Genomic DNA, 547,240 nt, shown 5'->3' on the forward strand with positions numbered 1-547,240 from the left:
TCATGCTATCTGTTTAGACTTTGCTATATTGCTTGTTAAGACTGAATGAATCCCCCCTGCCCCCAAATCTGCAGTTAAAAAGAAAGAAAATTATACTCTCTAATGAATTTAATTTTATAAGAAAAATTTCACCATAAAGTTTCAGAATTACTTATGTTTCAAATACTTACAATTCCAAAGGTGTGTAGGTCTGTGTATGAGTGCACATACCTATAATAATTTACACCCATAAATATGTGACTATAAACAGTTCAATCCTTTATATTCCAAGAATTTCTAGAAGAGGAGAAGATTTAGGGCAAGATTTAGAAGCATTTACTAGTAGGGCATGCTTCTTCAAATATTTTAAGAGTTGTAATGTTAATGGATAGTAAATGTACGTTCTTTCCCTCCAAAACTCAGAAGAACAGATGCATGTATCAGACAATCTATTCATTTCCATAGCCCTGCTCAAACCATAGCAAATGTCATCATAAGTATCATCAATTTCCTCTTTGCAATCACTGCCCATCAAGACACTGATGGCATAGGATTCATCTACCACCATATAGTTGGGCCTTTTTACTCACATGTGATGATTGTCCCATATATGTTGTAATGGTTTCCTAAGGCTGCTGCATCAGTTCTGGGTTGGTTTCATATGTCACATATGAGAAGAAAAAGTAAAAGTACCAAACCCAGGATGACTTCAAACAACAAAATTGTATTCTCTCCCAATTCTGAAGTTGAAGGTAAGGGTCCTTTCAGGTCTCACCCTGGCTTCTGGTGGTTACTAGCCACCCTCAGTATTCCCTGGCTCATACTGGCATTACTCTAATGTCTGTCTCTGTCTTCATATGGTCACCTCTCTGTCTCTTCCCTTTTGCTTTTTAAGAAAATATGTATTTACTGATTTTTAGAGAGAGAGGAAGGAAGAAGGATAGATAGAAACATCGATGAGAGAAAAACATCATCAATAGGCTGCCTCCTGCATGCCCCCTACTACGAATTGAGCCCACAAATAAGTAAAGGTTATATAAAATTAATTAATTCCAATTTTAAATAGACTTAATTCAAATGAACCAAGAACTCCCATGGTAGCTTTGATCTATAAAGTCCGTGTTCATTTGGGAATGCTTGTTACAATGTCCTTTATTCATCAATCATGGGCTTTCTACTTGCTATTGTCTGTTAAAAGTTATACTTACTGCCAGGAACCGGTTTGGCTCAGTGGATAGAGCGTCAGCCTGCGGACTGAAAGGTCCCGGGTTCGATTCCGGTCAAGGGCATGTACCTTGGTTGCGGGCACATCCCCAGTGGGGGGTGTGCAAGAGGCAGCTGGTCGATGTTTCTCTCTCATCAACGTTTCTAACTCTCTGTCCCTCTCAATTCCTCTCTGTGTAAAATCAATATATATATATATATATATATATATATATATATATATATATATATATTAAAAGTTATACTTATAAAAAAATTGAAACAAATATAAAATGATTCTTGAGAAATTCTAGCTTAGTGCCTAGAAACATGATGTGAAATCATAAGCTTTTACAAATATTGATCAAACTTTGTCTAAATTTAAGCTTCTTTGACTTGGGGTTTAAATGATAATAAGAGATACTTATCTTATAAAAACCATTTCTACTGGTGCCATTCTGGCATACAAATCTCATATATACATGATAATGATTCTGTTTCCTGTCAATTTTTAATCTATAATTTAACTTTTCAAATCCATTTGCAGGGTCAGCCAGAGTTGGAGAAAGAAGAGCATTAGATTACTTTTCTTATGTTTTTTTTTAAAATTAAATATAGCTGAAAATTTTATCTCAGTATTGCTATGCTATTTTACCCATCTATCCATCATCCATCAATCATCCATCACCATCTATCATCTTATCTAAATTTGTAGGGGTGAGGCACAAGGCATAAGCCATAACCTATTAAATAGATAATATTGATTCTGAATACACATCTTGAGGTTACTGGACTGCCTTGCAAGGGCAGGACCTAGATTTTAATTTGTATTCAATTTATTCAAACTTTAAAAAAAAAAAAAAGTTCAACCATTTCTATCCCCCTCACTGTCCACTTGCAATCATCATTCTGTTCTCTATGCCTAAGATTTTTTCATCAAAATACTATATATTTTAATCAACACTTATATTTCTTTTGATTCCGTATATGTTAGAATTTTTATGCTACAGTAATCTTTTGTTACCATAAGCAAAATTTTTAATTGGGCATATACCATAAGTAGATGAAAAGAAAGCAAAAGGTGCAACTTACAGAGAACACCATTATCACATGACCCAAGCAAAGCATTAGATTTAGCTCCCATTCCAAATTATAGCTTGTCCCTCCTCAATATAGCTACTAAAGTACTATTAACTGTCCTAAATCTTTAGAGATTGCTCACTTGTTTGTGCTTTTATTTTTATCACATAAGGATGTATCCCTAACCATTCATTTTGTATGCTGTGAGCTGCATATAAACATGAATAAAACTGCATATGTTCCTTTGAGGTTGATCCAGCTCTGGATGTAGCTGTAATTCTTTCATTGATTTTGCTATATAGCACCCCTGTACTAGTAAATGGCTATATCACAGTTTGCTTATGTGTTACCAGTCTGGGGTTTCTGGAAATAACTGTTCTATGAGAGTACTGTAGCTGTGTGGCAAGGAAGTTGAACTCTATGACTACACTGAATTCTGATTTAGGCCAGTCAAGAACATGGCAGATATCTAAAATGAAGAGACTGGGAGATACCTATTATGTCTAGTTCTTTTTTTAAGAAATATTTTTATTGATTCCAGACAGCAATGGAGAGGAAGAGAGAGATAGAAACATCAATGATGAGAAAGAATCATTGATTGGCTGTCTCCTGCACACTCCCTACTGGGGATTGAGCCTGCATCTGGGCATGTTCCTTGATTGGGAATCAAACCTGGAATCTCCTGGTCCATGGGATACACTGAGCCACCACAACTGAGCTATATCTAGTTCTTGAAGCAGTTGAAACAAAAGCTATTGTGTATTCGTAGCAAGAACACATGCTGTACTCCAACTGAAAAAGTAACAGTGGTTTTAAACTTTGAGGGAGCCTTAAAGAAGGTCACCCATTTTGATATTTAAATTAACATCTAAATATCAATCTTATCTCAGAGAGCAGAGGAACCCCCAAAGCTCCATCCTTGTCCAGGGAAAGAGTTCACTCCAGGGGGTTCCAAGGCATGATTTTATCATCAAAGGATGCTCTATCCCTTGTTGTTCTGACCACTCCACTTTCAAGGCTCAGAGTGAAGAAAGGGATCCAAATTGAAGAAATTTGGAAATACTACTGAAATCTAGACTACAGATTAAAATGAAACTTGATGAAACACCTTGTAAAAGATTTAATAATATAATGCAACACGTAAGCATTAAAATGTTGAATCTTCCCCTCCCCTTTTCTTCAATTTTCAAAATATACTCTTTCCTGCAACTGTTGGCATATCATAGACATCTTTAATTATTTTCCTATGCAAAGAGGTTTTTGTTTTTGTCCTAAGTACTTTTCCCTCAGTTGTTTCACTTGCCTTTACCATTAAATGGAAATTTCTGAAGTTTTATAGACAAGCTGAAACTATTTTTAATTCACAAAAGAGACAATGAGAGATAATTATGCCTTACTCAGAAAATGTCCAATGCAGGCAATGTATTTTTCATGTGGTACAATTCTATTCCTGGGATGCAATGCACATTGAGTGCCTTAAAATGGGTTTAGAAAAGTGTGAGTTTTAGGGACATACATAGGGACCCAGAAACTATGTCATCATGTCACTCCTCTATTAAGAGGCAATATATCAAAGAAAAAGGAATACTGATATTGTGACTGACAACAACCTTATGGATATTCAAGTTTAAACTAAACCTGGCAGTTAGTGATGAGGAAGTAAAGGTCTCTTACCCATACAAATCAGGTAAAAATCCACATGCATACATCATCAGACCTAGCCATGTTACATGAGAAACTGATATAAAAATTAATATTTTACACATCTTCAACTGGTGTTGTTCATTATTCATGGTGAGAGGTGCTTTGCAGAGGTTTATCCCAGAATCAAACTGCTGGGATGAACAGTTTCTCCAACCCCTCAGAAGCCAGCAGCACAGGCTACAGGATGATAATAACAACAACAACAATAATAATAATAATCCTGTATAATAAAAGCCTAATATGCTAAGTGTCTGGTTGACTGGTTGGCCATTCAACTAATCACAGCATAATATGCTAATGATATGCTAAGACCACTCAACTGCTCACTATGATGTGCCCTGACCACCAGGGGGTAGATGCTCTGACAAGTAGGTGTGCTTGCTGCTGGGGTCTGACAAATCAGGATTGAATGAGATGGGCTAGACATGCCCTGGAGCCCTCCTGCAGTCCCTCCCCAGCCCTGATTGTGCACTGATGGGGTCCCTAGAGCTGGCCTGTACCCTCTCACAATCTAGGATTCCTTGGTCGATGTTGGAGAGTCAGTTTTGGACCAATTCCACAGGCCAAGCCAAGGGACTCCACTGGTGCACAAATTCATGCACTGGGCCTCTAGTAATAATAATAAGAAGAAGAAGAAGAAGAAGAAGAAGAAGAAGAAGAAGAAGAAGAAGAAGAAGAAGAAGAAGAAATAATGTCCTCATGGCACTTTCTCCAGTTTGGAAGCAAACAAAACACAGGAGGCAGACACAAGCCTCGGTGGGAAGATGTAAATTCTCTCTGCAATCAGGCCATGCCCATCAGTACTGAAGATGAACTGGGAACACACAAGTGAAAGAATTGCCCAGAACACTTTTATAGGGCCCATCAGGGAGAGAAGTAAGAGGAGGAGATAATAACCACCCAGAACTAATAGCATCATTAACAGATAATAGCAGACAGGAGGAGAAGAGCATCATTTAAGAAGTTATTTTACCTCTAAAGTACTTAGCAAATGGAAAACAAGTCAGAAAGCAACTCATCTCCATGTAAAAAATAAATTCTGTACTCTGCGTATGCCCACAGCACTTGACATGTAGTAAGGGCCTTACATTTGACCTTGTTGTTCAGTTAGGACTGGAGAAGGTGGCGCTGGCTACAGCAGGTGGGGAGGCAAAGGACACAAAGAGGGACCCATGCATTTTATTAGCAACCCCGGATATGGACATGGCACTTTCTATGGGGAAAGAACTACTTTAAGTGCTTTGCAAATCTTAACTCATTTAAGCAAAACAACGAGACAGCTGCTATCATCTTGCCTATTTTACAAACAAGGAAACTGAGACACAGCGGTATAATGAGCTCCCCAAGAAACTCATGGAAATGGGACACCTTAACTTCTGCCATGTGATTGCTTCACAGTCACTTGGGAAAATGTGCTGAGTTACAGCTTGCTTACTCTTTGAATAATGAACAAAAAAGAAAGAAAAACTCCCTGGGAGCAAATGTAACTAATTATTCTTGTTTCAATATCAGAAAACATGCCCACCCCCACAGGGCTAGCATACTAATTTCTGAAGGTTACACAACTAGCACATTACAAAGTTCAGGATTGTACCTAATGAGTTAGGATGCTTCTTATAATGGAGACTTACTATCTGACTGCTCTTAAAAACAAAACTACTCCACATGGAAAAATGTTTTCTTAAAATATAAAAAGCCTTTCTGAAGTAAAAAATAATTAAATACTCATTAAAACAACTCTAAACAAAAGCAACACTTCACATAAAAAAGCAAAGGAAAGTATAAACACATCATGTCAAAATAATAGACGCAAATTTTCTAACTACAATATTAGCAAATTGAAATACTATGGCTTGAACACAGAAGGCTTATTCAAAAGACATATGGATAGTTTCATTTAAAAATATCAGACTACATTGAATATTAAAGAAAAAAACATTTAATCAACTCAATAAATGCTCTTGTCTCCACAAAATTGCTAAAATTCATAGATATAGGGAAGAACTCTCACAGCCAAAGATGTCTATCTAAAGATTTTTTAACAAAATATAAATATTTTCTACTGAACAATAAATGAATTTTTTTCTACCAACCAACAAATAAACCTATACTATTTCAGGCAGAAACACTAAGAGAATTTTTCCAGCTGAAAACACAGAAATGGCCTACTTACAAGTCAACACAAATGTTCAACCTCATCATCAACCAAGAGAAATACAAACTAAAACCCCCATGCAAATGCTATTTCTCAACAACTGGCTTGACACAAATTTTAAAAATTGGATGACATAAAATCTTGGTGAAGATACAGAAGAGCAGAAACACTCACCCCCCGAAGATGGAGATGGAAAATGGATTATGCCCGCTTCGCTTTGCAAAACGCGTCTGGCTTCTCAGAGAGAGTTGAACCAGCCCCTTCTCTGAATGTTTCCAACTGGCATATGGGAACCACCTGGAGTTTTCTTTAAAAGCTCCTGAGGCCTGGCTCCACCCTTAGCCAGCCTACTTCAATTGCTATGCAGTGACACCTGGGTTAGCAGCTCCCCAGGTGTCTGCAATGCATCCATGCCTTTCGCTGTAATGCAGCATTGATGCCACAGAGCAGGAATTTCAAGAACCTTTTGCACATGTGTCCCAGGACAATTACAAGAAAGTCAAGAGTAACAATGGTCATCACAGCAGGATACTGAAGACAATCACAAGGCATCTAATCCAGAACAGATAAATGGTAGTGGAATATGCAATAAAATAGAAAAAAGCAATGAAAGCAAACCTCATGCATTAATAGCATTAATGACATTGAGGGCAGGAAATAAGTCAGAGAAGAAAAGTGAAATGTTTCCCAGTATCTCAAACACACAACACTTCAGTTTTCACCACGGATGCTTAATTGGAAAATGAATAAAATACAAGACATAGGGAGTAATGGGTATAGTTTTCAAGGTGGTGGTTGCTTTGGGAAGAAGGGGGAAAAAATTAGGAAGTAAATCCGGAGGCTGCACTGAATGTTCTATGCCTTGGTTTGGTGGTAGGTACACAGCTATTTATTTTATTGTTGCTCTTCACCTCTACTTAACCTGTTGTACACTTTTGAACATTAGTAATAATTTTAAAATGAATTATTGTAGAAATTTGAAATACGAGAATGGATAATAGAGAGCTCCTGTAATAACCAACACTCAGGGGACTGAGAGGAGATATAGGTGGAGGGTCAACTATGCATACAAATAGTGTAGGATACAATGCAACAGTCTTGATGAGGAATGTATAGGCCAATTGCATCATGGTCTAAGAGACATGGATGGATCAAGGAGGCACAAAAGGTTTAGTAACTCAGGAAATGTAGTGGAAGAGGATGGGCAGGAGGAAGAGCAGACAAAGGTAGCTCATAGGTTTCTATGTTGAATTACATTATAGACACTTGATGTCCTTTATTACAGCAGAACCGGTGCAGGTGGAGGAAAGAGCTTCATCGGTAAGGTCAAGGTCATGCACTCTGTAGCAGATGGGTCCACTTAGACTCAACTCTTCTGCCTAGGTGAGGGTGTGAAAAAGATAGACATGAAGGCTGGGACAGGAGAAAGGGGCATCAGGTGCATTGGTGAGGTGTTTGTATTTAGATACTAAGGGTATTTGTGGCTAAAAGAGAAATTGCATGCGATTGTGTAAAGGGATAAGACAAATTCTGAGCAGGCAAATATAGAAGGCCTAGGCAAGAGAAGACCACTTCGAAGGTATGTCAGAGAACTGAGAAGAAACCAGCCTGCTGAGATGTTTTCATGATGAAGAAATAATAAAAACTGCCATGTGTCCCCAGAAGTCACTTTTATTTATTAAACCTGAAATCAGTTTAAAAAAAAATGAAGACCTCAATTCTAAGCCAGTGGTTACGAAAATATTTTATTAGAATTCTTTTAAATAAAGAACCTTGTTACTGACAATTTAAAATGAAAATCTATAATCTCACTTTATCAATGTATGAAAACTATTTATATACTAGCCAGTAATTTTAAGGAAATGAGAAAACATTAATTGCATAGAACTTTATAAATCTTCTAGGTTCAAGTAAGTATCAGCAGATGTGTTTAATTTACAGTATTTCCATGGCACACTTAAAATCAATTATAGAACTTTTAAAAAGCCTTCACATTTCAGCACATAAGAGTCTGTCACTGCCCTAGCCAGTTTGGCTCAGTAAATAGAGTGTCAGTCTATGGACTGAGGGTCCTGGGTTTGATTCTGGTCAAGGGCACATGCATGGTTACAGGCTCCATCCCCAGTATGGGGCATGCAGGAGGCAGCTGATCAGTAATTCTCTTTCTTTATTGATGTTTCTGTCTCTCTTACCTTCTCTCTTCCTCTCTCAAATCCATAATATATATAAAGAGTCTGTCTTTGACATTGTGTAATGGTAAGCAGGGCAGGTACAATTGGTTTCCTCGCAAACAATAATACCCAAGTATTGGAAAGTGAAAAGAAGATAGCTTGGAGAATGATAAAAAGATCAGTGGAAATTTAAAACTGAGCTATCCACTAATGTGATAATATTATTTTGTGGCCATTATTTCTTCTTTAAAATTTAAATAATTTATGTAACATGATGGTAATTCTATATTATAGAGAGGAGTCATAAGACTCATATGGTTTAAATAACTTATTGAAGATAATTGACCTACAAATGGCCATTTAGAACTGAATCCATAATGGTGTAACTATAGTTTCATGACAAATTAAAGTGAAATAATGTTGTTCTGGAAATAATACTTGTTCAAATGTTTTTAAAATATAATATTCCACTGCTTTTATAATTTTAATCTATTGCTCTAAACTCAGTTTTCCTTTTTTTGTATACAGACTGATTTCTTAGTAAAATAATTTGTGCAGCTAATGCAGAACCTGTCTACCACATTACTCATAGAATGAATATGAATTCCCTTGTGCAATATTTTGTATTACTCATTCATGATATTAGAGCTCACTTCTGTACAAACAATGAATCATGGATTTCAATTTTAAAACAATATTAATCATTAATGATATCTAAATCTGTCTTCTTATGGGCATGCACAGATTTCTACAAGATTAATATGTTACATGAAGCAAAAATAAGCTAGTAAATCTAATACTTCAGGAACATAGTATGTGTTCCTTATTATTTTGAAATTATATCAGGTTTCAATTTATTTTGTAAATAACAGAGCCCTGTCTCCTACAAGGACATTAAAGTGTTTTTTCCCTTTCTAGCCCGAATCTTCTTCCATAATCTTTCTCCCATCATCCCTTCCATCTATTCAGACTCCTTACATATTAACATATTTCCAGGCCTGTGTTTCTTTTATGGCAGTTATCACTGCTCTGAATCACCAAATCTAAATCCCTCTTCCTCTCTCCATTGCAATATCATTTTTTTCTACTAGACAATTGTCACATTTATTTATCTGTGCCCAACCCGGACAGCCTTCCTTGCAACACCTTCTTCAGGCTTCCAGGACCACTACTCTGCTTGAATTCAGTACTTTTTGCTCAATGTTTTTATTTATTTATTTATTTACTTTTTTAGTGTTTAAAGCATTACATGTAGTAGTACATATATCTCCCTTTTTTCCCCATTGACCTTCCCCCAGCCTCCCTTAACCCCTACCTCTCAATGCTTTTAAGTAAACACATAAAAGACATTCAGATTAAGCCATCATGTACATTAAATTAATAAAAAATATCGCCGTGCAATCAAAAGAATGACTAAATTAAAAAGGCAGAATGCACATGTCAACTAGGGCAGGATAACCTGAGTTCTTAGGCACTACTGTTGAAATGAAATTGCTAGATCCTCTTTAGGAAGCTCTCAGCAACGTCTACTAAAGGTGAATGAACACATATCCTATAAGGAGCAATTGTATTCCTGCTCATATATGTACAGAAATATATATAGGGTGTCTCCCAAAATGTGTATACGCACTTTGAATAATTATAAAGGCAATGTTTATTAAAATACATTTCATTTACAAAATTGAGCTATCAGATGTTAAAGTGTTTGTTCTTCTTATTGGAACACCATGTACATTATAATACCAGAAGACATATACGAATGAGAAGATTATAAAGCAAGAGCTAAGAACAGAACAATCTGACAATTCCTATGTAGGTAGAATGGGTAAATACATTTTGGTGTATTCATAAAATACAGTAACTATAAAAGTGAAACAAAAAAACTTGTACCACATGCCACAACATAATGTCTCAAGTAGCATTCCATTTAAGATGACCTATATGATAAAGGACACATGTGTGATATATACAGAACATTCAAAAGTTAGCAAAATTCATCTATGAGGTTAGAAATCAGGTCAGTGGTTACCTGTATGGAGAGGAAAGTGACAGTGGGAGAAGGGGGTGGTCTATGGTGTTGAAAACACTCTATCCCTTGATCCAGATGCTATTGTTGTGGTTACAATTCTTGGAGCTACATACCCAGGATGTCTGCCCTTGTGTTTATATATACCATATTTCTAAGAAAAAATTATTAAAATGTAAAGCCAAAAAATGCTTGGCATTCTCTGTCTCAGGGGAATATAGGGTTGGCCTCCAGAATTTATAAATAAGAGTTATTTTTTTAATTCTTCTAAATCAATTAACTAGACCAGACAAATTAATGGTACAAATAAGTCAAGTAGTACAGAGTAGTAGTTTCCATATGAAGGCCTCTATGTGTTCAAAAATATTATGTAGTTGAATGTTGTGGGAGTTGGTTTGAAAGCTCACACAGTACAGGCATTACAGTGGGCAAAACATGGAGATAATACACTTCGGGCATATTTCCTTAAATTTCTATAGTGAGCTTTTGCTCAATGTAATTTGATTTTTTAGAATCCTAATTTTTCTGTTAATGATGAAATTGACCTGCTGATATTTCATCTATATGTTTACTTATTTTTGATGAGGCAAAGTCTATGACTTTGGTGTGTGTATTATCCATGTGTAATTTCTGTGAGTTTGAGAAATGTGTATATTACCGTGCATTCATAAAACTACCATAAACAGAATGAATGTTGATGGACTCAGGTGTCAACAATGCCACCACTTAGGGTTACATTAAGTTGCACTAACAACATTTTATATTATCAGGGACTGAAAATCAGGAAGGAATAATTGCCCATATTTTATTTCCCTTGAACAATGAAGTCACCCATTTTTTTATATAAATTTAATATGGAAAAGTATTATAACAAATTGTCATGAAGCTTTCTACCAACTAACTCTAGGCTCTGTTAAATGCAGTGTGCACTGATATTTCTTTTTTTAGCTTTTAGAGAATTACTTCTGCTCTGATAGCCTGCCTTGTAATTTGCAACTCAGGCTTCACCCTGAGGTAGAAATTTCTCAATTTTATATGCTTGAAAATTCTTAAATGAGGGATGATATAATTTTTATGTGATTAGATAGCTAAAATATTGAAAATCTAGCCTCAATTACATGTCTTTTGTGTGCATGGTTTGTTTTAGGTGTTTTTTTGTTTGTTTATTTGTTTGTTTGGTTGGTTTTTAGCTTTTTAAATTAAATTAATTGGGTGATATCTATATATATAAAAGCCTAAGCGACTGTTCTAACTGAATAATCAGAACAATCGGAATGACCAGTGGGCCAGTCTCTATGATGTGCACTGACCACCAGGGGGAAGATGCTCAACACAAGAGTTTCCCTCTGGTGGTCAGTGTGCTCCCTCAGCCAATCTGCCATTATCCTTTTGCCCCCAACCCAGTCATTCCCCACCCCCATTGGCCCTGATGGGGGGACAGCCGGCCAACCTCCTGCAGTCCTTCCTCCTGGGCCCAAATGTGAGGGGCAGCAGACCAACCTTCCAGGGTCCCTCCCTGCAACGGCCAGCCCCCCAATATGCCTCGATCACTGGCCAGGATAAGGTACCCCATCCGTGCACGAATTTGTGCACCAGGCCTCTAGTTGGTTAATAAGATTATATATAGTATTCAAGTGTACAATTCTATGAAATAGCATCTATATATTGCATTGTGTGACCATCACCCAATTGTAATTGTAAAAGAAGACACACTATGCATATTAACAATGCCTTTCTCTTTATGTTAACATTTATATTTAACCTTAGGAATTTTGTATTTTTAATAAGTAACTCAACTTAAAATTTTATTTTTTCTGAAATTCTTTTTATCGAAGTGCAATATGTCATCCTCAACACTGATAATTTCACAATAATGTATATGCAGTATAGCATATTGTTATTTAATCTTCTTCCAAACTGGTTGCAGGAAAGTAGGTGAACTAGGTTGTGTTGGCTGTTTAAGACCTGAATATCACTTTGCTGTTACCTCTTTACTCTTTCTGAGTCTCACCTGATGCATCTGTACAGCAAAGGGAAGACCTGCTACCTGTTTACTCACAAGAGAACAACTGTGTTATATTCTATTGCTACATAACAAATTACCATACATTTAGCATCTTCCAAAAAAAAAAAAAAGTATTATCTCACATTCCTGAAGGTCGGAAGTTCAAAGGATCTTACTGGGCTTAGCACATTCCTTTCTGAAAAGTCTAGGGAGAATCCTTTTCCTTGCCTTTTCTAACTTCTAGATCAGTGGTTCTCAACCTTTCTAATGCTGTGACCCTTTAATACAGTTCCTCATGTTATGGTGACTCCCAACCATAAAATTATTTTTGTAGCTACTTCATAACTATAATTTTGCTACTGTTAATGAATTGTAATGTAAATATCTGTGTTTTCTGATGGTCTTAGGCACTACAGCACTTAGGAACCAGTTCTCAACTGGTTCTCAACTTGTGGGTAGCAACCTGTGACCCACAGGTTGAGAACTGCTAGCAGGGTCACCTAAGACCATCGGAAAACAGATATTTATATTATGATTCATAATAGTAGCAAAATTACAGTTATGAAGTAGCAATGAAAATAATTTTATGGTTGGGGGTCACCACAACAAGAGGAACTGTATGAAAGGGTCTCTGCATTAGAAAGGTTGAGAACCACTGTTCTAGAGGCTTCTAGAGGCTGTTCACCTCCATCTTCAAAGCCAGTAATGTGGCATCTGTGTGATCCTGTTTCTCTTGTCACTTCTCCTGACCACCGGAAAAGTTCTCTGCTTTTCAAGGATTCATGTGATTAGATCTGGTGCATCCATATAATCCAGAAATGTCTCTATTTGGAAGCCCTTAACATTAATCTCATCTGCAAAGTTTCTTTTGTGAGTCAGGCTAGACAGTCACTAGTTATACAGGCATCTTTGGACTGGGGCTCATTATTCTGCCTACCACAGCAAGAAGGCATTTTTATGTCTTATTCTAGGGTCAGAGTTTTTTGAAGGTGAATAAATTCATTATGCAAATATTTTCAAATATTCACTTAAAGATAGTATCTAGGGAACCAAATTGTAAGGGGTCACAGGTGATGACAAATCCTCTCTCAATCTGGCATACTACAACAGGAAACATAATTTCTGTTATTGTTTGGTGGATAGGAAAGGCCCAGAAGGTGTACATTGTTTAGTACATATTCACTGGTTGTGATTTGTTTTGTTTGCTCTTCATTATGTAAATGTTCATAGATATGGGTATTTCATATCAGACAGATTATGACAGAAGGTTTTCTACTTGTTATTGCAGCCATGTAATTTACACTCTTCAGTCAGATGTGCTGGTGCCCAGTGCCCATTGACTGTGTTCCTCAGTGGTGCCCCCCAGCCAGTATGCCAGCATCAGAGCCCTTGGATGTTTCCTGAAGCCTGGGTTGAATATGGTTCTGCAGCAGTGTCCCTTGCTTATTTATTTCCCCCCATTTTGGAGCATGATTTCCGAGCTTCCTGCTGATTTCATGAGCAACTTGATATCATCAACATAAATTCCATCTGCTACAATAGCCAAAATAAGGATTGGATATTTACAACCAAGAATGCAAAGCTGAGCCTATTTATTCTTACCCCTATACCCAAGGAAATAAATAATTTTTCAGGAAAATAGAAGACTTAAAGCTACTAACATATTTTTGTCAGTCTTGAATAAATATTCTATGATGCAAATAACCAAAAATCTAGTAGAGATCTTTTCTATAATATAGAATAAAAATTGAAAAATAGCTGGGATTTCATAATATAATATACAGATAATGTATTATAGAATTGTACACTTGAAACTTATGTAATTTATTAGCCAATACTAGAGGCCCACTGCACAAAATTTGTGCAAGGGTAGCGTCTGTAGTGACTGCCAGCTGCCAGCCAGGGGCCTCCCTTCCCTGACTGCTGGCCACCAACCAGAGCCTCCCTTTGTTCCATGCTGCCCCCTGGTGGTCACCACACATTATAGTGAGTGATCAAACTAGGTCAGTAGAACTCCGGAGGGGACACTTTGCATATTAGGCTTTTATATATGTATAGATAATCTCAATAAATTCAATAAAAATTAAAAAGGAAAAACAAAAATTAGTTGTGAGTTAGAGGTCACATATGCATGATTTTTTAAAATTACCAGCTCATATTAAGATACTTTCCATTATGGTGCCTTTAATTAAAGAAAACTATGTGTGCTGGCTTTATTTTAAAATCTATTAATGAAAATAACTCCATTTGAAAGTCAGATTGCTATGTAATTTGGGCAGCTAAAGGAATGGAGTCACTGAGAATACTGATTTTCTCAGCACAGCATAGCATAAGAAATTCTCTTGGTGAAGGATGACATTTAAACAAGAGTGTTTTCAAAATCTTTCTGGAAGGAATCATAGAAGGGTACTTTTTAATTCATTTTCTTTCTCTCTCTTTTTAAAATTCTTTATTGCTTAAAGTATTACATAAGTCTTCTTTTCCCCCCATTGACCTCTCCCTGGCCGTCCCCACCACCAGCATATGCCCTCACGCCTCTACTATCTGTGCCATGGGTTATGCTTATATGCATGCATACATGCATGTATGCAAGTCCTTTGGCTGATCTCTTATACCCTCTTCCCCTGACTTCCCTCTTAGAAGCATTGAAGAGACCATTCATTTTCTCTCAAAAAGGCTTTTATTTTTGGCCCCACTTTGTGCCTCTTAAATGTTTCCACATAGTTCACTGAGCCTACAACTCACCAGCACCCCAACCAAGGACTTCTATCCCCTGTCCCTTGCTCTAAGAAATTCATTTTTGAGCAAAATGATGAAGGGGAATAGGGTGGGAGAATGCCATGTTTGAAACTATGAAATATGGCAAGTTTGGAAAATAAAACTTCATTTGTGTGTTCACATTGTTAATGCAGATGAAAAATACATCTAAGTTAGAGCCATCAACATTGGTCACATCAGAGCAGGCATTTAATATGCAGACAAAAATTTGGGACTGCTACTTGGGTTATGCCAACAGATGAAGATGTTAAAGGGATACAGAGGAGCAAGTGTGCTTTCCAAAGGTTTAAGATCACTTTTTTTGAATATTCATCTTAGTGAAAGAATGAATACTCTGATTTTCAGAAAACACGTAACCCAATGTTCCAATATCGATATACTTAATAACTAAGACTCATCCAAAAGAACCTGTGATCCACATGCACATTTATATGTCACTTACCACTTGATATTTTTATGTGGTCATGACATTGACTCTAGAGAAAGGTGCCTTTAGACCTACCATAGTCTTTCATCTCTATTATTTAGATTTAGTTTTGGGTTTACAAAAGGGACTTTTCTTATTGTTCCTTGATTAAACCAGAATTAAGATTATTTTGTTTCTTAATTATACTAATGAGCAAAAATATGCTTGTGTACTTTTGTTTTTAACTATTGTTATATATTTCTTTCTTATTTTTAACTCCATAAATTAAAGGACTAGGAAATTGATGCTACTTGTTCTTGCTGTTTTTCTTTCCTAACATCCAACTCACTCCAAGTTTATAAAATCTATGTTTAGGTGAGATGGCTACCTCCTAAGAAGAATATAAATGTTTCTTTGGTTGGATTTTTGTGATTAGGAGAAAAAAGAACCCTCAATTTTTAATAGATATGCAAAAGGGTGTATCATCAAGATTCCTGAAATAATGAGATGATATATTGCTGATAGGCATGCAACTTTTATTTTAAAAATCACCCCATTTTTATAAAATATCCAGAATTTTATTTCATAATAAAATAACATTCAAATGCCTACAATAAGAAGGAATAAGGAGGCAATTTCACAGCAAGGACAACTGTCGGCATGTTTGAGTTCTAATTAAGAAAGGAAGCATGTGAACTGGAGAGATAGCTAAGCCAGGTGGCAGGGTGAGTGGCACCCTGCCCGCATAGCACATTTCTATATTAAAAAATGTGGCAACTGTTGTCTGTCTTGTTCAAATTACTATATATTTTTTTAAAATGGGTTTGACTATAGTGTAATGCAGAGGATGCAAGGAAGGCCTACTTACCTTTTCAAAACACCATTACATTTGTCAGAATGTGAATCTGAGCTGGAAGTGAATGATTTCTTTAAATTAAAATAAATAAATAAAAGATTTACCAAATCAGTCCATGTCAGAATTGCCAAACCCTGGGCAGGCTTTGCCAAGGAGACAGATGCTATCCTTGGAAGTCCATTCTCATTTACTTCAGTAGCATGTGAGCCTTCTCAATGATGAAATGCTGACAAATGAAAACAATAGTGTCTGTAGTTTCCATGAATATTTACATCAAGGACACATGTACAAGAAAAATGTGCACGTCCATACACTGATGTACTCAAGGCCCGCACATACATAGTAAAAATAGGAGGCACTTTGGTTTTTTTCTTATATTTCTTTTTTAAAAAAAAATACATTTTATTGATTTTTTACAGAGAGGAAGAGAGATGAATAGAGAGTTAGAAACATCAATGCGAGAGAAACATCTATCAGCTGCCTCTTGCACACCCCCTACTGGGGATGTGCCTGCAACCAAGGTACATGCCCTTGACCGGAATCAAACCTGGGACCTTTCCGTCCACAAGCCAACACTCTATCCACTGAGCCAAACCGGTTTTGGTGAGGTTTTTTTCTTATATTTCATAAAGACTTGTTCATTTTATTGACTGTGTGGGGAAAGTAGACTTGTCACATCATCTTTACCTCATGTCTTTAGAGATAAGATTTCTTGGGATCTCACTGGGTGACCAATAGAGAGAGAAGATAGATTGATTTTTGTTTCTTTAAATCATTTTCAGGGCTTTTCCAAAACACATTATAAGTCATAGGTAATATTTGTAAATCTCATGTTCTATAAATGGAGACACCTGCTATAATGTTGATTTTGAATATTCCCTCTACTAATAGATTTGGAGGATTTATTTCTCATCCTCTATCAAAAAGCTAATGGGAAAGGAAGAGAAATATTTAGTTCCAAATATTCCTATATGTATATGTACAATGTATGTTTTTAAATTGATTTTAGAGACAGAGTGGAGAGGAGAAAGAGAGAAAGATCAAATTGTTGTTCCACTTATTAATGCATTCATTGGTTGATTCTTATATGTGCCCTGACCAGGAATTGAACCCATAAACCTTGGGGTCTTGGGATGATGCTCTAACCAAATGAACTACCCGACCACGGCCAGTATATATACTGATATAAGAGAAAAGCATGGTCACATCCAGAAATCCAGAGAACCAACTGTAGACAGAAAGGTGTGTGTGTGTGTGTGTGTGTGTGTGTGTGTGTGTGTGTACAACTTTTTATGATGACATTGAAAATAAAAAATTAAATGAAAATGTCAATATAAGACATTTTTGGGTTAGTGGAAATAAATACTAATTGCAAAATTTAAGAAAATGACTTCTTAATTTGGTTTTGGAAAGTAAGAATGGTAAGTGGGAAAGCTAAAAGGTGGGAACAACTTTGAAATATAAAAACATGAATTAAAATACATTTTAAAATTCAATTAAAGTTAGGAACAAAAATAAATGATCACTGGCTCTGGCCAGGTAGCTCAGTGGGTTAGAGTATCATCTGATATACCAAGGAGTGGTGTTTGGTATACAGAGCGTTATGGTCTGAAGTTTTGGCAAAAAAAGATAAACCGTGACTTATATCCTTCTATGATCCGATTGTGCTCACCACATTGCAAACTCCATGAAATCAGAGAGCGAGTTTTTGCTGAGTAACTCTAACCATCATTGGCCAGGAGTCAGCATTCAATCAGAATTTCTGAATGGCCAAGTAAATGAATTGTGTGTACTCGATGTGCGTGCATGTGTGTGTATGTGTGTGCGCATGCGCACGCTCGCGTGCGTGCGCGCAACACATGTACACCCACATCTCTTTGGAATAGATGTGGATGTCTTTGTAGGTTATTTTAAAGATAATGGCCCTGTTTTATATGTTTGCTAAAGGCCCAGTGCACAAATTTGTGCACGGGTGAGGTCCGGCTGGATCAGGCTGGGCCTGATGGGAGGAGGAGATAGTAGGAGGTTAGCCAGCTGGCCTGCCCTCATCTGGCCGGTTCGCTGTCCACAGTGGACGTCATAGCGACCAGTCGTTAAGGTTCTTATGGCCATTATGATCACTGGCTTTTTATCTATATAGATAAGAGACAGAAATGTTACTCCTGCATATTCAGTGTATTACACTATTAACTAACGTGTATGAAAGAAAAAATGGATTCTCTTAGAACTACTTTGCAATGTAATTTTCAGAGCCCTTCAATCTTTCTGCCCTAACTTCAGCCCTAACCCCACTCACTTTTCAAAACCCCCCAAAAGTTACTTCCTTGGTGAAGTTTTTCTTGATTTCCACCTGCAGTAAAATATTCCCATAAACATTTCTATCAGATTGAATTATAGCACTTTCCTCATTGTCCTTATACTTTAAATATCACTCTGCCACGGAAGTGTTTGTCAGCCTTAAAAGGAGAGAGTGTGTTATTCATCTTTGTATTCCCAACGACTGGCACAACTGTTGGCATGAACTCATTTTTCACATTAAAGCTTTGATAAATTGTTATTAAACACAATGAAAGACCCATCTTTTCAAGTCTCTTCTGTGATTGTTTCTGACCACCAAAGGCTTTTTTAAAATACTCTTCTAAGGTGATGATTTGGCATGAAAGCTCCTATTCCCTTGTTAGATAGCAATTACCCTCATTAATAGCATAGCAATTATTTGGTTTTGAATGGAGCTTTCTAGTTTATTTAGTCCATGAATGATTTCTCTTTTATGCTTCTTAAGAAGAAAAGTTGCCCAGGTGTTCCAGGACAAACACATGGCTTGGATTTTTCTCCTCCTGGTTTCACTTCCAAACAGCTGTCATCTTGGACTTATTTGGACCTCAGTTTCCTTGACTAGAATTAAAAAACATGAACAGATATATTTGAGATCCCATTTAAACATTATATTCTAGTCTGAAAATTCAGGTAGACTATATTGTAAGTGCTTCATAAAAGTTCTGTGTGATTATGAACTTATGCATAATTTTCCTGATGGGTTTTCACTAAATATTCTCTAACTGCAAAAACTCTGGAGAAATGTGTCAAAGCAGTGGGGAAAATCCAATTATTGGTTTATTGTGCATTCATTTATAATATTTCCATTTCTACATTCTATTGTTCTCATCTGGTGAATCATTTTGTTTACAAAGAATATACAAATAAATTGTGATTAATAAGTTAATTTATGTTGGTAGAATAGGCATATTAATAACATTTCTAAGTCATTTCTCTTGTCTACAAAGAAAATGCCTCATCTCTTTGCTAATGATTACACCTTTCTGATAATAACTTGAGTTTTGCTTACTCTTTATGGCAGTGATTAAAAAAATACATAAAATCAGCTATGGATACTTGTGCCCAATCTTTGGCATGTTCTGAATTTCTTCTGAAAATGGTACTTTTTTTGTTATGAGAAGAATTATGCCTCATTATGTGATCTTATTTGTGATTATATTATTAAATGTGGCATGAGAGATAAAATATGAAGTGGAACTTATATGATTTCTAACTGCTTTTCCAATAAAAGCAGCAGGAAGCTCTGAAGTAATTCCATTTCAAAGTATATGTTTGCAAAAGAAGGAAGGCTTCAATTCCATTCTCTATGGGCAACTCTATATAGGCAAGTGGGCAGATTTTATTAGTATTATTATTGTAAGCTTTTTCCTTCCAGTTTATAGAATTTTACTCTCTTATAGATATGCACAGGGTTCTAAATACCTCTGCTTCACTGAAAACATTTCCTTAGGACCCTGTTTATGAGAATAACATTGCACTGTTTTTTAATATACTTACAATTTTTTGAATTTTAAGTAAGAATTATACATTGAGCTAAATATTAGCATGCACCTGAATGTATTATGGAATAACAATGCACAGCAATCATTAATTTGTCACTATTTCTCAGTGCAATATATTCAGTGTATGTCATAAAGTATACTTGCTAGACTTAAAGATCTTCAGAGAATCTTTGTAGTGTTCATGGCTCTTCTTGTTAAAAAGCGTAAAAACTTTGGATAGATAACAAAATATATTTCTTTCAGGGAGGAAGGCAGAGTTGACTAAAAGAAAACAGAACTGCCTATTGCAATTCCCGTTGTGAAAGGTTTAATTGGATGCAAATGTCTCTAATGTGCAGCTATGCTTCTCCTTCCCAAAAGAGCCTTCTGCTATGTCTGCTTATTTTAATTCATCTTTTTTTTTTGCTATTTTGATTATGATTTTCTGCAAAAGAAAACATCTAGAGATTAATATAGCAGAAATTCATATAATGATTACATAAGTCTAATGTATATATTTTCCATCTATTATAAAAAGCCTTAGAGATTTTATCTGCAGAAATTTTATCCCCACTCCCATCACATCCCCTGGCCCCCTGCCATCATTCACCAGAGATGCTGAGTGAATGTGTGTCTCTTCATTCATGGTTATGTGTGTGTGTTTGTGTGTGTGTGTGTGTATACACACATTTTATATATATTATATATATTTTATATATATTATATATATTTTTATAGGTATATCTATATCTATCTATCTATCTATCTATCTATCTATCTATCTAGATATATATAAGAGGTCCAGCGCATGAAATTCATGCATAGGGAGGTGTCCCTCAGTCTGGCCTGCACCCTCTCACAATCCAGGACTGCTGGCTCCTAACCACTCACCTGCCTGCCTGCCTGATTGTCCCTAACCACCCTCCTCTGTCAGCCTGATTGCCCCTAACTGCTCTCCCCTGCTGGTCTGATCACCCCTGATCGCCTCTGCCTTGGCCCCCATCACTATGGCTTTGTCTAGAAAAAGGACTGGATGACCAAAAGATGTCTGGTCAACCTGGTCTAATTAGCATATTACACTTTTATTAGTATAGATATTTACAGATATATGTGTCTATAAGCAATATATAGCCCCTAATGTTTATGTAAGTAATACAGCAGTGTCCAATCATTTTGCAACATGCTTTTAACTATTGCATATATTGTTAATTTAAATTTATTGGAATGACATTAGTTAATAAGATTATGTATGTTTCCAGTGTACAATTTTATGATATATCATCTGTATATTGCAATGTGGTTTTTATTTACTTAAAATTATATATTTGAAATTTACTGATTTAGATGGACCCATTCTACAATGGATAAATATTGGGACTGTGTCCAGATTTTACTATTAAAAACAATGCTGCTTGGAGATCTTTATGTAGTTCTTAAATTGGTAAACACAATTTCTCATGGGTGTGTTTTTTTTAATTGTCAAATTCCTAGACCTCAGGGCCATTACTTTTTGTGTCTAAAGCTCCTAAATGGGTGTGCACATTTTATCTTCATAATATACTCTAAACAAAACAGGGCATGCACATTTTATCTTCATAATATACTATCTTCTGTGTCATTGCCATATAAATAATTAATTCTGTGTAACTTAATAGAAATAAGATAATAAATTTTTCTGAGGCTAAGTGTAAAGCATTTCTCCCTGTGGTTACAGTACAGGTTATTTCTCCTATAAAAGTCATTTAGTTTTGTCTCATCTATACTAATAATAGACGAATATGAAAATGTCTGGGATGCTGTCCTAGTAACAGGGATGATCAAATAGCAGGCTGCATGGGGCGACCAGGACGGCAGAAGGGGCAGTTGGGGGCAACCAGGCCAGCGTGGGTGGGCAGTAAGGGGTGACCAGGCCGGCAGGGAGGCAGTAAGTGATAACCAGGCTAGTGGTAGAGGCAGTTAGGGGTGATCAGACTGGCAGGCGGGGAAGTTAGGGGAGATCAGGCAGGCATGCAGGTGAGCAGTTAGAAGCCAGCAGTCAGGATTGTGAGAGGGATGTCCCAGGGATAGGGCCTAAACTAGCAGTTGGACATCCCTCAAGGGGTCCCAGATTGAAGAGGGTGCAGGCTGGGATGATGGGGTATCCCCCACCCCTGTGCATGAATTTCATACTCCAAGCCTCTAGTAAACAAATAAAAAGCAGTGAGGTTTTTCAGAGTATAATGGAGCCAATCTCAGTCTAGCAAATGAGAATTTCTTTTATTTTACATATGTTTTTATTGATTTTAGAAAGAGAGGAAGGGAAATGGAGAGAGACAAATATCAGTCAGCAGCCTCCTGCATGCCCCACATTGAGGATTAAGCTCACTACTAGGGCAGGTGCCCTGACAAGGTATGGAATCTGGGACCCACTGCTTTTTAGAACTGCAAAGTTCCTTATGCCTCCTCCTGGCAGGTGACTCTACCAAATAACAAACAGTTGCTTCACTCTACTCATCTTACATGGTTAAAGGATTAAAAAATAAATAAAACATGCAAAGCAGAGAAGGAAATAGTTTTCTTTAAGGCTAGTATTCTCTCCAATGAGAAATGGTTAGGCTGCCGATTTGGAGAGGTCAGAAAGATGGACGTATAAGAGCTAGAGCTCAGATCCGTTTAACACCTCCAACAACTAGTGCTTTAAGCTATAAAATGTAAAAGTATAATGAACTGATTTTAAAATTATATGTATTTGAAGATTCAATTCTTAAAAGCATAATGAATAAGTGATCAATTAAAAGTATCACTTTTATCCAATTCTTTTTGCATGACTTTTCTCTATTAACACGTGGTAGCATGCTGATAAAAATTGCCAGAGCAGTGTCTATCACAGGCAGTTATTTATTTAAACATTCCGTTGGCACATACAGCTTATGTTTGTATTTTAAAAAATAAATAGTCATTTTGATGATTAATTTTCTGTATCAAATTGGCTATGCCTAGGTGCCAGTATTGGGTTAAACACATTCTTGATGTTGTCATGAAGGTACTTTTTGATCTGATTAACACGTAAGTCAGTAGGTTTTAAACAAGACAAATTACCTTCCAAATTGTGAGTGGGCCTTATCTAATCAGCTAAAGGACTTAAAAGCAAAATCTGGGCAAGAAGCAAATTGGCCACAAGGCTGTAACATAGAAATCCTGTCCGAGTTTCTAGATTTCAGACTTAAGGCTGCAATGTGAATTCTTCCCTGAATGTCCCGCCTGTTGGCCTGTTCCTTCTACAGATTTTGGTCTTGCCAATCCCTAACTGGTAGCTAGGATGTGCAATGACCACCCGGGAGTAGATACCTCAGTGCACAGTCATAGAAACATGGGACAGACTGATGAATCTCAGAGGAAAGGGAGGAGGGTGGAGGGTGGGAGGAGAGTAACCAAAGACCTTATATGCATACTACAGGCCCAGAGCATGGATTTGTGCACTGGTGGGGTCCCACGGCCTGGCCTGAACTCTATTCTATTTGGAATTTGCCCATATTGTTCATTAACTTCCTGTGATTCTTCCTCTGTCATTCCTTGTACTATCCAGAGAGTATTTAGATTAATAAATCTATCTTTTGAAACCAGTGGGTAAGCTGTTATATACCATAGACTAATTTTTGACCTTCATAATGAAGCCAAGTTAATTACTAATTAATGAAAACCATTTATTTTGCTTACTATAAGGTACTCAGCCAGAATTTTCCACCTAATTAATAGTGACATGTTTTATGAACCTCATCTAGCATTTTGCACAAGTTCACAACAATTTCAGACTCATAATCCACAATATATGTGAATATGTCTTTGCCACCCATGATAACAATTTGTGGTAAAGAATATTTTATTAATAAACAGTGCATGATTATTACTCAAAGTGATTTCAGTTTCTTCATAGATAGTAAAAATAAATTGAAAAATACTTCTTTGTTTCATGAGTTGATATAGTAGTCCTCGTTTAAAAAATTAAACCATGTTCTAGCCCTCAATAGTACTCCTCTCACATTTAAAAAATTAATATTTAATTACTGATCTAATTATTTTCCAAATGAACATATAAAACATGCATTAAATGGAAAAAAATAATCTAGTTTATTTTGATAAAATTACATAGTCAGTAAAGATCTGTCTGGTTATGATTGTTAAAGGAATTAAATCAAAGGAGTTTATACAGAAAATAATTTTAAACTATATTTAATGATAAATTCTTTGATGGGTTTTAATATTATGTAGGTCAAGGAGTACTCGTCCTTTAAATCAGACTGTGCACTAAGGAAGTCAGTTAAAATATCAGTTATCTTTGGAAACATTTCAACCTTTAATCACAGGAAAGCACAGCTTTGTAACCCCACTTTGTTAAAAGTTCACAAATCAGAGAATCAGAAGAATTAATAGGTAAAATATGTTAAATGTTCTAAAACCCCTGACAATCAGTAACCTTCCCTGGGGATTTTCTATTTATATTAATTTCTATTTTCATAATTCCAGGTCAGCTAATTTTTGGTGAGCATGAATCAAGAGAAAAAATATCAGCAATCAGGAATTCTAATAAATATGTTTTTGAAATAACAGAAATTTCAATAGTCTTACCTTCCCTTATAAATTATTAAAATACATTGAAAAAGCCAATGCTCAATACTCCATACCACCTTTTCCATATTTATAAATCAACTTGAAGATAGAAAAACCAGATTATCTCAAGTATAAGGCTTAAAGTATTAAAGAGAACCGGCCCTGGTGTGGGGACAAGGCAGTGATTGACCTAGGAGATCAATTTAGCAAGAAAATCACACTTTATTTCCTTCAATGTTTTGCTTAAACCTGGCTGTGGTTTTATCTTATAAATGTGCTGTAATAATGGTGCCTTTCACCTGCTCTGCAGGTCAGAGACCAAAATCACTATAGTTTACCTTCCTTGCCTGCTGTCATTTTCATGTACTTCAGATGACATGAGTTACAGGTACTTCTTGAGATGAGAAAAATTCTTACAGAAAACACTGACAATCCCAGAAACTCTTGTCAAGCATAAAATGGAGGTGGAGCAGTGAAGAAGGAAGAAGCAAACAAGTTACAATTTTGTTATTGTAACCTACACATTTCTGTGAAGCCCTATCTGGACCTTCTCACTTGCTTCAGGATAAAACTAAGTGATGTAGGATTGAAGTAAGATTGCTCATGCTATCGCTAAAAATGACACTTCCTTCTATGGAAGCAGCTGGCATGAACTGTATTCTCCATAGAAACACTCACTATCATATATTTGTCGTGTAAAGCCTAAAATGTAGGTTCAATATTATGTGTTGTCATCCTTGCCCCTGCACATGCACAGCTTCCCCCATTATCACCAGCACTCACCAGAGTGGTACATTGGTCACACTAATGGACCTAAAATGAAATGACACATCATTATCCCATCAAAGTCCATACATAGTTTAGCTTGTTTCACTCTTGAAATTGTATGGGTCAGGATAATTTTTATATATTTTTGTATTATACAAGAATGATTATAATAGGAACAAAGTAATGACTATTCGTCAACTATAAGTGTTGCTATAAGTCACTTTTGAATGACAAAGAGATTTATTGCTGAAAAGTCTCCTGTTTGTAATCATATTTGTCTTAATGTTCCTAATCTTAGCTACATGTGAATAACAGGGGGAAATTTTTTAATGTTTTTTTTATTGATTATGGTATCACATAATTGTCTTTTATTGATTTCAGAGAGAAGAAGGGAATGGGAGAGATAGAAACATCAATGATGAGAATCATCAATTGGCTGCCTCCTGCCCGACAGCCACTGGGGATTGAGCCAGCAATCGGGGCTTGTGCCCTGACTAGAATAGAACTGTGACCTCCTGGTTCAACCACTGAGCAAAACTGGCCAAGCACCAGGGGGAATTTTAAACAAAGACTGACTTATCAATTGAGAGCAATTAAATCAATATCTCCAAAAATGTGGTTGAGAAATAAGTTATATATTAAAACTTCCCAGGTTATTTTAAAGTATATATACAATTGAGAACATCTTTACTGATCATTCTATGTTAAATAGTAATATATCACATTCATACTGAATCAGACTGCAATAGTTAATCAAGATCAACTTCCAATTTCCCACACCACAGTTTTGGGTAGTCCTGGATGCCTAAAATAAATATTCCCAACATTTTTTTTTCTTAGTCATTTAAAGTTTTGTTTTTCTTATCAGCTCTTTAAATTACTTGCTTTTATTTTTAACATATGGTATGAGGCAGGGTTCTAAATTTATCATTTTCCAATTGCCCCCACCTTCCCCTAATGATTTGGAATGCCTTCTCATTCTGGAACCTGTTTTCTGTTTCATAATGTTCTCTTTTTCCAGCCTCACAGAGGCACTGCATTTTGGGGGGTGCCTGGATAATTATAGAATGCTTGGATGAGCTAAGGCAACAGTGCTGCTCTGGAAGAGAGATGGTGAGCCAAGAAGATGTTTGGAAAACAAGTAACTTCCTTGGGTTTTAGAGATGACAAAAAAAAAAGAAAACACTCAGCAGGTTTAAGGAAGCCATTAAAATGATGCAGTTCTGGCTCATACAGAAAATTTACTAATTTAATGTAAAGTGTCTTGAAAGTATAATTTAAAAGATTTACTTGGGAGCTATTACATTTCTAAGGGAGCCAAATTTAAATTTTTATCCTTAGGTGATTGCAGAAACAAGAGCATCGTTCGTTAGTCCAAAGCATTTTCAGCAATGATTCCAAACAAACCGAGAAATAAACACACATACGTCTACTTATACCTGGTCAGAGTTGTTTTATGATATTATTACTTACAACTCCCTTCTATTTCTACTAGTGAACTAATTAGCATTCTCAGGTAGATATTAATCAAATCTTGATTTGGGGCAGGCAATCAGCACAAAAACAACAGGAGACAAATATCTGCATGTAAAACATCTGCTTTGTTAGCACCAGGATCCCAGCTGTGTTCACTTAGTGATAACAATATAGGCTCTTTCAGGGTGCTTTATGTATTGAGGTCCATGCTTTGGCAATTGAATTTAATCTACATATTCATTAAAAGAATCTTTAAAAATATTAGGTATAGATAGCTAACAGGATTTCATAACATTTAAATTAAAATTACATGAAAAGCAATGCCAATCATTAGGCTAAATTTGCATTTTATCAGTAGAATAATGAGTAAAAGGCTGGATCACAGAAGCAACAAATAATATACCTGGCCAAAATTTATTTATAATAAAACAAAATTCTATAAAGGGTACTGCTTGCCTATTCTTATTCATCTTAGACCTAAGGAACTTGGCCATTGTGTTAAATTAATTCAACCTCTACCTTCATGCCCATTTTTTAAATTAAAGGTAGGATTTATTTAACCCATCACTGTATCATGATTACAATAGAATGATTTTCCATTAAGTGAAGCCAAATTTTAGAAAGAGTTCTATCTACAATTTAATTCATAGTACATTAAGCCTAAATACAAATACATATTATCCTATATAATAAAAGGTAATATGCACATTGTCCCTAATGGCAGAACTACTGGTCGCTATGACATGCACTGACCACCAGGGGGCAAATGTTCAATGCAGGAGCTGCCCCCTGGTGGTCAGTGCTCTCTCACAGGGGGAGCTCTGCTCAGCCACAAGCCAGGCTAAGGGCTGCTAACAGGGTGGTGGTGGCAGGAGCCTCTTCTGCCTCCATGGCAGTGCTAAGGATGTCTGACTGCAGCTTAGACCCACTCCTGAGTGAGCCTAAGCCATCTGTCGGATATCCCTTGAGGGTCCCCGGGCTGCCAGAGGAATGTCTGACTGCCAGCATAGACCTAATCTCCCAGGGAGCAGGCCTATGCCGGTAAGTGGACTTCCCACAAGGGGTCCCGACTGTGAGAGGGTGCAGGCTAGGCTGAGGGACCCCCTCCAACACCAGGCCAAGTGCACAAATTTTCATACACCAGGCCTCTAATTAATACTATAACAGAAGAATTCTGATTAACATTTTCAATTAATCCTCCCTACAGAGCTTTTTTTTTTTTTTTTACTTTATTGTTCAAAGTATTACAAATATCCCCTTTTATTCCCCATTGACCCCCTCTACCCCACTCCCACCCCCTTCCCAGGCCTTCCCTGCACTATTATTTTTAATATTATTTATTATAATCAAGACAATAATTATTCTATGGTTCTAGCTCAACTGTTCATTTTTTTCCTGCTGTGCTAACCCCTCATTATATTTTGCACTAGTATATTTATTCTTGCTTCATGCTCTTAGTCACATAAGTTATAATAATAAAAGTGTAATATGTTAATTGGATCAGACATCTTTCCGGATGAAGGGCCTGTGAAGGAAGCCAGGGTCCCGGGTGCCAGCGGGAAGCTGGAGCTGGCAGCCGGGGGAAGGGAGGCCCACTCTTGCAGTGGTGCTTTCTCTTGCAGATGATAGGAAGAGTTTCTGAAATTTGTTTTCTTCTCAGAACTTTATTTCCTCACTAAATTAACAACTAAACTAAAATCAGGTATTTTATATGGCAGAGTTGCACGTTTCTGTCTCCATGCGACCATGCCTTCATTCTAGCCAGAGGCCACTGGAAGCTATACCCTATTTCATACCCTGAAGACTCAGAAATTAAGAAACAGCAAATACCCAACAACAGCACACTTATCTTATAGCAATCAAACATTCTTCTGCCAGGAGAATTTCTAGAACACTGCAATTTAGTTACTTTGGCAACATATCACAGAGATTTAAAGAAAGGTCTTAATTGTGGATAAACCGAAAATGTTAATTGTGGGATTAGAATGTATATTCCAAGTTCATGCTTAACATCTTGAACATGAGCATTGTATCTATGGAGTCAAAGAAAAAGGACAAAATTTTGCCCTTGGAATCACTGACAAATTCTTATAAAAAGTTTAAAAAATGATATAATTTTAATGTTTTTATCAGTATTTATCCTGTATTTCACTTTAGTACCCTCCAAATATTCCACGTAGTCATTCTATTTCTACTAATTGTTCATACACACTCAACTTCTACATATCTATATCTATATCTATTTATATCTATATATACATCTATATCATCTATACCAAAGAAGTTTATATATACTTTTCCTTTGTGCTTATGTTGACATAAGAGAGGAGAGTTCCTATATTCAATTCTCTATGTCTTTCCTGAGGAATCTCAGGAAGAGTTTCATAACTGTCTCCTCTGAATATGTCAAAGAATTAGGTCACAGTAAATATCTCCAAGGTCTAGAATAAAAGTCATTAAGCTCAGCCCATGCAGAAAAGATTATCTGCGGGAAAAAATAACTAATTTTATTTATGCTTATTCTTGAATTTTTGTTATCTATAAGAATATGTTCATTTGTTTATCTTTTTCCTTATATTTTTAATTACAGATGCTCTGATGTTACATTTGAAGATGTTAGCTGACACTCTTAATTTAAGAAGCGCAACTGTCATTTTATTTTTAATCATTTTCTCCAGAAGTTCTCTGTGTGGTTATATCTGATGGTTGTAATATTTGTTGTGTGAAAAAGGTTAAAAAGAGTCCTCCAAAGTAAATTGCTGTTCTTAAAATAAGGTTATCTTATTTCCAAGTGCCATTCATTTTTCCAAGAGGCTGCAAAGATTTTCTTTTGATTTTAATAAACAAGTACCCTTCATTGAAATAGCTCAAACAACTCAAAGCAATTTTCTATAGCAACTTCATATATTTTATTGATTTTGTACAAACAGAAATTTGAAGGACTTCTATATTTAATACTGTGTTAAAGAACATACAATGTTTATTTTGCACCTTCAACTGTATATTAATATCCGCTGATAAGAAAGTAGATAAATTTTACTAAGAGATAACATAGCTATATGAAAGTGAGAATTAATGCTGGAACTCTCATATGCAAACATGTTGATATAAAAGCAAATATCCAATACATAATAGAAAGGAAAAAAAAATCAAGATGATTCAGAACCTCAAATGTAAAAAAGAGTTTAGAAGGTTATAAACATTCTCTAGAGTAGGGGTGTCGAACTCAATCAGAGAAGGGGCCAAAATCTAAATTCCAGCCTAAATCGCGGGCCGAATGGTTTACTGAACAGTCATAAACTGACAATGTCATAAACTGACAGCGGAGTGCAGTGATGACAGCGCGGTGCGGGCCACATTGCAAGGCCTGGCGGGCTGGATTTGGCCCGCGGGCCTTGTGTTTGACACATGTGCTCTAGAGAGTTTAGCACTAAATGTACTTTACTGAATAAAAGTAGAGAGAAAATACTTGTTTTTTCTATGTCCTAAATCATAATCTTTCTGTGAATTAGTAAGTCAATGTATACTTCTTATTTATAGATAGCAACAATGACGGGGTACTTATTTATGATTCTCAAAACCTGCAGTTAAATCCCACGAGATATGTTTTCTTTGGTCTCCTGGAGCTTTAGTGCCAAAAAGGTCTGACAGTCCAGCTAAGAAGCATGACCAGGGGAAGATCACTGATCAAAATGCACTGAATAATAAATATTTCCAAGGGGAGGAGAAAAGAAGTGTTTGCAAGAAACTTCTAATCCAATAAAAAACAATCTGCAGATACCATACTGTTGGACACACAGAAACGTAAATGAATGTTAAGTAATGGATAAGAAGCACTATGGTAGGGGAGAATGAGACATTTTATGAGCTGGAAATCATAGACGGCTAACAGAGGAAGTCCAGTATAGAATGACCTGAATGAGGAAATAATTAGTATGCAAACATAGGAGATGCCTACAGAACCACATTGAGAGGAACCCCAAGGGGCATAATACGCACGTGTCCTAAAATAGCAAACAGTACCATTTGGCTAGAATAGATGACTTTTAAAGAGGAATAATAGAACATAAAGTTGAAGTGGGCAACTTGAACATTCAAAGGAAAGCATGGAGTGTTAAACTACCAGGTTAAAAGTTTTTGTTTTTTTGTTTTATGAGGGTGCTTAAAAAAATTTTCAAGTGAAAGTATTCTTCTAGAAGTAGAGTATAAAATGGGTTGAAATGAGGGGGAAAAAAGAATAAAAGAGGCCTGTTCAGAAATAGCTATGTAGGAGATTTGAAAGATACATGGTTATATAATTTTCAAATATTTCCCTTTGAATGTACAGCTACATAATTTGGAAGGAAACAAGAAAAATAAAGGAAGTTATCAAATAGGATATATTCTTAGATATAAAAAAAAAGAGTATTGGAAAAATCAATGTCATTTATTTATAAATAGCAAACTTCAAACCTGAATTTTTGAAATACAAAACTAATAAGCCACATAATTTGAATAACTTGAATAGCTTCATGCTTTCTATAATTACCTTATTCCAGTTAAGATATTGGGAAATCAGAAAATTTTTCAGTAAAGACTAAAAGTATGCTTCAATTAACTGTAGTATTATAATTCTTCAATTTAAGAAAATATATACAATCTAAACTGGATATAAAACCATTGTTATTAAATAAGAATATTTTACTTTCAGTTTCAGTTAATTTATTTGACTATTTGTTCATTTTGAAGGGAGAAACCTTTGACAAATACTAGTTAGATGCTTTTTTTCTGATAACTTAGTAATCTTCGAAGTTTGAGAATGGAAATCAGTAAAAAATAATAGACTCCAGCAGCACCAACCTTTATTAAATCTGAAGATCATGTTTGCTTTAATATACCTTCCAAAATTAAAAAAAAAATGTCTTGGCAAGTTCTAATTTCAGAATTATGTTAAATTAATCATTCAAAAGCTTAAAACAAATATTGTCTATTAACTTCTTAGATAAATGACTAAAATACACAAAGGGACATTTTTGTAATATCTGGCACAAATGCAGAAGTTACTAAGTGATTGGCATAGGTCAGATAAAATAGAATTTATTTTAATAATTATTTTTAGCCTGTGGAAAATTTCTTCAATAACTTGAGACTATTGGGAACATGTAAGTATACTACCTAGCCTAAAATCAGCTGACACAATCAAAAGGCCATATGCCTTTGCATTCACATATTTAAAACTTTACAAAGCCAGCTGGCTCTATTTCATAATCTAATTACACACAAAAATTTTCAGCTAAGTATTGCAATGCTTGCCAAAGGTTACTTAAAATATCTTCATTCTCCGTAAGCTCCCAGTTACTGAATTTGCATGTTTTAAAACTCCTATCCTTATACTTCTTTGTTTTCCAATATCAATATTTTAATAAAATATCATTTACTTCACCTAATAAATTTTATTCTGCCTAATACGTTAGTGTAGATGTTATGTAAATGATAAAGCAAAATAATTAAGTGTGGGCTACATATGCATATAAAGAAAAGAAAGAGAGAAAGTTTCATATTTCAATATGCCATTATAATTTAAAGATATAATACTCAGCCAACAACAAAACTCTTATTTGACAATGAGGGGACATATATTAATGGCATGCATATAGCAGAATTTTTATCCTATTAATGCCTATTCTCTCCTCAGTGCTGAATTTTGGATGATAGAAGGCGTTCTGGATGTATCTGTTATCTAATCCTTTCTTTTTAGTTATAATTCCTTTGGTAAGATATTATGACCTAGTCCTTAAAATTTGTAAAAATCCACATTTTCTGCTCATATACTGTGATTTTTATGAATTTCTTTACAAAATTACCTTTGGTCATGGAATACAAAAGACAAAAGTGGAAAACTGATGTTTTATTTTTTCTCTTAAATATTTGAATACATTTTCATAAAATTATATTTTAAAAGAACCCTAGAACCTTAATATCTTCACACCCACCATAGGAAGACAGTTGCATTTATATACTAAAGTTATGTATAATCCATTTATGCTAGAGAAGAGGATAATAAACAGCATTTAGAAAATAAATAGAAAGTATTTTAATGGGTACATGAAAATGTTTACTTTTTTAAAAAGTTCTTTTAGGCCATTATCGCATCACCCCGACAAACACCAAGAGCATTCCGCAGCCCACACGGTTCTCTGGAGCAGCTGCTGAGGATGAAGGTGGAAGACACTGGCGGTGTTCAGCACAGGCACCAGGTTCAGAGAACATTACTGGATATAACTGAGGTGCTAGAATCTTAGTCCTGCATGAGATGGATTCTTCCTTGTTGACTGGCCCCTCTCCTCTCTTCTGGGTGATGTCAGAATAGGATCTGGCTGATGTGGTGCAGATTGCAGTAGAAGGCCTGAGTCCCCATCACCCCGTTGTGCTGGAGAATCGTGTGGTGACAGAGGAAGATGAACCAGCGCTGAAACGCCAAGGATTAGGGATCAATTGCTAGGACCCCTCAATAAAGTCTGTATTCCATTAACCAGGCAACATGCTTGCGATTAGAGAGCATTGAAGCCAAGCTTGTAAATCATTAGGAGAAAAGCTGATCTGGTCACAAACAAGCAGAACAGTCCCATCCAAGTCCCCATGGTGGCAGGCTCCCCTCTCGGTGTGACACAGAGGTGCAACCAAGTTCTGGGGCTCAGCAGAACATCACTGTGGTGAAGGCACCCGGGCAAGAAGACAGCCGCCAGAGGATGGGAGGGTGGGTCCGAGGCCAGAGGCCCCCTTTCCACCTGTGGACAGTCGGGGAGTCAGAACATCGGAAACATCACCCTCATCACCCGGGACTCAGAAGAGGACTACCCCCAATAGCACCTGGCTGGGGGACTAGGACAACCCCGAGGAGATGTGGGTGCGCTGCGCCAGCATCCCTTCCGACACACTGCACATCAGCACCCACTACCGCGCGGCCAGGAAGAGGGAGAAGAGGGTGTTGATGCTGCTGGACTACCCCTTCCCCCAGGAGGTGCAGCCGCCTCCTACCTCTGGGCCCGGAGAAGCATGGCAAGAAACAGCTCGACGCCCCTTACCAACTGTGGGATCCAGTGTCACCACTTCTATAAATTTGAAATCATGGAATCTGACTGGTACCGAATCAGACAGAGCATCGACTCCAAATACCGACAGCCTGGCGGCGGAAACAGCGAGGCCAGAGCCTGGCGGTCAAGAGCTTCTCCCGTCGTCCTCCTCCTCCTCTTCCTCCTCTTCTTCTTCCTCCTCCTCCTCCTCCTCCAGGGCATCAGAGAGCCTGATGAGCATCCTCCAGTTCAGATAGCACAGCCACAGGCCCTGCACTATGCCCTGGCCAATGCCCAGCAGGTCTGGATCCATTAGGTTAGAGGTCCAAGTAACCCCACATTGCTGAGTCACCTCCACATTGCTCAGGTGCCTCAAGGAGAGCAGGTGCAGATCATGCAGGACAGCGAGGGCAATCTACAGATACACCACGTGGGACAGGATGGGCAGGTGCTTCAGGGGACCCAACTGCTAGCCATGGCCTCCTTAGACCCCACGGCCACAGGCATGGATGGGTGACCTCTCCAGGGCAATGACATCCAGGTCCAGTACGTCCAGCCGGTGCCAATGACTGTCCACATCACAGCAGGCAACTCAGACAGCTGAGACCCTGCAGCCCAGCCTGCAGCCTGAATTGCAGCTTGAGCACAGAGCCATCCGGATCCAGGGATGCAGGACAGGCTGCCTGACCATGACAGGACCCAGGGGGGAGCCATCCTTGCTCTCAGCGCCTGCTCCAGCCAACCACCCAGTTCTGCACGCTCCTGGCCCCATGGCTTCCAATGGAGGTGACTGCACGTGTTCTGTTAAAGCACACCTAGAGCCTCGTCCACAGGGGAAAGTGTCCCAGTAAATAGAAGAAGACATCAACAGCCGCCAGCCCTGCCAGAAGACCCCTTCGTTCGAGTCCCACCGTTGGTATCTAGAGAAAGAATGGGAAGCACAGTGTGGATTGCGTTAAGTTCACACAGAAGATCAAGAACTACAATATTTTTCTCTGTTTAAACAGCTTTTTAAATTTGCTATGGTGTTGATAACAAAAAAAAAAAAAAATTGAAGAAAAAAAAAGGAGTAGCAGAAGCCTTTTGCTGTGTGCTCTGTTCAGTGAAATGAAAATAGGTATTTGCAGAGACAACCAATATTTTGATGGAAATATTGCTTACCTACTTTTCTAGGGGAAATGCTCTCAGCACTGTAATTAAGCATTTTTAATGAAATAAATGTATTTATGACAAAAGTGTTATTTTTATATTTTCATGATTTTATGATTTATCTCTTTAAATGAATCAATTGTGGAAACTTGAATAGGAACTCCTTTTGTACTTCTTGTCTATATTTTTTTAATATATTAAATTGCATATCTTAAATGTAATATCTTAATTATTTTAATTTATGGGGGTGATTGTACAGTTACAGAATTTAGAGAAAAATGCCCACTCTGCCTTTCTATAATACTTTTCTAAAGTCCTGATTCTACTTTCATTGCCTGGATACTTGAAACATAATGGTGCTCTGTTACTAAAAGTACTGCTCCATGGTAAGCTAATGAAGATAAGATTCATGCTTAAAATGGACTCTTAAGCCATCTCTCTACAATTCAACTTTCCCAATCCTCAGTTAGGGTCTAACTGAGCTAGCTACACATTCTTATCACATTTCCTTCTACACTTTGTAGATATTTTTGTTGTTGTTGTTGTTGTTGTTTTGTTTTGTTTGAGACCAGAAAGGCTCTCTTATTTTACCCCAAATATTTTGCATCCCTTTAAACCTCGTGCAAACCTTTTCTCTTTGATAAAGGATCTTTCATGCTATTCCCCACCCACCCATCCAATAATCTCTCTCTTCTCTAAATCCAGTTCTTTTGGCCTCTATAGCTCATTTGGGACTATTTGTTTGTTATTGCTTAAATTAGATGTTATTTACCTGACTGCATATCCTAGAACACAAGACCTATGTCTATTACTATATTCTACCTGCCACTCATATAAGCTTAATGGGGGTGAATAGCTTTATTGTTCCAATTATCCTTAAGTGTATATATTTTCCTATGTGGATTTCTTTTCCATGTAACCTATGAATGCAATATTCAGGAGATTGTCTCTTAGGAAACTGGGCAACCATGTTATATCCCAGTGAACTGTTTAAAAAAAAAACTTTTGGCTTTATTCCTCATAACCAATTTAAAAAAGAGATGATTAATTATATAAAGTAATTATTTATTAAATTGAGATATAATATATAATACATATACTGTATATTTGTATATATAGATGTTTGTACTATAAATATATAGATATATATAGACATCTATATATATATCTATACATAGATGTAGACATTGTATAGATATACAGATTAGATATGTATAGATATATAGATAGATACCTGTAGATACAGATATATATAGATAGAAATGGGCTTGTATAAGAAAATCAAACTAATTTGATGATATTTCAGAATGTGCAGGAAAATGTCTCCCTCTTCTCTGAATCTTAATATAAGCAGCATTGCTCCTTGAAATGCCTTAAAAGAAAACAAAATCTCAAATAAACTTAACTAGAATACAACATATAGTGCCATTTTAAACTGTAAGGCCCTATAAAAATACTGGTTATTATTTTCTACTTATCTTTTCTCTAAGGTTTAAGTTGGATAGAATTATGTTATCACTATTTTCAAGATAGAAACTGTGTTCTGAACAAAAGAGGCACTCAAATATTCATATCTATTTTTTTATACAAATCACCTTATCTTTGCATTGTTTGGTTATGACTGAGAGGTATAAAGGGAGAATCTGAGGATCAGAGAAAATGGATAGCTTCAAATTCTAATGTTACTTCTTAAATTTAATAGACCATTTAAAAAAAATCAGCCTTTTTAGAAAATATAAGTAAAATCACCTAGCATGGTTGTTATCAGATCAAAAATAAGTTATAAAAACACATGGCACTATGTGTGTTTCAAAAAAATACTTAACAAGTAAGAACTATTAATACTATTTGCATTGTCTTTTGAGAATGACTACATTAATTTGAAATTCTATTTTTATCTACTACATAATTTCCCTTATCTCATCCAATATCCAGACTAAATGTAACTCATCAGTATGTCAATTTGATCTCTGGAGGTGTTCAACATCATGGTATTTCAAATTGTATATTCTGTAATTACACCCTTCTAAATCAAATGCACTTTATGCTAATTTAGCACATTGAAATTTTATATAAAAGTGATGAGCCAAAATAGACTGCTCAGGGATTATAGATAATGACTGATTCGTTATTTCATTTAGCCTCCAAATGCTTGTATTTGTTATAGGTCAGACATTCTGTCAGGCAATGGTACAGAGGCATAAAAACCACTAAAACCTTACCTTTGGGCATATCTCTGTCATATTGGGAAAAAGAGAAAATATATAGATCAATTTATAGATACCATCTTAAAAGTGTGGCAGGTTCTCATGAAGACCCAAAGAAAGGAAGAGTCATGGAGCACTCCACAAGATATCTTGGGTAGACGACACAGTAAAAGACTTGATGCCTTAGGACCACAGATTGTCAATTAGACAAAGAGAAGTAGAAACATGCTCAGCGAAGTTCTAAATCAGTACTAGTGGAATGGGAGGCCTCTCACCCAGATGCTATAGCAAAGAAATTTAAATGACAGCGTACAAGACAACTAAAAATAGCAAGGCAATCTGAACACAAATATGTTCTCCTCCAGCATCTCATCCAGGGTAATTGTGACTTAGATGAGAAAGAGTTTAAATTAAATTAGTGCAATACTATGAAATACTGCCTTTACTTTTATTTACCCAAACACGAGAAAATATATAAATCTAAATGACAACTAATGTGACATCAGTACTTATTTATGTAGTCACAACACTCAATAAGTATTCAAAACGTCTCTAAGAAAGGTTTGTGGTATATGTGTGTAAGTATATAACATATTTTATACTTATAAATGAGGTAATGAAGGCCATTCTAAAAACAAACTTTCTATATACAAGTTTACCTTCGCAGAGGAAAGAATGCAACCCCCAACATACAGTTTGTTTCTTCAAATCATCTTTCCTCCTATCTGAATGTGTGCATACTATGTAGTCTCCATTTTCTATGTTATTAGCATAGCCAATCACTTCAACTATTTTGCATGGATTTGTCAGATATTTGTGTTTACCAAATACCTCCTAATTAATGTGCAAGACATTAAGTTAGATGCTGGGAGAGGTCAAGATCGATGACTCCACACTGAGAGTTTTAAGCAGTTGCCTAAAAATAATGTAGCAAGTTAGAAAATTGTAAGTAGAATAAAGAAAGCCAAGATGGATAGAGAATGACAGTATTATCTGAAGATTTTTATTGTTTTTTGTTTTTTTTTGCCTTTGAGCATGTCTCTGTCTTATTGAGGGGGAAAAAAGGGGGAAAGGTATAGTGCAATATATAAATACCATCTTAAAAGTGTGAACAATAATATCTTGAGGACTTTTTTATTTTTATTGCTCAGATTTTATCATATAGATCTATCATCTGTGTAAAATGAAAAACATGAAATTGAAATCATTTTAGATCTAAAGCTTTTCCTTCCTTCATATGCTGTAGTGGAATGGACTTTTAGTTGCTGCATCTTCTTAAGTATGTGACCTGTCTGAACGGCAGCCCAATGTTTGATTCCACCTTCAGGGATGTGGACATCAGACAGACGTACAGGGTTCTCCTTTCCTTTGGACCAGCAGCTGCAGTCATCAAAGTAAGAGGTGCCCTTCCAATATGTTCAACCAAAACCTTTCGCAGCTAAGCAGATGGCAAAGCTCATCGACTATGCTGACAGTTTGCAGAAAAGAAAAAAAAAAAATGAAAGCCTTACTTGGCCAATCCATGCACTGCTAAAAATCAGGAAAGAGTAAGAATATAGAAAAGTCTGTGGTCTGGGGGGGAGGAGAGGGGGATGGAAATATATTTCTAAATGGGAATCTTGTCTAACAGGGTTGACAAACCCAAACTCAAAAGTCAAATAGCAAGCAATATATAATAATAGTAACTAGTTCAGTCAGATTTTAGAAAAATTAAATTCAACTAAATAGGAGAGTTTAAGATGCAAAACAATTGAAAAAATCTATTTTAAATTGCAAATTTAGGTTTGTTCCTCCCATCTCCCCCCCACAGGAAGAATTGAGGATCCACTTATTTTCTGCTCCTAATAGGTTATAGATATTTAAAGTCATAATTTTGCCCTTGTGAATTTACAATGTTGGTAATATTTCAAGTCCATGTAGGGAATGTAATCTCATTTTTTACTTCCCTTATTAGTTTGAGATTTTTAAATAAATAAGGGTTTTCTATTACCATAAGCTAATGCCTTTCATTTTCTTCCTTCTCATCACTTAGTAATTTTAAAGGCATTACTGCTGTTCAGTTATTTTCATAATCTCTTCTTTTCAAACGCACAAATTCCCTAAATGAGATTTTCCAGAATTCTACACTGACTAGGACATAGACTCCATGACAGAAGGGAGTGGTGCTCTGCTCATTTCAATATTAGCCCCTGGCAGTGTCTTACAGGTGGAGATATTTCCCCTCTCCTTTCTAGAAATAAGGTATTAATATCAAGCTACCTCTACAGTGTGTTAATGGATTCCGATCTTCACATTAAAACTAAGACTATAATTTTAAATTCCATCTTCATGTATTTATAAGGTGCCCTTGTAAGATGCTTGCATTTCTCTTATCTTCCAGACCTTTTAGGCAGGAAAGGATTAATGAACCTAACTTCTCTCACACACAGGGGTGAAATGGACGGTTATAAAATCCTAGTGGGAACCTGATTTATGATAGAGAAGAAAATATACTCGATTAAAGACACAAGTCTTTATAGTGTTCTGCCTGCAACTATTTAACCTCTGGGTCTCCCCTGACATGCAGACCTGGGAGCAGACCTTGTTCTAAGATCATTAAGGGGCCTCACTATTCCTTCTCCCCTGGCCTGTTGTGAGAGGAACAGACAGCCACTGTCAGTCAACATGGTACAAGGTAATGGAGGTTAAAAGATCCTCCTGACTGGAAATATCTATCAGATCCTGCTTTGTTTTCACAAATCCCCACATCATTAGCCCCTTTAGTGCCCTTAAGTGCTTTTTAGCTAGCTGAAGACATTATTCAAGTTGAAAAGGATAATGAATTTTCTACCAAATTGGCTGAGATATGTTTACCCAATTATCTATTGCTACCATCCCCAGAAGAACCTTGGAGAAAATAAAATAAGAAGATAGAGTAGGTGATAGAATAAGATAAGAAGTTTCCAAGAGTACTGATTGTTATCAGACAGGGTAAATGTCCTCATTTCTAACCAGAGGAAAGTTCCAGTGAGAAAGTATGATTAGAAGTATTTATGAGAAATGGATGGATTTTATGGAGCACGTTAGGGGTGTCAGTCAGCCAATGACAGCATGGGGTTTTGCACACTTTTTAAAAAAGAGGTGAGTGGATCCACTGTCTCGACCACAACCTATACTTCTCCTTGGAAGACAAAGGGAGAATATTTGACATATGCATAAATTGAGAAACCCTTATATCCTTTCTGCAACCTCCAACATTCCCACATTACTTTACAAATATCATCTATATATCCTCCAGGGTAACTGGACTTATGGGCAGAAGTGAAAATGGCCAGACATGGGGATGGGCAGACATGAGAATGGGCAGAAGAAAGCAGAACAGGTGCTAGGCAGGAAGAATAAGGAAGTGAACTGAATCATTCACCTTTTAAGATCATAAAGGGCAATACTCCTTAAATACATAGAACATTATCATTTTTTTTTTTCTAATTCATAGCAACTAAGGGGAAATTACCTTCTAGAAGAATCACATCCTGCTCTTTACTCTGCATGCAGTGATTATTTGGTGTTAAATCATGTACGATAGCGCAATAATACATTTACTTTAGTGAGAACTGAAAAGAATTACTTGTTTAACCAAGGGAATGATTTCTGGAGAGAGGAAAAAAAAAGAAAGTGGTTTTCTTAAATTAGATTTTCTATTTGCTGAGCAGAACTTTAATTATGTACTTTTTTAGCCAACAGTCAGCATTCTTTCATCGAGATTTTTAAGCAGAGTTTAAAGATAACAGAATACTTATCTTGTGGTAGTGGCATTTTGAGAAACTTTGCTTTGTGCACAGAGATTTTAGGCTAGATTTCAACATTAAGCAGTTTTCAAGAGAAAACATGAGCATTCACAATTTATCTTGATTCAGAGGGGGTTTGCTTATAGGTGGAATTGTTACATTGACCCCCTGAATGAAGTCCTTAATAAGTACGTGGCTTTATGTATAAAATGTTATTTCTGCATGTATTATTATATTTTTAATGTCAGCTAACATTCACTCAGTTAGGCTTGTACTAGGGGCTGGAAGAATAAAAATAAATCAAAACACCTCTGTCTTTGAGTAGCCTCACAGTCTAGAAGGAATAATGAACATGAAAACATGCAATTTTAAACCAGTAATGTAAATAAATGATCTGCAAAATGTTAGAATTTCTAAGAAAATGAAAAGGCTGATTCTGCCTCAGGGGGAAAAAAAAACATGAAAGGCACATAAAGTCTATTTTCTGGGCTGATTTGAGAGAAGCTTCCTTGTCATGGTGGGGATATCAACAAAGACAAAACTGTTCTAATTTGTTCAACAAAAGGGTCTATGCCTAAATTAGGAAAGCAACTGCTTGGTGAAATGGAAACTATAGGAACAGTGTGACATGGCAACTACGGCAGCTACCTCCCTAACACAGTAAGGAGAGAGAGACTGCACAGCAGATATACTGTGAAATATAAAGAAAGCAGATTTAACATGTTTGGAGAAAAACAAATTCCACCTAATATCCTCCCGTAAACTCTGTTGGATGGGTTGGCCAAGGAAAGCCTTCCTACAGGGGACTCAGGCTTGGGAGGGCAAGAGCTAAGTGTGTGTTGCTTGAATACTATGAGGAGTCTAGGGACACAAGTATCTATTGAAGCCTAGAATGTCAGGAAACGAGGTTGGAAATGTAGGAGGGTCCTGATGGAGAATCAGGAAATACCTTGAAACGGTGCCTTGGACCTGTAGTGACAGGCAATGAGGTACCATGGACAAGAGTTAAACAAGCCATAGCAAGTCAGAGTTGCATCTAAGGTTGATCGCTCCCAGGAAAGTGTGCTTCCAAATATAATGCAAAGAAGCATCACAAGAGAGAGTGTGTTGCTTAACTTTGATTTTTAAAACATCATTAAAAGTTTTTGTCAAGGGTAGGCCTTACCTTACAGAATGTACACCTTTCCAGGAGCGCCCCAACACTTGTCTTTCTATTATCAGTGCCAATTTTTCATTTGTGTATATGTCTAAACTAGAGGCCCGATACACAAAATTCATGCAAGAGTAGGCCTTTCTTCCCCTGGCTACTGGCACCGGCTTCCTGCCGGTGCACCAGATCTGGGCTTCCCTTGCAGAGGGTGACCCCGTCCACCCGCTGCAGCCCACCAGGAGGCCTGGGCCTCCTTCTGTGAGATGTTCATGAGGTAATGGCAAACCCCTGAACAATTGCATCATGCCCACCTTGGCTGGCCTGGCACCAGTGGGTGTCCTAGCATGGTCCTGAATGTTGGGATGGTCATCCAGATGGTTGTCTGGATGGTTGTTCCACAGTTTGGCCATTCGGTCATTTGCATGTTATGCTTTTACTATATAGGATATCCCATACTGGTTCAATGCTCAGGATTATGTGTATGGATAATAGAGTTCCTGACAGCAATGCACCTGGACTTACCCTCTGGCCTTGAGACAGGGCCATGTAGGAGGCTGTGTGGTGGGGACATTGAAGATGCCATAGGAATGTTTGCCACCTCTACATGTGAAAACTTTTCTAAGTCTTAGAGGCATTTAGGATTTCTAGAACACTCAGAGTCAGCAACGAATAAAATAATCAGTGTGATATCTGAACTTCAACTTAACCAAAGAAAATAGAAAAGAACAGGTTGGCCTCAAAGAGATGGCCAGCAGCACAGAAACCTCCATTCCACTCCTGTTTTGCAGACCATAATATACAATACACTGAGTGGCCAGATTATTATGATCTCTGAATGCATAATAATCTGGCCACTCAGTGTATATCCTATTGATATATAATAAAAGGCTAATATGCAAATTGTCCCCTTGACCAGTAGTTTGACTAGCAGGCAGGCTGGCCAATCATCATTGTCCCCTCCCCCTGGTCAGGCTGACTGGATCCAACTCATGCACGAATTCATACACCAGGCCTCTAATATCTACACTAATAAAAGAGGGACATGCAAATTGACCATTACTCTGCTATGCCCATCAGCCAAGCAGGAGGGAATATGCAAATTAGAAGAACAAAGATGGTGGCCACCCAGCTGCTTCAGGCATGGGGTGGCTGGGTGGGACAGGGCACTTGCTATGAGAGGGAGGGGTGGAGGGCGAAGGGATCTACAGGAGCAGCACTCTAGCCACAGCGAAGACGAAGACTGCAGACTCCGGAGCCTGCAGCAAAGATGAAGAAGGCAGACTCTGGCCCCATTAGCTAATGACACAAAATCCCCAGAATGGAATACTTCTCTGGAATATGTATCCAGTATCTGTCTTGCCCTCCTTGGACCTTTTGTTCACAATTCCGCAGAAATGTCTTGGTCCCTCTGAAGAGTCAGAAAACCATATACCAACTAGGATGTATGACTCATTCAACTGGGTCTAATGAAATTACCTTGAGGAAATTTAATACACTAACAAATATAATTAAAACCTAAGCAAAATTTTAATCTAATATTCCTATGTAACCCTATAGTCAGAATCCCAAAATTTTATGGAGGGAAATTTACTATAACTTTAAAAGAGAATATATAATAAAAAGTAATAAAAATGTAAAAATTTCTTAATTTATAGTAACTCTGGTTGTTTTTACTTTATGAACACTGAGACATTCCAATCATGGAAAGCTTTTATGAAAATTGAGCATGAAATGTATAAATCTAAATAAAAAAAATCTAGAAAAAAATTTTAATTAAATGTATTTATAACCATATTTTTTAAATGGTTATCTATCAGACATGATTATAAAGTTAACACTTGTATAGATTTTTAAGGAATTCTTATGACATATGGAATATGTAATAAAACTAATTAATCTGGAACAGTGAGATATTTGAGAAATCATAAAAATCAACATAAGACTTTCTATCAGGTTTGGAATTTATAATCTAGACAAATGTATTCTTGTGTGACCAGGCAGGATATTTTGCCTCTGAATTGTCCTCCTTTGAAAGTATTATGTAGTAAATCTCACCCCTGCTTTTCCATCTAATCCAAAGCTTTGTAGTCATTTGAAGCTTGGTGGTAGTTTTTAATTGATTATTTAAAGTACATTCAAAGTGTGCCTTTGCTAAATTGTCCCTCTTTTTCTGTCTTTGGACATGTGCTCCAAGCTATTGGAAGAACAAATCTGTACTTTCTTGAAGATAATTAAAATGTTCTTGTCATCTAATTACATTATTAAAATACATTTTAATGTTCTTATTAACTTTATCTAATGTTTAACACATATCATTAAAATGTCCAGATATCTTTTATGGTTTTTTTTCATTAATTTCAATCCTAATGACTGCAATTAGCATAAGTAATTACTTGGACAAGAAGACTGAATATTTTATGATGTGGTTGTGTGAGAGTGTTATTTTATGTCAGAATTGACTCTGAAAAAAAGATATATAATTTTCTTTAAGTATAGAAACCACCATTCCCAAAAAGATTTAAGTCCATTGCAGAATAGTTTGTAAAGGAAGACTGAATATTTCACAAGCAATTTTGGAGAAAGTGTGTCCCATCTCTTATTTTAGGTGGAATGTAATTTTGCACTAAGAAATAAAAAAGTTATTTTTACCTGGCTCCATTCTTTTGCTGAACCTCCTCGTCAATTTCCTTAGAAAGAATTCTCTGTGGCAACAAACATGCCTTTGTATGCACAGATCTTAATCTTGGAAGTTCTCTTAATACCCTTTGTAGGTTGCCATCATAACAAAGGCCATGTTCATTTCAGCAAGCATTAATTAAGCATCCCTTACATGCCAGACAGTACAAATGGTGTTGAGAATGCAAATGAGAAAACAAAATCACCCTTTCCTGGAGAGTCTCTCAGTCTACCTACAACCAGCATGCCAAACAGATAATTTCAGTATCAGGTTGAAGGGTCATGATAAATTGTATGCAGAAAAGTACTGTAGAAGAATAGAATACTTTACCAAGACTGAAATATGTCAGGGGAGGCTTTTTGAATGAGGAGGGCTGTGTCAGTTGAGGAAAGTCATAGTCTTATTTATAACAACAAATAGGAATAAGGGGAAAATATAATAATCATAAAAGCATGCCATTCAGCAATGTGTACTTAATGAAACTAATAAGTGGCATATCTGCCAATAAACTAAAAAATTTCAGCATGTAAAATACCTCTGTATGTTACCATCCGCCATTAGCAAGTTTTTATGATTTTCAAGTGTTCATTAATGAGAATGCACAATAATATTCTAGTTGCTTAGAGAGTCACATAAATCAGAGTAGACATTTAAAAATGAACATTAACATATTTAATAGTGTTTTACAAATATTACCTGGCTAAATCTCACATTACAGCTATGAGGTAGATGTTATATTTTACAGCTAAGGTAACAAAGGGAGAGAAAGCCTAAATAATCTTGCAGTAAAGTTAGGTTACATGTTTAATATGTGTTCATGTTAAATTCAGACCCAGCGAATCTGTCTCCAGACTCTCTTATCAAACTATGCCATCCTATCACTCAAGGTCATTCATAACTGTTTCTATTTGGTAAGTAGCTAACTCACGATGGAGCTAGAAGATGAAGTAAGAAACTCTCTGGTGACAGATAACCAATCTCCTGATTCAGATGTGACTCTTAGAGTTTGGAAGGAGGTGGGCATGCTAAACTGGATAGTCCATGTGCCTAAGGAAATTGATCATGATTCCAAATTAGCCAAACATACTGGCCCAGATATTAGCAGAGAATGCTTAGTAAGTGGTGCCATAAATGATCATCTGAAAATAGTCTCCACCATTTTTTTAGCCCTATAACAGCAAATTACCAATGAGGATTTTCCTCACCACCCTGCAACAATTCTTTCTGAAGCACAGTTGACTTTAGTATTTATTTTTGCATACATTAATTACAAGGTCCTTTGCAATCTTGCTTGCTTGTTTGTAAGTATTTTCTCTCCAAAGACTACATCTTATATTTTTTTATTTTTCTCTCAGATTTTCATAATAGAGTCATCCATATTGTTCATACAGAGAAATGATAACATATGCATTTTCAATTTAAGTAAATGTAGTATATATACATGAGAGAAAATATAGTGGCAATTTAAATAATGAAGATTCTGCCAACCTTGTAGTTCATTGAGTACCACCATCTTAGAGCAGGCTAGAAAGGCTATATGAATTAGTGTCTATCAGTGTCTACTTCAACCATGTCCGCTTCTCACTATGAGAATTTCAAGCTTTGAATGTGATTCCATGCATTCAATGGTGTGTAACTTTCTTATAGCATGTCCCCTGAATGGAAGACAACTAATTCATTGGGTGCTCAAGGAAAAATAACAGTAATATATTTCATCCTGGAGAGAAAACTCTCACTGTTAAACTTAGTGAGAAATCACACATTAGTATCTAGTGTGGCAACTTTCTGAGAAATCTGTAAGGAAAATGTTGACTTTATACAATCTTCACTTTATGAACCCTTTCTGGAATCTAACTGACATCAGTGGTGACTGTTCTGTATCCAGTGAACAGCTTTTACACGAGCTAATGCAATGGGCATGTGTTAACCATTCAGGTGGGATTAAGATACTTTCAGAAGGTATTTGGCTAGAAAATTCAGGAATGTCTGAATCTGGTTTCAACTCAGCACCTCTCCATCCCTCCAATGCACAGTTCATGAGGAAGTGAAAGGGACCACCAAACCTCTTCCTTTTAGGTTATCCTGAGTTATGGTGCTCACCATCCAAACTTCTGGTTTAGCTGGGTTGAACTGCACAGTTTAATCTATATAGCCCCATTATATTCTCCACTTCATTGGAGCCCAAACCCAATACTAACAGACTAGGTAGGATAGTGCATGTAAGTGATGGTATAAATAATTAAGCTTGTGTTTGGGGGAAAAAAAGAGAAGTCTGAGATGATTGACCCTGCAAATCCTTTCTGATCACCCCTGATGCAGGCCACCAGGGACAGAAAATAGAGAAAAATTAAAACTCAGTATCTTTTAATATATAATAATTCTGTCCATAAGCAAAATGCCCAATAATCTTCATAGGTCTGTGGTCGGCAAACTCATTAGTCAACAGAGCCAAATATCAACAGTACAATGATTGAAATTTCTTTTGAGAGCCAAGTTTTTTAAACTTAAACTTCTTCTAATGCCACTTCTTCAAAATAGACTTGCCTAGGCTATGGTATTTTGTGGAAGAGCCACACTCAAGTAGCCAAAGAGCCGCAAGTTGCAGTTTGCCTATCACAGTCCTAGGTGATATGAAACTATAAGATTTCCAGACATGGAGCTAGGAAGGTGACACAATCAAGATCTTTCTTTCTACTCAAAAACATCTATCTTGACTTATAATCTGTGTTTTAGCAGATTTGGTAAAATGTTGAGAATAGGCTGCTGTTAAAGAGATTTTTTTTTTTTAATTTGGAAGTTCACTGCAATTTCCATCTTTTTTTTATTGTACAACTTAAACAACTTTATTAACTACTAAAGTATACCAGGTTGAAATTCCATGGCTATGAAGCAAAACAGAAAACATTGAAAACTTTTTGAAGAAAAAAAAAAGTCAACAATAGAATGAAAGTGTTGGCAATTGAAACCATCTAGAAAAATTAAATGTATCGGTTACATTTCATGAAATTGTTTGTGATTTGTCTTCCTCCTTTCATCACACTGATTCTTTTGTATTTGAACTACATGAGGCTCTTGCTCAGTTTTAAAGCATAGAGATGAATTCAGTTACCTTAACATAGGAAGAAAGGGGAGTAAGGGCAAGTATTTAAGCAGTCAGTCAGAGGGAAGAAAATTCAAGAACAGAAATCCCATAGTGCCACACTTCATCTACCTAAAATGATGAATTGGAAATCTGGCAAGAACTCTATACTCTAGAAGGCTGAAAAAACCATCATCCATGACAGTATTGCCTCAATCTTCATTATCAACCCCATTATTTTTCAATATCCACCACTCACTTCATTAACCTAAGCTGTGTACATGCTTATGAGTTCAGTTGACCACCACCAAATATTCAGTTTCGCAGGTGTTTCAAATTCTCATTCCCCAGAGTATTACATTGGCCCAAGCTTCCCTTTTTATAGAGGCAAGAAGTTATTGGTTACTGCCTTTGAATGAGGAGTATGCCATATTGGATGTATCACGGCAGCATAGGTAGAAACAACTGTGGGTGAATGGAACCAAAATACAATGAAAGTTATCATGAAATAGATCCAGTGGATTTTACTTTGTTATTTACATGTTTGTTAGCTTGACCCTATTAAATTTTGCAAGGTTGTTACATTTATGAAAAATGTTTAGTGATTTAAATCATGTATGTAGCAAGTTAATTTTTATCATGTATTTTCTAGCTATACAACTTTTTAAGGTTCTGCAGTTTTGCTAGATCTGTATAAATGCTATATGATTTTGTCTATTTTCAGTGCACTCCTTACAGATTGCTAAATGCTATCAGGAAGTGCCCAGCTGCAGGTATAAGAGTTTCTAATGGATTAGCAGTTTCCACCTGCTACTTACGAGCTCCAAGCTGATTTTCTACAATTTTATGTCAGTCAGAGAACCGCAACTGTGTCCAATGCACTATTTCTTTGTTGTCGTCCTGACTGCCCACAGTTGATGGTATACCGTTTGCTGGCCCTTTGATTCTGATACTGTATGTAGCCTTACTTCTCTCAATACGCAGAAAACTGGGAGTTTAAACATAAAAAAAGTATGGAGGATAAAATACTGCTAAACTATAAGACCCACGGTTCTTTATTTTCTCTCTTTCATCTCAGGTTCAATCCCTAAAATGAAAGTTTTGCATTATTCCTTTTTAAGAAAGTTGATTGAATAATTAAATCCTCAAGCATGCATATAGACAGCTAATATTTCAATCCTGTGAACCAACCAAATTGGGTCTCTCTGAATTATCATAAGCTGCTATCTAATAAGTGAAATACCATTTCACTTGTAAGATAGATTTTCAGTTTTATCCTGTTCCCCAATTGCCACTCAGTAAAAAGCAATTTGGGTTGCTACTTGGATCACAAATTTCCTTTCTAAGGAGCATTTTTGGCTATGCTCAAGCAGTAATAAACACAGAAAGATCCTTTCCTACAGATTGGATGGCAATATATTTGAATTTATGGAACTGCTTCCTCGTTTTTAAAATGAAGGGGTTGGACTAGCTCATATTGAAGTTCCCTTCCAGAATTCAAATGCCAAGATAATAAGATTTTGTAATTCACTTAAACATCCCCCTTTCAAGCAAAATGATCAGAACCCAAGCAAAACTGGAATTTGGTAAGAAAGGTAACTTGTATGTAATCTCAGGTGCCTATCAAATTGTCTTCTCTATTTTCACAGACTCTATATTGGTCTCACAGAGCGTTAGTGATCTTTCTCTCCAACTGCTTTAAATCATTGCTTCCTTTAGAGCTAAGCATTTGTAAGAGGAGCTTGAAAACAGGAAAGCTTTGGAGATACCAAATGAATTACCAACGGTAAACATTTAGGAAATGATGGGTGGCTGCTCAAGTGATACATTGCACCTTATCAATTCACTCCTGCTGGGCTGACCTTGAAGTTCTAGACTCTAGAGAATTAAATTGGCTCCATAAACTAGGTTTTCTCTGTTCCAATTGATAATAAGTTGAGTAAAAAAGAAGTAAAAAAAAATATTTCATTTATTGATCAACATATCACTGCTTCATATCTATTTTGAATGTAGACTAGACAAAAATAATTATGAAAATATATTGAGTTACTATTATGTCATACAGTATGTCAATGTGCTGACATATAAAAAACAAAATCCCTAGTTCTTAACAACAATCTTTGTAAACTGTAGCAGACTTAGGCAAACTATGATCCTGTTTTGTAAATTAAGTTCTATTGGAATAAAAGCATAGCCATTTGTTTTTATTCTTAGAGCATTTACTTTAGAAAATAGTGTCTGCCTCTTTGAGATGTGAATCTTTAATTTAAAAGCCTCTTGTCGGTTTTTTACAACCCAGCTTTTTCTTTCTCTAGACTCTGGGATTTGAAATTTCATTATTTACGAAAAAAGAGTCCCTATGTCCCAGTCTCTCTGGGAAGATAGGAAACTCATTTGCTCAGACACCTTCCTCAAGGTTGTCATGAAGATGAGGGAAAGTTGACTTTTCTGTGGGAAAGCCAGGCCTATGGTCTCCATGCACTCAAACTCTTGAAAGCTCTCTGGCTGGAGCTCTGTCTTCTGGCTTCTCTTCCCTATTTCAGTAGCATAAACAATGTACTTTGCTCAGTACATTGTGTGCTTTCACATAAATTTAGAAGAATCTTACAATGATGAAAATAGAAAAGATGGGCAGGTAAACAGAGACAGTGGGGCTATGAATGGAAATGATGTGTTTTAGTGAATTAAAAAGTAGACATGCCACATAATCTCACTCATATGTGGAATCTAAAGAACAAAAAAACTGTTGAACAAAATAGATCCAGAGACATAGAAATATGGAACAGACTGATAAATCTCAGAGAGAAGGTGGGATAGGTGGGAGAGATTAACCAAAGAACTTATATGCATATATGCATAACCCATGGACACTGACAGTAAGGTGGTGAAGGACTTGGGGGTGGTGGAAAGCAGGGTGAAGAGAGTAAATGGGGAAAAAAGGGTCAGCTGTAATACTTTTAAAAATAAAGGTAAAATTTTTAAAAATAGACATATCATGATTTCAAAAATGACCAAACAACATTGATCCAGAATATTTCAGAGATTGAAGAATCCCTATTCTCTGTTCTGGTTAATGGGGTAAATGGTACAGCTTTCCAGGAGGAAGAGCTCAAAAAAACAAACAAAAAAACAACAACAGTGCATTTGTAAATAAAGGAGACCTTGAGTTGACATGAAGTTGAGGCATCTTAGAACAGCCAATTACTGAACAGTTAAACTTAGAGATACAGAGGTTATCAGCAGACAGTGGTAAGAATTGCAGACTTGTATGGGGTGTAATTATCTAGGAAAAATCAGGGAATAGGACTCTATGAGTTTCAGCACTCATGTGGTAGTTACAAGGGAAAGAATTTAAGAAGACAATGAGAGAATATTGCAAAGAGAAAAGGATGATATCTAAGAAGCCAAGGAGAAGATTGTATGCAACACACACACACACACACACACACACACACACAGGATCATGACAACAACAGCAAATATAAGAATGAGATGCAGCAAGAAAGGGACTGAGAGAGCCCATCAGCTTTAGGGACCAGCAGCTCACCTTAAAGATGGTGTCCATGCAGGGATAGGCATGAGCACTGAAGAAAGGACACAGAACACTGTGGGTGGGAGGCATATAAGCAATTAGAGACCAGGTAAAATGCATTCCCTTGTTCTGAGAACACAAGTACAGAAATTCCTTGAGTCTCCTCTCTCCCCACCACTTTTGAAAACCTATTTTCATCTCAAGGTTCTGTGTCAACAGGGATTAAAGAGCAACCTGCCTCCTTTAAAAACTATGAATTGAGTCACTTAATGACTTGTGTCTTACCATCTCTATCCTTTAGCTTCTAAAATAACCTCCTGAGATTGGTTGTCTCTCTTCAAACCTGTATTTCTCCCTGTCCATGACTAAAAGAAGATAGTGTTTTTTGTGTTCATCCACATTCCAGTGACCAAATTCTTTGAGTGGTTTGTTTCCTATATAAAGGGAGAAATCTTTGTTCAAAAGAAATATTTTTTTCTTTTTTTGGGGGGGTGGGGTGGGTGGGTGGTCAGATGTATGATTACTAAAAATTTATTGACAAAATATTTTCCTAATAATGAAAGTCTAGCCTGTTATAGTTTGGTTCCCTTCGTTAAATATTTGACTTTTGTTATTTTAACTGAGAATGAAGTATTAAAATCGATGTTTGAACTGATTTTCTTATAGCTGGCATGAATCAGGGACTGTGGGAGTTTTGAGAAATGAAACAGAGGGAAAGTATAAATTATGACAGTAATACTGGTGCTGAAACATTGAAAACATTTCAAAAGAATTTTGCTCAATTTTGAGAAAAATACAAACTAACTATTGAGCAGTAAGAAAATCCCAACTTTAAGTTTTTTATCATGCAAAGAATAAGTAATATAGAGTATTAAAAATTATTTTGGCTGACTGGCTTCTGGAACCACAGAATCCAGGAGAATGGTCCTCCTGGTCAAAAAGGCGTAATGAACACATGTTGAATTCGCCTTCTTCCACTACAAACAGAACATTACTAGTAGATGAGATATTAACAAAAATTCCCAACAACCATGTTAAAAACAGGAATGCTATATCCATGGGCTATAAGTGGACAGGTCTTCTTTTAGGTAAAATAAAACAAAACTACTAAGTAACCTCCTCTACTTATCTGTGAGGCCAGGAAGCCTGTAAACCATTTTTCTCAATATGGCTTGGTGAGTATCAGTCCCATAAATCAACTTTTGCTATCTGGTCTTATTGGGGTAAAGAAGCATTGGTCTCAGATATGGCATTCCCAAGAAAGCCTTGGTTGCATACACAATTTTGCCAATTATGTGTTATTAAACTTATTCAAATGATTATATTTTTATTAAATTAAGAATACTTCATAAGAGTTTCTAAATTCTACAGAGCAAAAGCAAGGAGATTATAGTTTTGTTTACAAATGTTTCACTTTCATTTACAGAAGTACAGACTATAAATATTGTGAGTTATAGATATAAGAAATTGTAACATCAAAGGACCATTAATAGTCCAAACAAAAATTACAGTCATTCCTGATCATTTCATTTAGTCCCCTGTAATTAATTCTTGCTCCCCTTGAATGTGGGTTAGTTGTCTTATGTATGCATCTGCTTCTCAAATTTGAGTTCTATAAATCCTGACTCAGCACACGTGAATGGTAATGACGCCACTGTAAACTTATGCCTCAAGTATTTGGCACAGTATTTTTCCACAGGACTCCGAGACAGTCCTTTTTGAAGATGAAGTATTGAAGCCAGTGGCTGGTGGCAAAGTTTTCAGCATAAAGCAAAATCTATTTTTAGTAATCAGTGTCTTTCATGGCTAGGGTTATCTTTTGCTGATGATTCTCAAAAGTGAGAGATCTAATGTGCATTTATTGAAACAATAATGCAACAGGCAGGGGAAATTTGATTATTTCTGAAGTGTGGAAAACAAAATAAAGTCAACCCAAGAACTTTTTGCCCTCTTATTTCCTAAGAAAAAATGGGTATTACACTAATGTATAGAACTGAATGAATATAATTTTAATGAAGGAAAAAATTCAGTCATAACATGTAATATCCCAAGATAACACACCATTAATATACCTAGCTTATAGCTAGAATATACTATTGATATATCAAGATAATCAAGTAAAATGATTCTGTAAGTCTGCAACAGGTCTTAAATATCTGTATACTAGTTAAACTTTATAGGTAAGGGATGTGTATTCCAATTAAAAACCATTGACCTGGAAGATGCTGGATTCAAATTAAAGAAGAAAAGTTGTAATCAAGTGAAAATTTTAAAAAATAACAATATATACTGTAAATGGCATTGTACTATTATCTAATTTCAAACAAAGCAACACCAGGATCCTGACAAATAAAAATCTTATGGACAGTGAGAGCTTTGATAATTCTTTGGATCCTTCCATGTAGCCTACAATTTCTGAACTATTTATATTGATAATTTTTATCTATAACAATTTAACTTAAAGAATGTTTGCATCTCTTTTGATGTGACGCTTCCTGTGCAAGTCATTAACAGTATCACACCAAATAAACCAAATTATGTCTAACACCTGTGTGTTATGTTTTACAAGATGAAAGAACAAATCCATGGGCTAGTCCAGGGACCCTTCAAGATTGTGTTAGTTGCAAGGGATATCTTCTGGTTGATTAGATTTTGAGACAAGTGATTTACTGAGAAACACAATTGGGTAGCTATTTAATCAAAGCAACAATAAAAAACTTTAAATGCAAACAGTGAGGAGCTTCCTGTTTCTGGTTCTACAGGTAAGGCAGTTGTAAGCTGACTCCAACCTAACAAGTGAAAAACTAAATGGAGTGAAAAGTCAACAACTCCTCTAGGATCTTCAGAGAGGTAAAGACGCATGGCAAACTGCTGTCCCTAAGACTGACAAGACCCAGGGGCAAGTACAGACATAACAACTTACCCAAGTGGAGAGTCAGGAGCAGGAAACAGCACAGGAACCAGCACAGGAAAAGCAGAAGGAACTGCACTGAGGACTTGCTGCGGGCTCAGTGTGCACAACCTTATAAAGTAAGACCTTGGGGGGACCCGGTCATAGAGGGACTCAGTTTTGTGAGATTTCCCTCTGGGAGCTAGAGCAGGGTCACACAGTACATACAGGAGAAAAGTCCTGCTGACTTCATGGAGCCGGGGCGAGGGAACCATTTTGAAATAGCCCAGAGCACTCCTCCTTAAGAAGGCTGCCCTCAGGGGAAACTACTTAACCAGAGCCCTAGCTGCCTATTTATTATCAGAGCCTAACCCACCTGTTGGAGGTAGTTAGCCAATTCTAAATGACTGGAGCTTTCCTGGTGGGAGGAAGGAAATACCAAACTCCAGCCCAAGCTAGCCATCCTCTCTCACCTAAGGGGGGGAGGGGGGGAAGAGAGAAAATTTGAAACAAGACTGACTGTACTTTCATCCTGGACATTAGCAAGGCACTAATTTCTAACTCCTTCTCTTCCCCAAGATTGCTTAAACTAACTTCTTTCAGTTTTCCATTTCCTGAATATTGGGAACTCTCTTATCCTGTTATCTCAATAGAGTAAACCCTGAAGGCACTAAAATGAAAGTTCTAGAGCCCATAGTTGACATGCCATGAAAAAAAAAAAAAATACTTAGTTCTTTGAAAATCACCAAATACAATAAATTCTATAATCCAAACACTGCACACTATTAGAAACAAAACAAAACAAACAAATGCTGTAGAATCCTTCAAAAAAGGATTACTTAATTCCTTAAGATTCTGAACCTTAAATCTGAGAACTTGGAAGTAGCAAAAAATAGAGAGCTTTTCCTTTAAAAAGGAGCCTACATTGATTAAGATGAAAGAGGAAAGGGATTGTTTGTATTTAAAATAATATAACTTAATCATAAAGCATTGAATAAAAACCAAATTAAAAGATGTATATCTACTATAAGCAACTATGTTTTAATATCTGAAGTGCTCTTTTATTTTACATATTAAGGATTTATTGCCTCCAGAAAGAACTTAGAAGTATTGTGATTCATGCAAACATAATAAGCTGATTGAATTGGAAAGAATTTATTCCGAGAGCTCAGGATTCAGGAAGGAATCTTTGGAAAGACTCCAGGAACAGGCAGAAATCTACCAGATAGATGATGCTACAATCAGATTAGTTACTTCAGGAATGGTTTAATAAAGGTGATATTTACAAAGTTATGATCCGGGTATAGAGAAGAATGGCAGGGATTTTGCAGTAACCTCTGATAAGCAGGACTCGCAGAACAAGGACAAAGAGAGCCCGGGGGGGGGGGGGGCGGGGGGGGGGAGAGAGAAAGGTTTTGGGGGATGCTTCTAGTCTGAGGTAACTTTGAAGGAATTAGGAGAATAAAGCCCTCATCTCACTCTTCCTCTGACCATCTGCTGGAGTTTCGATTGGCCAATAAGAAGTGAGAGGCTCCCTGTCCATGGGGCTCATACAAGTAAGTCAGTGTCCTGAGATGAGACAAGGTGAAGATACCAGCACAGCTGCTTCCAAACACAGTTTTTTAAAAAATGGAAAACAAGACATTCTGTTGGTTAAAATATGAGGACTGGTGTTTATGTTCTTTGCTTAAATGTATGTTTCCAGCTTTTAAAAAAAAACATAATGGCTGTGACTCATTTTTATGAAGCTAAAAATGATAGAAATTGAACTTTTAAACTACAAGTGCCCTCTCCTTTTAAAAGCACAGTCATATTTTTAGAAAGAAATTTAACTAATGGGGTGATAAGAGCAGGCTGCAAGCCAAGAAGGTGGTTAAAGGATTAACTACTCCAAGGCTAAAAGGTCATTATGTTTTCATGAGTCAGTTTTAAATCTTCTAATAGCAAAAGTCCAGATTTTAGAAAGGGATCAACACCTCCTCCAACCTATCCATTGATTAAAGAATTATTTATGAAGTCCCTTGTTTTTCAAAAATATATTTTCTTCTTTGAAAGATGAATATAAAATTTTATTTAAATTTGAAAAAGTGATTTGTATAAATATTATATAATAAAACAGAAAAGTTTAATGTTTTATCTTAGTTGTTTTTGAAGAATCTTTTTTTTTCTTTGTGGAAATTAGCATAGTTATAGTAATTAAAAAATAGAAAATATAGGACATAGCATACATAAGTTTCCTGCAATAATTTGCATTTCTTCACTAAATCAAAGTATTTAAATTCCAATGTAAATGCAATAGGAATGTAGGATTGTCATTGAACTGTTTTAGGGTTTAAGTGACTCAGAATTTTACAAATGCATAATACTATAAAAATATGAATCAATAAACAAAATGTATTGAATCTATAAAATAAAATCAGCTTTATGTAATATTTATAGGTACTTTGTCATTCCTAACATTGTAAGTTAGTTTTTGGAAGTAAGACTTTTTTTTAATTTTCATTTTTTAAAATATGCTTTTGTAAAATTGATTTTAGAGAGGAGGGAGAGGGAGAAACAATGATCTGAGAAACATAGAGCAGGTGCCTCCTATATGCCCCCTACTGGGGAATGAGTCCCCATCCCCTACATCTGTCTCCAAGGACTCTGCCTCTGTCACTTGCTTTCCTGAGTTCCTGCAGCTCAGCATGGCTCACATCTGTTACTGTGACTTCCTTTCCTGAGTTAGGCAGCCTAGTCTAGGCTTGCTCCTGTTGCTTTGATCTTCTATCTTAAAACTCTCCTTTGTTGCACTCTCCCCAACTTTAATATACATACTCTCAAAATCAAACAGAAAAACAAGCAAAAAAGAAAAAACATTGACTGTATAAAGACATAAATTTATAATAAAACAAAAAAGAGAAGAGGTAATATAGTTTACATTATGGAATGTATTGTTGTTGAGTCATTTACTTAATCATCTTCATATTATAGGTCCCCATGTATACTGGAAATTGTTTTCTATCTTTTGAGGTTCATTTTCTACACTGGTAATAGCACACATTTTGTAATATGCTAATGGCAGGTCTTCTTTACCTTTAATTTTACATTGTAATAATAATAAACACTGATTTGAAGTTAATTTCTAAGGTTTTTGGTGTGTGTGTGTGTGTGTTTTTTTTTAATCTGTCTTGCTTTTTAGGTAAAAACCAACAACTCTTTATCTATATTTTCCAAACTTAGGCCTGCCTTTCAGAGCAATCTTTCTTATATTTTATTTGTTCCAAGTCTAATTTAATTCCTTTTTTTTTTTATTATAAATCAAATCCAGACCCTTCATCCCACCATTTGAGGCCCTCCATGCCCTGAGGTCCTTCATTGAGCTCCTTGCTTAATTTTATATAACACCAAATCTAACTTCTATTGTAATTGCCTTAAGCTATTATTAATGGTATTACATATCCTTTCATTGCAAATATTTCAGATACTGTACTTGCATATTTGAGTCACATGGTCCCTTCCTTCCATCACTTTTTTGCAAGTTCTTCAAATTCTTTAAGTTTGAGAAAACTCTCCTGTTGCTATTTCTTTAGGTATTCAATAAATCCTCCCGTATTATTCCATATAGATCCTTTTTTTTCTGAATATCCCTGCTTTGATCTGCACCATACCATAAACACTTACTGATGTGTTTTATACTATTTTACTATTATTTTTGTTATGTTTATCTTTCTACCTTCTCTAGAAAAATGTTCCCAAAGCACCTAACACATTGTTGATCACACGGAAGATACTTAATAATTGCTAGGTTTCCTAATTCATTCATTGTTATTGTTTGTATACATGCCAATACTCGGGTTTTTTTGTGTGTGTTTTTTGTCTTCTGTATTTTACAACCCATATCAGACTTTGCCTCCAATCCACTAAATGTATAATTGTAGATTTAATCACACTCTACATTCTAAAACTATTTATTATCATCCATCATCATCACCATCATCAGGAGGCATAAACAGAATACTAGATCAATAGTTTCCTCATTTAATTGACCATATTTTGCTTGGACGTTCATAGGCTAACTTTTTCTTAGCATTTACCAGTTGTTGGACGCCTAGATTATTCCCCTCCCTCATCTGAAATGCTGCTGACCTACCTTCCCGATCTCTTTAGAGGCAAACAGTATGTACTTCTCATCTCATGCTCCATGTTCCACATGACAGCTTTCTTTCTCCTGAACAAGCAAACTTCATGAGAAATTGGACTGTATTTCTCTTGATCAATTCTGTTCTTCTAGTTGTCTAGGAAAATGCTGCTAGATAGATAATAAATGTCATCTAAATGAGTTAAAACTTTCCTAATATTCGCATTGGGGCTCCTCTATTGCTGTTTGGCTCACCATAATTATCGTCTTCATTACCTGTTTAAATAGACCTACATTTTGATTCGATATTTTAAAATATTTTATTAATATTAATTGCCCTCAACTTTTTCCCCCCCATAATTAACACTCTCAAATTAACTTTTTTTTAATACTTGGAGTTTCAATTTTAATACACACTTAGTGCATCCCATTGCCAACTGAGTCCCAATGCAGATACCAGCCTCAATTAGAGCAAATGAATATAGATCTGATGTGGAGCCACAGTTAAGCTAATGCAATTACAGCATACTTGCAATCTAAATATTATATTCCAAACTACATCTTAATTGGGTTAAACTTTGAGCAAAATTCAGTTCACATGTGAATTTCGATAACAACTATTACAGCAAGAAAACTTATGTCATCTCTTCATAGCAAAATTCATTTGACAATAACAGGAAATGTCTGCTCTCAAATATATCTCAACTCTATCTTGACTATGAACTAACTCTGAATTTCAGAGAGGTTCTCAGCTTTAAGTTATCTCATATATACATTACTATTTTTACTTAATCCTAGCATGGTCATATACCTAAATATAAGACTTTGGGAAAATTGTTTCTCTTTTTCATCTCTTCCTTTTCATCTAAACATCTAAATATGTTTAATTTAAAAAGATCCTCCTGTTTAAGTTTCTTCATTCACAATGGGAACAATTACATTTTCCACAAATGTATTCAAGAGCTGAGGAGTAAATTTGAGCAATGGCATTTTCTCTATGACTTCTTGAGTCCTCTAAGCCTAAAACATGCACGATGGTAGATTCAGGATTCCAAAATACTCTTATTTGGGGGGAAATAGTAAATCAATTTACATGCTTTTATGTTTGGCAATAAAGATATTTCTAAAATGGGTTTATGTTCTGAAAAAAAAAGGTACATTCTATCCATTATGACAAGCTTTGCATTATAGATGACATGGAGAGAAAGAAAGTAGAACAAGCCAAAACAAATAAAAACAAGAGATGTTAAATGCCATGGGGAAGTGAAGAATATGTAATCTCTGCATTTCTTTTTAGAAGAAATGTAGTTTGTTAATAGTGTTTTTGAAAGAGAAACAATGATAAAAATGACTTAAACTTATATTACATTGTCATTTCTCAACTCTTTTTGCTTCTTTTTTGACATAAAAGACAAGGTTAAATAAATATTTAAATCATTCATTTAACATTAAACACCCAAGGCCCTAACACTACCATTTTAGTTGTTAACAATATATATATTTATACCTGTCAGAAAACAGGAATTAATGTGTTCCTTATGTTTTTAAATAATAAGATAAGGGGTTTTATAGGAAAATTTCCATTCTTAACATTTAATAACACAAGTCTTGTGGGCAATTCAATGTGTTTATATATACTGAGATTTCTTTAAGGTCAATGCTTTTTAATATCCCATTAATTTTCACAGCCTACTGGGACACAAATTTTTAAAGCATTTTAAAATTTCTAAACTGGAGATGAAAATTAAATTTTATTTTTCTTCTCCTGTCTCCAGTTTAGAAATTTTAAAAAAGGATGAGAACATGCAAAGGCTGTCATTCTCCTGATCTCTCATTGAATGAATATTTTCTAAATCTTATTTCTGCCTTATTTAGAACTTAGCTCACAATGGCATTTGTAAAAAATAATCTGTAATTTCTCTCCCTTAATTGTCCCCCTAAAGAAAAGGACTAACGATAGATTTTTTTCCTACGGGTGAAAGTAGTAATTACAAATACATTTGGACTCAGTAATTAATGTTTTTTATTCACTTAGTCATTTTTATTAATAGAATAATAGAACCTATTCTGCAATTGGAAGGGCTTTAATTATTTGAAGGTTGAAAGTCAATTCTGTGTGTGTGTGTGTGTGTGTGTGTGTGTGTGTGTGTGTAAAACCAGTAGTTTTACATGTTGGTCTTTACCAAGCTGAAAAATATGGGCTATATTTAAGGTTTTTCTTTGTTATGTGGTCTTTATATACAACTCTAACAACATATAGTTCTTTTTAAAAAATATATATTTTATTGATTTTTTACAGAGAGGGAGAGGGATAGAAAGCTAGAAATATCGATGAGAGAGAAACACCAACCAGCTGCCTCCTGCACACACCCACCGGGGATGTGCCTGCAACCTTGACCAGATCGAGCCTGAGACCTCTCAGTCCACAGACTGATGCTCTGTCCACTGAGCCAAACCAGTTTTGGCAACATATAGTTCTTACGCCACTAAGTCACCTTTAGAAAGTGCACAATTTCATGTGTTTTAGTATGTTCACACAGATGTGCAACCATCATCTAATTTTGGAACAATTTTTTTCATCCTTAAAAAACACAAAAAAAAAACCATGGTCCCTTCAGCCCATCCCTATGTCAGTCCCAGGCAACCACTTACCTACGGAACATTTATTTTCGCTAGTTACCTCTAAAATTCAGCTGAATTTTACTTAGGTTCAAAATGATTTCACCCAAACTATATTTTGTTGGTCAGTATATTCATTTTCTATTACTGCTGTAACAGCTTTCCACACTTTTAGAAGGCTCAAAAACCGAAACAAAAATGATCTCACACATCTTAGGCTGGATAATAAATCTGGAGGGCTCCGCTGGCTTCTCTACTCCAGGCCTCTCTAGGCCAAAATCAAGGTGTCAGCCAGCCTGGACTACTGGTGGAGGCTCGATGGAGAATCTACTCCCAGACTCATTCAGGGGCTGGGGGGAATTCCAATCCACACACTGACATTCCTGTTTGTGGCTTTTGGCCAGGATTCTTCTCACCTTCTAGAAGCTGCCCCATTTCCTGGCCCATGGACTTCTCCCTCTTCAAGTCCAAGGCTCCCCTTCTGTCACCTGTCTCTTGCTTTTCTCTTCTAACTCCAGCCTAAGGAAGCTCTCTGCTTTTTTTTTTTGCCTTTTTTTTTTTTTTTAATATATTTTATTGATTTTTTTACAGAGAGGAAGGGAGAGAGATAGGGAGTTAGAAACATCAATGAGAGAGAGTCATAGTTCAGCTGCCTCTTGCACGTCTTCTACTGGGGATGTGCCCACAACCAAGGTACATACCCTTAACCGAAATCGAACCTAGGACCCTTCAGTCCACAGGCTGACGCTCTATCCACTGAGCAAAACCAGCTTTGCCTGAAGCGCTCTGCTTTTAAGGGTTGGATTAGAGGGGCCTACCCTTATAATCCAGTCTAGCCTCCTATTTTAAATCCCTTAACTTAATTAGATCTGCAAAGTCCCTTTTCGAGGCAACATATTTGCAGGTTTGGGTGATTAGAGTGTGGACATATCTTGGGAGCCATTCTGACTTCCACAGTTAGCCCTTCTCCTTATTTACTGCTTCTGGGAGGATGACATAGAACATTAACCACAAAAACTTAAATTTAATGAGACATCTATGCACAGATTTTTAACAGTCATAAAATTGGCTTTAAAAAAAATGCAACGTTTGTATTTCTTTAACGGATGTTATTTCCAAATCTGAAGTCTCTGTCTGCCTCATTGCAATTAACTTCATAGAAACACGTTTTGGTAACTTTATTTCAAGTTTTGGTTATTTTTCAGTCAAGTTTGAGATGACTCATCTCATAATTTTTCAGCTTCCTTGTCCTTGTCCTTGCTCACAGACTACCCCAATCACACAACATTTGTTCTACTACCAGAGGAAAGCTAACAACCTCATTTGAAAATAGGAGTGGGGCCCCAGATTTGGTATACTTTTCTAAACATTGTTTTCCCCTTTTTACTACTTTGGCCTCAGCTTCTCCAGTTTCCATGTTGTTTGCTTCTGGGCCTGTGATAATTAGTTTCTAATTCAAATCTATGGTGGGTATAGTCCAAGGGTCTCTGATCTCTCAGGTCTGGCAAGAACCAACTTGGACTCTGAGCTCAATTTCTCAACTATTTCTATTCTTTTCTTGGGACCCCATATAAAATCTACAGGATCCATTCTTTGTCAACACAAGATTCCAGGAGAATCAAGGTGGCTGCCATCTCCTGGAAAGAACTTAATTATCTCAAATCCCTAAATGATCCCTAAATTTCATGGGGCCTCATAAATTGTGCATTTGGGTGTGTGTTTTTTAATTTTCTCATGATTCACCCTGTGTAGGGCAAAAGAACCGCAACTGCAGGCAGTTTCTCAATCTCCTATGTCTATATCTCTTCTCCTCTCCTGTCCCAGAACTTTTTATGTAGTGAAGACACAGAAGTTCTTGCTACTTACACAGCCAACCAAATCCATCAAGGCTTACAAAAGAAGCAGCACCCTTCAAAATGAGTTTTGAAGTGGTTCATGGCTTACATACTATTTGGTTGTGGGTAGATCTAAATATAGTGAGTATAGTGGTAATGCTAGCCCTGCACCCCTGGATTCAGTGGTCTTATTCAAACGATCCACTTATCTCATGCCTACAATTCAGTACTATGTTCCGTGAAGAATCTAGAGAAATGTTAAAGCAATATCTTAACTCAGAGAATGGCATCTGGACCACACTCTACAGATGTGTATCACGGTAGTGATGGACTTTTCACTGATCGAGGAACCAACTTGCATAATGGTAGGTCCATTGTTAAAAATTAGTTATTCACCATTGCAAACACAATAAAATCCCAATTCTTTACAAAGTTCCCAAACTATGCTTGAAACCTTTCATCAAATTCTTCATCATTTCAATATGCTTTATATTCTCCAATCTTACCCAATTGCATTTCATTCAGAATGCACCATATACTTTTCATTTTCTGTAACTTGGCTTAAATGATTTCTTTTTTTTTAAGTGTTATAAAATGTATTCACATAAGCATTAGACATTTTAGGTGGGAAAGATGATATACAGATTTCACTGTATCGTCGCAAAGTGCAACTAAATCATACTGGAGATTAAACAATTTCTTCATCCCTAAATGCTTGGAATACTTTTTACCTTATCTTGAATTATACAAAGCTCACAGCACTCAAATAAAATTCTATTTTCTGTTATTTTCATATTCCATACCAAAACTAATCTATGTGTGTGTTTTTTTAATTCCTCTAGAATTTTTGGGACCTCTACTATTTTTACTTTTTAATTTAATATAGTCCATTTATTATAGTTGCCTACCTTATTATTTTTAAATATCATGATGCCAACTACAGTCTCCAGTATTCAAGCACTGATACCTGAACATACCAGGGTCTTAATTAATGTTAACATGCAAATAAATGAAATATAATATTAGATAGCCAATCTAATAGTATATTCACCATTGATGTTTGGGTAAGATGAAACATTTAAGAACTTAAAAAGAGAGAGATTATAAAGCAGCATGAAATTAGACCACTTTAGAAGACTCATCAAGTAGCTATGTTTAGGATGATGATTTTTTGATACTTTTCAATGTAAAATATAAAAAACATAGTACTAAAGATAGATAATCTGAGTGTTTGAACGATTAATAATTATTGTCCTGCAATTTTTATTAGATATGCATAGTATTTCCTCTGAGTTTAAATACAAAATAAGCTTCAAAGTATGAATTTAGTAATTATTTTTCTTTCATTGTCTTTCATTTATTGTTTTCAAAATGGCCAAGGACCAAGTTCAGAAGAAATGAGAAAACAGAACAATTCAATGTCAAAATGATGTATTGTAGGACATATTTCAATGGGGAAAACATAAAAGACTAAGGAGTTAGAAAATACACACATTCTATGGAAATGAAAAACAATACTTATAATGAATACCACTTTGTTAGAGTAAATCAACTTTGCTGCAAGACAGGTAATTTATCTGTCAGTTTAATGTGTAGCTTGGATTGAAAATTACCTAGTAACCCATGGCCAAGTAGTTAGACTCTGTGAAATCATACGGCAAGCCAAATCCTCTTTTCCAAATGATAATTATTTATCCATCCACAGAAAATATGGCTTTGTTCCAAATCCATAAAAGATCTTTTTTGCAATTTTCCTATAATCATATGTCAGAGGCTGCAAGTTGCATCCCATGTTTTAGACAATTCAAGTAAGATTGAACCTGAAAATATTTCTCTTTATTGGAGTAAACCACTTTTCTGGTCATATGATAAATGTGTTGGAGAAGGTCATTCATTGGGGGGTTATGTGCCTTTAAAATCTAAAAGTTATGCTGATCCTTCTGCCACCTTTTTAGGGTATGAAGTTCAAGTTGCAGCTGCTTGCTCTTCACATTTCTGAGGTTGTCCCTGTATGCCCCAAGTCACAAGAAATACAGAAACTTTAGAAATGTAATGGATCTTCATAAGGCTTAGCCTTCTGCTTCTTCCATGCGTAAAGGACTTGTCACTTCAGAGTTGATGTTATAAATTTAACAGACAAGGACAATGTCATAGGAAAGAGTAAATCCAAAGTTGCCGATTGACAACTTTAGAGTACAGGAGTTGTAGGAACTTCACATGACCTTGAGGCAGAATCGTAGAAGCATGTTGTTGTTATTATGGGTAAAAATGAAACACTTTTGGTCATTCAAGTGAAAAATAGCGGAAAGAAATGGCTTCACTATATCCATAGCCCTGCACCAAGTACTAGGAGGCTATGTTCCAATAAGGATATAACATTCAGAGTAGCTATAAGCGGTGCTTTTGTAGACATCCATCAAAGACCTAGCAAGGAAAGTGAATGAGGATTTCAGATAAATTACAATATTGCATTTTGCAGGCCTTTAGTCATGTTGTTTATTGACGTGAATTTAAGAAATAGATGAAAGGATTGCTCTGTAAAATGTCAGAGGACTTTCCAGTTATTCGAATTTTTTCTTCCTTAAAAAACATGGAAGCCAAGATCTTTCAAAATATTAAAATAAGATAAAGTAAAATAATATCACCACCACCTAATCCCTCAAATGGATCTACTAGGATGTCTTAATTATTTTGTTCAGATGAAATTTATGGTGATAGTTTGTAGTAGAATTAAGAGATGTTTACAGAAGTCTCTATAATACTAAGAAAGAGTTTCTCCATTTAAATACTGGAATATTTTCTTTTTTCAAGTTAATACAGTTTAATATATGTCAAGTGAAGCATAGAAAATAATGGGAAAATAGATTAGTCAAAAATGGTGTAGATATAATTGCATATCCTTGTGGAAAAACATAATTAAGTTTGTCTAACTTCCACTTGATTGAGCAAAATAAATTTCAGGTGGATTAAAAAATTAAATGTAATCAGTTAAACATAAAAAAAAACTTGACCACTCACTGATACCTTCTAGACTTCTCTGTGGCATTAACATTTTAAAATATAATATGTTTTGAAAAAACCAAGATGGCGGCATAGGTATATACCTGTACGTGCTGTCTCTCACAACCACATCAAAACTACAACTAAAAGACAAAACAACTATCACTCAGAACCACGGGAAAGCTGGCTGATTAGAAGTTCTACAACTAGAAGGAAAGAAAAAAGCACATTGAGACTGGGTAGGACATACAGAGGCTTGGAAAAGCAGAGGAGGGAGGTGCATGAATCAGGCTGGCAGCTGTGTGAGCTATTTTTTTGTTTGTTTGTTTGTTTTGGGTTTTTTGTGTGTGTGTGTGTTTTTTTTTTGTTGTTTTTTTTTTGGTTTTTTTTTTTTTTTTTTTTTTTTTTTTTTTTTTGTGTGTGTGTGTGTGTGTGTGTGTGTTTTCAATTAAGAAGGAGAAACAAGCTCCCTACTGCTCTGAACTCCAGTTTCCAGCAAGACTCTTGGGACCCAGACTCCTATGTGGAGAAGCTGGACTGTCTGGCATCAGGTCAGAAAGTGAGGGTGGCTTTCTTGCAGAGGTGCTCGCAGGAATCATTGTTTACTGTACTGGAGCATGGGACACTGAGACACGAAGACACAGAGATGGCTTACTGGCAGCCATAGCTGTTTGCTATGCTGTAATATGCTTAATTTAATTTAATATAGTCTATTGATTATAGTTGTCTACCTGAGATCCCACCCCACCCAATTTACAAATCCACCCAAACTGTGCACAGTGGCTTTTGCATAAAAATGGACTACCCTTTCTCAGCTTAGCCTAATAAACTGCAGCTGGGTCAGACAGCTCCAAAACCTCCAAACCCCAAACAAAGAGGAGAAATCTGCAGATCTTCCTGTAGCTCCTGCTGGGTGGCCTCAGACAGTAGCTGACTTGCACATCCTTGTAAATCTAGGAGCCAATGTACCTGATGGTCAACATGAGAAAATACCAGATTTCAACGCCTCACATCCATAAGTGACACACTCAAGAGGCAGACTCTGTGAGCACCAAGTCCTGCTGCCAAAACCAGCTTGGCTCAGTGGACAGAGCATTGGCCTGGGGCCTAAAAGGTCCCAGGTTTGATTCTGGTCAAGGGCATGTACCTTGGTTGCGGGATGTGCAAGAGGCAGCTGATTGATGTTTTTCTCTCATCAATGTTTCTAACTCTCTATCCCTCTCTCTTCCTCTCTGTAAAAAATCAATAAAATATATGTTTAAAAATAAAAATATATGTTTTTTCCAAATTGTATAATTATTTAAATATATTTTTATTGATTATAAAGAGGAAGGAAGAGGGAGAAATAGAAACACCAATAATGAGGGAGAATCACTGATCAGCTGCTTCCTGTATGTCCCCGACATGGAATCAAGCCAGCAACCCGGGCATATGCCCTGACTGGGAATTGAACCATGACCTCCTGGTTCATGGGTCAATACTCAACCACTCACTGAAGTACACTGCCTGGGTTTATTGAATAATTCCTGATTCCTGCCATACCTTGCTCACTTCCAATATTAACTGTAGAGTTTTACACCCACATAGATAAAGTTACCTTTAGATTAGTTTAACGTAAATAGAATAGTCACAACTGATCAATCTTGTCCCATTTGAGATTTTTTTTCTAATTACATAGAATATAAAAAACAATCAAAATATTATTTCATTTATTTATTTTTATTGTGGTAAGAACACTTAACTTGAGACCTACTTTCTTATTAAAATGTTAAGTCCACAAATAACAGTATTGTTAAGTATAGGACAGCATTGAATAGCAGATCTCTAAAGCTTACCCATCTGGCATGACTGCAACTTTCTACCTCTTCAACTACAATTCCCCATTTTATCCCCAGTCTTCAGCAATCATCATCTATTCTCTGTTTTTTGGATTTGACCCTTTTAGATACCTCAAATGAGTGGAATTATGCAGTATTTTTCCTTTTATAATTGGTTTATTTCACTTAACATAATGTCCTCCAGGTTAATTCACATTGTCACATACGTTAGGATTTCTGCTCTAGCCTTATCACAGTTGGTCAAACTTTGTCAACAAGATTTACATAAAATAATACACAAAAAATCTAGAGCTACTATTTTCCTGTGAAATTCTTCAAATCTTTTCTAAGAGTAAAGAACAAATCAAACCACTTTTGAACTTTTTATCATTAGGTTATGAGCCCAGTTTTCTACCCATTTCTTATCCATACCTATCCAGTGGCACCTCACCTTAGCAATGAAATTCTCTTATGTAGAACACGATTAAATTTGTTTTAGAAAAAGCAAAGTACAATACCATCACTTGAATTTTTCTTATTGATCATGACAGTAATATCTTCAAAAGCTTGCATCAGACTGGTTAAGCTTGACCTCTATGCAGCTTGAAGTTTCTGTGACTGACCCAAATCAAAATGTCCTCTAACCTATGTGCTCACTATTTCATTGCTGACTGATGGACCTGATCGCTCTATATCATGACAAATGTCTTGTATGCCACAGTTCTCTAACAATATCTCTTGAGTCTTCTGAAGCAGGTTGGCCAGAATCAAGTCCTTGATTTGGCAGTTTCTCATCTCATACCCTTCTACAGGGCATGACTAATTGACTGGACTTTCCAGTGATGATCTGTAATGAAGAAATTAAAGTATTGAAGTCAGTGTGCTTGCCACACCAAAAATACCATAGTCTCAATGTTTTATACAACAAACTTATTTCCCCCAGTTCTGGAGTTTGGAAGTCTGAGATCAGGGTGCCAGTGTGGTTGGGTGCTTAGTGAGTGCCCTCTTCCTGGTTTATAGATGACAATCTTCTCATGACAATTTTCACATGGTGGAGAGCAGAGAAAGAAAGAGGAAGCAAGCTCTCTTGTCTCTTCTCTTTTTTATTTTCCTTTTTATTGAATTTATTGCTGTGACATTGGTTAACAAAATTATACAGATTTCAGGTGCATAATTATGCAACAAATTATATGCACATCATATTGTGTGTTCACCACCCCAAGTCATATCTACTCAGTTGTGAGTAGATATGACTTGGGGTGGTGAAGTATATAAAAATGAAGGATATAATATCCTTTGAGACAGCAGAGGTGAACCATAGAGCCTTATGATAAGTGAAATATAAGCCAGTCAGAGAAAGACATATGATTTCATTGATATGTAAACTCTTAATTAACAAAATAAACTGTCTCTTCTTCTAAGGCACTAAATCCCATCATGAGAGTCCTTCTTCATGATGTACTTAGATCCCAAGGGTTCCATTTCCTAATACCATCCCCTTTTAGGTTCTTGTTTCAAAATATAAATCTGAGATAGGGACACAAAATGCAGTCCACCACAGAAAGCAACATGAAAATAAAGGATTCTGTGCAGGAACCAAGTGTCCATGATATAGAAAAGTTACAAGCCAAGATAAAGTATTAATCTATTCAGCTATTAAGTTTATCTTAGTTACCTTTTAATAACAGGATCATTACTGTCGTTCATCTTTATTTTAAACATACATTTTCAACCATGGTGCTTATCGATTTCTATGTAGCAGGTTAACCAGTCCTCTAATCACATCATTTTGGCCATTAGCAATATCCAGACCAATGTTTGTTTGGGTGATTAACTTAAATATGAAATCTGTACTGCACTCTTTTCACAATGCCAACATAGACACTGTGTGTGAGACAATGTGAGCCTGAGAGGGAAGGAGCATTTAATTTAAAATATATAAAAATGGAAATGAAGCAGGATTTGGCAGGAAGCCCAAGAAAGGAATATAAATACCAACAAGTAAACTTAACTCTATTATAAAGTTATAACATAAGCATGCTAAAAGTGGTGGGCAAAAAAAGAACTGACCTAAGTAATTTTTTTTTTATACAATGTGATTTGACTGTAAGGCTAAAAACAAAAGCTGTACATAAATGCTGTCACCTAGTTAGTCAATCTATGTTTGTGTATAGGAAAAACATTGTTTACCTATGGGAGAAGTTAAATAGGTAAAGAGGGAAGACCTAAAGGAACTCTGGAATTAGAGGTTATAAGCACAAACTCATGACAGGTGACGAATGGATAGACATAGAGACAGACAGAGGTGTGTATGCAAAGGTTAGCGCATGCACACATATACACTGAGTGGCCAGATTATTATGATCTCTGAACGAATAATTATCTGACCACTCAGTGTGTGTGTATATATAGCCTGGCCAGGGGGGAGGGGACATGGATGGTTGGCCAGCCTGCCTTCTGGTCAAACTCCTGGTTGAGGGGACAATTTGCATATGAGCCTTTTTTATTATATAGGATATACACTGAGTGGCCAGATTATTATGCATTCAGCGATCATAATAATCTGGCCACTCAGTGTATTTCCAGCTCAGTGCTGAAGTGCCCAGAAGCAATGACTCTTGGATAATGAAGTGTTGTCTAGGGCAGAGGCTTACCTGTGGCCCCAATACTGCCTTTGAAAATGTGAATGGCGGGGAAAGGTGGGGTCAATACCGCTGATGTGCACAATCAGCGTAAGTGGAGGATGTTGCTCCCCAATGAATTTAATCACAGAACGTAGTGTCATTGAAATTTCATCAATGACTCGAATAGTTTATAAGTTTCATAACAAAGAAATCTTTAAGGACGAATGACAAAGGTCCACAGCCCCTTTCATCTTTTATATGAATGTCTTAGCCTTGTTCCTGTGTCTGCAGCATATTCCTATTGTTCATAGTTTGCTGTATTTTTATTATGGTTGTATTTATCCATATCTGTTCCTTGTTTGTGTTTTCTGTATTCAGGAATTTCTCACACTTACTGTCTAATTGTCATTTGCTTTATTTTTTATTGTTTCTCAACAATAAAATACAGTCTATATGTTTTTAAATATTGCATTTTTTTCTGTTATTTCATGAAATTATTAGGCTAAGGTGCTCATTCTCTCACTTGCTATTAATATTATAAACAATTTAGCCTTTATTTCTCATTCTCATACATAACTTGTAGCTTAAATCCTTTAATTCAAGGCATACATGTTAATATTTAATAATTTTAAAACATTAACAGATTTGAAGTGTGTGGTAGATATTTATATGAATACAGATATATATTTCTAAAATTTTGATGTTTACTAAAATTATTATGATTGCTATTGTTGAACTAATGATTAAAAAATCCATGCCTAGTGTGTATGCTGCTGTGATCACTAAAAATAGAAGATTCAAAAATATGGTAATCTGTAAGAAATACATCTTCTAGAAAGAAAACAAAAGGGAACCGGCAATGCCAATGGAAAGGGTTTGTAACATATGGCTGACTTCCCTGAATCATCTGGCTATTGAACTTACAATTTTTACTAATTTCACATATATTTTATTATTTGCATGAACATGACACTTAATTTAGCTAAATATGAATGTGTCTATAATGCATTTAATAAATTTCAAGTGCACAGTGTGTATTTCTGGGTTTCACCAGAAACTAAAGTCCAAAAGTAGCTTCATTGAAAAACCTATAATAATAAAAGGGTAATATGCCAATTAGATCAGACCTCCTTCTGATGAAGCCAGGGCTGAAGCAAAGCTCAAGTCCCGGGTGCCTGCAGGCAGCAGGAGGGAAACTCAGGTCCTGGGTGCCAGAGGGAAGCCAGTGCTGGCAGCCAGGGGAAGGAAGGCCTACTCTTGCACAAATTTTGTGCATCAGGCCTCTAGTAGTATCTCTATATATAAAATCCTAAGTAACCAGCCAGTAGCTATGATGCTCACTGACCACCAGGGGGCAGATGCTCAATGTAGGAGTAGAAACCACAGGCATGGAAATATGGAACAGACTGAGAATCTCAGAGGAAAGGGGGGAAGGGGCGTAAGGTGGGTGGGAAGAGATTAACCAAAGATCTTATATGCATTCTAGAGGCCCAGTACACAGATCCATGCACCGGTGGGGTCCCTCAGTTTGGCCTGCACTCTATTGCAATTCGGGACCCCTTGGGGGATGTCAAACTGACTGCTGGTTTTGAAACAATTCCCACAGGGCCTCTAGTTTAGATAAATAAACATGTATTTGTTTAAGGCACATATCAAGGAGTTTTTTCTTCTGGCTATGTATTTGTTGAGCACTCTGTACTTCGAGATTAAAGGATTAAAAGAAAGTATTTACCGATTATTGGAACTCATAATGTCAACTAATCCAGCAAGAATGAACTCTATCATCAAAACTCAGTGAAAAAACATGGTAGCTGACAGTCAAGCATTGTAAGACTTTTTATTTGTCTATGTGCTCTAAAGTGATGGTGTGTTTGGTCATTATGACTCACACTGTAATTAGTGAAACATTTAGCCATAAAAAGATTAAAAACAGCTCTGTTTTCTTCTTCTTCTTTTTTTCCAGTCTCAAGACTATAAATAACTAATTTGGCTTTTAGAATCAAGTTCAGCAAATTTACTTCAAATAGCCTATAGATTGCTTTTCATGTATTGGAAGATGTAACAAATACTAAATATGCACATCTTTTATTAATTAAATTTAGAAATGGCCTAAAATATATAGCTTATATTAAGATCTAAGCAATACAAAATTACCTAGGCAAATTTTAAGTAAAATAAAGATTTTACTTATAATATAACATATTTTAGCATTCTTCCTAGGCAATGAATCATTGCTGCCGAAAAGCAATATAGAGGTAAAAAATTTTTAAAAAATCACAAAACATTACAGGAGAGAATCATGAGGTTAAATGAACTAGCAAAGCCAGAGTGAAATTACTTCAATGTAAATGACAGACACAAACTTGAGAAAATGTGAGCATTAATTCTGAATAAGCGCTGTTCATCAAGTACAGTTTTTATGACCTGCGTTGTAAAACTGCTTGGGTCCATGCATTAATTTCATATATCTGCATTATTCTATCATAAAGCATTTAACAAACCCCAGCCACACACACATACTTCTTCCCTTCGAATATAAAAAGCTATATTTTTATACTCTGCAGTATAATAGAAGATGACAGGTAACAGAAAACATTTTTTTATTGGTAAACTGTCATCCTTAAAAGAGCTCAATATACTTAAAAAATACATTGCTCAAACCTCACAATAAGAGCAATAATGAAATACTCAAAGAAGAAATTTTATTACAAACTTCATTTTTGCAGAGAGATGATACTTTGGAACTTGACTTTTTCTTCCTCCATAGTCAAGGACATTTCAAGTTCAGAAGCTGATGTTTAGAGTAATAGCTGATCTCAGAAGGGCACAGAATATAGTGCTACCTAGGTGATGAGATTTTAGAAAATTAGATCCCTGCTTCCAAAATATGCCTTCCTAACTTGCTCAATGATGGCTGAAATTCTTTCCAATGCTGCTGAATCTTTGCATCCCAGAGTTCATTACAAATCTTAAACTTGCAAAGACCCTGGTAGATTTGGATGAGTGTAAAAGAGTGATGTTTGCCTCGGTTCAGATTTCAGCATTGGAGGAAATCAGAGAGAACAGGAGAATTCTAGACCCCTGGATGGAGATGGAGTTTTCATTACTCAAGAAAGGAAGTCAGAAGCAGAAACCCCAAGGTACTCATAGAAGGCTCCCGTCTTGAACATTTTGAACATTTGATAAGAGCTTGGCTAAAGCCCAATATAGAAATGAACCATTGGACCATATAGGTTATCAGTGGGAATTGTAGACATGGATAATACAAGCACAAGTATATTTTCTTACTTATACTAGTTATATAAATCATACAATTCTATCATTATATCTTTGTCTGCATCCAGCATTTACCCATCCTTTAGAAAAATACTACAAATGATATTGCAGACACTAAGGATAAGAAAAGAAATACAATCTTAGAAAAATATTAGAGATAGAAATGAAAGAAGTGGCATTTAGAAGAATAATGAAACTTCCATTCTCTCCTTAATTCATCACACCTTCGTTGCCTATCCCATTCTTACTCTATTCATTAAACTAATTTGAATATGTAACTATTTTTTGAATAAAGAAAAAATCTATATACAGTCTGTAGACGAGATGAAGATGAATGAAGTAAAACTGGATTTTCATCTGGATTCCCAAATGAGCTGGGAGAAGGGCTGTGACAAGCAGACAACTAATTGCCATGTAAAGCTAAATAATTATAAAACCTTTGTATTTATATAATGCCTTCAGTTAAATATTCAATTACACAGTAATAATCAAGTCCAAACTATTCTATTAAATAGTAATAATCAAGTCTATAATGATAAAGGACATCATTTTTATTTCTATGATAAAATGAAACTCAAAGAAGTTTAAGAGTTTCTTCTGTCTTAAAGTCTGAATTATTTGACTTATGTGCTATAAGAACAATATTTAATTGATCAGTAATTATGTACTGAGCACCAAAGTGTTGTCCAAAAGTATGATATTGGTAACATCATTACAAATAACAATACGTCCTAGCCTGATAGGATTCAAATCTTTAGAGGAAATATGAATGAACTAATAAAGGCACTATATTATGAAGGAATGCTATTTAAAATGTATACACAGCATAGCATATATTTGGGGCACTATATTAGTTACTGTGGCCACCATCACACATTACTACAAACTTTGTGTCTTAAGACAAATTTATTATTGATCACTTCTGTAGTTAAGAAATCCAAAATGGGTCTCACTGATGCCAATGGGTCTCAAGATACCAGCAGGGTGTATCTTTTCTGTAGATTAAAGGTGAAAATCCATTTCCTTTCATTTTTCAATTACTAGAGACTTGCATTTGGCTCATGACCCCATTTCTTCATCTTCAAAACCATTATGTACTACCCTGTTTCCCCGAAAATAAGACAGTGTCTTATATTAATTTTTTCTCCCAAAGTTGTGCTAGGTCTTATTTTCAGGGGATGTCTTATCTTTCCATGCACTGGTTCTTATTTTCGGAGGATGTCTTATTTTCGGGGAAACACGGTACTATCTCTGACCTGCTCCCTTAGTCATATCTTGCTTTGACTCTTTTTTCTTCCCTCTTCTACTTTTAAGGACTTTTGAGATTCGGTTGGACCTATTCTGATAATATAGGATGGAATTATTCTGCTATTTCCAACCTAGTTCCCCTTTCCATTTAACTTAACACCCCTAGCTTCTGGAGATTAGGACATGACCATCTTTGTGGGACCATTTTCTGTTTATCACAGGTGTCAAGAATGAAGTGAAGTTATAAGTGCTTATGAAAAGTTTCACAATGATTACTATTGAAACTTCATTGGGAACAAAGTGCAGTGGGAATTCTAAGAAGAAAAAATTAACTTGGTGATAAAATGAAACAATAGTATGTTGCAACTGACAAGACCTTCCTGAGAGTAAAGCTACAGACACTCCAACTCTCAAAGGCTGTGCAAAGCAGAAGATATTCATGACGCAGTGATGAGAAAACAGGAAAAGACTTTGAAGACAAATCCCTCTGCCTTTAACAAACATTTTAATTGAGCAAAAAAGCACCTAACACTGAAATTTGAAAATCTGAGAATATTTCCTATCAAATTGTCAGCAGATAAAATTTAATTCTTCATTTTGTAATTTATGCATCTGATTTAATATTTTAATTCCCCCAAAATCAAGAAGTTCACAATAGCTACCAAATGGAAAAGAAGGAATATATATGGCACTAAAAGTTTTGGTTACAGAATTACTATTTTTCTATAGAAGTCTTATTGGCAATACTAGGTCATGTGTTCAAATAATTTTTTTAAATTATACATAAAGTACGTACATATATGTATATATTATATGTAATGCTTTAAAGTATTATTTAAGTAGTCTTTTTCAGAAAAATTGAGTGAATATGTATAAATATTGCACCTAGTGTTCTCTGTTAGGTACATCTTACATTATTCTGGTACATCAATATTAATAAAACAATATTGATACACTACTATTATCCAAAATCCATAAGCTATTCAGATTTCCTTAATTTATTATTCTATTCCAGGATCTTATCCAGAATTCCAGAGTATAGTTAGCCATTGTGTTTCCTCAGCCCTTTTGGCTCTGTGACAGTTTGTCAGACTTCTCTTGTTTATGATGATTTTGACAGTACTGAGGAGACTGGGTCAGATATTTCATAGCATGCCCTTTTATTGGAATATGTCTGATGGTTTTCTCAGGCTCAGACCAGGTGGGTATATGTTTTGGAAGGAGGACTGAGAGGCAAAATGCCAATTCATCATGCCTTTCAAGGATCCATACTATCAACATGACTTCTCACTGTTGATGTTGACCTTGGCTACCTGACTGAGGACATATTTGCCAGATTCTTTTCTTTTCTTTTCTTTTTTAATTCTCACCCAAGGATATTTTTTCCATTGATTGTTAGAGAGCGTGAAAGGCAGAGGGAGAGAAACACTGATGTGAGAGAGACACATCAATTGGTTGCCTCCTGCATGCCCCACCAGAGCCGGGAGTCTGAAACTGAGGTACTTGCCTGGGACCCTTCAGTCCACAGGCCAATGCTCTCTCCACTGAACCAAACCGGGTAGGGCATATTTTCCAGATTCTTCACTGTGAAGTTAATCTTCCTACTGTGCCTCCATACTGACTCTTTGGTAGGGAGTCACTAAGTGCAGCCCACGTACAAGAAGTAACAAGTTATGTTTCCCCTCCTCATGGGCATCTAGATAAATTATCTGAAATTTTTCTGTATGGGAGATTTGTAAACTCTTTCTCCTTTATTTATGTATTGTATAGACTCATGGATACATACTTTTGTACTTTGGATTATACTTTAATACTACTTTATTTATGCTGTCAATGCTCAAAAAACTTTTTAGAAGATAATACTACTTAAGTTATTTTAGTTATCAGCAATAATGTGATACAAAGGGAATAACATATCATATAAACTTATTTTAAATCAACAAATCAGATTAGATATTCTGGGTATGTAAATCTACCCTTAACCATAATTATGGTATTTATAATTATGAATTTACTATTTTTAAATAATAGAAGAAATGCATTTCCCAAGCAATAGCATAGATAGAATATGTATACCATTGAAATAATAACAAGCCTATTTATTTCTATGTCCTTTATTAATTGATGGTTGAATTGACAAAATGGATCTAACTAGAGAAGCATTCTTTCTATTTAAACTAAAATACAAGATGCTGAGAACCAATAATAGCAAAATAATGTCTTTTTGTACTCAAAGTTCCCCACAGGCATATTTTGCAAGATTCAAATGGTATAAAATAAAATTACTCTTACTAACGTAATATCCAGGGTCCACATCCTAGTTCAGGAGTACGTTGAATATCCTATATAATAAAAGCCTAACATGCTAAGTGTTCGGTCATCCAGTTGGCCGTTCAACCAATCAAAGCATAATATGCTAATGATATGTTAAGGCCATTCAACTGCTTGCTATAACATTCACTGACCACAAGGGAGCATACACTTGATGCTGCCCAGATGCTGCCCCCTGTTGGTCAGTGCATTCTCACAGGGGGAGTGGCATGGAAGCTAAGGGACCAGGCCTAAGCCATCAGTAGGACATCCCCCGAGGGCTCCCAGACTCCAAGAGGGCACAGGCCAGGCTGAGAGACCCCTCTGACACCCCAAAGTGCATGAATTTTGTGCACCAGGCCTCTAGTAAATATATAGATTATTGTGAATGGAAATGCATTTCTCTCTTTGCTTGATTTCATTGGTCAAATGTCTAATTTGACATTCTGTGCAGCTGTGTGACAAGGGATTGCATTCTCAATGCTTAATTACTTCAGCCAGTTCCCATCTGGCAAGTTGATTTCAAACCTTTTAGACTACATAGAAATTCTACAAGTAGGCTCATCTCATGATGGGTATTTCATACTGACATTTCAACAGATTTAATATTCACCTTCAAATTCATGAAACCAGGACACTGGCCTTGTGTGACCTCCAAGTATATGAAACGGGTTTGATTTCTGTAGTACTCATATATCTTTCACAACTGCAAGCCCAACATTTTAAAAGGTATAATATTATTGTAAATTGCTTTTTCTTAGTCATATCCTGTTCAAGCAATACGGAATTTTAAAGACTGACCTATTAAAAACACAAGCAAATTGAAGGCTGACAAAAACTACCTTGTACATCCGCAGAAGCAGTTTGATGAATTGGCACATCTGTCCTTGCTGTCTGTCCCTTTGCAAATGATTGGCCAACACAATGGCAATGAAGGTCAATAGGAAGTCACTAACAATACAACAATGTGTATCCTTATGCCCAAATTTTGATTCTTGTAACAGCCTGAGTCAAGGTCAATCCCAATAGTTGAGAAGACTGACTTAAGAAGGGTTATTTATTTTCATGAAATTTAAGGCAGGTTTGACATTTTGCAATTTTAATTTAAATAAGTTAAAAAGTAAACTGAAGAGGACATTTAGCTCATTCTCTTACTTTCAAATAAAGATACTGACTTGATTTTGTTAAACTAACCAGAGAAAAATAAAGGGTCTCTTTCAATAAAGCTTGCTCAGGGTTGCTCAGAGACACATTCCAATATTTAATAATTCTTAGGCAAGTAAGCATGTTATTGGTGTTGGACAAAGCCATTATATGACTTCTGAACTAAAGAATAGATACAGTGTGATCTTTAAAAAAATAATAATAAAGAAAAAAACAAAACAAAACACAAAGAGAATTATTTTCTTACTATAGAAATAAGACTAATTTCTCCAGGCTAACCAGTTTCTGGTGCATAGACCTCACCATCTCAAATTTGCAGCCCCTGTACATTTGCACACACACACACACAACTCTGCCTTCTCACCCCCACAAAGACATACTCCCACTCACCATGTATTTTTGAGAACCCCATGGGTGATCACTAACCTACTCACTACTACTGGATACTGTCACTGGACCACCAAGTGTAATATTTATTTTCATCCTTTTCTACTGCTGACCCAATAGGCATGTCACCTCTCATGACAGTTCCCTCACAGGTTGCCAGTGATCTGCCAGGAACAACAGGTAACAATACCTAACTGCCTCTACTATTTGGATCCCCTCCCTGACATTATAGCACAGGTCAGGTGCTCTAATGTAGCCCCAAAGTGACTCTAGCATCTGTTATTTCATCAGAGGCTTCTTAGCCTCATAGTTTTATTACATACTAAAGGCCCACTGCACAAATTCATGCATGAATGGGGTCTAGCCTGCCCAACAAATTGGGGCTGGGCCTGTTGGGAGGAGGAGAGAATGGGAGGTGGGTGGGCTGGACCACCGTAATCATGGCCAATCAGGGTGGGGCCAGCTGGGGGGAAGAACCAAGGGTGATTGGCCAGTGAGCCCTGCCTCCAATTGGGCTGAAGGGGCTGATTGGTGGTCATTGGCTGAGGGAGGGGCTGCAGGCAGTTGGCCAGCTGGCCCTGCCCGGAATCAAAGTGGGGGGTTATTTGGGGTGGGAGAAGAGGCTGAAGGAGGTTGACCAATTGGCCTTGCCCCCTATTGGGGTGGGGAGGGGCAATCAGGGGCAGGGCTAGCCAGGAGGGAGGGACCGCAGGTGGTTGGCTGGCCAGCCCTGCCCCAGATTGGGGTAGAGGGGCAATCTGGGGTGGGAGGAGGGGCTGTAGGATGTTGGCCAGCCAGCCCCGCCCCTGCTGGTTCGCTGGCTATAGTGGGCTTCACAGCAATTGGTCATTCCAGTTGTTATGGCATTACAGTCTCTGGCTTTTTATATAGTGTATAGATTAGCATATGTGCATATAAATTTGAATGCACATCCAAACAATGTATATCATTTTACCATTTTCAACTGCATTTAATTAGGGTCTTCATTCTTTATTGACAAAATTATTACACAGCTCTGTCCATGCCTTCTTGCTTCTACAATAGTCTCCTTGCACTTTGTGTCAGTGTTTTGATAAAACATTTTGGGCTAGTTTTTACTTTCATGATAAAATTAAAACTACTTGGCATATGAAGGCCCTTCTTGAAACAGCACTCACCCCTTACACTGTTCCAGAACAGTTTGATGCTTCCAGAGTGTAATGAGCTTTTCTATATATCTGTCTACATTCCTATTTCTTCCAAAGACCTCTTTTCCTGTTTGACACCTATGTCTCTGACACTGATTCTAAACTTACTTAAACGGGCACTTTTTCTGTGCAGTGCTTCCTAAAGCCATTGAAATCTTTCCTGCCATGATACCCATTCTATCATTATTACTAATGCAACACTTACCAAACTATTATAGAATATTCATTTACCCCATTTTTCTGTACTTGGAGATGATAAAGTCTTTGATGGAAACATTTAAAAATTTTATGTTCTCGAACCTAACTTGGTAACTGGCAATGTGAAATGGCTCAGGAATATATGTGAATGACAAAATCATTTGAAATGTGTAATCTGCATTGTTTCTTTCCCAGTTCCAAGTTTCAACTACATGATGATTAGAGTGGACTACGGGGCAGTATTTGAGGTCTGGAAATTTCAAGGACACCCAACTTCAGGATAATAATTTCTGTATGGATCTGATTATTTTTTTCTTTTGTCTTTATCACATTAGTAGACAACAATTATTATAACACTAGAGGCCCAGTACAGAAAATTCATGCATGGGTAGGGTCCCTAGCCCCAGCTGACAATCAGGGCTTCCTTCATTCTGCACTTCCCCTGGTGGTCAGCATACATCATAGCAAGTGGTCAAACTCCTGGTCCGTTGAACTCCTAAGGGGACAATTTGCATATTAGCTTTTTATTATATAGGATTTTAATCTCAATTCTCATATCAGAACTTAAGTTTGCTTCTTTGTGCTTTGACCTCATAAAGTTTCACCAATATTTTGAATAGGAACCGTTTTCTATTCTTTGGGCTTCCTTGCATCTTTCTCCTCTAAGTTAATCTAATTAAACTTTATTTTTCCCTTTCACTCATTGAGATTCTTTATTTTTCCCATTTAAAATTATAAAGTTCTTCAAAACTATGAATAATCTGTGACAATAGTAATTTTACATTCTTAATAAACATGGGCAAAGGAACTTAATAATTAGCAGAATTCTGTGACTACAAATCTCTCAGTCAATAACTTGTCAATTTTTAATAGCAGAGTGGACCATTTTCAAAAAATAAAATTTTTATTTTTTCTCATTAAAATATTTTCAATGATGTTTAAAATATAATAAATTCTTTATTCATATTCTCTTTGGAGGACATATGGTAATTTCTTTGTTTATAGATATGAATTAATAGGTTATGAGCTCTATAAAGAAGAAACAATTATGAAACACATATCTTCACAGAGCACAAAATTTGACAAACATCCTCAGTAAGTGCATTTCCAGTAGAGCACAAGGATTAATCATTTAGATCAAATGATTTAGGAATTCACATTAACATCAAAGCATTTGGGGTTTCCTGTCACTTAAAACATTTTTAAGGAAACCATTACAAGGAACATTCTTTGTTCATAATTCAATAAAAATGTGGGCAGGGAACTGAAAACTTTACATAGTAATACCCCAATTTAAAATCCAGCAGCAGCATTAAGTGAATGCAAATTATTTAGTCTCATAAAATCCTCATTATTTGAAGAGATGTGAAATAAAATATTTACCTTACTTCAAGGGGCTTTTATGTGCGTGAGTTTTCACACTTATCAGAGATTACTTCAGAGTAATGAAATTCAGCTCCTAAAACACATCTGGAAAAAATAATTCCAAGTTAATAAAAGTCTTGTTTGGAGTTAGATTTGACAGTTGAAGAACCAGAGTAGATTATGACTGTCTTTATCTATGCTCTCACTTCCCTCATCCCCAATAGGTTCTACTGGTAATATTTAAGCTCTTGAAATATCCTTTATATAGTCTAAACATTAGCTGCAGTAGTCATTTACTACATCTTAACTTTTGTTTGGATGTACTGTCCCACTCACATATTATTGGTAGTACTATATAAATGCACATGTAGAAGTTTTCCTCCTGATTTTCACCTCTTTAATATCCAGATACTATATAGATAGTTATTCATTTTAGAACTGCTTATTGTACTGCTAGTCTGCATGTGCCAAACCCCTGCTAGCTGTTATGAAATCCAAGACAAATAATATACAATATTGGGATTTTATAACCTTGTTGTTTTTTTCCATGAGGTTCAGATATGTCAAAACCAATATGAATATAATGAACTGGGCAGAAAGAAGGTAGCTATGACTTCTCTTCTTGAGCTTCATGAATGTTTCAAATGTTTTTCATTTTAAGAATAGCTGGCATAAAAGAAATTCAATTCATTTCTCAGTATTACAGTCAAATTAATGATTTAATGAGGGAAATGGGGACATGACCTAATTGCTAAAATATGGATTTATAAGTAGACATTTCCACTTCATCATTTAATGGAATCATCCTAAAGCACACATCTGGTAGAACAACCCCCTCAAATGCCAGCCAAACATCCTTACCAAGTGTCCTGAACACCAAACACAACAGATTTCCAACACCATCATCAAAATACCTCCTGACAGCAGACACGTACGGCCACTGTTACAAGTGCAATAAATGTTTTGAGCACCTGCTATTGATAGCCACTGCATTAATTTTCTCTACAATTTTCTTTCTCTGTTGTCATCTCAAGGGTCAATTATCAATAATTGTAAATTCATATGTCCATTTTACAAATGATAAAAACTGATCATCAAAGACTCAAAATAACTAATCAGCCCCAATTAACACTCAATGTCACCACAAAACCAGTTGAGTACTCTGAAATAAGTTATTTATCCTTCCCATTCCTCAAAAAAATGCTTTCAAGTTAAATTTTTGTTATGTTTATAGAACTGAGTTTTTAGCAACAGCTAAATTTAAAATATTTAAACATACCAGATACACAAACAAAATCATAAAATTTTAAAAATTTTCTTGAGAGAAAAGTAATTTTTTCTTGAGGAAAAAGAATGAAAAGAAAGTTTAATCTTAGTTTTAATGATCAATTACATTAGCATTTTCAAATTGGAAATGTAATATGCTGAAATCTCTGAGCTGAAATACTAAAGAAATGAAATAAATAAAAACATATTTGTTCCGTATTTAATTGAAAGATTTGAAAGCTTTATTAAAGCCCAAATCAATGGAACAAAACCTGAATAATATTTTAATAATACAGAAGGTCATGAATATTATAAATATTTACTTTACCATTGGTAGACCAAAGGGAAAAAAATATATATATATATATATAAAGTGCATTTATTATTAATTCAGAAAGAATTAATGTAAGCCAAGTACAAAGTATCACTGTTAACTGTGTATACTTATTTTTTAATTATAGACCTATTGCATGATATTCATGCAAGAATAGGCCTTCCTTCCCCTGGTTTTACTTCCAGCCACCCGGGAGCTGGCAAGTCCCAGCTCCTGGCCCGCATGTCCTCGCTTCTGTCCAGAGCTTCTGTCTGGAGCACCACTCCTGTGCTCCCTCCACCACCCCTCTCCCTCTCATAGCAGGCATCTCTCCCCTCCCAGCTGCTCTATGCCTGCATATGCAAATTAACAAAAGTTATTCTAGATAAATTACTACGGAAAAATGTGTAATAGTTAATATTTTCAGAATGATAAAACAAATAAGCTACTTAGCTCTTTGCAAGCATAGGTAACTAAATAACCATTTTGTTTTAGCTGGGCTTCATTAAAATAATAAACTTTGCTTGCAAAATACAGTATCAAGATATTTAGAAAACAAGCCACAATCTGGGAGAGTAATTTTTGCCTAAGACCTTTGTGATAAACGATTGTTATCCAAAATATAAAAAGAATTCTTAAAACTCACCAATAAAGAAACTGACCACCTGATCAAAAATAGACAAAAGATCTAAACAAGCACCTTACCAAAGAAGATACACAGATGGCAAATAAGCATATGAAAAGAAGCTCAACATTACATATCATTAGGAAAATGCAAATTGAAGCAACAATGAGATAGCACTAAAGGCTAATAGAATGTCTAAAATCCAAAACACTGACAAACCAAATGCTGGTGAAGATGTGAAATAACAGGCCCTCTCATTCACTGCTGGTGGGAATGCAAAATGGTACAGCCACTTGAAGACAGTTTGGCAGGTATGTAATTGTTGAATTGTATACCCTGACTATACAATTCAACAATTACACTCTTTGGAATGTACTCAAATGAGGTGAAAATTTACATCCATAAAAAAAGAAAAAACCAAAAAAACAGAAAATGAATATTTATAGTGGTTTTCTTTGTAATTGTCAAAACTTGGAAGCAACCAAGATTTCCTTCAGTATGTGAATAAATAAACAATAGTATATTTATATAATAGAATATTATTCAGAGTTAAAAAGAAATAAACTCTCAAGCCATTAAAATAATGTAGGAAATTTAAACGCATATTAGTAAGTGAAAGAAGCTATTCTGAAAGAGATGCATATTTATGATTTCAAGTTTATGACATTTTTGAAAAGGCAGCTCTGTGGAGATAGTAAAAGAAACTAGTAATTATCATAGGTTGAGGGAGAGAGTGGATGAATAGACAGAGCACAGAGGATTGTTAGGCAGCAAAACTATTCTGTATGATGCTATAATTAGGTGGGTATATGACATTGCACATTTGTTTAAAAAAAACGACACATAGAATGTACAACACCAAGAATGAAGGACAATGTAAACTATGGGTATTTTGTTATAGTAACATGACAATATAAACTTATCAGTTGTAACAAGCATACCATGCTGGTGGGAGATGTTAATAGTGGAGAAGGCAGTGCGTGGGGGTGGAGACAAGACTATATGGGAATTCTGTACTTTCTGTTGAATTTGGCTGTGAACCAAATGCTGCTCTAAAAAATGAAAAACCCTAATCAATAAAAAAAATAGAAAAAATAGGCAAGAGCATAGCAGTAAAGAATTAAACTCTACAAATAAAACAAAAATAACAATATTAGCATTTTACAAAAAGAATCAACCAATGAAAGAATCAACCAATAAATAGGTGTAACAACACATTGATGTTTTTTTCTCTCTCAAATCAATAAATAAAATTTAAAAATGAAGAAAATAGTCTGTTTTTTTAAAGTTTGTTTTTTAAATGCAGTGAATAGCCATATGTGGAGGGGAAAACAATTTGTGCATTTCAACTATAGAGTTGGGAATAAATGATATAAAAATTGCTCAAATTCTTTTTTTTCAATAGTAAGTTGCAACTATTTTTTAAAATATATTTTATTGATTTTTTACAGAGAGGAAGAGAGAGGGATAGAGAGTTAGAAACATCAATGAGAGAGAATCATTGATCAGCTGCCTCTTGCACACCCCCTACTGGGGATATGCCCACAACTAAGATACATGCTCCCGACCGGAATCGAACCTGGGACCTTTCAGTCCACAAGCTGACACTCTATCCACTGAGCCAAACCAGTTTTGGCAAAATCGCTCAAATTCTTTGTATTTATGTTGCACATCTTCAAGCTGAACTGCATAACAGGGACTCCAGGGAAGCCGTCTTAGGTACATGCATACACTGGAATACTAGTCTGCTTTGTTTATGTGGGTGCCCCTTGTATCCTGTGATACTTTAAGTCTTTAATCAATGTATCACAACTAGTAAAAAAAAAAAATAGTCTCTTCTTCCAAAAAGTTGGAGAGTAGGAAAAAGAAAATGCACGGCAGCTGACAAATACTGCCTTGGCCAGGTGAATTAGGGGAACATCAACAGTGATAAATCATGTTAACAGTATAAGCCCTCACTATGATGTGATGGTAATAGCATTTTACCTCTGTGGTCTTCCTCCCAAATCCATATAGCCCCTGTCTCATCATGAGAAAGATATCATGAGAAAGATACCAGGTGAATTAGGGGAACATCAACAGTGATAAATCATGTTGATAGTATAAGCCCTCACTATGATGGGATGGGAACAGCATTTTACCTCTATGGTTTTCCTTCCAAATCCATATAGCCCCTGTCTCATCATGAGAAAGACATCAGACAAAACAAAATGGAGGGATATTGTACAAGCTGGTTGGAAGTACTCAATACTGCCAAGGCCATCAAAATCAAGAAAAAAATCCAAGAGACTGTCACAGACCAGGGGAAGCTCAAGAAGACATGACAAGGAAATGAAATGTGCTGTCTTGGATAGGATCCTGGAACAGAAAAAATGGCTGTTGTACAAACTAAGGAAATCCAAATATAGTATGGAACATAGTTAACAGTAATGCTCCAGTGTCGGTTTCTTAGTTGTGAGAAATGTTTCACAGTAACAGGATGCATTAACAGTAAGGGACACTGGGTGATGGGGTTACAGGGACTTTCTGTAATATCTTTGAAAACTTTCTGGAAATCTAAACTATTCTAAAATTAAAAGTTTAATTATTTTTTTAAAAATCACAGCCCTTTCGATAGAGCAGCAATCTTCCCTCTAGAGACAGATTAGTTTTTAAGAGACACATTATTCTTTGACATTTTCAGGGGGAATATGTCTGAACTCTCTCCCTTCCTAACATTTTTCTTCAGTCTGAAATTGCTTGGGTTTCATAATTTTTGAAGAGTGTGGGAGAGTAACCTTAGCTATTGTCTCTTCATTTTCCTACCACTTTTATCAATAGGTGTGTTCTCAGAATCACATCTGCCCCTGTCAAGGAAAATGCATCGTCCGTTGGCTTCCTTCCTGACAAACAGACACCATTTGAGTAATTGCCTCATGTTTTCCAGGAAGTTGTGAGAATAGCACTGAGGAAGGATATACATCAAAACTAGAAGATAGCAAATGCACTTCAGCAAGAAACCTGGATAAACAGAGAGGTCAGGAGGAGTACACAGAGATCACCTTATCTGTGACACTTTAGCAAAGGTAATATTCTGCCCAGCAACCTCTGTGACTCATCCCAGTGACGTGACTGTAAATGTAGAGGGCACAACACAGGAACATAGATAATTTCTTGAAAATGGATGGCCTTCATTTCTTTAAACCACTAAAAATCTTGCTTACTTTTATAAATACTATCTTCATTCTTTGAATTTTACTAAATACAGAAGGAAGAAAATAATCATATGAATTTAAAATTTTTCGCATGAAGTAATTCAGTATACAATATTCAGTGCTATTTATAAATTAAAAAAAAAACACCATATTTAAGTAGTACCAAAATGTGAACAAAATAGATGGTATAATGTCATCAAACAATAATCACAAGACCTGTGCTTTGGAACTATTTCATTTATTGGACATTTCACATATGTCTGTGACTGATCTTTCACCTTTTCTCTTTTCACCTAAAACTAGATGGCAATACTCTAGCCTGAATATATCTCAATACCTCAATATGTGTCAAATATTGTATGGCATCTTCATGGGGGAAAATAGAAACTGGGATATTAATGTGGGATTTACCAACACCCAAGCTGTATTTGAAATCATGGAATTGGATGGAATATTTCAAAAAATTAGGTGTAAGTAGAGAGGAGAACAGTTACAAGATTTGGTCCTTGCTTCATTCAGTCCATCTCTTAAAGTTTAGGAAGAAGAGAGCAAAGAAAAGAGATGAAGAAGGAGCAGTTAGGGAGGTCAGAGCTGCATAACGAAAAAGAGTTCAACTGAATTAAATGCTGCTGAGAAGTCAAGACATACGAGGACCAAAAAAGATGTGGTTTTTATTATATGGAGGTTTGATGATTTTTTTTACAAGGATAGTTTCAGTGCAAACTGGCGAAGAGAGTTGTTTAAGAGAAGAATGTGAGATGTGGGAGTAATGTACCAAGTATACAAAATTATATTGAGTTCTGATACTTAAAATTTTGTGGTAGTGGTGATGGGAAAGGAGTTGGGCAACGAGGCTTACTCGGTTTTTATTTTTATTTTCTTCTCTTTAAAAAAAAAATAGTTATGGTATGATATACGACATGATGTAGCTGTACCTGTATCTTGAATGTTAGATAGATGAGTTGAAAACAAAACAGGAAAAATCTTAAGAGCAAATGTATCATTTAGGCAAGACATACTCAGATGTAGTTGTTTAATCTGGACACCCAGTGGCCTGCTCAAGGTGATACATAATATGAGCTATCGTGTATTAATGCTAGAATCAGTGACAAGGAGAGTAAAGAGGGAATCAGGTGATGTGACAATTGCAATAATGAAGTGGAGATGTATAATTATCATTGAAGGTAAAGGCAAAGTTATGGCCTTGGGAGCAGGTGGGTAGAGCTGAGTCGAGAAAATATGGTCAGAAATGGGGAAACCAAGAAACCAAGAAGCTGGGCTTATGTTGCCATTTCTACGTTTGTGTTTATTCATTTATGTGTGTGCACTCTCTGATTTTCTTTCCTTATTTCGTTCTGTCGTGGTTTTTTATAATTTCCAGGAACAAGACGTTTTAACACAAAGTTTGAAGTATTCTCAAAATTGAGTTGTTAATACCTATCACACTTGAAAAGCAGTCTTTAGCTTTTTGTTCTCAGTGATTTCCTCCGTTAATCTTGAGATATTTTTCAGTAAGAACAGTGATAGGAATTAGGAAAGAGGAAACTTCTAGTGAACATACTAATACAAAATTACCACTAGTCCAACGAGTCATTATGTTGATGTGAGGTGACCAGTTGATTTACTAATGTGTTGAAGACAGAGAAGGTTTCGTTATAATTAAATCATATGTAAAAAGTGTATTCCAAAAGGAGGCATGAAGGTGTAAAATTAGCTAATGGGGTGGCTCATGTCAGCTGACGGCAGTTGAGGGGCACAAGTGAAGACGTTTAACCTTGACAATAAGAGCAACATCTGCCAAAGTGCCTGAGGCCGTGCGTAGGACTAGGTAAAATAATGGGGCTTCTGGGGAGGAAAGGACAGCCTGGGACAAAGCGTCCTCACATAAGACATGACTCATGTCTCTAAACCCATATCCTTTAATGCCTTACTAATTAACAGAGAGACCATCGTATATCATGATACAACAGCATCTGGGGACCTGAGCACCACTGCAAAGAGAGATGATCTCTTAGTTCATATTGAAGCATTAAATCCTTTACGTTATTCCTTTTTCTTAAATAAGGACGTTATTGATATCACACAGAATGATATTTAAAAGTTGCACTCTACTATGGGATTAAGCTCTAACCCTCAGGGATAAATTCCATGATTCTCTAAAATTAAATTATTTCCAAAACCATGATTAACAGTTCAGTAAAATTTCCAGCCCCATTATAGCAATAGAACAGCTCCTAAAGTTCCAACTACATGCTCATAAAATTTTGATTACTTCTTGTAATCATGCCATCTGGTAGCTTAGTTACAGTTACATCTTAACACTTATTGGCGACTGCCTGATTTTTGAAGTTTTTATCCAGTATTCTGATAATTGGATATCTTAGGAATATAAATATAGTTTGTTCAACTTTAAATATTAGACCATAAATCAGTTGTTCGTATACAACAGGATAATTTAGCTGGTTTTCTTGATATCAAATACTGTAAGCATTGCATTTAACATTTATTAAATCCTTATTGAGTTTAAACTTAAAAGGAAATTAAACTTAAAAGGTGCAAATAAGGGCATTTGGCATATTACAATATGATTTTCTCTCAAATAATATAATTATAAATAAACTTAAAATTAGATGTCTTATTTTTAATTTTATGCAAGCTGAACAGTTTTATACAATCTTATATATTTAAACATAACAATAGTGATACCTTTAAGAGAATCTGAGACCCAACAGTAGGTCCATCCATTCTCAGATCAGGCTCTTGGTGGAGCTACTAGGCAAACAGGACTAGACAAATAAAACTCTAGCTACCTCTGAAAGGGTAGTGGGGAAAGAAATGAGATGAGTAATTTGGTGATACTGATCCCCAGAGACCTATAATAGATGCCTTGATCTCCACAGCTACAAGCAGAAATCTGACCTTGTCTGTTCTTCATAATCTCTGTCTTCTGGGTGTTGGGAGAGTCAAATTCCTGCCTGTCAATTATTCCTGCCCTTCAGAGCATCCTCATGTTGCTCCAACCTGCTATCCCCAAAACTGCCAGCGCACAAGGAAGACCACCTCCCGGCTGCACTCATGGGCCCCATGCTACGTAAGTTGTCCCAGCAGGTAAAGTTCAAGGAGCAAGCAGAGAAAAATAATTCATTGCAGACCCAGCAAAAGAAAATACAAGCTAGACACTCAAATCAGGTCCCTCTGAGACAGAGCTGACGAGGGATGGAAATAGCAACAGAAACAAATAATTTGTTTATAATTTTTAAAATTACACCATTTAAAAACCCATTGGGTATTTTGGAGTATAGGAGGGTGTCTGTAAAATCTCAAAAATAAGCTTAGAGAATTGAGTTAAAAAACATGTCTCAAGCCACTGAAAAATATGTAAAGATAAAATAGAAGAAAAAATAAATTAAACAACAACAAAAAAACTAACTAGGTGGAAATAGATAGGCAAGTCCTCATTACCATCATTGTTACATATTACCTAGGATATTATAACTAAAGGAGTAAGATTTTAAAAAATAACAATTATAAACATTAACTAGATAATAAATTATTTTTACACGATTTTATACTTCAAAATCTACAAGATAATTAGATTTAATTTTGTGAAAATGGCTTGATATAAAATAGGATTGAAAAACTACTGCATCACACTGAAAACATAAATCACAATATACTCAGAAATACATTTACAGAGTCCTAGATCTTTATAAAAGCAAAAATTACTATGAAAAACAAGATGTGAACAAATGGAAAAGCATTCCATGGATGTGAAAATTAAAATCATTTAATGTAGCTGAAACTGATTTGGCTCAGTGGATAGAGCATCAGACTGTGGACTGAAGAGTCCCAGGTTTGATTCCAGTCAAGGACATGTACCTTGGTTGCAGGCACATCCCCAGTAGGGGGTGTGCAGGAGGCAGCTGGTCGATGTTTCTTGGTCATCGTGTTTCTAACTCTCTATCCCTCTCTGTAAAAAATCAATAAAATATATTTAAAAAACAATAATAAAATAAAATAATTTAATGTAAATTATTCCAAAACTCAATAGTTAAATTCCATACACTCAGAATTCCGCCAGTGATTTTCTAAACAGGAAAAGGAATGTTAGTTATCTCTACAGTTTCTGTTGAAGGTACACGCCATGCCAAGCATGACCCTGGTCATTCTTTAAACACCCATAGACAATAAGACACACACAGTCCCTGCCCTCGTGCTCTTTATCATCCTGGAGAAGAGAACTTCATGTTATAACATAATGTCGGATAAGGATAGTGCCAAGAGGAAAGAATATGAAAAGGTGCTAAAAATTTTAGAGAGATTTTATATCTGCACAGTAGTCTGGAAACATCTCCCTGAGGAAGTGGCAGCCTAATCAAGATGTGAGTGAAATGTGTTGAGTGATTAAGCTCTGTAAATACATGGAGAAAAAGAAATATTAAGTAGTTAGTGCCAGTATCTGAAGTAAAAAAAAAAAATTAAAATTAAAAATGTGTGTTTTTAAGAGTAACAAGGAAGCCATGGTGGCTCATGCAGGAGCCAGGGGGGACAATGGCAGGAACTGGAGTCCAAATTATGGCTGGATAGATGCCAGGTCTTTTCAGTTCTTGTATGAAGTGATACTTGGACTTAAATTCCACCTGCGGTAGAGAAGAGTGGGAGGGCAGAGGGCATGGAACTGACCTGATCTGATGTACATTTCAAAGATCTAGCAATTGTGTGGGGATGAGAGCAGGCGAGAGAAGGTGGAAGCAGAGGAACAATGAGATGATCCTGAGCAATTCAAAAGAGATAATTGTGGCTGGTTCCAAGTGCTGTGATAGAAACAAAGAATACTAATATGATTGAGGAATATTTTGAGGGTAAATCCAGCAGGTGTAGTTTATGGAATGTATATTGCTGTAAGTCAAAGAGAGAAGTCAAGGATGGTTTTATAGTTTTATAGATCAATCCAGCAAGTAGATAATTGTGTATTGCATTTAGAAATATGAAAACTAGGAAATATTTAGAAAAAAAACCATGATTTAAAATGTTGAGGGGATATTTTTGCTAAAGTAGGTATCAGCACTTATTGGAAACAATAGTACAATAAACCAAACATTATTCTGGTATGCTAATGGACAAATAGACTAATGCATCATAATGCAAAATCCAGAAATAACACTCAATATATATGAAAATATATTGTATGACAAATGTGATGTTGCAAATGTGGAAAGTACAATATGATACACTTAATAAAAATGTGTTAACTCAATTAGATATCTATCTGGTTTTGTGTAATTTAGATCCATCTCTCACATATTATTAAAAATGTGTTCCATATAGTTTAGTAAATACTTAACTCTAAAAGGAACTAAATAGAATATTGTAAAAAAAAAAAAAAAGCTTGAAAAACACATGAGCACTCTATGAGTAGAGATCTTCTTTATTAAAACTGAAAATATAAATTATATAAAAAGAAACATTTATTTTTCTCTAAATATCAGGTAGACACAAAAAAATCTCAAGAAAATTCTTTCCAATAAAAGAATTAAAATTCAGAAGGGGTGTGGGTTCTAGAGTGAGCACAACTCAAAGTATTTTCAAATTTAAGTTTTTCCCTTTCTCCCATCAAGGGCATCCAGAAAGAATCCTATATAATAAAAGGCCAATATGCAAATTGTCTCCTTGACCAGGAGTTCAACTGGGAATTCAATCAGGAGTTTGACCAGTGGCAGAGCCACCCAGCCAATTGCCTGCAGCTCCTCCTCCTGGCCGGCCTGGCCTGATTAGCCCTGATTAAGGTGGGCCAGCCAGACCCTATCTGTGCATGAATCCGTGCACTGGGCCTCTAGTATTGGATATAATTCATGTAAGTTGAAAGTGCTCTTTCAAATGTCAAATCATTAGGTAAGTCTCTATTAAAATAAATATAAAATGTTTATTTGTTTTAAAAGACATTTGAGACAAAATAGGGAGTACCACAACAATATTTTAAGGTAAAACTTCCTATCCTACCTAATAAAAGCCTAATATGCAAATTGTCACCTTGACCAGGAATTCAACTGGGAGTTCAACTGCTCACTATGACACGTGCTGACCATCAGGAGGTAGCATGGAACATGGTGGGCATCAGCGATGTGGCACTGACAGCAGGTGGCAGTGGGGCGCTGCTGGTTCCAATGGGCTCCAACAAGAGCAGGACAGTGGCAGGATGGTGGAACAGGTGAGCATGTGGCACCACTCCAAGGCAGGTGTGAGCAGAGGCCTGACAGCCCTGCTAATCATCCCACAGACAGTGGTGGCAGGGGGAGGGGCTGCCACCCAACTCCCAGGTGCTGAGGGAGCTGGGCAGAGGGCCAGGCCCAGATTGATTGTCCCACAGAGGACAACTAGTGGCTGACAGGCCCTAATCACCTGATTGGGGTTGGGTACAAGGCTGGATGAGGTACTGGGGGTGGATGGCTGTGACCAACCTCCTGTGGCACCCAGGCGGGAGCTGTGACCTCTTGCCAGCTACATGGGAGAGGGGGTGACAGGGACAGAGGTGTGATATGAATGCAGGGTGTCTGCCGAGCTCAAGAACACTCCCACTGCTACTCTCCCCTAGGACACTGAGGATTGTGTGCCAGGGAAGCCCTTGCACTCAGGTTCCGGATGCCTACAAGGAGCCTGTTCTATGCCCGTGGGACCTGCCCTTCCACCCCAGACACTCACGCTTCAATCACCAGCCAAACCTAGGGACTGCACCTGAGCACAAATTTTGTGCACGAAGCCTCTAGTATGTACAATAAAAATTAATCATAGATTTCTATTTCTTACGGAAAGCTCAAGATAAGTAATATATTAAAAGGCAAACAATTGATGGAATAAATGAATGACAATTCTATTCAAGGCAAGCCATTGTTGTTTATCATAGCCTAAACTGTGTACTTAATTTTAAAATGATGTTTTTCTTATTTTAAAATGATAAAAACATACACTTTCCCCCCCAAGTTATACCTTTTAGAAGGTTGGCTATATTAGCAGAGACACATGATAAATCATGGTGATAAAAGACAATCATTATGGAGCACCCTAATCCATCATCTTAAATAGATTCTACATTAATCATCCCCTTAAATTGAATGCTCAAGTAATCATAATTCATTTTGATAATTCAGACTAAACATCAACAACATATTTTCAAAACAACACAAATTAGGTAGAAACTACCTTTCACGCCAAAATGGTAGACCTAGTTTATCAGTGGTAACTAGATTCAATGCAAAGCACATATATTCAAAAGATAGGTCATACTGCTTCCACAATTGAGTTAACTTTGTTCAAACAGATTGACCAATGTTAATCAAATATTAAGACTTACATCCCCATGGTAACATGGAAGAGCCTAGATCTTATCACATGCATGGATGTGTTTCAATTTGATATTCCATAATCAAATTTTACAATTTGGAATATCCTATAGAGAGAATATATAAGCAATGCATGTTACCAATACTTTATAATCTGACTAAATATGTTGGGACAAAGGTACACTCTTCTGATTTTCCAGCTGTGTTTACTAGAGTTCTGTTTCCAGCCAGCATGGAGGATGTGTTGAGGGTGAAAACAGAAATAGTCTCCTTTCCCTAACCAATCATAGCAGCTTTAAATTTTTGTTTTAGATACCAGAGTTTTGTGTAAGATAATATTGGACAAATAGAGTTTTTCAGCAAATTAAATAATACAATGATAATTTAAAAAATGTTTCTATTGTAAAATAAATAACTATAAATATAGTTATAACTAAATATAGTTTAGTTATAGTTTATAACTAAATATAAATATAGTAAGTATGTGTGTGTGTTAAAGTCACTGCCTCCAGCAAAACACCAAGGCAATAATTGTATCTAATAAAGAGGGAATATGCTAATTGACCATCACAACCTCACAGAGATGGCAGTGCCCACAGCCAATAAGGAGGGAATATGCTCACTGATTACCATGTCCTCAAATATGGCAGCACTCACAGCCACAAGATGGCGGTGCCCAGTCCCCTCTACCTCCCAGGGCTGGCCCAAGGGACGACCAAAGGACCTAACAAGCAGGCTGTGTGGGGTGACCAGGCCAGCAGGGGGGCTAATGAAAGACAACCAAATGACTGAACAGCAAGCTGAGTGGGGCCACCAGGCTGACAGGGGCCCATGAGAGGCAACCAGGCCGGCGGGGGGGGGAGCTGTAGGGGGTTACCAGGCCAGCAGGAAAAGTTGCAGTTGGAGGCAACCAGGATGGCATGGGGTGCAGTTAGGGGTGACCAGGCTGGCATGCAGAGGCAGTGAGGGGAATTCAGGCAGGTAGGCAGGTGAGCAATTAGGAGCCAGCGGTCCAGGAGTATGAGAGGAATGTCCAACTGCCAGTCCAGACTGGCAGTCAGACTTCCCCTGAGGGGTCCTGGATTGGAAAGGTTGCAAGCTTGGCTGAGGAAACATACCCTCCCCCCCCCCCCCGCCCCCATGCACGAATTTCATGTACTGGACTTCTAGTAAAATAATAAATTGATCCTATTTAATTTCCTACTTCTCAGTGATTACAATCCTGAACACTGTGCTCTCCAATGTCTGGGAGCAGGGCACTGTTTAACTTATAACATTCAGTACTAGTTGCTTGTGGTGGGATAAACATGTCTCTGAGTCCATCAAGGCCAGAAGTAGGAGTAAAATTAATTTTTGCCAAAAACTACTGTGTAATATTGAGGAATAATACTTCACAAACTTTACATAACTTCAATCAAATATTCTGAACATTGAATAGGCTACTTATAAAAGTATTTCCCATTTAAGAAATATATGATAAGCCATACAAATATTTTATTTTGAGTCAGGAAATATATCCTTACTTTGTGGTTAACATTAAGTGAGACATTTGTGAAAGCCTTTTACTTGTTGTGTTTTGTAGTATAATTAAAATATGAATAATTTACACATTCTAATGGAAAATACTTGTACTATGAAATGGTCTAAAGGGCATAAATATTTTATCAAAATAAATAGCTAGAGGGTATTTTCATATAAAGATATTCCACAAAGCCTTAACTCGTACTTAAAAATATTTATTGTATACTAAGGAATATGTGTATAATAACATGTTTGTTAATATAATACCTAATGAAACACTGAATTATTTTCCTCATTATTAATTTTAAAAAATCTCACTCAGGATTCATTCCATACTCAAATTTTCTTTTCCAAGATTATCATTCCTTCTCATCAACATCTAATTTAGAATGGAGTTGGGGTAGATGATTCTGCACTTGGTAAAAACCTGAATCATTGTAAGAGGAAACATTATGAATTTGGGGGCACAGTTCACTCTCAAAAGAATCATCTGGAGACTTTGAATATATCAGACTCATATGAAATGGTCATGGTGATGGTGAGCGGGTGCCTTTGTGTTTTGAGGGATTTGCTCCTACCAGTGGGTGAGCCTATGTATTTTGTGCTTACTGCAGTTTATTTGCCTGCTGTGTTAATGTTCAGATAAAGCACATTCTAATGGCTGAGTCTAGATATGATAAATATGTAGGACACCCAGGTTCATTTATCATCTTGACAGCAAGAATGGTCTTCTGGCCAGCTGGAACTGGACAAAAGTATTCCAGGTTACTGGAATGGACTTGAAATGTGTCTGCTATGATTATGGGGGCTCATATTCTCTGTTATTTCTTCTCCTACCATAATGTTCTTAAAGAACTGGAAGCTGTTAGTTTAGAGTTCTATGTTCAATGGTCAGGGTGGTGTGGGGAAGGGAAATCTCTTGGAATTTCTTTGATCTCTTGCATGTGATTTACTATAGCTCTGGATTTCATTAGTTTTCTTTAATCAAATAAGTAATTAAGAAAAAAAGCAGCAGCTTAATTATGAACTGCCAACTTGTATTCTAACAGAGCTTGAACCAATTAAGATAAGAAAAAACATTACAATAGGGGTGTAAAGGCAACATAGATGTATGACATTAGTCTATCCTGTAATCATTTTACATTATATCCTGCACAACTATTCTGCCTCCGTTCTTTAAAGCACAGTTCTGATCATAGTACTTCTCAGCTCAAAAGCCTGCTGATGGAGCTCTTCTTGAGTGGAGTCTAATCCCCTAGGAAATCTAGAAGATCAAGTGGTCTTGATCTTCCCACAATATGGTCCCTACATAAATGTCCAAAATTATATTTTTTATTCTCTTTAATACATTTGGGGGGTGGAGGGGAAAGGCAAAATTTGTATTTATGAAAAACTAGAGGCCCAGTGCATGAAATCTGTGCACAGATATGGTCCCTAGGCCTGGCCTGTGATCAGGGCCATCTTCCCCAGCTGCCTGCAGTTGGCTCTGTCCCCTGCTGCAACTCACCCTCTATTCCCCCTTTGCCATTGAGTAATCAGTGCCTGATGGCCGGGGGAAGGTACCAAGAGGTTGGCTGTTCCCGCCTGCCTGTTGGCCCTGCCTCTGCCACGTGTGGCCATCCGGTGATTGGAGCCTGCTGGCCAGGGAAAGGGACCAAAAGGTGGTCAGTGTGCCTCATAGAGACTGGTCCAGTGGTCATTCTGCCATTAGGGTCAATTTGTATATTACCCTTTTGTCATATAGGATGTATCTTCTAACTGTGACTTAATTTATAATTTGGATGTCTTTTAATTAAAATATGTCTTCACATCCATGCTATATAAATACAAGGATATCTATTGTCTGGTATACCTTGCTTTATTTTGTTTCCCCAGTTTTCACATTGGTCTTAGATTAAGTTTCTACATGTTAGTATGCTTCCTCAACCATTCTGAAGAAATTCAAACATCTTCTCTCTGAAGTCTTCCTTACTCATCATAAGACAACTTAAATTTTCAAATTTTCCATACTATTTCACTAATATTCCTTTCAAAAAACATCTTGCACCATATATAACTAAAACACTCATTTAGAACAGAACCCTATGCACTTTACACCTAGCATTGTAAACAGAATAAGCTAAATAAAGCAATTGCAGTTGGCCCTCTACAAGCAATATTAAAAAAAAAATTGCTATTTTTTAGTCATTACAAAGTGAGCCCACTAGAAATTGTTGTCTTTACTCCATACCTTATTACATATAGCATTCCCTATTGTTGTCATATGAATTGGCTTTTAAATTTTCTTTTCCTTTAATAAAAGCTGATAGTTTTATTTATTTTTTAACAATTAAAAGTAATTATACTTAAATTAGATAAAAGTTAAATATATTTTCCTCAAAAAATAAATAAATTTGTAAATATTAAAGAACAGAAAAATTAATTTATGTAAGATCATTCAGTTATTTTTCTTTAAAAGTTTTTAAAGAAAGTCTATTAAAATTAAAAGTCAAAATAATATTCTTTAAAGAAAATTAACATCTTAAAACCAATTTTTTAAATTTAGTTTCATTCTACTAATTTCTTTAAATCTAGGTCCTAATATTTCTTTTTTTTTATTTATGATTTGGCTTTTCTTATGTTTGATTAAACTAAATCAACTGAAATGTTTTTATTGAGAAATATTGCTAATATGTTCAATAATCTCTTAGGTTGCATTAAAAGCCCTTAAAGGTAATTTTTATAATCTCTAGTTGGTTCCCCATTCCCTCTAGAATCATTTTAAATATAAATATTTCTAGACACAAAAAAATATTAAATAAGATGATATGATCTAAAAATGCAAATTTTACCATAAATATTATAAGAAATAAAAATCGACTCCCTGTTTAAAAACATTAAAAACACACACACACACACACAAAAAAAAATTTACTTTCAAAAATGTGTCTTCTGACTATGACTTAATTTATAATTTGGATATTTTCTAATTAAAATATGTCTTTACATTTATGCTATGTAAATACAAGTTTCTATTTAAATTTATTACATAAATTTTTCCTTCAGAAGATTCTGGAAAAGAAGGAAGTATTCATTTTCCACTACTTTTTATGCTTCTAGTATTAATGAAGCATGCAAACTAACCCTTTCAGCAATTCTTAATTCTAAGTAAAATTAACAAACCAAAGCATAACTGTAAAATACAGGAAACAATGCATTTCACACAACAATTATTCAGAAAATATGTAAATCAAGGACAATCTCATAATGACAAGCCAGAGCCCCTGACTAACAAAGATGTATTAACCAAGAGAATCTAACAACTGATTGATAAGCTGTCATTACAACAAAGAATTATGGATCTAGAACGGCATTTACTAAAATAACCATGAAGGAGAAAAGGTAGCTGCTTCCACTTGGAGAGTCATGGAAAGACTGTTTTAGTGGTAGGAAGATTATTTCATGCATGTAAAAAGCATCATAGTTCACACCAAGACTTGCACATCTGATTTGATATATGGAAATGAGTTTCCTATGAATGGCCATATTTGGGAAATAAATAAGAGGAATTATATTCTTCTTGTCAGTTGCGGAGTAATAAAATTTTGATTAAAATCATAATATTTATTTAGAACCACTCTAGATAAGAATGAAACAAACAGATCGAAATAGCTGACATCACTTGTTACAGGACATCTTGATCCTATTTGTCAAAAACATTTTCCTCGTTACATCATAAATTACCTTTCATTAAATTTCGCTGGCTGCAAATCTAAGGTTCCTTAAATAATAGCAGTGTTAACACCCCGCAATCAGCTCTTTCTCCCATGACTCAATTCATATTCCATTTGAATTTCACCTCCAACACGACCACTTTTCATTTCTTTGCTGCACTCTTATCTTTGTTAGCCACATCTCTTGATTATCCATTGTTGTGAAACATCACACAGGCTTATGACAAATATATACTTTTTTGGGGTCATTGTTTTTGTGGGGGGTTATTGCTGGCTATTTATGAACTGAATAACAAATAGACTTATTTTATTTTTAAATTTCTATTTTAAATTAATTCTTTCCTATTGACTATTTTTAAATTATCTTTGTCCTAAGACTTTAATTTAAATATGTTTTTATTTATCTTCAGTCTCCTTTGTTATCTGTGATACAATTGTCCTTCTTTATCTGCAGGGAATATATTCAAAGACCCCCTTAGTGGATGCTTGAAACTGCAAATAGTACCAAATCCTATATATTGTGTTTTTCCCCCTTTAATAAAATTTGATTTATGCCTAGCTGGTGTGGCTCAGTGGATAAGCATTGGCCCATGGAATCAAATCACTATTTGATTCCAGTCAGGGAAAATACCTGGATTGTGGGTTCAATTCCTAGTAAGAGGCATGTAGGAGGCAGCTGATAGATGTTTCTCTCATCAATAGTTCCATCTCTCTTTTCCTCTCTCTTTGTCTCTTTAAAATCAATAAAAATATGTTTAAAAATTTGATTTATAAAGTAGGCACAGTTAACAAAATAACTAACAAAATGGAACAATTATGACAATATACTGTAATAAAAGTGACATGAATGGGGTCTCTCTTGCTCTCTGACTGTGCTGTACTTACTCATCCTTCTTGTGATGACATGGGACGATTCTGTACAGATGTGATGAGAAGGAGTGAGAATGATGTAGGCATTGAGACTTAAGGTTACGCTACTATTGAGCTCCTGAGAATATGGCAGAAGAAGGATCAATACTAGCATGAATATGTTTCCTTTTTCATAATTTCACAGATAGAGGATTTATTCTTACCATCGATTCTAACAACTTCAGCAGACAGTTTTTCTTTTTTTCCTTATTAAGTCAAGAACGATCGATCACCTTTTCACTTAAAGGAAGCACTTTATGGCTTCTCTTTGGCGTGTCTTAATTGTCAGCATCACTACCTTTGGGTCCATTACTCAGTAAAAAGAAGGTGAATTGAACACAAGTGCTGTGACACCTGATGACAAGATGGCTGCTATGAGGCTAAAGGTGAGGAGGGTCTACAGTGTGGAGACAAGGGATGAAGGAATGGGATACATCCCAGGAGGGACAGCGAGGGATTCCATCCTACTGTTCAGAGAGTAAGCAGGTTGAAACGTATGGATTGTTTTATTTCTGGTATTTTTCATTTAATATTTAAAACTGTGGTTGACTGTGGGTAACTGAAACTGTGGAAAGTGAAACCCCAGATCAGGTGGATTGCTGTATTTAGGTTTTGAATTAGCCTCTGTAGTTTTAAGCTTCATAGTTGTAATATCTAAAGCTTTCATTCACATTTATTTGTAATGAGATTTAAATTTTTAAAATGTAACTCAAATGTTTTTTATTTTATTTTAACTCTCCAATTTAATAATTGAGGGTAGCTTGCACTATTAAATTTTTGATATATTTTATCTTATAGCCAGAGAAAAGATTTATATGATTTCACCTCCTTAGACTTTATTGTACTTTCTTTTTTTCATGGCTAATAGATGGTCAATTGTTTTCAATGTTTTATGAATATTAACAAAATATTTGTTTTCTCTATTAAGCACTAACTTTTCTAGACACATTAATTTACCCGAAAATGGATAAATTGATAAAGAGATGGATGTACTATGTTACCTTGAACAGTATAATTTTTCTCTTTTGCATTTTTAAACGAAATAAATATTTTTGTCCTACCACTGCCCCCCCCAAATGCTTGCACAGTTGTGATTCTTAATTTAATTGTAAGATAATTACTTTTCTTATTTCTTATTTAAAACTTATATTTTTTATTTGCAATGAGTTAAAAAGATGTATTCCAGAAATAATTTAGATTTAATGATATGATTTTCCAAATTTTTATATATCCCATAGCTTCCTTTCTTGGATTTATCTTGCATGTTAGTGAACTACATCCTCTGTCACTTTTTTTCCAGAAATAGCACCTGGTGGTAAATTTCTTGGTTATGGATTTATGAACAAGTCATTTCCCCTCACCAGTTGATACATATTTGGATAATCATAGAATGTTCGATTCTGTTTCTTTTGGTCTCAGAACGTTGATATTTTCCTCTATTTTTCTCCTGACACTCTGTTTTTCTAGTAAGAATAGGGAATGTATGTGTTGAATATTGAGGAACAGTTTTAGACATTAAGTTAATGTGTAACCCTGCCACATCCCACCTCAATCTATCCTCCATTCCTATGTGTACATGTTCCCACCAGCTCATTTTTCATCCAGGCATGGTAGGGAATTCCAGCATGGAGTAACTTTGAAAACAAAACCCCAACAGGGATAATGTATCGTGTACATCTTAGCTGCTCACAGCCTGGGCAGTTGCCAGCTGAAACCCAGTTGCTCCCCGCAAACAACAGAAGGTTATATAAGGCACCTGGGACCTACATCCCACCCCGGGGAAACGCTGAATTGGCCAGTTACCATGGTTTGAAAATAACACTCCTGTTACGTTTGCAATAATTTTTATATATTTATTTGTGTTCTTTAATACTAGTGTCCCCTAACAGGCTCTTAAACTTCATAAGATGGTGATTAAGCTTATGACTATTTCCTATTATTTGATGTCCCTGGAACATAATGGGTGCCCCGAAAATATTTACGGGCCTTAATTGAATAAAGAGAATTGAACATTTTGAGAGTGGTTTACTTGAGGGAAGCACAAAGACATTTTAAAAGCAGGATCCTCTGCATCAGGAAAAGAAGAAGAAAAAAAAAAAAGGAAAGGTAATAAAAATATCTTTCTAAGTCAATGGTGGGACACAAATACCTGGTAAATGTTAGAAATGTATTTTCATTGGACAAAGTACTGACTTGCTTTTTTAGCTTTAGGAATATTATACATAGACTCTAAAAAAAAAATATGTGACCAAGTTTAATGATTAGCTGAAATGGTTTTGACAGGCACCTAAATTGGGGCTACAGAATTTGGTTAGACCTATAGCATTTAATGTTGTGGATGGTGCCTTAGCTTGATCACACCCTGTTTGTGTTCTTGCCTCTGAGAGCTGTTTGCCTCCACCTACTGCCACTTCCCTCCCTTCAGTAAAGTCTATATACTTTACATATATTTTAAATAGTTTTACACAACTTCAAGTTTATCAAGTTCCGTGTCAGTTGCACAGGCTTAAGACAATGATGGTTTATTTCTTATACTACCTGTCCAACTGCAGGCATCTGGGGGAAACTGCTGTTCAAGTTATGGTGGCCAGAAGTCCAAACTCCGGGGCCATGTTCTCACTGAAACCTGCAGAGGAGAATCCTTTGGTCTTGTCTTTTCTAGGTTCTGATGTTCTCTGGCAGGCAATCCTTAGTGTTCCCTGGCTTGGACATGCCTCACTTCAATCTCCCTTCCAATCGTCTCAGTCTGTTCTCTCCTGTTTGTCTCTCCCTCCTTCTTATAAGGACACCAGTCATCCTGGATTAGAAACAACAGTAAATAGCAGTAAGCTAGTTGTCTTCTATGTGCATCAGCATCACTCTGAAATGCATGTTCTTTCTGCACTGCATCCCAGTGGAATTCAGCCCTAGTTGCCAGTGGTGCTGACATGCTTGGTAATTAGCCCCTTTTTTCTCTTTCCCTCCCTACTCTCTTGCTTTCTCCCTCCTCTGTACCTCCAACTAAACTACTTACAAGGAAATACATGTCCTCTGGTCAGCTTCTGGGGAACCCTTCCTAAGACAACCAGACAAAGCAAGTCAAATGGCCATGCCAAACTCTGCAGGAAATAGGACCCACATTCAACCACATGCCAAGAATAGAAACACCAGGATATTTTGTGAAGAACTAAAACTGCGATAGCCTGTCCCTCCTTTTCCAGAAGTTACAAGTCTCCTTTCCCCCGCCCCCCTGCCCTTTTAATACAAGGTTGAATGGTGGTGGTGTTAGCAAGCTTCTTTTTATTTTCTGTTTCAGAAAAGTATTCTAATGGTTAACAATTATGGTTTTTCTGTATTTTTCTATTAGATATGCTTTATTCCACTAACTCATTTTCCTCTGAGCCCATTTTATATAGATTTATTTTCTAATTTCAATAAAGCCCTTCTTCATTCTCTTCCTGTCTTAGCATGAATGCCTTGGGGGAAAATATAATATGCTAACTATTTTTTTGGAGGAATAAAAAAAACTATTCAAGCACAGTAAGAAAAGAAAAGAAGTGAAGCAGGGCATAAGAGAAAAAATAGTATACATGTGTGTTCCAGAACCAGCCGCACCCTCACAAGAAACAAGCTAGTTGCTTAATGATGTGGACCATCTCTTGAAGCTTTATGAAAACACTCAATTGCACAGGGACAGGAGAGGGGATGTGGAGAGGGAGGAGGGGAGAGGTATACACTCCAAGCCTGTGGTCTCACACACCTCCAGCCCTCTAATGGCAAATTAGAGCCTCCTGAGTCCATTTATAGACAATCTGGTCCCTAGAGCTGCCATTGCTCCCTCAGGGAGGTTGGTGTGAGGCTATGAAGGACTCAGCCCTCAGCCCTCCAGGAGCAAGAAAATCCTGTTCCAAGGTGAGGCTAAATCAGCAGGATGACTCTGCAAAGGCACCTTACATGATCCAAGACACTCCTTTCTCCTGTCGTCTCCTTTCAGCCTTTCCCATGCTGTTAACTTAAACTTGTATTTTTCTTCCATTTCTCAAAATAAAGTTTTTGTAGCTACTTATTATAAATGAACCCAGTATAATATTGAAATTTATTAAGTACTCATATAGGCCCAGTACTTCATAACACATTTTTTTTTAATTATTTTAAATTAACCTACATATATAAAAGCCAAACCAACCGTTACTACCTGATGGACCTAAGGACTGGGTGACTGGTCCCTATGATGCGCAATGATCACCAGGGGCAGATGCTCAATGTAGGAGTTGCCCCCTGGTGGTCAATGCACTCCCACAGCCAACCTCCCGTGGCTGGTCAATTGGGACTGGGTGAGATGGCCCCAATTGCCTAGATTTCTACCTGTACACAAATTTGTGCACTGGGCCTCTAGTTTTATATAAAAGTACTTCTGTGTTATATAGATAATATAATATTTTGGTGTGGGCTCACATATATTATTTCACATAAGTACAAAAGTATAATCATACTATACTTATTACTTTGGAAGTGCATAATTCTTTTCTTCTTTTTCTTGTTTAGCTTCTTTCATGCTTTGATTTTAACCCCTGCATACATAGAAAAGAGTGTCCAATTCCAGGTCAGCCAAGCTATCCTGTCATTATGTACTCTTACATATTTTAATGTCTTTACCCAAGGTCATATAATCAAAACAGCTGATACATATATACAGATATATATATGTATATATATATATATATATATATACACTAGTATATCATATACCTATATAAATCATATATATAAATGCATTATATACTGTATATATGTGTGTGTATACACAAAAATTACATACATATGCATATATTTAACGCCAGTTCATGAATAATCCTATCTCTTTATTTTTTATACTAAATGGTATTAATAAAAAATCTTTGCATTTCACTTCTCTCAACTCAATACTACCTGGAAATCTCTTTTATTGGCTAGTTTAGTATTAAATATTTTAGTGCTTCAGATACTCTTTAATGTATCCTAATTCATTCAAACATTCCATGGTTGATGGATAGTTACTTGGTTTCTTCTTAGAGACCAGTATGAACAAATCTGATACAACTATTTTTAGTCATATATACTTGTGTATTAGTTATTATTTTTTAAAGCTTTTTATTTTATTTATTTTTAATATACTTTATTGATTTTTTACAGAAAGGAGAAGAGAGGGATAGAGAGCTAGAAACGTCGATGAGAGAGAAACATCGACCAGCTGCCTCTTGCACACCCCTACTGGGGATGTGCCCGCAACCAATGTACATGCCCCCGACCAGAATCGAACCCGGGACCTTTCAGTCCGCAGACCAACGCTCTACCACTGAGCCAAACTGGTTTCGGCAGTTATTATTTTCATGGGGCAAAATACAAATAATGGAATTTCAGAGTTTAAAGACATCTGTGCATTTAATTCAACAAAATTGCCAGATCTGACTTTATGTAATAAGCTGTCTGGAGCCAAAAATAAGATTGTCACACACACACACACACACACACACACACACACACACAACTGATTAATCAGGTTGAGTCAGGTCTTTGTAAGACTTCAGCATATTGAGTACTGTGGCAGTGTGGACTCTGGAAGCCAACAAAGGCTCCTGATCACATTCTTTCCATTTTTTTCATCCTATTGGGCAATTACACATACTTACCCTTTTTTGTTCCCAGTTTCCTCATCTGTAAAATGAAGATAATACAAGTCCTATCTCAGAGGATTGCTGAGAGCATTCCATGAGTGTATGTGTGAAGAACTTAGAAGGGCACCTGGTGCAACAAAACTGCCATGTTAGTATCTCCTCACCATGACTGGCATCATCATTGTGGTCATTATCATTTTGCACCCATTCCATGAAAAAAGATAATAATCTTTATCTCAACTTTGAGTTTAAGCACCTTCATTGTTACCGTCAGTATTCTCCAGATAACTTTGATGTCAAACCACAGATGTTGCTGACAACTTCCTTGAACTCACCAGTTCCCACTTCAATCACAAGTTCTTTCTGCTTGATAGGCCCCCACACAGAGAGTCTCTGAACTTCAGGGAAATGTTGGCCCCTTGGGAGCAACCATCTGCCCCAGTTTCCTTGGCCCCGAGAGTAATAATCCCGAGGTGTATTCTACAGGGTTCTTCAGAGAATTCCCCAGCACTAATCCCAAATTGCCCATAAAGCTTCTAAAAAGAAACTGCCTCATTAACACACCCTGTTGGTTCCCACACCCTTCGCCCCTTTCTCTTCATCTCATGTTCCCTCCTCTGACACCTGTGTTTTCTGAGATCACCTCCCAAGAAAACTGCCTATCCCAGTGTTTTTTATTCAGGTCAGTGTTTAGAGGAACTAAGGTAAGAAAATCCTCAAAGCCTGGAATAAATAATTGTGTGGAGCTAAAACACTTTATTTTCTACCAGAACAAAAGTACTAGATTACATTTCCTTTTTCTGTGTGTTTCTTTGTGCTTCTGAATATATATGTATATCTGCATTTACATACACATAGATGTCTATATATCTGTGTGTATATATTCATATTTGTGGATTTATAAATTTCTTCAATAGTTTTGCTCTGTGCTTTAAAGTAATGTTCTCATTTATTTACCTAGTACATACTTCAGAAAAAGAAACAGTGACCATACTTGAACTCATCAACCAAAATTTTTAGTTGGAAAATCATGTCTTCTTTTTCTCAGATAATTTTATGAGTAGTTTTGTATACATGGGCTCCATTTAAACCTCATTGGGTTTAATGATTTTTCTCAGATTACATACAGCTCCTAACAGTTTTACTTTTTGCCTTTTTTGATTTCTTTTAGTTCTGCATTCAGGATACCTCTGGGAATTTGCATTTCTCTGTGGACCCAATAAGGCTGAAGTCTGGAGTGAACCAGAAGGAGCAGCATTTCCTCAGTGCCAGAGTCCACATAGGATTTGGGCAAGGTATCTCTGCCAGGAGTTATCAGAAAGCAGGCTAACTATCTTATTTTTGAAGCACCCCTGTTTCCAAACTCAGCTCCCATAAGCTCCTCATGAGTGTCTGGAAACCAGCCAGTCAGTCACACACAATGGATTGCCTTTGACCTTCCTTTAGTGCAGACACAGATCTCTGCTGCTCAATCTTCCCAATATCCATAACTTCCTATTCCTCTATTACCCACTTTTAGTCTTCGGGGACAAAATCCCAATACCAGCTCTCTCCACATTACTCTAGGACAAAGCCCAAAGCATCACTGACATTACCAACCCTTAAGCCTTGGCCAAATTTAGCCCAGAATTTAAGAGAGATTGAGAAAAGTCCAAAGCCAGCAGAGTCTCATTATGCCCCTCCTGGACCCCCTGATATTTTATCATTTTTTTATTTTTGTTTTTTGCAACATTTTCAGGAACAATACAAGGCAAAATAATAGAGTTGTTAAGATTGTAGTCTCAAGAGCAGGATTACATGGACTCAAGTCACAGTTTATCTACTTATCTGGGTGATCCACACACCTTAAGTTAAACCCAGGGCTTCTGCTTCCTTTTAAAAATATAAATATAAAACTTACTGCTCAGTCTCCCAAGGAAGATCACACAGGAGGGGCACACCTTTCAACAGATCCCGAACAGTCTGAGAATGAATTACAACTATGTAAGTCATAGCATGTACTTATTACTGAAGGCATGTTCAAATGTGCAGCTTGGTAAAAGACAGATGTCAACTAAACCTCAGAATTATGAACAGATACCACCCATTTCACAACAAAACAAATTTGTCTTCATTGTGAGCAGCTGACCTTCATCTCCCACCCCCCTCAAAAAAACAAAACAAAATAAAAACACAAAAAACATGAGGGCAGAGTGGAAGTATGTGCACCTAGATATTTACCCCAAGTTTACTAATCAGCTGAGTATGGGCACCTGTCTATGGGTAAAGAGAAGAAAGGTACGGTGGCCTTTAGTTGTCTACTGAAAATCTCTTTGTGGAAGCAAGAGAAAGCAGTAGAAAGTGTCATCCCTGACACACTGAGGTTTGCATCCATCTGAGATAGGTTTTGTTCTGAGACTTCTTTGTGCCTTGTCATTTTTCCTGCTGTAAAGAGAGAGCTGGCTCCCCCGCAGGTAGAGGCGAGCTGTCTATCAAGGCTGCCCTGCCTCTACCTTCAGGAAGCTGTTCCTCCCGTTGGCAGGTTAGATTCAGTCACTCTCAGATCTTTATCCTGGGTGAGAAATACATGTTTTAGATCAGCTCCTCAGTCATTCTATTCCCATTCTTTCTTTTCTTGTCCAAAATCATATCCAGCCATAAGTACTGTGTATTTAGAAACCAAACACACTACGAAGTGCTTAAAACACAGTGCATGAATTCCAATTACAAATGTCACTGGATATATGCCCCTGATTTTAATCCTATGCATTATAAAATTCCTAGGGAGACATTAAACATCAAATATGTAAACCATTTATTAAATTAAAATCCAAAGAGAAAAGTTCAAAGCAATTAAAATCAGTTATTTTGTCTGGCCAGTGTGGCTGAGTGGTTGAGCATCGACTTATGAATAAGGAGGTCACAGTTTGAGACACGTTAGGGCCCAAGTCTGAGTTGCAGGCTTGTTCCCCAGTAAGGGGCATGCAGAAGGCAGATGATTAATGATTCTCTCTCCTAACACTGATGTTTTATCTCTCTTTCCCTTCTTCTCTATGAAATCAATAAAAACATATCTTTTATAAAAAAAAAATGTTAAAAATCAATTTTTTTTTCTTCTGCATTGAAAATCTAAAATCCAAACTTTGTACGTTAAATTTAAGGGGGGATATTCCTCCTCCTAAATTTTGTACTCAATTTCATCTCATTCAGAGGCATGCCTGAGGACTATGTAGAGGTGTGTTTCTTACAGCAGCTCCCGACAGCTTGAGCTGTGTCTTATTCTAATAAATATAATTCCTTCAGGATCTGAAAAATTAATAATAAACCTTTCAACTGTTTCACTTGTATTGGTTTAAAAGGGTTCGTAAAACAATGGATATTATCAATTTGCTCTCTCCATCCCCATCAAATTCGGAAAACAAGGCAATTATTTATAACAATGGTCCCAGGGAAAATTATATTCCCAGAACTCTGTATATAGTGGTACCAAACCCATAGCAGAAACCAACCCAGAGTGTCTGCAGAGATAACCTACATGGAGTTATCCTGGCCAGAATGACAAGCATCCCTTTTCTATGCCCTATATATTAATACTTGCAATTATTTGGAAACAATCACTCTGCAAACTATGCAATTGTTAAATCTGAAGGAAAGCTTCAATAATATTTCTAACTACCAGTATAAATAGACTTGTCATCCTTAATTTTGAAATTATGGGGGGGGGGGGAAAGAAAAGAAAACAGCTATGAGTAGAGTGGTTGTTTCTTAGTAACAGCATTGAGAACCCGGTCATGGAGTAGATCTGTAAGCGTAGGGTTGGCTGACTTTGAAAGCTCTAGAGTGAACTTTTCCAGGCTAAAACTCAGCTGAAACCTTAGAAAGTTGTCGGAACAAATATTGTGAGAAGCCTCTTGTAGATTCCAAACAAAGCAGACAGATAACTCTAAAGCAGAAATCAGTCTGAGCCACAATTCTCAACACTGACCTGGACCTAACTTACTAAACACCCACAAAAAGCAAGTCTCTTTCGTTCACTTGCCCTTTAAGATTGCTATGGCAATTTTAGCAATTTTAATCTCACTATGCTGTTTGTCATTATATTATTTAAATTATCAAATTTGAAGCCATAGAGCTTCTGCCAGAACAGTTAACTGAAGGCCCAAAGAAAACTTAGTAGCACATATTAAAATTTATGGATAAAAGAGCAAGTTTAATAATCATATATATAATATTTAATATTTGAGCTAACTATACCTGTGCACAATCTACCCCATTTATAGTTCATCTAAACTGTAATCCCAAAGCTTGCTGAACACCATCTTCTGCTCTAGCTCACACTGAGCTTGGTGAGCAGGAAATGCTTAGGCAATGATGGAGGCCAGAGAGATGTGTTCTCACCTCCAGATCTTCCCCCTCCCCCCCCCCCACCCCCGACCAGTTCATTCTCAGAAACTTGTTAAAATGCATCCTATAGTCAACATCCAATACATTTTAATAGTCACCAACAATACCTTCCTTAAAGCAACTTTCACCATCTGATAAACATTAAAATTGTTTTCAGAATTTCCTTTAGTTTGTTAATTGATTTTCACTAGAACAAAGAACTTTGGCATTAACTATCCATGTATAGAGCTTTTATTATCAGTTCCATTATTTCTGCATTTCTATAACTGTAGAAATAATGTAGGTTTTGTAATTTTAATTTTAACATGTGAAGCAAGTTTGCTTTCTCCAATGCTTATGAAAAGTGTTAGCTAGTCACATTTTCTCTGGCAGTGGAGGAGAGGAAATGAGGAGGTATGATTGGAGGGGGATAGACATGAATCATACTGGAGATTTTGTAGCCCTAAAGAAGAAATTTGGGTTTATACAAAATTCAAAATAAAGTGTTACATGATTTTTAAAATATTACAAAAAAAGGCCCAGCTGGTGTGGCTCAGTGGTTGAGTATTGACCTATGAACCAGGAGGTCACAGTTCAATTCCTGGTCAGTGCACATACCCAGGTTGGATTGCGGGCTCAATTTCCAATCGGGGGCATGCAGGAGCAGCTGATCAATGATTGTCTCTCATCATTGATGTTTCTCTCTCTCCCTCTGCCTTCCTCTCTGAAATCAATAAAAATATTTTTAAAAATATATATTTAAAAAAACTCCCACTCAGACTTGACTTGTGAGAAACAGTTTTGTTAAGGCAAGGTTAGAAGCAGGGAGAAAAATATGATGAAAAGTAATATAAGAAATTTTTAATTATTTGGAATATGAAAATATTTTGAAATGAGTTCCTAACATTACAGGGTCCTCTGATTTTTTTAAAGCAATTACACTAAAACTGGTAACCTTATATGCTTGTTTTTAGCAAGTGGGTTCAAAAATACATGTCCATAAAATATAGGAATATTAAATTAAAATAAATAAACAAATCAGAGGCATTAAACAGCACTTTCTTGAAGAATTCTGTTCTGATAACCCAGTGTTAAATAAATCTTTTTCTCTATTATGCTCTTTCATGTCAAGCATCCTATGTTTTATATTTTATCCTAACACTTCTCTGATGTTTTAACTGTATATTCATTGTGTTTGTATCAATTTAGAGTCCATATTTTCATCAGACTTTAGTGTTTCCTAATGGATTCTCAGGATGTAGCACAGTGAGTGTGCAAGACAAACAATACACAAAACTAAATATTTGGTAAGTTAACAAATCAATATTTATATCTTAAAGACCAAAGGGAAAAAACCTATTTATTTTTATGTCTGTAGCTCATACAGGAAGATATTAGTAGGCCTATTTTTAGGATATAAATAAAATAAATTACAGAATCTATCAATTTATGAATATATTTTATATAAATGTATGTATCATTCTATTGCATGCCATTGAATATCAGCTGTGGGAAATTACTAATGCAGATGTATTTTAAATTGACAACATATTTATGACACATTGTCATTGCTTATTATTCAAATATAGTTTGCCTATCAAAAACATAATTTATTTTCTAAATGACTTCTGCCTCCAGTCAGCATTCTTTTGCAAAGCTTGTCCAAATGGTTATGTGGAGATAGGGAATTATTATTGCATTTGAGAAGTAATTAGAAATTAAAAAATGTTGGACGTGGTACATGATGATTGAATTTATTGGTGAGGGAAGAGTTCAAGTGAATTCCTGATCAGTAGAGTTACATAGAAAATTTGGGAGTATAAATTTTGCTTAAGAAGTCTGCAGCTAGCAGGTTGGAAAAGTTTGCAATATTGAAATGTCTTGGCCGCTTCTAGATGCTTTTAACAAGATATGAGATATGCTGAAGTGAGATGGGCAGATACTGGAAAAAAAAAATGAAAGAGGATATAATTTTACTGAAGGAAGCTCTCTCTGCTATGGACTGCCATTTAAAATGACTCAGAGTCCAGTAATTTGCAGCTTTACAGGATTGTAAAACCGACTAACTGTATATGTGTAAGCCAAGAAACAAAATATGATTTTCTATGATCCAGCCCAATTGTACCAATCTAATAAAGAGTGTCTCTTTTTCTCCAAAAATTATGATTTAACATAGTCTCAAGGTCATTGCAGTTAAATTGAGGAAACAAAGATGAACAAACACAAGCCCCAGTAAATAAAAGAGGAGGGTCATCAGATTCCAGAGCTACATCCACAGTTAACTTCACGTAGAGTTTATTGAAAGAAAATAGACACAAAGTCTGCCGAAACTTGTATTAGCACAGAAATTTCAAACTTTGCAAAGACTGCAATGGTTTTATTCTTAACTTTACTCTCTGCCCCATACCCTTATCAGCCCCCAGGAGGTATCTTTCTATCCTGGACTTCAAATGAGATCAAAGAGGATCACAGATAAGGATGAAGCTCCCAGAGTCTAAGACAACACACAAGCCTTTATTCAAAGATATCAAGGGGAGGAGAGGAAGCCAGAGAGACTACCCAAGGAAGCAGTGTTGACAATGACCACTGACCATGACTCATTCTCATTCTTCCACTTCTAACACCTGATCTCTTCCTCTAGGATCCCTCAAGTCTTATATTCATTGGTTTCCTTGTCTTAGTCCTAATAACTTGGTCTTTACATAACTCTAGATGTTCCCTATTAGAATAGTGTTATAATAACTTCCCCTTTCTTTTCATTAATTATTTGTTCAGTGAATTTACAATTATAGTTTCTTTGCATGTATTTTTCATTCAAAGTATCTCCAGATTTTCTTCATTTGGGCACATAATTTTTTCCTTTATTCTTTAGAGAACAATCAATATAGCTTATCCTAAAATTTACATTATTTGCTCGATAATATATGTATTTTCTATTGTTTTCTGCACACAGCACTTTTCACAGGCTCACAGAGATATGAAACAAAGCTAGTTCATTTTTCTTCTTGAATCTTGGTCCCAGAACTTTTATTCAACATATATGCCCCTACTGTATGAAAATACTTTTATTATGCATTTATAGTAAGTAAAGATGAGTACAATTAATGTTTACAGGAATAATCTTTGTCATCCAATATGGTCAAACACATGATTTGAAGGCTATTATGAGAAATTTCCTACATCCAAATATTTTTGCCATGATAAATATCTTGACTTTGTCACACTGCATTTGGGGAAGTGGACCCTGATTTAAGAGGCTTTGGATAGATTGAGAGAGTACCAACTCAGGGACAGCAAATTGAAATGGCCCAACATTTGAATACAAATGTGAGTATAAACACTTGACAATTTTTTCTCCAATCTGAGAGCATCTGCCTTTATTTCAGCAATTCTCCTGAACTCTCAGTTTAATAACCCCACCCTCTCTCCCCTGCTACCTCCTCATGCCTGTTCTAATGTACTTTATCTTAATGAATGTGATTCTTCCATTTCTTGTAGAGCAAGACTTACATGAGAATGTATATTGTGGAGACAGTTTTTTTTTTTGTTTGTTTGTTTTTTAAAGGTGTCATTTAGAATTTATTTTTCCATATTGACTCTAAGCAAAGGACAAATTTTCACTATTATAAACTAAAAGATGAAATGCCTTATTCCTTTTTATCATATGTTCATTTGGAAGAACAACAAGGCTAAATGTATTCACAATTTACTGCTCTCTTAAAGAAAGCAGTAATGGGCTTTCAGAAACAACCTTCAGAGCACACTTAATTATTTAGCGACATTAAAGCACTATGTTTTTTTTCCAATCTAATTTAATGCCTCTAGCATAAGAATTATCCTCACACAAGTGCTTAAATGTTGAATGCCTCTATAGTAGTCACTGAAAAAAGGTTCAATTAAGTAAATGTTTATGGAATCTCTATTATATGATAGAACATTTGAGGTGCTAATTAAAATGCAAAGAATTCATTTATAAATATTAAAAATTTAAAGGCAATGAAAAATATAATATAGATAAAGAAAAAGGTACATAACTCCCCTCCACCGTCACAATCACCAAACTGTTCACTTATATTGTCCTAGCTCATTAATAGTTTGCTTTGACATCTTCAACTCTCCAATCTTTATATATGAGAACTAGAGGCCCAGTGCATGAAATTTGTGCAGCTTGGCCTGCACCCTCTCCAATCTGGGACCCCTTGGGGGACATCTGACTGCCATTAAATTGAGAAGATAGAGATCTTTGTGGGAAAGGGCCTAAACTGGCAGTTGGACATCCTCTCACAATCCAGGACTACTAGCTCCTAACTGCTCACCTGCCTGCCTGCCTGATTGCCCCTAACCACTCTGCCTGCATGCCTGATCAGCCTTAACCATCTCTGCCTCGGCCCCCGCCACCATGGCTTTGTCTGGAAGGATGTCCGGTCTATCTGGTCTAATTAGCATTTTACCCTTCTATTAGTATAAATAGGGAAATACCAGTTTTCAAACCTTTGCCCTGACCCTACAACCTTGACCCCAGAAGTTGGTGCCTATGTTACAATTCATGTCACATTCACTTTTCTGAAATTTTCCCAGATGTGCAAGAGCTAATGCACTTTCTTTTGGCTAGTTTCAAACATCCATGCCACACACTTATATTGCTTTTATAAATTAAAAGTTAATTATTTTGAAACAATGAAGCACTACTAGAAAATTTTGCAGAGGGCAATAAACTTCATGACGTCACAAAAAATAAGTGGTCTATGTAAGCACAACAATGGATTTGAAGAATATGTCCCTCACCCCTGAAGAAGGTGTACAAAAGTACCATTCACATATGCACCAGGGGTCAGGTGGGTTCAGTTACCTCAGTGGCTCATCCCGGCAATTGCAGAGCAAAAAGATGACTTTTCCTCGCTCATCTCCTCAGGGAAGTGATGTTAAGTCCATTCCTTGCTCTATGGAAGTGGACTGAGCTGGCAGCAAAACTAATGAAAGGAAGATGAGGACTAAGAACACTGAGACAGGGAGAAAGAGCTTGAGGCGACAGTAAAGGTTGTTGTTTAGAGATCTTGGCCTCCAGCTGAGGGTATGAGCTAAAATGCTGAGGAGCAGTTAGTGCGACAGTAACAAGGCAACATGCCGTGGATTAGAAGTGTGTACCATCAGCTAAGAATTAAGTGTCAGCCATGCCCCAGGGCTGTGGGAAAACCTGGCACTGGGTCAGGGATGTGACAACCTGATATTAATAAAGACATATGTGAATATCAGTGTAGGGAGGACAGAGCCCAAGCATGCAGACATGGGCAGTATTACATTCTACTACCTACTATGTAATACAGTAGTAGTAATAAATTTCAATTGTGGTGCACTTTTGAAGTAGATATTTGCCAATTTTTCCTGTTCTCCATTTATTCTCCTTTCATCCTGGTAAGCTAGTTTTTTTTGTGGCTCTTTTAAAAAACTCTCCCCTACAGTATCCAAATCCAAGTTCTTCTCTTCCTCCCTCTAAGTGGCCTGTCTCACAGAATGTTTTAAAAGGTAATGGAAGCCAACCCTAGCTGGTTGGCTCAGGGGCTATAGCATCGGCCTGTGGACTGAAGGGTCCTGGGTTCAGTTCTGGTCAAGGGCATATGCCTGGATTGCAGGCTCTATCCCCAATGGGGGGAATGCAGGAGGCAGCCAATCTATGATTCTCATCATTGATGTTTCTCTCTCTCTCCCCCTTTCCCTTCTTCTATGAAATCAATAAAAAAATATTTTTTCAAAAAGGCAGTGGAAGCCAGTACATTTTTGGTTGAATAAGATGGAATTCTCAGGGATAGGTTGAGGAACGATGGGGAGAATGAAGAGGATAAATGAGGAGCACAGATGGAGAAGAAAAGCTCAGCAAAGCAGAAGGGACCTTTGCACAAGGGAACACCTGCCAAGTAAGATGAATGAAGATACAAAATAATCAGAGAGATTTGAGAAATCCATCTTGAAATGTCTTTGATTTTATAAGAGGTTTCATAAATCCATGGGCAGTAAATGATTTTAGAAGCATCTCAAGCAACCACCTGATAAATGTGGGCATTTCTCCACTAACAGTCAGGAGAGTCGGTTCCTTCTTGAAACTTCTAGTGGTGGGGAAATGCTGTCTCGGGAGATATTATAGTATGTTTCTGAATATCCCAAACTGTAAATGACTGTAGTAAATTGAGGGGGAAAATCCCTTCTTGTACCTTCCCATCTCTCAGTTTTATTCTTTAAACCCAAAAAACTCCAATCTCTTTTTCAAACATCCACTCTAATACTCTCTTGAGGATAATTATAATTCTTCGTTTAGTAAAGAAATTCATCCAAACAAATCTTTAAAATATAGCCTTCTTTTTGGGCAGGAGGGGTGGGGGGGAATGATGAGTTTCTGTAATACTCTCAGCAATAAAGATAAATTTTAAAATAAATATACCTTTCTATATCACAGTTTGTTATTGGAAATGCATCATCTGTTTACATCATCATCTATTCTTTTCTCTCCATTATCTGTCTGTCCCCTCCTCTCTTCCCCTTTTCTCTTTCCTGTCTTCTTTTTCTCCTTTCTCCCTCTCCCTTCCCATGTCCTCTTCTTTAACTTTCTCTTCCTCTGTTTCTCCCTCCATTACTCTCTCCTGTAATTTCTCCATCTTTTACTTTCTTTCCCTCTCTTTCTAACCCTCTTTCTAACTCTCCATTTCTTTGTTTCTTCACATCTCTCTTCATTCACACACACTCAACCATGCTTCTGTTCTTAGGCACGTGAATGTCTGCATAGTCAGACACATTCCTCTAGATAGCCATCAATAACTGGCACATTTTTCTGCCAGACATGTTCAAATGAACAAAGCACATTTCTACAGGCCCATAGTTTAGGTCTTAGATCTCATGGATACCTATGTGATTGTGTTTTTCAATTTAGATTTTAATCTCAAATTTGTGTTATTTCTGGTGCATACCTTGTGCCATCCCAAGCCATGAACATGATTTCTAATGTATTTTACAATAATTTCTCCCAGGAACTGCTGAGACTTCCTCCTATTGATTTTCTTTATTCCTTGACAGACAAGATTTTCCTGCTTTCTACCAGCATTACAGATATATCAGACCCCTTTCTCCCTGTCCTTTTAAGCTTAAATTCTTTGGCATGAAATCAATAAAACTCAAGAAAATATGTCTTTTTAAAGTATTCGCAAGAGTCAGAATCCATGTATTCTACCCTCAGCTATTTAATCTCTCCAAGTCTAACTTCCTGTCTGTCGGAGAGCAATAGAACCTACTTCGTGTCTTCAGCAAGAACTGTCTAGCCACCCTCTAAAGATATCGGAAGAAATGCTTTGAAATCTCTGCTTCTTTCTGTTTATAGTTAAATTTGGGCTTTCCAGTATGTAAAACATTACACATCTTAATTACTTTTTTTCTCACTAAGATATCAGTTCCTTGAAGGCAGAAATTCTTGTCTGTCTCATCCCTACAGCTTCTCCAGTGTCTAGAACAGCTTACTCTGCTATAAGTACTCACTCCATAAGGATTTGCTGAATGAATAAATGAATAAATGAACAAAAAAAAATGAACAGGGGAGATGGAGTGGCCCAGAAAAACTAGGGAAGTACATTTAAAAGGTTAATATGGACACTATGTGGAATGAGATATCCATTAAATTGTTCGTTATATCAGTCAAATGACTATCACGTAATAGTAGGACTGCAGCTAAAGTGCAGTCCTGAAGGCCACCACCAGTCCCTACAATCCAGGAGCCCTGGGCTGTGCTTGATTTAGGATCATAGGCACTTGTACTGTGAAACTTTAGTGACTGTTATACCCTTGAGGCATGCTGTTGCAAATGACAAAATTGTATCTTTTTTTTTTTTTTTTTTTTTTTTTGGCTGAATGGTATTCCATTGTAGATACATATATAGCATCTTCTTTACCCACTTATCCATCAGTGGTGGTGGATAGGTTGTTTCCATATCTTGGCTATCTATCTATCTATCTATCTATCTATCTATATAAAACTAATGTGCAAATTGTCCCTGCAGGAGTTCGACTGGGAGTCCCATTGCTCACTATAGCATGCGCTGATGACCAGGGGGCAGTGAGAAACGAAAGGAGGCCCCAGTGGGCAGCAGCCAGCAGCTGGAAGGCCCCAGTCAGTTCTGATCGCTGGCCAGGCCCAGGGACCCTACCCATGCTCCAATTCTGTGTACCAGACCTCTAGTTGTAAATTATGCTGCAGTTAACATGGAGGATAGTTTGTTTCCATATCTCAGCTATTGTAAATAATGCTGCCATGAACATGGAGGTACAGATATTTTTTCAAGTTACTGTTTGTGTTTTCTTTGGATGAATACTCGGAAGTGGAATTGCTGGATAATATGAGTCCCACCTCCTATTTTTGAGAAACCTCCATGCTGTTTTCCATGGTGACTGCACCAATTTACCTTCCCACCAACAGTGCAAAAGCATTCCTTTTCTCCACATCCTCACCAATACTTGTTTCTTACCTTTTTGATAGTAGCTATTTTAACAGGGGTGAGGCGATATCTTTGTGTGGCCTGTCTTATTCAGAGTTGTAGTACTGGTTCCTAGGTACCAGGGCTGTATTAATTAACAACTTGAATGAACGATTCATCTTTAAGGAAATGTTTTCCATTTATTAAATTGTCCAGCATAACATTCTATACACTATTTTCTTTTTATTTATGTATTTTGCTTAGGTCCAATTTTATTTATAATTTGCCTTCTTTTGATGATTATATCAGCATTTTCAGGAAACAAACTCCTGGGTTTATCAATTAAGAAGTACCTTCTTTAATTTGGCATAATAATCCTTCCATTTTCCTTAACTTAAAATGTATCCTAATTGAATAATTAGGTTTTTTATTTCTTATTTTTGAGAAAGAAAACTACAACATTAAAAATTACAAGCTCAAAAGTCAGACAGCTGAAGTACATAAAAGCTGTAATCGGAGCAAGTTTCTTAACGCCTCCACACCTTAGATTCTCCAACAGAAAGGAGACATACTTTGTAGGGTTTCTGTAAGGATTAAATAAGTTAATGTATATAAAATGCTCAGAAGAATTCCTTACACACAATGAACACTATATGTTACATGTCATATTATTTTTGTTAATATTGTTAAAATCCTCACCCAATGATATGTTTATTGATTTTAGAGAGAGAGGAAAGAAAAGAAAGAAACATCAATATGCCAGAGAAACATCTATCAGTTGCCTCCTGTACTCACCTAAACATAGGTTTCAGGAATTGAATCAAAAAAAGGTAGGTATATGCCTGGACCAGGAATCGAACCTGCAACCCTTTTAGTGTATGGAATGATGCTCCAACAAATAAAGCCACCTAACTGGGCTCACACCATATTGTTTTTATTTTTAACGATGATGTAATTTGCAACCATGTATTTATTAGTATATATCAGTAAAGCTTTGAATATATGGCCCATAATATTTTTATATAGTGTCCCTTCATTATATGTTTTATAATAATCTATTGAAATTCAATTATTTCTTAGATTCAAATAGTCTTTTATTAGTGTGGCTGTCAAAAATAAGTGGTTTGAATTTATTAAGTATTTTACCATTCATGTATACTTTTGTTACTGGCTATTGTAAAATGCTGTTTATTTTTGTCTGTTTGCAGGTTTATTGAAACTTGATAGTTTCATGCTGTATAATATTATTATACTTTTTTCATTGAGACATTGCCTAGAATATAATCATATTCAAGTTGTAAATGTCTCATGGATATATCGTGGGCTTATAATATATAAAATATGACATATTTAGTGAAACAGTTCACTAAAGTCGTTTTTGGCATTAGTTCTTTTTATCTTTAAAATGACTCCCCTTTTTGCCATTCTTTGCCTTTTATTTTATCTTTCATCTTTCTGTAGAGACTATTTTTAATCTCCTATCATTTTTTAGAGAGCTGATATGATTAAGACCCAAAGCTCATCATAAGGAAATCTACTATTCAAACAGCACTGAAGTGAACTCAAGAAAGCAGAAAACTGAATTTGTTCTTTCCCTAATTATCTGTCATGAATCTGATATTATGGTATAAATGCAGAATATCTTAAATAGTCAGACAGTTCCACAGACGGTTTTTATTTCTGTTGACTAAATTAAATGTTATGGGATGCACCTGATGCTTACCTGTGTTCCGAAAGAAACTGGCTCCAGCTGATACTTAAAGTTCAGGAAATAGAAGCAAGATAAGCTCTGACATCTTTTCTGACTCTTGTAGCTATACGAATTACTATGGCAATGAAGGGACTGGAGAAGGAAGACACCGATGACTCAGTGGGGTTTGTGAAACCTTGATGAGAAATTGCCTCTCTGAGTCATGACTGACCCAGAGCCTTGTCTGGTCCCCATCTGTGGTCTATAAAATCTCCTATGACTCATTAAGCCAGATAGCCTGTCATTCAGCCTCAGTGTATGTTAGGATACATACTTAAGAGGGGGAAAAATTTCTATCCCTGTATTTTTCTACTTTTTGAATGCTCTTTAAGTATCAACTTCTCAATGATTTAGGTTGTGTGTTTTTTATGATACATATTCTTTTCAGATATAAGTTCTAAGCTTCCATCTTTTTATTCTTTCATTCTTTCCTTAATTCTTTTTTTTAAAATATATTTTATTGATTTTACACAGAGAGGAATTGAGAGGGACAGAGAGTTAGAAACGTCGATGAGAGAGAAACATCGACCAGCTGCCTCTTGCACCCCCCCAAGTGGGGATGTGCCCGCAGCCAAGGTACATGCCCTTGACCGGAATCGAACCAGGGACCTTTCAGTCCGCAGGCCGACGCTCTATCCACTGAGCCAAACCAGTCCCGGCATCTTTCCTTAATTCTTTTATCTCTACTGTATACAACAAGTCTTCTCTTTATTTACAATCAGTATCCTCTTTATTGAAAAAAGTGTTTGTAAGTGCCCTCTACAAGTTGCTTTGCATACTTTAATTTAGTAATGGTTTCTATTTATTTAGTGAGCAAGCTATGTTCAGAGACTCACACTGGATATGTTGAGTATTTTCTTCATCACGAACATGAAGATAGCTATGATATTTGTCTATATCTGCTATTAGAGAGTTAGGTGTAGCCTTTGGTGAAGTAAAAGTTATTTTTATTATATCCTCTCACTAGTTTTCTAATAATTAAAGTTATAGATAATGCGATTTACATTTATAATGTGCGTTAAGGTTATACTGCTTTCATTCAATTGTCATTTAATTATCATACCAAATAGAGGCCAGGTGCACAGAATTTGTGCATGGGTAGGGTCACTAGGCCTGGCCAGTGATCAGGGCCAATGGGAGCCTTCCGACTGCCAGCTGGGGCCTTCCTTCATTTTGCACTGCCCCTGGTGGTCAGCGCATGTCATAGTGAATGATCAGTCCACCAGTCAAACTCCCATGGGAATAATTTGCATAATTTATATAGAGAGTTTATTTGGAACATTTTGTTTGTATTAAATACCCACTTTAATCTAACCAAAGGAACTTAATATAAAAAAATTCTCTCAATCAGAGCTTATAGAATCACATATTATAGTTTTTATTGATTTTCAAATTGCCCCTCTGTTAGATACACTGTCATTTTAGAAATAAGGTAGCTGTACAATACATTAAATGTTTTAGTTATTATACAAATGGTGGTAAGTACTATATACACAATATTAAAAGACTTGGGTGTATAATATCTGTGAATCAACTAGAAAAACCATTTTGATAGTAATTAGTAATACATCTTGTTTATTCAATAATATATTTATTTGGACTGGTCATTAGATTGAAGTAGAGTTCTTAAATACAACAATTTATCTGTTTCTCTGAGTTTAAAAACAATGATGATAGCTGTGATACATGTAAATGACACTGATTGTGATTCAAGATATAATGTTCCTACAAATATAGAAAAGACAAACCCTTATACCAAAGCAATTCTTTAAGAAAGAAGACAATGGACACATTTTATTTCAACTATGTGATGGCCACTATTACCTAATATTATTACCTAATATTGATAGATATCTCTAAATTATTGATATTTACCTTTGTTAATTATGCAAACTGAGGTTCATGAGAGTTATATTTCCTCTTGCTCTGATGATCATGCTTCTTCTACAACAAATAAGCTTTTAGATATGCAGCGTAACCTAATCTAGGAGGGACACTCCATCACCTCTGCCATTCTGTTTACTAGATGTTAATAAAAAAGTCCAGCCCACACTCAGAAGGAGGAATTACATGGGACATCATGCCAAGAGGTGAGGATCCTTGGGGCCCAAATTAGAGGCTGTTTATTATTGTGATAAAAGTGTGTGTGAATAGTATGTAATTTTAGGTGTGTAAGAAAAACAGAAACAGGAGCACATATATGTCTTTCCTTATACCATCAAGAAGCAATGGGAGAATAAACCCAAAGCTAATAAAAATAATTTCTTAAAAAGAGAGGTAGAGCCGAAACTGGTTTGGCTCAGCGGTAGAGCTTCGGTCTGTGGACTGAAAGGTCCCAGGTTCGATTCAGATCAAGGGCATGTACATTGGTTGCGGGCACATCCCCAGTAGGGGGGGTGCAAGATGCAGCTGGTCGATGTTTCTCATCGACATTTCTAGCTTGCTATCTCTCTCCCTTCCTCTCTGTAAAAAATCAATAAAAAATATATATTTTTTTTTAAAAAGAGAGAGAGAGAGAGAGAGGTAGATTTTTTTGTTTGCTTGTTTGGTAGATTTGATTTTGGAAACTTGTAAATATTTCACATAATGAAACTTCACATTTTCATTATGTGCAATCCTTAAATATGAAATCTGTCACCATTCATTTGAATTGGAAATTTCTGTAAAAATTGATAATTTTTTTCCTAAAAGAATTTCATTTCTTTGTAATTGAAAAGCTTACAATCAGTATCATAACAAAACAAAAGAAAACTCAACTAAAAACAAATACACTATAGTAACCAGATCATGAGAACCGAATTTCATTTTCCATTAAAACTAACAAGGGTTCCTAGGAGAAATAATGGAATCCAGGTATGGAGTTGGAAATGGACAAGATGAGCCTTGGATATCTTGTGATTGATCACAACAAAGCTATTAAGGGTTCTTGGGTACCTGATGAAACAATCAAATGGAAAATGTCAACTGAAGCAGCTTCTCTGGTCAAGGAAGGGGTAATTCAAACACTGAGAAAAATAATGACAATGATGGATTGAAATACAAAACTTCATTTCTGGATGGCATTCCAAAAGGAGCAGGGTTTCCTTTTGTATTTGCTAGAATCAATTCAATATTTATGAAAAAATGGTTGATAAAGGTTAAGAATCAAGCATATTCCCTACCTTCCTTTTAAGGAATCTAGTTCAGCGCAATCCTTTAGTTTGCAAAGGAAAGTTTTGTTAGATAAGAAAATAGCTCATGAATTCAGGAATAAACTCCAATTAGAAAATCACAATTTGCAATCCCTAGAGAAATAATGTATCAAATGTATCAAAACAACCATCACCAATAGCTGCAAAAAAAAAAAAAAAACACACACAAAAAACAACAACAACAATTAGATGGAAGGTTGGTGGAGAATTTTACAATATATGGATCAGACTGACAATACTTGAACTCTCTAATCAGTGGTACAATTGGACATTTTGTTCCTTTTGATGTGATTCAGTTGGATATACAGAGAACTTCTTATGAATTAATCTTTAATTTTAAAAATTTTCAATTACAACTGGCATTCAATATTATATTAATTTTAAGGGTACAACATAACTTATAAAGTAATTCCCTCAATAAGCCTGGTGCCCACCTGGGACCCTACATAGTTATTATAATATTATTGACTATATTCCCTATGCTATACTTTACATACCTGTGACTATTTTGTAACTACTAATTAGTACACCTTAATCCCTTCATCTTTTTCACCCAGCACCCTCCCCGCCTCCCTTCTGGAAATCATTAGTTTGTTCTCTGTATCTATGAGTTTGTTTCTGTTTTGTTTGTTCATTATTTTGTCTTTTTAAATTCCATATATAAATGAAATCATATGGCATTTGTCTTTCTCCGTCTCATTTATTTCACTTAGCATAATTATCTCTACATCAGTGGTTCTCGACCTTTCTAATGCCGTGACCCTTTAATAAAGTTCCTCATGTCGTGGTGAGCCCCAACCATAAAATTATTGGGTCGGCAGCTAAGTAATTGCGGATTTTTTAAAGAAAATCAAAGACAATTTTTTCATGGAACTAAATAACTTTATTCTGTAATGTATTGCCCATTTTGATCAATGACCTTTTGCCATCTTTCAGGCAGCATCATAATCCCATGTTCAAAAAACTTCTGGTTTTTATTAGCAAAAAACTGAATCAGGTACTATTTGACATCATCATCATTATTGAAATTTTTACCATTCAAGGAGTTTTGTAAAGATCGAAACAAAAAGTAATCAGATGGTGCAAGGTCAGGACTATATGGTGGATGTGGCAAAACATCCCAACCAAGCTCCATTAATTTTTGCCGAGTGACCAAAGATGTGTGTGGCCTTGCATTGTCATGATGGAATACAACACCTTTTCGATTTGTCAATTCGGGCCGCTTTTCTTCAACTGCATTATTTAATTTCGTTAGTTGTTCAATGTAGACATCAGAATTGATCGTTCGGTTGGGTGGTAAGAGTTCAAAGTAGACAATTCCTTTGTAATCCCACCAAACTGATAACAAAACCTTCTTTTGATGAATATCAGCTTTTGATGTTGTTTGAGTTGGTTCACCTGGCCTGCTCCACGATCTTTTCCACTTGATATTGTTGTAAACAACCCATTTTTCATCGCCAGTTATCAGTCGTTTTAAAAATGGATCATTTTCATTACGTTTCTTTAGCAAATTGCAGCTGCTAATGCGTTGCGTTAACTGTGATTCTTTCAGTTCGTGAGGAACCCATGTATCGAGTTTTTGAACATAGCCAAGTTGTTTTAAGTGATTTTCAATGCATGTATGTGATACATGAAGCTTCTCTGCAATCTCACGTGTTGTACTGTGACAGTCCGAATTGATTATTGCTTTGATTAGGGCGTCATCAACTTCAACTGGACGACCAGAGCGTTTTTCATCTTTGAGTGAAAAATCACCAGAACGAAATTTGGCAAACCAATTTTGACACTGCCGTTCTTTTAAGGCTTCGTCACCATAAACAGCACATAACTTTTTATGAGCTTGTGATGCGTTTTTCCCTTTGAGGAAATAAAAAAGCAAAATATGACGAAAATGTTCCTTTTGATTTTCCATTTTTTAACGAACGCCAAACGAAAACTACAAAACAGATCAAAAAACTTTTTTTACTGATTAACAGCTGAATAGCCAACTATCAAATAACAAAATGTGTTTTACATTTGTACTACGTCTGCAAACCTAAAAATTCAACTGAAGCCATATATGTGTAAAACCCGCAATTACTTAGTTGCCGACCCTTTTTGTTGCTACTTCATAACTGTAATTTTGCTACTGTTATGAATCATAATGTAAATTCTGTGTTTTATGATGGTCTTAGGTGACTCTGCTTAGAAACTAAGACCATTGGAAACACAGATATTTTATGATGGTCTTAGGTGACTCTGCTTAGAAACTAAGACCATTGGAAAACACAGATATTTACATTATGATTCATAACAGTACCAAAACCAGTTATGAAGTAGCAATGAAAATAATTTTATGGTTGGGGGTCACCACTACATGAGGAACTTTATTAAAGGGTCACGGCATTAGAAAGGTCGAGAACCACTGCTCTAGATGCATTCATGTTTTCACAAATGGTAAGATTTCATTTTTTAAGGTGGAATAATTCCACTGTATATTTGTACCACTTTATCCAATCATCTATCAATGGACACTTGGGTTGCTTCTGTATCTTGGTTATTGTAAATAATGCTATAATGAACATAGGAATGCATATATCTTTTTGAATTAATGTTTTAGATTTTTTTCCAGATAAATAGCCAGAAGTGGGATTGCTGTGTCATATAGTAGTTCTATTTATTTATTTATTTATTTATTTATTTATTTATTTATTTTTTGAGGTGTCTTCATACAGCTCTCCACAGTGGCTATTACAATCTGCATTTCCACCAACAGTGCATGATGGTTCATTTTTCTCCACATCCTCACCAACATTTGTTGTTTTGACATATTAAAGACTAGAGGCCTGGTGCACAGATTCGTGCCCTGGTGGGGTCCCTTGTCCTTTTCTGTGGGGATTGGGCCAAAACCGGCTCTCTGACATCCCTGAGGGGTTCCAGATTGCGAGAGGGCAGTTCTCAGGTGACGCACCCTGGAATTAGGCTTCCTCCTCTCTGGTTCCGAGTGCAACATGTGAGAACCACAGCTTCCAAGTCACCACAACTCAGCAGCTCCTGCATTGAGCGTCTGCCCCCTGTTGGTCATTGCATGTCATAGCTATTGGTCACAATGTCAAATGGTCAGACGGTCACTTAGGCTTTTATATATATAGATAGCCATTCTGACAGGTGTGAGGTAGTATCTCATTGTGGTTTAATTTGCATTTCTCTGATGACTAGCTACATTGAGTATTTTTCCAGTGTCTATTGGCTATCTGTACATCCTCTATGGAGAAATGTCTATTTAGGTCCTCTACCCATTTTTAAATCAGATTATCTGTGTGGTTTTTTGTTTGTTTGTTTGTTTGTGTGTGTGTATGTGTGTGTGTGTGTGTGTGTGTTAAATTGTATCAATTTTTTTTAACTATTTTGGATTTTAACCCCTTATCAGATATATCATTGGCAAATATAGTCCCATATAATAGGTTATCATTTTGTTTTGTTAATGATTTTCATTTGATGTAGTTCCATTTGCTAATTTTTTCTATTGTTTCCCTTGCCATAAAAGATATATCCAAATATCCTTATAATATACTAAGAACAATGCTAAATAGTTTACTGCTATGTTTTCTTCTAAGATTTTTATGTTTGTTTTTTTAAAATATATATTTTATTGATTTTTTTACAGAGAGGAAGCGAGAAGGATAAAGAGTCAGAAACATCGATGAGAGAGAAACATCCATCAGCTTCCTCCTGCACACCCTGCACTGGGGATGTGCCCTCAACCAAGGTACATGCCCTTGAGTGGAATCAAACTTGGAACCCTTCAGTCCTCAGGCCAATGCTCCATCCACTAAGCCAAACTGGTTTTGGCTGGCATTTAAGTTTTTGATTCATTTTGAGTTTATTCCTGTATCTAATGTAAAAAAGTGGTCTAGTTTCATGGGTTTGTTTGTTTTTATATACATCTGTTCAATTTTCCTAACACCATTCATTTAAAAGACTGTTTTTATCCCATTGTATATTCTTGCCTCATTTGTCAGAGATTAATTGATCACATAGTCATGAGTTTATTTTTGGACTGTCCATATTGTTCCATTGATCTGTGTGTGTTCCAATGCCAGAACCATGTTGTTTTGATTACTACGGCCTTGCAGTATGGTTTCATATTCTTCTTTCTCAAGATTGTTTTGACTATTTGGGTATTGTTGTTTTTTGTGGTTTCATACAAATTTTAAGATTGTTCTATTTTTATGAAGAATGTCACTGGTATTCTGACAGGGATTGCCTTGAATGTATAGATTGTTTGGGTTAGTATGGACATTTTAACAATGTTAATTTTCTAATCCATGAGCATGGTTTATACTTCCATTTATTTATATCTTCTTCAATATCTTTCTTCAATGTTTTATAATTTTTTGAGTTTTGTACTTCCTTTGTTAAATTTATTATTAGGTATTCTTTGATGCAATTGTAGATTGGATTGTTTTCTTAATTTCTCTGATAAAAATGCAACAATTTCTGAATATTAATTTTGTGTTCTGCTACTTTTCTAAATTAATTTCTCAACTTTAATACTTTTTGGTGAGTTCTTTAGGCTTCTCTATATAGAACATATGTCATCTGCAAATGATGACAGTTTTATTTCTTTCTTCCCAATTTGGATGCCTTTTATTGCTTTTTCTTGTCTGTTTGCTGTCACTAAGACTTCCAATATCAGGCTGAATAATAATGGTGAAAGTGGGCATTCTTGTCTTGTTCCTGATCTTAAGGAAAATGCTTTTAACTTTCACTGTTACATCTAATGTTAGCTTGGGGGTTGTCATAACTGGCCTTTATTATGTAGAGCTATGTTCCCTCTATTTCTACTTTGGTGAGAGTTTTTTATCATAAGTGCTTGCTCAATTTTGCCACATGTTTTTTTCTTATAAATTATTCTTGGAAAGAAAAAAGAATGTACTTAAATTTCTAAGTCACATTTCTAGTCAGCAGAAAGTTGGTGGCTTAGGTGATCACAGTAAATGGCATAATGAGAATACAATCAACTTAATTTATATAACAAATAATCTAGTGTTTCAAAGTGGCAAACAAACAGAATAAGAAGGAGAGGGTACTTACTATAGGCACGCACACACCCAAATTTAAAAATCATATTTAAGTCCTATTAGGGGGTTAAAAGACATGCACAAGCACATGTGCAAAGGCATAATCATTATGTATTTATTAAAAACCAGATTTATGAGCCACACTTCACCCTTAAGTAAGTACTAAGATTACTGTTGAGACAAAATTAATCCGTGACTTCAAATATTTTACAATAGATTTGTGGAAATAATGGTGGAATTGGAAATGATTGTAGACCCAAAACCAATCTTGAAATAATAGCTCTGCAATTGAGGGCTCTGAGCCTGTTCCCTCATCTATTATGCCTGGCAAATAATTTTTGCATAACACATGGAATTTCAAAGCAGACTGAATGAAATAAATGTATGTAAAGCATCTGAAAATATAAAAGTCTCCTTATAAACAAAAGAATAATAGCCATGTGGTGTATGAATTAGTGACAAATGAATGGGACATGCCCAGGTATTTGGAAGAAGGAATCCCATTGAGTTAAATGGAGTTTATGCAGTTTTTTCTGGGAAGGTCAGAGTTTGAGCTCCTTCGAGAGTGACAGCCTAAGGAATCTTGCCATGTGGTCTTAAGTATATGCCCCAGCATCTGGTGCTCTGCATGCTTGATAGACCAAACAAATGTCTGCTGCATAAATGAATGAAAAGGAATAGTATGCTGATAAGGCAAGTTAGAGTTCCTATTGGGTTATATGGAGACTCTTAATAACGATGGGACAAAAATCACCGCTGAGGTGTCAATGTGGTTGGGGTCAGGGGCATCCTATTTTGTTATTTTAGCTTTCACATTTTTTTTTTCCTCCTCAATGAAATAATTTCCCTTCTCTCTTAATATTATTGTGTTCCCAATAGGGCTAAGAAATTTCACCTGAAAAACATGGGGAAATGCGACTCCCTATAATGAGCAGAAATAAACATGATCTTTTGAACTTTTTACTAAATACGGGTTCTATAAATAAAGGAGTCCGTTGTAAAATTTAAAATCTTTACACATTTTTTTCTTAATTAGAAAAATCCTAAACTACCAAGACACTAATTATTCATATATTCTTACATCCCTATAGCAAAAATCCATATATTGCCCCCAGCCAAAATGCAATACTTCCTATATTTTTCTTGAATCTTATAAAAATGATAACATTTTAAATTACAATTTCTAAACCACGGAGAATAGTCCATTTTAAAATATCATGCGTTCCTACATTGAGGGGAGAAAGTTCTTCCTTGTTTTTTACAAGTCGGTCGGTTCAATAAATCACTTGCTTTCAGGTAACAGTGATGGTCCCCATGTCCCCTAAGAGATGCAAAGCCAGGATCCACTTTCGGTCACAGTTAAAACCAGAACGCGTGCCTCCATCCATCCGCTCCGACCCCGGCTGCTCATTGGGAAGGAGGCGGGCCACCGGCTGCCTCGCCCGAGTGCTTCGCGTCTCCGGCAGCAGAGGGATTAGACACATGCGCACGATTGGTCTCTTTGTGTGCACCGGGAAGGGCTTGGCTGGGATCCACACTTCCTAACGGGGCAGAGACCTGGCCAGCCAGCGAGCCTGAGCCCGGGAATAAAAAAATGCACCGCACACACGGCCTTTGCAATACACAATTTCCTCGCTCCCACTTGCCTTTTTCCTTGGAAGCATCCCTGCCACCCGTGTTTCCCGGGGTCCCCTCGGGAGTGGAGGTCCAGAGCCTGGCATAGGCGCTTGTCCTCTGGAATCTGGAAGCACTTGGGGGCCGGGGCACAGGGGGCGGGAGTGGTGGAGGGCGTCTGGCCAGCCTCTCGGAGCCCAGCCGCCCCGCAGGCCGGGGGGAGGGAGCCACGCGGCGAATCGGCCCGCCCCCCGCCCCTCCCCTCCCCCGGAGCCCCGGAGCCTCGATGGTGCGCTGCGGCCAGCGGTGCGCCACCCAGTGAGGCGCCCGCCCGCGGGAGCTGCCGGGGTGGCGGGGGCGAAGGTGGGGACCCGCGCGCAGAGGGCGGGCGCCGCTCGCTGCTCCAGGCGCCAGGCCCCGTCCCAGCCCTCGGCCGCCCCGCCGCCCAGCCCTTGTCCCCTCCCGCGGGCGCGGGGGGCGCCGGGGCGCCGGGCGGGCGGAGGCGCGCTGCCGGCGGCGGCTGGCTGGATGCGGGACCTGCGCGCACTTGGCTGCGGACCGCGGCTCCGGACGCGCGGAAGCCCAGCGCGCTGGCATGGCCTCCAACTTTAACGACATCGTCAAGCAGGGCTACGTGAAGATCCGCAGCAGGAAGCTGGGGGTGAGTGGCCGGCCCGGCTTTCTCCTTCCCCCGCGCCCGCCGCCGGGCGCCGCGGGCCGGGCGGGGGGCGGGGAGAGGTGACCCGCGCGGGACCCGGCGGCGCGGGGCCGGGCCTCCCGGAGGCGGCGCGCTTGTTGCTCGGAGATCCGGGGGCCGCACCTGCCTCTGCCTGGGGGCTCTGCTTGGGGGAGGTGGGGAGGGGGTGCTGAGAGCTCCGGGAGCGCCTCGGTCCCCTTCGCCCTGTGCGTGGGGCTGATTCGGATCCAGACTGAGGAGTCGTGTAGGCGACAGGGACTGTCAGGTCCGAGACGAATGTGCCTCGGAGGACAGTTTATACCCCGTGCACCCCCCCTCCCCCCCGGTCTGCTCTCAAAAGTGTAGCCTGTCGGGCAGCACTGCTCAGTGGCAGGAGGTGGACAGACCCACCGATGTGTGTGTGTGTGTGTGTGTTTAGAATCACCGGTTTCTGGCCCCCGCTTCCCAAGCCCATTTCACAATTGTCTTGATGCCCAAGCAGCACGGCGAGTCCCCGCCGGGGGCGGGCAGCGCGGTGACGGTCCCCGCGCAGCTGCCCGCGGTCTGGCGCCGGGTCCTGGGGGCACCCCGATCCCCGCTCCTGCGCCCCCCGGGGCAGGCAGGTGTGTGCTCTGTGTGCTCGCGGCAGTCGCACCGGAGCATTGGAGACAGCAAAGTTTCTAGAGACCTTTTCATAGTTGTTTTTTTGTTTTTTAAAATCCTCTTCCTGACTCGGGACTGAAACCGTTTAGACTCAGGTGGTTCAGAAGTTCTCTTGAGCAGACTAGGAGGTAAGAAGGACGCGTGGATGGCCGAGGGGCCGAGGGGTCGAGGAGGACCTGGGAGGGGGGGTGGACAGGGGGAAGCACCTGGGAAGGGGGCTGCGCAGACCTTGGAGAAGGGATCGGGGTGACTGGCACCAAGTCCCGGAGGTGGATGTGGAGGTGGAGTGGGCACAGGAGCCTGACCCGAGCCGCCGGTGGAACGGGAAGGGAAACGCCTGCTGGGGGTGAAAAGTGTCCGTTTTAGGGGGTGCTGAGTTGTCTGTCTACCTCCCTGTTCTCAAAGTTCCTGTTGGGAAAGCTCCGGGGTCCTGGGGCGAAGCAAGCGGCCTTGGATGAGAACATTCCTTGAGTTCACATCGGAATGGAGGAATACCGACCCTGGAGAGGGGGAAAGGAGGGAGCACCTCGTTGATTTTAAAACTAAGAAAAAAGGGAGAGAATCATAGCTTCATTCACCTGAACCAAGGTCCCTAGAAGAGGAAGGATCCTCAGGCACCCAGAGGTCCCTTTGTGGGGAGTTGGGGGACGCGGGTGCTGGAGGCAGGGGAAAGCCAACGCGCCTTCTTGTGCTGCCTTCAGGGCTGGGTTTCCACGTTCAAGGTGCTGATTGTCCCCCAAGGGCACAGGGCACCCATTCTGGAACTTCAGAGCTGCAGAAGAGGGGCGTGCAGAACTGGGTGGTCACAAAGCCCCTCCCCCAGCCTGGCACGGGGTGATGGGAGAGGCAACCCTCAGCAGGGTGTCTGGAGCTGCTCTGGGGCAGAAGAATGCGCCTCCTTCTTTCCCAGGAGATAAGGAAGGAGCCACGTGAGAAGCCGCAGTCGTCCAGGAAGGAGGCCCCTGGCTTCTGGCAGCCCGGACGCTCCCATCTGTCACCAGCACAGCCCTCAGCCAAGAAAGGAGGCGCAGAGCTAGAGCTGGAGGGGGGAACCATCTCAGGAACTTGACCTTTGCAGCCCTTCCCTCGCCCACGTGGCGCTTATGCATCCTCCTTGCTCTTCCCCGTTCTTGGAATTTCCATTGTGTCTGACATCTCAGATGTTATAAGCTCATGAATGATTTACGTCCCCCGGGATATGTGTGCGTGTGCTCCCGCAGGAGTCACCGTGTTACGTGAAGACGAGACCGAGGAACACAACCGCGAGGACTCTCCTGGCGCGCTTGCCCGTGGGGCGTACAGGCTTCCTCCCCCACTCGAGCTTTCCAGGATTACACACAAAAGAACGGAGTGTGCAACCCAATTAAAGGAAAGGCTCCAAGGAAAGAACATGGAATGCTTCTCAAGTAACTGTGGCGTTACCAGCCTTCGAAATGCCCTTTTTAGAATTCCATTTCCCCCTAAAAATGTGTGCCATGGTAGGGTATTTACTACATGTTCCGAGCTGCTCGTTCCATACGCGCTGTTTAGAGCTATGCCTTTGTAAAGGACAGCCTTCCGGGAACACAATAAAAGTGTTTTTATACACAGATGGATTGCTTTTGTGCTCCATTTGTACTTGAGAAATGTGAACTTCGCAGAGGTCGGTGTTGAAGCAGTTTGTGCTGTAGTTTTAATGGTCAGGTATTAAACTAAATTACCCTTGACCCTTTAGGAGAGTATGATTTATTTAAAAGAGAAACTTCAGAGTTGCTTCTATTCAGAATATTCTAGTGTTCTCAAAGGTGTGCAGCTTAATAAGTACATCCCAGGAGATAATAAAACTCTAAGCAAATATTGTGCGCTTTAAAAATGAAGATGTCCGATTTAGTCATGCCCAAACATGGTAGAAATAGGAATTACATAAACATACTTCATTTTTATGATTAATAATACATATCGCTAATTTTATGGGCTTAGACCTGTGGACTTTCCCAAATTATTTTTAACTCAAAAGGTTCATAGTTATTGTTTTATAGTTCATGTTCAAGATCAAATTTCAAAATAAAAGTAATTCTATTTGTGTACAGATATTTGATTACTGACAGACAGAATTCATGCTTCCAAACCTAATTTTGTAATATTCTAATGGGGAAGAAAAGCCTGAATTGAGGCCAGTTGTATCAGAGAGATCATTGTGTCATGAAAACTATTTTGAGATGAAATGTTCTAATGTACCCTTTACTGCTCACAAACCAGAGCTTAGTGTTAGGCTGAGTGAGGGCAGAAAAGCATTCTTGCCCTCAAGGCAGTGGGCCAACCCTTACCCAGGTGCCTCCAGATTGAAGGGTTGAGGGGGCCCTTGCCATGTGTCTTAGAGATTCTAGCGCTACCTGTTGAGCATAGCTAGCTCCTTAGCTGACTCTTTGGGCAAAGCAGTAAGTGTTCATTTTTATTTATTTATTTATTTTACTGTTTGCTTTGACATTTGTCTTAACTCATCCATCAGCTTTTCGTCATTTAAGAAAATAATTCTAGTGTTCTTGTCCTTTAAAATTGTGTTTATTAAATCATTAACTTTTTAAAGGTATCAGATCTTTAAGAGTATAATGACGTAACTCTTCTAGTCATTTCTTTAACTTGTGTGTTAATTTTGCTTTACAACATATCACTGTTTCCATGAATATAGGGTGAGGCAAAAGTAGGTTTACAGTTGTGAATACTACACGAAACAGTTTATTCTTGTCTTATAATGTATTAATCATTGTATTATTTTCCATACAGACAACTGTAAACCTACTTTTTGCCCTACCCTGTATGCAATATGCCCAACTCTATGGTAGACCCCCCCCCGCACACACACACACCCTTTTACCTGTTGAAACTGGTGTTTCTAAACATCAGACACTGGCTTGACTTGCCACAATGAAGGAACATCATGGTTTTGGAGTATTTTATATTTAATGTCATCCTTTTGGAGCAGCTCTTCTCTTTGGTTTGGACAAAATACTTTGCTGGGTTTTGTATTTTATACAGCCAAAGGGGGAATGTGTAGTGAGATTTTAATCCAGAGCAGGTGCTTGATTAAAGGTGTTCTAGACGTATTAGCCTGGCAAAAAGGACATGGCATGGTTCATGTGCTGGAGCCACAGGACCAGAGTGGAGGTTGCCAGGCCACCATGCTTCCTCACGTGGGTGTTGATCTCCTTGTCTGTGCCAGACTAGCTCTTCTCTGCCTATTTGTTAAAATGTCACTTTAATTTGTGTCCAATACCAGAAGTACCTTCTGATACACACACACACACACACACACACACACACACACACACACATATATAATCAATTTCCAACCCTAAATAAACCATGTGCTTCTATCAGCTGTCACATACATGTTCATGGGAGGGGGCAAGGATACATTCACTGTGCCTCGCCCGCCTTTCCTACTTAGGTCTTTCACAGACTTCCCTCTTCCTCCTGCTCTCCCAATACCCACCATTGCCAGAGTTCTCCGATGGGCTATTTCTTAAAATCATATTCTCTTTCCCTTACAATCCTTATATATTCCTAAGCCCTGCAGTTTTATTCATACTTCTCAAAAGATTTCTTTAAAGTAGATATTTTAAACTTCCATCTTACTTCTATTCTCCAGATGTACATGCCCGACTTTCCAGGAAACACTTCCTGCTTGTACCCTTAGTGCACTCTAAGCCAATGAATGAGTCCAAATAGAACGTCCTATTCTTCTTCCCAAACTAGCCACTCTGCCCCGTAGGAACATATGCAAGTAGACGTTTCTTTAACACTGCTGCTCATTTAAAAATGATTCAGGGCCCGATCTCAGAGGCAACACTGGGTCTTGCCTTTCTCGGAGGCACTACAACCAACCAAGTCCACATCTTATTGGTGCCACCTGGGAATGTCATCTGTGGTCTCTTTGCAGTGAACTTCTGCATCTATAACTTTAGGTTCAAGCGTGGATGGGACTTCCCAGTGGTTCTTTTTGCTGCTTGCCTGATTATTCTTGTAGTCCTGCCAGAGTCATTTTCCTAAATTTCAGCTTGAAACATATAATTCTCCCTCTTAAGTTTTCCCATGGATTCTCATTACCCAGAGTAATAATTAAACTTAAACTTGTAATTCAGAGCTATCCACAATACCTACCATTGTTTGATTTTGGAGATTTTTAAATTATGAAATATTTTAAGCATACTGGAAATTACACAGAATCATATTACAAACTACCCAAATTTTACCAATAAACAGTACTTTCTTCTGACTTAATTTGTTTGGGATAGAAAATGCTGAGAGTTGAAAATCCATTTGAATCTCTTGCCAATTAACACCCCCCCACGATTGTATTCAGTATTTACCTGTTACTATATAGATCAAATTTGTTCATTTCAGTGTTTGTATTGTATGAATAAACTACGCTGCCTCTGTTAGTAATGGACATTTTAAAGATTTTGCAGTTTGTGCTTCACCAAATACATTTAATATCATTCTCTCTGATCACATGTATCCAAGGTCCCCCATGATATGTGATGTGGATAAAAATAGAGTAGCTGGTTTTAAAACATGTACATTTTCACTTTACTAGATGTTTTCAGGTTGCTCATAAGTAATTGTTCCAATTTATAAGCCCAGAGCGATAAAGAGAGAACTTCTTTAATCATACCCTTAATAGTAATTAATACTGGCATATTTCTTTAAATTATGAAATATTTCAGGCATACAGAGAACATAAAACTTTATTAAAAATAACTTTTTGCTGAATTTTCTTCAGCTTTTAAAAAAGAAATAAAATGGATAAAGTTGAAGTCCTTGTATTCCCCAACACAGTAGCCAAAGAAGTAAATTTACGTTTCTAACTCTATGCGTAGTTTTTCTATATTGATTCTATTTTGTATTTCTTTAAATACTGTATACTGTTGCTTTGTATGGTTTCAACTTATTTAATTGGAATCATACAGTCTGACTTCATGAAACATTTTTGTTTTTGCTCAAGGTTATGTTTTTTAGATTAAATCATTCTGATATAGAGTTCCAGTTTATTCACTCAATTGTGTAAATATTCTCCAGTTTGTATTTCCTAATGCAAATGTACAAGAATTTTTTCAGGAACTGCTGGGCATAGATTGGCACATACTTACCGTATTTTCCGGAGTATAAGACGACTTTTGAAACGAAAAAAAGTCAACCAAAAATCGGGGGCAAAAGACCAAAATTGCACAAAAATTACCTGCAGATCTTGACCGCAAAGTAAGTCTTTGAAGTTGGGGGTAGTCTTTTACAGCGAATATAGGCCTAAACCTATGTTTTAACTGTAAAATTAGGGGGTCGTCTTAGGTTTTGCCCAGGTGTCTCCCAAAGGTGTCTCCAAATGCATTCCCACTGAGTCCCCTTCCCTCCGCTTCCTCACCAAACCTGGTGGGGGAGACTTTTTCCTCTCCGGGGTAAATGGGTGGTTTAAAGTTGTGCTTCTCCACACTTTGCACATACTTTCATATTTATTGACCTATAAATTTTCCTGGTTTGTGAGTTAGTTCTTCAGTTCTACAGCCCATCTTTGTATGTGATATCAGGATCTAAAAGTTTTATCTTATATTTGTAATACTGTTACAAACTATCTACTTCCATGTTGTGGATTGCCTTTAATTTTCTTATGGTTTCCTGTGTCTTACTGATACTTTACATTTTAGTGAAATCAATTTTTCTGCCTGTGGCTTGTACTTTTTGAGTCTTATTTAAGAAGTTATTCCTCACTGAAACATAAAATTGCTATTTTCTATTATTTTCATGTAAAACTCTATACACTTATACTTTTAATCAATCTGTAATTAATCCTCAGTTTTAGATTTAAGTTTGGAATCTATTTGTCCCCATATGGATAGCCAGTTTTTCACCTCCTTTATTAAATATTCTTATCCATGAGCTTGTTAAAACAAGTCCTATTTTTTGTTTTTGAATTTATACTTCCAATATTTTGTTGAATTAACTCTTATGTACTTAATGTTTTTGTTGTTGTTTTGCATGAATATTTTTTATTTTAAATGAGATATTCTCATTGGTTGTTGCTGGTTTAAATGCAAGCTGTTTTTTTGTTTTGTTTTGTTTTGTTTTCCAGATCTAGTATCTAATAATAATTCAGTAATTGAATATTGAATATATTGAGGTCTTTCTCTGTGTAGTCACTATGTAAGTGCCCAGGAAACATCAAAGCAGAGAACATGAATCTTAACTTCTGGGAGCACATATAATAAGGGGTTAAGAAAATAAACAGATGGTCATATATCTGTCTTTTGTAAGGGGAAATGGTGAGAGAAAGAGAAGGCAATTCTGCAACGGCGAACCAAGAAGGCTCCAGAAACATAGAGGCGTTTCAGTTAGTTCTGACGGAAGAGGTAGAACTCATGAGGAGAGGTTAGACAGTAAATGGAGTAATCTGGGCAGGGTGAAGGGGTCATGGACTATCTTAATTGTGTTTTGTTTTACTACATGTATTAAAAATAGTTAGTGTCCTACAATTAAGCACTGTTTCTTCAAAGCCACAGCCTTTCAAATTTGGAAATCTACATAAGTAATAGTAACAAAAGGAAGGGAAACAAAAGAGAGAACTTGAATTCTGGATCTTGTGGCTGAGTTGGTAGAAGTATTGTTACTGTCTTCCATACATGGCGCATAGAACGGTGGATGGTTCAATGCCCTATCAGGGCACATACCTACATTGTGGGTTCCATCCCCAGCTGTGGTAGGTGAGAGAACTTGAAAATATGTTACTGAAATATTCCATAATAAAGTTTAATTTTAGTGAAACTTTTCTATAAAAATTACAAAACTTAACAGTTCATCACTGCAATTCTAAAATAGGTTAAAAGATACCAAATCTATAGATAAACTGAGTAGAGTGAAAACTCCTTTAAGCTGATTATTTATTCATCTACTATTTTGAGAAAAGAGAGGGAGCAGATATATATGTTTTTGAATTTGAACATGATTTCAATATGTAAAATTAACATTATTTATAGTTTAGCTAATTAAATAGTGACTACAGGCAGCAGTAATACATTTGTTGGTGTCAATGCCTAGAAATTAGAGTTCAGAGTTTATACACTTAAACTCTCCCTCAAAGAAAAAGAAAATATAGAACATCTGAGGGTTAAAATAAAATATAGAACAAAATCCCAAATGGGAAACTCCTGCTGTTTATGAAAATACAATGAAATACATGTATTAATGGAAGAAAATTCAATTTTATTTAAAGCACATACTAATACAATTTAAAAATGTCCATTGGAAAATACTTATTTGTGTCATGCTTGAAACATATAAAATAAATGAAGTTAAAGAGCAGTCCCCTACGATTTCCTAATTAAAGATAAAGTGAATGTGCATTATATTTCCTAGCCAAATAAGCATTATTCAATCAAGGCTTGAAGGCAGTGGACATGTCTGCTTGACCTCAGAACCCAGGGATTTGCTGGTTTTAATGGTTTTGATTATTGCGAAGTCATGGAAGTGGCGGCTTGTGACAACTGTGGTGTAAGTAAAATTATAGACACTGTCTTCTACTCAGTTTTATTTAAAGAGCTTCATTCTGAGTCTTCTAATGGGTTTGAATCTACTTTGTCAATATTAATAAGACCCAAATTTATTTTCAAATTGAAACAGAACACATTCAGGGTTTCTAGGGGATCTATTAGAACTGTATTTATTAATGCTCATTGAACACTCCTTCTGCTTAGATGCTTGGAGAATGGGTAATCATACACTCTTAGAAAGCAGGCTTCAATCTTCCTCCCTGAATGTTTGGTGTGTGCTTTTTCTTTCCCTCCCTCCCTCCCTCCCTCCCTCCCTCCCTCCCTCCCTCCCTCCCTCCCTCCCTTCCTTCCTTCCTTCCTTCCTTCCTTTTTTTTTTTTTTTTTTTTTTAAAGACTCAGAGAAATATTTTTAAAATGCATTACTTAATTGAATGGCATAAACATAATAGTGTTGACTTCTGGGAAGCTTTCTCTTACTGTATTTTCCGGCGTATAAGACGACTTTTGAAACAAAATAGTCAACCGAAAATCGGGGCAAAAGACCAAAATTGCACAAAAATTACCTGCAGATCTTGACGGCAAAGTAAGTCTTTTCTTTGAAGTGGGGAGTAGTCTTATACAGCGAATATAGGCCTAAACCTATGTTTTAACTGTAAAATTAGGAGGTTGTCTTATACACAGGAAAATACGGGTAGATATTTTGCAGAAACCTATCCCTCTGACACCCAGTAGAACTGGGTGCAGACAAGGGATGTTCAACTGACTTTTAAGTAAGCAATATTTTCTTATTGCATCAAGTTTTAGAAACTAATTATGATGTAATAGCAATGTTTTAAAACTAGAATAGCAGCAAAAATTACCACAGATACAGCTAAGTCACATGTCCATGCAGGTCTCACGCTGTGAGAAGTCCCCCTGCTGGTCACTGGGTGCGGTACACAGCAAGGCTCAGTATACATGTGTTTTTAAGGGACTTGCTAAGCTCTGTGTCTTAGGTATACACAGCAGAGGAGAAGACACAGATATTCTTTCCCTTTCAAAGACCTGGGTATAACTAGTTTGGAAAGAAAGGTGGAGTGTTTCTTCTCAGGAATTATTTAAATAGTCACTTATTTGACACTAAGGTAAAGAGAGAGAGCACAGGAATTTTCCATTTGGGATTTTGTTCTACATTTTATTTTAACCCTCGGATGTTCTATATTCTGTAAAGTGTTTCCAAAGCTTAGTGAACATTGGAAAAATGCTGTATGCACTCACTATAGCTGCAAATACAGCAAGATTTCTTATTTACACATGATTTTTTCCACTGGGGATAATCCGTTTCCCATTTTATTGTGCCTTTTAACTATTTCTAAATGGCTTTTGTTCTTCTTTTCTGAGTGTAGGTATGTGAGGTAGCATTCGGCTTTGTGGGGAAGTCTAGAAGGATCTGGAAGCCCTGATGGAAAGGTGGGGACAAGGCTCATAGCCAGGCAAAGCTGAGTTTGAAACTTCAAATTACTTCCGTGCTTTGCACTTTAAGCTCCTCATGGGAAAAATGAGGAAAATAATCCTTCCCTATGTGAAAGTGAAGAGGCTCAAATAAAATGCAAGAAGATAGCATGTGCACACGAGGGGTATGCATAGACATCTGCACGCGGGGGTGAAATTCAGCAGCTCTTAAAGTACTTTAGATCCCACTTATGGGAGTTCCATTAGGCTAATTTAAAAATTAGTTGACTGTTTTAAGCTTTTGAAGTTATAATAGAAGACAGAAAAGCACTAAAATTAAGCTTTGCAAATTAACTACATATATATCCCCCTATTCCTGGCAAATTTTGTGCATTTTTTGAGTTCATATTAAATCAGTTCTAATAGCCACACCAAAAAAAAAAAAAAAAAAAAAAAAAAAAAAATCACCCTTATGTCAATGCCCCATGACATTAAAGTAACATTTCATGGAAGCTACTATTATAGTACTGTGCTATACTATCAAAAATATATAAAAGTATGACAGATATCTACACTAATAAAAGAGTAACATGCTAATTGACTGTACCTCCACCACGCCCACCAGCCAATCAGGGTGAGTATACAAATTAACCCAACAAAGATGGTGGGTTAATTTGCATATGCAGGCACCCAGTGGCAGGGGTGGGGTGGGACTTGTGTTGTTGCCATGGTGACGACGCAGGTGTTCCACACCATCCCAGCCCTCTGGGCCTCTTGGCAGTGTGGGAAGGTGGAAAAGTGGCTCCAGCCAGAGAGAAGGTGGTGCTGGCAGCCAGGGGAAGGAAGGCCCATTCTTACACAAATCTTCATGCATTGGGCCTCTAGTTCTACTCTAACAGAGCTTACTTTTTGAAATTCAATAATTACACTGTTCCTTTTGTGTCCATCTTACCAGCTAGTGATAGATATTTTGAAAACATTGGAGGACAAGAGAAAATATATTTAATGAGTCATCTCTGTACATAACATCTATTGATGTATAATTTAATAGGAATTATTCTGAACTTCAGTTCTTATAAGGAAGCCTTTTTAAAGCTTTACTCTCCATGGCTCACTCAAGCTTGGGTAGCATAGACAAGTTAAATGAACAAGTTATTCATGAATCAGAGCATTCCATTCCTCAGCCCACCAGAACATGCATGGGACAATGTAGCAGTCAATGTAGATACAAATCTGTTTTCTTTTTTATAATAAAAATATCAACCACCAGGGGATGTACACAGTAATTGTTCATTCAACAGCTGTTGCATGTGAAAAGCACCCCAGGTGTTCTGTGATATAAAGAGATGGCTCAGATAGAAGTGAAACATCACTATGCATAATGCAGCACTGAGTATTTTGAGTGCTTTAAGGAAGACACAATAAAGTATTTTCGATATTGAGAGAAAAGGACAAATTGTTCTTGCTGGAAGGAGGGCAGAGTTCAGAAAAATACTTTAAAAAAGGCGATAACATTTAAGCCTGGGATTAAAATGTGGTTACCCTGGGATATGCAGAGATGGGGTAAGAGAACAAAGTAAAGGATTCAGAGGATTTGGATAATCCTAAATTGTGTACAAACTCTGCATAATTAATCAGTCTTTCATTTACCTTGTGTTTTATTATTTTTTAAATTTCACCATGAATGTTATTTTTGACTTGTTTTATTCTCTTTCCTTAAAATAGAGTAAATTTGCTCATCTTATGAATGATTACAAAATTACCTGGAATTATTCCTTATGCGCTTTTAAGTTTTAGCTATTTTTAAGGATTCTTAATATGCTTGGCAAATTATTTTTCAGCAATAGGAATTTAATTTCTGTTTGATACTTTTTTATATGCTGATTACTATCTTTAAAATACTTGTATTTTCCCCTCAAATATTATAGTCATATATATTTTTTCATTCATAGGGATATATTAGAGGCCCGATGAATTAAAATTCATGCGAGAATAGGCCTTCCTTCCCTACTGCTGGCACTGCCTTCACTCCAGCCCAGAGCCACCTTCTGACTCTTGCTTTGTGTCAATTTGCATATTCCCTTCTTACTGGCTGTGGGTGCCACCATATTTGTTGCAGAGTTATGGTCAATTTGCATATTCTATCTTTATTAGATAGGATATATATATGTGTGTGTGTGTATATATATATATATATATATGTATTTATGTATGTATACACACACACACACACACACACACACATTTATTAGTGTTAGGGACATCTGCATTCTCCTCACTACATTGTTATAAGATAGGCTGAGCCTTGGAAGGTGCTCTATATCTCTATATAATACTTATTGAATTAATACACAAATATGTGGAGTTCACAATAATTTTATATAAAATGATGATGATAACTCAGATTTTTTCATTTGATACAAAGAGGGTACATAGAGGGTAGTCTACCTTTCAATGAATGCATTAGTAAAGTCAGGGTCTGAATAAAAAATGTGGAAATGATTTTTACATATTGATTTTTTAAAATTTTCTGTGTTGATAGGAAGATTTTGGTGTCTGAATGTGAACATTGACTACGTGCTCACTTCATAGCTCCCTCTCAGCAGGCAGCTAGAGACTGAACCCTTACGAAGCCCTGTGAGACTACCGTAGCTTAGTGGTCAAGTGCATAGATTCTATGGCAATACTGTTTCAGGTTAAAACTCTGCTCCAGCACACACTGGCAGTGTGTGTGGAAATTGATCTCCTCTTTGTTCTTCACTTTTCTACCTTGCAAAAGGTGTTGGGGTGAAGACTAAATGAGTTAAATCATTTAGTAAAGTGATGCAAGTAAAATGCTATAAAGGAGTGTGTAATTATTAGAATATTATTGGCACCAGAGGACCCCACTCTTCTGACCACTGCTGCTTAGGACAGAAGTTGTTACTCTTTGAAAGCTGGAGACATATGAATTCATATCTGCTTTTTAGATATCTCTGCCTATAAGAGAATAACTGATGGAGTGCCATATGTGTTCCATTTGTTTCAGATTCTATTAGTTGACTTTATGATGCTGTAGATCAGTGTTTCCCAAAGTGTGGTATGCGTACCCCCAGGGGTACGGGAAGAGTTTGGTGGGGGTACGCGTTGCACCGGAGTTTGGTGGGGATATGCACTGCACCGTGCTTAGCTGCGCCTAATTCTACGTTCTCATGAGTATGAGGGGTACTCAGCGTTACGAAAATTATAGAAGGGGTACACATATGTCAAAAGTTTGGGAAACACTGCATAGATAAACTCTCAGCTCAGCATGACTTCAAGACCATTCAGGATCTGCCCTTAGCCTTTCCAGCAGTTCCCTGTGTATTTTTTATCTCCCTTGTATCACATACTCTAGACACATAGAATTACCTGCTTCTAGCTCTATCTTGCATCAAGGAGTTGCTCATGTTGCTCCCTACACATAGACCTGCAACAATCTTCCTGCTACATTTGCCAATTTAAGTTCTCGGGTATCACCTCCCTAGAGATGGCGATCCCAAGTCCAGGATAGAGCTTTATAGTAAATTTTAAATTTGGGAATTGAATCGTCCAACTTTGTTCTTTATCCCAATTGTTTTGGCTACTTGGGGTTACTTACAATTCCATATTGAGTTTTGAGTCACATAAAGTTTTTCAAAAGGCCATGGGATTTTGCTAGGAATTGCACTTACTATGCAGATCTCTTGCTGGGTGGGTATTTCCATTCTAACTACTGATTGATGAACATGGGATGTCTTTCCATTTATTTCGGTCTTCTTTAATTAATTTTGGCAATGTTTTGTAGTTTAAGTGTACAAGTCTTCCACCTCTTTGGTTACATTTATTTCTAAGTATTATATTTTTGATACTGTTATAAATGGAATTGTTTCCTTAATTTCATTTTCAGATTATTCATTGCTAGTATATAGAAATCCAACTGAGATTCTCATGTTGATCTTGTATTCTGCCACTTTGCTGAATGTGTTTATTAGTGCTAACAGTATTTGGCTGTGTGTGCATGTATTTTTTCTATATAAAAGGTCACGCTTTTTGCAAATATAGATATTTTTGCTTCATTAAAATTTTTTTGATGCCTTTGATATTTTATAAGCTAATATTTCTGGCTAGCCCTCCTAATACAGTGTAGAATACTAGCAACAAAAGTGCTCATTCTTGCTCCTGATCTTAAACTGAAAGCTTTCAGGCTTTCACTATTGAGTATAATGCTAGCTGTGGGATTTTCACAGATGCCCTTTGTGAGGAAGGAAGTTTCCTTCCATTTCTAGTTTATGGAGTGCTTTTATTATAAAAGGGTTTTGGATTTTGTCAAGTGCTTTGTTTGCTTGAGATGACTATGTGGCAGGGACTTTTTTCCCTTCAATCTATGATGGTATATTACTTTGATCAATTTTCATATGTTGAACCATACTTACATCCCTGAGATAAATCCCACTTAGTCATGGTGTGTAATTCCTATATAAAATAGATAAACTAGAAAAACAGACTACCAGAACTGACTGAACAAGGAATAAAAAAATGCATGAGATGATCATGTGACAAGGATTTTCCAGAAAATGCTACCTTATCCCTGAGGATACTGATGAATTAACCATAAGCCCTCATGCTGGTCATTCAGGGAGCTTTTAGGCAGGTCAAAAAACACACCACAAGCCTTTGAGAATGATGCCCATGTGTTCCTTCTGGCACCGGCAGCCTGCACCAGGAGTCTGGGCTGCTGTTTTTCTGGGCCACCACTGATCAGGAGGCTGGGAGATGTCCCGCAGGCAATTAAAATGCCACGGCTGTCTCTCAGGGCAATGCAATAGCATCTTTCTTCAAAAAGCTTTCCCTGGTGGTTCTGTTTTTGGGCTCCATTCCAGAGCTCTGAAGAAGCTAACTCTGATAGTGGTTCTGGTTTTCAGGGGCTTTTGTGCAAAGATGGAGCCTCCCTACACTGCCATTTTGGTGTTGTCACTCCTTATTGGTTCTCAATAGTTGCTGACACTGTGCTTGATCCTTTATGGGAGATCATTAAATGTATTTTTGAGAACTGGATAGCAAGGCCATCTTTTACATCAAATATTAGAGACAATGAGAAGTGACAGAATATGTTCAGCAAATACTTTTTAATTAAGTGGCTTTTATATCAATTACCACATTCTAAAAAGTAAGAAAATAGCAAAATACAAACTATATATTAGGCCAATCAAATAATTTATCACCATTCCTGGGTGCTTTGAAAGTGAAAAGAAGAGCCCAACAGTTTGGAACTCAGGATTAAGTCGTACCTGGACTGTATCGACTACCCAATATGTATGCCCACTCTAGTTCAGTCTTACTCTCCTGTGATAAACTTGACCTATGGTCTAGTCCCTTATTTTTAATTTCTAATTTTAATTTTTAGTTTTTTATATGCTTCTGTAGCTATGCAAGGAGCTTGTTGCTAACGAGTTGGGCACAGGATAAACAGCTTTAAATGTAATACATTTATGAATAGTATTTCCTGTTCTCATTTAGAAATAATTAAATTTATGTAAAATATTACATTGGAAACCTTTGCATCACTATTGTAAAAATTTAATTTAATATGCAGTAATGAGGGATTTAGAACTTATTTTTAGTCTTAAATCCTTTTTTAGTTAATTTTTGTGTATGCTGTGAGATAGGTTTCAATTTCATTCTTTTACATATGAATGTCCAGACATCCTGTGTTCATGGATTGTTTAAATGTACAGGCTCCCCCAAGCAATCTATAGAATTAATCTCTCTATTGAAATCCCAGAAACATTTTTTTACAGAAATGGATAAGCAATTCTATAATTCATGTGAAATCACAAAAGACCATAGATACACATCGCTACATCAGTCCTGAGAAGGAATAACAAAGCTGGAGGCATAACACTTCCTGATTTCAAAATATATTTTAAAGCTACATATATAATAAAATATATAACAAAGTGGAATAGAATAGACAGCTCAGAAATAAATCCATACATTTGTGTTCAATTTATCTTCCACAAGGGTCCCAGGAATGCATGATGAGCAAAAAAAAATAGTCTTTTCAACAAATGGTGGTGTGGAAAGTAGTGGGTAAGCTTCTAACAATAATCACAGGATTCCAGCAGATCCTGGAATTCTATTGTGGTTGGGAAAAAAGTCACTTGGTCTACTTTACCTCTTAAGTCAGCAGAAAACCTTTGCTACATTTAGGGTTTATAAATTAATTTTGTATGCGTTTATTTTACTACATAAAGTGAACATGGCTTGAACTATTTTAATAGAAATATATACCCACATACGATATATAATGATTATTATTTTTTAAATATATTTTTTATTGATTTCAAAGAGGAAGGAAGAAGGAGAGAGAGATAGAAACATCCTTGATGAGAGAGAATCATTGATCGGCTGCCTCCTGTAAGTCCCCCACTATGGATCGAGCCTACAACCCAGGCATGTGCCTTTGACCGGAATTGAACCTGGGACCTTTCAGTTCGCAGGCTGGTGCTCTATTCACTGAGCCAAATCAGCTAGGGCTATATAATGATTATTGATATATTTTGTATATTTATATATTATTTGTGTGTATATGAAGAATTTATACTACAAAATATCTCAATGAGGGTTTTTTCCCCCCAAGTGCTTTCTCTTTTTTGCTATATAGGCCATATTTGTTAGAATCGTGTAGAGGCACAATTGTATGTTAGGAGATGTCTGATCATAGAGGTATGAAGTAAGATTACAGAGACTCAGGATATTAACTGACAGCAGATGAGAAGCATAGAACATTTTAGAGGTAAATGCCACAGGATGAAATGTAAAATATTGGCAATCCTTCTGTCTCAGTAAAATTACCTGCAGCTGTATTGGCAAAGGACTTGTCATTTATATCCAAAAAGCTGAATTATGGGCAATTTGAACTCATTTATCTTTTTAAAATTCAATGCAAATAATGACAACATTAATCTTTTTTTTCCTCCAAAAGAATGAACAACTAGTTTGAATGCCAATTCCCTTAGAGATTTCCATGACTACAGTGCATCCAGATTAAATTCCAGAATTTAAAGGACAGATTAAAGACCTCAAAAGTAGAAAAAACACAAATTTCAAATTTGTTTCTACTATGTAAAAAAATTATCATTCAAAGATTACAGTCAAGAACTATATTTACAACATCAAAATGTGTGTTATTTTAGAATTCTGTAGAAACTTTGTTTTTATGCAGGAATACATTTCAAAACTAAATTATTTTCTAATTTTTTCTTTTATTATTAGAGTCCCAGTGCACAAATTCATGCATGGGTGGGGTCTGGCCAGCCTGGGGCCAGCCCTGTCAGGAGGAGGAGACAGCAGGGCTGGGCTGGCTGGGGGGAGGGGCTGCAGGTGATTGGCCAGTGGTCCCCTCCTGATTGGGATGGGGGAGGCCAATTTGGGGCGGGGGCAGCGGGCATTGGGCCAGCTGGCCCTGCCCTTGATTGGTGTGGGGGAGCTGATGGGGGCAGAGCTGACTGGTGGGAGAAGCTGCAGGCCAGTTGGGGTGGTAGGGGCTGGCCCTAAATGGGGTGGGAGGGCTGCTCAGGGGCCAGTAGCCAGGGGGAGGGGCCATGGGTGGCTGGCCAGCTGGCCCCACCCCCAATTTGGGGGGCTGATAGGGGTGTGGCCAATGGGGGGAGGGGCTGTGGGCAGTTGGCCAGCTGGCCCTTGATCAGAGGGGGGGGATGACTGAGGAATGGAGCTGGCGAGGGGGGGGGAGGAGCCAAGAACAATGAGGTGGTGGGGGCCATTGGTGGAGGTGCCACAGATGGTTACTGGCCAGCCCTGCCCCTGATCGATGTGGTGGGGCTGATTTGGGGTGGGGCTGGGCTGGGGAAGGAGCTGCAGGAGGTTGGCCAAACAGCCCTGCCCCTATTGGTGTAGGTGGGGTGATCAGGGGTGGGGCGGGCCTACTAATGGGGCTGCAGGCCAATTGGGGTGGGGCAGGCAGGCTAGGGTGAGGGGCCTCGGGAGGTCGGCCGGCCAGCCCCACCCCCCAATCTGGCCGGTTTTCTGGCGACAGTGGGTGTCATAGCGGCTGGTTGTTCCTGTCATTACATCATTTTGGTCACTGGTTTTATATATATAATCTAACCTCAATAAAGTATACTTTAGTGACAACTAAAATTTGCTTTTTATATATTTGAGGGCTCATCAGCTTTTTTGAATGGTTGGCACTTTTCTCTTTTTAAATCTACTTGCCAAGTTTCTTCTTAACCTTCTTGTGAGTCCTCGTGTTGGGTTGATAACACCAATGATAACTAGTGGCTAACCTTTATGGATGCCTTCTTTAACATGTGTCCATGTTCTCAGCTTGTTACTTTTTAAAAAATCTTATAACTACTTCTTCCTATATTTGAGGAAATTTAGGTATCTGGTGACTGGAAAATTCTAAAACAAGATTAAAACCCAGTAGTCCATCTCTGGAACTTCTCACTGCTTTCGGCGGTGATTATCTTCTGTGTCTATATTTAATTCTCCATGGCTAAGCTCCTGCCACTGTGGTTAGCTCTCCTGTCACTGAATTCAATTAATACGATGGTACAATTTCCATTCAGGAAAAAATCTCAACAGGAACCATGAAAGCAGTGTATTCATTACCTCTGTTATTTGGCTTAAATATATATAATTGATATGTACACTTCAGACATTTTTATAAAAGGATGTAATACTATCTTATATTGTATTTATGCATTAAGGTCATTAAGCAAAGATGCTATTTTCCTATTCATATGTTATTTGTGTTTCTTATTTATTTAATGCCATTTGTGCATATCATTTATGTAATCATTATTCTCTCATGGTTCATATTGATATTAAAGAGTCTCCACAGTGGCCAGTGAGACCCTTTCCTGGCTAGTTTCTGTGTGTCCTCTTCACACCCTATCAGCTTTTAAGCACTTACTTTCTGGTACAATATATAGGGAGTGTTGGGGAGAGGAGGAAACTCTTCTTTACCAAAGAATGAGCAATAAAAATGCTAAATGAGTGATAGAAATAGAAAAAATGTGTTGCAATCATGGAAATAATCATTGAATCACTCCAACATCACTGATTATTGAGTGAAAATAACAAACTGAATATCACAACTTCAATGATAAAACTTATCACCAAGAATGGGCCCAGTGAGGTAACTGTTTCCCTTTGCAATGATGCAAAGCAAAGAGGTATACATGTCAATCATAATATAACATATCAATAATATTTTAATAACATAATAAATATATTGACATAGTATACTTACCGTGTTTACCCGAAAATAAGACATCCTCCGAAAATAAGACCTACTTACAGGTTTCCTTCTGAGTGAAATATAAGACATCCCCCCGAAAATAAGACCCCCCTAGGCTAAACATGAGAGATTTGGTCCACTAATTCTGAAAGAAATGGAGTCACAAGAAATTACCAGGAAATTCAGGAATTGGATTGTTATGATGATGTTCCAGAAGATGATGACATGATTGTCATTGAATAAATGAGTAAATTCTTGATACTGTAGGATTCACAGTTTGTCTGGTTTGTGTTGACAACTACCATACTACCGTACCGTATACAGGTAATAAATTTCCTTTATTTTCATTTAACAATAAATGTGTACCATATTCTTCTTCATGGAAAAATAAGACATCACCTGAAAATAAGATCTAGCGCATCTTTGGGAGCAAAAATTAATATAAGACACTGTCTTATTTTTGGGGAAACAGGGTATATATACACAATAATTTGAAAGATACCGCCCTGACTGGTGTGGCTCAGTGGATAGAGCATCAGCTTGCAAACTGAAGGATCCCAGGTTCGATTCCAGTCAAGGGCATGTACCTTGGTTGTGAGTACATCCCCCGTGGGAAGTGTGCAGGAGGCAGTGATCAATGTTTCTCTCTCATCCATGTTTCTAACTCTCTATCCCTCTCCCTTCATTTCTGTGGAAAATCAATAAAATATATTTTTTTAAAAAGAAAGATACCAATAAGTTTTTTAATGCAAGTAAAACCATGCCTTTATGCTTTATAAAGCTAGTGAATGAGTTTGACCAATGCGTTTGTACTTAACTATATTATATTAATGTTTCTACATACCCGTCACGTATTATAAAACAACAGTTAAATATTAATTCATTCACACCTTTTCATGGGCAGTAAAGAAGTTGAATCAGATTCACAGACAGTGAAGAAGTCATGTAACCAGATCATTGGTCTGAGAAGTTTATATTAACTGACACTTTTGTGGATTTATTACTTTTCAACTAAGCTTCTGAAACTATCATTTTTTTAACTTGTACAGAACTGGTAAAAAAAAAAATGGCATCTCTCCTAAAAAAAAAAAAAAAAAAAAAGTGTATTTTCTTCTTTCCATAGTTCATAAGCATTATCTTAAGAGCCCACTTCTGTCTTTCTTGGGGTTTCCTCTCAAGCCAGCAGCAACTTCTGCTTCTCATAGAGTCCTTTAACTTGTCTTATTTGTGTGTATGTCGGTGTATTTTTTGTTGTTATTTTCCATTAACCATAAGGTTCATGGAAGCAAGAATCATGTGCTTTTTTTTTTTTTTTTTTTAAACTGTGTGTTCTCAAGACCTAGCCCAGATCTTGACAGATAAAGGTTAATCCACACCATTTAGAAAATAAAATGCTAGTCTTCTTGCATCGAGATGTGTGTGTGTGTGTGTGTGTGTGTGTGTGTGTGTGTATGTGCACATACACACGAGTGTGTGTCCTCAAACCTCCCTTTGGGCTGCGATGGTTAAGAATATTTACAAAATGTATATCCTCAAACATCAGTTTCCCATGAATATTTTGATTACATTATTGCTTCTTTCCATTTCAGTATTAACAATTCTAAATGTCATGGGTATCTTCAGGTATATTTATTCAACACATTCTTATAAATGATAGAAAGACCCTGATGGTTTATGCTAGATTTTTGGTCTTTATTTTTATTAAAAGCTTTGGTGAATTGCTTTGGCTTAAAGAAATGTTTTTATAGAGCATTTGTGCAGGGTATTAACCGATTAATCCTGCTCGAAGATTACAAAACCCTCAAATCTGTGCAGAATTCAACAAATCCAGATTAACAGCATTTAAGCATTGGAGAGGTGGTTTCTCTTGGGAGCTTGAGCAATTATTTTAACTCTATGGCCAAGTAATTCAAGCCATTAAGGATTGTCCTGCCTTTTAAATTCTCTGAGCCAGGAGGGATGGCTGGCAGGTCTGTTTTTCATTACCTTCATCTGTGATTTTTTTTTTTTTTTCATCCTGTTACTTGGAGGTTAGTTTATGGCTAGTGTTACGCAAGCCCTATCACCACAGCCACTCACTCTGTTTTCCTTCTCCTAAGATTTCATTAGTACTGAGCATTTGGAGATGGACTTTAGTATTTATGGGATGGCTACTTATTGTCGGCTTTATATATAGGGGTGTGTTCAGTTACTGAAACTCTAAAGTTTTTCATCAAACTGACACATTTAACTAACTTATTCCTAAATAAGCTAGGACCTTGATAAAGGAGTCCAAGGAGCAATTTCCAATTCTATCAGCTACAAAGAATATGCTTTTCCCTGCCTTTGTGTGTATGTATGTGTGTGTGTGTGTGTGTGTGTGTGTGTGTGTGTGTGTTAACCTTAATTGTGCTCTTTCTCTTATTTAGATTTCATACTACTATGTCTGTACCATCAAGATAGTGAGTTAGGATCCTACGACACCGAATAAAGCTTCAATTATAATCATTGTAGTCACTGCTACTTTTGTTTGAAAATAATCTTTACTATAGGCTTTTGTCAATATTTTGATACTTAAATCACTTCCTCTTGTATTCTTAACTCTGGACCTAAAAGCATAAAGATCTGGGCCTTCTAAATTTTTGGGAATTTTTAAAGTGCATAGTGAGTCCTGGGCTTTCAATGTAATTGTAAATTGTAGCACACTTAATGAGTATAATACCCGAACAGCATGCACATTGTTTTCGTAAACATGGTTGCATAATGATAGACTCATATTTGAAAAGAAATCATCTAATCAATATGAATTCCAGTAATTTGTCATAATCCTGATGTGGGACTGACGTTTTCCAAAAACTTCTCCCATTGAAATCTTGTCTCAGAAGATTGTACATAATATGTGCATCCTGGTGGAAGGCATATGTTTATTTTTGTTGCTTAAATTTTAGTTATTATGTCCTGTTTTCGTATTTTTAAAGGTGAAACCTATTTTCTGAGTTGTCTACATCTTTATCTTCAGATATGCTGACAGTTTGATGACATTTGATATTTTTAAAATGGTACTTTATATATAGTGACATTTTTATTTCATCATCTCCAGTCTAAGACACAGATGTTTGCTAGAGAATTTTGCTATAAAAAATTAATGACGGAGGCTCTGGCTGGTGTTAGCTCTGTTGGTTGGAGCATTGTCTAGAACACCAGAAGGTGGCCTGCTGGTTTGATCCTCAGTCAGGCACATGTGGAAGGCAGCCAATCTAGGTTTCTCTCTAACATTGATCTCTCTCTCTCTCTCTCTCTCTCTCTCTCTCTCTCTCTCTCTCTCTCTCCCTCCCTCCCTCCCTCCCTCCCTCCCTCCCTTCCTTCCTCCCTCCCCCTCCCTCCCTCCCTCTCTCTCTCTCTCATCACTCAAAAAAATTAATGAAGGAAAATGAACTAAAAGATAATGCAGATACATAATCTACCAAATTCTGTAGCTAAAACACTGTCTTACATTTGTCAATAAAATTTTTGCAATTTGGTTTTCTGGTGAGCCGAGCCAGCCTGAATTAATTAACAATGTAAACTACAAAATGCCTTTAAACATGTGTAGTATTAATATATGAAGTTCATTAGGGCCTGAAGAATCTGCTTCCAAGAACAACAAAAACAAATTTTACCTCATTTAAAAATTTCAGATCACTCTTATTATAAATGCTCTTCAAATTAAGGTATACTTAACATATTTCTATAACTTAATTGGATTTTAAATGATTTGTTTAGAAAATAAGTGAAACTTTACTTTATTCTCTGGCTCCATGCTATGAAAGTCTATAATGTGTTGGACCCAAATATAAGATAAAAGATTGTAAACACACGCGCATGCGTGAGCGTGTGTGGGACACACACACACACACACACACACACAAAACAATTTGGCCCTAGCTGGTTTGGCTCAATGGATATAGCATTGATCTTCAGACTGAAAGGTCCCAGGTTCAATTCCGTCCAAGGGCACATGCCTGGGTTGCAGGCTCAATCCCCAGAAGGTAGCTGATCAATGATTCTCTCTCATCATTGATGTTTCTATCTCTCTCTCCCTCTCTCCTCTTCTCTAAAATCAATAAAATATATTTTTAAAAATTAAAGATAAAATAAAATAAAACAATTTGCATATTTCATTGCATGGGATATTGATTTCTATCCTGATTGGAGTACCTTTAGTTTTCTAATAATATTTTTAATGGAAATCAGATTTTAATGAATAATGTGTCTTCATTTAAGATAGAAAAACATTGAATTTACTTTTTGTATTTTTATTCTTTTATGTAAAAGAATAAGCAAAATTTCTAATAAGATTGTACTACAGTCTCTTAAATTTAATATATAATTGTATTTTCCTGCCTTTGAAAGGTTTTCAAAACAAAGGAAAAAGAAAGAATGAAAAAAGAAAGAATTTTCAATGTATTTACTCATTAATCACACATTTAATACAAATAATTTCCTGTGGACAAAGATCCCAAAGATAAATATAGATATAGATATAGATTCAGATGATACAGATACAGATATAGATAAAGAGAGAGAGGAAAGGGATGAAAAGGAAAAAAAGGAAGTAAGGAAAGAAGGAAGGACACTTTTTCTGTTTATAGTGCAGAACTAGAGACCCCATGAAATTCATGCACAGGAGAGGGAGGGTCCCTTCAGCCCAGCCTGCACCCTCTCTAACCCAGGACTCCTCAGGGGATGTCCAACTGCTGGGTTAGGCCTGATTCCTGGGATTGGGCCTATACCAGCAGTTGGACATCCCTCTCACAATCCTGGACTGCTGGCTCTTAATCGCTCACTTGTCTGCCTGCCTGATTGCCCCTAACTGCCTCTGCCTGACAGCCCGATTGCCCCCAACTGTCCTCTCCCCCACCGGGCTGTCACTTCTAACTGTTCCTCCCTCCCCGCCAGCCTGGTCACCCCTAATTTCCCTCCTCTGCCAGCCTGGTTGTCCCACACAGCCTGCTTGTTCAGTCGTTTGGTCAACCTTCACTAAACCCCATGCCAACCTGTCTGCCTCACACAGCCTGTGCTCAGTAGTGTGGTCGTCCCTCACTAATCCCCCTGCTGGCCAGATCACCCCACACAGCCTGTTTGGTCATCAGTTCGGTTGTTTAGTCTTTTATATATATAGATTACTTTCTGATTAATAAGATGTTAATCCAAGTTACTTCCATATTGATACTGGGGAAAATTAAGACTTTCTTTCCTTTCCTTTTTTTAAATAGGACAGAGAAAAAGACCATGAAGACACATATAGTCCAGGATAGGAAACATTAGAGACACAACTAGTTTTAATCTTAGTATTTTTTTCCCCCAGGGGATTGGGAGTTGGAGTCTGGGAAAGGACTAATCCATCCTGTCTGCATGGTATAATATAGGCAAAATATTAGCTCATTATCTTGTTTAATAACATTATAAAGATGAGGATAGGATTAATAAGTGTTTGAAAGAATGATGAAAATATGCCATATTCTGTTACAGCTGCCAAGAGGTCATGTGGTAATCACAATCATTCCTAGTTATTGATAATTCACACATAAGATTATATGGCAAGTATGACTGTAATTTTTTAAAAAGCAAGCATTTAACATAAATAAAAAGTTGGCAATGAACCAAGTAAGACTTTGGTCTAAATTAGGAATGTGGAGTGATTTTGTTCCATACATTAAAACACAAGTGTTTCCAAACACCATATCATAGTTTTACAATGAAATGCACTTTTCTTTCCTAATCTATAGTCAGTTAATTGCTATCTGAATCATATTATTGTTAATAATTTAGCATGTGTTTTCTATAAAGCTATCAAGATATTATCAAATCAGTTACTTTCTTATATCTCTAACATAATGAAAACATTCATGCTTTAAAATATATATATAGCCTTCTATAAGATAAACATTTACTATGCTGGAATTACCCAAACAGTACGTAAATATGCAGTTTCCTGTAACGTTTGTGTGCAGTATTTTTATTAGGCATACATCAACTCTTGGTCTTGGTATTTACAGTTATTATTATTAATTATTGTGATGTCTGTATTTGAAGTGATGGGAGACATAACTAGTTGCCCAAAGAATCAGAGAGAAAATGGTAGCTCCCTAATTGTACTAGGAGTTAAGGACAGAAAAATGGCTTACAGTTTCCAAAAGCAATATTCCACAGTATGGGCAGTGATTTAATTTCAGTTATTTTATTACATTTTCAAATGAAATGAAAATTCCTTTTATTTTTTTACTGTGTGCCTCATTATTAATTCATAATTTATTTTCCTTGGGCAATTATCATGATTTATGTGTTATTCCCTGGCTTGTATTGTAGACACAGTTGCCATTACATAACAGTGGCAATTTGATATTTTTCATTATAACACAATTACTTTCCTTGTATGCAGCAAAGGAGGCTTCTGCATTTCACGAAGCAAATTATGAATACTTATTTAACAAGGAAACATGTCACTGAGCAGATTCTGCCATTAAGTGCTGGTACACTTAGAATTTCAAACTAAGTTAAACTCAACACATGAATAACACACCCAGTAAATGTCATTGCCTGGTATGCACCAGGTCCTCTCAATGGTGATGGGCAGTGTCTAATATACCCTTGTAGAGTGTATGGATGGTGTGATACATGGGGTTTCTACTGTGTTGTGTATACTTACAGTGAGTATTCATTTATGTATGTGTTATATATGTGTATATTATTTTGTATACTGTGTTATTTTGACACCCTAAAAAACCTTTCTGGCTGGGAGAGGCTGCCCAACCCCAGCAAACCAATTTTTAGAGACATCAAAGGACCCAGCCTATATTATGCCTTGTCTTCTCTTTCTTGCCTACACACCCCTGAAGGCAATATTTCCCTGCCTTCATCATCCCAGGGCCAGGCCGTGGGCACTAGGGACCTTCCCTATAACCCCAAACCCTATAACCTCAAACTAGCCATTCCTAAACTATTTACCCAACAGGCTTTGCTTTTACTGCTGAAACCCCTGTGAAGGCTCTGGCCTGGCGCTTCTCCTGCTATCTCCTAACCACCTGGCATCTTTCCTATGTGGCTCTTTGTGTACCTGTCTCTGCCTCCAGTACCTGTCAGTACAATAAACCTTGTTTTCCTGAGCATGTCTTCTGTATCCTCTGTGCTGTACCTGACATCTCATAAAACATCCACGTATTCGTATCCATCTATCTGTCATCTGTTTTCTGAGATCTGAGAGGCAGAGATGAGGCTGGAGAGAGAAAGAGAAGCCAAAGACATCACATGGCTTATGTTTAATTTTAGTAAGATCTGGGGGCGTTGTAGGTTTCAGACTCAGATAATAGTAGGATACTGGTCCTGGGTTTGCATGAGTTCATTGCTACTACAGTATACAAGACAGACAAGCACTTTCTAGAGTAACTCATTTATGAATGACCATCTAGAAAGAAATGGGAGCATAGAAACCAGCTTGAATGCGATAAGAGAAACTCAGCTCTGAGAGTTGTATTTTGAAACGAAAGCAGAGGAAGAAGTATAACATACTTCAGAGCAAGCTATTCGGGGTTTTATAACTCCTTGGATATTTGGAGCCAAGGTGTGGGAGGAGTTCTTTCTGAAGACAGCACCTTTTATGGCTGCTTCAGGAAGTAGGGTTTGTGTAGAAACGTCATGTGTTTGCTATTACTGATGCCGACTTCACTGCAAAGTGAAAGCACTATGGAATGGCCCCCATTCTGTGGGCTGGGAGTCCTGTGATCTGGAACAAGACGTGCAGATTTCTGAATCTTCAGTGTCTGCTGTGAATGGGTCATCTCACAAAGCAAGTGGTGCCCAACTGGCGTGTCTCAGTGGTTGAGTGTCAACCTATGAACCAGGAGGTCACGGTTTGATTCCCTGTCAGGGCACATGCCCAGTTGCAGGTTAGATTCCTCATGTGTGGCATGCAGGAGGCAGCCAATCAATGATACTCTTTCATCATCTCTCTCTCTCTCTCTCTCTCTCTCTCTCTCTCTCTCTCTCTCTCTCTCTCTCTCTCTCTCCTCCCTCCCTCCCTCCCTCCCTCCCTCCCTCCCTCCCTCCCTCTCTGAAATCAATAAAAATATATACAAATTTTAAAAATAAATAAAAAATAAAGCAAGTGGAGTTTACTTGATTTGATGTCTTACTAATTCACTTATTCTTAGTTTCATGCAAGTTTAAACAATAAAGCACTATATCCTTATCCATAGAGTAAATAATAATATGGTATTTTAAATTCAAATCACTTACTGCTTCGTAGGACAGGGAAAATAATTAGGAAATTAGGAGAGATGGTAACTAGAAAGAAATGGGAGTATAGAAACCAGCTTGAACTATTCCAGAAAGTTAACATGGAAAAGATGTTAGTGGAGGAGTAGAAAATAAAGTATAAGGAACTTTTCACTCATTCTGTCAGTAGTTGATGAGTTTGATTAGGTGCTGGGGCTAGAACATGGGAGTTTTATTCTCATAGAACTTTTAGATGATGGAGACAGCCAATAAATACTGAAGAAGTAAACAAAGACATAGATAAAGGTAAGTGCTATCTAAGAATTTTTTTTAAAGTGTGGTACGCAGGAAGGACATTCCAACTTAGGAAGTAGACTTGGTGTATTTGAGAAACAATTTGTAGAAACTTGTGGGAACAGTAACCAAGGGGGCTTGGCGTGCCATTTGAAATTTATTTCTGAAAGACAGTGCACAGTTTTAAGCAGAGGTTTGTCCTTATCTGATTTCTATTTTTGAAAGTTCGCTCTGGCTGCTGTGTTAAAGAGAGATGGGAGATTGAGGAGACAGCAGAGAAAGGAACCAGGGAGGCCATTTAAGATGCTGTTGCGATATTATCACATCTGGAATAAAATGCTAATCAATACATTCTGAGTAAACAAATGCATGGCCTTTTGCTTCTGGTATCTCAGAGATCAGTTCCTGGTCGGGCAGGAAATGGAGAGAAACTTTCTGAGCACCTGATGAGATTTGTCCGTGCTCTTGCTGATGTTTCCCCCGTTTTTTTCACAGCAGGTTTAATGCAACCTGGTTTCTTCATGTATCCTCCATTTTATCACTGTACCTAACTTAGTTGATTATGGAATAATAATCATATTGTTATTGCTTTTATTATTGTACTAGTTTTATTTATTTATTGAGCAATTATGTGATCATTGTTTTGCATGTAGTATCTCATACAACTTTATCCAGACAACTCTATGAATTAGGTCACATAAATGTCCCCATTTTACTGATAAGGAAATTGAGGTATAAACTCATCTAAGATCCCTCCAGTTCTATTTAGGAAAAGCAAGAAATCAATATCGGAAAACCACCTGGAATGCTCCTTCTCCTGACTAAGGAGGCTCAGCAAATCCAGGTGGATCCTCCCAGAGACCACAGGCCTGATTCTGTGTTTGATACTCAGCCCAGGGGGCAGCATGGCTCACGGAATGCTACTGGCTCATTCCCTTATGGTGCTGGCTCTCCTGAGTGTCCCGCACTGAGATCCGCCAGGGACTTGGAGTCCTTAGAAGAAATGGTGCCGGATGACATTCTGCCTTTGGTCTGAGGTTTCTAGGACCTTTGTTGCATTGCCCTGGGATTTGTATTTCCTTATTGTTGGGGCCTGGTCCTCAGCCCTCCTCCCAGTTTCTGGGAATAATGCTCCTAGGACTCCCCAGGGGATAGTCTTCTGTTACTTCTAACACCTTTTGATCTTTGTCTTCAGTCCCCTTTTCACATCAAGAGAAAAATTGAGGTGAAAAATACATGTCCGATCCCATTAGTTCCTCAAAGAAACATTTTCTTTTTCTTTTCCATTTGTCCTCCAGCACAAAGCCTGGCCTAGAGGCAGGCAAACTATCCAATTCAGATTACCCAATTCAAGAGCTCCTTTGTAAGAAACAAAGAATGTCAATCATAGGTCATTCATAACATGTTGTTTTCTGCCCCGCTCTTGCCCATGTTGAAGAAGCTCCTACTATTCAAAGGCAACGCTTGCTCCTTTCACAGCAGAGTTAATATGAACCAGAGGGGAAAGCGCATTTTGTGTTTCCCTCATGTAGTACAATTTCACAAGTACAATGTAGGTGGGGGGAAAAAATCAATATTATTTATTTTAAGTAACTAATATAATTATGCTTCCCAAATTTGAGAAGAGGTTAAAACTTTCACTTAATTAAAAATGGAAACACAGTTAAAATAGAATTTCAGATAAACAATGAATAATTTTTAATGTAAATTCCATACAATATTTGCATTTTTATTGGCTAACTCTAGCAACCCTAATTATAACCGTAATTATAAAAGTATTGTTAGTTAAAAGGCCAAATAACAAAAGGTATTAAAGTGTCTCAAATTAGTGTATATAATTCTAATAATGAAATGCTGCTCCCTGATATGATGCTAGTAGGTAGGATATTTCCTGTCACGGTCACACCTGGTGGTCCCTGTTAACACAGACTCACCTATGTTTTTGTCACCATGGAAGACCTCCCCCCATATCACTTTTGCATCCGACCTCTGTGTCCCTCCTGTGAGTCTCTGTTTTGGGGTCCATGGAGACCCTCACCACAGTGGCACACGCTCACCACTTGCTGGATAATCTGAGCGATTTGGGGGTCCCTTCTTTGTCACAAGCTTGCTAAAAGAAAGAGACTCAAGATTAACTACTTGTTGGAACAATTTAAAATTGTTTTGGCCACCTGGCTTGCTGTTGAGGCTTGTGGGGGTGGGGATGGGGTAGGATACTGATTTCTAGAAATATAAATTCAAACAGGATATTTGTCTCTTTCTTGCTTTTGGCTTCCTATTCATCCTTTCTGGGTGTTTCTATTACCACCCCAAAAGAAGTTCACACCTAATGGAGGGTTGGAGGGATAAAGGCCTACATCTGTAATTCCAGACTGATTTTAATCTCCGCTTTCTCTGTCTTCCTCCCCTTCTCTCCTTTACCCCACCCAGCAGAGGGCAGCTTCCTGTCAGTAGTTTATAGTTTAGCCTCCTTGTCCTCTAACAATGGTTTAACGCTTGTTTTTGAGCATCAAGTGGACTTGTAAAAGGAATATTTTCTTTCTCCACATATCCACGCTTTTAAGACTCAGGAAAGATTTCAGAAATCCAGCTTTCGGACTCAATGACCCCTTTGTCACAGGTAGTATTATCCTTCTTGTGAAATGGTTGAAAACCATGGGAAAAGCTTCATTACAATAAGGTTTTCAAGAATTGAAAATATATTGCAAAATAATTTTTATATTTCCCATCATATAACTTTTGTATGTGGGTTGGGGGTGTCCTTTCTCCCTCTCCCTCTCCCTCTCCCTCTCCCTCTCCCTCTCCCTCTCCCTCTCCCTCTCCCTCTCCCTCTCCCTCTCCCTCTCCCTCTCCCTCTCCCTCTCCCTCTCCCTCTCTCTCTCCCCTCTTCCTAGATTTAAAACCATATAATTGTCTGTACATAATTGTAAAAGCAACATGGCCCCCTAAATATTAGAGAAGCAAAATCATTTGAAAGGTTGAGCAACTCTGATGCTGGATTTTGAGGTATAAGACAAAATTCTAGGCTGCTTTATTCAATATGACTATGAAACATCCATTTTATTTGAACTCATTCAGCAAATAAGTGGTTAGATCTTTAAAATAAAATTTTTACCTACAAGTAATTTGAACTTGTCTCTTGATATGATTTCTATAAGGCTTAATATATTCCAAGAGCCTATTCATTTGAAAGTATGTCAAAACTCTAAAAGCAATTTTTCATTTTCAAACTAACTTATATACAGCTCCCTGGGAACTGCCTGTGCCTTCTCTGGCAAGAAAATCTTCAGTCATAACTTAACTAAAATAGTTCCAAAGGTTTCCTGATGCAGTGCTGGACAGTGTATATTCATAGCTTCGGTAATTTTTACCAAAAGCAGAAACTCATCCTCTCTCATAATTGTTGTCAATAGCAAAACTAAAATAACCTTTTCATAAATAATATAGCCAATTATATTAATTATCTATAAGTAAAAGCTTTAACTAAATCAAAAGGTAAGTACCAAACAAAACCTGAACTAATGAACTAGATAGATGTTACACCTTTGAATTTCAAATAAACATATTTGTATTGGTTTGAGCATGGTAAGGAAAAGTTAATAATCATTACTGAAGAAATAATATAATTTAACAATTAGCAATTTTATACCTTAGTATTTTAACTTACTTCAGTACAATAGGAAAATTAGTTGTGTCACATATTAAATCCCTGCAGAAATAAAAGAAAGAAACTATGGATAAGTAGAAGATAATATTGGAGTGTTATTTCCCCTAGAAAACTGGGGAAACAAAAGTATTGTTCTTATCAAAAGTAAGTAGTTTTCACAGAATAAAGTAAAACTCAGCATTAAGATCAGACCCTGTAGAGACTCACTATATTGTTACAAATACTTACGTAATATTTTGTAATTTGCCAATTACTAGGATAGCAAGAAATAAAGTACTTTGAAATGAAAAGTGTAAAACAAAGATGAAAATAGGAAACACTGATCCCAGAAGGTCAAATATTTTTATGAAATTAATTGTTTTCTGTGCTGTTGAGCGTTGCCTTTGGCTTTTCTAAGTGGGCCCTCATGTACATTGTCTCTGTCTCAGCTTGACCTGGAATTGTCTTCCTGAAAGAAGGAGGCTTGATTCTTATTGGCATCATACGGAGCTATACATCAGCTTGAAAATTAATTGTCTTTCTTTTGACTTATCAGCTCTTCTAGCAAATATGTAACAGCTATTCTTGTCTTACTTTCCACTTAAAAAGCTTTATTTTTGTCTGTTCTATTTTATAAATGATGATCTTCTAGTTCTATGAAACAAGCATTAAATAATCTGAGCTACTTTTCATAGGTACCTAACATCGTAAAAGCAGTTCTCCACAGGCACTGTTTTGGTGATTTTAATTTTATTGATTTGATCCATTTATAAATTGTAAAAAAGAGTTAGCATCTTTTGAATCTTTTTAGAATTTTAAAATATATGAATTTTTTAATATATAAAGAATATATAAGAGGAAGAAGCTTTTTAGACATTCCTAAAAGTCTGTCTCATAATGATCTCCTATGAGTCTTATGATAAAAAAAGAGAACTCAGGTTGTTTTTTTCTGGAGTGGGTCAGTAATAAGAGATTCTTGGGATACACATATGCCAAGTGTAACGGTTAATAATGTGGATTTTTTCAATAGATGGAGTTTCATGTATGTTGATATATATGCAATTTGATATGTATGCTATTTTATTGTATTGACAGCAAGCTTCAAAACGTCATATGTTGAATTTGCTGAAGGTATTAACATCATAGATATTTTTACACTTAAAAATGTCAAATTTCATGCCAAAAAAAAGTATTTGTGGGAAGTTTTAAGTCATTATTTTGAAGAAAAGTGCTGCTAAAAGTTATCATATACTTCGGGAAGCTTATGGTGAACATGCTCCATCTCAAGATACTTGTAATGCTGCTTTAAATGCTTTAAAGTGATGATTTCATTTCATTGTGAAAGACAAAGAACGTCCAGGTCAACCGAAAAAGTTTGAAGAACGGTTACAGTATTAGTAGATGAAGATGCCTGTCAAACTCAAAAATAACTTGCAGAATAATTAAACGTTGCACAGCAAACAATTTTTGATCATTTACAAGCAATGGGAAAGATTTTAAAGGAAGGAAAATGGGCGCCACATTAACTGAATGAAAGATAAATTTCATTAACTGAATGAAAGACTCCTGAGAGAGGGAGTGAGGGAAAGTAATAAAATCCCACTGCGTTCTCCCTCCCACAGCAACTTGGAGCTTCTCTTTATCTGAATCCCATTGGAATCATCTCAAAGCACAAGGGGAGAGAGAGAATGCCCCACATCACTGATGAGAGAGAATCACTGATTGGCTGCCTCCTGCATGCCCCATATGGGATGGAGCCCTCAAGCTAGGCATGTGCCCTGACTGGGAATCGAACTATTACCTTCAGGTTCATAGGATGATGCTTAACCACTGAGCCATTCCAACTGGTCCATATCTTCCATTTTTATGAACACAATAAGAGACTACCAGGGTTGATCAGTTGAGGTTGTATATGAATTCCACTAATGACCCCATCATTGGATTTATTTGCATAGCAGTCTTCATGAAGAGACTTTTTAGCATGGGGATGGTGTTATTTGTAAAGATGGGTTTGGTAGGGTGATGACAGTGTATGACACAATACTGTTTGAAATATTAATTTAAAGTTTGAAATAAAATTTGGAACTTGCCTCCTTTGGAGGATCCTAGAACTGTTACAAAGGAGTGGAGCACCACAAAGGTGATGTCAGAAAAATGCCAGGGACTTCATTGTCCAAAAGTTTCTTCTAGATCTAAAATTTTATGTTTAGCTTCCTTTTTATAAGGGCCACTTTGGTTCCAGTCAAAAGATAAAAATTAGAAAATGAAATTTAATGAAGAGTTCAAAATGAAATTTAATGAAGAGTTCTTGGAGTAATCGAGAGAGGGCAGGATAACAGAATTTTATATACATTCTAGCAACAGGTAGTTCATTGAACAGGATGAGCTGAGTATGAGGGAATGTGATTCCTCCACCTTGCCGTCAATATACTAGTATTAGGAGTATTGAGCCTGTTGATAGATAACAGTAAATACAGAGGCAAATTTTCAATTATTCTGGGACTAAAAGAGTACAATCTTTTTCTCCATTTATATTTTGCTGTAGATATCTTATATGGTCACCATAATACATTTTTAGAGATTTAACTGTGAGTTCTTTGAAGTGAAAACAGTCCATTAATACAAATTAATACATGTAAATTAAAGCATTCTTCTCCAGGTAATTTATTCATTAACTTCAGCACATTTTTACAAAAAGGAAAATAGTCTTTGTCACTGATGGTTACAATGAGAAGGGAATTATAATTTATTCCCATAAGGAGAAAAAAGTATTTAACACTGTTAAGTAGAATTATGAAAATAATTTAAGTAAATATTTATAATTAATAAAGTATTTTGAATGAGGGATGACACTAATGTGATAGAACATTTCTTTTGCATCTGTTCAGTCTCTTGTGAGTATGTGGTAGTGACCTGATTTTAATTTAATTATCAAAACCACTAATAAATTCAGACATAAATCAAGAAGGAGAAGGTCAATTCCAAGAGTTATTTAGAAATTGGCACACTCAAAACTCATTTAATTTTTCAGCATCTAAACTAATGAGATGTTACATCCTATTTGTTGGCATATTAATATAGCTGAATGCATTGCTATTAATCAAATGTGGAACACTTGAAATGGTAAAATAAATACAATTTAACAGTACTGATAACTTACCTCAAAATAATTTTAACTAATTTAAAAATAAATTATAAAGTTTCATTTTTAAATAATGGCTTATGAACTTTATTATCATTTTAGATATGCTTATTGATGTGCTAATAAATAGTACACTTGGGAAACTTCTTTCTCCAAATTTTATCTAAGTTTTGAGATGGTGAAATGAGCATCAAATATATGAATATCAATAGACTACCATAGTGACAAGAATCTAACACATTTTTCATTGTTAGTTAGTTATTCATCCTTGACTAAATTATGTTATGGAAATGAGATAGATCATCTAAAATATTTTTGTAGCCTCTTCTATAATTAATATAATTCTCTGAGTTTATATCATCAAACTAAAGCTTGTAGTATATCTAATCTGTTTATTAAGATATACTTATCAGTTTTATTTGCAAATGCATGACTTGAGTTAGACATATCCAGGTAAATAGATATGATCTTTAACTTCAAAGGCGTTAAGTCTGGGATGTAAAATATTGGTGCTTATAAATAAACCAATATCAAGTTTAGTGTAGAGCTGAATAAACAACTTCATAGATAAATAAATGTTGGTATTTATTTCTTTTTGACATTTCCCTAAATAGGACTGTTTGGCCTAGACTGGATAGTACCTTTGAAAGCATATAGTGTTGTACCATTTGAAAGCATATAGTTATGGTAAGAAATGTCTTATACTTGAAACACAGGTATGGAAGGCAATGAAACTCATGGTATAGTGTGAGGGTTTTTAAATAGGCACAGGACCATAGAGGAAAGACAGTAATAAGCCAGGGATGTGATATGGGGCAGGGTGCGTTTTTCATTTCAGGTTGTTGCACTGGGCAGAGGCTGCCCCACCACAGGGAACTGTGTAAGGGGAAGACTTTGTAGGACCCTCTGAAGAACTCTAGATGGGCCAGAGATAGTTGATGACTAGTTACCCTCAGTTAGGGAAGTAAAACTTCTTTACTTCCAAAGTGGGAAGTAAAGGGAAGAAATATCCATTTTTCTTCCCCTACACCCCCCTCCTAATATTTAGCACCAAAAGGGTGAGGCAGCAATCAAACTTGAGATGGGGATTTTAAACTCTGCTGGATGGAGCTATTCACAGCAGAAAATTGTCCCAAATCTGACAATCTACCCAAGTGTTATAAGAGAAATGGGACATGAAAACTTCAATATAACACATTTGGGGGAAGAGACTGAAAAAAAAATGAAATGTATGTTTGTATGCTATGGAATTTAGAACATTCAACATTCTCATTCTCATATATGATGGAAGGAATTATCTCAGTCTTGGGCTTCAGTTTCTGGTGAAGTGGACTCCTTGTTGCCAAAAAGGGGGTACACATTAAAATTGAAAATGACCGAACAGCCTGGCTGGCATGGCTCAGTGGTTGAGTGTTAACCCATGAACCAGACATCATAGTTTGATTCCCCATCAGGGTACATGCCCAGGTTGTGGGCTTAATCCCCAGTAGGGGGCATGCAGGAGGCAGCCAATCAATGATTCTCATCGTTGATGTTTTAACTGACTATGGAGTCATCACTTTCCTGCTGGTTATTTACCCCCACTCTTTCCTTCTGTTGGATTCTTGTCTTCTTGATCTTTGTCACCGGAGAGCCCTTGCAGCTCCTTTGTCCTAAATAACTGCAAGTGCCATTCGAACCTCAAGAAACCCTTCCCGCCGGCTGGTGTGGCTCAGTGGATAGAGTGTCAGCTTTCGGACTGAGGGGTCCCAGGTTCAATTCTAGCCAAGGGCACATGCTTGGGTTGCAGGCTCGGTCCCCAGGAGGGGGCATGCAGGAGGCAGCCAATCAATGGTTCTCTCTCATTATTGATGTTTCTATCTCTCTCTCCCTCTCCATTCATCTCTGAAATCAATGAAATAATATATATTTTTTTAAAAAAACAACAACTCTTCCCTCCAGATTTTGATAATAAATTGTGCAAGAAAGAGTTGCTTAGTGGATACAGTGCCTTAGCAGGATTGTGAGCTTAAATCATACTTAACTTTACAAAACTTAGAGAAGAAAGACCTTAGGAAGACATGGGTCTTTATGGTTTTTTTTCATACTTGTAGAGCTTCCTTTCTAAAAGTTAATTGCTTTTCTTTAATCATCAAAGTAAAATTTTTGTCCAATAATTACATGCCAAATTGGGTTCACTCATTTGATTATTTGAATCATTTTAACTTTTCAAACAAACAAGCATGTTTACTACTTCAAAATTAATCCTAATGTTTTATCTATGCTATCAGGAACCAAGAGTTTGAGGGCTTTGCTGACATCTATGACCTTAATATATTTTGAATCATCATTTGGTTAATTTATAAATCCTAAGCTTGAGTCTTATCACTAAAGTTAAATTAAGTGTCCAATGGGTCCCTCAAAACCAAGCCTGGCTGAAATATTATTCTTATAAAACACTTTGATAAACCAATTCTATGTAATAGTTGTATTTTTTTTCAACAACCAGTCTCTATAATATAAGCAACTGAAATGTTCATTTTTATAGAAGGAATTCAAATAAATATGTCAGCTTCATAAGTATGCATAGAGATACTCAGCTGAATTATTTTTGGTGATGGGAACAAAGCCTAAATTTAGAAGCTATCTTTCTTTTACAGCACAGACCAAAAATACTTCCAGACATTTTCTGTTTTTGTACTTTACATTTTTTTCAATGAATTAAAGAATCAATATAGCAAAATCTGGATGGATTTTTAAGCTTTGTATACCATTAGGTTATATATTTTAAAGTAGTTGTGTGTCTTGCTGATCCATGAAAAACTAAACATATAAGAAGTGTATTTTTAAAATAAAATTTAAAGATTTTCTAGAGTTACTTGAAAAAAAATAACTCTACCATACTCATGTGAGGAAAGAGTTATATATACAATAAACTTTTATCATTTGTGATAGTTACATTTCATATAGTCTTTGAGAAAATTCAATCAGCTAAGACTAACCCATTTCTCATAGGAGAAGTAGAATTGGGTCCAGTCATCCTGGTCACAACATTGATTTAATCAATTCATAAGTATATGTCTGTTTAAAGACACATTATTTAATATGTATTTTTTTTTATCCATTAACATTGAACTCCTGGAAACAGGCCTGTATGTAACTCATGCCTACATGGAGCTCATCTAGAATATGGGTTTTCCCTTTAGGGCTTATCAGAACCTCCTGTGCTTACAAACACTAGACAGCACCTCAGAATGATGCTTGGGGCAATTTCAACCAGTGAAGCCACCAACACAAAGCACAAAAAATGTAAGAAACATGGCTAAGGACACCATGAAAAAGGCACTTGTTTGCAGTAAGAGAGCTGAAACAAAACCGTGGAGCACGGCTTTGTTGGGTCTCAGCTGGAAACATGTGGGTGCTGGTTGACTCCAATGGCTCTTGGTTGCAAAAAACTACAGAAGAGTAGATGAATTTGCAAGTATAGAATTCACACATAATGAGGATCAACTGTGTTCCACAGTGTATCCTTTAGTTTACATCCTTTTGAGATCTGAGTTGGGACTCTTTGAATCCCAGGTTCAGCATGTGGCTGCTCAGAGGATTTGCAGTTCAGATGAGCCATCGCTGAAACCAAGTCCAAAGGCTTTGGAGAAGTTTGATTTGAGATCTATTGAGTTTAATTATATTTTTTAAATGGCTTTTATGTTAGATATGCTAATTTTTAAAAATTTGTTTTTAATGTACTTTATAAAGTTTCTTAGTGGGTAGGAGGTTGTTTTGTTGTTGTTGTTGTTGTTGTTGTTTTTTTTTTTTTTTTTAAGACACTTTTCTAAGTTTTCCCTAGACAGGTGGAGAGGCATGGCTTTGGGTGGTCATTTACCTGCCCCATGGGTCCAGAACATAAAATAAGGCAGCCGATACCCTGTATCAAGTCCCTCATCTTCCATCCTCAGGTATTCCTCATCCCAAGTCTGTGCCTGAGAAATGAGGACTTAACCCTATTGGCACTATTCTGCATTAAGAGCCATCCGAGAAGTGAGGGAATGCCTGGTCTTCCTTAGGAAGACAGAACTGGTAGTACATGAGGAATCAAAGTGTTTCTCTAGTTTGGTTTCAGTGACCAGACAAAATATTCTCTGACTCTACTAAAAATTTTAAACGCAAACATTCTGTATATCTTGCCCTAAACATAGGGCGACATCCCAAGAATGGTCTCAGATTTGCTTCTTTACCTCTAGAGTGAAATAATTACAAAATTTCTCTCTATATATATTTATAATAAATTTTATTTAAATATATGTATATGTAATAAATATATAAATATTAATGTAAATATATATGTATTGTGTAAACATCTATAATAAAATTAATTATAAAAAGTTCTTATAAATGTATACATATGTATATATACACACAATACATGTGTACATAATAAATAAATATATGTATATATGACATATATATATTTTATGTACATTTATATTACATATACATCTTTATAATAAAATAACTATAATATATTGACAATATAAAATTAATGCATGTATAATTAATAATTATTCACAAACCCACTTTCATCTCACAAGCACTAGTGCTCATTTACTCACAAACATTTAATGAACACCTTCCATGTTTTAGTAATTATTCAATACTTATTGCTGAATGATTTGTTAATCAATATTTCTTTTAAGCTGCTTTTAAAATTGAAAAAAAATTAGTGTCTATCAAGGACTGTAGTCAAGAGAAAAAGATATAAATATTGGAAAGCAGAGAATCTGTGCAGCACCTGGAGATAGAAAAACAAAACACAACTTAATAAATGTTTAGATCAAACACACCTGAGAAGTTCTACTAGATAGGTGACATTATCAATCTATGTGCCACATTGTCAAAAACCAGTTAAGGATTGGGAGAATGTAGTTAGGAGAGAACATTGCTCCTCTTTTGAAGAGTTGATGCAAACATGTGACCTAAGCATCTTGGTTAGGGGCCCAGCTCCATATGTTCATCTGGGAGTCAGCTTCTGAGGGGCCACCATGTTGTGCGCGTGCCTTTGAGACGGGTGGTCTCCTCGGTTGCCATCGTGGACTGAGACACTGCAGGATGAGTCTTTTCGCTCACGCAGCTGAAGGTGCCATAAGGTGCTGTTACAGGTTAGTCACAATGTGGCCCCTCTAAGTGTCAGGGGCCAGGAAACACGGAGAGCAGCTGGAACGCTTAAAGAAGTGTCTGTTTGATGTCAAAAGAGTGGTGATGGGGCTTAGATCTGTTTATAACCTGAACATGCTTTTCAGCCAGAACTTAGATCAGTGTGTGCCTGTAGCTTGCTTGCAGATGGTGGGTAAGTATCGATGCCTTTTTGTTTACGCCCATTATTTACTCAATAAAATACATTGATTGGTATTTTAACAGTGTGCTTGGAACTCTACACAACAATAGAAGTGTTTCAGGCATGGGAAAATCAGGAAGGGGAAATCAAGTGCACAATATTATGGCCAATGTCAAGCCTCAATTTCCTAAAAGAAAAAGAAAAAAAAGATATCTTCATATGTTTCATTTATTGCAATGATGAGGATGCTTTTGTTAGGAAAAAAAGATACCAATAAGTTTTACTGAAGAATCATTTGAAAATCAATGATATTTTACAGAAAAATCACTTCATGCCCATCAATAAGTTGATTTTAAGGTCTATAGTACAAAAGATTATAGAATTTTAGATTCTTGATTACCAGCCTCTTTGACATTTAAACAGAATACAATATAAGGACATATATATTTGAGAGTTATTCTTAGCAATTGACCCCATTTGTGATAAATATACTCTAATATCCTTGATGTTGAAGTATTTAAATCATCTAATTCTAATCTTGAAATGAATTTGCTAATTTATAATATATGCATATATTGGAGATTTGGATTGTTCATGAAGAAATCAATGGTGACAAAAGTCAGTTACTCAAAGCATAAACTATGATTGTTTATTAATTTTACTAGAGGCCTGTTGCATGAAGAGATTCGTGCAATAGGCCTTCCTTCCCTTGGCTTCCAGTTTGTTTTCCTCCAGCACCCGGGACCCAGGCCTTCGCTCGGGCCAGAGTCTGCTGTCTTCATCTTTGCTGCAGACTTTGGCTGGAGTCTGCCATCTTCATCTTTGATGCTTCGCTGCAGACTTCAGCTGGAGTCTGCCATCTTTGTCTTTGATGCTTTGCTGCAGACTCCAGCTGGAGTCTGCCATCTTTGTCTTTGCTGCAGACTCCAGGTCTGCAGTCTTTCTTGGCGGTGGCACTCGGGTCCTGTAGATCCCTTTGCCCCCCACCCTCCCTCTCATAGCAGGCCTCCTGCCCCACCTGGCCACTCCTGCCTGGAGAATCTGGGCAGCTGCCATCTTTGGCCTTCTAATTTGCATACTTACTTTGATTGGCTGTGGGTGTGGAGGAGGTATGGTCAGTTTACATGTTTATCTATTATTAGGTAAGATTGTAGTAATATGTTATCATAGTAAATACAGGAAATATAAAATTATATATAAAACATCATAGTAAAGGAAATGTAAAAATGAAGAAATGCTTTATAGTAGCATAGATCAAAAGAGTTTGAATAATGAAATCTTATTAAAGCATCTATAATAAGTTCTGAACAAGCCCTGAAAGAGAATTACCCTTTGGAAAAATGCCACTTCATTCATACTAAATGCATGTTTTTTACTTTAATTTAAAGTATGCTCTGTAAATATTTGACAGTGAAGTCTAAATCGTTGAAGGAAATTACTGTAGTGTTGCTTGAGCCTTTGACATTTATTTCCCTTGTGAAACACGTTTGTTTCCATTGTTTAATATTTAAGATACACTGCAGATTAAAAGTCTAAAGATAGATGAGAATTAACTGATAAAAAATAAAACTGCCTGTGGCCTTTGGGGAAAAGAATTTATATTCAGTATTTATTTTAATTCTCTTATTTTTCTAAGAGCATTTAATATGTTGAACCACAAAAATGTTTAGAAATAAACTCCAAGTATATGGCTATAGATAGATTATATATAAGAATGTAGAATTAATCATTTTGGCTATCAGATAATGATTCATATTTTTTTAAAAAAAAATTTATGCCTTTTTTCCTGCATATTGGCTAATAAATTCCCAATACCCTATCTTACCCTAGCAAACTCCTTTAAGCCTAGGGTAGGACTACCTTTATGGCAACTAGAAAAGAGACATATAGCTGCTAGGCCATGTGCCTTGGAAAATTAACCCACATGGAACTATTTATGAGTTTCATGCATGATAATGACATTTTTTAATTCAAATTCTGCAAACGTTGGAATGGACTTGCTGGGTAGCTTGTCCCTGATGTGTGGGATATCACCAGGAGTGACTGAGGTTGGAGGTTTCCACTTGCTGGTTTCCTCACTCACAGATCTGGTTCCTCACGACTCCTGGGTCCCTTGCCCTCTCTTCGTTCAGGCTCAACCTCCATGGCTGAGGCTCCTTACCACTTGGTTTTTCTAGCCAAGACACACTACAGATGCCAGATGGCTTTCAAAAATCAGGAGCAGTTCTCAGCCCAGTTAATGGTTGTAGTAGGACTGAGACCCCTTCATTCCCCCACATACTGTTGGTCATAGCAGCCAGAGGGTCTCCTCAGTTCCCAGGAGATGGAGACATCAGCTCCTCCCCTTAATGGTGGAGGGGAAGGCAAGGTCAAATTGCACAATATATGGGATGGGAGAACATTATTGTGGCAGACTTTGTGAAATAATGTCTGCCAAAATTCTTAACCTAGAAAACTAGTAGTTTAGAAACGGACATTCTCTATAACGTCAAATAATAATCTTTTTTGAGAAGCAAAGATGTGGTCATGAATACCATTTAATAAAACTTGAATTACTACCATTTACATTTTTCACTGTAACTTGTGCCTGAAGAAATGTGTACTTGTTATTGGAAATTCTAGAAATAGGTTTTAAATTATGATTAGCAAACAAAGGGTAAAATATTCACATATGCATCTCAGTATGAATAGAGGTAATACTTATATCTAATGGACTCTAGAGTGAGATACGCATTGCTAGGAAATTTTGAGATATTTGGGTGTATCTGAAACAAGGGAATTTATGTTTCCGCTTGCAGCATAAAAACACAAACAACAAAAGTTAATGTGGCTGAAAAATGGTAGTAGTTGGCACATTTTATATTATCTTTTTGTATTCTTTGTTGGTGGTGATTATAGCATCTTTAATCATATTCTCCACATGGATTCACAATGGAAAATTATAATACAATAGGTTTCTTTATCAAATATTAAGCTAATTACCAATCTAGGTGATAGTCACCAGTCTATGTGAGGTAAGTTTCCTACAGAGGAATATCATTTCATCTAGGTAGCTAGATGAGTAGGTGCACCCCCAAAATAGTCTTTTTTTAAATATGTGATGGCAAAAAGATCTATTAAGTTTAAATCTCTAAGTCTTACTTGAAACTGTATGAACTAACCCATTCTAACTAACCATAAGCAAGTGGATGACACCACATTGCTTAAAACAAATATACCAACTCTTTCCTCACTAACATAATTTTTCATGAAATTAACACAAAGAGAGGATAAATAGTCTACAAGTAGTTTAATATTGGAACATGTGACTCATATTCATCTGACTCTAGTCTCTGTTTTTTTGCTTATTTTAATGTGTGCTCTTATATTTCTGTATCTTGACCAAGGAACTTTATTAGACCCACTAGTAAGCATTTTGCAGTTAATGAATATCAAAACTGAAAGAGCATATAATGAATACTGTTCAAGTTTAAAATGTATTTATATAGTTGAAAGTGCATATTCTTTTCAGTTCATTCAAAAAGAAGTATCCTTTTTTTCTTAAAGTAACATCTTTTTTACATATGTTTAATATATGAAATATCACTTTATGATGGGTTAAACCTAATAAGCCATCAAGACACAAGTGTTGCCCAGCCAGTGTTGCTCAGTGGTGGCGTGTTGACCCATAAACCAGGAGATCAAAGTTCAATTCCTAGTCAGGACACATGTCTGGGTGGTGGGCTCGATCCCCATCAGGGGACTTAAAGGAGGCAGCTAATCAGTGATTCTTTATCATCAGTGGTATTTCTATTTCTTCCTTTCCCTTCCTCTCTTGAAAATATATAAAAACATTAAAAAAAAAAAAGAAACAAGTGTCACCAAGAGAAATTTTCAAGATTATTTATAAATCTTGTGATCTAGGGCTTTTGAGGTTCCACAGAGAACTATTTAAATGTTTTCCCCAGTTTTCCCCCATTATTTCGATTATATTACAATAAAAAGTTGAAGACTTTGAATAAGACATTACATAATAGAGACCAAAACTACATGGTTTTACATGTTCACATGGAAACGCTTGGTGAAGGCATATTTTAATTTTCCTTCCCTCCAACAATTCATTCCCAAACAAATTGTTCACTTAGTATGTAAACTCATATTTAAATAAAATATGAATGCTTATATTTAAATAAAACAGTCCTCACAGAATTTTCTTCTTGAGTGCACACAACCAAATTGCAATTATGCCGTTGTTGAGAATCTCAGGGTGCTGTGTGTTTATGCCATAGTCAATGGATGGAAAATGCTGTCATTATTTCCAGTCTTCAGAACAGAAATAGCCCCCACAGCAGCAGCAGAAGCAAAATTTTTGCTAGTAATGTTCAACTTGATTGAATGTCTCTATCTGAATGGTAATTTCATTAAATCAGTGTTGCAGCACACAAGTCTAATGGACAAACGGCGGTTCAATGTGAATTTCCCCCTGCGATTACCCTCCTAGGAGATTAATACTCTAATTTGTGTTTCACGAGCTTATTATTTTAGAATCGTTTTGACTAAAATTTGATAATTCTTGGAAACAAATGAATCCCAGAATTCTTATTAAGCACAGAAAGCAATAAAATGTAAATTTATTACACTGAATTGGAGCTTCTGGGTATTGTCTGTTTAATTCTTTATTACTTGTATATTTCTTTTTGGTGCTATTAGAATCGTACACCATGGCTGTTAGGTAATAGCCACCCTTAAATTATGAAAACACCTTCAATCAGTTGATAGGATACCTTAAGTCTCACTGATCATACATTAATTTTACTTTTGTGAATGCAGACTACTGCTTTTACATTAACTTACTTAATAATTGCTTTTAAAGCAAAAATGCCACCTACTATTTATGGTTTAGTTCATTATATTTAAATACCAGACACTGAGCCAATTATTTTAAAAATATTTTATGGTTTTCTAAATGAAAATTAAGATAAATGTCACTAATTTGTATTCTATCCAAAACTATCTATAGAACTGTAAACTACCACAATGTGAGGCACTAGCAAGTTTGAAGTTATGTTTAATGGCAGCAAACAAAAAGTGTTATGAATCTACTATAAATTGGTAAAAAAGAGGAAGGATCATATTTGAAGTAATCAATTTGGTCAGTCATTTTAGGAGATCATATTTAAAAACTAATTCTAACTTGAGGTATTATTTTAGTGATTAAAAATTATTTTAGGTTTAATTTGCTTTTCTTCTCCTCATCTATTTTGTATTTGAACACAATTATAAAAGTTACTAACTCATAGATGCAGTTAAGTGGGCGAGATTAGGAAGAACACAGGTAATTCTGGTGACATTATCTTATTTACAAAAAGAAAAACAAAACTTGTGAGCAGAGGAAATGGATTTTGAAGAGAGATGATTTTAAGCAAACAGATGGCTCCATATGTGTCACTCTTTTATATTAAAATTACTTCCTAACCTAACCAGTTTGGCTCAGTGAATAGAGTATCAGCCTGCAGACTGAAGAGTCCCAGGTTTGATTCTGGTCAAGGGCATGTACCCTGGGGGTGTGCAGTAGGCAGCTAATCAATATTTCTAATTCTCTATCCCTCCCCTTTCCTCTCTAAAAAAAAAAAAAAAAAATCAATAAAATATATTTAAAAAATTACTTCCTCCATAACTTCTACCTCCTGTTATTATATATAACATTATCTATTTCCAATTGTATAACTCTTCATGACCTTGACCATCTTTCTCCCATATCATCTGCTGTTTAAATCTTGACATATTGCTCTCACACATGATTGCAGTCTTTTTTTATTTAAAGGCATTGTATTAAATCAGGATCAAGGTATAGACCTATAATATTGTGATTGTGTGAATGTTTCTTTGCAATTCTTTTTCTTTCAACCTTAATTTTGTTTGGGAGTAAAGATGTAAGAAACTACTTGCCCAGGAACTAAGGGTAAATGTTGAAGGAGTCAGGTAATACAAGGAGCAAGAGGTTTCCAAAGTTCACAAAACCTTGCTTCAACTTTATTTTCTTTATGCAGAAACTCACTAAGGGATTGTCATTTTTCCAACTTATTATTATTTTATAGCACAGTAAGTTCAAACATTGGTGGGTAAGGAACATGGTAGCATTGGCATATTAAAGGTTTTTCATTTGTTGATACCATTAATGGTTCCCACAGACCAATCTCATCCTACATTTAATATTATAATTAGTAGTATATCCTACAAAATATTAAGCAGTCTGCTTTGTTAATTGCACAATATAAGTACCTTAATACACCAATGAATCCATAGCTGTTTGACTAAAGTTCTTCTCAAATATGGTTTGTTTAACTACCATTCCAATTAAGCATCCAGTAGACTAAAATTACTGTACCTATAATAACACATACCAGAATGCTAGGTAAATCTGAGAAATATGCTGGGCTGCTATGGTTGGATGTAGAACAGGATATCAGTTGGGTTGTGCTGGGGCAGATATTTGAGGTAAGCTGGATGATAACAGTAATGCTGCTTATAATGGACTAGAGGCCCAATGCATAAAATTCATCTAAGAGCAGGCCTTCCTTTCCCTAGCTGCCAGCACTGACTTCCCTCTGGCACCCTGGACCTTGGCTTTCCTCGCAGCTCTGGCTTCATCGGGTAGGTCATAAGAAGGGTGTCCAGTCTAATTAGCATATTACACTTTTATTATCTATATATTTAGAAGGCTAATATGCAGAGTGTCCTCTCAGGAGTTTGAATGGAGACTAGGAGTTTGATTGCTCGCTATGATGTGTGCTGACCACTAGGGAGCGGCATTAGAACAAAGGAAGGAGACCCAGGTCAGCCCTTATTGCTGGCCAAGCCTAGGGACCCTGCACAAATTTCATGCATCAGGCCTCTAGTTATAGATATTAGATGTTTTTCTTTCTGTTTATGTAGTCCTGCCTCCCATTCACCTCATTCACTTCCTCTTTTCCTCTTTTTCTTTCTCTCTTTTTCTCTCTCTTTCTCTCTCTCTCTCTCTCTCTCTCTCTCTCTCTCTCTCTCTCTCTCTCTCTCTCTCTCATATATATATTTTTTAATTTAAAAAGCATTATCTCTGTTATTCTCAATGATTACAATACCAGGATAGGTTCTGGCTCTGCTAAGAAACTCTGGGAAGAGAACAAGAAATGAGTTGTAACTCAAGCCATCATCATTCCCATAATAAAAATGGCATTCGATCCTTCAAAGAAACAAACCACAAACATTACCTCTTTATGGGAATTTCCCCAACCTCACCCCCATGAACACAGACACAGACATGGTCCTGGAGCCTTGTCAATCAGGGTGTCCCAGTCTTGGGAATACTGTTTTATTCTAGTGTAGGCATTTAGTCCAAGCCAAGCCTGCTATAGTCTCCTCCTTGGACTTCGCTCCTTAAACCAGCAAGGAAGAGCTTATTTGGATAGTTGGGAGAAAAGGAGAACTGTAATATAATGGGTATGAAACTGAAGTCCTCCTATACTATTAAGAAGGGGTATCATCTTTGATAAGTCCCCAATCTTCTGTCACTAAGCCTCCATCTAGGAAACAGACTTTTCTCTAAGCCAATGGTTTCTGTGATTACTATCTCTTACAAATGGTTGTATCTTAAAAGAAAACAAGCCTGGTGTATGGATCCCAACTGTCCCAATTCCTTTAGCTGTGTTTCATATTCGGTGCTTTTTATCGTACGAATAATGAACCTGTATTACTGGAGGTAAATGTAAGATAAATTTCAACCTTATTTTCATTATACATAACTAATATCTGACTATATGAAAGATGTAAGGTAAAATAGTACATTAGTATTGAATTTAACTTTGAAATCCATTTTTATGTTTATAACCATAATTAAAATACAACGATGAAGCTCCTTACTAAATTTGGTGCCTATTTTAATTGAAATGTTTTATACTTGAACAATATATGTATTCATTTATGTTCATTTATTTGTACTGAAAAAATCATAGCAGAAAATATTTTTTGGTTTTGTCTAAAAGAAAGGGGGATAAGCTCTTAAGATTTTATTATTTTAAATGTATCCTACATTTTTTAATCTCAAAATATTAAGGTAATTTGGGGGGAGAGATTTTTATTTCTAAATCAGGTCATGGACCTTGCTGGCAGGAAAGACGAAGGCCACAGATACTTGTGCAGTGTGTTCTCGCCCCATCTCTGAAGTGGAATTCCCCATTTTTGTGGAAGACACAGATCATCCATGTGAGTCTTTGAGCTTAGTAGGCTGGGCCATTCAGCCCAACACTCATCTTTGTCTTCTGTCCGTAATCTCAGACTGATTAGAAGCTCTACTCAGTTAACAGGATGACACTGTAGGAAATTATTAAAGTGATTAATGGTGACTCTTTAATAACTTCCGTTTGTCTTTTCACACATGAGATGCTCTTGTTAAGGTTAAGAGGATGTTAGAGTTCCTTTTTTTTTCTTTCCCAAGAGCTTACCAGTTTTCACTATAACAGTAACACACAGAAGATGTGACAAATATTTTTCCATGAAATGATCTTATCCAGCATGGTTAATCATGTATTGTGTTAGTCATTTCCCAGACTTCTTTTAAACCACAGACGCATGAATGCAAAGGAGGGGTGCTGTGTAAATATGTTTATCTAAAGAGATATGTTCATATATCTGTGGTCAGATAACTGTTCTAATGCATATGAAAGAAGTGAGAAATGTGATTGTTTTTTTTTTTTCTTTCTGAATCTAAGGTGAACCTAATAATAAATCCAGCAGCCTGTCAGCTTCAATGTTTTCTGATAGTCACCAGATAACCTCCTTTCTTGTCATTGGTTGGTCAATTATTTGTCTTGTTTCTCTTTGTTTTTGAGCCATCTAAGGATGACATTACCACAAAGCCAGTGACATGCAGAATAAATGAGGGATCTAGGCATGAGCTGCAAAAGATAAAAGCTATTTTTAATACTCTTTGTTGCTGCTACAGCTCAGATGGAACAAAAATAGAATGGCTTTGAAAAAAATAAACACATGTCTAAAAAGAGACAAAGGGAGAAAACTCAAAGAAGTCAATGGAGAAATAACTTGAAAGTGAGAAATATATGGACACGAATCTTTTCACTCTTATTTAGCCTAACTTTACTTTATGTCAGCAGTTTCCAGGAGGAAATAATCAACAAACATCTTGTGTAAGACTAGTTTCCTAGATAATAATAGTCTCCCACATCAACACCCCTCCCCTGTCTGTCTCTCAAACTATGATCAAATAAGTTTGGGAAAGTCTTACAGCTGAAGGGGTGTTTCTTCATTGTTGAACTTCTCAGAGTTTTCAAGCATGCTAACCTGAATTATAAAGTTCTCAAACAGATGTATGTATTTATAAACTCTTTAGACCACAGATTAATTTTCACCAGAACTCAATTCCTACTTTCCTGTAGCTTTGGAATCCCCAACATGATTTAGATTTCTACCCCACAGTTTACAAGAGACTTGCAAATGTACAGATTGAAGGCAGGGACTACATCTTGTATGTCTCAGTGTGCTCATAACGTTTTACAAAGTTCACGTCATATTTGAAAGTTTTATATTCTAGGCATTGTACAACATGCTGTGGATTCAGATGTTACTTTTTCTGAATTTATAATAAGGCCTGGTCTATTGACAATGGCAGAAACACAAACACGGCACTATTATATAAATAATTAGTTTCATAACACAGGTGCACGTACAACCCTGAGTATTAATTCAATTAAATTCTTTTTCCTCCATGGATGACACAGAGTGAACAATAGAAGCAGTACTCAGGGATCCACCTTCTCGATTTAGAAGAATTATTTTATGAAATGTGGATAAGGAATGAGACAAAGATATGATAAATTGAAGTATTTGATTGGAATATTTATATTCACATTTATGGTCCATGAGTGGTCCTGAAGCAATTATTTTTAGAAAATGAAACAACAGGCATGTAATATACATTTTACTTGAAAAATAATGAATTGCCTAGTTTATCATTCAAATAAACAAGTCTAAATTTAAACTCTAAAATTGGTTTAGTGTAATACATGTCATAGAAATGATCTATTGGGTTTATCCATGCTTTTCTATTTTGATTTCAAAACAAATGCTTTATTTGGTGGTTAAAAATACAATATTTTCACTTTAACGTTGTTGTTTTCAGACGCTATAAATATTGATCTGCCACCAAAGAAACTTTCTCACTACCACGTGATTTCCCCCCATCTCATTGGTTTTGTTTGTTTTGCTTCTGTGTTTTGTAACTGAGCCAAGAAAATAGTGCTTTGTCAGCATCAATGCTGACTCCAAGAATTGCTTTTCCTTACAGTGATGGTTATAGTCACGTGGCCTATAGAAAATGAATGAACGTAGTCTGCAAATGCATCAGGTGTAGATGATCTAAGGGCTAAATATTGACTTGGAATTTTGATCTCAAGTTAATACCCATTCAAAAATTTATAGTCCTAACTGTCTCCCTAACTTCCATCTCAGTTTTTCAGCAATTGAGATAGTGGATAGGTGATTTCACAAATACACAGGTACAGAAGTTTAATTATATTACAAGAAATTTCATCCATACCTGTCGGTCTTATGAAGTGTCTTTCTTATCCTGGAATGTATGAGATGTTTTGTGTTAATTTTGTGTTTGAGAAACCCATTAATTTTGTGATTTTGTTACTATTTTAATCAGGTTGGACAATTCTACATAAGAATTAAAGTTATGGAGTGAATTAGTTATTGAAAATTAAGCACTTAAAATTATATTAGATTAAGCAATCTAAACAAACCAAGAAGAAGGAGGAGGAGGAAGAGGAGGAAGAAGAGGAGGAGGAGAGAAGAGGAGGAGGAGGAGGAGGAGGAGGAGGAGGAGGAGGAGGAGGAGGAGGAAGAGGAGGAGAAGGAGGAGGAAGAGGATGAGGAGGAGGAGGTGAAGAAGAAGAAAAAAACAATACTTTCAAATGTTTTGGGTATCATCACCCCTTAGCGAAAAGTGTATTTTATTAAAATTGTCCTATTTTTGTATGATATTTTATGTAATTTAAAGGCTTTTTAAGAGCACATCTGCTGATCTGTTGAGAAACTAGGGTATCACTCTCATTATGCCCACATTTCCTAAACTGAGTGGAATGTTTAGTGACTTCAACTGGAGTCCACACTATAGTTACCTAAACAGATTCTAAATGCTGCTTAGTGTGGACAACTGTAATCACAGTGTTTTAGCAAAATCTTCAAGGTCAGAGATATTCAGATGATTCAGTGACTTCAGAATGAGTGAATAAAAATCAATGAGTAATTATCTTATTATTCTATTTAATTTGAATCTGATGTCTACTTTTCATCTTCACTGCATTTGCTTTAGTTCGGACATCCACAACTATACTTAGCTATATATTTCCCTGCTCTGGGATACTTGCCATGATTGGGAAATTAGCAATGTTTTTCCTGCAAAAGGCCCTGTAGTAAATATTTTAGGCTTTATGGGCCATAAAGTCTTTGTCACAGCTAATCAACTCAGCCATGGTAGTACAAACATAGACGCTGTGTAAATGAATAAGCATGGCTGGGTTCCAATGAAACTTTACTTATGGACACTGAAATTTGAATTTCATATAATTTTTCCTTGTCATGAAGTATTCTTTTTGTTATTTTTCAACTATTTAAAAATGTAAAAAGCATTCCTAGTTTTTGAGTCATGCATAAATCTAACCTGTATCCTGTTTGTTTTAATATACATATTTTTATTGATTTCAGAGAGGAAGGGAAAAAGAGATAGAAACATCTATATATATAAAAGCCTAAGCAACCCTTTGACCAACCATTCAACCGGTAGCTATAATACACACTGACCACCAGGGGAAAGATGTGCAATGCACAGGCATGGAAACATGGAACAGATTGATGAATTTCAGAGGAAAGGGTAGAGGGAGGAGGATGGGAAAAGATTAACCAAATATCTTTTATGCACACTAGAGGCCTGGTGCATGAATTCATGCACCCGTGGGGTTCCTCGACCTGGCCTGTGGAGATCAGGCCAAATCCATGCACCAGCTCTCTGACATCCCCTGAGGGATCCCGGATTGTGAGAGGTCACAGGCCAGGCTGAAGGACCCCGCTGGTACATGAATCTGTGCACTGGGCCTCTAGTCAATAAGAGAGAATAATTGATTGCCTCCTGCATGTCTCCTACAGGGGATCACGCTTGCAACCAGGGCATGTGCCCTGACCAGGAATTGAACCATGGCCTTCTCATTCATATGTCAAACCACGCTGTCTGGGCTGTTTGTTTTTGTATGAACTACAGTACATACACAATGAAATTTGAGAAGCACTTATCAGCATAATTTAAAATGTATTTATTATGTTATATGTATAGAAATAAATAATTGTATAATAAATTTATACACACTCCTATTTCCTTACTAAATTTTATACCACTTTTATTGAGATATAACTCACGTGCAATTTTAACCATTAATGTGTACAATTCAATGGGTTTTAGATATTCACAGAATTTTGCAACCATCACCACAACCAACTTTAGAACATTTCATCACTGTAAAAAGAAATCACATAACTATAAACAGTCACTCACAATTTTCTTCCAATCCCCCAACCCTAGGCAGCTACTGATTTGTGATTATATTGAATTACATATTCTGAACATTTCACATAAGTAGAATCATACAATACTTTTTTTTTTACTCCTTTCACTTGGCATAATGTTTTCAAGGTTTACCAATGTTGTAGAATGTATCTGTACTCCATTCCTCCACTTTGCTGAATAATATTCTATTATATGAAAGTCCTACATTGAATTATCTATTCATCAGATGATTGGTATTTGGGTTGGTTCTACTTCTTTGGCTATAATGAATAATGCTACTTATCAACATTTATGTACAAGTTTTTGTATGGGCATATTTTTCATTGTGCTTGAATCAATCTCTAAGGGTGGAGTTGCTGAGTCATATAAAATTTGCAAAAGTTCTTTTGGTAGTGATTTCTAATTTCACTCCATGGTAATCTTAGAACATACTTCCTGTGTTTTCAATTTATTTAAACATGTTGAAGTTTGTTTTATGGCTCAACATATGTTTTATCCTAGAAAATGTTCCATATGCACATGAGAAGAATGTGTATTGTATACATTAAGTTGCTGAGAGAGTAAGAAAATAGATGTCTGTATACTAATTTATGTATATAACCATATGGATAAATATTTCTATATGAAACCATTTATCTGTCTTTATATCTCACCCATTATCACATGATCATTCTAGCCCTCTTGTTTACCTGTAACCTTCCACTCCTACAACAAGAAACCTGGCTCCCACCCTCCACCATCTACTGCATAGTCATTTAATCCTGGTAGTCATGAATAGTGCTTTCTGATTATTGACAGTACTCTTGTTAGAAACAGCTTTATCAGTTAGTGCTCATGGATAGTTATTTTTGCCATCAGTTTACATTCTCCACTCATTTCCAATCACTTAATTTAGCACCTCTCCCCTCGCCTACTTCAGTGAGGCGACTTCATGCTTTTAATTCAGCCAGATGTTCTAGTCACATGATACATGCCACCTTGGATATCCATGCTTTCCACTGAAAGTCTACCTACGGATTTGTACAGAGAGCCTGCTTTAAAAAGGCAAATGCTGAGCTTTGGTTGATGTGACTTCATACTTACACAAACTAGTGATTCTGGCTTCCATACCCATTAATGAACTTTAAACCTAGCTACAAGCATAATTGTAAAAGCCATCTTCCAGGACATGTGCTTCATCGTATGAATGCATAAACTAAGACCAAGATGCAGGCTGTGCTTTATTTACACCACAAGTAATGGTAGAGCCAGACTAGAGTTCAGGTTAGTCCTGAGGACAAATGTTCTTTTCACCAGTCTTTCCTTTATTCTTTCAGATACAATTCTTATCCTAAACATAACTCTAATATTCCCTAATCGATTTACTAAGATACCTAGAATTAATACAGGATGGAAAGTAACTTTGAAATAAGCAAAGGCATCACCCTTGAATAGGTTTGAATAACACCTTAGATGCCTGATTCAAGTGCATTAGAACAGGGAGAACTTTGACTTCTGTGTTGGGCTTTTGTCCAGGAGATTCCCTGAAGGGTAGCCAGACTCTCGATGCTGGTAAGAGCACTTCTCCCAAAGAAAGCTCGGATCTTGCCAGCTTCCCAGTGGTAAGGAATTCTAAATAGGCCCCCAAGCCAGCATTTATTTGTTTAGACTTTCTACTTAAATGTAGGCATTAATAAAACTGCTTCTCCATAATCTGAGTATCCATCATTTTCTGGGGTTCTCCTTGGACCTCATTATTTAATCTTCCACATGATCATGATGTCTGTAACATTACTCAACAAGCTCTTGGTTGGAAAACAGCACCTCAGTAGGCAATTGGCAGTCCTTACATTATGTTATTCACTATCATTCTCTTGCCAGGAAAGGAAAAAACACAAGTGGATTTTTGTTGACCTGAAAGGTCCAAAGAACGTCTACATTTTGGGGTTGTTGGCTCTTTTGTAGTCAGATCTTGCAGTGAGAGTGGTGTGTTGCTTTGATGCTCTTATTCTCCCCCCCCCCCCCACTCTCTCTCTCTCTCCATTCACACACATGTGCACATCCTCCTCACTATCTGCAATAAAAGGTAATTACATAGTAAATTAGATTATTTACTGCCTTGACTCGGTCATTGTTATGCACCAGGTATTATTGAATGCTCCATAAATTCCATTCTAGTCTTTGTTTAATAATTGGAATTCCTCTTTGATTTCTTTCTCCTTCATGCCCCTCTCCAAATAACCATTGCTCAATGGCATTATGACTTTTTCTACTGGCTACTTCTTTTAAATTCCCCCCAGTCAGCAGTATTTTGTACCTTCATCACAGATACTGGTCTTATTGCTCAGTGGATTCCAAACTGTGTTCTCCAAAGCAAGTTCCCTGTAGGCAGTCTCTGCAGTCCTCCTTTATTTCTGTAACTAGCATTATTTATGGCACTATGACATCAACTTGGGGACGACTTCAAGTATTTGCTGAGTCTCAGCCCCTGCCCTGTAAAACAATGATTGTGGGCTACAGTAATGAGTGCTCCACCACAGAATAAGTACACCCCCGGCACAAATACCCCCTGTATTGTTTTCCTTTAACTCTCTGTTACCTATTCTTCCTAAGCAGGAAAGACTTTTTCTACTTAGTTTATGAAAATTCAATGTATTCATCCTTTCAGGTTTAGTATTAATGTTCCTCTGTTTCATAGCGTTGCCAGTGACAATCCAAATGGGAATGAAACTCTTCTTTTTTTATTTATTTTTTTATCATTGACTCTATTACAGATGTCTCCCACTTACTCCCTTTTGCCCACCTTCACCTAGCCACCACTCTCTCTCCCTCTGACCATCAACACATGGTTGTCTGTGTCCAAGGCCTATGCATATATGTGCTTTTTAATCTAGTTACCTTATTTCATCCAGGCCCCTTCTCTCCCTTCTGACATCTGTCAGTCTGGTCCATGTATCCATGCCTCTAGTTCTATTTTGATAGTTTACTTGGTTCATTAGATTTTACATATAAGTAAGATAATATGTTATTTGTCTTACTCTGGCTGCCTCATTTCACTTAGCTAGTGATCTCCAAGTCCATCTATGCTCTCCCAAAGAATAACATTTCTTTTTTTTTACAGCTGCATAGTATTCCATTGTGTAAATGAAACTCTTATTCTTAAAACTTCAGTATTATTTAGTTTAGTGCAACTCTATTTCACAGTTCCACAAATCTCTAGGATGTTGCTATAATAATACATGAGACATTTAATATACTTTATAGCATTTTGCAGCTCCAGTATACCAAATATGGAATTGGGGAGGCTTAGTCTGTGTTTTGTTTCTGGTACTTTTTAGCTGAGAAGCTTTGGGCTAGTCTGTTAACTATTACTCTAAATCTATCAAATTAGAATTATGATGGTGTCCCATAATGTTATTTTGAAGGTAAAATGAGACTATGCATGTAATCCTCTGAAAGGCAATTATTATTGTATGACCATATGATTACCATTTTATGGACTACTGAACTGATGCCCCACCAGTGAAGGAAACAGAACGGGATCATACCCTTAACAAACAACAGAACTCAGGCCTCTGGTTTCAGAGCCCTCTGTGTATCATGCAATATTGTGTATGCCACATTTTTATTTACCCTCATGACTGAAGGCTTATCTTTTATACTGTACATAATGGACAGGCAGTAGCTGCATCTTAAGGACAAACACACTTTGTGTGGTCCTCATATTTCATCTATGCCAGATTGCACCTTGAGCCTTGGCATCCAAGTCTACCTGAATTTGAGGCTGAGCTTAGCTTTAAATGGGGAACTTGAGGTTTGGGCAGATGCTGCTTTAAGTACATCAAGCAAAGGTTAGAGAACTAAGGATGAGGAGTATTAAAGAAAAAAATGGACAGAGTTACACAGACAAAGAAGACTTTATTCAAGATCACTGCAGTAGGGAACAGCGATTGAACTCAACTCCTCTAAGAGACAGGAGGGTTTTTTAGCACTAGGGTGGGATAGGAGAAAAATACAAAGGCATTGGAGAAGTGATTTGTCCTTGTGACTAAGCCATCTGTGTTTGCTAACTGGCACTTAAGAAGTTAGGCTCCAGCCCTCCTGCAGAGACTGGGAGACAGGGGCCCTCTCCTCAATGATTACATTTCAAGGGGATTGCTTCCAGGTCCTTCAGAAAGACTTTTCTGTATGCAAAGCTGTCCCAAGGTTGGGAGACTATCTAAGGCAGGAAAGGAGTTTGTAATTGAATGTTTTCTAGAGTAAATGCAAGTTAGGGGCCTAGAATTAGTAAAAACACTATCTGGAGTTAGTCAAGCTGGGAGCAATGGTATGGCCATATTCCCAGAAGCCCTCCTGGTCCGAAGTATCAGAATCACCTGGAAAAGTAGTTAATGGAAATGCTGCTGGGCACCACCCCCAAGGATTCTGATTCCTAATTTATTCCCAAGTGATGCTGAGACCACTGGGCTGTGAGCTATCCTCTAGGAACTGCTGTCCTCACCGGTAGGTATAGTGAGGGCTGCTTCACCAGCTTACTCTTACTGAGTGGGATCTCAGAGAGCACCTGTCAGACATACTGGTAGGATTCTTACTATCATTTTTATCTACTTAGACATACTTTTAGGATTATTCATGAAACAATATATGTTAAGCAAAGAAAGGGCATTTTCTCATTTTATAAAAAGGTGAAAATGAAAGTTTTTCCTGTTGATTCTGGACAGAACTTATTTAACCTTTCAAAAGTCTGATGGGCTAGGTTAGGTAATAGGTTTCTTAAAAAATAGGTAATATTTTTATTTAAATGAGTATCCACTGTCAATAGCCTTAAGATATTTATGGAAATAAAATTGCTTTAAAAATTCAAATGTCAGTGGTAGTTAAATATTCATAAATGTGTGTGTTGTTTCCTCAGCCCACAGCCTTATGAAAACCATCAATTTCAAAGTCTCTTCTTTTGGGACCAAATGAAAACAGACAATCATAGTGAAAGGTGGTGAGTGCTATGATACTTTGAAAGAAATAGGGAGAAATAACAGCCCAGTGCATGAATTTATGCGCCAATGGGGTCCCTTGGCCTGGCCTGCAGGATTAGGCCGAAAGAGGCACTCTAACATCCCCCAAGGGGTCCTGGATTTCAAGAGGGTACAGGCCAGGCCAAGGACCCCACCAGTGCATGATTGGAGCCATGGAGGAACACGGGAGGTTGGCCAGCAGGAGAGAGATCACAGGAGGGCTCCAGGTGTGTCTGGCCTGTCCCACTCAGTCCTACTCACCTGGATTCCAGCTGCAAGCTAACCTAACTGTCAGAGCATCTTCTCTCTGGTGGTCAGTGCATGTCATAATGGCTAGTCAACTGGTTGACTATCTGCCCCCTAGTGATCAGTACATGTCATAGAGAGCAGTTGAGCAGCCTTAGCATATCATTAGCATATTACGCTTTGATTGATTGAATGGACGACTGGACACTTAGCATATTAGGCTTTCATTATATAGGATTGTGCAGTGTTTGTTTAAATGAACTTGCACATACACATTACTAGTATCATTCCAATATTAACTCAAAATTTGTTCTGAAAAATTGCCTTCATTTTCAACCATTTCAATTGTGCTCTTATTATTGTCTAAAAAATTATTTTTAGTGTGGCTTTTTATGTCTACTATCATGCAGAATAAGTCACATCTAACATTATGCCAACAGCTTTTTTTCTATGCAGTCAAATTGAATAAAAATAAGATACTAGTCATTATGTTACAGAAAAATATAAAAATGGAATCAATTCATATTATGAAAATATAATCATTAACCTGACAACTGTAGGAAAAAGGAACTTTAGTAATTGTTCTATGTCAATGACTGATATGAGGGGTGCATGTTCAAGTATATTCCATATGGACAAAATCATTATTTTGTTTTTAGTACCTAATAGCAAAATTAAGTACTTAAATTTAAGGGATAATATAATGAATTCTATATTATATAAGTTTAGATCCTTATCAAGGAAATTAGCTTGCTTTTTATAATTCCTAACTTATTAGTTTCTATACTTTGATAGAAATGTTTGATTATGCAGCAGATGCTTGGAGACTGGAGGTTGGGGGGGATGGAGGACATTGCCAGAAATTCTGGTGTGAGTGTGAGTGTGTGTGTGTGTGTGTGTGTGTGTGTGTGTGTTGAAATAGCAAGAGATTTAATAGTATCACCCATCCAATCAGGTCAGCCTTCTTTAGATGTAAGGGAAATCATTTTTATCTTTTGCACAATTGCTATTAAATAAAGTGAATATTTAATAGCAATTGTGCAAGAGAGAAAAATTTATAATTAAAATCAAATTGACTACTCAAAACTAGACCTTGTATTAATCATTATATAACCGTCTCACTTTTTAATGGGAAGAAGTATGGAATAATGGGGAAAATACTAGGTCAGAATTGAATTCTAATCCTAAATATTTAATTAAGAAGTGCTAGTAACTTTAGGGAAATTATATAGTCTCAATTTTCTCATTCATGAAATTAAAACTAGAATCATTTAGATGATTTTGATCTCATTAGAGATATGATGTTTTCAGACAAATATATGATCCTTACTTTCAATCTAATAAATAAGAACCAGGCTAAATTATTTTTAATTTTGATGCCTCTTGTATATAAGTCTATTCAAAATAAATTCACATGCATTATATACTAGATGCCCAGTGCATAACATTCATGAACTGGGGTTGGGGGAAGGGTTCCCTCAGCCTGGCCTGCACCCTCTTATAGTCTGGGACCCCTCAGGGGATGTCAAAATGACTTAGGCTAGGCTCATTCTGATAAGCCTCAAATTTCCTTATGAAACTTTTGTTTCCAGAAAATAATATAGCAATACATATAAAGTTTTGAGTGTCTTATCCAAAAAATCTTCTAGCTTGCCAAATTATGATTCAAATGTCAATGCAACAGACGCACTCCAAAACATGGAAGATGTTAAAAAAATATATAACACCTAGAAAGAATTCTTGAAAAATAATGAAATAGAAAACCCTGCCAAAAAATAAATGGAGATGGTATAGGGAAAGGACCAGTGCCAGACTCAGTATCTGCATAAGTAGAATAAGGTCTCACAGAATCTAGTGTTTACAAATAAATTTAATTCAGTCAAATAGTCAATGAACATAAAGAACACAAATGGCCTCTAACTTCTGGGTAGGGCCAGTCAGTGGGGAGCAGAATATCAGAAAGAGAGAAGAGGATGGAATGAGGTGAGCAAATTTATCACCTTTTCCTAGCCCCAACTTGGAAATTCTTTAAGGGCTACTGCTTGCTTTCAACTTTAGCTCTCTCCTGTCAGGCAGCTCTCTCCACAGAGCCTTCTTGGTCTTTAGTTTGTGGTAACTGCTCCATCCTCTCACCCCTCCTGGTCTGTGTACTTTTTGCATCCACTGTTACCTGCCCTGGGATTCTGAACTCTCACTTGTGGTTGCTCTTAGTCTCTTCCCATAGCTGATTAAGTAATCCCTTTATTAAACACTAGAGGCCCAGTGCACAGGTTCATGCACAAGTTTGTGGGGTCCCTTGGCCTGGACTGTGGGGATTGGGCTGAAACTGGCTCTCCAACATCCCCCAAGGGGTCCTGGATTGCAAGAGGGTGATTCTTGGGTGATGCACCCCAAAATCGGGTTCCCTCCTCTCTGGTTCCAGGTGTGTTATCTGAGACCGCAGCTGCCAAGTCACTGCAGCTCAGCAGTTCCTGCATTGAGCATCTTCGCCCTGGTGGTCAGTGCACATTATAGCTACCGGTCAAATGGTCGGATGATTGGACAGTCGCGTAGGCTTTTATATAGAGAGGTTGCTCAAAGTTTGAGTGAGCACAAAATGCAAGATTCAGTCTCTGTTCAGACTTCTGTACAGAGTGAGTGAGGAAGTGGATATTTATAAAGGCAAGAAGAAGATGTGGGAATCTTTTGAAAGCCATTGAACAGGACTCAGTGTAAGAAAAGGAATATTTCAAATGTATTAGTCCTCCAACAGTTATAAAAGTTAAGGTGGAGAAGAAGTTGGAGCCAGCGGTATCTGTTAGAGAGATCAGATTTGACATTTTTCACGGTGTAAATCAATAAGGTTCTGGACCAAATTGTTGGCAAAGGGAATGAAAATATAGCAACAAATGTGAAAAGCAAATAGAAGAAGAAAAATAAAGAAGACACATGGCAATATGTAAGAACAAGAATGTAAGAACGGAATGTAAGAATGCAAGAAATATAGCTACAAACCCTTTTTTGAACAGGTGACTTGGCAATAAAATCAGGTCCATTTCAACATTTGTGGGTATACTTACCTCTGGAATAGAGAATCCATAGGAAAAGGATTTGCTAAGCATCGAATCTGTTGATCTTCAGATAATTTAGTCAATTATGAATAAAATGCAAAGTAAATATCAGAATTTGATATGTAAAAATAAGACTAAGGAATTCAAACTGCTAAATAAATATAGTTAAAATGAAAAAGTAAATTAAATATTTTTCTTTTATTAAATATAGTCTTACTAAACCTAACATGTATTTTTTTTATAAAATCAACTCTAACTATTCATCCATTTATCTATATACATGAACAAAGAATCTATATAGAATAATGGCTAGTTTAACAGTTATAGTTATTTCCATTTAGTGAAAGCCTTTCTGTCTTTATAATTTTATAATGGTTGAAATTTTCATAGTTAGTATAGCTGTCATCATTTCTTTTAAAATCATTTTTATTTATTGTTAATCTTGAACAATAAAACAGATAAATTATGTATACAAATGTATACACAACATATCACAATATTTTTGTTTTAAGAGGACTCTTAACAGTGATTTAATTAAACTCAGTTATTTTACGGAGTGAATAAGAAATTCCAAATGATTGAGAAAGCTATCCAGTATCTTAGCTGGCTAGGGATTGAATGAATGCAGAATAAATTTAATAAATATTAAATTATTTAATCAAAATTATGCAGACAAAAGAATATACACATTGACATATAAGAATGAAGTATTTATGCCGAAACCGGTTTGGCTCACTGGATAGAGCAGCGTTTTTCAACCGCTGTTCCGTGGCACACTAGTGTGCCGCGAGATGTTGCCTGGTGTGCCATAGGTGCAGACAAGACAAGAATTTTATAATTTTTCACTATTTTGTTTACTTAATATTTCATAATAAAGTAATTATAAAATACTTTCTTTGTGTTTATTTGATTCCTATTCAAGAGAATTACTTTATATATAGTCAATATAGGCACAGAGTTAAATTTTTTAACATTTTCTAATGGTGGTGTGCCTTGTGATTTTTTTCATGAAACAAGTGTGCCTTTGCCCAAAAAAGGTTGAAAAACACTGGGATAGAGCATCGGTCTGTGGACTGAAAGGTCCCAGGTTTGATTCTGATCAAGGGCATGTACATTGGTTGCGGGCACATTTCCGGTAGGGGGTGTGCAGGAGGCAGCTGGCTAATGTTTCTCTCTCATCGATGTTTTTGGCTTTCTATCCCTCTCCCTTCCTCTCTGTAGAAAATCAATAAAATAAAATAAAAAACAAACAAACAAACAAAAAACAAACCAAGATACATTAAAAAAAAAGAATGAAGTATTTAAATCTCATTCAAGTCATGAGAGATAAAATGATTTAAAAAGATGATTTCCTTTGATTTTATAAAAGACTTTGTAATGTTGGACTTTGGCTTTCTGCCTGTGATTTTGCCTGTTTAAACAAAATCTTATCCTGATCACCTTTCCTTTATTATTATTTTTTAAATATATTTTATTGATTTTTTACAGAGAGGAAGAGAGAGGGATAGAGAGTTAGAAACATCAATCAGCTGCCTCTTGCACACCCCCTACTGGGGATGTGCCCACACCAAGGTACCTGCCCTTGACTGGAATCGAACTTGGGACCTTTCAGTCCCCAGGCCTACTCTCTCTCTACTGAGCCAAACCGGTTTTGGCTAATCACCTTTCCTTTATTGAGCCTTTCCTCCCAGGGCCCCTGCTTTGTCTCAGCCCACCCTGAACATATGACTTATCAATGTGCTTTCTTTAGTGACTTGAAGTTATTTTTGTGTACTGGACTACCCCCAATAAACGGCATGCTCCTCCAAGTCAGGGTTCACTGATATCCCCCAGTGCCTAGCACAGAGCCTTATATTACGAAGCGCTGTATGACTATTTGTTGAACTGATTGAATTATATTTAGAAATCTACATAGTTAATTACTGAGCATTTACCAGGAATAAAACATATTGATAAGAGCTGGATCACTTCTCTAAGTCTAGAAGAACTGTGAATTTGACATAGATTTGCAAAATTCTACTTCGGTTCTGATCTCATGTTTTTTGAACAAGGAATAATTTATGACCTTTATCTGGCAACCACATTTCAAAGATAGCATCAATATTACCTGGCCATGATCCCAATAAAATCTCTTTTACAGAAGGAACTCTCTTTGCTTTTATGTGATTTTATCACAGCGCAACTCAAAAATGTATTGACAGCAGAGCCCACCATGTCCACGATGTACCAGAGATACGGCTTCCAGTAACAATAAGCTCCCCGGCAGCTTTTCGTATTGTTATTTTTTTTCTGGAGAAATGATTGAAGGGTTTTAAAAAAAAGGACTTGTATCTAAGCAGAGATTTTCAAATAAAACTGTCGTGTTCAATTTGATGTTTTATGATCATGATATATGAAAAATATCGTAAAGTTACAGGGCTATCATTATTTTATTGCAATACTGGGTAAATAGGCTCTATTCCCACGAATCTTCTTGGCCGGAAAAATGCATTTTGAAAATGGAAATGTTATTTTGACATATGAGAACCTACCTGGAAGATAAATATGAAAAGCATGAGGAGAAAGATAAGTCTTAGAGCAAATCCTGTAGCTTTTAGATTTCATCATTTACCTAGTGTCTAATTTTTATTAATATTTCTTTTAAGTGAGCTACACATTGCCTTTTGCTGCCCCCACCACCACCATGAGAATAGTTAAAATAAGCACCATACATGATTCATTTATTTATATTTTACTGTGCCGTTCTTAGTGTTCCTACCTACTCTCTTAATCACTGTGATACTTTGCTCTTTAGTGACTCCTGTTCCCTTTCTGATTGTCCTCCTCAGAATCCCTCTCTCCATGTCCCTTTAAATGTCAACCTGCCCTTTTTTTCCTTCTTCCACTTCCCCATGCAACATGCTATCTTGGTGCTCTGAGGCCAGTAGACAATTTCTATGAGCTTCAGTTGCTTAATCTATAAAAAAGAAATAATAGGAGTAGCTACACCACCTTTCTGGTGTGAGGATTAAGTGAGAGAATGCTTAACATTTTAAAAATGTTTAAATGTATCAGCCATTATTAGAAATGAAGCCAGCTATGGAATGTTGCCTCAGGCTTTTCCTCATCAAACTTCTTTGCACCGTACATTGTCTTAAATTTAAAATCCAAAATATCTCTGTGAAACATTAAACACTTGTTGAACATATTTTAATATTTCCTATCAGACAGGGACAGCTAAGAAGTATGACTGGCTTGTAACTGATAAATTAAAATACTTCTCTCCTAGTCTCATCTTCATAGGCCCTACCCCTAAATACTGTAGTGGAAACCATTTTTGTAGTTCTCGTGTGTGTGTGTGTTTTTTTTTTTTATGGAGTGACCTTGACATGTTCTTCTTTCTTTCTTTTTTTTTTTTTTTTAAAAAAAAGAAATCACTTATTACTGTACAATACTTGTGTCCTGGGGGGAAAATGCAAAGCTTTTTTAAAGGGGTATTTTTAAAACAGTCTGTCTGGAGGCAAGAATTTATTTATAAGTAAAGAGTTCTTCATTGGGTTAATCACAAACGAACCTAGAATTGGCCTATGGCCCCCTAGGTTTTAGAAAGAGTAAAACCCTTTCTCTGTTCACTCCTTTCTGTCATCATTTTTTTGTCTCTCCTCTCACTTGAGTTTTCAGACTTGACATGTTACAACTGTGCTGAAGTTTTCAGTGAATCAGAATAAATTGGTAATTCTCCTTCACTGGTTGGTTTCCAATTCTTGAGAACAAGGAGTTCCTTCTAGATATTTAGGATATCCATTTATCTGTGACTTAGGTGAACTGAGAACATATGAGAAGGGGTAGAATTGAGTGAAGAAAGAGTAAGGCAATTCTAAAAGAGGACTTATTGGGAGAAGTGACAAATGAATGTGTCACAAGACTTCAGGATTAGTTTGTGGAAATTCTTGAATGACTTGCTTCAGCATTTTAAATTTCTTTTAGAAGCAATGGGCGATGGTGAAGCATTGAAAGGTTTATTGTTGCTCTTTGTTCATTTGTTATTTGGTGGGGAGAGATACCTGACCAGAACTGTGTGTGGGGACATCTCATGCAGCAATAGTTAAGTTGGATTGGAGTAAAGCAAATGTGAAGTCAGGAGATCAGCAGAGAGGTCACTAGAGAAGTATTTCTTAAAGTGAAATTCCATTAGATTTTAGTAATGAAAAGGAAAAGAAAGGGAGAGATGTTATCTGTGGGTAATTCAGTATTTTTGCCAACTCAGTGAATATTTTTTATGGAGTGGGATGAAAAAGTTTCAAAGGCTGTTGAGGGGGAAAATCTAAGAAATTTTTTAATCCATCACAAATTAGAAAAAAGAGTAAAATAAGTATATTAAAAAGAAAATAAAACAAAAATTAGGTGAAAAGTTAAATTATGTCAGTAACCACATTAATGTAAGTGGATTATGCATTTCTATTAATAAACAGAAGTCATAAATGTGTAGCCACAAAAGAAATAATTAACAAATTTGACTCATCTAAAATTAACTTTCTTTTGTTAAGTTGTATGAGTTTCTTTTGAATTTTGGAGATTAAACCCTTATCGGAGATAACATTGGCAAATATGTTCTCCCATGCAGTAGGCTTTCTTGTTTTTTTGAAGAAGATATGTTCTAAGATGTAGACTGAAAAACATCCATTTTACAGGAAGGGTGCACTTTATAACTCTCAAGAGCAGTTTCGGTAATGCAAATGTTTAAATGTCATATCAAACTCAATATACCTAATATTAAACTTCTCATTTTTTTTGGTTCTCTGACAATAACATAAATGGCATCATTCATGTAGCTATGTAGATGTAAAAACTCAGATATATCTTTAATTTATCTCTCTCTTTAACTCATATTGAGTGTGTTGTGAAGTTCTAAATTTTTTTCATAATAATTTTCATCATGGGTTCACCTTCTCTCTGTTCACTGTCTTCAACACTGGCTGAGTTGTAATCTCTTTCTCTGGTATGAATGTTCTAATTACCTAATGACATTTTATAATATCACTCCTTTAATATAACTAATCATTGATTCCCATTTCCTGCTGCATCAACTGAAAAGTCTCTTTGATTTTGAAAGTTCTCTAATATCTTTATTATTTTGCTTCATTTCTTTCCTAGGTATACTCTTTTCCTCCAGTCAAGCCATTCTCACTATGTCACAGTGTCATCTCCCTTTTGGATTTTTAGGATGGTTTCTGTAAAAGAAAAAAGTCAATGCTGACACCAACATTTGAAGCTGTGTGCCTAAATATTCTTATCAAATAAAGGAAATAAATCCAGGAGGAGAAGTAAACTAAAGAGAAAATGTTTTGAGCTTTGATTTACACATTTGATTTACTGCTCAACATGTCAGTTGAAAATCCCAATCCTGAAGTTTCAGGAAAGGGGTGTTGGTGTGTTCCAAGCCTATACTCACCAGGTCCATAAAATGAAAACAAGATGGTTGTATGTGTGAATAGTTTGCATGATTGTCAAATTTCACCTCTACAACCGACTGATGAAAATAAAACACCCTGAATTTCAAACAGCATATGATGATATAGAGCCAAAGAATATTCTGATTTTTGAGAAACTAAAACCCAAAAGGCAGGCTTGTCTCTTAGACATTCTGAGAAGAGAGAAAGGACTTTTTGTTTCCTCTCATGTCAGTGTGGGGCTCCCAGACAGGAGGGAGGTGGAAGAGTCTTACCTTAAGCCACCTCTTAGGATACTGCTCAGGGGTCTACTCTCCATCTAGGTCTTATTCTCATGATAATGAGGACAGTTTCACACACTCACTGAAAACTCATTGCTGCTGTGAGGTGTCTCATTTCTGGCTGTGACTCTAAACCACACGTGCATTCTCTCCTTGTATTTTATTCATGTCATGGGAGACAGATTCAATGAAGAGTACTATATATGTTCAGGTGAAAATAAATAAATAAATAAATAAATAAATAAATAATACACACATGGCCTCCCCGAAAACTGCAACTCATACCAATTCTGGAATCATCATTTATCCTTTATAAATTTCAAAATTATTTTTCTGAACAAGATAAGGCAAAAGAATATAATCAGAAAACACTAACATTTGTTTTGGTCTTTTCAACTACATGGAATGAGAAAAATTGAGACTTGAGACAGAATATTGCTCTTTAAGCATTTTTTTCAGTGTCAGTGGATACCAATACTTTTATCTGGCTTTAAACAATGGTGAATGATGATGCAAAGATTTGAGTTCCAGAGTTGAGGAGAAATTTCTCATAACCATGAAATTTAAATTATCATCCAGTGAAAGAAGTTTTTAATTATTTGGTCCTTTCATTTATATAAGTAGGTAGGTGTTTGTTTACACAGCAATAGGGACATATCTTCATGTATATTAACTACTCTTTAAAAGTGTATCTTTCAATAGTACATAAACATTTTGTGAGGGGACCAAGGCCTAGAACTTAATTGAAATTACTCAGACCTCTGAAATACTTTCAACAATAAAAATAAGTTTTAAAAAATACATAAAGTAGCAATGAAGAAGGAAAAAAAAATTACTCAGAGCATACACCTGCAATAAACTATGCTTGCGTGGGCTTTGTTATTTGTTTGTTTATTTGTTGTCTTGATATGTTACACCATTGTAAATAAATAATTGAATTCTAAACCCCAAGTTATTTACATAGTATCATGCTTCCAGAAGGGAGCACAGTATTAGTCAACCCAGATAAGTCACTTTCTTCTCTAGTCTTTACCATCTCTAGAGAGGTAGTTTCTGTGACTCCCTCTGCTAAAGGACTCCTATAATCAGAAATTCTTCCATGTCCTTAACCAAAATCCTATTTGAAGTGCAGGGTTCCTTAGGTCAACATCTTGTGACAGAGCGGGCCCATTAAATCCGACCTCCGGTTAAGTTAAAGCTTGTGAACGGGTCCTAGCAATATAATGTAATTATGGTTATGAGCTAAAGCCAAGAAATCTGCCATCTACTTCACAGTGAGTCTTAAATGGACAAAGGATGCCCTTTGAGTAAAATCACCTTGAAAAGGAGAAAGCGCTATGGAAAAGGGATTGCTGTGAAGGAAAATGGAAAGGAATTAAGAGGGTATTTAATTAAGGCAAGCTGACCTGCTGGCTAATGCAGTGGAAAGCGAAGGCTGGAGAGCAGCTGGGGATTTCTGGAGCCCTGGCAATGACATGGAATTTTCTAGAAGGAAATCCTAAAGGGTACCAGGAGCCTGTTTGGTGAGACAACTGGTATGTTTAGGAGCTAACTCTGAACGAGAAGGCAAAATCAGTGATTTCCTCAGGAGAGCAGGAAATAGCATCTCCACGGTGGATGGGGCAGGCAGGAGTGCCATCTCTACAAGACAGACGGCGGAAGAGAGTGGATCTGAGCAATAACTCTCCTGCTAACCAGCATTCAGAGATGCCCTTGAAGAGCAGTATCTGGAGAACACACCATCTCCTTCCACTCCGAAGGACATTTCTATTTTGTCTCATGCGGATACGGGGGGATAAAAATTGGGTACCTGATTTTATTTATGTGGTTCGCTTTCCTAGTCTGGAAGAATTTGTATCATTCATGTATAAGCAAAATAAAACCTACTCCTCTGTGTTTTCCGCAGAGGACTGATTTCCTGGTCTCAAGCAGGCATTTTTACTGCTCATCTCTGTAATTTCTCCAACCTGCTCCTAGAAGGCCTTGGTTCTAGGGCCTAAAACAGAATGTAGTATGGTATTAAAACCCTGTTTGCAGAGGAGTAGCAGAGAGCTGCTTGCTTCATGCCTCCACTGATTCCCTGCTTCCAGAATGGAGGCTGCTTTCAGAGTGCCCGCTCCTGCCGAATCTGACTTCACGCTGATGGGGCACTGCCACCTCTTCTGCGCCAGGCTTCTCATTATTTCACTCCTGATACCAGCAAAACATTTTTAAAACTGGGCCCAAGAAAAGAACCAAAAATCCAAAACACACAACAAAACCTCTGCATTTATTACATGATACTTTTACTACTTTAAAAATTCAAGTATGCAACTGATCAAAATGTAACTATCCCATAGTCATGATGAATTCATATTATTCTTCCCAATAAGTCATTTGTTTGAGTCCCTTTATGGTGAGGTTGTCCTTAGAGTTTTGAAATATCAAAACAACTTAATAGAGACCAACAGAAATTGAAGAGCGTTGTACAAAATAATCTGCAAAATTGTCAAGGTCATGAAAAGCAAAAGCAAACAAACAACAACAACACACAAAGAAACTATCAAAGATAAGAGGAGGCTAACGAGAGAGGACAACTGAAGAAACTGGGTGTCTTCAATTGGATCCCGAAACAAAACAGAACCCCAGTGGAAAAAACTGGTGATTTTTAAATATAACAGTGTTTTACCAATGTTAATTCTTAGTTTCCAAAACTGAACCATGATTATTTTGGGTTTAACGTCAGAGGGAAATAAGTAAAGTTTATACAGGAGCTCTCTGCACCATTTTTGCAAATATTTTATAAATCTAAAATCATTGCAAAATAAGAAAATAATAACTTAAGGGCATCATCTTGATAAACAGTCTATTACATCAAGTCTTTGACAGTTTTATCTGTATGTGTTTGTTTATGTTAATGTAATAGCAAAAAGATAAGATGTTATTGAAAATACTAAATCTATGTTTTCTTATTATCTGTTATCATGTTTTTTTTTTTCTGTAGCACACTTATGTTTAACTTGCTCTTTAGTAAAAAATAATTAGACACACAAAATGGGGCATTGGAGTCAGTGAACATGTATGTGTATTTGTGTATTTCCATGAATACTGTAAGGCTTCATTTGATATCACTGTGGTTCCTGAATTGTGAGCAATAAGCACACAGAGTCCAGGGGAAAGCATTCCTTTGTAGAAAAGAGCAGAAACCCTGTTTTCAGGCTTGGCTCCCAATTCCATCAAATGAGAGCCTTCCTACCTTGGTTAGGATTCAAAATCTATTAATAAATAACCGGGAGATAAATATTGATTATCTATGTATATCCCACTTTGCAATGATATTTTTATTTATTTGCTTTTGATCTCTCAAATCTATTCAGATTCCTGTAACTGTGTTTTATTTCCACAATACTGCTACTACTTCAACGGCCTCCACTACCTTTACCACCATCTCTACTAATAAAATAAAGTCTAAAATATGTCTTAGCTTGGACTTCCATTACAAAATACCATATACCGGGAGCTTGAACAACAGATATTTATCTACTCAGTCTTGAAGGTAGAAAGTCTGAGGTCAAGGTACCAGAATGGCCAAGCTCTGGGGAAAGTCCTCTTCCTGGTTTGTAGACAGCTGCCCTCTGATGGTGTCCTCGCATCACCTCTTTTTTTTGTGAAAGCTTGGAGAGAGAGCAAGTTCTCTGATTGTCTCTTCTTATAAGGTCACTGATCCTATCCTGGGGTCCCACCTTTATGACCTCATCTGATTCTAATTAGTTTCCAAAGTCCCCAGCTCCAAATATCATCCCCTTGTGGGTAAGGAATTCAACATACGAATTTGAGGGGCACATAAGTCAGTCCATAGCAGTCTCCAAAACCCAAGAGTTTCAGATGAGTGTGTGGACTACATTTCAAGGACATGTTAGATGCTGTCTGCAAGTTGTCTTATTAAATCCTCAATAGTAACCTCATGAGGTACATGGACTGTAATTTATAGGTGAAGAAGTTAGATCTTAGAGAAGATAAAATAACTTCTGCAAGACAAGGCATTTAATGAATAGCAGAACCTTCACTGAAAATAAAATTGTTCTGATTTAAAATGATCTTCCGGCATTACCATATAAGACCCTAAATCTTAATATAAGCATGTGTGATTTATATTAAAGACAGAGTGAAATTATTTATTCTATGCAAAAATTACTTCATGTTATAATGTAGAGAGAGTAATTTTAGAAAGAGAGTAAATTTTATATATATCTTTGCACCTAGGGGGAAGAGAGTACCCATAAAAAAGATGGTACTCTTTATTAGAGGCTGCAATAATTAATGTGGTGACCACACTGGTTACAAATTTGATTGACTAATTTTGTATAAAATAAGAATCTATTAGAGAAATTAAAAAGTTGAATTCATGTAGTAAACTGGTTACCAGATGAGTGGACCAATTAAAGAATATTTTAGAACCTGCTTTGATTGCATGAAATAATCAGCATGATGGTCAGATAACTATTTGTTTTCCCTCAAAAGTAAAATGATCCTTCAAAAAATGTTAAAAAAATAAAATAAAATAAATTTTGGCAGCTGTGTATTGAGATGTATAAATAGCTATATTGATTAACAATACCCAAATCATTCTAAAATTAGTGGGAACTCATTTGTATTCAATGGCATATTTCAACAGTTCTGGTGGTGTCATTATATGTAAAATAATTCTCAAAATTATCAGAATTATTTGAAACCTTCAAAATATATTGGTGCAAGCAATGATTTTTTTTACAACATATGCAAATGTCCATAATGGTTATGGGTATGCTGAACATCTGTTGCCAAGAGCATTTTCTCTGTTTTGTATTGTACTACCCTGTTCCTTTTTAAGTGCATTTTTAAAAAATTATCCCCAATGGATTATTTGAATAGATAGACTCCTGATGCTATTAAACTCATGTAAGGCAATAATTAATAAGGGTCCTTTATTTCCTTTCAGATTTTCAGACGATGCTGGTTGGTTTTCAAAAAGGCTTCCAGTAAAGGACCCAGAAGGCTAGAAAAATTTCCAGACGAAAAGGCAGCATATTTCAGAAACTTCCATAAAGTAAGTCTCAGTCTTGGGAGTTGCTGGGGAATAACTAGACCCTTGGCAACAGCTTGCGGAGACATTTCTTTTGATAAATGAAATCTGCAAGGGAGAAATGCATGGCCAGGATAAAATGTCTCCGTTCCAATAAAATGCAAAAGTTATTTTTCTCCTTTATTTTAATCATCTGCTGTAAATGCCAGAGGTACCTCTGCGAAATGAAGGGCTCATTTTTATTGCCGCTTTGCAAAATGAGATGACTCATAACTCAGCCAGATCATTTTCCAAGGTGCTGAGTAAGCATTTCCCCTCTGTTCAGGTTAGTTGTGCATTTGTTACTTTGATTTAAACTATTGGCGATATTTAGGAGATAAAACTTTTAGGGTTTGAGTTAATAGTGCTAAAGACCTTTTAATGGACATAACATTTGCTGTTTATAGCTTTACCAAGTCATTGATCATTAAATATGCTGATGTGTAGAGATGTGGCAGAAATTCTATGAATGAAACATCAATTTGTTAAGAATGAGCCCTCAGCAAGTACCTCATTTAGAGCATCATCTGGATATCCCAAAGTTACAGGCTTGATCCCCTGTGAAGCCAATGACTGCATAAATAAATGGAACAACAAATCAATGTTTCTCTCTCTCCCATTCCTCTCTTTCAAATCCTAACATATAAAAACCCAGGGTCTGTAACAACTGACCAAAGGCTCGACTGAACATCAGAAGTCAGTCCTGCAGTCAGTGCCAAGGGGTTGCAGATCAGACCCAGAAAGAGGCCAGAAGAGAGAGGCAGGGTCTGATCCGCAGCCTCCATGGCAGCTGTTGATCAGCTGTTGCCTCTCTCTTTCTCTCCATGCTTCACCAGCAGCCATGCCTGTTTCTCTTGAGGGCGCTGCTGATCAGCCCCACCTCTCTGATCAGTCCCAGAGATAGGCCCGGAGATTCTGACTGGCATAGAAAGCAACCAATCAGAACCAAATTGGCCACCAGGGGAGGGCAGTTGGGGGCAATATCAAGCTGGCAGGGGAGGGCAGTTAGGGGTGAGATCAGGCCAGTAGGAGAGGGCCATTTTGGGCAAGATCAAGCCGGCAGGGGAGAACAGTTGGGGGCAAGATCAGGCTGGCAAGGGAGAGCAGTTAGGGGTGAGATCAGGCCAGTAGGAGAGGGCCATTTTGGGTAAGATCAGGCCGGCAGGGGAGAACAGTTAGGGGCGATCAGGCAGGTAGGCAGGTGAGAGGCTAGGAGCCAGCAGTCCCAGATTGGGCCTAAACCGGCAGTCCAACATCACCCAAGGGGTCCCTGATTGGAGAGGGTGCAGGATGGGCTGAGGGAACCCTCCCCCTCCCCTCCTCCGTGCATGAATTTTATGTACCGGGCCACAAGTCTATAATAATCTTATCTAATAAAAGAATAATATGCAAATTAACCATTACTCTGTGAAAAAATGGCAGTCCCCATAGCCACAAGATGGCAGTGCCCAGTCTTCTTAGCCCCACTGCTGGAGTATCCAGGCCTGTCTGCCAGAGCAGCGAGGCTGGATCTGCCTCTGGAGGGGGTGGATCCAGCCTCCCTGCTCCACCACTGCTGCAGGGTCTGGGCCTATCAGCCCCACTGGGGTTCATGGGGACCAAGTGGTGAGGCTGCGTCCGCCCCCAGACACAGCAGACAGAGCCCGGACAGCAGGGTTTGGGAGCCTCCTTAGCATGGCGGCAGCGGGAACACCCCCAGGCTCTGCAGACAGAGCCCAGACAACAGGGAATGGAGGCTTCCTTAGTGTGTCGGTGTCTGTGAAGTCCATAGGCCTGGCAGATAGAGCAAACTGCCGGGCATTGGGGCTTCTTTCGCCTGCCACATGGCAGTGTCAGGCAGAGAGCAGACAGCATGGCATGGGGGCTTCATCTCCATGGCTGCAGCAAAAAACCCAGGCCCCACAGAGAGCAGAGAACCATAGGAGTGGGCCTATACCATCAGTGGGCCATCCCCTGACAGCTCCTGGATTGTAGAGGGTGCAGGTTGGGCTGAGGGACCCGCATGCATGAATTTCGTCCACTGGGCCTCTAGTAAAAGCATAATATGCTAATTAGACTGGACAGCCGAATGACCTTCCATGCGTCATTCTGGATGTGGAGGCAGGGGCTGAGGCAGAGGGGGTTAGGGGCAATCAGGCAGGCAGGCAAGCAGTTAGGGGTGATCAGGCAGGCAGGTGAGCAGTTAGGGGTGATCAGACAGGCAGGTGAGCAGTTAGGGGTGATCAGGCTGGCAGGCGAATGTTTAGGGACAGTCTAGCAGAGTGGGTTAGGGACAATCAGGCAAGCAGGGAGGAGCCAGTGGTCTCAGATTACGAGAAGGATGTCTGACTGCCAGTTTAGGCCCAGTCCCAGAGGAATACTGCAGTCGGACATCCCCCAATGAGTCCTAGATTGCGAGAGGGTGCAGGCCCGGCTGAAGGAACCCCCACATCTCAATGCACAAATTTCATCACCAGGTCTCTAGTCAATACATAAGAAAACAGAATTATAAGTATGTAAGAAATAATCCTGGAATGATGCTAAATATGCTTCCTAAAGTTATCTTTGGTAATAATATCACAACAGTTAAGTATTTGAGGATAGTACTGTGGAGGATTTGTCATAAGAACTCAGAATTGTGAAACAGTTGGTAGGATTTCTGATTAATCAGTAAAGATTCTTATTCCAAAATTTTAATATCTGTGTGAACTTGCACAAACTACTTAATCTCAATGCACCTACATTTTTTCCTCTGAGAGATTAAGAGTATAATAGTGCCTACCAAAGAGAGCACTATTCTATTTGTAAGTACATTATACTATAGACATAATGATATTAAATATAACTAAATAAATGGAATTTCATAGCTAAGCATATAACTTTACTTGGCATCTGGTAAGTTGTAGCAAAGATGTAATGGTGACCTGAATGAAGGCATGAGTATTGATGTTGGAGGTCAGAGGACAAATGTTGGGTATAGGGAGGAGTTAGATGTTGGGTGTAGGTGAAGATTGGGATTCATGGGCAACTCATGAGTTTGGGCTTGAGCAGCAGAGAAACAGGTGGTGCGGTTTATGAAGATGGGGAAGACTAGGAGAGCAGACATTGAGTAAAATTCACAAGCTTTCACTTTGTACATGTTAAATTTGAAAGATCTATTACACATTCATACTAAAATGTCAAGTAGCTAATTAGACAAACAAATGAGGGCTTGGATGGGGGAAATGTCATTGATAGAGTTATTCATTTCCATCATTGGCATCTTGGTAGTACTTTATTCTGTAGCATTAGACAAAACGTCCTTGGGAGAGAATGAAGAAAGAGGAGATAATTAACACTCCCACTATTTAGAGGATTAGTTGAGGCAGAGGCACCGGAATAGAAATCTGAGAAAAGCAGGCAGTAAATGGAGAAGAATTACATTAGAGTAAATCACTGGAAAGCAAGAGAAAACTGTGCTAAAAGAATTGAGCAAGTGGCCATCTATACCTAGTTGGAGAGACAGAAATTTGACAGAGAAGGAATCATTGGACTTATAACAGGAAGGCTGTGGGTGGCTTTGCCAAGAGCTACTTCAGTGAAATATGGGGACTAATTTCACTTGAAGAGACAGAGGAGAATGAGAAGTGAGGAAGGGACAGCTACTCAAACAATTTATTTCAAGAAGTTTTACTGTAGCCGAAACCGGTTTGGCTCAATGGATAGAGCATCAACCTACTGACTGAAAGGTCCCAGGTTCAATTCCGGTCAAGGGCATGTACCTTGGTTGCGGGCACATTCTTAGTAGGAGTAGGGGGTGTGCAAGAGGCAGCTGATCGATGATTCTCTCTCATCAATGTTTCTAATACTCTTGCCCTCTCTCTTCCTCTGTAAAAAAATCAATAAAATATATATTTTTTAAAAGAAATTTTACTGTAAAATTGAGCCAAGATCAGTAGAAGATAAGATTTTTAAACTATGACACACATTGTTGTATACCTGTATGTCAACTCTAATGGTCTAGATCTAGGCAACCGAAATGTGATGATTGAAATGTTTCTGTGTAGTTATAGTCTTTCACAGAATCAGAGATGAATCTAATAAAAAGGAAGAAATAGAATGAGTGCATAGCTAAATAGGTTGGATAAAAATTAACACTATGACCAATACTCCAAACACATGCACACTTTATGTCTGTGTGCTTTCTTTCTCCACACTGTGAAAATTAATCAGCATAAGACCCAGGGGAGTGCTGAGAATAGAAATTATTAATTTTTTTAATAAATATTGAAACAGATGTCATTGACTAACAAAGCTCCCAAGAGCATTTTAATAATTAGATTCAGTATATGTGACAACTAAAATTTACCTTTCTCATGTGAAAATTGAAGTTTTTATTATTATAACTTATTCTTTATAGCATTTGAGGAAGCTAATTCCTTTTCTTAGTAATATGAATTTTTTTTGAATGATTGTGAACTAAAATGGTAAAGTTAGACCTATTCTAATATGACAATAATAGTAAATCTTAAGGGTTGTTTTCAAGAAAAGTATGTACGTGGTCTCTTTTTTATTTTCATTTTATTTTAGCAAGTTTTGTCTAATCCTTCTAACGGGCTGTTTTATTATAGGCTTTGAGTAAATAAGCATAAGGTTTCACTCAGTGTATATTCAATTTGAAATGACTATTAACCATTCTAACCAAAATATTTGTATCAATGTCACTACTTTTCTTCTTCCTGCAATCTTCATTAGCTCTGGGACACTGGTTTTTGCTTCCTTTTCTTCTTAGAATGTATATCTAGTTCCCTTTGACACATAAATAAAGGAAGATCTCTTTATGAACAAGGCTGGAATATTTGAGTCTTTGTTTTCTCTTGGGCAATTAATGGTCAATCCAAATACTGGACCCCCACAATTCAGGGGAAGGAGGGACTCTTCATTTTCAAAATGGCTTGAAGAAATGGACTAATATGAATTTCCCAAATTGTTCTATTTGCTAATGTTTAAGTACTTTAAAGTTTTGATTAGTCAGTTATTTGGATATGCCCTAAAATCTGCTATAGGGCTCCATTGCAATAAATCACAATAATCAATCAAATGAGTGAAATGTTTCTAGTCTAAATGAGGGACTTTTGAAAAAGAACCTAATGACACAATTCTTTCTTTGCCAACTTTAACTCTGTGCTATGCTCTATCTGAAGCATACCCATTATAAAACTTCTGAGTATTAATGGTCTCATTTAGACATTTGATGTGTTTACTGTGAAACAGAGCTTGCTGCATAAATCAGTTCTTATATAAAACTGCTGTAAAATGGTATATACATTTTTTTTACTTCTTGCTAGAAAGAAATTTGAAATTCAAATCACTAACTGCTGAAGGAAGTTATTAAAAATGTATTAGGTTTGAAAGTTTAGCTGTATATAATTGTCATAACAGATATTCAAAACAAATTTATCCTCAATGAAAATTGAACTAAAGCAATTTACATAGAATTTACATAATAAATTTTCCTTAATTTTCTGAGCAAATGAAAAAAGAAACAGTTTATATTTATTTTAATAAAATAAAAATGAGGGCTATCTGTAGGAAGGAAAATATAAATAAAGTCCCATAAAAGAATGAATGAAGACAAAACTATGTGACATTCCAGTGCTGAAAACTATTGAGGCCAGAAAAATGATGCCTGTATTACACGTACCAATCTTACTTCTAAATCCCCTGTATCCTGACATCAAAAGCATTATTTTATTTCATCTGCCTTACTCTTATTTGGAGTTATCAGTATTTATCTTTATGTAAAGCAAACGTCTGAGAAAGTTGGAAACAAGATTAAGGCATCCTGTGAAGAACAGCCACCTGCAAATATAGCCTATCCTTAATGATAGAAGCAAAATAATTGGGAAGGGTGAAAATAGCACATATGTGCAGTGTGTTATATTGAACATTTTCATTTTTATTCCAATGGCTAGGTGCTTGGAAAGGCATGTACTTGGTGTGATATGAAGGGTGTTCTAAGGCTTGGTGTCTCTTCAAATACCTTCTGAAAGTTCCCAGAGTGATAGTTATTTATTCAGGTGAAGGCATCTTATTCACTCATTCATTCATTCATTCATTCACCCATTCATTCCTTCATCCATCCATCCATTTTTAATCCTTTATCTTGAAGCAGTCTCAGTTTCTTGAACAAAGGTCCTATTAACACTCACAATTGTTCCATGTTAATCCATTCTTGATTGTTTTACTCATATTATCTGATCACATGCTAGTCACTCAGGGAAGACTCAAAGAATTAGAATATGAAAAGTTGGTCTTTTATATAATGAAAGGGAGGAGGAAATGCCCCAGCATGGTGTGCTTCTGTGTAGTCTCCAACAGAGGTCAGTGTGTTGTGAATAGACAACTCTAAAGCCAGAGATGAGTAGGAACAAACAGGAGTTAAGACCTTCAGGTGGAGGGGATCAGCAAAGTTGTGATCTCAAACTCAGAGGAAACTCCCAGAGTTAAAGTGATCTTTGAAACATTTAAATCAAGGTCAATTAGAACTTTACAGCATATAAGATAACTTCCATTAAGAATGTCTCTGTGCTGCTTAAGGTTACTACAGAAAATAGAGCACTCAGCAATGAGGATTTCAGTTTATAACCTATTCCTCCACAACAGATATCTATCTGTTCACTGAGAAATAACGAGTCAGACTTAGAAAATAGGATTTGGTCTGGGCTTGACTTAAAGAATATAAAAGTATGATTTGTGTTGGGAAAATTACTCATTATTCTACTTAAAACTATCCATTTGTGTGTGTGTGAGGTAGTCATCCATAATGGTACTACATCAGAGGAAAACATGGTATGATTTAAACAATATCTCTCTAATTTTCCTCTCGGTAAATTGTAAATAATATCGTAGCTCACAAAGTAAGATGATAATTTCATGTTAGAGAATATGTAAAATGTAAAATGAATATGATTGTACAAGTCATTACTGTCTTCTACTTTGCATCTTTGAAACCAGGGAAATAATTCATACGAACTTTAGAAAAATATTGAAACCAATTTGCATAATAAAGTAACTTGTAATTTCAAACAAGTCATTTTATATGATAAATCAGATAGTATTCCCAAATGTTAATTTGGGAAATAACATTCAATAATGTCTGTTATGACATCATTTCCATTCTTTCTGAAGTATTTTTACGTTTATTTAGTGGATTGATACCCAGTGCTCTTATTAATTATTGTTGCAGAATATCATCAATACATTTTTTTATTTTTAAAAATCTTTTTCTACTCATTAAGAAATCTGGCTAATTGTGCAAATTCTGACAGATGGGATAGGAGATCTTATTCTATAATGCTTCACTGAGGATAAATTGTTTTTCTACTATTAATGGAAAATTATATCTTACTAGAGGTCCAATGCACGAATTAATGTACCAGTGGGGTCCCTCTGCCTGGCCTATGGGATTGGGCCGAGACCAGCTTCATGAAATCCCCCAAGGGGTCCTGGATTGCGAGAGGGTGCAAACCAGGCCGTGCGACCCCACCCAGTGCACTATCGGGGCCAGGAAAGGATGCGAGAGATTGGCCAGTCAGGGAGGGAACACAGGACAGCTCCAGGGTGTGTTTGGCTATTTTGCCCAGTCCTGATAGTCTGACCCCAGCAGCAAGCTAACCTACTGATCAGAGCATCTGCCCCCTGGTGGTCAGTGCACATCTTAGTGAGCAGTTGAGCACCTTTAGCATATCATTAGAATATTACACTTTTTTTTTTATTAAATTATTATCTGTGTACATATTTTAACATTGCCCTCCCCTCCCATAAATACCCTCCCTCCCCAGAGTTTTGTGTCCATTGGCTGTACTTATATGCATGTATACAAGTCCTTCGGTTGATACACTTTGATTGGTTGAATAGCCAACCAGTCTACCAGACACTTAGCATATTAAGTTTTTATTATATAGGATACCTCAGTATTAAATGTATATTTATGTACAACATACAATTTGAAAATTACTTCAGTGAGAATTCATTCATGAATTAATACTTTGTGCCTCACTCTAAATATCTATTAGCAACTCTTATTTTATAATTAACAACACTGTTTCATATTAGATCAAGTTTATGTAATATTTTAACATTTTAATACGTTTTTACATCTAATACTTATATAAAAAACAAAGTTGGCATTTTAATTAACCATTAACAAGTCTAAGTTATAAACGAATAACAGCTACTTAAACTGATTTTATTGGTTAGAGAACGGGTTTTTAATTAGGGAACCATGAATTTTGAGATGCAATTAAATTACTTCTTTTGATGGTAACTATTGCATTTGTTCTACTAAGGTGGGAAATACAGGGAAATAAGGTGGTCTTTTTTTCCTTTAATTTATTTGGAAACAAAAAGAGAGGTTTAAAGTGTTGGCTTTAAAATGCAACTATTTTCATGTAGTTTTCTTTTTCTATATCTTTGAATCAAGTTAAGCATATTTACATATCCAGTGCATAAAATTAAATTTAGTCTTATTTTTAGTAGTCTGGATTTTACCTTTAATCCTTTTATTTTCCTAAAATATTTGTGTTAGTGTAGAAAACATTGTCCTCCTAAGTTTGGACTACCATGATATTCTACTCTTAGACCTGGGCCAAAATCTACTTCCCTACTTTTTCTTCCATTTACATCTTGCAAGTAAACTGAGGTAGCCAGACTCATCATTATCCCCAAAGATTGGATCTTTCATGCAGTTCCGTCACTAATAATAATTGGAGTACTGTTGTCATTTTCTCTTGTTGGGTAACAAATGACCACAACTCAGAGGTTCAAAAAACACTAATTTCTGAACCTGCAGCTCTGTAAGTCAGAAGGTCTAGCTTATCTATATTTTCTTCTGAGAATTTCAAGAGCCCAAGGTCAAGGTGTCAGTCGGGCTGAATTGTTATCTGGTGGCTCTGGAGAAAACTCCTTCCAAGCTCTGCCTGGAGCTGGCTCATTCGGTCCTGCACAGCCATTGCACTGAGGCCCCTGTGTGCCTGCTGGCTGTCAAGAAGGGGCTGCTCTCTGTCCTTGACATATTTGACTTTGTCCCTCTCTGGGACATTGATGGCACTTCAAATCCTTCCTAAGCTTTGCATCTCTGACTTTCTCTTGTGTGACCAGCTGGAGAACATGCTCTGCTTTGAATAAGCTCCTGTGACCAGGTCACATGCACCTGGAGTGTCTCTGAGTTGTGATCTAACTCTGGTGGCATGCTATATACATTTTCATTTTATCTTTCATTTGGGAAGGGAATTTTTAGGCTGGCAAAAGTGAGGACGATGCCTTCTCCTCGTTATAGTAATCAAAACAATCTGATGATAACATAGAAACAGACACATTTGCCAGTGGAACAGAGTAGAGAGCCAGAAATAAATCCAAGCATGTATGGCCCACTGGTTTTCAACTAGAGTTTCAAAAATATACAATGGGGAAAGGACAGTCTCCACAATAAATGTTGGGAAAACTGGATGTGCACATGCAAAATAATGAAATTGAACTTTTGCTCTTACACCACACACAAATCAAGTCCGAATGAATTAAAGGCTTCATTGTAAGCCAAAAACCATAAAAATCCTAGAAGAAAACGTAGGGCAAAGCTCCTTGACATTGGTCTGGGCAATGATACCAAAGTTCAGGTGACAAAAAGAAAAATAGGTGAGACTAAGGTCATTGTATTTTTTGCCATTATGCACACACCCAAATAAGTAAATAACAAGGAAATTTATATATATGCGCAATATATATATAAAATATATACATATATATTAGTATATATGTTGATTTGATTTTCATTTTACATAAGAATGACATTGATGAAGCAATAAAATGTTTTAATTTTTTATTAAATCTAAATTCTTAAGTACATCTTTTTAATATTCTATTTGAAAACCATGATAGGAACCCCTAAAACTCTTCTGCTACATGCTAGTACTAGCCAGCAGTGGCTAACTCCAGAAGGAACACTTGTGTGATTGCTGAAGTTATAAGCAAAATAGCTAATTTTTTTTCAAAGAACACCTGTTTTAATAAGAGGGTGTTTGACAAACTATGGTCATTCATACTTTGATATTTGTCAGATATCCTCTCAAATATGAACTAAATGAGCCTGTCTTCAAGGGTGAAAACTGACAGTATTTATTAACAAAGCTAAATTTTAAGTTTTCAAGTGAAAATTAAAATATAGGAACCTTGTGTCTGCATTCTTGAGCTTGACAACTCCTCAAACTTACAGATTTTTCTATGGAAACCAACGGTAATATTAATGTATATGTTTATATTGATAATGAAATATGTCAACATTTGTAAGGTCTTCATAAATTAGTAAACCAATATTATCCCAACAAACAAAGTTGAAAATAGATTCATGGATTTTAATGTAACCGAGTATAAAAATTGTCTGATGTAATGTCAGACTCCCCAAGGCAATGACCTTTAAGAAAACATTTGTCAAATTTGGAGATAGTACCAAGGAATAACCATAGTTAACTGAAAATGCTTTTAAATTATTCTTGCCTTTTACAAATTGGTGTCTGTATAAGGCCTTATTTTCTGTATGTACTTAAAACTACATGTCATAACAGATTGAATTCAGAAGATCTAAGTATCAAACTGATTTTTATTAAGTCAGACATTAAGAGTCTTGTAAAACTGTAAAAATATTACCTATTTGGGAAATTTTTATTTTAAAATGTTATTTATGTTATAAAATTAGTTCATTAAATTGTAAGCACATAACTAAATAAATATGGAATCATGTATAAGTTATAATATTTCTTATGGTGATCACCACTAAAACATATAACTCACAAAGTGCAACAGGAGAGTAAGACTTGGAAGCTGTTTATATGCCCATTTTCAGTTATGCTTTCAAGTCCAGGCCATGTTCACAAACTGGCTGCAGACATACCTCATTTTGCTTCACTTTATTGTGCTTCACAGATATTGTGTATTTTACAAATTGAAAGTTTGTGGCAGCCCTGCATCCAAAAAGTCTATTGGGGCCATTTTTCCAACAGCATTTGTCCACTTCATGTCTCTGTGTCACATTTTAATAATTCTCAATATTTTAAAGTTTATTATTATTATTATTATTATTATTATTATATTTGTTATGGTGATCAGTGATTTTTTTAAAGATTTTCTTTGTTTACTGCCCTTTTTAATTATTGATTTTAAGGAGAGAGGAAGGAGAAGAGAGAAAGAGAGGAAAGGAAAGAGAGAGAAAAACATTGGTTTGTTGTTCCACTTATTTATGTATTCATTGGTTGATTCTTGTGTATGCCTTGACTAGGGATCAAACCCTCAACCTTGGCATATTGGGACGATGCTCTAACCAACTGAACGACCTGGCCAGGACTGTGATCAGTGATCTTTGATGTTTTTATTGTAGTTATTTTAGGGTGCCACAAACTGTGTCCATAAAAATAGTGACTTAATCCATAAATATTGTGTGTTCTGACTTAACCAACCAGCCATTCCCCCATCTCTCTTCCTCTTCTCTGGTCTCCCTAATCCCTGAGATAGGACAATATTGAAATTAGGCCAATTAGTAACCCTACAATGGCCCTTATGTGTCCAAGTGAAAGGAAGAGTCACATGTCTATCATTTTAATGAAATCTAGGAATGATTAAGCTTAGTGAGGAAGGCATGGTAGAAGCCAAGACAGTCCTCTAAATCTCTTGTACTAAACCTCTTGAGCCAAACAGTTAACCAAGTTGTAGACGCAAAGGAAAATTTCTTGAAGAAAATTGAAAGTGCTACTTCGATGAGCACACAAATGATAAGAAAGCCAAACAGCTGTATAGCTGATGTAAACAGTTTAGTGGTCTGGCTAGATCAAATCAGCCACAACATTCCCTTAAGTGAAAGCCTCATCCAGAGCAAGGCCCTATCTCTCCTCAGTTCTCTGAAGGCAGAGAGAGAAACGAAGAGGCCGCAGAATGTTTGAAGTTAACAGAGGTTGGTTTCATGAGGTTTAAGGTGAGAAGTCATTTCCGTAACATAAAAGTGCAAGGTTGAAGCATCTAGTTCTGAGCTAGAAATGGTAGCAAGTTATCCAGAAGGTCTAGCTAAGATAATTAATAAAGGTGGCTACACTAAAAAAGATTGTCAATGAAGATGAAACAGCCTTATATTGGAAGAAGACCATCTAGGATTCTCATAGCTAGAGAGAAGTCAGTGCCTGGCTTCAAAGCCTCAAAGGACAGGCTGACCCTCTCATTAGGGGATAATGCATCTGGTGACTTTAAAGATGAAGCCAGTGCTCATTTACCATTACAAAAATCCTAAGGCCTATGAATTATGCTAAATCTACTCTGCCTGTGCTCTGTAAATGGAACAACAAAGCCTAGATGACAATACATCTGTTTACAACATGGTTTATGGAATATTTTAAGCCCACTGCTGAGACCTACTGCTCAGAAAAAAAAAAGAAATAAAAAAGATCCTTTCAAAATATTACTGCTCATTTACAATGCACCTGGTCACCCAAGCGCTCTGCTGGAGATGTACAAGATTAATGTTGATTTTATGCCTGATAACACAACACCCTTTCTGCAACCCATGGATCTAGGCAAAGTAAATTGAAAAATTTCTGAAAAGAATTCACCTTTCAAGATGCTATTAAGAAACATTCATGAAAGAGGTAAAAATATCAACGTTAACAGGGTTTGGAAAAAGTGGATTCCAACCTTCAAGGATGACTTTGAGGGGTTCAAGACTTCAGTGAAGGAAATAACTGCAGGTGTGGTAGAAATAGCAAGAGAACTAGAATGGAAAGTGGAGCCTAAAGATGTGACAAAATTACTGAAATTTCATGAAGAGCTAATGGATGAGAAGTTGTTTCTACTGAATGAAAAAAGAAAGTGGTTTTTTGAAATGGCATCTACTCCTGGTAAAGATGACAACAAAGGATTTACCAGAATATTTCATAAATTTAGCTTATAAAGCAGAAAGAACGTTTGAGAGAATTCACTCCAATTTTGAACGAAGTGGGTAAAAAAGAAAAAAAGTTGATTGATGCAGCAAATGCCATGGTTATTTTAAGATAACAATGGCACCTCGATCTTTAGCAACCACCATCCTGGTCAGCAGATGATGGTTAGTATTTTTTAGCAATAAAGTATTTTAATTGAAGTATGTGCATTTTTTAAGGCATAATATTGCATACATCTCTTTAGGATAAATGTAATTTGAACAGAAAAATGTATGACTCCCTTTATGGAGATAATCTCATTATTGTGATGACGTAAAATGGAACGAGAAGTATCTCCAAGGTATGCCTTCTCCCTCTATGCTTCTTCAGCTGTGTTTTTAACTCTGTCATAGAGTTTTCACCACGATTTGTACATTATGAAATCCTATGGAAAAAAGGCTATGTGTTTTCCTTTTGAACAATTTGACTTTCACACCATGAATTCCTTAGAGATCGCTCCTTGGAAAAAAAAAATTTAAATTGCACCAGTTAGCAAAGTCATCAACTAGGTATATTTATATTTTTGTTTTAATTGTATCAACTCATTAGATCACAGTATTCTAAATTGTCAATTATGGTATCTCTAGACTTACATATAAGCAACCTGAATCATTTTCAACTGTTTACTTCATTTAAGTTCTGTTAATTTTATATTTATTTAAAGTATTTATTTTAATAGTTTTAATAAACTTTAATTAATGTTTTGTGCCTTTATAACCATATGAAAAATCAACATTTCAGAAGTATATATTACATTATTAAATAATACAGTAATTGACATATATATTGAAATACTATAGATTTCATAGTCTTAGTAAATGTTGGTAATGATTTTTATGTCACATTGACTGGTTTTAGACTAATAACATTCTTATTTGAAAATATAAAAAAAATCATTTTAAAAATTGTCCTCATCTACGGTATGAAAGCACAATTTTCTTCTGGATGATAAATCCATATAGTACTGAGAGGAAAAAGTGAGGATAGGAGATCAAAATATATTAGATCTTGACCTCGATTGGTATGATTTAAAATGTTTTTTTAAGTATATATTGAATTGAAGAGGGACAGTTCCAAAGATATATAAAGTCCTCAGAGAGCCTTCTGGTATGATTTTAAAACATTTTATAATCTAGTATAACACTTGAACTTTCTAACCAAGACAAGTGAGAAGGAGAATTTTATGCTTCTCGTGAGCACTTGATTTCCTGCCATCTCTCTAATGTCTTCGGGCACACTGAAGTGGATGGCATCACACTAATGATCATCACCAGAAAGCTTAACACTGTTCTGGAAACCAGTGTAACAATCTGTGCTTGAAGGGGTTGTCTGCATTTCTAAATGTAAATTTTACAGAAGAGCAAACACTTTGTTTGAGCTACATCATCTGTCAGATTGCCCAAGGCTCAGCAGTTAGAGAAGCTCTAGTGCTGGCTGCATATGGAAAGGCTACCTATTAGTTTGTTTCTTGGATTTTAGTATCAGAGGACAAAAATATGGAATCCATAATATATGTTCTAATATTTTTATATTTGTAAATAAAGATACTTGAAAAACGGCCCTTGAGCAGAATAAATGTTTTTATATTCTTTTGTACAACTAGATATGACACATACTGAATCTTATAAAGCAGCATATCACTTTTATACCCTCCTGATATAAATTGCATGAATTCTTAAGCAACACAAAATCTTCATTGCCTTTAGACTCTACTTAATTTTGATAACATCCTTTGTTTAATTAAAATTAATAATCCTTGAAAATAATATCTTTTCAAATATAGCTTCAATTTACTATGTTACAACAGAATTTGGCTTAAACGTTACTTGAGTCAATTATCAAATCATTTAAAAATTCAAGAGTTTAACTTTATTTGAGAACATGTTTTAATGCACTTTAAATATAATACTGTATGTGAGTCATTATTCCAAAAAAGCATTCTCATCTTTCTCTCCAGGGTATTAATGCTCAGATATTGGTGTCTAAATTTTCTTTCCTGTAAGAGGAAGTGAGTATTTTCTGATGATAGATAGAAAATAGATAGATAGGAAATATATATAGTATATGTATGTAAATAAACATAGTATATGTTTAAATGCACATATGTACATAAATGTATTTCATATATTCACATGTATATTAAAGTATTCATCTTGCTATTTTAATTTTGCACGTTTATATGATGAGATAATTACAAGTAGGGAGAAAAACAAATATGAACAAAGGATATATTGAAATTAGCTTTCCAACAATGTGACAAAACTGTAAATTCATGTGAGAGAGAAAAGAACTCCAGACAGCCCACACAGAAACCCTGTGGAATGGGCTTATGATTTTATGAGGCTAGAAGCCTAGGTCATTACAGATTTTAGAAGGAAATGTGACAATATGAAGCTCTTAAAAATATAGCCATTATATTTTAAATGACATGGTACCAATTTTTTGCCATGTATTGATAATCTTAACTCTTTGTATACTAGCAAGTTCTCATCAACACTGGAAGGCATAGTAATAACTGATTATTTTGTTTAAGCACACTAGTATACAGTGTATACTGTACACTAAGTAAAAAAAAATTTTTTCTTTCAAGGTAACTGAACTGCACAACATCAAAAACATAACCAGGCTGCCTCGAGAAACGAAGAAGCATGCTGTGGCAATTATCTTTCACGATGAAACCTCCAAGACATTTGCCTGCGAGTCAGGTAAGCAATTACAGCCCCGTCTGCAGCTGGAGGAAACGGAGCTGCTTCTGAGACAGTGGCCCAGATGGATTAAGATACACCGCTGAATAGGGTGTCTTATTGTGATGAGAAGGCATCCCAGAAGATTTTCTAAGAAGCTCAGCACAGTGATTTTTTACAGATGTTTTTGAGTTTTGGTTTATTATCTGTCTGTATCTGGATTTTGTTCTGAGGTGGTCAGAGTGCTGGTAAGGTTTCCATCCAAGCTTGGAGAATTAAGTAAACAGTGCCTGGGAGATGTTGTCAGGGCAAGTTTATGACTGGTATTATGGTTCTTGCCGCTGCAGCTGGAGGCATTTGGTATGGCCATAATAATGCTGCCTTGCAGAAAGGGTGGTGTGGCTTGGCCTGTCCCAGCCTCTTCAATCCATGAGCAATTGGTTGCTTTCATGGATTCCCACTGTACAACTAAATACCTTGCAGGTTAAATTTGAGCATCCCAATTCATAAAGTATCGAGACACAGGCAGTTTCTACTTTCAACTTGTATTTTTCACTTTTGCAACTCTTGTGCTATCTAATATATTAGTTGTCATATCATTTTTTTTGAAGATTTTGCGTAATGAAATTTATATTTTATAATGGATAGGAGCAAAAAGCAGTCAGAGTTTGAAAAATGTAAATTTAAAATAATAGCTAAGTGTTTAGGAGAAACTTGATTGAGTACTTCAAAAAAATAAACCCTGCTCTAGTCAGTTTGGTTCAGTGGATAGAGCATCAGCCTGTGGACTGAAAGGTCCCAGGTTTGATTCCTGTCAAGGGCACGTGCCGGGCTGTGGGCTCAATCCCCAGTAGGGGGAATGCAGGAGGCAGCCGAGCACTGATTCTCATCATTGATTTTTCTATCTCTCTCTTCCTCTCTGAAATCAATAAATATATATTCAAAAATGTAAAATAAACTTTTTATGTATAGTTAAAGTTTATAGGAATAAATAATACCAGGTTATATTATTCTAAAAGCAATAATGTCACTTTGCCTAAATCAAATTGCTCACACCTCCTCACCTACATGTATTTCAATTTTACTAAACAATTAGCACTTATCAAAGTGTTCCTCTTTCCTTGAATGTCTTATTCCTTTCACTATACTTTTCTTCACTCATCATCTGACTTCATTTCATAATTTACAATGGACTTTTTGGTGTTGCACGTATGACATAAATGGTCATAGAAATCCCCATTCTGTACTAGAACCTGTCCCAACCTTGCCAAGATCATATCTTAATATCCACATGTATTTGTGCCTCCTTAAAACTATCTTCAAACTGTCTATAACCACGTACTTTTTCTGAGATCTGAAATAATGTCTCATATTAAAACCAATGACAATCAGAAAACTGGTTTTCAAAAGAAGAATAAGAATAATTTTCACCACTGATGATATGTCTCAAGCTTCAATTTTCAATACTGTTTTCCATTTTTGAAATTGCACTGAGCCCTGTTGTGGAGACATAGGCAACACTGGAGTAGATTATTTCAGATAAGAATGATATTGAATTATGGTCTGACATAATTCAGAAATACAGGCTGAGTTGTAACCCACAAGTCTGAAGTTGAAACCTTTTAAAAATGTATTTATTTTATTTTTTGGCAGCAGTGGTAGTTTTGTGGCTCATGTAAGTTTTTTTTGAGAAATGAAGGGCTCTTTGTTCAAAGAGAATGGCCTTAATTTCCAAGATAAGACTTTCTGAAGAGTGAGACTAAAGCTAGGTCTGAATATAAAGACAGAAGAATGATTGTTTAAATTATGATTTATGTGAAAGTATTATTTCTTTGGTTAAAACCACACTTTATGTGCAGCGATAGCAGTGTGCTTAAAGCTAGAGACAAATCATGTTTAAGAAACAATGGCATGATTTTTAAAAAAACTTCTTCATAGCACATGCCAATGGAATAAAAGAAAGGACTTGGAACGCAACGAGGAATTTGAATATATTTTTCTTGCAAATTATGAAACTCAGACTATAAAGCAGTCAGGGATGTCAAAAATAGCAAGAAGATTCAAGCCCAGATTAGACAGAGTTCTGGCATTTATTTTTAATGCAAACACAGGTAAAAGTGTAGTCTCCTAATGGCTTGTGGGAATGGGAGTTGTTTCAATTATTTTTGCCAAGAAAACTGGCAACTGTTATGAAATTAATATGCATGCCCTTGACCCAGTGAATCTCTTTGGAGCATATCCCATATGGACAATTGTACCCGCACATGAGGGGGTAGGTTTAAGCACATTATGTGTAACAACAAAATTTGAAACCAGTGTTTGTTTATCAAGGAAATAGTTGAACAAACTATGATATATTATTATCCTATATAATAAGGAGATAGTATGCAAATTGACTATCACATCCATGAACAAGATGGCCACCCACATGTGGTCACAAGATGGCCACCAGAAGGTGGCTGGCAGGGGAGGACAGTTGTGTGCGATCAGGCCAGCAGCTGAGGGCAGTTAGGGGTGACCCAACCTAAGAGGAGGGCAATGGGGGGTGACCAGGCCAGCAGGGGAGCAGTTAGGCGTCACTTAGGCTGGCAGGGGAGTGGTTAGGGGGTGATCAGGTTGGCAGGCAGAAGCCTTTAGGGGCAATCAGACAGGCAGGCAGGCGAGTGGTTGAGAGCCAGCAGTCCTGGATTGTGAGAGGATGTCTGACTTTCGGTTTAGGCTCAGTCCCTCACAGGGATTGGAGGGGTGAAGGCTGGGCTGAGGGACACCCCCCTGCCCCCCATGGACAGATTTTGTGCACCATGACTCTAGTGCTAAAATAATATACAATCACTAAAAAGAATTCTAATTAAACCAACTAACATGAAGACATTTCTATGAAGTTGAGTTCTTCAAACAAAACAACCAGCGATGTATATACTGAATAATCACATTTTGTAAAATAAATGAGAGACTGTGAGTGTTTTAACAAGCATTACCAGGTAAGGGAAGATGATAATGAGGTGGATAGAATAGGAAGATATGGGAAAAAGACAAGCAAAATGAGAGAAGTAAGAAAATAAAATGAACAGAAGAAAATACCCAGTATATAAACTATCCTATTTACATGAGACTGTGCATACATGAATGTACATATGAATATATCCAATATTTTAAGTCATCAGCAAAATGGTAATTAAAATGTCAATGAGATATTAGTATGCACCCATCAGAATGGCTAAAATTAAAAAAAAAAATAGTAACACCACCAAATGCTTGTGAGGTTTTAGAGAAACTGTATCATTCATATATTGTACATGGGAATGTAAAATGCTATAGCCATTCTGGAAAATGGTTGGCAGCTCCTTATAAAATTAATTATATAATTATCACAGAATCCAACAATTGCACTCTTGGACATTTATCTCAAAAAAAAACACCAAAAACACTTATGTACACACACACACACACACACACACACACACACATCTACATCGTACAAAAATGTTCACAGTTGTTTTTTTCATAATAGTGCCAAACTGGAAAGAGCCCTCATGTTCTTCAACTAACTGGAGTGCACTCATACCATGAAGGACTCCTCAGCAATCAGAAGAAACAAAACTATTGATCCATGTAGCACACATGAATTCACCCAACTATCTCTTTTCCTCCCATTTTCAGCGGAGATTTATCATGTTTCCTGTCCCTCATCTGAGTACTTCAGCTCTATGCTCCCACTGCACCCTGAACTTGGACTTCATGTACTCTGTTCAAAATATCTCTATTCTGTCAGATATTAAGCACAATTAAGACATGACCCTGGAGTTCCCAGCACCACAGTGCTAATAAGAACTTTTTGGCTTGATGAATTCATGAATTAGTAAAATTTATATTTAAATTTTATTATAGTTATATATTTATCATTCTCTTTTTACAAAGAGATAGTTGTTGTTTTTCCAAAACAAATTTTAGACACTAATTGGGTAGCACCATGAGAAAAATTTTAAATATTTTCAATAGATTGTTCTATGTTTGTGATGGTGGGGGGGTGAGAGCAAATGACCAATGTTGCATGTGCACGTGTGTACGCATGTGCAGGTGTGTGATTTTGTGAGTGTGCATGCAAGCATAAATTGCCATGGCCCAACAAGGCTGTTACAATGATTCTATGAATACAACATAGTTGAAGCCCTGGAAGGGTAGCTCAGTTGGTTAGATTAGAGCATCGTTCAGATACACCAAGGTTGTATATGCAATAATATATGCCCTGGTCAGGGCATATGCAATAATGAACCTCTGAATGCATAAATAAGTGGAGCAACAAATTTCTCTCTCTCTCTCTCTCTCTCTCTCTCTCTCTTCTGAAAAATCAATATATATAATAACATGTGTGTGTATTGGTTCACCCAAAGTGCTTCTTAAAAATTAAAAAAAATAAAATATAGTTGAATACAAGTGAGAAGTTTTGCATTTTCACCTATTCTTTCAAAAGAGAGCCCCAGTCTTTTGTTTTGATTGTTGGGGATTTTTTGTTTTTTGTGTTTTGTTTTTTGTGTTTTTGTTTTGTTTTGTTTTGTTTTTTTTTGTATTTTGTGAGTATGTGCAATCTCAAATTAATGTCTAATAAATGAAGGAGCCAATATCTTAGATGTTGGAAACTCAGAGTTTGGGGAGTAGAGACTTCTTTTGTTCATTAAGGAAAGGGAATAAGAGCTCAAAAGTGTCTGTCTTTGTCATTAAATGAAACCCAAAAACTTATCTCCAAATAAGAGGGCAAAAACTATTTGAAATCAGAGCAACCTGGTTAATTTAAAAAATTATTTGAAGCATTGAATTTATTCTCTAATGTAATAAAGATATTATTATACTTTTTTCCATTCAAAATCTGTAATGGCATAGTTATAGAATTAATAAATTCTGCACATTAAAAATGAAAAATATTTCCTAATATATCATAAACATTCATGATTATTTTTAAAGACTTGAATAAATATTACTTTGTACCTGAAATACCTGGGTATAAGTGTATCACATTTCAGTTTATTGTTACTATATTTCATAAATTCTATACTTCATTTCCAAGAGAACATTATTTTCTAAATAATCTCACTTCCCCATCAATTGTGTGTTAATCAGTAAGTTATTTCCTATTTTATATTATTATTAGTTGTTATCAGAAAGCATTTTCCCATCAGATGATCCTCTAAGGTTTTCTGCCTCTTAGGCTTCACATAATTTTTCCAACTACAAATAAATCCAAAAAGGATTTAGCCAAAAGTCCATCTTGATTCAAAATGAAAGGTAATAGGCATGTACTTAAGCCTTTATTTTGGTTAGCATTTTTATTATATATGCAATTTCAAAACCTGTGTTTGTTACCACCTGTGACATAGTACCTATAGCCATTAGAAATGAACTTGCTATGCATCTTTGTTAAAGATTTAGACACTAGCCTAACTGGTTTGGCTCCATGGATAGAAGGTCAACCTGTGGATTGAAAGGTCCCAGGTTCGATTCCAGTCAAGGACATGTACCTTGGTTGCAAGCACATTCCCAGTAGGAGGCAGCTGGTTGATGTTTCTCTCTCATCGATGTTTCTAATTCTCTGTCCTCTCCCTTCCTCTCTATAAAAAAATAATAAAATATATTTTTAAAAATTTAGACACTAGACAGTAATCCATTTTTTATATGATGTGAAGTACAATGCTGTCCATGAATATTATAATGTGTGTGTGTGTGTTTGTGTGTATTGTTTCACCCAAAGTGCTTTTTATTTATTTATTTTTTAATTCCTATTCTCCAATTAGGAAATCCTATGAACCATGTAGATTATTTAATTTTGAAAGGACTCAATTTATGCCTAAGAATGAAGAAATTGTCCCTAATTTAAAGATCCTATATTTTGGGTACTCACCCCAGATTATAGAACTTTTTTGTTTGTGGCAATACAATTAATTTGATAGAAGTGGGCCAATAAAACAACTGATAGATTTGAATGATTGTTTACTTGTATAATCAAATATAATCTGAATTCAGATTGTTAAAAAATAGTTTATGTAACCCAAATAACAGCTAGTTTACATCCAGTACAAAAAAGGAAATCCACTGTACTGTTTTTAATAAGTTAAATTTAAGATGTGACATTAGGAAAAATATTCACTGCTGCTGCTCAGAGTCACAGGATCTGCAGATAAACATCATACTCCAGTTTCGAGTGATGTCAGTCCAGCATTTTCATGAGCAGTCAATTTGCTTTGGGGATAATGTGAGACATTTCTGTTTATTGATTGTTTAGTACAAAAGACAACTCAAATTAAGTTGGAACAACTTGTCTTTCCAGCTGACTCAGTCACTGTGGAATAGTTACTGGTTTATGACCATCTGGTTCTTAGCTATCCTGCTAAGAGATTTGGAAGAAATCATTAAAAAAACAAAACAAAAACAAAAAACACACACAAAAAATCTAGTGGCCTTATATGATCTGAAATGTGTTGGGATTTTGAAGTTATTTCTTCAGAGAAAGTGAAACTGTATGGCAGTGACAGTGTAATGAGACTTTAAAATTTTAATACTCTTCACAGACACCATTGAATAAAAATACTAAACCTTCATATGCACTCTTTCATGAAAAGATTAAATTAATTTGGCAAAATCTGGGCACGATTATCAGGTTGCCATGATAAATAAATCAGAGACAGAATTGAGGGGAGCAGAATTTTATCAGACCTGATTACCTTTTGGTATCTCAGCGCTAAAGTACCTTGGAGGTGAGTGAGATGGTCTGGGACCATGGTCGGCAACTGTGGCTCACAGGCCACATGCGGCTCATTTGGCCCTTTGAGTGTGGCTCTTCCACAAAATACCATGGCCTGGGCGAATCTATTTTAAAGAAGTTGCATTAGAAGAAGTTTAAGTCTTTAAAATTTGGCTCTCAAAAGAAATTTCAATCATTGTACTGTCGATATTTGGCTCTGTTGACTAATGAGTTTGCCGACCACTGGTCTGGGAGATTCAGTTCCTGCTCAAGCACCCAAATCGTGGCTGAGGTGAGTTGATTCCACTTAGGTTGAATGTGACTGTGCATCATCCATAAAAGAGCTTCTTTGATTTGGGATGCTGGAAACAAAGGTTCCAATCAGGTTATATATTTTCATTGTTAGGAGGAAATATATAACCTGATTAACCATTAAATTAAGTATATACAATTAAGTGAGACATGTGTAATACTGATGTATCCTGGCTCGATCGCTCACGAAAGTCTGATAAACTCTAGAAATTGGTGGCTTGAGAATAAAGTCTAGTTCATGTCCTATGTCAGCACTCTGTCTTCCCATCACCCATTCTCACCTCCAGCAGGCTGCCCTTCTGGCTGGGCTGCCTCTGCGTTCTCTGACCACCATGTCATACAATAAAGCATTGGCTAACTCTCATGCCCTTCCTCTGAGCCAACCAAGTAGACTCCTCCCACCCCCTAAACCAATCAAGCTCCAGAAAGTAACTTTTAGCATAAACTACTAGATGTGCAAGAATTTACAAAGTGCTTTCCAAGCTTTATGAACAATTAACATCCATGGATGTCACCTGGAAAATGGTCCGATAGGGTGGTGTCCTTGTCGTTCCTGATTCCTGTGTATTAAGAAAATCTACTTTTTGCTTTACTTTCCGAATTTCCATAAAGAAATTACTTTTGATGTGTCACTAAAATTATACCATATGCTATTCCATTATACAGAACTGTTGTAAGAAATCAAACCGTGTATAATTGGGTGCCAGGCTTTTTGAAATCCTAATGCAGAAATAGAGTGAATATTTTTATGGGGAAATAAAACTTTTATTTGAAGTGTTGAAGGAAGACTTATAATTTGAATGTGTTTCTTAAGTGGCAACTCATCTCAGTAAACTAAAAAAAAAAAAAAAAGTGTTTGTAATTTAAACTTTCTAAAAATATTTTAAACAGTTACTATCCAATAGTGCAATAGGCCTCCGGACTGAATTTATATTTTTGCCAACTTGCCCGTTATATGTCCATATATTTGTAAAAGGTTCACTATAAACAGAGTAGGAAGAGGTCATAGGGACAGTCCTGTGGTAGCACAAAACAGGGTTTTACAATAAAAAGAGTTTGTATTGGATTGAATTGTGTCCCTCCCCCCAAAAGAATTTACTTCCCAACCTTTGTTACTTTATTTGGAAATAGGATGTGTAGAGATGCAATCAAGTCAAGATAAAGTCATGATTAATTAGTGTCTCCCTACATCCGTCCAATGACTAGTATCTTTATAAGAGAAAGGAAAGCGAAATTTGGAACAGAGACATGAAGGAAACAGAGAAGAAAGCTCTGTGAAGACAGAGGCAGAGATTGGAGAGATGGAGCTATGATCACGGAATCCCAGGACTGCTGACCTCAGAAGCCAGGAGAGGCCTGGGCGGTTCTGGCCCCGGGACTGCTGGCACCTTGCTTTCCATCTCCCTGCCACAGAGCTGTGAGAGAATCATTTCTGCTGTTTTAAACCACCCAGTTTGTGATAATTTACTATGGCAGCCCCCCTACTAACACAAGGTTCTTCCAAATTAGTTTTTATTTAAAATATATCATTTGTGGAGGGCTTTGAATGAGTTTCAACAGAAAGGTGGAAAGAAAAAGGAATTCCATGTGTAAAAGCAAATCAGAAATGATGAAATTCCTTGTGTTTTTAAAGTAGTTTGGGGAGCAGGGGCAGAAAAATGAAAAATAGCTGAGACAGGGGCTCAGGAGTTTGGATTTTGTAATGAACACATATGGGACGAGTTCAAGTTCTTTCTTTTTAAACTACAAATTCATGTTCTTTCCGACTCTAATAATAAAACTGACTTTATGTCCTGAAAGTACTTAGAAATAAGTGTTGTAGAAGATTGAAGAAACCCAAGTGACACTTAGAGAAATTGAGTTACACAGCTTTCTTATGCTGGTGGTCTCAGAGGAGCTCTTTCCAAAGTCTGAGAAAACCAATATGGTGGAAGCTCTTCTTTTATCCCCTTTGGTTTCTTTGTCCCCCGAATATGGATGGGACTTCCGGACCTTTCCTGGGCTTTGCAAAAAGCCCCGTGTGTTGGGATGGGGGCCTTGAGACCATATCTAAGGGCCTAGCCTGGCACCAGAACTGATAACCCCCTCTGGGAGTTGTGGAGAAAGAGTCAGTGACTTCATTATAGGCTATCAAGCATGTACATTAGGTTACTGACACATTCAGATTGCTAGCCCCGCCCCCTCACATGTCAGGGTTACATTGGAATTAGCCTTTTAGCCTTCTCATAAGTACTAAGTAAAGTGTAACCTTTAAATGCATAGTTCAGCCTACAAGAAAGAAAGGAGGTGCCACTGAAAGCTAAAATGAAAGCTAAAAGTTTTCAAGAGGAATGAACTGAGCTCAAGTGAATGGAGCTGGGAGGAGTGAACGGACCTGGAGCCTGGGCTTGTCTCCGAAGTGAACGGCGTGGAATATGGGTGCGTCTTCACAGCTGTTACTGCCCGGCAGGAGACAGTGCTGTGGCTTCCACAAGTCGGGGAAAGAGAACTACGTGATGTCAGTAAGAAATTATTAAAGAAAAATATTCACGTGCCAGCCAAGTAAAATGACTAGAGAACTTTCTCCTGTAGGCAAGGCTTCCAGGACATCCTCAAGCCCACCCCTGCCTGCTGACTTTTCTGTGCCATTGACTGCCTGCATGATCCCAGACACCTGAAACCCAGGGATTTCTCTAAACTGACACAGGAATGGCCATTCTGCTCCAGCAGCACCTGCCTCTCAGGATTGCCATGTGTACTTTCTGAAATAGGCGTTTGTCACAGAGATGACCAAAGTCATAAGCAAACAAGCACCAAGGGTGAAAGTGATAAAATAGACCAATTATGTACAAGGATGATTGTTGTAGTGCCTTCTATACAATAGAACACTAATGAGTTAAATCATCCATTGGCTTGTCATTGATTTAAAAAACTAAATACTCTTCAATAGTTAAAACTGATAACCAAAATTGTGTTTACCGACTTGAAAAGATGCAGATTAAGAGAAAAATGATGTTCACAAAATATACCATAAAAGCCCAGTATTTTGAACATGCAGGCACACATACACACACATGCACACACACACACAAATATTTCTGTGTCACAGAACATAACACACTGAAAATTCACATCAATGACTTTGCCTTTGTAAGCAAATATCAATGAAATCCCCTTTATTTCTTCATACTCTAAAAGTTACTTAATTAGCATGCATTGTTTTATTATTTTATGTCATATTAAAATATGATACATAGGTAACAATCTAAATAATAGAATTACAAACACCCTGTGAACGTACCAATCACTTTATGAAATAAATAAATGAAATATAGTAAAATATGAGATGAGTGCTTTTTCTACAATTATATCAGTCTCTAGAATCACATTAAATGCTTTGCATGTTTGTATTTAATAAACATTTGTGATTTATATTTATTTCAGAAAATTATAGGGGATGTTTTTATGTAATATTGAAATTTACATAATTATATTCCATACCCCATTCTTTGGCAAGTCACCATTTTTCCTTATTGTCATATATGTGAACTTCTACTTTGATAAACATGGTGCTAGTTCATTCACTTTATATTTGTTAAAGGGTATACCATGCTCTATTTCCAATAGCTGTTATGTTCTTTTTAAAAGAAAAGGGAGAGGCAGAGAGAGAGAAACATTGATAGGAGAATGAAACATTGATTGGCTGCCTGCACATTCCCTGTGGGGACTAGCACCTGCAACCTGGGCATGAGTCCTGACCTGGAATCAACTGGCAACTTTTCGGTGCGAGGGATGACACCCAACCGACTGGGCCACAATGGCCAGGGCACTAAGTATTCTTAAAATACATTTACTCACTCAAAGTTGGTATCCATCAGCATCCAATTACATGTTCTTTTCCTGAAAACAATTAAATAGAATGAACTATTTTAACATATTTCCTCCCAAGTCATGGTCAGACACATACTCTGGAACCAGACATCTGAGTTCAAGTCCTCAGTGATTCCTCCTCTGTAAACAGAGCCGGTAACAATTTCACCGCATGGGTTTATAATAAAAATGTAATATCAAAGGGACAAAGCCCAGCTCATATCACACATTTGACAAATGACAGTTAATAGAGGGTGGGGCAAAAGAAGGTTTACAATTATTCATATGGAAAGTAATATGAGTAATTAATAAATAAGAAGAAAAGAATAATATGTTTTGCAAATTCACAACTGTAAACCTACTTTTGCTTCGCCCTGTGTTATCACCATTTTTATTTCAAGTCAACCCCAGTAGAGCACATAGCAGCACTATCCTGAATAGACTCTTAAATTCATATTTCTGTCATATGTAGGATTTCCACAACTATATTCACAATCAAGACAGGTCTGTGAATTTTTTATACTTTCCTAGAAAGGCTCTGGCCTGAGGTTATTATCCGTCTTCACACACACAAAAAAAAGTCCAACTGTTCCTGATTTTAAGTGCTAGACAGTTAGAAAACAAATGAAATCCCAGTTTCTCGTTGCTTTTGAAACCATTGTAGCAGCAGACATTTCCAAGAGGCACTTTGCAGGCTGTAGGCTTTCTAAGTCTACCTGAGCACATTCTGGTCATTTCCCTTTCCTGGAGCACTGTCCACATCATCCTGACTTTCAGATTCCTCTCCTGAACAGGCAGCGACTGCCTGGGTTCCTAGGCTGGCTCCCCACTTTTTAGTGATGTGTTGGGAGCAGGGGACCTTCCTTGCAAAAACTTTGGTCTTGACATCTTTCAAAGGGTGTACTAAAATTGGCCATTCCTTATACAGTGACCAGAGCTTATTCTTTTCATTTGTATACACATTCTCATTTTTGTATCGATCTATCTCAGTGTCGGCAAACTGTGGCTCACGAGCCACATGAGACTCTTTGGACCCTTGAGTGTGGTTCTTCCACAAAATACCACGGCCTGGGTGAGTCTTTGTTGAAGAAATGGTGTTAGAAGAAGTTTAGGTTTAAAAAATTGGGCTCTCAAAAGAAATTTCAATCTTTGTACTTTTGATTTGACTCTGTTGAGTAATGAGTTTGCCAACCACTGGTCTATTTTCTTCTTTTTTTATTTTATTATTTAGAGTCTTTAGGAATGTATATATTTTCCAGTCCTGTTTTAGGAAGATATTGACAAGTGCCTATGAGAAAGTGAGGGAGCGAGTCCAGGATTGATGGGGTATGCCTGGAAGTGGTTTTAATAGTTGACAGTAGTTTAAACTGGATAAGGACAGGAGGGAGGACATCAAAGGGTGATGAAGTTTGAATATATGGTAGAATCATAAATGGTAATGGATTGGTGGTCTTGATGGAGTTCAAAGAGTGTTGGAATTAAGATATTTAATGGGGTAAACTGGAAAGAGGTGCTGGGCTGAGATCAGAATGTGGGAAATAGTTTTAATGAAAGATGTTAACTTTGATTATTGGAAAAGTTTTCTTATGGGGAATAGTTAATTCTTCAGTAACAAAGATGGTGCCTTGCGCATAGTAGATGCACACACAAAACAGTGGTTACTGATCATGTGTGTTGAAAGATAGAAGATAACCTTCATGTAGATTTAAAATAGTATTAAAATAATATGACTGAAAGTTCATCCTAATCTCCTTGTGCTGGCTTCTTGGGAGGATGTAATTTTCACAAAGAAATACAGCAATCTAATTTTAGAACTTGCAAATACTAAAGAATAGTAACAAATTAGACATTAATTTCCCTTTTGAAGCTTTCTGTTTCAGAAGATTGAGACACACAATACCCACAGATCCCGATACCATCCTAAGAAAGTCCACATAGAAAACCCCATTTCCTTTGCAAATGCAGTCCATTCTGGTTGTGTTTTCCAGGCATGCGCCTTCTTATTAGCTTATAAACCCCATTGCCTTATTTTTATGGCTTTCTCCAGCTCTATAAGGAGAGAAAACAGAGGCTAGAGAATTATATTTAAGCCCACAGTTTGATAACCTCTGTCTCTAGCGAATTCGAGCTTTGTATTATAGAAGTCCAAAACAGTGACATCTGCAGGATTTATTTGTTTCGATAACTATAATTTCTTAGGCAGAATAAATCACAAAGCTGCCTCTAAACGTCTGTAGCCCAAAGCATTTCCCTTCAGTGTGTCACTGAAGGGCTGTGAAATAAGTGCTAGGGTTTTGTTTTTAAGTGCCCTGTTGCCACTTGCTTTAAGCTGTATTTTCCAGATTTTAAATGCACGACTTTTCACAATATAGCTATGGTTCACTAAATAGAACTGAATTTGTTTTTAAATAGTGAGGCAGATGTCAGCAGCAAATTAGATTGAATGCAGGTCACCTCGGCCTCCTTAGATAATAGAGCTTGCAGGCATTGAATGGAAATTGTAGAATGACACCATGAAAATTGAGATTTAGAGATCTGAGCAACCGGTAGGCATAAAAAAGTATGATTATGAGTGAAGGGATACAAATGTAAAAACATTAAAACATAATATTGACCTTGAGACTGGAATATGAGGAATATAAGAATTTATGGCAGTATACCCAATGGGAAAGAAAAAAAGTAACTGCTCTTGTCCACCGCCTCCTCTCCTAAATCACATGAAAGCAAAATAAACACATTTGAGTTGGAATCACCATTTCCCTATTCCCACAATACTTTGCTTAGACATTGTAATAATTATTGTGGACAGTTAATACATTACATTCAGGGAAATTTTCTTGCAAATGGAAAAAGTGGTAAAACCTACCTAACCCATAACTAAGAGAGTAATATTCAATATAGGTCTAAATAATTTATTGAACATCTGTGTCGTCTGTTTGATACTGACTCATAATGTGCAAAGAAAAGTTCTTTGTCTTCAAAGAAAGTAAAGCTGTTGGAATAGGTGAATCCAGGTCAGCCCCTTGTCACTGTGGGAGCCTAGGGTGGGTACTACTACTCATGAAATATTATTGTGCTTCCTGCACTGTGCTCTGTACCAGGAACTCATTTAAATCTCATAATAATTCTCACAGAGCTTAGAGAAGGTGAGTATTCCCATTTTAGAGGTGATGAAATGAAGATAAAGAAACAGAAGGGCTGTGATGCCCATAATTAGTAAGTGCTAGAACCAGGATGTGAAATCAGAACCTCCTCCACTCCTAGTTCATGTTTGCATTTACAAAAGAGAACAATGCATAGTGCTGTTAACAGTTAGGCATGGTACATATAAAGCCCTGGGCATCAAGCAAACTCTTAGTGCAATGGTAACTCCCACCACTTCTCAGCTCAGATGGCCATCTCTTTCATCAATTCCTGATGTGGAATAAGGATCAAAACCATTTCAATATTTTTGGAGTCAATAAACCTGAAAATAGTTCCGAAATGAATTGGTTTTATTTATTGGCCCCTGATTTGTTTCCCCTTTCCTAAAACTATTCTCAGTTAAAGAGTTAAAGATATTCTATCATGACCACCACCAATCTTTTTTTTTTTTCTCATGGTGCCAAAAGATTTAATTTATCCTAATTTTTATTTCTACCTCCTGTCAGTAGAGAAACACAGCTGCCTAATATATTTTTAAAATATAGCAGGCTTTTGCAGCCACTTGTATAACAAATGATAGCAGTAAAGAAATAAGACCTTTCTTTTGAGTTGTATTCATTTGTAATCTGGAATTAGAAATGCAGGCTTTTCTGTAATTAGAGAAGTGTCCATAGTAATCATATCTCTTTGCAAAAACTTGTTTGTTGTCACTGTTCATGAATATGGCAGTTCTCTCTTTAATCAGTGGAACATCTATGGGATCCCTAAATCACGTGCAATTAACCCAAAAAAAGCTTAGCCAGGGATGAATTTCATGAGTGAATTACTTTCTGATTATTATTTTTAATTTTTTTCAATTATGGTTTACATTAAGTATTATTCTGTATTAGGGGCCCAGTGCACAAATCTGTGCACCTTGAAAGGAACTGTGGGCCCCGAACCTGTGGTGGGCACGGGGGTGGATCTTGGCTCATCCCCCATGCCCCTGCCCGGCCCCTCCTGCCTGGGCCCCCAGATCCCTGTCTGCCACAGCCCTGCTCCTGCTGCCACTGCTCTCATGCACTGATGGTGCCGGCCCTGCTCACATTTCCTGATGGTGCAGAGGGATTGGGGCTGGCCCCATCAGTATGAGCAGCAACTGCCGGCCCCAATTGCCCCTCAGGAGCAGGGGGAAGTGGAGAAGCCCTGAAGGGCGATTTGGGCCAGCTGTTGGCACTGAGTGATTGGGGCTGGCACTGGGCGAGAGCGGTGTAACCACCAGAGGCTCGCCCTGATGACAACAAGGGGTGTCCTGCCTTGGTCTGGGGACCTTGCTCACCTGCTCTACCATCCCACTGTGGCCAACGCCCTCCATGTTCTGCATGTGCCCCCTGGTGGTCAGCACAGGTCACAGTGACCAGTTCAATTGTTCCACTGTTCAGTCTATTTGCATATTAGGGTTTTAAAAATATAGATTAGTTTAAGGTGTATAAGATATAACTAAACAATTATATACTTTATAAAAGTTCCCCCTGATATTCCCAGTGTCCACCTGGCACCGTACATAGTTATTAGTGTGTTGTTGACTATAGTCCCTGTGCTGTACTTTACATCCTCATGACTATTTTATATCTACCAATCTGTGCTTCTCAATCCCTTCACTTTTTTCATCCAGTTCCCACCCACCCTCCCCTCTGGTAATCACCAGTCTGTTCTCTGTATCTATGAGTCTGTTTCTGTTTTATTTGCTCATTTACTGTATATTGTTCTCTAGATTCCACATACAAGTGAAATCATATGGTATAATATTTGTCTTTTTCTAACTGACTTATTTCACTTAGCATAATACCCTCTAGATCCATCGGATTCGTTTTAGGGGCCATATCTCCAATTTAATTAACTGATTCCTAAGTGTGTGTTTTCCCCCTTAACAATGCTATTTTCATTTGTCAAATTTAGAATGAATCTTGGCTTTTGAATCACTTTGTTCTACTGGCTAGAAGTCTCTTCCCAAATGACATGTATAAAATAGTGTTTTTGTACATTCTTTTACTTGCTGCTGAGGGATTACAGCTAATCTTCTTAAATTTGCCCTTTCTTTTCCCCATCTGTGTTTCCGAGCATTTTTGAAGGTCAATTTTTACTTTAAGGCTCCTATACATCCCCCTCTACTGGTATCATGTATACATCTTTTATTTTTTAAGTGCTGCTTTCCAAGTAATTATTAAAATATATTAAAAGCTGCTATACATTCTAAAACAGCTTGATGAGGTAATCCTAGAGAAGATCTGAAAACTGGTTTCTTCTATTTCTTCTAGCATTTTCCATGGCCTTATCACATAGGTAAATGCCCCAAGTATCATTTAAAAGGCTGTCATGAAGCACAGTAGGAAACCCGAGAATGCAGTGAGCTCTTTATTAGTGTCAGGACCAAATTAGAATTCACTTTAAGGTCACAAGTTGGAGTTGTTTTATTACATTTTCATGAGTCAAAATCCTAAGAGGTGCATGTTTTATGGCCGTAGAGTAAGTTTGCTTTATAGTTTGTCAGGGAAATAAAACCTATATGGTTTGATCAAGTTCTCAGCCTAGTGTATCTCAGAAGAATGAGTCACCTTCAATTGTCTTGGTTGATACTTTTGCTTTGAAGATTAAATCTTATAGTAGCTCATACACACAATGAGGGCTTGCCTATACCCAATCAACCTTATCGTCAGACTCATTATGTCTGTTATTTCATATTTATATTTGTTCCATATGCATAAGGTCAAAGGTGCATGCTCCCATGTATAAGTTCAGATACTTAAGATAGGAAAAAATATTCAAGGCTTCTGCAGTATTTTTTTAAACAGGCATCTTAATTGCTTTGGAAAAGATGAAGTCACTAGACTATTTCCTATGTCAGCAACACCATTATTACCATTGATTCTATATGGTTTTGGACCAACCCCAGGACTCATATTCACATAAAATATTTGAACTCTGTAAAAAAGTGTTCACAGACTAAGATTCAGTTATTTTGAAATAAATTTAATTTTTTGTTTCAAAATTTTAATTCATAAATATTATCTCTATAAAATTAAAATCACAAAGAGACAGTTGGTAAGTCAGTGTTTTTGTGAGTAGAATTAAATGAATTCTCAGATATGGAGTAGGGAAATGTGCCCCCACATCTATATTTCTGGACAAAGTGATGATCAAGTTTATATTAAAATTCACATCAAAGATCAATCTTAAATTAAATTAACACCTGATTCCACTGCTCACTCCTTAGCAGTAAGACGTACAAATGTCACTGGTACCCATTTCTCTCTCCTCAACGCTTTAAACCCCTATTTAATCCATCCATTTACTTTTGTTCGTGATGATTACCAAAGAAAGAATGTATTCACCTTCCTGCATTTTCTTTTTTATTCATCAATTCAAAATGTTTCTGTTTGAGGAGTTAGGGATACAGCTATGAACAAGCATAGAAAAATCTGTGTTTTCAAAAAGCTTATAATCTTATGAAAGGAGACTAAAAATATGCACAACAAGTGGGTAAAATGTTTACTAACTTGTAAGTGCCACCCAGAACATCAGCAGGAGCAGGAAAATTTGATCTTACCCACACAAAAATGAGCTCGCTCATCTGGTCATGATGGAAAAAGGCATTTATGGAAGGTGGGCTCCTTCCCTCCCACAGAGCCTGGGAGATGGGGTGCCATCTTCCTTGAGGATGACATCCCAGGGGGTGGCTCCCAGGTAATCCTTGGGTAGGTAAAACTGGCAATAGATCTGTTAAAAAGATTCACATCTCAAAGGTGCAGATAAATGCTCTAAGAAAAGGGAGAGAAGGGACCTCTCTGACTAGGCAATCTGTGTTATGTGATGAAGGCAATGGTGAGTATAGGTCAGAGACCCAAATTCAAGCTGAGGGAACCAGTAAGACTCTTGGTCGCCGTATAAATCTAAGCATTGACTGTGGATTGGTGACATAGGCAGGCATTGGAGGGCATGGAGCCCTGGCATGCTGTGATCTGATTCACTTTTCAACAACTTAAGAAAAGCAAGGCTCAAAAGCAAAAAGGAATAAGGAGAAGAAGGGGGGAGACAAATTGAAATAAGACCAGGGGAAAGATGTGGTAGTGTTGGCATAGAAGGGGAGAACCTCAGTTTACAACATGCCAACAAATACTATGGATGCAGTCTCTGATGACAGCCCAAAGGAGCAGACAGAGACACTAAAAATGCAGATACACTAAAACCAGTAGATAGGGCAATATGGATGATGCGTTAGCAAGAGTTTGTGATAATTTTAAGTAATTAAACTTCCTAAACTCTTCAATGATCTTCAAGCATAAATATCATGGATGTCAAATCAATCAAGTATGAAGATGAAGAGATTGAACAAAAGTAGTAATTCTAGTAACTTAATGGAGTCTATGCTTGGGAAAACGTTCTTCAGTATAATTATCCACAGCTTTCATTTGTATGTAAAATATAGAGCTGTCACTTCATAAAAGTGCATAAAATAGAAAAATCTAAGATGAGCATGTTGCCCTTTAAGTGAACTTAATACATAATATACAAAAATTTTGTTTCCTAAAATAATTTCCTATAGAATTAATTTTAACTTTGACAGTCAATGAGTAACATGGTAACTTACTGCACCTAACGAAGAAATTTGTTTGAAATTGGTGTTATCCCAAATTGTCTTCTGTAGACCATTACTTTTTTTGTAAGTTTTGATATTCAATGAGGAGAGGTTGGATGAGTGATCAAATGTTTGAGAAATTCTGGAGTAAGTAGAGGTGAACATTTTATTTATTATAGAAATACACAGTACGTTTAATATGTTATAGTAAGTCATGCCTCTCTAAGAGAGGGTGTATTTCCTAAACATATCTTTGACTATTGGCCCCCTTTTTTTAAACTTCTAACTATATCTCTGGAGCTTTGTAAAGACATATAAAAACAATTATTATGTTTATTGGTTTGAGAATGGCTTAGACATTAGTCTAAGTATGAGAGTAATTCCAACCTTTATGGAGAAAAGTTTCTTAGAGGGGTCGGAGTGACCTGTGAACCAGGAGGTCACAGTTTGATTCCTGGTCAGGTCACATGCCTGGGTTGCAGGTTCTATCCTCAGTGTGGGGCATGCAGGGGGCAGCTGATCAATGATTGTCTTTCATCACTGATGTTTCGAACAATTAACTGAGGTCTGCTTGGGGCAATATGCAAGCACAGATATCAAGGTTAAAGGCTTAACACATACCAGAGGGCACCTTGCCCCTGGCTGGAGGGATGATCCCATGGTAGTAAACGCTCCTCTGGTTTCCTCACAAAGGCTGAAATGCTTTCAATCAGAGAGAATGTTGGGGCTCTGCCAGTTTGAGCTTCATGGTCCCTGCCAAATTAACCCGGCAGCTGTTCTGAGAGTATTCAGGCAGCTCCAAATTGTTGCAGTAGCTTCATTTTTATGTCTTTATAGCCTGGCTCTCCTGGAGCGATACAGAAGACCATGGTGGCCTTCAGGGACACAGCAAGGGGCAATATTTCTGTCATTTGCTCAGTGTGCAAGAGGTCAAAGGGAAGTTTGCTCAACTTTAGAATAAGATATTGAACTTAGTTGTTGCTTATGTTTTTGGATAGTCATTTATTATACTTGTTATGACATATTTCACACCCTACATACTGTACTTAATTAAAAGAGTGGCTGAATGGTAGGCCCACTACACATAGCCTTCTTGCTTCCTGCATCTGTCCTTCTTGTTGAAAGAGGAAATTTTCAATATAAATTATTTTAAGGCTAATTTATTTCAAAGTGGAATAAAAACCTTCAGGACTTGGAATTGAGGAAGTAGTTAATATTTTTCTTTCATGTTGCCGACCACAATGGACCCCTTGTCCTATGCAATGAACCCCTTGATGGCCCAGTGGTAACAGTATTCTTCCCATTATCTGGGCCACTGGAATTAAGAATTGCTAGATACATCATGTCAATGTATCAGTAAGAGGACAAAGTGGTACATCTAAAAGGAGCTTGTGGCCCAGTTGGCATGGCACAGTGGTTGAGAGTAGACCAGTGAACCAGGAGGTCACAGTTTGACTCCTGGACAGGTCACATGCCAGGGTTGCAGGTTCTGTCCTCAGTGCGGGGCATGCAGAAGGCAGCTGATCAATGATTGTCTCTCATCACTGATGTTTCTATCTCCCTCTCCCTCTCCTTCCCTCCCTGAAATCAATAAAAATATATTTTTAAAAATAAAATAAAAGAAGGTTGTGAATATCCTGTTTCTGTAGAGTTAGGGGTCAGTACCCATCGTTTTCATTTTGAGGAGCCAGTCCAAATGCAGGTCCTCCAATCCCTGCATCTCTACTCACAGCCTCCTTCAGCATCAGTCTTCAATCTACCTACAGCTCTTCAGCAACTTTTGGGTAAAACAGTGCATTTGATAGTTACGTTTAACAATTTCTTAATTCCTAATGAAACCCTATTAGGTGATGCAAATGTACCTTGCACACTATGCAAACAGCAAGTTTTTAAGGAAAACCTAAAAGACCAAACCCTGATCATGTTAAAGGTGATGCTTCCAAAACCAACTGGAAAAGGAATCCTGGGTTTCTTGACTACATTGCTTTCATCATGCCATGCTTCTTTGGAATGGGGTAAGGGGGTAGAGGATTGCCCATCTTATCAAATATCAATTCCTTTGATTTAAAAAAAAAACCATTTAGTAACATTTATGTTTAAATGTATTTTACTTTAAAACTTCCTGCACGTGTAAAGAAAGCTGTGTATTTCTTCACATTGAGTCATTTATTATTTAGGAAATTGGAACACAAATAGACTGTCAGAATCTAGCCAGAGGGCTGAATTTAGACTAAGAGGCTTTTATAGCACCATAAAGTGCTATAAAAAATTGAAATCATAATAATGGGGGGTAGATATATAGCTCTTCTCAAGGATATGCCCCCAAGTTTCACAAAGCATTTATCATTATATTCATTTCTATTTTCACAGATCCAGGCATTCTTTTCGGTTTCCTTGTTCCCGGTTGAATGGCGAAATTATATTCTGACTGCATGTATTGCATTGTACATTACAAATCTTTATTGAATTCCAATGAAATGCTTTTGTAAAATGCTTTGAATATTGCTAAACACTCTGTCTTACTCGGAAAAACCTAAATGCATTGGCTTTTTCTTAAGATAGTTCCCAAGGTTGTAAAAAGTAGATATCTCCAAGTAATTTTCAATGTTTAGAAATGTGACTGAAGGGTAATATAGCATCCTGAAGGAGTTAACACAAATTATTTCATGGTGACAATCAGGATATTATAGTCATTGTTGAATTAGGCAGTATTTCTTTGCCAAGAAGCTCTTCCTGTTCTAATAAAGTATTTCTAGCTAAGTCTACTTTGGAAACAACAGTTCACATCTTTGCATTTAAGCACATTTCAAGTGTCCCTTCTGAATCAAGCACCAACTAAAGAAATATATACACAAAAAAAGACTATCTGAGAAAATGTGTTTGCTAATTGATTCTTTGGATAATGAAGTTTGATCACCAGAGGTATGGGAAAGATAAAATTGTCCATCTATAAATCCAGTGTCTTCTGAGACTTCTGGATTCCCTGGAGAATCACACAGCCGACAAATTCCTGGTGATAATTTGTAAGTAGAATTTGAGGCATTGACACATAATGTATGACTGCTGAGCCCAGGAGACCTTCCGCGAGTAACACAGTAGTTTACTGCACCTAGCTTGGAACACCAGCTTTCATAATCTCTGTCACTTAATGGTCTCAATTTGGCCACTTGGGTCATGCAAACGCTACATTGTCTTGCACACAGACTAGCCATTCTGACCACCCTGCCCATCACCCCACCTCACCAGCAGGCTCCCTAACCATCACTGGGTGAAAAACTCAGTGTAGCTAGAACGCATTACACATTACTCAGATGCACTTCACTATAGTAGATGTTTGATTCTATGACTGCATCCCCAAGAAAAAAAAGAATGGTTCTGCATTACAACCATCTAACTGTGCACATATTATTACCAAAGAACAGATTTGGTTTATTTGTCTTAGAATAACATATTGTCCCAGTTAGTAGATGTAGACTCTTTGACAATGGGAAACTGAGTATAAGCAATAAAGTAGCTAATACTTGGTATGTGGGGTTAGGGAAACTTTTGAGTATTCTCTAATCTCTTAAGGTATGTATCTCTATCCTTGTGTTTTGAACTTCCCATTTGAGACCTATAAAGGTGATTAAAATTTCTAAAAACCCTGCATTCAATTTTTTCTTTAAAATATTAGCCGAAACCAGTTGGCTCAGTGGTAGAGCGTCGGTCTGCAGACTGAAGGGTCCCAGGTTCGATTCTGGTCAAGGGCATGTACATTGGTTGCGGGCACATCCCCGGTGGGGGGTGTGCAGGAGACAGCTGGTCGATGTTTCTCTCTCATCGACGTTTCTAGCTCTCTAGCTCTCTCCCTTCCTTTCTGTAAAAAATCAATAAAATATATTTATAAATAATAAGAATAAAATAAAATAAAATATTACCTAAATAATCTTCTAATTCTAGGATTAGGATAGTCTATTGGCTTTGTTAAAATTGTTTAAGGATGAAACCTGGAGCCACATTCTCTCATAGGTATAAATTTTAAATATGAAAGCCACCTGGTAGCCTCTGACAATTAAAATTGTTTTACCAGTAGGTGTCATCCTCTTACCTGATAAGCCAGGTATTCAAAAGTAAGATCTCCCTAGAAATGTTTCTAAATATTTAGACGTGTTTAAATTTCAATATTTTATTTAAAAACATTTGTTGATAAATACATAACCACCTACATTCTACAAATTCCCACACAATAAATATAAAAAGAAGCATCATTTGGTGCAAAACAAAATAAGCATTAGAATCCAGTTAATTTTTAAAAAAGCAACAATAGCCAGGCTGGTGTGGTTCAGTGGTTGAGCGTTAACCCATGAACCAGGAGGTTATGGTTTGATTCCTGGTCAGGACACATGCCGAGGTTGCAGGCTCGATCCCCAATGTGTGTTGTGCAGGAGGTAGCCAAATAATGATTCTCTCTCATTATTGATGTTTCTATCCCTCTCTCCCTCTCCCTTCCTGTTTGAAATCAACATATATATATATATATATACATATACATATACATATACATATATGTGTGTATATGTATATATGTGTGTATGTATATACATACATACATACATATACATATTTGTGTGTGTGTGTGTGTGTGTGTATATATATATATATATATATATATATATATATATATTCTATTTAATTAAAGACTAATATGCAAATCAACTAAACGGGGAATGATGGGTCACTATGATGTGCACTGACCACCAGGGGGCAGACGCTCAACACAGGTGGTCAGTGGTCAGTGCTCTCCCACAGGGGCGGAGCACTGCTCAGCCAGAAGCCCTGAGCCAGGCTCATAGCTGATGAGAGTAGTGGCAGGAGCCTCTCCCACCTCCGCGGCAGTACTAAGGATGTCTAACTGACAGCTTTGGCCCACTCTCCACGGGCCTAGGGCTCCCTTACTGTGAGGCGCAGGCCGGGCTGAGGGACCACTCCCCTGCCCCCCCTGCCCCCAGTGTATGAATTTTGTGCACCGGGCCTCTAATATATATATGTATATAATATATATATGACATAACTGTAGAAATTGTTCTTTTAGATACTAATCTCCATGGCCACCACCAAGTCTCCGATTCAGATGTCTTGAGAGCATCATGGTTGGCATGGATTTTGGCCATGTCTGTCCTTCATTCAATAATAGTTAGTAAATTTATTGCTCTACACCAGAGATTCTTCTTTATATATTGTCCATGTATGAACTTCAGAGAATCCATGGATCTCTGACCTTTTTTCGGGTTCTTGTTTCTATGGCTATAGGTGGCTCAAACTGACATTACTCAGGTGCAAACTTACAGTACACAAACTGTGGCTCTCATTCTGCTCCATGGGTTTCCTGTTGACACCAAGGCTTCAAGTACTATGGGATCTTGATTGGCACTCAGATGGGTAACTAGAATGAGTAGGGGTGCACCAAGACCATGGTGTAAATCTTTCCCCAATAGGAGATGGGAGTCAGGGATCAAACCTGGTGTGTTTTTCTCCCTGGCTGGTTGGCTTGAGACACAGGGGTCTCACAGCATTTCAGAAGACAGCTCTGCTAGATGGAGAATGTATTTGCACGCTGAGGTGGCCACCTCCATAGTGCCCCTATATAGGTGTTTTCTGTTTTCTTTGATCCCTTACTGCTCCTCTAGTAATTGTACTTTCTGAAAAAGTAAAGCCACATACACCCAGCCTTTGCCAACTATTCATGCTGCCCAGGAACCAGGACTGGCTTGAGACAGCATGCCCTCAGGACAGGTTTAGAGTTGGACTACTCCCCTGTGGGATAGCAATGGGAACCAGATTTCTGGTTCTAAACTCATAGCAATTATTCTTTGTATATAGTAACAAAACTGTTACCAAGACTTCCACTTGGTATGATCTGGGACCAGGTGAAGGTGGACGTAGAGGCATCATGGTGGTGCTATGTCTGGACCACCGGCCCAACAGAGGACACATGTCACACTGATCACCACCAACCACTAACAGATATTCTGTGTTTGGGGGCTGCTTTGGATTTGGAAAGCAACATATATAATGTTTCAGAATATCTTTTTTCAACCCATTTCTTGGCTTACTAGATAGCTTGCCCGTTCTGGAGGCCAGAACAAGAAACGACTCTTCAGCATGCCCAGGCAATCTCGCAGGCAATCCTGTCCCTACCTGCGTGATCAGTAGATCTGACAGTGCTACTGGTGTCGTGGTAACAATGCCAATGACTGGGGTCACTGGCAAGTCCAGGTAGGATTTCTACAGGGCAGAGACCTAGTGGTCTCCAACAAGTTCATGGCCTTTATGGAGAATTTCCATCTTAAAATTGCCCCCAGCAGGATCCTGTCCTCCTGTCCTCAGTAGGGAATAAGCAGTGGACCCCAGGGCACCGAGTGCCCATGTGACAGAAGGCTCCTTTTATGAACTGGGTATCTGTAAGCCTGCTGGATCTTAAAGGCAGGTGGGCACAGTAGCAATGAACTTTACAAATACTCAGGATCAAGTCCTAACAGGTACAAGATGACACAAGATCAAGAACAGATGTCACAGACCCCACATCCTGTGTCTTTCTTATCCTGGCATCTTCTTGCACCCTACCTGTGTCCTCATGGAAGATTCCCTGTGGTGAATTAAGAGAAGGACGCAATTCAGGTGTGGGTCACAAGTTAGTTAACAAGATACATCTGTGCTGGTCAAAGGGGGACGCCTGCTACGTGACAATTCACATGTAGTGTTCCTAAAGGACAAGGTAGAGAAAAGCCGTCCAACTGGCCACGGCTGTTTGCCTCAGGCTCTGCTTTCCGGGGTAACACAGGAGAAGTTACTTCCCTTCCACCTTTGAAGATTTGCATCCCTTTGCTGTCCCTATTACTGATGGCCACAACTTAAAGTTCTTCATCACTCTTTGCATCACCTGTCAGTATTTTCCTAAACCAGTATTTTCCTAAACCAGGGCTGCCAGAGAAGCTATTGCTTCTAAATTACATTTTGTGTGCATTTAGTCCTAAATGGCAGAGTGCTCCTCCTCACCTCTGAATCCCTGTCTGGCACCTGAAGTACTTACCTGGAGCTTTTAGGAGAGAACACCCAAACACAGCCCCCACTAGGTAGACTCCTGATTTCTCTGATCACCAAATTACTCTTGCCACTCACTTTTATTCTGTCACAAATCTACCTAATAGCCCACTGATCGACATTGTTTAAATAGTATCTTCTGTAGAAGAGAGGTCACAAGAGATGTTCAGGAAAATGAATTTTTATGCTTACATGAGTTTGGGAAATACAATATAATATGTCTCCCCTATTGAATATTCATCAGTTACATTTACATATTAAAGGTTTTAAAAAGAGAGTAAAAAAGCAATAAAAAAACATTTTTATCCTTTATTCAATTCAGCAATTACCAAACTTAGGGACTATATAAACCCATTTTATCGCTAACCACTTCTACTCCCCCAAATGTCTCACTGCCTTTTCATCCTTCAGTGAGAAAAGAGAGAAGGGGGCGGGGTGGGGAGGGGGAGAGAAGTGATCATAATAACTTTGAAATATCCATTTGTGTTCATGGAATTTTAGAATCAAAGGGACCCAAGAGAATATCTAATCTAGTGGTTCACAAATGTTTTGCCATAAAAAAACCATTCTACCTAATATCTCCCTAAATACACATTTTGGGGTGTTTATAGATTTTTAGAGAGAAAAGAAGGGGGAGAAGGGGAGAGTAAGGACAAGGGTGAGGGGAAGGGAGAGAGAAACATCAACGTGAGACTGAAACATTGATCAGCTGCCTCCAAACCTCCACCAGGGATCATGACTGCAACCCAGGCGTGTGCCCTGACCAGCAATTGAACCAGCAACCTTTTGATGCAGTCCAACCAACCAGCCAGAGCCCCATACACACGTTTTGTAAAAAAGTGTTCTAATCATTATCACTTGGTAAATGATGCTTTTTTTCCTTCACCTTCCATTCCAAAGCCTTTAATTAATATGAGTTACATATTTACTTTGGTAGGTTAGTAATACTTTCAGCAAAATATCAAAGGGATCTTGATATTTTAGCTGGCAGACTTTTAAGTTTTTAGGAAAAGAAATCTTATTTTCACGATCTGAGAGATCGACATTTCGCCAGTGCTGTCATTACAGAGGACAAGCTTTGGTTTCAAAAAGGTTGATTGTCTTACCCAAGATGCATGCTGTTTAGCAGACCATCGCAGAGCTCATAATTCCTTGATCAGTAATCTTCCTATTGCCTTTGATGTTCCTCTAGAGCAGTGTTTCCCAAACTTCTCTCATGATGAGAATCACCTGGTGGAGTTGGTAAAATACAGATTCCTGAATTCCAACTAAGAAGTGCTAAACTAGAATTTTTGGGAACATATGTTGTGTATTCCACTGCCATACTCATTCATTTATGCATTGTCAATGACTACTTTCACACTGTAAGAACAAAGGCGTGTAGTTTCAACAGACACTACATGACTGCAAAGCCTAATCTATTTACTACCTGGCTTTCTATTTTAAAAAATTGCCAATCCTTACTCTAGAGCAGTGTTTCCCAAACTTCTCTCATGATGAGAATCACCTGGTGGAGTTGTTAAAATATAGATTTTAACTGAATCCCAACTAAGATCCCAAATATAGATTTTAACTGAATCCCAACTAAGAAGTGCTAAACTAGAATTTTTGGGAAAAATGTTCCCAAAAATTCTAGTTTAGCACTTCTTAGTTGGGATTCAGTAGTTAAGTATACAATTTTACCTATCTATTTGTTCCCAAAAATTCTAGTTTAGCACTTCTTAGTTGGGATTCAGGAATCTATATTTTAACAACTCCACCAGGTGATTCTCATCATGAGAGAAGTTTGGGAAACACTGCTCTAGAGTAAGGATTGGCAATTTTTTAAAATAGAAAGCCAGGTAGTAAATAGATTAGGCTTTGTAGTCATGTAGTGTCTGTTGAAACTACACGCCTTTGTTCTTACAATGTGAAAGTAGTCATTGACAATGCATAAATGAATGAGTATGGCAGTGTTCCAATAAAGCTTTATTTACAAAAGCAGATGGCAAGCTGGATTTGAACCTGGAGGTTTGATTGCCAATTCCTGCTAAAAAACATTCTATAATACCCTTGCCTAGTTATAGGAATTACCTGACTTTTGAGGCGTACTGCAGATGGCAATGTCTCTTTTATAATTCTGGTTCAGGAGGAGACCCAGGAATCAGTATTCTACTCAAATATATCAATATCAAGTGATTTTTTTTTCACCCAAGGGACAAGATGGCAAACATTGATCTATAGTAGTTATTCTTCATATTATAATATTAGAAAGCCACAAGCTAAAACCAGTTTGGCTCAGTGGATAGAGTGTCAGTCTGTAGACTGAAAGGTCCCAGATTTGATTCAGGTCAAGGAATGTACCTTGGTTGCTGGAAGATCCCCAGTAGAGGGTGTGCAGGAGGCAGCTGATCGATGTTTCTCTCTCATCGATGTTTCTAACTTTCTATCCCTCTCTCTTCCTCTCTGTAAAAAATCAATAAAATATATTTTTTTAAAAGAAAGCCACAAATGTTTATTTCTACTTTTAACTGATAATAACTTTTCCAAACTTATATCAGGACAAAGGTGAGTCAGAGGAACCTTAATATTTAGCTTCAATTTTATTTAGCACATTGATTTGATTCAGATCATCAATTTGTGGTTTAGTTTATGTTCTTGGTTTATGTATGAACTCTTATGTGATTTATTACTGGTTCTTATGTGAACAGAAAAGTTCAAAGAAGAAACCTGCACCATCCTTTAAAGAACCTGAGGCTTGCTTAAGGAAATGTAAAATATGCATACACATATACTAGAATGTATGATAGAGATCATACTATATAAAAGAAGATGAAGACTAGTTAGAAATAGGGTATTAAAAGCAACTAGAGAGAGAATGCACAACTTATAAGGTACATAACTGTCATTTCATATTTATAATCTTGGGAGGGAGATCTTTTCTCCTCATTTTGTAGCTGAAGAGACTGAGGCTTGTCACACAGCTGGTAAATGGAATTGGGACATCAACTCTCAAGACTTTAAATTTCAAATTCTTTGCCCTTTCTCCTACCCTGGGGATGGTAGGAGTAAAAGAAGGAAAACAGAAGCTATTGTAGAAAAAAAATGAACTAAGAAAAAGCTTTAATCATATTATCCATTTCTACAATACTACATGACTAAAAGGAAATCCAAGACTCTTAATAGCCATTTTGCCATGGTCCTGGGAAATCAAGAAGCAAAATTTGCCAAAATATCGCTAAATGTCTTCCCAATTTATGATTGTCTTAGAGCCAACGCTTTGCAGCAGTGAGGACCCTTCCTGCATCTTGAGAAACCAAGGTCAAAAGCCCTCCCTTGATGGAGACTGGGGAGAGAGAACTTGACCAGTCAGGAAGAAATGAATTTCTGTGAACTCAACAGAGCTGGCTCCTCACCTGCCTTCTCTATAGAGTCCTTCCCAGCTGTTCTTTCATAGCTTTCTGACAACCTGATCTGTGAGTCCTTGTGCTCATTTGTCCTTGCAACAACTTTCTTTACTGCCTTCTCCTTAGATGCTGTGGGATTCTAATGAGATGCCTTATTTATTGTTTATTCCCTAGCAATTAGGGAATGACAAAAGCACAGCATCTAATGTATAGAAGTGACTGAATTAATGCAAGAAAGAAGGAAGAACCAGAAGGAGGTGTGGGAGAGGAAAGACAGAAAGAAAAATGTTGAATGTCAATAGGACACAAGGGACAGATTAGCATTACTAATTGACCAAGGAATAGCTAATTGAGTATCTCTACTCATTATATTTCTATTTCTTTCCTATTTTTAAGCTAAACCAGGGTAGAATTATCTTTCCCAGAGTCCCTTGACATCTTCTGATATTTTCAACTGGATCATGGCCCTGTTGATGATGATGGACCTTAAAATTGATGCTGAGAGACTGTGGCCTGTTTCCCAGCTCACCATATGCACTTTGAGCCAAAGGTCTTTTTCTTAGTGACCATTTTAACTGGTTTCCCTGATTCCAACCTGTCTGTGCAATCTGTTGCCTCCACCAATGCCAGATCAACCTACAGTGAAGTTCTAGTAACCAAAGGGCTCTAATGCCTCCATCTTGCCTAATAAAACCTGAATACTCAGCTGGCCTTCATGCCCTCCCCATGCCAGCTAGACACTGTGCTATTCTCTTAGTGCCAACTGACTGGGAAACTACTGTAGCCAAACATGGCCTCAGTCTGGTATTCCACTCTTTTTCTTGTCTATTCTCTATTTTTTTCAAAGTGGGATCTCAAACTCTTCTCAAAGATAATCTCACTGTCCTTAAGTTTCCTTATCAGTTTGTGTTATCCTTTGAAGCCTTTTTGTTTGTTTGTTTGTTTGTTTTGTTTTGTTTTGTTTTTAATCTCATTCTTGTCTCAGGAGAGGCACAATTTTAGGAGAAGAGCACTTTGGAGTTGGAAAAGTATGGGTTGTTCCCTACCTTCAACTCAAGGCCAGTGGACTAGTGGCCTAGCCATGCCGAAGCTGGTCCCAAATCTGCACATTTCTGAGAGCAGTTCATCTGTGCATGGCTAGCAGCAACTGAAAACCTGCCCTGCTCCTAGCAGAAGCTTAACCACCTGTTTGCTGAGGGACAGAAGAACTCAAATCAAATCATAGGAACAGAAAGAGGCAGGGACTGCAGGGAATGAGGGAAAGAAGGGCAGTTGGGTCATAGAAGGGTTACTGGTTTTGTAGAATCATGATATTTAAACTTTATTAAAGAAAATGGCAGAGTATCTTTAGTTGATGTTTTGGCTAACAGACACCAAAATATTTTTTATTCCAAAAAAGCATATAAAGAAACATAAGCATTTGGCCATCAGGCATCTCTTTTAGAATGCTTTTCATTATTCTCTCTTAAACGGTGGATGCACCTGTTTTCAAACAATGCCAGCATCCCAGTAGCAAATTAGTGTAATTGTATGCTCTCATGTCCTTTACAATATAAATGTTTTTTTCTGCTTATTTTCCTAAAAATCTGAACTCAGCCTTACTGACAATAAATAGAAAGTCATGTTAATGCTATTCCACAACCAACTTCCACTTAATCATTGTCCAGAGTGATTGCAAATATGTAATGGGAAATTTTAATTGCATTTATTTTATATTTGAACAGTAGCAATAATATCTTGTGCCACCTGTCCACAGATTTCTCAAATACTTGCTTAATTAAGTATAGAATCACCATGAAGCTTGGCATCTCTTTTTTCTCTTTTTTGTTATTGAAACAAAATTTACCTTTAACCTTTACTCCACGCACCTAGAAAAGATAACTGTAGTCACACTCATGCTTCCTTCACATCTTAGCTCCCCACAGTTACTTACTATCATAATTAAGATGACTGTTATTAGTAAAAAGAAACACATTCAGATGCTATTGTGCTGAATTTCTGAATATTTGTAAGTTAGGTGTAAACAAATACATTGTTTCTGACAAAACAAGACAAAAATATAAGGTCCATTTCCCTTCTCTTCCATTTAAGGATGGGAAGGATGTCTTCAGCATCCATTATCAAGAGTTTATATAAATGACCTTTTACTAGGGAACTTCAAAAATTACAATATTTATTAATATTATTAATATTGATATTATTAATATCTCTAGAATAAAGACTAGAATTAGAAGATGTGAGGGCATGAAATTATCTGCACTGAATGTCCCCTATTAAGTGGTAGGTGGAACTTGAATGCCTGAGATTCACAGAACTGAGTGGCTCACCCTGTCGTTGGCTGAGAACCAAAACATGGCCTGCGTGTGCCTTCATGGAGTTTATAGAAATAGAAATAATCAACGCAGCCCCCTATTGCCGTGCACAGTCAAATAACTGGCCATGCAATTAAGAGCGGCAGTAAATTTCTTTTTATTTATTGATTCCTATGCAGAAGGTCAAATCCCTGGCCAATTTCAGATGTACATTATAAAGAGAAATCTATGCATTGAGAAAGAGAGCATGGGCTTAACCACACACATGGTTTGTACTATTAAGCACATAATCCCAGTGGATATGATATTATTAGAGTATACTACCCAAATGACATGTTCTTGAGTCCCAATCATTTCCTGGAGAGCAAATCTCCCTGACTTCTCCTACTCTCCACACAGCTTTGAGGAGTTGTGATGGTTCCCCCTCCAAGGAAGGACACCTGCAAACCCCAGGCCTGGGAGGGATGCCATTATATTTTTCAACAGCTTCCACTCATAACGTACAAGGTTAATCTCATTATAAAAGAAAGATAGTAAATTCATATTCATTTAAAAAAAATAGTTACAACAAGGCTTTCTTTGCTCAAAGCTTCTTTCTACAATGAAAAATTTCTAGGAGAAATAACTCATGACTACATTGACCAAGTCTTCTTGTCAGATGTCTGCAAAACGATGCCTTTCATTGTCTAGACTGAAATTTCACAAACCTGTGGTAACAATGAGAAAAGGGTCTGTTAATTTGAGATATGCCCTCTCCTGCCAGGAGTTTGCCCACTTTTGTTAGGATGAAGAAACTTAAGTTATCAGCCACGATGTATAGTCTCAGAGCTTGACGATTCATTTATATTGCTGTGAGGGAATTTTTCCACATAACTGCTTTTTTTAAAAAATAGTTGAGTCATGACAAACGCTATGATTATCTAATTAGAGAATGCTAAAAAATCAATTGAAAATGAATTTGAATTAATGAGTTCAGTAAAGTGGCTTGATAGAAGATCCATATGCAAAAATTAATGACTTACAAAAAGCAATACATATCTAGATAAGGTAATGAAAACAAATGACTTTATTTCCAGTGACAAAAATTTCCATAAAATTCTTAGGAATAGACAATATGAGAAATGTGCAAGATCCACATAAATACATAAATCTTTATAGTATATAAAGGATGTCAAATCTTCTATATTCATCTGTTTATGCAATGTAATTCCAGTCATTAGACTTCTTAAAAAATGAAACTTGGCTCTAATTCTACAATAGATTGCTCATGAACATTTCTTTGGAGAGTCCCCTATACGAAGGCTGGCACTGGGTTGCTAAGTTATAAGTAGCATAGAGCCCAATGGCTGAGACCCAGGTAGAAAGAAGAGTCCATGAAGAGATAGCTGAGAAAGTTTTAGGTATCTTGTAGGATTAGGCAGGGTGGGGGAAATTAAGTTTAGACAGTTGCCAAAGCAACCATGACTTGAAACAAGATCCTGGAGAGAAGGAAGCACAGATAAGTGAACTTGACATATGATTCGACTTTGTTTCATGAGCTACTTACTCTTGGCTAAGTATCCACTAGGTGCTGAGAAGCCAAGCTAAGTGGTAGCTAAGAGAGCGCTCAATAGCCCATGATACTGAGAGTCATATTTGGAATTCAGAGTCATAGAAACCTTGTAAACATCCCCGGTTCTGGTGAGATCCTGAATTGCTCTACGCCAGAGATAAAGAAAAATTAAATATGAATCAGTACTGTCAAAGACAGAAACCCAGATTTGAATCATCTGAGTGCCAGGCTGAATAAAGTTGATAAGTCTCTAACTACTAGCAAAAAAGCTAAACTAAACCCTCTCTAGACAAAGCTAACATCATTTAGATCCTCAAGTTATCTTAATAATGTTTCATATTATACTTTCTAGCATTCAATCAAATATCAACAATCATATCCAGAAAAGGAGCCAAGAGAGAAAATAGTCAATAGAAGAAGGACTATAGCTTATTCAATATTGTAGTTACACAATATACCAACACAGGAGTTAAAATAACTTTGATTAATATGCTCAAAATATGAATTGACAAGGTGTAACTTCAGCAGAGAACTGGGACCAATAAAAAGGAATCAAATGGAAACTCTGGATGACATTTCAAAGGAAATTAGAATTTCATCAATTTAATAGATTTAGTAAATAAAAACCACTTAACACATGTTTTTAATAATAACAGCCAAAAGTATATTAGTAAACTAAAAAATGAGGCACTAAAAATATCCAAAGTACACACACACACACACACACACACACACACACACACACACACTTGTAAATATAGGAAATATAGGTAGGGTAGGAAATATAGCATTGTCTCAACATGAAGTGGAGGCTCTGGACTTGAATTCTTTGCATTCAAATATGAAAAGATTAAAATCTAGCTCTGCAAGTGCCCTCACTTTCCTGGAGAAAGTAATAGCACAACTCAACTTGATGCCCTGAGAAAGCATTGAGCAGACCCAATATCAGTCTCAGAGAGAGGTGGAGAACAGTTACTCAATTGAAGGCTCACCACACACATGAATGCAATTTACTGCTATAAACTAATTGCCTAAAGATAGAATCCACCCTGATATTAAATTTAAAATTTCTTCCAGAATTGCTCACTTCTGTAGGACTTTGAAGGTGGCAAACTATAAATGATTTTGTTTTGAAGTTCACAGGCTTTTGAGGTTTCTAGAGTAGATTAAAATCTTCCTGATGATGACCTTACAATAAAACTGTACAGCCTGGCTTGCATGGCTCAGTTGTTTGAGTGCAGTACCATGGATCAAAAGGTCATTGGTTGGATTCCTGGTCAGGGCATGTGCCAGGGTTGTGTGCTTGACCCCCAGGAAAGAGTATGCAGGAGGCAGCCAATCAGTGTTTCTCTCACCATCTCCTTTCCTCTCTCTAAAAAATCAATAAAAATTATTTGTTTTTAAAAACTGTACAAACCACATGAATAAATCACAATGAGAAAAAGTCATTTGCTTTCTAAAAAGAAAAATTAGCACCCCAGAAGGGCAAAATATAGGAAAAGTTTTAAAAGAATATAAAGTAATTATATTTGAAATAAATAAATATAAGGAAAAACTAGACATATTTTGGAGGGACATAATAATATTAAAAATTATATGCAAAATACACTACTAGAACCTCTAAGTATTTTTAAAAGCTATTGAAATGCAAAGGATTAAATAAAATTAGACTTTTTAAGGATATTACTAGTTAATTAGAAGATAAGTCTGAAACTATCAAGAATGCTATCAAAATATGAAGAGATTAAAATATTAAGATATGAAAAATATTCCAGAAATGAAGAAAATACATTGTCTTCAAGGGTTACTTCAAGCCAACAGTTAGACACGTAAGTGGATAGGCAAAATTACACATAAAGCAGCCCCAAAGAAAACAGAAACTTTTAGAAAGAAATGACAGGTGAACAGATGACTCAATATTGGCAGCAATAAATAGAAGACACTAGAAAAATATTTTCCAATTTTTAGAGAAAAATAGCAATTAAAATAAATTCTCACTAGAGGTGAAGGTAGAAAGACATTTTCAGAAATAAAAAAAAAATAAGGACATTTATTAATCCATGCTATTACAGAAAGAAGTGCTAAAAATATATTCTTTAGGAAGAAGGAAACCCAAAGTAGAAAGAAAGTACTTCATATGAGATACATGCACACGAGAGTAAGGACCCAGAGTGATGGAAAGTAAAGGGGATGGGGATAGATGAGTCCCATGTGGTAGCCTGTGATTGTTCCCAGTGACCACCTGCCTTGCTCTGGGCAAATATTGAAATCTTCTTTTCCACAAATGTGCTTTTGTCGGTGGACTGTGGAGGCATCGACATGTCCCACATCTGAGGTTAGTGGCCCTGCTGGTTCTGTCTATGTTTTGACCCTCTTTACCTTGAGACTGGGCTAAAGGCTGCTCCTCCAGCCTCCCACAGAAGGAAACCTGGTGCATAGCTGAAGCTAACCTGCATCCAACAAGGTCAGGAGCAAGAAATAAACATTTTTATCAAAGAAATCCTCTGAGATTGCAGGGCTGTTTTTTTTTTTTTTTTTTTATCACACCATAATCTAAGCTAAAGTTGGTTGATACAGAAAAATATAAAAGGAAAACATGAACCAAAGAAACCTGGTGAAATGTAGTGAGGGAGCAGACAGGCCTCTTTTATCTAGATGAGCCAGCTGTGAAGAGCAAAAGTTACAATCTCCACTTAAATGGGATAAATAGAGACCTCAAAACATCCAGCAAGTGATTAAATTATCTTCACTTGGACCTAGAATTCATCTTTAACTTTCTGTTCATTTACTCATTCCACATTATTTGTTTCCATATTTAGTACAGAGCTAATGTCTAGAGTGACTAAATGGAGTAGGTTTCCCACACTCCAGTGTCTTACTAATAAGTATATTGGTTGGAAAAGGCAGTGATATACAGGGGCCATGAATATGTCCAGAGTGCTGTGGAAACACAGAGGAAGGTGTCAAACCTAAACATGGGACTGAAGGAGTTAAATTGAGTAGGTCATACTTGAAATCAGTTTTAAAGGATTATTAAGTGTGAAGGGAAGTGGGAGGGAGCAAAAGAGGGCACTTAGGGGAGAGGAAATAACCATGTTTTCTACTTGGAAAAAAACACTAAAAGCTCCCCTCTCTCAAAACTGATCAATCTTTCCAATTTGACTTCATTGGAAAAGGCACTTTTTCTGTTTCCTGCTAAACAGAGACACAGTCTTTCCATCTTTGCTGAAGCAAGAATCTAGGTTTTACCTGGTTTCTTGTCTCCCAAAAGAATAAGTGAGAGAAAAAGAAAAGTCATAAAATATAAACTTAGGCTAGTGAATAAACAAGTAGGTGCCAACTTTCAAGAATGAAAAGCATCATCAAATGTGTATATTTTTTATAACTCTGCAAATTTTGAATGCCGATAGCAAGATCCCTGTATTCATTAAGGAATAGTACACTTTCTTCACTTCCTAGGAAAGCATGCATTTAAGAAGAGTTTAATAAATATAGAAACAATATTTATCCCCCAATAATAGGAAAATTTTATGTACTTTAGAATTGCTGGTTTTGCTGAAGACAAAACAAAATGATTTTTACCTACATTTTCCCAAGATTAATAATAAATGCTAAATCCAGTGAGGAGTAAATATAATAATTTCTTATCTGTGCACAAAACAAGTCTTGCCTACATCTTATGTTAAATTAGCACAGAAGTAACTTGGTGCTATTTTTAATTCTGCTATGATTCTGAGAGCCTGCTTTCTGTACATGTGATGAAAATTGTTCACTGTTTTCAAATGTAGCCCATTTTGGGTCATTTAACTTTCATGTTACTAACATGGTCTACATTTAGTGAAAGCAACACATCTTGAATGTAATTATTTATTCATTAACTAGAGGCCCGGTGCACAAAATTAATGCATGGGTGTGATTCCTTGGCCTGCCGGCAATCAGGGCCAATCGGGGCCTTCTGGCTAGTGTCCAGGGCCTCCCTTCCTCAGCTGCCAGCTGCTGGCGGGGGCCTTCCTTCATTTCGTGCTGGCCTCTGTTGGTCAGTGCATGCCATAGTGAGTGATTGGTCAAACTCCCACAAGGACAATTTGTATATTAGGCTTTTATAGAGAGAAGTAGGCATCTATTAAGGGTCTCCAGTGTAAAGGGCTCTTCTGATTCAAAGGGATACAGCCATACTCTCCCTAGAATTCTGTGAAGAAGGGATGGAAGGAAAATCAGGAAGGAGCCATTCACTTTTGAGTCTATTTCTATTTTTCTCCATTTATGATAATCATTTTCCCTACAATCAATAAACCCATTTAGCTCATAATTCACTTATTTAGTTTTGGTCTCTCTTCTCCATTTGTCTTGTTATTTCCAACTATGTTTCCATTTTTCTTTTGGACGTTATTGAATTTCTTCATTTAGCTAATTCTCGGCATAATGAAAACATTACATGGGTTTCTGTCTTAGAGAAAAAGTCACTTACCTGAATTAATAATTTGAACATAGCTGTAAGTTCTTCAGAAAAAAAGAAAAAAAAGGAAAAAAAAGCTTAATGGAGAAAGCACTTCCATCAAGGAGAGAAAATCATAGCAAAAGTTGTAGAATGTTTTAGGCCTTTATTCCTCCATAAAGAAGTTTAATTATGTGTAGACCAAAATGGAAGTTTGAAAGATGAAACAAACAAAAAAAAGGCACTTAATCTATAGAAAAACAAATAGTTAAAATGCAATGGGTTCATCTTATCCCATTTGTATTTAATATCATTTTTGTAAGAAAAATAGCATGGAAAGCTGAAATATAGAAGATAATTCAGAGAAAATCAATGACTAAATAATGAGACTAAATAACACCCAATAAAATATTAAAGGACTTTAATACATAGACAGAACAAGCATAAGGTAAAGCTGTCATTATTTGAAAGGTGACTATCAAAAGCAGATTTATGCAAACTTTTATAATACCTAAACAAATTCAACTTGTTAGATCAAGTATGCAGATTACAAAGGTTAATAGTTTTGAGATGAAGTTTTGGGCTGATCTAATTGAACTAAATATGATAAAATCATGCAGAGAATGGGTAGAGTGCTGACTGATTTTACTGTGTGAACTCAGGACCTTCCCTAGTTCACATGTGGTCACTCTCACTACCCTGGACATGACTTCCCACCTCAGCCCCTGGCCACCCTCCTCAGTTCAGCGTGATTCCTCCAATACTCACTCTCTCTCTCAGATAACTGGCATTTGCTAAAGAAGATTCATTCTCTCTCTCTCTCTCTCTCTCTCTCTCTCTCTCTCTCTCTCTCTCTCTCTCTCTCTCTCTCTCTCTCCCTCCCTCTCCCTCTCTCTCTCTCTCCCCATTCCTCTCTAAAATTCAATACAAAATTTTTTAAGTTTGTTTTTTAAAAAATTTAAAGTGAATGACAAATTTGCCTTGACATCTCACTGTTCAAACTTTTTTTGATACTAAGGCAGTGTGACTAGCACAGGAAGAAAACATTCCCCTGGCTAGATGGTGTTGACCTGGAGTAGAGCAGTTGGTATTTAAATCCATGGAGTCAAGAAGACCTGTCACAGATAACTTTTCATGGGGAGTTTAAAATGCCAAGACAAAGGTTGGAATGCCATCCACAGAGAGCAAGAAAAGATGTGAAGGAAATTGATATTAAACTGTTCTGGTATAGATTTGTGCTACATGGAAAAGTCAGAAATGTCTCTTTCCAGGGAGGTGTCAAGGAGAGTTTTCAACCAATTTCTGTGGAGGGGATTTTGGGAGTTTGGTCCAAAATTTTGGACCTCATACTCTTTTTCAGAACTCTGCGTATTAAAAATAGCTGGAAGACTTGGGTTCCAATTTGGTCGTGGTGCTGACCAGTGATAAATGATATGCTAGGGGACCCAGGTACAAATTTAACCCTTTAGTCACCTCACCTACACAAAGTTCATACTATTAGAATCAACTTCATGTATTAGAATCAACTGTATGTGGGTTTGTGGAAGTGTTAGATACGACAAGACTCTGTCGGACATTGTAGTATTTCAAACAAATTGAGAAGTACTAGGAGTAAAAAGAGTGGTTGTCTAATCAGCATCTCAGATAACTGGCATTTGCTAAAGAGGATTAATGTAGTAGTCTATCCCAAAATATTTAAAATAAGAAGATCCCACTTCTGATGTTAAAAACAAACAAACACCAAAACTGTCACATACTTGTGCTGATCTATGATCCATTGCAACTCAGATTGATTTGGCAATCAGACTTTCAGCCCACACGAATCTGTCACATTGAGAAAAACTTTCACTTGCTTAATCTAGTCTGACATTGTCAACTATTCATGTATTTATTTTCACTTAATTACTTTTTCTAAGCAATTTCCATTCAAAACTCAAATCAATCTAAAATATACAGGATAGTAAACAAATACTTTATGTGTTATTATTTGTAAATGAGTTAAAGTGCTTTGAAATAATTTTAAATCACCTTAAAATATAATGTCAAGCAATGGGAAATGATTGTGGGGATTTTTTTTCCCACTCATTGAGGAAAGCGGTTCTGTTTTCTTAGGGTAGATTTTTAACATTCCCTAATTCCCTGTGTAAATGGTCCGGGAAGCAGTGTTCCCCCTTCTTTCCTGTGCAGCATTGCTTGACTCTGATGGTGTGTGGTCATTTTCAGAGCTGGAGGCTGAGGAGTGGTGCAAGCATCTCTGTATGGAGTGTCTGGGGACCAGGCTGAATGACATCAGCCTTGGGGAACCTGACCTTCTGGCAGCAGGAGTGCAACGAGAACAGAATGGTAAGTGGGAGTCGCCTTCCATCATTGTCAAGTACACTAGCCGTCATAGAACTTTGAAAATTAAAAGGAACCCAGAAATGTTTCAGACCAATCATGTTTTCAAGGAAAGTAAACTGATCAACCTGAGCTGTTTAAGAGACTCTCAAGATTGCATAGCAACTAGAGATAATGTTAATATATAACCCAGGTCTCCTGACATCTTTCTTTGTGACATTACCATTTACCTAAATAAAGAACTAATAAGTTAAATCCCTGTATATAAGGTTTTGACTGGACAACATTCTTAAATTTTCTTTTTTCACAGTTACTGCACTTTAGCGTCTATATAAACAAATTTGACTTAAATGTGTTATTTATCGATTGATTTCAGGGAATTTGGCTAATACAATGTTTTAGCCTAGAATACCATAACAAAATGCCATAGACTGGGTGGCTTGAACAACAGGGGTTAATTTCTGGAGCCTGGAAGCACCTCTAGCACCTCTAAATACTGAAATCAAAGTAATGTAATAAGCTCCTTTTTCTTCATCTTTAAAAAATCATTACCATCACCACCAATTGATCTAGCAGTATGAAAATAGAAACATTTCAGTGTTGCTAATTTTTAATGGCCAGTATTTGAAAAGGTTGACTAACATTGGCAAAGCTTGACACTAATTATTAAAAAGACTTCCTAGATTTATGCATGGTTTATAAATTAGACAGAACAGGTAGACGTGCATCATGATAACACTCAATGGCTGTCATCTTGTTATGACTGATAATGTTCTAACCACTGTCCTGTAGTTCATTAAAAAGCATTATTTTCTGTTTGTTGCTAAACTGGAAAACAAGTTTTCCTCACTGATTGATTATGAACACATATGGACTCAAAACACGGCCTGTGTTAATAGTTTTCGGAAGGTCACAAAGGCATTCCTGAAGCTCCTTTTCTAGCTGCCTTTATGTCACAGTTTCCCCTCCACTCTCTTGGAGTTCAGGTCTCTGGTCCATTTTCTGAGAGCTGTGCTAAGTGCAAAAAGTTCGTAATCACACTGACGTATACTGCTCGGTTTAAGGAAAAAAATAAAAAAATAAACTCTGGCTGTTAACATTTGTCAAGTATGACATAAAAGAAATACGAAGAAAGCTGCTAAGTCAGGCCTAGAAGAGAGGAAACATTATTGTATGATTGTTCACTATGAATTGTATGCTTTTATTTTAATATTGGGTTTGTAGATGGTTTCCATCCAAATGGATAATGTGCTTCTTTGGTTTACTGTAATTTTTAAATCTAACTTGATAATAATGTCAAAGTAACTTGTCTAGCATATAAAGGGAAATTTTTAATATGGTTTTTTTAGGCTAGGTCAAGCACGGAATTCAATGCCAGAGCTATTTATAAAAAGCGCAAGCTGATGTAGCCTGCTGAGTAATCTCCAGGCCACAGTATAAATGCAGGCTATTCCCACAGACAAGTAATTCTCTCCTAATTTCAGTTTCCTAATTTCAGTGTGAAGATGAACTAATACTTGCTCATGGAACTGTCATGATGGTGAAGTGAGGTTGTATCAAATAAAGCCAACTCTCTTGCTTAGCTCAATTTTAAAAATCAAAAATGTATTTAAGCATAAGTAAAAACAAAAAAAATAATTCCTGAATATATGTGAGAGAAGACCTGAAATCATAAAGCTCTCCTTTGTGCCTTCCAGTCACTATTCCAGCATCTTCACGCATAAAACCTCTGAACATAAACAAAATCCTTAACTTCCTAAGACATGAGTCATTAATATGTACAAATTGGAATAAATCTTTTATGAAATATTTATCATTACAGATTTGGTCTTCTTCCCTTAAGGCATGTTAGTATTAAATTATAGAATTTACCGGTCATCAGAAATATTATTTTATTAATGACTAGAGGCCCCATGGATGAAATTTGTGCACTGAAGGGGGGTCTCTCAGCCCGGTCTACACCCTCTTGCAATCTGGGACCCCTCACTCCTTACCCCCACCTGCTCGCTGTTCTTACCGCTTAGCTCACTGCATCTGGCCCCTGGTGGGGAGGGACCATGAGAAGGCTCCATGGCATGCCCAGCCTGTGTCACTCAGTCCTGATTGTCTAGACCCCAGCAGCAAGCTAACCTACTGGTCGAAGCTTCTGCCTCTTGGTGGTCACTGCACATCATAGTGAGTGGTTGAGTGGCCTTAGCATTCACTAGCATATTACACTTTGAATGGTTGAATGGATTACTGAACACTTAGCGTATTATGTTTTTATTATATAGGATGTGCTTGGATTTCATTTACAGTTTCTCTTGAGCAGTGAGGTGCACATGTGTGCAGAATTGAAATAGTAAATTACATTATTGTGGTTTGTGGTCTCCTATCTTGAAGGAAACACTCACTGTGCAGTTGCTTCCTTATAAATTCCTTAGGGTATTCCAGATACACAACCCTAACTTATTATTATATGTTGACCACCACATGTTTTGGACATTCAAAACTGTTACTTTCCCTCTACTGTTTTTCCGACTCTTCAGACAGCTTGATCTTATTTATTCTGAGACTAGCTAAGAATGAAGCTGTGTGCAAATAATTTTAAAGTGTAATTTGTGTTGCTGAGGTAAAAGTTATTGATTAAAATCTTTGCTAGAATGATCTTTATCTAATGCTTCCAGCTGCTTTTGTATTGACTCTGAATCTCATACGGTATGGGCAAAAGTAAACAAACACAAGCACACACACACAGACTTATTCATAGACATTGGATAAAAATGCCACAAGAAAGTGTACATTAAGTATACATTTTAAACTTTAAATGTGTACAACTTCCAGAATCTTCACATCTTTTAGTAGTACTTAAGATAACCTACAGTGACCTCAGAATGTGACCTGATTGGGAATATGGTCTTTACAGAGATAATCCAGTTTAAATGTGGCCATTAGAATGAACCCTAATCCAATATGACATTCACTGTGTCCTTATAAAGAGGGGAAATTTGGAGGCAGAAACAGACATGCAGAGAGGAAAGATGATCTGAAGATATATGGTGAGAACATGGCCATGTGGAGGGATTGAGACATCTACAGGACGTGGGTTGCTGGCAAACACAGAAGCTAGAAGGGACCAGGGAGGATTCTTCCTCTGGAGCCTCGTAGAGAACACAGCCCCGCCGACAGCTCGAGGTGAGACTTCTGGCTCTAGAACCACCTGACACTAAATTTACGTTGTTTTAAGCCACCCAGTTTTTAAAATACAATATGCAGTTATGAAAATAACTTTCTAAACTTAGGAATAGAAGCAGACTTTCTCAAACTGATGAAGCACATCAATGAAAAATTGATTCATCAATTGCACATCAGTTATCATTCTTGAAGGTAAAATACTTTCTGCTACCTTCGTATGATTATAAATAAGCAAAGACATCTTCTTTCAACACCTGTATTCAGCATTCTACTGACGGTCCTAATTTGTGTAATATTATAAAAAAAAGAACATCATAAAAATTTGTTTAAAATAAATAATAATAATAAGTTAGGGTTGTGTACCTGGAATACCCTAAGGAATTTATAAGGAAGCAACTAAGACTAAGTAAATTCAGGGATGTTGCAGAATAAAAAAGTTAATATGTAAAAATATATATATGTGTGTTATATATTATAAGCTATATACTATTTACACATATATTAACAATAAACAATAAACATTTGCAAAGTGAAATATAAAAAAAATATCATTTATAAAATCATCCAAAATTCACATACTCAAAGATAAACTTGGCAAAGTATATATCCCTATCTCTACACTGAAAACTCAATATTAGTGAGAGAAATTAAAAGAGATCTAGATAAATGAAGCAGTAAACCAGGTTGGTGATGGCAACATTTAATACTGATAAGGAACTGTGACTCCAATGTCAAGAAACTGGCTGAAGAGCTCATTGTCTCTCTGTCTTCTGTTCATTTCTACCTACTAGAGGTGGTTTTGCTTCATGTCAGAAACCCCATCTCAGGTCCTCTGCTTCTTGCTGCAGCGGGAAGGACTTTTCCCACTTACCTCCACCTGCCAGGCAAATTCGCCGCTGTACATAGATCAGTTCCTGCCCAAAACTTGCCCTATTTAAAATGCCGGCATCGGCCGGGACCGGTTTGGCTCAATGGATAGAGCGTCGGCTTGGGGACTGAAAGGTCCTGGGTTCGATTCCGGTCAAGGGCATGTACCTTGGTTGCGGGCATATCCCCAGTGGGAGGTGTGCAAGAGGCAGCTGATCGATGACTCTCTCTCATCGATGTTTCTAACTCTCTATCTCTCTCCCTTCCTCTCTGTACAAAATCAATAAAATAAAAATAAAAAAATATATATAAAAATTCTTTAAAAAAAAAAAAAAATGCCGGCATCGGAGAAAGGCAGGTTTGGTCCTTCTCACGGCTGAATACCCGTTCGGTCTTGCACACACATAGGCTGGGGTTTCACTGTTCCTTTTCCTGGACTATTTCTACTGAGCACAGTGACCCTTTCTCTCCTGGTCTTGTCCAATTCCATTTAACTAAACTTTGTTTTGTAGCTCCTTCAAGACTGTTCTTGGAGTTGTGACTGTAACCCTGTGTCCCGGCCCTTTGAGGTTCAGTCTGCTCCATTGGACCTCTCAATCTAGCCCTGATGTAACAATGCCCTTGCAGAAAATTCAGCTGCATTCTTTATAGGACATTGGTTTAATAAATATCCTATCTTGTAACTGTTTTGGGCCATTTAAAATAAAATTATATTTTCTCATAAGGACGCCCAGCCATCTGTGTTAAAACAGGCCCTTTAGGTCATTTTGATGCCCACAAAAGCCTAAAAACCAGTGCTCTAGGCAGTAAAAACCAAATGTAGGTTCATAAATGTGAAAGTGGCATGATTAGAGAGATGTTCAAAACACCTGCCAGATAAAATTATTTCACAAAGGTAAACATTTTAAAAAGTCCTTTTAGGAAACCATAAAAATATTAGAAGAATCCATAGGCAGCAAAAGATCAGACGTGTCGTAGCAATACCGTGTTTCCCGGAAAATAAGACATCCTCCGAAAATAAGACCTACTTACAGGTTTCCTTCTGAGTGAAATATAAGGCATCCCCCCGAAAATAAGGCTCCCCTAGGCTAAACATGAGAGATTTGGTCCACTGATTCTGAAAGAAATGGAGTCACAAGAAATTCAGAAATTGGATTGTTATGATGATGTTCCAGAAGATGATGACATGATTGTCATTGAATAAATTAGTAAATTCTTGATACTGTAGGATTCACAGTTTGTCTGGTTTGTGTTGACAACTACTGTACTACCGTACCGTATACAGGTAATAAATTTCCTTTATTTTCATTTAACAATAAATGGGTACCGTATTCTTCTTCATGGAAAAATAAGACATCCCCTGAAAATAAGACCTAACGCATCTTTGGGAGCAAAAATTAATATAAGACACTGTCTTATTTTCGGAGAAACGGAGTATGTATCTTTACTGATACATCTCTTAGGAAAATGAAAACTAAGGAGAAAAATAAACAAGTGGGACTCTGCACAACAAAAGACACCATCAACAAAACAACAAGAGCACCCACTGCATGGGAGAACATATTTGCCAATGTGACATCTGATAAGGGTTTAATCTCCAAAGCGTATAGGGAACTCATACAAGTTAACAAAAGGAAGATAAACAAGCCAATAAAAAAAAAATGGGCAAAGGACCTAAATAGACACTTTTAGAAAGTGGACATACAGAAAGCCAAGAGACATATGAAAACATGCTTAAAGTAATTAATCATCCAAGAGATGCAAACCAAAACAACAATGAGATACCATATCACACCTGTCAGAATGGCTATCATCAACAAATCAACAAATGCCAAGTGCTGGCAAGGATGTGGATAAAAAGGAACCCTCAGCACAGCGGGTGAGAATGCAGATTGGTGCAGCCTCTGTGGAAGACATTATGGAGTTTCCTCAAAAAACTAAAAATGGTACTGCCATTTGACCCAGTAATCCCACTTCTAGGAATATATCCCAAGAAACCAGAAACACCAAAAAGGATATATGTACCCCTATGTTCAATTCACAATAACTAAGATAAGATTTGAAAACAACCTAAATGCCCATCAGCAGATGAGTTGATAGAAAACTATGGTGCATCTACACAATGAAATACTGCGCTGCTATAAAAAAGAACTCTTACCATTTGCAACCGCATCGATGAACCTGGAGAGCATTATACTAAGCAAAATAAGCCAGTCTGAGAAATATAAATAGCACATTATCTTACTTATTTGTGGAGTATAATTAACAACATAAACTGATGAACAAAAATAGATCCAGAGTCGTAGAAGCATCAAACAGACCGTCAAGCCTCAGAGGGAAGACAGGAGAGGGTGAGGGTGGGGGGTGTACGTAAGAGATCAACCAAAGGACTTGTATGCACACATATAAGCATAACCAAAGGATACAGACAGTTGGGGGATGGGGACATGTGCTGGGGGTAGAGGGAGTGGCCAGGGAGAGGTCAATGTGGGAAAAGAAGAGATATATGTATTAATACTTTCAACAATAAAGAATTTTTTTAAGTCTCTTAAGTGGAGCCAATTTTAACTTTATCATATTGAAATGGTCTTTCCAATGGAAACCATAATGAATTAGAACAACAGCCTGTTACGTAAGGGCATCAAGTAAATTATTCACAGCAAGTGCAGAAACCTTCCTCCCATGATGATGGGATAGGAAGAGTATAATTTACTAGATAATTGATGCACTGCTCTCATCTTTATGTGCCTAGTTTCCTGCTGGATGACACTAGTCTAGTTTTTAATTGAATCTCTAATTCTTGGAAATGAAGGGAGGATGGATTGAATATTTAAAAATTGTAAATAAAATACTTTAGGATAAATTTTTCAAAAGATGCAAGAAATAACATTAAAAGAGGGGTTATCAAGAATGGGTTAACTTGAGTTGCTAGGTAACAAAGTGTGTGAAGACAGAAATTTGTAGGCAGGCAAGGGGGAAAGGGCCACCACAGGTACCTTTCACCTGCACTCTGTTGCCTGGGGCTGGCTCTGGAAGGACTCCTTGGGGCAAGTTACTCAATCACTTTGTGTTTACATGTAAAGATCTAGAGCCCTATAGTAGGTGAATCTTATTAAATTCACTCATTTATTATTCTCCAGCTTTTCCCCATGTCCACTGTGATGATTAGACTCTCTGTCTTCACCATCGCTGGATTTATCTGCTAACATTAGAGCACACAGACATTTCAGGGAAAATTTGGTTCTCCTGAGTCCTCTGATGTTTCATGTTGCATCTACCTGAAGGCCACTCAATGTCACAATTATTTTTTTACATCTTTTTTTTTTAACATCAAACTGTGGTGTGAATATCAAGGGTCAATGTGGCCCTAAGCAATAGTAAAATTGGTTAATGATGTTCATTTATTTCAGTATTTTGAAAGCACCATTATTTCTTGACTTCTTGGCGGTGATTCTTTGGTTGCTATCCTCAGACTCTGAAATTGATGGAAAGAAAGGAATTTAGATGAATGTTTTACTTTTTACTTTCATTAAAATATTTTCCCTGTCCACAATAAATGCCATTGATGTATCATTAGTTCCAAATGTAAAAGCTGAACTTCATCCAAAGGGTCTTGACCAAAGAAAAGAAGACTGCTGTTCAGGCATTTTCTATATTCCTGAGTAAGTCTGTTTGGTCTAAGTTTCATTTATACTCTTATATGAGATCATTCCCCTTTTGTATACTACTTGTCAAGCCCATTGGTGTGGGAATTGTGGTAGGAATGTGGGTGATGTTTTTAATGCTAAATGTTCATAACTTACTTGGTTTCACACAAGAAATTTTGAATTTACAATATATATTTCATAAATATGTGTGTGTGCTTTTTATTGCAAATAATTAATAGGGCAGTGTTATTTCTTCATTTATCATTTATAGAATTTATCTTAATTTGTCTTTAGGAAGTGAATGTGAAATCATATACATATTAGTTTTATAGGTCAATAATCTAAGTAAAAAATTGAATTATTAGATTATTTTAGTCAAAAATACCTAGACACTTAATTATAACTATTGTTCACATGGTTACTAAATTTCAAGTGATCATGCTTAAATTAAATTTAACTTATGTAGAATCCAATTTTACTGTCTTTTTTTTTGCATCAACAAATGGTTATTCTGCAAAATACCTGCCACAGAAAAGATTCTTTCTATTATACAGACAATGCCAGCTCAGTACACGCAGTCAATGTTTAAATTGAGGCATTCTGATGGATGATAGCACATTCCTAAACATATCAATCCTCTTCCAACTGCAGCTGCACCATTATCCCTTTCAAAATAATTAATTCAACAGAGCTGCCTTTAAAGCACTATTCATAATTAAATTTAAACTCACACGGATTTATCTGCCAATAATTCTTACAATTTTTGTTATCATGATCATTATTTGTTTATAATTCCTCAATTCTTGCAAACCATATTTATTATGGCAATATTTATTTTATTCGTAGTTAACCAATATTTATCACTTACTTTAAGACTAGAAACTAGGGATATTTTATAAGACACTTTGTAGGTTATCTTAAAGTTTTTACTTCCTGGAACTTACAAACTAATCTTATTTTCCAAAATTAATTGCATATAATGCATTTAACTGGGAATTAGAAGCTGCAGAATTTTGTGGTAGCCTTTAAGATGCACACAAGTTATAAAATTATATTTGCAATTATTGCCCAATAATCAGATTTTCAAGTATAAAATATCCAGGAATGAAACAATTGTGTATTTTTATTTTTGCATACCAAAAACCACATTATGAAGTCCTGCAGAAGGCAGTAATGAATACCTGCGATTATCATGGGCTGAAAGTGACAGTGAATGCAATGTGTTTTGACAGTTAGTCTGAGCGTGCATTGAATACTTCATGCCACAGAGGTAAAATATGAGTAAATTCTTGCTTAAATTAAATAAGACACTCCTCTTAGGAATTGTGTGTATGATATCCACTTGAGGTGTGTGAAGAAGCAGACAGGAAGCAGCAATTGGGCTGAAATTCACTTAGCTTTTTACCCTCATTTCTCCACCATATAATTTAATCATTTAATCCCCACAATAGAGAATGCATGCAACAAAAAGTTGTAGGGTGAGTGAGCTAATGGATGATTGAAAATACTTGAGCTCTTTTTTTTATATGTAGTATGGAAGAAAGTAGGGTTTTGCAGTGAATATGGATGTCCCCCAGGAACACGAGACCACTTTCTGAGGGCTGTAGGCAGGTAGACAAATCAATCCAGGACATCTACAGTCATACCTCCTTTCTCCATTCTTTGTTTCTCTTCAGAGCGGTTCAATGTGTACCTGATGCCTACACCAAATCTGGATATTTACGGCGAATGCACAATGCAGATCACTCATGAGAATATCTATCTCTGGGATATCCACAACGCCAAGGTCAAACTGGTGATGTGGCCTCTCAGCTCCCTGAGGAGATATGGGCGGGACTCCACGTGGTTCACCTTTGAGTCAGGAAGGTAAGCTCTAAGGGCAGCAACCAAGCGTAGGAGGTGACAGGTAAACTGAAGGAAAGGTTCAGTCTCACAGTGTCCAGACTGACCACTGTTTTTATAAAGGTTAGAATTCACCAAACACATAATTTCTCCAGAATAAAATTGTGTTAATTTTTTGTCAGGTTAATTATCTTACTCAAAATTATTTCAGTCTCTTAGGTTGGCATCAAACTAGTTGCATAATTATATTAATAATACAATATAGTTTGCAATATTATTATAAACTATATTGTATCCTACTATATTTTTAGTACAATAGAATTTGCATAAAATTCAGCATGTCCTTGCTGGCATTATTTTCTGAGTGCTTATAAATAAAACAATTGTGAAAAGTTTTATATAAAATTGTTTAAATATATTTTTTAGGTTTAAAATAAGTTAATCAATATTTATTTATCAAGATGTTTATGTTAATAACATTTGTAAAGTATAAATATTAATTCAGAATGACTGAACACATGTTGACAAATCCATAATTTATGGAATGGGTAATTCAGGTTTTAAACTTAGTATATTAAGGCATATACAGTAGTTGTAATTCATAAATGTCAGAAGTGAATGCTTATTTCCCAATCACTTATCCACAGACAAGGTTTAGACATGAGTTTCAACCAACTAAATCAATGTGTTTATGCAACATCACAAAATGTGTTTGTGATATTGTTATCATGTATCCAAGACAAGATCTGGGTTTTGGATTGTATCTGAGAGACATTTTATGTACCAGACCTCACCCTGGAGATGTGGTTCATCACATTCTGAAAATGAATTTATGGTATTATAAGGTAATTACAGTGAAGTTTTGTTGCACTTGATATAGCAATTTTAATTACATAAGATTTTTCTTACAAAACAGTTAAGTATTTACTCAAGGTCAGATTCTACTAATATCCACCTAGGGTAGGCCAGATGTCTTTTAAATTTTTAAGGGGGAAAAAACCGAGCAGAAGTAATTTTAAGAGTCTGGAGCCCTTTTGCACCTTTTGCACGAAGGTATTATTAAATTCTGAAGCACATTGATTTCTTGAAAAGCCTCCAATCTTGTGTTTACTTAGCGGCGGTGAGTTCACTCAACTGTCTGCCTAGATACTGGCAGTGTAACCATAATCACATTCTAGATACTTATTAGGAAATAAAAATCCTCATAAGAAAATGAATATTTTTCTACATGTACACTATTTTTTTTTAAAAAAATCATATAGTTATGAAAAATGGATTACAGATTTGAGATTGTCTGACATAAAATTTATGATACATTTTTAGCTGGCCTCAAAAGGATGTACATATAAAAAGAGATTGCTTTATTTTTCATCACTTAGCAATATATCCCCAGGGCCCCCTTGCCTGCATCTTTTCCCTGGGAACTCCTATTTTCCTATTTTTATGTAGAGCAATTGAAATACTTTGTTTCCTCATTTCAGTAGGTGTCTCGGGATTTTAAAAAAACAAGTAGTTATTTTTGCTTTTAAAGTGGTTGCCCTGTATTTTCACTGCATTTGTAGCTGTCTACATTAGTTTTTCTTCAAAGTCTTTAAGGGGGATATACTGGCTCACCACAAGTTTCAAAATTGATATTCTTTACCAAAACATCAAATTATTTGATGTGCATTTTGGCTTATCTAACATTCAATATTAATTGGTTTTCTATGATTTTGATGATTTTTAATAATTTTAAGGTACATGAAAAAATATATAAATATTTCAAAATAGATAAGGCCCATAATCCTCAAGCTTTCTCTGTTTGGTTTGGTTTTCATTTTTGTTTGTTATTTGGTTTAGCAGTATTTTTTCTTTGTTGTTTTTGTAATTGTATGCCAGAAAACGTAAAGAACAAGTATCTTAATGTCGAATAAGTATGTTGACACTTACACTGCTATGTGTCCTGGGAATCAAGGAAAACTAGATTTAGATCACAGCTCTGTCATTATTAATAATTTAGCTTGCTCCATTTGACCTTTCTGGCCTTCAGTTTTTGTCTTTGCTGGGGAGAATTATAATCTCTACTTCATAGATGTGTGTGAGAAGAGTAAGTTAGTGAATATAAAGAAGCATACATCACATATAGTATGGTCACATAGTGGGCACTGGAGAGTCTTGATTACTCCTAATCTTTAAAAAACATATTTTTAGTGATTTCAGAGAGAAAGAGATAGGGAGAGAGAAAAATAGAAACATCAGTGATGAGAGAGAAGCATTGATCAGCTGCCTCCTGCACACCCCCTACTAGGGGTCAGGACTGCAACCCATGCATGTACCCTGACCAGGAATGGAATTGTGACCTCCTGGTTCATAGATTGATGCTCGATCACTGAGCTGCACAGGCTGGACTTGATTACTCCTACTCTTTATCAGAAATTATGTAATTTTTCTGCTTTCTAATTTCTGAATGAAGCTTCTACTTAAGTCTGAAGAGTTCTCTTCCTAAAGAACTCTGCTAAGATATATCCTTAGCCAAAAACATGGGAAGCCAAGGGAAAAGCTTGGGAGAAGCTTGCATGAAAATGCTGGAGAGATCATTATAAACTCAATGTCTAGAATGGGAAGTTCATGTTATCCATCTTGAGTCAGAAATTTGAGGCCAAGAGAAAATGGGACAAGGTGCAGCAAGACATTGTGGTACAGACAAGGGGAAGACTGAGTGGCTGTCTTCATACTACCTGGTAATTAAGCAAAATTTATGGGTTCCTAGGTGCCTCTTTCATTGAAGAAGCAGCAGATACACAAGAACTCTATAATTTACCATGCTTAAGTCTGGAATGAGTTTACACTCCAATATTATTACCTGTGAAAAAGTCAAACTTCTTTACCCTTAAATTAGTAAGGGGGAAAAATCTAAAGGAATCTTAATGAAAAGCTACTAGAATTTAGAAGTGAATTTAGCAATTGGATTTCAGCATATAAGATCAATATACAAAAATAAATTTTATTGTATATGTAATCTATAAATAATTGGAAGGGAAATGTTTGAAATTGCCTCTTATACTGTCATCAAGATATAAAATATACATTTTGATTTTACAAAATATGTTAAAGAGTTATACATTGAAAAGTAAAATATAACTAAGAAAAATTAAAGAATACAAAAATAATGGAGACATGTATCTCATTCATTAATTCAAAGACTCTATAGTAAGATGAAAATTTTCTCTAAATCAATATATAGACAATATAATCACAATAAAAATTTCAATTGACTTTTCTGAGGTAAATGACAAGTTGTTTAAAATATATATAAAATTGCAAAACAATTTTATAGAATAGTTAAAACAATCTGGAAAAGAACATATCTGATAGATTTCCACTATCTATTTTAAGACTTGCTAGAAAGCTAAAATAATACGGACAGTGTGGTAATGACACAAGGGTACACCTATCAGTCAGTTGAAAAGAATGAAGAGTTCAAAAATAGACACCTGTATATATAGCCTTTTATTTTTCAATAATATGCAGAGGATATTCAATGTGGAAAAGATACAATGGTGCTGGAATGACTAGATGCCCACAAGGTAGAAAAATAAACTTTAGTTCTTATCTCACTGCTAGGTACTAAATTATGTCTGTCCCTAAAATTCATATGTTGACACTCTCACCTCCAATATGATGGTATTTGGTGATGGAACTCTTGGAAAAGAATTCAATAAATTAGGTCATGAGGTTTGGACCCTCATGATGGGATTAATGCCCTTAGAAGAAGAGAAAAGCTGGTTTTCTCTTTATTCTGTCCTAGAAGAAGGACACAGGGGAAGGTGGTCATCTACAGCCAGGAAGAGAGTCCACACCAGAAACCAACTAACCTGGCACCTTGATCTTGGACTTCTAGTTCCAGAACTATGAGAAAGTTAATTTCTGTTCTTTAAGTCATTTGTGTATGGTAATAAAGTTATACTATAATTCCACTTAATATTACATTGAAAAGTAATCTCTGAGCCCTTTAAAATCAAGTCTCTAAAGCTGTATGGTATTTGAACATATGACATTAAGATGTTTCCAGAATTAATTATCATAGATAAAGCCACACTGACGATCAGTAAAAATGTACAAATCTCTGATTATTTTCTTAGCCAAACCTTTTTAATGAAGAATCACTGGGCAAAAGGAAGTGAACATTTTCTAGGTTCTTTACAATATAGCAAATTGCTTTCAAGGAAACTGATATCAATTCATACGCCCCCTACTGGTGCAAAGATAGTGCTCTTCTTGACCTTGTAGCCACAAGTATTAAAATGTTGACTTAAGATATTTCTGTTTTGGTAGAGAAATTTGATATTCTGTTATTTTTTATTGTTGTTTGTTTCTATATATGATTAGAGGCTTGTTCTTGAGTATATTGTTCACTTGTTATTTTTTCCATCACTGATTTTTGGGTGTTCTTTTCACATTAATAATTGGGATGTTGACCAATTTTTGTGCATCTATTTTTATAAATTCCACACTATCTCACTCTGGTTAAATGGAGCCAAGAGCAGAAGGGTTTTTCCAGGTTTGATTTATAGAAGCAAAGCTCTTTGCACAGGTATATGATTTGGTAGCAATTTTTAGCCATTTATTCATATTTACTGCATGCCTTAAGAAGTAAAAAAAATTAGATATATCAAAATACATTTTTTTTCTGTAATTCCAAAAGAGTAATGCTAAGACAAAGCCTTTTAGGACCTTCATGCCTTTTTTCCCTCTGTCTAATTTGGTAAATCTCTTGCTACTATCATACTGGGACTAATTTTTTCCCCTAGGATAAAACATTAATTAAATGACTTAGGAAACTGTTCTTACCAAAAAATGGAGACTCTGATCTTAATTTTTGCTCCATTAACTTTAAAGTTCAATACATTTTTATTGAACCCACACATACTTTAGTGTGAATTGCTTTTCATTAATTGGTCTCTAGGGATCCCAATGATAGTTTGGCCTTCCTTTTAGGTTTTTTTATTCTCCTTCAGAAAGTTTCTAAACTTTAGTAATAGTCATTAAATCAAGGAATGGTTGCCAGAATCAAAGAGATAAAAATCAATGGAGAAAGATGTGAAGTTCTGGTTTGATCTCCTCCTTGGAGAGGTGGCAGGTTGCCACCTACATTGATGAGACAGCTTACAGGAGGCTACTCTTACATGGCTTCCTTAGAACAGTTGAACCATTCATTTATTAACTGTTGATTGATTTTTTTTTCAAAAGATACACATATTTTCACATTTCTGAAGACCTTCTCTTGAACGGCATCATTAACTGGCTGCTGCCCGGAGGTGATAGTGATTAGTCATAATTGCCTGGATACACCCAGCCTTGGTCATAGATGCTCATGTTTTTCTCACTTCCATTGATGTTAGCGAAATCTTTGTGCTTCCCTTCTTGAGTTTAATTATATTTCAGTTTAATTATAACTCTTTAATGTCTTGGTCAAGACATCTTTTAGAACCATTTGAAAAAAGGAATGTGAGTCTTGGGTGCTGTCTAAAAACTCACTATAAACACCTTCTGGTAGATAAAGTGTGCGCCAGCCAGCATAGAATGGATAGAAGATATGTCAGTGTTTTAAAAGAAAACCTGAAAGTCGAACTCAGCATGCTCTTTAATGAAGAAATCTGTAGCACTAACTCTCCCAGTGGCAAGTGAAGTGATCTTTTGTGAATAAAGGGAAACAAAGGGCAGTTTTAACTCTAGGTTGATTCATAAGAGTTGAACTCTGTATGTGTGAAAGCCATTCTGTCCCTAACTTATTTTATTTATATTTTTCTATATGATTAACAGTAATATACTATTATCCATGACAAGTGAGCCTGAGTCTTTCAACACATACAAAAATTGTAAGTGATAAAAAAAAGGCTTGTATGATAATATAATTGGCACATTTTTCCTATAGTGATATATAAAATGAAGATGGGTCTTATGAACTTGGGTGCTTTATATTTGACAGAATATGACAGTTATGGAGTTTATAATATATGCCAGGCATGTCCTGGATGGTTGGGATAACTTCATAATGCTTATAAGCTATTTATAAGATAAGCAAATTAGTATAAATATGCATAATATGTTACATGTTGATGAGTATTATGGAAGAAAAGGCATATTAAAGGGATGGTTGTGCTGTGGGAGGGTGCAATTTGATAAGGTGGTCAAAGAAGCCTCTTATATATGGAAATATTACAATAAATACCTAAAGGAATTTCAAATACATTTAGGCATGTATTTGAAAAATAACATTATTGGCTAAGGGAGTATCAGGTCTGAAAGCCTGACCAGGAACAGTGTCACACTTGCATGTTTAAGGATCAGAAAGTGTGGCCAGAGCAGAACAAGTGAGGGGGTTTTAGGAGATGACCTCAAACAAGAGCTATGGGCCAGGCTAAGTAGCATCTTTTGGCTTCACTGGAAGATTTGGAATTTTACTTTCAATGGACTGGAAAGCCCATGAGGCAAGTAGTCAAGCTGATGCAATGTCACCTGTGTCATAGAAGAGATTACTCTGGATGTTGTTAGACCAAAGGTGTAGCAGGGAAGAAGAGGGGAAGATGCCAGGTTTAAAGTTCAAGTCTGAATACATGTGGAAAGTGAGAAAACTATATTATGCATGTATGACTTCAATAATTAGTCCAAGCAACCAGAAAAATCTAGTTGCCATGTAATGTAACATAGAAGACTGGAGGGGTGAACAATTAGGTTGAAAATCAGGAGAAGTCAGTCATTCACATATTTTTATCACAATCTTTTTCTAATTTTTCTATTTCATTCTTAGTTATTGCTGTTACTTCTAACTATGTGTAATTCCTTTACATAGGAATATGGTATAGGGGGGAAGTATTTGTCGGATTCAGTGCTATCTGTAATTTCAGGGATCCCCTGGGAATCTTGGAACATATCCTCCATGGATAAGGGGGGGACTACTCTTTACTTTGGTATTTGTCTTTAAGATAGAGAGCATAATATTTACTTTTGTGTTATTGTGAAAGCTCCAGACATAGGGTAAGGTGTTGGATAAATGGTGGCCCATAGTAGTCCTGGCCAAGTAGCTCGGTTAGAGTGCTATCCCATACATCAAAAGTTTGGGTTCCAGTTCCCGGTCAGGGCACATACTTAGGTTGCAGGTTACAACCCCAGTCAGGGTGCATACAGGAGGCAACTGATTACTGTTCCTCTTTCACCTTGATGTTTCTCTCTCTCTCTCTCTCTCTCTCTCTCTCTCTCTCTCTCTCTCTCTCTCTAGCTCTAGCTCTCTCTATCTCTTTCCACCCCTCTCTTTTAAATCAATAAACAAATCCTCAGATGAGGATTTAAAAAAAAAAAAATAGTACCCACAGTAGACTCTGTGCAAATGTTTTAGCTTTATTCTCTACATTTTTTTGTATATTTTATTTCTGTTTTTCCTCTACCTAAATATCTTTTAAGGCACAGTCATTTTGTGTACTTATTTTTTATGTTTTTTGTTGGTTTGGGGTTTTTTTTTTGTTTGTTTGTTTGTTTGTTTTTTGAGCTCCAGTGCTATTGGATGCAATTATTTTGGCACAAGTATCATATTCACCTACAGGCAGATTTACTGAGATGCTAATGAGCTTCCAGCCTCAGGACCCCTCTCTAATAAAAGGGTCCCTTTCAATCTCAATATTGAACATGTGTGGTCAATATTTTTATCATTGTGCACGTGAAATATTTTTCTATTCTTATTAAAGTGAAAGCCTCAAAAATTGTATAAACTTTGGGCCCTTCAGAAACCTGGATCTGTACTTGTTCACTCTTGTATCTGTTAAAGTATTTTCCCAATGTAGGTCCTGGATTTGTAGTAGCATATCTACCTATTACTCACCCTTTCCTTTCCAAATGGAACTTAAAAAAAAAAAAAACACAAAAAAAAAACCCAAAAAACAACAACACCTCACTCCCAACATGGTGGCCTGCACTGGAGACATGGTACCTCACCATGAAACATTGATGCCTGGATCACATGGAAATTAAACTGCTGATCTTGGTCCTAAACTTAATCAGTGCTCTGAACAAAGTGATAAAAAGAAGTTATAAACACAACAGTGCACCTCACTGTGGAGAAGGGAGTTCACACACCTGGTCTGTGATCCACCTCTCTCCCGAGCAACACTAAAGGGATCTCCAGGGAGACAGAAAGAAAGCAAGGGGTGCCATCTCATCTTGCACACAGGCTAGTGACCTCCTGGAAAGTAAACTAATGATATTGCTGGAAGGGGAATCCGAATCCATGGATACGCTTAGCGGGATGCTCCTTGCTTGGGATTCCTGTGGTGAACAGACTGCAACTGTGGATTTATGAGACAGAGCTCCCTAGAGAGAGCCACTTAAACTAAATACTTGGGGCATAAAATAAAGGCATTTCCTAACTCATAACTCTGCTGGGCGACCCAGCCATGTTCTTGACAAAGAGACCTCATGCATCCCAAGAGATAGTGAATATCCAGTGCCAGGAGCTGGTGGCCCACACCTCTTCCTGCCTTGTTGTGCCTCTTGATTGTGGTAAAATGTGATACTTGTAAAATCTCGACAAACTGACCCTTTGGCCTGACTTATTGCCAATATGCTCGAAAATGGTTGCCAGAGAATCAGTAAAATTCAGAACAGAAAATATTTCTTATAAATGAGTAATCCCTTAACATAAATTTTTTAGCAATATATCTGGGTCTGATGAAAAAAACTAATAAATAAAATAGATGTTTCAATCGCTTTTATTAACACCAATATACCACCTAGTTGGAACAAAGAACTGAGGAGATTTTGCAAGAAAATTCATCTCAATCATTGAATATTTAGCAATATTTTTTATTGATTTCAGAGAGGAAGGGAGAAGGAGAGAAAGATAGAAACATCAATGATCAGAGAGAATCAGCTGCCTCCTGTACAACCCACACTGGGTATCAAACCCATAACTTGGGCATGTGCCCTGATCAGGAATCGAACCACGGCCTCCTGATTCATAGGTTGGCACTCAACCACTGAGCCATGCCAGCTGGCTTAGCAATATTTTCATATGATAAATACTTTATGTATACAGTGACATTCTCCCAAATGTGATTAGTGCATTTGTCAAAACATAAAGACCTTAGGCATGTTGAATTATGCTTTCATTGGCTCACAGAATGACTCCAAGAGTACATGAATCAAGAAGGATTTCATGTGTATAATGTGTGTCCATAAATCAAACTAGGCCACAGAAACTCATTTTGTATATTTACTTTCATTTGCTATTTTGATTGTAATCAATATAATTTAGAAAACCATTCCTCCAGGGAAGGTACTAGAATGAAAAAATCTTTACCGCTTGCCCACATTTGGCATTGGGACCTAGTACATTTCTCACATTAAGGTAATGAAACGAGGTGGTTTTAAACTAAAATATGAAATCGCAGACAATGCAAGCTGGGTTAGGGTTTCCTTGTGGGAGATGCTTAACGTGTTTGAGCATCAGTTTCCTCATCTGAAAACTGGAGATTAATTTTGCCTCGCCCACAGGGCTGTTTTAGAATTAAATGAGATGATACGCACATAAGGAAATGATCACAGTGCCGGCATGTGGCAAGCACACAGCAAGTGGGAGCCACAACTACTACGAATGAGACCCATTGCATTGTGTCTTTTGTCACATGTGATAATAAACAAGGTAGCATATGCTGACAGCTTTTCAAGCTGAAGGCCTCAGTGCCCCTAGCTCTCATGCCCTGTTCTGTGCCGCAGAGTGTCAATCAAGTGCTTAGTTAACCACAGGCCTGAGGAATGAGAAACACAACTTTTGACATTTGGCTTTGCAGATGCAATGAATTCTTTCAACCTTTCAGTCTTTGAAACAAAGGACTCTCCCTGGAGTTCCATTTGAGAGACTCACGCTCCATTGCTCTGCAAAAGGATTGTATTTGAAACGAGTCAAACCAGGGTCAGGCAGCCATAGAACGTGCCCCCACTGACTTTCTATTTGCTTTCCTATTACCACTTTGAACCCACTCTGCTGGTGCCTGGGATTTCTGAGTCTACTATGTTTGCATCTGTTGTATTACTATTAAGGCAATTGGCAGGAACTGGATCACTCAGCAGAGAACTGGACAGCCAACCCCTTAGTAATTATGCTGGAATTAACTAATTTATTTGCAATATAAAGTCTAATCAAAAGGAAAAGGAATGCTTTAGCAACATCATTTCAGCAGCCAAATCCCAGCTCTATTCAAATGGGTTCATTTGTATTTCCTCTAACCTTGCTTAAGCAAGCTCAAAACTAATTCCTCTCTCCTGGGGAGGTCAAAGTGCAATATGGACCCTCCCCCCAATTAATTTGTGCCTCCTTGAGGAAGGATTTTTTCTCCTTCACATTATTGGGGAATTGGTTGTGCAAAACCCACTTAGTCGATATTGTTCTGTAAAGCTCCACCTTAAGGAGTAAATTGGAAAACTTTAGATGAGAATGGCATCCTAAAATGAGTACTGTGGGCAATTTACCTTATTTTTTAATGTATTTTTATTGATTTCAGAGAGGAAGGGAGAGGGAGAGAGAGACAGAAACATCAGTGATGAGAATCATCGATCGGCTGCCTCCGGAACTCTCCCCACTGGGGACCTAGCCTGCAACTCGGGCATGTGCCCTTGACCAGAATCGAACCCAGGGCCCTTTAGTCCTTAGTCCAACACTCTATCCACTGAGCAAAAGCAGCCAGGGTGTGTGGGCAATTTAGTATGCAGCTACCTTCAATTATAAGTGACAAACTATAAATGTATCACATGAGGTTTAATATGGTGTTTCTCTTTTCACCATGAAATGGTGAAAACCATAACCCAAAATAGCTAGGATTATATTTTGTTTAGTGTCGTTATGCAGGTTCCACTGATTCTCTGCTCTAGGCACACATCTTATCTATACGAATCTACCTTAGAATGTTGTGTGTTGTTTCATTTAAAGAAGATTCTCAGATTATGCCTTCACTTACTCAAAGTTGTTTATATAAAACTCTCTGCAACATTGACAAAGAAGTCTTCCTCTGGTTACTTAGGACTTGTCCTAGACTGGTGTCTTAAATCCTGCTACTTTTGCTAAGAATAACTTGTGAAAATTCTTTCTAATTTCCAAATGGATACCAAGTGAGCAAATCTCCTGGGGAACATTGATCTGATTTTCTTTCCCTATGGTTTTGTTTTTTCCCAGAATGTTATTTAAATACATGTCTGGCTACTTTCAATTAGCATAATGCTTTTAGATTTTTCCATAGTGTCTCTTATAGAAGAGTTCATTTCTTTTTATTGTGCTACGAATGTACTACAAATTCTTTACCCATTCACCAGTTAAGAATTTTAAGCATAATTTTAGTTTCTTGCTTTACATAAACTCTTGAGTTCTGGTTCTAAGGAAAATTCTATTTCACTTTTTTCTGCACCCTAAAGAAATTGACTCAATTTAGCCCATAAATTTCTGCATCTAATGTAGATTTATTTCTAAATATTAATTGCTATACAATGCAGTATTTCATTACAAAAAGCTTTTGTAACCCAAAGATTAATATGTAAAAGTACTCATTGTCTCATTTTAAGATATATTTCTCTGTGAGTAAAACATAAACTTCAAGAAATAAATATTTTATGAAAGCAATAGAAAATATGCTCTTTAAAATTAGTCGGAAGTTGCCTTGTCCAACCTTTGTGACAGAATTCCGAGTCACTACAGCTAACAGGAACAAGAGCAGAGGGAGCTGTGGTGTCAGTCAGTCCTGGAGACACTGAGGAGGAGATTTGCCTCTTCATGGTTTTGAAGTGATTGGGTGACAGAGGAAACAGCGGAGTGAAGCACGCCACAGCCGACTGAAAGCTGAGGGAAGCAGGCAATTCATACACAGCAAGAAGGGTTGAGTTGCTTAATTCTCTAAGCAGAAAGCAGAAACTCTTCTGTGAGTTGGAAGTAACGATAGAGCACATTTCATCAAGAAAGGAACTATGAGGCAGGGTTTGGAAATAACAAGGTGATAAGATTGTTAGAGAAAATGTTTCTCAATGATGAAGCTTTTATTTAGTTTTTAAAAGGGAAGCCTGTTTTGTGCCACACTCATCAAAGAGCAATCACTTTCTATTGTGCCAATAGCTTTACGTACCTCATAAATGAGAGAGAATGTGCTTGGTATTTTCATACGAGCCATGAATTCTCCCCTTCAGATAAACCTAGTAACATACACTATGAACTCTTCATCTACGGGTTCTCTATTTGCCTCTCACTGTAATGTGACCAAGATAGCATTGACCTGGGTGAGTCACTGGCAGTGAGACTGAGGATGACCATTGGTATGAATATACTAGACTGCAAAAAGGAAAATTGGGGGCAGTTCAGAATCTAAACAGCTAAGACATGGGGAATAATGGTTTAATGTGTGCTGGATTTTAATTCTATCTAATAAAAGAGAAACATGAAAATTGACCTTACCTTCACTATGCCCACAAGCCATGCCCACAGCCAATCAGGAGTGATTACACAAATTAACCCAACCAAGATGGTGGTGGCCACAGAGTCAGAACAAGAAGGAGGTTTGGGTTGTCCCCGGTGATGGAGGAAGCCAAGCTTCCCCTGCCCTAGCTTCCACTCAAGGCTACAAAGTTTCAATTATAGAAGATAAATAAATCCCAGATACCTGCTTCCAGCCTATGCTTGAGTCACCTGGGGGCATGGCTGGCCTGCAAACCACCACAAACCCCTCACCCAGGCCGCCCCACTCCTCAAGGGAACCCCCACCCTGATCCAGAATAGCCTTCAGGGCAAACCAACCAGCCCCCACCCATGCACCAGGCCTCTATCCTATCTAATAAAAGAGTAATAGGCAAACTGACTGTCACTCCAACACACAAGATGGCTGCCTCTATATGGACACAAGATTGCTGCCACAAGATGGCCAGCAGGAGAGGGCAGTTGGGAGAAGCCAGGCCTGCAGGACAGGGCAGTGAGGGGTGACCAGGCCTGCAGAGGAGAGCAATTGGGGTGAAGGGACCAGGCCTGCAGGGGAGGGCAGTTAGGGGTGACCAGACATGCAGGGGAGGGCAGTTGGGGGGGAACCAGGCCTGCAGGGAAGGGCAGTTTAGGGGGACCCAGCCCTGTAGGGGAGGGCAGTTGGGGTGACCAGGCTGGTAGGGGAGGGCAGTTAGGGGCAATAGGGCTGACAGGGGAGTGGTTAGGGGGGTGATCAGGATGGCAGACAGAAGTGATTAGGGGCAGTCAGGAAGGCAGGCAGACAAGCAGTTGGGAGCCAACAGTCTTGGATTGTGAGAAGGATGTCCGACTGCCCGTTTAGGCCTGATCCCAGTAGGATGGGCAGTTGGACATTCCTCGAGGGGTCCCAGATTGAAGAGGTGCAGGCTGGGCTGAGGGACACATCCGCCCATGCACGAATTTCATGCACCTGGCCTCTAGTTATTATGTAATTTTAGGAGAGGGAAGGATATAATTTATTGTTGAAAGCAAAATGTGATTGACACCTAAAGTCCTAGGCCCCATGTGGTTGACCAGTAGTTTGCATTAACATTAGTTCTCACCACTGGAACATGCTCTAAAGATTAAGCATGGAACTATGATTAAGGAAACACAGACTTGCATAATGTGTTTACATGTATTTTATAACCTGATTTACATTATTAAGCATAATAATAGCGACTGGCTTCCCATGTTATTATAGTGTATAATTATACTTGTGAATGATCTTTCTAACCCACCTCTCTCTCTCTCTCTCTCTCTCTCTCTCTCTCTCTCTCTCTCTCTCTCTCCTCTATATATATATATATATATATATATATATATATATATATATATATATATAGCAAGTATTCGTTGTTGCATGCTATTGAGTTAGCTTTGACTCCTGGACATCCTACAAATGAGTGATGTTCCCAATGACCTGTCCTCAGTAGCTCTGATCAACTCCTGTAGACAGATGCCTGTGGCTTCCTTATAAAGTCAATCTATCCTATATTTGGTTTTTCTCTTTTTTTACTACTTTGATTTTTTTCTAACATTGTTATCTTTAAAAAATAAAATAAAATAAAATAAAATCCTGTCTTCTCATGATGTGTCCAAAGTAAGACAGCTTTATTTTTGTCATTTTTGCTTCCACTGATGTCTCAGGCTTAATTTGCTCCAGGACCCACTTGTTCATCCTTCTGGCAGTCCGGAGTGCCCATAGAGCTTCCCTCCAGCCCCGTATTCCAAGTGATTTTTTTTTCCCTATCAGACTTCTTCACTGTCCGACTTTAGCATTCATGCATAGCAATAGGAGACCAATGATCTTAACCTTAATCTTTAATGACACATCCTTGTTCTTTGTGATCTTTCATATTTAATTCTTTGTTTTTTCCCTACCCACACCTTTTTGCAGATAACTCCTTCCATGATCTACCCAGTCTTATGGTCCAGGCCTCCCCAACACTCTTCTTATGAATCATACCGCTTCTATCACAGCATTTATTTTCTTAAATTATTTTCATATTTCATTAAATTATTTCTTATTTCATTGTTGCCACCATACTGATGAAGCCCTGGAATGCTGCTGCTATTGCTTATTGCACTCTGTATTTTTAGGGTATGTACATATAAGTTAATTCTAGAATTAATGGATTTTCAAAGTTCTACGATATTTTAATTATTACAAAGAAATAAATCTTAACTTATATTACAGTTATTTCTCAAAAGATATGTGACTGTCTTTATTTTAGGCTAGAGATAAAGTTTCAGTGCTATAATTCACTAAGATGCCCTTCATCTCTGAGTCATTCTGTCAGCATTCTAATTCAAAGTGCAGAATTTACAGTGTCAGGATCTTGGAGAAGGCAAACATAAATTGCCTCAGGAAGAAGATAATGTGCATTTTAGGGCTCATATTATTTTAATAAAAAGTTAATCACACAATAAAAAATAATCAGAACATAGCAAGATGAGACAGCATGAAGAACAACTAGATGAAACAGTGAACAATAATAATAAGCCCAGAGATACCAAGTCTTGGAGTTATCATCTGCAGACTCTGAGATAAATGTGCCTACAACAATTAAAGAGATAACCAACAAGGTTTAGAATTTAGCCCAAACACTGGAAACTATTCTGAAAATGGGGCAAATGAGGATATCAAATAATGGTAAAAAACAGCAAAAATTATCATTGTTATATTAGTAGTATTATTGATACTATGCTCATCATTACCATCTCTGGCAATTCTCAAAGTTCATTGGATTCTTGCTCACTCATTTCTCTCACGAGTTTGCAAGGTAGATGAAGACTGGGATGGAATATTTCAGAGACTTCCTTGCTCGATGTCTGGAAGCTGACATCATTCAGATCTAGATCTCCACTGGGGAATAAGCTGGACATTTAGCTGTAGCCTCCTTAAGGTAGTCTATGCTTCCTAAAGCATGATGATTGAGTTTCAAGAGCAGGATCTCAACAAAGATGGAGTTAAATAGAAGCTAGCATTATGAGCAAAAACTGGAGGTTTACTAAATCACTAAGACAAGCCCAGATTCAATGGAAGTGGAGTAAGACTCCTTTTTTTGATAGAAATAATGTCCAAAAATTGCAGGTTCAAACAACATAAAACAACAAACATTATGAATAAATTAAATTACAGATTAGACATATCTGAATAAATAATTAGTTAATTGGGGAAAAGCTCAAGAGGAAATATCCAGGGGAAAAAATCATAGACAAAAGTCTGTGGGAGAACATGAGGAACATGGAGAATTCTTACGTATAATTGGAGTGATAGAAGAGAAGAGTGAAAAATGATCAATGCAGAATTTTAAGATATAATGGCTGGAATTTTTCAAAAATAATAGAAGACATCATACCATAGAGTGAAGAATTTCTACTAAATATAAGATGAATAAATAAAAAATGAACTTACAAAGAAACATTTTCTTTTCAAAAGCTACAATGTAACATAGCTAATAGATTTATGGGTTATGAAGCCAGAGAAAAAAATGGAATAAAACCTATGAGATACTAAAGGAAAATAACTGTCTACTAAAAATTATATTCTGAGTGAAAATATTCTTCATGAATAAATACAAAATGAAAATGTTTTATAATAAAAATGTTTGACAAACCAAAGAAACAACAGACCTTTAAGAAAGGAAATATAAATATACTAAAAAATATATTTCATGCAAAAGAAAACTGTTCCTAGAATAAAGATGAAAAGAGTGAATATTTGAAACTTAAGAAGTTGATTCTGACAGTTATTTGGAAATGAATTAGAAAAACTCCTGTAATTTAGCCAGTTCATTCTTGAAGAATAAGCTGAGAGAACATATCCTTCCAGGGTAGCATTAGCACAAGAATAGATCTTTGGCCATTAGAAGAAACATACAAGCTCTTACACAGATGTTTGTTTCACAGCAAAGTTGGTACTCTAGAACAGTGTTTTTCAACCTTTTTTGGGCAAAGGCACACTTGTTTCATGAAAAAAATCACGAGGCACACCACCATTAGAAAATGTTAAAAAATTTAACTCTGTGCCTATATTGACTATATATAAAGTAATTCTCTTGAATAGGAATCAAATAAACACAAAGAAAGTATTTTATAATTACTTTATTATGAAATATTAAGTAAACAAAATAGTGAAAAATTATAAAATTCTTGTCTTGTCTGCGCCTACGGCACACCAGGCAACATCTCGCGGCACACTAGTGTGCCACGGAACAGCGGTTGAAAAACGCTGCTCTAGAACCTTGGGGAATACCCAGTTGACTTACACCATTTTTAGTAAATTGTGTAAGTCAACTGGATACAATTAAGGAATCCTATCTAATAAAGAGGGAATATGCTAATTGACTGCCCCACCCTCAAAGATGATGCCACCAACAGCCATACAATGGCAGTGCCCAGTCCCCTCAGCCCTGCCAGGGTGGCCTGAGGTGCAGGCAAGCCTCAGATGGTGGCTGCCCAGCTGCCCAGGGCCAGCCTGAGGTGCAGGCAGTACTCAGATGGCAGCTGCCCAGCCATCCAGGGCCTCCATAGGCTCAGGTAACCAGGACTGGCAGAGGCTTGAGCTGCTGGCAGTGGTGGCAGCAGAGGTGTAATAAGGCATTGTATTCTCCTGATCACAGGTCGCCTCCTGCCCCTGAGGGCTGCCAGGCTGTGAGGGGGGCAGGCTGGGCTGAGGGACCCCCCCTCCAGAGCATGAATTTTCATGCACCAGGCCTCTAATAAAGAATAACTTGATACAACCCCAAAATTTGTTATTTTTAGACATTACAATGTTCTAAATCCTATTTTAGGATGCTGAAAGGTAGAACACACTGAGAAGCATGATATTTCTAGTTTGTATCTGTTAAAATATTTTACTATGATAATATTGGGTCAACTTTCAACTCTTTACCTATATTTCCTAATTTCCTAACTGAAAGGAAACTTACCAGGTAATAAGATTTAAACAAGTGGTTAAGTCAGGAACAGTTCAATGTTTGCATTTCCATTTTAGCTTTATGTTAATTTTAATTTAAATATGTTTGTTTAGGACAATGAACAAAGAGCCACTAAGGTGAAAATAGAAAATCAGAATACAAAGTTCAGACTCTCTAGCCTAAGTTACTATTGGCCTAGAATCAGTGGTTGGCAAATTCATTAGTCAACAGAGCCAAATATCAACAGTTACAATGATTGAAATTTCTTTTGAGCGCCAAATTTTTTTAACTTAAACTTCTTCTAATGCCACTTCTTCAAAATAGACTCACCCAGGCCATGGTGTTTTGTGAAAGAGCCATACCCAAGGGGCCAAAGAGCCTCATGTGGCTCGTGAGCCGCAGTTTGCCAACCATGGGCCTAGAATATCAAAATTGATTTCCTGAAGGATAGTCAAGTGACAGTTCACACGGTTGAAAGTCTTCCATCTATCTTTCAGCATAATTTACATGGACATAATATTTAACTCATCCATTTATTTCTTCATATAGTCATTTCACAGTTGTTGAATTCCAACTTTTGAATGATAGTTAGCATGGTGATTATATGATCATGTTCCCTTAAAAGACTATTTCTTAAAATCAAAGCTTCAGAAGATTTATTGTAAGGCAGTTCATCAAGAGTGATGATTTTAATCAAATGAGCATACTTCAAAAATCTAAAGAGGTGGAATAAGTAAATTCCTATATTAAGAGCTACATACAAGCAGAAAGGAGGAATTTTTCTGTTGTTCTTGGAAATGCCCTTACAACTTGCCTCAAAAATGGATTTGTAGATTCAACCTTGACTTTCTTATCATTTTTGTCTTTATTGTTGCTTGTGTTCACTAGCATACAGATTATACATAAATTCCAAAGCTTGCCTTCATCAGATCATAAATAAGAAGAGCCTATCCTCACGTACTTAGGATATAATACAAATTTCTAGATTAAAATGTTCCCTCCTGTGTTCTTGTCAGATCTCTTTAATAAGTGATAGAGAATATTACCTAAAGTCGTTCTCTGAAAGGGCTTTTCTCCAACAAGCAGATCCACTTCTGGCACATGCAGGCACACAAAACATATCTGCTTAATTATTTCAAGATGTTCATAGCCTAAGCCAAATATTCACTCGGAGAGTGTGATTTATTTTCTGGCTTATCTCCTCTTCTAATGGGAGGACCTTGATGACATACTCAACAGAGGTTCTAAGATAGTTAGATATACATTGGCCAGAGTGAAAATAAACATAATCATAAAGTTTTTCATAAAAAATACATTTATGGCAACATAAATTCTAAGATTCTGAAAATAATGCTTTGGTTATCTAAAAGAATAAGTTTAATTTACTTTCACCAGTCACATTGGGCAGCTGCATGCGGCACACACTCAGGTGTATCCTCCAATTGCAACAAGCATTTCATCTCTCTACCTTGACACTCGTCATCCATCAAAAAATGCTAATTATATTAGTTCTTTCCCGAGCCAGCTCCCTTGGAAGGAGTTTTCAAAATGCAGTGGAACCATTGTTATGAAATTATTTAAAGTATGTATTTCATACATTTATTGATGAGAACAAAAACACAGAGAAAAGAACCATTAAAGAATTATTTTTCTTACAGCTACAAAAGACAAACTAAAAATGTGTGAATAAATAAAAAGTGAATACCTATTTTTTCTGAACTAGAATAAACTTACAGAATCATTGTAAGTTTATTCTCTTTAGTGACAACTGTGGCTATGCGGAATAAAACCTGTTTGACCTGTCTTTAAACAAAGAGGCTCAGCTATGAGGGAATTTTTAGACTGCAAAGGGTCAGATCAAGGGTGTTGGTGAATTTGGAATATTATGGCAAATGGGAGGAGTCAAAAGCTTTCTAAAAAAAAAAAAAAAAAAAAGATATGGCATTGTTTCATCCCTCTTTTTAACGAAGATCTTAATTCTGTGTTATAAAGTAAAATTACATGTTATGGTCTATGTGTCAGCTGGATAACTGAGTTTTGGTATTCTTAGAATGTTCTTCAGGGAAGAAAGTTATGGTTTATGCTATTTACACCTCAGCACTTTTGGTTCCTATTCACAAAAGAGGGTATTTTCCAAGTAACTTAGTATTTTTATCTCCTAATGAGTGCCTTCCAACAGCCTAGCAACTTCTCATTGATGTAGACATCAGCATGGGACACACACCCACTGTCTCAGCCTGGACACACTTTTCCTTTGAACTAAAGACGGGAGAATATTAGCAACCAAGCTTTAGAGGAAGCTGTCTTGTTTTCTCCCACAAATGCCCATTTCCTTGGCACCTCTCTCAGAGATTTAATATGGATTTCACCAGCATGATATCTCAAATGTGCCAAATATCTGACTTAAAAATGTAGCTCTTTGAGATTTTCAGCCTAGTCATTATTACAGTTTTCTGGAGAAACCCTTACAGACTACATACTTACTGTAAGCTCATTCTCCCTAGGTAGTCATGACTCAGGATAGAAAAGTAGTTGAGTAACACTTATTGCCATATTCTGTTTGTTTATCCATTGGCTAACTCTCCTGTGTCAAATACAAAAGTATATGGCATTAGCTTCGAGCTAGACATATTCTTTGACCTACTTTGAGAAATCTTCTAAATCAAGGTCCTGATATGTTTGAATTCTGAGCTATCTCTCTTAAGACTATAACCCACAAAACATTTCTTTCAACCTTCTAATTCCTCTTTTTTTTCTCATTCTTATTATGTAACTGGAGACCTGGTGCATGAAATTCATGCATGTGGGGGTCTTCTCAGCCTAGCCTGCACCCTCCCCAATCCGGGACCCCTCGGGGGATCGGACCTAAACTGGCAGACATCCCTCCCACAATCCTGGACCACTGGCTCCTAATCACTCACCTGCCTGTCTGCCTTCCTGGTAGCCCATAACTGCCCCCACTGCTGGCCAGGTTGCCCCCAACTGCCCTCCACCAACCTGGCCAACCCTTATTGCCCCCACCCCCCCGCCAGCCTGGTCACTCCCAACTCCCCCACCACCACCACCACCAACCTAATCTCCCCTAACTGCCCCTCTGCTAGCCTGGTCATCACCAACTGCCACCCTCTGCTGGCCTGGTAGCTTCCAACTGCCCCTTCTGCTGGCCTGGTCGCCCCTCACAACCTGCTTGTTCAGTTGTTAGGCAGCCATCTTGTGAGGGTGTGAGAATTAATTTACATATTATCTCTTCATTATATAGGATGTTTTCCACTTGTGATTTTAACTAATATGCAACACCCAAATTCATCTGCTGACATACATGGTCAACATGCCTATGGAAATACAAATGTTAAAAAAAAGTTTTCCTACTTCACTTCCAATGCTCAGGCATTGTGCTCTGAGAAAAATTGCTCTGGCTGCTCTGTACGCAACAGAAAGCATATCTTTCTGAGACCTTCCAGGAGTATCTTTTTCTTCCATCATAACATATAGATATTAATAATGTATGAGACAATAATGTATAATATTTTTAAATAATTGTTAAGTTTTTATACTTGCAAGAAATGGTTCAATCAGCTATCTCTTGCTGTTCTAACAAGTCGCCCAAAGTCCATTGGCTCTAGTAACCATTTCTGTTCATCTTAGGTCATCAGTTCTGCTCAGCTGGGCAAGTTTCCATTAATCTTGGCCAGAGATTGGTGATCTGATAAGGTGCCTCCTACTGGTGCAGTGACTGGCTCAGTTGAGCATGACTGAGACATGTGTCTTGTCATCCTTCAGACTACCTGGGTTTGCTCACATGGTGGCAGGGAGCCCAAGTGCACAGGCACTTTGTAAATTGCTGATCAAGTCTCATTTATTATTTCCCTGTTGCCAAAGCAAGTATCAAGGCTGGCACAGAATCAAAAGATGGAGAAAATGTGCCACCTTTGATGGAAAGAGCACTAAAGGCATGTTGCAAGGGCATGAATGCAGGATGAGAAAGAGTTGCCTTCCATTATTTCATCATGAATAGAGGGTGAGTTGTGACGTAGGTACATAATACATGCCAAGTATTACTATCATTTATATACTATTAGCACCATCATACTATTGCTCATCATAGCAACCTTCTGAGATATACTAAACAGATTATTTTCCTTTTTTTAATCAATGAGCAAAAGTGAGACACAGATTAAATAACTTGTTGTAAATTAAGTTTAGAATAAGCAATAAAGAAATGACTGACTCAAGGTCTCTGTTGAGAATTCAGTATAGGAACTATTTAAAGATGTGCTGGCATGATTAAGGAAGAATCGTGGGGTGATGAAGTACCCTGAGACTAGCAACATAGAGAAACTTTACCCACTCCTGGCTTGAGGAACCAGGAACCAGAACCCAGAAAATATTGAGTCCTGGGAAGAAGAAAGACTGCCAACACCAGAATGCTGGGCCCTGAAGGACAGGGTAGGAAAAACACCTTGACTGCTCCCTCCAGCTCCCCTGTCTGCTGTGAGTGCCCCCCTCTGCCCAAATCGGAAGACAAGCAAGCCTGAACCTGCAGAAGTCAGCTTCCCAGGCACAATGCCAGACAGACAGAAGCACAATGCCAAACAGACAAAACAGAAAAGGACAGAGACTCACCAGGGTACAGAGAGCAACTAATACATTCAGAGTTCCCATCAGTCATTGGTAGCACATCTGGCAAAGGACTGCTTCTCCATAGAGCCTAAATCCAGAACTCTTCCCCCCCCGACCCCACTAGAAGATTTAAATGGTAAACTGTTCAATCATTTTCTTTAACATGTGTTTATATTAACAGCCAAATACGTCATAACCTCTAAAGTTCAATTCATTCGCACTTATGTCAATTTTAAATATTAATAACCAATATTTCACACCAAAGTCTAAAATGACAACACAGCATTCTGAGGAAACGTATATCATCACTCCATTTACTAGTAAAACTGATTCTACATGAGCCCCACAATTACATAGAAACCCTAAAGATAAAAGAAATTCTTACTAAAATAAAATTTCTTGCTCTTATGGTCCAAGGTAAATTGCCACGTTTTAAATAGGACCCCAGAGAAAAATACATCAAGTCACCCAAATCCACAATCAGAAAGGAAGCCTTTCCATTTATTCTCATCCTGACCATCCATAAATATGTTTGCATACAGCATTTCTATTAAATATGCAGAAAGCTGACAATAGCTCTAATAATGGGTTATTTTGCCTGCCATTCTAACTATATTATCTCCGTGCTCGGTTGCACTAAATGTAATGAAAGTCGGGATGAGGGAACACAGCCCGGCCCCTGAGAGCATAAACGAATTTCCAAAAAGGCACCCAGACTGGAGCTGAACAATCAAAACCTCCCACCGCAGAAGAAGCAGGTTGGAAATGACCTTTCCGTGAGCTGGTGAAATAGCAAAGTGTTTTCTGCCCCCTTTGCAAATACTGTCTGTGCTGGTGGAGGCAAGGGCAGCTGGCTGTCCCGCACGGAAAGCTGCCACTGTAGCAGGAGACGCAGCTTTTCGCAGGCAGATTCTCGAACAGGGACAATTGCGTGTGTGACAGAGCACATACCAGGGGGGTACTGGGCCCACCAGAGCCATTGTGGGCCACAGTTTGAGAACAGGAATTGCCGTCTCCAAACTTAGAAAATGCCACGTTATCAGGGGTTGCCACCGAGACTGGTGAGATTCAAAAGTGCAGCCAGAAGACGTTTGCTAAGGAGGATGTGTTAGCTCTGCAGACACAGCAGTAGCGCTCTGGTGAATAATATCTTGTCACTGTGCTTGACAGTTTTCAAAATGCTTTTATATTGAGCCCCATGGCAATCCTTTCAAGTATGTACAGCCAATGGGTGTACAGATAAGTGGCCGAGTCTTGGTGGTCAGGTGACTTTTCCAAGGCATCCACGCTGAGCCCACGCCTTTTGTTCCCCATCAGTCTTTCCCCAGGATGCTCGGGGCCCTTCCAGAGCCTCATCTAAATCTTTCTTCTTTTCCAGCCGCAGCATGTGTCCCACACAACCGTGCGGTCCCTTCATCTGGTCTCAAAACCTTTTCCACGCCTGTCGGCATCGATCCCTTTTTGAAACGAGATCTGCTTTTCCAATTTCTCTTGTTTTCTATCTTCTTCCCTTCAATCTGTAGGAAAAGCTAATGGAAATAGCAAGAGAGATAATCGTGGGGAACTGAAGTGAGGATTCATTCCCTGGATGAAAAAAAAAAAAAACCAGGATGAATTATATAAACATAAGATCACTTTACAGCTCAAGCAGTTAGAATTGTGGACCCCAGAGCAATTCAAAAACTTATATAATTGAGATCCTCGAACATCCTTCTATGCAATAAGAAGAATGACATCATGGAGATATTATTTAGCAGCAAACGATCGTTTATTCCTGGGAAGATGACATTTAAAATGAGCACCTCGTGCAGCTTGAACAGCTAACGTGCTGAAAGGAGCGTTTCTCACCGAGATGGCTTCTGCCCATGATAGGTATTTACAATACGCAGCCAAGGGCTTTGACCATTAAGAAAAAGAAAAGAAAATGTATACCGCTTGAATTCCCATTAGGTCTCAAGGGTAAAAGCGTAAATTTCTCTCAACTACTTTCCTTTGGCATTTTTATTTCATTCTTTACAGCGCTTGGCGCTGGGCTGAGAACAGTGGAAAAGTCCCACCTCTTTCTGCGCCCCACAACATTCATCCTGAGGTAGGGAGGCGCTGCTGGGCAGCCAGCGCACCCGTGGTCCCCCATCTCTGCCTGGCCATTCCAGGAGGAATCTAGGAGCCCAGGGGAGTCTAGTTGTTAAATTAGTGCAGGAAGCACCGTAGCCAGGCCTTGTCAAAACGATAAGGGAAGTCAAGTTGGCATCATCTGTTCCTTAGGAGTTTCTGTGTGTGCTTCTTTCCTCCTCCTGACCCACCATAACACCCGTAACTTCCGGCAGCCCCCTGACTGCTAAACTAACCGACACTGTAATGCTTTTCATTTCTACAAACATGGAATGGCCCTCCGCTGAAATGCAAAACTCTATTTCTATAAATACCTCTCAGTGACATAAGGCACCAATCCACTCCTACCACCAGCTCTTTCACTCTCTTGAAGGTGTTTAAGTACAGTAACTGGAAATATGAAAGAAATTTATTTGGGTCCAGGTACAGAGATGTGGTAAATCGAAGGAGCTGGTAGAGTATAAACCACTCAGGAGAAGCTCCTGAGCCTCACTCCCTCAGATAGCTTTTCTAAATCACATCCATCACGACGCAGCCACGAACAGGGCGTACAGGGCAGGCAAAGTGCCAGCCTGTGGTGAATGAGAGATAAGTATTTGTTGACTGAGTAAACAAGCTAATGAAAACATGGTTCTGTGCAGAGGCTCGCTGTGATCCTTAGGTCTCTCTACATTCAAGAGAGAAGGAAAACACCCCAGGTTTGCTCTAAAACCACTTGTTTTCAACTTAAATGTGCAGAAGGGTCACCTAGAGTGTTAATTTAACACTGGTGGCCCAGTGCACAAATTCGCGCACCTTGAAAGGAACTGTGGACCACGAGGCTGAGGTGAGCACAGAGGTGGGTCTTGGCACATCCTCCACACCCCCACCCCGCCCCTCTTGCCCTGGTCCCCAGTCCCCTGTCTTCTGGCAGCTCTGCTCCTACCACTGCTGCTGCTCCCACACACTGAGTGATTGGGGCCATTGCCAGCAGTGGGTGAGAGCAAGGCTGGTACCATCAGTGGTTGCAAGTGGTGGCTGCTTCTCCAATTGCCCCTCAGGAGCAGGGGGAAGTGGAGAAGCTCTTAGGGGCATTTGGGGCCAGCAGCCACTGCTCATACCCGCCAATAGCGCCAAACAATCTGTACCAGTGCTGGGCACCGACAGCACATGTGAGCAGCAGCTCCAGCACCAGCTGCGGGTGTGAGCATGTCTGGCATCAGCAGCAGTGCAAGTGGGGCCATCACTGGCAGTGGGTGCAAGAGGCGGTTGCTGGCCCTCATTTGCCTCAGGAGTAGGGGGAGGGGGAGAAGCCCTAAGGGGCAATCGGGGTCAGCAGCTGCTGCTCACACCCACTGACAATGCTAAGGAATCGGGCTGGTGCTGAGCACCAGGAGTGGGTCTGAGCACCAGCGGAACCGTGGCACATAGGAGCAAAGAATTTTCAGTAGCCACCAGAGGCTCTCCCTGATTACAGCAACCAGGGCCCTGCAGTGGTCTGGTGCTCCCACTCATCCTCTTCACCATCCCACTATGGCTAGTGCCCGCCATGTTCTGCACTCTGCCTCCTGCTGCTGACACTCACTAGGTTCCATGCATTCCCCCGGTGGTCAGCATACGTCATAGCAACTGGTTGTTTGGTTATTCGGTTATTCTGCCATTCGGTCTATTTGCATATTGGGGCTTTATATAGAGAGATATGGGATCAGTCACCATTATCTGCAATCTTATGGAATCAAACTATATGAAACAAAGTATACTTGGCCTCAGACAAAATGGAACAGAGGGCTAGAAATTCAGGAAAAGGCTACACACCCCTGCCAAAATCTGTGCACTGTTCTGCGTCTCTCCATTCACAACTAATGTCTAACACACACACACACATACTCATGCATGCATGCACACACGTGCCTGCCCCCCCCTCCCCCCCGTGACTCATAGCTTATGTCATTGATGGGGAAGAATTTGATTGTCTCACCCACCTAAAGCCTCGGTTATCTGTGAAATTTCCTCTATGCACTCAGCCAAGGCTGTGGGCAGCATGAGAAAGGAGAAATAACATCTAGAATATTCTCTGATGATGGAATGATGACATTTGTTGATATTAAAAGAAATCTGGGTAATTGAATTTGAGATTCTTTCATTTCTAAAATTTAAGTAGGTTTTTTTTTTTTTTTTTTTTTTTTTTTCCCATCATGGCACTGCTTTAATTTCTATTTCAAACAAATGAAGAAGCTGTAACTTAAATATATGCTCACATCTTTTCTTATATAAATCAGTATTTGCCCTCAGTATCTTAGACCTGGACCCATTTTACAGGATGTCTTGTTTTGACAATGGCAACAAAAGACTAAAAGTTGTATCCTGATTGACCTATGAACTAAGAACCTCTACAGAAAATTTTAACACAATGAGGGTAACCAATTCAATAGTTCTTAATTTCCAAATTATATTATTTTGTTATATATTTTATATAACTATCTACTCATTTGATGCATTTTCATTTATTGATTGATTTTTAGAGAAAGTATTAAGACAACACTCTAACCAACTGAAGTACCCAGCCAGAGCTCATTTAGTGAATTTTTAAATGAGAATCCTATATAATAAAAGCAAAATAGGCTAAGTGTCCAACCATTCTTTTGACCATTGGACCAGTCGCTCTGATGCACACTGACCTTCAGGGGCAGATACTCTGACCAGTAGGTTAGTTTGCTGCTGGGATCCGTCCAATTGGGTCTGGGCGAGACAGACCAAACACGCCCTGGAGCCCTCCCTCAATCCCTCCCTGGCCCCGATCATGCACCAGAGGGGTCTCTTGACCTGGCCTGCACCCTCTTACAATCGGGACCCCTCAGGGGATGTAGGAGAACTGGTTTTGGCCCAATCCCCATAAACAAGCTGGGGAACCCCACTGGTGCATGAATCCATGCACCAAGATATGCAATTCATAAATTAATGTTTATTTCCTATATTTTAAATATTGTTTTTAAAATTTTTTTTAGCTGAAACTTGTTTGGCTCAGTGGATAGAGTGTTGGCCTGTGGACTGAAAGGTCCCAGGTTCTATTCCAGTCAAGGGCATGTACCCTGGTTGCAGGTACATCCCCAATGGGGGGTGTGCAAGAGGCAGCTGATTAATGTTTCTCTCTCATTGATGTTTCTAACTCTCTGTCCCTCTCTCTTCCTCTCTGTGAAAAATCAATGAAATATATATATATATTTTTTTTTTCTTTAGCCCTAGCTGGTTTTGCTCAGTGGATAGAGTGTCAGCTTACAGACCAAAGGGTCTCGGGTTCAATTTTTGTCAAAGGCATGTACCTCGGTTACAAGCTCCTCTCTGTCCCTGGCCCTGGTTGGAGCTTATGCAGGAGGCAAGCAATCAATGCATTACTCTCACATCAATATATCTCTCTGTCTTTCCCTCTGTCTTCCACTCTTTCTAAAAATCAATGAAAAAACATCCTCAGGTGAGGATTAAAAAAAAAAAAAAAGTTCTTTAGAGGCTAATACAGTGTCTGACATGTTGTAAGGGCCCCCCAAAAAAGTTAATTAATAAATAAATATAAACTTAAGTAAAGGCAAGCCTTAATTAAGGTAAAATCAAGTACAGTCTTAAGTTTCTTTTCTGTTTTGGCTATAATTTAAATACTTTCATTATGGTTACTTAGGCACTGAATGTATCTTTTACATAATTAAAAATTACCTTAATTAACTATATTGAAAGCAAAAAGAAAATATAATTTTTAAACCCTGATTACATGCCTTTTGCTCTGAGGGAATATAATGATCTCATTTTTAGGTTTCACTCAAAATAGTGAAGAGAAGCATAACTCTTTTAATTCGGTGACTAAATATCAGTAACATGCATATTAAGCTGTAAAAATTGTCCAAGCATACTTGGCAGTAAAATTCACTTTAAAAGCGAAGTCTAATTTCTAAATGATAGAAATTAAATTTTTGCTTGACTTGCTTATTATTCACTTTTCCCCAGAAAAAGAGGCTTGAGTGAAAATTAGCAACTGTTTCATATGACAGACACCATGTGGCCCGCTCACACAATTTTAGAATGGAACAAGGGTACATCAGCTGGGAACAAAAGATTGCATGAGTTCTGTTTTCCTTTTGATTGTTTGGTGTACTCTATTTAGAAGTATACATTAACACCATGGCACCATTCTTTTAAAAAAAAAAATGCTTCTCTCTTTTACATTGCATTTTTTTTGCTATCAGGAATTATAAAGTCAATACCTACCAAGTAGGTATTGATTATATTGATAAATTTCAAGTCATTTCAATGAACAGATATAAAGTGCATTGCATGTTTTTTGTGATTGACACTTTGGGGCTAAGGATGTTAAACTCCTAATTCTTAAGGAGTAGGTAATATTTTTACAATAAACTACTTGGAGAAATGTATACAGGAGGAATATAAAATTAGCTAAAAACCTTTACATTTTTTTTTCACTAAACCTTCATAAACATATAATGTAAAAGAATAATAATAGCCCTAACTGGTTTGGCTCAGTGGATAGAGCGTCAGCCTGCAGACTGAAGAGTCCCAGGTTCAATTCTGGTCAGGGGCATAAATCTTGGTTGCAAGCACATCCCCAGAAGGGGTTGTGCAGGAGGCAGCTGATCGATGTTTCTCTCTCATCTATATTTCTAACTCTCTATCCCTCTCCCTTCCTCTCTGTAAAAAATCAATAAAATATATTTTAAAAATAAAAGAAGAATAATAGTAATAATTTCTGATCATGTATTGAGGTAATTAAAACAACTAAGGTCTATGACTTACCTCTCATTTTCACATGGTGGATTTTTCAATTTTCCGTTTTTGAGGCAGAAAGGAAGATATATGGAGAGCATCTTATATGTATATCTTTTCAAGGATTCACAAAAGCCAAAACTTCAGACTGTTTCTGGGAGACACAATGGGCTTCTTCCTGGGGTTGAAAAGGAAAAATGTGAAAGTAAGAAAATGTAAGTGGAATAGAATAAAATGAAAATTTTGAAAATATCTGAAAAGATGGAGCTATTTTAATTAATGTGATTGTGATCTGGCCATCCTTGAGTGCACAGTGGAGGAATTGTAAAATTTAAAACACATTTCTACCTTAGAGATGATTTAGTTTCAACTCTTTTGTCAAAAAATTCATTTTATAAAGAATCAAAAATGGCATTTCAAAATCTAGTTTGCATCAGAGCCTGGAATAAAATCAAGATCTCTGGCTTGGCTCAGGTTTCTCGTCTGGTCTGAGGGAAAGCACTGTAGCCCTAAGGCACCAACAGTGAAATCAAGCAAGGAGTCACCCTCACTGTCTGCATTAAATGTTTGGGGCCACACAGTCAGGAGGCAGCGGGTGGCAGATGTTCTACACCTTCCTCCTTACAAAGAGCATAACATGAGGCTGGGAGCACTGATTAACCTTGCTATGCATTTTACTAGTGCATCCATTGATGTATGTTTTAGAAACCTACATCATTTAGATTTGCCAGGAAAGAAACTGAGGCAAAAAAGGAGGGAGGCTTCAAACTGTTTTATCCCAAGTCCTGTCCAGAGTGTTCTCTCTCTCTCTCTCTCTCTCTCTCTCTCTCTCTCTCTCTCTCTCTCTCTCTCTCTCTCTCTCTCTTCCTCTCTCTCCCTCTCTCTCTCTCTATCTCTATCTCTCTCTCTTCACTACAAAAATTTTCATAATTAAAGAATTATTTTGTTCCCATCTTGAGTAAATGCAAAATCTAGCTTTTGTTCCCATCTTGAGTAAATGCAAAATCTAGCTGAGTGATAATGACCTTACCCTCCAAAATTATGTGGGCAGGTTCAGATCATAGCTTAGCCACTCAAATTTTAATGACCTTGGGCAAATTCCTTAACCTCCTTGAGATGACACTGTTTCTGGAAAATGGGAAGCAGTGAGGGCCTTCCAGGGTACTGAGAGGCTCAGTGAGGAAATTCACATGAACAGGAATTTTCAGCAAAGGAAAAAAATATTTACTTTTAGGAAGTGGCCCACACCTGGAGACAGGTGAGGTAATGCTCAAAACCCCGCCCCCCATGGCTTCCAGGGGATGAGTTATATTGGGGGTGAGGGTTGAGGGGATGGGGAGGAGGATCATTTTCATGGTGACTAAGGGAGTTAAGGTGAAGGTTAGGGGCGTGTTCTCTGATTGGTTGGCTATAGGATAGGGAGTAGTCACTCATTACATCTGGTCCTGATTGCCTGCCATGGCCTAGCTTTGTCTGGTTTCGCCACTTTTCTGGGCCTGAAGCTAAAACACAGCTGAGGCCTAGATGTTGTCTCTAGTTTGACAGAAACTGTCTGGGGTCAACAGGCCCAAGACTTTGTTCCTAATATTATCTGATTCAGATCAGAACTTTATTGTCCTAGGGGCCTAATGATTAAGGTAATGCAAGGGAGAAGGAAGTGGGTAAGTTAAGGTGCTGGATGAGGCTAGTTGGAATCAAAAGGAAAGAAGGAGGAAAGGTCAGATTGAAGAAGCGAAGCGTCTCAGTAATTGCACATTTTGCCTTCAGTTGGTTGCCATGGATCAGAGTCTGACTCACCAGAGCTCTTCTGGAAAAACTTCCGCCTTTCCATAGCTGCTTTAAAAAATAGTAAACAGCTAGTATCGTTAAATGATGCTAAAGATTAAACTGTTAACAGAATAAAAGAGCTAATTGGTTTTAACTGCTCTGCAGAAAAACTGTGCTTTTAAGAATTTCATTACTTTCGATAATTAAACATTAAATTTTAAATACCGAATAGAAATACCACTGGGTTTTCTGGAAAGTGCTCCTGTTCGACTTCATTGCTAAGAGTTTAAAGTGTCTGTATGCATGGGGATCAATATTTGGACATTAAATATTGATATATAGCAAATTGCCTAACATTTAATGAGAATGAATCTAAACAGCTGTGAAGATGGACAAAATCACCAAAGGTCTTCAGATTCGTCTGTATGCCAGCGTTTATCTAAAGACCCTCAGAGAATGATCTTAAAGTATCCACTTTTACTTTTTAAAAGTAAAGTGTTTCTTTAACTTTTGACTTGATAAATTTCTTCCGTTTGTCATTTGGAAGAAAGACTGGAATTCTGAAGCCATCTCTTCTAAAGCGCTAGGTTTGAGTTGAGGCATACACAGTTCAGAAACGAGGGCAGTAGAGTAGCTGGTACCTGATAGGGCGTCTTGTGCAGTGAAATCATCCCCAGAACAACTATGAAAACCATGCACAGTGGAGCGCCTCGTTTGCAGTTCAGTTTCCTGTGAATACATGCATTTACATGAACTCTGCTGTCCTTATTTATTAGAACATAACAGAGATAAGACAGATGATACTATCATTTCAAGTGATTCTGGAAGTGATTAGTAGGGGGAAATAGAGAGAGGATACCCTCTTACATCCCAAGAAGAATGGAATTTGAAAAAGAGCTACTTCAGAGAAAACTAGGACATTTTTTAGACTCATTCAAAAATAAATTGACCACCTACCACATGCTGGCTGTGGAGGGCTCCCTACAGCCACCCTCAGGCTCAACGATTCTCTAGAAAGATTCAGGAAATGTGATAGTTGTGATTGATGATAGTGAAAGATGGAGAGTAAAATTAGCACGGGGAAAAGGCAAAGGGATATGGACCAGACTACATCAAGCTTCCAGTGTCCCCTCCCAGGGCAGTCACATGGGCACACTTAATTCTCACAGCAATGATGTGTGAAAACACATGGAAAAGGTTGTCAATCAAGCCTTGGTGCCCAGCATTCTACTGAAGGTCAGTCCTACAGGCAAGCAGTGTCCTCAAGATGGGTCTCTGCTACTCAGACTCCCCCAGAGCAAAGCAGGCCTTCCCTGGAAGTCACATATTAGGATAGGCTCATTTGGTCACACTGGTGTAGCATGGGTCAAGGCCTCCGGTACACAAAATGCTCTCATCAAGCTGAATATTTCAGGGGCTCAGAGGCTACAGCCTAGAAGTCAGCTAAGGAACCATCCAAACACGTGCAGGGTTTGAACAACCCAGGCCTGCTGAACTAGTCCTTCCCATCCCACTGCCACACACTTTACATCTTAAAAGAACAATCCCGTGACAAAGTTCCGTTGCCCCATTTTGTAGATAAGAGGTCAATGGGTGACCCTGCTGACAAAAGTTATAAATAAGCCAATTTTACTGAAGAATTTTTTTTTAAACATTTCTTAATTTTTAATTTTTTTTTAATTATAGTTTACATTCAATATCCTTTTGAATTAGTTTCTGGAGAATTTTGACTTCAGTTCAGCTTTAGGTACCTACACTGAAGAGCGAGCACTTGCTTTTAATGTGTATTTGCTTTATAATGCCAGCATGTTTGAGTTCCTTACACTTGGTCAAAGGATAAAGTTTCCAGTTGTTTTTATTTCAGAGGTTGGGGGGGGGGGGGGAAGAAAGGAGAAAAAAATAATCTTCTGTAAGCTTTTAAATTCTCTCATTGGGCAGAATGAAGTCCCCGGAAGTAGATATGTGCTAGACTTCCGCATCTCAGTGGCAGAGTATGAAACAGTGATTTGTGTCTTCATGCTCTCATTTCTGAAAGCTCATAAGCAGTGTTTTTCAGATGACAGTGAACAAAACCCCACCTCAAACAAAATGTGTTCACTACCAATCACTGGTTTTCCTGCCCTTGCTGTTGTTGGATTGCTTTACTCTCTGAATCAACAAAGAAAGCTCATTAGTCTCACTTTGTGAAAACTCTTCATTCCTCCTCCCCCCTTCCCCCCCTTCTCCAGACTTTCCATTTCACGGTGTGTGAATTTTATTGAAATCTCTCTCACAGAAGGTAAGAGCTGGTTCTATGGGGCCATAAGGGATGGCAGTCACAGCCTCTGGAAAGTCTGAAGCCTCTTGAGACCTTTCTTTTCTACTGAAAACTACTTGGAGAATCATTGCAAAGATCCTGAAATCGTTTTGGTGCTGGAAGACATGGTTTGGCCTGATGAACATTTTGTGCAAAGTTGTTATAAACTGAAAACCAGCAGCACAACAATCCAGTTAATGTCCAACATCTGAGTGGTAACATCATACTGATAGTTTTTCTCAAGGCCTCCAATGATTTTTAAAAGCTGGCCTAAAATAGCAACAAAATACTGTCCAGCCGAGACCAGTTTGGCTCAATGGATAGAGCGTCGGCTTGGGGACTGAAGGGTCCCGGGTTCGGTTCCGGTCAAGGGCATGTACTTTGGTTGCGGGCATATCCCCAGTAGGGTGTGTGCAAGAGGCAGCTGATCGATGACTCTCTCTCATCGATGTTTCTAACTCTCTATCTCTCTCCCTTCTTCTCTGTACAAAATCAATAAAATACGTTTTTTAAAAAAAATACTGTCCATTTTATAGTTACTCTTTGTTAATTATATTTGCCTATAGTCCTGTTGCCTAACAAATTGTCACTGGCTTTATTCCAATAAAAATTATGTTTTAAAAAGTTAATTATAATTTAAAAATAAATTATATTCTGATTTTCCTCTTAAATTTATGTAATAAGAATTTCTAATGCATTATATGCTCTTAGAAATGAAATAGAAATAGCTGCCTAATGGTCTATCAGATAAAAATAGTATAATTAAGCCAACCATTTCTCTACAGTGGATAGTGAGATTAGTCCCATACTGTATGATAAAAATAGTAACAGCTAACATTTTTGAGCACTTAACATTTTGCATACCAAGTCTTTTAACTGTCATAAGACTCTTTTGAGATAGGAACTATGTTTTTCTTATGTTAGATGTGTGGAAAGGATGTGCAGGCAAGTCATTCACCTTGCCCAAGGTCACCCTGGTAAGTGGCAGAGCTAAAATTCAAACCAAATATAATAGAGTCTCCTTTATGCCAAGTCATTTCCTAGGCTATACCAAGATTTACATAAAGATAACTCCGTCTAAATAAAAGCCTCAGCCTATGTATGCAAATTCATAAACTAAAATTTTATAGTCTTTTCATTGGTTCCACTGCATTGAATATGCAATTGCAGCTTTTTCTTAAGTTGTTTCCATTTCAAGAGCTATCAAGTCATAGGAGGTAGAGTTATGATATCACAAATGTGAAAATACTCTAAAAATAACTATTTGTTTTATTATTTATACATTGCAATAATCTAAATCCCTTTTATCTGTTTCTTTACACTGTTGTGAACACTTCATCTAAAATTCCAAATATACATAGATTTTTGGCCAAAGCTGTGTTCTGGAAAGATGTGTTGGTGGGTTGGCTGGTTGGTTTGGTTGAGGATGAACCTGCTTCACTGTCTCCTGTGAAAGTCAAGGCAGAACATTAGCAGAATTATTAATGTGATTATGGAATTAATATGACACAGGGCAAAGGTGTCTTTCACGTGGAGAACTGTTATGCACTTGAACACATAAAGACCCATCTCTTTCCCTGTCTCTGTCCTCACAGAATGTGTGACACGGGTGAAGGACTATTCACTTTTCAAACAAGGGAAGGAGAAATGATCTATCAGAAGGTCCATTCTGCAACACTTGCCATAGCTGAGCAACATGAAAGATTAATGCTAGAAATGGAGCAGAAGGCCCGGGTAAGCCTCCTTTCTTGGTACCTGAACAGCTTGGAAATTAATGTCACTGAGGTCAGATGCACATTGTGTATATGTTGGTCCATCCATGTCTCCACTCCAGTGTCCACCCTACCCCAGCCCCAAGAGCTCACCCCAGTTGCTGAATCTCATATTTTTAATTCCCTCTTCAGCTTATGAGAAGTTAGTTGTGGCCACTAACAGGGAGCTCTACATTCTGTGCATTTACCTGTGTGTGACCTGTTGCCATGGTTACCAAAAACAGGGGTGGAGTGTACAGAGAATGACATAAGAAGCAATGTCCTCTGCATATCTCCATATACTGCTAGACAATCAGAAATTCAGACACAGGCCCAGAAAAATTAATAACTATCAGAAAGGATTCTACTTTTCTTTTTGTTCTTATCTTTGTCCTAGCATTTCTGAAACTTCTCTGTCTTCCACATGTACCTCAGAGCCAATAATAAAATGTTTGCAGAAGGAGCTCCTCTTGTTTACTGACAGAATGATTTGCCTGTTATCTGGCCTGAAACCCTGCTATCTATTCTTTCAGGGTCAAGCTAAGAAATGGATTGCCCAAAATCTGAAAGAGTAAATTTTACACTGGAAAAAAATTTATAAGCTTTATTACTGTCTTTGAAAAGCAAACAATGAAATGATTGTTTGCTACAAACCTAAGAGCTGAATGTTGTCTATGTCCGTCAGATTTATGGAGATGCATGAGATTTTACCTGTGAGAGGACAAGTGGACCTTGGGGACAAGGGGATGGGGGGAGTCTTGTATCAAAAAAAAAAAAACAATGATTCTATGCCAGTTTAAGACTACTAACTTATCTTCTGATATTACAGTAGGAATTTTCTTGCTTTTTTATGTTCTTTTTAAAAAAAATATTTTAATCTTTACCCGAGGATATTTTTTTTCTTGATTTTTAGACAGAGTAGAAGGGAGAAGGAGAGACAGAGAGAAACACTGATATGAGAGAGACACATTGATTGGTTGCCTCCAGCATGCCCCCCAACCAGGGCTGGGAGCCGGCAACTAAGGTACATACCCTTGACCAGAATCCAACGGGGTCCCTTAAGTCCACAGCCGATGCTCTATCCACTGAGCCAAACAAACTAGGGCTAGTTTTGATTTTAAAATGTCTTAATTATATAACATTTTAAAGTATAACAAAATTTTAAATATAAAAAAAAACAAAGAAGTCATTTAACAAATAATCTCATGCTATTCTTAATGCATTTTTAATTTTCTCAATACTGCATACATAATTTCATCTGTCTACCTAGGATATGGTTTAAAGAACTCTTCTAGCACTTAAGGGTGACAATGGTCAGTCAGGTTTATCCAGATATTTGACGTTCATAGAGAGAATGTTAGTAGGATTATTGAACATTAGTAGGATTATTAATATGACTTGAATGCTAGTAGGATTATTAATATGACTATGGAATTAATTGAATATGCATTAATAGGATGTTAGTATGGCTTAGTCTTCTGGATTTCAGTTAAATTTAAATCGTTGTAATAATTTTCTTAATTAATATGACATTTTTCTAGTGGCTTTAATATATTATAAATGTAAATGAGAAATTTTAACTTATTTCAGAATCTTGCATATTCCTTACCAGCCTATATTTGTAATTCACTGGTGCTTATTGGCAACCAAAATTAGCAATTGTGATGTCACTTTCTATTAGTTAACATTTGTAGTTCTTCTTTACTAACACTTGTGTTGAGCAGGCTAAGTGCTCCTAAGCCAAGTCATTTAAATTAAATGTTCATAACCGAAATCCCCAGAGTTTTTCATGCCACCATAATTGTCTGCCATAAAGGAGACCACTTAGTTAGTGTCCTGGGTCCCCAATCCCACCACTTACTGATTGTGTAATCTTGGGCAAGCTATTTAACCTCTAAATGTTTCATTTTCCTTTATCTGTAAAATTGGAATATAATGGTTCTATTTGTTTGGTTGTTCTGAGGTATCTGTGCATATATATCAAGATACAGGGCGGGCCAAAAGTAGGTTTCAGTTGCTCATAGGGAAAATAGTACAATAATGATTTAATAAACTCTGTGTTTCACATACTCACAAGTGTAAGCCTACTTTTGCCCCACCGTGTGTGTGTGTGTGTGTGTGTGTGTGTGTGTGTGTTTGTGTTGTGTGTATAAACTTCTAAGAATAGTCCTGGCACATAGAATGTACCATAAAACATTCATTATTATGATGGCAACCCATCTGTAGAAATGATTTTGAATAATTATAAGATTTGCAATGTTGCGTGACACGGAGAGCTAGTCTGGGGAGTGGAGCCAAACAACTGCTGCTGAGGGGTCACAGACAGTGGGCCACTCACTAGGTCCTGGGCAGTCTACAGCTGGAGGGAAACACCATGGACATAGGTGCTTGAAGGTGGAGGGGAAGTAGGGAAGATGTCAAAATAGCAGCCTCAGTGTGACTCAACAAAGAATCCAAATCTTTCTAGAAATCACAAATTCAGAGACTTTATAGTATCTTCTTGGTACATACATGGAAATGGAGCATTCAAAAATGATTGCACAACTATGCTTTTCTTTGAAGGTTTTTTTTTTTTTTAATAAAGTTATTCCAGATCTGGTCCAAATAAAGTTGAATTAATGATGCTTTTTGAAGGGCAAGTAATACAACTTGAAAACTACCCCAATTCCCCAAATTCTAGGACCATAAAGCAAAGGTTTCCAGGTTTCCAAAACAGAAGTTTTTCTTTTAAGAAAATTTGTTTACATTCACAAGTCTCTTCTAAAAAGAAATTCTAACAAGAATGAAATAGCAGTTAAATACCCTCTTCATATTCATGAAGCAATAACTCATCATTTATTTATTTAAAATAAAATGAAGGTCTGTGCTATAAATTAGATAAAAGTATAACTTGAGAATTGGAAAGGCACCAAAAAGCCTATCTAGGATATAAAAATGTTGCATTTCATTTATTATGTATCCATTGCAAAATAAGAAAATAACACTGTTCATTGGCCTTCCAGTTTTTAAAGCCAGGCCATGGAAGATTAATATTAATTAGATAGAAGATGTTTATATATTTTAATGTAATTAAAAAGATTTTACAAGATTAAATTACCAATGAGCTATCTTAGCAGTGAATTCCCCAAACATACTTGTTCAGGCAATTGAATGAAGCATTTATTTGCATCCTTTTAAAAGTGATTCAGGAGTGTTACTGGCTTTATAAACAAACTTGAATAAGAAATAATGTTTCAACAACCGTTTCTTAGCTGTAAGAGAAAAATTTAATATAATCTTTTCATATCATATGTAAAACCTTGTTTTCCTTTTGTTTATTACCTTCCTTCAAGAAGAACACATGAATAAACATATTTTGATATATCACTGTAATCTAAATTAGGTATTATTTCTATTCTTGGTTGAAGAATCTAATATCTAGGAAAGCAGTCTGAACAAACAGTATATTTACACTGCAGAGTATTGAATAAAAAGGATCACTGAGCCGGGTCAGCGTGGCTCAGTAGTTGAGCCTCAACTTATAAATCAGGAGGTCACTGTTCAATTCCCGGTCAGGGCACATGCCTAGGTTGGAGGCTCAATCCCCAGTGTGGGCATGCAGAAGGCAGCCAATCAATGAGTCTCTCCTCATTGATGTTTCTACCTCTCTCTCCCTCTCCCTTTCTCTCTGAAATCAATAAAAATAAATAAATAAAAGAATCACTGAGTTGGTAAGGCTTTTAAAAGTGTATATTTTTGTTTTCTTCACTGAAAAAGATATTGAAAGAATTAATTCATATTAACTAACTCAATTAAGATGATTTTAAACTTGACAAAAAACTTACCCAAGTGTTGACAACTACCAGTACATATGATTTCTGTCTAAATAGTTGCATGAATGGAGAAACAATACTATATTGCATCAATTTAAAAATACACATTTTTTCACATTTGAACATCTCTCATGTTAATGTAAGTTACATTTTAATTAGTCACACTGTTCTTTCCTGGTGCTACCTCAGATGATGCCTTTCCATTGGTGGCAGCTTAGAGTGCATAATACTTGTTATAAAACGTATTCTGAAGATATGAAATTATTATTCCCCACAGTAGCTAAATAACATCTTTCAGTTCCTTTCAAGTATATATAATATGACCATGAGCACACGTTCTCATTTTTAATTTTGAGGAAGTGAGACAGCCTTACAGAACAGGCTCTGAACAAGGAAGTTTGATTTCCTGGACAGTGGAAGCATTCTTCAAACCCACATTTTACAGGAATCCCTATCACTTATGCGGGGGGAAAACATTTCCCACACTGAAAAATGTGAAGAGTCTGGAAGCATAGCAGTCCAATGAAAGTGCACAGAAAAATAGCACCACATTATGCAATCTCTTCTAGGAAAAGTTTAAATGTGTGATTTGTGATTGTAAGTAGTATGTAATATCTAACAAGAAGGAATAGCTGCTAATTCAGTCTTCAAAATTCTATTCATGAATCTTTTACTCAACATTACCAATTATTAATCATAAGACAAGAGACTTCATTATTATTGACAATGACCAGTTCCCTGCTGGGAAATGCCATTCACATAATTATGAAATTTCATTGTACTGATGGATAGACACTGATTGTAATAAACCAACACAGGCTCAACTAAAACAAATTATTATAGTTGACAATTAAAGTAGGCCCATGATCCTAATGGATCAGTTCACTTACTATTGTTCCCCTTTCAGAATACTAAAGAAAATGTAGTCAAATACAAAGAAAGCATACCCATTTTTGCATAAATACACAACTGAGAGGAAAATAGAAGGCAGGGTGTAAGTTTTCTAATAGGTGATGCTGCAACACAATATAATAGTAAGGATTTTATTTATATCATGTTCTTTTTCCTTAATCTTGGTCAATGCATGGTTTAAAATATACAATTCATTTTTTTCAAGTCAGAGGAAAATAATATTGCATAGTCAGTCAGGTTTTAAATAATACCTAACAGCTTCTTTTAAATTATTGTACTCATATAAACTGCATCTCTTTTTTTTTTCTTTTTTCTTTTTTCTTTTTCTTTTTTACAAAACCAGAAAGTTATTTAATAGTGTTAAAGAGGTATTGAACAGGAGCCTGTTTAACTGTTTGAGGAACTTCTTTTGAATCTAAATCATGAGTTGGGATTCTTAATTGCCATTAAGTAGAAGTCCAGCCATTGCCATGGTAAACTCAGCAAACAAAAATAGTGAGTGATGCTCAGACTGTATAGCTCAGTAGTTGAGCAATGACCCAAGAATTAAGAGGTCCCAGCTTGGATTCCCAGTCAGGGCACATGCCTAGGTTGCAAGCTCAATCCCCATTGGGGAGCCTGTAGGAGGCAGCTGGTTGATGATGTTTCTCTCTCATCAATGTTTCTATCTCTCTATCCCTCTCTCTTCCTCTCTCTAAAATCAATTAACAAACAATAGAGTGATGCTCCTTTCAAAATTTCTGCATTGATCCTATATTGAAAATGCTTTATTAGAAAATTGAACTGCAGAACTGAGTGAAGGCATTTGAGACACTGTAGTCTGCCTTTTTTTAGAACATATTGGAGGAAGTGAACTTCCATATACCACTGATAGAATTTGATATTTATTTATTTATTTATTTATTTATTTATTTATTTATTTATTTTTAATTTTATTTTATTGTTTAAAGTATTACAAATAGTAGTACATATGTCTTCATTGGCCTTCCCCCAGTCTCTCCTGGCACATGCCCTTCCTGCCTTCCTCCCCACTCACCTCCCCCCAGTACTTTACATCCATTGGTTATGCTTACATGCATGCATACAAGTCCTTCAGTTGATCTCTTATCTCCCCCCCAACCCTCCCCAGCCTTCCTACTGTAGTTTGACAGTCTGCTCAATGCTTCTCTGCCCCTCCTATCTATTTTTGTTCATCAGTTTATAAACTGCATTTCATTTGTTAGTCTGGTGCACACTCAGCAAAGTGTCTTCTAATTCCTTTCCATTTATCTCCAATAAAATGAAAGATTAAACATGAGATGTCCCCTATTGAAAATTAAGTCAAGTTTGTGAAAAACCAATTGCCCATAAACCTTCAAACATCAGAGGACAGTTTTCATGAATCCAAACAGTGCCACCCTCGGCTGGCTATAGGTCTCTGGGGGAGTTGGGGGGGGAGGGGGTGCTATTCTGTACAGTTTTCAGATTTCATGAGCTTTTTTCCAAGAACAAAGAAAATTATATGTTCTTGACTTGTATTTAGCATTTTCTCACTAAGCAGCTCCACATTTTGTTCTTATACTGACATACATTCACACGTCACATTAGCCTGTTTTTTAACCACTTGTATTTTCGTAGTGCTTCTAATTTACAGCATATATTTCTGCCCAGTCCCTCTTGTCTCAGACATACCAAGGAACATGTTGACACATTCCACCCAAGATAGGACATTTCTTACTCCATCATATAGAAGAAACTGTGACTAAGATCTCTTTGAGCCTCATTTTCCTTGTCTATGGAGCTCAGGTGGCATATTTGTTGACAATTTATGTGATTGTTAAATGAAATGATGGATGACACCAGTTTGCACATTGCTGGGCACAGAGAATGACTCACTGATGCTAATTTATAAATACTGAGTTTTCCCTCTCCCAAGTGTACCGATTTGGGTCTCAAATGGTAATAGGATTTTCCATTTTCAAAGCAATAATTAGGGAGATACAGAGAAAAAGGAGAATAAATTTGTTAATGTTTTTATACAGATGAATTTTATGTGAGTAAACACAAATTAGCATTAATGTTTATCACAGGGGGAGGCAGAATCTCAAAACAGCACAGGGAATTTGCAAAAGGCAATATCTAGTGGATATATATATATATATATATATTGTAAAATCAGGAAGAGGTGCTGGTAGGCAGTCTCTTCACAAAAATCACAGCAGTCTTCAGACCCTGCCTGCTGCTTCTGGGCAGTGGAAATCCTCTCAAATCCAAGGCCCTATTGTCACATATTATACTACTAGTGGCCCAGTGCATGAAATTCATGCACTCAGGGAGGGTCCCCTAACCTGAATTGCAAGAAGACACAGGCCAGGCTGAGGGACCCCAGTGGTGCACAATCAAGGCAGAGGAGGGTTGCAGGAAGTTAGCCAGCCAGGGAGGGACCACGGGAGGGCTCCAGGGCGGGCGTGTTCAGCCTGTCTTGCTCAGGCCCAGTTGGCCAGACCCCAGCAGCAAGCTAACCTTACTGGTCAGAACGTCTGCTCCCTGGTGGTCAGTGTATGTCATAGTGAGCAGTTGGGTGGCCTTCGCATATCATTAGCATATTACGCTGTAATTGGTTGAATGGCTGACTAGATGACTGGACGCTTAGCATATTAGGCTTTTATTATATAGGATGTTGGGGAAGAAGCTCATTTTTCCCGGTAGCATCAAAGCCTAAAGAGCAATGGATCAAGTCAAAAGAACTGTTTTCTAGTAGAGGTTCTGCAGTTGAGATTTTATCTTGAGCAAGTTCCTAAATTTTTCTGGATTTTGATGTTCCATTGATAAGTTGAGAACTGCTAGATTTTCCAAGAAGTACTGTAACCTTGAATTACGTGGCCACTGCACAAGGTTAGCTTGTGCTTCCTTCAACCATGGCAGCCTCAAGGTAGTCAGACTTACACAATGACTAAGAACAAGAGGAGAGGAGAAACTGCTTTGACCATCTTAAAGGACATGCCCACAGCAGACATGATGTCATGGTGACCACATGTTATTGATCAAAGTAATCGCCAGGTAGCCCAGATTTGAGAGCTTGGTACCTAGATGCCCCAATCCTGAATTCAGGCTTTTCAAGAATCTGCAGCCATCATTATTTTTCCATTAAAATAATGCAATATTTAATACTGTTTATGATGCAACTTCTTTTGAAAGACATCACACAGAATCTTTTCATTGTACAAAAAAAATCCCACAGAGGTTCAGAACAGAAATATGATTCTATTTGTAATTGTTCAAGGGGATGGATATATGGCCTTAGAAAAGTCAGTTTCTATCTCAAAGCTTCAGCCTCCTCTCATCTTAAAAAGGTATTCTTCATCCTTTTCCCATCTCCCGGGAATTTTAGGATTAAAGTAGATAATGCAAATGATATCTGGGCCAAGTGCCATGTAAAATGACCAAAAGAAAATATAAACAGGATATTTGAATTCAGTGGAAAATATGTTATCTATACACATGTTGTATCTGCTTCCTAAGGAATTCTACTAAACCAAGTGCAGATGGAACACAGACGAGATTAATGGGTGATGCACATCACCATTTCTTGAGAAAGAATCCCAGAGCTTCTAGAAAAGTAGAGGCAAATATTGACCCAGGTATTTGGAAGAGTGGGGCTAACAGATGGAGGTGACAATGTCACAAAATGAGCCTTGCCTCCATCCTTAGCATAGTGGTATGGTGGCTTTGTGGGTTTGATTTTTATGTCTTAACATGCATAGTTCCACCCACAAGTTTGTCCAACTGAGAGGTGGAGGGTAAAAGTGGACATGTGCATGGGAATAACATCCCAAAACACTGAAAAGCACTGCCCTGTTGTAACCCAGAAATTTAGCTTCTCCCTCTCATTCCCTACCTACCAAACATGGGATGTGTGTGCCAATTAGTGCGTGCCAATATAGCAAATTCAGAAAATATAAAAATTGATTGCAATGCTGCTATTTAGAGCCATCTTTTTTAAAAAGTGTCTTCAACAGGGCCAGACTTTTAAATACACTGAGTGGAGCACTTTGGTTGCAAGACATAGCAGTCTGGAAATGTCTCACTACTAAAAAAAATAAAGTAAAATGGGTAAGTTCATGTCCTTGGCCTTCAGAGTCTATTTAAATGGAAACACCTATTAGCTTTACATGGCATTAAAGGTCCTGTTATATTCTCTCAGGTACTTTCCTTATAGAATCTTCTAAGATGTGTATAACTACCCTGTTTCCTCGAAAACAAGACAGTGTCTTATATTAATTTTTTTTCTCCCAAAGTTGCGCTAGGTCTTATTTTCAGGGGATGTCTTATCTTTCCATGTGCTGGGTCTTATTTTCGGAGGATGTCTTATTTTCGGGGAAACACGGTAACACCTGATGGAAAGTCTAGAAGTGCTGGGTGCAGGGAGGCCTCAGTAGGAAAGTGCACACACAGCCAGCAAACAGGCCTCTAAGGCTGCACTCAACAGGGCTGATCATTACAGCTTCCAGTTTTGCCAAGAGCAGTTATTTAATAAGAGAAAATTGGAGATTTTATTAATTAGAGGATTGCCCGTTGTCTGTAAAAAATGTGTACTGAGACCAAATAAAAACATTTCTGTGTGTGTGTTTTAAAACCTGGTGTGAATCAATAAAAATAAACTTTCTTCTTGGAAATGCAACATGAAGTATTGTACTATTTGAACTAATCGTATGCCTGAGCCCCTGATGTGATGTGTGAACCTCTTCTGCTCACCTGAATTTTGTGTTTCAAACAAGAAAATGTGCCGCTGTTTTATCACAGAGCTTCTCAGGAAAAACAATTTTTAATTCACGAAAGCATATCGCAAGACTTAGGGGAAAGATCTGTTCCAGGAAAGAGCCATTAAGTACTGATAGGGGGAGGTGTCAGGAAAGATTGTAAGACAGGGAAATGGGTACAACAGAAATGGAATCCTGTGTTGACAGCATCATGGGGTATCTGTTTTAGAAGGGACTTGCATCTCCATTTTTTTTAGCTACTTTAAACTTCAGTTAATTGTAGAATGCTGATGGTAATACAAGCAATTCTTTCTCATAGAAAAGCAGATACATTCTCCCTGAGGAATCCAGTTGATTATTTCTGTGACCAGCATTCCTAATCGGAGATATGTCCTTTGGAAACAACTTGGAATCAGCGGTGCCACCCTTTGGTTCCCTTCTTAGTGAATAACTGGGATTAGGTTGTTTACAAGTGTTTATTTCATATAGGTCCAGTCATGATTTCACCTTGTAAAAAACGTTACCCTTCAACAGCAGCTGGTGCAGGGGCCTGTAGCCCACATTTCACCCTGGACTTTGAAAAATGCAGATTTCAATTTAATATTTTAAAATAAAGCCTAATACCTGTTTTCTTTTTCTTTCAGCTTCAGACAAGCTTGACTGAGCCAATGACATTATCCAAATCAATATCTCTTCCTCGTAGCGCGTACTGGCATCACATCACCCGTCAGAACAGCGTTGGTGAGATCTACAGTTTGCAAGGCAAGTACCTTTAAAGGAACCGGTACACGCAGCACCACCACAGCTTCTCCAGGTGGACCTGGAGTCATGCAAATCGCTTTGTATTTGCATTGCTGGCTTTTCCTCCATTTCCATTTCTCAGCCCTCTCTGGCCACAGTGGGAGCTCTAAGATGGACAGTGGCTTCTCTAAAGCTATCATCTCAGGCCCATGATAAAAGTTATTTCAAAAATCAGGACCTGAGATGGCATAGGAGCTTCACTCAAACCTTACCCAGCACATATCAGAAGCTAGATGTAGATCATAGCAGTGTCTATTTTATGCTGTGCTTTACAAAGGATTTTTTTCTCTTAGCATCTATTTTTCCATAACAAGATTGCTTTTAAGTTCGGAGACTGACTTTAGGCTCTATAATAAAATGCTACAGAAACCCACTCACAGTAATGTTAAGGTTTAGCCAAAGCCCTGACAGAGAAACTATTTGGGGAGTTGGAGCAAAGAAAGAGACAAGTGTAAATGCTTTGCTTGTGTGATTTTTTTCCCTACATATAAAGGTTAAATAGCATGGGGATGGCTTGATGGATTAATCAAATTAATAAATAGCAGGTATTTCATCAACAACTGCAGAAACCTCGGCTTTGGCGGTTCATTTCCTCTTCCTCCCCTTTGTCCTAAAATGAATCATTTTAGCAGTTAGAAAAGCACTCAGCTGCAGGCAGTTGACTAACCCGCTGACCAAGATTGGAGGAAGCAGGAGCTAAGAAAACACAGCAGAAAACACTCATCCATCAGACAAGCATTTGTTGAGCACAATAGGTGGGAACAGTAATAGAAACCCAGTAAATATCTGGTGAATGAATGACCATTATGATTTTTGAAGTAGTTAATGCCTAAGGGTAATGCATTCAGGGTATTTTTCTTTTTCCTTTTATACTTTAGCTTTTGCTCATAATAACAACACTAAGTATTTTGACCAAAAAAGAATTCTGTTAAAAACTAAAATAGTATATTTTAAAGCAATAGTTTATTGCCATAGTTTCAAACCTAGACTCATAGAACTTGGTCAGTGGGAATAATGATGAAAGATATATCCTGGGGAGTGAAGTCAGGATCATGGTGGAGTGATAAGACCCCTTTGTAGCTCCCTTTAAAGTTACAAGTGGGAACCCACCACCCTGTCACCCAGTCATCAGTTTTCTCTACCACATGATCACACACACACACACACACACACACACACACACACCCATGACCCAGGAGGCAAAAGTAAAGGTCAGAGAAAACAAAACCTTGCACTGCATCCCTATCTACTGGCAAGCAAGAATTTGGTCTGTAATTCCAGCAATGAAAGACTACTATTTTCATGAAAAGTAAGGGAAACTTTTCTCTGAAGGGAGAGCTTGGATTAAGACTGATATACAACTTCAGAAATAATTGTATATGCATCTAGCAAAAACCACCAGAATGCATTGCAATTTCTTAAAACATTGCCAAAAAACTCATTGGAAGACAAGGTTTATTTACACAATAAAATAACAGTCTATAACTATTTAGAAAACTCTATCTCACTGATATTAATTTCAAGCAAAGTTGAGGGCTTAAAATATCAGTTATGATGAGCAATTTACTTATATGGTCTCAATATCATATTTTTTGGTTATTTGTAGTTTTTATATAATAAGAATGCATTGATTAAGGCAACTACTATAAATCAGATAAATATAGAATATATTCCAAGTAAATTAAATTTCACTATACATTTATCTTTATATTGTATACTTCTTAGAGCAATACATTTTACTATTTCATATACCCATCATTTTATGTTAATATTATATATAGAGAGAAATATTCAGATAGGTAGGTAGATAGGTAATATACAGATAAATATAGATCTAAACATGTTAGTGATTTTTGAAAGTGGTGATTTATTTTATTCTCTTTTGTTCTATTGAGGTAGTCAAGTTAAGCAGAAGACAAGAGCTTTTGACCATAATTTTGTTTTTTTTTGTTTTATTTTGTTTTGTTTGTTTTTTTTTATGAGGATGTAACCTATTCTGACTACATCTTGGTGGAATCAGGACAGACTAAAACTGCTGAAACAAAAAAAGAAATAACAATAAGAACATTGATCCTCAGCACCCCTTCTTGCACACCTACATTTTCACCAAGTTATACTTAATGGTGTGGTCTCATTTCCTCAGTTGTGCTCCTTGAAGTGGCTTTATCTTTCCTTTATAAAGAGGAGAGCATAGTAGGGCAGCTGTCATCATTGACCTTCCAAAGTCAAAGGAAATTTTTGGCAAAAACAGGTGTCATACCAAGTAAATCATGGGAAGCACTGAGGAACAAAAACATATCTTTCCAACTTTTTCATCATGTGTTTCATATTCCGACGGTGAAGATGAGATCAACATGAGTAAATTCAGCAGGCTTTTCATTCAGATGATAAAGGGGGAAACGTTTTTGTAGTTAAGGTTTAACAGATTGGGATTCATTATTAAACCGCACATGAACTAGATCTGGGGGAAAAATTCATGGCGTGTCAACAAATCCATTGTGTTCAAACTCACCCGTCACTCTGATTGCATGCCGCCCTCAAAACTGCGTTTTGCTCAGTTTCACTATCTCTATTTCTGTCATTGTTTTGTAGCTGCAGAAGCAAGGTGCACTCTACAGGACTGGCATAGCAATGCTGCATTTACTTTAATGCTCGGAAAAGAAGCTACTCCCAGAAGGGTCTGGGAATGTATAGTTTGTTACGGTTTCCCCAGTGTACTCTAGCTCTCTGCAGTCAAGAGATAGAGACAAAGAATTATTAGCTTTAACAAGTAAATGTTTGCTAAGTACCAGGCAGCTGCTGTTTCGAATCTCTTCCTCTAAATGGCTTATGATGGGTTTGTTGCCTCTTCCTGCAGAATTGGTAAAATAAGGACTTTTATTTTTCTTTTCGATTTTGCCAGATACTAAGGATGATCAATTTGTATTTGAAGGTAATCTTCTATGTATATTTTTCCAACTTCTTCTGCATTGATGAAAAATGTTTGTCACAACACATTCTGGAGCTGTTATCTCTAGGCTGAAGGGATCTATTAAAAGGGAAGGAAACCTGATTTCAGACGCTTAACCCAAAGTGAATGCTTAAAACATAGTAATTATTTTACCGGTGATAGAACTGGGACAGGCTGGGTTGCTGTCTCTCTCCACTTGCAGCTGTTTCTCTGGGATCAGTTCTTCCACCAGCTCCCATGAAGAAAGGAAGCCAAGAGTGTGAGCTGAAAATGGTCCCCAAGGACCCTAGGACCATATCCTTTCTGTACTAAACTGTCCCTGGTACTTTCATTGAGTAATTTTTACATAAAATTATATGGATTTTTAGTGACTCACTTTTTATTTTCTTTTTAAATTTAATTTATTGGGGTGAAATCTATAATAATAAAAGCATAATATGCTAATTAGACTGGACATCCTTCTGATCAACCTTCCGGACAAAGCTGGGGCTACGAGGGAAGCCCAAATCCTAGGTCCCAGGTGCCAGAGGGAAGCTGGTGCTGGCAGCTGAGGGAAGGAAGGCCTACTCTTGCACGAATTTTGTGCATCAGGCTTCTAGTTGGTTAATAATAGGTTTCAGGTGTACAATTCTGTACTCCATCATCTGGATATTGCATTGTGTGTCCACGTCCCAAAGTCAGATCTCCTTCTGACACAATATATTCGAACCCTTTACCCTTTACTACCTCTGACAGCTTCTCTTTGGTAACATCAGACCGTTGTCTGCATCTGTGAGTTTATGTTTGCTTTCTTTGTTTGTTCATTTATTGCTTTCAGTTTATATGCCACATATTAGTGAAATCATATAGTTCTTAACTTTTTCTGTCTGACATTTCACTTAGCATGCTAGTCGCAAGATCCACCCAAAGTGGATCAAAGAACCAAGTATAAGACCTGAAACAATAAATTATATGGAAGAAAATGTGGTTACTAAACTTATGGACCTTGGTCTTAATGAAGATTTTTATGAATTTGACCTCGAAGGCAAAAATAAATGAATGGGATTATATCAAACTATGATGACTCATTTGTGAGCAGCCTGAACAACTTCGCTCTTTGAGTCAAGGATGACTGAGGTGCCCTTTACAAAGATGGAGTTCCGCTTTCATTAACACTGATTGATATTCAAATGCCAGCGCAGAATTGTCCCCCTCCCTCTGCCTCCTATCATCAGTAATTAAGCTACAGACCCCAGTGTCAGCACAGCGCCAGACCTGATTACACAGAAGGTATTTTATGTTCACAAAAAGGGCATCTGTGGTTCTAAATTCTCAGACAGCCAGGAAGCAAACAGGCAATTAGAATTAGAGATAACCTTCAGAAACGGTAAATAGAGTTCCAACATAGATTAAGGAGGTAAATCAAAGGCTTTACTTTTCTTTGCTCATCTATGGCCCTCTGTTCATTGTTACTGCCCCGTTTCAAGATGGCATTGTAGGTAAATAGCTTCCATTGAGATCTTCTGTTTAAATATTTATTCTATGATGTTTTCCAAATTGCAAAGTTAGGAAAAGTAAATTTAAAAAAAAAAAAGAATTGCTCCAGTAGTAAAAAGGAAACTGTATATGTCCAAACTACCATCTTCTCTGTATTAGATCTTTTCATTGTCAGGGCAGATCAGCCGTGACCTTGGGCAGCAACCAAGTACATCACATTCTCAATACGGCCTAGGCCTGTGGGTTGCAGTTTGGCAACAATCCTTTTTCTAGAATGAACATTTCCTGTTGATTAAGCATTCTATGGACACTTATTGCATATCCTTACCTTAGGAAGGATAAGTCAAAGGCAGGAAATGCCTCCATGGATATCCGTTTTTAAAGGTAGATTCATCCATTGCTCCCCAAATGAAACCATAAAAATGCTCACACCCTGCAGCCATAATCAACAACCTCTTCCGTGCTTCCAGATGTTTCTGTATAACTTTACTGTTTGGATGTATTTGTTTACAAACCTGCTTCTTCCCATAGGTTGTGAGGTAGCAACTTGGAATGATTTTTATCCCACCCATTACCTCACCCCTAGCTCAGCCCCACTATTGAGAGAAGGCACTATCCCTGGAGGTTAAAATCTTGAATCTTGGAGTTAAACCAACCTGAGCTTACATATTAACTTTACCATTGCTGACTTGTATAACTTTGGGCCCTTTACTTACCCTTGCTAAGCCTCACTTTTTTCATCTCTAAAATGGGGGTGCTTCTGTTATAGGCAACAGGAACAGCAAGAGGTGTCTGACCCATGGGGTCAGACAAAACCTGTGTTCTGGCTAGGAAATAACTCAGAGCAAGACCCAAAACTGTCAGAGAAGAGAACATTTATTGGGTAAATTGCAGAGGGAGAGCATACTGGATCCTCCATCCTAAGGATTTTAGGGGAGATTCCAGGGCAAGATCTTAATAGAATATTCAGCAGTTTTCCAGGTGTGTCCTTTCAGGGTTGTGGTCTCCACTGATTGATTGGCTAGAACCAGGGCAGGGGTCATCATTCCATGCAGCTGGCCCTGATGTCAGCAGTGACTGGGCCTGGGAGCTGAAATACAACTGAAGCCTAGATGTTATCTCTAGGGAGGAAAGGTCAGGGATCCAAACCCAATGACCAATGACGTGCTATGGGAGGAAAAGTCACCCTGGGGGTGAGGTCCCACTTTACAATTGATTGTCCCCTGCTAAGCACCTAGGGCTCTCATCCTGGTGACCTTCCGTAACTGGCCCATCGTTCTTGCTCTGCTCATGTCAGTATCACTGCCTACAGCACTTCAATGAGGTCACCCATGTAAGGTAAAAAATATCTACGATAATAAAAGTATAATATGGTAATTAGACCAGATGACCTTATGAAGTCGGGGCTGTGAGGGAAGCCTTGGTCCTGGGTGCCTGCCAGCGGCAGGAGGGAAGGAAGGCCTGCTCTTGCATGAATTTTGTGTATCAGGCCTCTAGTAGTCAATAATTATTAACCACGGGCACCATACTGAAGTCAGTTAAATTTCCACTCATCAGCTTTCTTCTCTGATAAAGGGAAATATTACACCCTACTCCAATTTACAATAATAAACACATAACATGCTGATTAGGCCGGACCTCCTTTACTGTTCTAGTATTTATTTATTTAATTAACTCTTGTAGAGTTTATACTACATGTGAGGAATTTGGTTTTGTTCCAAGGACTTGATACAAATCTAGCCTTAAGAAATGGTCTCTAGCTTCTAAAGTCCCAGAAAACCTATAGCTAATTCTCAACCTAGCCCTAAGTTTTTAATGCAAGAAGAAAAAAATATGTCAGGCTTAAATATTGTTATTTTTTTCCTCCCATTCAATAATGACCAGGAAATGGAAAAAGATAAGAAATGTTAGGAAATAAGCATCATTAAAATTCCACCTGCCAGAGAATAAACTGCAGAGTGAGTTTGTCAAGATGTGGCCTTCAGTGGGGTTCTGGCACTTAGGCCATTGCTCTAAAAATAACAGATGCTAATTGCAGGCTTGCTGCTTCACTCTTCACACATCCAGTGTTTTAAAACTCAGGAGCCTGGTAATATAAGTTTGTTTGAGAGAAATCTGTTAAGAATTGATGCTGTGTGCCTATGTTTTAATGCTTGTATTTAACACAGGAAAATGGTCCAGTTTGGGGGCATGGTCTAAGAAATGTTTGGTTGCCATGCCTATATCGTTCAGGTTTGGAAAGGCACTTATAGCCTTTGTTTTATTTTTGTTTTGTTCTTATAATACAAGAAAGAAATTGGCTGCCAAACTTAAGTGACGTTGTGTCCTTTATATATATGTTCAAGATAAAGGCATGTGGTATTAGAACAAAAGTTTCTTACTGGCAGCACAACTCTAGGACAGATATTGTACTTACCTTCTGAGAAAATGCCATTTCACCACATGAATTTGGGAGATTGCATCTCTGGTGTACCTTGAGGATGAGCCAATCTGAGACTCTAGCATATCCATTTTAGCATTCTGTATGTACTCAGAAAGTGGAGTTGGCTTAGAAACACCCACATCATCTTCATTTTCTAGTCTAATAAGAAAGTTATGGGACTGCCCTAGGGTGATAGCGTTTAATGTAAAATGGGATAACACAGTCATACTCTCTATCCTGCCCAGGTTCATTCTCCTAAGTCACAATCAAGATTTGCAAGAATGGCCCTGGCTGGTGTAGATCAATAGTTAGAGTGTTTATCTGTGCACTGAAGGGTCGTGGGTTTGATTCCCATTCCAGGGTATGTACCTTGATTATGGGTTTACTCCCAAACCCCTGGTTGGGCACATGCAGAGATAGCCAATGGATGTGTTTCTCTGACATCAGTGTTTTTCTCTCTCTCTTCTCTCTCTCTCTCTCTTCTCTCTCCTCTCCTCTCCTCTCCTCTCCTCTCCTCTCCTCTCCTCTCCTCTCCTCTCCTCTCCTCTCCTCTCCTCTTCTCTCCCTTCCACTAGCTTTGAAAAGCAATGGAAAAAATTCCTCCTCTGATGAGGATTAAAAATAACAATAAATGAATAAATAGATTAAAATATTTGAATGAATGATTCCTCTGAAAAAGCAAGCAGCAGCTCTTCTGAAATGTGCTTTAAATGAGACCATCCAGATGGAAGCCATCTAAGCAGTTTGTGGGAAACCCATAGCAAAGGCGAGTTCTCTATGGTTTGGGCACTGCCTTTTAAAATGTCATAGAGCAGTTTTGCTCCATTTCTGGAACAATTTAAAGCACATTGTATATGTCAATTAGTTGGCTTAACTCTTGAGAGTGACTATTACTTTTCATTATGACTTTGCAAGCCTTTTACCCAAGTTTTATGGCAAGTTGCAATGTGTCTTCCTCTGTTCCATTTCTTTAGAAGTGTCTTATTTGGGAGATTTTGAAATCACTTTCTGTGGCAGATCCCTTTTATTTCATGCACTTTCCTCCCTCCTGAATATTTTCTCTTTTTTCTTTACGTGTTAATGCAGACATGCAGGGCTGCCTGCCTGTTTTTCATCCCCTGGGCTTCCATTACAAAGTAGAAATGCCTTCTAATCAAGCAGTATTACCCTTAAGGAACAATTTTGTTTCTTCCATTCAAAAGTGATTTTTTTAAACTTAAGGTAGTAGTGTTTCTGAAAACCTGCCAAAATTCCAAGAAATAAGTACTTGAAATTTAACTGAAATTAATAAAATAAAAGAAAATTTTAATTGCAAAACAAATATACCCTCATTGAAAAACTCAAGATAAAGAGAGAGATTATGTAAGCAAAAATCACTACTAATTTAACCATACTAGCAGCCCAGTGCATGAAATTCATGCACACAGCCTACACTCTCTCCAATCTGGAACCGCTGGCTCCTAACTACTCACCTGCCTGCCTGCCAGCCTGATTGCCCCTAATCTCTCTGCCTGCCAGCCTGATCACCCCTAAATGCCCTACCCTGCTGGCCTAATCTCATCCCAACTGCCTCCCCTGCTGGCCTGGTTGCCCCCAACTGCCCTTCTCTGACGGCCAATTTGGTTCTGATTGGTCAGTTTCTTTACCAGCCAGCATCAAACACTCTGTCTTCCAGGCAGCCATTGGTTCCTCACAGCTGACCCAGATTTGGTTCTGATTGGTCAGTTTCTATGCAAGTCAGTATCCCTGGGCCTATCAATGGGGCCTGATTAGAAAGGCAGAACTGATCAGCAGCCCCGGTGGAAGCCTGGAGAGAAATGGAGGTGCAGCTGCTGGCCAGGCCCAAAGAGAAAGAGAGAGGCAAGTGCTGATCAACAGCTGCCACAGAGGCTATGGATCAGACCCTGCTTCTCTTTTCAGGCCTCTCTCTGGGCCTGATTCAAAGCCTCCACAGTAGTCAGTACTGGGTCACTAAACTTGCAACTACAGCAGTCAGTGCTGGGTCACCACAGCAACCCAGCGCTGACTGCAGGACTGACATCTAGTTGATCAAACCTCCAGTTGTCATGGATATGATGGACCCAGGGTTTTTATATATTAGGATACTATTAATCTTTAAAATATATATATATATATATATATATATATATATATATATATATATATATATATATATATTCAGAGAGAGAGGGTAAGAGAGAAACACTCTTGAATGCTCCCTACTGGAGGTCTAGCCCAACCCCCGCATGTGCCCTGACCAGGAATTGAACCAGCAACCTTTCAACCCTTCAAACTTTTCAATCTTTCAACCTTCCAGTGCACAAAACAATACCCAATCATCCAAGCCATAGCAAAGTCAGAGTCCACAGAAGCATTTTAATTACTATGAAAAAAAAAGTGGAAATATCATAGAGAGAATAAATGCACATAGAGACTACAGAAAGAGGGGGCATTTTGGAAAAGTGAGTTCCTCTTTTCTGTCAATGGTTGGAGAATTTTAAAAATCTAGAGCTATCTGAAATTCCATGTGTTCTGAGATCTTCTAAAGCTTCAAGCACCTCTTTGAAGAAACTATCTTAGGGGTGAATTTCACAAACATGAGACAAGTTGTATGTTATTCAATCATTCCTCTTTTAAAAATATGTCAATGAATCCAATACAAGCTTGCTATTCATCACCACTGTTTTTTCCTGATGTTGACCTGTCCTGTTTCCCCTTCCTGCGAGTCCCCAGATTTTAGTCACACTAGCCACCAATGTGCCATGCACCCCATGAATGCTGGCAGAAATGGATAGGACCCCAATCCCAGAAGTGTCCACACTGGAGCTTCACTAATTGGTATATTTTATTTGCTTGCTCTATCATTAATTTAAGTCACAAATTACCTCAAATACTTTGTAGAAAGAGGCTGAATATACAGTGATTAATTTGAATGTTAATAACATGTGATTAGAACATTCGTTTTGCTCTTAGTTAGAAGGGTAATGTTCTCTCAGAATTAAACTCTCAAAGTAAGTTGCATACTCAACTAGTCTAAATGCAAATTAAAATATCTTCGGGATAACATAATAGAATTACAAATGTTAATACTTTTTAGGTCCATGATTTCCCTTACAAATGGGAATAGGAAAAAAATAGTAAATGGGATTGTCTCTGACTACTTTAATATTTTTTAAATGTTTTTATATCTGTGATAATTATAAAAATTTTCCCAAAATGCAAAAGTTTAAGTGCTGGTAGGACATATGAAACTATGTATCTCATTAATACCTCCTTTCTCCCTCACCTCGACTCAAATTTTAAGTGTTTGCACTAAAAAATAAAATGGCTTCAACTTTATAAATTCTTCTTTAAATATGGAGAAAAAAATCCTCTGAGTGTGAATCATAGTTTTATGGGTGTTGGAGACCATCTAATCTAATATGCGTATAGAGGAATAATTGTCATAAGCTATATTTCATTGTATTTTTCCTTTTTAAAATTAATTTTAATAAAGTATAGTTGACATACAAAAAAAGCTGTACACACCTTGATAAAAAAGAAAAATATATACCCATGAAATTGCCATACCTTAAATTTAATTATCACTTCTCTAGAAGTTTTCTTCCTCTGCCTTTTTTATTATAAGAACTAGGGGCCCAGTGCAGGAATTTGTGCATGGGTGAGGTCTCTCAGCCTGGCCAGCAATTGGGGCCTAGCAGAACTGGGCTGGCCATAGGGAGGGATTGCAGGAAGCTGGCCAGCCACAGGAGGTTGGCTATTGGAGCACACTGACCATCAGGGGGAAGCTCCTGCATTGAGTGTTGTTCGGTTGCTTAGGCTTTTATATATATAGATATTAACCTCTTATCGTATATAATTTGCAAATATTTTCTCCCATTCTATACTTTGCCTTTTCACTTTGTTGTTTATTTCCTTTGCTGTACAAAAACATTTTAGTTTTCTATAGTCCCATTTGTCTCTTTTTGCTTTTTACCTGTGTTTTGCTGTCATGTCCAATGTGAAAAAGGTTTTTTTCCTGTATTTTCTTCTAGGAATTTTATGATTTGAGAGCCTACATTTAAGTTTTTAATCCATTTCAAGTTGATCTTTGTGTGTGGTGTAAAAGGAGGATCTGTCTTCTGTATGTGGGTAACTTTAAAAATTATAATTAATCTCTTCTTCTCCATGCCCTATTATATGCATTTTAGACTAAATACATTCAACCTCAATGCTAAATTGACTTCTGAGGGCAGTTTCACTCTTGTTCTAGTTTATTTATTAATGCTTGGCACTCAAAGGAGTATTTCTGAAGAAGTTGCTGAGTCACCAGCCACCTATAAAATATTTTGAAGTCCTCCAGTGGCACTGCAGCCTTCCTGGAGCCACTGAAGAAATATGGCTTAAGCTTGCAACCCTCAAGTCTCAAAAACAAAATCCATATTTTGTCTGCCACTTCTATTTTTTCCACTTCAAAGTGCTAACAAGCGTTTAGAATAAATGGGATAATCTGGGTCTCTAGGATTGAACTGAGTGCCCAACATCCTCTCCACAAAGCAGGCTAAGCCCCCAACATGGCGGCAGAGCCACACAAGATCAATGTGTTTCCAATATCTGTAGGAATCTAGAAATCTCCTAAACCTCTCCCTCACTTGCCAAAACCATTGGAAAGTTCAGAACAGCAGAGTAATGACCAATTTCCCACAATGCACATCACAATTTATATGCACAAATGAGCTCCTTGTAATGAGAAGACACTAGAGGGCTCGGCTTCATTTACATTGTGTAGAGGAAGAGAGGGGTAAATGGGAACAAATAAAAATTAAGGAGTAGGTGGAGATTCCATCATTAAAGCCATAGTAAACATGTGATCCATCTAAACTTGGCCCAAAACACTGAGTGGAGCTATCCAAGGGGCCCTAGCCAATCGTTTGGCACACTGGCAAAGTGTCTGGCATAAACAGTGTGTAGCAGAGCAATCAGAATGCCAGCTGTAGTGACAATGTCTTTAAATGCACCCATGCCACTCTCAGCATCGCCACCGGGTAATGAAAGCAGACTTACCTGATCAGAACGCTTTCTCACTGACCCTTCAAATAGGTACCAGTTTGGAAATTAGGAAGGCAAAAAATTGGTCCCACTTCCCTGTGTTCTTGCTTTTAGCAAGGCTGTCTCACGAAATAATGGCAATGTTTGCCTATGGATAACTGAACTGCAGAAATCGTGTAGCTCATTATAACACAACGGAGCGCATCACTTCAATTCATTTTCACTCGGACAGCACCCTCAGTAAACGTTGCCCTAAAATGGGAAAGTACCACTCTTTATTGCAGTTCTTTCAAGATAATGTTTTGCCATGTATTTTTAAAGTCTGTCAAATAAGCACCAAGACCATATATTTGGTTTACAAACATGATCATACAAGTTCAAATGTATATGAGTTGTGGGAAATGAAGGTATTATAGTTTTCACCCCTCTGATTCTGAATCTCTTCTTGCACTAGGTGATTATTACTTACTCATAGGTTTTATGTAAATGGTTAAATCTTTGTAGAATACACAGCATATGCATGTGAAATCTGGTTTTACGAGTAACCCATGTATCCTATAGGTCCCATCTTTTAGTTTTCTGTTGTTTCCTTTTGCTCTTTCCATCCTAAAAATAGGTGCTTACATTACAATGGTACAACTCCCTAAATAGAATCAAAAACAAAGAAAAGCTCAATTATCTCTATTTCTTGTAATAACCCACCACAAAATAGAAAATCACCCATTTTAATTGTATACCTATTTTCACTACATTTTTTTTCCTAAATAATGTTTATTGAAATACAGCCTTGTGTAACTCTGAGCTGTATGTGTTGTTTGAAACACCTGACTATTGAGAATGATTACCATGTGGTGTTAGCTAACTCCTTTATCACTTCACATAATTATCCTTTCTTTGTGTGTGGTGAGAACATTTAAGATCTATTCTATGAAAAACTTACAAGTTATATAATACACTTTCCTTAACTACAGTTACCATGCTGTACCATAGGGCTCTAATGATCCCCCAAATGTATGCCTTTATAACTAAATGTTTAACTTTACACCTGTTTTGTATTGTGGTAGTGGGGGTAGTAAGCAACTGAATACACAGAATCTCAGAGCCAAAATTAGCATAGTAAGACAACTGTACACAAATACACTGCGATGTTTCTTTTTTTTCTTCTCAACTTGAATAACCCAGCAGGTATTTTGCCACCAAGACCCTTACACAGCTGCAGTAAATCTGAGAAACTCACTGTTTCTAAGATGCAGACACTTCTAATCCCTGACTTCAGGTGTGTAGTATTAAAAAAGCACCACTGACTCCCTTTGTGGAGTAACAAGATCAATGTCCTCAGAGTTGAGCAGAATACAGGTTACAATCAACTCCTCTATCATCTGTGATTGGGGATATTCTCAGAGGAAGGGGTGCTTCCCAATCCAGCTAAACAAGCGCCAAACATTTCTGCAATTTAAAAAATATACATTATAGCATCTAAAAAGTGTTTCTAATTCAAGCACAGTCCATGGAAGAATCTTTTTTATTCCTTTGAAAAACAAGATGGCAGATATTTAGACCTTGATTGTTTGTAGTTAGCAACCTGCCATAATGCAGTCTCTTGTTGCTTTTATGAGGCATATGCTGGTATGCAAGAGAATCTCACCCACCAAAGAAAGACAACAGGCAATCCTTTGAGTCCTATAATGATAACACATTCCATGTTCTGTCAGGTTTTGTTGTCCTTGATCATTTTGCTAAGTAATCCTTTAGGAAATTATTGTTTTAATCATGCAAATTTTAGAAAAACAAGAAATAACAGTCTCTGTTGAAAATTAGTATGGTCTATTAAAACCAAGAAGAGACGTACTTGTCTCATGATCACTTTTCATAGCACTTGGGTCCCATCTTCATATCTAGCCTACCAACAGTGGCCAGGACTATCGTAAATCTTCTGTCAAATATTCAAATGCATTGTAGCCTGGTTTCTGCACAAAGCATCTGTTTCTGTGGTGTTTTGACATAAGTGCTATATCTCTAGTGTAGGGATGTGTTACTGTCATTAGGCAAAGGAGAAGGTAATCACCTGGAAAATGAACACCTATTTTTAAGTTCACAAAAGATGGTCTTTTTTCATCATTATGATATTTCAGCCCTAACATCCAGTGTAATTTCTTTAAATGAAGTGGTATTTTGGCTTTGGATTATTGGCAGTGAAAGTAGGGGCCACACATCATAATTTACAGACTGAGATTTACACTCTGGGATTTCAGAACAGATATGCCAAATAACCTGAGTACCGTTTCACTCTTCATCACCACATTTATAGAATCCTGTAGATAAATGGGGTGGAAAATGCATTATGATGGGTGTTGGGAGCCTTGAGTTGTCATCTCAAGCCTGTCATTAACCTTTTGCACAACTTTGAACAAGTCGCCTGCCCTCTCTGGACTGTAGATTTCTCCAGAGGACTGCCAACATCACTTAAGCTTAAAAATGCTTAGCCCTTCAATTTACCTAATTTGGGATGTTCCATGGAGGTTGTGGAAATCCTTCAGTCTCTTAAAACATGAAGGGTATGAGGATGTTTCTCTAGAGCTAAGAATGTATTTATTTCAAACTGTGAGAGTGTGCACATTTTGCAAAGCTTAAGAGGGATATAGTGAAAGATAGCATGAGGCGATCGCCAGAGAAACCAGAAATAAAGTTGAAAACTTTGGCACAATTTTGCTTAATGTGAGAACACGAGTCCCACTCTCTGTTGCTTTCATTGACTTAGCAGATGTTTACCTAGTACCGACTGACTGCGTGGTAGACAAAGGACCAGACTTTCTGCATAACTGAGTTCATTATCAACCAGTTCACTCACCAATGGCACATTTGGGAATTTAACTATTTACAACACATGGTAACAAATAGTGCACCAAGTCAGGAGCTTTCTTATGAAGCTTTATCTGCTCTTAACCACCTCATAAAAGATGTGAAAGAAGAAACAGCCCAGTGTATCCACCCAGGCTTGTTTTTCCTCTGAGCAATGAAACTGTGGATCATGGAGGACACTGAGAACTGTGTGGAATACTCATCCTCTAAGCGAGGGCCTGGAATGTTTTCTAGAATGAGCTTTCTGCCTGAGTGCTTCTTTCATAGAGAAGAGAAATGAAATGTCACAGCAATGATCTGGGCAGGGGAAAGTGTGGGGAAGGCCGAGTCCCAATTACTGGCTTAGGCGGAGATGGGTCCTTGTGCCCTCTTTCACGTTGAGGTGAACCTGGTAACACTATCTCGGGAAGTGTGGCTAGAATCTCAGAGAAAGGTCCTGGAAACACACATGAGTGCAGCTGGTTTTGTAGGCATGTTTGGGACATACCTGCATGGTTTCTTTCATCTAAGTTTTGCCATTGGCAATATGAAAAATGGTTGCTGGGAATTTGTCTGTGATGGTATTTGAAGAGAGCCCTCCTTGCCCTTCCCCTCAGTTCAAATTCATTTATTTTAGGGTTTGTAAGTCTAACCACATGGATCTGGCAGAAATGACAGCAATTTCTGCTTGTTGGCTTTCTCTCTAATGCCAACCTTCCGAGGACACAAGACTGCCCCATCTTTGAGGGAACTATGTCAGTCAGGAGGGTCTGACAGATTTGAACACACAGATCCTTAAAAGTAGAGTGTGCTGTGCACCATGCATGGCACAGATCAACTTCAGAAGAGACCAATCTTGCTCCTGAAATAACATTTATAGAAAGATCACAGTCGCTAGCAACTTGTAGAAATTCCCTAATGAATGGACTTAAAAGTTTCTGTGTCAAGTTAGGGACAAAACACTCTTCCAAAGAAAGGAGTCACAGTCAGAATCTCTTGCTGTCTAGGCTGTTAGAAAATGCTGGTAGCAACGGCTTGTCATTCTCCCAGAGGATGGGAGCTACTAGGTGTTGCATGATTCCTGAGGCGGTGTCTTGAGCAGAGAGCACAGTTGAAATTAAAAGCATTGTAACTCTTTGTGAATATTTTTTTGAATAAGATTATTGAAAACACACTTGTCTGATGTCCCAACTCAGCTGGAATCATACTTTTGCTGGAAATTGCACCTGCTTGTTCTTTAATTTTATAGAGATTAGTTTATTATTTCCAATTCTTCACTTACCTCCTGAAAGACCTAATTGCCTGTATTTATCAGAAAAGAATTAGAACCCAATGATTAGAGCTATACTAATCCTACCCCAAGTGTCCCATCTTCTTACCAATTGAAAGATAAAAAGACAAATGATATAAAAATTAATGATTTGTTGGCATTTCTCTTGTCTAATTATTCTATGATTCTTTGAGGAAAGAGTGGCATCCTTTTTATGGGAATGAAATGCCACTATCACTATAGCCAGATGATACCTATGGAGTGCACATTAATGAAAGAAAAGAAAAAAAGAAAAGAAACAACTAGGAAAAGATCTTTTTTTTTTTTTTTTTTTTTTTTTTGCTTTACTTTCATTTGTTATGCTTTTGTTCTATTTACCTGAAAACTACATTTACTGAGTTACCTCTTAAAAGTAGCCTTTTCATTTTCACTTAGGAAATCTATAAAGTTGTCAGAATGTTGCCTCAGGCATTACCCTTATATGGGGAGGCAGAATGTAAAGGAAAAAGAGACCGGAATCTTCTATTTTGTTAGGCTACGGGGGAAAAAAATAGTTCAAACTTGTTAATATATCAATTTTGTAAAGAATATAAAAATAAACCTGATATGTCATTGTTAATGAAAATTTCTGTAAGCTGGTTATCTTCTACTTCTATTAAGACTTTATCACTTGCTCCCCCAACTGGATGTAAAGTTTTCCTTTTGTGATCAGCCATAATATTTATTTCTTTTCTGATATGCTACCATTTTCTAGGTTGTTTTTTTGTTTTTTTGTTTGTTTGTTTGTTTTTTGGGGTTTTTTTTAGAATATATTTTATTGATTTCTTACAGAGAGGAAGGGAGAGAGATAGAGAGCTAGAAACGTCGATGAGAGAGAAACATCGGCCAGCTGCCTCTTGCACACCCCCTACCAGGGATGTGCCCGCAACCAAGGTACATGCCCTTGACCGGAATCGAACCTGGGACCTTTCAGTCCGCAGACCGACGCTCTACCACTGAGCCAAACCGGCTTGGGCCATTTTCTAGTTTGTGTTACAAATAATATTATGTAGAGTTGTTCTCCCTAGTAATTATGGTAAAGTATCTTTTTACTTCTTTATAGTGCCTATCACTGTCTGATATTAATGTTTTATTATTCATTCTTTCATCAAATATTTCTTAAAGCTGACAATAGAAAATAAATTAGTATATTTAAGATACTCAAAGTAATATATTATAAGCCAGGTTTTTATATCCAGCAAAATTGGGATTCAAATATAAATAGCACAGACCATAGACCACATGGGGGAAAAGGAAGAATACACCAGACAATGCCCAACCAATTTTGCCACACCAGCCAGAGCAGATGCATATACTTTTTGGCATTGCTCGAACACCTCTGATATTTTCCTGATCATAAGTGTCCCTAAACCATCAGTAAGCTCTATGAATGAGGCCATTGTAACAAGATTTTTCCCATGAGATTTAAATGTAATGGCTGTTCATGCAGAACCAATGCCCTGAGCAGTCAGGCTGCTTCAGTCATTTGAGGAAGAAGCAGCATCATAAAACCGAGGTGTGGCTCAGTCCTGAGAGTCAGACACTTCACTGCCCCTTAAGGACCCGGCCTTCTGTTCCAGTTACTCACACGTCAATGGTTCCAGCCAGATGCCATTGGCTGAGAAACCCTCAAACTTCTCCAAGCCATTGACTTTAATATAAAAGCAAATAAAAGTAATTATAATAGCTGTCTTTCAAAGGGTGGGAGTTGCTTCCAGCATACACAATTTTGAGGCAGCAAACTGAAATCCACAGGAAATAATCGTGCAGTTCAACTTATTTCTATGGAGTTGTTTTTACTATTTTTAGTTTTCCTTTATTTCTAGATGTGCTATAAAACATTAAAATGGGAGCCATTCAATTTGACTTCCTTTTTTATTGCATTGAAACAGTAAGTGAAATCTGAAGCCATTAACCTATAAATTTCCCTAGTTTCAAAGTATTTTAATGTTTTTCTTTAGGTACCCCACTTTACCAAATGGCTTCTCATTAAATGGGATTTTTAAATATTCTGTATTACAATTAGTTTCTGCTCTTTCCCATTATAATTTCAAACTGCTTATAACAAAGAAGGTAAATCATATCTACATTAATTTTTCCTCTGTCTAGTTCCTCTTTTCAGAAATCACCTATGCTTAGAAATTACCCATTATGTTTTTAGGAAATATATTAAGTGCTCTTATTAAACATGATTCATCCAAATGTACTTTATCTGTATACATGGCTAATAGGCTTGCTTTTACACACAAAAAGCTTTGTTACTTTATTGTGCCAGAACTGATCATTTTAAGGGGCCAAAGTTTCATGTGAATATTTTCTCCTCTCCAGACTTTTTCTGTTTTGGTTTCAGAACAGTTTTAGAGTTCTAGACTTTTACAACTTATTTCTGAAAACAGCCTTGGTAAAACACACAGCATGCTTTTTCTTTTTTTCAGTTGCTCATGATCAGGTGTCTAGTATTTAACTTGTCCTCTTGTCCCTTTGCATGATTAGGTCACTCCAAGTTTGATTGATTGCAAGGAAGACAACATTTTAGGAACCATTATTAGGAAACAGAACCTACTCATTAAACACAGTTTCAAAATTGACTTATAAGGTGGGACTTGTAGTATTTTTTAAATGATAGTTATAATCTCACCATCTAATTTTGCTCATGGACCTCATTTAATAGTGAGGAGAGTTTTTGTCTGCAAGTAAATTAAAAACCAACTGACAGTGTCTATACCAATAGGAATTTGTTTCTTTATCATGTAAAAAAAGCCTCAGCAATTGGCTGCTATTGTTGGTTTAGCTTCTCTGTAATGTCATTGGGAATCCCAGGGGTTCTATGCCTCTATTCTGTGAATTGCATGTTCCCTTTCCATCTTCATGCTTGGAACTCATGCTTACAAGATGACTGCTGTAGCTCCAGCCATCATGTTCACTCTGGAAACAGAAGCAGTGAATCTTACTTTTCATACTACCTTTTTAAGCTGCCTTTTCCATAGCAATATGTCACAGGCATTTGACCACACAATTAATATCCTTGAGCAACACCATTTGTAATGGCTACATAACGTTCCAGGCAGTGTATCTGTAGCATCATTGATATAACCAATTATCATTGTCAAACATCGGATGGTTTCCTCTTTTTGTTTGTTTGATTGCTTGCTTGATTGCTTTGCTATTAAACATCAATTTTTTTTCTAGTGATGAGAACTTTTAAGTTCTAATCTCTTAGCAACTTTCCAATACATTATTCAGTCACCAAACTGTGCATTATATCCCCAAGACTTATTTATCTTAGAACTAGAAGTGAAACTTCTTCTTAAGCTTCCTCAGGAAATCTTAAGCCAAGACTTTCCTATTCACATATATGCTGGTTCTGTCATCTCCAATGTTTACACAAACCACCAACTGATATTGCTGTTCTGTGAGTCATACATTAGACTCATGTAGAACAGCCAAGTCTCTAAATTAGACTTTGGTGAGGGGTATCTACCAAATGGTATCTGCAGAGTTAGAGAAAAGTAAAGAATTGGTAATTAGCAGAATAGTCAGCAGGATATAGGTATAGCATAGGGAATATAGTAACAATATTGTAATAACTATGTAGGGTGCCAATTGGGTTCTGCAAATATCAGGGGACCACTCAGTAAAGTACATGATTGTCTAACCACTATGCTGCACACCTGAAACTAATACAGAATAATTTGAAGGTAAACTTTAATTAAAAAATAATAATTTTTTAAAAAAGAATGCAAAAGTTGAGCCCTGGGGAAAAAATAAGGGTCAGAATAAATGTCTGCTGAGAAACAAAGGTGGTAAATCCTTGCCCTGCGGGAGCTCCATTTAACGTCCTTTCAGCGTGCAAGTGGAGCCTTTGCTGGAGCGAGTTGAAACCCACCTGTTTAACGATTATTAGGATGAAGCACAATCAATAAGTCAGAGCTTGTACAGCCTATAAAGAGACACAGTTCCTGCACTTACAGTTTATGACCTAACAGAGGCACATGGACTGGTGAGACATTAAACTCATCACCGAGAACAGCGTTTTTATCTCAGAGGACAGAAGTTCAGGAGCACTCTTGAGGGTGGTTTTATTGCACCTGTGCTGTCCTTTTATGGAGGTTGGAGTTGGGCGGACAGGGACATGAAGCACTCTTCAAGATCATGGAGAGTGTTGCATAAAAGAAGTGAGTAATGAGAAGTAATGATCCAAGAGATGAGGATGTTGATGGTCTAATCCATGACAAAGTTAAATTGGTGGAGTCCTTTTTTAAATACACATGACCACATGGAAATAGGCATAGTTTCTCCAAATAAGCCCTGATCTGATATAAGGCCTGCCTATGGGAATGTTTGTGCCTTCTCGATTAACAAGCAGCACACGTTTTCCGGAAGCCACGACTAAAGGCGTGCAGGCTTCATGGAAACTTCTGAGGGTGCAAATATGTGAATGAATATTAAGAAGAGTCATTTGAATTGCACCTGTCCTTTTCAACAGTTTTTGTTTTATTACTGAGAGGAAGGATAGCATAATTAGTTCCCTTCATTATTAATTATTTGATTTTTGAAATTGAATTAATGGTGTATGTGTGTGTGTGTGTGTGTGCTAAAAAGAAAAAAAAATAGATCATATGGCTTACTGTTTATTTTTCCTTCAAGATTTCTTGGGTGTGTTTCCAAGTTTTAAAATAAACTGAAATTTGCATTATACCCATTTGAATGGCTTTTGTATCTGGGCTCTTTTTAGTTCTCCAACAAGGTAGAACCCAGCCAAAGAGAATTACTTGTTCTATTATAATTATTACTAGAGGCCAGATGCATGAAAATTCATGCAAGAGTAGGCCTTCCTTCCCCCAGCTGCTGGTACCAGCTTCCCGCCGGCACCTGGGACTGGGCTCCTTCCCTCCAGCCCCAGCTTCATCCAGAAGGACGTCCAGAATAACGTTCAGTCTCATTAACATACTACCCGTTTATTATAAATGATATATTTAGTGGTACCATTACAAATTTAAAATTTTAATTTTGTATTTTAGATGGCTTGCTGCCTATAAATTCTTATCGGAAAGTAGCAGAATAAAATATAAAAATTACAGAAGCATGCTAATTCTATTTTGGGGCTTGTGCTATATGTTGTTTTAGCCTATTCGAACTTTTAATGCTGTAAAAGGTCAAATACTCAATGCAATGCAGTTTTTAGTGTCTGCACTAAATGCCACATTACTCTCAGAGTAATTAATGAGCTCACCCTGTATTTATTAAGCTGGAAAATAGGATTATTTCCCTCAGAACCCGTGAACCTAGCAGAATAATAGATAAGAGACATAAATTTTGCAGCTGCTGCCTTGACTAGAAACAAGCTACGCAGCTCAAATAAATCCCTTTTTGGTTTAATTTTCTGAGATCCAGAATTATAGTATAAATCCCACTTATCAATCACTGTAGTCTCATTATCATCAACCTTAAGAATCAATATTTTACAAAGCAGGCTAGGTAATTGGAGACTCACATCACTGGGCAGGCTATTATATAACATTATTATGTTAAATGACAAGCTCATTCGGGAATCAGATTGCATGCAAATTGGCTTTTATGTCTCTACAAATGTCTCTGATGTAAACACCAGCCATTCAAGTTCATCATATATTCAAATGGAAAATAAAACCAATATTGGATTCCCATCAGGCTTTTGGCAGACCTGGTCAAGAGATGCCGGCATGTATATTATGAGCATATTCCATTATTAAAGTGCCAAGCTACATAGTCTTATTGACAGTGACCCCTATCTGTTTACTCCCACTCACAAATGCTTAAAACTTAAGGGAATTTGAAGCAAGGAATATTCTAACAGGTACATGGGCATTAGGCAGGTGGTATCATTTCAGTAGGAGTAAACTCTTGGATCTTGGCTGCTTTTGTTGAGTTCCACATGTTTCTTGATTTTAATGTGTCACTCCGTTTAATTTAATCCATGTCGTTATCTTAGTCTTAGGATAATAGCCATTGATTTTAGCATGTATTCTTCTCAATGGGTAAAGTGTGAAGGAAATGGAAATAAACAGTCTACACAAAAATATTTCATTGATGCAGATTTTCAAAGCATCTAAAATTCAGCTGCTCATCAAATGAGCAGCAGCTGTGAGAGTGTGTGGACTGTGTCTTCCCCAGGAACCCACTGCAGTGTGTCCCAGATCCATTTTAGCACATTCATTCCCAGAGACTGAATGGGATTTCAGGCAGTGATCTTAACTACCATCCCCACACTAGCATTCCAAATCTCAAGGAGCTGAATGAACAAAATTATTGTGCTTTGTAGTCTCTGCTACAAAGAAAAATACATACAAAATTTTTAATATATGCATATGGGCAGACTTAATGAAACTTTCTAAAGTAGCGATTTCATTAAAAAGTAAAAGGCAGAATAACATGCATAATTATGCACATCATTGATGAATTTTTCCCAATAATACACACTTCAGTGCAAGCCAAACAAGAATCAAGCTGCCTTTGTGCATGGATTCACTCCATAAGGTGCATAGATTAGCATAAAGAATGAACAGAAGGAGGGACATTTAACCTTAAATTTACTAGTACTTTTATATATCTCTTTCCACTCAGAGATTTAAAGTGGTGCAAAATTGTAAATTTAAACACAGAGATACAATATATAAACACACCTGAACCTACCCTGTTTCCCTGAAAATAAGACAGTGTCTTATATTAATTTTTTCTCCCAGAGTTGCGCTAGGTCTTATTTTCAGGAGATGTCTTATCTTTCCATGCGCTAGGTCTTATTTTCGGAGGATGTCTTATTTTCCGGGGAAACACTGGTATCATTATTAAATTAAAAAGCTAAATAACTTCTAAATATTAAAGTAACATAACCCTTGGCCATTCATTTATTGCACTGCTGCATTTTTGTCAGTAGAATCCAGTGTTAACCATTCTGTGGAAATTGCCCATAGTTAAAATGTTCTGGAATCATGAGACAAGTCAGTAATTGAAAGTTATCAATAAAACAGATAATGCCTGGTTCTCCACTTGTTTTGCAAAACCTCTGCACCACACTTCCTGCATGGGCCAGTTTCTCTGCTTTCCATCACAGAGTCTAACGGCCAGTAACAGAATATTCTAAAACACACAATGACTGCATCTTTTCAATTCAGTTCAACTATCTGCCAGGGAAACCAAAAGAAACTATCTTAACAAAAGAAAAGAACTCTGATAGGGGATATATTCGCCACTGAATCAACTCCTGAACGTTAACCAGCACAGCATGCAAGCGATTTAGCCTGCAATCTCTATTTTCTGTCTTTAAAGTAACCTATTGTAGTGAAGCAGTCGTCCCTTAGAGTAATTTTAAGGGGCAGCAAAGCTTTGAGAACAATTTTCCATATTCAGAATTAAAACATGCTTCACTGTTTTTAACAAAGCCTCTGACAGGATAAAAGCTTCATTCTAAAGCCACAGGAATCATTCATTTTCCCTGCTTTGTGTTTGGCCTAAAATAAATGTTTCTTTCTTCCCTGTGAAAATCAAATGAGTTCTGATTTTTCCCTCTCATTTCATCTTTATGTGGATAGCATGCTACTCAAAAAAAAAAAAAAAAAAAAAAGCCACTGGTAGAAAAGACTCTCCCCATGAAAACAATAACAGCAACAAAATCTGCCTTATAACAAATAATTTGGGCATTTCTTCTCAGGTGACTAGACTGTCGATACTAGACATTAATTTTTTATTAATAATTATTTCAGTCTCATGTTTGAGTAGTGAGAGGGCCAATTATCTGTTTTTCTATTCTTCACTGAAAACTTTGTCCATATTTATTCTTTCTTTTTTGTATACCAGCTGTCTTTATGAAACTGTCCTGTTGGTCAGTTACCATGTAAATTATCACATTAAGATGTAATGTATATTTCAGATAAGGAATGATTTCACTGACTCTTACCAAATAATGGGTAAATATAAAAATCCAACAAAAATTGGAAGGCACTACCCTTAGCATGGGAATCATTAAATATCATTATTAACTGTTAAGGATTTAAGATTTCACCATATGTGCAAGCTAGCAAGTTAGCTTGCCATGCACAGTTTAGTGGATTCTGGTCAAAGAGACATGCAATTTCTGGGTCAGAGACTCACAGCAATAACATTTTCCAGAATACCAACATTTATGCCCCAATAGAGATGCAAATAGAGTCAGGAAACCAGCATACTGATGCACACCAAGTAGGTTTTGTTATGGGAGAGGAACTACAAGTTTAGGGAACCCTAATATTTTATAGTGGCCATCTGTCCCAGAAGGAGCCATTGTCTTTATTGTTTTGGACAAGAACAAATCTTCCCTTATGCTCCAGGGAAGACACCATCTTTGTCTTCCAAGGCTGTTTGTTCTACAAATATCCCTGAAGAGATAATCCAGAGGCATCATTGCCTCTGCTCACAAAACATGCAGAAATGCAAGAGACTCATGGAGGATTGTCTACAACAAACTTTTCACCGCATCTGTCTCTCTTCCTCGTTTTCTTACTAAGCACACATCTGTTTAGATTTTTAAAACCTTATAAAATGATACATTCATTGGGGTCAGGTATTGCAACGATGCTTAAAAAAACGCATTTCCTTAGTCTCATATTTTTACTTATAGTGTACATTAGACAATCACAGGGAACCTTGTCCTATTTAAATTTTCATTTTAAAAAGGATTGTCATTTTCCCATTCACCAAGACCAGGCCACATAATTAAATTACTTTGATTCAACAGGTAATTATTGGCTTTCAAAGAAGACAGTCTCAAGAGAGCTCCATTTTTCTCTATATTCTGCTCTAACTGTGCAGAGGAGTGAGCTGCTGCATGCATTTTTCATCGTTTTATTCATTAATATTTACTGAGCGCCTGCTGAGAATGTGGCATTTTATAAGGTTCCAAAGATGCAAAAGTAAATAAACGTCCTCTCCTCTAGTTCAGTATAAGCTCCCAGACAAGATGCAAGGTAAAGAGATAAGAGAAAAAACAGTAGCTTCTGGCTCAGGCTGGGTGGGATAGTGGAGGATTGGGTAAGGCTTCCTAGATGAAATTAAAAAAAAAAAAAAAAAAGTGGGGGGAGGGGGTTGGGGGGGCAGAATCAGCCTGATAAGAGTTGAAATGCAAATGAGTGTTTGTGTAGCATTTGACACAGAGGAAGAAGCCTGTGCCATGGTTCAGGGAGCCTGCCTTCTCTGGGACGTGCACGTGGTAGAGGAGGGGCGTGTTAGAGCAGAGGGTGTGAGGTAGAAATGGGAAAAGAAAATGGAGAAGTGAGAACAGTTTAAATCAGAGCATCCTTAGAGAAAACTCTAATACACTTCTACATCTACAGATAGGAAAGAGTTTACAGGTTAGAAGGGAACTCTCAGACATTCATCTTGAAACCATATTTGTAAGCAATGTTCTTACATAGATTTTTTTTTTTTTTTTTTTTTTTTACTAAGTGATAGATTTTATACATGGGGGTAACTAAAGAATTCCATACTCACCATTGAGAGCTTGGACTCCTAAGCTAGGGAGTTTACCTACATCCTGAAAAGGTACCAGGGGGAGAGGTCACCAGCAGCTCATAATCACTTTGGCAAAGAACATATTACAGGAAAGTGGACACTGTTGTTAAGAAACCTGTTTGGTGGCTGGAGTCATAAACCTGATGAGAAATTCAAGGTAGAGGTAGTGACCAATAAGAAAAATAGAAGGTTTTAAGAGGTTCTAAGGAGGTAGAATCTATGGGGCTTGGTGACTGACAGCTGGAGGAGAGATGATGGAAAAGCCAGGAGACCACTATGAGCCAGCTCTTTGACAGGGGCTGTTAGGTTAATGTGTGCCATTCACGAAATTGGGTAAGGAAGGAAGATGAACTCAGTTTTGAAATACTTCTTCTGGCTGTGTTGGGGTATTTATCTCTTTAAGGTGAGAATCTTAGGGGAGGATACAGGGGAGGGTTTCAATAGAATATTTATCAGCTTTCCAGGTGTGCTCTTTCAGGATCCTGATTTCCACGGGTTGGTTAGGGCCAGAGCAGGGGGTCATTAGTCAATTCAGCTGGGCCTGGAGCAGCCATAGAGTCACTTTGTTTTTTCTGCTCTTCTGGGACTGGGGCTGAAATACAATTGAGGCTTAGATGTCTTCTTTAGGAAGGGAAAGGTCAGGAGATCTACCAGTAAACTCCGTGACCATCGACCATTGATATGCTAGAGCAGTGTTTCCCAAACTTTTGACATATGTGTACCCCTTCTATAATTTTCGTAAAGCTGAGTACCCCTCGTACTCATGAGAACATAGAATTAGGTGCAGCTAAGCACGGTGCAGTGCATATCCCCACCAAACTCCGGTGCAACGTGTACCCCCACCAAACTCTTCCCGTACCCATGGGGGTACGCGTACCACACTTTGGGAAACACTGAGCTAGAGGAAGAAAGGTTATCTATCCTGGGGGTGAGGTTCTTGTTTTCCCAATTTTTCCCATTGCAAGGCCCCAGGACTTTCTGCCCTGGTGACCTCTACCTGACCCATCATCACCCTTCCTCTAATCATGTCTGTCTAACTGCTTATAATTTAAGTGAAATGTCTGACACTTCCCGGTACACTGTAGTACTTAATAAATTTTAACGAGGGGTTTCTTCATAAGCCAGGCTCTCTACTACTTTACAAAATTGCACTTTGTATTCTTAACACATTTTTTAGCCTTTGATATGAGTACTTAAATATGAAAAATAACTGATAAAAACCCAGGTCAATCTCCCATACAGTGAGATAAAATAAAAATAATTAATTAAAAACTAAATACTAACAAGGGGTTGACCCTAGCTAGGTAGCTCAATTGATTAGTGCATTGTCCTGATATGCTAAGGCTGTGGGTTTGATCTCAGGTCAGGATATATACAGAAAGCAACCAATGAATGTATAAATAAGTGGAACGACAAATCTCTATCTGTCTGTCTCCCTTCCTCTTTCTCTAAAATCAAGAAATAAAATTTGAGGATTAAAAAAGCTAACAAGGGGTTAAGATTGTGATTATTGCTGCCTACTGGGTATAATCATAATACAATGCCTAATAAGGATTTATTAACCTGTCTATAAAAGGAATTTGGGATTTTGTAGCAGTTTCTCATAAAATGTAAATGTTAAGAAAATCCCTCCTTTGTCCTATACGCTTTGACTCCATTTTCCTGAATCTCAGATCTCTTATTCTTTATTTATCGGGATGTTTTCAATATTAATAGAGACATATTGCAATATCTACTCTCCAGAAAGAGGTTTCAAATTTCCAGGTTCTGAAATTACTGCATTGCTTCTTGATTATATAATTCAGTACTTAGAATATTAAATTTATTTATACCAAGAAATACCTGTAGATTTTTCTCAATGAGAATGAACTTCTGTCTGGGATTATCAGAATGTTTTTCAGGTCTCTGAAAAATCAACCTGACCTGTAGTTAGAAAGAAAAACTATAGGCAAAATTCTACTGAGAATGAGATGAAAATCCAGATCTTTATTGAGGATTAAGCACATTTTTGACACATATCCTCCAACTTATTTTAGAAATCCTTAGACTAAATGCAGGCTTAACCTTGTGTCTACTGCATAATAACATTGTGTTGCATTATATGAAAACCAGATAATAAATTTTAAACAATTTTATTAATGTCCCACATATTTAGTCTAAGCTTTTTTTGCAAAGTTCTTTCTGTATAAACTTATGTAACATTCAGTAATTTTTGCTATATTTCTGTTATAACTCAAAACTCTAAGTATATGTAGAATATCCAAAAAAAGTGTATACACATTGTAACAGGCCTTTACAGCTGATAGCTCAGTTGCTGTTTCTTTCTTTCAGATTAACCCATTGGAACTAATAATCAAAGCGTGTATACATTTTGCAGGGAACATACTGTATTATGTAGGGAAATCTCATTCTCATTGCATTAGCTTAAACTTTTTAGAAAATAACTAGTGACCCATTGCATGAAATTCATGAACATTAAAAGGGGATTAGAGGAAATAATTTAATATTGCTATTTGCCCTTTCTCTATAATACCGTAGAAGTGTCAGAGATTAAAGAAAATTAGTAAAATATATATGAAAACCTTCCTCCTGTCAGAGTCTGGGGCACACCATGGGACCCAGATCAAGTTCCCATCCACCCACATGCACCTCAAAATCATGTGAGACCCAGACCCCTCCCACCCCCCATTAGGCTAGATTCAGACCCAACCAGTCCCACCTTTATCAAGCCCTGCTGGGCAGGGGGCATAGCCTCAGGTGCCCTGGCCCTGCACCAGGATTGGGGGACATGCCTTGAAGTCCTCCATCAAGCCCTGCCAGGTGGGGGCATGGCCTGAGGTCCCCTGTCAAGTCTAGCCAGGCAGGGGGGTGCAGCCTCAGGTCTCCAGGCCCAGTGCTGAGGCGGGGGGTGCAGTCTGAAGTCCCCTGGCCCGGTGTTTGGACAGGGGGAGCAGCCTGAGGTCCCCTAGCCCAGCACCAGGACAGGAAGCACACCTTGAGATCCCCTGTCAAGCCCTACTGGGCAGGGGACATGGCTTCAGATCCCCTGGCCTGGCCTGGGGAGTGTTCTGAGGTCCTCTCTCAAGCCCCATGGGGGCAGGGGAGGGTGTAGCTTCAGGTCCCTGCTGATTGCTCATTAAGGCTCCCTTAAGTGAACTTGGCCTCAGCCATAGGTCCAGCCACCTTTTGTGTCGAGTGATGGTCAATTAGCATATTCCCTCTTTATTATATAGGATTGTAGCAAATAAAACTTTCCATTTCTCAATGTCTTAAGGACAGTCAGCTTATACATATTCTTATTGATTAGTAGGAGGTTAATGTGACTTTTCAGTAAATTTGTTAAATCACTGCTCAATTATAGTTCTGGAGATTTCTACCTGAAATGGAAGTACTCTACTTCATCATGTTAAATAGTTCCTTGGTTGCTAAAACTATCTACAAATAATGTGTTCAAAAATGGAAAGATATATCAATATGATTTTTTAATTACGTTAACATTATTTTCAAAACTTTCTAATTGAACCCTTGAAAATAGCAATGTACTATTTATAGTTCACAAACTAAATATCTGAATTTTTCATCATATACTATTGCCCCATAGTATATGATGGTTGATCATCATTAATGAACTTTTATTTCATGTATTCTCTACTCCTCATATTATGTTTCAGCTTAGATTATTTCATTTTATTAGCTGACACAGATTGCTTATGAATGCCACAATTATTCAAATGAATTCTGCTAACAGTGAAGAGTTCCGCCAAGTTTTACAAAGAGATCACAGTAGTAGAAAATTAATATCCCAGTAGTTAATTAGAATACAAGATAAATTAAATGCAAGCAACAGGAATAAATGAATGCTACAACAACCAGAATAATAAATATAAGGCTGTTTTTATTTTAGAGAATTTATGAAATATGTAATAAAAATGTAATTCTGTGTGAATCAAATCAAACCATCTTTAAGGCAAATTAAGGTATTTTAAACAGCATCAGATATTTTTCAGTGTTAGAATGTTATTGATAACTTACCAGTCTCTTTACAACTGTAGGCTGGGCACTACATACAAATTAATAATATGCATTTTTCTATTCAGGACTTACTAATTTTTGAAAATATGACTAAAGAACATTTAGATGTCCACTTATAAAGTAAGGAAAAAGGTTCATAGTTTGGGGGTGTGTGAAAGTGCCAGTATTAATAATAAATGTGTGAATATATCTTAAGAAAAGGAGAGCAAGGGAGGGAATGGAAAAGACCGAAGAAAAGTTTTTGCAAACTAAAATTAGAGTCATAGAAATTTTTTATAATTTAGTAAGCATGGGAGATAAGGTTAAACAAATCTCAAATCTCCCATAAAATAAAGCAGTGAAAATAGAAGAGGTGAGAAATTGTAAGACTGGTACAGCATTATAACATATAAATGAGAGGGGAGAGGGGGGCAGGGCAGGGAGGGATGGAGGGCAGGAACACCCAGGCCATATAAGGCTCACAAAATCATTTGGTCTGGCCCCGCCAAGGCATTAGGGGTAAGGTAATTAAACGTTTGAGCAAATATAGCAGGCTAATTTTTAAGTTGATAATTTTGTTTGGCCCTCGCATGATGTTATAAATATCCAAATGGCCCTTGGCAGAAACAAGGTTCCCCACATCTGAAAAATAATAAGTGCTCTAGAAAATAGAGAGAGAGAGAAAGAGAGGGGAGAGAGAGAGAGGGGGGGGGGGAGAGAGAGAGAGAGAGAGAAGTGAAATGGAAATGATTAAAAAAATTATAATAATTCAGAAATATTTCCAAGAAATGAGACATTTATGAAAGATATTTATGAAAATATTGAAAGAACTTATTAAAAAAAAGTATTTTATTTTACTTTTTTACATCTTTATTGTTGAAAGTATTACATATGTCTGCTTCCCCCTCAACCCCCTCATTGACCTCTTCTAGCTGGCCCCATTCCTATTATCTGTGTCAAAAGGCTATGCATATATGCATACAAGTTCTTTGGTTGATCTCTTTCCACCCACCCTCCGAGGTCTGCCTTCCCTCTGAAATTCAATAGTAATCCATGCTTCCGTCTCTCTGAGTCTGTTTGTTCATCAGTTTATTTTGTTCATTAGATTCCACATATGAGCTGAGATCATGTGATACTTGTCTTTCTCTAACTGGCTTATTTCACTTAGATAAGAAAATATTTTAATAATCTTATGATGAGGCAAGACATTATCAAGACACAAAACCCAGAAAACACAGACTTGAATACAAAAAAAAAAAAAAAAAAAAGTACTTTTATGTAGCAAAAGAAAATGAACTGAACTAGATGCAATTTTTCATCCTCCAACTTGGAAAGAATATTTTAATCTAGTAATATCCAGATTATCTAACATTAGGAAAGAAATAACTTTAACAACCTGTGGGTGAGAATGTTAATGGGTGCAATGAAAATTGACAGTGTATATCAGAAACTTAGTGGTATAAAACAATCATTAAATTCTCTTTTGACAATTTGAAAGATTAAAAACTTATGTCATTTAATCATTTTATGTAATTCTAAACCAAATTACATAATTTCACTAACAAGTACAAATACCCCTCAGAAAAAAAGGTGGAAAAAAAATAATAGTCACTATCAAGAGAAAAAGTATCACATACACTTTCTTAGCATCTCCTATTCAATTTTACTTTTTTAGCTTGCCATGCACTGAATTGTGCCCTGTCCCCTCCAGAATTCATGTGTTGGAATCCTAAGCCCCCATCCCACCCCACAGTGACTATATTTGGAGACAGGGCCTTTAAGAGGATCATCAAGGTTAAATGAGGTCATGTTGGGTGGGACCTGGATCCCTTAGTATTAACATCCTTACAAGAAGAGCTACAGACCCTGGACAGCACAGAGAAAAGAAGGGCCCACGTGACATGGGAGAAGGCAGCTGTTGACAACAAAGGGAGAAGGCAGATGTTTACAAGCCACGAGAGCTCACACCTGAAACCAACCCTCTGGCCCTGACCTCAGACTTGCCGCCCCTGGAACTCTGAGAAAATCACTGTCTGTTGCCAAAGCCCCCCAGCCTGTGGTACTTGGCTGTGGCACTTGAGCAGACCGAGAGAATGTTTTCCCTGCTTGAATGGCTTTTTGTTCTCTGACAACATGGTCACCATCTTACAGGCACTTGAATCTAGTCCCGGGAACTGGGTTGTGAAAACTGCTATTTCTTCTCCTCAGAAGCCATGTCTGTATAAATAAACATGCTCTTTATGATTCCTAGTAAAACTGAAGTTTAAAGAATTCCGAAGGGACATGCGGCAGTATGCAGGGCAATGCTTTTTTTAAATCATTTCCAGCAGACCTAGGTCTGACCTGCTCTACTGCTTAGGAGCTTGGCGACTTGTTAAACAGCTGTAGGCTCCAGTTTTGTTTTTGCACAAGTGCAATAAAGGTATACAACCTCATCTTACAGAACTGATATGCGGATTTTAACAGTGATGTCTTAAGGAACTTAGCATAAGGTGGGCATGAACAGGTGCTTAAGGAACATACATCATGACTTTTCCAAATCACTCCTTTATGGGTCAAAACCCATGGTCTTTATATTCCCTGTTGGCTCGAATGTGCTGAATCTGAGCCTTGATGCCTAAAACAAATCCATTCAAGAGGAACTATTGGAACCAGGAATCTCCATAGGAATTTCATAAGCTTCCCCCTAGGAGAGCACAGAGATCAAACCCAAACAGTCTGGTTCAAGCTGCAATTACAATGAACTGAGTAAAATCAAACACAGCTTACAGAGAGGTTGACAATGAATCCTTGGCATTTCTCAGCATGACTAACAGGTGGTAGGTTGTTGCTAAGGCACTAGACATTCCCAGGACACTTCTAGCTCATAGGAGCCTCCGCCCCCCCACCCCCAATCACTGTAGTGAGAGCCCTGGGACCTCTGTTTACACCCCCGGTCCCTCAGCATCATGTCCAATCGCCCTCAGCCCTCCCCTTTTCCCCAGGGGCTAGAAAGCTCTTGTCAAGGAATACAAAGAGTAAGATGGCATCTCCTCTACTTGCACCTGATAGTTGTTGATTCTTCACTGCGGGCTGCATCCTTCTTATGAAGCAACTATTTTATTTGGTGTGTGTTTTTTCTGCTTTGTTTTTTGTTTTGTTTGTTTCTATTTTTTTAATATATTTTATTGATATTTTACAGAGAGGAAGGGAGAAAGATAGAGAGCTAGAAACATCCATGAGAGAGAAACATCCACCAGCTGCCTCTTGCACACCCCGTACCGGGGATGTGCCTGCAACCAATGTACATGCCCTTGACGGAATCGAACCTGGGACCTTTCAGTCCACAGACTGAGCCAAACCGGTTTTGGCTGTTTTTATTTTTTAAGACAGCACCCTTTCCTCTGCCCCAGATCCTTACTGAGACCATTGTTTCTCATCAATTGATAACCACAAGTCTTGGGCGATGGGATCTTCCTGATTTCCTAAAGAAACAAACTCCTTTGCATGCTATTTTATGTAAAGAGCACAGTCAGTGTAAGTATAGAAAACCAGAGGGGTGAACAGTAGGGGCTCCATCCAGGCAGCTATGCACTTAATCTCTCCCCCTCATATCCACCAAAGGAGAGAGTATTCAGAAGATACTGTTCTTTGAGGTGTGATATGGGTCTCTGGTCTTGCATTCTGATTTATTTTCCTACTGCCTTTGTGTCCCTTCTGGTTTACTGCTGGCTTGAACCTTTTAAGACTTACCTTTATGGTAGGGTGACTTCACTTTTCTTGCATGTGGATGCTTAAGTTTCCGGAATTGGGAGTGGTCACATTTTTGTTAGAATAATGCAAATGTTTGAAATATCTCTATACCCAATATATTTACTTCTTTGTAGAACAGAACTATATTTCTCAGTCTTGTATACACACCAGGGGAGAAGAGGGTGGAGGACGGTAGGAAATGTCATTTCAGAGAATACTTCAGACCGCCAGGTAAATGAGATGGGTTTGTTTTCCCGGATAGTCAGTGCCACCTGACTAGATAAGTACAAAGTATTTTTTTCTATTAAAACAAATATGAATAAGCCCTGAAGTAGGAACCAAAGTTCACAAGGACTTTTAAGATACACTAATAGCTGTTCACAGCTTTTTAATTATAGCATCCCCCAAGTCCTTAGAGTGCTTATTCATTCACCTTACCTGCTCTCCAGCGCGAGCTAAAGGGAGAGTTCAGGAAGCATGTAGAATCTCCGTTAGTGTAGAAAACAGGTCTGTTCTGGCAAGTTTATCATTTAAGCCACAAAGTTGATTTCCTTTTGTTGTTTTGTTTTGTTTTCATCAACAGAGCCTAAGGGCATAATTGAAATGGAAGTTGAGAAAATGCTTAATTAGTTCTCTCTTTTGTTCTCATACTCATTGTTGCCCAAATCAAGCTGCATATGTTTGGCCTTCAGATGTATAGTTCTGAATGAGATGTGTTATTTTCGTAATAAGTATTAAGTGGCATCATTTGTGAATTGTCTGTAAAGAGATGGGTGAGGTAAAGAAAAATCATCATTTAATTTCCAATTAAACTAGAAACTGTTCATGGTAGGTAGCACAGATTTTGGAGAGAGAGAGAGAAAGAGAGAGAGAGAGAGAGAGAGAGAGAGAGAGAGAGAGAGAGAGAGAGAGAGAGAGAGAGAGAGAGGATTACAGGTCCATTCCTTGTAGAAAAAAGGGAGAAAACTGACATCTATGGGGAACCTACAGTCCCAGGTAACTTCCTAAGTGTTTTATTTAAACCTCAAAACACCTTGACAAAGATATTCTCTCCATGTAGGCAAATAAGGTACAGAAAGGAGTCATAGGGCTGGCAGGACTCGGTTTGTGTGTTTTGGTCCATGGTGGCGGTGGTGTTTGCACACCCTGTAGAGTGAAGGGCACAGTGACTTGTCCTGGCCTGTGTGGGTCCTCGGAAGCTCCGCAGGCACCCTGCTCTGGTCCTGCAGAGCACGGACTGTGTGCACCCTTTAGCTCCGTTCATTGTTGGTTCTGGCTCTCCTTGTCTGATGACCATTCCCAAAGCAGCTCATGAGCCCTGGAAGGTCAGGTAACATACTTCCCATTACTTTGTCTCCACTGTGGCATTTTGAATTGTTTTAACAGATGTTTGGCAAATATCAGCTACATGATTGACCTTTTGCACCCAAGATTCTAGGATAAAAAGCTACGTGTGCACAGGCAGAGGCTTCTAAATTTGCAACTTAAGCCTTAGCTGGTAGCCCACAAATAACAAGCATTAAAGGTGAGCGCCAGCATTGCTCTCTTTCAGATAGTTCTCATTTAAAAAAACAAAACAAATAAAAAATATATCAGGATAAAACCAAGGCCAGGAGCATATTCTTAATAGAATTTTCTCCAGATCTGTGCTCATAAATGCCAATATCTCCACATAAAGGAATAATGACTTACCATCTAACACGTCAATGCTACGTAAGCTAAAGTGGGCAGAGGGCACAGGGAGGAACTAACTGTCCGTGCCTCTCTTCTACCTGACCTGCTCGTGGAGCCTTAACATGAGAATCAGGCCAACGGTGAATCTAAAATGATTTTTATGTGGAAAGCAAGATTTTGCTCTCACAATACTTTCACATTAAAGGGTCCTACCAGTCTAATTAGCTTTTGATTACCAATTCATTTGCATTTCCTCCCTGGATCCCAAGCTCCAGACTCCGCAAGGAAAACACACCTGACCATGAAATGGCTTTAAGTGCCTGACCTTGCAAAGGACAGCACCACCTGAGAACCTGGCCAGATGTTCCATGTTTCTGTGAACAGATTGTGTTCCCCGGAGGCCTCACCGCGAGACCAGAAACAATGCAAATGGAGCTCCAGCGCTCTCCTCCTTTGGGTGGAATGCAGTCTGTGAAGGGCAGAGCACGCTGGGTCTGCCTCTCTCCTCTCCCACTAATCGCATCCATTAGTTCACTACCATTCTCAACCAGGAAGAATGGTTAATTACTGGTTAACACCAAGGATGGGAGCAGGCACCTTCTCCCTACAGGTTGAACATTCTGAGAAGTTTTTTAGTAGTCACTTCTGTGTTTTGTGTTAGCCCAATTTCTCATCGCAGGGTGTGTCTGAACTACCAAAGGCATAAGTAGAATTTTCAAAAAATATTTCTTCTGTAAGGTTTCACTCTGGGGCAGTGTTTTCAGTAGCCATCCAGACTTATCCTTTGGGTTAAGTGTATCATGAAATGGGTTCAGTTACTCACAAACCCCCTAGGATAAGCCAGGGCCTCGAACACTCTCACTGTGAAGCATTTCCGTGATAGTTGATGGTTACTGCTCAGCCTAGGTTACTGCCTACTCAAGAAGGTTTTAAGGAAGTGTGCCATTAGCTGAAAGTGATTATAAAAGAAAAGCAAGCAGCTTATAGGCTTTCCATTAAAAACAACTTTGCTTTTGGAAAAACTTGTCTGCTTTTGTTTCAAAAGCTGAAGGATAGTAGACAGTTGAGGTCCTTGGAAAATTTACCTAGATCTTTCGCATCCAGAATTGTTGGCAAGACACGCTGGAGGGAAATATTGAGCCCCGCAGGTGACATTTTTAGCTCTTTGAGGAACAAAACACCAGGTTATCTCCATTTTTACCTACTTACCTAGACCTCAATATAGAGGCTAAGAGGGCTCTGCTATGTTTGTTTTAGCAATATATCTGTGTTTTGCTTAATCTGTTTCTTAGTACAGCTCTCCTTCCTTTCTCTCCAGGTCACGGGTTTGGTTCCTCAAAGATGTCGCGCGCACAGACCTTTCCCAGCTACGCCCCAGAGCAGAGCGAAGAGACTCAGCAGACCTTGTCCCGATCCAGCAGCTATGGATTCAGCTACAGCTCCAGCCTCATCCAATGACACACAGAGAACCACTGCTGACCAGAGAGACAGTCTGTCCCGGACCTGCTTGTGGGGTCATTGCGCCCTCTGCCTCCTGGAAGACCAATTGCAGTAGAAATTGAAATGGGTTGGGTCTGCCCCAATCCCAGTGGAAGTTTCAAAACTGGAGTTCTGCTTCCTTGATTCCGTGGCTAAGTTCTTTATTTATTGAATTTCTTGGGGGGGGGGGGGGAGATATCTGTGTTTAACAAAAATAGAATCCCAATCGTATGAACAGTCTTTAACTACAATTCTTTGGGTCTGATAGTAGCAGCAGCCCGGGCAACCATGAGCATTGCCCAACAGGGTTGTACCTGATTGGTGTCCTCATGGCTTCGTCCTCCCGTCTGATGACCAGAGCCGGTCCTTAGACATAAAGGTCACTCACCACAAGCTGTGTAGCTTGGAAGGTTTTGACAAGGACAAATCCAATAAGCTCTACAAATGGCATCATAATTCTCCATAGAAATAAGCCCAGTGACAATTAAGGGAACAGGAAAGTTAGAACACATGATTAAGCAGAGCCTTGTAGCTCTACGTGTGTGTGTGTGTGTGTGTGTGTGTGTGTGTGTGTGTGTGTAGACAAATAGAGATATGGATTTTGCTACATCCATCTATATTTAACAAGTATTATCAAATGTGTGCTGAGGGTGATAGGTCATGCTCACTTAAATCGTAGAAAACTGTCATTTGGTGCATTCAAGTTAAAGATTGTTATGTTGAATAGCTATTTTTAAGACAGTGCTGTAATAAAACAAAAAAAAGCCCTCTTATTAGCAAAAGTGTTTACATAGTCAAGTCTGCTCCTATGACAACTCTGAGAGTGTGAGAAGGGGAAGTGCTCTGGAAGCAGAAGAACCAGTCTAGCTGTCCTACGCCTCACGTCGCCGCGCTGTCTTTCTGGTTAGCGTTGCCTTGTCGGTGACAGTGTCTCTCTCCCTTTGGGCGTGATCACCAGCCAGCTTCCATTTAATCTAAGTGAGGAAGTGTTTAAGTAAGTGATTAAAATACCCTTAAAAAGAACTGGTCTATTTTGCAGTCAGGAGTCCAACAGGCACAGGATTGTAGATGTTTGACACCTCACACACTCTTCTCAGACAGCCATCAGGGATTCGCCTTTTACTGTGTGACCAGGACTTGGTGGGCTTTCCTTTCCTTTTCCTGGGTCTGGGTTGGCTGGGACTATGAGAAAATGGAGTAAATATAATTGTTTTTTTATCCTTCACACTAATGATGAATTTTCAAGGTTTAAAAGGAAATTGGTGGTTTCCATGTGGATTGAGGAAATTTGGCTAATTCAGGTCAACATAGGTAGTTTTGCCCTCAATTTTGGCGTTCAGTCGAATGAAAATAAAGATGATCCTGCCTGATTATCTGATGCTACATGCTTGAGATGGTCAGCTCACAAATCCCCTAGGAGGAATAGAAATAGCAGGGAGCCCAGGCCATGTAAGATGAAGACCAGATTTTTCTTTTCTAATAGCAAAATATTTTAAACTATCAAAGTTAGTCTGTTGGAAGGGTACCTGTTTTGCTGATTAGAAGTAAGGTTTGTTTTTCATCCCTATCCATAGCTTGAATGTGGATTGGCAATTCCTTCCAGAGGATTCCTGCAGCATTAAGTGGTTCTGGGTCCCTCCTTGATCAATTCGCATTTACAGCAACCACCTCGACCCTCAGAAATGTGAAAACCCCATCAGGATGTTAATCATAAGACTTAATGTGGCTGTGAAAAATAATTATCCTAAGCTTTCAGGGCTAAAAAGAAAATTGCTCAAATGCTCTGCACTGTGAATTTTGCTGACACATCAGAAGAGCAGGTGACTGGTTCCTGACAATGATAGAGCCTTCCCTGAAGTTCCAGCTTTCAGAGTTAGGCACCTCTAAATTCCTTCAGCACAGGGCATTTGCTTTTGAAATGCCCTTAGTGGAACTGACCAGAGCAACTCCCAGCTGAGACCATTTGAGCACAGCTCCTAGTGGGGTCCCACTTGGAGCAAGACTCACTCAGTCGAGCTGTTGCTTAGAGACCACAAGGGACTTATGGGGAAAAGCCCTCAGGGGTCCTGGTTCACGTCTCAGTTTTATTAATGTGCCCGGAGCACAGACACCGGGTCCAGGGAGGTGGATTCTCTAATTAGATGAGACTGCTCTTGTGTCTATTGGGTGGGAGACATAATATCTGCATGAAGTTAGTCAAAAACACTATTTTCTTGTGATCATTTCCAGTGAGCATAACTGACAGGGTACCAGGAATCAGGAAAAATCTTGGGCCAGTTCATTCTGAAAATCATGTCATAAAAAGTCTGTGAGACAGAAATTTCCTCCTCGTGTCTTTATCCAATCTCATTGCAATGATAATAAGGCCATAAAATATCTCCTGGGACATTTTTGGGGGATGTATTCTATCCTCTAACCATGCTTCCAATTGTAGCTAAGTCAAAACTACTAAATGAACAGATAGGAGAATTTATATTAACCTAACATACTTGACATAAGGCAGTGTGCATTGCAATAAAAATGACAAGCTGATAAATCTTCTACAAAAACCAAAGATGAAGAATTACTGAACCCGTCTTCTGGACCTTCATGAAATCAGTTCTACTGGAGCAACTGGAGTGGTCATAGGCATGTATTCAACTCACTTGAGATTATAGGCTTTTGACTGAAGATGCTTCTACACTTTGCAAATCATTTTTTTTCTCCCTCCAGAAATAGTATTATATCTTTAACATATATGTGACTTTGTCATTGTGAGGGAGCGACTTGCTATGAACCAAAGACATCTTTTGGCTCCTTCCAAAAGTGACTCCTGCTGGGACTCCTCTAGATGGAGAAGGTGAATGACGAGAAGGCACAGTTTCCATATCGGGTGGGAAGAGAGTGATGATGACAGAACCCAACATAAGTCATAAAGGTTCGTCTGAGAGCAGAGAATACCTGGGGGACATACACATTTCACAGGTTATGTGAAGGGATTCATTTTTTTATGTCCCGTTTTTTCTTCCAATAATATTAATTGTTGTACACGTGAAATTATATTTAAAATGCATAAAAGTACAAAATAACTTTAACCCAATAACTTCCTATTCTGATGGGGACAAAAAAACACAACTTTTTTTTATTCCTTAAATGAATAGTAGGCTCTCAGAACTAATTTATTTATGCAGGTTGCAAATATTTATAATTCAATAGGTTCTGGCCACTGCCACAATTTGAACTTAATGAAATAAGAAATATATATTTACTTATTTATTAGGGAAGATGCAGTTTGGTAGAGCATGTGAAATAAAGTGAAATGTATTTATTAAAAGTAAATCTCAACCTTTTCATCAAGTAATAACTAGAGTAGTAGACCTAACATCTTGTACAATTTTTCTCCGTCTTCATTGGGAAATTATGTTTCAAAATTATTTATCACCTATAAAATTGTCAACCAGTTATATTTTCTGTCCAATATAGAAACAGTGAACTGATAAATAACTTTACACTGTTAGCAGTTTCTATGGATCCACATTATTGCATGTGCTATCTTTGTAGTAAATATTAAAACACATCCTAAAAATTGATGTCTGCCCTTCATTCTTTGGCCAATATCTCAGAAAACATTGTAAAAGAGCATGAGTATCCTATTCTCTAGATTATTTGAGCCCCTTCCTAAAATGGACCATTAGCGATACAGTGAAAACAAGCTAAGCCAATTATAGTCTTATGAAAATATTGTAGGCCAGTTTTGATTATTATAACACAGCCCAATAAATAGGCAATACACATTCAATGGGGCTGAGCCTAAAGACCTTTAACATAACATGTTATAACAAATACTATACTAATAACTGCTCAAAGTGAAAAGTATACGTTTTTCTCCAATTCTATTAACATATAATGTCTGTCCATATCTTGTAATTTTAAATTACTTAACCAATAATTAACTATACTTTACAATCCCCAAACCTTGGTTTTCTCAAGATAGATAAAAATCTTCCTTCTGGACATGCATTAATAATTACAATAATAGTTGATAATGCCACACCAATGAAGTTCTAGCCAGTGAAATTTATGGAGAGCAGTTTCCAAAGGAGAGGGTTGAGAAGGAAAATGTGAACTAGTCAGGAGGGCAACAGTTTAGATAAGATCATAAAGACTCCAATGAACTGTCTAGTGTCACACTCAGATTTACTTTCTTAACATTCTAACCTCAGTTCCACGTCCGAAACATGGCCTTCTTTACAAGTTTCTCTGAGTACAAAGTATGCAAGACATCAGTTGTATCAGTATTGACATTACCGCACAAAGACAACCCATGACCAACAAGTGTGCTTCCTTTAGGAGAGTGAAAATTATTTAACACCAAAGAACATGTAGCAGAATCCCTGTGGTCCAATGTCTCTTCAGTCACACGAGGATCATTCTTGTAGAGTCAACCTCGTTTGCATTTCAATGTGAAGATACATTATCAGTGAGACAGGCTCGGGGCTGAACACATCAGAAAAGGCACAGCCCGTGGGTGCATTTCTCTACAAATGTACCTGAAAGCTTAACCCACATTTTGTACAACAATCCCTTCCTTTCTTATTGAAGAATGTGAATCTTTGTGGATCATTTCTATAACTTATTACAACTAGACAAGGCATTAGGTAGTTTAGAGACTTTTGTGGAAGTATCATGAGATTTGGGGCACATTTTCTAGATAGGTGGAATGCTAGCTCGCTCTGGAGATGAGCATGTAGAATAAAAGTCCTGTTTTTATGTATCCCTCAGGAGAAAAACCAAAACCCATAGATGAAATTTATTCAAAGACAAAAAAAATATTCAGGAATAGGGTCACCTAGCAGGCTCATAGGAATGTTTCCTTGGATACATCTCAACTCCCAGGGATGCGTAGTGAGAGCTGAGAAATGCCACATGGCTTAGAAGTGAACAGGCCCTTGTACATGTAAGTGTTTTCCCAAATTTGTCAGATGTTTCTAACTCTTCCTGGACCCATCACCAACTATATCAATAAAGAGGCTTTCTGAGGCAATTGTTAGACTTGTAGGTCATGAATGATTGGTATAAGTGTTACTATTCTTATACTGTCATCCAGTTCTTCCTTGAAAATTTAGACTTACAGTACTTTTTCTAAAGTGATGGTCAAACTATAAAAAACATTAAGTGTTTATGTTTTGCATTCCTACTAATTCATTGCATTGTGGCTGTGATTATTACTTTGGGGATTTTCATTACACTGTAGCACTTTGGTTTAATTATTTATGGCATTTGTCACAACTCCGTTAAAGAATTGATAATATCAGGGCTACATACTTTCATGTGAGTTACAAAAGCTTCCATTTTCAATTGAAATTTGGGAAATTGTTTTTTGTGTTTTGTTTTACTTTAAAATATCTTACACATCAAGCTTTTCCTCATACTCTTACATAGGCGATTATTTAAATAAATTGAACTTTAGATAAATTAGAAATAAGTTAAAATTACTAAATAACATGAAAGCCACTTTTTATGTGAGATTTTCATACACTTTTCTTAGTTTAAAATTTTAACATCTTGTAAACATTTTAAAGAAGGGAAAAATATACTTGTAATAAGAATATGTCAACTTCTTTCTAATAATTTCATTTAATACATTTTGATTTTGCTTTACTTTCTATGCCTGCTACCTTGGTCCATATTCCATATTCTGAACTTATTTTATTAGTTGATACAATTAACTTTCTCAGTCTGTTCTCTGTTTTGTGTGTTGTTGGTTTTTGGGTTTTTGGTTTTTTGTGTTGTTGTGTGTGTGTGTGTGTGTGTGTGTGTGTGTGTGTGTGTGTTTTATTATTTTAAACTTAAGAAGCATATCAAATTAACCCACTTTGTAGACACAGAATTGTGGCCCAAATGAAACAAGATCTCCACCCTGACCCTGCTCACCTCGGTATCTGATTTGCTGTCCTTATTCACCCAAGTGACCCTCAGCCTCATAAGAGTTGCTAATTTTAAGAAATCCAAAATGTGAAGCCCCAACTTCAGGGAAAGAAGATTGAGATAATGGCTTAATTTTTTTAAGGTTTTTCTCTTGAAGAAAACCTTGTGAAAGGGTTTTTATGTTTTTTTCAACATCATTAACTCCTTGACAGAGGGGTTGAAAGACAGGGAAAGATGGAGAATGAAACAATTGTAGTATCTTGATATTTAATATAAATCAGAAATGAACATGATGTGGGTCCATATGAAATCATTTGATTAATGGAATGCATATTTACATGTCTAGTGCATAATCAAGGAATAATGCCTATTCTTATTGAAAATATATATATGTCAGTGAGTAGAATGGAGAAAAAGAAGTTCCCAATTTTTGTGAAGACCTGAAATGGAGAATAGAGATTCTTTCAAGTTCTAAGACACCGTGTTCTTTTAGTGATAGCCAGCAGTGTATAAATCACAGCAACACATAAGTCTATACCCTCACAACGAATGAGCTGAAAGCCAGTATCATCTTGGCTTTCAGACGACAGGATACCTCACCCAACACCATCTTTACACAAATCCTAACACACTCATGTACACAGACACATTTTTTACTTTGACCTACTTTCTATGTGCCCCTATACTTATCTTTTGGGGTCCACACAGAAATATCCCATCTTGCAAAATCCTTATCCATATGAATATTCAAAATGTATTAAATTATGTGTTGTATGTTTGCTTCCTGAAAAATTCTTTTAAATCAATTTATATATACTTTGTGAAGTCCTATACTGTATTTTATAGAGGGATAGCATTTGTCCTTCCTTAAATAGAATGTTTATGATCATTTTGATAAAAATAATTGTGGACACTACACCTTTGTCAAGAAACAAAATAACCATCACAAATTTGCTTCTTTTCCAAAATATATGACTTGATATACTTCCTTTTCAATAATAATTGATTCCAGATAATAGTTTGGGGACATCTGTACTTAAATACTAGATGAGCCACCTTTTACGATGGAATGCAAAGGAATATTGTCCCTAGAAACTAAATGTAAATTTCTGGCAGGACAGAAAATATTATAATAATGAGGCAATAATTAAATTATTTTTAAATCTATCTGTGTGATTCCCCCCCCCCCTTGGTAAAAATAGTACATAGTTCAAGAATTACCCTCTTCCAAATTTCTAGTTTCTATATTACAATCCTCGGTAGATAAATTATTGTTATTAATGTCTTACTCGACACCATAAGAAATCCACAAATGAGATTGCTACCCAGGAGGATCATTTATAGTTGTGCAATATTAAAATTTCCTCTATCACTTTAAAAAAAAAAAAAAGGTAAAGTCGTCCAAAGATATTGCTTTCCACTACAAGTTTGCATGATTGAGATTTGAACATGAAAATTGCTGGTTTTTACCCAGGAGTTACTGTTGTTAGCACTGTAATATTATATGATCTTCTTACATTTTTTGTTTTCATGTGATGAACTGTAACTATGTAATTAAACAGAATTCTGACAATCATATTCTTCGAACCTTTAAAATGTCACTTATTCCTTTATTTATTGGCTTGCTATTTTCAACATAAAATAAAAGAGGCCCTTTATTAAATGGAAGATTGCTGAGAATTCATTATGTATTCCTAATGCTTTCCTAACCCTGTGGTATAATACGACATCATTTTTACTGGGTTGACTCTGGTTTGGTGGAATCATGGAATGTTAATATGGAAAATGACACTGGCAACCAGCATTTTTATTCCCAGTCAAATGATATCCAGTTTTTTTAAGTGATTTTTCAACAGCACACAACTGGAAAACAGTTTTTCTCCAGCACTACAAGGTAAATTATTGAAGGTGAACATTTGGTAGAAAAACATTTCACATCAAGAGTGAGAAGCATGCAGTCTGACCACCCTAGCTACCAGTGACTTCCTCATTACAGATTCCCATCCCGTGGCCTTGGTCATGGCATTTAGATCACTCAAGAAATACACTTACAGAATCCATTTCTCAAGCTTAATATTTAAATCTTATCTGTGCTGTTCTTTCTGGTTTGCTAGATTAATTTAGAAGTAGTTTTTCTTTCTTTCTTTCAGAGAGTTATGCCTTTATAGAGAGCTTCCATAAAATGAGAGAAATCAAAGTGAGTGAGAGAGCTGGCATTAGAGATATTGAATGTCACAAGTCACAGCCCAATAGTAGTGACACTGTTATTTTTGTAATGTACAAAGAAAAACAAAACCAAATAATTCCCCAGAATGGCAAAACTTCCATCCTTCCCAAACCATATTAGACAAAGTTACTAAATTTTTATATCGATATGGTGAATTATTAAAATAAAGGTTTAAGTATGAACTGGATAAAATAGCTAAATATTCAGGGAAATCTGAGCTATCCTATTAATCAGGGTATTTTAGGAAATCAGGCTGCTAAAGTATATGCTCTCAAAGGCCAATCACTAAACATGTACTGAGTGCTGACTACCTACTATAACGAGCAAAAAACATGCCACATCTCTGGCACTTGGTTCTTGCTGCCTTTTCATTCTTTTTGCTATGCTTCAGGGAAGAGGAGTGTGGGCGCAGGGGCAGCTGACAGCACTTGGGTATGGGGCCTTCCCTAGGAGAGGACATGGAGCCGGCTAGATGGCTAGACATAAGGAGGTAAGGGAAGGCTAGAGAAACCATCTCCCAGCTTCCAGTCCTTTCTCAAAGCTGTTTCTGAATTTCTTCACGCCTCTTCCTCCTCCTTTTCCTCCTCCAATCTTATCTTCTCTCTCTCTCTCTCTCTCTCTCTCTCTCTCTCTCTCTCTCTCTCTCTCTCTCTCAGACCTTGCTTTTTTATCATAAAAAAATTATTCTACAACATAATCTAACATGATTCCAAAATTATCTCTTGCTATTTGTATGGTATAATTTTTTAAACCTCTTTTTAAAAAATGTCCTCTTTTGACACAAACCTTCACATAAGACAAAATAAGCACTTGAGTCATAGAGACCTGTTGTACATATATTATACTCCGCTGAATATTTGCAAACTTTTGTCCTAAGGTAGCCCAATTCTGCGCTGTAGAGAATGTCATTCAGATTGATGGGCACCGGTCCAGCCGAAATCGGAGTCAGAGTTGTAGCTGTGCTTTTTTGCCCGCCTCTCCTTGTTTTCCTAGCTGCTTCTGCCCATCACCTGGACTTGCTTCCAAACAACTCACATTGCTCAAATCAATTAACTGCTTATTTCATAACATTGTGTCAGCCTCCAGTGCTTAAAACCAATACAGCCAACTTACATAGCCACAACCCAGATATAACAGGCTTGTGTTCATCCGCTCCACCACTCTGGGCACTGGTTACACACCTGCAGCCTGGGACTTTGTGTTCTTTTATACCTGGATGTTTTCTAGAATTGATTCCAAGTCTTATGTTACCCTGTCTTCTTTTTTCTGGATAAAGGGAGATATCAAGATGAAAGCTCTGTGGAAAGAACCACAGCTTCTGGGCCCACGTTAAGGATCTAGAGAGTAACTTTTCTGGGAAGGTGAGTGTTGGAATATCTGTTGCACCAGAAGCTCCAGAGATCATGTAGACCAAGCATATCAAACTCAAAAGCTAACACAGGCCAAATAAATGAGTCATGTGGCCTGCGGCCCACGGGCCCCAAGTTTGACATGCTTGAGTCGGACCTAAGTTTATGGTAAATACAAAAACAGTCAGCTGAAAAGAAAATTAATCATGCTGGGTGGGGAACCAAGTTCTGTAGGAGAGAAGGTGGTTATTTTTACTATGTGATTTAACTGAGCAGAGTGTTGACAAAGTCATAAAAATAAAAAATAAAAACACCAAATACTATGGAAACAATCAAACTTCAAGACAAATATTTTTGAATGATGGTCATTTGAGAAAGGTATTCATTCACATATCATGAGCTTATGAGAATAAGACATCAAAAAATCAATAAAGAATGCCCTAAAATTGGCAGGGGGGGGAGGGGGGGGAATCTGGTAACATAAAAAAAATAGTAATATAAGCATACTCTTCAGAGAAGTAGAGAAATAAAACAATCAGAAGAAGTGAAATGTGTTGTTTTGATGGATGGAAATAGGAAAGACACAGAATAATTTTTTGTAGGAAATCCCATACAGCATTCTGACTCTGAACTGCACCCTCTTATAAAATGCACTGAGTGCTGCATCAAGAACTTACTGGTTTGCATTGCTCTGCATTTAATGCTTCCTGTTAATGTTATTCTGTAGAAATCCTTGCCTAATATTCTTTGGTGACAAATGAAACTAATGATCATGGGCACTGCATTTTATTCATTCAAACAACATAAGACAGTGTAGTATGTTGAGGTAAGCATTTGCATGCAAAATCCCAAAGCCTGAAATTACCCATAAATCTGGAAAAATGTCCTAAAAAAGGGTAACTATATAACATCATTCAAACATGGAAAATAGGCAATAAGTAGGAAATATTGCAGACATTTATCACCCATACTCGATTTAGATATTTTCTTACACCTTACAACAGAGTTAGTACTTTAAACTGTGAAAAACATAATATGTAAACCAACCTTGAACACTTATAAAATTTCCTGAGCAAGCTCCTCAGTTATTCTAGAAGTTCCAGGTATGCCTGTGACTATCTAACACTAGTAATAGAAAAGTAGGGTTATTTTTAAACTTTTTTTATTTTTTAGACAAATGTATGAAAGCCTAGAGACTTGGCTTAGGATAATTCCAATGAACAAACCAATGAAAAAATATACTAACTTATGAATGTAAAGGTCAACACTTTCTAGACACTACTTCTAACTACTTCTAATAATGGCCAAACTAATGATGATCCTATCCAATAAAAGAGTAATATGCAAATTGGCCATCACTCTAACACACAAGATGGCTGCCCCCATGTGGTCAAAGATGGTTGCCCTCATGTGGACACAAGATGGCCACCACAAGATGCCAGCAGGAGAGGGTAGTTTTGGGGTACCGGGCCAGCAGTTGGGGGGAACTAGACCAGCATGGAGAGCAGATAGGGGCAACTAGGCCGGCAAGGGAGGTCAGTTAATGGTGACTGGGCCAGCAGAAGAGGGCAGTTGGGAAGGACCAGGCCTGCAGGGGAGAGCAGTTAGGGATAATCAGGCTGGCAGGGAAAGGTAATTAGGGGTGACCAGGCTGACAGGGGAGGGCAGTTAGGGGCAATTGGGCCACCAGGGGACCAGTTAGGCATAAATCAGGCTGGCAGGCAGAAGCATTTAGGGGAAATAAGGCAGGCAGGCAGGCAAGTGGTTGGGAGCCAGCAGTCCTGGATTGTGAGAGGGATGTCTGACTGCCCATTTAGGTCCAATCCAATGGGCAATTGGACATCTCTTGAGGGGAGAGGATGCAGGCTGGATTGAGGGACACACACCCCGCATGCACGAATTTTGTGCACTGGGCCTCTAGTAATAAAATAATGGTGTTACATGTTTATATCATTTTATAGTTTTCAAAGATATTTTCTTATCACTTTCGTGGAAAGAAGCTAAACTTCATGTTCATAAGTTAACATCTTCACCTATACTTTATAAGCATCTTAATTCTACAATCTTTAATTAAGCAGTACAAGAATATAGCACACTTTGCCCAGACAGTGTGGCTCAATAGTTGAGGGTCGACCTATGAGCCAGCAAGTCAGGATTTGATTCCAAGTCAGGGCACATGCCCAGGATTGCAGGCTCCATCCCCAGTGTGAGGTGTAAAGGAGGCAGTCAATCAATGATTCACTCTCATCATTGTTGTTTCTAACTCTCTTTCCCTTTCCCTTTCTCTCTGAAATCAATAAAAATATATTTTAAAAAAATAAGAATACAGCACATTGTGATAAATCAGGAGACATATGGTGATTACAGAGCTTCCTAATTACAATGTGGACTCTACCCATTTGGAATATTACTGCAATGCAGCTCTAGGTTTTTCTTTAATACAGTGCTAGATAAACCGACATAATAACTAAACTTGCTAAAATTACTTTTAGTTTACTCTATCTTGTAAGTTGACATTTTTTAAACGTATATGTTTTTTACTAATAAACTGAATTACTTAAAATATTCTATGACTCTAATAGTAATTAACTAAAAATGAGAGCCCCATCCACCTGTCTCCCACCCATAAGCATGATGACAAGTTGAGGACATTTCTATGCCATTTGCTCAGCATGCATAGAGGCCTTTCAATGATGTTTCACGGTCACTCTGATGACAATATAATCAACACTGAATCATGGTAGGTTAATTAGATGCATCCTTTCCCTGACAAAACTATGCATTCTATAACAACATTTAATAAACCTCTCATCAAACAGCAATTTCCTTTAATTGGTTACTTTAATGTAAATATTAAAATAGTGGCATTCAAAGGAAATAGATTTTTTTTTAATGTATTATATATCAATATAAATTATATATGTAAAGAAGAATCTTAGGAAGCATCTTGCTTCCTAAGTAGCACCTTGCAAAAAAGATTTAAAATATAATTTAATTCAATTTTGACCTTTTATTTGGTGTATTTGTTTTTATCTCTTTCCTTAATAACAACAAGAATAGCAGGTACAACAAATTGTGTGTGTGTGTGTGTGTGTGTGTGTTTGTACACTCACACAATATATATGTATATGTGTGTGTGTGTGTGTGTGTGTGTATTTGTAACATATGGCAGTATTTTAAAATTCTAGCAAACTATGAATAACATGAAAGAAAATACAATGAAAGTGCTTTGTTAAGATGTTCGGGGGAAGTGGGGGGAATGAACGGAATTTCACCAGATAACAGCTGAGAGTGGAATAGGAATAGTAGGGAGGTCAGAGAAATGTACGCAGGACTGAGGAGAGTTCAAAATTCCTGATAAAAAATCCTGAACTCTATCATATAAATAAACTCTCTACCAGACAAAAACAAAGATTATGAATTTTCCAAGAGTTGTGGACAGCCATCTTGGAAGCACAAGAGGAAAGCTTAAATGAGTTAAGCCAACACCAGTGAAGTGGATCCAATGCCATGGAAGGGGATCTAGAAGCTGGTGTGCGCCCACAGTTGATTTCAGACACGACATTTTAAGTCTTAGTCAATAACCTTTGCCTGAAGCTTGACCTCCCTGGATGGCTCCATTACATGAGTCAGTAAGTTGTCTTTCATGTCTAAGCTAATTAGAGTCGGGTTGACTGAAACATTTCTGTTAAGAATGTTCTCTAGGTGATGTAGATCACCAACACCAGGGAGAATAGAGCAGGTGAATCCAGTGGTTTCATGTCCAGGCCAGCAGCAGTTGGGGCACCAGCCTTGCACTGTAGCTTGGAGGCAAGGCAGACAGACACTTCTGTGCCCTGAGCACAGTCCTGGGAGGAGGAAGCAGAAGAGGCTCTGATGGCTTCCAAGCCATCACAGCTGCCCCTGCAGGTAAGAGGTGATGAGACCCATAGATAGAAGATTGCCTTTAACAATTTGTCATATTCTGTTTTGTTAATACACCCCAAATTGTGCATGTATCTTATATCTGTTTTTAGAAATTGGTACATGGGCTTCTGTTGCTTATTAGGTGATGATTTTATATGTAAATGTAGCACTGAGAATCCTTTTCCCATTTTTTGTTGGGGAATTAAATAGGGTGATGTTTGGATTGAAAAAAGTAAAATATATTCAGTCAACTGGCATCCACAGTAGATACTGAATAGTGGGAAGAAATTGTATAATGATCATAAATTTGTGCAGATCAAGGAAAACGCTTAGGCTCTAGTCTTCGGTCTCCGAGAAAAGGTTGGGTAGTTGACATAAATGTCCTCTCCTGCACCATCTGATGGTTGGCTGACAGAGAAGGAACTTCTGTAGTTGTTGGATGCCTAGAAAGACAGGCAGAGAGGGTGTCAATAATTCACTGTATTTCAGCAGCTAACAAAGACAACGAAAACAAATATCTTCTCCATTCAACTACAATAGAGGTCAACTTTCTATTACAATTATCAGTAATTTCATAAAACATCCTCTTTATTATATTGAACTTCTGTGAGAATTCATATTCTTGACTTGCAGGGACCTGAGTAAGATGCAATAGAGGCCTAGTCTACATCATTCCTTGCTACACTGGGTTTATGAAACTCCTCTTTAGATGCAAAACTCCCTTTCCCAATGTCAGGGTTTTTGATGAGAACAATTCTCATTTTTATATGGAAAGTCTAGTATAGTATTTTCCCATTGTGGGACCCATTAATTAATTTCTGTTGAATGAATGTCATCAGAGGCCATACTTTTTTTAAAATTTATCTTTATTATTGAAAGTATTACAGACGTCCCCTTATTCTCCTTATTGATCTCCTTCCTCCCCCCACTCCTACCCCCACCCAGGCCTTTAGCACACTGTTAAGTCTTAGTCAATAACCTTTGCCTGTATCTATGGATCATGCATATATGCATTTGGGTTCTTTGGTTAATCTCTTACCAAGCCTCCCTACCCCTTTCCCTCTGAGATTCATCAGTCTATTCTATGCTTCCATGTTTTAAAGGATAATACATGGTGTCCTGGCTTAGAAATAAACAACTGAACACAATAAATTAATGAAATAAACTGATATTAACTTTCAAAATAATGTTACGTTATCATTTGAGTGACTTTGGTGTTTTCAAGGAGAAAGCATGTTTAAGTGTCATTGTTACTTATATAGCTTGTTGATTAAAAAAAAAAAAAAAAAGGTCAAGTAAGTCTAACTTCATCTTAATATCAGCTTAAAATCTAACTTTATAATCACCATTCAAAATACTATTATTCTATAAAAGCCTTAAAAAGCTGAATACATAGTGTAGGAAGTTGCAAAGCTCCTTCCTGCCTCAGAAGTTCACAGCAACAATTGTGGCTTTGTTTTGGCTTGAGTGGGCAACAGCTAAGGACAAAGAACAAATCCAAAAATTGTATAAAACAGACCACTGATTAGCTAGTGCAGGAGTGGCAGGTAAAACAAGACAAGACTTCTTGAGTCTTTGTGGTTGGTGCCAAAAAAGTAAGCCAGGAATTATTCAGAAAAAAAAGAGTATTTTTGCAAATAGTAACTACTTAATTGAAGAAAAATTTAAACTGATAGATTATTGAGAAGTCTTAAGCACACATATTGAATTGTCAGAAACATTTTAGTACTTGGCCTTTTGACTGGGTAGAATTTAATGATAAGTAATTAAGTCGAAGAGAAATGGATGTAATTAAACTTGGGGAAATGTTTTATTGTAAAATTTCCTAGACAGAATAATATGTGTTAAAGAGAATATTTGATCCATTGTGGAGACATGAGCATCCCTCTTATCTGCAAACACAGATGGAATTTTCTACTCTTTCCAGTAAACAAAAGTGGCCACGTGCAAATGAGGAGGAAATGGTTACACTTCATCAGACATCTGCAGCCCCTTGGAAGGCTCTTTAGCTTTATAATCTGAACATCCATTAATTAATCAATTAAGCAAAAGGTCAGGCCATTTATGTAGGTTAATTTAATCCTCACAATAACTTTATGGCATAAAAACATAATTGTACTGGGTCAGATAGTGCCCCCCCCCCCCATTTTATGTTCTTCCAAGACCTTCATGATGTGACCTTATGTGAAAATAGGTTTGTTATAGAAACACAGACACAGGGAAGAATGCCATGTGAAGACAGAGGCAGAGTCTGGAGTGACGGGGCCACAACCCACAGAATGCCAAGGAGTGCTAGAAGCCAGCGGAAACTAGGAGAGAAGCATGGAACAGATTCTCACCCCAAGGAGAAACTGATCCTACTGGGACCTTGATTTTGGACTTCAACCTTAGAAGAGCAAGAGAATGGGTTTCTGTTGTTCTAAATCACCCACTTTGTGGGAATTTGGTTATGGGAGCCCTCAGAAACCAATACAGATTTTGGAAATATGCAGTATTGATTATTATGTTGGTGTGATTGCTCTTTTATCAATATTAATGTAAAATTGTTTTTGAAGGGTATTAAAAATAGGAGAAGAGTTCCAAAAATAACTATTTCATCAAATAACTGACACTTAAATTACAGGCAATGCGTGGCCAGTTTGTTGAAATAAGAATAAAGAAGAAGATTGCTAATTGCCAAATGAACTGAGTTTACAAAACTTTTATGATGCTCAAGAAAAGAGGCGGGAATGACAACTCTGAGAAAACTTACCTTATTCTGTGTGGCCTGGAATTCTTTATCTTGGATACTTTTCTGTCTGCATCTCTTCCTGGAAATACATATTCAATAGAGGTATTAAGAATTACACTCCAAACTAATGTTATCTCAAATCCTCTATCGCCTGTGCCCTAACTTACATGCCCTTACTAAATATGTTGAAGTAGCTACCCACAGTTACTTTATATATACTTACTCAAATGTTTTTTTCATTTTCCCACCTTCTCCAATGTGTTTCCAGATGGTAGAAGCAACTAAATGAATATCCAGCCGGTGGGCACTAGTCATTAATCCCAGTGAGTTTAGTAAAGAGTGGTTCATAGTGGGTTATTATATAAATAGCTTATGGCCTTTTCCAAATTATTTCAGATTTGATTTCCCACAATTAAAACTTCCTTTTAATTGCTAATGGAATAACTTCTTGAATGTCAATGATAATAGAATTAAGCTTTATAAAATCGTGTTTTCTAAACCACCTGTATAGGTTACGTTTTTTTAAATTTTGTTTTTATAAAAACCTCTCTTATTTACCAGGTTAGGGGACTGAGGCAAAGAGAAGACTAACTTGCCCCAGATCACATGGTTGGTTATTGGTAGCATCAGATTAGAGCCCTCCCTCCTAACTACTATGTTGTTCTGCTCTAGGGCCATGGGTTGCAGTCGACGGGGCAGTCCGGAGCTATGCTTTCAAATAAATTCTCCAGGTTCCAATTAAACCTATAAAAACCTAACTTCAAGAGAAATCTTTGAAAAGAAAATTCAGGAAAGGAAGAAGAAACTCCTGTAATTGAACACATTAGCTCAGATAACTACATACAAGTGTGAAGAATGGTTTCACGGGGAGATGAGAACCATTTTCATCTCCCTAAAGAAGATTTTTATTGAACAACAAAGAAGATTGGCTGGGGGTGGGGGGAGGGAATGTAGAGTTGTTTTTTGTTGTTTTTTTTAAAGATGAGTTTAGCATTCCTTCATGGAATTTGTAAAAAACTAGCAAGATAGTTTCTCTCCCAGGAAAGGTGTTCAGATGGAGGATGTTTACCCTGATGGTGTCTTCTAGTCGCTATGAAATCCTCCACCATCTCAACCTAATCACAAACGTACCTATTCTACATGCTTTTACTTATTTGCTCATGTATTACTGAAACAATTTATTTACTTATTTTACATGTAAGTGTACTACATGCAAACATGTTTCTAGGTGCTTTGTGTAAATTATTTGCTGCTTAAAAAAATCTATGCTTTATGTGTTACTATCTACTTTTTGCAAATGAGGAAACTGAGACATGACCTATGATCTTTGCTCTTTTGTTACATGATGGTTTATGAGGCTTGTATATCATAATATAGAGTTAAGTGTTCCAAATAGGGCCAAATACACATACATTTTTTATGTAAAACTAGACTATACAATGTGATGAAGAGAAGACAGCATGAAGCTTAGAGTCAGATGATCTGTGTTGGCTTGTGCTTTGCAATTTACTGGTTATTTGCATCTCTAAAGTTCAGTCCTCTCATCTGCAAAATAAAGACAGTAAATACATTGTACTGTATTCTACGTTGGCCAGCCATTCTAGTTTGTGGATTCTAAAGTTTTCCAGAGGTGAGAGATTTTAGTGCTGAAACCTGGAGAATCCCAGGCAGACCAGACACTCTACTTGTAGTGAACATCAACGTTGACAATAAATGTGAAAATAAGTGTCTATTTTTGCTCATGAAATATTAAAATTCTTCTTACAAATACTGGAGTCCACATGTAGATTGTCATGCTTACTGGGGCTAGGCACTTCTGCCAGCCACGATGACTTGACAGTGTTACTATTCTGATCTAACTGGACGCAGAGAAAATGCTTGGAGAGCCTCTGGACTCCTGTCCCTAGGGGCTAGGTGTGCAGGGAGAACCCAGTTTCTTCTAGGCACACTGTGATTTACTTTGCCTTCTATCCAAGTCAATAGGTTTGAAGAGACAAGAGTGTTTTTAAAGAGTCACAAGGACAGAGTTCAGAAGGTCACTGTTTGGCCCTGGCATCATTTTTCCAAACATGTCCACAGTGACAACACATGCTGATATAGTGACAAGGTGGAAAACAAGTGCTTTTCCCTTTGTGTTCGCCCGATGATGAACCCAGCCCAGGAATCTTTGTATGACTTTGAACCAAGGGGGACAATATAGTCTATGGTTCAATTTAGCTATTCCTGTAAAAGTGATGCATTTTCATGAAACTCAATCCTTCATGACCAGCATCTGGGGCCCTCCAGAGACCTGCTGTCACTCATTCTGTCTGGGCCCCCGAGTGTTCCTGCGACCACAGTTCTCCTCGGTGCATTTTTTATCCACCAACGTGGAGCCTAGAATCCTCAATGTCACTAACATCCCATCCTGGGCTCCTTACCCCAACTGGCCGTTTTCTGATCAGAAAAAGCTTTGAGGGCATCCGAGTGACAGAGAGAAAGGAAAAACGACAGTACTGTGTTTCAATTTAATTAGACAAATGCTTATTGACCATCCATTAATTGGAAAGATTAGCACCAACAGCTATCAAACTAAAAAATGAATAAAACATGCTGCCATCATGAATCGAAGGAAAGACAAGTGTGAATGTGATTAAATTAGTGAGCAGGCTGCGAGGTATAGCAGATGAGAAGCACGTGGGATTCTGGAGAGTGAGACCACGTCTCTGGGCAGGGAGGAAAAGGCAGGACAGAACTCCAAAGGGGACAGGTGTCCCACAGGATTAAGGCTAAATATTGAGGAAACAGCACTTGGTGCTTTGACAATGGAAAGAGAGCCAAGTGTGCTCGCAGAAAAGTTGCAGTTTTAACAAAATTTGTCAATACTGGGGGAGTAAGAAAAGGAGAAAATATGAATGGAAATTAGGCTGGAGTCAGAACGACAGGGCTCATTGAGTTTCGCCTTTATTCTAGTGACAGGGGAATGGTAACAGGAGGTTTTAAACAGGATGTTGGCATGGCCATCCTTAGCTTTCAGGAAAGGAACCAGGAAAACCCAGGAGCATTAAAAAGAGAGGAAACCTTGTGAGTAGATTGCAGAGTGTGAATAAAATCAGGGGAATAGTGATAAGAGCTTCCAAAGAGGTGTGTGTGTTGGGGGGGAGGAGAGAAATGGAGATGAGATAGAGAAATCCTCTGGAAATCCAATCAATAAGCCATGCATGTGTGTGTAATATTGCCATGCATCTTCTGGCAATATTCGGAGGAGAGAAGAATGGGAATGGATGGATTCATCCACCCAATGAACATATATAAAGTGTCTGTCTATGCTGTGCTAGACATGCCAAATGTAGACACCTAATGCTTGGTCTCCTCCTCCCTTAGGAAGGTAACCTTAGTTGGAACACAGTATATCCACCCCTATGTGATCACAGCTAAGACTGCAACAGACACTCAGACATGGCAGTGGATGAACATGGAGAGCTAGGAAAAGAAGAAAGGGTCCACCAAGGATATCCTAGAAATTTTCAAGTGTGCCATGGACATGAAAGGTAGGACATTAAAAAGCCGGTGGCCACCTGCTCTCTCTAAGATCGCCTCTCCCAACCTCTTTCTTCCTTGATAATTTTTAATAAGAACAACTAAATTTTTGTTTCAGAGAATAGACAGGCATTTAAATAATGTTGTTTGCTTATTAGAATATGTGCTTCATCACATCTCATTCACCACTGCCAAAAGAAATAGCTGATGAGCCGAAACCGGTTTGGCTCAGTGGTAGAGCGTCGGTATGTGGACTGAAAGGTCCCAGGTTCGATTCCAGTCAGGGGCATGTACATTGGTTGTGGGCACATCCCTGGTAGTGGGTGTGCAAGAGGCAGCTGGTCGATGTTTCTCTCTCATCGATGTTTCTGGCTCTCTATCTCTCTCCCTTCCTCTCTGTAAAAAATCAATTAAAAATATATTTTTAAAAAGAGAAAGAAATAGCTGATGAATAAGTAAAAGCTTTATTACTGTTTGATCCAGTGCTTTCACCTTCCACTTCTCAAAATCTCTCTCTCTCCCTCTCTCTCTCTCTCTCATACACACACATACACACCTTCACTCAACAGCTTTTTTTCCTAAAAGAGAAGGAAGATCAATGGAGTAGGAGACAGAGAGGATGCATCGGGCATATGAAAGCTTTGTTAATATGGGGCAGATGGCCAGCTCCTACTAATTTTTAAGTGAAGGACTCCCCTTTCCCTCCTCTATTACCACAGTCCTTTCCTCTTCTTTGTGTATGAAAAGCATTCAGAAAAACATACGCAAGTGCTAAGACAGCTTGGCCAATGCTGAGTGATTAATTGTGAGATCCTCAAACATCGGAATCCCTCAGGGTAAACAAGATTCAGAAGGAGGCGCAATGCTCACCTGATGTACAGAAGGACAATGACAGTGGGAATTAGGAGAACAAACACCGACAATAAAGCTGTCCCTACAATTATCCAGAAGACAGGTTGGTTGTCGTTTTTACCTAGGGGAAAAAAAAAATTATAATGGGAATTAGGAATTCAGCCAAAGCTAGCAAAAAGGAAGATAGAAAAATGAGAAAAGATACATCCATCATCATAGAGGCACAATTGAAAACAAACAACAAATCCAAGAGAGGAAAAAAATAGGATGAGATAAGGGAAAAAGATAAATTTCCATTCAGTCTCTTAAGTATTTTGGACTCATGACAAAATTTCTCTAGTTCCTTGATCTCTAAGATTGGATTTGACACCTTAAGAATAAGGATAGAAAGAGTGTATGTCCGAGACAGATATCCCTTCATTCTAATGAGCTCCTGATAGCAAATGTAAAGTCTTTTAAGAAAAAAAAAACATCAAAATAATATACAAATAAAGATTACTTAAGTATAATGTATTAAGTACATTCAACACACAACAGTACTAGTATGTAACTTTGATGTTTATATGTAGAATTTTGTTTAAAACCATTTTCTACTCAACTGGGATTAATGGTAAAAACTAATCAGCAAATATGTGTTACTTCAACTCACTGCTTCCATGGAATCTGAAATTCCCACCCTGGTTCTTTCACTATCTAGTTTGAAAGGTACAAACTAGAAAGAAAGGGAGGGTGGGCAGAGAGAAAGAAAGTATTAATAAGAGAGAATCATTGATCTGCTGCTTCCTGCATACCCTCCCCCCGCCCCCTCCCCACAGGGGATTGAGCCTGCAACCCAGGCATGAGCCCTTGACCAGAATTGAACTGTGACCTCCTGGTTCAAAGGTGGAAGCTTAAACACTGAGCCACGCCAGCTAGGCTCACTATCCCATTTTTTGACTTCCAGCAAATCCTTAACCTTCTCTGCATGCCTTTCTTCATCAGTCCACTGGTGACAGTGATGACACCTCTGATTAAATCACAGAATTATGGTGAGAATCGAATGAGACAATATCCAAGAGTAGTAAACTACTAGAGAGACATCACCTCTGCAGTATGACCCCAGTGAGCTCAGAGCGTGTTTCAGCTGTAAACTGCCTCCTGCCCACAGCACACCTCACCCACTGCCTCTCACAGAGCTCCCTCCCAGGAGAAGAAAACCCATTTGTGCTGTTGTGGGAATGGATGGAACTGGAACCCAGGGACTGTCCTCATTGCTACCTTTTTTGGGGACAGCAAACATGAGAGATGGGTATAAGCCAAGGCAGAGACAGCACGACTTTCTGGCTCTGGAAATTAGAGCCCCATGCTGGCCCTGTGATTCCGGCTCTCTGGAATCCCACAGTAACTGGAGAAATCACACTTCTCATGGATTTTTAACCACCTGACAGATTACATCTTCCTTTAGAATTCACTGTATTTAGCTGCGATTTTTTTCATGGTAAGAGCTCAAAGTCAACACCCACTCATTCTTTTGCAGGTATTACTAAGAACCTAAGTTAAATAATGAACACTACTTTTACACTTTAAATTCATTTAAACTATTAGGTGAATAAAAGTATATAAACTTGTCCAAATTTGATGGGAAAGGAATTTACTCAGAGCAAAAACACATTATTCCAGCTACAAAAAGAACAATTAATCTTTCTCCCCATGAAATAAGAAATTAACTTTTTGAAGCTCTTGGCACATTATGAAAATAACCAAAATACCTGAAATTATTTTACATTATAACCCAGGTCTATAAAAGGACTTGCTGTACTGAAATAATTTGAATATAACATGTGCTAAGGTAAAATCAAGCAGGCAATCATAGCAAGAAAATAAGAGTTATTATCAATAAATTCATTGACAGTATTCTGGGAAAATTAACTACATTTTTAAAATGCTATTTAGATAGTCATTACAGTAAAAAAAAAAAAAAAAAAAAAAAAAAAAAAAAAAAACCTGGGTGAAATAGAGATCTGAATTTTTATGTAGATACTAGAAGAAAATGTAAATAAATCATTGAATGAGAAATGACTTTCCCATTTATAAAAATAAATAAATATACCGGATTGAGGCAATCAAAATGAAAAATAACTGAAGATCAAAGTATTACAAATGAAATGTAAAGATAAACGTAATATTGCTAGGTTGCTTTTGAGAAAAAGGTACATAAGACAATATGAGAGAAATAAGTTATTAGCAAAAAGCTCTTAAAGTGTAAGTTGGTATAAAAGGAAGCCTGTGGTGAGATTGCCCATCGCAAGTTCTTTGAGAAGCAAAAACTGTTGCAACCTGCAACAAAAAAGAAATTGGTCTCTGTGTCACACCCTTTCACGTTTGATTAATTGTTTTATTCCAAAGAAAAACTCTAAACTGTATAACATTTCTAACAGCAAAAAGAAAATCCTTGTTTCCCAAGAGTAGGCAAATCAGCAAGACTCTGCAGCTGGGGTTGTCAACTTCATTTGCATCTGAATCACCTGGTTGCTGAGCCCCACCCTCAGAGGAACCCTTTAGGCCTGGGTGGCTCCCAGAATTCACAGCTCTCCAGTGAAGTCTAAGATGCTGGTATAGGCCACTCTGATATCATGGCTTTGGGCAATGGAATGATGTGTGTAAAGAATCCCTAGGAAATGAAAACCTGCTGACTATAGATAGAAAGTTAAAATTTCAAAACCAGAATTCACAATCCAACAGTTCTCAATCAAGTATGGAACTTACTCGGGAAAAACAGCCTGCAAGGCAGCAGCATGCCAAAATTTTAAAGTGATGGTCTTCAGGGAATCGAATTAAAAGCAATTGTTTCTTGAGGCTTTTTGGTATTTTCCAAACTGTCTAAATGATATATTGCTTTTATTAATCAGGGGGGAAAGAGCTCAAAAATTTAAAGGCCTGCGTGCTTAAAACAGAATAATCTGCCAAAATTTAGTGGTTATATTTAACGTGCAGGCTGTAGAGAGGTACTTTGTAGAAGGGAACACAGAACTCTAAGAATGAAGTTAGCATTGTTTTTATTAAGCTCTAAATTAAATGACTGAAGTAGAAACCACTAAAAAGGATGGTCATTTATTTCACAATGCCCAATCATAGATACAAGTTTTCAATGCATTCTGTATCGTGAAATATGTTACCTGTTTCCACCTCTTCTGGTAATTAATGTTTGACCTGCTGCAGTCAGATCTGTTCATTCATGCATTCATCTTTTAATGCATTGCATTTCAAGGTAGGTGTATTGATTAGTTCAACAGGATTTCAAATCCATGTGTTTATGACTCAAGTGACGTTTTTGTTTTGTTTTTTTTGTTATTAGGTCTGAGATATAACTCTCTTATTTATTTATTTACTTATTTTCTTTTGGTTTTATTCCGTGTTGGTTTCAGGTATATAGCTTGGTGGTTAGACAATCATATGTTTTGCATGGTGTTCCCCTGATGTTTCCAGTACCCCAACTGGCACTGTAACTGGACAACCAGTGGTTCTGGGCTGCCTGTCACCACTTGAGCCAATTAAGCAGAGATACATATGAGCATTTATTCCAATAATGCCAGTAAGTCTTCCACAAAAAATCTGCTCTACTGCCCTCCCTCCCTATAAGCCAGCTGCTTATATTGGGTAGAAGGACAATTAGTACATGAAATTAAGAATTACAGGCCAGGGGAAGTAGGCAAAGAACAATGTTTATAGGTTAGAGGTAATGCAGGCGGAAAGGGTCACAGAGGGCGGGTGCCTCTGGGCACCTCTGGGACCAGATTGCAGATAACAGGGGCTGAGTTCCAAAGGGTGGGTGCCTCCAGGACTAGACTGCTTCAGCCACAAGGTTGTTCTCAGGAAAAGGAGGATGGACTGCATTCTGATGATAGCTCCTGTGTCCCAGGGCATACAACTCAGCCGGGTTCGAATGTGCTTTCTCTAATCAGAACAGTCACAATTGATTAAATCATTTGCCATTGGTGATTAGTTCATCCCCAGCCCCTCTCCCCTCAGGGAATTGGGCTCAATGTTCCAAACCTCTAATGGGAGGGTCCCTCCTCAGGCAACCAGCCCTGTCCTGCAGCTACCTAGGGGCCTTCAGCCACCAGTCCTTCATTAACATAAAAAAGTCACTACACTCTGGAGACCAAGGGTCTCCGAATCCTTTGTGTCAGGAACAGGGGACTAAGAACAAATATTATAGCAAAAGAGGCTTCTCACACATCTCCTCCTCGATTCTACAGAAAATGGTAAAGGTTTAGGCGCTCTGTGAAAGGAGCAAGAGACCAAACAGAAGGAGCTCACACTGTTTTGAAAGGTCCTGGCTGATTTAAAAACACCCATGGAAAAGGCATTTTCCCATAAGAAATAAGAGGAACAGCATGGGGGGCAGGTAGGATTCAGTAACACTGCAGCAGACTGGGCCATTGCTAGCATCCCAGCCTCTAGCCAGTCCTGCCTTTCCCTATTTCCAGCCCTTCCTCTGCCTCCATGTGAGCCATCAGGACATAGAACCTCGTGGTGCAACCACACAGCTTGCTGGGCACAGTATGGCTAAAAACACAAACGTACAAAAGCAAAGCAAACAGCACTGGATGCTTTAGGGAGATAATTGGCAGTCCTAACATTCACTATTTCCTAACTTCGCTGAGATCTTTGGTTGAGAAACATCAGCCTAAAAGCCTCCCTCTTAAAGAAAGAAGAATGCTTGTCTATTCTCAGCAGCCACTATTTTGCTGATGTTTTTCCTCCACTTTCTTCCCAATGGTGTGTTGATTCATAGGAGGCCAAAAGTGTCGCGAACCATATGGCCATTATTTTCCCTCCCATCAAAAAGGGTAAATACAGTTAAAACAAATTGTCAGTGAGATATTTCTGGTATAAATGAACAATTCACTCCAGAGCTGCAACCCTCCAATGGCAAGTATTTATGGCTGAGTCAGAAACCCTTAACAAGGCTCATGATAGGAATGCTGCCAGATCTTCCCTCGGGGCCTGGTGAACAGCAATGGCAGTAAAGTTATTGTTTATCCTGAATTAGAGTTTGGGGTGGGTTAGTGAGTGAGGAAACAGTGGGATCAGATTGGTGAGTGAAATCACTCAGGACCTAAATATCTGATTGAAAAGCATGCTTGGGAAACACTCACAGATCCTAACCCTCTAAGCAGCCTAGGTGGGTCATAGAGGGTATCAGAATTATTCTTACTTTTTTACCTCATTAAAAAAGAAGCAGAAAGACTGGATTTATTTCTATGTACAGATGGAATGTTCAGTGTGTGACTTCCCACGAGGTAAAGATATGTGAGCAGACAGCCTCAGGATTACCTGGTCTGCTGCAACTTTTTATTTACTACACATATAATGCAAATATCCAACCTCCGGGCCTCTTTCAACATCCATTTGATGAAAACTCAGAGATTGAGGAGAGATATCCTGGGCCCAGACCTGTCTTCTAATTCTAATTCTTTCCCCCTGGAATTTCCCTTGTTCTCCCAAATGCCTTTTCTTTCCTTTTTTTTTTTTTTTTTTTTTTTTTTTTTTTGTTGTTGTTGTTTGTTTGTTTGGCAAATGCAAAGTGGTGATTAAGTCAACTCCAGAAGTGCAAATGGGGCTTAGGTAAAACTGATAGAGGTGCTTTATATATTTAAGCAACAACTGTCATATAAATTATGGATAGTTTACTTATATTTTGTATCTATACATTTAAAGTGGAGTAAATAAATAACTCATTTCTATTTGTTTTGTGTTGGAGTTCCATGTTGAACAACTAGTCATAAGTGACTGAGGAATCTTGCTCCTCAGGGCATGCCCACCTCTATGGGGAAAAACAGAGGGTGTGTTGGTAAAAACTTGTGAAACAAGTATAAGTTTGGAGGGCCACTGGAAAGAACAGTAGCCTGAAGCCGGCTGAACTTTCCTGTGGGCCTGAACTATTTAGCAAGTGGATATTGGTATGGTAATAGTATTTCAAAGTTCAACTTTCTTTGTACCAATTGATTTTATACCCTTTATGTTTCAGAAATCTTTCCCTGTTGTATAGCAAGAAGATGTTAAAGGGTAAGTTCTTTCAGACAATTAAAGGACCATGACATCCACCTCTAATCCTTCTTCTGTATGAATAGCAACTACCCGCCCTCAAAATAAAATCATTATCAGATTTTAGCTGAAAAATATAGGCACTGAGAGTCTGAATGATTGTCCTGCAGCAAACCAATGAGGGGAGCAAGCTTCTACCAGGGGTCCTCAAACTTTTTAAAGTGGGGGCCAGATCACGGTCCCTCAGAGAGCTGGAGGGCTGGACTATATGAACTACTAATTCCTACTGTAACACTTTGGCTGCACTCACTGCCCAAAAAACCTGGCAGGCAGGATCAGACTCCCTTGGGGGCTGCATGTGGCCCGCGGGCCGTAGTTTGAAGACCCCTGTAAGCCCTATGTTCAGATTTTGCGACAGTGGGTCCCTATGTACAGATTTTGCGACAGTGGGTTTGCCTCTCTCAATGGCAAATGACTTACACACTTAAAAATTTTACATCGGTTGGCAAAGAGTCTAAGACTGGCTGTAATGTTTATTTACTTGATCTAGCTACATTTCCTGGTGTCATTACCTGCGTGACATTCTCTACAGTGACTGGTGAGCGAATGGCAAGAGTTACCTAAGTCAGCATATGTGGCACACAGATGATGACATTCTTTGACTTTGTACACTTGTAGAGAAAGTTTTTAAGATTGATTCTGCCGTATTAGACATCTCACCTCCCCCCCTCCCCAAAATATTTCTGTCTGCTATATTTCTTGAGCACGCACCTCAATTTTTATAAATCCTGGTTATTTAAAGGAGACTGTATTCATGTATCATAAGCCAGAATGACAAGACTGTATGCACACTGCTCACCTTTTCAGTGAGAGTGAATGTGACAGACCTGAGCCTGGCCCTCAACTAGTGCCTGAGAACTGGGATTTGGGGGCATCCCACCTTTCCCTAACTGTTAAGGAAAAAACCTGTTCTCTTCCTGGGGATTTGTCAGTCCTTCTGACTTGGCCCCACGTGCTTTCCTGATTTGCTTGGTTTCTCTGCTCTAACAGATCAAAACCATCCTTTTGGAATGTCATCATTAGGAAGAGAGGCCCCCTCTCCCAATTCTGTGGGAGGACAGGCGCCTTGCTCCAAGGGGCAAAACCACCTCCTGAAGGAAAGACTAAGAAGCTGGTTCTAGGATGACCTCAGTGACCAATGGGGCCACCAAGTCCTCTACTTGAGGACCTTGACAATGTGGGTGTCATGGGTTGTAGCTGCTGGGCTCTACAAAAGGGGAGATTCTTTCTGACTTTACAGTCTCCTAGCAGATTGCCTGTGACGCACTCCTCAATCCCAGTGGAGTGCTTATTCAATAATGAAATTGTGTTCTTTCTTTTCCACCTTTGTGGACCTATTGATATTTTCTGGGTAGAGAGGAGATTTGGGTTCTAATTATAACTCCCTAGTACAGTGTTATCCTTACTGTTGTCTTACCAGGCATGACTCTCCATTACAGTGTCTGCGTTACGTTTATGCACAAGGCTATGATGAGAAATGTTTCAAATGCTCTACTGAGATCAGGATAAACATTTCCCCATGCAACAAAATACAGTAGGCATACCAATATTGTATGTATTTAGTTGCAAAGGCCCATAAATGTGAGAGAATATAACTATTCTGAATACTTTAACATGGAAAATAAATTTTTGTTTTCTCTTGTCCCTATGAGTAGAGGAATGCTTACCACATAGCTAATTGACTAATATGCTCCCTGCCCCTCCTAGCAAATGTAACAGACATCTGAATTCATGCATGTATGGGCACACAACTTAAGAGAGTGAAGCATTTATCTGAGTGCTCTATATAAATCAAAAAGCCCTAACATGTTAACATCAGGACAATAATCATACCCTGCAAACCTATCTTTCTATATTTGCAAATGTGTCTCCGAGTGGCCTTGATTTGGGGGTCATTTGCACAACCATTGTGTCCCTGAGCTTCTTTGAAGACAGACAATATTTCAGCCTTTGTTAGTGCAATCTTCTCATTGCCGTATACATTCTTCATTTGCCCATGTTCATCACTGTGATGATAAGGATTCTCATTTCACTCACTACTCTCCATAACTAAAGTTGTTCCTCCCACCCTAACAATCGGATCAAGAGCCATCACCATGTCAACCTGTATCTGTGAAAGGAAGAATCTCTTCCTGTGGGCTCATCCAATAAAATGCCACTCTTCTAGTCAAACAACTATAAACATCACAGTGACATTGAGTTCCAGCAAAAGTAAAATATATTGAGTTAATTCTAGAAATGAACTTTATTGTGGCCAAAGAGGTTGCAAAAATTTTTTTTATAAAATCTACCCAAAAACATTTCTCAGATTAATAAATGCCCTTTAAGAATCACTGAATCATTTCAGTGTAAATTACTTGATGATACAATTTAGGGTCCAAAAATATATCTCTACAAATGATAAATATTCACTATTCATTTCCTGTTCTTTTCAAAACAGCCCTCTGCAAATCTACTGAGTCACCCTTGAATATTCTGCAGGAGTCAGGTCAGTACATGATAGAAATACTTCAGTTGAAGTTGGAAGTCGTTGACTAATTGAACTGTGATACTGAAAATTAGAATTGCCATGGAGAATGGAACACCATTAATCTTATATGAAGAGCTAAGTTTTTAAAATTGTAAGTTGTTTCCTGTTTGCCTTGGGGAAAATTTCACACCATCCTCTATGCTCAGTTCTTAATAAGGCTCTGAGAGACAACCACAAGCTGTTAACAGTTTCCAGATGCTTTAAAATGAGAAATCCACCCACGACAGAGTTTAAATGGCTGTTTTGTGGCTGGAATCATTAGGCAAGTCTCTGGAATAAGTATGGCCATGGATTTTCATTGGCCAGAAAGTCAGTGCATGGATCTGAATTTGAATGTCTACCTGTGTTCTAAGCTCCCGGAGAGAAGAAAACTTCATGAAAATTGTTGGAAATTGACGCTGTGGATAAAGACCCACTTAAAGAAAATCCTTTCCCAGGATTAGCTCTTTCAAATACCACCCACTTACACTCTATTGTGATGTTCCCTGCGAATCTGCTCTAGGCACCTGACACACCAACACACTCAACAACGTTCTTTCTGCAATAGCATCGCCCACTCAGCATGACCTCTTTCAACGTTTCTTTCTCTGTGACATTAACTTTCTATTACTCAATTCAACATCTTCTTTATCTATACAAACACAGTATGCATAAAGAAATGACTGTGAGATCAGGAGAGATGAGAAAATTAATATTCAGGAGAGTGTCTCCTGAAAGAACAGATTTGAGCAGAGCCAACGACATAATAGGCCATGATTGAGTAATCAGCTCGCTTGTGATGATGGAAACTGTTTCATCTGGATACCCAGTTGTTGCCTGGAATCTTAAAAACATCACTATATTGGCTGGACCATCGTGGTTGATCTGTTTCGTCTGAGGCTGTGTGAACTGGTAGGAGGTGCAGGCCGTGCTCTGGGACTCTGGTCTATGGTTCCGTCATATGAACTAACCATCATGCACATTATGTTCTATGTAAGTGACTATAATGAGAGGCCAAGGTCCATCACACTGTGCCAGGGAAATGGGCACATCTGGCAGCCCCATGCACACCAACTCAGACAACTCCCATGCCTACAATGTTCACATCTATTATAAAGTCCAAGGAGTGGAACAGAACATTCTGGATTAATGAACTCTAGACCTCATGGAAGCAATCTATGGGAAGGCTCTCTTGACTCTGGCCCCATGTTTTCCTACTGAATACTTTTGCCACCTTCCTTTTAAACCTCATTCCCTAGACCAGGGAGACCAACAAATATGTACCATTTACAGAAAATATGGTAAAGAAGAAAAATAAAATTAAAAGAGAAAATAGACTTTTTTGAAAGATATAAATGCAAACAAAGTTCATGAAAATTTCTTCTCAAACAATGCAATTAACCTAAGTGTTCAGGTATCTTTGATCAGAAATCACTAAAAAGAAAATGTCCAGTATTGATGAAAAAAATATAGACCTAATTTAGCTAGAAAACTGAAACACAAAATGGACACAGTCTCTACTAGAATACATACAAATATTAACATAGAAGGAATCAGCTAAGAGCATGCATTAATACAAATTCTGGAAAGATCTGACAACTTTAAGCAGAGATGTCAAAATTTGATACCTCAAACAATTTCTAATATAAGAATCTGGACTGCTGCAAATAGATGCAGTGACTCAAGCATATAAATTTCCAAGTTATAAGGGTTTGAGAAATTCAAGATGCATAATGGTGAAATGAGTGGGGAGCATTGTGGGCCAGTGTGGAAAATCTTGAAGGTGGTGAGATCTGATGGAAATGCTAAAGGAAAGAAGGTAAATGTGTCAAAAGTTGATAGGTTGGTTAAGAAAAGGAGAAAATAGTAGAGAGTGAGTAACTTTCCAGGTGGTGGCAAGCACAGCTGACATTTCTATCAGACCAACTTCTCTCTCCCCTCTGTGCCCATTATCTTCACATACATAGAACATGTGCCAAGGTGGGTAAAAGGCCCGTGGGCCACCAGCAAACCTGTTCAAACCTGCTCAAAGCTTGAGTCTGCATCTGCCCAGAAAGGGGCACCTGTTCTTAATTTATCTGTCTGAAGGAGGTGTTGTTTGAAATTTGTCTACCTGAGTGGGCTCCCTTGAAGCCTAGTTTGAGAGCACCATCATTCATGTGCTATTGAACTCTTAGCTCATTTCCTCTGCCTTGAATTTCACTTCTTAATTCTATACACAGTAACTATTTGACTTACACTTCCTTGAATGTAATTTTGCCATCTTTGGTCAAGAATTGATAATGGCCAAAAACAAACAAAAAAGAATTGACAGTGGTTTTCATTGATCGTAATGAGATCCAGAATTTCAACAAGGTATCACTTAATTGTGCCTGTCACCTTCTATGTTAACCCGTAACTCAGAATCTTTGTACCCACCTAGCCAGTCACCCACACACAACTTCCTCGTCCTCTCATCCTTACTTCCTGTTACTCCCCGTCCCTTGTTTTGTATCTTTTCTCTACTCTGATCATCAATGTCTCATTTAAAATTCGATGGTTCAGTTGAGTGGGCTCATTGGTACAATATTGGAGAAGGACCTGAGTAAACTATACTACTGCTCAGCAGTGGCCAATGGAAGTTTGTTTAAAATAGTCTCCTCCAGAAACTTCCTGAAAGAGCTGATTTCATTTCTTTGATTCTCCTCTTTTCATAATCAACAAGCTCAGTTAAAACAATAGTAGTTTGAACATCATTTAGCTAATATTAAAAGACATTAAAAATTCTTTCGGGGGAAACTAAAATACTTTTCTTATGACTAATAAAATTCCAAAGAATATTAAGAGCCGAGAATAATTTTGGTCACTGTTGTATGCACACATTTTCCCTGATCCTTGCCCCTGTGGTCTAGACAAATTTCAAATGCAGAAGAGTCAGTCTGGAACTATTTCCTACTTCTCAGAGCCTGGGATCCAAGAACAGGAGACACGTATTTCTTTTAATTTAACAAAGAAAATCCATAGTAAATTCTGGTTTAACTCATGCTTCTGCCACTTTCTCTCTCTTCAAAATAAATCAAGGCCTGGCTATATAACATATAGGTTGACATTGTGTCATCTCTTGGGTGACCTATGAGTACACAGTACTTGTCGGAATATGAACAAAGACAGACAGATGTCAGGGAAGAGCTCTGTGTGTGTGTGGAATATGAGTCCTGCTATAAAGATGGAGGTAACAAAGGATGCAGAGCAGTTTATTAAAAATTGTGTCACAATCACCTTTCCCTTGACAGTTGAGATAAATTAAATCTGCTCCACATCTTACACCTGTCTCTCTGCTTTTAGCTCTACATTGATTTTTTTACTAAACAACCTCAAGCTTTGAAACAATCAAATCACACCAGAGAAAATACATGCGCTCTAGTTTTGCTTTCCATCTGATTTTTAATATTCAATACATACTTATGATTATTTTAAAAGAGAATGAGACCAAAGCATACAGTCAACAGCTGTCATCTTCTGTCAATGATTACTGCTAACTAATAGGCCCTATTGACATTCTTTCAACCTACCCCTGAATCTCAGAAAACCATTCTGTGGGTTTTCAAAACAAATGGACACTAACAATGCTGCCCCATTACGTTCAGTTGCTTTCATATTCAACAGTGTTACCAGCTTCTGTACAAAGAAAATAAATCATCTTGTGCAAGAAACTTAATCATGTTTTGACAAGAGAAAAAATTTTTTTTAAATTAGTAAGAGTTAAATAACTATACCTCCTAAATATCTTTTACCCCTTTTTCTCCATGATTTAAGATGTTTATAATCACTTTTTCAACATATAATGGACAAGGTCTTATTTCATTGGTATTTGAAAATGGTTCTTTATGACATTTTTCTGAATAGACCATTTTCTTGCCTTGGTCCCAAAAGGAGATTAGTGACTATGCTCAGTCTTTCTTTTATGTGGCCAGGTTTAAAAAATACTTCTGTAGTGCAAGGTTATGTTTAGGTAAGAAATAGTGTCTATATGTGTCTAAAGGAATGGAGTCAACATTTAAAGTGAAGAATCTCAGTTAATTTTCTCTTCCAAATGGCTCATCAACCTTGTTTTGCATCAAGTTCTAAAAAGAATGTGCATCCCACAGGTCCCCAACCCACCCCCACCCCTGTCACTAAGAGGAGCAAAGGAGGCTTGATGTGATCCAAGGTGACTGTAGACCAGGGGTGGGGAACCTTTTTCCTGCCAAGGGCCATTTGAATATTTATAATATCACTCACAGACCGTACAAAATCATCAACTTAAAAATTAGCCTGCTATATTTGGTCAAACATTTAATTAATTCACCCCTAATGCCTTGGCAGGGCCAAACCAAATGATTTCGCCGGCCTTATACATGGCCCACAGGCCAGACATGCCCTACCCCTGCTGTACACAGAGGGCTGTTCTCTGACAAATGTCTTGCTTAGCACAAACAGGCCATTGTGTATACAAAATCTTTTTATCTTCCTTCCTAGGGCAGGAAGAAACAGCGGGTTGCAGCCTGAACTATCCATAAAGAGACAGCCAAATCCTAAGAAGCCATAGCTTTAAAAGTCTATACATAAGGAAGGCACATGGACTCCCTGGAAGCAGATGACAGCAAAGAAGAAAGAAAGATGGCTGGCTGGAAGGAAGAAAGGAAAGAAAGGAGGGAGGGAAGAAGAATTTCTGTCACCAATAAAAATAAATTATTTTCTCTAAACATGTCCCTCTGCAATGAGAAAATGTGCCCAGAGGACAAACCAGGGACGCCTGGGATGGCCTTTCTCACACTCAGTTGTAACACAGGCCTCTATACAGACGTCTAGAGTGGCTGGTCTCTCTGTGTTTGCACTTCAGCAAGCAAAAAATCATTTTTTCTTACTGTTCCATGGCTTTTGTGAGGCCTAAAGCTCACATAGGTAAGGGCATCCTTAGGACCCGGGAGACAGATTACTAATGCAATGTGAGTACCGGGCCCTGGAAGGAACTCGCTCAGCTAAGAGGCCCTGGAGTTCAGCTTCAGCCTTGTCAGGGCCAGCTTCTGCTCACAGATCTGAAAGAGCTGAGGGATTCAAAGCTCCAATGTGTCAAAGAAGCAACTCTATTATCAAACATTTATTAAATTCCCACTCAACACAACACTGACTCAGCAAACACTAATCCAGCAGCTTCTTGTTATTGCCGAGGTTATATGAGGATTATGAAACCTAGTCACCACCCTCAAAAGTTTTAATGCAACTGAAAAATAAGAAGGTATACAGCTGGAAATCACAAGCTGGTGAGACCATGTATTTTTTCAGACTCCCTGAATTTTTTGTTTAATTTCAGGAATATGGGATAAATCAAGAAAACGGGAAAGATTTTTTATTTTTAAATCTGTGATTGATGGATTAGTAAGATAAAGACTAGCATTCAATAACTGACAACTTACCTAAACCCATTCATTAAAAAATATTTTGACCCTAGCCGGGTAGCACCATTGGTTAGAGCATCATCCCAGTATACCAAGGTTGGGGGTTCAATCCCCAATCAGGCCACAAACAAGAATCAACCAATGAATATATAAATAAGTGGAACAACAAATTCATATTTCTCTCTCTCTCTCTCTCTCTCTCTCAAATCAATTACTTTTTAAAAAACATTTTGAAAAATAGAGTTATAGAAAAGACAACAGAAACCAACCGACAGTGGTTTGGTTTTTTTCATTTTTGACATGAGAAGGCCTCTGTCATATACTCACCATCAGTTACAGTCAACCTTACCACAAAGGTTTCATTTTCTCCTGTGCTGGCCTTGAAGCTACAGCGGTAAAGTCCGGAGTCAGAGGCCTCAACGTAGGGCATGAGGATAAAGCTCCTTCTCATCCCCTGGCTGCAGTTGGTCAGTATTGGTCTTCTAAACCTTGAGGGGGAGATTTTCCCTTGGGACAAGTTGCATCTGGTTAGGAGGTCAATCTGATGGGACTGGATCTTTTCCCATGTGACTTGTTGCATGGGATTCTTCGTTTGAAGTTCGTACATGAATGTGATGTTTTCTCCAGGTTTTGAGACCACATGGCTATCTGACGACGGCACAGCTATCTCAAAACTATCTGAAAAGAAGAAGACATTGATTATACTTAGGTCCTCAATTTTTTAAATGGAAGGGTAGAAGCTACTCAGAAAATGGCATAAAAAAAGATTGGTGATGTCATTTAACATCAGACAGCTTTATACCACATTTTTCTAAGAAGAAGGTTTTTGAAAGGATGTGCTCACACATATCTCTTAACTTTTACTTGGTTAACCATATAGCAATAAACATCATCAAAAGCTCTGGTGCTTGTATCAAGAGGTTGAATGTCACAAGTGATCATATCAAGAGGTTGAATGGGCTGCTATTTCACACACTGACTCTGAGTATCAAATATCCTATATAATAAAAGGCTAATATGCAAATAAATCAAATGGCATAAGGACCAGTAGTTATGATGCACACTGACCACCAGGGGGTAGATGCTCCATGCAGGAACTGCTCCCTCATGGTCAGTGCATTCCTAGTGGGAGCACCACTTAGCCAAGAAGCCAGGCTGGCCAAAACCAGTTTGGCTCAGTGGATAGAGCATTGGCCTGAGGACTGAAAGGTCCCGGGTTCGATTTCAGTCAAGGGCATGTACATTGGTTGCAGGCACATCCCCAGTAGGGGGTTTGCAAGAGGCAGCTGATCGATGATTCTCTCTCATTGATGTTTCTAACACTCTATCCCTCTCTCTTCCTCTCTGTAAAAAATCAATAAAATATATATATATATTTTTTTTTTAAAAAGAAGCCAGGCTATGAGAGGATACAGGCCAGGCTGAGGGACCCTGCCACCCCTTCCCGCAAGTGCAAAAATTTCATATACTGGGCCTCTAGTCTAGATTATAATAATGCCAACTAAGATTTTATTATTCATAAAAGAAATACCAAATCATCTTCATTGAATGTATACATAAATTCATTTTTCAGACATATGGGTTGTCTTATGCATAAAGTAAAAACTCTGTGTTTTACAACTTCCTGGGTAATTACAGAGTCCTCCAATATTCCCCCACCTTCCTACCACCATAGCTGGAATACCCAGCACACAACACTTCATACATAATCATTAGGTGCCTCAAACAGCAGTTTTTATAGTGTGGCTTGAGATCCCAAAGAGTTCCTGTATCCCTCTCTGAGACCTGAAATATCACACCAATTTTAATAGTCATATTAAAATGTAATTTACTTTTTTAACTCTTATTATATAAGAATATGTATATTATAAATTCACTCTTATAAGAATATTTGGTGGAGATTTTTCAGAGTCTCTGATAGTCACTGGGATGTATGTTATGTGCTTATAAATTCTGGTCTTTTAAATTTTGTTTGGTTTTCATTTCCATCACAATAAATATTTATAGAACAAAATTCTTTGGGGTCTTCAATCATTTTTAAAAGAATAAATGGGGAAAAACAATTCTAAAATGTGTATGGAACCACAAAAGGCTACAATAGACAAAACAAGCTTGAAAAAGAACAAAGTTGGAGGTGCCACACTTCCTGATTTCAAACTAAACTACAAAGAACAATAATTAAAACAACCTGTTTCTGGCAAAAAGACAAAAATACAGACCAATGGAAGAGAATGGAAAGCCCAGAAATAAATCCATATATACATGGTCAGCTGATCTACAACCAGAGTGCCAGGAATGCACAATGGAGAAAGGATAGTCTCTTCAACATATGTCCTTGGAAAAACACAATAGAAGAGGATAAAATCGGACCTTTCTCTTATACCATGTATAAAAACCAACTCAAAATAATAAAGACTTAAATGTAAGTTTATTTAACACTCCCAGAAGAAAACATAGGAGAAAGTTTCATGATACTAACCTTGGCAATGATTCTTGAATATGACACCAAAAGCATAGGCAACAAATGGAAAAATAGACAAGTGAGACTACACCAAACTAAAGTATTTCCTCACAGCAAAGAAAACAGTGAACATAGTGAAAAGGCAACCTATACAATGGGAGAAAACATTTGAAACATTTGGAAGGATTAATTTCCAAAATATGTAAGGCATTCCTGCAACTCAATAGCAAATAAAAAATAACTAATTATTTAATTTGAAAAAATGGGATAAAGAGTTGAATAGACATTTCTCTAAAGATGATGTACAAATGGCCAACTGATACATGAAAAGACGTTCAATGCCACTAATCATTAGGGAAACGCAAATCAAAATCACAATGAGATATTACCTCACATCTGTTAGGATGACTATTACAAAATAAAATAAAAGGAGAATTGAAAAACAATTGTTAGTGAGAATATAAAGAAATTGAAACCCTTTTACATGGTAGGTAGGAATATAAAATGGCACAGCCTCTATTGCAGCAGCACTATTCACAAGTAAAAACATGTCCATTGATGGATAAATAGATTTTTAAAGTGTGGTATATATTACAATGGGATGCTATTCAGCCTGCAAAAAGAAGCAAATCCTGCATTCTGAGACAACACAGATAAACCTGAAAGACAATATGCCAAGTGAAATAAGTCAGACCATGTATATCAGTGATTCCCAAAGTGGTCTATATTGACCCCCAGGGGTCTATGACAACCTGCAAGGGGTCTACGTCAGCGGAAAAAAAATTTGGGGGTCCATGAAATGAAAATGGGGGTTCACGATAGTGGATCTCAACATACACTGATAGTACCTATTTACTTACATCATATTATCTTATAATATAAAAACATATAAATTATTTATAAAAGTACCTATGAAGTAAAAAATTTATTATATATGTTTATAAAATTGTGTAAGTTGTAGGATAAAAACCTGCACATAATGATATACCAGTATCATCTTGTTACAAGCATACGCGCAGTAAACATTCTTGCCAATTTTTGTCTCAAAGCTTCGCGAACTTGCACCGACTTGTTCAATTCGTCACTCTATAAATATGAATGTGAGAAAAATACGTTCATTCGTTTCCTGAATCTTGAATAGGAAAGTGCTGAGAAAATATTTTAAAAAATATAAACTGGTAGTTTATCATACAAATTATAGTGAATCAGTGTTATTTTGTTTGAGAATGCCGGAGAAAAGTAGGTACATTATTTTTTATTAAATTTTAACACTAAACTTCACTACAGTTAGAAATTTACAAAAAAATCAATATCAGGTAAGTAGGGGGTCTACCCAAAACCGAAAAACATGGGAAGGGGTCTACGGCACAAACAAGTTTGGGAACCTCTGATGTATATGGTCAGTTGGTTTTTAACAAGAGTGCCAAGAATGCACAATGGAGAATGCTGCATGATTCCACTTCTGTAAGGAATCTCAAATGGTCAGACTCATAGACTCGAAGAATAGAATGGTGGCTGCCAGGGGCTGGGCAGGGGAGATGTGTGGAGTTGCGTCTCAGTGGGTGTAGAGTTTCACTTCTACTATAATAGATTAAATACAATCGATATGGTTGTTGGACACCATAGTGCCTGTAGTTAGCAACATTATTTGTATACTTAAAAATCTGTTAAGACTTTAGACCTCATGTTATATGTTTTTAGCATAATAAAATATTGTCTCAAAAGGAGTATAAAGGGATCCTGAGACCAAACAATTGAAGAATCTGATCTAGAGAATAACCTTCAAGAATTAGGTTATTTGGGGCAGGGGTAAGTTATGTCAGTCTATTTAATCCAATAGTTCTGCTATGGCTGACGAGGAATTTCAACCGACTGTCCAAATAGAAAGGGCAGTCATGGTGTCACAGGGCACATGGACCCTGGAAAATACTGAGGAACTGGGAGAGACCAATCCCAGCCTCGCTGTGTCACTAACTTGCTCAGGTTGGCCTGGGAGCCACTTTCTTGACGTCCAATGAAAAAAAAGAAAGGAGAGAGGATCCCCAAATGAAGTCCAAAATACAATAAGGTTCGCTGTCTGTGTTCAACTAGAAGACTGTCTGTGAGAGTTTCGTCCCCACTAAACCACCTTCTTTTCTTCAGCAAGTGGTTCCATGTGTCAGAAAGTTTTTGGAAAGAGAAAACCACAGCACTCCCGCTTCTCACCCCGTAGCTGGGCAACCATTTACCAAAGCTGACCCACATGACAACCACACAGGAAACATTTCATCTGTGGGTTATCAGCCAGCACAAGAACGGAGGGGGAAATAGAAGGAAAGAGAGAAAATCCACAAGAAATGAAAAAACTAAGAATATTAAAGGAAACAAATGAGCAATTAGAATAAAACTAACACAGGAAAAAGAAGTCATGAGAAAACAAGAAGCCAGAGACAGTATCAGTAAAAGGCTAAATCAGATCACAGCACACTGTGTTGAGAAAATGAAAGAACATAAAAGAAATGACAAAAAGAAAGGGAAACCCATTTTTACACGGCGCCAAAGCCTCGAAAATGAGACGCAGGCTGGCCTGGCGGCAGCGCTGATATTGTTCTTCAGTGCTCACATACCTGCTTGTTTTCCTCTATGACTACAGCTGTCCCCCAATCTCAGAAACCTGCTTTATTTGCCCCTCTAACCCACCCTTTTACCAGAAAGCAACACCATGGACTGCAACTGGATGTGAAGTGTCTGTATTTGCACGAAGGACAGACCCAGGAGGGAGGCCAGGCCAACGGACCTTGGGGAAAGGAGGGCTCTACATCAGTACCGAGGCCCATCTGTCAACAGACACAGGGGCAGGAACTGACAGAAGCAGGCCCGTCCCAGAGGCAGGTGGTTTGGAAGCAGAGAGTGGACTCCCTTAACCTCTCCCGATCCGATATGCCGAAGAGCTGGCTGGAGTCAGATGGAAATCTGGGCGAGGCCAACACAACCGGCCTCCCTCACATGGGGCCTGCTGCTGCCCGGAGCACCAGATCCTCCTGCTCGGCACATGGAGAGCGACCAAAACAACCTGAAAACCGGGAGGACCCCATGTGCACAAGGACCCTGGCACCCTGATTTGGAAAGTAAATCTACTTAAAATGGGGATCAAATTGTCGTTGTTAATAGGAAAGAAAGGTTTGATTATAATTAAATCCTAAAAACAGAAACAAAATAATAAAATCCAGTTAATTTTACATTTCTAAGTAGTTATGTATTGATTCTTAGCATAAACATAGAATAGATTGGGGGAGGGGATTGTTTGTTGTTTGCTTTTAAACATTTTCTTTTTAACCCTGGCCGGTGGCTCATTTGATGGGAGCATCCTCTTATACACTGAGAGTTTTGAGTTTAATTCCTGGTCAGGACACAGTCTAGGTTTGGGGTTCAATCCTGGGTTTGGTCATATGCAGGAGGCAATGGATCAATCTTTCTCTCATGTCAGTGTTTTTTCTTCTCTTCTTCTCTCTCTCTCTCAACTCAATAAAAACACCCTCAGGTAAGAACTTTAAAAATAATTTAAAACTTTATTTTTAGAGAAGTTATGGGTTTACAATAAAATTGAGAGGGAGGTACAGAGATTTCCTATCACCTACACACAGTCTCCCATTACCTCCATCCCTCACCAGGCTGATACTTTTTTTTTTTTTCCCAAGAATGAACCTACATAGACACATCATAATCCCACAAAGTCCATAGTTCACCTTAGCATTCACTCTTCATCTTGTACATCCGTGGTTTTGGACAAATGTATAATGACAAGTATTCATCATCATAGTATAAGAGTATTCTCACTGCCCTAAAAATCCTATGTGCTCTGTCTGGATCCCATCAGCACCAATCAGAAGCAGCAAGGCCACCCATTGGGGGATCAGCCTTCTTCTCCACGCCCCTCCACACACGTGGCCATTCTCTGTCCTTCACTTAAAGTATGGACACAGGGGAAGGAGCCAAACCAGATAAAAATAAGCTAAAGGACTGCCTGACTGAACAGCACAGATAAGTGGGAAGAACAAGAGCTGCTGGAAGAGACAAAAACACAACCTGACAAAGCGTCCCGAGGCCGAGAGCTCGGCCATCTGTTTCAATGGAAGAAGTCGCTGGAATCAGGCAAGCATGTCCTAGCTGGCAGGGCAGAGGCACGGCCCAGAAAACACACACTAAGAGAAGGTGTGCAGTTTATCCAGAACGCAGGGCCCCTGTGAACACCAAAGAGCCAGAGGTTATGGCCCGGGTCTGGGGATACTTGTGATTCAAAGGTCCTGTGATTCACCTGCTGTGGCCACAGGTGGGCCCCCAGAGTCCAGGCTGCCTCCTGGCTGCTTCACGGAGCCCCCAGGTCTTTAGGGTGTTCATCTGAAGGGGCCATGGATCCTCATGCTGTAACTTTAGCTCACAGGCTTTAATTGTTAGAAAGCAAACTCCCGTCTCTCCGTTCCAGTACAATGAGGGAGAACAGTGCTCTCTGTAAGTCAGCACCACGAGGTTTGCTGTAGTACAAGAGCAACAGTGCACTTTCTCCAGCCAGAAACGTAAATGACTCCTGGGAGGTAAGAATTTTAAATAGTAGAGCTCAGAGGGCTTGCAAACCTAGACGGTGACAAACAGCCCAGGGGACTGGCTTGTTTTCCACCAAAATGTCAGCAGTTGGCCTCACAGACTTGGAAATTGCTGGTAGACTTTCTGCATGGCCGACTTTTACAGAAAAAGAATCAAAAGATGAACACCGACCCTAATCCTCCCCGACTAGAAAACAGACTGTGTCGGTGACTATCATTGGAGACGATGGTAAGCAGTTTGTCTCATATGCATTTAACATTTTCAACATATTTCAAAAGCAAACTAACAGGCCTGGCATTTGCCCTTACCATGGAATTTGCCCTTACATTAGATGCATTACATGTGCTAGCACCCCGAGTCCTCCCGACAGCCCGGAGGCAGGCCCAGCTGGAGGCAGGCCCAGCTGGCGGGTGTCAGAGAAGGGAGTCCCACGAGGCAGGAGGCTTGAGCAGCGCCCCTGAGCCAGGGCTGCCATCCCTACCCAGTGGATGGACACACAGGACACTCCAAGTGGAAACTGGGCTGCTTTCACAGAGGAAGGAGGCTCCCAAGGAAGCCCCTGTTCCTAAATATCTTATTTTATGATGCTTCAAATCCTATATCAGAAATCAATTTCTTTGCTTGTCCTTGTTAAAATGCACATAACGACCTCAGCTCCCAGCTGCACCAACAAACACATCCAGGAAAAACTGCCCAATAGATTGTTTTCCAGTTAGAAGGAATGGAAGCCAATTCCCATTGGCTAGTGTCTCGGAATACACTGGCTGCAGCAAAGGAAAAAAGTCAGGAGCCTGCCTTGTCACAGGTCACAGGTCACAGGTCACAGGTCACAGGTCACAGGTTACAGGTCTTCCCTAGGCCCAAAGTTTAGGGGAGAATGAGGGCCTGCAATTGCCGGGTGGGGGATTTAGACTAGAAGACAGATTACAAACAAAATTGCCTCTTTTATCCTTCCTTCCTTCCTTTCTTCCTTCTTTTTTCCCTTCCTTCCTTCTTTACTTCCTTTTTCTTCCCTTCAACAGAGATTACTATGGGTTGACACAAAGACAAGTAAAGCACAGTGTGAGCTGATGAGAAGACACACAACCAGGTAGGTCATTGCACCAAACCTCTAGAGATTCCCCAAAATTGTTACTTTCATCTTACATCATCTAGACCAGTGGTTCTCAACCTTTCTAATGCCGCGACCCTTCAATACAGTTCCTCATGTTGTGGTGACTCCCAACCATAAAATTATTTTCGTTGCTACTTCATAACTGTAATTTTGCTACTGTTATGAATCGTAATGTAAATATCTGTGTTTTCCGATGGTCTTAAGTGACCCTGCTAGCAGTTCTCAACCTGTGGGTCGCGACTGTACAGCCTAGAGTGTTAGGTATGTCCTGACGTATGTGGATAAGCATATTTTTAATTCCTCAGGTAATGTATTAGGAGAAAAGGGTCAAAGATGAAGGCTCCCATCTAACAATTAATCCACTGGTCACTAAGCTTTGAAGTATCAGGAGAAGGTTTTGGGAAGGAAATAAGGATCAGTTTGGAACCTCTCCGAAAGAAGCAAAGAGCTTTATCATGGCCAAGAGTCCCTGGATTCGAGCCTTGAACATGAGTCAGAGCCTCCTCTCTGAGCCTGATGTCCCAGGCATGGCAGACCCCAGCTCAGTCTCAAGCAGGGCGCACTCACCACAGCCCCACATCACACAGCTCTTACAGCTTTTGGCAGTGTAGGGAGCCAACCCCAATCGAGCAAACCAACCCTTAGGATTCTATGGTAAAAAGATTGATGAGGCCATATTTATGGGCTATATATTTGGGCAAGACCTATCCTCACATGGGTAGCTTACAAAAGAGTCACTTGCTTTAATCATAAATTCAGTTTAAAAATCTTTACTAAGGGCCTAATATATGTATGGGACTGGAGCAGATATTAGGGATGCAGTGAAAAATAAGACAGACATGGTCCCTGTCCGCCCAGCGCCAATATAGTAAGGAAGCCATACTATGATTAAACAGATCGTCAGAGTCCACGCAGTGGGAGCCAGGACAGGGAAGCAGTGGAAGAGGAGGTACAGCCCAGGCACAGAAGCAAGTCTTAGCTGGACTTAAAGCAAAGACACAGAGGTAAGCAACCGCCAAGGACACACCGATGCGCGTCGGGAATCGTAGGAAATGCAGGTGGAGAGGAAAAGGCTTGGGACATTGGCCAATATGCTTATGCTTAGTGTTGTGGCATGAATGTTTGGGGCTGGACAGTGAGACTTCGGGGAGACGGAGCAGGTGGCTGTACTCGGTGTGGATGAAGGAAGTAACCGAGGCCTAGACACTGAATGATGAGAAGCATTTGAGAATTCCTGTCACTGCTGGAGGCTCCGCAACCGGAACAAGAGAAAAGGAGGAAAAGGAAGAGAAATGTCAAACATCGAAAAAGGTTAAAACTTCCAACAGTAAATGTTTTGACAGTAGAGGCTTCAACCGCTGCATCGAATGCGAATTGGATGTTATCTCAGCTAATTTGCTGCTTCATCTCTCAAGGATAACCAAAAACTGGCTGCGGCCTCTCTGTTTCCATTATGCTCAAGGTGAGGAAGAATATTGGAGAAGCTTGAGCAATTCAAACACACCAGAAAAGCTGTCAGGGAGATTTTTCAAACATAGGAGAGGGGGGAAAAAATGACCTTTTATATGGCTAAAAAGAATATCTAAAATTGTGCCAATGAAGCCTGGAGCCACGGAATATTATTATATAAGAAGAAAGATTTCATTTTCACCAAAATACTTAAAGGGTCATCTGGGAGGCAGATAAAACCTTTCAAACAATGTCTGGCAGCAAAAGAAAGCTAATGACTCCACTTTTCAAAAGAACCAAAGACAAGAAGATTATCTATATTTTAAGAATAAATAAACACTGAAGAGACAAAGCACATTATCTCTGTGTGAAATAAATGACACTCGGCAAAGTATATTTTCATCTTTTCTTGTGGAACAATGCAGGGTCAGGCCGAACAACGGAATCGTTTATCATGACCAATGCCCAAGTACCAGTAACAAGATGTGGAGTTTGCTGAATAGGAACCAACGCTGCACAAGGATTTAAAAAATTAAGTTCTTAAAAAAAAAAAAAAAAAGTCAGGTAGTCACCTTCAGGAATGTGACCTGACGTGGCCTTTCTGTTCATTAATCAGCCTAAGTAACTGCAAATAAAAGCTAAGGACTCAAACATTATGTGGCCTACACACTCCAAATTTTATCCAATTCTGTTTGGTATAATTTGCCTTATGATATTCTTTATTTTTATTATCATGGTTTGGTTGTGTGTGTGTGTGTGTGTGTGTGTGTGTGTGTGTGTTTGTGTTTGTAGAAATAAAAAAAGAAGATCTCATTTCTGCCTTGGGATAATTACACTTAAGGGAATACCAAGAATCCTCACTCTTTCTGTTAGCCCTTATTATCAGTGACATTGACATAAGAAATTCCCCATGATAAATGACCAGTCATCAATGACTAAGCAGAGCACTAACATAGATACAAACCTGGAGAAGTAAGCATTCAGAAGGTTTTTATAACAGCACTGAAAGTGTGGCAAATATATTACAAAACTTTACATTTATTCGAATGAGAATAAATATTATTTTTCAAATATTTACATGGGCCTAATAAGGCATAAGAAATAATTTCATCGTCAAGAGGATAGCCTTGCTGAGACTATACAAATGTTGCAATAGACACAGACCTGGGTAAAAGGAACAACTCACATTGAAGGTCCCATGGCCTCATTTAGAAATGCTGCATTTCAATAGCATCTCAGATGCATGTCTCCATTAATTCCATGAAGTCAGGGAACTGAGACCATACAGTGCTAAAAGCAAGTGCCTGGGAATTCTACCCCAAAGCAGCTTGAAGTGGTGAGGATGGGTGGGAGTTAGAAGTGCTGGGAACAAAGCACAGTGCTGGGGGGGCGGGGGGCACACTCAGAGAGACAGCACAGTGCTGTGTGGAGGACTCAGGGAGTGCTGGGGGGGAGGGGAGGGTCAGGGAGACACAGTGAGGATGGAAACTGGCAGATACAGGGCTACAGTGTGACTGATGAGAAGCCCACTGAGATTTCTCAAGTCTCTTAGCAGCAACTGCTAAAAGGTTTTCTTTCATACCTCCTTGCCCATCAGCTCTGGCCTTTTTAAAAATTTGCTGTTCCCCAGTGAGGTCTCTATTCCCCCTCAATAGAAATCCATAAATTTATCTCCACAAATCCTGGAGGCCTAAAACAAAATTAAGTAGATTAATGGGAAACTTGCAAAAAAGTGACAAGCTTGATAGAAGTAACACATATGATTCAGGATGGAAAGAGGACAGTCAATAAACATCAATGGAGTATTGTGCCCTCGGACTGCCACAGAAAAAATGTTTATAGAAGAGAGATACAGCAATGTTTATAAAGGACGGCATGCACAGACATCATCTGAATTGACAACTGCTACAGAAACTGCACATTTTATAAGATCGACACTTGATTGTTCTATTGACATCCAAGCCAATATTATAAAACTAAAAAAAAATTATATTAATCAAAATATGGTAGACTCCTTAAATTTATATGTACTGGGTCTTTTGTAAGTTTTATTGAATTTATTGAGATGACATTGGTTAATAAATTTTATAGGTTTAAGGTGCACAACTCTATAATACATCACCTGTATGTTGCATTGTGGGTCCACCACCCAAAGCTAAATCTCCTTCTATCACCATTTATCTTCCCTTTATCCTCTCTACCTCCCCACAGCTCCTGGCAAGTGGTAGTGTGTATTTGTAGAAATACTCTCGAACTTTCACTAGGTACAGAATGTCTCATTCCTTAGGGAACATGAAGAGGGAACTCAACGGAATGGCCATGCATTGAGCATCTGCTTGTGTTAGGCACACACATCATCTCATTAATTCTCAGGCCTGCCCATAAGATGCATATTATTATTCCCACTAGAGGACGGTGCATGAAAACTCATGCACTGAAGGGGAGGGGTTCCCTCAGCCTGGCCTGCCCCCCTCACAGTCTGGGAGCCATCAGGAGCAGGAGGCAACCCTGCAATCAGGGAAAGGTGACGCCCCCATCATACCTCTGCTGCTGCTACTGCTGGCAATGTAAGCCTCAGCCAGCCCTGGTTACCTGAGCCTTGGGTGACCCTGGATGGCTGGGGAACTGAGGGAACTGGGGGACTCCGGAGGCAGATGCATGGAGTGTCCAGACCCCACCAGGGGGGACAGGCCCAGCCATAGCACATGCCTACCACCCTGTGGGGCTGTGAGCACTGCCTTCTTTGAAGGTGTAGCAGTCGGTAAGCATATTCCCTCCTTATTTATTGGCTATGGGCACTGCCATCTTTTGTGAGAGTGTAATGGTCAATTAGCATATTCTCTCTTTATTAGATAGGAATCTATAGATTAATAAACCAAAGCTCAAAAAAAATGAGGGGACTTTCCGAATGACACAGGACTAGTTAGAAGAATTCCATCTTTGTTCTTACTGTCATGAAGACAAAAAGCAAAACAATAACTGGAGTTTCTCTTAATAGATCATTGTTAATAGTGAAATCTCCCATAAATCAGTCCCATAACTGAACTCAACATCAGATGTATATGTAAAATATTTTAAATTGTGGTAAAATATGCATAACATAAATTTACTATTTTAACCATTTTAAGTGTCCAGTTCAGTAGTGTTATGTACATTCACATATCTGCAATTAATCGTCAAAACTCCTTTTATCTTGCAAAATTGAAACTCTATACCTATTAAACAATTCCCCACTATCCATCCCTACTCCCTGACAAGCACCATTCTACTTTCTGTTTCTATAAATTTAATTACTGTAGGTACATCCTATAAAAAAAATAATTTGCAAATGGCAATAAACTATTCTGGGGGGGAGAAATAAACTGGTGGAATAAATGACCCAGGTATCTCAGTAAACTACAAAATCTGTAGAAAATGGTAGATACATTTCAATCAACTCCCCATGGAAAGAATATATTTGGAGGAGGGGGATCTCTTCTCCTTTTGTTTATCTTAATAATGAAGTTAGGTATAAATAATTATTTAGGGAAATAAGTATATACCAAAAAAAAAAAAAAAAAAAGGCAACAACTTCAAACTATGTTTTACATATTACGGACTATAAATGTTACCTTGAGGGAAAATACTTCATACTCCCTGGAAGGCACTCATCAGAGGTGTTCTGTTCCCCTTAGACATGTTTGAAATTAACATCTTTCCTGTGTACAGGTTTTCTATGGAAGCATCACTTCCCACCTTGTACCCCCATCCTTTTGCCATTTTACTGAGCAAACTCCTAAGGAGCAACAAACTCCCAGTGACATCCCACAAGTGCCCAACGCTGTTGGAATCACAGGAAGGGTGATGCTGTCTTTGCTCATGCCTTTTCTGTCCCTTAAATTCTCTTTCACTCCATATGCAACACACCCTGCAGAGGCAGCTAAGAAACCTTGCCCTGTTCTTTAAATGAGAAACACTGGAGGAATGACTCCAAACAATGGTTGCAATCCTGACCAATAAGTAGCTTCCACTATTGGAGAATTGACCAATCACCTAATGAAGTCCAGAATCCAGATCTCTCCCACTGCCCTTCCCCTCAAACTGTGACCCAATGTATTTTTCATATGTCCCAGATATAAAGAGCATTTCCCTTATACATCATGTTTTTCATGATGTGTCTTCCTTCTAGAATCATAATTCAGACTTCCAAGCTGGGGCAGATACCTCCCATGGTTTCCTCAAACTGGAAGTGATCTCTTTACCTCTCAAGTCCCAAAACGCTCTTCCAGGCTACATAACGAGTTTTTCCCTGCACTGTGGGGACGTGGTCCACATGTTTACATAGTCAGAAACTTCTAAAACACAAACACCTCACTCATTTCCCTTTTTTCTTCACATCAAAAGGCAAATGTCTAGTCAGTGGATTTAGAGAGGGTGTACACTATTATTTATCAACATTAATCCCATCAAAAGTAGACTCTAATGCCTTAAAAGTGTCATTTGAGCAACGATGTTGAATAATTTGCTCTTTGGTTCAAGTCTGCTATTTTCACTGAAAACATATGAGTCAGAGTGTGTTAAGTATAAAACTGCTCAACAAAACACGAAGCCAGTAATTGGAAATGTTTCTAACTTATTGAATGTCCATTCTTTTAGCAACCATTTCTAGAATTGAAGAAAAATGGAAGGAAGAAATGACAGAGTATTTAACTACATTAAATAAAGGTTCTTTTTTATACTTATTCAATGAGCAACTGTGCTTCCTAAAAAATAAGCAAGATATATTTGAGAAATATGATGTCATTAGCTACAAGGGCAAGCTAAGAAAGTCTCATTGCACTGTTACTGAATTATGTCTCAGAGACAATAATTGAATCCCCTGCTACCTCGGATGAAAAATGATGTATAGTTCTCCCCTTATCTGAGGGTGATATAGTCTGAGACCTTCAGTGGATGCCTGGAACTGTAGATAGTATGGAAACATATATATAATTTTTTTCCTATACATACATACCTATAATAAAGTTTTACTTATAAATTAGGCACAATAAGAGATTAACAAAATAATAAAATGGAATCATTATAAGAATATACTATATATATATATATATCCCTAATATGCAAATAGACCAAATAACGGAACAACTGGACAACCAAACAACTGGTCACTATGATGTGTACTGACCATCAGGGGGTGTGCACAGAACATGGCAGGAACCAGCCATGGTGGGATGGTGAAGCAAGTGATCAGGGGCACCAGACCACGGTGTAGTGCCAGTGGCTGTCATCGGGGCAAGCCCCTGGTTGTTACTGAAAATTCTTTGCTCCCACATGCTGCAGCCCTGCCTGGCATTTGCACCTGCTGACAGTGCTGGCCCCATTTACACGCACTGCTGGCACCAGCGCCAATCTCTTTGCACCATCAGTGGCTGTGAGTGGCAGTGGCAGAAGTGGGGCTGCTGGCAGACAAGGGACTGGGGGCCATGGCAGGAGGGGCTAAGACCCACCCCTGTGCCCACCCACAGCCTCACGGCCCACAGTTCCTTTCATGGTGCATGAACTCATGCATTGGGCCCCTAGTATAGTATAATTATACAAGTGATGTGAATGTGGTCTCTCCCTCAGAATATCTGATTGCACTGTACTCACCCTGCTTGTGATGATGTGAGATGATGCAGTGCCAACTTGACGAGATGGAGTGAGGAGAATGATGTAGGCATTGGGACCTAACATTAGCTACTATAAGCTTGACATGAACACCAGCATTATGATACCAAGACAGTCGACCTGACAACCGAGACAGCTATTGAGTGACTAATGAGTGGGTGGGTAGTGTGTACCTTGCGAAGACACGAACAAAGGGAAGACGCATGTCAGAGCTAGATGGTAAGAAAGATTTTATCACCTTATCAGGATGGTGTGCAATATTACACTTATAAATTGTGTATTGCTGGAAATTTCCGAATAATATTTTCAGACATTAACTGCAGGTAACTAAAACCAGGGAAAGGGAAACCATGGATAAGGGGGATTGCTATACTTCTGATTGTAGCATCCAGGTTGTAGAGAAAAATAACTGTGCGTTAGGGCAGTGGTGGGCAAACTCATTAGTCAACAGAGCCAAATATCAATAGTATAATGATTGAAATTTCTTTTGAGAGCCAAGTTTTTTAAACTTAAACTTTTTCTAACGCCACTTATTCAAAATATACTAACCAAGGCCGTGGCATTTTGTGGAAGAGCCACATTCAAGGGACCAAAGATCCACATGTGGCTCATGAGCCGTAGTTTCCCAACCACTGCATGAGGGGAACAAATTTAGTGGATGGCCTGAAACTTTCTGAAGTTTTGGGTTATTTCTCTGTCCAGACAGAAACCATCCTACATATGCAGAAAATACACACATCCCTTCTCTAAACTAATTCAGAATTGTCAATGTTGAGGGGCATATAGAATTGTAGCCTGCAAAGAAATGGGACACATGCCTGGATTGCAGACTTAGTGTCAACCTATGAATCAGGAGGTCATGGTTCAATTCCTGATTGGGCACATGCCTGGATTGCAGGCTCAGTCCCTGGTATGGGGCATGAAGGAGGCAGCTAATCAATGAGTCTTTCTCATCACTGATATTTCTATCTCCCTCTCCCGTCCTCTCTCTGAAAACAATAAAAACATATTTTTAAAAATTCTTACAAAGAGGATAAAGAAATGAGCTGGTCTGCTGAACTGAGAATGTGTTTCTTAAATGCCCTGCTAGTTAAATGGTGAGCCTAAATGCTCACAGAATTGATGCCCAGACATCATTCTTTTTTTGCCACAATCATCACCCCAATAACATCAGCAGGCATGACCCAGGTAGGCTATTTACAGCCCTGTTACATGTGAATATTTTATATCATCTCTCCATCTGTAGAAAGCTTTGTGTGTCAGTCTTCTATGGAATGTGGGCCTTTCTCTCTGGGCTTCTGAAGAGGACTTAAAAAACAAAACAAAACCGTAAGTTGGTTAAACAGGTGAAGTCGGGGGACATTTTCTCACACTGAGATTTATTGTATTAACAGTCTCTCAGGGGAAGCACCAGATGCCACATAAACTGGTTATTTAATTCAAAGGACTGCAGAGTGAGTGGAAGAGAATAATTTTGTGTTGATCCCTAAATGATTGACTTGATAGTCTTAACATTCTCAACACTTTCCAAATCTTCAGTGTTTTCAGACACTTTCAAATGAGAGGAAAAGCCACCCTGCTTACAACCGCTGCTCCACATAAAACCAAACAAAAACAAACCCACCAACAGAAAGCACAGCTCAGCATCCTTTTATCGGTGCTAGCTAAGCCACAGGGAAGAGTTGGCTCAGAAAGAAAACGGATTCTGGCCCCAGGCCTCGGGTCGGCCGAGGGCTTGCTTTTTCCTCCTTTCTCCAGTTATTTATTTCCCTTTTTATTCTTCTGGTTTTAAACATCCAAAACCTAGAATTTTATGTTGTTGTTAATTCTCAACCAAAGATATTTTCCCATTGATTTTTAGAGAGAGTAGGAGGGAAAAGGAAAGGCATAGAAAGAGAAACATCAACCACATAGACTGATTGCCTCCTGCACGTGCCCCCACCCCCAACCCCCTCCAGTCAGGGCCAGAAATTGAGACTGCAACCAAGGTATAGGTACTTGACCAGAATCTAACCTGGGATCCTTCGGTCCACAGGCCAACACTAAGGCAAACGGGCCAGGGCCCAAGCCCAGCATTTTTATCTTACAACATGCACAAATATAATGATACTCTCGGGTAATGTAATCTGTTGATGGGGAAATTCTTGTAAGGTCTCTTAATGCTACTGACACCCACCCTCTACTCCCGTGGAAGTTTCAAGAGGAAGCTGGACAACAGTGCTTGGTGTCTGCAGCTCTCCACCTGTGATAAACTATAAATAAGAAGATAGACCCAGAATGTCTGAGGAGGCGGCTCAGCTGTGGATTGAGCTCTCCCAGTTATCTGGACGGGCTGCAACACATGAAGCCGCACCCCCCACCCTACACTCGCACCCACATGCCAGCAGCACCCACTCTGTAGAGGAACTGTGCTGCACTCCACATACTGTGGGTGTCAGTTGTGCTGGGCTGGAGAGAGAGCAGCTGTGGAAAAGATGATACTAGAGGTGTGAACTGACTGGTCCCAGAAAGCTAAAAGGAGGAAAACTCAAGGACTCCCCCTTTCCAGCTGCATGAAGAACATCTTAAAGAGCTCCAGGGAACACTCACTAGCCATTTGGCCAAATGTGCCCCTACCCGAAGGCCATGTGGGACATCAAAGCATCTACAAAGAAAGGGAAGGTTTGGGGTAGATACGTGAAATGGCTCCATGCAAAGATCACAACCAATTTCATCCAGCTCTGGACTGCTTGAGTGGGTTAAGAACAAGTGTAAAGTAAAAGTCCTCTCTGGGATGTTCTATGGCGATGAGGGTGAATGATGGGGCCTCATGGAGAAATGCAGTAGCAGAGAGTCCTGGGCACCACCTGGACAGAGGACAGGACCCTCATAAAAGCCAACCATGTCCTTGTGCTTATATATTATACTTTCTCCGCCATCAGTGACTGCATTTAATCATATATATATATAATCCACGATTGCCTTGTTTTGGAGGTGGCTTCTTTATTTCTCTCTGTTTGACTCCTGATTACAGAGCTTTACCCCAAAGCCTGAGATTTGACTCTCTCGGTGATGAGAGCTCTCCAGCTTGCTTTTCTCTGTTTTCTCCAATAAAAGGCAAGTCAACAGAAACAGCCTTGGCCCTGGGACCCCAACATAACATTTTACCCTTGAGAGGGTAGGAACCACGGTATGTCTTTTCATGAGTCTTAAAATGTTCATCATCATCTGCCGTCTCTATATGTTATTTTATTTCATTAAGGAAGGATATTTCCAAGCCTTTAAAATCTTTCTGTTTCATTAGTTGACTATTTCATATAGGCACCATTTTATATCTTTTCTCTTTCTTAAATAAAAAACTTCTGAAATATAATATCTTACAGAACCCTCTTTACCCGTGTGTGTGTGTGTGTGTGTGTATTGTGTGTTTTGTGTGTGTGTGTGTGTGTGTGTGTGTGTGTGTGTGTGTCCCAGCCCACAATACACCATTGGACTTGCCACTCTCCATAATCACATGAGCCAACTCCTTACGATAATTTTTTTTCTATGTACAGACATGTCTTACTGGTTCTGCCTCTCCGGAGAACTCTGAATATTACCAACACCAATAATATAATATATGCACCAATTTATACTCTGACCAGCAGCAGATAAGTGTTCACCTGCCCTTAAACTCTTCCCTTCCTATAGGGGTGTGACTAGCTTCATCTTCCAGGCAGTGAAAAAGATGGGTTTATTTTGTGTCCCCTCTGAAAATTATTCAGTGACTTCCAAGGTCTACACTATAGAGTGAGGCTCAGACTCTATTAGGCACGGTGAGATTCAGCCATCCTAGACTCCTGGGCTCCTCCCTGACATTCTACTGCTCCAGTGGGGTTCAAATTCTTTTCTAATATATAATCTATACTAATAAAAGGGTAATATGCTAATTGGTGCAGACATCCATCCAGACAAAGCCACAGCTGCTACAAGCACCTAGGGCCAGCGCCACGCAGCAGAGATGGTCCGGTCCAGCGCTCATCTCTCATTGTGCAAGAGGGGCGGCCGGGTCTGGCACCCCTGGTCCAGCATCACGATCCCTTTTGCAGAGGCAGTGAGAAGACAGCGCTGTGCCCCCTTCCGCAGATGAGGCACAGGACAGGCCGCAGTGTGGCCTGGTCCCAGTGCTGCCCCTTCCGCAGAGGCAGCCACAGAGGCAGGTGCCACGGAGACTGGAAGGGATGCAATCTGCTGTGCCTCAACTTTCCACAGCCCCTCGCCCAGCTGCCCTGGCCCCAGATTGCCCCTCCCAGACCCACCAGTGGGTGGGGGCAGGGCCAGCGCTAAGAATTAAGGGCTGAGGGCCAAGGGCTGACAATGGCGACAGCAGCAGGGTAATGGGGGCAATACCTTCCCCTAATCAGCCTGGTTGCCTCCAACCAAGGAGGACATCCCCTGAGGGCTCCTGGACTGTGAGAGGGGGTAGGCCAGGCTGAGGGACCACCACTCCCACCCCATGCATGAATTTTCATGTACCGGGCCTCTAGTCTATGGTATAAAAGCTTACCCGGGACCCCAACATATCATCTGTTGAGCCCTTTTGCTGGTGCAGACAGGGAGAGGGTCCCATCCTCACAGTTAAAAAATTCCTTTCCCATTTTCAAGGTCCAGCATGACTTGTCCCTCCCTTGAGCCTCCGTGATCTGCTCTATCGGAGTCAAGCTCCCTTTGAGATCATTGCTGGCACCTTTGGACGCATCCCTTGTTTCAGCCTGGTGTTCTGACTTGGAAGCTCCCAAACTTGAGTTAATGACCTTGGATCTCAGTTTCTTCATCTGTATAGTGCGAACACACAGCCTCCCCCATGGTGCTTCACAAGTATTTCATGAGATGACATTTGCTTACTTAATGCACACACAGTATAGTGTTTGCTTTAACTAACTAGCCAGGCCAGAGACACATGGGTTATAGCAAATCTCTCCACAATTCCGTTTTCACCACAAATTCTGTGGCCTTGAGATGTTATCTCCCAAGTCACTTCAGCATGCCTCCCTTGAAGCAGTAAATAAATGCAGCCATTCTCACCCTCAAATTCTCTAAGTCAAGTACTAACAGAGAGATGTCTGTTCTAAAGTTGACACACATTATAACATAATTTTGCATTAATAGTACCATTTATCCAGAATAAAGCATCCAATTTGCTCTTTAGTTCTGGGCTGGAGGCTTGAGGAACGTATAAGGTTCCTGGACCCAGACACAGCCAGTTTAATGCAGGGTCAACTTATCATGAAGACAGTATAAGACCTGTGCTTTCTACCAGTACATTCAAATTTGTGAGATGCTTCTTCTACTTGAAAATGATAGCACATTAATAAAAAAACAAAGGTAACTCATAGTTTTATTCCTTTTAAATACTACTCATAGAATCTAGAAATGGAATTGGAAAGCATCACGAAATAGGATAAAGCACTTCATTGCTTCTACGTAGGCTTTATAAAATAAAATGCTGCCGATGGGTAAAAATGGAAATGAAATTGGCACTTACCTGGTGGAACTACCTGTATCATCTTTTCCCAAGGTCCATATGGGAATATTTCAAGAAGGCAGGAATAGAAGCCAATATCAGCCTCAGAGGCATTGTAAAAGGCCAGCATGATATTGTTGGGATCCGAGGTTGAATTCAAGAAGTAAACCCTATCAGCATAGGGATCCCTTATCACCGAACCAAAGTTAGGGTGAAAAATGGCCATGGACTCTTTATTTTGCATTGCGTTGATCTTGAACCACTCCACCTGGGATAAGGTGCCCAACAATGGATACTGACACTCGAGAGTCAGAGTCTCTGCAAGTTTCACTCTTGTGTTCCAAAATACCTCTTCACCGAGAGCTGAAATATACACCATATTCATTCCATTAGACATTATGCTCAAAGCACCAAATAGATATCTTCAGCAGTTCTAAGCTTTCTAAGACCTAGTAAATTGAGATCATGGTAGAAATGAACAGCTTCTACTTTAGTCTAGAAAGGTTTCCACTGCTGGGAATAGGCACTTGTAACTTTTTCTTTTTCTGAACAAGTGGCAAATTATCTAAGCCAACTATAGAACACTATAATTTCAGAACGTGTCACACTATAAGACAAAACAAAAAAGGACTGAAGACATTACCTTACCTTTGTGTAGATGAAGAAGAGCCACGAGGAAAGTAAAATAATCCATCTCTGGAAAGCACCAGGGAGGCTGGTCTGGAAAAAAGACAAGTTTTATAATTGTTACTTGCAGAGGCCCTGCACAAGCACTGTTACTTCCTCTCAGATACTATCAGTGGTTTCTTCTCTTTCTAAAGAGTGAACACAGGAAAAAGGTCTGAGCTTCAAAGACAGCTTTGCTCTCGTACAAGAATGGGCAGATTTGAACTGCTTCTCTCTCGGGGAAACAGCTTATTTTCAAGCTTTCATTTCTACAGAGATTCATTCATTGAATAAACATTTGCTGAGTGCGTTTTCTCTAGCCAATGAGGATACAACAATCAATTTACTTAAAAATGAATTCTTGCCATCATGAAATGTATGTACTAGTGGAGGAGACAGAAAGAAAAACAAAAAGGTAAAAAGTAGAGTCAGTTATAGGTGGTAAGTACACGAGGGAAAGGAGCATGGGATTAGGGGAAAGGCTCTAGCATTTATTTCCCTTTAATAGAAAGCCCCAGAGTCTTTACTGAGGACCTGAGATTGGAGCACAGACTGAAGGGCAAGGGGAGGAGTCTGTGACTGGGGGATCCCGCAGCTCCACTGGTCAGGGCCTTCCTTTGCTGAGTTCAGAAATTGGCTTTGGATGATGATGGAGTCAACAAAGGCCCTCCAAATCTACCATTATGCTTTATTTTTTTTTAAACTTTTTATTTTTAGCCGAAACCGGTTTGGCTCAATGGATAGAGCGTCAGGTTGGGGACTGAAAGGTCCCAGGTTCGATTCCGGTCAAGGGCATGTACCTTGGTTGCGGGCATGTCCCCGGTGGGGGGTGTGCAAGAGGCAGCTGATCGATGACTTTCTCTCATTGATGTTTCCAACTCTCTATCTCTCTCCCTTCCTCTCTGTACAAAATCAATAAAATATATTTAAAAAATAAATAAAAATAAATAAAACTTTTTATTTTTAAATAATTATAGAGTCACACGAACTTGCCAAGATAGTACAGAGAGCTCCCCTGTACCTCCACCCAAAGTCCCTATTATATCTTATATGATTAAAGTGCAATATCAAATGTGAAATCAACAATGTCATGGTAATCAGAACAATTTGATGTGTACCTATAATAATGTATGGTGCCAACTCAGGTTTACATAGCATTCTATTTTCCAAAAGCTTTCACATTGATGGTATCATTTGTAACAGCTTTGTGGTTGTTATTTGACATATCTGTGACCTCTGTTTTGTAAGTAATTCATTGAAACCATTTACTGACAATACCAGCACAAGATAGACATGGTCTCTACCCCTAAATCGCCCATAAAATATTGGGTCAAGCAGATTAAAGAAGTGATTTGTTGTAATAGAACTTGGTCATTTCTGTACAAGTCATTTGATCAAGTTATATGACATCCCAGAGAGGGAATTCATTCTAGTAGATTTGGGCAGGGTGTCCTGGGAAGAGTGTACCAGACCCTGGGCCTCCTAACCACAATACAGATTTCCAGGTAGAAAGTGGGAGAAAGAGCAATGGAGTGACAACATGGGACACTACCAGGAAACAATATAACTACACTGTAGTGGGTGGGACACAACGACACACATGAAGTACTTCACAGTGGGTGGTCAGGGACCACGGCGTCCTGTTGCATCTGTGACTCAGCACCAGAATGTACATCTAAGGCACAAAAGTAGCTCTGAGGAAATGCCTTCAGAGTTGTAGTGGGAACTGTTAAGATGAGATAGGGACAGGAAATCCAGGAGACTGACTCCAGATGGATTAGGTGATACAATGTATGCCCTTACAGATTTTCTGATAGGGTTATAATTGCAAGCGGAAGCAATTGGAGGCTTTGGGGTACAAGAATGATACAATCTGATTTGAATTATCAGATAGACAACTTCCCTCACTAACCTTCCTGACTAACAGGAAGCTGGCTTTGTTTAGGATCCACTCCTTCCCCCACACCATAGGGATAGTAGAACAAATCTAAGCCATGATACAGACAATGAGAACCTATTTGGGGGCAGGGGTGGAGAACCAAATCATGGACTGAATTGATGCATTCAAAGCAAGAGAAAATCTTTACATTTGATGTCACAGACACGTCTCTCTCTCTCTCTCTCTCTCTCTCTCTCTCTCTCTCTCTCTCTCTCTCTCTTCTCTCTTCTCTCTCTCTCTCTTTCTCTCTCTTTCTCTCTCTCTCTCTCATCTTATTGTACTATTTTTTTTTAATAAGAAAAATGTTGCCCCAGTTACCACAAGCAACCTGAGGACAAAGAGTGTGGCAGAGAGAGACGGGAATGAGTTTGGATCTCAGATGGCATCATTGAGGTACTGAATTCAGGATTCTTGAGTCTGAGCACATTGTTTGAGGCTTGAGGCTATAAATTCCTATATTTTACAAGCCTGTGAGAAAAGCAGTTTCTGTTTCCTACACCCACATACCTCTGAACTCCTACAACTGTTCTGGCTGCTGCATGAAGAATGGATTGGGAGGAAGCAGAAAGGGATACCAAACTTAGGACACTGTCACTGTGATCTGAGCAAGGCGGATAAGTGGCTTGTTCTCAAAGATTTCCGTGGAGATGAAGAACGATAGACCGACTGCCGGGACGTTATCATTGTTAATCACAGCAGGGATATAACAATTATGGGTGTCCTTGACTCCACGGGCCCCAGTCAGGGACCAGTTAGGAAAACAGAGCCCATGGCCACTGGTTCAATCGAGGGCACTTTATAAGAAAAACTACTAGAAAGAATAATGGGAGCGCAAAAAAAAGCCAAACAGGGACAGGGAGCCAACTCAAAGAGGAGCATAGGGAGGAATCCATTTCCATTGTTTAGGTTAGAAGTCCTGGGAGGAGCCCACTGCTCATTATGGAGGTTCCTGTTTGAAGCTGGAGCCAAGGAGGAAATAAAATGCTTCTAGAGATGTTAAGAAAGGTCAAGGAATAGATCTGTCAGAAAAAAGGGGAAATGGCAGGAGAGAAAACTGATGCTCAGCTAACCTGAATGACTGCTAGTGAAGGGCATCTATAGAGAACTCACAGCTGACCTCAGACTCAGTGGTGAAATTTTCCTCTAAAAGTAGGAGCAAGGAAAGGATGCCCACTTGTACCACCATTATTCACATTGTATTGGAAGTTTCAGCCTGAGCAATTAGGCAAGAAAATGAAATGAAAGATATCTAAATTGCAAGGGGAAAAGCAATCTACAAGTTTAATGCAATCCTTATAAAAAATTCAAAAAGCTGGTCCCAGATTCATATAGAATTGCAAAAGAGCCTTGGAAAAGAAAGAAAAGTGACACTCCTAGTTACAAGTTTATAACAGCAGGAAATAAATAATGCAGAAGATCATAGTCAATGATTTTGATGTAAGTTGTCAATGATTCATGATATAAATAATTGCTAAATGCTTAATAAACAAATGCCAAACATATATTAATAAATCAATATGTCTGCTTACCAACCTATCTATCTGGAGGGTGTGTGAGAGTGTGGGAGGGTAAAAGAGAGAGCATAAGGGTTGGGTAAAACATGGCAGAGGTGCAAGTAGAGAGGAAGGGTGGACAAAGGGACAGAGCAGACAAATGCAGCACAGGAGCAATGGATCCTAAAAGAAATGAGATGTAACAGCACCATCTAAAAAGGGGGCACTAATTGGTAATAACTTGTAGTAAACCCTTCATTCCCAAGGCATCCAAAGCCAGCTGAGCTAAGAGATGAAGATGGGTCAAGTCACTAAAATCAAGGGAGGGCACAGATCCCCATGAAAGGTGCAGGGAGACGTGTGGCTGAAGATAAAGTTCAGCTGTTACAACTTTGCGAAAGATGAGCCCTATTTGTCACCATCTAACCAAAGACAAATAGAGAGTACGCTTCAGCTATTTTTGTTGTGGAGGCAGCCATTTTTTCTATGATTTATGAAGGGATTTTGGCTTGAGGTTTTTTTCCCTAATAGAGCTGTCTGTACAAAAGAGCTTCATCCTCCAGGAAGTCATTAATCAAAATATTATTGGAATTCTCTACTGCTGAACACGTCTCAGTGAACCACGTAAGTGTGAATTCATCCACAAGCTCACCTGGGACTGCAGGCTCCTTAGGGGACCTGGGCTGGTGACCGTCTCCAGGTCCACCGTTTTCTTCCTCCTAGGCTGTCCACACAGGCACTTCTCTGTCTCCCAGTGTCACCACTTCTGCTTTCTGTGGTACTTCCTGCTGTCCCGGATGTCTCCGCCCTTTCTGAACATGGGGAGGATTCTATTCCATGAACCGAGCCCACCTGCCCCAGCACCTGCTGAAACACAGAGCTGTTCTGACTGCATCCCTCACTTCTTTGGACAACTACTGCCATGCTGGACAACAGAAAGCCTGTGCTAACCTTTGGAACCAATGACTGGGCCTGGGGAAACCACATCCTTCTTATCTGCGAAGATGCTCATCCTTCAACTGGAACCTTACAGTCTTGGTTTCATCTTCCTGCCTCAAAGTATCTCCTTAAAAGAATATTTCGAATGAGGGACATGTGGTTTCCCCTAACCCAGGATACCCTAGACCAGGGGTCTTCAAACTACTGCCCGCAGGCCACATGCGGCCCGCAGAGGAGTCTGATCCGGCCCGCCAGGTTTTTTGGGCAGTGAGCGCAGCCGAGGTGTTACAGTTCGGCCGCCAGGACCTGCATATACACTGTCACTGCACGGCCGCTCTGACCCCTCTGCCTCTTTAAGAGCACAGTGCCTGCTGGGGCGTGCGACATGCTGCTGCACAGGCATGTCTGTGCTGTGCTGCGCAGCAATGATGTAAAAAGGCGCCCGCTTCACCCCCAGGCAAGGTGGTGTCTGTGTGCTGTGCCTGCCTTTCAGTGAGGTTCTCCTCCTCTCCCTCCACTGCCTTCATCAAAGGTAGGTCGAAAGTGCCATAGAAAGAAATTTTTGCCAGATGGGGGGTTTCTGCCCGATTGGGGGGTGGGGGGTTGGTGACTCATATGAAAATTCCCCTTTGGGGGGGGGGTGGGGGGGCGTTCGGTGCTGAAATCAAAATTCTGCCAGTTGAGGGCTGGGCGGTGGGGGGTGGTTGGGAGGTCAGGGCTTCGGTGCTGAATTGCCCATATGGAAAATTCTGCCAGTTTTGGGGGGAAGGTGTTCGGTGCTGATATGAGAAATCAAAATTCTGCCGGGGGCGGGGGGGGGGGGAGGGGGGGGGGGACTTGGACCAAGTCTCTTTGTGGAAGAATTGAGACTGACAGCATGCCGCCCCAGCCAACAGCCTTTTTTTTTCCATGAGGCAACCCTGATCGCATCTTCCTACTAATATAGCCAGGCCCATTCCAAACCAGAAAGTCAACTCCAGTGTAAAAAGACGATTAAAGCCTTTTAAAGGGGTTTACATTAAAACTTTTATATGCATTTTGCATTTCCTTTTCAGTGTTCACATGCTGATTCCGAACATATCAATTTGGCCGTTATATAGGGAGATATAACCGAACCCCATCAGGGACTGAGCTGGTCTGCTTAGAAAAGCCTGCAAGAGGTAAGTGTCCACATCGGGAGCAGAGACCTACTAATGGCAGTTCATACACTGTGTGTGTGTGTATATATATATATATACACACACATATTAGTATTTTACTAATAGCAATTTGGAATCCCTAGGAAACAATGATGTCAAGAAAAAGAAAAATTGACTCCGAGTGTAGGATATTCAAGGAACAGTGGACTTATGATTACTTTTTCACGCAGTACAAAGAAAAAGCTGTGTGTCTGATATGCCAGAATATAGTTGCTGTGTTCAAAGAATACAATTTGCGACGCCACTATCAAACTCAACATAAAGATAAATATGATTGTTTGGTCGGAGAAGTGAGAAAAGATAAAATATTAAAACTGAAACATACACTGACAACTCAGCAAAATACTTTTGTGGAGCAGAAGCAGCTAAATATTTCATCACTGCGGGCAAGTTTTCAAGTTGCCAAGCTAATAGTGCGCAATGGCAGACCATTTGTGGAGGGAGAATTTGTTAAAGAATGCCTTCTTTCTGTTGCCAAAGAGATGTGTCCAGAGAAGGCCGATTTATTTAGTACAGTGAGTCTTTCAGGAGCTACAATGACACGAAGGATTGAAGAAATGGGAGACAATTTGCAGCACCATTTGCAAAACTCTGCAAAAAAACTTTGCTATTTTTCCTTGGCACTCGATGAAAGCAATGATGTTCGTGATTCTGCCCAACTTCTCATTTTTATGCGTGGGACAAATGAGTATTTTGAAGTCACAGAAGAGCTTGCTGCACTGCAAAGTATCAAAGGTACAACCACAGGAGTGGATATATATGAAAAGGTTTGCCAAACTGTGAATGGTTTGGAGCTGGACTGGGCTAAACTAGCCAGTGTGACAACTGATGGTGATCCTAGCATGGTGGGGTCTAAGAGAGGAGTAATTGCTCACATTAAACAAGAGATGGACAAACATAACCATCCTCATCCAATTGCCATACACTGCCTCATCCACCAACAAGCGCTGTGTTTTAAATCACTGAAGTGGGACTCTGTTATGAAAATTGTGGTATCTTGTGTTAATTTCATTAGAGTTCATGCACTAAACCACAGACAATTTCAGGAATTTCTGTCTGAGCTAAATGTTGCCCATGAGGATGTTCTGTACCACAAAGAAGTCCGTTGGCTGAGTAGAGGGAGAGTTTTGAAATGTTTCTATGACTTACTTCCGCAGATTACAGCTTTTCTACTTTCAAAAAACAAAGAAGTACCAGAGCTCAATGATGCAGAATGGAAATGGCAGCTTGCCTTTCTGACAGATATAACAGAGTTACTCAACAGTTTCAATCTGCAACTTCAAGGAAAGGGGAAGCTCATCTGTGATATGGCATCGCATGTGAAAGCATTTGAAGTAAAATTAGGCCTTCTCATCAAACAAGTAAAGGAGGAAAACTTCAGCCATCTCCCAACAATTCAAAACCTGTCAGCAGACAAACCATTGGTTGCATTCCCAAAGAAAACATGTGTGGATTCACTGGAATTGTTGCAAAAGGAGTTTCAATTTAGATTCAAAGAGCTTTATCTCCATGAACAGGACATACAGCTTTTTCGTAACCCATTTTCTGTTGAGATTGAAAATGTCCTTACAATTTACCAAATGGAACTGGCTGAACTGCAGAATTGTGACTCTCTGAAAGACGCATTCAAGTCAAGTAGCCTTCTGAATTTCTATGCATCTCTCCCCTCTGAGACATATCCAAATATCAGGAACCATGCACTCAAAATGGTAACCATCTTTGGTAGCACTTATGTCTGTGAACAGACTTTTTCAAGAATGAAACATCTGAAATCTCCAACCAGATCCAGATTAACTGATGCCCACTTGCATCACTTGTTACGACTAGCAGTGACAAATATGGAACCGGACATTGACCATCTCATTAGCCAAAAGCAGGCCCACAGTTACCATTGAAATACTGGTAAGTGATCTGTTTATTTATAAATGTTCTTCATTTTATTTATATTGTATTTGTTACCTTTTTGCAAAATAAGATATGTGCAGTGTGGGTAGGAATTAGTAGTTCATATAGTCCGGCCCTCCAGCTCTCTGAGGGACTGTGATCTGGCCCCCACTTTAAAAAGTTTGAGGACCCCTGCCCTAGACCTTTGGCAAGTCCCCTCTGAGGGACCAGTAAAAATGCACTTGCATTCAAAGCAGAGACTTCAGTTTGAGTTCTGAGAGGCATCTTCTAGGACAAGATTCTGCAAACTATGGCCCAGGGGCCTCCTTTGTACATGTGATTGGAACGCAGCCAGGCCTGTTTGTTGGCATATTGTCAATGGCTGCTTTTGTGCAATGACCAGTAGTTGTGACAGAAACCAAATGCCCTGCAAAGCTGAAAATAATCACTTTCTGACGCACCAACCCGTGCATAGGATAGGATGTTGATAGTGAACATTTATCATGTAAGTTCATCTTGCTCTAGTCTTTCTGGAGAGAAGGAAGTTTCACCCTGATAGCCCAGACACTGGTAAAATTAGCTCCATTGTATTCTGAAAAACCGCACTCTCTAACCTACCACACGTTTAATTCTTCTAGGAACAGACTAAGAAGGAGGACTTACATGACATCTGTTAATACTTCCACCCATCATTAAACTTACTGGTTTATTGAGATCAACCATTCGACTAATTACAGTTTTTTCCCAAAGCTCTTTTCCTACTGTACCTACTTACACGATTTTATTAGCAGGCCACCTCCTTGCACACACTATTAATTTTAAAAGTGTGACTTCGGCCACATTCAATCTTTTTTTCCCCCAGAAGGTTACTAACCTCGAGACGAGAGAGTTCTGCTCACTCGGACTCTTCTTTCCTGATGTGTGTCTTGCTGAAGGGCTTCCTCCTTGTGGTGGCCTCTTCGCCTCAGTCCCTCTGGGTCACAGGCCAGCTCCCTGCTTCCTCATTCTTTAGGGGGCGTCATCCCAGGGCGGGACTTGTCCTGGGCTTGTGAGCTCTTCTTTCCACCTGAGCTCCTTCAGGCTGGAGCTCCTTCAGGTTGGAGTGACCCCAACAAGTCAAAAAGCACTGTTTGAAGGCTTGAAACCAGTCGAGTAGTGGGCCTGCTTCTGGAAGCACCTTTATTACTTTAGAGCCTCAGGCCCACTCCCTACCAGATACAGCTCTCTTTTCCCCCTGACGATTCTACAGTTACAAAGGATGGAATTCTGAGCCCATGTCTTGCTTCTAAATTGGAACCACGCTCAAAAAGCCTGAGGTCGGTGACTTTGTCTCTGCTTCCCCCTGTGTCTTCCTGCCAGTCAAAGCACTTCATATTGACAAGTCCCTGAAATAAGGGAACTCTCATCTCTACTGGTATCTAAGCAAGTTTCAATCCCACTCTCCAGAGACGCCTTCTGGTTTTGTTTTCAATCTCCCACTTTCTGACACCACACGTGCCCAATTTGGTGCTGCCTACCAACTATCCTGGCAGGTTCAGCACACAATCGTCTCTCCGCTGCTCCAAGGACAGCAGCGCTGGTCACACGCATCCTATAGATGGGCTAGCTCATGGAGGTTCCTGGGCTGAACCGCCAGGAAGGACTATGGCTGAGGCCGAGTCTGTGCAGTGTAGAAACCCCGGGATGGAAGGCCCAGGACCACGTGGGACAGAGGAGAAGGCACTTTCTGGAGGCCGCCTCTTCGGTAGCCCCCTGGAAGCTGGTGGGGAGAAAACGAAGTGTTCTTTCCTGACACCCATGGAGTTTGAGCACTTACTGTGGGACACCGGTAGTTTTCTGAAATACCTACCTGCCTCAGGCCACTTTCTTAAACGCCAGGCCACCCTCAGAAGAATGTCAGACTTCTTCCGGACTCGCTAGGCCGGCCTGTCTTGTCCATCACTCCCACCCACACTCCAGAGCCTCCTGATGTTTACACACTCTGCAGCCAGGCCTTCACACATGGAGCTCCGTGACTTCTATTCCTGTCCCCTCAGGAGGTCCCAGCTCAGATGTCCCTCACAGGACACGCTTCCAAGACTGGGGTCGGTAGTCCTCCTGTGAGTTCCCGGAGACCCTGGATAGGTCTTTACTGAAACATACACGGCTTCTTCTGTAACATCCCATTTCTTTGCTGCATTTCTTATCAGAGCCTCACAAACCCTTCAGTGCACAGACAGGCCCCTCCCCTGCTCTGCCCAGAGCGGGCTCAGGTCAGTATGTGTTGAAAGCAGGTAAACCCATAGCTTGCATTGGTGGGGCATTGCCACGTGCTAATTACCATCCGGTTTCATCTGGTTTCCCGTGTGTGCTTTGCTCTTGGTTGTGTGCCTCGTCTCCGTTTCTCCAACAAATAAGCCAAAAAGAAAAACTGATCCCAAATTCACATGGATTTTGCAGAATAAGCCCAGAGACAAGCTTTTCTGTTTCTGGCCAACTCTTTCTCAAGATGACTCGGTGGGCCCTGCCTTGGCCGCAGACATTGGCTGAAATGATCACTGTCCACCCAGAGGACACACTACATGAATGTCAGAGCCATTGCAACGGCACACGCCGCTCCCTGACTCACAAAATTCACATTCCTATAAATATTTCTCCCACATTACTCCTTTATAATCACTTCCTAAGTCAGTGTCCACATGCAAACACACGCATGCATACACGCACACCATCACCATCCTCGTTACCACTCACATTCCATGATCAAGTTACTGCTATTATTAAGGAAAGAAAAATGGACACCGTTTTTTGCTGGTTCTCTGTAGGGACCATCCCGTCTGGTTTCCTTAGCTTCTTCGTGGAGGCTCTTGCAATCTTGCAGCCTTGCTAATTGCAAAGAACCTCACAATTAGCTTTTACCCATCCCCACAGTCTAGAGCAGGGGTCCTCAAACTTTTTAAAGTGGGGGCCAGATCACGGTCCCTCAGAGAGCTGGAGGGCTGGACTATATGAACTACTAATTCCTACTGTAACACCTTGGCTGCGCTCACTGCCCAAAAAACCTGGCAGGCAGGATCAGACTCCCCTGGGGGCGGCATGTGGCCCGCGGGCCGTAGTTGAAGACCCCTGGTCTAGAGGCACCCCAGTGTCTTGGCCCCAGAATGCAACATTGCTCTCCCCAACAAAGCTACACAATCTTACCTAGCACATAGCAGAAATGTTTTAAAAAATCACACAAATCAATAATGAATTCCAAACAAACAATACAAACTTCCTAAGACAAATAAAACTGCCTTATGCCCCTAGAAAAAGTCACCCTAAGTGTTCCAACCAAGAGACAAAATAAGGAAAATTTGTGGGGCAGAAGAAATATTATGTACCACTCAAAGAGATGGGCCACACCTCTCTCTCTCTCGTGTTTGTGACCCTCATTAAGGGCCTTTTCAACAGTTTAAAAGTGAATATAGTCCCAGCCGATTTGGCTCAGTGGATAGAGCTTCGGCTTGCGGACCAAAGGGTCCCAGGTTTGATTCTGGTCAAGGGCATGTACCTTGGTTGCGGGCACATCCCCAGTAGGAGGTATTCAGGAGGCAGATGATTGATGCTTCTCTCTCATCGATGTTTCTAAATCTCTCTCCCTCTCCCTTACTCTCTGTAAAAAAATCAATAAAATATATTTAAAAGTGAAAATACTCTTTAGCATCACCACTTGTTGACAGACATAGAAACACAGCAGAAACCATCAGACCCTGGGAGGAGAGCCACTGGCTTCCTCTTCGCTCTTTTCCTTGAGAGTCGCAGGGCACCACCTCAGTGTCCTACTAGTGGGGGGTAGAGTTAGCCTGCCTTTCTTGTACAAACTGCAGTTAGGCATGACCTAACTTTCTCTTTACAGAAAAGAAAATTTCAGCTACTTAGTAGAGAAAATGATACTAGATATATTTAAATCATTATTTTGCAACTCCTATGAAAAATATAAGCTGAAACCATTGTGTGTAGATGCTTATGCCGGTAGATGACAAGTTATCGGGGAACTGTGTTATGGAAGATACTGCTAACTGACCTCCTCAAGCCCTCTGATCAACCATAACCACTGCAGATGGTACGAGGTAACTCAGGGGGAAGAGAACATCACCACCTGGGAAGGACTCTTAGCAAAGCCATGGAAGCCCAAGCCAGGTCAGCCTCTGGAAGGAGCTGGTGGTGTACAAGAAATGCAGGGAATAGAAGCATGAGTTTAAAGGCCCTAACGGGAGGCAATGGACTGAACACAGAAAGCAAGAGAGGTAGCAGAACAAAGGTTGTGGGTTCGTATGAACCAAGGGCAGTAATAATTCACATAAGAAAATGTCACCTAATCCCTTTAGTGCCCAAAAGGCACTTGATAGTTCTGAATATTCATGTCTAATAAAAAATACATAACAATTTTGGAATTGAATAGGCACAACTCATTAAAAACTAATGGCAAACTTGATGGTAAGACACTGGAATAATTTCAATTACATTTCTATGTAACACAAGAAGACCACTATTACCGCAAATCTCTAACATTGCTCTGGGAGTCTTAACTGATGCTATAGGCTTTAAAAAGAATAGGAACTGTAAATGTTGAATAATTATTTTGAGTTTATTATTTGTAGATGATCAACCTGGAGAACACAAAAGAATCAAATTAAAAAAAACTAATAAGAGAACAGATAAGGTGTCTAGCAAAACAATTTTATAAGGCTAGCTTTATTTTATGTCATATTTTAAAACCAGAAAATATATACTATGATATTTTATATATATACAAAATAGTATATATTTTCTGGTTTTATATATACACAAAATTCATATATATGACTATTCATATATATGAATATGTAGGAATGTGCCTTAAGAATTTGCAGGAATTATACAAGATCTGTAAATTCCATAAAGGTAAATTAAATGTCTTGAATAGATGGAGGTAACGTGCTATGTTCCTCTTGAGCAAGACCCAATTTGGAGAAAACACAATAAAAAATTATTTTAAATTCTCTGGAATTTTATAATCTCTTATGTTTTTAGCAGACTGGGCCATGAACCACAGTCCTGTCAGGCCTCCTGTTCACCACACTCTACAGGAGATGGCAGAGGTCCCAGGGCTGGAGGTAACAGGAAGAAAGGAGGACTGGGGGGCAAGCAGGGAAGAGTTGAAGGTGCTTGCTTGCCCTCAGCAGTAGCATGGCATGAGTGTGTGTTTGTGTGTGTGTGTTCACGCGCATGTTCATAGCATAACATTGTCTGAGTTAGCAAGATCCCTGTGTAAATGATAATAGCAAAGAGCATTTTAATGGGAAGAAAGATGGAGAGGGGCATGAAGTTACCAAAACAGAGCATGAAGCCACAAAGTCAAAGTGTTTTCTTCTGTAGGAATGGAGAGTTTAGCGGCAGACTCAGAATGACAGGTTTTCAGGGGTAGAGGTTTGCTAGCAGCCTGATGAGAAAAGGACATTCCTGACCTCATTCCCCAGCAGCCCGGCGTCCAGGGGCTTGACCGATAATTATTATTAAAGGAGCCAAGATCTGAAAGAACATGTTCTCCTCCACAGGAGAGTCTGTTTCTGAATTCCAGGAATATGCTAAAGCAAAAGGCTTCTTCATAGATGCACCATCTAATAAAATGCCGGCTGATTCTCTGGACAACATAGAGGCCCTAACTTCATCAGAGTTCTCTCTCGCTGATAAGTGAGTCAGTGAAAGACGTAACCAGACTTACGGCAGAAGCTTGCCCGGGAAGTCAGATATGTGTACATGAATATGTATATGTATATGTATATGTATATGTATATGTATATGTATATGTATATCTATATCTATATCTATATCTATATCTATATCTATATCTAATCTATCTATATCTATATCTATATCTATATCTATATCTATATCTATATCTATATCTATATCTATATCTATATCTATATCTAATCTATCTATATCTATATCTATATCTATATCTATATCTATATCTATATCTATGTCTATCTATATAACTATAAATATCAATAGATAATATCAAGATAACACACATTATGACATATGAAGATAATATGTAAGGTATATATATAACGATACAATAAATTAAAATATTTATTAAATACATATATTATAATATAAATGGTAAATAGCAAAGCCATAGAAAATGTGGTAGCTTTTTCTACATAAAAACTAAAAACTCTATCATAGCCAACTTCACACACTAACAAAGCAAAAAGAAGGAAGAAGAATTGGGAGAGCAACCTATGAAATGTTTGAGACAGGAGTATAATATTTTCTAAATGTAAAGCATTTAAATATCAGTGACACAAATAACCCAATAGAAAAAAGGCCCTGGGTGCTCAGCCTCCAGTCACACAAGGGGAGTCAGCAGTGCATATGACACACCAGGCAGGTTCCCTCCTCTGACCCAGCAAGGCCCACTCAATGTTTGTCCGCACCAAGAGTAAACTTAGCAAAGATGTGTGTTTAAAAATGTGCAAGTAGTTACTACAGCATTATTTTTAGTAACGGGAATTGGGAACAGTCTTTATTCGTATCTCGGAGGACTAGTTCAATTCACTGTGGTAAATGCAGAGAACGGAATGTTCCCCGCCCTTCAGGGAGTGTGCAGGTCCACATTTAGACACGTGAGATTCTGTGACATACGACATGCAGCACCTTTTTCAGTGCCACAAAAATAAGACAACGCACGAGGCACCTGGACAGCGCGCCTACCTGCGCAGGGGCCCACGCCAGCCTCTCACCTGGAGGAAGCATTGCGGGCTCAGGTGGCTGTGGCAGACTCCCTTGGGCGTGTCCTCTTCTTCCTCTTGTTTACAGCCTTCTCTGGCTGATGGTCTCAGGTTTCAAGGACAGAAATAGTCCAGGAACATTTCCAGGACTCCAGGCCTCCGGTATCAAGCCCGAGGAGCAGGGAGCTCTTTGGAAATTTGTTCTCAGTGACGCCAGGAAGCAGCAGACAGGCAACGAGGAGGGGCAGGGGTTTGCTGACCACTTCTATCTCTTCCCCCCAGCCATCCACAGACAGCTCGTTCCTTTCTCCTCTCGCACTCACATGACTTTGATACTTTTCCCTCCGCATTGTGGTTAGTTCCTGAGAACAGAACCCCGCCTCCATTGCGAACAAAAGACTGTGGGCTTTGCAGAGACTTGAGTTCAAATCCCAGCCCACCTTGACTGGCTGTGGGGCCTCCAGTCGCAGCATTTTCAGGGCAGCACAGACCCTAGAGAGCCAGGGTGGGCACCCAGGTAGGAGACCCCACCCTGGGGTCCCCCTGCCAAGTGTGCCCCACCCTTGGAAGGACTCAGCAGGGCCCTTTCTCAAGAGAATGAGAATTAGGCCGAAAACAAACTTGGGCTCTCTCCTAATTCAAAGTCACGTCTACGATTGGGCATGCAGAGTGTGAAATCTGACACATTTAGCTCATTGAAGTCACTTGACTAAGTTTCTCATTTGCTTACATCTCTGCAGCCACGTGGTCCTCTCCTCCCACTCCTCAAGTCACACTCACTGATCTCTAGGGACCTTTTCAAGTCTCCCTGCCTGTAATGTTTCTCTTCCTTCTGAGCACCAGCTCGCCGTTCTCTCCCCTAATCTCCTCCCAGAGGAGCCATTCCACCACCTCAGTGCCCTGAACAGAAAGCTGAGGTGTCCTCCAAGTTCAAAGCTGCACCACGGGCACGACTGCATATACAGACATTCCTTTACCAACATCCATCAGTTGTCAGACATCTGCATACACAGACTGGAACTCTTTATCTTCCTGAATTTATGAAAACCAGAAATTAAAATATCTGTTATCTTTTAACTGGAATGCTAAGATCCTCGGGCTCACAGATTACCATCTGGGTTGCATTTCATTCAAAATCCATTTCCCAAAATCCTGCTGAAGCCCACCTCTGACATCATCTCTGAGTCATCTTTCTTAACCCCTCATATTCACTCACTAAATACTGAAACGTCCAAGAAACTATTTTTAAGAGCAGCCTCTCCACCTGCATGCTCCCCATCCTGGTCCTCAAAGCACCCAGTGTGGGTCCAGGGAGGCGCCTGCTGGCTCCCCGACACCTGCCCTTGGGTGTACTTTCCTAACAATGACTTTGTGAGTGACGATGTTGGCAGGTGCTTTCCGGTCACCCTGCTCAGTCCTCGGACATAAACATCACAGGTAGTGTCTACTGGGTCCTACTACGTGCCTGACACTTCTCTGATGCTTTGCTTATTTCATCCCTTAACTTTAAAAAAAAAACAAACAACAACAACAAAAAAACCTTAGGCAATAGGAATGGCTACTGTTCTCAGATTTGAAGAGATGGGGAGGGTGCTGAGGAAGGAGGGTCTGCTCCCGATTGGGGGCTGTGTCTGCATGAGGGGAGGTGGGAATGCAGAGGCTCAGGCTGCAGTTGGTGCAGAAGCAGCCATCAGCCTGCTGAGCTGAGGAGGGGTGGGTGTGGCTTGAGGAAATAAGCAATTTGCCCACTGTCCCTACAACTTTTCATAGAAAAACCAGGATTTGAACCCAGATGGTTGACGGTAGAGCCTACACTTTCACCTCAACACCTCACAGCAGCAAGGAAGCCAATTGAACTTAGGTGAACCCATGTTGTCTCAAACGAAGGTGGGTGGGGCAGAGTGCCAGGCAATGCCCAAGGGAAGAAAATTGGAAGGAGCTAACAAAACTACATATGTGTGTGCCCTTGAACCCAGCAATTTTACTCCTAGGAGTTGTTTCTGAACATGGATTTCCACAAGTATAACTCAACATAGGAACAGGTTTTTAATAACTGTGGCACTATTTATAATTACAAAACATGGGGAGCAACTTAATACTCACCATGAGAAGCTGGCTGAATAAACTGGTTCATCCATGTAATGGGATACTAAAAAGTGTGAGGAAGAGCACTCTGAACTCAGAGAGTGACTTCTGGGATATATTTTAAATTGATAAAAAGTACAGAAGAGTGTGTACAACATGTATAAATGTATCTTATAAGAAAAAGATACTTGCTGGAACTGGTTTGGCTCAGTGGATAGAGATTCAGCCTGCGGACTGAAAGGTCCCAGGTTCGATTCCGGTCAAAGGCATGTACCTTGGTTGTGGGCACATCCCCAGTAGGGGGTGTGCAAGAGGCAGCTGATTGATGATTCTCTCATCGATGTTTCTAACTCTCTATCCCTCTCTCTCTCTGTAAAAAATCAATAAAATATATTTTTAAAAAAGAGAAAAAAAAGAAAAAGATACTCTAAGAAAAAAGAAGTATAACTATATCGATTTCCTTGTTTTTGTAAAAAGTGACCTAGAAGAAATAAATCTTAAACCAATGACAATATTTGCATGTGGGGTTGGTAGGAAGTGGGTGGGGGTGTACAGATAGGAATGGCACTTCTCTGAGCGTACCTCTTTATGTGATTTTGACTTTTGAGTTACATACGTGTTTTATATAGCCCAAAGGAAAAATAAATGAAAGGATGAAAAAAATCAAACTAAAATTTACTACAAACAAAAACATTAATTATATACCAAATATATAACCACACAGGAAGAAAAGGAAAAGAATCCCAGCCAATTTGGAATTCAGATATCTGTAAACTTTAGTGCGAAGGCCATATTCTAAACACCAAAATAATTGCAAAACAAGAAAACAATTTGAAATAAAAACAAACACAAAAAGCAATCTTGGACTTCACTTAGTAGTAAAATAGGACCAGCTTGTTGGCCGTGGCACTCATCACTCATCTAGTGATTCTAAAACTATTCTGTGGGAGTTGTAGGGCAGAGGAAAAGTAGGTAAGTTTACTCTGGTGTCATAGAGAGCCAGGATGCTCACTGTGAGGAAGATACACTAATATGGAGTGTGGAAAGGAGAAGAGGTACTCTGTGTTCCTGGCTAATACTGATATTATCACGGTGCACTCACGGGGGCTAGAAACGTGTTTGCTAGCTCTGTGCATTTTTGGTGGGCACGGAGCTGTGACAGCCCAGTAGGCATGCACACACCCACCCACCGCCCACCCCAGCTTGGCTTCTAGACCACATCCTCTAGCAAAGAACTCAGGCTCCTTGAGAAACCGCTGACAGTGGCCTGGCACAAGGAAAATGCAGGACCCTCTGTTACTCTGTCTGGGCCCAGACAAAGTAAAAAGTCCCTGTGCAAACCACACAGAGCCCTTATCCCTCTGCAGCTCAGCAGGTGCTGGCTGCTTCTGCACCAATTGCAGCCTCAGCCTCTCTGCACCTCCACTTTCCATCATGAAGACATTGCACCCCATCCGGAGCAGACCCCCCCTTCCTTGACACCTCTCCCCATCTCCTCACCAAGTTAAAATCTACAACTAACAGCTCCAACAGCAGTGCCCTGCTGTCGGAACATCGTGGGTGGGCAGCAAGTTGTCAAAACACCCAACTTTGTTATACTCCTTCCTGTGTTTCTGGTCAACACCCCACCCTGAAACCCCCCACATACACATACACATGAAATAAACCATGTGTAAGTTTACACTCTGAAGCACTTTTTGATTATGATGGTATTGGACCATGCTTCTTGAGCCTCTTCTGAGATTCAATGCAGATGGCATTACAGAACACATTCCACCTGGTGCTTTCCACCTCTCTCTGCTGCTCCTTGGTTCTCAAATCTCCATTCTTTCTTATTCCATATTCCTAAATAATAAGCCTATTCCATTACTTCTTGGTTTCTCTACTTTGCACATTATCCTTTGCCCTCTTCTAATATAGAGTCTCTTGTATATGTAAAAGGAAGGTCTATTCAAACTCAGACCAGTAATGGTGCGATTGTTCAGAAATGTGGGCATACCTTCTGAGCTGTCTGACCCTCTTCGGACACTCTGGGGATGGAGCCTTGTTCACAAAATACTGCACAGTCCACAGTAGATGAGGCGTCTTCTTTCACACACGTCCACGTCACTTCATCCTCCCACTCACATGACTTTTTAAAGTTGATCATTATTGGAGACATCATCATGATATGTAAGTGCTGATTACTTCTATCTTTTTTGTTTGTTTGTTTTGTTAATTCTCACCCAAAGGTATTTTTTCCATTGATTTGTTTTTATAAAGAATGGAAGGGCAGAGGGGGAGAGAAACATCGGTATGAGATAGTCATATCAATTGATTGCCTCCCACATGCACTCCGACCAGGGTGAGGGATCAAACCTGCAATCCAGGTACTTGCCCTTGCCTGGGGATCGAACCTTTGGTGCCCAGGCCAATGTTCTAAACACTGAGAACACTTGCCATGGCTTATCGTCCCTCTCTAGAACAGAGTATTTTTGTTTTTGTTTCTGTTTTATTGCCACATGCCGTCCCAACTCTTCTCAAACATGGGACAGTGTCTGGGCCACAGTGTCCACACCATGAGCACCATGCTTGTGAATCCCGCTGCAAATATCCCAGCAGGGTTTTGCAGCAAGAACCACAGCTGGAAGGTTCTTGAGCCCTGCTGAATCATCCAGGGTCTACGCAGCTCACCACAGTATGTCTGGACAAGGACCTGATGCAGCCCTGAACTTGAGTCTAGTTGAACTGTTCATCTCAACCTGCATCTTTGTTAAGTGGGTCCACTAAAGAGAAGCTGACTTCGGGACCCTCGCTGTGTAAGTAAATCTGGCACTAGATAAGACATGAATTCCCTCCTTGTGTTATCAACAGATGGGAGAAAAGAGCCTGCACCACTTTTATGTGGTTCTGTAGGCCCAATGTTACCTTAATTTTGGAGTGCTCAAAATAATCCAGCAACATTCTATATCTGATCACATGATGGGCACGGAGGCTCCTCTTACTTTAGCAACCACAGAATGAGATCTGGTTTCTTCTCTGAGTCCGAAGATCTGAGGCCCTAGTAGAGGAGGTGGGGGCAGAAAATGAAGAAGGACCATTACTGAGTGTGCTTTAGTACCATCACGAAGTGCGCTCAGGGAGGCTGCAATTTTGACAAGGTCCGCTGGCTTGAGGGCAAAAATGGTTGCCCACTGAAGATTTGAAAACATTTTAGAAGAGCTGTTGAGCATAAACTCCTTGTAGTATAGTTTTAATCCTCTTCAAAGTAGGTCGCTTATCTCTTCATTACTTATTAATTCACATAAATCTCCATAAAAAAAACTATGGACAAGAAGACCCCAAAAATTCTCCAAAGTTTTTGGGTCTTCTGCAATCCCCATACATCTAGCTGTGACTATTTGTCAATCACTTAGGTTGTAAGACCACTGCCCATCAACGTAAGCAACTAGTTGAAGGGGAAAGATTGTACTGCAGGAATGTAAAAGAAATATGAATTCCTCTGGGAGAGGGCATCCCTTAGATCTGCAAGGACATGAAAAAGAGAGGCAGACACTGGGAAGGAGCAGCAGGAATGAGACAATGGTTTGCAAGGAGACCTGAGGTCTTCCAAGGAGAGGCGATCATTGATGTCAGGGGAGGTGGTGACATGACATTGTGCGGAAGTACATAGAGGGGGTAAAGCTGAAAAACATTGACAGTAAAAAACTAAACTGAAAATAACACCACATTTGAAAAGGGTCCTTCAAAGTTCAGAGGACAGATCTTAGGGTGGGTTCAAGTTCTCAGAAATGAGAACTAGTTCATAGCTGAGTGGAAGTAAAAGTGAAACAAAGCCCTTGTCACAAATGTTTTCATGGTAGCAACCATTCGATGATGGACAGTAAATAATACTATTTGTCTTCTATAAAGCAGAGGACCAACAAGGTATGCTAGATAAGCTCTGGAGACTAATAATAAAAATTTAGGCGCCGTGAAATGCTAGAAGCATATTAGGGTTCCACAGCACACGCATGTGTGCGCGCGCACATACACACACACACACACACACACACAGAGAGAGATTTCAAATATCTGAAATGTCTCACCTAATAAATCAAGCAGAAGGAAGGAAATCAGTTTTCTGGGTGCTTGGGACCTACTTCTATGATTATGGAATAGAACCAGATCAGCAGTCACTTCCTTTTTAACTTAGTAACTGTATGAACTTGGCCTGTGCTCTTATCAGCAATGAGCAAAGGGGAGATCTTTAACTTTCATCAGGCTGTAGAATAACACACATTCAGCTTTTCAGGAAGTGAGGGCGATGATCAAATGTTTGGCATCCTATTGTAAAATCAGTTTGAAGATCTCTGTACAATCAGAAATACACTATTGTGGAGCCAGTTGAGGAATTCAAACAGAAGAAGGCATCATGGCCCAACATAAGGTGGCGGGATCCAAATAAGGGCACCTGCAGAGGAGGGCAAGACTACTTTACACAAACAAATTTGTTAGTAGGATATAAACACACATATTGTGTGTTTTTATAGCACACACACACACACACACACACACACACACACAAAAGTTCTATTACTATCAGTTTCAGACTGCTGGGTACTGTTATCATTCATTCATTTTGATTGCTATATAATATTCCATTGTGTGAACTGCTTACTCATTGCCTCTCACACTAATGGATACTGGAATGTTTCCAAATCTTCATTATTGTACAGAACACTGTCATCAACATGTTGTACATAACTCTTGATGTTCATACTCAAGAATATTTTGGGGGTATATACCTGGGAGTAAAACTGCTGGGCTATTATTTGTTAATGTTCAATGCTAGGAAGTAATACCAAATTGTCTTTGCAAAGTAGTTGCTATTACACTTCCTTCAGCAATATATAAATAGCTCCTGTGGAACTATATCCTCTCCAACACTTGTTGTCAAACTTTCTACTTTTGTTACTCTGATTGCAGCCTTAATTTCTACTTCCTTAAATGAAAACAATTTTGAAGATCTTTCTATATGGGTATTGGCCACATGAATTTTCATTCCCTTGAAGTGCATGCTCATAATTCTTGCCTATTTTTTACTTGATTTGTACAAATTCTTCATGTTATTTATATTAATCCATTATCAATAGCATATGATACAAATATTTCACTCAGTTTATAACTTATCTTTTCAATTTTTTATGGTTTTTTAAATAACAAAGTTGTTTTATATTAAAATTTGTCAGTTTTGTCTATTATATTAAATGTTTATTTTTATCTTGTTGAAAAAAATCTTTCCTAGCCAAAGTCTAAAATATAATAATATGGTCTATTAAGAATGTTAATATTTTGTCTTTGGCATATCAGTCCTTAAATCATTTGGAATTTATCATGCTGTGAAGGAATCCAACTTCATCCTTTCTTATGACTTACATTACCTCTTTTCCTATTAGTTAAATTATCGCTATTATGTCCTGCCACTTTCAGTATCAACTTCCATAAATATTTGCTTATCCCTGAAGACAGTTTTAATTACCACAATTTCATAGTAAGTTCTAAAGCCTGGTAAGGTAAATGCTCTCTTCCTGCTATTCCTCATCAAAAATATTCTGGACACCTCAGATGTTTATTCTTTCGTGTAGACTTCAGAATAATCTCATTAAGTTCTAAAGTGAATACCATATAGAAATTTTAACTGGAATTGTATTAAATCTGTCCATCATTTTGGAAAGAACTGACAGTTAATAGTGGAAAACAACAACCCTTTGGGTGCTCAGAGATGCATCAGGATGCCCAGAGCTCAGCGTATGTAGATGGGTCTTCACTCTACTGTGACATCTGGGGCCTCCGCTGGGACGATGTAAAGGCTGGGGTGACTAGCAGCTGGAAGCTGAACTCATCTGAAGGCTCATACATTTGTATGGCTGGCGGTTGAAGCTGGCTGTCACCCACAACATCACTCGTGGACTCTCTATGTGACTGCTTGACTTTCTCACACAACAGGGATTTGGTTCCCAAAGAACTGGAAGTTGTATTAGCTTTTTTTTCTTTCTTTCTTTCTTTCTTTCTTTCTTTCTTTCTTTCTTTCTTTCTTTCTTTCTTTCTTTCTTTTTTTCATAAATCTTTATTGTTCATATTATTACAAATGTTCTTCATTTCCGCCCCCCCTCCATTGCTCCTCTCCACCAGGTTCCCACCCCTCCCTCTGCCCTTTCCTCACCCCCCATTTTCTTCATCCATAGGTGCACAGTTTATGTTCAGTCTCTTGCCACACCCCCTCTCCCCTTTTCGCCGAGAATCGTCAGTTCACTCCCCTTCCATACCTCTGATTCTATTATATTCACCAGTTAATATTGTTCATCAGATTTTTTTAAATTCCCTTGGTTTTTAGATTCACTTGTTGATAGTTACGTATTTGTTGTTCATAGTTTTTATCTTTATTTACATTCTCTTCCGAAAGAACCCCTTTAGCAATTCATATAATTCTGGTTTGGCGGTGATGAATTCCTTTAGCCTTTTTTTATTAGTGAAGCTCTTTATCTGTCCTTCGATTCTGAGTGATAGCCTTGCTGGGCAGATTATTTTTGTCTGTAGGTTCTTGCTATTCATCACCTTGAATATTTCTTGCCATTCCCGTCTGGCCTGCATGATTTCTGTTGTGAAATCAGCTGACAATCGAATGGTATGGGTGCTCCTTTATAGGTAACTAGCTGCTTTAGCTTTTATGGTCATAGACCTCTCTCTGGAGGGAAGAAGTATCCAATCACTTAGAAGAAAGTAGATGAGATAGGTGATATTGTTGTGGCCATCTCTAGAAAATACAGCTCATCACATGAGTCTTCCTGTGTACTCATCTGGTATCACTCTGCCTTCCCAAGTCTCTTAAAATATATCTGAAACATTTCTAAATTTTCCTGTAGAGATAGGGCATATTTAGATACACTATTGAGTATGTTACATTCCCTATTCTATTGTCAGTGACATCTTTTTTAGTTGTTTGTGATATGCAGAAATACAATTGTTTTTTAATCCAACTACCTTATTAAACTCTGACTTTTAAAAATAATTCATTTTAAATTGCTTTGACTTTTTAATGTAATTATCATCTGCAAATAATATTTTATTTTTCCTTTCTAATTTTAATGATTCTAGTCTATTTTTTTTATCTCACTGCACTGAAAAATCTGAATATAAGTGGTAATAGCAGGCCTCCTTGTGGCATTCTTTAGTTGTAAGTGAATAAACAACTTCTGCTTCCTCATTTAGTATGTTGCTCTACATTTTTATACATATCCCCCAACTGGTTAAGAAATTCCATCTATTTCTAATTCATCAAGAGATTTAATAACTCATTATAGCCCAGCCAGTGTGGTTCAGTGGTTGATCGTCGACCTATGAACCAGGAGGTAACAGTTTGATTCCCGGTCAAAGCATATGCCCAGGTTGTGGGCCCCATTTTGGGGTGTGCAGGAGGCAGCCAATCAATGATTTTCTCTCATCATTGATGTTTTTATCTCTCTAGTCCTTCCCCTTCATCTCTGAAATCAATAAAAATATGTTTTAAAAAATAATTTATTATAGTCAAGTACTATTTCTACATCTACATATAAGCATCTATATATATAAAAGGCTAAGTGACTGACCATACGTATGTCCAAGCGTTCAGTACATACGATGCGCACTGGCAATTTAAAAATTTGCGTTGACTTGTGCATGAGCGATACATATAAAGCTCTTGCTGGCGCCAATTGCATGCGTGTGTTTCTCAAAACTGAAGTATTAACAGGATCTGCAGAAGGAGAGGTTGTTCTGATTCCAAGAATTGATTTGTCCCTGTCTGACACTGGCCTCCCACTTAAATTAATTCAAAGACAGTTTCCCATGATGCGTGCATTTGCAATGACTATTAATAAATCACAAGGACAAACTCTAGACAGAGTAGGAATATTCCTACCTGAACCAGTGTTTGGGCTTGGTCAATTATATGATGCTCTCGCTCAAGTTTGAACAGCATATGATATTAAATTTAAAGCTGTAGATACTTCATCAATAGGGAAATTAGTCAAGCACTCTAAAAGTATTTTTACCCTTAATGTGGTATACAGGGCGATATTACAATAAGTTTAATCAATTTATCAGTCATTGTTTTTATCAATGTTGCTTTTATATATTTTTGTATCATGTTTTTCTTTTTATATCATACTTTTGTTTTTATATCATTTCTTTGTTGTTTATTTATTAATCAATTTATATATTATTTTCATATACATTTTACTACTTTTGACACTTCTATTATGGAGAAAGGGTGAATAACGATATTAAAACATTTCTTTTAATTAATTTCCTTTCAATGTGCATGAATCCATGCACCTGGCCACTAGTATAAGACAAGCATATGGAATTTTTTTTATACATTATCCATTTGCTTGTTAATGTTTAGTATTTTGCCTCTATTCATGAGAGAAATGGGCCTACACTTTTCCCTTCTCACGTTTTGGTTTGGTTTTGGTGTTACAATTATACTGGCCTCATGGAATGAATTGGCACTCTTCCTTCTCTTCCTATAACTTCAAAGAGTTTGAATAAAATTGGTAATGTCGTTGGAATGGTAGAAGTTGCCTATAAAATCATCTGTCTTGTGTTTTCTTTGTGGAGTGATTACTATTATAATCATTACTTCAATTCCTTTAATAACTATAGGACTATTAAAGTTTATTATAGGGTCGGCAACTAAGTAATTGCGGATTTTTTAAAGAAAATCAAAGACAATTTTTTCATGGAACTAAATAACTTTATTCTGTAATGTATTGCCCATTTTGATCAATGACCTTTTGCCATCTTTCAGGCAGCATCATAATCCCACGTTCAAAAAACTTCTGGTTTTTATTAGCAAAAAACTGAATCAGGTACGATTTGACATCATCATCATTATTGAAATTTTTACCATTCAAGGAGTTTTGTAAAGATCGAAACAAAAAGTAATCAGATGGTGCAAGGTCAGGACTATGTGGTGGATGTGGCAAAACATCCCACGCAAGCTCCATTAATTTTTGCCGAGTGACCAAAGATGTGTGTGGCCTTGCATTGTCATGATGGAATACAACACCTTTTCGATTTGTCAATTCGGGCCGCTTTTCTTCAACTGCATTGTTTAATTTCGTTAGTTGTTCAATGTAGACATCAGAATTGATCGTTCGGTTGGGTGGTAAGAGTTCAAAGAAGACAATTCCTTTGTAATCCCACCAAACTGATAACAAAACCTTCTTTTGATGAATATCAGCTTTTGATGTTGTTTGAGTTGGTTCACCTGGCCTGCTCCACGATCTTTTCCACTTGATATTGTTGTAAACAACCCATTTTTCATCGCCAGTTATCAGTCGTTTTAAAAATGGATCATTTTCATTACGTTTCTTTAGCAAATCGCAGCTGCTAATGCGTTGCGTTAACTGTGATTCTTTCAGTTCGTGAGGAACCCATGTATCGAGTTTTTGAACATAGCCAAGTTGTTTTAAGTGATTTTCAATGCATGTATGTGATACATGAAGCTTCTCTGCAATCTCACGTGTTGTACTGTGACAGTCCGAATTGATTATTGCTTTGATTAGGGCGTCATCAACTTCAACTGGACGACCAGAGCGTTTTTCATCTTTGAGTGAAAAATCACCAGAACGAAATTTGGCAAACCAATTTTGACACTGCCGTTCTTTTAAGGCTTCGTCACCATAAACAGCACATAACTTTTTATGAGCTTGCGATGCGTTTTTCCCTTTGCGGAAATAAAAAAGCAAAATATGACGAAAATGTTCCTTTTGATTTTCCATTTTTCAACGAACGCCAAACGAAAACTACAAAACAGATCAAAAAACTTTTTTTACTGATTAACAGCTGAATAGCCAACTATCAAATAACAAAATGTGTTTTACATTTGTACTACGTCTGCAAACCTAAAAATTCAACTGAAGCCATATATGTGTGAAACCCGCAATTACTTAGCTGCCGACCCAATACTTTTGAGGCCAATTCTAGTAATTGGTATTTTTCCAAGTATGTGCCCACTGCATTTATGCGTTCAAATTTGTAAGTACAGAATTGCTGAAATACTGGAACAGTGTCTCTTTAATTCTCACTTTATCTGGTATGTCCCCTCCTTACATTGATTACAGTGTTTGTGTCCTTTTGCTTTTCCAGTTGATCATTTTGGGTAAAAATCTGTCTACTGCTATTTTCTCCAAAGAACCAATTTTTGTTTTGTTGATTTTCTATCCTTTGTTGATTGCATTTCATCAACTTCTATTTTTTATTATCTCTTCAACTTAATTTGGGTATATTCTGTCATTTTTCTAACTTCTTAAGATAAACACCTCTTCATTTTGAGGCCTTCTTCTTTTAGAAAGATTTGAAGCTAAAAATTTCTCTTGAGAATAAAAAATTGTGAGAGAACTTTCATTTTTGCTGCATCCCACAGGCCTCTCTGCATTGAGTTTTCATTATCATTCAGTAAATTTCCACTGTGGTTACTGTTTTAACTTGTGAGTTCTTTAGAAGGATACCGGTTAATTTCCAAATATGCAAAAATACTTTCCCTATCTTTTTTTTTTATTAAACTTGAACTTAATTGTAATGTGGTACAAGTTATTGGTGTATATGAACCTAGTCTTTGAAATGTATTGAAACTTTCCAAACTGCCCAATACTTGGATCAATTGTAAACGTTTTGTGTGAATTGAGGGGCAAAGGTGATTTCTCTGATTCTCATTTGCAAAATTCTGTATATATTAGACCAGAGTTATTGTATTATTCATCTTTTCTACATTTTTTTTTTAGTTAGTGCTTGCTTTACTATCAAAAGTCAAGAGTATGTGTTGAAAGTTACTCCTGTGATTTTAGATTTATCACCTCGTACTTGGAGTTTTACATTTTGAGGTTATTTGATCAGATGCAAGTTATATTTATTTATTTATTTATTTATTTATTTATTTATTTATTTTTATTGTTTGAAGCATTACAAATAGTAGTATGTCTCCTTTTTTCCCCCCTTGACTTCCCCCAACCACCTCTACTTCCCCCCCCCTCCCCAATATGCCTTCACCTACCACCTCCTCCACCCCCGTCCATGTCGTGTATCCATTGGTTATGTTTATATGCATGAATACAAATCTTTCATTTGATCTCTTACAGCCCAGCCCCCCAAAAAAAAACCTCCCTTGCCTTCCTGCTATTGTTTGACAGTCTGTTCAATGGTTCTTTATCTCTATACAGATGCAAGTTATATTTAAAATCGCCACATCATCTTGTTGAATTGAATCTTTTATCATTATAGTGAGTTTTTTTCAACTGTAAATAAGAAAAGTGTATGAAAGATTCAAAATGATGCAATGGCAGACTTCATTCCCTACTGCAATGGTATCAAAGAATGAGCATTTTCCCCAATTTTCATGAAATCAAATTCTTAAGTTTGCTTTCAGCCTCTACCTCAGCCACCTCCTCTCATTCTTTGCAGCCTCACATTTTCAAGTTGAAGTCTGAGTCTTTCAGTGCCTGCTGAGGCTGAATGTGGGCACCAACAAACAGGGGCCGGAGGAGGCGGGCAGTTTACTATCTGTTGTTTTGTGCTTTTCACACACTATGGCTAATGGGAATGGCTTCTTCCCCACTGCCAGACTTGCAGCTTATCCAATTTTCACCATTTATGGTTCCAATTTCAAAAGGCTGATACCTATACTCTACTTCCCAAACAGGATATCCTGGGTAAGATTCCTAGTAAGAAATAGTTCTTGAAAGTTTAGATTAGTATATCTTTGTTTCATCTTCCAATTATACCTGAAATATTTTTTCCTCTTTCTCCACTGAGCTAAAAAATATTCTAAGAATTTTAAAGTGTTTTTAAGCAGTGTTTTTGGCTTTCATCCTTTATTTTTAGAACTTAACAAAAATCTATTCTCATTAAAAAAAATACGGTTGTGTATCTTTTGCAAAGTCAACATAGTTGTTAGTCTGATTTACACTATGAAATTCTGTAGCTTTTACAAATGAGGTATTTTCCATATTCACCATTCATCCATCCATCTATCAACATAAAATGAGTACCTGCTTTGTGTAACACTGTGAGAGGCAGGGAGGTACAAGGTAAACATTAATGACAGAAGTCATGTCAAGCAGTTGGTGGGAACAATGACTAAATGCAAATCAGCTCAATACAAGGGGGAAAGGAATAAGTGAGAGAAAAACTTTAAAAAGACCTAAACCAAACTAAAACTGCCGTGGAAACTCAAAGAAAAAAGCACTTCCTCCCAGCTGGGCAAGCTGACATAGCCTCCTGGGAAAGGTGACATTTGAAGCTGGCCTTTGAAAACAGGCAGAAATGGAAATGTGAAGGTGGGTGGGGGAAGTTCAAGACTTAATTCACAGAGGGAGGAGAGAAAGGGCATGGATAAGCAAGCTGGGGGGTGTGAGAAAAAAAGGTGAGTTGAGAGTAACATGCCAACAAGTACATGTATCCTCTGCAACCTTTGCTCCTAGTAATAGGGAGCTAGGCAAGGATTAACCACAAAGACAAACCTGAACAAGTTAAGTTTCAAGAAACCTTGAAAGCTCACAGTGTGATATAACCTTTCTTACCTAGACACTGCAGGATGGATGTGCCAAGATTTAACACTTCCCTCCATTCTCCCATAATGGAGAATGGAGAATGGTGGATGCCAATTCATGAGCTGGGCAGGTGGTCCTCCTCCAGCAGAAACCCCTCTGGCTTCCAGCAGGCGAGGGTCATGAGGAGCAAGACTTGGGGTGTATCTGCTCCTAAACCATTTGTGACACTCAGCCTCTTGACCAGAATTATAAAACTTGGTTAAATATTACTGACAAAAATGAGATGAAAAAATAATTATTTCTCTAAGAACGAAGCTGAATTCTTAGCAAAGAACTGGTAACAAGGAGTCACTTACAAATTGTTGACATTTGTTCCAAATTATCTTGGGCTGCCCAGAAACTTCTGAAATCAATCTCTCCTATCTCAAATCGATAATGTTTAAACACTACAAATTTACCTGTTTCTATTTCATCATTTAACATATATTTTGTCCTCACGCTTCCAGCTTAAATAGTATCATCTGGCTTATTTTATTGATGATAGCAATCTGCTACAGTACTTAATAAGAAAAAGTGTATTACTTTTTCTTGTTAACTATAACTCAATTAGAAAACTTTTTCCTCGCCGAGACTGGTTTGGCTCAATGGATAGAGCATTGGCTTGGGGACTGAAGGGTCCCGGGTTGGATTCTGGTCAAGGGCATGTACCTTGGTTGCGGGCATATCCCCAGTAGGGGGTGTGCAAGAGGCAGCTGATCGATGACTCTCTCTCATCGATGTTTCTAACTCTCTATCTCTCTCCCTTCCTCTCTGTACAAAATCAATATATTAAAAAAAAAGAAAGAAAACTTTTTCCTAAATGAATGTGTATATTGTGTGTATACAGATACACATAAGTACACACACACACACACACGCACACACACACACCTTTTATTTTTCATTTCTTCAACACCATTTTCTCTTCTTTCTTTCAAATGTGTTCAGAACCTGCTGAAAGTCATTAATACTTGAACTGACATGGATTTGAGTTCTGAGTTCATAACCCCTGTAAGTGAAGAGGTCTGCCATCATGCTTGACAGGACTTGTTCCTGAGAGATTTTCAGTCTTTCTCTTCATGGTGTTTTGAGCTGAGCTGGAATTTGAACACAGGCCTACATGACCATAAACTCTATTTCTTCCTTCATGATTACATAGTATTTCACAAGTTGAAAGGTAAAAAATATACATATATGACATTTATAAATCACATGGGAAGGTATTAATATCACTAAACATGGTAGAAAAAAGCTACTCACAAAATTACACACACTTACATACAAATATCCTATCACCCATGTGTATGTTCTGGATAATATAAAGGTTTGAAAGACAAGGGTTTATATTGACAAGAGCTAAATTTCATGTAAAAATTAAAAATAAAAATAAAGGAAATCAGAAGACAATGTCTTCTTTCCATTCCTAAAATGTATATTCATGAGATTAATTAAGTTTGTAGGCAGCAATTAATAGTCAATTTTCAATTTCTAGAAACATTTTATTAAATAATTACTAAATAGGATTTTTACAAGGCAAATTGCATAGAAAAGGTAAAAACGTTTATGTCCCCAGCACTTTCCATACTTTTTCCATCATCTTCTGGTCGGCTGCTCTTAACTACAGAGCTGACGGGAGGTGAAGGGACAGAGCTGGGCGCCACTCAGTGTCCGTCAGGAGAGAAGGTGTCGCCCCGGGCAGAGGGCTTGCCTGTCCTCGGGCAATAGCTGTGCACACAGCTGGCTTCACGCTGTCCACCTGTCCAGCGGCTATGGCTGCAGGGCAGAGCGCCTGAGTCCTCAGGGACAGCTTAGTTGCAGCATGAGGTTTTCAAGACATTTCAAATAATAGGCATTCAGTGGGTTTTCTTCTGAGTCTGAAAAAGCTGAGAGAGAAAAATAAAGAGTATGGAGGAACGAACTGGTAAACTTAGCACTACACCTGAGAGTGAACACATACACACACACACACACACACACACACACACACAGACTTAAGTACAATTTCTTAATAGCAAAAATAGACCAAGTTCTATTTAACTCCTCGATGTACTGGCATTAGGATATTTCACATTATAAAAAAAATAATGAACTTGCAGAATTTAGTTACTTTTAATTATTGGTTTAGCCAAAAAATATAAACTAAAAACAGTGCACCTCCATAATGGAGCCATTATCCACAATCCCAAATGAATGCCTTGTCTTGTTCTTTCTATGTACTATCTCTCCTAACACCTAAACACGGACAGTAACTCAGTTATCCGTGACTCCAGAAACTCATGGTCACAGCCAAAACAAAACAAAAAAAATCTAAAATCTACTTATAAAAACTCAGACTTATAAAAAGGTGGGGAAGACACAGTTCAGTGTAAAAGTGGTCAAAGTGGCCAAAGAACAATGCTCCTTGAAAACCTGCATCACTTAAAATGGAAATGCACTTGAAAGGAAAGCCCGCCTCCTGCCCCGTGCATCACAGGGCCCAGCGGATATGGGCAACAGGTCTATTTCTGGAAGACTAACTCCGCTCCTGAAGTAAGGTCAGTGTTCTGTCCAAGGCCAATTCTAATTGGGTCCAGTTCTTATCACCTAAGAACACACTTTAGTATAGTGGTGAGCACTGTCAACGTTTTATACAAGAAAAAATTGTCTTGGAGAAAGATCACAGACATGTTGTTAGAAACCATTATATTTTATTATTTTAAAATGTCACAAGGAAAAGCATGGACCAAATATCAGTATCTGGTCAATGCTTCAACCAAAAAGTTCTTCAAACATTATTGTAAAACATCAGTGTAGAAAAAACTGGGTTTTTTTGTTTTGTTTTGTTTTTTTGCTGCGAATATTTCATTCATTATTTGCTGAATAGCTTCCAAGTTTAACTGCAATCTCTCATGATGAAACTTACTTTTCTTTGCTTTGGAATATGCTTCATCCACTCTTCTTTTTACTGATGAATTTTTCAAAGTCGTTTTTGCCTGGAGATAACATGGAACAAGCCATGAATTAGACTTGTGTTGATGTGTTAGGGATCAGGATACAATCTTCACTCTGCTGTCCTGACCACAGTAGTAAGCAGGATGTTATAAAATGTAGTAACAAAGCTAGAGAGTTAGATATTAGCACATACCATCACGGTGTCAGCAAACCCTTCCCTTCCTAACTCGATTCTTCTCTCCTGCTGCTTGTTCTTGCTTCCCTTCCCTTTCCCCTTCTCCCTAATCTCAATTCACTATTTTAAACTACTTCATCTTAGCTTTAGTTACTTCATATTCCCTCAAACCTCAGGTTTCAGACCAAGCATACCACATTACTGGTCAACAAATATCCACTAAGTGACAACAGAGTGTTATATCCTGCGAGAGGACACATGGGTGAGAGGGACAGCAGCCACCTCCGTCCCTGGGTGTGTGGACTCCACCAGACGTGTAGGTGGAGTCTGAGAAGCTATGGCAGCTGAGAAGCCCATGGGGATGGGTGTCAATGCTCACAGTGTCACCTGGCCACTATTAATTCCTAGACACACATAGGCATTTCTCTCAGGAGTGAGATCTGTACTGAGAGAACCAGCCCCACCTGCCTGCCCCCGGGGCCTGCGCTGCAGTCTGAGGGCTGGGCTCCTCCAAAAGTCAGTGACTGCCCGGCCTGAGATAGGAAGGCCCCTCATTGGATAAAACTTTGCTATTTGGTTTTATTTCAAGATGTATTTTCCCTTGGCACTTCTTTTAGCAGACATAATCTATATCAACATTGCACCAATATGGCAAATCAACTTACACTAATAGGGAAAATTCACTCAAAAGAGAGACTCTTCTGAGATGAGAGAGCCTGTTGAAATGATTAGATGAGGAAGACCTGAAGTGACAGTTTACTAATTGTATGAGGGTATGCATGGGCCACAGGCTCTGAGCTCTAGCGGACACTCCTCTGAGGTCCCTGGCTGCCTGAGAGGTTGGTGTTCACCCCCGGGGTACAACAAAGACTGTAAAAACTCACCTTCTGGTAATTGTGAATCAGAGCCCAGAGTGCAGCTGTGCCGATCCTCTGAGCGCTGGGACTCTCACTTTCCAGACAGGCAGCCAGCACATTAATCACTTTTTCTAGTAAAAGAGACATTAAAAAAAGGTTCAGTCCCAGACATTACCTGGTATATATTAAACCAGTCAGATGCCCTGTCCTCCCATCAGATGCATACAAAGTTGGTATCACTGCGGCTAAAACTATCTTCATAGCATGTGGCCGAGGGAGGACAACCTGTCAGGTTTTCACAACAGACACAGAGCGGCCAAGAAAGCAGCAGCGGCCTCGTGGTTCTTGGCCCTAATTCAGCAATGACACAGCCATGTGAAGACAACGGTGGAGAAGTAATTACACCATGAGGTATACTAATGAGCTCTTCAGTTACAGCTCACGTGTTGGTGTGCAGGAGAACGGATTTGCTCTTGTGATAACTTTTAAAGACTGTTACATGAACATATCAATAGCACGGGCTTCTACAAAATAATAGTGAAGGAATACCATGAGGTAAGCCTTTTACAAAAGAAATGGACATATTGGGGAAATGTTTGTGTGGATGTGTGCATCAGAGGAAAAGCGATTTAAAGGAAGATCAACCCACAAGATAGGCCCCTTTTTTGCACAGCCAGCCAGAGGATGAAATCAAGACTTGGAAATTATCCTCAGCAGCTACTGGTTTTAGGTGAAGATGCAGAGAAGTAGGTGCCAAGGAAATGCCAGCGTGTTTCGGACATTACATGAAGCTGTTTTATTACTTACTTTTACATATCATTACATTGAATCATTCTCCTCTACAGTACGTGATTTACAACCCTGAGACACTGTTATGGGGATGCTGTGCCCGGGTCACGCCCCCCCTGCTGGAGCATCTCATTACAGAGCAGCCTGGCAGAGGGCCGACTGCCCACTCACCGCTGCACGTTCCAACCACAGCGCCGCTTTACTTCAGGGGCTCAACTAATACTAGTTGGATGAAAGATTCCATAAATAAAGCAAACAGAATGCTGGTTCTGTGAGTCTATTTAGGGTTTTCAAAGAAATTTGAAGGAATTTAAAGTCTTTACAAAGGAAAAAAAAAAGCATCTGCTCATAAAATGAGCTCTGAGCAGTGGGGACAGTGTGAGTGGAGGTGGGTGGGTGCTGTTTCCTGTCAACACACCATGGCCGACCCTCACCCTCTTTCCATGGACCCCTGCTTCTCTCTACCCTAATACACCACAGCTAGCCTGTATCACAGATGTTATGGCAGGTGACAAGTGGCAGCTCATACTCTTGGGGACATCATTGAATGGTGTGTCCATCTGATATCACCCAGCAATGTTGTTACACATGGTGCCAATACTCAGATGATCTACACAAATTTATCATTACTCCTTTTACCATGTACTGTCTCTTAAAATGCTTCAATAAAGTACACGTACAGGTCAATAATATGCTGCCCCGCATATCCCCAGTAGGGGGTGTGCAAGAGGCAGCTGATCGATGACTCTCTCTCATCGATGTTTCTAACTCTCTATCTCTCTCCCTTCCTCTCTGTATAAAATCAATAATATATATATTTAAAAAAATAATAATATGCTGCCCCTTTTGGTAATGCAAGTGGGTCAATTTTTTAAAAAAAAAAATACATTTTCTTGTGAAACATAACATGCATACAAAATACACATAAACCTGAAACTAATATTGTGTATCAACTATGATTTTTTTTTAAATACATAAAACATTTACAAGTCTATTTGTAAGGTATGAAATTCCCACATTAACATAGAAATAACATCAGGAGATTAGATAATGGTAAAATATATTTAACTAAGAGTGAAGGGTTTTGAATATTTATTTCCTTTCTTAGTGATACTGAGTTAATTTTAAGTTTAGGGATGTCATGTTGGTAGCCTGAAACCAACTATAATAAGAATATTTGCACCAGAAAAACCAGCCAATGCTACAAACCAGTTCAAAGCTGACTGACCAAACTTTTGAAAGCTTCCCGTGCATTTCCACATTCAATAATGATCCTGAGGAAAACAGAATCACAGCTGCACCCATGAAGAAAGTGAGCAGAATCATTTCCACTCACTTGGAAAACTCCGTTTTACAGAGAAGCCCCTCTAAGGAAAAATTAAGTGGAAAACATGAAAAGAAATGAGCATTCATGTATCTTGAGCATCTACCATGACAGTGTAGGCACTTGAAGTGTTTATAAACTAATTTCTATGAAAACCAAGGAAGGGGGGATCACTGTATAGATGAGGAAATGGTGCCAGAGAAGCTGTCCAGTGATACTGGAGTGACAACATGAGTGGTGTGCGGGGTCTGTCACCCATAGCTTTTCTCCTTTTCCCCCTGATAACAGTGTCTCCTTACAAAATCCCTCTCTATGAAAGTCACACAGCCCTCACAGATACAGCATATGGTTACAGAAACCGATCTTCCCATTTCTCTTTCTGCTTCAAAATTTTTTTGATCGCTCCCCAGTCCTCGCCTCTCCCTGCTCTACATCTCAGAGAAGGAAGTCTCTGTAAGGCTACTTTCGCCACATGCATGGGTCCTGCACACCGCTGCCTGCTGAGGATCTCTATCATCCATATCCACTGACAGCTGTGAGCACAGACACGATTCTAAGTGCTACCAATGAACATGAAATCAGGCAATGACCTCGTGACTTGTAAGAGTGTATGTCCTACTGTGGGCAAACTAGGCATAAACAGACATATCCCCAAAACAGAGTGTCTCAGCCAGTGATCATGCTGTGGAGAAAAATAAAACAAGGAAAAGAGACAGAGGGAGCTGAAGAGAGAGAAAGCAGGGAGACAGCGTGAGGGCTGGCTTCACTGGCACCCAGAATTTGCTCAAAGCCTAGAAGAGCGAGGGAGGACATAATGAAGCCTGAGCCCCCGCGCACCCTCCTCCTCTGTGCTACCTCCTGGACCCAGTGTGTCCCCCAGCGATATGACCTGTCAACCCCGGAGACTGGAGGTAATTCCTTAAGGGCTGGAGCTACACCTAACTCATTCCTGCCTCATTCTCACAGCCTCTGCCTCCCTCGGTGCCTTGAACACAGTGGGGGTTTCATAACCACCTGGCAAATAACTTATAAAACTATTTTGTGTCTCAACCTGAACAGAATATGCTATGAACTACCATATGTATAAAGGGGTGTGTGTGTCTATGTGAGGCGTATAAAGTGGATACCCACCATTGGCCAGAATCTTGGGCTTATTGGCGGGACTGAAGCAAATGTTATGAAAAATAAGGAGAGGCAGACAAGGGCTGTGCTTGTACTTGAACTTGCTCATCTCCGTCAGCAAGTCTAAGCCGCCATCAAGGCGCAGGATCATCTGCTGCCCATCTTCTCCATATGATATGTTCAGGAGCAACTTCAACCAGAGAATGGTCAGGTTACTGAGACGTTTATTTTCTCCTTTCGGCAATGTGAGAGACAGGAAGTTCTGCAAGAAGTTAGTCTGTGGATAAATAGAAAGAACATTATTTTCTTTTTGAGACTTTGCATTCCTAGTCCCTCGGAGACCAATTAACCAGCATTCTACTCTCTTTTTCCCACCTTTAATGTTTCATTCCTTCAATACCACCCCTATACCCCATTGTTTCCAGGTATAAGTAAAAAATGGAGAACAAAATAGCTTTCAAATTTTAATTCTTAGTAATCCTTTTCTGGTGATGGATAAAGCAGTTACAGTCAACTCAATTATTTAGGATTGATAATTGAGTTTGTGGATTATTTTAGGCCTCTTGAGTTTTCTCTTTCAGTCTGCCTTCTGGAAATTTTGCTACTCATTCAAGTTATCCTATGGGGAGGAAAAAGTACCAAAGCCCACTGATGATTGCCAGAGGAAAGAGGGAAAGGGAATGGGTGAAAAGGGTGAAAGGGAATAAGAACTACAAGCTTTCAGTTATAAAATAAATAAGCCCAGGGGTGTTAAGTACAGCACAGGGAAAATAACAATATTGTAACAACTGTGTATGTGACAGATGGGGACTACACTTACTGTGATGATCACATCGTAGGTATAAGTGTTAAATTACTACATTGTACACTTGAAACTACTATAACACTGTATGTCAACTATACGTTAATAAAAAATAAACTAAAAATAAGTAAAAACTTTAAAATAAAATAAAAAAAGAAATAAACCCAAAGAAGTCCTGAACACCAGGTAACAACCCAGGAAGGACTGAGGACACCTGAATCTCTACAGCTACATGAGAGCTACAAAATAACCTGTGGGTGCAGCTTGTGTTCTGTTTGCCCCAACTGTTTCTCTTTATAGATTTCTCATGACCACATGTCACTCATGACCACAAGTAAACTTAGAGACCAGGAAGCTCCATCACTTAAAGTATATGAGTCATTCCAACCTCCGAATAAAACCCTTCCACAAAACCGCAGCACATCCCTAACTATGTGAAGGATAGTAACTTATCATCTAGAATAATCTGCATGCAAAGAAAGAATGAATGAAAGTACCATATGAGGAAGCAGCCCAGAAGAGCATGGGAACCATGACCAGGTGCACAAGTGATCCAGGAGCAGGAATGTGATCACTTAGCTTTCATAACTGCCCTGAAGGTCTCATCATCTCATCTCTCTCCCAGTTTCATAACCCACTCTGGCTTATTTCCTGGATCCTCCTGCAGCTAAAATCACAATGATGGCTTAAATATATGAAATAAATTTAACTTTTATGTAAAATAACTCTGAGTGTGTGGATGCAGTCAGCTACAAAGATATTAGCGACATCGCACAAGCACCAAGCAGGCTGGGGAACCCCACGCCCACTTGCACTGCACGTGCCCTCACTGGCACCTACTTCTCACCTGTTGGCCCACGTTAGCGTTTTTTACATTCATCCCGTGAGTCCCCCATGCAGCTAGATTGTGCCATGACAGTGGAAGTCTGGGGCTGACGAGAGTGATAAACTATATGGCAGTGCTTCAAAGGAAATATGCTGTGGGCATTCCTTCTTTTTTGCTAGGCCCACCGATGCTTTTTAATAGTTTCCCACATCAGGTGAAATGTGCTGAAACATATCATGATAGACAGAAAGCAGACACTTTCGAATCTGAGTTGTAGCACAGCATTAGCCACATGTTCTAATGCCTGCAGCTGAGGAGCAGAGAGGGATGCTGTAGGTGTCCAGGACTCATTATCACTTACTGTAGCCGAGGGAAAACAACGTAGGTGACCTACACCTCACAGTCTGATCACAACGATATCAAAATATGCTTCGAGAGTGAGAGCTGAGGATGCCTTAGATATAATTTTGTTTAACCTAATAATTTTTAAAATGAAGAAACTGAATATGTTAAAAGGAGAAAGTCTCCTTTAAGTAAGTCTTAAAAGTCACACTTCAGCCCTGAGGTTGGGACCCACACTGCAGGTGGGTGTTTCTACTTTGCTTCCTACCTGTATGTTCTGCAAGAAGCTGGAGAAAGCGCTGTGCCAGGTTTGTGCTCTTGCATATGAGGAAAGACATTAATCACGCATCCAGTTCAAAATGACTCCATACACACACAGAGGCACACACATTCACACTCAAAGTCACCTACAATCATAGCCACTCACACACTCATTCATACACACATTCAACACACAGAGAGACACATATATGAAGAAAATATCCAGCCATGAGCTGGAAGTAAAATCTGGCTCCAGTGAGAGCAGTGGGTTCCTGATTTGCACCTTCTGCCAATCTACCTGGTGTGAATACCACCACTGTGGCTGATTTCAAGATATTGCCCAGAGTCAACTGGCTTGCAAATTCCTGAAAATTAAAGAGAACACTCCTGAGTCCACACAAGTTAGCTCCAGCACATCACTGAAAACCTCCATCCTTCCTTAAGACTGGACTGCTACTTGGAGACTGCATTCACAGTGGGGTTTTTAGTGGGGAGGGGGGAGGGGGGAGGACACAGTACAGGAAAAGGAGACTCGGTTTTTATGAACGCTGTGTACATTTGGAATTTATTTTGGCCTTCATGTAAAAGAAAGACAAATACTCAAATAATCAGCATGTACTACTAAGTAATATCCAATTTACATTTTAGGGATTCTGTTGATATGCCCCTGACTACAGTCTAACTGAATAGCTGTGCTGGAATTTATTCTGAACATACAATCCCTTTTAAGTACTCTAAGTTAAACCGGTGACCAGAGTCAAGTTTAGGCACTGGATCCCAGGAGACTGATAAAATCACCTCTTTGGTCATAAAGAACTAAGGTCTAACTTAGAAGAAAAAGGAGCCATGATTTCATAAACCATTTTGACTACAAAATTGAACTGAAATTTACTGCTCAATTTGGTCTTGTTTAAATAGCAGTATATTACTTTATAATTTGAAACAAACCTAAGACAGCTGCCTTTTTAAAACCCTCATTTTTGAGAGTGATAAAATATAATCCAAAGCTAAGAAGATAAACTAGAAGGGAATAAATGGTTTAATCATATTCTAGCTTCTGTTACTTTTCAAGTATCAACAATCAACTGGCTTTAAGGAAAGTGACCCTCTTAATCCTTTCACCATCCTTTAAAATAAAATGCCTTGAAAGCAGAATTAACCCGAGACTGAGTTCTAGACTTCCCACACATATTCTTGATGGGCAGGAATATTTTACTACCTTTTCTACGATGGAAAGGAGTTTAAGTACTTACTTTCTGAATTACTCCTTTACAGTCATGAGACAAGGCCAGGTTTGAAAGGAACATGAAGACCATCTGCTGGACTGTGGGGTTCTCAAGAGGCACCTGGGAAGCCAACTTCAGGATACACAGCATCAAGGAGCTGCCAGGGGCTCCTCTGTTCACAGCCAGAACGGGATACTGTCCAAAACTTGACCAGCAAAGAGAACTGCAACCTTAAAAACAACAACTTGTCACAACATCTTCTGTTTCACTGTTGAGTTCAGAACAACCTCAGCTGTAAAACACAGTCTATCGAGTGAGTTGAAGCTGCAGACTGCACATCAGCACCGAGGCTGGTGTTATCCGTGGTCAGCCTCGTGGGCTACTGTTCTCACTAAAAGGCCCAGGATCGCAATTGAGCATTTAAAAACACTAGGGGTAGCCCTGGCCGGTGTGGCTCAGCGGGAGTGCGTCAGCCCTCAGACCAACGTTATGGGTTCGATTCCTGGTCAAGGACATGTACCTGGGTTGCAGGTTCGTTCCTCAGCCTCGCTCAGGCAGGAGGCAACCAATCAATGTGTCTCTCTCACATCGATGTTTCTCTCTCCCCACCCTCCCCGCCGCAACCCCCTCTCTTCTACTTTCTCTTAAAAAAAAATATCCTTGGGTGAGGATTAACAAATAAACAAACAAATAAACAACAACAACAACAAAAAACCCCACCATACATTAAGGTTTTTTTTTTATATATAAAGACTAAAATAAGCATTATAGGTTTTTGAAATAGTTCCCAAATAAGACATCTACTTAAATAGGAACAGAATATTAGAAATGGGAGGTAACTTGGTCTAAGAGGCATTCAATTTACAGAAGAGAAAAAAAGAAGCACAATAATTCTGCAGTGGGGTGGCAGGACAAATGCTACAGCCATAGATGCTAGATGTTAGCGACCTGATCAAAGTAACACAGCCCACAAGCAGCAAGTGCTGGCAGAGGCATCAACTGGTTTTCCAAAGTCTCATGTCTCCTCAGTAAATTATACAACCATGTGGGACTTATCAAGGGGAAAAGATCATCATGAAGGAATCAGAAATACATCTGACTATACTGCAACATGAACCAAAAGTTAGTTAACTTGTGAAGGCCAGCTTAAGTATAACTACACCAGAAGGCCAGCAAACCTGAATAAGTACACTGATTTTTCTTGTGTGCACACTTTACAGCAGTATCTAATAGCACTGTTTCCATTAACTGTTACAGAAAACTGTCACCAATGATGTGACTTTGCTTGGAAGCAAATCAAACAGGAAAATAGAAAGTTCCTTTCTCAATTAAGTTAACTAATCCCATTGAATAGTTACATCAATTTTAAGTACAAAAGTAATGCAGATAATAGTTTCAAAAGATTGATATTAAAGTAAATGTCTTTGCTCAATATTTAGCAAGTGATTTTTCCCCCCTCTTTTCTTCCCTTAATCCTAAGTTAAGGAGGAAGAGTAGGGTAGAGAAGGTGATATGGAGACATAACACTCCACACACCACAATGAGAGTTCAGCAATCTGAAGGTCTGTTTAGGTCCGTTTGTGTCGGCCATGGACACAAGCTGAATGGACTGCAGCTCCAGAGAGGAGGCCGTGGCCAGTCAGACTATCAGGGAGTCAGATAAACTTCACACTGGACTCTGGACTGTTCTGAGTTCCAATTCTTTCTCTGATTATCTTTTGCTATTTAGAGAACCCAGCTGCTGAGCTGCTGAACGTTGACAGAATAAAGTGCACAAACTTGCCAACCAGTTATGACCTTTATGCCAACCAGACTGACATTTATGACCCTAACCTCCCAATGGAAAATTCACACCACCAGCAAGCCTACTTTACCTCCCTAACAGGCTCTCCTTCCCTCCACTTAAACAGCCACTTCTCGCCTTCTCATCTCTTCTCAAATGGCCTCTGCCCTGCTATCTCCCACAGCACGGCCTATAGGAGGCACTCAATAAAATGTCTGTGAAAGGAATGAATGAAAGAGGCACCCCAACTACTACCAAACCAACAGAATCTAGAACTACCCCTCATCATACCAGTGTCCTGCTCTCACATCTGTAACAGTTTTAACTTTTATCTGATTTTTAAGGTCTTACAGCATAATTTTCACATTCAATTTTCCTATTAAATTCAATTTCCCACTGATACAATCAAGCCAGTTTCTCCCTCTCTATTCCCTGAGCTGTGTAATGACTTCCTATTTCAGCAGACATACTAACATTTCTGTTTGTTCTCATGACACCTACAAGAAAGTATGCCTTTAACCAGCATATCTTCAATAAAAAGGAGAAATACTCCAAACTATGTACTCATTTTCCCAGTCCACTTTCACAACATTACATAAAATTAGTATTTTAGCAGATTTTATTCCTGGAAGGTAGCATTGGGTCTACTTACCACTTGGAAAATTTGCTGTATAGACACAAAGTAGCTGCAGGGCAATTTGCATCAACAAATCATCCATCAAAAGCCAGGGCCAGAGAGAGTGCAAGACGGGGATAAGATGAGCTTCAAGAGCTGCTTCCTGTTACAGAAAGGAAATAAAGACAGCATCAGTCTGAATGTAGCAAAATATAAAATTAAACCAAACCCACAACAATCATCACCACCATAAGGAGACAACCACTGAATTTATCTTTGCTCTGATGGCGCGAGCTGGCTTCAAAGTCTTTGTCCCCAGACTGTCCTGTGAGCCTGGAGTATCAAGAGGTCCCTTCCACCCTGAGGTGGCCAGGTTATTCACCTTGGATAAGAAATGCAGAAAAACGGCCCAGCTAGTGTGGCTCAGCAGCTGAGCACTGACCCAGGAACCAAGAGATCACAGGTTTGATTCCCAGTCATGGTACATTGGTTGCGGGCTTGATCCTCAATTCGGGGTATGCAGGAGGGAGCCAGTCAATGATGTTTCTCTTTCATTGATATTTCTATCTCTCTGTCCCTCTCCTTTTCTCTCTTTCTAAAAATCAAGAAGAAGAAAAAAAAAACATATTCAAAAAAAAAAAAAGAAAGAAAAAAAGAAAGAAAGAAACGCACAAAAACAGCTTTAAATGTGTCCTGTAAGCAGGAGGGTGCCATCTCACACTCTAAATAACTGTAAATGCTCTGATATGGTTAAGAAATGGGATTTTCTGGTAAAGTAAACATTTTGCTAGATGAGTTCTTCCTCTCCCTCTATGTGAATGTGTGTGTACCCAGAGCTGGTAGATGTGGACAGAGAGAAACGGATTGATCAGGGGTAGATTACTGCTTTTAAGTCATCTGAGTATAGCAAAATTCAGTTAAAAGAGCATGTTAAATCAATAAATTTTGAAGTAACTCATAGTTTTTTTATTACAAAGATCAGTTAAAACTGGGAAAATACTATTTGTAGCAAACACAGCTATTTTAAATGAACCGGAATCAGCAGGCAATTTGACCTGTGGGAGCTCCTATCAATACACACACTCTAAAGAATTTTATGCAGCATCACTGGGAGAGGAGAGTGGGAAGTTATTCCCAGTCGTTCCGTGCTCCCCACTCCTCCTGAGGACGGGCCTGAACACACCCGTATGACTGCAGCTGGTGACCTTGCTTCTGTTTCAGCTGACACAGAAACAAGCAGGTGTGATCTTCTCGACTCCGCATTCTGTCCACACAGCTCACCTGTGTTTTGCCCACTCGTTCTGCCTGGCAGTGAGGAATGGCAGCTCCTGTGCTGGAGACTGATATGTCCATCTGTGTTCTGGAACATGGCCCACCTGCCCCTCAAGGCTCTTGATACATCAATTAGTTCTTTTCTCCCTGTCACTTTACCCAGTTTGATCTCTTGTTCACATTCAGATTACAGAAACACACACACACACATACACACACACACACAGACTAACTTCCTTTAATGCTATGTGTCCTAAATCAGAATGCTGCTTCTAGACCAAGCTTCCAGAAAGAATACTCTTGTTGCTGCCACTGCCCATCTCTTAGTTAATCGTCAGCTTACTTTGATATATTTTCCGTCCTATGGTACTAAGAAGGCCACACCCATCTTTGCAGTTACCAAACCCTCATCTATTATACTTCATTTCTCCTTTACCTCCTTGGATCCTCTCTAGCCTGGATTATCTCCTAAATCTCCCCAGCATTCTCTTCTGCATGCTATTCTTCATTATATTTTCCAAGAATATGACCTGGACTTTCACTCTATATTCTCCTGGGAAATTTTAACGATAGTCACAGCTACCAGTACAAACACCACCTATGTACTGATAACCCCTAATATCCCAGCCTGTTTCAACCCTATGTATCTACTAATAACAGAACTATGTATCTACTAATGACTGGCCATGTTCCACTCAGACGTCCTACAGACACTGTGCTAAATACAGTATCAGACCTGAACGTGAGGCTCTCTCACACCTGCACTCATTCGAGGACGCATCAATCTAGAGGAGGCATGTCCAATTCAAAGGCTAACACCAGCCAAATAAACAAGGTTTAAGTTTATGTGGGCCACAAAAAACGAAAGCTTCAATTTTCACAGAAATATAGGTTTATTTCGATAGAGACTTGCTGAATTAAAGGGGCTGATATGAGTAATTGTTAACATAAAATAACAGAGCATTTTAATAAAAATTAATGTTTTTTCTTGAACATTAACTTACCAGACACTGAATAACTGCACATATCAATAAGCATAATGCAAATAAACCTATTTTTTCTTATTCTCTGAAAGCAAACTATTTCCTTTGCACACACCAAACAAGTCAGTACAAGAAGTGGCAATCAGCTGCTAAAATAGTCGCTGCTTGTGGAGAGAAATGGTGCACCTTTGCGTAAGGCACGTAAGAGAAATGAACGCAACACAATTATAGTAATCAGTTATCAGCAAACGTTGTAGTTCATTATTAATAATTATATATAACAGATATTGTAAAATTTAAGTTACAAAATTTTTATTAAAATGTTTATTACATACCATTATATTGGCTAGGCTGCAAAAATACTTATTGTGGGCCACATGCAGCCCACGGGCCACGAATTTGACATGCTTGATCTAGAGCACATGTGTCAAACACAAGGCCCGCGGGCCAAATCCAGCCCGCCAGGCCTTGCAATGTGGCCCACACCACGCTGTCATCACTGCACTCCGCTGTCAGTTTATGACATTGTCAGTTTATGACTGTTCAGTAAACCAGTCGGCCCGCCATTTAGGCTGGATTTTAGATTTTGGCCCCTTCTCTGATTGAGTTCGACACCCCTAATCTAGAGCCTAGAAGTCACTCAACCTTTCTCCTCCTTCTTAGATTTACTCCCCTCCCTCCTTCTCCCTTCCACCTGCCTCGTCATCTCTTGCCTGGATTACCACTACCCCTACCTCTGACCTTGTCCACTGTTTAATTCATTTTCTTCCCAGTCACCATCCCAGAATAAAAACTCCTTAATGTTATTAATATACAGACACTGGGGTAGGGTGAGGGTGGATTAATCAGTGAAATTCTATAAGAGTGACCTACAGTTAGTAATAAGAGTGTAAGTTGGAGTAGCAAAATAAATTAAGAATCTTTGCCTCATAGGACTGTATTTATACTCAAGAGTAATCTAAATATTCTCTTTTGAATTTATTCCTTATCGACAATTTAGATCTGCAGAGACAGTTTGGCTTTTTTATAGATGGCTAACATGTTACAAGTGTGAACAAAGCTATTTGTGCCAGTGCCCAAATTAGCATCTTCCAAATCCAGAGAAGCAAGTCTGACCCAGGCCTTCCCTGAGTCATGGAGGACTAATAGCTGCACCCAGTCATCACACTATAGAGCAAAAAGGGTCTTAAAGTTAATAAAGATCACCTCTATTTTGAGTAAAAAGTTCATATGCAGGGGATTTTAATGAAATGTATAAGTACTTAAATCCGATCAAACTTTGGAAGTGTAAACTATCAGTCACGTGTCTTGAGCAATCATTTAAGACAGCTTAAGGATTATGTGTTTAAAGTGTTCCTTTTCCAAATACTGTGTGCTTTCCAGTTTTATCCCAAGTAAAAGCAAAAAAGGGTAAGACATTATTTTTAAAGGAAGCTTTTGAAATTTCTTTGTCTTACTCATTTTCTGTGAGGAAGCCAGTGCCTCAGAGGCTGTCTCACTATGAGACACAGCGCCCTGTGCAGTGCACCGACGGGCTTTCAGGGGCGGATCGGTGCTGAGACAGAGTGCAGATTCTCGGAGGTCCCCAGGCCAGGCTGAGTCAATGTGCAGGGGGAGCCCTGGAGCTGGAGGGAAGAGGGAAGAGCCTCCTGAGATGGACAAGGGGGACAGGGCCACGCTCGGCAACAGCGGGCAGCATTTTCTGCTCAGAAGGGGGAGACACTCACCCTATTCCTAGTAAACAGACACCTCCACTTACTCCCTTGGAAAGCTGTCTGAAAAGTCCTGCCTTAGAAGACAGGCACCCCATTCATTCCATCTCAGGAAAAAAGCCAGTGAAACGCATAACAGGGCAGAAAGAGGCTCAAGTCTGTCTGAGCAGCTACCAAACCCTCATCCAGAGTCCAGGTTTCAGTGACAAAGGTAAAATGCTGCTGTAAGCAAGAACTGTCATCGGTGCTAAAGAATAAGATTGGGAGAATACAGAGTTCCAAGAACAGTCAACAATACATGTAAAACCAAAGTTTTCCATTTTCCCACCGGCATCATCTCACAGAAAAATTAAACTGCTACAAGAATCTGAGAAGTGGCGCTACTTACTTTACCTTCTTCATTCCGATAGAGACAGTTTCTCAGAAGCTGCATGGCGGTGCTTAAGTCTCTAACGAAGCCATCCTCCTGTTCAGACAGAAGCAGGTGAAGGATGTGAGCACAAGGGCATGTTCCACCTTTATGTACAGCACTGCTTCCCTCTGGTCCCATTACCGTGCAGCCCTGACCACCATCACTGTGCAGCCACTGACAAGCTAACGATCTCTGAAAGGTGACCGTATCTCAAGGAGTGCATCCACCATGAAAAAGCCATTTCTGTTCTATTGAGCATGGAGGAACTGAGATATATAATAAGCTCCATGCTCCCTCTCAATAAAATGAAGCAGGTACTGGCTGGTTTTCAATCCTATCTGTGCTGGCTGGCTTTCTCCATGACGAAGTGAAGGCCTCTGCCTGGAGAGGAGAGGAGGCAGGGCAAGAAGCTGCGCACACCTAACACCCTGCATCAATGATACTATTACACATGCTTTCTCTCAGTGTCTAATCAAATGCAGCAGAAACTAGTTATCACTAGTTAGGGGTGTCGAACTCAATCAGAGAAGGGGCTAAAATCTAAAATCCAGCCTAAATCGCGGTCCGAATGGTTTACTGAACAGTCATAAACTGACAATGTCATAAACTGACAGCGGAGTGCAGTGATGACAGCGCGGTGCGGGCCACATTGCAAGGCCTGGCGCGCTGGATTTGGCCCGCGGGCCTTGTGTTTGACACATGTGACATACAGCATGCTCTGCTGGCCTGGGCTATATAGACACATGTATATTTATATGTTCATAAACACATACACGTCCATTTTCTCAAGGAGCCTATGTGGCAGATCTTTTAACCAGAGTTATTAACAGCTTTTATGTGGCAGCAATAGCTATTTTGAGTTTATGTGGACATGTCATTTGAGTCTAGCAGACTAAACACTAGAAAGAGACACTCAGAGATCATGGAAAGCAATAATCAGAGGTTAGGAATGTCAGCTCTCCAACCACCTGGAACTGGGCAAATACTGGCTTTATCCATTACTAGTAGTTATATGACAGTGTTGTCATGAGTGGACATGGGGTTGTAAAGAGGAAGATGTTAGAATAGTGCCTGGCAGTGAGTTACAGCTCATTCCTACTGTGCCTGTGCTCACTGGAAAAAATTTTCTTTCAGTTGTATATAAAATTTATCATGCACACTCCAAAATATTTACAACTATATAATATATACATTTCATTTAAATGTACACACACACACAACCTGCTAATGTAGAAATCACATTAACTTATCTGTGCCTTCCTTCTAAATCAGACACTCATTTCAACCAAATGTTGGTGTCATTTCTAAGCACAAGGACATTGGCGAGAGGATCCCTATGTGTGCAGAGTTCTAGAATCTGTCACCTTTTTCCTGAGCGCGGCTTTCCCTGGCCTCAGGGACTCGAGGCTCAGCTGGGCACTGATGTGCTTCATCTGTTCAATGCAGTTGTCGATGAGATCAGCTGAAAGACAAGAATCAGAACTAGCGAAAGGCTATCCCATTTCCCAGCAAGCCAACACCACATGTATCATGAAATTCTCAGAAATCACATTTAATTCCTGACCAGCTCCATGTCAGTATTTTCAGTGAGAGAATAATGAATCAGAGGGAAAATATAAGAGAACTAACATGCTAGAGCCTCGGTTTGCCGCTCTGTTGACTAATGAGTTTGCCGACCACTAATCTAGTGCTATTGTTATCACCATCAAAACTATGTGGTGTGCTTTTTATTTTCAGATATATAATAAGTACTTGTGGTCACTAACATTTATTATAAAATTAGACGACCAGTGCATTGGAGGAAGGGTCCCTCAGCCTGGCCTGCCCCCCTTATAGGCCGGGAGCCCTCAGGGGCGGGAGGCGACCCGATCATCAGCAGAAGGCGATGCCCCCATCACACCTCTGCTGCTGCTACTGCCAGCAGTGCAAGCCTCAGCTGGCCCTGGTTACCTGAGCCTTGGGAGGCCCTGGGTGACTGGGCAGTCGAGATACAAGGCTTGCCTGCACCTTGGGCCCAGGGCAGCTGGAGGGCTGAGAGGACTGGGGAACTTCAGAGGCAGGAGCGAGATAACACCTTCCCAGGCCTGCCACCCCAGCAGGGCTGAGGGGACTGGGTGCCACTATCAAGTGGCTGTGGGTACTGCCATCTTTGAGGGTGGGGCAGTCAATTAACATAATCCCTCCTTATTGGCTGTGGGCATTGCCATCTTTGCAGACAGTGTGAGGGTCAATAAGCATATTCCCTCTTTATTAGATAGGATTGAATGGTGTTACTTATTAATCCTCTATAATATTTACATATTCTCTAGAGTAGAAATCACTGCACAAAAAATAATCTACACATGTAATCTTTATATTTCAAAAGTAATGCACGTTAAACTATTTTTTAGCGACCCTATAAGTTGTTTTTTTTTTACATGTAGAGTTCATAAAAAATTAAAACAAACAAGCAGTAAATCCGAATTGACAAATAGCACAAAAACACATGGTGGTCAGGCAGCCCACCTTTCAAAGCATGCTTCTGAGCCCTCCTACTGACAGCCAGCAGCGACAACAGCACGTTTGCGGCCACTCTCTTCAAGACATCTTTGGAGGGTTTCCCTTCGTAGCACTGTGAAGAGAACAGAATACCTGCACGTTATGTCCCCTAAATATAGGCCATCTGCCTTTCTCCTTGAGCCCCCACACATGTATACCAGGGTTTTTCATCGGTGCTGCTTCCCTCCTATTGTTGAGTAAACACTACAGAATGCCCACATTGTGTCTGTCCGCTACTCTGTGAAGATTTTCTAATTTTCTCTCTTCTGTGCTTCCCATTTACTGGTGTTCTAGCTCTAAAGACCTGACTCAATTCAGGTGAAATCTTTTGTGATACTATTCTCATGTGGGTATATGTACACATTTTATTGCAATTTCAAGAAGTTCAATTCCACCGTCTGAATCAAGAGTTCACAATTTGATTGCTAAATATTAGGCAATTCAAATTCCATAACTTTTCCTTCTACCAGCAATTTTCAAAATAATCCAGCTTTAGAATATCATGATTAAAATTGAGCTTAAATTATAACTTGACATAAAATATACAACAGCATGATTACTAGACGCAACTCCACTTTCACCTGAGGCTTGTACTTGGCAATGTGACCAGAGGCACCTACAGAGAGGGAGCAGTGATTCCACCTTAGCCATCTCAGGCTGCTGCCCCCAAGGCAGGTCTTTACCTGGGCCAGTGGGTTAGATGTTAGATTCCTGGGGCCAGATATGCTTGATAAAGATCATGCTGAGTGTAACCAGGAAGAAGGGGGGAAAGGCAGGAAGTATTATAGGATGATGAAATAATTTGGAATAAATCCTATAGTCAACCATGAGAATCCTAATTTGTCTATAAACTCAATCTTTGCTAATAATAGGAAAACTGCTCTTCTCTACACATACTTATTGAAACTGCACATATTAGTGATACGAGAAAAACCAAATGATTTCATGAAAAGTACTACTCATCTACTAACTATAGGATGAAGATACAATTCCTTTGACTTAAACTAGCATGAGCCCTTTAACAAATATCACATATTCATGTCCTACAGTTTACATAAACAAAAAGAATGATTTATTAGGAAACACAGTTTAAATAATTGGTTAATGTACCCATATCTACATAGAATTCTTTATATATTTTGTAATTTGGAAGAAATGGTGGGGAAAATTAGTTAGTCATTAAGAAAATCATTGAGGTACCCTGTGGCTCATTTTCCTTGACCAAGAAGGTAACAGCAAAAGATTATAGACAATAACTTTTATAATATTATAAAAATTTAAAGAAAAATAAGGGCATGGTAAACTGAACAAATTCCTACACATTTCTTCTACGTGCATTGTTTTTACTTGATTCATCATCCCTATGTGGATCCATGTTTATCACAAGTCCAATCATAGTTCCTTGAAACACAGTACCACTAACAAGCAAGAGAAAGTAGCCTGGGAATAAAACAGCCAACCTGCAGGTCTCTGAATTCATCTGGTCAGGACTGGTTCGAGGGACCAGTCATGGCAGTGGTCAAGGCTCCCAGAGTTGCTGGCATGAACAGGAGAGGGGTCAGCACGCTGACCTCATCAAGGGAAAGAAATCCATGTTGGCTCCATGCGTCATCAAACCCCCTGAAGAAGGGCGTGTCTGTGAGAACCAGGACCCCCTCCCCAGAAAAAAAGAGCTCCACCAGAGCCAAGGTTCCAAAATGAATAATGCTTTGGATACGAACTGGGGAGGACTTTTGTCAAGGTGCGGATCTGCGTTTCCTGTTACTATATTCTTTAAGGTACAAAATCAGGCTCCATTAATCATTGGGAATAAAACCTTGTGTTCTGATGAAGAATGAGATCAGTGGAACAGTGTCCAGTTTTGGTTTTAAAATGAAGAAAAATTGAGTGGAATGAATACGGTCATTGCTACAGGAAAGCCGTGGCCTCCTGAGAAGTGACATTGAGAAATGCTTTGAGGTCTTTTTTCCCCCTAGAGATCCAATTTCTGAAGGAGCTGCTGGAGAGAGGCAGAAGAGAAAACATCAAGGGACCCCTTATCAGGTTCCTTATCCGTGCTCAGAGGCAACCATAACCTGTTGGGAAAGAGAGCCAGGTCCCATGAGGAGCCCCATGACCCCTCCCAGGCAGGTCGGAGCTAGCCGGGCAGCTGCCCTACCTCTGTCCGCCTGTCTGTATTCTAGCTTGCTCAAGGCTGCTATGCACAGGCAGTCCTGCCAGAGGATCTGGATCTGCAGAATGCTCTCAGGCAGAAGAGGGCAAAAGTCCCCAAATCCTAAGCAGCAAAGGGATGGTAGCAAGTCATCGGATAGGAAGCACCTTCTGCTCACCTAGAAATGGAAACAATACCTCACCTCCAGGGAGAAAACAAAAGCAGGATGCCACATGGTTACTGCAAAGAAGGATTCTTAATATTGGAATGTATGGTAATAACTATCTGAAAACACTATTGTGCCACTTAGGAAGCACTTGTTTTTATGATTAACCTATTTATAAAATAACAATACAGTGGTTTTTGGTTTTTGATGAAAAAAACCTTGGTTCATATTTTAGGATTACAAAAAATAATTTAAAAGACAAAACAGGCATCAGAACTTGGAAGGGGACATTTTCTCACACACATGACAACCAGGTCTGCCTCCTTCTATATTCATAACCTCCTTAAACACATGTAATTCATTTATAAAAATCAAACGTCACTTAAGTGAACATATTTTCAAAGATATAAACTGATTTTAACAGCAATAAATTGTGAATTAAACCTTCATCCCCAAAGCATGCCCAGTGGCCATATGACACACTATTGTGTTGAACTGCTGGATTTAGATCACTAATACTTCATTCTGAATTTTTACACCATATTCTAGTCAACATTACAGGTTGGAACTGGGCAAGAAATAATTTAACTTTATATACTCTTCTGTTATTTCAATGGTCATGAGTATTAATTACTTTTTAAATCAAATGATTAAAAACATTTTTATAAGACCAAGACTGAAAGTAAAGTGTTTTGTTTTGTTTTATTCTCACCCAAGGATATGTTTATTGATTTAGAGGAAAGGAGAAACATTAACTGGTTGCCTCCTGTATGCACCCTGAGTGGAGATGAAACCCACAACCTTGTGATGTATGGGATGACACTCCAAAGAGCTGAGACCTGACCAGGTCTGAGGTAAAGTTTTAAAGAAATAAAAAAAATCATGTACCTGAATAATGGCTTCATTAAGTTGTTCTAGAGACTTCTGGTTTTCCTGAGTTTTATCGAGAAGTGAAGCCATTGTTGAACTGGAGCATGAATCTGTTTTATCCTTATCCCGAAGACGCCTCTTTGCTTCTTCAGTCAAGAGAATAGAAAGGAACTGCAGACTGGCAGTGCAGAGAGAGGGGCAGGTGGCAGACAAACCCACACATTTGCAGAACATATCTAGAAAAAATGATAATTCCAAATATAAATATTTTAAAATTTCCTCCAAAAAAAGTGAACCAGCCTGATCTGATTAATTTTTAATTAAGTAAAGTGATCAGTAGTTCAAGTACCATAAGAATAACTCTACTATTTAAAAGTAATTTGAATAGTACTAAGACAACATACAAAATCAAAGAATCTCCTTAATTGTTGTTTTATCCTTTTTATCTGAGCTCTAGAGTTAATTTTTTAATTTTTATTTCAGTGTTAATCTAAAAAAGTTAATGTAGCCCTAGCTGGATTGGCTCAGTGAATAGAGCATCGGCCTGCAAACTGAAGGGTTCTAGGTTTGATTCCAGTCAAGGGCACATGCCCAGGTTGCGGGCTCAATCCTCAGTAGGGGACATGCAGGAGGCAGCTGATCAATGATTCTCTCTCATCATTGGTGTCTCTATCTCTCTCCCTCTGGCTTTCTCTCTGAAATAAAAATTTAAAAAAATGTTAATGTAACTATACTCTAAAGTATCCAGATTACCAACTTATAAGTGTGACTGTGTTTCTACTTTCAAACAAGTGGATGACAACCAACTCAAAGCAAGACTTAGTATGCAGTGTTGGACTGATGCAGGAAACACGGTTTCACAGTAGCTCTGAGAGAAAAGAGTGAGATGAACCCATCTGCAAACAACAGAGTGGAAAGAACAGGCAAACAAACTCAGAAGAACCTACATTGAATCAGTCTTTATTCATCTCCTGTTGTGAGCACTGATTAATTTAATCAAGAGAGCATTTGCTTCATTACATTAATTTTATTAATATGATAGCACTGGTTTATAATTTTATTGTCTTACTTTTATATTACTTTGGATTCATACTTGTGTAAGAGTTGTAATCATGAGAATTTCTACCTAGATTTAGGCTACAGAAATTTTTATGTTCTTAAGTAACATAAGGAAAATAATTTAATCAGCAGTGGAGTTTCATGAGAATTATGTTCATGTAAATAATGTCTTAAATATTAGTCAAGTTTGAAAGTTTGAGCAAAGATTATTATAGACAACGTTAAGTTATTGAGTGACCAAAAGGTATTTTAAATGTATATGTGTACATGGACTAGAGAAAAAAGCAAACAAAAACAAATAACTCCACGGCAAGGAATACCAGTGATCATTTTTATTAGTTGTGACTTCATTAACATCACTATTATCAAAGTTAACTGTCATGCAGTATGTTACTTTTGATTAGCACCATTATTATCTGAAACTCTGTGTGTTTTGCGGAAAGACTTGGAATTTAATGTCTTTATTTTATCACTAGAGAAAGAGTGTCAGGTCAACAGGCTTAAATCAGGGTCAGCAACCTTTTCCTGCCAAGGCCTGGACAATGAATGAATATTGTAAGCTCTGTGGGTCATGGGCCTTTGTCACAACTGCACAACACCACCACCGAGGCAGGAGAGCAACCTGGGCAGTGAGGAAGCGAGTTCAGTGCAGCATGTTCCAGTAAAAGTGATTTACAAAACAGATAATCGACCATGCGGACCAGCTGGCTGAGGTGCCCTGTGAGCCCCATAAAGCACCTTGTTTTACAGTATTAGTGGCTCAGGTGGTAAATAAACCCCGTGGATGCATACAAAGAATTTCAGTCTTACCCAGTCAATCTCTTCCAATATTAGTCTCTTTTAACAAAATAATGATCTCTAAATGGATGCTATTCCCCTTAGAGTAAACTCAGAATTCCCATATTGAGGAATCTGACAATTCCATTTCTTGTTGAACATGTATTTCCCCATAAATCTTACTTCAGAAATACACTCTGGTTAAAAAATATATCATCCATTTAATTTTACAGAATGACCAAATGATAAAGTAAAATGTGAAAATAAGCCAACTGAATTAATGATAACTTAGAAACTTAAGTTCAATTATGAAGACTTTTAAACTGGATAATTTTTTTAAAGTAACACAAATGTTACTTAAAAAGTTATGTAAAAAAGGTTTCTGCTATGCAAAAATTTAGATGAGACCTTATGAAAAATTAAACAGTAGTTATTTTAAAATAATCATTTGTTTTAAAATAATCATTTATTTACTCTAGTCAGTAACTATTATATGGAAAACATAAAAATAACTACATTTCTGTGCTGTAAGAAAAGCCCTGTGACTTGAGATTAGACATTTTTACTAGAACTCTCCATGTGACTGTACACAGGATGCTACGTGCAGATTTACTCACACTAAAAGCATGCATGTGAGACAAGAACGCAGTTTTCACACCAACTCAAGAAAATCTACCTCACTGTTTTGTAATCATGTCATATTGTATCTTCATAATGCCACAGGCTGTTCTTACCTGTGTTTTGGTACCCTGAAATGTGTTTCAATTTTTCTAAAATGCACTTTGGAGGCTCAAGAACACTACAAATGCCTTGAAGCAAGCACCTGGGTTTCTCTTTCAGGGGCAATGCCATAATAACTTAATTTTAGAGAACACATTATTATATAAAATTGTAAATAATGATTATCTTCATTTGTATGAGCAGAAGATCCCAAGCCAGTGACAGCAGCTCCTTACCAACCACTGCCGCCCAGTGCTTGGCCAGGCCCGCCGTGATGGGTGGCAGCGAGGCAGTTCCTGCTTTCCTCAGGAGCGTGGCCAGGAGGTTAAATAAATGTGTCCACATCTGATAAAATGCCGATGCTAACTCTGCATCTATCAAGTCAATCAAGACATATCAAGTTATTAATGCAAAACAAATGAACTTTTTAAAATACGAAACTCACCAGCCACTTCGTTACATTTAAAATAAGAGGGATGTACTTGTCAAATGGAGACAAACATAATTCAGCAGGAATTTACTCCAATTAATTTCTCTTCTGTATTGCTTCTTAAATATCTCTCTCTTCCATCTTGCTATAGACAAATACACACACATTGACACATCTCCTCTTATTAAAGCACATTTGACAACAATCAGGGAGCATGACAAACTGAATATTAAGCCATAACTTCAGAAGCTTTTATTGGGCACATTGAAAAACATGTCACTGTTTGTATTACTTCTATAAAAGTGAAGGTTTTCCTGTTTTCTCTTCCCTTCTAGCAGCCAATCCATAAAATTCAAAGGACTAGATATGGATAAGCAGAGAGTTGCCAAATGATCAATTACTTCATTATAAACTATTTTAGACAGGTATTACATATTAATTTTGATAACAATTCTATTTCTAAAAAATATTTTTACTAATTTCAGAGAGGAAAAGAGGGAGAGAGAGACAGAAGCATCAATGATGAGAGAGAATTTGATTGGCTGCCTCCTGCACGCCCCCTACTGGAGATCAAGTCCCCAACCAAGGCATGTTCCCTGACTGGTAATTGAATCATGACATCCTGGTTCATAGGTTGATAACTCAATCACTAAGTCATACCTGCCAGGCCCTACTTTTTTTTAAATTATCTCTACTACTAAGTAGCATATTCAACTTCTCATCAGTATGGTTTTTAATCTTTTTAGAAGTTAAGAAAAATTTGATATTATATGCTAGACTTGCTTATAATTCTTATTGCAAATGAGTTATTAGTAGGTCATCTGGCCTTAGAAGAGTCTATAAGAATAATTAATACAGCTCATAGTACTCCTCACACTCCATAATATTCTGGCAACACAGGGATGGTCTTTTATTACACCATAGACTTCCCTCAGCTCCTGGCACCACTTACCACATCCAAGCTATAAAACCTTCTAAAACACTGGCAAAAAGCAACCTAAAATGTAACCTTGTAGTGGATATCTTTGTAGACACAGAATTGTGGCCCAAATGAAACAAGATCTCCACCCTGACCCTGCTCACCTCGGTATCTGATTTGCTGTCCTTATTCACCCAAGTGACCCACAGCTTCATAAGAGTTACTAATTTTAAGAAATCCAAAATGTGAAGCCCCAACTTCAGGGAAAGAAGATTGAGATAATGGCTTAATTTTTTTAAGGTTTTCTCTTGAAGAAAACCTTGTGAAAGGGTTTTTATGTTTTTTTCAACATCATTAACTCCTTGACAGAGGGGTTGAAAGACAGGGAAAGATGGAGAATGAAACAATATTGTAGTATCTTGATATTTAATATAAATCAGAAATGAACATGATGTGGGTCCATATGAAATCATTTGATTAATAGAATGCATATTTACATGTCTAGTGCATAATCAAGGAATAATGCCTATTCTTATTGAAAATATATATATGTCAGTGAGTAGAATGGAGAAAAAGAAGCTCCCAATTTTTGTGAAGACCTGAAATGGAGAATAGAGATTCTTTCAAGTTCTAAGACACCGTGTTCGTTTAGTGATAGCCAGCAGTGTATAAATCACAGCAACACATAAGTCTATACCCTCACAACGAATGAGCTGAAAGCCAGTATCATCTTGGCTGCAGACGACAGGATACCTCACCCAGCACCATCTTTACACAAACCCTAACACACTCATGTACACAGACACATTTTTTTACTTTGACCTACTTTCTATGTGCCCCTACACTTATCTTTTGGGGTCCACACAGAAATATCCCATCTTGCAAAATCCTTATCCATATGAATCTTCAAAATGTGTTAAACTATGTGTTGTATGTTTGCTTCCTGAAAAATTCTTTTAAATCAATTTATATATACTTTGTGAAGTCCTATACTGTATTTTATAGAGGGATAGCATTTGTTCTTCCTTAAATAGAATGTTTATGATCATTTTGATAAAAATAATTGTGGACACTACACCTTTGTCAAGAAACAAAATAACCATCACAAATTTGCTTCTTTTCCAAAATATATGACTTGATATACTTCCTTTTCAATAATAATTGATTCCAGATAATAGTTTGGGGACATCTGTACTTAAATACTAGATGAGCCACCTTTTGCAATGGAATGCAAAGGAATATTGTCCCTAGAAACTAAATGTAAATTTCTGGCAGGACAGAAAATATTATAATAATGAGGCAATAATTAAATTATTTTTAAATCTATCTGTGTGATTCCCCCCCCCCCCTTGGTAAAAATAGTACATAGTTCAAGAATTACCCTCTTCCAAATTTCTAGTTTCTATATTACAGTCCTCAGTAGATAAATTATTGTTATTAATGTCTTACTCGACACCATAAGAAATCCATAAATGAGATTGCTACCCAGGAGGATCATTTATAGTTGTGCAATATTAAAATTTCCTCCATCACTTAAAAAAAAAAGGTAAAGTGGTCCAAAGATATTGCTTTCCACTACAAGTTTGCATGATTGAGATTTGAACATGAAAATTGCTGGTTTTTACCCAGGAGTTACTGTTGTTAGCACTGTAATATTATCTGATCTTCTTACATTTTTTGTTTTCATGTGATGAACTGTAACTATGTAATTAAACAGAATTCTGACAATCATATTCTTCGAACCTTTAAAATGTCACTTATTCCTTTATTTATTGGCTTGCTATTTTCAACATAAAATAAAAGAGGCCCTTTATTAAATGGAAGATTGCTGAGAATTCATTATGTATTCCTAATGCTTTCCTAACCCTGTGGTATAATACGACATCATTTTTACTAGGTTGACTCTGGTTTGGTGGAATCGTGGAATGTTAATATGGAAAATGACATTGGCAACCAGCATTTTTATTCCCAGTCAAATGATATCCAGTTTTTTTAAGTGGCTTTTACAACAGCACACAACTGGAAAACAGTTTTTCTCCAGCACTACAAAGTAAATTATTGAAGGTGAACATTTGGTAGAAAAACATTTCACATCAAGAGTGAGAAGCATGCAGTCTGACCACCCTAGCTACCAGTGACTTCCTCATTACAGATTCCCATCCCGTGGCCTTGGTCACTGGCATTTAGATCACTCAGGAAATACACTTACAGAATCCATTTCTCAAGCTTAATCTTTAAATCTTATCTGTGCTGTTCTTTCTGGTTTGCTAGATTAATTTAGAAGTAGTTTTTCTTTCTTTCTTTCAGAGAGTTATGCCTTTATAGAGAACTTCCATAAAATGAGAAAAATCAAAGTGAGTGAGAGAGCTGGCATTAGAGATATTGAATGTCACAAGTCACAGCCCAATAGTAGTGACACTGTTATTTTTGTAATGTACAAAGAAAAACAAAACCAAATAATTCCCCAGAATGGCAAAACTTCCGTCCTTCCCAAACCATATTAGACAAAGTTACTAAATTTTTATATCGATATGGTGAATTATTAAAATAAAGGTTTAAGTATGAACTGGATAAAATAGCTAAATATTCAGGGAAATCTGAGCTATCCTATTAATCAGGGTATTTTAGGAAATCAGGCTGCTAAAGTATATGCTCTCAAAGGCCAATCACTAAACACGTACTGAGTGCTGACTACCTACTATATCGAGCAAAAAACATGCCACATCTCCGGCACTTGGTTCTTGCTGCCTTTTCATTCTTTTTGCTATGCTTCAGGGAAGAGGAGTGTGGGCTCAGGGGCAGCTGACAGCACTTGGGTATGGGGCCTTCCCTAGGAGAGGACATGGAGCCGACTAGATGTCTAGACATAAGGAGGTAAGGGAAGGCTAGAGAAACCATCTCTCAGCTTCCAGTCCTTTCTCAAAGCTGTTTTTGAATTTCTTCCCACCTCTTCCTCCTCCTTTTCCTCCTCCAATCTTATCTTCTCTCTCTCTCTCTCTCTCTCTCTCTCTCTCTCTCTCTCTTAGACCTTGCTTTTTTATCATAAAAAATTATTCTACAACACAATCTAACATGATTCCAAAATTATCTCTTGCTATTTGTATGGTATAATTTTTTTAAACCTCTTTTTAAAAAATGTCCTCTTTTGACACAAACCTTCACATAAGACAAAATATGCACTTGAGTCATAGAGACCTGTTGTACATATATTATACTCCGCTGAATATTTGCAAACTTTTGTCCTAAGGTAGCCCAATTCTGCGCTGTGGAGAATGTCATTCAGATTGATGGGCACTGGTCCAGCCAAAATCAGAGTCAGAGTTGTAGCTGTGCTTTTTTGCCCGCCTCTCCTTGTTTTCCTAGCTGCTTCTGCCCATCACCTGGACTTGCTTCCAAACAACTCACATTGCTCAAATCAATTAACTGCTTATTTCATAACATTGTGTCAGCCTCCAGTGCTTAAAACCAATACAGCCAACTTACATAGCCACAACCCAGATATAACAGGCTTGTGTTCATCCGCTCCACCACTCTGGGCACTGGTTACACACCTGCAGCCTGGGACTTTGTGTTCTTTTATACCTGGATGTTTTCTAGAATTGATTTCAAGTCTTATGTTACCCTGTCTTCTTTTTTCTGGATAAAGGGAGATATCAAGATGAAAGCTCTGTGGAAAGAACCACAGCTTCTGGGCCCACATTAAGAATCTATAGTAGGGGTGTCGAACTCAATCAGAGAAGGGGCCAAAATCTAAAATCCAACCTAAATCGTGGGCTGAATGGTTTACTGAACAGTCATAAACTGACAATGTCATAAACTGACAGCAGAGTGCAGTGATGACAGCGCGGTGCGGGCCACATTGCAAGGCCTGGCGGGCTGGATTTGGCCCGCGGGCCTTGTGTTTGACACATGTGATCTAGAGAGTAACTCTTCTGGGAAGGTGAGTGTTGGAATATCTGTTGCACAAGAAGCTCCAGAGATTATGTAGACCAAGCATGTCAAACTCAAAGGCTAACACAGGCCAAATAAATGAGACATGTGGCCTGCGGCCCATGGGCCACAAGTTTGATATGCTTGATGTAGACCATTGGTGAAGAGTCAGACCTAAGTTTATGGCAAATACAAAAATAGTCAGCTGAAAAGAAAATTAATCATGCTGGGTGGGGAACCAAGTTCTGTAGGAGAGAAGGTGGTTATTTTTACCATGTGATTCAACTGAGTAGAGTGTTGACAAAGTCATAAAAAATAAAAAATAAAAACACCAAATACTATGGAAACAATCAAACTTTAAGACAAATATTTTTGAATGATGGTCATTTGAGAAAGGTATTCATTCACATATCATGAGCTTATGAGAATAAGACATCAAAAAATCAATAAAGAATGCCCTAAAATTGGGGGGGGGGGGGAAATCCGGTAACATAAAAAAAAAAATAGTAATATAAGCATACTATTCAGAGAAGTAGAGAAATAAAACAATCAGAAGAAGTGAAATGTGTTGTTTTGACGGAGGGAAATAGGAAAGACACGGAACAATTTTTTGTAGGAAATCCCACACAGCATTCTGACTCTGAACTGCACCCTCTTATAAAATGCACTGAGTGCTGCATCAAGAACTTACTGGTTTGCATTGCTCTGCATTTAACGCTTCCTGTTAATGTTATTCTGTAGAAATCCTTGCCTAATATTCTTTGGTGACAAATGAAACTAATGATCATGGGGCACTGCATTTTATTCATTCAAACAACATAAGACAGTGTAGTATGTTGAGGTAAGTATTTGCATGCAAAATCCCAAAGCCTGAAATTACCCATAAATCTGGAAAAATGTCCTAAAAAAGGGTAACTATATAACATCATTCAAACGTGGAAAATAGGCAATAAGTAGGAAATATTGCAGACATTTATCACCCGTACTCTTGATTTAGATATTTTCTTACATCTTACAACAGAGTTAGTACTTTAAACTGGGAAAAACATAATATGTAAACCAACCTTGAACACTTATAAAATTTCCTGAGCAAGCTCTGCAGTTATTCTAGAAGTTCCAGGTCTGCCTGTGACTATCTACCACTAGCAATAGAAAAGTAGGGTTATTTTTAAACTTTTTTTATTTTTTAGACAAATGTATGAAAGCCTAGATACTTGGCTTAGGATAATTCCAATGAACAAACCAATGAAAAAATATACTAACTTATGAATGTAAAGGTCAACAACTTCTAGACACTACTTCTAACTACTTCTAATAATGGCCAAACTAATGATGATCCTATCCAATAAAAGAGTAATATGCAAATTGGCCATCACTCTAACACACAAGATTGCTGCCCCTATGTGGTCAAAGATGGCTGCCCCCATGTGGACACAAGATAGCCACCACAAGATGCCGGCAGGAGAGGGCAGTTTGGGGGTACAGGGCCAGCAGTTGCGGGGAGCCAGACCAGCAGGGAGAACAGTTAGGGACAATCAGGCTGGCAGGGAAAGGTAATTAGAGGTGACCAGGCTGGCAGGGGAGGGCAGTTAGGGGTGACCAGGTCAGCATGGGAGGGCAGTTAGGGGCAATTGGGCCAGCAGGGGAGCAGTTAGGCATCGATCAGGCTGGCAGGCAGAAGCATTTAGGGGAAATAAGGCAGGCAGGCAAGTGGTTGGGAGCCAGCAGTCCTGGATTGTGAGAGGGATGTCTGACTGCCCATTTAGGTCCGATCCCATGGGCAACTGGACATCTCTTGAGGGGTCCAAGATTGGAGAGGGTGCAGGCTGGATTGAGGGACACACACCCCGCATGCATGAATTTTGTGCCCTGGGCCTCTAGTAATAAAATAATGGTGTTACATGTTTATATCATTTTATATTTTTCAAAGATATTTTCTTATCACTTTCGTGGAAAGAAGCTAAACTTCATGTTCATAATTTCACATCTTCACCTATACTTTATAAGCATCTTAATTCTACAATCTTTAATTAAGCAGTACAAGAATAGAGCACATTGTGCCCAGCCAGTGTGGCTCAATAGTTGAGGGTTGACCTATGAACCAGCAAGTCAGGATTTGATTCCAAGTCAGGGTACATGCCCAGTATTGCAGGCTCCATCCCAAGTGTGGGGTGTAAAGGAGGCAGTCAATCAATGATTCTCTCTCATCATTGTTGTTTCTAACTCTCTTTCCCTTTCCCTTTCTCTCTGAAATCAATAAAAATATATTTTAAAAAAATAAGAATACAGCACATTGTGATAAATCAGGAGACATATGGTGATTACAGAGCTTCCTAATTACAATGTGGACTCTACCCATTTGGAATATTACTACAATGCAGCTCTAGGTTTTTCTTTAATACAGTGCTAGATAAACCAACATAATAACTAAACTTGCTAAAATTACTTTTAGTTTACTCTATCTTGTAAGTTGACATGTTTTAAACGTATATGTTTTTTACTAATAAACTGAATTACTTAAAATATTCTATGACTCTAATAGTAATTAACTAAAAATGAGAGCCCCATCCACCTGTCTCCCACCCATAAGCATGATAACAAGTTAAGGACATTTCTTTGCCATTTGCTCAGCACACATAGAGGCCTTTCAATGATGTTTCACGGTCACTCTGATGACAACATAATCAATACTGAATCTTGGTAGGTTAATTAGATACATCCTTTCCCAGACAAAACTATGCATTCTATAATGACATTTAATGAATCTCTCATCAAACAGCAATTTCCTTCAATTGGTTACTTTAGTGTAAATATTAAAATAGTGGCATTCAAAGGAAATAGATTTTTATTTAATGTATTATATATCAATATAAATTATATATGTAAAGAAGAATCTTAGGAAGCATCTTGCTTCCTAAGTAGCACCTTGCAAAAAAGATTTAAAATGTAATTTAATTCAATTCTGACCTTTTATTTGGTGTATTTGTTTTTATCTCTTTCCTTAATAACAACAAGAATAGCAGGTACAACAAATTGTGTGTGTGTGTGTATGTGTGTGTGTGTGTGTTTGTACACTCACACAATATATATGTACATATGTGTGTGTGTGTATTTGTAACATATGGCAGTATTTTAAAATTCTAGCAAACTATGAATAACATGAAAGAAAATACAATGAAAGTGCTTTGTTAAGATGTTCGGGGGAAGTGGGGGGAATGAACGGAATTTCACCAGATAACAGCTGACCTCCCTACTATTCCTATTCCTAATAGGAATAGTAGGGAGGTCAGAGAAATGTCCGCAGGACTGAGAAGAGTTCAAAATTCCTGAAAAAAAATCCTGAACTCTATCATATAAATAAACTCTCTACTAGACAAAAACAAAGATTATGAATTTTCCAAGAGTTGTGGACAGCCATCTTGGAAGCATAAGAGGAAAGCTTAAATGAGTTAAGCCAACACCAGTGAAGTGGATCCAATGCCATGGAAGGGGATCCAGAAGCTGGTGTGCGCCCACAGTTGATTTCAGACACGACATTTTAAGTCTTAGTCAATAACCTTTGCCTGAAGCTTGACCTCCCTGGATGGCTCCATTACATGAGTCAGTAAGTTGTCTTTCATGTCTAAGCTAATTAGAGTCGGGTTGACTGAAACATTTCTGTTAAGAATGTTCTCTAGGTGATGTAGATCACCAACACCAGGGAGAATAGAGCAGGTGAATCCAGTGGTTTCATGTCCAGGCCAGCAGCAGTTGGGGCACCAGCCTTGCACTGTAGCTTGGAGGCAAGACAGACAGACACTTCTGTGCCCTGAGCACAGTCCTGGGAGGAGGAAGCAGAAGAGGCTCTGATGGCTTCCAGGCCATCACAGCTGCCCCTGCAGGTAAGAGGTGATGAGACCCATAGATAGAAGATTGTCTTTAACAATTTGTCATATTCTGTTTTGTTAATACACCCCAAATTGTGCATGTATCTTATATCTGTTTTTAGAAATTGCTTATTAGGTGATGATTTTATATGTAAATGTAGCACTGAGAATCCTTTTCCCATTGTTTTGTTGGGGAATTAAATAGGGTGATGTTTGGATTGAAAAAAGTAAAATACATTCAGTTAAATGGCATCCACAGTAAACACTGAATAGTGGGAAGAAACTGTATAATGATCATAAATTTGTGCAGATCAAGGAAAACACTTAGGCTCTAGTCTTCGGTCTCCGAGAAAAGGTTGGATAGTTGACATAAATGTCCTCTCCTGCACCATCTGATGGTTGGCTGACAGAGAAGGAACTTCTGTAGTTGTTGGATGCCTAGAAAGACAGGCAGAGAGGGTGTCAATAATTCACTGTATTTCAGCAGCTAACAAAGACAACGAAAACAAATATCTTCTCCATTCAACTACAATAGAGGTCAACTTTCTATTACAATTATCAGTAATTTCATAAAACATCCTCTTTATTATATTGAACTTCTATGAGAATTCATATTCTTGACTTGCAGGGACCTGAGTAAGATGCAATAGAGGCCTAGTCTACATCATTCCTTATTACACTGGGTTTATGAAACTCCTCTTTAGATGCAAAACTCCCTTTCCCAATGTCAGAGGTTTTGATGAGAACAATTCTCATTTTTATATGGAAAGTCTAGTATAGTATTTTCCCATTGTGGGACCCATTAATTAATTTCTGTTGAATGAATGTCATCAGAGGCCATACTTTTTTTACAATTTATCTTTATTGGAGGAGGTAAGATGGTGGAAGAATAGATGGGCGGATTCTGAGCCCTCTCCCGAAGCAGAAAGAGAGAGCAACTGAGGGTCTTGTGCTGTGAGTGTTTATTGGCAAGCTGGGAGACAGTGAACACCAGAAGAAACTGCTGGGGGGCTGCTGACAGAGGTGCCCCTCACAGGGAAGCACCCATGCGGGCTGTGTCCCTGCCCGGAGCGACCTACCAGCTTGGACGGGGAAACCTCGCCATCTTGAGAGGAAGATATGATCATGTCAGAGGCCTGAATATCCACAACCGCAGCGACCACCAAGCATCTGTGACCTCCAGAACGCGGATCCCAGGCGGCGCGAACACCTGCCCTCACAGGATTGCCCCACTGCTCAGCGAAAAGGTCAGATTTCGCGGGGAGAGGGTGGAGAGCGCTAGTGGCAAAAACAAAAAGCCTGCGCGCACAGAGCGCGCTCGCGGAAGCTGGAGGACAAGGGCGGTGATTACAAGTAGAAGCCCCCGCTGTTGGGCAGTTGTCACCCTTGAAAGTGGACGGGGCTCCTAACAGGGGAGATATCTAAAGAGCAACACATATGGATCCGGCTCAGAGGGATATCGGAGAGTTGCAGGAGATTGCAGTTGCTCGGACCTGCCCCCTCCCCCCTCCGTAGTTCCAGCTTCAGAGAGGAAGGACAAAAAAAAAAAAAAAAAAAAAAGCTGGAGAGGCTCTAGTCTAGAATCTGGAAGTCAACCTAGAAACACTGCCCCCAGAGGCTAATTCACAAATTGACTCTAGTGTAATAAAAACAAAGCAAAACCTTCCTAAAAATCAGGACTGGATCATAACAATAGAGGAAGCAAATGACCTTCATTACTGCAAATTTTAATTAAATTTTTAAAATTTTATTATTATTTTTTTAATTTTTAAATTTTTGTTTTTTATTTTTGTTTTCATTATTTGCAACATTTACTCAAGGAACTATTTTTTTTCTTTTTCCTCACTTGATTTTATCTTGATAATTATTACATTGTATATGTAATCAACATTATTACTACTACTAATTTACCTTTTTCATCTTATTTTTTTTGTTTATTTTTATAATTTTTATTTCATTTGATTATATATATATATTTTTTTTTAAATTTCAGGATTACTGTTCTACAGTCTTTATCTATCCTTCTTTCTCCAACACTTTATTCTATCCCAACCCTACCTTTATGCCTTCACCCTCTTTCCAATCTTTTCCTTTGATACCCTGTTTATCTTAACCCTTTCCTGCTCTAGATTTCCCCCATTCCTCCTAAAATTTCACCCTACTTGTATATATCTAATTTCCAACTACCTGCTCCAAACCCATTCACACCTCCCTCACAGTTGTCCTAAAAACAAAACAAAACAAAACAAAACAAAAAAAACAGTCTTTCTCTCTAACTCTTTGAAGTTGTATGTTGAATGTTAACTTTACTGAAGTTGTATGCTTTTCTTTTATAAGATTGATTTGCCTATGCTTTTTGTTTGATTGTATGTTTTTGTTAGCTGGGTTCTAGTCACCCTTATTGGTGGTTATTAATATCGCAAACACATTTCTATTCAGTGCCTTGTGTGTTGTACCTGGTTGTGTTGTATTTTGTGCCTTTAAATCAAAGCAGGAGAGAGAGAACTACACAACCAGACATCCTATGGGGAGACCAAAAAACAGCCCGCAAATGAAAGAAAAGCAGGCTTCACCAGAAAAGGAAGTAAACGATATAGAGGCAAGCAACCTACCAGAGCAAGAATTCAGAGTAACAATCTTAAGATGGCTAAAAAGAATGGAAGACAAATTTGACAATATGAGTAAGACCCAAGAGGAAATGAAAAAAACCCAAGAGGAAATGAAGATGACTCAAGATGAAATGAAAAATGACATCGCTACTATGAAGAACTCAATAGAAAGCATCAAGAGCAGACTAGAAGAAGCAGAGGATCGCATCAGTGAGCTAGAAGACAAGATGGAAAAAAATACCCAATTAGAGCAGCTTCTAGAAAAAAAAATTAAAAAGCAGGAGGAGAGCCTACGGGAGCTTTGGGACAATGCAAAACAAAACAATATTCAAATAATAGGGGTTCCGGAAGGAAAGAAAACCGAGGTAGACATGGAAAACGTATTTCAAGAAATAATGACAGAAAATTTTCCTGAGATAGAGAAGAAAAAACCCACACAAATCCAAGATGCTCGCAGAGTCCCAAGCAAAATGGATCCCAGAAGACCGACGCCAAGACATATTATAATTAAATTGGCAAACACCAATGACAAAGTTAGAATCTTAAAAGCAGCCAGAGAGAGACAGAAAGTTAGATATAAAGGAACCCCCATCAGACTAACAACTGATTTCTCAACAGAAACTTATCAGGCCAGAAGGGAATGGGATGAAATATACAAAGTCATGCAAAGAAAGGGTCTGAATCCAAGAATACTGTACCCAGCAAGGCTATCAATCAAAATTGAAGGGGAAATCAGGAGCTTCACAGACAAAAAAAGACTAAAGGAATTTATCTCCACCAAACCAGCAATGCAAGAAATGCTAAAGGGTCTACTGTAAAAATAAAGAAATAGGAAGCGAAGAAGGAACAAAGGGGAATAGAATAAAAATGGCATCAAATGAGTACCTATCATTAATAACATTAAATGTAAATGGTTTAAATGCTCCAATCAAAAGACATAGGGTAACAGACTGGATAAGAAAACAAGACCCATACATCTGTTGTCTACAAGAAACCCACCTCAGAAAAAGAGATGCACACAGACTGAGGGTGAAGGGATGGGAAAAGGTTTCCCAGGCAAATGGAAATGAACAGAAAGCTGGGGTAGCAATACTTATATCTGACAAATTAGATCTCAGAGTGAAGGACATAACAAGAGACAATGAAGGCCACTTCATAATACTAAAGGGAGCAATCAAACAAGAAGAAATAACCCTGGTAAATATATATGCACCCAATACAGGAGCACCCAAATACATAAAAAAAAAACTGCTGGAGGACATTAAGGGAGAGATTAACAGCAATACAATCATAGTAGGAGATTTTAATAACCCACTGTCACCCTTCGACAAATCATCTAAACAAAAAATCAGCAAAGAAATATCAATCCTAAATGACTCACTAGACCAGATGGAATTAATTGACATCTTCAGGACATTCCACCCCAAAGCCACAGAATATACATTCTTCTCAAATGCACATGGGACATTCTCAAAGATAGACCACATTTTGGGACATAGGCAAAGTCTCTTCAAATTCAAGAAGATAGAAATCATATCAAGGATCTTCTCAGACCATAATGGCATAAAACTGGAAATTAACTACAATAAAAATAATCCAAAGAAATCAAACACATGGAAACTAAACAGCATGCTATTAAACAAGGACTGGGTTACCAGAGAAATCAAGGAAGAAATTAAAAACATCCTGGAAACAAATGACAATGAAAACACAACAATCCAAAATCTATGGGACACAGCAAAAGCAGTTTTGAGAGGGAAGTTCATATCCTTACAAGCCTATTGCAAAAAACTAGAAAAAAGTGTAACAAATGATCTAACTCTACAACTCAAAGAGTTAGAAAAAGAGCAACAAGAAAAGCCCAGTGTAAGTAGAAGGAAGGAAATAACAAAAATCAGAGCACAGATAAACGACATAGAGACCAAAGAAACAATACATAAGATCAACAAAACCAAAAGCTGGTTCTTTGAAAGGATAAACAAGATAGATGGACCTATAGCCAGACTAACCAAGAAACAAAGAGAGAGGACCAAAATAAACAAAATCAGAAATGAAAGAGGTGAAATAACAACAGACCCCACCGAAATACAACGGATTGTTACAAAATATTATGAACAACTCTACTCCAACAAACTGAGCAACCTGGAGGAAATGGACATATTCCTAGAAAAATATAATCTTCCAAAACTCAATCAGGAAGAATCTAAAAATCTCAATAAACCAGTGACTTGGGAAGAAATTGAAACAGTCATCAAAAAGCTTCCAGCAAACAAAAGCCCAGGGCCAGATGGCTTCACAGGAGAGTTTTACCAAACATTCAAGGAAGAACTAAAAACTATCCTCCTCAGACTATTCCAAAAAATCCAAGAGGAAGGAACACTTCCAAATTCCTTCTATGAAGCCAGCATCACCCTAATACCAAAACCAGATAAAGACAACTCAATGAAAGAGAATTACAGGCCAATATCCCTCATGAACATAGATGCCAAAATCCTCAACAAAATTCTAGCAAATCGACTCCAGAAGAACATCACAAAGATCATACACCATGACCAAGTAGGATTTATTCCAGGAATGCAAGGATGGTACAATATCCGCAAATCAATAAACGTGATACATCACATAAACAAATTGAAAGATAAAAATCATATAGTCATATCAATTGATGCAGAAAAAGCATTTGATAAAATCCAACACCCTTTCCTGATAAAAACTCTTAACAAGGTGGGAGTACAAGGATCATACCTCAACATAATAAAAGCTATATATGATAAACCCACAGCCAACATTATACTCAATGGGCAAAAACTAAAACCATTCCCTCTAAGAACAGGAACAAGACAGGGATGCCCACTCTCGCCACTCCTGTTTGACATAGTACTGGAAGTACTAGCCATTGCAATTAGACAAGAGGAGGAAATAAAAGGCATCCAAATTGGAAAAGAAGAAGTAAAGTTATCCTTATTTGCAGATGACATGATATTGTACATAAAAAACCCAAAAGACTCCATTAAAAAACTAATTGACTTAATAAATAAATTTGGTAATGTAGCAGGATACAAAATTAATGCCAAGAAATCCATGGCTTTTCTATACACCAACAGAGACTGCAGAAACAGAGACTAAAAAAGCAATTCCATTTACCATCGCACCAAAAAAATTAAGATACCTAGGAATAAATTTAACTAAGGAAGTAAAGGACCTATATGCGGAAAACTACACGACACTGAAAAAAAGAGATAGAGGAAGATGTAAGGAGATAGAAGAACATACCATGTTCATGGATTGGTAGGATCAACATCATCAAAATGACCATACTTCCTAAAGCAATCTATAGGTTCAATGCACTCCCCATTAAAATACCAATGACATATTTCACCGACCTAGAAAGAACTCTCCAAAAGTTCATAAAAGACCCTGAATAGCCACAGCAATCCTGAGAAAGAAGAGTAAAGTAGGAGGGATCTCAATACCAGACTTCAAACTATATTACAAAGCCACTGTTCTCAAAACAGCCTGGTACTGGCACAAGAACAGACATATAGATCAATGGAATGGAATCGAGAACCCAGATATCAACCCAAATCACTATGCTCAATTAATATTTGACAAAGGAGGCACAAATATACAATGGAGTCAAGACAGTCTCTTCAATAAATGGTGTTGGGAAAATTGGACAGACACATGCGAAAGAATGAAACTAGATCACCAACTTACACCATTCACAAAAATAAACTCAAAATGGATACAGGACTTAAACATCAGACGGGAAACCATAAAATACTAGAAGCATCCACAGGCAGCAAAATCTCAGACGTATGCCAAAAGAACTTCTTCACTGATACTACCCCTAGGGCAATGGAAGCTAAAGAGAAAATAAACAAATGGGACTACATCAAAATAAAAAGCTTTTTTACAGCAAAAGAAACCATCAACAAAACAACAAGAAAGCCCACAGTGTGGGAGAACATATTTGCAAATGATACCACTGATAAAGGTTTAATCTCCAACATCTACAAACAGCTTAAACAACTAAATAAAGGGAAGATAAATAATCCAATTAAAAAATGGGCAATGGACCTAAATAGAACATTTTTAAAAGAAGACAGAAGGAAGGCCAAAAGGCACATGAAAACATGCTCAAAGTCACTAATTGTCCGAGAGATGCAAATCAAAACAACAATGCGGTACCATCTCACACCTGTCAGAATGGCCAACATCAACAAATCAACAAGGACAAGTGATGGCAAGGTTGTGGAGAAAAAGGAACCCTCGTGCACTGCTGGTGGGAATGCAGACTGGTGCAACCACTGTAGAGAACAGTGTGGAGTTTCCTCAAAAAACTGAAAATGGAACTCCCATTTGACCCAGTAATCCCACTTCTAGGAATATATCCCAAGAAACTAGAAACACCAATCAGAAAGGATATATGCACCCCTATGTTTATAGCAGCACAATCTACAATAGCCAGAATTTGGAAACAGCCTAAGTGTCCGTCAGCAGATGATTGGATCCAAAAACTATGGTACATCTACACAATGGAATACTATTCTGCCATAAAAAAGAAGGAATTCTCATCATTTGCAGCAACCTGGATGGAATTGGAGAACATTATGCTGAGTGAAATAAGCCAATCAATGAAAGAGAAACACCACATGACCTCACTCATTTGTGGATAATAAAGAGCATTATAAACTGATGAACCAAAAGATAGATATAGAGACAGTATATCAACAAGTAGACTGTCAAATTACAGCGGGGAGGGGAGGAAGATCTGGGGGAGATAATAGATCAACCGAAGGACTTTTATACATGCATATAAGTACAACCAATGGACACAAAACTCTGGGGAGGGAAAGGATGTGTGGGAAGGAGGGAGGGGGGCAAAAAAAAAAATCAATAAAATATATTAAAAAAATAAAAATAAAAATAAAAAAATTAAAATAAATAAATAAAAATAGGAGAATAATTCCAAAAATAACTATTTCATCAAATAACTGACACTTAAATTACAGGCAATACGTGGCCAGTTTATTGAAATAAGAATAAAGAAGAAGATTGCTAATTGCCAAATGACCTGAGTTTACAAAACTTTTATGATGCTCAAGAAAAGAGGCGGGAATGACAACTCTGAGAAAACTTTCCTTATTCTGTGTGGCCTGGGATTCTATATCTTGGATACTTTTCTGTCTGCATCTCTTCCTGGAAATACATATTCAATAGAGGTATTAAGAATTACACTCCAAACTAATGTTATCTCAAATCTTTTATCGCCTGTGCCCTAACTTACGTGCCCTTACTAAATATGTTGAAGTAGCTATCCACAGTTACTTTATATATACTTACTCAAATGTTTGTTTCATTTTCCCACCTTCTCCAATGTGTTTCCAGATGGTAGAAGCAACTAAATGAATATCCAGCCGGTGGGCACTAGTCATTAATCCCAGTGAGTTTAGTAAAGAGTGGTTCATAGTGAGTTATTATATAAATAGCTTATGGCCTTTTCCAAATTATTTCAGATTTGATTTCCCACAATTAAAACTTCCTTTTAATTGCTAATGGAATAACTTCTTGAATGTCAATGATAATAGAATTAAGCTTTATAAAATCGTGTTTTCTAAACCATCTGTATAGGTTACGTTTTTTTAAATTTTGTTTTTATAAAAACCTCTCTTATTTACCAGGTTGGGGGACTGAGGCAAAGAGAAGACTAACTTGCCCCAGATCACATGGTTGGTTATTGGTAGCATCAGATTAGAGCCCTCCCTCCTAACTACTATGTTCTTCTGCTCTAGGGCCATGGGTTGCAGTCAACGGGGCAGTCCGGAGCTATGCTTTCAAATAAATTCTCCAGGTTCCAATTAAACCTATAAAAACCTAACTTCAAGAGAAATCTTTGAAAAGAAAATTCAGGAAAGGAAGAAGAAACTCCTGTAATTGAACACATTAGCTCAGATAACTACATACAAGTGTGAAGAATGGTTTCACGGGGAGATGAGAACCATTTTCAACTCCCTAAAGAAGATTTTTATTGAACAACAAAGAAGATTGGCTGGGGGTGGGGGGAGGGAATGTAGAGTTGTTTTTTGTTGTTTTTTTTAAAGATGAGTTTAGCATTCCTTCATGGAATTTGTGAAAAACTGGCAAGATAGTTTCTCTCCCAGGAAAGGTGTTCAGATGGAGGATGTTTACCCTGATGGTGTCTTCTAGTCGCTATGAAATCCTCCACCATCTCAACCTAATCACAAACGTATCTATTTTACATGCTTTTACTTATTTGCTTATGTATTACTGAAACAATTTATTTACTTATTTTGCATGTAAGTGTACTACATGCAAACATGTTTCTAGGAGCTTTGTGTAAATTATTTGCTGCTTAAAAAAATCTATGCTTTATGTGTTACTATCTGCTTTTTGCAAATGAGGAAACTGAGACATGACCTATGATCTTTGCTCTTTTGTTACATGATGGTTTACGAGGCTTGTATATCATAATATAGAGTTAAGTGTTCCAAATAGGGCCAAATACACATACATTTTTTATGTAAAACTAGACTATACAATGTGATGAAGAGAAGACAGCATGAAGCTTAGAGTCAGATGATCTGTGTTGGCTTGTGCTTTGCAATTTACTGGTTATTTGCATCTCTAAAGTTCAGTCCTCTCATCTGCAAAATAAAGACAGTAAATACATTGTACTGTATTCTAGGTTGGCCAGCCATTCTGTTTTGTGGATTCTAAAGTTTTCCAGAGGTGAGAGATTTTAGTGCTGAAACCTGGAGAATCCCAGGCAGACCAGACACTCTACTTGTAGTGAACATCAACGTTGACAATAAATGTGAAAATAAGTGTCTATTTTTGCTCATGAAATATTAAAATTCTTCTTACGAATACTGGAGTCCACATGTAGATTGTCATGCTTACTGGGGCTAGGCACTTCTGCCAGCCACGATGACTTGACAGTGTTACTATTCTGATTTAACTGGACGCAGAGAAAGTGCTTGGAGAGCCTCTGGACTCCTGTCCCTAGGGGCTAGGTGTGCAGGGAGAACCCAGTTTCTTCTAGGCACACTGTGATTTACTTTGCCTTCTATCCAAGTCAATAGGTTTGAAGAGACAAGAGTGTTTTTAAAGAGTCACAAGGACAGAGTTCAGAAGGTCACTGTTTGGCCCTGGCATCATTTTTCCAAACATGTCCACAGTGACAACACATGCTGATATAGTGACAAGGTGGAAAACAAGTGCTTTTCCCTTTGTGTTCGCCCGATGATGAACCCAGCCCAGGAATCTTTGTATGACTTTGAACCAAGGGGGACAATATAGTCTATGGTTCAATTTAGCTATTCCTGTAAAAGTGATGCATTTTCATGAAACTCAATCCTTCATGACCAGCATCTGGGGCCCTCCAGAGACCTGCTGTCACTCATTCTGTCTGGGCCCCCGAGTGTTCCTGCGACCACAGTTCTCCTCGGTGCATTTTTTATCCACCAACGTGGAGCCTAGAATCCTCAATGTCACTAACATCCCATCCTGGGCTCCTTACCCCAACTGGCCGTTTTCTGATCAGAAAAAGCTTTGAGGGCATCCGAGTGACAGAGAGAAAGGAAAAACGACAGTACTGTGTTTCAATTTAATTAGACAAATGCTTATTGACCATCCATTAATTGGAAAGATTAGCACCAACAGCTATCAAACTAAAAAATGAATAAAACATGCTGCCATCATGAATCGAAGGAAAGACAAGTGTGAATGTGATTAAATTAGTGAGCAGGCTGCGAGGTATAGCAGATGAGAAGCACGTGGGATTCTGGAGAGTGAGACCACGTCTCTGGGCAGGGAGGAAAAGGCAGGACAGAACTCCAAAGGGGACAGGTGTCCCACAGGATTAAGGCTAAATATTGAGGAAACAGCACTTGGTGCTTTGACAATGGAAAGAGAGCCAAGTGTGCTCGCAGAAAAGTTGCAGTTTTAACAAAATTTGTCAATACTGGGGGAGTAAGAAAAGGAGAAAATATGAATGGAAATTAGGCTGGAGTCAGAACGACAGGGCTCATTGAGTTTCGCCTTTATTCTAGTGACAGGGGAATGGTAACAGGAGGTTTTAAACAGGATGTTGGCATGGCCATCCTTAGCTTTCAGGAAAGGAACCAGGAAAACCCAGGAGCATTAAAAAGAGAGGAAACCTTGTGAGTAGATTGCAGAGTGTGAATAAAATCAGGGGAATAGTGATAAGAGCTTCCAAAGAGGTGTGTGTGTTGGGGGGGAGGAGAGAAATGGAGATGAGACAGAGAAATCCTCTGGAAATCCAATCAATAAGCCATGCATGTGTGTGTAATATTGCCATGCATCTTCTGGCAATATTCGGAGGAGAGAAGAATGGGAATGGATGGATTCATCCACCCAATGAACATATATAAAGTGTCTGTCTATGCTGTGCTAGACATGCCAAATGTAGACACCTAATGCTTGGTCTCCTCCTCCCTTAGGAAGGTAACCTTAGTTGGAACACAGTATATCCACCCCTATGTGATCACAGCTAAGACTGCAACAGACACTCAGACATGGCAGTGGATGAACATGGAGAGCTAGGAAGGGAAGAAAGGGTCCATCAAGAATATCCTAGAAACTTTCAAGTGTGCCATGGACATGAAAGGTAGGACATTAAAAAGCCGGTGGCCACCTGCTCTCTCTAAGATCGCCTCTCCCAACCTCTTTCTTCCTTGATAATTTTTAATAAGAACAACTAAATTTTTGTTTCAGAGAATAGACAGGCATTTAAATAATGTTGTTTGCTTATTAGAATATGTGCTTCATCACATCTCATTCACCACTGCCAAAAGAAATAGCTGATGAGCCGAAACCGGTTTGGCTCAGTGGTAGAGCGTCAGTATGTGGACTGAAAGGTCCCAGGTTCGATTCCAGTCAGGGGCATGTACATTGGTTGTGGGCACATCCCTGGTAGTGGGTGTGCAAGAGGCAGCTGGTCGATGTTTCTGGCTCTCTATCTCTCTCCCTTCCTCTCTGTAAAAAATCAATTAAAAATATATTTTTAAAAAGAGAAAGAAATAGCTGATGAATAAGTAAAGGCTTTATTACTGTTTGATCCAGTCCTTTCACCTTCCACTTCTCAAAATCTCTCTCTCTCTCTCTCTCTCCCTCTCTCTCTCTCTCTCTCTCTCTCTCTCTCTCTCTCTCTCTTTCTCTCTCTCTCTCTCATACACACACATACACACCTTGACTCAACAGCTTTTTATCCTAAAGGAGAAGGAAGATCAATGGAGTAGGAGACAGATAGGAGGCATCGGGCATATGAAAGCTTTGTTAATATGGGGCAGATGGCCAGCTCCTACTAATTTTTATGTGAATGACTCCCCTTTCCCTCCTCTATTACCACAGTCCTTTCCTCTTCTTTGTGTATGAAAAGCATTCAGAAAAACATACGCAAGTGCTAAGACAGCTTGGCCAATGCTGAGTGATTAATTGTGAGATCCTCAAACATCGGAATCGCTCAGGGTAAGCAAGAATCGCTCAGGGTAAACAAGATTCAGAAGGAGGCGCAATGCTCACCTGATATACAGAAGGACAATGACAGTGGGAATTAGGAGAACAACACGGACGATAAAGCTGTCCCTACAATTATCCAGAAGACAGGTTGGTTGTCGTTTTTACCTAGGGGGAAAAAAATTATAATAGGAATTAGGAATTCAGCCAAAGCTAGCAAAAAGGAAGATAGAAAAATGAGAAAAGATACATCCATCATCATAGAGGCACAATTGAAAACAAACAACAAATCCAAGAGGGGAAAAAAATAGGATGAGATAAGGGAAAAAGATAAATTTCCATTCAGTCTCTTAAGTATTTTGGACTCATGACAAAATTTCTCTAGTTCCTTGATCTCTAAGATTGGATTTGACACCTTAAGAATAAGGATAGAAAGAGTGTATGTCTGAGACAGATATCCCTTCATTCTAATGAGCTCCTGATAGCAAATGTAAAGTCTTTTAAGAAAAAAAAAAAAACAGGCGGAGCTTGAAGATGGCCACCGAACAGTCGGACTTGTTCTGACTCTGGTCCCAGAACGGATAAAAGTAGCATCTGAGTCGCTCAGGGAGGGTTGATTAGCCGCTGAGGGGCACCCGAGGTCTCAAGGAAGCTAGGGAGCGATCCGCGGCGGCGGCGGCAGCGGCTGCGGCGGCGGCGGCGGCGCTGCGAGAAAGGAGTGGCTTCTCTGAGGCCTGGAAAGCCCACTGCGGATAGGTCCATCCAGTAGCTGAGACGCCCGAGTTGGCGCAGGCGCGTGGATTCAAAGGAGTTCTTCAGTCACCCACGGAAAGGTCAGAGTTTGCGGGGAAAGCCTGAGAGATCGCGGTCCCGCGTGGCGGGGAGCCACGGTAACCGGGGAGTTCCGGCCCCGCCTCCATGGAGCACCCGCAAAGCTGAGCCCTAAGAAGGCTGCAGCCACATCTAGTGTTGGGTTTGGCATAAGCTTCCCCAGAAGCGGGAATTTTTTTTTTTATTTAAAAAAAAAACGCCAGGTGACACGGGACAGAGTGTTAAGAATAGCGGCTGTCCCGCCAAGGGCGGAACATCTGGACACCTCGGCGCCTGATCCCCTTCACCCCCTAGCTTCAGAATACTAGGGAAGGACTGCCTAATTGGGCATATCCGGGGAATTTGCAGGGAGAAATTGCCTTCCTGGAAACAAGGGATCGGAGCCAGAAGAGATAGTCTGGGAGCCAGCTGGCACCCTGCCAGCTAGAGCCATAGAGAAAGAAGGCCAGAGCAACCAAAAAGACTGGGAGGTCAAACCGGAAACACTGACACCTAAGAGCTGAAATACAAACTGCCCTTCTTTTTTTTTTTTCTCTTTTGTCTTTTAATTAATCAAAAATAAATGGACACAAATAACTAAGATATAGCCTACTTAAAATTAAGGATTACCTTACAAAACTGAGGTGTACTGGAAAGCTGGGAATTGCAAGACTGTCTGGTCTGAGAATCAGAAGTGCCAAATACATTAACTGAGGAAGTGAGTGACCACTACTGGTCATTTTTATGCTAATTTTGCTATTCTTTATTATATTTTCATTTTTTACATCTTTTATTTAATTTTCATTTTTCATATCTTTTACTTAAGAAACAATTTTTTTTCTTTTTTCCTTACTTGATTTTACCTTTTCAATTATTACATTTTTCAATCTCTATCATCACTATTACTACTGCTATTTTGCAATTTTTTTTTAAATTTTTATTTATTCATTTTTTCTCTCTCTAGTACCATTTTATTTTTTCTTTATTTTACATTGGGAATAACCTTCATTCTATTTTAATCTCTACTATAGCATCATTCAACCCTGTCTCAACTCAACCTTTACACTATCACTCTCTTACTAAACTTTACCCTTTAGTCTCCAGTTTATCCTATCCCATTCCGGCTTTAGTTTTTCCTCTATTCTCTCTGTATACCCCCTGCTAAAGCTCTCACTATAATTATAGACCTAAGATCCAACCCCTGATCCAAATGCATAAATACCAATCTCTGCACTATATTAACTAGTTTAAAAAAAAAAAATCTGTTCTCCCCTCTATCCTTTTCACATTGTGTGTGTGAAGGTTGATTATTGTGAATTTTTATGCTTTTTAGTGAAATTGTTATGCTTATTCCTGTATTGTTATTGTTGCTTTGTATTTTTTTTTAAATCCTCTGTTTTTGTTTGTTTCTTTTACTTCTGTATATCATAGCCTTACTTAATAATAGTGGATATTGTAGTTTGTATTAATCTCCAAATATTGTTACTGGCATTGGCTGTGTTCAGAGGTTGTTCTATGGCAATTTTCTCCACATATATATAGTTTGTTTCCCATTTCTCTTTTAGTTTGCTTCTTCTTCTCTCTCTCTCTCTCTCTCTCTCTCTCTCTCTCTCTCTCTCTATATATATATATATATATATATATATATATATATATATATATATATATATCTCCCTCTTCTTTTTTTCCCTGTTTTCCAACTTCATTTTGTCATTACTTTTTTTCTTCTTCTTTTTCTATCTCTTTATCCCTCTTTTCTTTTTTTTTTCTTTTTTTTAATTTACTTAATTTTTTTTAATTTTAATTTTTTTTAATTTTTCTTTATTTTATTTTTACCTTTATTCCTTCTCTCCTATCCCCTAAGTTGCCTTACTCTAGTGGTCACCTTTATTAGAGGTTATTAATATTGTAAATACATTCCTGTTAAGTGCCTCTTGTGTTGTACCTGGTAGTGTTGTATTTTGTACCTCAAAAATCAACGAAGGAGAAGGAATACCACATAACCAGACTTCCTGAAAAGAGAGGCAATGGGGAGACAAAAACATAGTCCGCACGTGAAAGAAAAGCAGGCATCACCAGAAAAGGAAGTAAACGAGTCAGGGCAAGCAGCCTACCAGAGCAAGAATTCAGAGTAATGATCATAGCATGGCTAAAAAGAATGGAAGAGAAATTTGACAATAGCCAAGAAGAAATGAGGAAGAACCATGAGGAAATGAAGAAGAGCCATGAGGAACTGAAGAAGAACCAAGAAGAAATGAAAAGTGACATCGCTACCATGAAGAACTCAATAGAAAGCATCAAGAGTAGACTAGATGAAGCAGAGGACCGCATCAGTGAGCTAGAAGATAAGATGGAAAAAAATACCCAAGTAGAGCAACTTCTAGAAATAAAGATTAAAAAGCAGGAGGAGAGCCTACGGGAGCTTTGGGACAAAACAAAACAAAATAATATTCGAATAATAGGGGTTCCAGAAGGAAAGGAAACTGAGGTAGACATGGAAAAAGTATTTCAAGAAATAATGACAGAAAACTTTCCTGAAATAGAAAATTAAAAACCCACACAAATCCAAGATGCCCGCAGAGTCCCAAGCAAAATGAATCCCAGAAGACAGACTCCAAGGCACATTATAATTAAATTGACAAACAACAATGACAAAGTAAGAATCTTAAAAGCAGCCAGAGAGAGACAGAAAGTTACATACAAAGGAACCCCCATCAGAATAGCAACTGATTTCTCAACAGAAACTTATCAGGCCAGAAGGGAATGGGACGAAATATACAAAGTCATGCAAAGGAAGGGTCTGAATCCAAAAATACTGTACCCAGCAAGGCTATCAATCAAAATTGAAGGGGAAATCAGGAGCTTCACAGACAAAAAAAGACTGAAGGAATTCATCTCCACCAAACCAGCAATGCAAGAAATGCTAAAGGGTCTACTGTAAAAATAAAGAAATAAGAAGTGAAGAAGGAACACAGGTATAGAATAAAAATGGTGTCAAATGAGTACCTATCAATAATAACCTTAAATGTAAATGGATTAAATGCTCTAATTAAAAGACATAGGGTAACAGATTGGATAAGAAAACAAGACCCATACATCTGTTGTCTACAAGAAACCCACCTCAGAAAAAGAGATGCACACAGACTGAGGGTGAAGGGATGGAAAAAAGTTTTCCAGGCAAATGGAAATGAAAAAAAAAGCTGGGGTAGCAATATTTATATCTGACAAATTAGATCTCAGAGTGAAGGACATAACAAGAGATAATGAAGGCCACTTCATAATAATAAAGGGAACAATCCAACAAGAAGAAATAAACCTGGTAAATGTATATGCACCCAATACAGGAGCAACCAAATACATTAAAAAACTGCTGGAGGACATTAGGGAGAGATTAATAGCAATACAATCATAGTAGGAGATTTTAATACCCCACTGTAACCCTTCGACAAATCATCTAAACAAAAAATCAGCAAAGAAATATCAATCCTAAATGACTCACTAGACCAGATGGAATTAATTGACATCTTCAGGACACTCCACCCCAAAGCCACAGAATATACATTCTACTCAAGTGCACATGGGACATTCTCAAATATAGACCACATTTTGGGACATAGGCAAAGTCTCTTCAAATTCAAGAAGATAGAAATCATATCAAGCATCTTCTCAGACCATAATGGCATAAAACTGGAAATTAACTACAATAAAAATAATCCAAAGAAATAAAACACATGGAGACTAAACAGCTTGCTATTAAACAAGGAATGGGTTACCAGAGAAATCAAGGAAGAAATTAAAAACATCTTGGAAACAAATGACAATGAAAACACAACAATCCAAAATCTATGGGACACAGCAAAAGCAGTTTTGAGAGGGAAGTTCATATCCTTACAAGCCTATTGCAAAAAACTAGAAAAAATAGTAACAGATGATCTAACTCTACAACTCAAAGAGTTAGAAAAGGAGCAACAAGAAAAGCCCAGTGTAAGCAGAAGGAAGGAAATAACAAAAATCAGAGCACAGATAAACGACATAGAGACCAAAAAAACAATACATAAGATCAACAAAACCAAGAGCTGGTTCTTTGAAAGAATAAACAAGATAGATGGACCTCTAGCCAGACTAACCAAGAAACAAAGAGAGAGGACCCAAATAAACAAAATCAGAAATGAAAGAGGTGAAATAACAACAGACCCCACCGAAATACAACGGATTGTTACAAAATACTACGAACAACTCTACTCCAACAAACTGAACAACCTGGAGGAAATGGACATATTCCTAGAAAAATACAAACTTCCAAAACTCAATCAGGAAGAATCTAAAAATCTCAATAGACCAGTGACTTGGGAAGAAATTGAAACAGTCATCAAAAAGCTTCCAGCAAACAAAAGCCCAGGGCCAGATGGCTTCACAGGAGAGTTTTACCAAACATTCAAGGAAGAACTAAAAACTGTCCTCCTCAGACTATTCCAAAAAATTCAAGAGGAAGGAACACTTCCAAACTCCTTCTATGAAGCCAGCATCACCCTAATACCAAAACCTGATAAAGACAACTCAATGAAAGAGAATTACAGACCAATATCCCTCATGAACATAGATGCCAAAATCCTCAACAAAATTCTAGCAAATCGGCTCCAGCAGAGCATCACAAAGATCATACACCATAACCAAGTAGGATTTATTCCAGGAATGCAAGGTTGGTACAATATCCGCAAATCAATAAATGTGATACATCACATAAACAAGTTGAAAGATAAAAATCATATAGTCATATCAATTGATGCAGAAAAAGCATTTGATAAAATCCAACACCCTTTCCTGATAAAAACTCTTAACAAGGTGGGAGTACAAGGATCATACCTCAACATAATAAAAGCTATATATGATAAACCCACAGCCAACATCATACTCAATGGGCAAAAACTAAAACCATTCCCTCTAAGAACAGGAACAAGACAGGGATGCCCACTCTCGCCACTCCTCTTTGACATAGTACTGGAAGTACTAGCCATTGCAATTAGACAAGAGGAGGAAATAAAAGGCATCCAAATTGGAAAAGAAGAAGTAAAGTTATCCTTATTTGCAGACAACAAGATATTGTATATAAAAAACCCAAAAGACTCCATTAAAAAACTAATTGGCTTAATAAATGAATTTGGCAATGTAGCAGGATACAAAATTAACACCAAGAAATCTATGGCATTTCTATACACCAACAGTGAGTTTATAGAAACAGAGACTAAAAAAGCAATTCCATTTACCATCGCACCAAAAAAATTAAGATACCTAGGAATAAACTTAACTAAGGAAGTAAAGGACCTATACGCGGAAAACTACACAACACTGAAAAAAGAAATAGAGGAAGATGTAAACAGATGGAAGAACATACCATGTTCATGGATTGGTAGAATCAACATCATCAAAATGACCATACTTCCTAAAGCAATCTATAGGTTCAATGCACTCCCCATTAAAATACCAACGGCATATTTCACTGACCTAGAAAGAACTCTCCAAAAGTTCATTTGGAACAATAAAAGACCCCAAATAGCCACAGCAATCCTGAGAAAGAAGAGTAAAGTAGGAGGTATCTCAATACCAGACTTCAAACTATATTACAAAGCCACTGTTCTCAAAACAGCCCGGTACTGGCACAAAAACAGACATATAGATCAATGGAATCGAATCGAGAACCCAGATATCAACCCAAATCACTATGCTCAATTAATATTTGACAAAGGAGGCACAAATATACAATGGAGTCAAGACAGTCTCTTCAATAAATGGTGTTGGGAAAATTGGACAGATACATGCAAAAGAATGAAACTAGGTCACCAACTTACACCATACACAAAAATAAACTCAAAATGGATACAGGACTTAAACATCAGACGGGAAACCAAAAATACTAGAAGCATCCACAGGCAACAAAATCTCAGACGTATGCCAAAAGAACTTCTTCACTGATACTACCCCTAGGGCAATGGAAGCTAAAGAGAAAATAAACAAATGGGACTACATCAAAATAAAAAGCTTTTTTACAGCAAAAGAAACCATCATCAAAACAACAAGAAAGCCCACTGTGTGGGAGAACATATTTGCAAATGTTACCACTGATAAAGGTTTAATCTCCAACATCTACAAACAGCTTATACAACTAAATAAAAGGAAGATGAATGATCCAATTAAAAAATGGGCAATGGACCTAAATAGAATATTTTCAAAAGAAGACAGAAGGAAGGCCAAAAGGCACATGAAAACATGCTCAAAGTCACTAATTGTCCGAGAGATGCAAATCAAAACAACAATGCGGTACCATCTCACACCTGTCAGAATGGCCAACATCAACAAATCAGCAAACGACAAGTGTTGGCGAGGTTGCGGAGAAAAAGGAACCCTCGTGCACTGCCGGTAGGAATGCAGACTGGTGCAACCACTGTGGAGAACAGTGTGGAGATTCCTCAAAAAACTGAAAATGGAACTCCCATTTGACCCAGTAATCCCACTTCTAGGAATATATCCCAAGAAACTAGAAACACCAATCAGAAAGGATATATGCACCCCTATGTTCATAGCAGCACAATCTACAATAGCCAGAATTTGGAAACAGCCTGTCAGTCAGCAGATGATTGGATCCAAAAACTATGGTATATCTACACAAGGGAATACTATGCTGCCATAAAAAAGAAGGAATTCTCATCATTTGCAGCAACCTGGATGGAATTGGAGAACATCATGCTGAGTGAAATAAGCCAATCAATGAAAGAGAAACACCACATGACCTCACTCATTTGTGGATAATAAAGAACATTATAAACTGATGAACCATAAGATAGATATAGAGACAGTATATCAACAAGTAGACTGTCAAATTACAGCGGGGAGGGGAGGAAGATCTGGGGGAGATAATAGATCAACCGAAGGACTTGTATACATGCATATAAGTGCAACCAATGGACACAAAACTCTGGGGAGGGAGGGAGTGGGTCAAAAAAAAAATCAATAAAATATATTTAAAAAATAAAATAAAATAAAATAAAAAAGAAAAAAAAATAAAAAATAAATAAAAAAGAAAAAAAACCGTCAAAATAATATACAAATAAAGATTACTTAAGTATGATGTATTAAGTACATTCAACACACAACAGTACTAGTATGTAACTTTGATGTTTATATGTAGAATTTTGTTTAAAACCATTTTCTACTCAGCTGGGATTAATGGTAAAAACTAATCAGCAAAAAATGTGTTACTCCAACTCACTGCTTCCATGGAATCTGAAATTCCCACCCTGGTTCTTTCACTATCTAGTTTGAAAGGTACAAACAAGAAAGAAAGGGAGGGTGGGCAGAGAGAAAGAAAGTATTAATGAGAGAGAATCATTAATCTGCTGCTTCCTGCCTACCCTCCCCCCACTCCCCTCCCCACAGGGTATTGAGCCTGCAACCCAGGCATGAGCCCTTGACCAGAATTGAACTGTGACCTCCTGGTTCAAAGGTGGAAGCTTAAACACTGAGCCACGCCAGCTAGGCTCACTATCCCATTTTTTGACTTCCAGCAAATCCTTAACCTTCTCTGCATGCCTTTCTTCATCAGTCCACTGGTGACAGTGATGACACCTCTGATTAAATCACAGAATTATGGTGAGAATCGAATGAGACAATATCCAAGAGTAGTAAACTACTAGAGAGACATCACCTCTGCAGTATGACCCCAGTGAGCTCAGAGCCTGTTTCAGCTGTAAACTGCCTCCTGCCCACAGCACACCTCACCCACTGCCTCTCACAGAGCTCCCTCCCAGGAGAAGAAAACCCATTTGTGCTGTTGTGGGAATGGATGGAACTGGAACCCAGGGACTGTCCTCATTGCTACCTTTTTGGGGACAGCAAACATGAGAGATGGGTATAAGCCAAGGCAGAGACAGCACGACTTTCTGGCTCTGGAAATTAGAGCCCCATGCTGGCCCTGTGATTCCGGCTCTCTGGAATCCCACAGTAACTGGAGAAATCACACTTCTCATGGATTTTTAACCACCTGACAGATTACATCTTCCTTTAGAATTCACTGTATTTAGCTGCGATTTTTTTCATGGTAAGAGCTCAAAGTCAACACCCACTCATTCTTTTGCAGATATTACTAAGAACCTAAGTTAAATAATGAGCACTACTTTTACACTTTAAATTCATTTAAACTATTAGGTGAATAAAAGTATATAAACTTGTCCAAATTTGATGGGAAAGGAATTTACTCAGAGCAAAAACACATTATTCCAGCTACAAAAAGAACAATTAATCTTTCTCCCCATGAAATAAGAAATTAACTTTTTGAAGCTCTTGGCACATTATGAAAATAAACAAAATACCTGAAATTATTTTACATTATAACCCAGGACTATAAAAGGACTTGCTGTACTGAAATAATTTGAATATAACATGTGCTAAGGTAAAATCAAGCAGGCAATCATAGCAAGAAAATAAGAGTTATTATCAATAAATTCATTGACAGTATTCTGGGAAAATTAACTACATTTTTAAAATGCTATTTAGATAGTCATTACAGTAAAAAAAAAAAAAAAAAAACCTGGGTGAAATAGAGATCTGAATTTTTATGTAGATACTAGAAGAAAATGTAAATAGATTATTGAATGAGAAATGACTTTCCCATTTATAAAAATAAATAAATATACCGGATTGAGGCAATCAAAATGAAAAATAACTGAAGATCAAAGTATTACAAATGAAATGTAAAGATAAGCGTAATATTGCTAGGTTGCTTTTGAGAAAAAGGTACATAAGACAATATGAGAGAAATAAGTTATTAGCAAAAAGCTCTTAAAGTGTAAGTTGGTATAAAAGGAAGCCTGTGGTGAGATTGCCCATCGCAAGTTCTTTGAGAAGCAAAAACTGTTGCAACCTGCAACAAAAAAGAAATTGGTCTCTGTGTCACACCCTTTCACGTTTGATTAATTGTTTTATTCCAAAGAAAAACTCTAAACTGTATAACATTTCTAACAGCAAAAAGAAAATCCTTGTTTCCCAAGAGTAGGCAAATCAGCAAGACTCTGCAGCTGGGGTTGTCAACTTCATTTGCATCTGAATCACCTGGTTGCTGAGCCCCACCCTCAGAGGAACCCTTTAGGCCTGGGTGGCTCCCAGAATTCACAGCTCTCCAGTGAAGTCTAAGATGCTGGTATAGTCCACCCTGATAACATGGCTTTGGGCAATGGAATGATGTGTGTAAAGAATCCCAAGGAAATGAAAAACTGCTGACTATAGATAGAAAGTTAAGTAAAATTTCAAAACCAGAATTCACAATCCAACAGTTCTCAATCAAGTATTTAACTTACTCGGGAAAAACAGCCTGCAAGGCAGCAGCATGCCAAAATTTTAAAGTGATGGTCTTCAGGGAATCGAATTAAAAGCAATTGTTTCTTGAGGCTTTTTGGTATTTTCCAAACTGTCTAAATGATATATTGCTTTTATTAATCAGGAGGGAAAGAGCTCAAAAATTTAAAGGCCTGCGTGCTTAAAACAGAATAATCTGCCAAAATTTAGTGGTTATATTTAACGTGCAGGCTGTAGAGAGGTACTTTGTAGAAGGGAACACAGAACTCTACGAATGAAGTTAGCATTGTTTTTATTAAGCTCTAAATTAAATGACTGAAGTAGAAACCACTAAAAAGGATGGTCATTTATTTCACAATGCCCAATCATAGATACAAGTTTTCAATGCATTCTGTATCGTGAAATATGTTACCTGTTTCCACCTCTTCTGGTAATTAATGTTTGACCTGCTGCAGTCAAATCTGTTCATTCATGCATTCATCTTTTAATGCATTGCATTTCAAGGTAGGTGTATTGATTAGTTCAACAGGATTTCAAATCCATGTGTTTATGACTCAAGTGACGTTTTTGTTTTGTTTTTTTTTTGTTATTAGGTCTGAGATATAACTCTCTTATTTACTTATTTTCTTTTGGTTTTATTCCATTTTGGTTTTGGGTATATAGCTTGGTGGTTAGACAATCATATGTTTTACATGGTGTTCCCCTGATGTTTCCAGTACCCCAACTGGCACTGTAACTGGACAACCAGTGGCTCTGGGCTGCCTGTCACCACTTGAGCCAATTAAGCAGAGATACATATGAGCATTTATTCAAATAATGCCAGTAAGTCTTCCACAAAAAAATCTGCTCTACCCCCCTCCCTCCCCATAAGCCAGCTGCTTATATTTTGTAGAAGGACAACAATTACATGAAATTAAAAATTGCAGGCCAGGGGAAGTAGGCAAAGAATAATGGTTGCAGGTTAGAGGCAATGCAGGCAGAAGGGGTCACAGAGGGCGGGTTTGCAGATTGCAGATAACAGGGGCTGAGTTCCAAAGGGTGGGTGCCTCCAGGACTAGACTGCTTCAGCCACAAGGTTGTTCTCAGGAAAAGGAGGATGGACTGCATTCTGATGATAGCTCCCGTGTCCCAGGGCATACAACTCATCAGGGTTCGAATGTGCTTTCTCTAATCAGAACAGTCACAATTGATTAAATCATTTGCCATTGGTGATTAGTTCATCCCCAGCCCCTCTCCCCTCAGGGAATTGGGCTCAATGTTCCAAACCTCTAATTGGAGGGTCCCTCCTCAGGCAACCAGCCCTGTCCTGCAGCTACCTAGGGGCCTTCAGCCACCAGTCCTTCATTAACATAAAAAAGTCACTACACTCTGGAGACCAAGGGTCTCTGAATCCTTTGTGTCAGGAACAGGGGACTAAGACCAAATATTATAGCAAAAGAGGCTTCTCACACACCTCCTCCCCGATTCTACAGAAAATGGTAAAGGTTTAGGCGCTCTGTGAAAGGAGCAAGAGACCAAACAGAAGGAGCTCACACTGTTTTGAAAGGTCCTGGCTGATTTAAAAACACCCATGGAAAAGGCATTTTCCCATAAGAAATAAGGGGAACAGCGTGGGGGGGGCAGGTAGGATTCAGTAACACTGCAGCAGACTGGGCCATTGCGAGCATCCCAGCCTCCAGCCAGTCCTGCCTTTCCCTATTTCCAGCCCTTCCTCTGCCTCCATGTGAGCCATCAGGACATAGAACCTCATGGTGCAACCACACAGCTTGCTGGGCACAGTATGGCTAAAAACACAAACGTACAAAAGCAAAGCAAGCAGCACTGGATGCTTTAGGGAGATAATTGGCAGTCCTAACATTCACTATTTCCTAACTTCGCTAAGAGATCTTTGGTTGAGAAACATCAGCCTAAAAGCCTCCCTCTTAAAGAAAGAAGAATGCTTGTCTATTCTCAGCAGCCACTATTTTGCTGATGTTTTTCCTCCACTTTCTTCCCAATGGTGTGTTGATTCATAGGAGGCCAAAAGTGTCGCGAACCATATGGCCATTATTTTCCTTCCCATCAAAAAGGGTAAATACAGTTAAAACAAATTGTCAGTGAGATATTTCTGGTATAAATGAACAATTCACTCCAGAGCTGCAACCCTCCAATGGCAAGTATTTATGGCTGAGTCAAAAACCCTTAACAAGGCTCATGATAGGAATGCTGCCAGATCTTCCCTCGGGGCCTGGTGGACAGCAATGGCAGTAAAGTTATTGTTTATCCTGAATTAGAGTTTGGGGTGGGTTAGTGAGTGAGGAAACAGTGGGGTCAGATTGGTGAGAGAAATCACTCAGGACCTAAATATCTGATTGAAAAGAATGCTGGGGAAAAACTCACAGAGCCTAACCCTCTAAGCAGCCTAGGTGGGTCATAGAGGGTATCAGAGTTATTCTTACTTTTTTACCTCATTAAAAAAGAAGCAGAAAGACTGGATTTATTTCTATGTACAGATGGAATGTTCAGTGTGTGACTTCCCACGAGGTAAAGATATGTGAGCAGACAGCCTCAGGATTACCTGGTCTACTGCAACTTTTTATTTACTACACATATATCCAATCTCCGGGCCACTTTTAACATCCATTTGATGAAAACTCAGAGATTGAGGAGAGATATCCTGGGCCCAGACCTGTCTTCTAATTCTAATTCTTTCCCCCTGGAATTTCCCTGGTTCTCCCAAATGCCTTTTCTTTCCTTTTTTTTTTTTTTTTTGTTGTTGTTGTTGTTGTTGTTGTTTGTTTGTTTGGCAAATGCAAAGTGGTGATTAAGTCAACTCCAGAAGTGCAAATGGGGCTTAGGTAAAACTGATAGAGGTGCTTTATATATTTAAGCAACAACTGACATATAAATTATGGATAGTTTACTTATATTTTGTATCTATACATTTAAAGTGGAGTAAATAAATAACTCATTTCTATTTGTTTTGTGTTGGAGTTCCATGTTGAACAACTAGTCATGAGTGACAGAGGAATCTTGCTCCTGAGGGCATGCCCTCCTCTATGGGAAAAAACAGAGGGTGTGTTGGTAAAAACTTGTGAAACAAGTATAAGTTTCGAGGGCCACTGGAAAGAACAGTAGCCTGAAGCCGGCTGAACTTTCCTGTGGGCCTGAACTATTTAGCAAGTGGATATTGGTGTGGTAATAGTATTTCAAAGGTCAACTTTCTTTGTACCAATTGATTTTATACCCTTTATGTTTCAGAAATCTTTCCCTGTTGTATAGCAAGAAGATGTTAAAGGGTAAGTTCTTTCAGACAATTAAAGGACCATGACATCTACCTCTAATCCTTCTTCTGTATGAATAGCAACTAACCGCCCTCAAAATAAAATCATTGTCAGATTTTAGCTGAAAAATATAGGCACTGAGAGTCTGAATGATTGTCCTGCAGCAAACCAATGAGGGGAGCAAGCTTCTAGCCCTATGTTCAGATTTTGTGACAGTGGGTCCCTATGTACAGATTTTGCGACAGTGGGTTTGCCTCTTTCAATGGCAAATGACTTACACAGTTAAAAATTTTACATCGGTTGGCAAAGAGTCTAAGACTGGCTGTAATGTTTATTTACTTGATCTAGCTACATTTCCTGGTGTCATTACCTGCGTGATGCCCTACTATGGGTCAACATTCTCTACAGTGACTGGTGAGCGAATGGCAAGAGTTACTTAAGTCAGCATATGTGGCACACAGATGATGACATTCTTTGACTTTGTACACCTGTAGAGAAAGTTTTTAAGATTGATTCTGCCGTATTAGACATCTCACCTCCCCCCCTCCCCAAAATATTTCTGTCTGGCTATATTTCTTGAGCACGCACCTCAATTTTTATAAATCCTGGTTATTTAAAGGAGACTGTATTCATGTATCATAAGCCAGAATGACAAGACTGTATGCACACTGCTCACCTTTTCAGTGAGAGTGAATGTGACAGACCTAAGCCTGGCCCTCAACTAGTGCCTGAGAACTGGGATTTGGGGGCATCCCACCTTTCCCTAACTGTTAAGGAAAAAACCTGTTCTCCTCCTGGGGATCTGTCAGTCCTTCTGACTTGGCCCCACGCGCTTTCCTGATTTGCTTGGTTTCTCTGCTCTAACAGATCAAAACCATCCTTTTGGAATGTCATCATTAGGAAGAGAGGCCCCCTCTCCCAATTCTGTGGGAGGACAGGCACCTTGCTCCAAGGGGCAAAACCTTGCTCCAAGGAAAGACTAAAAAGCTCGTTCTAGGATGACCTCAGTGACCAATGGGGCCACCAAGTCCTCTACTTGAGGACCTTGACAATGTGGGTGTCATGGGTTGTAGCTGCTGGGCTCTACAAAAGGGGAGATTCTTTCTGACTTTACAGTCTCCTAGCAGATTGCCTGTGACGCACTCCTCAATCCCAGTGGAGTGCTTATTCAATAATGAAATTGTGTTCTTTCTTTTCCACCTTTGTGGACCTATTTTCTGGGTAGAGAGGAGATTTGGGTTCTAATTATATTGTAACTCCCTAGTACAGTGTTATCCTTACTGTTGTCTTACCAGGCATGACTCTCCATTACAGTGTCTGCGTTACGTTTATGCACAAGGCTATGATGAGAAATGTTTCAAATGCTCTACTGAGATCAGGATAAACATTTCCCCATACAACAAAATACAGTAGGCATACCAATATTGTATGTACTATTTAGTTGCAAAGGCCCATAAATGTGAGAGAATATAACTATTCTGAATACTTTAACATGGAAATTGTTTTCTCTTGTCCCTATGAGTAGAGGAATGCTTACCACATAGCTAATTGACTAATATGCTCCCTGCCCCTCCTAGCAAATGTAACAGACATCTGAATTCATGCATGTATGGGCACACAACTTAAGAGAGTGAAGCATTTATCTGAGTGCTCTATATAAATCAAAAAGCCCTAACATGTTAACATCAGGACAATAATCATACCCTGCAAACCTATCTTTCTATATTTGCAAATGTGTCTCCGAGTGGCCTTGATTTGGGGGTCATTTGCACAACCATTGTGTCCTTGAGCTTCTTTGAAGACAGACAATATCTCAGCCTTTGTTAGTGCAATCTTCTCATTGCCGTATACATTCTTCATTTGCCCATGTTCATCACTGTGATGATAAGAATTCTCATTTCACTCACTACTCTCCATAACTAAAGTTGTTCCTCCCACCCTAACAATCGGATCAAGAGCCATCACCATGTCAACCTGTATCTGTGAAAGGAAGAATCTCTTCCTGTAGGCTCATCCAATAAAATGCCACTCTTCTAGTCAAACAACTATAAACATCACAGTGACATTGAGTTCCAGCAAAAGTAAAATATATTGAGTTAATTCTAGAAATGAACTTTATTGTGGCCAAAGAGGTTGCAAAAATTTTTTTTATAAAAGCTACCCAAAAATATTTCTCAGATTAATAAATGCCCTTTAAGAATCACTGAATCATTTCAGTGTAAATTACTTGATGATACAATTTAGGGTCCAAAAATATATCTCTACAAATGATAAATATTCACTATTCATTTCCTGTTCTTTTCAAAACAGCCCTCTGCAAATCTACTGAGTCACCCTTGAATATTCTGCAGGAGTCAGGTCAGTTCATGATAGAAATACTTCAGTTGAAGTTGGAAGTCGTTGACTAATTGAACTGTGATACTGAAAATTAGAATTGCCATGGAGAATGGAACACCATTAATCTTATATGAAGAGCTAAGTTTTTAAAATTGTAAGTTGTTTCCTGTTTGCCTTGGGGAAAATTTCACACCATCCTCTATGCTCAGTTCTTAATAAGGCTCTGAGAGACAACCACAAGCTGTTAACAGTTTCCAGATATTTTAAAATGAGAAACCCACCCATGACAGAGTTTAAATGGCTGTTTTGTGGCTGGAATCATTAGGGAAGTCTCTGGAATAAGTATGGCCATGGATTTTCATTGGCCAGAAAGTCAGTGCATGGATCTGAATTTGAATGTCTACCTGTGTTCTAAGCTCCCGGAGAGAAGAAAACTTCATGAAAATTGTTGGAAATTGACGCTGTGGATAAAGACCCACTTAAAGAAAATCCTTTCCCAGGATTAGCTCTTTCAAATACCACCCACTTACACTCTATTGTGATGTTCCCTGCGAATCTGCTCTAGGCACCTGACACACCAACACACTCAACAACGTTCTTTCTGCAATAGCATCGCCCACTCAGCATGACCTCTTTCAACGTTTCTTTCTCTGTGACATTAACTTTCTATTACTCAATTCAACATCTTCTTTATCTATACAAACACAGTATGCATAAAGAAATGACTGTGAGATCAGGAGAGATGAGAAAATTAATATTCAGGGCAGTGTCTCCTGAAAGAACAGATTTGAGCAGAGCCAACAACATAATGGGCCATGATTGAGAAATCAGCTCACTTGTGATGATGGAAACTGTTTCATCTGGATACCCAGTTGTTGCCTGGAATCTTAAAAACATCACTACATTGGCTGGACCATCGTGGTTGATCTGTTTCGTCTGAGGCTGTGTGAACTGGTAGGAGGTGCAGGCCGTGCTCTGGGACTCTGGTCTATGGTTCCGTCATATGAACTAACCATCATGCTCATTATGTTCTATGTATGTGACGATAATGAGAGGCCAAGGTCCATCACACTGTGCCAGGGAAATGGGCACATCTGGCAGCCCCATGAACACCAACTCAGACAACTCCCATGCCTACAATGTTCACATCTATTATAAAGTCCCAGGAGTGGAACAGAACATTCTGGATTAATGAACTCTAGATCTCATGGAAGCAATCTATGGGAAGGCTCTCTTGACTCTGGCACCATGTTTTCATACTGAATACTTTTGCCACCTTCCTTTTAAACCTCATTCCCTAGACCAGGGAGACCAACAAATATGTACCATTTACAGAAAATATGGTAAAGAAGAAAAATAAAATTAAAAAAGAAAATAGACTTTTTTTTGAAAGATATAAATGCAAACAAAGTTCATGAAAATTTCTTCTCAAACAATGCAATTAACCTAAGTGTTCAGGTATCTTTGATCAGAAATCACTAAACAGAAAATGTCCAGTATTGATGAAAAAAATATAGACCTAATCTAGCTAGAAAACTGAAACACAAAATGGACACAGTCTCTACTAGAATACATACAAATATTAACATAGAAGGAATCAGCTAAGAGCATGCATTAATACAAATTCTGGAAAGATCTGACAACTTTAAGCAGAGATGTCAAAATTGGATACCTCAAACAATTTCTAATATAAGAATCTGGACTGCTGCAAATAGATGCAGTGACTCAAGCATATAAATTTCCAAGTTATAAGTGTTTGAGAAATTCAAGATGCATAATGGTGCAATGAGTGGGGAGCAGTGTGGGCCAGTGTGGAAAATCTTGAAGGTGGTGAGATCTGATGGAAATGCTAAAGGAAAGAAGGTAAATGTGTCAAAAGTTGATAGGTTGGTTAAGAAAAGGAGAAAATAGTAGAGAGTGAGTGACAAGCACAGCTGACATTTCTATCAGACCAACTTCTCTCTCCCCTCTGTGCCCATTATCTTCACATACATAGAACATGTGCCAAGGTGGGTAAAAGGCCCGTGGGCCACCAGCAAACCTGTTCAAACCTGTTCAAAGCTTGAGTCTGCATCAGCCCAGAAAGGGGCACCTGTTCTTAACTTATCTGCCTGGAGGAGGTGTCGTTTGAAATTTGTCTACCTGAGTGGGCTCCCTTGAAGCCTAGTTTGAGAGCACCATCATTCATGTGCTATTGAACTCTTAGCTCATTTCCTCTGCCTTGAATTTCACTTCTTAATTCTATACACAGTAACTATTTGACTTACACTTCCTTGAATGTTATTTTGCCATCTTTGGTCAAGAATTGATAATGGCCAAAAACAAACAAAAAAGAATTGACAGTGGTTTTCATTGATCGTAATGAGATCCAGAATTTCAACAAGGTATCACTTAATTGTGCCTGTCACCTTCTAGGTTAACCCGTAACTCAGAATCTTTGTACCCACCTAGCCAGTCACCCACACACAACTTCCTCGTCCTCTCATCCTTACTTCCTGTTACTCCCCGTCCCTTGTTTTGAATCTTTTCTCTACTCTGATCATCAATGTCTCATTTGAAATTCGATGGTTCAGTTGAGTGGGCTCATTGGTAGAATATTGGAGAAGGACCTGAGCAAACTATACTACTGCTCAGCAGTGGCCAGTGGAAGTTTGTTTAAAATAGTCTCCTCCAGAAACTTCCTGAAAGAGCTGATTTCATTTCTTTGATTCTCCTCTTTTCATAATCAACAAGCTCTGTTAAAACAATAGTAGTTTGACATCATTTAGCTAATATTAAAAGACATTAAAAATTCTTTTGGGGGAAACTAAAATACTTTTCTTATGACTAATAAAATTCCAAAGAATATTAAGAGCCGAGAATAATTTTGGTCACTGTTGTATGCACACATTTTCCCTGATGCTTGCCCCTGTGGTCTAGACAAATTTCAAATGCAGAAGAGTCAGTCTGGAACTATTTCCTACTTCTCAGAGCCTGGGATCCAAGAACAGGAGACACGTATTTCTTTTAATTTAACAAAGAAAATCCATAGTAAATTCTGGTTTAACTCATGCTTCTGCCACTTTCTCTCTCTTCAAAATAAATCAAGGCCTGGCTATATAACATATAGGTTGACATTGTGTCATCTCTTGGGTGACCTATGAGTACACAGTACTTGTCGGAATATGAACAAAGGCAGACAGATGTCAGGGAAGAGCTCTGTGTGTGTGTGTAATATGAGTCCTACTATAAAGATGGAGGTAACAAAGGATGCAGAGCAGTTTATTAAAAATTGTGTCACAATCACCTTTCCCTTGACAGTTGAGATAAATTAAATCTGCTCTACATCTTACACCTGTCTCTCTGCTTTTAGCTCTACATTGATTTTTTTACTGAACAGCCTCAAGCTTTGAAACAATCAAATCATACCAGAGAAAATACATGCGCTCTAGTTTTGCTTTCCATCTGATTTTTAATATTCAGTACATACTTATGATTATTTTAAAAGAGAATGAGACCAAAGCATACAGTCAACAGCTGTCATCTTCTGTCAATGATTACTGCTAACTAATAGGCCCCATTGACATCCTTTCAACCTGCCCCTGAATCTCAGAAAACCATTCTGTGGGTTTTCAAAACAAATGGACACTCACAATGCTGCCCCATTACGTTCAGTTGCTTTCATATTCAACAGTGCTACCAGCTTCTGTACAAAGAAAATAAATCATCTTGTGCAAGAAACTGAATCATGTTTTGACAAGAGAAAGATTTTTTTTTAAATTAGTAAGAGTTAAATAACTATATCTCCTAAATATCTATTACCCCATTTTCTCCATGATTTAAGATGTTTATAATCACTTTTTCAACATATAATGGACAAGGTCTAATTTCATTGGTATTTGAAAATGGTTCTTTATGACATTTTTCTGAATAGACCATTTTCTTGCCTTGGTCCCAAAAGGAGATTAGTGACTATGCTCAGTCTTTCTTTTATGTGACAAGGTTTAAAAAATACTTCTGTAGTGCAAGGTTATGTTTAGGTAAGAAATAGTGTCTATATGTGTCTAAAGGAATGGAGTCAACATTTAAAGTGAAGAATCTCAGTTAATTTTCTCTTCCAAATGGCTCATCAACCTTGTTTTGCATCAAGTTCTGAAAAGAATGTGCATCCCACAACTCCCCAACCCACCCCCACCCCTGTCATTAAGAGGAGCAAAGGCGGCTTGATGTGATCCAAGGTGACTGTAGACCAGGGGTGGGGAACCTTTTTTCTGTCAAGGGCCATTTGAATATTTATATCACTCACAGACCGTACAAAATCATCAACTTAAAAATTAGCCTGCTATATTTGGTCAAACATTTAATTAACTCACCCCTAATGCCTTGGCAGGGCCAAACCAAATGATTTCGCCGGCCTTATACATGGCCCACAGGCCAGACATGCCCTACCCCTGCTGTAGACAGAGGGCTGTTCTCTGACAAATGTCCTGCTTAGCACAAACAGGCCATTGTGTATACAAAATCTTTTTATCTTCCTTCCTAGGGCAGGAAGAAACAGCGGGTTGCAGCCTGAACTATCCATAAAGAGACAGCCAAATCCTAAGATGCCATAGCTTTAAAAGTCTATACACAAGCAAGGCACATGGGCTCCCTGGAAGCAGATGACAGCAAAGAAGAAAGAAAGATGGCTGGCTGGAAGGAAGAAAGGAAAGAAAGGAGGGAGGGAAGAAGAATTTCTGTCACCAATAAAAATAAATTATTTTCTCTAAACATGTCCCTCTGCAATGAGAAAATGTGCCCAGAGGACAAACCAGGGACGCCTGGGATGACCTTTCTCACACTCAGTTGTAACCCAGGCCTCTACACAGACATCTAGAGTGGCTGGTCTCTCTGTGTTTGCACTTCAGCAAGCAAAAAATCATTTTTTCTTACTGTTCCATGGCTTTTGTGAGGCCTAAAGCTCACATAGGTAAGGGCATCCTTAGGATCCGGGAGACAGATTACTAATGCAATGTGAGTACCGGGCCCTGGAAGGAACTAGCTCAGCTAAAAGGCCCTGGAGTTCAGCTTCAACCTTGTCAGGGCCAGCTTCTGCTCACAGATCTGAAAGAGCTGAGGGATTCAAAGCTCCAATGTGTCAAAGAAGCAACTCTATTATCAAACATTTATTAAATTCCCACTCAACACAACACTGACTCAGCAAACACTAATCCAGCAGCTTCTTGTTATTGCCGAGGTTATATGAGGATTATGAAACCTAGTCACCACCCTCAAAAGTTTTAATGCAACTGAAAAATAAGAAGGTATACAGATGGAAATCACAAGCTGGTGAGACCAAGTATTTTTTCAGACTCCCTGAATTTTTTGTTTAATTTCAGGAATATGGGATAAATCAAGAAAACGGGAAAGATTTTTTATTTTTAAATCTGTGATTGATGGATTAGTAAGATAAAGACTAGCATTCAATAACTGACAACTTACCTAAACCTATTCATTAAAAAATATTTTGACCCTAGCCGGGTAGCACCATTGGTTAGAGCATCATCCCAATATACCAAGGTTGCGGGTTCAATCCCCAATCAGGCCACATACAAGAATCAACCAATGAATATATAAATAAGTGGAACAACAAATTCATATTTCTCTCCCTCTCTCTCTCTCTCTCTCTCAAATCAATTACTTTTTAAAAAACATTTTGAAAAATAGAGTTATAGAAAAGACAACAGAAACCAACCGACAGTGGTTTGGTTTTTTTCATTTTTGACACGAGAAGGCCTCTGTCATATACTCACCATCAGTTACAGTCAACCTTACCACAAAGGTTTCATTTTCTCCTGTGCTGGCCTTGAAGCTACAGCGGTAAAGTCCGGAGTCAGAGGCCTCAACGTAGGGCATGACGATTAAGCTCCTTTTCATCCTCTGGTTGCAGTTGGTCAGTATTGGTCTCCTAAACCTTGAGGGGAAGATTTTCCCTTGGGACAAGTTGCATCTGGTTAGGAGGTCAATCTGATGGGACTGGATCTTTTCCCATGTGACTTGTTGCATGGGATCCTTCGTTTTAAGTTTGTACGTGAATGTGATGTTTTTTCCAGGTTTTGAGACCACATGGCTATCCGACGACGGCACAGCTATCTCAAAACTATCTGAAAAGAAGAAGACATTGATTATACTTAGGTCCTCATTTTTTTAAATGGAAGGGTAGAAGCTACTCAGAAAATGGCATAAAAAAGATTGGTGATGTCATTTAACATAGTTTTAGGAATTACAGACAGCTTTATACCACATTTTTCTAAGAAGAAGGTTTTTGAAAGGATGTGCTCACACATATCTCTTAACTTTTACTTGGTTAACCATATAGCAATAAACATCATCAAAAGCTCTGGTGCTTGTATCAAGAGGTTGAATGTCACAAGTGATCATATCAAGAGGTTGAATGGGCTGCTGTTTCACACACTGACTCTGAGTATCAAATATCCTATATAATAAAAGGCTAATATGCAAATAAATCGAATGGCATAAGGACCAGTAGTTATGATGCACACTGACCACCAGGGGGTAGATGCTCCATGCAGGAACTGCTCCCTCATGGTCAGTGCATTCCTAGTGGGAGCACCACTTAGCCAAGAAGCCAGGCTGGCCAAAACCAGTTTGGCTCAGTGGATAGAGCATTGGCCTGAGGACTGAAAGATCCCGTGTTCGATTTCAGTCAAGGGCATGTACATTGGTTGCAGGCACATCCCCAGTAGGGGGTTTGCAAGAGGCAGCTGATCGATGATTCTCTCTCATTGATGTTTCTAACACTCTATCCCTCTCTCTTCCTCTCTGTAAAAAATCAATAAAATATATATATATTTTTTTTTTTAAAAAAGAAGCCAGGCTGTAAGAGCACAGAGGCCAGGCTGAGGGACCCTGCCACCGCTTCCCGCAAGTGCAAAAATTTCATATACTGGGCCTCTAGTCTAGATTATAATAATGCCAACTAAGATTTTATTATTCATAAAAGAAATACCAAATCATCTTCATTGAATATATACATAAATTCATTTTTCAGACATATGGGTTTTCTTATGCATAAAGTAAAAACTCTGTGTTTTACAACTTCCTGGGTAATTACAGAGTCCTCCAATATTCCCCCACCTTCCTACCACCATAGCTGGAATACCCAGCACACAGCACTTCGTACATAATCATTAGGTGCCTCAAACAGCAGTTTTTATAGTGTGGCTTCAGATCCCAAAGAGTTCCTGTATCCCTCTCTGAGACCTGAAATATCACACCAATTTTAATAGTCATATTAAAATGTAATTTACTTTTTTAACTCTTATTATATAAGAATATGTATATTATAAATTCACTCTTATAAGAATATTTGGTAGAGATTTTTCAGAGTCTCTGATAGTCACTGGGATGTATGTTATGTGCTTATAAATTCTGGTCTTTTAAATTTTGTTTGGTTTTCATTTCCATCACAATAAATATTTATAGAACAAAATTCTTTGGGGTCTTCAATCATTTTTAAAAGAATAAATGTGGAAAAACAATTCTAAAATTTGTATGGAACCACAAAAGGTTACAATAGACAAAACAAGCTTGAAAAAGAACAGAGTTGGAGGTGCCACACTTCCTGATTTCAAACTAAACTACAAAGAACAATAATTAAAACAACCTGTTTCTGGCAAAAAGACAAAAATACAGACCAATGGAAGAGAATGGAAAGCCCAGAAATAAATCCATATATACATGGTCAGCTGATCTACAACCAGAGCGCCAGGAATGCACAATGGAGAAAGGATAGTCTCTTCAACATATGTCCTTGGAAAAACACAATAGAAGAGGATAAAATCGGACCTTTCTCTTATACCAGGTATAAAAACCAACTCAAAATAATAAAGACTTAAATGTAAGTCTTGAAACTATTTAACACTCCCAGAAGAAAACATAGGAGAAAGTTTCATGATACTAACCTTGGCAATGATTCTTGAATATGACACCAAAAGCATAGGCAACAAATGGAAAAATAGACAAGTGAGACTACACCAAACTAAAGTATTTCCTCACAGCAAAGAAAACAGTGAACATAGTGAAAAGGCAACCTATACAATGGGAGAAAACATTTGAAACATTTGGAAGGATTAATTTCCAAAATATGTAAGGCATTCCTGCAACTCAATAGCAAAATAAAAAATAACTAATTATTTAATTTGAAAAAATGGGATAAAGAGTTGAATAGACATTTCTCTAAAGATGATGTACAAATGGCCAACTGATACATGAAAAGACGTTCAATGCCACTAATCATTAGGGAAACGCAAATCAAAATCACAATGAGATATTACCTCACATCTGTTAGGATGACTATTACAAAATAAAATAAAAGGAGAATTGAAAAACAATTGTTAGTGAGAATATAAAGAAATTGAAACCCTTTTACATGGTAGGTAGGAATATAAAATGGCACAGCCTCTATTGCAGCACTATTCACAAGTAAAAACATGTCCATTGATGGATAAATAGATTTTTAAAGTGTGGTATATATTACAATGGGATGCTATTCAGCCTGCAAAAAGAAGGAAATCCTGCATTCTGAGACAACACAGATAAACCTGAAAGACAATATGCCAAGTGAAATAAGTCAGACCATGTATATGGTCAGTTGGTTTTTAACAAGAGTGCCAAGAATGCACAATGGAGAATGCTGCATGATTCCACTTCTGTAAGGAATCTCAAATGGTCAGACTCATAGACTCGAAGAATAGAATGGTGGCTGCCAGGGGCTGGGCAGGGGAGATGTGGGGAGTTGAGTCTCAGTGGGTGTAGAGTTTCACTTCTACTATAATAGATAAATATATTCTAGAGATATGGTTGCTGGACACCATAGTGCCTGTAGTTAGCAACATTATTTGTATGCTTAAAAATCGGTTAAGACTTTAGACCTCATGTTATATGTTTTTAGCATAATAAAATATTGTCTCAAAAGGAGTATAAAGGGATCCTGAGACCAAACAATTGAAGAATCTGATCTAGAGAATAACCTTCAAGAATTAGGTTATTTGGGGCGGGGGTAAGTTATGTCAGTCTATTTAATCCAATAGTTCTGCTATGGCTGACGAGGAATTTCAACCGATTGTCCAAATAGAAAGGGCAGTCATGGTGTCACAGGGCACATGGACCCTGGAAAATAAGAGGAACTGGGAGAGACCAATCCCAGCCTCGCTGTGTCACTAACTTGCTCAGGTTGGCCTGGGAGCCACTTTCTTGACGTCCAATGAAAAAAAAGAGAGGAGAGAGGATCCCCAAATGAAGTCCAAAATACAATAAGGTTCGCTGTCTGTGTTCAACTAGAAGACTGTCTGTGAAAGTTTCGTCCCCACTAAACCACCTTCTTTTCTTCAGCAAGTGGTTCCATGTGTCAGAAAGTTTTTGGAAAGAGAAAACCACAGCACTCCCGCTTCTCACCCCGTAGCTGGGCAACCATTTACCAAAGCTGACACTCTACCCACATGACAACCACACAGGAAACATTTCATCTGTGGGTTATCAGCCAGCACAAAAACAGAGGGGGAAATAGAAGGAAAGAGAGAAAATCCACAAGAAATGAAAAAACTAAGAATATTAAAGGAAACAAATGAGCAATTAGAATAAAACTAACACAGGAAAAAGAAGTCATGAGAAAACAAGAAACCAGAGACAGTATCAGTAAAAGGCTGAATCAGATCACAGCACACTGTGTTGAGAAAATGAAAGGACATAAAAGAAATGACAAAAAGAAAGGGAAACCCATTTTTACACGGCGCCAAAGCCTCGAAAATGAGACGCAGGCTGGCCTGGCGGCAGCCCTGATATTATTCTTCAGTGCTCACATACCTGCTTGTTTTCCTCTATGACTACATCTGTCCCCCAATCTCAGAAACCTGCTTTATCTGCCCCTCTAACCCACCCTTCAACCAGAAAGCAACACCATGGACTGCAACTAGATGTGAAGTGTCTGTATTTGCACGAAGGACAGACCCAAGAGGGAGGCCAGGCCTAGGGATCTCTGGGAAAGGAGGGCTCTACATCAGTACCGAGGCCCATCTGTCAACAGACACAGGGGCTGGAACTGACAGAAGCAGGCCCACCCCAGAGGCAGGTGGTTTGGAAGCAGAGAGTGGACTCCCTTAACCTCTCCCGATATACCAAAGAGCTGGCTGGAGTCAGGTGAAAATCTAGGGGAGGTCAGCACAACCGGCCTCCCTCACATGGGGCCTGCTGCTGCCCGGAGCACCAGATCCTCCTGTTCGGCACATGGAGAGCGACCAAAACAACCTGAAAACCGGGAGGACCCCATGTGCACAAGGACCCTGGCACCCTGATTTGGAAAGTAAATCTACTTAAAATGGGGATCAAATTGTCGTTGTTAATAGGAAAGAAAGGTTTGATTATAATTGAATCCTAAAAACAGAAACAAAAATAATAAAATCCAGTTAATTTTACATTTCTAACTAGTTACGTATTAATTCTTAGCATAAACATAGAATAGATTGCAACTCAATAAAAACACCCTCAGGTAAGAACTTTAAAAATAATTTAAAACTTTATTTTTAGAGAAGTTATGGGTTTACAATAAAATTGAAAGGGAGGTACAGAGATTTCCTATCACCTACACACAGTCTCCCATTACCTCCATCCCTCACCAGGCTGATACTTTTTTTTTTACCGAGAATGAACCTACATGGACACATCATAATCCCACAAAGTCCATAGTTCACCTTAGCATTCACTCTTCATCTTGTACATCCGTGGTTTTGGACAGATATATAATGACTCGTATTCATCATCATAGTATAAGAGTATTCTCACTGCCCTAAAAATCCTATGTGCTCTGTCTGGATCCCATCAGCACCGATCAGAAGCAGCAAGGCCACCCATTGGGGGATCAGCCTTCTTCTCCACGCCCCTCCACACACGTGGCCATTCTCTGTCCTTCACTTAAAGTGCAGACACAGGGGAAGGAGCCAAACCAGATAAAAATAAGCTAAAGGACTGCCTGACTGAACAGCACAGATAAGTGGGAAGAACAAGAGCTGCTGGAAGAGATAAAAACACAACCTGACAAAGCGTCCCGAGGCCGAGAGCTCGGCCATCTGTTTCAATGGAAGAAGTCGTTGGAATCAGGCAAGCATGTCCTAGCTGGCAGGGCAGAGGTGCGGCCCAGAAAACACACACTAAGAGAAGGTGTGCAGTTTGTCCAGAACGCAGGGCCCCTGTGAACACCAAAGAGCCAGAGGTTATGGCCCGGGTCTGGGGCCACTTGTGATTCAAACGTCCTGTGATTCACCTGCTGTGGCCACAGGTGGGCCCCCAGAGTCCAGGCTGCCTCCTGGCTGCTTCACGGAGCCCCCAGGTCTTTAGGGTGTTCATCTGAAGGGGCCATGGATCCTCATGCTGTAACTTTAGCTCACAGGCTTTAATTGTTAGAAAGCAAACTCCGTCTCTCCGTTCCAGTACAATGAGGGAGAACAGTGCTCTCTGTAAGTCAGCACCACGAGGTTTGCTGTAGTACAAGAGCAACAGTGCACTTTCTCCAGCCAGAAACGTAAATGACTCCTGGGAGGTAAGAATTTTAAATAGTAGAGCTCAGAGGGCTTGCAAACCTAGACGGTGACAAACAGCCCAGGGGACTGGCTTGTTTTCCACCAAAATGTCAGCAGTTGGCCTCACAGACTTGGAAATTGCTGGTAGACTTTCTGCATGGCCGAGTTTTACAGAAAAAGAATCAAAAGATGAACACCGACCCTAATCCTCCCCGACTAGAAAACAGACTGTGTCGGTGACTATCATTGGAGACGATGGTAAGCAGTTTGTCTCATATGCATTTAACATTTTCAACATATTTCAAAAGCAAACTAACAGGCCTGGCATTTGCCCTTACCATGGAATTTGCCCTTACATTAGATGCATTACATGTGCTAGCACCCCGAGTCCTCCCGACAGCCCGGAGGCAGGCCCAGCTGGAGGCAGGCCCAGCTGGCGGGTGGCAGAAAAGGGAGTCCCACAAGGCAGGAGGCTTGAGCAGCGCCCCTGGACCAGGGCTGCCATCCCTACCCAGTGAATGGACACACAGGACACTCCGAGTGGAAACTGGGCTGCTTTCACAGAGGAAGGAGGCTCCCAAGGAAGCCCCTGTTCCTAAATATCTTATTTTATGATGCTTCAAATCCTATATCAGAAATCAATTTCTTTGCTTGTCCTTGTTAAAATGCACATAACGACCTCAGTTCCCAGCTGCACCAACAAACACATCCAGGAAAAACTGCCCAATAGATTGTTTTCCAGTTAGAAGGAATGGAAGCCAATTCCCATTGGCTAGTGTCTCGGAATACACTGGCTGCAGCAAAGGAAAGGAGTCAGGAGCCTGCCTTGTCACAGGTCACAGGTCACAGGTCACAGGTCATAGGTTACAGGTCTTCCCTAGGCCCAAAGTTTAGGGGAGAATGAGGGCCTGCAATTGCCGGGTGGGGGATTTAGACTAGAAGACAGATTACAAACAAAATTGCCTCTTTTATCCTTCCTTCCTTCCTTTCTTCCTTTTTTCCCTTCCTTCCTTCTTTACTTCCTTTCTTCTTCCCTTCAACAGAGATTACTATGGGTTGACACAAAGACAAGTAAAGCACAGTGTGAGCTGATGGGAAGACACACAACCAGGTAGGTCATTGCACCAAACCTCTAGAGATTCCCCAAAATTGTTACTTTCATCTTACATCATCTAGACCAGTGGTTCTCAACCTTTCTAATGCCGCGACCCTTCAATACAGTTCCTCATGTTGTTGTGACTCCCGACCATAAAATTATTTTTGTTGCTACTTCATAACTGTAATTTTGCTACTGTTATGAATCGTAATGTAAATATCTGTGTTTTCCGATGGTCTTAAGTGACCCTGCTAGCAGTTCTCAACCTGTGGGTCGCGACTGTACAGCCTAGAGTGTTAGGTATGTCCTGACATATGTGGATAAGCATATTTTTAATTCCTCAGGTAATGTATTAGGAGAAAAGGCAACTGAAAAGGGTCAAAGATGAAGGCTCCCATCTAACAATTAATCCACTGGTCACTAAGCTTTGAAGTATCAGGAGAAGGTTTTGGGAAGGAAATAAGGATCAGTTTGGAACCTCTCCGAAAGAAGTAAAGAGCTTTATCGTGGCCAAGAGTCCCTGGATTCGAGCCTTGAACATGAGTCAGAGCTTCCTCTCTGAGCCTGATGTCCCAGGCATGGCAGACCCCAGCTCAATCTCAAGCAGGGCGCACTCACCACAGCCCCACATCACACAGCTCTTACAGCTTTCGGCAGTGTAGGGAGCCAACCCCATTCAAGCAAACCAACCCTTAGGATTCTATGGTAAAAAGATTGATGAGGCCATATTTATGGGCTATATATTTGGGCAAGACCTATCCTCACATGGGTAGCTTACAAAAGAGTCACATGCTTTAATCATAAATTCAGTTTAAAAATCTTTACTAAGGGCCTAATATATGTATGGGACTGGAGCAGATATTAGGGATGCAGTGAAAAATAAGACAGACATGGTCCCTGTCCGCCCAGTGCCAATATAGTAAGGAAGCCATACTATGATTAAACAGATCGTCAGAGTCCACGCAGTGGGAGCCAGGACAGGGAAGCAGTGGAAGAGGAGGTACATACAGCCCAGGCACAGAAGCAAGTCTTGGCTGGACTTAAAGCAAAGACACAGAGGTAAGCAACCACCAAGGACACACCGATGCACGTCGGGAATCGTAGGAAATGCAGGTGGAGAGGAAAAGGCTTGGGACATTGGCCAATATGCTTATGCTTAGTGTTGTGGCGTGAATGTTTGGGGCTGGACAGTGAGACTTCGGGGAGACGGAGCAGGTGGCTGTACTCGGTGTGGATGAAGGAAGTAACCGAGGTCTAGACACTGAATGATGAGAAGCATTTGAGAATTCCTGTCACTGCTGGAGGCTCCGCAACCGGAACAAGAGAAAAGGAGGAAAAGGAAGAGAAATGTCAAACATCGAAAAAGGTTAAAACTTCCAACAGTAAATGTTTTGACAGTAGAGGCTTCAACCGCTGCATCGAATGCGAATTGGATGTTATCTCAGCTAATTTGCTGCTTCATCTCTCAAGGATAACCAAAAACTGGCTGCGGCCTCTCTGTTTCCATTATGCTCAAGGTGAGGAAGAATATTGGAGAAGCTTGAGCAATTCAAACACACCAGAAAAGCTGTCAGGGAGATTTTTCAAACATAGGAGAGGGGGGAAAAAATGACCTTTTATATGGCTAAAAAGAATATCTAAAATTGTGCCAATGAAGCCTGGAGCCACGGAATGTTATTATATAAGAAGAAAGATTTCATTTTCACCAAAATACTTAAAGGGTCATCTGGGAGGCAGATAAAACCTTTCAAACAACGTCTGGCAGCAAAAGAAAGCTAATGACTCCACTTTTCAAATGAACCAAAGACAAGAAGATTATCTACATTTTAAGAATAAATAAACACTGAAGAGACAAAGCACATTATCTCTGTGTGAAATAAATGACACTCGGCAAAGTATATTTTCATCTTTTCTTGCGGAACAATGCAGGGTCAGGCCAAACAACGGAATCGTTTATCATGACCGATGCCCACGTACAAGTAACAAGATGTGGAGTTTGCTGAATAGGAACCAACACTGCACAAGGATTTAAAAAATTAATTTCTTAAAAAAAAAAAAAAAAGTCAGGTAGTCACCTTCAGGAATGTGACCTGACGTGGCCTTTCTGTTCATTAATCAGCCTAAGTAACTGCAAATAAAAGCTAAGGACTCAAACATTATGTGGCCTACACACTCCAAATTTTATCCAATTCTGTTTGGAATAATTTGCCTTAAGATATTCTTTATTTTTATTATCATGGTTTGGTTGTGTGTGTGTGTGTGTGTGTGTTTGTGTGTGTGTGTTTGTGTTTGTAGAAATAAAAAAAGAAGATCTCATTTCTGCCTTGGGATAATTACACAAGGGAATACCAAGAATCCTCACTCTTTCTGTTAGCCCTTATTATCAGTGACATTGACACAAGAAATTCCCCATGATAAATGACCAGCCATCAATGACTAAGCAGAGCACTAACATAGATACAAACCTGGAGAAATAAGCATTCAGAGGTTTTTATAACAGCACTGAAAGTGTGGCAAATATATTACAAAACTTTACATTTATTCGAATGAGAATAAATATTATTTTTCAAATATTTACATGGGCCTAATAAGGCATAAGAAATAATTTCATCGTCAAGAGGACAGCCTTGCTGAGACTATACAAATGTTGCAATAGACACAGACCTGGGTAAAAGGAACAACTCACATTGAAGGTCCCATGGCCTCATTTAGAAATGCTGCATTTCAATAGCATCTCAGATGCATGTCTCCACTAATTCCATCAAGTCAGGAAACTGAGACCCGGTTATTCTGAGGACATACAATGCTGAAAGCAAGTGCCTCGGAATTCTACCCCAAAGCAGCTTGAAGTGGTGAGGATGGGTGGGAGTTAGAAGTGCTGGGAACAAAGTCGGCACAGTGCTGGGGGGGGGGGGCGGGGGGCACGCTCAGGGAGACAGCACAGTGTTGTGGGGCTCAGAGAGACAGCACAGTGCTGTGTGGAGGACTAAGGGAGTGCTGGGGGGGAGGGGAGGGTCAGGGAGACACAGTGAGGATGGAGACTGGCAGATCCAGGGCTACAGTGTGACTGATGAGAAGCCCACTGAGATTTCTCAAGTCTCTTAGCAGCAACTGCAAAAAGGTTCTCTTTTATACCTGCTTGCCCATCAGCTCTGGCCTTTTTAAAAATTTGCTGTTCCCCAGTGAGGACTCTATTCCCCCTCAATAGAAATCCATAAATTTATCTCCACAAATCCTGGAGGCCTAAAACAAAATTAAGTAGATTAATGGGAAACTTGCAAAAAAGTGACAAGCTTGATAGAAGCAACACATATGATTCAGGATGGAAAGAGAACAGTCAATAAACATCAATGGAATATTGTGCCCTCGGACTGCCACAGAAAAAATGTTTATAGAAGAGAGATACAGCAATGTTTATAAAGGACGGCATGCACAGACATCGTCTGAATTGACAACTGCTACAGAAACTGCACATTTTTATATGATCGACACTTGATTGTTCTATAGACCTCCAAGCCAATACTATAAAACTAAAAAAAAAAAAAAAATTATATTAATCAAAATCTGGTAGACTCCTTAAATTTATATGTACTAGGTCTTTTGTAAGTTTTATTGAATTTATTGGGATGACATTGGTTAATAAATTTTATAGGTTTAAGGTGCACAACTCTATAATACATCACCTGTATGTTGCATTGTGGGTCCACCACCCAAAGCTAAATCTCCTTCTATCACCATTTATCTTCCCTTTATCCTCTCTACCTCCCCCCAGCTCCTGGCAAGTGGTAGTGTGTATTTATAGAAATACTCCCGAACTTTCACTCGGTACAGAATGTCTCATTCCTTAGGGAACATGAAGAGGTAACTCAACAGAATGGCCATGCATTGAGCATCTGCTATGTCTTAGGCACACACATCATCTCATTAATTCCCAAGCCTGCCCATAAGATGCATATTTTTATTCCCACTAGAGTCCGGTGCATGAAAATTTATGCCCTGAAGGGGAGGGGGGTCCCTCAGCCTGGCCTGCCCCCCTCACAGTCTGGGAGCCCTCATGAGCAGGAGGCAACCCGGCAATCAGGGAAAGGTGACGCCCCCATCATACCTCTGCTGCTGCTACTGCTGGCAATGTAAGCCTCAGTACCTGAGCCTTGGGTGACCCTGGATGGCTGGGGAACTGAGGGAACTGGGGGACTCCGGAGGCAGACGCATGGAGTGTCCAGACCCCACCAGGGGGGACAGGCCCAGCCATAGCACATGCCTACCACCCTGTGGGGCTGTGAGCACTGCCTTCTTTGAAGGTGTAGCAGTCGGTAAGCATATTCCCTCCTTATTTATTGGCTATGGGCACTGCCATCTTTTGTGAGAGTGTAATGGTCAATTAGCATATTCTCTCTTTATTAGATAGGATTCTATAGATTAATAAACCAAAGCTCAAAAAAAATGAGGGGACTTTCCGAATGACACAGGACTAGTTAGAAGAATTCCATCTTTGTTCTTACTGTCATGAAGACAAAAAGCAAAACAATAACTGGAGTTTCTCTTAATAGATCATTGTTAATAGTGAAATCTCCCATAAATTAGTCCTATAACTGAACTCAACATCAGATGTATATGTAAAATATTTTAAATTGTGGTAAAATATACATAACATAAATTTACTATTTTAACCATTTTAAGTGTCCAGTTCAGTAGTGTTATGTACATTCACATATCTGCAATTAATCTTCAAAACTCCTTTTATCTTGCAAAATTGAAACTCTATACCTATTAAACAATTCCCCACTATCCATCCCTACTCCCTGACAAGCACCATTTTACTTTCTGTTTCTATAAATTTAATTACTGTAGGTACATCCTATAAAAAAAATCATTTGCAAATGGCAATAAACTATTCTGGGGGGGGGGGGAATAAACTGGTGGAATAAATGACCCAGGTATCTCAGTAAACTACAAAATCTGTAGAAAATGGTAGATACATGTCAATCAACTCCCCATGGAAAGAATATATTTGGAGGAGGGGGATCTCTTCTCCTTTTGTTTTTCTTAATAATGAAGTTAGGTATAAATAATTATTTAGGGAAATAAGTATATACCAAAAAAAAAAAAGGCAACAACTTCAAACTATGTTTTACATATTACGGACTATAAATGTTACCTTGAGGGAAAATACTTCATACTCCCTGGAAGGCACTCATCAGAGGTGTTCTGTTCCCCTTAGACATGTTTGAAATTAACATCTTTCCTGTGTACAGGTTTTCTATGGAAGCATCACTTGCCACCTTGTACCCCCATCCTTTTGCCATTTTACTGAGCAAACTCCTAAGGAGCAACAAACTCCCAGTGACATCCCACAAGTGCAAGCACTGTGCCCAACGCTGTTGGAATCACAGGAAGGGTGATGCTGTCTTTGCTCATGCCTTTTCTGTCCCTTAAATTCTCTTTCACTCCATATGCAACGCACCCTGCAGAGGCAGCTAAGAAACCTTGCCCCGTTCTTGAAATGAGAAACAATGGAGGAATGGCTCCAAACAATGGTTTCAATCCTGACCAATAAGTAGCTTCCACTATTGGAGAATTAACCAATCACCTAATGAAGTCCAGAATCCAGATCTCTCCTACTGCCCTTCCCCTCAAACTGTGACCCAATGTATTTTTCATATGTCCCAGATATAAAGAGCATTTCCCTTATACATCATGTTTTTCATGATGTGTCTTCCTTCTAGAATCATAATTCAGACTTCCAAGCTGGGGCAGATACCTCCCATGGTTTCCTCAAACTGGAAGTGATCTCTTTACCTCTCAAGTCCCAAAACGCTCTTCCAGGCTACATAACGAGTTCTTCCCTGCACTGTGGGGACGTGGTCCACATGTTTACATAATCAGAAACTTCTAAAACACAAACACCTCACTCATTTCCCTTTTTTCTTCACATCAAAAGGCAAATGTCTAGGCAGTGGATTTAGAGAGGGTGTACACTATTATTTATCAACATTAATCCCATCAAAAGTAGACTCTAATGCCTTAAAAGTGTCATTTGAGCAACAATGTTGAATAATTTGCTCTTTAGTTCAAGTCTGCTATTTTCACTGAAAACATATGAGTCAGAGTGTGTTAAGTATAAAACTGCTCAACAAAACACGAAGCCAGTAATTGGAAATGTTTCTAACTTATTGAATGTCCATTCTTTTAGCAACCATTTCTAGAATTGAGGAAAAATGGAAGGAAGAAATGACAGAGTACTTAACTACATTAAATAAAGGTTCTTTTTTATACTTATTCAATGAGCAACTGTGCTTCCTAAAAAATAAGCAAGATATATTTTGAGAAATATGATGTCATAAGCTACAAGGGCAAGCTAAGAAAGTCTCATTGCACTGTTACTGAGTTATGTCTCAGAGACAATAATTGAATCCCCTGCTGCCTCGGATGAAAAATGATGTATAGTTCTCCCCTTATCTGAGGGCGATATAGTCTGAGACCTCCAGTGGATGCCTGGAACTGTAGATAGTATGGAAACATATATATAATTTTTTTCTATACATACATACCTATAAGAAAGTTTTACTTATAAATTAGGCACAATAAGAGATTAACAAAATAATAAAATGGAATCATTATAAGAATATACTATATATATATATATATATATATATATATATATATATATATATATATATGTCCCTAATATGCAAATAGACCAAATAACGGAACAACTGGACAACCAAACAACTGGTCACTATGATGTGTACTGACCATCAGGGGGTGTGCACAAAACATGGCAGGAACGAGCCATGGTGGGATGGTGAAGCAAGTGATCAGGGGCACCAGACCACGGTGTAGTGCCAGTTGCTGTCATCGGGGCAAGCCCCTGGTTGTTACTGAAAATTCTTTGCTCCCGCATGCCGCAGCCCTGCCTGGCTTTTGCACCTGCTGACGGTGCTTGCCCCATTTACACCCACTGCTGGCACCAGCCCCAATCTCTTTGCACCATCAGTGGCTGTGAGTGGCAGTGGCAGAAGTGGGGCTGCTGGCAGACAGGGGTATGGGGGCCATGGCAGGAGGGGCTAACACCCACCCCTGTGCCCACCCACAGCCTCACGGCCCACAGTTCCTTTCATGGTGCATGAACTCATGCATTGGGCCCCTAGTATAGTATAATTATACGAGTGATGTGAATGTGGTCTCTCCCTCAGAATATCTGATTGCACTGTACTCACCCTGCTTGTGATGATGTGAGATGATGCAGTGCCAACTTGACGAGATGGAGTGAGGAGAATGATGTAGGCATTGGGACCTAACATTAGCTACTATAAGCTTGACATGAACACCAGCATTATGATACCAAGACAGTCGACCTGACAACCGAGACAGCTATTGAGTGACTAATGAGTGGGTGGGTAGTGTGTACCTTGCGAAGACACGAACAAAGGGAAGACGCATGTCAGAGCTAGATGGTAAGAAAGATTTTATCACCTTATCAGGATGGTGTGCAATATTACACTTATAAATTGTGTATTGCTGGAAATTTCCAGTTAATATTTTCAGACATTAACTGCAGGTAACTAAAACCAGGGAAAGGGAAACCATGGAAAAGGGGGATTGCTGTACTTCTGACTGTAGCATCCAGGTTGTAGAGAAAAATAACTGTGCGTTAGGGCAGTGGTGGGCAAACTCATTAGTCAACAGAGCCAAATATCAATAGTATAATGATTGAAATTTCTTTTGAGAGCCAAGTTTTTTAAACTTAAACTTTTTCTAACGCCACTTATTCAAAATATACTAACCCAGGCCGTGGCATTTTGTGGAAGAGCCACATTCAAGGGACCAAAGATCCACATGTGGCTCATGAGCCGTAGTTTCCCAACCACTGCATGAGGGGAACAAATTTAGTGGATGGCCTGAAACTTTCTGAAGTTTCGGGTTATTTCTCTGTCCAGACAGAAACCATCCTACATATGCAGAAAATACAGACATCCCTTCTCTAAACTAATTCAGAATTGTCAATGTTGAGGGGCATATAGAATTGTAGCCTGCAAAGAAATGGGACCCATGCCTGGATTGCAGGCTTAGTGTCAACCTATGAATCAGGAGGTCATGGTTCAATTCCTGGTTGGGCACATGCCTGGATTGCAGGCTCTGTCCCTGGTATGGGGCATGAAGGAGGCAGCTAATGAATGAGTCTTTCTCATCATTGATATTTCTATCTCCCTCTCCCTTCCTCTCTCTGAAAACAATAAAAATATATTTTTAAAAATTCTTACAAAGAGGAAAAAGAAATGAGCTGGTCTGCTGAACTGAGAATGTGTTTCTTAAATACCCTGCTAGTTAAATGGTGAGCCTAAATGCTCAAAGAATTGATGCCCAGACATCATTCTTTTTTTGCCACAATCATCACCCCAATAACATCAGCAGGCATGACCCAGGTAGGCTATTTACAGCCCTGTTACATGTGAATATTTTATATCATCTCTCCATCCGTAGAAAGCTTTGTGTGTCAGTCTTCTATGGAATGTGGGCCTTTCTCTCTGGGCTTCTAAAGAGGACTTAAAAAAAAACAAACCATAAGTTGGTTAAACAGGTGAAGTCCGGGGACATTTTCTCACACTGAGATTTATTGGATTGTTAACAGTCTCTCAGGGGAAGCACCAAATGCCCCATCAACTGGTTATTTAATTCAAAGTACTGCAGAGTAAGTGGAAGAGAATAATTTTGTGTTGATCCCTAAATGACTGACTTGATAGTCTTAACATTCTCAACACTTTCCAAATCTTCAGTGTTTTCAGACACTTTCAAATGAGAGGAAAAGCCACCCTGCTTACAACCGCTGCTCCACATAAAACCAAACAAAAACAAACCCACCAACAGAAAGCACAGCTCAGCATCCTTTTATCGGTGCTAGCTAGGCCACAGGGAAGCGTTGGCTCAGAAAGAAAACGGATTCTGGCCCCAGGCCTCGGGTCGGCCGAGGGCTAGCTTTTTCCTCCTTTCTCCAGTTATTTATTTCCCTTTTTATTCTTCTGGTTTTAAACATCCAAAACCTAGAATTTTATGTTGCTGTTAATCCTCACCCAAAGATATTTTCCCATTGATTTTTAGAGAGAGTAGGAGGGAAAAGGAAAGGCATAGAAAGAGAAACATCAACCACATAGACTGATTGCCTCCTGCACGTGCCCCCACCCCCAACCCCCTCCAGCCAGGGCCAGAAATTGAGACTGCAACCAAGGTATAGGTACTTGACCAGAATCTAACCTGGGATCCTTCAGTCCACAGGCCAACACTAAGGCAAACGGGCCAGGGCCCAAGCCCAGCATTTTTATCTTACAACATGCACAAATATAATGATACTCTCAGGAAATGTAATCTGTTGATGGGGAAATTCTTGTAAGGTCTCTTAATGCTACTGACACCCACCCCCTACTCCCGTGGAAGTTTCGAGAGGAAGCTGGACAACAGTGCTTGGTGTCTGCAGCTCTCCACCTGTGATAAACTATAAATAAGAAGATAGACCCAGAAGGTCTGAGGAGGCGGCTCAGCTGTGGATTGAGCTCTCCCAGTTATCTGGACGGGCTGCAACACATGAAGCCTCACCCCCCCACCCTACACTCGCACCCACATGCCAGCAGCACCCACTCTGTAGAGGAACTGTGCTGCACTCCACATACTGTGGGTGTCAGTTGTGCTGGGCTGGAGAGAGAGCAGCTGTGGAAAAGATGATACTAGAGGTGTGAACTGACTGGTCCCAGAAAGTTAAAAGGAGGAAAACTCAAGGACTCTCCCTTTCCAGCTGCATGAAGAACATCTTAAAGAGCTCCAGGGAACACTCTCTAGCCATTCGGCCAAATGTGCCCCTACCCGAAGGCCATGTGGGACATCAAAGCATCTACAAAGAAAGGGAAGGTTTGGGGTAGATACGTGAAATGGCTCCATGCAAAGATCACAACCAATTTCATCCAGCTCTGGACTGCTTGAGTGAGTTAAGAACAAGTGTAAAGTAAAAGTCCTCTCTGGGATGTTCTATGGCGATGAGGGTGAATGATGGGGCCTCATGGAGAAATGCAGTAGCAGAGAGTCCTGGGCACCACCTGGACAGAGGACAGGACCCTCATAAAACCCAACCATGTCCTTGTGCTTATATATTACACTTTCTCCGCCATAAGTGACTGCATTTAATCATATATATATATAAAATCCATGATTGCCTTGTTTTGGAGGTGGCTTCTTTATTTCTCTCTGTTTGACTTCTGATTACAGAGCTTTACCCCAAAGCCTGAGATTTGACTCTCTCGGTGATGAGAGCTCTCCAGCTTGCTTTTCTCTGTTTTCTCCAATAAAAGGCAAGTCAACAGAAACAGCCTTGGCCCTGGGACCCCAACATAACATTTTACCCTTGAGTGGGTAGGAACCACGGTATGTCTTTTCATGAGTCTTAAAATGTTCATCATCATCTGCCGTCTCTATATGTTATTTTATTTCATTAAGGAAGGATATTTCCAAGCCTTTAAAATCTTTCTGTTTCGTTAGTTGACTATTTCTTATAGGCACCATTTTATATCTTTTCTCTTTCTTAAATAACAAACTTTGAAATGTAATATCTTACAGAACCCTCTTTACCTGTGTGTGTGTATGTGTGTGTGTTGTGTGTTTTGTGTGTGTGTGTGTGTGTGTGTGTGTGTGTGTGTGTGTCTCCCAGCCCACAATACACCATTGGACTTGCCACTCTCCATAATCACATGAGCCAACTCCTTACGATAATTTTTTTTCTATGTACACACATGTCTTACTGTTTCTGCCTCTCCGGAGAACTCTGAATATTACCAATACCAATAATATAATATATGCAACAATTTATACTCTGACCAGCAGCAGATAAGTATTCACCTGCCCTTAAACTCTTCCCTTCCTATAGGGGTGTGACTAGCTTCATCTTCCAGGCGGTGAAAAAGATGGTTTTATTTTGTGTCCCCTCTGAAAATTATTCAGTGACTTCCAAGGTCTACACTATAGAGTGAGGCTCAGACTCTTTTAGGCATGGTGAGATTCAGCCATCCTAGACTCCTGGGCTCCTCCCTGACATTCTACTGCCCCAGTGGGGTTCAAATTCTTTTCTAATATATAATCTATACTAATAAAAGGGTAATATGCTAATTGGTGCAGACATCCATCCAGACAAAGCCACAGCTGCTACGAGTACCTAGGGCCAGCGCCACGCAGCAGAGATGGTCCGGTCCAGCGCTCATCTCTCATTGTGCAGGAGGGGCGGCCGGGTCTGGCACCCTTGGACCAGCACCACGATCCCTTTTGCAGAGGCTGTGAGAAGACAGCGCTGTGCCCCCTACTGCAGATGTGGCACAGGACAGGCCGCAGTGTGGCCTGGTCACAGTGCTGCCCCTTCCGCAGAGGCAGCCACAGAGGCAGGTGCCACGGAGACTGGAAGGGATGCAATCTGCTGTGCCTCAACTTCCCACAGCCCCTCGCCCAGCTGGCCCGGCCCCAGATAGCCCCTCCCACACCCACCAGTGGGCGGGGGCAGGGCCAGCGCTAAGAATTAAGGGCTGAGGGCCAAGGGCTGGCAGTGGCAGCAGCAGCAGGGTAATAGGGGCAATATCTTCCCCTAATCAGCCTGGTTGCCTCCAACCAAGGAGGACATCCCCTGAGGGCTCCTGGACTGTGAGAGGGGGTAAGCCAGGCTGAGGGACCACCACCCCCACCCCATGCATGAATTCTCATGTACGGGGCCTCTAGTCTGTGGTATAAAAGCTTACCCGGGACCCCAACATATCATCTGTTGAGCCCTTTTGCTGGTGCAGACAGGGAGAGGGTCCCATCCTCACAGTTAAAAAATTCCTTTCCCATTTTCAAGGTCCAGCATGACTTGTCCCTCCCTTGAGCCTCCGTGATCTGCTCTGTCGGAGTCAAGCTCCCTTTGAGATCATTGCTGGCACCTTTGGACGCATCCCTTGTTTCAGCCTGGTGCTCTGACTTGGCAGCTCCCAAACTTGAGTTAGATAATGACCTTGGATCTCAGTTTCTTCATCTGTATAGTGCAAACACACAGCCTCCCCCATGGTGCTTCACAAATATTTCATGAGATGACATTTGCTTACTTAATGCACACACAGTATAGTGTTTGCTTTAACTAACTAGCCAGGCCAGAGACAAATGGGTTATAGCAAATCTCTCCACAACTCCGTTTTCACCACAAATTCTGCGGCCTTGAGATGTTATCTCCCAAGTCACTTCAGCATGCCTCCCTTGAAGCAGTAAATAAATGCAGCCATTCTCACCCTCAAATTCTCTAAGTCAAGTACTAACAGAGAGATGTCTGTTCTAAAGTTGACACACATTATAACATAATTTTGCATTAATAGTACCATTTATCCAGAATAAAGCATCCAATTTGCTCTTTAGTTCTGGGCTGGAGGCTTGAGGAACTTATAAGGTTCCTGGACCCAGACACAGCCAGTTTAATGCAGGGTCAACTTATCATGAAGACAGTATAAGACCTGTGCTTTCTACCAGTACATTCAAATTTGTGAGATGCTTCTTCTACTTGAAAATGATAGCACATTAATAAAAAAACAAAGGTAACTCATAGTTTTATTCCTTTGAAATATACTCATAGAATCTAGAAATGGAATTGGAAAGCATCACGAAATAGGATAAAGCACTTCATTGCTTCTACGTAGGCTTTATAAAATAAAATGCTGCCGATGGGGGAAAAGGGAAATGATATTGGCACTTACTTGGTGGAACTACCTGTATCACCTTATCCCAAGGTCCATATGGGAATATTTCAAGAAGGCAGGAATAGAAGCCAATATCAGCCTCAGAGGCATTGTAAAAGGCCAGCATGATATTGTTGGGATCCGAGGTTGAATTCAAGAAGTAAACCCTATTAGCATAGGAATCCCTTATCACCGAACCAAAGTTAGGGTGAAAAATGGCCATGGACTCTTTATTTTGCGTTGCGTTGATCTTGAACCACTCCATCTGGGATAAGGTGCCCAACAATGGATACTGACACTCAAGAGTCAGATTCTCTGCAAGTTTCACTTTTGTGTTCCAAAATACCTCTTCATCGAGAGCTGAAATATACACCATATTCATTCCATTAGACATTATGCTCAAAGCACCAAATAGATATCTTCAGCTGTTCTAAGCTTTCTAAGACCTAGTAAATTGAGATCATGGTAGAGATGAACAGCTTCTACTTTAGTCTAGAAAGGTTTCCACTGCTGGGAATAGGCACTTGTAACTTTTTCTTTTTCTGAACAAGTGGCCAATTATCTAAGCCAACTATAGAACACTATAATTTCAGAACGTGTCACACTATAAGACAAAAAAAAAAAGGACTGAAGACATTACCTTACCTTTGTGTAGATGAAGAAGAGCCACGAGGAAAGTAAAATAATCCATCTCTGGAAAGCACCGGGGAGGCTGGTCTGGAAAAAAGACAAGTTTTATAATTGTTACTTGCAGAGGCCCTGCACAAGCACTGTTACTTCCTCTCAGATACTATCAGGGGTATCTTTTCTTTCTAAAGAATGAACACAGGAAAAAGGTCTGAGCTTCAAAGACAGCTTTGCTCTCATACAAGGATGGGCAGATTTGAACTGCTTCTCTCTCGGGGAAACAGCTTATTTTCAAGCTTTCATTTCTACAGAGATTCATTCATTGAATAAACATTTGCTGAGTGTGTTTTCTCTAGCCAATGAGGATACAACAATCAATTTACTTAAAAATGAATTCTTGCCATCATGAAACTTATGTACTAGTGGAGGAGACAGAAAGAAAAACAAAAAGGTAAAAAGTAGAGTCAGTTATAGGTGGTAAGTACACAAGGGAAAGGAGCATGGGATTAGGGGAAAGGCTCTAGCATTTATTTCCCTTTAATAGAAAGCCCCAGAGTCTTTACTGAGGACCTGAGATTGGAGCACAGACTGAAGGGCAAGGGGAGGAGCCTGTGAATGGGGGATCCGGCAGCTCCACTGGTCGGGGCCTTCCTTTACTGAGTTCAGACATTGGCTTTGGATGATGATGTAGTCAACAAAGGCCCTTCAAATCTACCATTATGCTTTATTTTTTTTAAAAAAACTTTTTATTTTTAGCCGAAACCAGTTTGGCTCAATGGATAGAGCGTCGGGTTGGGGACTGAAAGGTCCCAGGTTCGATTCCGGTCAAGGGCATGTACCTTGGTTGCGGGCATGTCCCCGGTGGGGGGTGTGCAAGAGGCAGCTGATCGATGACTCTCTCTCATTGATGTTTCCAACTCTCTATCTCTCTCCCTTCCTCTCTGTACAAAATCAATAAAATATATTTAAAAAATAAATAAAATAAATAAATAAAAACTTTTTATTTTTAAATAATTATAGAGTCACAGGAACTTGCCAAGATAGTACAGAGAGCTCCCCTGTACCTCCACCCAAAGTCCCTATTATATCTTATATGATTAAAGTGCAATATCAAATGTGAAATCAACAATGTCATGGTAATCAGAACAATTTGATGTGTACCTATAATAATGTATGGTGCCAACTCAGGTTTACATAGCATTCTATTTTCCAAAAGCTTTCACATTGATGGTATCATTTGTAACAGCTTTGTGGTTGTTATTTGACATATCTGTGATCTCTGTTTTGTAAGTAATTCATTGAAACCATTTACTGACAATACCAGCACAAGATAGACATGGTCTCTACCCCTAAATCGCCCATAAAATATTGGGTCAGGCAGATTAAAGAAGTGATTTGTTGTAATAAAACTTGATCATTTCTGTACAAGTCATTAGATCAAGTTATATGACATCCCAGAGAGGGAATTCATTCTAGTAGATTTGGGCAGGGTGTCCTGGGAAGAGTGTACCAGACCCTGGGCCTCCTAACCACAATACAGATTTCCAGGTAGAAAGTGGGAGAAAGAGCAATGGAGTGACAACATGGGACACTACCAGGAAACAATATAACTACACTGTAGTGGGTGGGACACAACGACACACATGAAGTACTTCACAGTGGGTGGTCAGGGACCAGGGTGTCCTGTTGCATCTGTGACTCAGCACCAGAATGTACATCTAAGGCACAAACGTAGCTCTGAGGAAATGCCTTCAGAGTTGTAGTGGGAACTGTTAAGATGAGATAGGGACAGGAAATCCAGGAGACTGACTCCAGATGGATTAGGTGATACAATGTATGCCCTTACAGATTTTCTGATAGGGTTATAATTGCAAGCGGAAGCAATTGGAGGCTTTGGGGTACAAGAATGATACAATCTGATTTGAATTATCAGATAGACAACTTCCCTCACTAACCTTCCTGACTAACAGGAAGCTGGCTTTGTTTAGGATCCACTCCTTCCCCCACACCATAGGGATAGTAGAACAAATCTAAGCCATGATACAGACAATGAGAACCTATTTGGGGGCAGGGGTGGAGAACCAAATCATGGACTGAATTGATGCATTCAAAACAAGCGAAAATCTTTACATTTGATGTCACAGACACGTGTCTCTCTCTCTCTCTCTCTCTCTCTCTCTCTCTCTCTCTCTCTCTCTCTCTCTCCCTCTCTCTCTCTCTCCCTCTCACTCTCTCTTTCTCTCTCTTCTCTCTCTCTCTCTCTCTCTCTCTTTCTCTCTCTCTCTCTCTCTCATCTTATTGTACTATTTTTTTTAATAAGAAAAATGTTGCCCCAGTTACCACAAGCAACCTGAGGACAAAGAGTGTGGCAGAGAGAGACGGGAATGAGTTTGGATCTCAGATGGCATCATTGAGATACTGAATTCAGGATTCTTGAGTCTGAGCACATTGTTTGAGGCTATAAATTCCTATATTTTACAAGCCTGTGAGAAAAGCAGTTTCTGTTTCCTACACCCACATACCTCTGAACTCCTACAACTGTTCTGGCTGCTGCATGAAGAATGGATTGGGAGGAAGCAGAAAGGGATACCAAACTTAGGACACTGTCACTGTGATCTGAGCAAGGCGGATAAGTGGCTTGTTCTCAAAGATTTCCGTGGAGATGAAGAGCGATAGACCAACTGCCGGGACATTATCATTGTTAATCACAGCAGGGATATAACAATTATGGGTGTCCTTGACTCCATGGGCCCCAGTCAGGGACCAGTTAGGAAAACAGAGCCCATGGCCACTGGTTCAATCGAGGGCATTTTATAAGAAAAACTACTAGAAAGAATAATGGGAGCGCAAAAAAAAAAGCCAAACAGGGACAGGGAGCCAACTCAAAGAGGAGCATAGGGAGGAATCCATTTCCATTGTTTAGGTTAGAAGTCCTGGGAGGAGCCCACTGCTCATTATGGAGGTTCCTGTTTGAAGCTGGAGCCAAGGAGGAAATAAAATGCTTCTAGAGATGTTAAGAAAGGTCAAGGAATAGATCTGTCAGAAAAAAGGGGAAATGGCAGGAGAGAAAACTGATGCTCAGCTAACCTGAATGACTGCTAGTGAAGGGCATCTATAGAGAACTCACAGCTGACCTCAGTCTCAGTGGTGAAATTTTCCTCTAAAAATAGGAGCAAGAAAAGGATGCCCACTTTTACCACCATTATTCACATTGTATTGGAAGTTTCAGCCTGAGCAATTAGGCAAGAAAAAGAAATGAAAGATATCTAAATTGCCAGGGGAAAAGCAATCTACAAGTTTAATGCAATCCTTATAAAAAATTCAAAAAGCTGGTCCCAGATTCATATAGAATTGCAAAAGAGCCTTGGAAAAGAAAGAAAAGTGACACTCCTAGTTACAAGTTTATAACAGCAGGAAATAAATAATGCAGAAGATCATAGTCGATGATTTTGATATAAGTTGTCAATGATTCATGATATAAATAATTGCTAAATGCTTAATAAACAAATGCCAAACATATATTAATAAATCAATATGTCTGCTTACCAACCTATCTATCTGGAGGATGTGTGAGAGTGTGGGAGGGTAAAAGAGAGAGCATAAGGGTTGGGTAAAACATGGCAGAGGTGCAAGTAGAGAGGAAGGGTGGACAAAGGGACAGAGCAGACAAATGCAGCACAGGGGCAATGGATCCTAAAAGAAATGAGATGTAACAGCACCATCTAAAAAGGGGGCATTAATTGGTAATAACTTGTAGTAAACCCTTCATTCCCAAGGCATCCAAAGCCAGCTGAGCTAAGAGATGAAGACGGGTCAAGTGACTAAAATCAAGGGAGGGCACAGATCACCATGAAAGGTGCAGGGAGACCTGTGGCTGAAGATAAAGTTCAGCTGTTACAACTTTGCGAAAGATGAGCCCTATTTGTCACCATCTAACCAAAGACAAATAGAGAGTACGCTTCAGCTATTTTTGTTGTGTAGGCAGCCATTTTTTCTATGATTTATGAAGGGATTTTGGCTTGAGGTTTTTTTCCCTAATAGAGCTGTCTGTATAAAAGAGCTACATCCTCCAGGAAGTCGTTAATCAAAATATTATTGGAATTCTCTACTGCTGAACAGGTCTCAGTGAACCACGTAAGTGTGAATTCATCCACAAGCTCACCTGGGACTGCAGGCTCCTTAGGGGACCTGGGCTGGTGACCGTCTCCAGGTACACCGTTTTCTTCCTCCTAGGCTGTCCACACAGGCACTTCTCTGTCCCCCAGTGTCACCACTTCTGCTTTCTGTGGTACTTCCTGCTGTCCCGGATGTCTCCGCCCTTTCTAAACATTGGGAGGATTCTATTCCATGAACCTAGCCCACCTGCCCCAGCACCTGCTGAAACACAGAGCTGTTCTGACTGCATCCCTCACTTCTTTGGACAACTACTGCCATGCTGGACAACAGAAAGCCTGTGCTAACCTTTGGAACCAATGACTGGGCCTGGGGAGACCACATCCTTCTTATCTGCGAAGATGCTCATCCTTCAACTGGAACCTTACAGTCTTGGTTTCATCTTCCTGCCTCAAAGTATCTCCTTAAAAGAATATTTCCAATGAGGGACGTGTGGTTTCCCCTAACCCATGATACCCTAGACCTTTGGCAAGTCCCCTCTGAGGGACCAGTAAAAATGCACTTGCATTCAAAGCAGAGACTTCAGTTTGAGTTCTGAGAGGCATCTTCTAGGACAAGGTTCTGCAAACTATGGCCCAGGGGCCTCCTTTGTACATGTGATTGGAACGCAGCCAGGCCTGTTTGTTGGCATATTGTCAATGGCTGCTTTTGTGCAATGACCAGTAGTTGTGACAGAAACCAAATGACCTGCAAAGCTGAAAATAAGCACTTTCTGATGCATCAACCGGTGCATAGGATAGGAAGTTGATAGTGAACATTTATCATGTAAGTTCATCTCGCTCTAGTCTTTCTGGAGAGAAGGAAGTTTCACCCTGATAGCCCAGACACTGGTAAAATTAGCTCCATTGTATTCTGAAGAACCGCACTCTCTGACCTACCACACGTTTAATCCTTCTAGGAACAAACTAAGAAGGAGGACTTACATGACATCTGTTAATACTTCCACCCATCATTAAACTTACTGGTTTATTGAGATCAACCATTCGACTAATTACAGCTTTTTCCCAAAGCTCTTTTCCTACTGTACCTACTTACACCATTTTATTAGCAGGCCGCCTCCTTGCACACACTATTAATTTTAAAAGTGTGACTTCGGCCACGTTCAATCTTTTTATCTCCAGAAGGTTACTAACCTCGAGATGGGAGAGTTCTGCTCACTCGGACTCTTCTTTCCCGATGTGTGTCTTGGTGAAGGGCTTCCTCCTTGTGGTGGCCTCTTCGCCTCAGTCCCACTGGGTCACCGGCCAGCTCCCTGCTTCCTCATTCTTAGGGGGCGTCATCCCAGGGCGGGACTTGTCCTGGGCTTGGGAGCTCTTCTCTCCACCTGAGCTCCTCCAGGCTGGAGCAGCAGGAAAACCCCAACAAGTCACAAAGCACTGTTTGAAGGCTTGAAACCAGTTGACCAGTGGGCCTGCTTCTGGAAGCACCTTTATTACTTTAGAGCCTCAGGCCCACTCCCTACCAGATACAGCTCTCTTTTCCCCCTGACGATTCTACAGTTACAAAGGATGGAATTCTGAGCCCATGTCTTGCTTCTAAATTGGAACCACGCTCAAAAAGCCTGAGGTTGGTGACTTTGTCTCTGCTTCCCCCTGTGTCTTCCTGCCAGTCAAAGCACTTCGTATTGACAAGTCCCTGAAATAATGGAACTCTCATCTCTACTGGTATCTAAGCAAGTTTCAATCCCACTCTCCAGAGACGCCTTCTGGTTTTGTTTTCAATCTCCCACTTTCTGACACGACACGTGCCCAATTTGGTGCTGCCTACCAACTATACTGGCAGGTTCAGCACACAATCGTCTCTCCGCTGCTCCAAGGACAGCAGCGCTGGTCACACGCATCTTATAGATGGGCTAGCTCATGGAGGTTCCTGGGCTGAACCGCCAGGAAGGACTATGGCTGAGGCCGAGTCTGTGCAGTGTAGAAACCCCGGGAAGGAAGGCCCAGGACCACGTGGGACAGAGGAGAAGGCACTTTCTGGAGGCCGCCTCTTCAGTAGCCCCCTGGAAGCTGGTGGAGAGAAAACAAAGTGTTCTTTCCTGACACCCATGGAGTTTGAGCACTTACTGTGGGACACCGGTAGTTTTCTGAAATACCTACCTGCCTCAGGCCACTTTCTTCAATGCCAGGCCACCCTCAAAAGTATGTCAGACTTCTTCCGGACTCGCTAGGGCGGCCTGTATTGTCCATCACTGCCACCCACACTCCAGAGCCTCCTGATGTTTACACACTCTGCAGCCAGGCCTTCACACATGGAGCTCCGTGACTTCTATTCCTGTCCCCTCAGGGGGTCCCAGCTCAGATGTCCCTCACAGGACATGCTTCCAAGACTGGGGTCAGTAGTGCTCCTGTGAGTTCCCGGAGACCCTGGATAGGTCTTTACTGAAACATGCACGGCTTCTTCTGTAACATCCCATTTCTTTGCTGCATTTCTTATCAGAGCCTCACAAACCCTTCAGTGCACAGACAGGCCCCTCCCCTGCTCTGCCCAGAGCGGGCTCAGGTCAGTATGTGTTGAAAGCAGGTAAACCCATAGCTTGCATTGGTGGCGCATTGCCACATGCTAATTACCATCCGATTTCATCTGGTTTCCCGTGTGTGCTTTGCTCTTGGTTGTGTGCCTCGTCTCCGTTTCTCCAACAAATAAGCCAAAAAGAAAAACTGATCCCAAATTCACATGGATTTTGCAGAATAAGCCCAGAGACAAGCTTTTCTGTTTCTGGCCAACTCTTTCTCAAGATGACTCGGTGGGCCCTGACTTGGCCGCAGACATTGGCTGAAATAATCACTGTCCACCCAGAGGACACACTACATGAACGTCAGAGCCATTGCAACGGCACACGCCGCTCCCTGACTCACAAAATTCACATTCCTATAAATATTTCTCCCACATTACTCCTTTATAATCACTTCCTAAGTCAGTGTCCACATGCAAACACACGCATGCATACACGCGCACCATCACCATCCTCGTTACCACTCACATTCCATGATCAAGTTACTGCTATTATTAAGGAAAGAAAAATGGACACCGTTTTTTACTGGTTCTCTGTAGGGACCATCCCGTCTGGTTTCCTTAGCTTCTTCGTGGGGGCTCTTGCAATCTTGCAGCCTTGCTAATTGCAAAGAACCTCACAATTAGCTTTTACCTTCCCCCACAGTCTAGAGGCACCCCAGTGTCTTGGACCCAGAATGCAACATTGCTCTCCCCAACAGGAAGCTACACAATCTTACTCAGCACATAGCAGAAATGTTTTAAAAAATCACACAATCAATAATGAATTCCAAACAAACAATACAAACTTCCTGAGACAAATAAAACTGCCTTATGCCCCTAGAAAAAGTCACCCTAAGTGTTCCAACCAAGAGACAAAATAAGGAAAATTTGTGGGGCAGAAGAAATATTATGTACCACTCAAAGAGATGGGCCACACCTCCCTCTCTCTCATGTTTGTGACCCTCATTAAGGGCCTTTTCAACAGTTTAAAAGTGAAAATAGTCCCAGCCGGTTTGGCTCAGTGGATAGAGCTTCGGCTTGCAGACCAAAGGGTCCCAGGTTTGATTCTGGTCAAGGGCATGTACCTTGGTTGCGGGCACATCCCAGTAGGAGGTGTGCAGGAGGCAGATGATTGATGCTTCTCTCTCATCGATGTTTCTAAATCTCTCTCCCTCTCCCTTACTCTCTGTAAAAAAATCAATAAAATATATTTAAAAGTGAAAATACTCTTTAGCATCACCACTTGTTGACAGACATAGAAACGCAGCAGAAACCATCAGACCCTGAGAGGAGAGCCACTGGCTTCCTCTTCGCTCTTTTCCTCCAGGGTCGCAGGGCACCACCTCAGTGTCCTACTAGTGGGGGGTAGAGTTAGCCTGCCTTTCATGTACAAACTGCAGTTCGGCATGACCTAACTTTCTCTTTACAGAAAAGAAAATTTCAGCTACTCAGTAGAGAAAATGATACTAGATATATTTAAATCGTTATTTTGCAACTCCTATGAAAAATATAAGCTGAAACCATTGTGTGTAGAAGCTTAAGCCAGTAGATGACAAGTTATCGGGGAACTGTGTTATGGAAGATACTGCTGACTGACCTCCTCAAGCCCTCTGATCAACCATAACCACTGCAGATGGTACGAGGTAACTCAGGGGGAAGAGAACAGCACCACCTGGGAAGGACTCTTAGCAAAGCCATGGAAGCCCAAGCCAGGTCAGCCTCTGGAAGGAGCTGGTGGTGTACAAGAAATGCAGGGAATAGAAGCATGAGTTCAAAGGCCCTAACGGGAGGCAATGGACTGAACACAGAAAGCAAGAGAGGTAGCAGAACAAAGGTTGTGGGTTTGTATGAACAAAGGGCAGTAATAATTCACATAAGAAAATGTCACCTAATCCCTTTAGTGCCCAAAAGGCACTTGATAGTTCTGAATATTCATGTCTAATAAAAAATACATAACAATTTTGGAATTGAATAGGCACAACTCATTAAAAACTAATGGCAAACTTGATGGTAAGACACTGGAATAATTTCAATTACATTTCTATGTAACACAAGAAGACCACTATTACCGCAAATCTCTAACACTGCTCTGGGAGTCTTAACTGATACTATAGGCTTTAAAAAGAATAGGAACTGTAAATGTTGAATAATTATTTTGAGTTTATTATTATTTGTAGATGATCAACCTGGAGAACACAAAAAAATCAAATTAAAAAAAACTAATAAGAGAACAGATAAGGTGTCTATCAAAACAATTTTATAAGGCTAGCTTTATTTTATGTCATATTTTAAAACCAGAAAATATATACTATGATATTTTATATATATACAAAATAGTATATATTTTCTGGTTTTATATATACACAAAATTCATATATATGACTATTCATATATATGAATATATAGGAATGTGCCTTAAGAATTTGCAGAAATTATACAAGATCTGTAAATTCCATAAAGGTAAATTAAATGTCTTGAATAGATGGAGGTAACGTGCTATGTTCCTCTTGATCAAGACCCAATTTGGAGAAAACACAATAAAAAACTATTTTAAATTCTCTGGAATTTTATAATCGCTTATGTTTTTAGCAGACTGGGCCATGAACCACAGTCCTGTCAGGCCTCCTGTTCACCACACTCTACAGGAGATGGCAGAGGTCCCAGGGCTGGGGGTAACAGGAAGAAAGGAGGACTGGGGGGCAAGCAGGGAAGAATAGAAGGTGCTTGCTTGCCCTCAGCAGTAGCATGGCATGAGTGTGTGTGTGTGTGTGTGTGTGTGTGTGTGTGTGTTCACGCGCATGTTCATAGCATAACATTGTCTTAGTTAGCAAGATCCCTGTGTAAATGATAATAGCAAAGAGCATTTTAATGGGAAGAAAGATGGAGAGGGGCATGAAGTTACCAAAACAGAGCATGAAGCCACAAAGTCAAAGTGCTTTCTTCTGTAGGAATGGAGAGTTCAGCGGCAGACTCAGAATGACAGGTTTTCAGGGGTAGAGGTTTGCAAGCAGCCTGATGAGAAAAGGACATTCCTGACCTCATTCCCCAGCAGCCCGGCGTCCAGGGGCTTGACCGATAATTATTATTAAAGGAGCCAAGATCTGAAAGAACATGTTCTCCTCCACAGGAGAGTCTGTTTCTGAATTCCAGGAATATGCTAAAGCAAAAGGCTTCTTCATAGATGCACCATCTAATAAAATGCCAGCTGATTCTCTGGACAACTTCATCAGAGTTCTCTCTCGCTGATAAGTGAGTCAGTGAAAGACGTAACCAGACTTACCGCAGAAGCTTGCCCGGGAAGTCAGATATGTGTACATGAATATGTATATGTATATGTATATGTATATGTATATGTATATGTATATCTATATCTATATCTAATCTATCTATATCTATATCTATATGTATATCTATATGTATATCTATGTGTATATCTATATCTATATCTATATCTATGTCTATCTATATAACTATAAATAGATAATATCAAGATAACACACATTATGACATATGAAGATAATATGTAAGGTATATATATAATGATACAATAAATTAAAATATTTATTAAATACATATATTATGATATAAATGGTAAATAGCAAAGCCATAGAAAATGTGGTAGCTTTTTCTACATAAAAACTAAAAACTCTATCATAGCCAACTTCACACACTAACAAAGCAAAAAGAAGGAAGAAGAATTGGGAGAGCAACCTATGAAATGTTTGAGACAGGAGTATAATATTTTCTAAATGTAAAGCATTTAAATATCAGTGACACAAATATCCCAATAGCAAAAAAGGCCCTGGGTGCTCAGCCTCCAGTCACACAAGGGGAGTCAGCAGTGCATATGACACACCAGGCAGGTTCCCTCCTCTGACCCAGCAAGGCCCACTCAATGTTTGTCCGCACCAAGAGTAAACTTAGCAAAGATGTGTGTTTAAAAATGTGCAAGTAGTTACTACAGCATTATTTTTAGTAACGGGAATTGGGAACAGTCTTTATTCGTATCTCGGAGGACTAGTTCAATTCACTGTGGTAAATGCAGAGAACGGAATGTTCCCCGCCCTTCAGGGAGTGTGCAGGTCCACATTTAGACACGTGAGATTCTGTGACATACGACATGCAGCACCTTTTTCAGTGCCACAAAAATAAGACAACGCACGAGGCACCTGGACAGTGCGCCTACCTGCGCAGGGGCCCACGCCAGCCTCTCACCTGGAGGAAGCATAGCAGGCTCAGGTGGCTGTGGCAGACTCCCTTGGGCGTGTCCTCTTCTTCCTCTTGTTTACAGCCTTCTCTGGCTGATGGTCTCAGGTTTCAAGGACAGAAATAGTCCAGGAACATTTCCAGGACTCCAGGCCTCCGGTATCAAGCCCGAGGAGCAGGGAGCTCTTTGGAAATTTGTTCTCCATGACGCCAGGAAGCAGCAGACAGGCAGCGAGGAGGGGCAGGGGTTTGCTGACCACTTCTATCTCTTCCCCCCAGCCATCCGCAGACAGCTCGTTCCTTTCTCCTCTCGCACTCACATGACTTTGATACTTTTCCCTCCGCATTGTGGTTAGTTCCTGAGAACAGAAACCCGCCTCCATTGCGAACAAAAGACTGTGGGCTTTGCAGAGACTTGAGTTCAAATCCCAGCCCACCTTGACTGGTTGTGGGGCCTCCAGTCGCAGCATTTTCAGGGCAGCACAGACCCTAGAGAGCCAGGGTGGGCACCCAGGTAGGAGACCCCACCCTGGGGTCCCCCTGCCAAGTGTGCCCCACCCTTGGAAGGACTCAGCAGGGCCCTTTCTCAAGAGAATGAGAACTAGGCCGAAAACAAACTTGGGCTCTCTCCTAATTCAAAGTCACGTCTACGATTGGGCATGCAGAGTGTGAAATCTGACACATTTAGCTCATTGAAGTCACTTGACTAAGTTTCTCATTTGCTTACATCTCTGCAGCCACGTGGTCCTCTCCTCCCACTCCTCAAGTCACACTCACTGATCTCTAGGGACCTTTTCAAGTCTCCCTGCCTGTAATGTTTCTCTTCCTTCTGAGCACCAGCTCGCCGTTCTCTCCCCTAATCTCCTCCCAGAGGAGCCATTCCACCACCTCAGTGCCCTGAACAGAAAGCTGAGGTGTCCTCCAAGTTCAAAGCTGCACCACGGGCACGACTGCATATACAGACATTCCTTTACCAACATCCATCAGTTGTCAGACATCTGCATACACAGACTGGAACTCTTTATCTTCCTGAATTTATGAAAACCAGAAATTAAAATATCTGTTATCTTTTAACTGGAATGCTAAGATCCTCGGGCTCACAGATTACCATCCGGGTTGCATTTCATTCAAAATCCATTTCCCAAAATCCTGCTGAAGCCCACCCCTGACATCACCTCTGAGTCATCTTTCTTAACCCCTCATATTCACTCACTAAATACTGAAACGTCCAAGAAACTATTTTTAAGAGCAGCCTCTCCACCTGCGTGCTCCCCATCCTGGTCCTCAAAGCACCCAATGTGGGTCCAGGGAGGCGCCTGCTGGCTCCCCGACACCTGCCCTTGGGTGCACTTTCTTAACAATGACTTTGTAAGTGACGATGTTGGCAGGTGCTTTCCGGTCACCCTGCTCAGTCCTCGGACATAAACATCACAGGTAGTGACTACTGGGTCCTACTACGTGCCTGACACTTCTCTGATGCTTTGCTTATTTCATCCCTTAACTTAAAAAAAAAAAAAAAAAAAAAAACCTTAGGCAATAGGAATGGCTACTGTTCTCAGATTTGAAGAGATGGGGAGGGTGCTGAGGAAGGAGGGTCTGCTCCCGATTGGGGGCTGTGTCTGCATGAGGGGAGGTGGGAATGCAGAGGCTCAGGCTGCAGTTGGTGCAGAAGCAGCCATCATCCTGCTGAGCTGCAGAGGGGTGGGTGTGGCTTGAGGAAATAAGCAATTTGCCCAATGTCCCCACAAGTTTTCATAGCAAAACTAGGATTTGAACCCAGATGGTTGATGGTAGAGCCTACACTTTCACCTCAACACCTCACAGCAGCAAGGAAGCCAATTGAACTTAGGTGAACCCATGTTGTCTCAAACTAAGGTGGGCGGGGCAGAGTGCCAGGCAATGCCCCAGGGAAGAAAATTGGAAACTACATATGTGTGTCCTTGGACCCAGCAATTCTACTCCTAGGAGTTGTTTCTGAACATGGATTTCCACAAGTATAACTCAACATAGGAACAGGTTTTTAATAACTGTGGCACTATTTATAATTACAAAACATGGGGAGCAACTTAATACTCACCCATGAGAAGCTGGCTGAATAAACTGTGGTCCATCCATGTAATGGGATACTAAAAAGCGTGAGGAAGAGCCCTCTGAACTCAGAGAGTGACTTCTGGGATATATTTTAAATTGAAAAAAAGTATAGAAGAGTATGTACAACCTGTATAAATGTAAAGGTAGAGAAGAGTGTGTACAACATGTAAAAATGTATCTTATAAGAAAAAGATACTTGCTGGAACCGGTTTGGCTCAGTGGATAGAGATTCAGCCTGCAGACTGAAAGGTACCAGGTTCGATTCCAGTCAAAGGCATGTACGTTGGTTGTGGGCACATCCCCAGTAGGAGTGTGCAAGAGGCAGCTGATTGATGATTCTCTCATCGATGTTTCTAACTCTCTATCCCTCTCTCTTCCTCTCTGTAAAAAATCAATATTTTAAAAAAAAAGAAGAAGAAAAGAAAAAGATTCTCTAAGAAAAAAGAAGTATAACTATATCTATTTCCTGGTTTTTGTAAAAAGTGACCTAGAAGAAATAAATCTTAAACCAATGACAATATTTGCATGTGGGGTTGGTAGGAAGTGGGTGGGGGTGTACAGATAGGAATGGCACTTCTCTGAGCGTACCTCTTTATGTGATTTTGACTTTTGAGTTACATATGTGTTTTATATAGCCCAAAGAAAAACTAAATGAAAGAATGAAAAAAATCAAACTAAAATTTACTACAAACAAAAACATTAATTATATACCAAGTATATAAACACACAGGAAAAAAAGGGAAAGAATCCCAGCCAATTTGGAATTCAGATATCTGTAAACTTTAGTGCGAAGGCCATATTCTAAACACCAAAATAATTGCAAAACAAGAAAACAATTTGAAATAAAAACAAACACAAAAAGCAATCTTGGACTTTACTTAGTAGTAAAATAGGACCAGCTTGTTGGCCGTGGCACTCATCACTCATCTAGTGATTCTAAAACTATTCTGTGGGAGTTGTAGGGCAGAGGAAAAGTAGGTAAGTTTACTCTGGTGTCATAGAGAGCCAGGATGCTCACTGTGAGGAAGAAACACTAAAATGGAGTGTGGAAAGGAGAAGAGGTACTCTGTGTTCCTGGCTAATACTGATATTATCACAGTGCACTCACGGGGGCTAGAAACGTGTTTGCTAGCTCTGTGCATTTTTGGTGGGCCCGGAGCTGTGACAGCCCAGTAGGCATGCACACACCCACCCACCGCCCACCCCAGCTTGGCTTCTAGACCACATCCTCTAGCAAAGAACTCAGGCTCCTTGAGAAACCGCTGACAGTGGCCTGGCACAAGGAAAATGCAGGACCCTCTGTTACTCTGTCTGGGCCCAGACAAAGTAAAAAGTCCCTGTGCAAACCACACAGAGCCCTGACCCCTCTGCAGTTCAGCAGGTGCTGGCTGCTTCTGCACCAATTGCAGCCTCAGCCTCTCTGCACCTCCACTTTCCATCATGAAGACATTGCACCCCATCCAGAGCAGACCCCCCTTCCTTGACACCCCTCCCCATCTTCTCACCAAGTAAAAATCTACAACTAACAGCTCCGACATCAGTACCCTGCTGTCGGACCATCGTGGGTGGGCAGCAAGTTGTCAAAACACCCAACTTTGTTATACTCCTTCCTGTGTTTCTAGTCAACATCCCCACCCTAAAACCCCCCCACACACACATACACATGAGATAAACCATGTGTAAGTTTACACTCTGAAGCACTTTTTGATTATGATGGTACTGGACCACACTTCTGGAGCCTCTTCTGAGATTCAATGCAGATGGCATTACAGAACACATTCCACCTGGTGCCTCCCACCTTGCTCTGCTGCTCCTTGGTTCTCAAATCTCTGTTCTTTCTTATGCCATATTCCTAAATAATAAGCCTATTCCATTACTTCTTGGTTTCTCTACTTTGCACATTATCCTTTGCCCTCTTCTAATATAGAGTCTCTTGTATATGTAAAAGGAAGGTCTATTCAAACTCAGACCAGTAATGGTGCGATTGTTCAGAAATGTGGGCATACCTTCTGAGCTGTCTGACCCTCATCGGACACTCTGGGGATGGAGCCTTGTTCACAAAATACTGCACAGTCCACAGTAGATGAGGCGTCTTCTTTCACACACGTCCACGTCACTTCATCCTCCCACTCCCATGACTTTTTAAAGTTGATCATTATTGGAGACATCATCATGATATGTAAGTGCTGATCACTTCTATCTTTTTTGTTTGTTTGTTTTGTTAATTCTCACCCAAAGGTATTTTTTCCATTGATTTGTTTTTATAAAGAATGGAAGGGCAGAGGGGGAGAGAAACATCGGTATGAGATAGTCATATCAATTGATTGCCTCCCACATGCACTCCGACCAGGGTGAGGGATCAAACCTGCAACCCAGATACTTGCCCTTGCCTGGGGATCGAACCTTTGGTGCCCAGGCCAATGTTCTAAACACTGAGAACACTTGCCATGGCTTATAGTCCCTTTCTAGAACAGAGTATTTTTGTTTTTGTTTCTGTTTTATTGCCACATGCCGTCCCAACTCTTCTCAAACATGGGACAGTGTCTGGGCCACAGTGTCCACACCATGAGCACCATGCTTGTGAATCCCGCTGCAAATATCCCAGCAGGGTTTTGCAGCAAGAACCACAGCTGGAAAGTTCTTTAGCCCTGCTGAATCATCCAGGGTCTACGCAGCTCACCACAGTATGTCTGAACAAGGACCTGATGCAGCCCTGAACTTGAGTCGAGTTGAACTGTACATCTCAACCTGCATCTTTGTTAGGTGGGTCCACTAAAGAGGAGCTGGCTTTGGGAGCCTCGCTGTGTAAGTAAATCTGGCACTAGATAAGACATGAATTCCCTCCTTGTGTTATCAACAGATGGGAGAAAAGAGCCTGCACCACTTTTATGTGGCTCTGTAGGCCCAATGTTACCTTAATTTTGGAGTGCTCAAAATAATCCAGCAACATTCTATATCTGATCACATGATGGGCACGGAAGCTCCTCTTACTTTAGCAACCACAGAATGAGGTCGGGTTTCTTCTCTGAGTTCGGAGATCTGAGGCCCTAGGAGAAGAGGTGGGGGCAGAGAATGAAGAAGGACCATTACTGAGTGTGCTCTAGTGCCATCACGAAGTGCACTCAGAGAGGCTGCAATTTTGACAAGGTCCGCTGGCTTGAGGGCAAAAATGGTTGCCCACTGAAGATTTGAAAACATTTTAGAAGAGCTGATGAGCATAAACTCCTTGTAGTATAGTTTTAATCCTTTTCAAAGTCGGTTGCTTATCTCTTCATTGCTTCTTAATTCACATAAGTCTCCATAAAAATAAAAAAAAAAAAACTATGGACAAGAAGACCCCAAAAATTCTCCAAAGTTTTTGGGTCTTCTGCAATCCCCATACATCTAGCTGTGACTATTTGTCAATCACTTAGGTTGGAAGACCACTGCCCATCAACGTAAGCAACTAGTTGAAGGGGAAAGATTGTACTGCAGGAATGTAAAGGAAATCTGAATTCCTCTGGGAGAGGGCATCCCTTAGATCTGCAAGGACATGAAAAAGAGAGGCAGACACTGGGAAGGAGCAGCAGGAATGAGACAATGGTTTGCAAGGAGACCTGAGGTCCTCCAAGGAGAGGCGATCACTGATGTCAGGGGAGGTGGTGACATGACTTTGTGGGAAAGTACATAGAGGGGGGGAAAGCTGAAAAACATCGACAGTAAAAAACTAAACTGAAAATAACACCACATTTGAAAAGGGTCCTTCAAAGTTCAGAGGACAGATCTTAGGGTGGGTTCAAGTTCTCAGAAATGAGAACTAGTTCATAGCTGAGTGGAAGTAAAAGTGAAACAAAATCCTTGTCACAAATGTTTTCATGGTAGCAACCATTCGATGATGGACAGTAAATAATACTATTTGTCTTCTATAAAGCAGAGGACCAACAAGGTATGCTAGATAAGCTCTGGAGACTAATAATAAAAATTTAGGCGCCGTGAAATGCTAGAAGCATATTAGGGTTCCACAGCACACGCATGTGTGCGCGCGCACATACACACACACACACACACACACACACACACACACAGAGAGATTTCAAATATCTGAAATGTCTCACCTAATAAATCAAGCAGAAGGAAGGAAATCAGTTTTCTGGGTGCTTGGGACCTACTTCTATGATTATGGAATAGAACCAGATCAGCAGTCACTTCCTTTTTAACTTAGTAACTGTATGAACTTGGCCTGTGCTCTTATCAGCAATGAGCAAAGGGGAGATCTTTAACTTTCATCAGGCTGTAGAATAACACACATTCAGCTTTTCAGGAAGTGAAGGCGATGATCAAATGTTTGGCATCCTATTGTAAAATAAGTTTGAAGATCTCTGTACAATCAGAAATACACTATTGTGGAGCCAGTTGAGGAATTCAAACAGAAGAAGGCATCATGGCCCAACATAAGGTGACAAGATCCAAATAAGGGCACATGCAGAGGAGGGCAAGACTACTTTACACTAACAAATTTGTTAGTAGGATATAAACACACATATTGTGTGTTTTTATAGCACACACACACACACACACACACACACACAAAAGTTCTATTACTATCAGTTTCAGACTGCTGGGTACTGTTATCATTCATTCATTTTGATTGCTATATAATATTCCATTGTGTGAACTTCTTACTCATTGCCTCTCACACTAATGGATACTGGAATGTTTCCAAATCTTCATTATTGTACAGAACACTGTCATCAACATGTTGTACATAACTCTTGATGTTCATACTCAAGAGTATTTTGGGGGTATATACCTGGGAGTAAAACTGCTGGGCTATTATTTGTTAATGTTCAATGCTAGGAAGTAATACCAAATTGTCTTTGCAAAGTAGTTGCTATTACACTTCCTTCAGCAATATATAAATAGCTCCTGTGGAACTATATCCTCTCCAACACTTGTTGTCAAACTTTCTATTTTTGTTACTCTGATTGCAGCCTTAATTTCTACTTCCATAAATGAAAACAATTTTGAAGATCTTTCTATATGGGTATTGGCCACATGAATTTTCTTTCCCTTGAAGTGCATGCTCATAATCCTTGCATATTTTTTACTTGATTTGTAAAAATTCTTCATGTTATTGATATTAATCCATTATTAATAGCATATGATACAAATATTTCACTCAGTTTATAACTTATCTTTTCAATTTTTTATGGTTTTTTAAATAACAAAGTTATTTTATATTAAAATTTGTCAGTCTTGTCTATTATATTAAATGTTTATTTTTATCTTGTTGAAAAAAATCTTTCCTAGCCAAAGTCTAAAATATAATAATATGGTCTATTAAGAATGTTAATATTTTGTCTTTGGCACATCAGTCCTTAAATCATTTGGAATTTATCATGCTGTGAAGGAATCCAACTTCATCCTTTCTTATGACTTACATTACCTCTTTTCCTATTACTTAAATTATCGCTATTATGTCCTGCCACTTTCAGTATCAACTTCCATAAATATTTGCTTATCCTTGAAGACAGTTTTAATTACCACAATTTCATAGTAAGTTCTAAAGCCTGGTAAGGTAAATGCTCTCTTCCTGCTATTCCTCATCAAAAATATTCTGGACAACTCAGATTTTTATTCTTTCATGTAGACTTCAGAATAATCTCATTAAGTTCTAAAGTGAATACCCTATAGAAATTTTGACTGGAATTGTATTAAATCTGTCCATCATTTTGGAAAGAACTGACAGTTAATAGTGGAAAACAACAACCCTTTGGGTGCTCAGAGATGCATCAGGATGCCCAGAGCTCAGCGGATGTAGATGGGTCTTCACTCTACTGTGACATCTGGGGCCTCCGCTGGGACGATGTAAAGGCTGGGGTGACTAGCAGCTGGAAGCTGAACTCATCTGAAGGCTCATACATTTGTATGGCTGGCGGTTGAAGCTGGCTGTCACCCACAACATCACTCGTGGACTCTCTATGTGACTGCTTGACTTTCTCACACAACAGGGATTTGGTTCCCAAAGAACTGGAAGTTGTATTAGCTTTTTTTCTTTCTTTCTTTCTTTCTTTCTTTCTTTCTTTCTTTCTTTCTTTCTTTCTTTCTTTCTTTCTTTCTTTCTTTCTTTAATAAATCTTTATTGTTCATATTATTACAAATGTTCCTCATTTCCGCCCCCCCTCCATTGCTCCCCTCCACCTGGTTCCCACCCCACCCTCTACCCTTTCCTCACCCCCCATTGTCTTCATTCATAGGTGCACAGTTTATGTTCAGTCTCTTCCCACACACCCCTCTCCCCTTTTCCCCGAGAATTGTCATTTCACTCCCCTTCCATACCTCTGATTCTATTATATTCACCAGTTAATATTGTTCATCAGACTTTTTTTAATTCCCTTGGTTTTTAGATTCACTTGTTGATAGTTACGTATTTGTTGTTCATAGTTTTTATATTTATTTACTTTCTCTTCCGAAAGAACCCCTTTAGCAATTCATATAATTCTGATTTGGCGGTGATGAACTCCTTTAGCTTTTTTTTATTAGTGAAGCTCTTTATCTGTCCTTCGATTCTGAGTGGTAGCCTTGCTGGGTAGATTATTTTTGTCTGTAGGTTCTTGCTATTCATCACCTTGAATATTTCTTGCCATTCCTGTCTGGCTTGCATGGTTTCTGTTGAGAAATCAGCTGACAATCGTATGGTATGGGTGCTCCTTTATAGGTAACTACCTGCTTTAGCTTTTATGGTCATAGACCTCTTTCTGGGGGGAAGAAGTATCCAATCACTTAGAAGAAAGTAGATGAGATAGGTGATATTGTTGTGGCCATCTCTAGAAAATACAGCTCATCACATGAGTCTTCCTGTGTACTCATCTGGTATCACTCTGCCTTCCCAAGTCTCTTAAAATATATCTGAAACATTTCTAAATTTTCCTGTAGAGATAGGGCATGTTTAGATACACTATTGAGTATGTTACATTCCCTATTCTATTGTCAGTGACATCTTTTTTAGTTGTTTGTGATATGCAGAAATACAATTGTTTTTTAATCCAACTACCTTATTAAACTCTGACTTTTAAAAATAATTCATTTTAAATTGCTTTGACTTTTTAATGTAATTATCATCTGCAAATAATATTTTATTTTTCCTTTCTAATTTTAATGATTCTAGTCTATTTTTTTATCTCACTGCACTGAAAAATCTGAATATAAGTGGTAATAACAGGCCTCCTTGTGGCATTCATTAGTTGTAAGTGAATAAACAACTTCTGCTTCCTCATTTAGAATGTTGCTCTACATTTTTATACATATCCCCCAACTGGTTAAGAAATTCCATCTATTTCTAATTCATCAAGAGATTTAATAACTCATTATAGCCCAGCCAGTGTGGTTCAGTGGTTGATCGTCGACCTATGAACCAGGAGGTAACGGTTCGATTCCCGGTCAAAGCATATGCCCAGGTTGTGGGCCCCATTTTGGGGTGTGCAGGAGGCAGCCAATCAATGATTCTCTCTCATTGTTGATGTTTTTATCTCTCTAGCCCTTCCCCTTCATCTCTGAAATCAATAAAAATATGTTTAAAAAAATAATTTATTATAGTCAAGTACTATTTCTACATCTACATATAAGCATCTATATATATAAAAGGCTAAGTGACCGACCATACATATGTCCAAGCGTCCAGTACATACGATGCACACTGGCAATTTAAAAATAAGCGTTGACTTGTGCATGAGCGATACATATAAAGCTCTTGCTGGCGCCAATTGCATGCGTGTGTTTCTCAAAACTGAAGTATTAACAGGATCTGCAGAAGGAGAGGTTGTTCTGATTCCAAGAATTGATTTGTCCCTGTCTGACACTGGCTTCCCACTTAAATTAATTCAAAGACAGTTTCCCATGATGCGTGCATTTGCAATGACTATTAATAAATCACAAGGACAAACTCTAGACAGAGTAGGAATATTCCTACCTGAACCAGTGTTTGGGCTTGGTCAATTATATGATGCTCTCGCTCAAGTTTGAACAGCATATGATATTAAATTTAAAGCTGTAGATACTTCATCAATAGGGAAATTAGTCAAGCACTCTAAAAGTGTTTTTACCCTTAATGTGGTATACAGGGCGATATTACAATAAGTTTAATCAATTTATCAGTCATTGTTTTTATCAATGTTGCTTTTATATATTTTTGTATCATGTTTTTCTTTTTATATCATACTTTTGTTTTTATATCATTTCTTTGTTGTTTATTTATTAATCAATTTATATATTATTTTCATATACATTTTACTACTTTTGACACTTCTATTATAGAAAAAGGGTGAATAACGATATTAAAACATTTCTTTTAATTAATTTCCTTTCAATGTGCATGAATCCATGCACCTGGCCACTAGTATAAGACAAGCATATGGAATTTTTTTTATACATTATCCATTTGCTTGTTAATGTTTAGTATTTTGCCTCTATTCATGAGAGAAATGGGTCTACACTTTTCCCTTCTCACGTTTTGGTTTGGTTTTGGTGTTACAATTATACTGGCCTCATGGAATGAATTGGCACTCTTCCTTCTCTTCCTATAACTTCAAAGAGTTTGAATAAAATTGGTAATGTCGTTGGAATGGTAGAAGTTGCCTATAAAATCATCTGTCTTGTGTTTTCTTTGTGGAGTGATTACTATTATAATCATTACTTCAATTCCTTTAATAACTATAGGACTATTAAAGTTTATTACTTTTGAGGCCAATTCTAGTAATTGGTATTTTTCCAAGTATGTGCCCACTGCACTTATGCGTTCAAATTTGTAAGTACAGAATTGCTGAAATACTGGTACAGTGTCTCTTTAATTTTCACTTTATCTGTTATGTCCCCTCCTTACATTGATTACAGTGTTTGTGTCCTTTTGCTTTTCCAGTTGATCATTTTGGGTAGAAATTTGTCTACAGCTATTTTCTCCAAAGAACCAATTTTTGCTTTGTTGATTGCATTTCATCAACTTCTATTTTTTATTATCTCTTCAACTTAATTTGGGTATATTCTGTAATTTTTCTAACTTCTTAAGATAAACACTTATCTCTTCATTTTGAGGCCTTCTTCTTTTAGAAAGATTTGAAGCTAAAAATTTCTCTTGAGAATAAAAAATTGTGAGAGAACTTTCACTTTTGCTGCATCCCACAGGCCTCTCTGCATTGAGTTTTCATTATCATTCAGTAAATTTCCACTGTAGTTACTGTTTTAACTTGTGAGTTCTTTAGAAGGATACCGGTTAATTTCCAAATATGCAAAAATACTTTCCCTATCTTTTTTTTTATTATTAAACTTGAACTTAATTATAATGTGGTACAAGTTATTGGTGTATATGGACCTAGTCTTTGAAATGTATTGAAACTTTCTAAACTGCCCAATACTTGGATCAATTGTAAACGTTTTGTGTGAATTGAGGGGCAAAGGTGATTTCTCTGATTCTCATTTGCAAAATTCTGTATATATTAGACCAGAGTTATTGTGTTATTCATATTTTCTACATTTTTTTTTTTTTAGTTACTGCTTGCTTTACTATCAAAAGTCAAAAGTATGTGTTGAAAGTTACTCCTGTGATTTTAGATTTATCGCCTTGTACTTGGAGTTTTACATTTTGAGGTTATTTGATCAGATGCAAGTTTTATTTATTTATTTATTTATTTATTTATTTATTTATTTATTTATTTATTTATATTGTCTGAAGCATTACAAATAGTAGTATGTCTCCTTTTTCCCCCCCTTGACTTCCCCCAGCCACCTCTACTCCCCCCCGCCCCCCAATATGCCTTCACCTACCTCCTCCTCCACCCCCGTGTCTAGTATCCATTGGTTATGTTTATATGCATGCATACAAATCTTTCAGTTGATCTCTTACAGCCCCCCACCCCCCAAAAAAAACCTCCCTTGCCTTCCTGCTATTGTTTGACAGTCTGTTCAATGGTTCTTTATCTCTATACAGATGCAAGTTATATTTAAAATCGCCACATCATCTTGTTGAGTTGAATCTTTTATCTTTATAGTTTTTTTCAGCTGTAAATAAGAAAAGTGTATGAAAGATTCAAAGTGATGCAATGGCAGACTTCATTCCCTACTGCAATGGTATCAAAGAATGAGCATTTTCCCCAATTTTCATGAAATCAAATTCTTAAGTTTGCTTTCAGCCTCTACCTCAGCCACCTCCTCTCATTCTTTGCAGCGTCACGTTTTAGAGTTGAAGTCTGAGTCTTTCAGTGCCTGCTGAGGCTGAATGTGGCACCAAGAAACAGGGGCCGGAGGAGGCGGGCAGTTTACTATCTGTTGTTTTGTGCTTTTCACACACTATGGCTAATGGGAATGGCTTCTTCCCCACTGCCAGACTTGCAGCTTATCCAATTTTCACCATTTATGGTTCCAATTTCAAAAGGCTGATACCTATACTCTACTTCCCAAACAGGATATCCTGGGTAAGATTCCTAGTTCTCGAAAGTTTAGATTAGTATATCTTTCTTTCATCTTCCAATTATACCTGAAATATTTTTTCCTCTTTCTCCACTGAGCTAAAAAATATTCTAATAATTTTAAAGTGTTTTTAAGCAGTGTTTTTGGCTTTCATCCTTCATTTTTAGAACTTAACAAAAATCTTTTCTCATAAAAAAAATATGGTTGTGTATCTTCTGCAAAGTCAACATAGTTGTTAGTCTGATTTACACTATGAAATTCTGTAGCTTTTACTAATGAGGTACTTTCCATATTCACCATTCATCCATCCATCCATCCATTAACATAAACTGAGTACCTGCTTTGTGTAACACTGTGAGAGGCAGGGAGGTACAAGGTAAACATTAATGACAGAAGTCATGTCAAGCAGATGGTGGGAACAATGACTAAATGCAAATCAGCTTAATACAATGGGGAAAGGAATAAGTGAGAGAAAAACTTAAAAAAGACCTAAACCAAACTAAAACTGCCGTGGAAACTCAAAGAAAAAAGCACTTCCTCCCAGCTGGGCAAGCTGACATAGCCTCCTGGGAAAGGTGACATTTGAAGCTGGCCTTTGAAAACAGGCAGAAATGGAAATGTGAAGGTGGGTGGGGAAAGTTCAAGACTTAATTCACAGAGGGAGGAGAGAAAGGGCATGGATAAGCAAGCTGGGGGGTGTGAGAAGGAAAAGGTGAGTTGAGAGTAACATGCCAACAAGTACATGTATCCTCTGCAACCTTTGCTCCTAGTAATAGGGAGCTAGGCAAGGATTAATCACAAAGACAAACCTGAACAAGTTAAGTTTCAAGAAACCTTGAAAGCTCACAGTGTGATATAACCTTTCTTACCTAGACACCGCAGGATGGATGTGCCAAGATTTAACACTTCCCTCCATTCCCCCATAATGGAGAATGGAGAATGGTGGATGCCAATTCATGAGCTGGGCAGGTGGTCCTCCTCCAGCAGAAACCCCTCTGGCTTCCAGCAGGCGAGGGTCATGAGGAGCAAGACTTGGGGTGTATCTGCTCCTAAACCATTTGTGACACTCAGCCTTGTGACCAGAATTATAAAACTTGGTTAAATATTACTGACAAAAATGAGATGAAAAAATAATTATTTCTCTAAGAACGAAGCTGAATTCTTTGCAAAGAACTGGTAACATGGAGTCACTTACAAATTGTTGACATTTGTTACAAATTATGTTGGGCTACCCAGAAACTTCTGAAATCAATCTCTCCTATCTCAAATCGATAATGTTTAAACACTACAAATTTACCTGCTTCTATTTCATCATTTAACATATATTTTGTCTTCACGCTTCCAGCTTAAATAGTATCATCTGGCTTATTTTATTGATGATAGCAATCTGCTACAGTACTTAATAAGAAAAAATGTATTACTTTTTCTTGTTAACCATAACTCAATTAGAAAACTTTTTCCTAAATGAATGTGTGTATTGTGTGTATACAGGTACACATAAGTACACACACACACACA

At 38.3% G+C, this 547,240-nt stretch overlaps 5 protein-coding genes and 1 pseudogene across 9 annotated transcripts; 3 read left to right on the plus strand and 3 right to left on the minus strand.

The window, feature by feature from the left end:
* Positions 1-28,047: 28,047 nt before the first annotated feature.
* LOC311624841 (protein BANP-like) lies at positions 28,048-34,915 on the plus strand (annotated as a pseudogene). The gene is made up of 3 exons: positions 28,048-28,053; positions 33,132-33,278; positions 33,362-34,915. The product of its transcript is annotated as a protein BANP-like (transcript).
* Positions 34,916-130,869: 95,954 nt separating this feature from the next.
* DOK6 (docking protein 6) lies at positions 130,870-356,389 on the plus strand. The gene is made up of 8 exons (XM_084887401.1): positions 130,870-131,267; positions 202,333-202,440; positions 218,020-218,134; positions 257,755-257,874; positions 267,233-267,422; positions 301,959-302,097; positions 312,222-312,339; positions 348,659-356,389. Exons 1-8 carry the CDS (start codon positions 131,202-131,204, stop codon positions 348,796-348,798), a joined length of 996 nt encoding a protein of 331 aa, XP_084743527.1. The 5' UTR covers positions 130,870-131,201; the 3' UTR covers positions 348,799-356,389.
* Positions 356,390-361,273: 4,884 nt separating this feature from the next.
* Positions 361,274-419,056, minus strand: CD226 (CD226 molecule). 2 transcript variants are annotated; one of them, XM_084887972.1, is made up of 7 exons: positions 418,929-419,056; positions 404,708-404,779; positions 404,081-404,422; positions 383,654-384,004; positions 369,329-369,431; positions 364,961-365,018; positions 361,274-362,651 (listed from the first exon to the last, which is right to left on the minus strand). In XM_084887972.1, exons 1-7 carry the CDS (start codon positions 418,939-418,941, stop codon positions 362,538-362,540), a joined length of 1,053 nt encoding a protein of 350 aa, XP_084744098.1. In that variant the 5' UTR covers positions 418,942-419,056; the 3' UTR covers positions 361,274-362,537. The 2 variants fall into 2 exon arrangements, with proteins under 2 accessions (XP_084744098.1, XP_084744097.1); XM_084887971.1 differs by lacking the exon at positions 361,274-362,651 and having other exon boundaries at positions 364,820-365,018.
* LOC311624729 (general transcription factor II-I repeat domain-containing protein 2-like) lies at positions 410,139-412,190 on the plus strand (the record flags this gene model as incomplete). The annotated part of the gene is made up of 2 exons (XM_084888318.1): positions 410,139-410,256; positions 410,379-412,190. Exon 2 carries the CDS (start codon positions 410,385-410,387, stop codon positions 412,188-412,190), a length of 1,806 nt encoding a protein of 601 aa, XP_084744444.1. The 5' UTR covers positions 410,139-410,256; positions 410,379-410,384.
* Positions 419,057-434,785: 15,729 nt separating the features above from the next.
* Positions 434,786-468,749, minus strand: LOC311624566 (rotatin-like). Of its 3 annotated transcripts, none has more exons than XM_084887965.1 (12): positions 468,143-468,749; positions 459,543-459,680; positions 456,769-456,986; positions 453,530-453,635; positions 452,389-452,486; positions 451,001-451,078; positions 446,682-446,808; positions 444,274-444,476; positions 440,799-441,066; positions 437,582-437,685; positions 436,494-436,563; positions 434,786-435,474 (listed from the first exon to the last, which is right to left on the minus strand). In XM_084887965.1, exons 2-12 carry the CDS (start codon positions 459,649-459,651, stop codon positions 435,389-435,391), a joined length of 1,467 nt encoding a protein of 488 aa, XP_084744091.1. In that variant the 5' UTR covers positions 459,652-459,680; positions 468,143-468,749; the 3' UTR covers positions 434,786-435,388. The 3 variants fall into 3 exon arrangements, with proteins under 3 accessions (XP_084744091.1, XP_084744090.1, XP_084744092.1); XM_084887964.1 differs by having other exon boundaries at positions 465,650-468,749; XM_084887966.1 differs by lacking the exons at positions 434,786-435,474; positions 468,143-468,749 and having other exon boundaries at positions 436,549-436,644; positions 459,543-463,184.
* A 26-nt stretch (positions 468,750-468,775) lies between these two features.
* On the minus strand, positions 468,776-527,663 carry LOC311624842 (CD226 antigen-like; the record flags this gene model as incomplete). Its single annotated transcript, XM_084888431.1, is given in 8 exon segments — positions 468,776-468,889; positions 476,148-476,262; positions 480,628-480,670; positions 480,673-480,729; positions 502,088-502,438; positions 521,711-522,052; positions 522,338-522,409; positions 527,626-527,663. Coding segments are annotated over 7 exon segments (1,068 nt in total). The 5' UTR covers positions 522,384-522,409; positions 527,626-527,663.
* Positions 527,664-547,240: the final 19,577 nt, after the last annotated feature.

The sequence above is a fragment of the Pipistrellus hanaki genome, assembly GCF_964339955.1.
Source record: "Pipistrellus hanaki genome assembly, chromosome: 6".
NCBI classification, from domain to species: domain Eukaryota; kingdom Metazoa; phylum Chordata; class Mammalia; order Chiroptera; family Vespertilionidae; genus Pipistrellus; species Pipistrellus hanaki.

What these genes read in the sequence shown, in the direction of transcription:
- DOK6 (XM_084887401.1), top strand. Translation starts at nt 131,202, where the DNA reads ATGGCCTCCAACTTTAACGACATCGTCAAGCAGGGCTACGTGAAGATC. An exon ending in GACATTTGCCTGCGAGTCAG is followed by an intron (nt 218,135 to 257,754) that starts GTAAGCAATTAC and finishes GGTCATTTTCAG; the next exon opens with AGCTGGAGGCTGAGGAGTGG. An exon ending in TTCACCTTTGAGTCAGGAAG is followed by an intron (nt 267,423 to 301,958) that starts GTAAGCTCTAAG and finishes CTGTCCTCACAG; the next exon opens with AATGTGTGACACGGGTGAAG.
- CD226 (XM_084887971.1), bottom strand. An exon ending in TCTTCTTCATCTACACAAAG is followed by an intron (nt 404,423 to 404,707) that starts GTAAGGTAATGT and finishes TGTATATTTCAG; the next exon opens with CTCTCGGTGAAGAGGTATTT. An exon ending in AAGGTTGACTGTAACTGATG is followed by an intron (nt 369,432 to 383,653) that starts GTGAGTATATGA and finishes TTTTTCCCCTAG; the next exon opens with GTAAAAACGACAACCAACCT.
- LOC311624566 (XM_084887965.1), bottom strand. Translation starts at nt 459,651, where the DNA reads ATGTGGACACATTTATTTAACCTCCTGGCCACGCTCCTGAGGAAAGCA. An exon ending in GCACTGGGCGGCAGTGGTTG is followed by an intron (nt 456,987 to 459,542) that starts GTAAGGAGCTGC and finishes CATTTTTTCTAG; the next exon opens with ATATGTTCTGCAAATGTGTG. An exon ending in ATCGGAATGAAGAAGGTAAA is followed by an intron (nt 446,809 to 451,000) that starts GTAAGTAGCGCC and finishes TTTCTGTAACAG; the next exon opens with GAAGCAGCTCTTGAAGCTCA.